General features: G+C 43.7%; 1 protein-coding gene and 1 pseudogene across 1 annotated transcript; both read left to right on the plus strand.

The window, feature by feature from the left end:
- The first annotated feature begins 27,745 nt into the window (after positions 1-27,745).
- Positions 27,746-438,648, plus strand: LOC124606026 (homeobox protein B-H1-like). Its single transcript, XM_047137990.1, has 4 exons — positions 27,746-27,843; positions 28,210-28,259; positions 331,551-331,779; positions 438,285-438,648. The coding sequence occupies exons 1-4, from the start codon at positions 27,746-27,748 to the stop codon at positions 438,646-438,648; spliced, it is 741 nt and encodes a 246-aa protein (XP_046993946.1).
- Positions 438,649-561,110: 122,462 nt separating this feature from the next.
- On the plus strand, positions 561,111-561,228 carry LOC124607871 (annotated as a pseudogene).
- The last annotated feature ends 15,488 nt before the right edge of the window (positions 561,229-576,716 follow it).

A 576,716-nucleotide genomic window follows, 5' to 3' on the forward strand; every position in this document is an offset into this window, starting at 1 on the left:
AACGCATATGCTCAAGAGCACGCAATATGGCCACCAGCTCTGCAGTAAAAATACTGCAGCCAGCCGGCAAGGAGCGCTGTTCAACATGGGCAGCGTGAGTAAAAGCGTAGGCAGTGCGACCATCAACCAGGGAACCATCAGTGTAGACAGGCTCACAGCCCGGAAATGAGGCGAGGAGCGCAAGAAAACGGCGACGGAGGGCCACAGGCGGAACCGAGTCCTTGGGTCCCTGTGCCAAATCCAGACGGACGGACGGACGGGGCAAACACCAGGGAGGCGTAGGTGCACGGACCCGGAAGGGAGGCAGAAGAGGGAATGAGCCCAGTTCCGACAACAGGGACTGGACGCGGACAGCTATGGAAAGCCCAGACCTAGGTCGCTGTTCGGGCAGATGGAGGACCACGGCAGGGAAAAGCAGGCGATGATTGGGATGGCCAGGCGAGCAATGCACGTGGACAGCATAGTCGGCGAGCAGTCGATGGCGGCGAATCCGCAGTGGGGGAACCCCGGCCTCCACCAGTAGACTATCCACGGGGCTCGTACAGAAAGCGCCAGTTGCAAGCCGAACCCCACAGTGGTGTATGGGGTCTAACAACTTCAACACTGAGGGTGCTGCAGACCCATAGGCCAGGCTCCCATAATCAAGCCGGGACTGCACAAGGGCTCTGTACAATCGCAGCAGCGTGCAGCGATCTGCACCGCAAGACGTGTGGCTAAGGCAGCGGAGGGCGTTGAGGTGCCGCCAGCATTTGTGCTTCAGCTGAGTAATATGCTGTGTATGCTTGATCTTTAGGTTTCAGATAAGTTATTCCATGTGTAAGTGTATCAGGGAATGTGTATGGGTCTGCAATGTAACTGTTAAATAATTTAGTTAGATGTGAATGTGTTGAGGTGAACTTCTTTAGCCAGAAATTTGCTATTTTATCTTTTCCAGGGGCTTTCCAATTGTGAGTAGAATTAATTGCTCGGGTGGCTTCATGTTGCAAAATTATCACTTCAGGCATTTGTGGTATCATCTTGTATGTGTGTTTCTGCTTATTATTATTATTATTATTACTATTATTATAAGGCTTTTTCTTGTCACACTTTCCTGCAGTTTTCCCGCTGTGGTCGGTATTCCTGTTTCGTCTTCATTATAGACACGATGGGAAGGGAAATTATACTTAAACTGCAAAGTTTCCAAGTTGCAGGGAAAAAGTTCCATTTGTGCTTTTTTGAGCCCCATTATACTCCGAATACTGATTTTCTCCGGTTACCTCAAACTTAAATTATGACGAACGATGAATGAGCGACCCCAGTTTTCCCTGTCACTTGAGTTTCTTCATTCAACGGGTAGTTTACGCCATTACTTTCGCCAAATGGATACGCTAAATGCCGGAAGTGTTTAAACGTAAGGCTATAGAACACACATCCAGACCGTTACAGTACTCCGTCAATTCAGTTTCCTCTGTCTCAGAACATACTCCTTTGAAACTCAGCAATGATGCCATTTCAAAGCCTGCTATAGTCTACTTCAAGTCTTTTGTGTAGTGTGAATTCATTATATCCAAGCCTTTTAGCTGTATTTCTAATGGAAAGTCCACTTTCTATTAGCGTCTTAGCCCCCTCTGACGTTTTGGAAGACAGCGGCGTGGAGGACGCTTTTCTTACGTATTTTCTGTAACATGAAGTTGAACTAGCATTATTAAATACTGAATCAGTCGATGCGAAATAGTGAACTATAAATTAAGATCCATTAACTCTGTTGAACAAACCTACGCGTTCAGCTCTGAAACGGAAGAAAGAAAAGACAAACGTTTTGGGACAAAGGCACGGCTGTGGACATTTGCCCCAGCTATGTCGTAGGATCTTTGCCCCGTGCCACTGATTTCTGAACTTCTGGTATCAGCTGTCATATATGGCAACTTGTTTAACTAACAGCTAAGCTTAAAGCGTGAGTTAGGTTGTATACTTACATACAACATATCGGTAATTCCTTGGGATTTTGTAATAGCAGACATACAGTCATCAACTACTTGATAAACACTTAGTTCGAAAGTACCAAAGAAGTAATCCACATTATATCTCGAAAGCTTCAAAGTGCAAACCACCAACACTACACACCTGAATCTTCCACCATAAAAGCTCTCAACTGAAGATGCAGGGCTGCCACTCTACACTAACAAGCAGGAGAAATGCTAGATTCGGATCTTCGTCCCGTGCGAGTCTATGTCGCCCATCCCCCCACCTCCCTACCCCTACTGTCCACATTCCCACTGCTACGCTCCGAAGAGTCGACGGGAGCTTCAGAATTCAGAATTAGAATAAATCAGATGAAATTTTCCAGTTATCGTTATTACAAGTACCTGCCTTCGTAGCCGAGGTCGTTAATGTACGCCGTTGCGGTGGAACTCGACTCGGAAGTAAACCGCTTCTAATCCCGCCAGTAGTTGGCGAGATAAGCCGTTGAGAATGCGAAATGCTGCTGCATTAATAACCAGTGTAAGCACCAGAATGTTGAATGCAAGCACGCAAACGAATATGCATTCTGTTGTACAGGTGCCGGATGTCAGTTTGTGGGTTGGAGTTCCAAGCCTGTTGCACTTCGTTAATGCTGTGTGTCATCCGATAATGTGCCATATGTGCTCGACTGGAAAAAGATCTGGTGACTGAGCAGTCCATAGTAACATGTCGACACTCCGTAAAAGCGGTATGTAGTCTAGCGTTATCCTGTTGGCAAACACCCCCTGGAATGCTGTTAATGAATGGCAGCACAAAAGGTTGAATCACCAGACTGACGTACAAATTGGCAGTCAGGGTGTGTGGGATACTCACGAGAGTGTTCCTGATATCATACGACTTCGCACACCAGATCATAACTCCAGGTTGTAAGTAGGCTGTTTATGTTTTTATACTGGTAACGTCACGTAGCGTTCTGTATTAAAATCACTGGCTGTGCTGTGTGCAGTCTGTGGCTGGGTGGCATTGTTGTAATATTCGCTATTGTAGTGTTGGGCTGTTGGCTGTTAACAGCGCGTAGCGTTGCGCAGTTGGAGGTGAGCCGCCCGCAGTGGTGGAAGTGGGGAGAGAGATGGCGGAGTTTTGAGAGCTGATGATCTGGACGTGTGTCCATCAGAGACAGTAAATTTCTAAGTCTGGATGTCATGAACCGATATATATATATTATGACTTTTGAACACTATTAAGGTAAATACATTGTTTGTTCTCTATCAAAATCTTTCAATTGCTAACTACGCCTATCAGTAGTTAGTGCCTTCAGTAGTTAGAATCTTTTATTTAACTGGTAGTATTGGCGCTCGCTGTATTGCAGTAGTTCGAGTAACGACGATTTTTGTGAGGTAAGTGATTCATGAAAGGTATAGGTTATTGTTAGTCAGGGCCATTCTTTCGTAGGGATTTTTGAAAGTCAGATTGCGTTGCGCTAAAAATATTGTGTGTCAGTTTAGTGATGATCAGAATAAGTAAAGAGAGAAATGTCAGTGTACATTCAGTTTTGTTCAGCGGTTTGAAAATCCAATAACGTAAGGCTTTTATCAGCACAGTAATTCATTAATTTTTCTAAGGGGACGTTTCAAGGTGTAGATCCAGTGTGTCCAGCACGCAGACAAGTTGGTTGCAAGCCCCCAACTTTCCTACTCCTAACCAAAGCACGAACATCACTGGCACCGAGGCAGAATCACCTATCATCAGACCCTCACCCTGCCCATCAATGAAAATGGTTCAAATGGCTCTAAGCACTGAGGTCATCAGTCCCCTAGACTTAGAACTACTTAAACCTAACTAACCTAAGGACATCACACTCTTCCATGTCCGAGGCAGGATTCGAACATGCGACTGTAGCAGCAGCGCGGTTACGGTCTGAAGCGCCTAGAACCGCTCGGCCACAGTGGCCGTCTCCCACCAATTAGATCTTGCTTGACACCACTGAAGTAGCAAATGGTGGTGGTTTGCAGTCAGTGAAATGCACGCTACAGGGTATCTGATTCGGAGATGTCTTTGAAGTAACCGATTTGAAACAGGTCGTTGTGTCACTGTGGTGCCAACTGCTGCTCAGATTGCCGCTGCAGATTCAATACGATCTGCCAGAGCCATACGCTGAAAACGATGGTCTTCCCTCAAGGTAGTGCCAAGTTGACAACCGGAGTCCGGTCTTCTTGCGACCGTACATTCTCGTGATCATCGCTGCCAGCATTCTTGTACAGTGGCTACATTTCTGTCAAGTTTTTCTGCATTATCGCAGAAGGAACAGCCAGCTTCCCGTAGCACAATTACACGAACTCATTCAAACTCAGTGAGGTATTCATAGTGGCGTCTTTATCACCTTAAAGGCGTTCTTACCTAACATCGACTCACCATAGCCAGTCTCAAAGGTAATGAACGCCCACGACCGTTACAGCGCCCGTTCAAGCAAACCTGATCTGCGTCTTCATGGTGGCTCTACTAACACCACACTGATGCGACTGGTGCGAAATCTGAATGGGCATCATCTTTCAGATGCAGGAGCATGCCTACCAACTTTCCTTTATGTCACACAAGTCCTTGTTGATGTAGAGATTTTTTTTCCGTCAGTGCGTTAATGAAACACAACACTACACTATACACGCATCCATTACACTCACTTTCACTCCACAAATACACATAAGTCACAATTCTCACATATTCTCAAAGCAAGGGAGGAGAACACCTTTCCACTGGGTGGCTGAACCCGTCCGGTGAGATTTTTCCAGCCAATAGTGTCAAACGACATATGCATTTAACGTTATTACAGACTTGTGATTCTAAATTCCAGTTGTTTAGAAACACAAAAAAGAAATTAAAACCACAACCAAAAATACTTTTTGTGTTTTCAACCCATCAAATCAACTAGTTTCATAACCACACGGCGTAGCAGGCGTTTGTTATGGTGTCACGGTAGAGATGAAAGAAATGCAAAGCGGTAAAAAATCAGGGACAGACTAATGACTAAAATAATGTAAAAAATGACGATGATGACTTCCTGACTGGTTCCACGAAGATCCAGGGCACGCTACGACCATACCGAAGATAGGAGCATTGGGCTAGGCAGATCGCCTGCTGCTATTGAGGACGGATTTGGCTATCTAGTGGCAGCAATTTTCTGCCTCTCCAGTCATTCAGTCTGAGTAGTAATTTTAAATAAAACCAACCGTACGTGGCAAAAGTCAACCGCGGCACGCACTTTGACGAGGAAGGAAGCCAAACCCTCCTCCTTCATAATTTCATAGTTTGATAAGAAAAGGCACCAGTAAGAAAAGGGAATCGTGTTAAATAATTCTGGAAACGTCGGCAATTAATCGCATGAAGCCCTGTGGTGCAATTAGTGAAAAGCATAGCGTTCGACGCAGGGACGGCAAGTTGCAGGAAGCGACGCCAAGAAAGCGTCACAATACAACACGAATGTGTCCTCGTCGTCGTCGAGAGAGGTAGACGCAGGTGTGAACGACGGCTAGAAGTATGGGAGTGCTCTAGAAATATTGAGACAGTTAACAAGTATATACAGTGTGATAGGATGATGGAGGAACGTAAATGTACCAGTTTGAAGTAGGGGGGTCTATACCGGAAACGAACGAGTAGAAAGTTATAACCGAAAACCGTTCTAATACCTCTGACAGTGGAATACATGTACCGGTGCTGTTGTTGCCAAGATTGTAGGGTGGGCTACTTCCAGAGGTGTTGTGTGGACCAAAACAAGGAAAAAATGTTCAGTAAACGTGGGCTCTAAAATGTGTACATGAGAGACTATGAGCATTTGTTCATCTTAGCCAGCGTGAAACCCGTTGCCTTTACTGAACATGTGCTATAGCCCGTGTTTACTAAAGCTTTTTTCTTACTTTGGTCCGCACTATCACTTACGAAAGTTGCTTACCCTTCATTCCTAGCAACAACAGAACCGGTACATGTATTCCACTGTCAGAGGTATCAGAATGATTTTCCTTTGTTGCATGGGGGTTTAATTAAAAAGAAATGACTAATATTAATGAATAAATGCAATAATTTTTCTAGCTGTGTGACCGGTTACGAAGTCGCGTAACCGGTTGGCCCTGACTAGTATTAGCACGCAATATGACTGCATAAAATAAAAATAAAGAATTACAAGGAATTTCCATTAATACAACTGATTAATTAAGTCCCCTGCAACTATAAAAGCTACGAAACAACAACGCACAAGTGTAACTGTTCTGTGTGTGGTAGTGTGACTCAACGTACATGTATCTGGATCGATTCTTTCTCAATACGACAAAATATTTTAAACACCATTTACAATGAACTAATTGAAAAACCAGAAATACTATAGTTGCACATAGAAACCAGAATTACAAGTCTAATAAATGAACACGAGCCAGATGCTTTGCCGGTCGGTGTGGCCGAGCGATTCTAGGCGCTTCAGTCTGGAACTGCGCGTCTGCTACGGTCGCAGGTTCGAATCCTGCCTCGGGCATGGATGTGTGTGATGTCCTTAGGTTAGTTAGGTTTAAGTACTTCTAAGTTCTAGGGGACGGATGACCTCAGAAGTTAAGTACCACAGTGCTCAGAGCCATTTGAACCATTTTTGAACCAGATGCTTTGTTGGCTGTACCTGTGAGCAAGAGGGATTGTTATTAAAGAAAACTGTAATACCTTTTTACCTCATTATGTACTCCATTACACGAGCATCAGAAATAAAAAGCTCATCTCCTTTCTCAAATATATTCTGACAATTGCATCTTCTTCCATCTATACATTACACCAACTGAACAGTAAAACTTTTCAGTCAACACTCAGATCGTCTACTCTCTCGCCCAACAGAACAATGACTGCTCTCGACATCCTCTGAACTACTACTGCGCCCAGTGGAGGCGCGGAATAGTAATCTTTAGCGCAATCTCTGGCGCTGTGACTCAGTGTAGCCACCTTTCATTGTAACTCTCGATTCGTTCATTCCCGAACCGGGGACCCTTACCTCAAATTTGTATATTTATCCTTCTCTATCATCCTTGAAAATTTTTAACATCAACACGGAATCAACCGGTAGAAACATACATTTACAGGCGCCGGCAGCTGTAACTCTGACGCTCAGTAGCGTCGTTTGATAACGTTTCCGGACATGGGCTCGTAAGTAAAACTTGATCTAGTAAATCACCTCTACAGCCTCTAGAAGTGTGTAACATGAATTGTGAAACACCCTACATAGCAACCCTTCTACATCCCCTACCCTCCTTAAGGGGAGTTGGAACGGAAGATTTTTTTTTACATTTTCGGATTTTTATCTCATTATAAAATTTGGAATTTTTGGAATAAAATGGTATATATATCACTTATAAACTTACATGGAAAGTATTTTTTTTTCTTTTTTAAATATAATCTACACTGGTTTAAAATGTTAAAATTTCTAAGTGTCTAACTTCAGAATCTAATAAAATCGGTAATTTTTTATGCAGAAAGTTGTGGATTTTTGTGTTATAAAGGTCATGTCCAGAAGAGGATGGGCACCAGGTTGAGGAAGCTGAAACAAAGTTTGAGGGACAAGAAACTTTCTGATGGTAAAACCATAAGAGGCAGGCTGACAGACAAAATGGTTGATGAATTACAACAGTATTACGGGATGGTCATTAGAAATAATACTGAGGAGTTGTAGAAAATGAAGCAGGCAGTATGGGCTACCTTCTTCCACAGACTGTCAACTGATGAAAAACCAGTACACCACCTTTGCTCTCCTGGACCTGATTCATAGTGCAATTACCGCAATGCCCAGTACTCAAACAGTTCATACAGCCATAAACATTCCATCCCAGCAGCAGTCATGGATATCATAAAATCTCTTTATAGAGACATGGCAAATCCTAAATTACTGAAGAAGTGTCTGCATGGTCAAAATCCCAATGAGTCATTCAATAGTTTTATATGGACTCGATTACCAAACAGTGTTTTTGTTGGAATGAAGACACTAAAGTGGGGGGTCAGTAATGGTGTTATTGCTTTTAATGATGGCAACATTGGTAGGGTGAAAGTGCTACAGCATATGCGAATTAATCCTGGCGCAAACTGCATCAGAGAACTAGAACGGATAGACAAGTTTCGCAGTGATAAAGCAGAGTATGTAGCATAGTTGGCCACTAAGGAGCCCAGAAAGAAGAAAATAAGAAAAAACTTGGAAAAAGATCACGAGGATGATATACAGTATGGTGCAGGGTGCTTCTAAGTGACTAAAAATAAAAAATTAAGCATATATTGAGTTACAGTCTTCTGAAACTTTAGAAGCCGTTCCTGAAAATTTACATTTTCTGTTGCTTTTTTTCCTAAATCTCGGAAACTACTTCGAGTAGAGTATTCAAATTTTCATGGAGTAATAACATACATGTACCGAGTCTACTGAACTAAAAGAAAAACATAATGTTATATATAATTAAAATTATTTACGATAACTTACAAAAAGTACACAAAACTTTAACCGTGTAATTAAAAAATTGTATTTCCGAAAGCAGTTATTGTAGTTCAGTAGACTCAGAACATACAGTTTCATGTTCTGCAAAAGTTTCATGTAAATGGCTACAGTGGTTCCTGAAATATAGGGAAGCCAAGTCACTAAATTTAACTTTGTTACCAAATTTAACATTTCAACTCACCCTAAATCGCATGCCCTACAACGTTTTGATATCTATTGCATTATCGCCTTCTATGTTTGTTGTTGACACATGTAGCTGTCACATGCTGGGGTTCCCAAAACCGCGACTCGTGAACTACGCAACTGTTTTTCTCGGTACAGTACAAAATGTATTTGCAGGAACGTGTCAGTTTTAAGGATCCTAAGTTTGACGAAACTGTTAGTCAGTGGATGGAGGAAGATGTGAGTAATCTAGATCAAGAAATAAACGAAAAAGGTTACAACTTTACAACAGCCAGTGATCATAGTTCTGCTAGCGGGGTAGAATTCAAAGGAAGAACTTCAAGAGGTTTGTAAAGGGTACATAATTTTTCTCTAATAACATATTTAAACTGTTAGTTCAAATAAAATGTGTTCTGAGCGGCGATAAAGATAACTGTAGATCCGAGCATTGAATGTCAATTTTGTAGATTTTCTTCTTGTATCCACCGAAGGCAATTTTTATGCGAAATTAGTTTTATGTGAATACTTACTACCTACAAAGATTTCTGTAACTTTTCAGAATGTTGAATTTCATTCTCTAACAGTTCGTTTATATGTACTGTTTAAAAGACCGTGCGAAGGAATGTGATTTTGGTGATGAAAAGTAAAACACTCTACGCTTAATTCAGCGCAATAAAATCAACAAGAGTGTTTAAATAACAACATTTAAATAATAGTTTAAATAAAAGTTAATTACCTTAAATTAAAAATTCAAATTATTTGCGCCTTTATTCTCAGTTTAAACATGAGGCTCCCAGAGACCACATCTCGTAGTTTACCTTACAGAAAAGTCATCTCGAAAGTTAAAGGTTAACAAGGTGATAAACGTAGTGAAATAGCAGGATGCAATAGACGTCCAAGATGCTACTACAGGCGGGTGTAAAAATGAATGTGCGAAACTGGAAATACTGAACGCGAAAATGAAGATTTTGCCTCGTCTGAGTACCCCCTGAAACAGATCTTAGGATCTCTTAATGGTGATATTATTTCCTCCTTCTTGCTCTTTAACATATAAATCATAACATAAACATAAATTAATGATTAAGGGAACTATTTTTGTTTCTGCTTGTACAATTATTGTAGATTAAAACCCCTTTATATATTACAAACGTTTATATATCAATGTGCAATGGCATAAAGAGATACAAATGAATTTCCTAACTAATCTTACTGATCAGTTGTCCAAATCTGCCCCTTTTTATGGCTACGCGATCTAATATAAATAGCGCGACATGACTAACATCATCTACGTACCAAACAGTAGAAGACACTACTTTCAAAGATGGCCTACAGTGGTGCGCAACCTCAGTGGAAATAAAACTTACGTGATCACAGCCGTTTAGCTTTATAGACTAATAAGCCGAGGCAATTAGCAATATCACCGTATGTACTGCGTCCGGTGCGTCGGAGTGATGGTTCTCGTACACGTCTGCGACGATGGAAGAACTCCAGCCACAAAATAAAAACTCATACACTAGGACAGAAGAAGTGCTCTCAATCAGTGAACGCTGCGTACTCAACGCTTTTCGAAATGTGTACATCTACCTCGTTCTGGGGTATTAAACGTAGCTGGAACAAGTCGCTTTTCTCGAGAATTCTTGAGAGTTGCATCGATCTGGCATGAAAGGGGTATATTTGAGTTTTGAGCTTCACGTCTCATAAATACAAAAAATTACAAAACTGCGATTGTCTTCTGCCCCCCTTGTCAAAGAAAAACAGGCAATGTAATGTGCTCACATGTGGAGAACTAATTTGATTCTATTCCTGGTAAGCTTGATTCATAGCTTAATAAACTTCCTTGGCTTGTCTTATGAACAGGTATATGCTGCCTTGAATCTGTATCAGTACATCGAAACGTGCCACCATCTTAATACCGTACTCTTGTAAAAACCTGGTCATCTCGAAAAAATTCCGCGCAGCTAGGGAGCCTTGTCATGGTCCACGCGGCTCCCTCTGGTAGAGGTTCGAGTCCTCTCTCTGGCATGGGTGTGTGTATTGTCCTTAGCGTAAGGTAGTTTAAATTAGACTAAGTAGTGTGTAAATATAGGGATCGATGACCTCAGCAGTGTAGTCCAATAAGATCTTACCACAAATTTCCAATTTCTCGAGAAAACCACGATCAAATTTAGCTGCGGTCAGCTCCCTCGTTTAAGTTTGATCGAGATCGATACACCAGAATTTTGCGTTGAACATAATTAAATTCTGACTTTGTATTGTATTATATGGAACTGGCGACCTAGAAACGACGGAAAGGCTTCGTCCCATCCGTAGTCCGCAGTGGTACACAACCCCACAACAGGCTACAGCAGTCCGCTCACCCCACCGCTGCCTCACACCAGACCCAGTGTTATGGTGCGGTACGGCCCCCAGTGGAAACCCCCGGGAAAGTCTCACACTAATCCGCCGAGCGGATTCGTGCCGGGGACAGGCACGCCTTCCCGCCCGGAGAGCAGTGCGTTAGAGCGCACGGCTAACCGGGCGGGCAAATTACGACTTTACAACGGTCAGCTTTTAATCAAGGTCGTGCAGTCGGCCATGAGTCCACTGCAGTCTGTCTACTACAGACAGTGGTACAGTGAACATGGCAGCGCGTCCCGAATTTACGAAGTATGAACGTGGTATGATTATGGGTGGTGGATACCCGTAAACCGCAGTACGGGACGACGCAAGTGATTCACTGATGGGCATCTCGTCGCTTCAGCAGAGCCATACTGGGTTATCGACTGTCTACTGGGATTCGGACTGTCACCTGTTTGAATGTGGGGCGTCAGGAACCTCTCCTACCAGGTTATTACGGAGACGAATGTACCGCATAGGCTTCAAGGGGCGACAATGGACACGAAGGCTTTTTTGGTGACACCTCGACACAGAGCTCATCAACTGACATGGCCCGTCAACATCATCACTGGAGCATGGAATGGTGGAAACGAGTAACATGGTCCATTGATTTCCGGCTCCAGTTGTAACGAGTTTATGGGCGCATCGGAGTGCTGGCGATTCACTTATTCAATGGTGTTCAAGCGATTGGGTTTAATAAACAACTGTCCTAACTTCCCGTTCACGAAAACTTCACATTAAAATTCTGTCCCGGGTGAACTGTCCATCACAAAGGGCTCTGCCGTACAAAATTCCCAATACCGTACGTCGGATGAAAGTCTTTTTGTGGCTGTAGATGTTTATGTGACTGCCTGCGCACTTGTGGTTGCTACCAACGTGGGTATTCAAAAGTCAAGGAGTAAACTGTATTTTCCAAGAGTAAATAATTCTCTTCATTACAAGATCTTCATCAAATGACTGAAACGTTGCACTGCGCTTTGGATTAGTAAATTGATCATCATTTATCAGTCTAATACCCTCGTCAAATAAAAGCCCTATCTGGTAGCAAACCTAGTGACATGTGTTCTGGAACAATAGATATGCACAATGCGCCTCGTAATGCCTAACTGACTTTCAGAAGATTTACTCAGTATTATAACAAATTCAGTCAATGATTCTGACCTTGCGCAACCGTTATAGCATTACGTCAGTCTCAGAAGAATACAATGCTATAAACGACGTATTACGACATATTTTTCATAGACGCTCTCTTCTTTGCTTTTCGGCTTCATTTTCCGCAGTCGGAGTTATACGAGTAATATACGTCGACATCGTCTTTTGCGACTGTAATAAAAGTCTTATTAACGCCATACGCTTTTCATTTTATTGCAAACCAGCTTCATTGGTCAGCATTTTTTGTTTCTTACGCATTCTTAATGTTCTTCTTCACCTATCTGTTATGCTTTTCTACACAGCACTTACTCTGACACAGAATGTATTTACATTTTTATTTTGTGTAGGTCCACTGTCATCTCGCCATATCGTGTACGATAAAGAAAGTGCTGTGTACAAAACTCTAACACATATGAGTAGAAAAATATTAAGAATGAACTAAGAATCTAAAAAACCTGACCACTGAAGACGCATTAAAATAAAGCGAAACACTTATAGGCTTAATAACAGTTTTATTTCAGTATTAAACTGTATAGCTTATATATTTTCTTTGTTCATTAGTCGTCCATGGCTTCAAAACACTCTGATGGTCGCCCGACTGTGGGATTTCCGTCACCACTCACGCTGCTTAAGACCAGCCACTCCGTTCCTGGCTGATTGAATTACTACGTTGCGGTCCCTAACTTACTGAAAACATTTTTACAGACACATTAAAGGAAAGATTGTCTCCCACTTGCAGCTTAACTCCATCATTCAGCAAGTATTTTTTCCAGCTTGGCCTCTTTCCAAGGAGAAAAAAATGGCGCATATACGGCCGATATATTCGAGGATCCTAAGTCTCAACATTATGTCCAGGCAATTGGTTTCTGAGTTATGATCTGGGCTGTGTTCTGAAGGTCGAAATTAAACCCAATGTCCGGTTGCAGGTACCAGTGAAAGGCGTACGTTATTGGACAGCTGTTTCATTTTCTCGATTTGGGTTATCATGATGGAAACGCCATTATTTTCATTTTATTTACATTCAACGAAGGCTGGACTGATGTGAAATATGGCCGAGCGGTTCTAGGAGCTTCAGTCCGGAACCGACTGCTGCAGGTTCGAATCCTGCCTCGGGCATGGATGTGTGTCATGTCCCTAGGTTAGTTAGGTTTAAGTAGTTCTACGTCTAGGGGACTGATGACCTCAGATGTTAGGTCCCATAGTGCTTAGAGCCATTTGAACCATTTTGATGTCAAATATCGGGAAAAATAAAATTATTCCAACTACGCCTATTACTTCATGCCACGTGGGAGAAGAAACAATGGAAGTAGTTTCTACTTTCAGCTATCTTTGCTCCCAGATTTCTGCCGACAGTGGCCAGTGACTGCAGCCACGAAATCAAGAGACGCTTGTTATTTTGTAGAGATGCCGTCTCTAGCACTAACAATGTTTTAATGAGTACAGGCATAATTTCCTTATTGTAAGGGCTATCGTCTTTCCTGTAGTGATGTGGGGATGTGAGACGACCATACCAAACGCTGAACGCCGTAGAATACACTGCTTTGAACTGTGGTGCTGGAAGAAACTCCTTAGAGTTCCACTGACTGCAAAAAGCACGAATAGCTCAGAATCACGATAAATGAAACCAGACTCCACCTGTCAATGTCTCATACTGAAACAAAAACTGACCTGCTCTGGGCACATCTCGAGAGGACATAATTCCGTGCAAAAAACCTTAAATGTTGGGCAAGGTCGAAGGTTTTGTGTCGTCTCGTAGTCACTGTAGGCTTGTACCATGGGAAGCAATGAGGGGATGTTGTTTGGTGGCTGATATGCTCTTCCTGCAATACAACTGCAGGCATGTATTAACAGGGTTCTTTATTAACGTAAACAGGAAGGTAATAAACTTAAGGTAATCAAGGTGTTGTGGCACAAGCTCTTCCGTAATATTCCACGAAGTACAAGTCCACTATGTATACTACTCTGGTCGCTGTGTGCTGCCTGAGACTGAGACTCTGATTATGACTTGGCTCTCACAGGGCTGCGACTGATCACTCGACCCGTTGACTCACTGGATGACTGACTAGGTCCTCCGGTCCGCGGCAGCGATCTAAATATTTTCGAACGAGGGGCGTTGGTGGCACATTCCTTGCGAGTCTGTCCTTGGTCTCTCTCTTGATAGGCTCGCTTGCTTCGGCGTCTGTTATCGATCTTCTCGCAGCCTCTTTGCCGATTGGATTGCTGTCGACATCTTACACCAACACAGAAGGCACAAGGGGAAGAGGGCGGCAAGCATAACATGGATCGATAGCATCACATAAGTAACGGAGAGGGAGAGAGGGGCGGGGAGTGGGGGGAAGAAGAGAAAGGGAGATGAAATGTCCTGTTTCAATAGAACAGTGTGATATATCACCACTCTTTGGTTACACACATGTGGCTTGATGAACAACACAATATACGACCATATCTTCCCCACTCCAGCCCCATCCCTCCCCCAGTCCCAGATCATTTCATTTTACTCCAAACGTGCATTTATGATATGCTGTTGATACCCTAGTGCTCTCGATTATTCCAATGCCAACCAGGTGAGGAGCCAAGAGGGAGGCCAGGAGGTCAGGGGGCATGTTGACCACGCCATAGAATGCTTTACATAAAGAATTATTATTTTGGAATGTAGGCCTATCATTGCCAAATTATTCAGCCTAGTTTCGAAGCATGAAGTAGCGTCAAAACTAAGAGTCTAAAAAGTGGCAAGGAATTACAGATTATAACACAGGAAACTTTCTAGTTGCTTGACTAAGGCCAACCCTTATGGTTGGGCTTTCGGCGTGAACCTCGTTCGATCAGTACTTGAATATTTCTTATCAGTCTGAGATCCATGCCAGACAGGATTGTCTGAGGAAACAGGTTTATTCAAATAAGAGCAGCACGTTTCGTGTTAGGTTCATTTAGTAAGCACGAAAGCATCACGGAGATGTTTAGCCAACTCCAATGAGAGAATCTGCAAGAGAGGCATTCTGCATCACACAGTGGTCTACTGTTCAATGTCTGAGAGCGTAGGCTCCCGATATCATCACCAAGTATCTGAAACAAAAGTTGTAAGTAGGCATTTTAGGTTTTTATATTGGTAACGCCACGTAGCGCTCTGTATGAAAATCACTGGCTGTGCTGTGTGCAGTCTGTGGCTAGTTTGCATTGTTGTCTGCCATTGTAGTGTTGGGCAGTCGGATGTGAACAGCGCGTAGCGTTGCGCAGTTGGAGGTGAGCCGCCAGCAGTGGTGGATGTGGGGAGAGAAATGGCGGAGTTTTGAAATTTGTAAGACTGGATGTCATGAACTGCTATATATATTATGACTATTAAGGTGAATACATTGTTTGTTCTCTATCAATATCTTTCATTTGCTAACTATGCCTATCAGTAGTTAGTGCCTTCAGTAGTTTGAATCTTTTATTTAGCTGGCAGTAGTGGCGCTCGCTGTATTGCAGTAGTTCGAGTAACCAAGATTTTTGTGAGGTAAGTAATTTGTGAAACGTATAGGTTAATGTTAGTCAGGGCCATTCTTTTGTAGAGATTTTTGAAAGTCAGATTGCGTTGCGCCAAAAATATTGTAGTCAGTTTAAGGACAGTCATGTATAAATTTTCCTAAGGGGACGTTTCATATGTTGACCCTTAGCCAAGGATACCTCACTGGAATCTTCTGATTTTTTCTTGTAGTTTGTATAATTAGTGTAGATTTTGTTTATTGCTAGCGCGTAATTGTAGAGAGAATCTTCTTTGTAGTTGCAGTCTTTCATTGTTGTACAGTAAAACAGTTGTGGCATGCATGTAGATTTGCACCAAGTATTTCGCAGCTGCGCTTGCGATTAACTAGATATTATCTTCAATGCTATGTTAATGTGTTTTCTTATTTTGCTCTTCAAATTGTGCTTTTCTGTGTTGTTGTGTGAAATATTGTGACAATAATGGCGTGTGAAAAACGTAATAATAGGCTCCAAAGTAAACTGAGAAATGGCAGTGAAGACGTAAGCAGTAAGTTAGCGCCACCGTGTAATGAATTAACTAATGTTCAACGTAGTAATTTGGTAATTGTGCATAGGGAAATGGAGCGGGCTGCAAATAATGGCGTAGACAGTGAAACAATTAGTGAACAGGGAAGCATTATCGATCGATCGGTCGGCAACAGCTCGCCTCAGGAATCCGAAATGACAGGACACAATCTCGCAAATACTGTAGATTCAGGTTTTGGGTCCTCACCGTTTTCTCAAATAAGTCAAGACACATTTTCTGCTTGTCAAAATGTGAATGTTGCCGGTGCAAATTCACTGCTGAAAAGCACTGAGGAACATGTTTCAGACACCAGTGCATTGTTATTACAATTAATACAACAAGTGGGACAAACACAGCAAAAGCTTCAAATGTTAGACACAATGAAACAAAATCTTCAAAAGTTAGACACAATGGAACAAAATCTTCAAAAGTTAGACACAATGGAACAACACCAGAGACAAACACAGCAACAGTTAGACGCAATGGAACAAAATTTTCACACCACACATGAACAAACACGTGAAGATTTAACTACTGAGTTACATAAAATAAAATCGAAATGTCAAAAAGTCTGTAATGACGTAAAAACGCGAATTCGTGAGCATTTCCAACCTATTTTTTCGCGTCATGAAAATGCATTACAGAATCACGAAGCAGCCATAAAAGAACTGCAATCTATTGTTCATGAAAATTACGACACCTTGCAAGCTAAAATTGACTCAGTTGCATCTACCGATTCGGTTACGCAACTTGCAAAAACTCAGGAAAACTTAAAGGACAAAGTAGATACTCTGAAACTTGGTTCAGAAAAACACGTAGAGGAAATAATTTCACTATCGGATAAAGTAGCCGAACTTTCAGATCAGTTCACTAACTTATCTACAAAGGTAGATGATGATCTGAATGACACAAGACCTGTAGCCTTCACGGACACTGAAGAGTATGAACAAATTAGAAAATTCAAACAAAATCAAAATCAAATCAATACACAGTACAAAAGAGAAATCCGGGAAGTACAAGATCAGTTGGCACAAGTAATACAAGAATTACATATTTCAGAGGACACTCGCGCTCCAGTACGGGAATAGGGACATAGAAATACGGAACAACCACAAAATAATAACACAGGACATTTCGGAAATTATGTAAGAAATTGGCAAGGTGCACCGAATTTTGAGATGGAACCGCCGACACGACGTAACAATGACCGACATGAGACTCGCCGACATGATGATTTTGACTATAAGCTGTTCATTACTACACGTAAATTCAAAACGTTTAAGAATTCTGGCAACGACATTCATCCACAAGCGTGGCTCCATCAATTCTCTCATTGTTTTCCTCCCAACTGGTCATTAGAGCACAGATTAGAATTTATGTGTGGCTATATAGAGAATGAACCAGCTGTAAGAATGCGATCGGTCATTCACGATTGTCACAGTGAAGGAGAATTTTATCATGCCTTCCTCTCAGCATATTGGTCTCAAGCTACACAAGACCGAGTAAAACATAGCATCATAATGATGAAACATTTCGAACAATCTGAATTTTCCAGTCTTGTGAAATATTTTGAAGACATGTTGCACAAGAATCAGTACCTGTCAAACACATACAGCCCCTCAGAACTCATCCGCATTTGCTTAATCAAATTGCCTGAACATTTACGACATATTATTTTGGCAGGACGTTGCAAAGACGACATTGAAGCTTTTCAGGGACTCTTACAAGAATTAGAAATTGACACTGATAATCGCGGAACACGAAAACAGGAACACAAAAATTACAGGTCACATCTGTCGCAATTCCGCGATGAAGGAAATAATAACTGGACACAACAAGGCTATTCTCACAACACAAATCGTGGCCAAAACAGACACCACCCATTTGACAACCGTTGGCAGAGTAGTAATAATTACAGAGAAAGATCACATTTCCGTAGTAATGAATATGACAGAGACAATCATAGAAACAGGCAATATAGCAACCAGAACTATTATTATCACGGGAGGCAGAATAACTTCAGACGCAACGGTCCACCGTGCAGTGATAATTCAGGGAGAAATTCTCCACCACTTAACCGACCAGAAAGAAACTACAGGAACTACCGACATGACGACAGACGATATAATCATATCGACAGACCTGACTTTCATCGGAACTGGCGAGATTCAAACAGAGCAGGGCACTCTCGACAAGGTGAATTTGTAGAAGTTAGGTCTCCTAATCCCAATAACGACGCGCGCGAACAAAGAGACAGACAATGACTCGCACCGCAGCCACAGCATTCTTTACCAATGTACCATATACCATATGACAATTCCGTTGAAGCTGGAGCTCTGCATACTAGGAAGAGTAAAGGCTTACACCACATCTCACATGTGAAACCGTTTCTTGAATGATAATCTGCTTTTTAACTTAGTCTTTGCTATAAAATTTTTCGCTTCGCATTACTGGTACTCTTTGTCACACTTACAAACTGTTAACATGCAACTATGTTTTAAAGTTAACTATCCAGTCAAGAACCTAGGGAACTTAGACAAGTAATTACGAATGCATTGTTATAGTGAACAGACGACACAGTGTTGTTATTTGTATATTCTTGCTTGTTAGTTGTACGATCACGTAACGACTATAAGGCTCACATACTTAGAACATATACCGGCACTGCTAATGAGATTTTCATGCAACATTTTGGTTTACTTGAAAAGACATTCTTTATTTGAAGTACTTTCTGTGGGATTAAAGATGACTTAGCACTTGGTTTCTTTGACAGCTATACAATTATATCATGACGCTACTAATGTGTGACACAATTTACATTGTTGCTTTTGCGCTGTATCTGCTTTATATCTGCACAGTTTTTCTGAATTCTTCTGGAAAGTAAAACATGTTTAATAGTAACTTTGTGGTATAGCTACAATAAGACAGCCTTTTTTTTTGTTTTGTAGCACAACAATACGTTACAGTGTAGTACTTTCTTGATCACGGTACTGTACGTAATAACTACGATATCTATACGCAAAGCATTTCACTTTTGTTTATCATGAGGTAAGTACATTGGCTTCTGCAGAACTTAGCTTTCGGAGGACAATAACTACGACACTTCCACAGAGATTATCTTACAGCAAGATGCACGTTTAGCGCTACAGGACACGTATTTGAGTGATTAATTTTGTACTTAAATCATTTATTTTTAAAGATATTTGAAGTACAATGATACAAAGGTTTTCCGGGATACATTTCATTCCATTTTTGTAATCTGTAACACCTGAGGTTATAATTACATTAATCCTCAGGGGGGTACACGCTTACTTTGTGTACCATGTGTGTGGCAAGCACAAGGAGCCCTAGCTAATATGGTATTTGCTTATACAACTTTACACATCGGTACCATATTTCTCTAACACATAAATTACACAGCTATCTGATCATTTAACTGAGAGACAAACATTTTTTTTTACTACATCAGTGACAAATCTTTACGTAATTACACAGTTGGATAACTTCACACTTATGAAACTGTATTTTGTCTGTACTTTGTGAACTGTTCATATATTTTCGGACCCATTGTGATATTATGAGAGCTTTGAATGATACATTTGGTATGGGATCACGATTTTTAAAGTACGTTTGAGGCAGATGACACTTTTGACATGAGCAGAGAATTTTTTTTAGGTTTTGAAATTATTGGAGGAAGCTACGACGATTTTGAGAGTTGACTGAGGTGTTATGATGTTATTATTACGATGACTATGTATATTATGCTGTTGTGGTATGTTTATGATCAATAAGCTGATGCTATATGAGTTATTTGATTATGCTACATATCTGTTATGATGAAATATTGTAGAAGTGTTGATGCATAAGGTAAGGAATAATGAGTGGTGGTTAGGGACCCTGGATTGTGAAAAAGGCTGTTGGAAACCAAGAATCGTACTTTAAGAGTTATGAAATGTATGTAAATGCGTGAATGTATTACAATGCCGCCGAAATTTTTTTGGACACTGTTATATCAATAGGATTTTGTTTCTACAGATTTGCAACGCAAATTCTTGACCTGTGAAATATTTTTATATGAGACTGTCACTGTAGCGGAAACTGCTGTCGTAAATATTTCGGTAAGAAAGTTAAGTGACCACCTTCACGTAATGCGTCATGGGCACCCAGCTGCGCGACAGACGCCTGGAAAAAAGCCATTAGTGTGTGCCTTTCAGAGGTACTGGTGGATAAGAAAAAAAAAGAGGCCATTATCCTCGCTATTGACATTCCTTTGTAGAAAGCATCGTAAATACGACACCCTCAAACTTGAAAACATGATTACACTGTAGAGTTCTTAATTTATGATATTTACTGAAATGAAATGATGAGAAACATTTCATGTCTATTGTCTTGCTAGTTGAAAGATTGTTTACTGCATTATGAAATGCCATATGGCTAGTGAATGACGTTTCACGCCTTGCTTTGCCTATTTTGTTTAATATCTAGTTTCTAGCTGCACTGCAGCATTGGTTAAAATAAAATTTTATAGATGTACTAATATAAAAATTTTATGCCTACATATCCAGTAAAAAATAACTTTATGATGGATGTACTCCAAAAAAACGAGGGAACACAAAAAGACATTTCCCTTCACAGGAATTGCATACATACTTTTTGTCAGTGACTGGGTAACTTATTTAGTAGTGTAATTTAAGGTGATGCATCACCCTAGTGTTAAGATGTAACATAGGTATTAAACATGGCCATTTATACTGTAATATTTTTTCTGCTTGAGCTTTGTCATGTTTAGATATAAGTTATTGCATTTGCTGCTGCTGTTTGCCAGGCATAGTGCTACTAAATTTCACTTTACATTACTCTGTTAAGCCAGTTTTACTACTGATTTGTTTTTCTTGTTTGCTGCTCATTGCCTTATATTAGTTGTAATACTGCTGCTTGCTTTGCCAATTTGCATTTTTTTGTCCTTGCGGTTTGTGTTAATTTGTTATGTGCTGCTGCATTGCCTCATCCATTGGTATATATATCTGAGCTCAGTAGATTTAAGTTAGCTTAAGATGGGGTAGACTATATAAGAAACTAACTATGATGGATTGGAAGAAATGCATTGAGAAGCTATAAGAAAATGGTTTGGCCAAAAAAAGTAGTGTACAGTGGAGAAAAACTATTTTTGAAAAAGAATGTGAACAGAATACAGAAAGAATGCTTGGATAGGATTTTTTTTTTTTTTTTTTTTTTTTTTTTTTTTGGCTGGAGCAAATGTCGAAATAAGAGGAACGATCTATGGAATGAAGTTTTGGGTTGGACTGCAGTACCAAATGTTACACTGAAAACAAACCCTGTCCTTTCCTTTTGTGTTATCCCACTATGTGTTTGTGTACCCTTGTGTATTTGTTTCCTTCCTGTCTCTGTGTAGTTTCATAGAATTTTTTCTTCTTCTAATACCAAGCTACATTCACTATGATGGGGAATACTGTTATCCTCAAATATAATTGGCATTAATAATATGTTATTTGCCTTGTAAATATGCTTAGACTTTATTTATTCTGTTTTGTTTTAATGCTCATGTGTAAAGTTGATGTTTCAAAAGTTATTCTGATCTTTTATGTATGTACTCATGTCATAATTCCTATAACACTGATGTATATGTTATTTCGATTCTTTTGTAAAGCTTGTACTACAAATGTTATTTGTACTGTTATGTTCTTTAATGATGTATTTTGTACCTTTGTAATTGTATTCTTATGTCATAAAATTGTAATTGACACCAGTTCATCTTATTATTAACTTGTAAGTTCCATTTCACTGCACACGTGTCTGTTGGTCATAGTATATGGACAATATGTGAGAAGTAGGAACTGTTAGTTTTTGCACGTGTGTTAATAATTCAGCAAGGGACTGGATAACAGCATTGCTGGTTCTAAGGACAATTCCAAAAACTTTGTGAGTGCACAAGTGGTGGTTATGGACTTACTACATTATCCGCAAGACTCTTCAATGGTGATTGTGCACCTGCACAGTCACAACAGATGGCTGCTGGCCATCTCTACAAGGACTACAGTGGGTCTGCATATTTGATGACCCACCAATACCATTATTTCTACAAGGACTACAGGGGGTCTACACTTTTGCTGACTCACCAGTACCATTATTTCTACAAGGACTACAGTCGGTCTACTCTGTAATGACCTACCTACCAATATTCTTCAAAACTTCGAAGACTCTGCTGTGGGTTTGCTCTGTTGTGGCCCATTACCTGTCTGCATGTCGAGAGTCAGTACTGTCTTTCCGTTGGAAGGACAACACTACTTCTTCAAGACTGCATGGAAATCCACTACTACCGTGTGCATTTTCTTTTACTGCTCAGACTTTGAGAAAAACACTGCAATTTTACTGTGATGAATGATCAGGACTGTCTTTATCGACTGTGAGAAAATTTTAGCTTTTGACCAACATTGTATCAATAAGTGTGTGCATTTGATATCTTTGTTATTGTAATTATGAAAAATTTTATCAAATCATTATTGGCCACTGCCCAAAACAATTTGTAAAATTTTTTGTGGGGAGCATGGGGGCTATGTAAGTAGGCTGTTTAGGTTTTTATATTGGTAACGCCACGTTGCGCTCTGTATGAAAATCACCGGCTGTGCTGTGTGCAGTCTGTGGCTAGTTTGCATTGTTGTCTGCCATTGCAGCCGGCCGGTGTGGCCGTGCGGTTCTAAGCGCGTCAGTTTGGAACCGCGTGACCGCTACGGTCGCAGGTTCGAATCCTGCCTCGAGCATGGATGTGTGTGATGTCCTTAGGTTAGTTAGGTTTAAGTAGTTCTAAGTTCTAGGGGACTGATGACCTCAGTAGTTAAGTCCCATAGTGCTCAGAGCCATTGGAACCATTTTCTGCCATTGTAGTGTTGGGCAGCTGGATGTGAACAGCGCATAGCGTTGCGCAGTTGGAGGTGAGCCGCCAGCAGAGGTGGATGTGCCTATCAGTAGTTAGTGCCTTCAGTAGTTTGAATCTTTTATTTAGCTGGCAGTAGTGGCGCTCGCTGTATTGCAGTAGTTCGAGTAACCAAGATTTTTGTGAGGTAAGTGATTTGTGAAACGTATAGGTTAATGTTAGTCAGGGCCATTCTTTTGTAGAGATTTTTGAAAGTCAGATTGCGTTGCGCTTAAAATATTGTGTGTCAGTTTAAGGACAGTCATGTATAAGTTTTCCTAAGGGGACGTTTCACAGTCGGATCATTCGACCAATCGCTCAGCTCCTCTACGATGGAAATCCGGTCATTGGTCAAGCAGCTATACGAAAAACGCTCTGTGAACGTCCTCATCATCAGGACTGCTGTAACTCATTTCCTCGATTGCTGCAGTGTCGTCCGTGATGGTCTTTTATCCTGATCAGCATCGACCACATGTGTGCAATCTTAGTTAAATTGTTGGCACGATTTCAATAGGGCAGCACAGGACATTGCATTTAGTTCATATATCTCCAGAATTTCATGGTAAATCTGTGTGCTATTTAGACATTTTGTCGGCAATAGCCATACTTCCCTACATACACAGAAGCGCCATAGAAACTGGTATAGGCATGCGTGTTCAAATACGAAGATATGTAAATAGGCAGAATACGGCGCTGTGGTCGGCAACGCCAATATAAGACAACAAGTGTCTGGCGTAGTTATTAGACGGTTACTGCTGCTACAATGGCACGTTATCAAGATTTAAGTGAGTTTGAATGTGCAGTTATAATCGGCGCACGAGCGATGGGACACAGTATCTCAGAGGTAGCGATAAATGGGGATTTTCGCGTACGACCATTTCACGAATGTGCTGTGAATATCAGGAAGCCGGTAAAACATCAAATCTCCGACATCCCTGAGGCCGGAAAGAGATCCTGCAAGAATGGGACCAACGACGAGTGAACGTTGAACGTGACAGAATTGCTACACTTCCGCAAATTTCTGCAGGTTTCAGTGTGGTGCCATCAAGAAGTGTCAGCATGCGAACCATTCAATGAAACATCATCGATATGGGCCCATTAGCGTACCCTTGATGACTGGACGATACAGAGCTCTACGCCTCGCCTGAGCTCGTCAACACCGACATTGGACTGTTGATGACTGGAAACACGCTGCCTGGTCGGACGATTCTCGTTTCAAATTGTATCAAGCGGATGAACGAGTGCGGGTATGGAGACAAACCCATGAATCCATGGATCCTGCATGTCAGGAGGAGACTGTTCAAGCTGGTATGGGGCGAGTGCAGTTGGAGTGATATGCCTAGATATGTCTAGATACGACTCTGACCGGTGACACATATATAGCCATCCTGTATGATCACCTGCATCCATTCATGCATTTCGATGGACGTGGGCAATTCCAGCAGGACAATGCGATACCCCACACTGCCAGAATTGCTACAGAGTGGCTCCAGGGACATTCTTCTGAGTTTAAACACTTTCTCTGGCTACTAAACTCCCCAGACGTGAACATTATTGAGTATATTTGGGAAGTCTCGCAACGTGCTGTTCGGAAGAGACCTCCATCCCCTCGTACTTTTACGGATTTATGGACAGCCCTGCCGGATTCATGGTGTCAGTTCCCTCCAGCACTGCTTCAGACATTAGTCGAGTCCATGCCACGTCGTGTTGCGGCACTTCTTTGTGTTCGCGGGGGCCCTACGCGATGTTAGGCAGGTGTACCAGTTTCTTTGACTCCTCAATGTATTTCAACTCTAGACTCCGTTTCCAGTTGACCCACCAGTTTATCCCCACTCTGCGTATCGCTGCAGAACAATGTCTTCAGGAAACACGTAACATGTACTCTCTTCTTGTTGGACAGTGGTCTTAGAGTCGGATGACGTGTGACTTGCTTCTTTGAACCACCTCGTATATCTCTCGAAAATACCATCGAGCTCAGACAGAGGCTTACCAGCAATCGTTCTGCCCGCGATCTATTTGCAACTGGAATTGTGGGATGTGACGGAGGCACACAAAGTACCCTTCCCCACCCACCTTAAGTTGTCTTGTAAGAGTATAGATGTAGATTTAGATGTAGAATCCGCAGTCCGCCCCCTTAGCTGAGTGGTCAGTGCGTCTGGCACCCATGCAGCTGGCCCGGTTCGATTGCCGACCAACTCGGAGATTTTCTCCGCTAGGGGACTTGGTGTCATGTTGGGAGAGACCGATAGCCAGTTGCGCCAAAACCTGTTGAATAATTTCCTGTTGGGTTGGCTGAGAATGATGGACGCAACATGTGACCTTCAAGCACTGAACGAAAGGCGTCACGACAGTTGAACATGCCATGATCCGATGTTCGAAAAGAGTTGCAAACAATTGTGAAATGGTACACGCACAGAGTATGAGGTTGTCGTGGACGCAGAAGGTCGTCACACTTGGAAACATTATTAGCCTGGAACGCAAACATGGGACTCAATCAACAAATGTTACCCTCTCATGGGGAAATTACAATGTGTTCCATTGAATGAGCCGGCCGGGGTGGACGATCGGTTCTAGGCGCTACAGTCTGGAACCGCGCGACCGTTACGGTCGCAGGTTCGAATCCTGCCTCAGGCATGGATGTGTGTGATGTCCTTAGGGTAGTTAGGTTTAAGTAGTTCTACGTTCTAGGGGACCGATGATCTTAGAAATTAAGTCCCATAGGGCTCAGAGCCCATTTCAACCTTTGCATGAGTTATTCGTTATTTCTCTTCCACATGTCTTTACAAACGGTCCCACGATGTTTCATTGTCCTAAGATCACTCTTTTTTCATAAGGGCCCCCTCAAGCAGCGAAAGCTTAATCACAATCAATATTCATTTTAAAATCACCCTAAATCATGAACAAACTGTGATCTCCCCTATAATTGCAGAACTGAACCTGGAAACCGCGTCTGACACCAAACACACAAGAAAAATTTTGGGTAGCTTTGCAAGAGGAGTGGACCAATGTCAATGTCTCTCCAGAAAGATTCCAACACTTCGTACTATCCATGTCTTGACGAGTTATTACAGTTGATGATTCGCGGAGAAGTGACTCACAGTAAACATAACATGCATCACAACTTCATGTCTTTTGGGCAGTCAAGGTAGAATCTATAAAATATTTGCAGCATCGGTGGGCTGTGTAACAAGCAACACTCGTTATGTTAACCAGTGGCTGTAAACTGTAGCCGCAGCAAACCTCGAGATGAGAGCAGAATTTTTTTTTTCCAGGAGCTGACTCTTTTACGCGCTGACGTGCGTAATTCGTCAGTAAAGACGACGGTTTTATCTCGTTACTCGCGACAGCGCTTTAGCCTCGGCGGGAAGAAAGCAGGCAGCATCATTTCGTAACGTCGGCTAATGGAAACTGCTAATTAAATCCTCGTTTTACAGCGCGTCTTTAACTAGCGGCCCAGCTTCCGCCGTTGTGGCGGTTTCTGGCGAGCGGCTTACAAGCCTCTTCTCCCGCTTTGCCAAAAGAGATTCTAAGAGCCGCGGGTACATGGCTCCGCCGTTGTTAAAACAAGCGAGAGCCGCTATCATGCCTTCCTTTTTCTTTTGTCTGCCTGCTTCCCGGAGTGGGAGAATGGGAGCGGAGAAAATAAAAAGTAGAGCGAGGAATAAAACAAAGAAAAGCCGCAGAGTAGGAACAAAGGAGAGGAGGAGGAGGTGGGGGCAGCCGGGGCGTAAAAGGGAAAGGGGGGCATAATTAATTCCCAACGTAATCCGACAGAGCGGCGCTGGCGTCGTCTTTTCCCCAGTACGGACTTCTCCTCCAAGTTAAATGTGTTTCAATTTGTGTATCTTTGACGGTGCAGGTTTTTCCCGGAGCCAATGGGCGCCGCGCAGGGGCGTGGGCGCGGGTCGCAGTGGCGCACCGTGATTGGCGGAGAAAGCGCCTACGTGGTGGGGGGCGGCGCCGGCCCGCCCAGCGCGGACCGGCGCTCCACCCCACCACCGCCGCTGCCGCCCCCTCCACCGCGCGTACACACAGCTGAGCGGCGCGGCGCGTGCATTGGCGCACTGTCCGTCCGTCTGTCGGCTGAGGCGGGGCGCAGCGTCGGCAGGAGAGCGTCCAGAGCTACGACCACGCGGCGGGGCAAACAGCAGCTGACGCTCTGCTGTCCACGCTTTCGTAAGGACATACTGATGGAAGCGAGGCATCAGACAGCTGTTAATTCATCTTTAACGCATGTCAAGGAGCAGAATATAGCTTGAAGGTTGTAATACCCGTTGGCAGACTCCACTAGCTCAAAGAGTGGTTGAATCTACGCAGTGAATGGAGTGCTGTTTTGGTAGTGTTTTACTGAGGGACAAACGATCATCATAAGTGTGTCTGTTCACTAGTGGTAAAAAGAAAGTTCTGTACCACGGTACTTGTTATCACAGTCTCGTTTCATCAAAGGACAGCGTTGAATTTGGACGGGTAAAGTGACAATCGTCTGGAATGTCACGTGCGCACATCATGGCAGAATATCCGCACGAAAACGTTTATGAAGAGTGATTTTGTAGTTGGTTAATTGTGACGGGGAGGTACGTTCTCGTGTGTGTTGTGACGTTTGTAGTAGTGAGGATGTGCCACTGAGTTTCCTCTGCGTAAGAAGCGAGCAGACACTATGAGCACGTCGGACGTGGAGGAGGATCGCGAGATCAACGTAGACACGGACAGCCGGTGCAGCGGCGACGACGACAGCTACCGCAGCAGCGACGGCTCGTCACCGCCCCCGCCGCCCGCGCACGCGGTGCCGCTGCCGCCCCCGCCGCCCCCGGCGTCCTCGTCGCCGCCGCCGCAGCAGTCGGCGCCGTCGCTGCCGTTCAGCATCTCGCGCCTGCTGGGCACGGAGCCGGCGCTGCCGCTGGCGCTGCCGCCCCCGCAGTCGCCGCTGCCGCCTCCGCAGTCGCAGCCGCCCCCGCAGCCGCAGTCGCTGTTCCCGCCGCTGATGCGCGTGCCGGCGGCGCTGGTGTACGCGGGCGCGGCTGGCGTCATCCGCGTGCCGGCGCACAGGCCACCACCCCCGCCGCCCCCGCACGCGCACGCGCCGCCCTTTCCCTGGCTGGACGCCGCCGCCCTGCAGCGCAGCGCCGCCGCCGCCGCCTTCGCCTCCCACGTCGTCAAGGAGCGCCTCACAGGTAACGCCTTCTTCCCCGTGTTCCTAATACATATACCGCAGTGGAACAACGGCTCTAACAACGAGACATTATTTCAGTGTCGGAAGTATGCACATTGATATTTTTCTAAAACTTGTCAAACAGTCTTGACACAGGGTGTTTCAAAAAGAACGACGCGATTTCAAAACTCCATATTTATTGATCAAAATATACTAAAAACATGGGATAAATAGCAAGATACTCAAAAAAAATTAAAGTTTTAGCTATGCTATAACAAACGCTCTCTGTGTCCACCAGCTGCAACACGAACAGGGAAGATGAGCGCACTTTCCTTCACATATCCCCACATGAAAAAATCGCATGGGGTCATGTCTGGCAATCATGGTGGCCGAGAATGAAGTGCAGAGTCTCGGGGTCCCGTGTGCCCTTATTCAGGCAGAGTATCACTGAGAAACTGCCGTACATTGTTATGCCAGTGCGATGGTGCTCCATCATGTTGGGAATCAAATCATAGGAGTCCTCCTGAAGTTGTGGAAAAAGGCTGTTCTGCAGCGTTTGAAGACAGCTCAACACTGGACAGTGGGCATGGGAACCCGAGACACTGCCCTGCACTCTTTGCCTCCAACGTCGCCAGATGTGACCCCATGCGACTTTTTCTTGCGAGGATGTGTGAAGAAAAGTGTGTTCATCTCCCCATAACCTTGTGACATAGAGAAAGTGAAGAACAGAATAACAGCTGTCGTAAGTTCTGTAAATGTGGATACGTTGTGTAATTTATGACAAATTTAGCTATCGTCAAGACGCTGTTCGTTGCTGCTGCTGGTGGACACGTAAGGCATTTGTAATATCATAGCTAAAAATTAAAGATTTTATTAGTATTTTGCAATTTATTGCATGTCTGCAATATGTTTTTATCGAATATTGAAATCAGGACATTCGTTTTGAAACAGCCTGTAGAATTGGCTTTATTTTTCAAAATTATGAAGTACCAGTTAATTCCCACCACCGATTCTTTAAAGAACCCAAATCCGTTGTATAAAACGTCATGTCTTCTGAAATACACGTCGTATAGTGACAGAACTCCCTAGCACAAAAGTCTGATCTCACGAACTATCGATGTTATTTCACAAGTACATTCAGTGGCAGGAGCGGACTATGCCAGATTTCTTGTGAATGGAATTAATACTTAAGAAATAACAAATTTTAAACATCGAGTCTGGTAAAGCAGTTTTACTGCATGAACAGTGACAATGTAGCAAGCAAAAAACTTGTCTCCTTTTGTTATTTTCTGCGGGGTGCCGGCGAGAAAAAATTTCACAAAGGTTCGAAATTATGTGTAAAGTTTGTTGGAAGACGCTAAGGGTTGTCATGCTGAAATACTGGATGAATATATTCTGGATAATTTGCGTGCCTTGAATTACGTTGCCTCAAGATATTTACAAGTTTATAACAGTAATAATTGACTTACTGTACTAAATCTGTATTGTAGGCATATAGTATCAGTATTATATTAAGTTGCTGAATTCAGTCAAGAACAGCGTCAGTGTAGGAAGCTACAGAATTTTTTCCTTCCATCATTTTGTGAGGGAAGTCAGCGAGAAAAAATTTCACAAAGGCTAGAAATTATGGATAAAGTTTGTTGGAAGACGCTAAGTGCTCTCATTCTCAAATACTGGATGAGTATATTCTGGATAATTTGTGCGCTTTGAGTAAAATTGCCTCAAGATATAAACTCTGTCCGAAAAGACCTCGGAAGACCCAAGGGTACCGACCGACCGCCGTGTCATCCTCAACCGATAGGCATTATTTAATGCGGATATGGAGGGGCATGTGGTCAGCATACCGCTCTCCCAGCCGTTGCCACTTTTCGTGACAGTAGCCGCTATGGTAGCTCCTCAATTGGCCTCACAAGGGCTGAGTGCACCCCGCTTGCTAACAGCGCTTGGCAGACCGGATGGTCACCCATTCAAGTGCTAACCAAGCCCGACAGCACTTAATTTCGGTGATCCGACCACTGCGGCAAGACTATTGGCTGCCTCAAGACGTATACCCAGTGTGTAGCTTTAATACTCGACTTATTGTTTAAAACCTGTAACATAAGATTTTAGCTCTTAATGAGTGGCTCGTAATATCATTTTAAAGTTTGAATTCGTCAGGAACTGTATGAAATATTGAAGATCAATTTTTTCTCATCATGGAAATCGGTAGACAGGCAAGCTGTAACGGGGACTTTGCCCAAAGTTAGCAGTATAGTTTTACAGGTAGGCCTATGATGATTAGTCATGAACACGCAAATTTCACTTGAAACGACAAGCTACCGTAACCAGTCACAAATTATTTAAACTCCGCTATAAACCAACCACAGTTGTTTTTTTTTTTAATTTCCGTTACACGTTTCCGTAGGTTAAACTCCATTATCAGGTCTTTTTCATTTGCTTTCTTTTTTTTCCAAAATATTGCTACCCAACTGGTTACCCAAAAATAGTACACAAATAGTGTTTTGTTTTGTTTTTGCATTCTGCTACCACACAGTGCCACAGGCTACCTATAAGTCACATGTCTCAGTCCATCTGATAGTGGAGGTTTCACCCTCCGAAACGCATAGTGGTATTTAAATAATTTTTTTACAAAGCAGTTGAGGCTTTCGTGGTCACTTATTGATGTTTTGCCTGTTGGCTTCTGCGTCAGTATCTTCGCCCGAAGTTGGTTTAACAACTTTTCTGACGCATCGCCAAGACGAGCAGCTGGCATTGTCAAAGGTTCGCACTCAATTCATGTTCGTGGATGGATAATGAATCTTTGATGATGTCAGCCACTCCTGCTTGCGAAACGTCAGAAAAATTATTAAACAAACTTCGGCCAAAAATCCCGAACAGGCAATACTAGCTACACTTACTTGTAGACCCAAATGATATTCATAACAGGCGTAGTAAAGGCGAACCTAAAGTGTTCGCATTTAAAGCTACATAAATTTATCGAAACAAATTTTTACACACAATGTTCAAAATAAAGAATTGATAAGTTGTACAAAGTAACATATCGAATTACATAAATTTATCAAAGTACAAATTCTCACGTAAATACACAGTGGATAAGTTGAAGGATGTAACGTAGGAGTCTTTATAACTAAGGAATAACTCGGTAAGTAGTTACCCCGTTTACCACACAGACAATAATTATCTCGCTCCAGTTTACATGTACTTAAACTATACATTACGCTTTAGTATAATACACGATTGCACTGGTTGACTGTTCCGTCGGTCGTTGATAGAATATTTTATACATTTTGAATGACACACACACAACTGCAATGTTCTACAACATTGGTTTTTCATTCAAAATGTAATACACAATTCTATTAGTTTTGCGACTATAGCCACGTGAACTTTTAAATGATATTTTCGTATTAACAGTACTGTTTATTATAATTTCCACAGTTACAATTGCGGCTTTTCGGTCATTTTCAAGTGGGTAAGCTGTAGTCATTTATGTTTTTCCATCAGTGGTCTGATTGGTTTCATACGGTCCGGCACAAATTCCTCTCCTGTGCCAACCTCTTCATCTCAGAATTGCACTTGCAACCAATGTAGTCAATTATTTGTTGGATATATTCGAATCTCTGTCTTCCCATAAAGATTTTATCTTCTATACCTTCCTCCAATAATATGGAAGTTATTCTCTGATGAAATAACACAAGTCTTATCATCTTGTTCCTTCTTGTCGTCATTGTCCTCCATATTTACTTTCCTTGCCAATTATGTGAAGAACTTCCTCCTTTCTTATCTTATCATTTCACCCAACTTTCAGTATCTGTTAGTACCAACATATTTCAAACGGTTCGATTCTCTTATTTTTCAGTAGTGAACACTAAAGTTAGAAATTTCGCAGGCAAAAAGATTACACGTTTAACATTGCTTCCATGAAATAATCTGTATTGATAATTAGTGTATGTAACGAATGCTGACATGAACCATAAACCTCAAATCCTTTTCGCTTATTTTACTAATCTTGATAACCGCAGGTGTTTTCAGCACGTGAGTATATTTTCCCGATTATTAATCCAGATTATTTTATGAAAATGCTGTAAAACTTTTATGTTTTTTGCCTGTAGAATGTCTGAATTAAATGTTTTTTATTGACTGCAGCTTAATTTAAATTAAAAATGACGTAAAAATCGAATATCTAACTGTGAAAAATCTGACACATACCAGTACAAAACTTTTATACAATGTTCGTTTTATACAATGCTTCGTTAAATTTACTATCACATGCTTATCTCAGTGTGATGACACTGGTAGCGATTTAGAGTGGATTTCCATCGATAATTATGTTTCGGCAGTTGTTTTTGTGAAACCCTTCTCGTTCTCAATGCGGCTTTTTTGAATAGACAGCGATGTAACTTTAGGAAAGGCCCTAATTTACATACTCGACGATAACATGTACACAATCTCTTGTCTGAGTCGGCAGTAGTAGCATAGCAAAGGCCAAGAAACATTTAGGTTCAAAAGCCAGTTCGACTTTTCTTTACGTAATGATATTTTTTTAAATTCACATTAGAAGAAGTAACTTATCAATTAATCGATTTGGAACTCCCATTAGGACAATTGTCCTCGCATTTATGACCAGATCATTGTTAATTTTCATTTTTATCTGAAGGTGAGCGGGTGAAGTTCTTAAGAAGCTTCATCAGTAATAGCCCTCGATCTGAACAGCGAGCCGTATTTTGAGCAAATACGCAGGAAAACACTATGCTGAAATTACCAACAGAGCGGAAATGAATATCGTTCGACCGCACACCTAATTTATAAATCGATGAGAACTGATAATAATAATAGCTTATCTAAACTGACGGTGACGTAATCAGTTTTAGGACTCATTTTATTTACACATGTCCCGTCAATAACCTACACACTAACTTGTTTGTTGTTACCTTAGAAACTACAGAGAACACACCGTGCAGAAATCCAGCTTCTATAATAAGGAGCTCTTGTTTTAACCAAAATCTCAATAGATGAGCTACTTTTTCTTTCTTTCTCTTCGTCTTATACTGTTAACTACTACTTTATTTTTCTCGGAATTTAATATTCTGAAGTATTTTTCTGAAATCGTGTCTAGTATTCCATTGGCTTGTTTGACGTTTGTGCAAGATTTGCCTAATTTCCTGTATTCATTTACACCTCTTTATTTTTTTAATAATTAATACGTTCAGTCACATTCCTCAGTGACCTTATCTCAGCCTGGTACACGTAACACACCTTCGTTTATTTCCCCATAACTGTTTCTTATCTTGTATTCATAATTAGTAATTTTGATATTTTTTATAGATAATAGCTCTGCGACTCCCCATCCAGCTCTCTCATGATAACAGCAAATTGTTAAACCCTACTGATTTTATATAAGAATACTTTGTACCAGTGTATAATTTGAATATTTTGATTTCATGTGTTATACTATACCACACAGAACAAAAGTCTGGTTGAAACCTGTAAAACTGATGAATAACGATAAGACGAAGATAATTATGTACCTTCAAAAGCATACCTTCAAACGATGTATATCCTTCAAAAGCATTAACGAATGAAAGAACTCCGTGCACAAATGAATTCAATTCATAATGAAGAAGTTTAACAATACTCTCTGTGGGATACTGTTGACATTTTTATTTGTACTTCTTCCAAGGACCTATATGCAAATGGATTTTGTAAACTTATTATAAGGATATACATCTGGAGGAGGTTACACAGTCGAAGGTGTGGATTCAGTTGACGCCTTTTATATTTGACCATAGGTTACGCATAGCTTTTCCACATGCAAAATCGTTATATGATTTTGTGCTCTACTTCGGCACTATTATAGTGTGATATTTGTATAAACTGACACATGAAGTCTCTGCTAGAGCTGCTAATATATTACGCCTGTTATTGCTACAGTACCAAAACAAGATAACTCTACCGATATTCCAATTACTCAAATTATTAAGCGGGTCCTCTTTATTATAATAGTTCAATAAGCTACACATTTTACGCGAGCGTGGTATCTTGTTTTCATAACACACGTGGTCAGCCAGTATTTCTGAGAAAACTTCCGAAAAAGTAGGAGAAACTACAAAATTCATAATCCTGTAAAATCAGAGAAATACAGGTATTAGGTGTCATGTACAGTTTCTTGGTCCTTTTACCCATTACAGTTCTGAGAAAATTACCGTGCAGTCGGCGGGTTTTGTGATTTGTCATATAACGTCTATGTGAAGCACACAACTGTACCAACTTTTTTAAACTAATACTAACTGCAGTACCACGAAAGTGATATGAACTGGTCAGCTGAATGGACTAAAAATGCCTCTACTTATAAAATAATTAAGTTTGCATGTCTTATTTTCAGCTATTGGCTGATTATAAATTTCGGAGACAAATGAAGTTGCGGGACCACGGTCTGCTATTCGCTAACTCCTTCTCTCTCCTCTCAAATGTCCCAGAGATTAGTATCTTCAGCGCTCATTCGTTGAAGAAATTATAATGTACTGGGCGACGGTGTTTCGCTTTTGTTTAGCTGCTCTAATATTCCAGGAAGCGGTTCGTGTTCTGTGCTGTTCGTAAACTTTATTCATCTTATTTGTTTCGTCTCGATGTAACGTCACGGAAATTAATGCTCTTTCTAATGCGTTCTTGTAACAAATTGTGAACATAAGCGCATCCTCACACTGATACATCCATTACCTTTACAAGGATTACTCCTTCATGGGCAATGTACATCTCCTACTACCTTCCCACCAGCGTCTGTTGTGAGAAGCTCACCTTTTTAGTTGGAGAATAACTTATTTGCTTCGCTGATTTTAGATAAAAGCATACTTCATCCTCTATTAATGTATATTTCGTGTTCACGTGCCTTTTCGGTCAGCTGCGCATTCTTTTAGCTGCAGCTGTTTTAAGACTCTCATTCGTCACATTGCTTAGCTGTTGTGTCCGATAGAAGCTTTCCTTCAAAAACGTTTCCCTTTACATCTTTACGAGTGGTGAAGAGACGTTATACCAATTATTTTCATGGAAAGTTTAATTCTTTGTAACCTTAGTTTTAGATTGTTGCCTACATGCAGTGCAACATTAGTTTTCTTTCGCCTACTAGTGCCAAGTATTGGAAAATAATATTTAAGAGTGAAACTGTTCTTGTATCTGTACTGTAGATAGGATGTTTCTGTAAAACTTTGTTATCGGAAGATTACCTCCTCTTAACAGATGAAATAGAAGCGCTGAGATTTGTATCATACGATTTCATCCGTTTGGCTTCTGCAATCGTGTGCACAGTTTTGGCATTGCTAAATTTTTACTACACACAAACAAATATAGCGGATGTTGGTAGCTATATAAACAACTCACTACTACTTAGTTGCTGATTTAGAACAATATACTTCACAAACCAATATTGCAGTGCTTGTGTTATTCAGAAATACGATGCAATGTTCCTTCGGGTATGCGCGTACTTCCGAAGGAACCGGCAACGCGGCGGCTACAGAAGTTATTTATTAAGTGTATTCGCAGTTGCGAATATGGAAAACCATTAGCTGTATAAATGGAAATACGGCAATGAAAATTTGTCCCGATAAGGAACTCAATCCTGGATTTCCGTCTTATCGCGAACCATACCATACCATTAGGCTATCCGAGCACGACTTCACGGCCATACCCAATCTTCTATAAGTCGTCGACCATGTGTCTACAACTGCACTCGTACATTAATATGTGTAGTCCTGTACAGGGAAGACATTTTTAATTGAAAGTCGCTTGCCCGGTGTGGCGGGTAAATACGGTATTGCAGTGCCTGTGTTACTCAGAAATACGATGCAAAGTTCCTTCGGACATGCATACACGCATGCATAATGGATGTACGAGCACAGATTGTAGACACGTGGTTGACAATATATGGAAGTTTAGGTCTGGCCGTAAGTCGTGTTAAGGTACGGCTCGCGATAAGGGGCAAATCCGGGTTCGAGACCCGATCCGGGACAAATTTTCATTGGCCTCATTACATTGTGCAGCTGATGGTTGTTCATATTCGCAACTGCGAATACATTTAATGTACTTGCCAATTCCCAACCCCAACCTTATGCACAAGCAGGGGCAGTGGCAAGGGAGGGGGGGGGGGGGGGCTATGCGGGCTATAGCCCTTCCTAATGGTCTACACAGTATAAAATGACTGCAGAAATCAGCGAATATATTACTCCAACAGATTCAATCTTTTTTTTGTAATTTTGTAGCTATATAGGTTGCAATGTATTTTAAACACATTTCAATAAAAGAATAACAGCTGCAAATAGCTTACTGTCTAAACCAATAAATATTATTTAACTTAAAATGGGCGTCTTATTATATTTAATACACATTTTTTACCCTGAACTCGAAAACAGTTACGAAAAACCACTTTAAGCAAATCCAAATTTTACCAGTTTGTCGGTGGAGGACCCCAACTATCCTTTTGTTAAGCGATATTCCACTCCCTCAAAATACACTCCCCCCATTAGCCCCCCCCCCCCCCCCCTTGACCGACTTCTAGAATCGCCCCTGGGCACAAGCCATTTGGGTAAATTCCCGGGTGCGATGATCAGAAATTTGACCATCCAATACCATTGGGAACACGTAAAAAAGCAAAATATAAGAGGAGATGACACATGTTGGTGCTTATGTACCCGCGTGGGACTCGCACTAGGTTGCATAGGCCTATACTCTCCTCTTACAAGATAACTGTGATGCAAACGTAATTTAATGAAATGTATGTGTTACGGTTCCTGTTACCAAAAGGCAGGTCGTTCTGATCAAGTGGTTTAATTGCTGACAACCATATACCATTACACCGGAGTGACTCCTAGGCATCCGTCGATGCAGGGCAGTGAATTCGCAAGACAAGACAATTGTACCGGTGCTCACACGTTCAGCAGTCGCGTCGCTACAGACCCTGATACCTCAAATATGCTTAACAGCGTGAGTGAACATGCCTTAGCTGGAGACAGTTTCGTTTTGTCCGCATATTAACAGCATTTTTTTAAACTTTTGTTTGCGTTTATTTTACGTACCTCGCAACTTGTAAAGTGTGTCGGCGTCCGGAATATATTTCAAATATGTTCTTACGTAGTGCTGTAGATATTGTTTGCAAATACGATTCTGTACAATGTGAGAATGTAAACCCCTGTTTTGTGATTGCCAGCACCCGTATATACACCACTGGCTACGACGATTAAAAAACTATTGTGAAATACGATCTCGTTTGTTTTATTTCAGGAATATTGTCTTGAAATATTACTCAGTTATATGCTGCGTTTTTCATGTCCGCAGTATAATGCTTTGAAACTGGATGTAACAATCTCACAGAGATTGATATTTATGTTCACATTAAACGTAAATGATTACTGAGCAAGCGTAACTTCTTTTTAAAATTATTCATGTTGTTCACAAAATCTTCTGTTCACTATCAAAATAGCCGAACATTTTGTTGTGTGCTTAAGATTACGCCGAAAAAATTGTGGTTTAATCTAAGCGTTAAATGTGTGAATGCGACAGTTGTTTTCAGACCAAATTTGGTTGCTGACGGAAACTTCGTAATGGCAAAATTGTTCTGTGATCATATTCGTAGCAAGCCTATTTTTTAGACTGCTGTATGTAGCGTGTTTCACAGCGTATTCTTAGACATAATTTTTTTTCCTTCAGAGCAGCGAGGTTTATACGGATTGTGGTGTATGTCATCTTTCTCTAAACTTTCAGTATTTCTTAACAGATGTCACACTTCGTGCTGTTCGCTGACATCGTTAATATTGGATTTAACATGCCTATTTTTCTTCTCCTTGCCAGGAACTGATACCTCCGCATGCATGCATTTTTACAACAACTGCCTATCCGTTCCTTAGTTTTTTGTTCAACATAAATTTATTTTTAGTATCGAAGACCCGTGCGAGCTGTTGGAATTTTTGTCAAATACTTTCAGGACATCTGTACTTGCATGTATTAACCCACGTGCTACTTGTTTCTCGAATAATATCAGAATATCAATACTAGTTAAAGAACAAGTTACAACTTATCGCTATAAATGCCAGCTTTTGCGAATTTTTGAGTAGTAAAACCATGATGAGCTAATATGACACATGACACATCTCCATGCAGCAGTTCTTGTGATGGATATGAGGAAAAGAAGAAATGTGGCTCTCAGATGATGCAGAAAGACGAGCTCTACGTTCACTAACACCGTAATTGCAGAACACAATTAATCTAATACCGACGCTTCACATATGGTCCAGAAGCGTTTGTGAAATAGAATAGCGAGAGCTTCTTATTAGCTGTAGCGACACTGCGCATCACGTGATGGAAAAGGATTCTTCAATCGATGCGCTTCCGTCTCGCATTCGAACATCAGTGCTGGCGAAATGGTAGGCAAAATAAAAGCAATCGTACAACAATCAATGTGTAACGCGTTCCATAAAATTCTGTCATTACCTCTGTCGCACTGCTTTTGACATGCTGAATTAGGAGCAGTTATTCACAGATTATTACGTTACTCGACAGACATCACCAGCAACTAACGCGGGGGAATACTCGTTGTATGCACTAACGAACTAGCGTATAAATTGCACAATATGGTGATGGACTATAATTATATTTGGTGTGTAAAGAGCATTCTGGAGCGTGTCATAAAGTCATTATTCATTTTTGTTGTCGCACTAAATTTCGAGTTAGAGCAACAACATTCCGTCTGAGTAGGTATCGTTTGCAGTATCCCCTACCTCGAACGGTCATTACCTCTGTCTTTGGTAAAAGCGTCTATTTTTCTTGTGAAATACGCTTTAATTGCGAAATAGTTCTGATATTAGACTTGTTGCGTGACTAAGAAACTATTTGTCGTAGCGCGTTTGTAAGCTACTACGTCACTTCTTTCAACTGTCTCCTTCAGCAATAACAAGTTTCAGCTTTCTCTAGTAAACTGAGTAGAGGTGGACGATCACATTACAATAGACGGAAGATAAAAGCTCACGAATCACGGCGCGCAGAAATGTTTTGAGCAGCGGCAGGAACGAATGCTGATATATGTAGGCTTAAGTAGGTGATCTCTACTAAATGAACACATTTACAAGCACTCCGAATTGAATATCAACTTAGTTTGCAGCTTTACAGACATATTATTAGCTTTATCAGTTTACCAAACTTTTTTCTCTATATCTTATAAGATTCTGGATCTTCGACGTACTCGTATTGACCAAATATCCAACTGATCCTAATTCGTGGGGAAGAGTGCTCCACCTTCTCTCGAAGCCTGTATCACTTGACAGTCATTCCTCGGGCAATGCAATATATATTTATAACTTTACTACTCTAAGCAATGTTTTTCTTAGAGCAACTACACACGTTCTTCCAGTGCTCTGTACATCAGAGGTGATCCTAAACAGCTTTTTTTACATTGTTCTTATTGCTTTTGTCTGTCAGTCAGAATGTTATCTCCTTTACCTCGACGATACAAAAAGAACGGAGATTATGGCATAACGTCCCATCGACTGGGAGGTTATTAGAAGAACAGCACAGACGCGGATTAGTGAAGAACGGGGAAGTAAAAGGATCGTGCCCTTTCAAAGGAACTATCCCAGCACTGACCTTAAGCGATTTAAGAAAACTATAGGAAATATGGATGGCCAACCCGGGATTTGAACCGCCTTCCTCCCGAATACGACTCCAGTGTTCCCATATGCCACCTCAGGGAGTCTGTATTACGTATTGTCACTGATGATAACTATTATGGAATGGTCGAATGCTACTTCTGAAAGCTCAACAGAACGGCGAGAAATGGTGCACCGGGGACTTTGTTTTATCTGCAAGACAACAACCTTACGCACACAATGCATCACACAGGAACTGTTTTGCTCCACAGGGTCGATGGTTTGGACGCATCTACCGAGCAGCCCAGCGACTGCCTCTTGTTTATGCAGCTGGAGGAATAAGCAGTGGACGTGCGACAGCACTGTGCCACCGTTGCAGCTTCGCAAATTGCAATGGAGCAACGAACAGAACTTTCTAAATCAAGTGTTAAGGACATTCCCCGAAATGTTCTGAAGAAGAGAAAACAGAGTGCAAAGTTTGTCCCGTACACTTTGACTTCCGAATAAAAAGCAACGACGCATGGACACCTGCCGCGGCTTAATTGAAATGAAAAACGCAGGCCGTTCTTTTCTGAAAAGAAAAAAACACCACTCGTAACGAGGTCCGGTATTATCAGAATGCATCTACCACAAAACGACAAAGTGCCGAGTGGGGCTCTGTTCGCCATGACCGAAGAAGTTGCGAATGTGGCGCGCGTGATGAGAAGAACTTTCCTGGCAGTTCCACAAGGTTGTATGACTGTTCTGTGCGTAGTACTCAAGTGGAGAGTGAATTTGTAGAACACCCGAAGCATTAGAAACCACCATCTCAACTTTTCTCAATTTTTTATTAATGCGGTCTCGAAACAGTTTGGACTGAAGGTTCGCCACATAAGCATATACCATACTCACTGTGGTAAAGGCGGTGCCAAATACACAGTCTTCGACTGAAAAAGTTACGTGAATTCACGAATGCTCCACTGAGAGATATTCTAAAACTGCACTATCCCTTTAGACTTCTACAGTGGCGTCATTCAAAATGTTCAAATGTGTGTGAAATCTTATGGGACTTAACTGCTAAGATCATCAGTCCCTAAGCTTACACACTACTTAACCTAAATTATCCTAAGGACAAACACACACTCCCATGCCCGAGGGGGACTCGAACCTCCGCCGGGATCAGCAGTACAGTCAAAGACTGCAGCGCCACAGACCGCTCGGCTAATCCCGGGCGGCGTGGCGTCATTATGACAGGGAACTACTAGTTTTACGGTCTCTCATATTCGGAGGGCGATAAAGAAAGTAACGGGATTTTTTTAATTTCGCGGGCTTTGTACATCAGATTTTCAAAATTCTTTTTATCTTGTTGGTAAACATGATACTGATGTATGTTTACATTTTCAGCTGTTTTAAATATTTGATTCATCGTTGACAGTTGGAAAGATTGTATGTGTTTTCGAGCTCTCGGCGAATTTTTACTTTCGAAAAAGATGGATCAAATAATCTGCATTAAATGGTTCAAATGGCTCTGAGCACTATGGGACTTAACATCTATGGTCATCAGTCCCCTAGAACTCAGAACTACTTAAACCCAACTAACCTAAGGACAGCACACAACACCCAGCCATCACGAGGCAGAGAAAATCCCTGACCCCGCCGGGAATCGAACCCGGGAACCCGGGCGTGGGAAGCGAGAACGCTACCGGACGACCACGAGATGCGGGCAATCTGCATTAAATTTTGCTTGAAAAATTAAGTGCAGCAACGCATTCGAAATGTTGACTGTGGCTTTTGGTGAATCTATTACGAGTAAGACAAGAGTTCAAGAGTGGTACAAACGTATCAAAGAGGGTCGAGAACACTCTGAAGATCATGACCTTCCTGGACGCCCTAGCACGTCGATTACTGACGACGATGTGGAATAAGTCAAGAAATTGGTTCTGGGAAATCGCCGAATCACCATTAGAGAGATTGCTGATGATGTCGGCATATCCTTTGGCTCATGCCAAGCACTTTCTCAGTTGTTTTGGGCATGAAACGTATGGCAGCAATGTTTGTTCCGAAATGGTTGAATTTCGACCAAACTGTTTCGGACAGGACCTGGAGGTATGGAGTACTTTTAATATTTTGGAAGACGGATGGCTACTTGTAATTAGACATAAAAAAGTTTCAGTTCCGATCCTGTTAAAAACATACGTAATACCGACTTTAAATCATGTTCTTGAAAGGAAAAATATCTGATACGCTATTTTTTTCTTTCCCTGAGAGCTACGGGGTTGGGATCGCGCTCTTTCCCCCGAGTATGGACGCCCTTGATTAGTTCTAATCTGAAACGAACCACCGAAGACCTCTGATTCCTTATATTAAAATACTCAGAAAATATCCCTGAGTGGCGTTAAAAATTTTGTCGGTGCATTTCGAGTTCTTCCCGAATATGTGTTACCTAATAATAACGACGAAAACACTAGGGAAATTACGATACTTCTGAAACTTCCGTAACAATACGCAAGCGATATTGATATCTGTAGACACATGATACGTGCAAAAGTTGCCCTCTGCCAGCCACCGTACGCTGGCGTGCTAGCTGCAGACGCAGGTGAAGACGTAATTATCGCTGTCACCGTTCCGTTCGCAGAACACAATCAGCCGGAATGGCCGAGAGGAGAGCGCCCTGTTGGTGTGCGTCGGAGCTGCAGCTGCTGCGGCCGCGACCACACAGATTGCAGTGCGTTGCATTGGCGGTTTTCCATAATTACGTGTGCAGCTGTGAGCTGGTGCCCCGTGCCCTCCTGGAACAGCCATTTCATAAACGTAATTAACGTGATAAAACGCCGTTAGCGCGATTCATAAAGGGATGGCGGAATCGCCGCGTTTCAGCAAATCGAGATTAAGCGCTGCGCAGGACGCGATAGCGGCAGGCCGAACTGCCAGTCCGTGGTACGAGTAGTACGGGTCGTTACGTACGCCTTACAGCGGCACTCTGCTGGCTGCACTTAGATCGCCGTAATGGAACTCGCTCCCGTTCTTTCTTTTCCCTTCTGAAAAGCTGCAGTGTGCAAAAGAATGAAAAGTAACTGTAAGGACGATACGAGCAAGTACCCGTCACATGACTGCTCTACGACAGTATTTACCAAGCTGGGAGTAGTTGCCCCATGAACGGAACGGTGAAATGTAATATTCTGACGGGTAAAAAGAAAAGGATTCAACTGTGCTGCGATCACAAAACTAAATTATCTTTAAAATATCACAATCACGAAAGATCCGTACCTAAAGAATAGAAAGTTGTCCGAGGCACACCAATACCCAAGAAAGGAAATAGAAATAAGCCGCTGTATTACAGCTCCACATGCCTCACGTCGATTTGCAGTAGGATTCTGGAACATAAAATGTATTCGAACATTATGAATTAGTTCGACGAAAACTATTTATTGACAAACAGCCAACACGGATTCAGAAAATATGGTTCTTGTGAAACACAACTAGCTTCTATTCTCACGAAGTTGTGCTATCAACGGAGGATGTCAAATTAATTCCATATTTTTAGATTTCATGAAGACATTTGACACCGTCCGTCACAAGCGGCTTATAATGCGTGCCTATGGTGTATCGCCTCAGTTGTGCGACTGAATTCGTCAGTTCCTGTCAGAAAGGTCACACTTCGTAGTAACTGATGGAAAGTTATCGATAAAAACGGAAGTAATGTCTGACGTTCCCCAAGAAAGTGTTATAGCCTCCCTCTTGTTCCTGATCAACATAAATGATCTGGTAGACAATCTCGGCAGCTCTCTTAAATTGTTTGCAGGTGATGCTGTCATTTACCGTCATATAAAGTCATATAAATTCCAAAACGATTTAGACAAGATGTCTGTATAGTGCGAAAAGTGGCAGTTGACTCTAAATAATGAAAATTGTGAATTCACCCACAAGAGTGTTGAAAGGTATCTGCCAAATTTCGGTTGCACCACAAAACACATAAACCTAAACGCTGTAAATTCACCTAATTACTTAGGAATTATATTTACGAATAACTTAAACTGGAGCTATCACATAGATAATGTTGTGAAGAAAGCAAACCAAAGGCTCCGATGTATGTGCAGAACACTTAGAAAATGCAGAAGGTATATTAAGGAGACAGCATTCAACTAGCACTTCCGCCCTCTTCTGGGGTAATGCCGTACGGTGTGGGATCTACATCAGGTGGGACTGACGGAGGACATCAATAACGTTCAAACAACGGCAGCTGGTTTTGTATTATCGCGAAATAGGGAAGAAAGTACCACGAACTTGATACGCGAAGTGAGGCGACAGTCATTAAAACAAAAAAGTTTTTCTTTGCGGCAGGATATTCTTCTGAAATTTCAATCACCAACTTTCTCCTCCGATTGCGAATATATCCCGAAGGTGACCATTACGTAAGGAGAAACGATGATCATGATAATATAGGAGAAATCAGACCTCGCACATAAGTGCACGTTTTTCCCGTGCACCGTTCGAGTGTGGAACTACCTTGAAGGTAGTTCTACGATACCTCTTCCCGGCACTTATTTGTGAATTGCAGAGTAATCATTTAGATGTAGATTATATTATCACTATTTCGTAAGAGTGCAATACTGGTTACATTAGTTACCAATAATCACACTTCTTTGCAAATATTAGCATTAACGCGACGCAATGTGGAGGATATTACATCTTGTGAAACTAATTTATCAATATCTTCCACAAATAGTCATCCCACAACAATTTTCTTTTTAGTTTGTATCATGTATCTATGACAGTAAAATTGAAACATGGATATCACATATGCTTAAATAGCACAACAGTGATTATGTCATGGCTGCCACGCTGATGCACGACCTACACTGCAGAGGTATTATTATGATTACTATTATTATTATTATTATTATTATTAGTGGCGGTGGTCAGACACAGTGCGATGACAGCCTGAAATCTCCTAAATTCGGCCGATTCAGAAGTAAAGAGTCCAACAGTCAAGTGATTTACGAACTACAGGCCCAAGTGTAGTTCACACATTTTAGTTTGGTTGATTTCAAATAGGGTTGCAGGATGTGAGCGAAGCTAGTGTAATGGTACAAAGGAAACGTCTTTAGTAACAAGTGTCTGCCCTCTATGTGAATAATTGTCTTTCTTTTCTGAGGAAGAGTTGCTAGTACCACACGTAATACACCGAGAATTGCTTCATCATTAAATAAAGACATTATTAGCAATAAGTTGCACCAGTTGTCTCACTGACTCATTAGTTCATGGTTTAGTAAAAAATTACAAAAATTAAATGTCGTTTATCTTTCGTTATCTTAAAAACAAAGGGTTCATAGAAAATTATTTTCATTATAAAATTAAGTTGGGCGCTAACGACTGGGGTGTGAAGCTACTATCCAATACCTGATTGCGTTCAGGGATAATTGTCTCAGAAAAGGAAGGCACTTAGTGCCCAAACACAAGGATATTTCCAAGGGCATGTACAGGAAAACTTAGGAAACGTGCAACAACAATAAATAAATGGACGACTGAAGTGCAAAAAAAAAAAAAACGATAACGGGTGAGGCTATCCGGGCGGGTAAGTTATAGGAAAGGTTTTCAGCAAAATATGTGTATATGTTATAGAAGAGACCCACTGTGTGTCAGTTCAATTCTTCTATCATCCGTAACATTTGTTTATGAAGATATAGTAGTGGGCTGGTGATGACATAAATGTAGGCCACTGCAGAGACCGTTCTGCAGAATTAGCAGACTAAATCGACCAGTTTTAAGCACAAAAGTTCACGAAATAATGAATGTTGTAAAAAAAAAAACACAGAGAACTGTTTCTGTGCTACACTGATGCTTTCTGTAAAGAAAACGAAAGTCTGTCGACTAAACAAATGTTGTAGTTATATCTAAAAACCAGGACAGAAGCAGTGTATCCATCCATCTGCGTAGAGCGTAAATTCTCTCTGCAAGTGTGAGAAAATGTTCTAAATGTCTGCGTAACGTTTACCTAAGGCGGAACATAAAAAAAAAAAATTGGTTAAAATGGCTCTGAGCACTATGGGACTTAACATCTGAGGTCATCAGTCCCCTTGAACATAGAACTACTTAAAACTAAGTAACCTATGGACGAGACACACATCCATGCCCGAGGTAGGATTCGAACTTGCGACCGTAGCGGTCGTGCGGTTCCAGACTGAAGCGCCTAGAACCGCTCGTCCACTCCGGCAGGCTGGAACATAAAAAGTTCCATATTATTACAGTTCATTGTCTCTGACACTGTACTTTTGCAGCAGGTGCTGGCAGTCACCTATCCCCAAAACGGTAGTAACTCCACTTTACTAATAAGCAGGATTTAGATAATGTTTTCGCTTCAGTAGGAGACCAGCTGTACTTCTATACAACCACAGCCACTTAACGCCAGATTTCTGCACGGTAGAAAGCCAACACAAGGATGTAATAACTCATATATGAACTAAAAATCTTTGAAAATCTATGACAACATCTGTACTTTAGTAATATTCCTCCTAAAGAGATGCGATTGTGTCTAAAGGAAACTTGTGTTGCCGGCCAGTGTGGCCGAGCGGTTCTAGGCGCGTCAGTCTGGAACCGCGCGACCGCTACGGTCGCAGGTTCGAATCCTGCCTCGGGCATGGATGTGTGTGATGTCCTTAGGTTAGTTAGGTTTAAGTAGTTCTAAGTTCTAGGGGACTGATGACCTTCGCTGTTAAGTCCCATAGTGCTCAGAGCCATTTGAACCATTTTTGAAACTTCTGTTATTTTTTCCTTTGTGTCGTATTTTGACAATCTTTTCTACTCTTGTAGTACTTACTTCTGGGAAACACCATCGTAGTTTACTCTTAAACTTCCGTTACTGATGTTAGTTACCATGAAACTAATAATCTGTGAGCAAAGCATTCTTATATTCCTTGCCTGAGTGTCTTTCCTGCCTGCTCTGGCCTCGGCAGTTGCGGTTCCACTGGTTGAACTATACACGTTCTCGCCGCTCTGCAGATCGGCCATCAGCAAGCCGTGTTCGGAAGCGTGCATCACGCCACGCCATCGGGTGATGTGCCTCGTGAATATGGCACGGGAAATGCAGTAATTACTCTTGCGCTGGAAGCTCGCCTCCTCAACAAGTGGACATTCGCATTTCTATCTGTGGATCTTTTGTTGTCGGTCAGTTTTCCTTTGCTCATATTATTCACTTTACTCGCACGCATTTTATTTCTTTACAGAAAAAATTTGACCTTCACGTTCTGTTCCAGCGGCTAGTTACCAAGAAAGAAAATTCTTACGTTTTATCACCATTCTGCGCTGTTAGATAACAGCAATGCTTTCTCTGCGAAGAACGGGGAGCTAGTGATTAAGGTGCAGGCCAGCGTGTGTTGTTGGCAGAGAACAGGGTAACGCAGCGGAAAATTAGCACGTACAATCAGAGCTGTTGGTAATGGTGCTTTTCTCCATGCTACAGTGAACATCCGTTGCAAGTGCTTCAAGGGGAAACAAATACAGCGCTTAGTAAACTTTCAAAAAAATGCGAATCAGTGTCAAGCTTACTGTTATCTATGACCGCGTTTAAAAACGTTGCAGAACTGACTTCCACAAGATCTTTGCTGCCTACTGTTATTTTTGTACTGTCTATACCTCAATGATTCGCAATGGAAATTAAAGAAGAGCGTCGGCATATCGTCGCTTTTTAGGATTCCGTAGCTCAGTCGGTAATAACGGAATCCTTATAGGATCACATTGTCAATAAATTCGTTTTCCCTAGACTAGAAGTAAAATATAAATGAAGTAGTTTCGACAAGTTCTTAATACACAAAGCGAAATCAGTAACCCCTATATCCTACTCAAAGAAGTTCAATATTGGTATTGTGTTGGTGAAGATGTGGTTGTGGCGCTTATTTCTCTCACTTATGTAAGCTCTCGAAAATACTTCTGTAAATTAGCTAAAAAAATTCAGAGAGACATCTTTTATTTCTTTCGTGTAATACGCCGCCACTAAAGTAAACATCCGAGCTATTAAATCAAACAATGGAAACTCCATGTTGAAATATCAGCGATATTAGGAAAAGGATAGATTGCTACTCACTGTAAAGTTGACGCATTGAGTTGCAAACAGGCCCAACGAAAACACTGCTACATGTTATAGCTTTCGGCCAAAGCCTTCTTCAGCAAAGAAAATACGCACACATAAATCACACAATCAGTCACATCTCAGACACACACCACCGGAGCTGCTGGTGGTAGCGATCATGTGTGTGTGTGTGTGTGTGTGTGAGGTGTGACTGTGTGAATGTGTGTGTTGTCGTTGCTGAAGAAGGATTTGACTGAAAGCTACATAATTAACTATTTTTTCGTTCGACGGACCTGTCTGCAACTCAACAGGACAACTTTACGGCGGGTAGCCATCTACCCTTTATATCCTATCGGCTCAGGAATTTTTTAGTGAATAGTTAGATGCACCGACAGAAGAGGGTTAGTTCAAATTTTTATGGAACGGTAAAAGTGGCGGTGCCACATAGGGGTAACTCTCATTTTAGTCTCACCTTTTTAAAGATTGAACTTAGATAAGTACAAATAAGTAGATAGTGAAGGGAAAAAGAATAAAAGTCTCGTACACATTATGATAAAAAATAAAAAAGTTGTGAAGGGCGTGCTTCGAAACCCTGAGGCAGCCGTATCGAATCTCGGTTGGTCAGGAATTTTTTCAGTTTTTGTTTCAACCTGGTCTTCACCTCTCGACATCGTGAGGAGTCGCCGAAAACACGTGGTTCTGATTCCACGTTAAACTGTGTAGTCCCCTTTCCACAAATGGGTAACTGGGGTAGCTTAGTAACACGCAAGTCGCTCAAGTGGCGTCCAGATGAAAGACCAGCACCAGGCCACAGAGTTACACGAAATTGTTATTATTGTTACTATTGGTAATCAAGCTACTATAACGAAAAATTTTATGATAACTTGCTGTTGCAGTTAGTTCAACACTCAGACACGAATATTTTCGAAGTCTTACAAACGAACTACTCGGCAGATTAGGTTGACACTTCAATTACTTTATTGTGTAACGCATACTATCACAACAAAAGCCGCGTTTGGTACATTCAGCGCCGCTTCTGCTCAGTAAATTCGGAACACGGGACATAGCGCAGTCCTAATGTGACACTGGGTCTGCGTTTGTTGTATTTTTACATCACTCGCCTTTTCTAAAACCTCTTTTCTTTTCTGCTCTTCCTAAAATTTGTAGTCGAGCTAAGCTACACTCCGCGTTGCCTTTACCATGCATGAGGCTAGCTGTATTTGTCACATCGTAGAGGAGGCTACGCCGACAAAATTCCGATTGCGTGGGGAGAACAGCACGAGGAACGCGTCACCGGCAGCTAGCTGTGTTTAGCGTGAGTCCGCCCGCAGCGCCGCCAGGCACTCGGCGACAGAAGCCGCTAATTTGTGCGCGATAACCATGCACCTCATTTTCGACACGCCGCTATTACTTGCGGCCTGAACTACATACGTATTTTAAGATTAGATTGCGCCTGGCTAGGTTTTAAAGCAGAAAATTTACTGTTCTAGACTGGCCATTAGCAATGGCGACACAAGTACAAAATACGTAGGTGTATGTTGTAATCTGAACACGCTTTAAAAGCAACTCACGAGTTGTTGTAGCATTGTTTTAGAATGTTGTCGGCAACATATTCATAGGAACTAATAAACAAATTGAAATTAAGTACTTCATATTTATCATTAATTACATGTTTTAGTTTTCGCTGCGAGACTGCTAAATTTTTTGATAAACTTAATGTTATTTTTCAGTTTTCGCCTTGTGTGCAATCAAATTTCAAGCCTTTACATTTAAGATGATCATTTCTCCCCTCTGTTTATCTTCAGATATTAAGGTAAGCAAAGCCTGCAACTTCCATTCCACTCCGCGATCAGACCCTGGAGACTGGTATGGAAGGACATGTGGTTAGCACTTAGATCCCGCAGTCGCCAGTTTTCGGAACCTAGGAGCCGTTACTGGTTATTCAGATTTCTGCTCAAGTGGACCCAAAAGGCTTAGGTCACCCTGTTACAGTCCTCCCACCAACGAAAAATCCTTGGCGCAACTGAGAACTCAACATAGGTCTCCCACGTGGTAGTCCGACACGCCGACATCTCACATTCGCTTTTTCCTTTCCTCACGGAATATTTCCCTTGTGTTCCAAGAAAACCGCTTCTGGCCACAGCATTTCTTAGTTACATTTGTTTGACATAATCTTAAATGTTAGATTGAAACTTATTATTAAGAGAAGGAAATAAAAACAAGAAACTGTTTACTAGCGTAGTTACGGAAGCAAACTAGCGTAAGCGCTGCTTTGTTACATTTATAAGTCAACTGTTGACATCGCTGTGCCGGCAGGGGTGGGCGAGCGGTTCTAGGCGCTACAAAAAATGTTTCAAATGGCTCTGAGCACTATGTGACTTAACTTCTGAGGTCATCAGTCCCTAGAACTTAGAACTACTTAAACCTAACTAAGCTAAGGACATCACACACATCCATGCCCGAGGCAGGATTCGAACTTGTGACAGTAGAAGTCGCGCGGTTCCGGACTGAAGCGCCTAGAACCGCTCGGCCACCACGGCCGGCCTCTAGGCGCTACAGTCTGGAACCGCGCGACCGCTACGGTCGCAGGTTCGAATCCTGCCTCGGGCATGGATGTGTGTGATGTCCTTAGGTTAGTTAGCTTTAAGTAGTTCTGAGTTCTATGGGACTGATGTCATCAGAAGTTAAGTCCCATAGTGCTCAGAGCCAACATCACTGTAAAACCTTCAGTGCTGATTTACTACATAGCAGAATCCACTAAAGAAGTGGATATAAGGCACTTGTTCGTCCGATTCTTGAGTATTGTTCATGAATCTATGATCCCTATCAGGTAGGTCTGATAGAGGAGATAGAGAAGATCCAATGAAGAGAGGCGCGTTTCGTCACGGGATCGTTTAGCTGGCGATAGAGCGTTACGGAGATACTAAACAAATTCCACTGGCAGACGTTAGCAGAGAAGCGTTGTGCATCACGGAGGGATTTACTATTAAAATTTCCGGACAGCTCATTTCAGGATGAGTCGGACAACATATTACTTCCCCCCACATACATCTTGTGTATCGACCAAGAGGAGAAAATTCGAGAAATTTGAGCCAATACTGAGGCTTACCGACCATCGTTGTTCCCATGCACTATTCGGGCTTGGAACAGGGTTGGAGAGATCAGATAGTGGTACTGAAAGCACCCTCCGCCACACACCATTCGGAGGCTTGCGGAGTATGATGTAGATGAAGACGTTTGACTGGCAACGAAACAGCACCAATCTAAAATAGTAGCATTCACGGTGCTTCAGAAGATACTCTAACTTGAATAGACTTGACACTTCAAACAAAGTGTTCAAGACACCGAATCAGTTTCATATTAGCCAGCGAAAGAAATGTTTTTTTTCCGCGGTTCATTTTTCTAACTTTTGGATCTACTGAAAAATATTTTCTTAAAATGGTTCGAAATTCTTTTTTCTCGGCAATAGAGAGCTCTTTAAGGGTGGCTGTTAAACTTCGAAGCGATTTCTTTAAAATAAATACTGGACAAAAACGAAAAAGACAGTGGATGAGAAGCAGCAAAATACTCTCCTCTTAGCGTGCTATCCGCCATCGAAAGCTTTCTTTCTGTATCTTCCTCCAGTGACAATGTATCAGGGATCTTCATGTAACGTTAGAGCCACTATGCAAACCAAAACGTGGTAACTACAGAAGTAAAGGTTCTCGTATACAGCAAAACACTATCGAAACAGTTTGTATTATCTGTTGGTACCAGTCACATTACACAACACCAATTTGTGTAATTCGTCTTTTGATTTGTTTAGTCTCCAATCGTTTAGAGCCAAGTCATATTTCTGGTAACCGGTCAGTAGGCTTCAAGTGGCCAACGTATTATCGCTGCCTTTGTCTAAGCTGATAAATTTCATTCGTTGCTGATGTTTTTTAAGTGTTTCCTGAAGGTGATCTTAGGTTGGAAAAGCCAGTGACGTGGCAGATCTGCTGTGCAATACTGTGCTGAGAAAACTTATTAGTTGATTCTTCTTCCATAAATGCGCATGTCTTACCGACCTACTCTCATCGCTGTAAATTTGGGTGGACCCAAACACGTCAACATGCGAGAGAATGGCCTGCAGATGGAAAATTTGTGATAAATTAGTATTTTGCCACATCGTTACTAGAGCCGAGATCCTTATCTTTCGCGGAGTTCGATCTAGTAGTTGCGATGCTCAAGCACGCTTCACGGACCGACCCAGAACTTGAACTTGAAACTTTTTTCTCACCATACATAACAAGCTCCACAGAGCTTCTCCTTCTAGCGACGCGAGGAGCAGCGATGTGAGAAAGCATATTGAGGAAGGGGGCGACTTAACCACAGCTTCCAAGCTGTTCTTCATTTTTCTACACGTTCGCGGTCTGCTGTTCTTGTTACTGGGAGTCGTTGACATTATTAAGAGTGTGTGAGATAATACTACGTCATTGACAACGTCTACGGCTGTCAGAATTGTGTGACACAGCTAGCGAAATGATTTACGACATATTAAGCACACATAAGAATTTTTTGAAAGTATGAGATCTTTGGAACTCAGATCTTGGTATGTGCCTTTTCAGAGAGAATTATTTTTTTGACAAGCACTAGCTTGCTAGCGGCATAAAAGCATATCCTTGTACATTTTTCGATTATGGTGTGGCATGCAAGGGAAAACCGAAAGGGGCGTAGGGCATTAAAATGTAGAGCACGAGATCGAACTGGGGAAAAATAGGAAAGGAAATAAGCTTTGTCGTTTCAAAGAAACCATCCCTGCGTTAACCTTAAGAAATTATGGGAAACCACGGAAACCTTAAATCTGGGTGCTCGGAAAAGGTTTGAAACGCTGTACTGGCGAATACGACAGCACTGTCTTAGCACTGTGTCACTTCGATCTGTGCGACGTACAGGTGAGAAGTAGAAAAGTGGGCTATTTCTTTCAATTTTAAATGCAGTGTTTGAAAATTACGTTAAAAAGTGGTACGGACAGGCGGTTGATGACAATATCTACCGTACTGAATGAAGGAGGAAGCAGCGTTTGGACAAAATCCGACGCCTCCTTAGGTTAATTAGAAACTGGAGGAAGCAATGTACGAGAAGACTTATAGAAAGTAAAGCTTGGAATTAATATTACTGAGAACGTTTGGACTTGAGTATATGGAAGTGAACAAGAAGTAGAATTAGAGGACGCAAGAAGTTGATAGTCTTGAGATTAATCAACAAGTTTGACAAAACAGTTTAGCACTTATCTGTAGGAGTGCTGAAAATCACTTCACACTCGTATCACGGCTGCCATCACATCGGTTCTGTCTGCTTTCCACTCCGCAGTGCTCATATGAGACAAACTGGGCTGTAACAAGGAAACTAGGAGTCGGGCGCAACATTTGTGTGTCACGAACTGCGCGGGACGCAAACTCATCAAAGGGCGGTGGGGTGCGGTGCCCCGGGCAGCATCAAGTATTAACGCCCGCATCAGAGGACTGCGCTCCTGTTGATGACTCGGTCAGCAGCAGGGGGAGCTGCGCGCCGCTCACACTGCCCCTGCAGTCTGCAGTCGGCCGAAAGTGCACTGCGTCCTGCAACGCACTCGCGAAACTCATTATCAAATATAGTCTTCTCTGAGAATGCTTACATGACCTTGTATTTGGTTTTATTTTACAACAGGTTTTCATCAGAGATCTGAGCATGTTTCTTACGGAATTCAGTACGGTGATATGTGACGTCTGTGGCACAGCCTAAGAAGCATTTAGAGGACAGATTCACAAAACGTACGTTCTTGTGCAACACAGCTAGCTCTTTATTCCCATGAAGTAACGAGTGCTGTCGACTAGGGATCTCAGATCGATTCCATATTCTTAGATTTCCAGAAGGCTTTTGATGCCGTTCCTCACAAGCGACTATCAATCAAATTGCGTGCATATGAAGTATCGTCCCAGTTGTGACTGGATTCGTGATTTCCTCTCAGAGAGGTCACTACGTAGTGGTAAACGGCTAATCATCGAGGAGAACAGAAGTAATATCTGGCGTTCCGGAAGGTTGTGTCATAGGTCCTCTGCTGTTCCTGATTTATATAAATGATCTAGGTGATAATCTGAGCAGCCCCCTTAGCTTTTTGCTGATGACGCTGTAATTTACCGTCTAGTAAAATCATCAGATGATCAGTTCCAATTACAAAATGATCTAGAGAGAATTTCTGTGTGGTGCGAAAAGTGGAAATTGGTACTAAACAAAGAAAAGTGCGTGGTTATCCACATGGGTACTAAACGAAATCCGATAAATTTAGGGTATACGATAAATCGCTCAAATCTAAGGGTTGTCAATTCGACTAAATACCTTGGAATTACAATTACGAGCAACTTGAATTGGAAAGATCACATAGATAATATTATGGGGAAGGCGAAACAAAGACTGCGCTTTGTTGGCAGAACAGTAAGAAGATGCGACAAACCCACTAAAGATACAGCCTACATTACACTTGTCCGTCCTCTGCTGGAATATTGCTGCGCGGTGTGGCATCCTTACCAGGTAGGATTGACGGAGGATATCGAAAAAGTGCAAAGAAGGGCAACTCGTTTCTTGATATCTCGCAATAGGGGTGAGAGTGTCACTGATATGATACACGAGTTGGGATGGTAGTCACTGAAACAAAGGCGATTTTCTTTGCGGCAAGATCTATTTACGAAATTTCAATCACCAACTTTCTCTTCCGAATGCGAAAATATTTTGTTGACACCCACCTACGTAGGGAGAAATGTTAATCATAATAAAACAAGTAGAGAAGTAGTATGAAAATGGTTCGATGAACCCTCTGCCAGGCACTTAAGTGTAAATTGTGGAGCAACCATGTAGATGTAGATGTAGGTGTATCGTTATTAAGTTTTAATTTTCACCTCAAACAATAAAATCACGAATTTATTTATTTATTTTTTGATTCCGTGCACGTACACGTCTGCTTTCCTGGTATACTTTAAAATTCCTTCGCCACTCTATTGAAGTTCGGCGCTGGAAGAGCCAGAACACAATGGAGCTAGCCAGCTCCACTTTACGGGAGAGCTGCGAGTGCGTGCGTGTGCTTGCGTGTGCGTGCGTGCTACGGTATTGTGCTGCAGGAATTTTAAAGTGTACCAGGAAAGCAGAAGTGTACCTGCAAGCAAGCACACAATTAATTATGTAATTTCGACTATCCCTTTCGTAGTCGACTTTTTTGTCTTCAGGTAGAAGGCGGCTAGTGGAGAATTGAGAAGATTTATTCAGACATCATTGTAGCTGATGAAAATTGAAAAAGAAAGGTTAACTTGGGCCCCTGAGAACGTCAAATGCTTTAATTTTTTTGAATAATTCGCTGAACTATACTGACGTCCCTTTACTGCCGGATAATAGAACATGTTTTATTGTCAAGTTACAAATCGAGAAGTTCAGAGTTGACTCTTGATTCGTCCTAGAATTTTCGCACTCGGTTATTGCTCCTTTCACCTCTCACTGCGATTTTTCTGTGTGAAAAATATTGAATTACACCATTTGGATTCCATGTTAAACTGTAAGTCTCCTTGTAACTGACTAAGTAAATCGGTTTGCAGGTTGCAGGAAGACAAGAGTATATCACTCCCTAGAGGAAAGTACTGTGGTGTTGAAATCAACCTAAGGATCGAGGACAGCTTTACTTTCACGCTGTTTTGTACTCGAATGATTTCACCATTTTGTAGAGCAAACAAGGCCTGAAACTCAGCTCTGTTCGTTTGCATAACGCAGAAGGCTGTATATAGCAGAGTCCAGGTTAATGGAAGGTTTCATGACCCTCGGAAAATTTTTTAATACTCTCCCACATGGCCGTGTAATAGACAGAGTTTGAGTGCAAATGGAAAGAGTTGGTGTATTTGCTGACAGACAGCGAACAAATTATTGATTAACACAGTTGGAAATTTCCGATCAGTCGGGGAAACCAGTCACAACCGTAAAACATATAGGAGCATCTATCCGAAGCTACTCAAGGTGCAATGGTTGGATGGATCTACTAGTGAGGAATGCAACTGCCAGAGTAATATTTGCGGGATGAATATGAAACAGATCCTTATAAAACCTTCTTCCGAGCGTTTATTAAGTATTCATCGCTTTCAAATACCTTCCAAGTTGGCTTTGTGGTAGGGATGGAAGCTATTGTAAGAAGCGATGCACAGTTTGTGACAGCCAACAGAAGAGCATCACAGAATAGCTTAACAGATTCCAGTGAGATATCCTGCAGGAAAAGTGTTCATCACTTGAAATATTATTCTTACAAGTCTGTGGCCTCATAATACGAGGAGAGTGAAGTATCTTATTACTTCCTCCAAGATGCGTCTTGTGGAGTGAGTAGCGTGATATCTTTTCTTTAAAATCTGGTTTTTACGAAGTCTTATGTACAGTCTCTGTTGCTTTACACTATTCATGGAGTATGAAGAGCACGGAATGATGTTTGTACAGAATGTGCCTTCCGGTGTGAGCACTCCGGTGGATTGCGGAGTATAAAAGCATTCATATAAATGTAGCCATTTGTCTACATGGATAGCAAATTCTGGTTGCGCTGCCTACAGTTGCTTTCAAAATCTCGACGTAACTTGATTTCTTCGGATCACATTCCCGATGATTTCGTTACTGATAAAAATATTAGTAAGTTTTATTTGTGATATAGTCCGCCTCCATAGCTGAGCGGTCAGCGTGACGGATTCCCGTCCTACGGGCCTGGGTTCGACTCCCGGCTGGGTCGGGGATTTTCTCCACTCAGGGACTGGGTGTTGTCTTCATCATCATTTCATCCCCATCCGGCGCGCAGGTCGCCCAATGTGGCGTCGAATGTAATAAGACCTGCACCAAGGCGGCCGGACCTGCCCCGTAAGGGGCCTCCCGGCCAATGACGCCAAACGCTCATTTCCATTTCATTTGTGATATAAATCAAATTATTACAAGAAAAGAAGACTGCTGCAGTTCCACAAACTGGTCAAAAACATCGTGTTAGGAGCAGGTTGACAGTATAGGCGTACAAAATAAAAGGGACGATCAAAAAATTTCAGTTCTACGGTTGTACAGTCCAGAATCGGTATGCCAATCAGGCAAAATCGCCGTCAGCATTGCGGCAGTCATCCCACCGATGCACCACGTTGAAGATACCCGTTTGGTAAAACACCGTGTCCTCCTACGTGAAGTCCGTAACTGCCTGCCGCACGTTCTCGTCCGACAGGAATCGCTGACCCTTCAAGGTCTTTTTCAAGGAACCGGAGGCGTGACTATCGCATGGGGAGAGATTAGGACAGAGGGTGCTCGAGTGTATCCCACTTGAGTTGGCGTAACTTTTCCGTTACGACTTTTGCAATATGGAGACGTGCTTATCATGGATCAGCAGCTCCCCTTGGCTGCCATTCCACGTCAGTGGTTTTCGACATACATGGTTTCGCAGACAAATTCTTCTCACGTGGGAAACATACGAATGCCACACGAATCTCTTTACTATATGTTGTTGCTTATATACACGCCTCGGATCTTTTTGATCGCCCCTTATAAGTATGCGACGAAGTAATCGATGTATTATTGAGTAACTTCCTCCGTAATTAAGTCTGTTTTTGCTTCATCTCCTGCCAGAAAAAGTGTTCTCCATGAACTACTTGACGCATTACTCCATAATTATAGAAGAAAAGACTGTTGTGAAAAAGCACCTGATAGGTATTTGAAATGAAGTACATGAGGAGGAAAAATTAATGACTGGCTTCAGTGAAGGTAAGAGTAATATGAGCGATGTTTTTTTGCGAACAGTAGAGCGTTGTAGCACATACCTTCTTTGCGCCAGAGCTATCCTGTTGGCAATAAGAACGTTTCCGATTAAAGTTCACAAAAATAACGTACTTATGATAAGAATTTATTCAAACAAAATATCTTTGGAATTGTAAATGTCGTGTGACTAGGGCGTCCGGCCGGGTAGACCATTCGCCGGGTGCAAGTCTTTCGATCTGACGCCACTTCGGCGACTTGCGTGTCGATGGGGATGAAATGATGATGATTTGGACAACACAACACCCACTTCCTGAGCGGAGAAAAATCTCCGACCCAGCCGGGAATCAAACCCGGGCCCTTAGGGTTGACATTCTGTCACGCTGACCACTCAGCTACCGGGGACGGATATCTTTGGAATTATGGCGAGCAGTTCGTTGATTACTGTCCTCTTTGCATTCTGCTCAACGCAGAACCGTTAATTACTCTTTGTAATCATTTTTTCCGAAAACTATTAATCCTACTTCCTCACTGCTTCACATTGTTTGCCCACTGTTTAATATACAAACTTGTATGAGGGACAACCGTAACCGTAAGCAGACATCTTGAATAATAATCACTTGGCTGCTCTTGTAATTTATTTACAAGAGCATCCAGGCCGTTATTATTTAAGACGAACCCTTAAAATGTTGTAAGAATTATGTAAATAGCTTTATCTAATGCATAAAGAGTGTATTCTTCCTCCGTTTTTGCAATATTCGATTGATTGTTGTAGTGATCTGATCGTTTTGTAGAGAAATGCAGTTCAGTCTGCACACCTGTGAACACATGTTCTTTCTCGGAGAAACTGAAGATCTCCAGATTTTCTAGTTTGCAGTCTAGTTAATGTTGTCATTTATACGAGGTTTCGTCACTTCCATAGTAATATACTTCAGATGTGTTGAGTGCGGATCAGGCAGCGACGAATAGGGTGAAGCTTTGTGGACATACGTGAAGACAGTTGCGATAATTGTTGAAATATAGTGTAAAATAACTTCATTAACTTCGCTGCGAATCTGAAAATGTGGAGATAATCTGCAGTTTTTACATTTTCAAAATTTTTGTTTATGTTAAAATAACTAATGTAGATGCGGCGAATTTCGAGAGATTTATCCAAACGTAAGTATAACAGATAAAGGAGAAAACTCGTTTTTCCCAATTTGTGGTACCTTCTTTTTTCTGTTGTGTGATTGGGATGCCACAGTTCAATAGTTCAGTTAAGCACCTGTTGTGTAAGAAAGGTGAACTCAAAATCGCCGTACCATTTCCAAGTCACATCTAGGTGCCAGTGCACGTTTCGTGGTTCAATTTCTATCCGCGAACGGGAATACAGCTGCTGTATTTAAACACCAAATCGTTTCTCAGCTTGATGAAAAGTTATAGACGAAACGTTACTACAAACTGCCGCATAATTCAAGAGTGCAGAAGTACTGACGTCTCTGAAGTAATTTTCTAGAGAGTAAAAAATAGGTCTTCAAACTTCAACGAATTTCATGGCCGGAATGCAGAAGTGTCATGAAATGTGTTTCTTGAAGCGGGTTCAGGATTGTGTCTATGCTATGCATGGCATGGTGGAACTGCTGTAGCAAGGACGCCTCATCGATGACGAAGTCATTATAGACTGGCACAGAATCGAGACTGCAGTTTTGGCGGGTCCATCGCACAGCTTAGTTTTGCAAGTCTTTCACTTGTCTCTAAATTTGAAAAAAATACCTGAGAGTAAACACTTTGGCAAAAGATGATAAGATTCGAGAGATAAGAGCAAGGTATAAATAGCCGATACAAAACTTTTATGATATTCGTACAAAATCCAGCATGTATAAAAAATTAATACGGAAGGTAACACTTCGGAAATATTTACATTCCTTTCTATCTTTATTTTCTAGTTCTTAAATCTGTTATCTTCGTCATATTTGCTATAAAGGTCTGAACGTGCGCAAGAAGTAGTCTATTTCTTTGTCCTGCCTTTTACAGCATTCTGAAATGTGTAATCGACCTGAAAAAAGTATGTAGTGCGACAACTTTTTCTTCACATTATGTAATATCAGTAATGTTTTGCCCATCACCCAACGCTGTCTGTAAGTCGTTCTACGTCACATGACAAAAAAATTGATAATAATAAATGGGCTAAACTGTTGAGATAAGTAGCACCAGAAAGTAATATCTGTTAGGTAATTAGCGCTTAATCATTTTAGCCAAATAACAAAACCCCGTACATTTTATTTTCGCGTAAAATTAGCTTATTACCGAAGTAACTGTGAACAACATGTTCAAACGGTGACTACGGATCACAGGCACAATTTTAAGTCCATAATTATCTCTTGCTTTTTCTACAAGTGTTTTGTGCTCACATCTTATCTATTGGAAATTTTCTTTGTCTGCTGTAAAAAATGACAGTGTTTCCATCTGTTTACGGCTTCAAGTGTAAGTTACTTTTTGCTATCACTGTTCATATATCCTTTACGCGTCCCTGTTAGACACTGGAAACGGAAAGTAAATTGGATACCCCGGGCGATGGTTACAAAGACAAAATATATTATTCATCTTCAAGTTTTTATTTATTGGTTTTTGTTGTGTTAATACCCACTGACCAGACTGATTTATTAACATGCAGTGTTATAGAATGATGCATTGTAACTCATTAGCTACTGCTTGAATTCTGTTTAGGCCTTATAGCCGTACTCGGGCTTTGTCATTATCTTTATAAATTTTTTGTCATACATTCCGCCCTGCTGCTGATCCCGTTCACCCGTCCCCCTACCCCCTCCCAATCCACTCTCTACTGCGGCAGAAGTGTCATTACTAGGAGCTGATTCCAAAGTAATACTCTCCATTCTTGTTGAGGACAATGCTAGATAGATCCAGCAGTTTGTAATATATCGTGTAATGTGTTTCACACATCATGAAGCTTCGTGATATCTGAAATACGCTACACGGTGCGTCCTCAGATTTATAATCCCCTTCGAAATTATTGTTGTTGTCGTTGTTTATGTGGTCTTTCGTCCATAACTACCGCAACCTACATCTATTTGAACCTGTGTTTCTGCATTGAATCCTTCAAGGTTTTTACTGTTTATTGCCCTCCCCCCCCCCCCCCCCCCCCTCGGTCCCGCCGCACCCCACCCCGCCGCTCCACCTACGCACACACACACTTCTTCCGATGCCAGATTGACATTTACTTGAAGCCTCAGAATGAGTCGTATCAACTGACCCCATTTTTCAGTCAAGTTGTGTTACAAATTTCTTATCTCCCCAATTCGATTTAGTAGCTCAACACTTACTACGCGATCCACTCACCTAATCTTCAACAATCTTCTGTAGCACCACATTTAAAAAAGCTTCTATTCTCTTCTTGCCTGGTTTATCGTCCACGTATAATTTCCGTACAATGCTACACTGTAGGCAAATGCCTTCACAAAAGACTTCTTAACCTTTAATCTCACATTCAATGTCAGTAAATTCTTCTTTTTCATAAATATTTTCAATACGTTAACCATTCTGCATTTGCGGTCATCATCCGTTGCTTTGCTGCCCAAATGTCAATACTTATCTACAACTTTAAGTGTTTCTTTTCCTAATTTAATTCTCTCAACATCGCTTGATGTAACTGGACTATGTTCCATTACCCCTGTTTTGCTTTTGTCTATAACCTCCTTTCAAGAAACTCGCCATTCCGTTTAACTACTCTTCTATGTCCGTGACAGAATTACAATGTCATCGGCAAATTTCAAAGATTTTATTTTTTCTCCGTGAACTTTAACTCCTTCGCCAAATTTTTCTCTGGTTTTCTTCACTGGTTTCTCAGTGTACAGACTTGATAATACCAGGCACTGGCTACAACCCTGTCTCAATCCCTTCTCATCTACTGTTTCTCTTTCACGTTCTTCGACTTTTATAACTACTACCTTTAGCTTATTTGCTTATGTTCGTTTCTGACCGATATCTAACCTGATTTTTCTATAACGATCTCGTTGGTGTTGGGATGTTATACACTAATATTCGTTGAGTCGAGTCTCATTAATTCATCGTTTCAATTTATTATCCTTTCTTCTTTGATCTTACGACAGAAATCAACTTTAGGCTATTCACTTTCCTCTGTGCTGTGCTTCTCCCTTAATCTGCTGGTAATTTCGTCCTTTTAGAACATCATCCAGCGTTCCAAGTACTCCTCTTTCTCTCGCTGTCTTCCCTGCACTGGAGTCTTTCCTTCAATGACTCTTCCGTACAGGCAATTTCTTCGCAGTATTTGTATTCATTCTTAAATTTTCCACTTGTTTTCTTTTCTCTCCTATTCTTAGAAATACTTCTCCTTTTTTCGACGAACTTACAAGCCGATAATATTAGTCACAGGTCAGAGGTTCAGTTATTTGAATAAAGCAATTATAATTACGTAGTTACTACTCTTTTTGCGTTTTTGTGTTCCTTGCGAACTCCAGGCTTACTCTGAAAAGTCTGGTGAGCCTATAACATAACGGGACTTTTTCACGGCCACCGTGTCTCTTATAAATAGCGATCAAGATGGCGCAGTGGTTATTTACAAACCGTCGCCTGGCCACCCAGATGTACGTTTTCCATGCTTTCCCCAAGTAGTATAAGGCAAATTCTGAGATGATTCTTTTTAAAATGACACTGTCAATTTCTCTCAATATCTTAGCATCCTTCCCCAACCCGTGCTTGTGCTCCATATTTCATAGCCTCGTCGTGTATGGGATCTTTAATCCTAATCTAACTTGCTCGCATTTTCGAGACGTCTTTAGGGCGATAAGTTTCACACTTGCTCTGATTACCTTAGCATCCTACAATAATTGCAGCACATGTACACAGCAGAGAAAATGGTCCAGCTGATATATAGTCAGCTGTACGTCCTACAAAGCAGAGGAAGCAAGTATCTTTCCTCTGGGTAACAAGGCACGTGGGATTTTGAGGAAATGAACTAACGGATTCAAACCGCGTAGGACGCCTGCAGGGAACATGGTGTGACACAATGTGCCAGTCCCTTGCAGGTGTCATTTCCATGGTGAGTCCGAGAACCACGCATTTGTGGGAGAAGAAGAGGCTGGGAGTGAGGGATAAGTAGGTGCAGTTGGTGCAACCAGCTATCCGACGAAGCAGCCCTGAACCGCCTCCGAATTGGGCACTGCCCGCTAACAGGTACCTTCCTACGCGTTGCTTCCTACCCCACTGTCTGTGATGCCTGTGGCGCGCAAACCACTGCATATCACATTTTAATTAGTGCATTTTTGATTATGATAAGTGGACACAAGTAAATTTAGCTGATGATCTGCCTTCTACTTTAGCTGATGACGAGACGAGTGTGGTAAAACTTTTAAAATTTTGTGAATTGTCAGAAATTTGGCCAAAGTTTTTAAGCTATCTGCTACATTGTTTTAGTTCTTTCGAATGCTTTTCCCTTTTTATTGTAAGTTTCAAACCTGGCAAAGTAATTTTCGTTGTGTGTGCCCGCGCGGGCGTGTGTGTGTGTGTGTGTGTGTGTGTGTGTGTGTGTGTGTGTGTGTGTGTGTGTGTGAGCATGTTTTTAGGACATTATTTATGTTTCTCTCTGCACTCGTTTCATAAAATTTTAGTATGGACGCTAAAGCCCTTATTGTCATGCGCCCATGATCAATACTGTTTCATCATGTAATCATCATCGCAGCTCCTCATAAGCCACATTTTTCTGTAGTCCGTGCGAAGCGACGTTGCAGGTGGTGTAAAGAGAGATGTCACTGAATGCGAGTGAAATGGAGTGATGAAACTCGCTATACCGTTTGGCAATCCGATGGTAAGTTTTGGGTCTGGGGAGAGCGTTACCTGCCATCGAGTGTAGTGCCAACAGCAAAGTGCTGAGGATGGGAATGTTTCTCGTAGTTAGGGTAAGATGCCTTTATTGTGCTTAAGATTAAAATAACTGTTGGGGAATGAGAAAATATTTTACTGCGTACATGATTGTATCGGGGTCATAATGGATCCTGTCATAAAATAGCATCTATGAGGCAATACTTTGTGGATGATAACGTCCGTGAAATGTTCTAGTCCACACAAATTTCCGACCGGAACCCAGTGGAACACCATTAGTATGAGTTACAAAGGCTTCGCTCCAGACCCCGGCGTCTCACATCATACCTTCTCTGGTTTTAGTTCTTGAGGAAGAGTGGGTTGCCGTTCCTATAAAGATATTCGGTACCTCACTGAACGTGTTCCCTGCTAAATTCAAGTCCTCATAAAAGTGAAGGCTGGACACACCGGATATAAACATCCGCTCACATGCGTCCAAACACTTTTCGTGAAATAGTGTATACCGTATTAGACTAACGTTTAAAACGCTGAAGTCTTACTTCGGGATCTTGAAGACGTTGGCCAATGATTGCTTTGACATCGAGGCCACCGCAGCCGCAGCTGGGTTTGAGTTTTCAGGGAGTAATCATTCCATATTTCACTGATTAGTCGCCTTGAAAAGATACAGCATGGTTCTACACATATGAGCACGATACAGGATGTATCGAGTCTTCATTCTTGTTGTTGTTGTTACTACTACTGTAGATCCATAGTTCTGAAGTCCATACATTTTATTACCATACTCTATGTGCAATTCATCGGCTCCGCAGTGCGCCTGTACCCCAGTACCATACATGAGAAAATAAGTACCTCTCGTCTCATCGTAATCATAACACTAGTTCTCACTTCTCTATTGTCCTAGCTGTGCTCCTCGATTAAACAAAACCATACGTAAGCTCTTTCGCTGTTGCTGCTGTTCGTCTGTGAATGAATGAAATGTCGTGTGGTTAGGGCCTCCCGTCGGGTAGATCGGTCGCCTGGTGCAAGGCTTTTGAGTTGACGCCACTTCGGCGACTTGCGCGTCGATGGGGATGAGAAGATGATGATGACAATACAACATCCAGACGCTGAGCGGAAAGAATCTCCACCTCAGCTGGGAATCGAGACCGCTACGGTCGCAGGTTCGAATCCTGCCTCGGGCATGGATGTGTGTGATGTCCTTAGGTTAGTTAGGTTTCAGTAGTTTAAGTTCTAGGGGACTGATGACCTCAGAAGTTAAGTGCCATAGTGCTCAGAGCCATTTGAACGATTTTTTTGGGAATCGAACCCGGGCCCCTTTTCACGGCTTTCCGTCGCGCTGACCACGTTTTTTTTTTTTTTTTACCGGGGCGGACGTCCCATGAACCCCGTTCAACTTGATCGTTGATCAGCACTCAGTTTTTTCACAACAGAAGGTAGCGAGACGCATGACCAGACACGCTGAGCTACCTTGCCGGCACCACTCAGCTATCGAGGCGGACTTCGTCTGTGGATCAACCTACCTTGCTTTCCCGGCGATCTGCTGACTTTCTCGTGTTTCGGATGTACTGCCGTATGTTGATGTCTTCCTTGCACGATATCTTGGTGATGTGACTCGTCCCTTTTACCAGGTGCTACCTGAGACTGTGTCAGGTAGCACATGACGCAAGGAAGACGACGATAATGTCAGTAAAGCAGACGCTTCAATTTCCTTCCAGTCGCGCTACTGTTTCTTTTCAGTTCTCTGTCAGTTACGCCACTTGCTTTTCCCCTGTTGTCGTTATAGCTATATCACGTTCGTCTTTCTACCCCTCTTATCTCTCTGATCCCCTCCACATATCCACTGCTGCTAGCCTTCAAGTTAAACCGCACCTGCATGTAATTTGTCTTCATTTTTGTAATTGTCTTGAACGAATATAAACTGTTTTTTCTCCACTATTTATGTCATAAAAATTTCTTAATGTTGGGTTCTGTACAGAATGTCGCTTAACGTGCTTTTTATAATTAACATAGTGTAAAATATGTAGACTGCCTAGTCAGATGTAACAGAGGGCCTGATAGCCTTTACTTTGCGAGCTCAAGCAAATAAATAAACCGCGCAATACTTGGCAAACGAGCAGTTTTGGGAGTCATGTTGACATCCGATACGTGCTGTGGTTGGACGAAAATATGGAAACACTGCGAGAGACACGTGCTTCAACATAAATGCACATGATAGCCAAGCCTGCAGATGGCCCTGTTGAGTGATCGTGAACGGCACCTGTGCAAGCGCTGTTGAATTTGGTCGCAAACGGCACCTGTGAAATGCCCTCAACAAGTTTAAAGTGTCAGTCATGGTCAGAATAATGTTCTGTGTGGTTGCGAGTGCATTATGTCGGACCGTGGGAAAACTGTTGGTGCTCGTATTGTGGGTGCATCCGTTACCAAGAGAGCCAAAGTGTTTAGTGTTTCAAGAGGCACTATATCGAAGATTTATTCTGCATACAGGGAAAGAGGGAAAACAATATCCACTAATCGTAATGCAGACGAATGGGTGTGTTGTGTGATCCTGACGGGCGGTCAGTGACGAGGATTGTGACGAAAAATAAGACAGCAGGAAAAGTAACTGCAGAACTGAACATCACACTAGCTAAACATGTCACCGGCAAAACAACGGGAAGGGAGCACCATAAGCAGAGAACTGCAGGGCGAGCATTCCAAAAACACACATGAGCGATGCAGATGCCCACAACAGGAAAATGCGGTGCTGATGCCATAAAACCATTATGGAGCAATGGAAGAAAGTCATCTCGTCGGATGAGTCTTGTTTCACAGTTTCCAACTTCGAGATAACGTCCCAAGAATGAAACATGGCGGGGGTTCTGGCAGCCATATCGTAGTGCTCCATGGGGTCCATGGTTAATCTGCAAGGTCGTGTTAATGTCAAGTATTGTGGGACGATTTTGGCTGATCAGGTCCATGCCATGGTACAATATTTGTTCACCAATGGTGATATTGTGCTTCAAGACGACAGGGTCCTGTACACACAACTCGCATCGTTCACGACTGGGTTTTTGAGTGTGAGGATGAATTGGATGTATTTTCGCATGTCCTCTAGTCACCACAATAAGCATAATTCAATATTATTGCGCCTTTGTGGGCTACTTGGGAGAAAATGGTGCGTGATCGCTACCTACTTCGTATTTTGCCGGAAGAATGCTATAAAATTCCCTTGAAAATCATACATTACGACGTGACTTGAAGCTGTTTTGAATGCCAGCAGGTTTCCTACAGCCTATTAGGCACGGTAAACTATTGTATTTTTGAGGTTTCCATATTTTTGTCCATCCCTTTACGTCGTGAGTCACGGATGTGGATGTTAAGTATTTACAAATTAAGAAAATGTTATTCCGATAGTCGCTTACATTGTGCGGACGACAAGCGCCGTATTACCGAGACCAGACCGACTGCAAAAAACCGGTTGGATCGGCCTCTTTTTGCACTGCGGAAACGACAGCGCAGCCTTCGCTGCTATCTGCGGATACGCGCACTCGGCTCAAAACTGGACAAAGTTGCGAATGCCTTCGAAGAAAATGACTGAGCGTAGTCTTGCATCTGAGGTAGATCTCGCAGAGTTGCCTACACTTTGGCCCAGTTGATACTGGGAAATGTGTTAAGCATCACAATTTCATATGGTCACACAGCACGCGACAACTCTATATTCCAATATAGAGTCCCTTCACTGATGAAATCGACAGCTGGAAATATGATGAGCTACTTTTCTTTTTTTTTTTAAAAAAAAAAAAAAAAGAAACTTTTCAGATTTCAGAGTTCTTACTAACGTAAGTCCAAGTAGAAAACTCGATTTGATTGTGCAGTTCATCACAATGGCGTACCTGAGTGAATCCCTAAACGAATGTTTTCGTCAACCAGTACTCAATATTTAACATCGAGGTTACTTTGAATTGACAGTTTAGGCTTGTTTAATATCATCAAATAGTTCAAATGGCTCTGAGCACTATGGGACTTAACTTCTGAGGTCATCAGTCCCCTAGAACTTAGAACTACTTAAACCTAACTAACCTAAGGACATCACACACATCCATGCCCGAGGCAGGATTTGAACCTGCGATTCTAGCGGTCGCGCGGTTCCAGACTGAAGCCCCTAGAACCACTCGGCCACACCGGCCGGCTAGTATCATCATCAAACTTTTTCGATCGCTCCTCTGCAGCGTCACGATGCAACTTCATAACAATGTAGCGTACTTCCAAAAACTACGAGCAGTTGGAATTGTTTAATTCCATACGGGTGGCCTTGCTATAAAAATGTAATTATATGGATAATCACACACTCCAGTCGAGCCGAAAATAACGGTGTATAAATGGCGTTTGGAAGCCATTTCTACGTGTAATATCTCATTTTACGAGAATTCTCCGTCCTAGAGAGTCATAATAAATTACAAAGATTTTGTGCTACGAAAGACAGAATTTCCGATTGTCACAACTTCATTAGTAATCAAGTTATAGCTATCACTAGAAGTCAGAATTTAGTTATGCTACGCAAGTCATTGGTTATAGTCACAAATTTATTAACAAATCTGTTATTGAGGTACCATAATCATGTTCTTCACGCCTCATATATTTTTTAGTTCGATGTCATCTGTGGCTAAGGATCTTTCTTAACAGTCTAAAGTCTAAAGTGTGTAACACGAACAGATGTAAATAAGTAAATTAACTGGTAGGTCTGTCACACTGTCATCTGAAATGATTATTTTTTGTTTGTCATTTGTTATTATTTCACCAAAAATTGAGTCATATTGTCTGTTTATTTCATCTACTCTTTCGGTTGTCTTTATTAGGTTCAGCAATTTTGTCGTCTTCCAGTTTTTAACTTCTGTTGAAACGTTTTTCAGCCAGGCTTCACACGTCTGTGTCACAAATTTTGCAGAGCCATAACTTCATTATTAAGATTACGCTGACAAATGCCGTTACAGAGAGTGGCCAAGTCGGGGGTATGTTGCACGGTGACTAAACAGGAAAACTGATTTCGGACAGTTTGCTTAAATTGCTCAAACGGATAGCGGATGATTCTTCATTAAGGTCAGATCTCATTTCTTGTGCATTCCTTGTTTCAGCGCTTTAGTGCTGTGCACATAACGTTCTCCAAGTAAAGACGGCCACGACAAATCGTAAACAAATTAATGATTGAGTTTCCAAATTCAACCGACTAGACGTCAGTAAATGCCTCTGATGACGTTTTTAAGCTTCTGCTTATTTAAAAACAAAAACATAAAAAACTGGCTACTTCATAAAAGCTTCTTATTTATGATTATTCATTTCTCAGGATTACCAAATGTTGAGCCTGACTTGCTGACTCCGCAACTCTTAGTTGCTCGGTAGACACTGATATTATATTACGTTCATTATGTAATAAGATGATATACGCTTCCCCTCGGGTATCAGATAAAATCACTTCCTAAATATCATACTTACAGGATGCGATTATGTTCTACTTTTCGTTCTATTACTTTTTGTTATAAAATACTAACTCATTCCTTTCACCATTTAGAGCTGCTTGGACTTCATTCTACATACAGATGTTGCTTTTAATTAGGTATTAAGTTCTTGACGCAAAACGACTTACACCCATTCAGAAACATGACAGGGACCAACTAAGTTACTTAAAACATGTCGATGTGTGGTTATGTAAGTACTTGCCGCAACATGCGAAAGAAAATTCCATACACATTAAACAAGCAAACGTTTCAGTACTCTGAAGATACCTGTTAATTAAGCTTTCAGTTTTTTTCGCCTTGTGATGCGACTTCTAGCAGATAACATCATATTATATTATGATCGGATGAAGTTAGGAAGAAAGTATTAAAATATCATACGTTATTACGAAATGATGTAACACAATATGAATTATTCACATGTTCAGAATAAGGACATAAAATAAAGGAAATTTTGATTAGATACTCAATTTCATATTTTTAGAGAATGATTTTACTAAGTTTACTATTTTAACGCAAACATACTGGTACCACTAGCACTATTTCAGTCGACCAGTTGTTCAACAACTATTAATACTAGCTTAAGGGGGGCAGGACGTCAAACGGGCCGACTTGGAGCAGGAGAGGCACCACAGAACATTCTAATTTCCACTGTACAGGAAGGATTCACGATTCACACACAGCAGTGGAAGTTCGAAAACATAACAAAATAATTTTTTTTACGTGTGAAATTTCATCATTTTTTTCACTTATTGTTGGCTGCATTTGTTGCTATAGGTACACTTTTGTTCATAGGTAAGAGAGATTCTTCGATGAATTCTGCACAGCATACAAACCATACTTACAGGTGTATGGAACTGTAGAATTTATTTAATTTATGAAGAAATGAATGAGCTGTTACATTTTAAACTTCATGTTTAGAAAAAAACTGAAATTTTATACTTAGTCATCTCAATTTCTCCCACTTTTTTCAATAGATTTGGAAAATTCTCGAGTTTCATTCACCTGTAAGTATGGTTTTTTATGCTCTGCAAAATTCATCGAAGAATCTCTCTTACTTATGAAGAAAAGTGTACCTATAGCAACAAATGCAGCCAATAGTAAGTGAAAAAAATGATGAAATTTCACAGGTAAAAATAATTTATTTTGTTATGTTTCTGAAGTCCACTGCTATGAGTGTGAATACTGAATCCTTCCTGTCCATGCTGACAAAGTTTTATGAATTTATGTGTAAAAGTGTAGACAGTGGAAATTAAAATGCCCTGTGGTGCCTCTCCCGCTCCAAGTCGGCCGGTTTGACGTCCTACCCCCCTTAAGGATTTGTTATTATATTACTTAATTTTCAAGAAAGGGATATATATAGTCTCTCGATAAGTAGTAGGTTTAGAATAGACTAAAACGAAACTTTCGTTCGTCTCTGTTGATATGTTAAGTTTTTGCCTGTAACTAGCTCGTCATTTTCATTTCCTTGTATTGAGTGAGCTCTGGACAGAAGTGACATACTGTGGGCATTGTATAAACTATAGGGGCACTGGATGAATATGAATAGACTTTAAATGATAATTAATTGAGTTCTGTACCTTAAGACAGAGGAGTGGAAACTACCACCGCTAATCCATGTATTGTAGGCGTGATGTAGTTTTCAAGGTAGCCGGAAAATGTTCAAATTGTAAGTCTTTATGTAACAAAACGCTGTCACCTGTTGAGAAACAGATCGCATGTTCATGACGTTAGTGCAATCTAAATATGGAACATGTAAGCGCAGATAATTTCATAATGGCGTTGTGCCTGTAATTAACTATGTTTGTCGCCGATAACCACACGCATGTGCCTCGTCGATGAGCATTGTACACGTTCGACTCAGTCACAGACGAACAGAAGCAGTTACTAAATACGCAAACGGAACCGGTTCATTCAACTTTCGCAAATGTTTCTTTCGAGCCTAGTGCTCGTCCGATAATTTTGTCGACAAATATTACGGGCGATCCAGTTCGACGTAGTCTCCGGATCAGAAACCGTACATGAAGTGTACTACCTGCCAGCTGGTATCTCACCAACAGCGTGCTTATTACGGCAGCGATCAGTTTGGGCGTTTATGTTGGAGATCAGTGAGAACAGAAAGAAGACAGGCTTTCTACACTGTATTTGGTAATATGTCGACAGACTTTTCGTGATCTTGGCCGTAACGCTTAGTGAGAAAGTAAAACCGATCCTGATATTTGTATTACTCACATTTTAATTCTTTATATAAATATATAAAGATAAGATAATTTTCTGTTTCCTTGCCTATCAACCATAGTTTAATCACGGGCTCATGACAAAGTAACTAAAACAGCAACCCGTCCAGAATATTTAATGCTTTCCACTCCATACAAACCGCCTCTGCAAAAGCTGCCATTCATGTTAAAGTGCTGTCTCAACCGCACTGGTGAAGTATTTGAAATGCTGTATGTGCGAGAGATGGTAATCAATGACTGTGAAATTTGTAGTTGATCTGTTGTGTCCAAATGCGTTGTACTTTAAGGTTTCTTGTGTGAATGTATTACTTGGGTAAATGGAAGCGTAACATTAAAATGCTTGAAAAAGTTCATCACGTATGCCCGAGAAACATTTGATTATTCCAAAACGATATTTTCATTTTTCAGCGGTGTGCGCAGTGATATTAAACGTTTTGGTTGATTAAAACTGAGAGTTCCTATACTTCGAAGAGCTCTTTCCTAGGCTGAGCTGTCAAAAAAGACTGCTTCCCATCTGGTAGTTGTGGTGTTTTGAGCTAGCTTTGAACAGACTTTCCAACTGTTCTTCCGACTTTCATCTCGAACTCGGGACCTTTGCGTTTCACGGGTAAGTGCTCTACCAACCGAAATATCCAACCACCATTCACGAATCCTCCTCACAGCTGTACTTCCGTCAATACCTTATCCCCTACCTTCCAAACTTCTGATTATTATTTGGCATAATAACCACACATCTTTCTGCCCATCGGTTCTGGTGGTCCTTACGGTTCGTGCATATGCAGTACTGCCAACTAACCAGCAGTGATCGCCTTGATGAAAGTCGGAAGAACAGTTGGAAAGTCTGTTCAAAGCTAGCCGAAAACGCCGTAACTATCAGCTGGGAAGCAGTCTTTTTTGACAGCTCAGCCTAGGAAAGAGCTCTTCGAAGTATAGGAACGTCGTACAGCAGTGGTAATGTCATACAAAGAAAATTCAGCTAAAAAGAGAGGAGAAATAACATATTGTCCGTTAGCCCCCTCATATTTACTCTAAACCTCCGTGGTGGAATGTGTATGTATTATGTCGTTTTTAGAGAACGAAAATCTCCTCCATAAAAATCATCAGTGGTTCCATAAACAGCGGTCTTACGATGCTCAACTCGCTATGTTCGTTTTTGATATCTAGAACTCCCTAGACATCGGCTTTCAGGTTGATGCCGTGTTGCTTGACTTCAGGATGACATTCGATACAGTTTCGCACTGTCGTTTGGTGAAAAAAATATGAGATTACCGAGTATCGGACCAGATTCGTGATTGGATTCAGGACTTCCTTCCATGTAGAATTCAACACGCCGCTCTTAAAAGATCAACTTCAAGACACGTAAAGGTAATTTCAGGAGTACTCCAAAGAAGTGTGATAGGATCATTACTGAGTATAGTATACATAAATGATCTAGTAGATAAAGTCGGAGACGATGTTGGCAGATGATGCACTTGTCTATAAGAAAGTAGCAATTCCAGAAGACAGTATCGATTAGCAGAATGACCTACAGAGGGTTGATCAGTGGTATAGGCTCTGGCAGTTGACCCTGAGCGTCAATAAATGTAGTGTATCGTTCATAAATAGGCAAAGAAATCGACTACTTTACATTACATTATTGTTTTAAAATCACTGGATACACTAACTACCTAGAAATACCTAGAAGTAATGATCCGGAGCGACCTAAAGTGGAATTGGCAGATAAAACAAATAGGAAGCGCAAATGCCAGGTTGAGATTCATAGCAATCATCCTAAAGAAATGTAATTCATCCACGAAAGAAAACAAAATCAAAACACTTGTGCGTTCGGCTCTGTGGTATTGTTCATCAATATGGGACACTTACCAGATTGGATTAACGGAAGAAATAGAGAAAATCCAACGAAAAGGGGCGCGTTTCGTCATGGGATCGTCTACTACATGCTAAACAAATTTCAGTGGCAGACGGTACAAGATAGGTTTTCGATTGGAATTCCCAGGGAGTACGAACCGGGAACATACTACTTCCTTCCACATACACTCATCAGCCGTAGCAAACATAATAGCCGGTATGTCCACCTTTGGCCGGATTACAGTGGCGACGGGTCGTGGCATGGAAGCAGCGAACCCTCGGTAGGTTTCTGGAGGTAGTTGGAACCACATCTGCACAGACAAGTTACCTAATTCCCATAAATTTCTGGGGGGGGGGGGGGGGGGTGACGAGCTCTGATGCCACACTGAGTCACATACCAGATGCGTTCGATCGGGTTCAGATCGGACGAGTGGGGGGGCAGCACATCAAGTGGAACTCGCCACTTGTCCGGCCAAAGGGGCCGAGCGGTTCTAGGCGCTTCAGTCTGGAACCGCAGATTCGAATCCTGCCTCGGACATGGATGTGTGTGATGTCCTTATGTTAGTTATGTTTAAATAGTTCTCTGTTCTAGGGGACTGATGACCTCACATGTTAAGTCACATAGTGATCAGAACCATTTGAACCATTTGAACTCGCCACTTCATCACACTCCTGGCATTAGGACATAGCGAATTATCTTGTTGAAAAATGTCACTACCATCGGGAAACGTGATCTTCAAGAAGGGGTGTACGTGCTATGCAGCCAGTGTACTATACTCCTTGGCCGTCATGGTGCCTTGCACGAGCTCCTCTGGACCCATGGATGCCCAAGTGAATGTTCCCCAGAGCATAATGGAGCCGCAGCCAACTTGTTTCCATCCCGCAGTACAGGTGTTAAAAAGCTGTTCATCTGGAAGACGACGGATTAGCGCCTTCCCATCGGCATGATGAAGAAGGTACCGGGAGTCATCAGGCCATGCAATGCTCTGCCACTGCGCCAAAGTCCAGTGCCGATGGTTCCGCATCCATATCAGTCATAGCTGCCGATGTCACGATGTTAACATTGGCGCATGCATGGGTCGTCGGCTGCAGATGCCTATCGTTAGGGTTGTTCGCAGCACTGTGTGTTCAGACACACTTGCTCTCTGCCCAGCATTAACATCTGATGTTACCTCCGCCCCAGATCGCCGCCTGTCCTGTTTTACCAGTCTGCCCAGCCCACGACGTCCGACATCTTTAATGAGGGGTGGCTGCCCAACCCTACGTCTGGACACCTACGGACAGCAAGATCGCTAATACTACACGCACCGTGCGTCTCTCTGACTAGCAGTCATTCCTCGCCAGGTGACGCTGCTGTAACCTGGATGGGTTCATATCGATAATAGGTAGGTCAGAAGTACCCTTACTCTCACATCGTAAAGTGTGGTACAAATTGTATATTTAGAGCAGGATTTTTATTTATATATTTACTTTTTTAATTTTTTTGAATGGGCTAATCAAACACTTACAACGAACTGATAGTACGTGGGGCAGAAGAAAAGATATTAAATTACACACTGACTTTGTAAAGGATGATTTCCACCCAAGGAAGGTAATTAACGAGTCTGAGAACACGACTTCATGCTTTGCGAATCAGATATTCAACGCTATGTTTCGCAGTAGAAAAATGTACAGTCGTGCACTTCATGAAACGTGAAAGCGTATTATAATCCTTTGACTCCACAATTAAGATGTCTCAACTGATAGGCGGAAAGGTTAGAAAATAACTAACGGCAGATGTCAAGATCATTATAGACGTCAAACAAGTTCATTTTGGCTACGGCTAGAGAAAGAAAACGGTTGCGACTCTTTTGATGGAAAGCGTAAATGGGGAAGTTCGATAGTATTTTCACATACGGCCCAGCTTCTTTACCACTAGGCCGACGCGTTTGGTTACGACTTGAGGCAGCCATATCATGCTACTGCCTGGAAGTAGCAAAGCGTTATACACCGAATAGCCAAAGAAACTCGTACACCTGCCTACAATCGTATAAGGCCCCAGCTAACACGCAGAAGTACCGTAACAAGACGTGTCATGGACTCCACTAATGTCTGACGTAGTGTTGGAGGGAACTGACATCATAAATCCTGCAGGTCTGTCCATAAATCCGTAAGCGTACGATGCAGTGGAGACCTCTTCTGAACAACACGTTGCAAGGCATCCAAGATGTGCTCAATAATGTTCATTTCTGGGGAGTATGGTGGCCAGCGGAAGTGTTTAAACTCTGAAGAGTGTTCCTGGAGCCAGTCTGTAGCAATTCAGCACTGTGGGTTGTCGAATTGTCCTGCTGGAATTGCCCATGTCCGTCGGAATGCACAATGGACGTGAATGGATGCAGGTGATCAGGCAGGATGCTTACGTACGTGTCACCTGTCAGAGTCGTATCTACACGTATCACGGGTCCCATATCACTCCAACTGCACACCCACCACACCATTACAGAGGCTCCACCAGCTTGAACAGTCCCCTCCTTACATGCAGGATACATGGATTCCTGAGGTTGTCTCCATACCCGTGCTCGTCCATCCTCTCGCTGCAATCTGAAACAAGACTCGTCCGACCAGGCAACATGTTTTCCTTCGTCAACAGTCCAATGTCGGTGTTGACGGGCCCAGGCAAGGCGTAAAGCTTTGTGTCGTGCAGTCGTCAAGGGTACACGAATGGGCCTTCGGCTCCGAAAGCCCATATCGATGATGTTTTGTTGAATGGTTCGCACGCTGACACTTGTTGATGGCCCAGCATTGAAATTAGCAGCAATTAGCGAAATAATTGCGTTTCCGTCACATTGAACGATTCTCTTCAGTCGACGTTGGTCCTGTTCTTGCAGGATCTTCTTCCGGTCTTGCCGATGTCGGGGATTTGGTGTTTTACCGGATTCCTGATATTCACGGTACTTTCGTGAAATTGTCGTACGGTAAAATCCCCACTTCATCCCTACCTCTAGCGTTGCTGTGTCCCATCGCTCGTGCGCCGACTATAACGACACGTTCAATCTTGATAACCTGTCACTGTAGCAGCAGTAACCGATCTAACAACTGCATCAAACACTTGTTGTCTTATATAGTGTAGGCGTTGCCGACCGCAGCGCCGTATTCCGCGTGTTTGTGTAACTCTGTATTTGAATACGCATGCATATATCAGTTTCTTTGGTGCTTCACTCTGTAAGACGTGGAAGGGTTTCTTCGTTTCAGTCACATGTAAACCAGTCGGCAGTTTCTGATTTGTAGGTAGGATAATGAGAAATTATAGTTTGGTCTAGAAAGACTTTGTACATAAAACATACGCAGTCCAACACGGCAGTAATGTTCAGACCTGTGTCATTCGTATCACATAGGAAAAATGATTCAAATGGCTCTGAGCACTGTGGGACTTAACTGCTGAGGTCATCAGTCTCCTAGAACTTAGAACTACTTAAACCTAACTAACCTAAGGACATCACACACATCCATGCCCGAGGCAGGATTCGAACCTGCGACCGTAGCGGTCGCGCGGCTCCAAACTGTGGCACCTAGAACCGCCCGGCCACTCCGGCCGGCTATCACATAGGATCAGGAGGGGACAGTATACACAGAACGGTAGCGCGAATGTTCACATTATTTTGTGTGTCAAGGAGTATTGCGTCAGACAAATGAAGGGAAACCCATCTAACATGGGGTCATCGAAAAATATTCGAGATTTCACCAACAATACATAATGAAGTCTTGAAATTACGGGAATAATTCTTGTGATTACTTGATGGCAATGCCAGTGTGCGTCGAACAGGTCAGTGGCTGCTCTTTCACTGCATATTCAGTCTGAGTTAGTGTTCCCATAAATGTGGCTACAATTGGTAGTGCAGAGTTGAAAGTGTGTGCGGGTTTGAAACGAACCGTGGTAGTACGAAGTAAATGACTAATATGATATCAGGACAGAAAGCTTCACAAGATAAAATCTTAGATAAATGAATTAATCAATCCTAATCATATGGATGCGTAGCAAAAGGAATATGCCGACAGAGCACTTGCGAAGAATATTTAGTGCACTCCGCATGCCATCTTATCTTGCAAGTATTACAAAGTCGACTACTTATCGAAGTATTCCAAAAGCTACGTAACCACAAGATTCAGCATAGGCACGAGGTAAAGGCTGAGGAAAGACCACAGCGACTTGAATTCGCAGTTTGATTCTGGACAAAACACGTGATTATTATGACGTTAATGATGACTATAAAGACGAGGAGGAGGAGGAGAATAATGGCTATTGCAGCATATTCTTTTCACTGAGAAGCCGATGTTCATACCAGTGAAGGGACCAATCGGCCTAAGGCCGTATTTAAGGAGTACAGTAACCATAGTAAATGTACCAGGACCACCTTAGTTTCCGCAGAGTGAATGTCTGGTGTGGCCTACTTCATAATGACGTAATCTGGTTTCACTTCATCCCAGAGAACGGTGTGACCTGAGACTTTATTTCCTCTGAGTTTTCATTCTCATGAACTGAAGATGAAGATGCTGTAACTGGTAATAAGTTTATTTGGATGTGGTAATGAGCTCCTCCATATATCAGCCTAACTTTGGATGCAATCTTAATGAGAAGTCTACCAAGTCATGGACTGAACTGGGTGATCTGTGTCCCCCACAAAGCCGTCTTTACGATTTTGGATTTCTTCTTCTTGAGAAATTGCCTTAAATGTCGAATCATGGCTGCAAATCAAACTATAACTCCAGAGATACTTCAGTTGATATGATCTCAAACTGACTATCGTCTTTTATATTTAGCAGTTACTGATACGTACATCCAGACGTACTGAAAAAGATGTAGAACTATGTACCTCTCTGAATACTGTAGTAAAAAGCTCTTGGGTATATTGAGTGCTATTTTTCATAGTGCAGTTTTGTAATCCAAGCATCCTTTTTTTCGATACTATCGTGTTACAAAGCGCAGAAACAGAGTAAGAAACAAAATAAATACATTGTATTTACACATTAAATCCAGTATAATTGCAATTTCTTTCGAGCAACTGCGCTCCACATAATCGAGAGGTTGCTCTCAATTCTTTGTAACTCTGACACACGAATAATAAATCTTTCCTACCTATTCCTAGAACAGATCTTTTTATGGCGGTTTTTAGAAACGGTGACCGTTTCGCCTCCCTGGGGGCTGTGACAATAAAATTAGACTAACGACAGTTCACATACACATTCATCCCACAGGCCATCTGTGTACGAAACAAAGAATAAACTGCATTACTTGGCACAGGGAAGATATAACCTTAAGTCGATATTGGAGGATGGATGTAGATGTTATTAATCGTTGACAGAGAATATGTTTGCTAGAGTTTTCTTGAGAATGCACAACACGATTGGTGGTGTTATTTTTTTATATAGCAAGATCTTTTTGTTGCCCATAGATTCCTGCAAACGTCTAAGGCTCCCATTGACACTGAGCCCACTTCATAACTTTTGGAGTCAGGCTGATTCAACAGACGCCGACATCTGTGAGTGTTAAGACTGTCCATTTTTGTTTACTGTTGTTCTATTCAGAAATTACAATCAATAAGCCGATCTAACGATTAAAAATTAAGTGTTATCCATTGGGTGTTCATGGGAATGTAGAGTCATCCACTTTGCTGTCCAGTAGAAACAAACTACTACAGCTCCAGCTTTGTCTTTCTTCCGTCTGTCATCTAAGATAAATCATTCGGTCAGTATTGACTTGCATTTTCCTGTATTTCTCTGGAACCACACTGATTTTCCCTGAAGTCGGCTTCTACCTGTTCTATGTATCTTCTCACCATAATATTGTCATTATGTTGCAACGATGACATATTGAATTAATGGTTCGGTAATATTCACGTTTATATGAACCCCTGTTTTGAAACAGATGAATATGCTGCAAGCTCATTTCTTCTTGGAGGGACATTTGAATTAGTGTTGTCTGAATTTACGGCTTAGACGACTTTTGGGATTTTTGTGAGATGACTCATTGTGAGTCCACTAACCCCGACAGGTTTCATGTTGGAAGTTGCTATCGTTACGACCGTAAACGGGAGGACAAACAAACAATTTTCGCTGCGGGAAGAGCTGGAAAAATTATCGTAAATGAACCTTATCTACCTCAAAAATTGTCACTATCTAAGTTCTTACACAGCGCAGTGTTTACGTTTTACATAAATTCTTGTTGAGTTCTAAAGTAACGTTAGACATGGGGAATGCCGCAGCGTACAAAATTAAAAGACAATGGAAGATTGCATATCGTAGCTCGCTTAGGAGAACTGAAGTAATGCAAAGTATAAAATAAGGAATAACGCTAAGTGCTTCTTCTAAACTGACATGTGGTGCCGGCGGGGGTATCAGAATGATTCTACAGATGCAAAATGAGGTGAGTTGCAGAACCAGAGACTTTTGTTTGTCGACTTACGGCCTTAGGCACTCAGAGGCAATCTCTGCTATTGGATAAGAATGTGTCAACTACAGTCTGGTTTTCTGTTGCCCGAAGTTTCTATAAGCGGTGGCCATGATCTTTCGCGTTACACCTTTGCAGAACTACTCTATTGAAGGAAAACGTATAGTTGAAATTACAGCCATGGCTGACGTTTGAGTACATGGCGAGAAATGAAAGTGATTACTATTTCAAGGAAGTTTTTGATTCACCTCAAAAAACTTGATTTAGTCAAGTATCACACCTTCTTCTACGTCTCAGAAGACTGTTTCTTAAAAGGCTAAATCAGACATGGAATAAAGTCCTACTTTACTAAATACGGTAAACAAACTATTCAAAACATCAATGTAAGCTATGTTAGACATTTTTTATCGCCCAGTAATGCAGTATATGAAGAGCCCTAATGTTTCATTGATAGTTCCGGATTCACAAATAATGTTTGCAACAAGTGATAGATGCAAACAGTTGGTTTTGCAGTATAAATAATACTCTCAACTTTCTTGTCTGTCAAGCTATTGCAGCAACTAAGGTTAAATAAATGGAACGATATGTCTCCGTTAAAGCACTAGCGTGTTGGGCAGACAGCCTGAAAATGTACTAGATGTAACGTAGAACTCTGCTAGCACGTCTCTATTACAAGCCAACTTCGACTCCGCATAACATTCACAATCCCAGTAGTCTTACTTCTTGAGAACATCTGAATGCCGCTCAGAACATTATCATTATATCATGTCGAAATAGTATATTTGCTATAATTTCAGCATGTCACAGCTCCACCAACATCTGCCTTTCTTTTGTTTCTTTTTCGTTTTCGTTCAAGCTATAGACAAATGTATCATTGTGGCCTCAATCCTACATTTGTCTGATCCATCTTCTATCTAATCTCGCAACCTTTCTTCTCCCTTTTGTGCAATGTAGAGCATTATTTTAGATTATCTACATCAACTAGATATTAGCCGGCACTCTCCGGTTACATTTAACCCTACTCTGTTATTAGCTAGAGAAGGGAAGCATAAAAACAAGCTAAGTTTATTTATATGTGTAAAAATGTAAATACATTTTTAAAGTTAAAAAGTAAAATCCATTGTAAAATTACTTCAACAAAAAACTTGATTAACACTCTCTTAAACAAGCAACATAAAATGGGATAAATATGACGATCAAATCCATTCCACACTATTTGACAGAGCGCTCCTCTGATTTGATTGGACACTAATAATGTTCATCTTAGATTATTTTTATGTTGGCTCGTCCTGACCCATACCCCTACCTGAAGCAGGCTGGGTATGATATCCCGAAATTATTTTTTTCCTTGCGGTAAACTATACATTGCAACATTTAATGAAAACTCTTCCTGGGATCCCAGAATTATTATTATGTATCATAACTTCTCACCCACACTCCTACTCCGCAAGTTTGGTTCTGAGGGTGTTGTCCAATCGCAGCGGCTATTGTCTCGTAGAATTAAGTAATTTGTGTACCAAGTTTGGTTGTAATTGCTCCAAGAGTTCCAGATCTGTTATGGAGCACACACACAAACACACACACCTTAGAGAGAGAGCGCACGCGCGTATACACACGCGCAAACCATCTTTTTATACATGTTGATATCAAAGTATATGAAAACATTGAACGTTTAAACACGCTGCTAAAAATTTGCTCCTTGCGTGCTCGCGTTATCATAAATGTAATGTTGCTGTGATATTACGAACAGTTAATTAAGTATTTCAACTCACGCGGTAAATAGCAGTTGTTGAAAAAGTAGGTTTTGAAATGCGAAAATGAATAGTAAATTGTGTATATATTGTAGTCACACGTAAATTTCAGACTATAGGTGCCATGCAAATGCATTTCTAGTACAACTTCTGAACGACAGGATAGAAATTCCTCGTTTACAGTCTTGATGCACAACTATACTTTAAAGGTTGCACTATGACTCAATGTAAACAAGTTTCTTCATGTTTCTAAAAATTGTGCAATCTTATTCAAATGAATTGTTTCATACAAATCACCACATGCAATTTACTTGCATAAATTTTGTCTTTAATAACATCTTTTCCTATCGTGTGGGGCCCACGCGAGCACGCAGAAGTGCCGCAACACGACGTGGAATGAACTGCACTGATATCTGAAGTAGTGCAGCACTTATGATGCCGACCGGTATTAGGCGAGCAGTGGTAGTTTCATCTGGTGACTTCAGTTTTATATTTTATGGATAGAACGACCATGAGAGCAGTTTTTTATTATTTTTTATTGGTTGTGACAATGATTTTATCAGATGGTCTGCTCATGTGCCATGATGTCCATAGGGTTTTATAAATGTTAATCCACGTTTCAGATCCGATGATGGCACCTTCAGAGTGTTGAAACCGGTCATCTAGGAAAAGGTATTGAAGCGATCGTGGCTTTTCAATTATCTAAGTATACAGACTGAGAGTGGCGGTAGTGTAGTGCACACAAGGTATAAAAGGGCAATGCATTGGCGGAGCTGTCATTTGTACTCAGGTGATTCAAGTGAAAAGTTTTCCGACATGACTATGGAAGGTGGAATGGTAGTTGGAGCTAGACGCATGGGACATTCCATTTCGGAAATCGTTACAGAATCCAGTATTCCGAGATCTACAGTGTCAATTGTAGAATATCAAATTTCAGGCATTATCTCTCACGACGGATAACGCAGAGGCCGGAGACTTTCACTTAAAGACCGAGAGCAGTTGCGTTTGCTTGGTGTTGTCAGTGCTAACAGACAAGCAACACTACGTGAAATAAAGGCAGAAATCACTATGAGACGTACAACCAACGTATTCGTTAGGTCACTACGGCAAAATTTGGCTTCTGTGGTCTCTGGCAGCAGATGACCGACGCGAGTGCCTTCTGTAAAAGCACAACATCGGCTCCAGCGTCTCTCCTTGGCTCGTGACCACATCGATTGAATCCTAGACGACTGGAAAACCGTGACCTGGTTAGACGAGTCCCGATTTGAGTTGGTAATAGCTGATGGTAGGGTGCGACTGTGCTGCAGACCAGATGTAGCCATGGATACAGTTTTCAGCTAGGCACTACGCAAGCTGATATTAGCTCCAAAATGGTTCAAATGGCTCTGAGCACTATGGGACTTAACATCTATGGTCATCAGTCCCCTAGAACTTAGAACTACTTAAACCTAACTAACCTAAGGACAGCACACAACACCCAGCCATCACGAGGCAGAGAAAATCCCTGACCCCGCCGGGAATCGAACCCGGGAACCCGGGCGTGGGAAGCGAGAACGCTACCGCACGACCACGAGATGCGGGCTCCAAAATGGTGTGGGCTGTGTTCACGTGGTAGGGACTGGGTCCTCTGATCCAACTGACAAATCATTGACAGGGAGCGGTTATGTTCGGCTACTTGGAGACCATTTGCAGCAAACAACGATGGCATTTTTACGTACGACAGTGGGCCGTGCCACCGAGCGACAGATGTTCTCGATTGGTTTGAGGAACATTCTGGACAGTTCGAGCGAATGGTTTGTCCATCCAGATCGCCTGAAATGAATTCCATCGAACATTTATGAGGCGTAATCGAGGAGTCAATCGGTGCACAAAATTCTGGACCGGCAACACTTTCACAATTGTGCACGGCTGTAGAAGGGACCTGGTTAAATGTTTCTGTAGGGGACTTCCAGCTACTAGAGTCCATGACACGTTTATTGCTGCACTACTCCGGCAAAAGGAGGTCTGATACGATATTAGGAAGTATCCCTTGACTTTTGTCACCTCAGTGTACTACGTGAGGTAAGGCACAATAGAGGGCGAAATGTGGATCTTAGCAAAATCAGCGACTTTCTGCCTACAGCATTCGCGCATCTAATAAGGGGTAAATGGTTGTCTATGAACCTCCGCTGTGTACCATATCTCTCTCATGTTACGCTCATGGTCCATACAGCAGATAGAAGGCAGAACTGTTGCACAGTCCGTTTGGGATATCTGTTCTCTAAATTTGCCCAACGGAGTTTGGCAGAAAGTATGAAGCCTTTTTGCGATACATTCTTATGTTCTTCCCTGAACATCTCTGTTACATATCGTAAGGGTAGGGCCGACCTGTTACGACGATCTTAGCACCGCGACTCTGAACTCTTCGATGTCTGCTAAAATACTGGAACACTACTAAAGAATAGGGCGTTTTAGCGTCATGTGTGCTGTTTGAATAAATCTTTCCTCAGAGACTTTGAAACGCACTGGCTACTAAAGTGCTGTCAGGTTTCATAATTCGAGCCACCTTAACCTCCCCGAGAATCTACAAACCGAAGGAGATCCACGTACTGTAGCTAGAGAAAAGACTATCGCTCAGTAGATTTGATTGCATGTTACCCACTCCTTTTATAATATTAATCTGGTAATAATAATTGTGTTCTTCTGTAAGTTACTTGTACAGATTCTTGTTTAGTAAATAAAATCCGCCTTTTCCTGCTGCAACGTATTTTATCTCTTCCAATGGGTATCGCCTTTTACTTTAAGCCATCGCCAGTGGAATCTAGAATGATACAGTTCCGTTTTGATATGCGATATTTGTAGACTGTAAATTATAAAGCAGCTCATATCTTATTCTTTTTGTAAATAAGTCATTAATTACAGTTATTCGTGTTTTTGTCTGGCATCTGCCTTTCGTCTCATCTGTACTTTTGCAAAGAACTTTTGTAAAGAAAAAGTTCGTAACATGAAAACGTGATTATGTATCGTAAGTGAAGATATGGGCGACCACCAGCACGTGACCAGGTGAAACTAAAGGCAAATGCCAGCCAGAAACGCGAATAATTGTAAGTAATCAATTATTTGCGTAAGAAAAACATGTGAACTGTTTTATATAATTTTTAATCTACAAATATCGCATATCAAAAGGCGAAACGCGACTGGAAGAAATAAAATAGATTGCAGCAAGGAAAAAAGGTTTTTACTTACAAAACGAATATTTCTGTGCTTACTGCGGTTGATGGCCACGCAAACTAACTTCTTGTAGAAATTCTGCCAACTTTCAAACGGAACTGCATCGTTTATATTTGATTCTGTGGTTGCACACACAAGTGCTTGACCAGAGAAGTTTTCAAATCTGTAGAAGCCTGTTCTACCAAAACTTGTAATAACAAGTGAACAGTAAAATTAACGCGAGACATTAACCGATAGGGAAGTGGCGGAAGCAGATGCAGCTGATCTCTACAGGTATACCTTAATCCGACGTGAGGGGTAAACTGATGTTTTGCTTTGCCATTGAACCACTTGGCTGTAGGTCAACCTGTTCACGTTGTCATATCAGTAAACTTTTCCACATTTCTTTCATTTATTATTAAAAACTTTTTGGGAGTAGTTTGCTTCTTGTTTTCACACAGTTTCTGATTTCATTAACTGAATTTATACCACTTCCTTCGTACTTTGAGCCACGTAGCTAGAGGTAAGCCTACAGTTGTAATACCAGTAGATTATTCAAAACAACGTTTATTCACTGATTCTAAACAACTTCTATTCATTATTTAAAACATCACGAGAGTTCTCTGGTTATTGATTTCAGGTACATTAGGATTCAATTCAGAGACTCTACGCTACTTTTCTTTGTGTGTGGAACCATATGGTGCTGTTCCATTGGGCTATATTAGGGAACGAGTACAGGTTTCGTAAGGTTAATGTACGCAATAAATTATTGATTCGCATGTTTCCTTGCTATGTACCTGCAAATAGAGAGCCGTTTCATCAAACTATTCCATCTGATATATATATATATATATATATATATATATAATTAACTGATATATATATATATATATATATATATAATTAACTGATATATATATATATATATATATATATATATATATATCAGTTAATTAAATAAGAAACTATATGAAAAGAAGAAGCAAAGTACTCACAAAAGGTTTTGAATAATAAATGAAAGAAATGTGGAAACGTTTACTGATCTGACAACGTGAACAGGTTGACCTACAGCCAAGTGGTTCAATGGACAAGCAAAACATCACTTTACATAATTATATCGGAATCTACGTTATTGTGTGTGTGTGCAGACGTTGTGCTCCACTTACCATCCCCAGAATTTACGGGAATTACGTGACTTGTGTGCAGACGTGGTGCTCATTCTGGGGAGGGGGGCGATGAGCCCTGACGCCCCGTTCAATGATGTGTCCGATCGGGTTCAGATCTGACGAGTTGGGGGTCCAGCAACTGGAACTGGCCTCTATGTTCCTCGTCCCACTAGATCACACCCCTAGCCTTGTGACATGGCGCATTGTCGTATTGAACAATGTCGCTGCCGTCGGGAAACTTGAATGTCTTGAAGGGGTGTACGTGTTCTGCAACCAGTGTGCGATACTACATGGCCGTCATAGTGCCTTGCACGAGCTCCACTGGACTCCTGGATGCCCACGTGAATGTTCCCCAGAGCATAATGGAACCGCCGCTAGCTTGCCTCTGTCCCGCACTACAGGTGTCAAGAAGCTGTTCCCCTGGAAGAGACAGATTCGCGTCCTCCCATCGGTATGATGAAGAAGGTGACGGGATTTACCAGACCATGCCACGCTCTGCCACAGCGCCATTTCAGTCGTAGTTCCCGATGTCGTGGTGTTAACATTGGCGCATGCACGGGTAGTCGGCTGCGGAGGCCCATCGTTAGAAGTGTTCGTTGCACTGTGTGTCCAGACATACTTGTACTCTGCCCAGCGTTAAAGTCTCATGTTAGTTCCGCCCCATTTCTCTGCCTGTCCTATTTTACCAGTCTGCCCAGCCTACGATGTCCGAAATCTGTAATGAGTGGTGTCCGCCTAGCCCCACGACATCTGGACGTAGTTTCACCATGGTTCCACCACGTGTTGAAGACACACATCGCAACACTCAAGAAATGGCTCTGAGCACTATGGGACTTAACATCTATGGTCATCAGTCCCCTAGAACTTAGAACTACTTAAACCTAACTAACCTAAGGACATCACACAACACCCAGTCATCACGAGGCAGAGAAAATCCCTGACTCCGCCGGGAATCGAAGCCGGGAACCCGGGCGCGGGAAGCGAGAACGCTACCGCACGACCACGAGCTGCGGACATCGCAACACTCCTCGAACACCCAACGTGTCGTGCAGTTTCAGAAATTCCCGTGCCTAGGCTCCAGGCCATCACGATCTGCCCTCGGTCAAACTCAGATCGCGCTTCTTCCCCATTCTACACACTGACAATACCCACACTGATACTATTTGCACCATGAGTGTGTCTGACTAGCAGTCATTTCTCACCAGGTAACGTCGCTGTCGCCTGGACGAGTTTATATCGATAATAGGTCTGTGGGCATTATGTAGTGCCTAATATATGTATTCCCTAAGACAAAAAAGACGACGAACCAAGAAGAAGTTATCCGCAAGGGACAGAATAATGTGATGTATATGTACAAACAAACCAATGACAACAAATTCAGAATTTTTTTTTTATAATTTATTCACGAGAAACAGCTTCACAAATGGAGCAGGTTATTAACTCGTTGGTGCACCACTGCCCCTCATGCAAACAGATATTCGGCTTGGCACTGATTCATGTTGTTGGATGCCTTCTTGAGATAAATCGTGGCAAATTCTGTCGAATTGGCGCGTTAAATAGTCAGTATCCTGAACTTATTGGAGGGCCCTTCCCATAAAGTTCCAAACCTTGAACATTTGGGGAGAGATCTGACTTTGTTAGGTGAGGTAGGGTTTAGCAAGCAGAAAGAGAAGCAATGAAAATTCTCGCTGTGTGCAGGTGGGTATCATATTGCTGAAATGTGAGGCCAGGAGGCTTTCCATGAAGGGCAGCAAAACGGGACGTAGAATATCGTCGACGTACCGCTGTGCTGTAAGTGTACCGCAGCAGACAACCACAAAAAATTGTTCAAATGGCTCTGAGCACTATGGGACTCAACATCGGAGGTCATCAGTCCCCTAGAACTTAGAACTACTTAAACCTAACTAACCTAAGGACGTCACACACATCCACGCCCGAGGCAGGATTCGAACCTGCGACCGTAGCAACAGCGCGGTTCCGGACTGAAGCGCCTAGAACCGATCGGCCACTCCGGCCGGCCAGACAACCACAGGTGTCCTGCTATGAAATGAGATGGGAGCCCTCACCACCATTCCTCGTTGTCGAGCTATACGGCGTGCAGCAATCAGTTTGGTATCTCACCACTGTGGGGGGCGTCTCGAGACATGTCTTCTGCCTGTTATGTCATTGACTGGAATAGAATTGTGTTCAGTGATCAGACCCTCTTCCAACTTAGTCCCGATAACCAGCGGAGAGTATTATGGGCAGCGCTCTCCAACCATCTATGGATTCTGACGATCTGACACCCCAATTGGACAGAATTTAGCACGATATCCATCAGCAGGATATCCAACAGTTCTGTTATAAAACGCCAAGTCGGATAAATGCTTGCATAAGGGCCAAAGTTGGATCAACAAGTTGAAGCTGTTTCTCTTAAATAAATCATAGATTTTTTCTTGAATTGCAATCATTTGTTTGTCTGTACATGTGCATCACATCTACTATTTTCAGCCACTTTGGATAATTCCTTAGTGGTGCGCCGCTTTTTTGTTTTGTCTCAGTCTAGAGAGTAATTTCCTCCTGGCCACATCTGAACTGGGTGATCTGTTGTGGACAATGCGATGAGCGTTCTCCAGCTGTACATATTTTTACCACTAATAGTGTGTTTTCTTCTGTTTGAATGATTGTCTTGTCAGTGAATTTATGTTTCTCGTGTATAATTCAAGGTATGGGACATCAGTTAACGGTATAACAAATATGGTAAAATTTCATTATGCTTGTACTCGATAAGCAGCCCCTAAGTCAATCTGCTGATAGTAATTAAATGAAATGGGTTTGCTAAGTGCCTCGCTTGCCATTCCTGTTTCTCAGGACCACAATTTCTAAAACTTTCAAGTGGCATCTTGTAATCTTACAAAAATTTAGCTCCTAAGTCGGCCTGCCCAATGCTCGCTGATCCATCATCCATCTTTCCATCAGCGACAGCTTATAATGATCACAACCTAAGTGTTCTATACTAGCTATATTTTTGTTATTTTTCTCCTCACTTCCGTAACGAGCATCCTGTGATCAGCATTGTGGCGGCTGGTATTAATCTGGCCCGACGACAGAAGCGGCGCGAGCAGTCAGTCCCCCGCGGGGCGCCGCCCCCGGCTGTCCCTAGCGCGACCCGGGCGCGCGGTCGTAAAGCACCGGCCACACCTCCGCCGTGGCCGGAGGAGCTGGAGGGTGGCCGCCGACCATAAATTACCCACCTGATTCCTCTTTTCGCCACACGGGACCCGCGACCTGCGGCCCGTAGCTCACCAGCCCCGGACTGGGGCAGGCGGGCTATCGGCGTGGGAAAGCCGAGCGGCCGCCGATACGGAAGAGCAGAAGCGTGTCACCCGACCGGGGTCCAATTCCGAGGCGCCCCATAAAGATCTCACGAGCGAGTCGGATCCCGTTGCCCAGAACTGTTAAGTGTTCTGCTATAACAAACTTATTACGAGCTCCAAAGTCCGGCAATTGTATTCCTAGTAGTACTGACAAGGGAACCTCCCCATCCCAAACCCCTCAGATTTAGTTATAAGTTGGCACAGTGGATAGACCTTGAAAAACTAAACACAGATCAATCGAGAAAACGGGAAGAAGTTGTGTGTAACTATGAAAAAAATAATCAAAATATACAAACTGAGTAGTCCATTCGCAAGATAGGCAACATCAAAGATAGCGTGAGCTCAGGAGCGCCGTGGTCCCGTGGTGCCGGCACGGTAGCTCAGCGTGTTGCGTCAGAGGGTTTAACTGCCCTCTGTAATAAAAAAAAAAAGAAAAAAAACTGAGTTAATCGTTTAACAACGAACTTAAACGGATGTCTTACGAAGTCCGCCCCGAGCAGATAAAGCAAACAAAATAAGATTAAAAAAAAAAGCGGTTAGCGTGAGCAGCTGCGGAACGAGAGGTCCTTGGTTCAAGTCTTCCTTCGAGTGAAAAGTTTAATTTTTTATTTTCAGACAATTATTACCTGTCCGTCCGTCCGTCCGATGCGAGGTAATTGCGCCGTAGTATGGGGACGCTACACCTAAACAAACATCGAAATACACGACGTCAGTCGACTACAGCGCAAAAACATTAAAAACATATGTTTTGACAGAGCACAGGGAAAACTGTGCGACTGTGAAACTGTTGCATTCATTTGTTGCAGTTTATGTGACAAACTCTTACGTTTTCATCACTTTTTTGGGAGTGGTTATCACATCCACAAGAAAACCTAAATCGGGCAAGGTAGAAGAATCTTTTTACCCTTATGCCAAGTGTACAAGTTAGGTGGGTCGACAACATATTCCTGTCATGTGACGCATATGCCGTCACTAGTGTCATATAGAATATATCAGACGTGTTTTCATGTGGAGGAATTGGCTGACCTATGACCTTGCGATCAAATGTTTCCGGTTCCCATTGGAGAGGCACGTCCTTTCGTCTACTAATCGCGCGGTTATGCTGTGCGGTCGCAAAACACAGACACTAAACTTATTACAGTGAACAGAGACGTCAATGAACGAACGGACAGATCATAACTTTGCAAAAATAAAGAAAGTAAACATTTCACTCGAGGGAAAATTTTAACCGAGGACTTCTCGTTCCGCAGCTGCTCACGCTAACCACGGGACCACGGCGCTTCTGAGCTCCCCCTCTCCATGATGTTGCTTATCTTGCGCATGGACTACTCAGTTTGTACATTTTGCTTATTTTTTTCATAGTTCCACACAACTTCTTTCTGTTTTCTCGATTGATATGTGTTCAGTTTTTCAAGGCCTATCCACTGTGCCAACTTATAACTAAATCTGAGGGGGGCTGCGATGGGGAGCTTCCCTTGTGAGCAATGCGCGGCGATGGCTAAGACCACGCACTCGCAAAAGGACAGAAAGGGGTTAAAATACATACCCAGCCATAGTGATTTAGGTTTTTCGTAGTTCTCCGTGTGTTCCATAAATCACTTCAAGCAAACCCCGTGAAGATTTCAGAGGTAAACCAGAGCCGATTCACTGCTTAATCCTTATCCATCTGAGATACAGAACTAACCACCGACAGAATTTTGGACAGCACCTTTCTTTCCAAGACGTCCGTTACGGAATGTGGGAGAGTGAAGACTGTTGCGTACTGGACTTCAACGGAGCGTCACGATAGGGAACAACAGGTACTGGTGTGTTAATTCTAGATGCAATGTCAACATCGTGTCGCGTCGGTCTGCCCAGGACCGAACGGTGAAAGAGAAATTATGAGGGATGAACAGTTGCTGATATTTGCCACATAAGCCAGACCGTCATTAAATAGCGAAAAGTCTTCATGTTTTCTCAGTCAAGTTACATTTTGACTAATTGTAGCATGTTCTCAAAACCTCTAAAATTATTAGAGATGGAACGGATAGCTGTTTCACCGGGTACCGGATGTCTCATCATGCTATAAACCGTACAGGCGGACATTCGGCGGCCGGAATATTCGGCCGGACATTTCCACGGAGCATGTGGTAATCGTATTACGCTCTTCAATCAATACAACTTAGCTAGTGAACAACTATTTGTGATTCAAAAGGAGCTATACTTATGGGAGGATCACTTGATACAAGATACAAGCACGGGGTGGAATTATACCTTCTATACGGTATAGCGCCCGTTGGATCAAAAACGGACTATGTCACTGTACGTATCTGATGTCCAAACGGTTATTCATTTAACATCTGATCCATAGTCTTTAAGCTTTTGAAGTCCTTCGAAGAAGTAACAGAAATAATTTCTGGTCTCTCCTGCATACGGGAATAATACCACATGCTGCAACATTAATTAATTATTTAGATCATCAGAGAGCACAACGATCCCCTGACAAACGTATGTGAGGCTCCTCGAAAGCTGAATTAGAAAGTCGTTTCAGCTCCTGAAATAAAGATCCAAATTACTTCATTGCATCGTTTCTAGACCCAAGATTCAAGACAGACTAGTATGCTGTAGAAGTTTCGCTCAGAAGCCCTTACACAGCCTCCATACAGTCAAGATCTCTCCGCATGCGATTTCCATATTTTTGGAGCCTTGAAGAAAAATATTCATGGCGGCCCGCTTGCTTCGGACGATGAGGTGCATGTCAGAGTTTTTCCGTGAGGGCACTGACCGTCTTATCTCACAGTGGGATAAACGTATTAACAGTCATGGCGACTACTTTTGACATAATGAATAATTTTTCATGTGTCTCGTTTTTCCTTGACTTTCTCTTATATGAATAACTGTTTCAGGAATGAAACAGTCTCAGCCAACGAGGGCGAAAAATACCGTTTCTTGGTTTTATTTTGGAATCTGAAAGAGACCGTGACACAAAGAGTACAGTAAAAAGAGGCAGCATACTGTCTTCTAATTACTGTCGTTCCATGTGTCTGTGTGCATATTTTCCCCGTGAAGGCAATGCTTACACTCAACGCATATTACCAGAATTGACTTAAGGCAATGAAATGTGGAATGCAGAAACCATTCATAAACTTTGGACAGCCCAGTCATGAATGCAGGGACGCTTGTTGCACAGAGGAAAACGAACTAATGAGTCAGGGAACAGAGTGCAGTGGGAGAATATTTTCTTTTTACTGTACTGAAAATAAATTTTTGTGGGTGGTATATGTCATCATAGAGGGAAGGAGCAAGGAAATTGTTCCTCGATTCGAAGCGATAAGAAAAGACCGAAACGGCGACCTAGAGGAAGATTGGTAAATAACGTCCGCCTGCTTAGCTGCCTGGTAACGTGCTTGCCTCCCATGCAGCGGACCCGGGTCCGATTCCCGGCCGGGTTGGAGATTTTCTCCGTCCGTGGCCTGGGTGTTGTGTTGTTCTCATCATCTCCTCATTATCACCGACGTGCAAGTCGCCCAGTGTGGCGTCACCTGCAGTAAGACTCGCACCTGGCGGCCGAACTTCCCCGGACGGGGCCTCCCGGCCAACAGTGCCATACCATCATTTCTTTTTTTTTTTTTTTTTTTTTTATTTTATTTTATTTTTTTTTTTTTTTGCTAAATAACATCAGAAAACATATTAGAACCGATTGTATGCTTTCCACCGGAGACCTTAGATCATAGAAGAGATTAAAGCAGGTCTTTATCCAAGCAGTGGTACTCAATTGGCTGCTGGTGTTTTGGATGATGATGATGATGATGTCATGATGATGACCATGATGACAGTGATTCTCTAGAAAGTACGGGGTGTGTTAAGAAAAGTATCACATATTCCCCGGAAAGTAGTATTGGTCAAAAGTCAAAGAAATCCTCCCATAATTATTATCCGGAAACCACTGTCTATTGCAATGTGAGCTGCGTTACTTGTGACGATCCGCCGTTCGCAGATTATATTCCATTTACAGACGAGGTAGGATTCGCAAGAGATGGAATAGTAAATTTTCACGGCATATGCTTTAGCAAACAGATTAATAGGTGCTCTTTATTGCCGAATTCCGCGCAGTGAATTACCAGAACTATTGGATAACTTACCGCCGGCCGGGTAGGCCGAGCGGTTCTAGGTGCTACAGTCAGGAACCGCGCGACCGCTACGGTCGCAGGTTCGAATCCTGCCTCGGGCATGGATGTGTGTGATGTCCTTAGGTTAGTTAGGTTTAAGTGGTTTAAGTTCTAGGGGACTGATGACCTCAGAAGTTAAGTCCCATAGTGCTCAGAGCCATTTGAACCTTTTGATAACTTACTGGTGTAGAAAGACAACGACTGTCGTTTACGCACGACGGAGCACCGTCCTGTTTGCTAAGGATCGTGCGACAGCGTCTCATCACAACGTTTCAAGGGCGACGGTTTCCTCGAGGAAATCCGGTAGCCTCCCAGTTCACCCGACCTGAATTCATTGGATTTCTGGTTATAGAGACATTTAAATGCACTTTGTATACCCCACCCCTCGAAAAGGTGCAGACGTGACAGGAGCTCGTGACAAACGCCATGTGACGCTGTCCGAATGATGCCAAATTCATTTGAAAGAATGCGAGATTCACTGCGAGGAAGGACTGAAGGATGTGTCAGGATGTGTGCTACGGTAATCACACGCAGCACTGGCTAAAGAGACTACTTTTCCATAGGAGAAAATCGGCCCATATCTTAACAGCTATTCGATTTCGGACGAATCACTGTAAGGAACATTTCTTCTAATTTTGACCAGTTTCCTCGAGAAATATGTGACAGTGTTTTTAAACAAACTGTATATCCTTTCAGTTCTCTGTATTACGCAAAGAATTTAACATACCAGGTCAGTCAAGAATAATCCTTACGAAATTCGCTTCGTCTCTTAATACATTCACCTGCTGGCTTTGCCACTACACTGAGAAGTCAAAGAAACTGGCACACCTGTCTAGTATTGTGTAGGGCCCCCGCGAGCACGCAGAAGTGCCATAACACGACGTTGCATGGACTCGACTAATGTCTGAAGTAGTGCTGGAGAGAATTGACACCATGAATCCTGCAGCGCTGTTTATAAATCCGTAAGAGGACGAGGGGGTGGAGATCTCTTCTAAACAGCACGTTGCAAGGCATCCCACATATGCTCAATAATGTTCATGTTTGGCGAGTTTGGTGGCCAGCGGAAGTGTTTAAACTTACGAGTGTTCCTGGAGCCACTCTGTAGCAATTCTGGACGTGTGTGGGTGTCGCATTGTCCTGCTGGAATTGCCTAAGTCCGTTGGAATGCACAATGGCCATGAGTGGATGCAGGTGATCAGACAGGATGCTTACGCACGTGTCACCTGTCACAGCCGTATCTAGACGTATCAGGGGTCCCATATCACTCCAACTGCACACGCCTCGCACTATTACAGAGCCTCCACCTGCTTGAACAGCCCCTTGCTGACATGCAGGGTGCATGGATTGAGGAGGTCGTCTCCATACCCTTACACGTCCATCCGCTCGAAAAATTTTCGAAACGAGACTCGTGCAACCAGGCAACATGTTTCCAGTCATCAACAGTTCAATGTCGGTGTTGATGGGCCCAGGCGAGGCGTAAAACTTTGTGTCGTGCAGGCATCAAGGGTACACGGCTCCGAAAGCGTATATCGATGATGTTTCGTTAAATGGTTCGCACGCTGACACATTGAAAGCGGAAGGATTGCACTTATGTCACGTTGGTCCCATTCTTGCAGGATCTTTTCCCGGCCGCATCGATGTCGGAGAGCTTTTTTTTTCCTATGGGACTTAACTTCTGAGGCCATCAGTCCCCTAGAACTTAGAACTACTTAAACCTAACTAACCTAAGGACATCACACACGTCCATGCCCGAGGCAGGATTCGAACCTGCGCCGTAGCGGTCGCTCGGTGCCAGACTGTAGCGCCTAGAACAGCTCGGCCACCCCGGCCGGCGTCGGAGCGCTGATGTTCCACCGTATTTCTAATATTCACGGTACACTAGTGAAATGGTCGTACGGGAAAATCCCCATTCCACCTCCGCCTCGGAGATGCTGTGTCCCATCACTCGAGCGCCGAATGTAACACCATGTTCAGACTCACTTAAATCTTGGTAACCTGGCATTGTAGCAGCAGACACTTGTTGACTTATATAGGCGTTGCCGTGTGCTGCCTGTTTACATACCTCTGTATCTGACTAGGCACGCCCGTACCAGTTTCTTCGGTGCTTCTGTGTATATACTGACATTTTTTCTGTATACCGACATTTTATAAGGCGAGCGGTCGCTTGAAACCTCACTTTCGTTGTTCACTGTGACATTATGTAATGCTGATGATCCGTCAGTGCTGAGCTAAAAGATAAAATTTTACAAAGAATTCTGTGATTGGAGCAGAGCGATCGGTATAAAATGTTAAAAATCAAATAAAAACACTCTAGACCGCGTTTTCGGATTTTTGTATTTGTTGGCACCTGATTTCGGCCCTTTTCTCAACCCATGGCTTTTCACAGCCATTATGGCTGCTGCTGGCGGCAGACGGAGAGACATTCGTTAAGTACGGTTGTCACTGCTCAACTGCTCACTCTACGGACCTCGCTACATATGCCACCATCAGCAGCCATAATGGCTGTGAAGAACCTGAAGATGGTCTGAGGAAAGAGCCGAAACCGGTTGGTAACAAATAAAAACGCGGCAGAGACTGTTTTTATTTCATTTTCAGCTTGCAGATACTTCAGACATTACGTGGCGTATTGCTGCATTTGCGTCCAGTGCGAATCGACATCTAGCGTGTAGCAATTCCGTGTTATGCAAGGCTCGAGAAGGGAAGGAAATTAGCTTTCGGGGAGTAGTTCGCACCTGCGAGGCTGCTGCCGCTCGTGAGTGCCGCGTTGGCTGGGAGCAGTCCGCTGCTCGCTAGCCCGAAGCAGTCGATTGCACTCGGAGCGGCTGGCTGCGTACTCGCCGTGTGAGCGGCAGCGCTTGGCGGCCGGTAAGCGTGTTTAGCGGCTAATCTGGCGTGTTTAGCGGCTGTTAGCCGCCGGAATTTACGGCGCCGGGGTCGCGCCGGCCGCGCTACGCACGCGCTTCGCTGCCGCAGTCCGCACGCACGACACGCAACGCGCGCGTGTTGGCGGGGGAAAGACCCGCGTCCACGTTCCTTGCGCAACATCACATGGGACAGCTCCGTAATTACGCTGAAAGTCGCCCGTGTCTTCCGCAGTGTCACTGATTGAAAAGGATTCTGAGGAAAAAATCCTCTACCTCCACACAGGCCAACGGCTAGTATTTACAGATCAAAAAGGTTTCAAGATACAGTTCCACTAACTGCGTGCAAGAATGTTAAATCAAAGACCTAAATCTATTATAGATCTCTCAGTATTTGAACAGTGAGTCTTTATTTATTTACTTATTTATTTTTCCAAGGAAGAACACTGCCATCAAGCCTACTCGTACATCACATCGGGCATCTATCTATCTGCCTTACAGTATTATGAAAAGGACAGTTGCTACTCACCATGCAGCTGAAGCTGCCATAAGCCGGCCGCTGCGGACGAGCGGTTCTATGCGCTTCAGTCCGAAATCACGCGACTGCTACGGTCGCAGGTTCGAATCCTGTCTCGGGCATGGATGTGTGTGATCTCCTTAGGTTAGTTAGGTTTAAGTAGTTCTGAGTTCTAGGCGACTGATGTTGTCAGATGTTAAGTCCCATAATGCTCAGAGCCATTTGAACCATCTGAAGACTGTGGTCATCATGTGTGTGAGATGCGTTTGCGTGAGTGTGTGTGTCTCTGTCTTCTGTTTTTGACAAAGCCCTTGTTGGCCGAAACTTATTTCGTGACAGTCTTTTTGTTGTGCCTATCTGCGACTCAGCATCTCCGCTGTATGGTGATTAGCAACTATCCTTTTCATAATATTGTTGCATTCCATCCTGGATTTTCGATTGTTTGATTGTATCTCTCTGTCTTCTTCTTCTCCTTTTACACATACATAAGTTAAAGTCCTTCGCTATACTTTCTCTCTCTGCATGGTCAAGCTAATCTCAGGATCTACTGCAGGGATTTCAATAACGTCTTCACTAATACATAGACTGATTCTCGAGAAGTTTTGTGTATACAATTAATCAGGGAACCCTTTCGAAACTTCGTACTGTTATAGTTTTAAATAAGGACAGTATTTGGAATAAATGTAGTCATTGGCCTAAGAGCATTTGCTGGAATGAAGAGAAAACATCCTTTTAACTGAACCTAACACCGCGAAATAATAATCATGAAAGAATTTTTAACATGTTGCAGCCTTGTCAACAACTGTGATAAATTAATATGTCAAAAATCCACCTCAGTTACGAAATGTTACTCGTCTTTACCCAGGTTTCAGCTAGAGTAATGTAGCCTTCTTCAGAAGCATAAAATAAACAAATACATGCCAAAATAAGGCACGGTCAAACATAAAAAGCTGAAGTACCGTGGTACCATGTCAAGCTACGTTACTTAGCTGAGGAACAGCCTTTTATGTTTGACCGTGCCTTATTCTGGCTTGTATTAGTTTATTTTATGCTTCTGAAGACGGCTAGATTACTCTAGCTGAAACCTGGGTACAGACCAGTAACATTTCGCAACTGAGGCGGATTTTTGACGTATTAATAATCATGAACTTGTGATACATTCTTGTATATACTTGTATGTACATTCCCATGTGTCCAAAAATTTGTTTTGCATTCGGAATGTTTGTCCTGGCTTGTACAAAGGAGAGAGATGAGGAACTATCAGTGAGGGCACATAACCTGTTGTCAATATGAATGAAATTCTCCAACAGCCGTATAACTAATATGTTATTTTATTTCATTTTGACAACCAGTTTTGGCATTCCACTATGCCATTTTCAGATCCCGTATCCATCTTTCAGAATAAACGATAACGCCATACAGTGCCGTATATCCCCGGATTTCATGAATTCAAACCGTTTCACAACTGCCTTATCCGAAGACTTGATAGAAAAAATAACTGAGGCATATGCTGCCTGAAGATGGCATAGCGGAATGCCGAAACTGGTTGTCGTCAAAATAAAATAAAATAACATCTTAGTTACACGGCTGTTGAGAATTCCATTGATATTGACAATTACTCAACTAGCTGATCTCCCCTGTCCATGATGACTCAACGGAGACATTACCTGTTGGTTGGTTGATTTGGGGGAGGGGACCAAACGGCGAGGTCATCGGTCCCATCGGATGGGGGAAGGATCGGGAAGGAAATCGGCCGTGCCTTTTGAAAAGGACCATCCCAGCATTTGCCTGAAGCGATTTAAGGAAATCACGGAAAGCCTAAATCAGGATGGCCAGACGCGAGTTTGAACCGTCGTCCTCCCGAATGCGAGTCCAGTGTGCTAACCACAACGCTCAGTCACACAATCTGTAATTTCAACTCTGCAACAAAAGGAAGACAAATGAGGAATTTGGATCAGACTTTCATAGCAGGACCAAAAGAGCCTAACAATAAAATAAACGAGGACAGAAGTCAGTACGAACAATTTAAGAAAAGTTATGTTAGCAGTGCGGATAATTTTGACTTACCCTCGTATATTTAAGGTTTGTAGGTAAAAAGTGTTTTCCTCCACTAGTATGTTTTTATTATTTATTAGACCATAACCAAATAACAACTCTCTAGTATCCGCAACAGACACTAGCATGAAGGAAATTTACCCTTTGGTAATGTCTTTAGTCGTCATGGTATGGTTTCTTGCACATTAATGTCTCTTGTGAATCAGGTCACTTATTACTTGATAACCTAATAAGCTGAAAACCACTTAATAACAAATGCATATAAATGGAACAAAACACAGTTTGTTTACGTTACAACCCTAAAAAGCAGTGACGGAAGAACCTCATTAATATGGCGTCTAATGTGGTTTCGTGAACTGTAGGTATTGCTCCTGCTTCTACCTTTGCGTGTTTTCTCTAATTTCTTTTATGTCTCTCCTATGGGTGACGTGACATTTTTGAGTTTTATTTAGCGCTGTGTTGCTTAAATTTCGTTCAGTTTCGCCAATATTACCAATTTTAGAACATGTTTCATGGGCGACTTTGTAATCAAATTTTTTATATAGTCTACTTTGTGATAGTTGGCGCTCGCAGTGAAACTTTCAGCGTCTATCTCATGGTGTAATCTCGGATCACATTTTTTTTTTTTTTTTTTTTTTTTACATTGCTTCCACTAGCAACTAGTAGTGCCCTACATTTCGCAGACATATTACATTACATTGGTTGAAGCACCATTGCTTTGTAGAACATTAATGAGATTTTGATTTTCAAGTCATCGTTGATGAACAATGAAATCAGCTACATCACCACTGCTGGGTAATATTTCCTTTTCTGTGACATGTTTTAGATGTACCGGCCTTTTGTCGTGAGTAGTTTACTTCAAATGCGAAAGTTTCAGGTTACGCTCGGCTGTACTCACTATGAATATCAATTCAAAAAAAAAATGGCTCTGAGCACTATGGGACTTAACTTCTGAGGTCATCAGTCCCCTAGAACTTAGAAGTACTTAAACCTAACTAACCTAAGGACATCACACATCCATACCCGAGGCAGGATTCGAACCTGCGACCGTAGCGGTCGCGCGGTTCCAGACTGTAGCGCCTAGAACCGCTCGGCCCCCCCGGCCGGCTATCAATTGAAAATACAAGTTAGTATAATGTCACATTTATTGCTCTCCCCATCACGTGTTTCGGGGGACTATTCCTCAATCATCACAAGGACTTGTTTCAATTAATGAGGAATAGACGATTTGTGTGCACGAAATAGCTTTCAGCCTTATACTGAAATAGTTTTTATTTCTCGTGTGGTACCAGATAGCGTCACACAGGTCCCCAACAAAAAGCTGGACTTACAAACCATCAATGGCTTAGTAAATAAAACAAAGCATCCTCGCGCCTCGAAAAGCGTAGCCGGAAGAACAATGAATGTGACTGGTTCCAGTAACGTATATTTTCATAGGTATGTTACTTCGTCAATGCAAGACCAATTTTGTGCATTGATTTGAGGTAAGTATCGCAATATTGGTCTTTTTCTTGTGAAATTTACTTCTAGCCTTTCGCAGTTGATAATATCATTTTATAGTCTTCAGCAAGCTTCAGATGAAGGTCCTGTCAGGCACATTAGCGCTGGAATGTGTCGAACACGTACTGTCAGAAACCACCGGCATCAGTGAGGAGTAAAGATAGACATATTGTGGAATTTCCATCTTTTTTTCAATGAATTGTCAGTTTGCGAGGTCATTTCAGCACAGACTAGATGGGACGTTTAGAGCCGAGACCGTTCTGCAAGATATTAACTTTAACGGTTACAGGTTGTTGATACGCCTAGACTGCCACAAACAAAGAAGTCAGAATTTGTATGCAGTGGCTGTTGTGTACGCGTGACTTTCCACTTAGTTGCCGGCTCTTGTCACCGTACGTGACACAGATAAAACGAGCGCATAACAGGTTTTTCAACTCCACATCACTGTTCGCAATGCTCGCTATTGCTGGAAAAGAACTCAATGTCAGCGAGGAGCCTCTTCAGTCAGTTGCCATTTGTTTAAAACGTCAGTTCCGTTTGATTAAGGACTACATGCCGTTGCTTGTTTAACACCGGAGTGGAAACCCGTACTGCGCCTCCTCTTTCTCTCCTGCTGCCACTAATCTGGGGCAACGTGGTCGTTAGAATCTATTGCGCAGCACGTCGATATCTATACGTCGAAACAGCTTTATAAATCGTCACTCTTTATTGCCCGTAGCAATGGACAGACATCAGAAACAAGTTAGTACTTTGTGTTACACCGAGCACTATAAACGGAACAGTACGTTCTCTGAGACCAACGGAATACCAACACTGCAATAGACACTCTTGGGCCTTCAGATGCTGGGTGACGCCGAACATACGCGCTGTTTATGATCTGGACACGCCATTGATGCTTCCACACTACTCAAAATTGGAGAATGATTTTACAGTCACATCGCGATAGCTCCATTCATAGTAATTCGGCTTTCAGTGGCTGTCAATCTTTAATATCTAAGGGACTTCGGCTTGAGTTATTTGACATTGATGATGTTACCCTCGGTCGGCATGCAGTTTACTCCTCTGATGAACTTAAAATTCCAATCGGACGGTCCGATGGCCATCAACAGTATCACCTTCCCTTACTTCCCGATACCTCGCAGACAGATGCGAAATTTAATGAAGGATATTGGCGCACCGGCTGGTGGTCAAGAACTGTTCGCTGCCATTTCTCTGATCATTGCTGGCCGAGTATTTTTCTTCTTCATCAATCTTTTCCCCGGTTTGATGTGACGCGACGCGACTCCCTCTCGTATCCCATTCTGTCCATCCGACGCCCAACGTCCCATATCATTTGTTGCATATATTCGAATCTCTTTCTTCCTCTGCAATTTTTGGTGTCTACGGCCCCCATGAAAGTTATTTCCTTATGTGTTAACATCCTATCAACCTGTGTTTTCCACGTATTCTTTTCCTCGCTAATTCTATAGAGGACATCCTATTTTCGCGACAGTCCATTTAATTTTCAGCAACCTTTTGTAACACGGTACCGGTGTCTCACACGCTTTAATTCTAAACTACTGGCCATTAAAATTGTTACACCACGAAGATGACTTGCTACAGACGTGAAATTTAACCGACAGGAAGAAGATGGTGTGATATGCAAATGATTAGCTTTTCAGAGCATTCACACAATGTTGGCGCCGGTGGCGACACCTACAATGTGCTGACATGAGGAAAGTTTCCAACCGATTTCTCTTACACAAACAGCAGTTGACCGGCGTTGCCTGGTGAAACGTTGCTGTGATGCCTCGTGTAACGAGGAGAAATGCGTACCATCACGTTTCCGAATTGATAAAGGTCGGATTGTGGCCTATCGCGATTGCGCTTTATCGTATCGCGACATTGCTGCTCGCGTTGGTCGAGATCCAATGACTGTTGGCAGAATACGGAATCGGTGGGTTCATGAGGGTAGTACGGAACGCCGTGCTGGATCCCAACGGCGTCGTATCACTAGCAGTCGAAATGACAGGCATCTTACCCGCATGGTTGTAACGGATCGTGCAGCCACGTCTCGATCCCTGAGTCAAAGATGGGGACGTTTGCAAGACAACAACCATCTGCACGAACAGTTCGACGACGTTTGCAGCAGCATGAACTATCAGCTCGGAGACCATGGCTGCGGTTACCCTTGACGCTGCGTCGCGGACAGGAGCGCTTGCGATGGTGTACTCAACGACGAACCTGGGTGCACGAATGGCAAAACGTCATTTTTTCGGATGAATCCAGGTTCTGTTTACGGCATCATGATGGTCGCATCCGTGTTTGGCGACATCGCGGTGAATGCACATTGGAAGCGTGTATTCGTCACCCGGCTTGATGGTATGGGTGCCATTGGTTACACGTCTCGGTCACCTCTTGTTCACATTGACTACACTTTGAACAGTGGACCTTACATGTCAGATGTGCTACGACCCGTGGCTCTACCCTTCATTCGATCCCTGCGAAACCCTACATTTCAGCAGGATAATGCCCGATGGCATGTTTCAGGTCCTGTACAGGCCTTTCTGGATACAGAAATGTTCGACTGCTGCCCTGGCCAGCACATTCTCCAGATCTCTCACCAATTGATAACGTCTGGTCAATGGTGGCCGAGCAACTGGCTCGTCACAATACGCCAGTCACTAGTCTTGATGAACTGTGGTATCGTGTTGAAGCCGCATGGGCAGCTGTTCCTGTGCACGCCATCCAAGCTGTGTTTGATTCAATGCCCAGGCGTATCAAGGCCGTTATTACGGCCACAGGTGGTTGTTCTGGGTACTGATATCTCAGGATCTATGCACTCAAATTGCGTGAAAATTTAATCACATGTCAGTTGAAGTATAATATATTTGTCCAATGAATACCCGTTTATCATCTGAATTTGTTCTTGGTGTAGCAATTTTAATGGCCAGTAGTGTATCTTGTCCGTTCTCCCCACTGTCTGTGATCTGCTTCCACACAATGCTGTGCTCCAGGCATACATTCTCAGAAACTTTTTCTTCAGTTTAAGGCCAATGTTTGATACAAGTAGATTTCTTTTAACAAGGCATGCTACTCCGCTTCTTATATCCGCCTTGTTTTGCTCTGGTGCCGTACCATAGTAAAGCCAAACTAATCCAGTTTTCTTTTTCATTTTTCTGTATATTATTCCGAACTCAGATATATTAGCCTTGAAGCGCCCTGTGTGATAGTTCTCGCATTTATTTGCAGTTCTGATCTTCGGGATTGTGTGAATGATGTTCTTCCGACATTCCAGTGTCACAGATTCCACAGTCATAGATTCTGTTCACTAATTTGAGTAATTCTAATGTTGCCATTTTCCTCAATAACTTTACAAACTCTGAAGAACTATTATTTATCCATTCTGCCCTACTTCATCACAAGACATCCGTGGCTCTGTCAAACTCTGTCTTTAATCCTGTACCTCCGGCTATTCGCTCTCTCCTCTGAGCTTAACAGCGGAATTCCTTTTGCAGTCTTATTGCAGGCGTCCACGCTTTTAATTTCACAGAAAGTTATGTTGACTTTTTTATGTGCTTAACTGTCCTACCGACTGCCAGTTCACCCGGATAGGGATGACTAAAATTTTGTTCCTGCGGCAAGAGTCGTATTGAGAACTTCCGGATCTGTAATCACAGCACAAACTTGTGTTTATATTCGACTATTTTATTCCGTGTATTGTAGTACAAATCATACAGAAACTGAATCTGAAAACACATATGGCTTTCATAGACACATGTCATCAAAATTCTGTACAGGAACACCGTTCCTTCAACATCGGCTTGCAACGACGAGTTATTGAATAGTAACCGCGGCAGTGCATTAATATGTTGCCTCATACATATTTATTTTTCAGTTTGTATTTATATTACCTCCGTATCTAATTGCATTTCATAGAAACACTTACAGATTCTGTCTTGACCATTGCACTCTCGAATAGCATATGGGCAAAATGAAGACTTCTTTTCGTGCAAGTTCTGATTTCTCTTATTTTATTCATTGGCGACTCCATAGAGTGTTCTGTGCACCACGACCAGATAATGAATATAATTGGAAGGCGAAACAGCATTGGTCGTATTTTTTTTTTTTTTTTTTATTATCCGCAAAATCGATTTTCGGTCACTTAGTGACCATCCTCAGTGCTGTAATACACAATTTCAATTGGTAGGCACTGGTATCAACAAGCTTAGAGCGATCACATGCTGCTCAGTTTATGTGATCGCTCTAAGCTTGTTGATACCAGTGCCTACCAATTTTAATTGTGTATTACAGCACTGAGGATGGTCACTAAGTGACCGAAAATCGATTTTGCGAATAATAGAACAAAAAAATACGACCAATGCTGTTTCTCCTTCCAATTCTCTTATTTTATCGCAATTGTTGTTATCATTATATAGGTGAGAGGAAGATATTTTCTTATCTGAAGGAGAAAGTTAGTGATTGAAATTATGCGAAAATATCAGGCCGCAACAATTAATGCCTTTGTTTTAATCACAAGAGTGACACTCTCTCCCCTATTTCGTGGTAACACATAACAAGCTGTCCCTCATTGAAGTTTTTCGATGTCCTCCGTTGCAGAGCTCATGTGCGGTCTGGCATCATCATGCTGAAGGAGAGGGAGCTCCATATGTGGACGAAATCTTAGAATATATGCTTTCACTTTTCTTAGGGTTTCTCAGGCACTGACATAGCTACATTACACACCGCCATGTTATACGCTACAATTCGCAGCCCTCTAGTGGTAGAGGATTGAAAACTGTGTCAGCGAAGCAATAAAATGGACCGAGTAATATGCGTAACATGTTATGTCTCAGCCGATACACAAAACAGAATGAAAAATTCAGTGGCGTTACTTTTCAGCGCGTCCTTCAATTTTGTTGAATCTACAACCGTTACATTGGTATGATTTATCTTGTAACTAGACTAGATTAGATCAGATTTACTTTCATTCCAATTGATTCGTAGCGAGGAGGTCCTCCAGGATGTGGAACATGTCAGAAAAACAGTACATGACAAATATTTACAACTCAAACAAATAAGCTAATGTACCAATCCACAGGTCCCAAGTGGAATGATCGTCATTTTTTAATGAACACTATATGAAAGAATCATTTTACAGATACTAATGCACTGCATTTAAAATAAAAAAGTTTTTTTATTTATTTATAAGGTAATAAACGTGTAATACAACTACTACAATACTTACTTAGAATGAACACATTACTGCACTGAAATTGTGCAGAAGTTATATTGTACTTACATGTATACACACACACACACAAATCAGTTGGTTCTACTGAGAAATTCATCAATGGAGTAGAAGGAGTTGGCCACCAATAAATCCTTTAGGCTTCTCTTAAACTGAATTTCATTGGTTGTTAAGCTATTTATGGCTGCTGGCAAGTTATTGAAAATGTGTGTTCCCGAATAATGCACACCTTTCTGTACAAGACTAAGTGACTTTAAATCCTTGAGAAGATTATTCTTATTTCTAGTATTGATTCCATGAATTGAGCTGTTGGTTTGAAAAAGTGATATATTTTAAATGACAAATTTCATTAAAGAATAAATATATTGGGAAGCAGTAGTTAGCATCCCTAGTTCCCTAAACAGGCTTCTGCAGGATGTTCTTGAGTTCACTCCACATATAACTCTTACTGCACGTTTTTGTGCCCGGAAAACTTTAACTTGGCTGCATGAATTACTCCAAAAAATTTTTCCCATATGACATTATGGAATGAAAGTAAGCATAATATGCCAGCTTTTTCATTTTTATATCCCCCATGGCTGACCCAATTCGCATTGCAAATAGAGGTTTGTTAAGACGCTTCAGCAGTTCTGTGGTGTGCTTTTCCCAGTTGAATTTATTATCAAGCTGTAATCCCAAGAATTTAACACTGTCCACTTCTTCTATCTGCTTGTCATGATATGTTAGGCATATACTCGAGGGACACCCCTTACAAGTTCTGAACTGCATGTAGTGTGTTTTTTGAAAGTTTAGTGACAAGGAATTGGCTAGGAACCAGTGATTAATGTCCAAAAATATTTTATTAGCTGATCTTTCTAAGGCTACCCTTGATTTTCTACGTATTGTAACGAAAAATTTAACAGATTGTTTTTAGTACTGATGTGGAAGACCATACACTATTTTTTGTTGGGGTCAATTGCCACTTTTTGCACACTGCAGACATCTTCTCTTAATCATTTCGTAATTCGTTTCTATCTTCTGATGACTTTACTGCACGGTAAACAAAGGCATCATCTGCAAACAATCTAAACAGGGCTGCTGGGATTGTCTCCCCATCTTTTATATACACTGACGGCAAAAAAGTCAGCACACCTGGAAGACGATATCAGTTTTGATCTGATGACGACATATGCCACCTGTGGGACAGCAGGTGTACTGTACGAGGTGCATTCAAGTTCTAAGGCCTCCGATTTTTTTTTCTCTGGACTGGAAAGAGATAGAAACATGCGCATTGTTTTAAAATGAGGCCGCGTTCATTGTCAATACGTGCCAGAGATGGCAGCACCGTACTGCAGATGGAATTTTACCGCCAGCGCCGAGAATGAGAACTGTTTTAAATACTTAAAATGGCGACGTTTTCCTTACTTGAACAGCGTGCAATCATTCGTTTTCTGAATTTGCGTGTTGTGAAACCAATTGAAATTCATCGACAGTTGAAGGAGACATGTGGTGATGGAGTTATGGATGTGTCGAAAGTGCGTTCGTGGGCGCAACAGTTTAATGAAGGCAGAACATCGTGTTACAACAAACCGAAACAACCTCGGGCTCGCACAAGCCGGTCTGACGAGATGATCGAGAAAGTGGAGAGAATTGTTTTGGGGGATCTCCGAATGACTGTTGAACAGATCGCCTCCAGAGTTGGCATTTCTGTGGGTTCTGTGCACACAATCCTGCATGACGACCTGAAAATGCGAAAAGTGTCATCCAGGTGGGTGCCACGAATGCTGACGGGCGACCACATGGCTGCCCGTGTGGCATGATGCCAAGCAATGTTGACGCACAACAACAGCACGAATGGGACTTTCTTTTCGTCGGTTGTGACAATGGATGAGATATGGATGCCATTTTTCAATCCAGAGACAAAGCGCCAGTCAGCTCAATGGAAGCACACAGATTCACCGCCACCAAAAAAATTTCGGGTAACCGCCAGTGCTGAAAAAATGATGGTGTCCATGTTCTGGGACAGCGAGGGCGTAATCCTTACCCATTGCGTTCCAAATGGCACTATGGTAACAGGTGCATCCTACGAAAATATTTTGAAGAACAAATTCCTTCCTGCACTGCAACAAAAACGTCCGGGAAGGGCTGTGCATGTGCTGTTTCACCAAGACAACGCACCCGCATATCAAGCTAACGTTACACAACAGTTTCTTCGTGATAACAACTTTGAAGTGATTCCTCATGCTCCCTACTCACCTGACCTGGCTCCTAGTGACTTTTGTCTTTTTCCAACAATGAAAGACACTCTCCGTGGCCGCACATTCACCAGCCGTGCTGCTACTGCCTCAGCGATTTTGCAGTGGTCAAAACAGACTCCTAAAGAAGCCTTCGCCGCTGCCATGGAATCATGGCATCAGCGTTGTGAAAAATGTGTACGTCTGCAGGGCGATTACGTCGAGAAGTATCGCCAGTTTCATCGATTTCGGGTGAGTAGTTAATTAGAAAAAAAATCGGAGGCCTTAGAACTTGAATGCACCTCGTATAACGGTTTCAGTGTCGTCCGCCAACTGATGGCGTGGTGGCATAGTTGCCAGAACGCCATCTGTGTATGCCCTTTAATAGAGAAATCTCACAGCCAGAAGGCTCATTGTGGTGCAGACGTGTAAAGCAAGCAGGCAACCATGCCACGGCGACCCACTCGTGCTTCCAACAGCCACCTGAGCGAGTTTGAAAGGGGTCAAATAGTGGCCCTCCGAGTGGCGGGATGGTCCTTTCGGAGAATTTCCACACGAGTTAGATGTGCCGCGTCAGTTGAGCTACGATGCTGGTGGTATCAGTGGTAGCGTGAACGTTCTCACATCTGTAGACGAGGTTCTGGGCGTCCACATAGCACAGACGTCCGCCAGGAAAGTCGTATTGTAAGGCCAGCTGTGGCACATCGTACAGCTACCACAGCATAGATAATAGGGTTTGTGAGCCCAGGCGAAGGAACGCAAACTATTGCGAACCGGTTATTAGCAGTGGATCTGCAGGCACGCACACCTCTGACCTGTCTTCCATTCACGCCACAGCATCGACGTGCGAGGTCTGGTGCCGTCAGCGGAGCATGGAACGGTGTGCTGTGGTTTTCAACGATGAAAGCATATTCTGCCTACACACAAGCGATATTCGTTTGCGCATACCACGTGCCCCTTGGTGAGCCCTGCCTCGTAGAGTGTATTCGCCCATGCCGCACTGGCCCCACCCTATGGTCCTGGGAGCGATAAGCCACAACTCTCGTTCACCTTTGGTGTTTCTGGAGGGGCCGCTAGTCAGAGCACGATACGTGCAGAATGTTGTTAGACTCGTTCTTGCAACAGGAAGGTGATGCGTTGCTCCAACAAGATAATGCTGGCCCACACACTGTCCGTGAAGCTCAAAGTGCTCTGCAAGACATGCAACAACTTCCCTGGCCACAACGATCTCCAGACCTGTCTCCAGTCGAGTACGTGTGGTTCAAACGGCTCTGAGCCCTGTGGGACTTAACATCGGAGGTCATCAGTCCCCTAGAACCTAGAACTACTTAAATCTAAGTAACCTAAGGACATCAGACACATCCATGCCCGAGGCAGGATTCGAACCTGCGACCGAAGCAGTCGCGCGGTTTCGGACTGAAGCGCCTAGAACCGCTCGGCCACCGCGGCTGGCCGAGTACGTATGGGATATGATGGGACGAGAAGTGATTCGTGAGCCTCGTCAACCAACAACTCTTACAGAACTACATGAACAGTCGAGCAGGCGTAGCATAACGTAGTCCTATCCCCGCCGGACAGTATTCGCCATCTGTACGATCGACTGGATGCTATTCAACAACTACGTTGCCGTCCGTACAGGCTACACCACATACTAAAATGAATGTTTCCTAGTTCCTCAAAACAGCTTGTGGTTTCGTCTGTAAATGTAATCATCGAGCCGGCCGCGGTGGTCTAGCGGTTCTAGGCGCTCAGTCAGGAATCGCGCGACTGTTACGGTCGCAGGTTCGAATCCTGCCTCGGGCATGGATGTGTGTGATGTCTTTAGCTTAGTTAGGTTTAAGTAGTTCTAAGTTCTAGGGGACTGATGACCACAGATGTTAAGTCCCATAGTGCTCAGAGCCATTTGAACCATTTTTTGTAATCATCGAATGTACTCCAACAGCACTGTAGCAGCAATAAAGCTTGAATGAACTGTAAATCTATAAAAGGGTGTGCTATTTTTTTTTCCGGCAATGTATCTTAAGAACAGGAAATGGTCTATTATGCTTCCTTGGGCAATATCAGTTTCACTTGACAACTTCACGGCCGGCCGCTGTGACCAAGCGGTTCTAGGCGCTTCAGTCTGGAACCGCGCGACCGCTACGGTCACAGGTTCGAATCCTGCCTCGGGCATGGTTGTGTGTGATGCCCTTAGGTTAGTTAGGTTTAAGTAGTTATAAGTCTAGGAGACTGATGACCTCAGATGCTAAGACCCATAGAGCTCAGAGCCATTTGAACCATTTTGAACGTCACGTCAGTTACTACCAACTGTGACCTTTCTGACGAGAAATACGGTTTCGAGCACATCTCATGGCTGGATCAGGCTACAAGTATGCCACTCTCTGATAATGACTTATAGAAGTCTGTTCGCCTGCTATATGGAAATCCTAACCCAAAGTGGACAGTTCTTCGACGTATATTTTATACGACAAGAAAAATTTATTCTAAATCAAGTAACACACATTAAAGGCCTGAAACACAATGTTACACAAAAAGGCTCCATTGAAACGTACTTTTCCATTGCTCTCCCTTGCCTCATCGGAGCTAGTGTTCTATGTCGTTAATGATCTCTGCTTTTTCTTCAATAATCAAGTCTCAGGTAACATCATCGAAATAAATGAGAGCTTCACCCTGCTTCTGCAGTACGGGAATAATGTGTGCCAAACGCATACTGTTGTGTTGCCAGAAGAGCCAACACCGTGTTACTAGTGGAGGCCGAAATGCACGCGTTTTAGCTCATGCAGGCTGGCGTGAGGAGGGAAGGACTATACTGACGTGAGGTCTGGAACATGAAAAGGAATTAGGATTCAGAAAGCGGACGTAATTAGTTTGATACTTAACTTTAATCCATTAATGATGAACGTCGCTCTCGACGGTACATGATTCACAATATTATGCGTTCAGAATAGTAACTGATTATGGCGCCTTGCTAGGTCGTAGCAGATGACATAGCTGAAGGCTATGCTAAACTGTCGTCTCGGCAAATGAGAACGTATGTAGACAGTGAACCATCGCTAGCAAAGTCGGCTGTACAACTGGGGCGAGTGCTAGGAAGTCTCTCTAGACCTGCCGTGTGGCGGCGCTCGGTCTGCAATCACTGATAGTGGCGACACGCTGGTCCGACGTATACTAACGGACCGCGGCCGATTTAAAGGCTACCATCTAGCAAGTGTGGTGTCTGGCGGTGACACCACACATACAATACCTAGACAAACAGTAGCAGTGCATTCAAAAACTCTGTCGACATGCATTGTTGCAGCCGCACGAAATGGCATCGTTCTGGCGCCTCATCTGTCTCTCAGGATCAATGCTGCCTTGTCACAATTACGTCTGCATCAAACAATGTTTCTTCATGGAACTGTAAGAATTTTTTTATTACTGACACGAGTCGCTACTACCACACTGGCAGAGAGAACCGCTGCCCTCGTCTGGCAGCTGTACCTGTCACTCTACGATAACGCCCGCACGGAAGTGGTTGTTTCGCTTTGTCCCAGTGCCGGGTAGGCGAGCTGTTGGCACCTGCGCACGCGCCTCTGCGCAGTCCATTTCATGCCGACGTTTCGAAGAAGCTGTGTGCTGCGTGGGGGACGCAGCTGTGGAAAAGCACCGAACACAAACGACAGGTTCGATCTGGAGCTCAGTCTTTCGATGTTACGAGGGCAAGGTGAAAATTGTTCGACCTGGCATAGTTTTTCGACGTATGTTTCCTCCAGGCGAGTCATAAATCAGGGGTCGGCAAACATTTTAGCAACCGCTAGTCGTATTCTCAAAACCTGAACATACTGTGAGCCACACACGTTTCCAGCATAATAGTGTGAAGGAGCTGTCTCATTTTAGAAATAGTTCAACTTGGCTTCGTACCATTTTTCTAACTCCTTTAGTAATCACATTTTTTAAGTTGGTCCAGTACAGTTCTCCTTGTCAGTTTGGCACATTTTTAGGGTACCACACGTCAATCGGTAAAAATGCATCCCTTATAGCACTGGTTTGTTGTCCACCTCTCTGGTTGTCCAGTTGTTTAAAGCCCTTATCTCAGGAACCTGTTGACGTATCAAGTTGAAATTAATGTCACATATTAGAATGTAAGTTCCCTTGACTACGTAAAAAAATGGAGCTTCTAGGCAAATGGAATTAAAAGATACGGCCATATACGTTACATATTTTGATATATGCAAATTCACTCATCAGAACCTACAGGGGACATCTCGTGGACATAGAATCACAAAATTTAGAATGAAGCAAGGTTTCACACTACAATCCAAGAAACAAAAAATCCGAAAATTGTTACTCTGTAAATATATCACACGAAAAAAAATTTTTGTCGTTTGTTGTCATACTGTATGTCTGTCCGTCCGCCTATTAAGACCCCTTTTTCTCCGCAATTTGGCCCGTATAAAGTTGAAATTTATAACAATTACTAAGGTCTGTAGTTCTTTGGTGGTGTAAAAATATCAAGCTTTTAAGTCCACGCAGTCAAAAGATACGCCATTTATATCACATATATTGATACTCGCAAACACGTTCATTAAAAAATGAGTGCAACTACAAGAAATGGTAGACACATGTCTCCCATACCAGCTGGATATGCATATAAGGTCAACAGCACGACTTCTGTTGGTTTGATTACACTGGTGGCCATTAAAATTGCTGGCCGATGTGACCGAGCGGTTCCAGACGCTTCAGTCTGGAACCGCGCGACCGCTACGGTCGCGGGTTCGAATACTGCCTCGGGCATGGATGTGTGTGATGTCCTTGGGTTAGTTAGGTTTAAGTAGTTCTAAGTTCTAGGGGACTGATGCCCACAGATGTTAAGTCCCATAGTGCTCAGAGCCATTTGAACCATTTGCTAAATCCCATAGTGCTCAGAGCCAGTTGAATCATTTTTGAACCATTAAAATTACAACACCAATGATTCCATGAACGAGACACGAAGCAAACGTCAAACTGGTATGAAGTGTACGAAATGCTTGTATAAGCAATGATTAGTGTTTCAGTGTAACCGCGCGAAGTACAGGGGACGTTCAATGAGTAATTCAACACTTTTTTCTGAAAGCAGGTTGGTATTACACAGGATTCCAATGCATCAACTCTTCCCCATTCTCTTTGCCTACGAAATCGTGTTTCAACATAATTCCCTTCAATGTGACGGCCTTACGGCACCTTATTGGCACGACCTGTATGTCCGCAAGGTACTACTCTACTGATCGACGTCGGAACCAGTCTTACTGCGTCAGTAACCTCCCCATCACCCTAGTACTGCTTCCCGCAGAATGCATCCTTCAGTGCACCAAATAGATGGAAGTAGGAAAGTGCGAGATCCGGGTTGTAGGGTGGATGAGGAAGAACGATCTAATGAAGTTTTGTGAGTTCCTCTTGGGTTTGCAAGTTTGTGTGTGGCCTTGCGTCGAGATGGAGAAGGAGAAGTTGGTTTGCATTTTTGTGGTGGCGAGCACGCTGAATTGGTTTCATCAGTTTCCTGAGGGTGGCACAGTACACGTCAGAGATGATAGTTGCTCCATGACGGAGGACGCCGAACAGAATAACCCCTTCAGAGTCCCAACCTACCATCGCCATGAATTTACTGGCTGAGGGTGCTGCTTTCAAGGTTTTCTTCAGAGGAGAGGTGATATAGCGCCACTCCAAGGGTCGCCCGTAATGATATTCTACAAAAAATTGTCACGATCACCCTCGTAAAGCGCAATAAAGTCTGAGTTGATGGTCCTTCATTGCTCCTCATGGTCTTCTGTTAGGAGGCAGGAAACCCAGCGGGCACACACCAGTAGCCTGACTGGTGGACGAGCGTCCGCTACCAGGACTACGTGGAAAAATAAGGTGTGTAGATAAGACACCATACATTCGTATGCGTCATTCTTGTAATAGTTGAAGAAAAAATGCTGTGCATTACTTTCTGAGCAACCCTCGAGCTTGTGGACTCTCTCCCTCACCAGATGTAGGTCATTATAAGACCAGTGTTACAAGGAATGCCGGACATTTGCCACGCCGGACATTTGCCACACTTGCCCCTTCGCCAGGTAGCGATCCCTCAGGTAAGGGACGCCCTTCTTCGTACTTCTCCTGTCCGCTTTCAAACCGCCGTCTCCACATCTTACTCGATACAACCAGTACGTAAGGGACCTTCTTCTTCGACATCTTGGCGAAATACAGAGGTTCTTTTCCGAAATCGAAATATTTATATCTTTTGGGAAACGAAAGCAATTCCGACGATTATGTCAGTATGTAATTAGTTCTGCCAAGTATAAATATAGATCCCTCTGTCTGTACGGTAGCTTCCTTTCACGCTTACTGATTGCGATAGAAACAGTCCATCGCCATGGGAACAACAAGAAAGGAATGCTGTAAAGTGAATGCGAATGTACGATAATCATTTCTTTTTGATCGCTGAATTTGTGCCTACTTTAATTACTACAACTGCATGCCCAAAAGACAATAAGGAAAGAAGAAATGGGTATGTGAATGTTTGAAAAGAAGAACGAGATACTCCACATTAATTTACTCTCTGAAATCCGATATCCCTTCCGGTGAAACATTAGTTAATAAAGTGTAGTGGGACAATGTTAAAAAAAGTTGAAAGTACGTTCATAAACAGAGATAAGAACATCTATGATCGACATGTCATCTAAAGTCGACGTACAATTTTAAAATATTAGAAATAAGGAAATGAAGTAATACAGAATGCTATGCTTGTAACGTACGTTGTTGTTCTACCTTGTTTAGCTCTGGTATTAACAGGGTCACAGAGAAAGCATCCTAGGTTTTGGAGGGAAAAGCCGTAATTGTAATGATCTCCACTACAACAGAAACAAGAAGCACAACTTAAGGAAAAGTAATGTAATGTGTGTTCCCGCTCACAAGCGACATTGTAGTTCCTGTGAGTTAGTATGGACAGAGGTTATATTAAATTAAATTAATAACTTGCTCCTTTTACCGACTCCCGGTCTCAGATGAAACAGTTGCTGAACATTTCAAAGAAAACTCGAGTCTCATCGCAAATAGGTACCCCACTCATACAATTATAGTTGGCAGTGACTTCAGTCTACATTGCGTATGTTGACAAAAATACATATTCAGACCCTACTGTAGATAGAAAACAACTTCCATAATTGTTCTAAATACTTTTTATATAATTATTTTGAACAATTAGTTCACGAGGCCATTCAAATTGAAAATGGTTACGAAAACATACTTGACCTCTTAGCCACAAATAATCCTGAGCGTCACGACGGGTGCAGGGATTAGTGAACACACAGCCGTAGCGAGGCTCAATTCCGTAACAAAGAAATTCACCAAAACTAAACGTGAAATATATATATATATCTATTTATAAAAGCAGCTAAAAATTCGGTTGACGTCTTTCTAAGAGACAGTCTCCAATCCTTCCAAACTATGTAAGTCAAGACTATATGTGGCTTAAGTTCAAAGAAATAGTATCAACAGCACTTGAGAGATTCATACCAAATAAATTAATATCAGACGGAACTGATCCTCCATGGTACACAAAACACGACAGAAAGCTGCTGCAGGAGCACCGAAAAAGGCACGTATAATTTAGACGAGCGCAAAATCTCCAAGATTGGGGATGTTTTACTGTGGCTCGAAATTTGGTGCGGATTTCAATGCGAGATGCATTTAATAGTTTCCACACCGAAACTCTCTCTAGAAATGTCGTGAAAAATCCATAGAGATTCTGGTCCTATGTTAAGAAAACCAGCGGAAAGGCTCAGTAAGTACCTTTACTGCGGGTCGGGCGGCGAGTGAGGAGGAGGAGAAGGAGGAGGGGGAGACAAGGGGCCCAACCCTTCGGAGCAGGTAAAATCGTAGCAAATGTCCGACGTGGGAAATGTCCGCACACCGTTACAAGATTTTAGCGAGATTTTTCCCAGGGATGACTAACTTGTTTGTTCAGTTTACGTGTTGTTGGTGTCGCGTTTATATTTGCAGCGGATTTTGACTTCCAGCGCCCAGTACACCCCCTCATGCGCATGTTGTTTTTCCGTACCAGTTTCGTTATTTGTGAGAGGACATCCCTTCGACGCTTTCGGCTCATCATGTGACGTATCATTTAGTGAGGCTTTATTCTGAAGATATCGATAAGCTCCACCAGCTACCTTGACTGTAAGCAGATTATCTCCCTGGATAACGGTCTTCGGCAAAAGAGTGGGAACGACGCATATAATGTCGCGTGCCTGGGAAGCTAGAAGACTGGCTTACGTAACGCTGGGTGAAGGTGCTCTGGGAATGCCGGATACAGCAAACCTAACCTGTTCTTGGCACCGTTTGGTGCGAAGCCTACTCGACGCTTATGGGACCTCCTAGGCTATGGTGAAACATCTAAACGGAGGTGGGTCGACAGCTGCCAAGTGCTGTGGTTTCCAGACGATAGCTATGCTGAGAAAGTCACCTAGGACGAGCTGGCAAGGCGGCGGGGTAACAGGGAGTCGAGTGAGCAATGTGATCGCGTCTCTATAGATGTTTGTGAGACAACCGATCAAAACAAGGAACAGTATCGGGGAACGGGAGCTGGAAGCGAGAGTAATCAGTCGGTGCTAGGATGATGTTGGCCGCCAAAGGAAGGACGTGGGAGCGTGGAGTGCGACTAGGGACATTCATGCGCCAGAGGGTACGCTGAACAAAAGAAGCGACCCGGAGTTCTACGCAGAGTGGCTTGAAAGCGGGGAGATGCCATCTGCGTAACTCAAGGTACAATACTGAAGGGAACTCGCAGTTAGTTTACAGGTGGGAAAAAGGAATTCAAAGGACTTGAGGAACCGTTGTTTTCTGTTAATGCGACTAGTTTCCAGAAGAACATATGAGTTGCTAAGGATGTTACTGAGACTTAGCAAAGTTTTTTAACAACTACTTGAGTTAAGACAAAATGTCAGTAATTTCTGGACATTACTCTAAAAAAGTAACTTTGGATTTAAGTTTAATATCTGTTACTTTCTTTAAAATGGTTTCAGGTATTTTTGTTGTCTTTCCATTACAGTGTGTCCTGTTATATTTGTTTGTGGGAGACGTAAGTGAAGAGTTGGTCATTTAACTGTATTTATTGTTGTGCAGTTTCTGGCTTTTATATTCCTTTACACTGCAGTCCTTTGAACGAATGTTGCGTCTTTGGGAAATGAGTAGTTAGAAGAATCTGATTTGTCACAGGTAGTAAATTTCTCTTGAATCTCAGGGTCAACATTTTATTGTTGTTATGAGGGGCGTTCAGTAGATAAGGCAACACTTTTTTTTCTGAAAGCAAGTTGGGTTTTATTCAGGATTTCATCACACCATATTACGCCCCACTCTTGTGACTACAAAACCCTATTTCTCAACGAGATCTCGATCTGATGTGACGACCTTAGGTCACCTTACTAGCAGGACATGTATGTCTGCATGGTACCACTCTACTAGGAGATGTGAGAGCCAACGTGTCGCTGCATCAACAACTTCCTCATCATCCACTTACTGTTTCCCACTGAGTGCATCCTTCATTGGGCCAAACAGATGGAAGCCGGAACGTGGGAGATTTGGTCTCTATGGTGGATGAGCAATAACAACCTAACAAAGTTTCGTGAGCTCCTGTCGGTCGTGCAGATTTACGCTGTCGTGGAGAAGAAGCTCGTTTGAATTTTTGTGGTGACGAACACGCTGAAGTCGTTTCTTCAATTTCCTGGGGGTAGCACAATAAACTTCAGAGTTGATCGTTTCATCTCGAGGGAGGACATCAAACAGAATAACCCCTTCAGACTTCCAGAAGACGATGGCCGTGGCTTCACCTGCTGAGAATGCGGCTTCTAACTTTCTCTTCGTAGGAAAGGTGATGTGGCGCCATTTCATTGATTACCATTTTGCTTCCCGTTCGAAGTAATGAACCCATGTTTCGTTGCTTGTGGTGATGTTCGACAAAAATTGTCAGGATCAGCCTTGTAACGTCTAAAATCAATTCCGTACTAATGGTCTTCGTTACCTTTCATGGTCTCCTGTTAGGGTACGAGGGACCAGCGGACACACACCTTTGGGTGCTCCAACTGGGTGGACGAGTCTGTCACCACTACCAAAAGAGACATCAAGTAGCGCAGCGAGGTGTCTGTGTTCCGTCGATCACCTCGAATGAGGGTGTCCGCACGTTCCAACGTTGCTAGAGTAACGGCTGTGCGTCGCAGCCGGCCGGGGTGGCCGAGCGGTTCTAGGCGCTACAGTCTGGAACCGCGCGACCGCTACGGTAGCACGTTCGAATCCTGTCTCGGGCATGGATGTGTGTGACGTCCTTAGGTTAGTTAGTTTTAAGTAGTTCTAAGGTCTAGGGGACTGATGACCTCAGAAGTTAAGTTCCATAGTGCTCAGAGCCATTTGAACCATTTTTGTACGTGGCAAGCCGGATATCGGACAGGTCTTCGTGATCTTCTTGCGGTGATTAGAGACGTCTCATCCAACGACTCGCCGTGCTTTTGTTCACAGACAGGTCTCCGTAGACATTCTGAAAGTGCCTATGAATATGTGCGATGCTCTGGTTTTTCGCTAAAATGAAACCCAATGACAGCTCTCTGCTTTTAACGCACCTCCGTTAGAGACCCCATTATGAAGGCTACGTATAACTCCGCCACCTTTCAGAAATTGATGAAAGTATAGGCGCTGAAGAGGGAGTATCCCACGAAGGCCCACAATAAACTCCACATTTTTTCAACTGAAATTGGCCCATCATATTTACAGTTATAGGTGTTGGGAAGGTCAGTATTCAAGGCGACAAAAGCGGACTTTTACATAGCTCAGTATTCGGGATGGTGCGTCACAAGCCATTTTGCCAAATGTGACTACTGTACACTCGTAGAGGATTTGGTAATTTATTTCCTGTAATGCACAGTTTCTTGCGACTGCTGTTGCCGCGTTGCGAAGCTAGCAGTGGACGGGCGGTACGCATCAGAGAGTAGACCGGCCAGCGTTTTGTGCGTCGCGCCGCTGTAAAGAGCGTGTCGCGCATTAGCGCGCACATGCTCGCGATAAGTGGTGCTGCCGGCCGCATACATCGGCTACGTGCGGCGGCGCCGACAAGGGACTCCCCTGCCAGTGTAAGCGGCTAACTCGGCAACTTGCGGCGCAGTAGCGGCGACTTCAGGCGTTTTGTCTCTTTTCGATATTGTAGGCGTGACCAGTGCTTGGGGCGTGGAGAGGAGGCGGGGCATGGAGCGGTATGTGGAGGATGAGGGCAGCTAAAGAAGCCATTTGAATTGTCCCAACTCGGCTGCAAAAATGGTTCAAATGGGTCTGAGCACTATGGGACTTAACATCTGTGGTCATCAGTCCCCTAGAACTTAGAACTACTGAAACCTAACTAACCTAAGGACATCACACACATCCATGCCGGAGGCAGGATTCGAACCTGCGACCGCAGCAGTCGCGCGGTTCCGGACTGAGCGCCTAGAACCGCTAGACCAAACTCGGCTGCAATATTCCCGTTGATGCCGGAAACGGATCACCACATGAGACTCCACTTTATCAGTCGGCTGCGCCATGTTGTTTAGGCCCTTCTGACGACATATTACGGTACTGTGCTACTGTGCTACAGACACATAACCTGCAAACAAATTAAAAATTTGGCTGCGTAGTACAGCATTATACAGTCCTTTGCGAACTGGGAGATTGAAGAAGAGATACGTGTTAATGGAATTCGTTTGGATATCTAGATTTTGTAGACGACACTGAACGATTTTATGTAAATTGATGGTGAAGAGGGGGAGAATGGAAAGGAAAGGAGCCATTGATGTCACATGCATCGGAACGTTACGTAGAATCAGCGACATCCAGTGAAAATGTGTGCCGGCCCGGGATTCGAACCCGCGGTTTCATGCTTACAGTGTTATCGCAACTCGCGGACTATCTGGGCACGCCCACATGGCGCAATCTACCCGCAATCACCGTCCATGTCCTCCATGCTCGTTTCTTTGAGATTCCCATAGGAGGTCAAAGGTATTTGTGCATCCGCACTGAAGGTGGTGAAGTCATTCACCATCGAAGCGAGTAAACTATATAAATGCATGGCGTCTATTGTTTGGGAAATGTCCGAAAGGAAAGACACAACGCCTACATATAACTGTGCGATTTGCTTCTAGAATAGATAAACTTTAAGCAACGAGTGGAATAAATTAATTCATAAAAGTTGATAGGAAATTTTAAAATTAATTGTAGTAAAACCAAAATGTTATACAAACAGCATATCAAAAACTAAATTGCCCATATTAATATTTAAATCATCGAAACAACTGATGAGCTTTGTAATGAAAATCTTATTTACACCATAAGCCTTCCGTTGGTTTCAAAGCATCTTCAGTGGTACTGTAACTGGTCTACCCAACTTAACAGTGAGTCCTGCTGTCGGTCATTCCTTGTCTCTTCGAATCCAACGAATAATTTCCTTGCTCCACCTACCATCTGTCCGCTTATTTATATGTCTCAAATCATTTTCATTATAGGCATTATCAATCAAGTTTCCACTCCATCGGCTCCGTAAGGCATTTGTTTGTTTTCCTGTCTCTCCTAATAATAACCAATGTGCATCTCTCCAAACTAGCTGTGCAACCACAGCTTTTTTAATGGTTTTCCACATTAAAAGTCCGTGATTCACTACCACACATCAAAAATGGTAATACCTTCTCACTGCTGAGTTTTCCTTTCAGAGACGCGTTGGCTGTGCAATCCTTGGATTTCCGTATTAATAGTCCATGTCTTAACATTACATGTCAAAAACGGCAATACCCATTGATAGTTAAGTTTCCGTTTCAGACCGGATGGAAGATTAGTTCTCATAACTCTTACTTAGTTTACCTAAAGACACCAAAGCGTTTTGTCTGTTCAACCAGTTGTTTTAAATTTTACGAAATACAAAAACTCATCGGCTGATTCAACGCTTTATACAATTTAATTTTCGATGTGCTGATTATATATTACTTTAGTTTTATTATGTTTATTTTAAAATTTCCTTTCTAACTTTATCTATTTATTTCTTCCATTCGTTGCATACATTTTGTTTGTACTAGAACTAAATTGTACAGCGTCACCTACAAAATCAAGGTGATCCAATTGTGTTCCATTAACACGCATCTGAATACTACGTCTAGGTCTGCTGAAATTAGTTTTGATGATACGAAATCTCCCTGGTTGACTCCCCATTTAATTGAGAATTTGCTATAATCTTGATGACTGCAATGGAATGTTCACGTATTTATTCTTTGGTACTCTAATATAGATTAAATCGATTCCTTGCTTCTTAAAGGGGGTATGAATATCTTTGGTCGAAACTGAGTCGAAAGCTTTTTCTTTTTCTTTTCCTTTTTAAATCTGTTAATCTTAGACGAAGTGATAATGCAAACTCGTTGCACTGGTCCATACTTTCATTCACGGCTTGCAGATAGTCCTTGATAATGTACTCATTTTAAAATCTGCTTCACTAAAATTCAATGTCTTTTCTTTGTTTGCTGATAATTTTAGTGAATATCTTGTACGTATATGTACTTCCTGACATTCAATGACAAAGAAGAGAAATTTTCTCTAACCTGTCCAGATTTTGTTTTTAGGTCCAAGGAATGAATCTATTAATTTTAGAGTTCCTTTTTCTAATCTAAATCCCTAACTGTCACCCAGTTTCATTCGGCTACATTTCATTACCTTTGTTTTACTTTTTTTGACATTCACCCTATAACTTCTTTTCAAGGCACTGTACATTCCCTTCACTTGATCTTCACGTCAGTTAGAATTATAATGTCATCGGTAAACCGCAAAATTTTTGAGGTGTTGATATTTTGTGGAAATATTGCATCACGAAAAAAACGTGACGTTCTTTCTGCAGACTGGAGCACTCGGACGAAACCAAGTGGAATGCACACTCTTCTAAGTTACTACGCAAGCACAATCGCTACACAGTCTTGGCTCGGCGTTAATTAGCGCATGAGTGTTATCCCTGGTATTTCTATTACGGCGAGACCTGTGGCGTGGCTTTGTACTCCACGGCGATTTAGATACGCTTGCCCGGCGTTATCTCTCTTTGTTCCGGAAGAATTATGGCTTCACCGCTCACCATTTAAACATAAATTCCCTTTTACAGTGGTTTCTACTTTGCTGCGCACATTACAGGTATTTTAAAGTAAGAGAAATTTCCTTTGAGATTATTTGGGAAGAGATGGAAGATTACAATTGGAAGCTGCTGCACATTTCTACAGCATACAAACGACGTACGGTAACGGTTATTAAGCGTCACGGGCTTGTGACCGATTTCCTTTCGTAAATGACATTAAGCTAGCCGCGACTGTTAAATAACGGTTTAAGAATATTCCTAAGTTAACTGCTCGAAGTTAAATAGATTTTGTTTTTTGATATTCAATACGCTTTGGCTTGTTCAATCAGATGATCAAGACTTTCAATAAGAAGTCCATGGTACCTATAGAGATGCTAGAAATACAAATTTTATTGCTAAAGGAAAACAACGAACAAGGGTATAAATTAAGAAGAAGTACAAGTGTATGTTGATAGTGGTAAAGAAGGAATCTTCCCCGATTTCACATATAGTGGTTTACGAAAACTACGGTGAATGACAAGCGGTATGTTAGATTCTTTTTGAATAAAATGTCATTTTGAATAAAATGTCAGCACCAGTTGCATCGTAATTTTTAGTTTAAAAACAGAACCGCATTCGATCCCCAAGGCCATTATCCAGTAGTATCTATATTGTATCGAACAACAAAATTTAACAGAATTAGCCAGAGGGAGAAGATTACAGTAGCAGGCATCGTTAACAACATAAAAGCAGCAAATTAAAACGTAATGTAGTGTCAAGTCACCTTCTGTTAAAATAAATACATGCTACGCAAAGCCAATAATGTTGAAAAATAACTTGTCAATAAACATCGTAATAACATGGATATTGTTTGGTATGAAGTCATTTACAATTAACTGACATACGTCACCTGAACTTACATGTCAGGTGTCCTGAAGGGCCACAGGACTACTGCTGAGACGTGCCAGAGGGTGCTTTAAAACTTAAGTTAAATACCAAATAAATTGGAATTTATAACATGAGCGGATAACAGAAAGACATGGAAAAAGTATTATTGCCAAAAGAGACAAACTGCAGGCGACTGTCGAAGACCCTGTGACGAGCGAAAAGTCGATCTGGAAACCAACGATAGTACACAAATCTAACCAGCAAAGGAATATCTCTACATGCAACACGATTTTAATACGACATGCGGCCATGAGGAACTGAGCATGGCCTGCTGTTTACATTAAGAGAACGCTGAGGATCATCATTGACATCAGCGGCATTAGTGGCCAACTGGCATTATTTGATGAATTAAGGCAAGCTCTAACTTTAACATTAATTACTTTTTTTGATGTGTGTAATATAGGAGCCTGTCACCACTGTTATGCAGTTGTGTGCTTTAATAAGCTATAAGAGAATGGAAAATCGAGGAAGAAAAACAAAAATTAGCAACTAAAAAACTCTAGGTAGATCGAAAGATGCAATGAGTTGTTTGGACTTTGCATACGATCTCGTGTTAATAGATAGGATCATAGTGAATGCAAAGAAAATACTAGGGCTTCTGAAGGAGAAAGTTGAAAAGGAAGCTCTACAAATATTGTTTTGCAAAAACAGTATATACACACATAAAAATGAAAATGAAGCGTTTAAAGTAAGAACTGAACAACTTCCATGTTTACTCTTTCAAATTATCTATATTGTGAATTTGTAATGCTACTCATTCGGCTACAATAAATTTTTAAAGTGTTCCCGGACTTTTTAAACACGCTGTATTTTAGTAACATGATGAAAAATACCGCTTCATCTGTCTGATAAATATTTATTTGTAGTCCAACTAGTTTCGCGGAGTAAAAGCCACATCTTCAGGGATACATATTTATTTCATAATTTAGCTAAAGCGATAACCAGTAGATGACCCAACATTCTCCGTGCAATTATGATAAAAATGTTCAACCGTCAAGAGGTCGGCAGTCCAATTTAGAATACAGCATAAATATTTATCATACAGATGAAGCGATGTTTTTCATCATGATACAATTCTACGGCTGTGGATACCCAAAAACAGACGTTGCTGCAGTAATATTTAAGACTAAGTTTGAATAAATTCGTTTGTATACATCATGTTGTATCAAGTGGAGCGTGTTGTCGCGACATTCGTAGGTGTAGCTCTGGTGCGTCAAGACCCCTTCTATACGAGACCCGTCAATTGCATCTCTTTTTTTGTAGAAGCCACAAAGGAAATAAAGCAACTATGAAGAATAATTTTAGATTTTTATTGTCGATAGTCTGTTCTCTCCGATGTAATTTAGGAACGTAAATGGAGTCGCTTGTAATGGAATACAGCGAGTAAAGCCATTAGCATTGCGGCCACGCCTTCCCTTCTTATCTGAATAACAAGAGACGAAAATTGCCTTGCTCGTTCCCCTACTGTGCGGTCGTTCTACGTGGTCCTTCCTGCTGCGGTGCTTCCGCTGCGCCTATCAGAGGGAACGTGGGAGTCGTACTGATACCTCGTGGAGCGGACCGAGAACACGCCGGCCCGCGTTAACTGGCCCTCGCCATGCGAGCGCAAATCACCGTCTCAAATTGGCCGTCGGCTCTGTTAGGGAAATGGCCTCTTGTACCTCAGACGACTAATCCCGCCCATCAAACACTGTCGCAGACAACCGTACGGAAGGCAGGCATCGATTAGCTTTGAGCAAAGATGGGGCAACAGCACATAGTATTAACTACAGTGGCGGATAAAAGTTCGACACACCGTAACTGCCACAGCAGTGCATAAAATAATGATGTTTATTTCAGTTTCTCTGTGGAAAAACTAAATTTCCCTGGAGAACAACGGACTGAAAACGAAGGTGATGAACCATACCAAAGATTCTTCATGAGAACCTAGTTCTGACGTAGATACGAAACGATACGCTATTTACGGTTATTTAAGTACAGCCTGAAAAGGACCTTCTTCACTTGGTCGTTTTTTATTTGTTTTCTGAACTGAAAAAAATATAATCTCATTTATGTAACTTATTCAAAGCACATTCTTATAAAGCATATCCGGTGTTCTGGTTTCGGAGGCAAATACGTATTAATTTTGTACTTGTCTAACACGCCAACACCCTGCGTAAAATATCCGTTCGCCAAGATGGATTCTTTTTTTAAATTCACTCCACAACATTGGAATGTTCGCCCTTGAGCTTTACTGATAGTAATACGAGTATTATACACTAATTTAATCGATAGCTGTACTCTTTTAAAGCCGAATTGTAAATTTGTTGAAATGTGTGAAATTCGCGATATGAATACTTATTTGCCCTTTTCCTTACCGGTAATACTTCCGTTTCGATGATGTACAGGAAGTTTTTCATAACGAGGGCGTATCAGAAACATCGAGAGAATTTACGAATTCTGTTGTATTAATGGATTTAAATGTTTTTTCTCCCCCCAGTACCATATTCTGTATTTGCTGATTTTTTTCTCGATCTATGCCTTCTTTGCCGCTAAAATTGTTCTCTCGCACATACATTCTTTGTGTACGTAATTTCTCTCAATAGGTGGATATACTTTTTTGATTCTTGTTCATCTATCTTTATTACGTTGCGCAACACATCGAATCAGGTGCTTTTGTCGGAATACGGATCAATGCGATATGTGCTTTTTCCAAATTGTACTCTAGAACATTTGAGAATATTTAGAGCATTCGAAAACATTCGTTGACATTCGAGAATATTCGTAACAGATGGAGAATATTGTAACAGTCTAAAATTTTTCCACTTGAAAAATTTATTGGTGTGAAGGGGGCAGATATGGTGGCTACCACTTCAGACGATCATAACACAACTACCATCGTACAACCATTATAATGCGCAAAAGGGGGACCAAGGATAGCATCAGACACAAAAACCAGGACGGACGGTGGTTTCGGAGATATCATCAACTTCAACCATAAACTCACCCGTCAACACTGTTAGTTTTCTTCACAAATAATCTTTGGCCAAATGTTTTTTTTTTGGGGGGGGGGGGGAGGGGGGATATTTTTTCTGAGGTTAACATACCTCCTCCAAAGTGACACCGCACCCAGACCGCTGGGATAATGTGAATTGACATACCTCCGTACTTTATCTTCTGGTGAATAGCTGATAGCACCAGACATTTGCTATAGTGTTACTAGAGTATTTCTAAGAAAATGGTATTTCAGATGGCATTGAGTGATAAATCACCAGCAAATCGTACTGTTGCTTTGGTCTGCTTGTAGTCCTGCATTTAACACTACTGACAGAACTTTCGTCATATGTTGCCTTATCAACTATCAAAAATAAAGCTGACTGTGGTGATAAATTACATATCAAGTGCTTGATTGATCGAGATACACTATGCCGTATTTTATCCAGCAACGAATGAGAGCCACAGGGGCTCACTTTACTGCAAATTATGAACACCGCAAATTAATTACCGCTCAGAATTTTTTATTAGCAAACATTCTTGTAATAAAAGAGCACTTAGGTATACCTAGACTTTTTACCGGCGAAATAAGTGTAAGTTATTCACAATTAACAAGTAATTTATTGAAATGCTTGTTAAGTGAAACAGCTACCCTGCCGGATGTTGGTTTCGGCATCACATTGTTTTGCTATGCTCTGTTCTGTTTGAGGTGGTGTGTTATTAGTTTCATTTAATCCGGTAACAACCTAACTACGTTGAAATTATTTTTTATTCATTGCCCTCGGAATCTGCCACCCTTGTGGCAGGGTCCGCTGGCTTGGAAAATGGTTCACTTGTGGTTTGGCAGTTATTTTAATTTTAATTATGTGGCCAGATGTCCTTCCTGTCATCTCAAGCGTCTATTTCGCGAAGAGTGGAGAGTTATGTCGGCCATCTGTCAATGAATCGTTTCACTGTAAAACAAATTTCTACAAGCAGCATTTGTAAGGAGTTAAAATTATACGCCCGACCAGTAATCAAGAAAAGACATATGTTGGCGTACTGCTTTCGAAATCCTCACCCGCTGTTTTTCGTTTCGGCCTCCTTCCTTCCCGTCTACATACCTTGCACCCACCGTAAGTTATCATATACTAACATTTGTATCGTCGCTGGCACTGAAGAGTCTTGTACTATGAGAAGCAAGGGAGAGGATATTGTTTGGTGGCTGTTATCCTCTATCTACAACACAACAGCACACATATATTAACAGGGTTCTTCATGAAGTACAACAGAAAGCTACTTATCTTTAAGCTAGTCCACGTGTTGTGCTACAAGCTCTTCTGTAATAGTCCATGTTAGCTTCACTGCTGGTGAAGTACAAGTGCCGCTATCAACACTAGACTCTCGTAGCCAGTGACGTGAATTGACAGACGCGAACTATAGTAATTGAGCTAGTCACCGAGACTCCAGTCAACGGCGGTGATCTAAACATTTGCGGTCGAGAGGGCGTTGGCGGCGCGTTGCTTGCGAGTTTGTCTTTGGCCTCTCTCCTGATATGCGCGCATGCTCCAGTGCCTGCTGTCGATCTTCCCGCAATCTCTTTGCGACCAGTGTGCTGGCGGCAGCTTACGCCAGCACACTAACCATCTTTCCTGACAAAGAGAGGGACATATATTGCCAGTGGTTCATGGTTTGCACATTGATGATGATGTTTGGTTTGTGGGGTGTTCAACTGTGCGATCCTCAGCGCCCGTACAAAGTCCCAGTTTTTACATAGTCCAATTTTTTTACACAGTCCAATCCAGCCACTGTCACGAATGATAATGATGATGAAATGCTGAGGATAAAACAGATACCCAGTATCCAGGCAGAGAAAGTCCCCAACACAGCTGGGAATTGAACCCGGTACCCCATGATCCAGAGGCAGCAACTCTAGCCACTAGACCACTGAGAAACTTGAGAAACTACAATGTGCTTTACTCTACTATCCACATTCTAAAATCCTCTTTAAAGTGTAATTTCAGGTTATGATGTAACAATGATTGTCCAAGTTCATATTAATTTTCTGTGTGAGAACAGCTTTAAATATACCTTAATGAAGAAGGCCATCCAGGATTAGTCATCAGTCAAGATTCACATACTTCTATAATCTCAATAAATGTTTGTTCTCATTGAAGAAAACAGGATGGAGATATCGGTGAGGCTGCATTTTTCTTTGCTCAGTCGAAACATGAGAAGTCAAAACCATCTGCATGTATATACATACTCTGTAAACTACTGTGACGTGTTTGGCATAGGATAGTATGCTTGTATCGCGTATTATTATTCTAAAATTCTCTTTAAAGTGTAATTTCAGGTTATGATGTAACAATGATTGTCCAAGTTCATATTAATTTTCTGTGTGAGAACAGCTTTAAATATACCTTAATGAAGAAGGCCATCCAGGATTAGTCATCAGTCAAGATTCATATACTTCTATAATCTCAATAAATGTTTGTTCTCATTGAAGAAAACAGGATGGAGATATCGGTGAGGCTGCATTTTTCTTTGCAGAGTCGAAACATGAGAAGTCAAAAACATCTGCATGTATATACATACTCTGTAAACCACTGTGACGTGCTTGGCATAGGATGGTATGCTTGTATCGCGTATTATTATTATTATTATCATTCTATTCCATGTGTGGAACGCGGAAAGAATGACTCCCTTAATGTCTACATGCTCGCTGAAATTACTCTACCCTAGTTTTCTCGCGCCTTACGGGAGCGATACGCAAGGAGCTGCAGTATGTTACTAGACTCTCCACTTAATATTGGCTCTTGATACATTTATACTAGCATTTCGCGGAATAGTTGTCGGCTATCTTCAGACATCTGCAACTGACGTTTCTTGGAATATCCGTGACGGCCTCGATAGTGTCAAACGAACCTGTGTCTATTCGTGCTGTCCTTCTTAGAGTATGTTCAATATCCTCTGTTGGACCTACTTGATATGGGTTCTACAGACTTGAGCAATTTTTTAGGATTACGCACGGATGTTTCTTAAGTAGACTGGTTACATTTTCCCAGTTTCCTATCCATCTGCTGTATCTACGATTGAGTCAATGTCATCATTCCATTTCATAACATTCTGTGACGATACTGTCACAATGTGGCGTTACTGTCGCATATCTCTATACGATGTTATATGATTTTCTGCGGATATTTTGGAGTTATCTAGTGAATATTCTGCAGCAGTGTGTCTGAGAAGGCACCCCTGCACTCTCAATTGTGGGTGGTGTGCCGCCGGAAGTGTCTCTATAGCCTCCTGTATCAGCAGACAGACAGCCGCTAGATCTCATTAGATCGAGGAGTCTACGTTCGGGAGAGGGGGGGGGGGGGGGGATGGGAAGTTCACGGAACTCGGGCAGTGGCACGCTCAGCGCGGCTATTGAAAGCTGGGCTGCCGGCAGCACACGTGCGGTCAATGTACGCCATAGGCGCACCACAGCTCTAGAGGGTAATGAAGCGCAGTATTCTTTCTTTTCTGGGCGACTTCAGAGGTTCAGATGCCGCGACTACACCCCGCCAGCTTGGGAGAATCTGTTGCATTCGTTCAAAAAATTTTGTGCACCCAATGGTATTGCATTGTTCTGGACAGAGTTCTTGGCACATAAGATTGACCAATCAGGAAGACACTGCTTCAGCAGAGTGCCGACTTTGTGTTTAAAAATGTGCGTCATGTATGCAAAAGGAAGAAAGCTGCGTGATTTCCCCTGCTTTTTCATAAAATTAGGAAGAGTTATCGCCCATCGCATTGGCAACGACATCCCCTCCTCTTAAAGTTCTTTTAGAGAATGGAGAGCTGAGGGTTGTGAACTTGTCTTCTGGGTACTCCGTTCCGGGTCGTCGTGAGGAAACCGTTCTGCTCTGGGCGGATAGAGAGGGCATCATCTCTGGCCGCTGATTGGTGATGGTCGGCGCAATGTAGCTGTTAAAGGGAATGTAAGAGACATAATCGGTGCACCTCGCTATTTGCTTACTTTGTCACGCAACTTGTCATGCTTATTTTGGTTCACTCGCAGTTTCTTGCTGTAACGGTGACTCTGATTACGCGAGCTGCCCAGACAAGCATATCACGTCGCGCCAACTCCATACAGTCTTCCACAGTTTCTGGTAGCTCCCACAGTGTTAGCGCCATTATGTAATTTCATTTGAATTATACAGAACTTTGTTATCTGTTGACATGGCTGTGGTTTATGTCAAGCATCAGGTCAAATAAACAGCTGTCAATCTCCGTCTTTACTTATATTTTAAGACCCTTTAACTTCTGCTAGAAGTTGTCCTGATTAGGCAACCCATTAAATAAGAGATATAACCGGTTTTATTCCCGGTTGGCTGACTTCATGGTATCGGCATTGTACACAGTGGGCTGCCACAAGGATAACTTAGTATTTTGCCAAAGCGACGGGCTTTGACCCGCTTGTCCTATATCAGTACGACTTATTTTCTCCTGGCATTCAGTGCCAAAGCAACGTGAATTGCACTTGCTTGTCTTGCATCTGTACACCGCACTCTTACGTGTTATTGTGCGAAAACAACGAGCACTGCAGGCGCCGGTACAGAAGCTATAGTGGTTCAGTCCTGTTTCATATACCACAAATTTCTATACCAAAGTATTTTTATGATTCTATTTGTGACACGTTGTAGTCATGGGCTACTACGTTTCTACTTATTTGAAGTGCATAAATTTTCATTAATGAACATTTGAAGCAACTTGCTAGTTGTTGAATCCTGCCTAGTCGTCGAATATGGGGTGTCTGGGAAACACGCTTTCTCGGATCGCTAGACAACAATTCAAGCAAATAATATTAATGATTTATATTACGAAACGTAATTGACAATACTTAACCTCGTGTTTAACTGATGTGTCGCAAGCAAAGGGCGACAGACAAATTGAGAAATCTATTCAGTATAACAATTCCAAGTTTGAGCTACGTAGAATGTACAAGGAAAATAATGAACTTTGACGCTTCTAGCTAATTGCTAGTTTTCAAGCTGCTGCAGAAGTGGCCGCGAGCAGTCGGCGCGATGCTTGTGTCCGCTTCGCTTAAAGGCCACTGCCATGGAGTTGGCGTCCTGGAGAGGGGTCGGTTTCGTGCAATTGGCTAACGTCTTCTTCACGGCCCTCTCTGCTCCCTCATTTCCGACTGGCGTGCGGGCGCTTGACTTTACGCCGTAAAACTAGTATTTGTACGTATTTGCAACCTTTTCGTATCTGGCTGAATATTTATGTCGATCCTTTTTTTCTATACAGATAACTCCCATCATCTGCGAAAAGTCTGACGTGACTACTAATATTGTCTTCCGGGTCATTAACACACAACATGAAAAGCAAAGGTTCCAACATAGTTCCCTGGGTCACAACTGAAGTTACAAGGGCTTTTCAATAAGCGACGCAACACATTTTTTAATCTGGAATCAGATTGGTTTTATTCAGCACTCGAATACACCATATTATGCGCTACTCTTTGGTTGAAAAACTCTGTTTTTTAACATAGTCTCCGTTCCGAGTGAGGCCTCTCGCCACCTTACTGGACGGACCTGTATGCCCGCATAATACCACTCCACTGTTAGATGTCTGAGTCAACGTCTTGCTGCATCAGTAACCTCCCCGTCATTCTCGTACTGCTTCCCGCGGAGTTCATCCTTCACTGGGCCAAACAGATGGAAGTCGGAAGGGGCGAGATCCGAGCTATAGGGTGGACGAGGAAGACCAGGCCAATTAAATTTTTTGTTCAAAAATGGTTCAAATGGCTCTGAGCACTATGGGACTTAACTTCTAAAGTCATCAGTCCCATAGAACTTAGAACTACTTGAACCTAACTAACCTAAGGACATCACACACATCAATGCACGAGGCAGGATTCGAACCTGCGACCGCAGCGGTCGCGCTGTTCGAGACTGTAGCGCGTAGAACCGCTCGGTCACCCCGGCCGGCAAATTTTTTGTGAGCTCCTCTCAGGAAGGCAGATTTGTGTGAGGCCTTGTCTCATTACGGAGAAGCAGAAGTTCGTTTGCATTTTTGTGGCGTCGAACAAGCTCATGTTGTTTCTTCGATTTCCTGAGTGTAGCGAAGGTGTGTGAGAAAGGCCGGTACGCGGGAGATCGTGCGGATTTGTGCGACGTTGTTGCGGTAATGACAGACGCCTCGCCCAACTACCCACCGTGCCTTTGTTCACTGTCAGGTCTCCGCAAACATTCTGCAAACCCCTATAAACGTCTGGTTTTCCACCAAAAGAAACAAATCACCGATTTAAATTGGTTGTACGCGCGGCCCTGTCAGGGAAATGGCCTCTTGTGCTGCAGATGATTGATCCCTCTATAGCGTCCCCCGTAAAATAATACGAAAAGACTTTAAAAAACAGTATTTATAAAGAAGAGACATTTAAAAATTGAATAATATATATTTTTATCATGTACCCGTAAAATAATAATTTCCCTATGTAAGTTTCCAGTGCAAAGAAATATAACAAAATGATCTAAAGAGACGACAAGATACGCTCTTTTGTTAATTTTTTAGTTGTCTTCACTTCTTCTCTTGTCTTGGTTGCGTGTAGACGGACATCTTGCGAGTGCTGGAAAATGTAAGCATATTTGTACTAATTAAGCAGATAATATATTGATTTAATATCATTGTTCACTTTTAATTTGTAAGAGGTGATCCCGATTTCATGTCCGCCTTTCTTGAATTAACCTGCATTCGAGTAATTTACAGTTCAACAATCGCACCGGCCGATGCAGCCAACGACGCCATTACGTGGCGATATTAACTTATAAAAAATTTGCGGAAGCGAGAAACTCGCCCGCTATTGACATAATATACATTTTTCTCCACAGCCACTCGACGTTGCAGAAAATACGTAGTCATGTTGCACAAATGGAGAAGATGTCTCAATTATTGACGACGCCTTTGGCACAATTGTTTTATTAATCTCCATTACATGATGAAATTTCAGATTTTTTACTTCTATCCTGCAACTGTTTTTGGCTGTCATCCTATATCGTGAAAAATACGTAGCTTTAAGATTCTTATTTTCAGCACCATAGCCGAGAGCTATGTGAGTCTAACATTCATTAGCGTAACAAATAATTTAAGATTAATATTGTTAAAAAGGAGAACTTTACGAAAGCATTTAATTGTAAATCAAAATTGAATGAAATATTTTGAGTACGGCTCACCACGTAAGTCGGCAACAATTAAAATAATAAATATATATTAAATTACGACGGCCGACGGACGCGAGACCTCCCATCAAGAAATCTATAACAGCTCTGTGCTTGGTAACCACCTTCGCTACAGACGCCATTTTAAGACTTTGTAGAGCGCCGCCTCCAATAGGAACTTCATGAAACTCTAGGAACTGAAGCAGGAATATTCCTCGATGTCCCACAACAAATTCCGCAATTTTAAACCGAAGCTGACCGAGAAAAACATGTGTTGAATTACTTATTGAACGCCTCTCGTAAAATTGTCAATGACTCTCAGTCCATCGTGGCATCCTGTGTCGTTCTTACGAAGAAATTCTCAGTCGAGTCACAGATTTCGTTCGATACGCTCTGAGGAGTAGCAGCTCCAGGGTCTGGAAAGCCGAAAACAGCCGAGAGAGTGGTATGCTAACCCCGCGCCCATTCACTTTCAGGTGAGACCTCTAATGATAGTGACAGTAGGAGGAAAGTGTAAATTTTTGCAGTGCGCCGTAGCACATATAAATCCACATCGGCCTACCTCGATGTCAACACAGGAAAACAGGGAGGTTTTCTAGGAATGATTGCAGAGTTACTTTTTTTGCACCATACGATCTTACTTTACTTAATAAGAGCTGGTGTGATACCGAGTCAAATGCTTTTCAGAAGTCACTCTATCTGCTCGCTCCGACTCATGACTTTCAGGCTTGGAGTGAACGCGCTGTTCTCATCAAGGAAAAACCGGAGTGCTTTAGACCCTGGGAGTTTTTCCCAGGAGAACAACACGCTTGACCAACCCAGCAGGTCGATGTAGCCTCTGGTTCGTGACAGTCGGAGTCTAAGAAACGGTCCGCTAGCCGTAGTGGAAGATCTATCAAGAGCTGGCTACATAGTTGCTGTCGGAAGACGAGAAAGCACCGAGGTTTTCTATGTTCATCATCATGCTCACACACCGTGGACGGCAGCAGTTTTGTTAGGGGAAGGTACAATGACACTATTAACACCCGATGCTACTGATGCGAGACAAGCGTTCAGCAAAATCCACCCAGACAGCGGCCACGGACGGACGGAGAAAATAGCGTTCCCGCAAACAAATTGAGCCATTCACTGGATGGAGCTAATGAACCTTATGTCTGTCCACTTGCAGACGGATCACAGAGAGATACGGAATTAACCACTAATGCTTCTTCTCTGTCTTCTTTCTTTTTTTAGGCAACAACGAGCGTTTTCGGAGGTTCTGCCCTTACAATTACGACCGAACAGTGTTTGAAACAAAGGACCCGTATTCGGCAGGAACAAGTATCAGATTCAGTCCTGCCACGTGTCTCTAGGGTATTTTATGAACTCTACCCGCAATTTTGAAGTAAATTATAGAGTTATTGGTAGAACTGAAACACTTCTACTTTCAGGTGAGACAGTTACCTCTAATGATAGTGACAGCAGGAGGAAAGTGTAAATTTTTGCAGTGCGCCATAGCAGACACAAATCTGCATCGGCCTACCTCGATGTCAGCACACACTAATGATTAAATGACAATGCCACAATGCTGTGAAAACATACAAAGAGAGAAAGATCCCTTAGCGGACCAAAACGAGAGAAAGATTTCACAATTAAACGGTTTCACAGTGAGTTGTTTTAGGAGATTGTAAGGTCACTGCTGCAATTCGGAGGAATGAAGTCACACATTAACAGAGGATCTACATGAAGTGTAAAAGTGCACTTAGAATGTCCGCTACTGTTCGTTGCGTGTCAGTGTTGGTTATAACTCGCATGTTCAACAATGGGAACTAAATACGACGAATGGTAAGCAGGTCGTCGGTCGCCAGTCAGAAAGCTCGTTCATAATATTCAATGGTTCGTAAGTAAAGTCAGCTGTTATTTTGTTCTACTTAAGTTAGAATTCAACAACGTCGTCGAAATTTTCGCGAATATCGTGTATAAGACATACAAGTATGTTACTGCTATAACGAATATGTATATCGCGCTGCGCTACATATCAGTCTATTATGGCAAACGTATTTTAGTTCTGAGATTCGTTGGCTTCGTCGACTCAAAGCAAATTATAGCATTCAAACCCAGCCTAGGCGTCGGTCTACGCTGCAGGACAGTCTGCTTGCAAGTCTAGTTTTCTTCCACTCCCATTAGCTACCTTCCCAACTCGCAACCAAACTGTCACATTCCAACCCTACGTAGACCTCTGGCTACGTAGTAAATCTGTCTGTCAGACCTTTTTCTAGTCACCAAAAAAGTATGAAAGTCAATAATCAGTGATAAAATTCGTCATAACCAGATCAGTAAAAGTTATTCTGGCGCTCTCCAAATAAAAAAAAAACCGCAATCAATTCGTATCTTCTCCCGAAATAAAGCAGTAGATTCAGCGATATCACACAATGATTGGCTACGACCAGCGCCACCAAATTCTCACCTCAGCGTGAAACGCAAAAAAATGGTTCAAATGGCTCTGAGCACTTAACTTCTGAGGTCATTAGTCCCCTAGAACGTAGAACTACTTAAACCTAACTAACCTAAGGACATGACACACATCCATGCCCGAGGCAGGATTCTAACCTGCGACCGTAGCGGTCGCGCAGTTCCAGACTGTAGCGCCTAGAACCGCTCGGCCACCCCGTCCGGCTCTTTTTTTTTTTTTTTTTTTATGAATGGCATGAAACGCAATAGCCGCCGTCATCGTAGGCGTACCTTAGCAACACGAAGCTGTAGTTGAGTACACGCCTCAGATTTCAGATAACATGAGGAAACCTCTATCCGTAATACACTATGTGATCAAAAGTATCCGGACACTTGGCTGAAAAGACTTACAAGTTCCTAGTGCCCTCCATCGGTAATGCTGGAATTCAATGTGGTTTTGGCCCACCCTTAGCCTTGATGACAGCTTCCACTCTCGCAGATACACGTTCAATCAGGTACCGGAAGGTTTTTTGGGGAATGGCAGCCTATTCTTCACAGAGTGCTGCGCTGAGGAGAGTTATCGAAGTCGGTCGGTGAGGCCCGGCACGAAGTCGGCGTTCCAAAACATCACAAAGGTGTTCTGTTGGATTCAGGTCAGGACTCTGTGTAGGTCATTCCATTACAGCGATGCTATTGTCGTGTAACCACTCCGCCACAGGCCGTGCATTATGAACAGGCACTCGATCGTGTTGAAAGATGCAATAGCCATCCCCGAATTGATCTTCAACAGTGGGAAGCAAGAAAGTGCTTAAAACATCAATGTAGGCCTGTGCTGCGTTAGTTCCACACAACACAACCAGGGGTGCCAGCTCCCTCCATGAAAAACACGACCACACCATACCACCGCCGCCTCCGAGTTTTACTGTTGGCGCTACACACGCTGGCAGTTGACGCCCACCGGGCATTCGACATACCCATACCCTGCCATCGGATTGCCACATAATGTACTGTGATTCGTCCCTCCACACAATGTTTTTCTACTGTTCAATCGTCCAATGTTTACACTCCTTGTACCAAGCGAGGCGCCGTTTGGCATTTACCGGCGTGATGTGTGGCTTGTGAGCAGCCCCTCGACCATGAAATCCAAGTTTTCTCACCTCCCGCCTAACTTTCATAGTACTTGCAGTGGATCCTGATGCAGTTTGGAATTCCTGTGTGATGGTCTGGATAGATATCTGCCTATTACACATTACGACCCTCTTCAAACGTTGGCGCTCTTTGACAGTGAACAGACGAGGTCGGCCTGTACGTTTTTGTGCTGTACGTGTCCCTTCACGTTTCCACTCCACTATCACATCGGAAACAGTGGACCTAGGGATATTTAGGAGTGTGGAAATCTCGCATACAGACGTATGACACAAGTGACATCCAGTCACCTGACCAAGTTCGAAGTCCGTGAGTTCCACGGAGTGCCCCATTCTGCTCTCTCACGATGTCTAATGATTATTGAGGTCGCTGATATGGGGCACCTGGCATTAGGCGGCAGCTCACTGCACCTAATATGAAAAAGTATGATTCTGAGGGTATTCGGATACTTTTGATCTCATGGTGTATGAAGCAGGAATACAAGAATATAGGAGAAAAAATTGGTGTAATATCGAGAGACATCTGAGTCAGGACACTATTCATACACTTTGCACCCTGATAAATAATCTAGCTAAACTACGGAACACTTCGCCGGAATAACGACTAGAGAGAAAAGGGAGCCTTCGTCAAAAGTGTATTATGAAAGGAATACGCCTGGGAATCAAAACTGTAGACGGTAGATCATATATGGCTATATCGGTATAAATCAATTTTTCTAACTTACGAGGAGAAATACAAACTAGTTACGTCAGTAGTGAAGATATCTGTAAAAACCAAACACCCCGTCGATATGCGGATCATTACAGGCAGAGTCGAAATAGGAGAAGTAGTGGGTTGAAGTATATTCCTAGATTCCTCTCTGATACTGATTCTTGCAACTTTGTCGGAGGCTGTCTTCAGACGTCCGCCACTTAGTGTTTTCAGCATTTTCGTGATGCTCGTCCGTTGATCAGAGAAAACTGTGACCATTCGTAGTTCCCTTCTTTGTTTACGTTCAGTATCCTCAATACGTTCTGTTCCTTTTTGCAAACCGCATCGAATACCCATGTGGTCGGTAACTTGGCTGCCGCCAGGTAAAACAACTTACCTAGAGCTCCTGGAAGTTCTTAGTATTCACAGAAACGGTATTTATGCATATTTACTCGAGGTAGCCCAGGACTTGTGCTATCTGCCTAGTTTTCCCTGAGGCTTGGCAGCAGGGGGTGCCAGAGGCGTGCTCTGCATAGCTGGATAGGTCTAAACGAGCGATAAGGGTGTCCGATAGGACGCGTGAAAGCGGGCCCAATGCTGACAAATGTGTTTGACACTATGCCAACGAAAAAGCCTTTGTTCCTACTCCTGCATTATCTACCACGATGCCGCCCTTCCCCCGCCCTCTCCCCAAACTGTCAAACCCACACACTTTGTCAAGTGTTACCCGTTCCGACCCTGAGCGGCATAAACAATTTGTTTCGTATGATAAAAATTGCCTTGTTAATGGTACGATAAAGGGAACGTGCTCAGAAACATACAGCAACAGACTTCCATTATCTGTCGACAAAAATGGTGTCGCAGTGCCGTGGCAGGCAATATTTTGTACTTATAAAGATAATTTCAGCGATGAATTGCTTTCCTGGAAGCTACAAAATAAGCCTTTCCCCTCTTAAACGCCCTTATTTCTGTTCCGTGGAGACAAACAAGAGCGTCTTACTTTTAAATTGCTAGACGAAAAATGAACTTCGCATCTGTGAGGGGAACTTCTGAAACTCGTAAATTTTTATGACAGACACGGCTACTGTTACAGATATTTAGATCGAGTCATGCAGTTACATTACTGCTAAAAAGTGGAAATTTGTGATGCAGTTCGAGCTCCTGCTCTATTTCCTGTACCTTTGGAGATATTCACATTTTTTTTTCGGTAAACACATGTTGCATACTTACTCATCCTGGATTTGTCAATTATAGTCGAACTTGGTTTATGAATCGGGATCTCAGGCTCATCCGAACCGTTATTATTATTATTATTAATATTTTACTCTGTACGGTGACTGTACAGTATCTCAACTCCCGAAATAACAGTGGAACGCTCGACGGAGGCAGTGATACATTTAAATGGCACGGTGTCAGTCAACAAGTCAGCATTAAGTTGCACGGTACTGTATTGCCTCCGTTTGTTACAACTGTGAAATTTCGTCAACGGGAAGGAAGGTGGCTTCAAATGGTTCAAATGGCTCTGAGCACTATGGGACCTAACTTCTGTGGTCATCAGTCCCCTAGAACTTAGAACTACTTGAACCTAACTAACCTAAGAACATCACAAACACCCATGCCCGAGGCAGGATTCGAACCTGCGACCGTAGCGGTCGCGCGGTTCCAGGATGTAGCGCCTAGAACCGCTCCGCCAACCCGGCCGGCGGAAGGTGGCAGTTTCCTAAGACAGCAAGTTAGATGCACTATGGGCAGCCATTTCTGAGTCCCCTAGCGCATTTTGAACATTAAATAAAGAAACTGGCGACAATTTCGAACCGTCTGAGACCGATGAAGCTTTTGCAAACTTTCCACGATCCTCGGACATGTGAGTTAACCCTGTTCCGCACGATTTTCTCTGCAGTGAACGGCTTTGACTGGTCACCTCTCTGACGTTTTCGACGAGTCATGAGGCTGCAAATACACGCAGGTCGCAACAGCAATAGGGAGTGCCTACTCCAATAGACTCTGTTCATTTGCACCCTCGAGACTGATTGAGACTGACAAAAAAGCGACCGTTAACGGTTGTAGGCGCTTCAGTCTGGAACCGCGCGACCGCTACGGTCGCAGGTTCGAATCCTGCCTCGAGCATGGATGTGTGTGATGTCCATAGGTTAGTTAGGCTTAAGTAGTTCTAAGTTCTAGGGGACTGATGACCTCCGATGTTAAGTCCCACAGTCCTCAGAGCCATTTGAACCATTTGTTCATCTGTAGAAAGTGACGCTAGTAACGGTGGGTTGGCTGACGAAGTTTGAGCTCAGTCTGAAGACACTGAGACACGACGGAGGCAACAAAGTAATGATTTATTTGGAACGCCAGGCGGAAATTACCTCGGCCGGAATAACGCTGGGTAAACGCCTAATGATAGTGATGCTCATAAACGAAATCCTAATGTGGCTCCAAACAAAAGGAAACTTTCTGGCAGATTAAAATCGTGTTCCGGACCGAGACTGGAACTCGGGACCTTTGCCTTTCGTGGTTAAGTGCTCTACCATCTGAGCTAACCAAGCACGACCCACGACCCGTCCTCACAGCTTCAGTTCCGCCAGTACCTAACCTTACTCCGTCTTCAGGCCACAAGCAGCCCATCGGGACCAACCACCGATGTGTCATCCTCAGCTGAGGATGCGGATAGGATGGGCGTGTGTGGTCAGCACACCGCTCTCCCGGTCGTTACGATGGTTTTCTTTGACCGGAGCCGCTACTCTTCGGTCGAGTAGCTCCTCAATTGGCATTGAGAGGCTGAGTGCATCCCGAAAAATGGCAACAGCGCATGGCGGCCCGGATGGTCACCCATCCCAGTGCCGGCCACGCCCGACAGAGCTTAATTTAGGCGATCTCACGGGAACCGATGTATCCACTGCGGCAACTATGTTGCCCAGTACCTAATCGCCTACCTTCCAAACTTCACAGAAGCCGTCCTGCAGATCTTGCAGAACTAGCACTCCTGGAAGAAAGGATATTGAGGAGATATGGCTTAGCCACAGCCTAGAGGATGTTTCCGGAATAAAATTTTCACTCTGCGGCGGAGAGTATGGGTCGTGAGTCATGCTTGAGTAACTCAGATAGTAGAGCAGTTTCCGTGAATGGCAAAGGTCCCGAGTTCGAGTCTCGGTCTGGCACATAATTTCAATCTGCCAGGAAGTTTCGTATCAGCGCACGCTCCGCTGGAGAGTGAAAATTTCATTCTATAAATATCCCCCAGATTATGGCTAAGCCATCTCCCCGCAATATCTTTTCCTTCAGGAGTGCTAGTTCTGCAAGGTCTGCAGGAGAGCTTCTGTGAAGTTTGGAAGGTAGGAGACTAGATACTGGCGGAATTGAAGCTGTGAGGACGGGTCGTGAGTCGTGCTTGGGTAGCTCAGATGGTAGAGCACATGCCCGCGAAAGGCAAAAAGGTCCCGAGTTCGAATCTCAGTCCGGCACAATTTTATTCTGCCAGGCAGTTTCATATCAGCCCACCCAACGCTGCAGAGTGAAAATTTCATTCACAAAAGAAAGAAACTGGTTTTTTCAGCGTATACATTGTATACTCTGAATACCTCGTAAAACGATATACGGCCATAATACGTAAAAGTAATGTACAGTTTCTGTTTACGTAGCAATAACCATAACAAGTTTGATTACGGCATCGGTGTTACTATAGCCTATATACATATATATATATTTTTAAATTTCTGGTTTATCCGGATATCTGATAATCCAGATGATCTAGATCCCAATGTATTTTTTGCGGTCGTGTTGTATAGCGTTCCGCTTCTTGCGAATTTTTTAAATATAACAAACTAAACTTTTAAAATAGTACAGGGACTTCCTGCCAGCATTAAATTACCTTTTCTTTTTGTTGGGGCCAGCCAGTCAGTCAATGCAGCATGCGTGGCCACCTGTAAGTCTTAGTGCAGGGGTCGGCAAACGACCAGTGACCCCGAGACCTGAATATCTGCTGGGCCGCACACGTTTCCAAATTCATCTGTTTTAGAGGATTAGAATAAATAACAAGTTAAAATTCAACAATTTTCTTGTTAGGCTACAAAAGCTGTTAGCCTGGTTGGTTGGTTGACTTGGGAGGGAGGACCAAACGGCGAGGTCATCGGTCCCATCGGATTAGGAAAGGATGGGGAAGGAAATCAGCAGTACACTTTCAAAGGAACCATTCTGATATTGCCTGAAGCGATTTAGAAAAAATACGGAAAACATCAATCAGGATGACCAGACGCGTGTTTGAACAGTCGTCCTCGCGAATGCGAGGGCAGTGTGTAAACCACTGCTCCACCTCGCTCGGTAAACGTTGTTAGAAATTAACTAAAATGGTATATAGATAGCAATTTACTGTAAGAAACATACTGAATGTTTTTAAAGCACAACTTTATGCAAGAAAAAGACATTAAAGAACAGGCATTAGTTTTATTTTAACTATGCAAAGAAGATATACGTTAAGTGTACTGAAGTATTATTGCAATTAATAACAGACGAACACAGCATATAGGATTGGAGAGAAGGTGGTTGGTTCAAATGGCTCTGAGCACTATGGGACTTAACTTCCGAGGTCATCAGTCCCCTTGAACTTAGAAATACTTAAACCTAACTAACCTAAGGACATGACACACATCCATGCCCGAGGCAGCATTCGAACCTGCGACAGTAGGGGTCGCGCGGTTCCAGACTGTAGCGCCTAGAACCAATCGGCCACTTCGGCCCGCGGAGAGAAAGCTTTTTCATATTCTGCAGTAGATGACTTGGCAATTGTGCAGTTCTGAAAATGTTATTCCGATCTGGCATGAATACGGGAAGTATGTACCGCACAAGAGCATGGTACTAGAATATAGACAGTGTACTCAGATTATTTTTCTGCAGTAACGTATTTTACTATTGACGGCAGTTTCAGCGAAGCACGATGTTTTATGTTACCTGATGATGACAACTACGTAGTAAGTGATAGTGAATAAACTTTTCTTTAATTAGCAGTTCTTTGTGCTTGCTCGCATGACTTCCTGCACAAAATTGGTCTTGTAGGTTAGAGAAACCAGTTATAAATTAAACTCAGTGGCAAATAAAAACTGTGTGCCGGACAGAACCCGGAACCTTGTCTTCCGCGGGCAGTTCTCCTCCCAGCTGTACTGGTGTGTATCAAGGAGTTTGAAAATAAGTGTGCATTACACTGCAGAGTGAAAGATTTATTTTGTTGGATGTCTGACCAGGGGATAGGCAGTAAACCCATAGAAATGAAGTGTTACTTCTTTTTAAAACGTGGTTATTATTCCGGAAACACTGTCGGTAACTATGCCTACAGAATAGTTGTAGCTGACGTTCTTTCCTGAGTCTTTGTCCGTTATGTTTCAGCTATCCTTCGGTAATGGTTCGACTGTTGTTTTTATTGTAGATGTGACGTAAATGCATAGCTATACTCAAGAAGTTGGACGTCATGTCTTCTGTAAAGAACGAAGAATAATGTCGCAGCTGCAATCCATTTGCCGCGCTTTCTAGCTTCGACGAGCACTTACAGGAGACGTCTTTATCACTCGCCGTGCTGGTTTCTTCTCCGTCCTGTCACGCTGCCTGCGTTGCACAGAAACCACAGCTGAAGCCACCAATGCTTCTTACAACTGTCGCAGGTAATCTCGCAAGGCAACATAAAGTAATATACGGGCTACACCAGAAGTACTTTACGAAACTTTGGAGCAGATTTGTCGCACCAAACAAAAAAAATATCTATGTAATGTTATTTCCTAAAATCCCCCGTTCTCGAGTTATTATTGAAAGCACATGTCACGAGGTTCTCACAATCTTCTCCGCTTGCTGCTACACACAAAAACACTCGGCTCATGAACAGTCGAACAGTCGAACTTTTTCAAACTCCTAAGGCCGATTTCGAATCATTTCGGAGGCTTATCTGTCTCCCCATGAACCATGGACCTTGCCGTTGGTGGGGAGGCTTGCGTGCATCAGCGATACAGATAGCCGTACCGTAGGTGCAACCACAACGGAGGGGTATCTGTTGAGAGGCCAGACAAACGTGTGGTTCCTGAAGAGGGGCAGCAGCCTTTTCAGTAGTTGCAAGGGCACCAGTCTGGATGATTGACTGATCTGGCCTTGTAACACTAACCAAAACGGCCTTGCTGTGCTGGTACTGCGAACGGCTGAAAGCAAGGGGAAACTACGGCCGTAATTTTTCCTGAGGGCATGCAGCTTTACTGTATGGTTAAATGATGATGTCGTCCTCTTGGGTAAAATATTCCGGAGGTAAAATAGTCCCCCATTTGGATCTCCGGGCGGGGACTACTCAAGAGGATGTCGTTATCACGACAAAGAAAACTGGTGTTCTACGGATCGGAGCGTGGAATGTCAGATCCCTTAATCGGGCAGGTAGGTTAGAAAATTTAAAAAGGGAAATGGATAGGTTAAAGTTAGATATAGTGGGAATTAATGAAGTTCGGTGGAAGGAGGAACAAGACTTCTGGTCAGGTGACTACAGGGTTATAAACACAAAATCAAATAGGGGTAATGCAGGGGTAGGTTTAATAATGAATAGGAAAATAGGAATGCGGGTAAGCTGCTACAAACAGCATAGTGAACGCATTATTGTGGCCAAGATAGATACGGAGCCCACACCTACTACAGTAGTACAAGTTTATATGCCAACTAGCTCTGCAGACGACGAAGAAATTGAAGAAATGTACGATGAAATAAAAGAAATTATTCAGATTGTGAAGGGAGACGAAAATTTAATAGTCATGGATGACTGGAATTCGGCAGAAGGAAAAGGGAGAGAAGGAAACATAGTAGGTGAATATGAATTGGGGGTAAGAAATGAATGAGGGAGCCGACTGGTAGAATTTTGCACAGAGCATAACTTAATCATAGCTAACACTTGGTTCAAGAATCATGAAAGAAGGTTGTATACATGGAAGAAGCCTGGAGATACTGACAGGTTTCAGATAGATTATATAATGGTAAGACAGAGATTTAGAATTCAGGTTTTAAATTGTAAGACATTTCTAGGGGCAGATGTGGATTCTGACCACAATCTATTGGTTATGATCTGTAGATTAAAACTGAAGAAACTGCAAAAAGGTGGGAATTTAAGGAGATGAGACCTGGATAAACTGAAAGAACCAGAGGTTGTACAGAGATTCAGGGAGAGCAGAAGGGAACAATTGACAGGAATGGGGGAAAGAAATACAGTAGAAGAAGAATGGGAAGCTTTGAGGGATGAAGTAGTGAAGGCAGCAGAGGATCAAGTAGGTAAAAAGACGAGGGCTAGTAGAAATCCTTGGGTGACAGAAGAAATACTGAATTTAATTGGTGAAAGGAGAAAATATAAAAATGCAGTAAATGAAGCAGGGAAAAAGGAATACAAACGTCTCAAAAATGAGATCGACAGGAAGTACAAAATGGCTAAGCAGGGATGGCTAGAGGACAAATGTAAGGATGTAGAGGCTTACCTCTCTAGGGGTAAGATAGATACAGCCGACAGGAAAATTAAAGAGACCTTTCGAGAAAAGAGAACCACTTGTATGAATATCAAAAGCTCAGATGGAAACCCAGTTCTAAGCAAAGAAGGGAAAGCAGAAAGGTGGAAGGAGTATATAGAGGGTCTATACAAGGGCGATGTACTTAAGGACAATATTATGGAAATGGAAGAGGATGTAGATGAAGATGAATTGGGAGATACAATACTGCGTGAAGAGTTTGACAGAGCACTGAAAGACCTGAGTCGAAACAAGGCCCCGGGAGTAGACAACTTTCCATTAGAACTACTGACAGCCTTGGAAGAGCCAGTCCTGACAAAACTCTACCATCTGGTGAGCAAGATGTATGAAACAGGCGAAATACCCTCAGACTTCAATAAGAATATAATAATTCCAATCCCAAAGAAAGGAGGTGTTGACAAATGTGAAAATTACCGAACTATCAGTTTAATAAGCCACGGCTGCAAAATACAAACGCGGATTCTTTACAGACGAATGGAAAAACTAGTAGAAGCCGACCTCGGGGAAGATCAGTTTGGATTCCGTAGAAATACTGGAACACGTGAGGCAATACTGACTCTACGACTTATCTTAGAAGAAAGATTAAGGAAAGACAAACCTACGTTTCTAGCATTTGTAGACTTAGAGAAAGCTTTTGACAATGTTGACTGGAATACTCTCTTTCTAATTCTGAAGGTGGCAGGGGTAAAATACAGGGCGCGAAAGGCTATTTACAATTTGTACAGAAACCAGATGGCAGTTATAAGAGTCGAGGGACATGAAAGGCAAGTAGTGGTTGGGAAGGGAGTGAGACAGGGTTGTAGTCTCTCCCCGATGTTATTCAATCTGTATATTGAGCAAGCAGTGAAGGAAAAAAAAGAAAAATTCGGAGTAGGTATTAAAATCCATGGAGAAGAAATAAAAACTCTGAGGTTCGCCGATGACATTGTAATTCTGTCGGAGACAGCAAAGGACTTGGAAGAGCAGTTGAATGGAAGGGATAGTGTCTTGAAAGGAGGGTATAAGATGAACATCAACAAAAGCAAAACGAGGATAATGAAATGTAGTCGAATTAATTCGGGTGATGCTGAGGGAATTAGATTAGGAAATGAGACACTTAAAGTAGTAAAGGAATTTTGCTATTTGGGGAGCAAAATAACAGATGATGGTCGAAGTAGAGAGGATGTAAAATGTAGACTGGCAATGGCAAGGAAAGCGTTTCTGAAGAAGAGAAATTTGTTAACATCGAGTATAGATTTAAGTGTAAGGAAGTCATTTCTGAAAGTATTTGTATGGAGTGTAGCTATGTATGGAAGTGAAACATGGACGATAAATAGTTTGGACAAGAAGAGAATAGAAGCTTTTGAAATGTGGTGCTACAGAAGAATGCTGAAGATTAGGAAGTATTGAATAGGATTGAGGAGAAGAGAAGTTTGTGGCACAACTTGACTAGAGGAAGGGATCGGTTGGTAGCACATGTGTTGAGGTATCAAGGGATCACCAATTTAGTATTGGAGGGCAGTGTGGAGGGTAAAAATCGTAGAGGGAGACCAAGAGATGAATACACTAAGCAAATTGAGAAGGATCTAGGTTGCAGTAGGTACTGGGAGATGAAGAAGCTTGCACGGGATAGAGTGGCATGGAGAGCTGCATCAAACCAGTCTCAGGACTGAAGACCACAACAACAACATTTGAAATGTTGATAAAGCGTCTCTGCATTAGAAATGTCCTTGCATTAGAAAAGTTTGCTACATAAAGTCTCCGTTTTAAGTGATCCCCAAACATAAGAACCCATAAAACATAGTTGGTGGGAATGTGCAAGCCATTACACTGGTCCTTCCCTATCTACCCAAATCTCATGATAGAAGTCACTCAGTGCATCGCAAAGAACGTGACTGAAATGTGTTGGTACCCCATAACGTACAAACTATACGCCTCCTATCATTTTCATGGATACGTCGTGTAGCAAATCAGGAAGTTTGGTGTTCTCTGTGTTGGGAGTCACGGTAACAGCCAGAAGTTACTGCAAAATGCAGTAAGGCCTGCACAGGATTGTCGCTTTTTGCAGAGATTGGCAATTGACACTGGACGTAAATAAATGTGACATATTACACTCAAAATTATCAAATGATGGGCGATAAATCACTGGAAACAGTAAAAACCGTAAAATATCTTGGACTAACAGTCTGGAACGACGTCAAGTGAAACGATCCCACAAAAAAGAAACAAATGGCCCGTAAAAATGAACTCTAAAGAGGTATGAGCACTTGTTCATCTTCTGTAGTGTGCAACACATCTCCTCGACTGAACAAGTGGTCAAAGTTCTTAAGGTATGCAAGTTAGAGCCCATGTTTACTAGACATATTTCTTGTTTTGGTTCAAATTACCACTTTTGAAAGTTTTTCCGTGGAGTTCTGCTTCATCCTGTCCAGAAATTTACGTGACGTACTGTGTTGTCCCTAGCCTTATATTAACATGACGCTGAATTATCGCCTTATGGTAAAAGTAGATTCAGATTGCTCTAGATGTCACGATTATATGTATGTGTGTATTATTGTTTAACGACGTGACTGTTCTCCAGTTATGAACTACCGTCGCGAAATAGTCTAGTTCTACGCCGTGTCGATTCTATCAAGCAGAACTATCGTTTTAGTACAACAGCAGAGTTGGTGGATAACGGGAGCATTATTTCTCGGGTCTGCACCAGCATCCCATGTTGACAGAGGCGTAAGTTTCCAGGTCTATGTTTTTTGCCACCTAGGGGGGCCACTTAACGTGAACTGGTTGCACTAGACGCTATTAACGCCGCAACTGATTCCGTAACCTAAGTTTGTTAGGTCCACAGACTGGTGCATTCTGGACGTCGCGGTGGGTAATGGGTTCGTACATCCTGAAACAAAACTCTCCTTCCAGCTGTTGCATATTACAAATATCTCTGTATGTCCCTTATGACGTCAATCAATTATTATACACAGTGATATCTGTTACCAGTACACGACCTTCGTTGCTGAGTGCGCCACTGTATTCGACCAGAGACATGCAGTTCAATTCTTACTTGAAAAACAATTTTATTGCCGGAATAGTAACGTAAAGCGGAGCGGAGTTGACGATGACTATTCCTAATCAACACATCGAGAACGAATGTCATGGTTTAAATTCGAAACCTCTCTAATTTACCTGTTAGTACGAGAGTCGAAGCCACGCTTGTTGGTTGTCCATTCGTCCAATGACAGCCGACCTTAGACTATTCGAAAAGATCGATCTATGTGGTGCAACGTGTTTGCCATCTCTCGTCTCCCTATTATCAGCTCTGCGGAAAGGAAGATGAAAATTCAACGTTTCACTGACAGCGAAGTCTGAAGAGACTGAAAAGAATCTCAGATTCCCGAGGAAAGCCTTGAGGATAGTAAGGTAACAGCGACAAGGTTGTTTAAAGTAATTATTTCAGACTCTGTCAGAGAACTGTACATAACCTGAGTAGACAGGTTTAAGCATTCTCCCCTCCTCCTCTCTTTCCTTTCTTCACCATTACACAGCTTTGCTCGGTGACGTCACTACAGTCTACACGCCCTACTGTCACCTGGAATCAATAGAACCACACAAAAGAAAATATTCATACTTGGCTATGAAAGGTACCACGGAAGTCTTCTTCTTCCTTCTTAGAGGGCTAAAACAAAATACCAGCTCTTGTTTCATGTGATATTACGTTTACTAATCATTAATCGCTTCCACTGGTGTAGGTAATATTCCTTCTCGGCTGATTTGTATATCGGTATTTGCCTGCTCTAACTCAATTGCTCCAGTCTATCGATGTGGTCCTTCCGGTCCTCTCTGTACTTCAAGACCCTCACATTTATGGAAAGAACATCAGTTCCAGTTTATTGCCTTCGTTTCTGACATTATCCAATCTGGACACGCCTAAACTATTTCTTAGGAAATCTCGGGTGACTAAATCCTCGATTCCATTTTGCTGAGGGAGCCTCGTTCTTACTTTTGTAGAGCAGGGTAGAAACAGCCATTACTTAGTAAAGTTGAATTCTGTCTATGTGTTACATTTTTCCTATAACGATGGATAGCACCGCTAATGTGCTCGAATGTTTTAAAATTTTGACCTCTTCGCGTTGGTAGCTGAGATCACAAATCAATAAAGAGCCGAAAAAGAACCCTAACGACAGAAATAACCAATGAACACAGCTTAAGTGGAAATTTGAACCGCCAAGGTCTCATGTAATAAGACTCAGTTTTGTTTTTCCTTTACTCCTGTCAGTCAAGCTGACAGATCCAAGCAGTTACACTGTCGGTCAAAAAAGTGAAGTACCCAGCAGGAGAGAGGCAAGCAAAATGAAACTTCACAGATTGAGTCAGAACGTGCAGTTACTGAAATGATTACAAAACCTAATCCAACTTACGAAGAACTTGGTCGTAAGTGTCCACTTACCAGTCTGATGTTACACCCCCTCTCGTCTGGATGCACGCACTGATGGGGTTGCGAAGGGTGTCATTAACGCGTCTTATCCTATCCTGAGGCAAGCGGGTCCACAACTGTTGAAACTTGTTGATTTCCTCGACTTGTCACTGGGTCAGAGTTGACGCCCGTGGTGACACACACGTGTTTCAACCTAGACAGATACGGGGATCTTACTGTCCACAGGGGTACCTCAACATTACGCAGACACTTAATAGAGATATGTGCCATATCTGACAGGCATTATCCTGTTGTAAAATGGCATCACGATACTGTCACATGAGAGGTAACACATGGGGATGCAGGATGTCCGTGACGTAGCGCTGCGCCGTCAGAAATCCCTCAATTACTGACAGCCTTTACCTGAAGTTATACCCGATGGCTACCCACTTCTCGACATCTGTGGTACCACCGCTGTGCCTCTCCAAAACATCAGAAGTATGGGACATTTTCCAAGTTCATTCAGAGAAACGGAGAACTGCGATTTATCTCTGAACACAATGCGACTCAAGTTATCAGCAGTCCATGCTTCTCAAACACGGCGCCACTTAAATGAACCCGTTTGTATTGTGGCTTTATCGGCAGCCTATGCATGGAACGGTATTTCCCTAGTCTGGCTAATGGCACCCTCCGACCAAAGGTGCGGAATGGAGCAGGACGTTGCAGGGAGTCGGTTACTTATTCTGGGATAGCAGGTGCAGATGTGAATGGGTTACCACGTAACTGGTACACAGTACGGTGGTCCTTACTTGTGGTGGTCAGACATTGTCGACGGAAACCTTGACGAGAGGTATGCCAGTCCTCACGTTCCCATGAAATCCAGCATCGAGCCACTGTCAGAACCGAATGCTCAAAAAATCTCAATATTGCATGATTTCACATACCAACCAAATGGAGACTCATAATGATTCCCTTTGAAACTCTGTTATGTGCTGATAACGCTGTCTCAGTACGCAGCACCTTCGTGTCCACCACAGTGATCACTCGAGATCTAGCGCCGTTGACGCCCCTTGTATAGTTGTAATGTTGTTGCTTTAATTTGTTCTGAAAGCGGTGCTGATATTCAAGACCATAAAAGTGGATTAAAAGCTGTGAGCTGTCTGGGGAAGTTAACCTTGCATTACTGAGCAACTGTTTCACCAGGTATCCAGTCTAGCTTACCAAATTCCCAACCAGACTAACATTAATTATAATCTTTTAATAGTCATACGACAATCGGTGATATATATATATATATATATATATATATATATATATATATATATATATATATATATATATATATATATATAAAAGAGAATTTAAATAAAAAGAAATAAATCAGTTTATATTTGGAAATTTATTTTAACATTGATCATTGAAAGTTCAGCATATTAAACTTGAGTCATGACTAAGCCGGTGCCTTATTTAGGACTGTGAAAATGTGAGTTTGTAATCTTACGGAACGCATCAAATAGGGAGCCAAGATTGGGAGACTACATACAATACTGCATTCATAAAATAACACACGAAGAACGTTGTAACATATCCAAGAGGAAATTAACCACAACCAACCGATTCAATTTCCACCCAAAGAAGTTACATTCGTAGCGCAGTTCTGTCCGTCATGAAATTACCACACAGTAGTATACTAAATTCATACTAACTCTCTGTGAAATCTTCCTGAAAAGAATAGCTGAGGGCTACTTTGATGCTTACACCACATTCTTCACGTGGTCAACTTGGTTTACACAAAGAGTGTAACTCCACTATAATTTTGATAATTAAAATAAATTACATCGTAACGCAGTTTACAAAAGAAAAACTTTGAACTGGTTACTATCGTCTTACTCTTAACCTGATGGGTCAAACAATTGTATAAGCACGTGGTACTGGTCTCACAAAGGACACCCCACGTGGGTTGAACATAAAGAAAAGTTGCTATATTGAAAAATATTGTCAAGACGAGACGTTATAATCTCACGCACATTCGCATTTAAGATTGATGACCTTAGTTAGAGTTACTGATCAACACGTGGTTCCACTTTACTCACAAAGTAGTGACAAAGTAACTACTGGAAGATATTCTGAACTTCACACACGAAATACACTGCGTTGCAATTCAAGGTAACATTAGATATTTTAGATCCAAACCTGAAATAAAGGTGATCAAATTTTCAGTTAGGCTGAACTTAAGAATTCCATTGTCCTACGGACTTAGCACACACGCGCTTAACCGGAGATCTTGCCACTTCAGACGCTCGCCGCGGACAGACTGCCGTGGTCCCTTCCTGAGGGTGCCTCACAGATACAAACGGAAGTGACCAGAGAGGCAGCTTCCTATACCAACATGACAAGGGACAGACAGGACCATACTAAGAATAGAAACCTCTCTGCTTTTAGAAAGCGTAGCTACCTGTTCCGACGTTGGTCCTACTGTTCTTTAGCAGACAGGCTTGTCTGCTACCATCAAGCATGCAGTTAGAAATACATTTGCTCATTCATTCTTTCACACAGAAGGGAAGGGGGATGACAGTATCTTATCATATACAGTATATAAAAGAAAGCGGATGTAGGTTCCGTATGAGTCTGTGTGACATGAATTACATATAAACTGTGTTTTAAAGTGTAGTAGTGTGACAGATAGTTCTTGTTTATGTGTAAAAGTAACACGTTTCACTGCTCAGTCTCCTCCCAGACAGTCAGAAACACCACAGTAAAATTAGAAGAGGAATTTATGCCGTAAATGCCAAGAGATTTAAGAAATTAACATGAAAGGAATCCAACAGAGACCTTTCATAACCCCAACGCTCCGGGAAAAGACTGTGCATGGAATTTTCTGGCCATGCTAGGACATTCCCAAGCAGGCTTCTCACACCCAACTTAAACCAAAAATGTAAAGAAAAGGCAAAAGGTCACCAGCTACTTGCTAAAATACAATAATTTCAACACATCTTTAGAATCTACCAATTTCAAAGAGAAAAAAAAAAAACAATCTGTGACACCTATTTAAAACATAGTGTAGACCTAATTCGGTCAGCAAGTAAAAACAATAGTTCCTGTGTCATTAATATGAAAACAATTTCTGGTTGTTACCCTTATGGTGTTCACCAGTATTTGCTCATTGGAAGAGCCAACTGATCACAGGAAAATTTATGACTGTTTATTAAAATTTATGAAAATAGCAAAGGTGCCACAGCAAATAAAAAAAACATGAAAATAACATCAGTATTATAAAGCAGAACATTACAATGCACAATCCGCAAAAGCAAAAAAAAAAGATAAGAGAAAAAACATGTTTTACATAGTGGTTATCGCAAAAAAATTCTATATCTTATAAAACTAATAATTTGTGGAATTAAAATAACTTTGTGGCACTAATTTAATCACTCTACTATATTTCAGTTAGTCAGCAAACAATGATCACTGTGTCATTATACTGAAACTACAATTAATTGTATGATTGTTACCCTTAAGGGGTTCCTCACTATAAATATGCCCCATGGAAAGGCTAATCGATCACAGTCCAATGAGCATGAATAGCTATCTGACTGATAAACGAAGCAATGCCACAGGAATGAATTTACGAAACAAAATATCACAAATCTAATACATCACACAAAAACAAACATTGATAAATAAAACAGCTCTGAAAGTTCAATAGTCACATCTAATAAAAAAAACACCAATAAATAAAGCACATGTAAAATACAAGAGTCAAAGTCTAAAAAAAACAATAAATATAACACCTGCAAAATACACGAGTCAGTCTAATAAAAAAAACACCATTAAATCGAACCCCTGCAAAATACACAATCAAAGTTTCTCTGAAAGAACACACGTATATGCATTGGACTAAGAACCGTATAATCACTGTTCACTGGTACACTCAGTAGTTACACTGTTCCGAGGCACAATATAAGAGGGGGGGGGGGAGGAAGGGGGGTCGCCGCCGTAGCTGTCAGTAGGGATTTTTGTCCATCTGTTGCGTGCAATCCCGCCGTCTCTGCTCTCTCATGAAGTTTCTCGTGGTTACTCTGCAATTCACACTTAAGTGCCTGGCAGAGGGTTCATCGAACTATCATACTACTTCTCTACCATTCCACTCTCGATTGGAGCGTGGGAAAAAGGAACACCTAAATCTTTCCGTTCGAGCTCTGATTTCTATTACTTTATTATGATGATCACTTCTCCCTACGTAGGAGGGTGTCAACAAAATATTTTCGCATTCGGAAAAGAAAGTTGGCTATTGAAATTTCGTAAATAGATCTCGTCGCAAGGAAAACCGCCTTTGTTTCAGTGACTGCCGCCCCAACTCGCGTATCATATCAGTGACACTCTCAGCCCTATTGCGCGATAACACGAAACGAGCTGCCCTCCTTTGCACTTTTTCGAAGTCCTCGGTCAATCCTGCTTGGCAAGGATCCCATACCGCGCAGCAATATTCCAGCAGAGGACGGACAAGTGTAATGAAGGCTGTCTCTTTAGTGGGTTGTAGCATCTTCTAAGTGTTCTGCCAACAAATCGCAGTCTTTGTTTCGCCTTCCCCATAATATTATCTATGTGGCCTTTCCAATTTAAGTTGCTCGTAATTGTAATTCCTAGGTATTTAGTTGAATTGACAGTCCTTAGATTAGTCCGACTTATCGTATACCCAAAATTTATCAGATTTCTTTTAGTACCCCTGTGGATGGCCTTGCACTTTTCTTTGTTTAGTACCAACTGCCACTTTTCGCACCATACAGAAATTCTCTCTAGATCATTTTGTAATTGGAATTGATCGTCTGGTGACTTTACTAGACGGTAAATTACAGCGTCATCTGTAAACAATCTAAGGGGGCTGCTCAGATTATCAACTAGATCATTTATGTAAATCAGGAACAGCTTAGGGCCTATGACACTAACTTGCGGAACGCCAGATATCACTTCTGTTCTACTCGATGATTTACCGCCTATCACTACGAACTGTGACCTCTCTGAGAGGAAATCGCGAATCCAGTCACACAACTGAGACGATACTCCATATGCACGCAATATGATTAATAGTCGCTTGTGAGGAACGGTATCAAAAGCCTTCTGGAAATCTAGAAATATGGAATCGATCTGAGATCCCTTGTCGACAGCACTCATTACTTCATGGGAGTAAAGAGTTAGCTGTGTTGCACAAGAACGAGAATTCATGATTCCTAATGTTAGAGCACAGTTTTTGCTCCAAACTCCTACTGCAAATTGAGGTCCGTGATATGGGTCTGTATTCAGTGGGTGACTCGTATTTCCTTTCTTGAATATTGGTGTGACCTGTGCTACTTTCCAGTCTTTACGAACAGACCTTTCGTCAAGTGAGCGGTTGTATATGACTGCTAAGAAAGAAGTTATTGTGTCAGCATACTCTGAAATGAACCTGATTGGTATACCATCTGGACCGGAAGATTTGCCTTTCTTAAGTGATTTGAATTGTTTCGCAACACCTCTACCTTTATGTCACTCATGCTAACAGCTGTTCTGGTTTAGAATTCTGGAATATTTACTTTGTTTTCTTTCGTGAAGGAATTACGGAAAATTGTATTTAGTAACTCCGCTTTAGTGGCACCATCATCGGTAACATTTCCATCGCTATCGCGCAGTTACGACGTTGACCTTTTTTTTTTTTTTTTTTTTTTTTTTTTTTTTTTTTTTTTTTTTTTTTCACTGGTGTACTTTACATACGACCAGAATCTCTTTGGGTTTTCTACCATATTTTGAGACAATGTTTCATTGTGTAAACTATTAAAAGCATCTCGCATTGGCGTCCGCACTAAATTTCGAGCTTCCGTAAAACTTACCCAGTCTTGAGGATTTTGCGTTCTTCTGAATTTTTTTCATTGCTTCTGCAACAGTGTTCTGAGGTGTTTTGTGTACCATGGTGGATCAGTCCCGTCTCTTATTAACTTATGCGGTATGATTTATCTATTGCTTTCGATACTGTATTTTTGAATTTGAGTCATATCTGGTCTACACTTACATAATTAGCTTGGTAAGAATGGAGGCTTAGGAAGGTATCAAGCGAATTTTTATCTGCTGTTTTAAATAGATTTATTCTGCGTTCATTTTTAGTGGCGTTGGTGGATATGGGTTTGAACCTCGCTACAGTGACCTTGTGTTCACTAATCCCTGTATCGGTCATGACGCTCTCTATTAGATGAGGATTATTTGTGGTTAACAGGTCAAGTGTGTTTTCGCAACCATGTTCACGACGTTCATTGCTGTTACGGTGTCTTCGAGTACTATCATAGATCCGACAGAAGTCCGTCGCGTAATTCTGCCCTCACCGGCCTACATCTGTGGTGCGGTGCACGTTTCAAGCAGCCATTCGCCTGGATGGTGGCGTGTAAGGACTCAACCATCGAACTTGTGTAACAGGAAACGCAATTCATTCGACAGGCAACACGGCGAAAACTCAGTGATCTTGTGCTCACCGCAGTCGTAGCTGATTATGCCGATGGGTTAACACAGGAACACTTAGGAGACGTGTGATGTGGAGCTCCGTGTTGAATAATGACCTTTGTACGGTGCGCTCAGAACCACCTGTTCCTGCACCAGCACTGTACGAGTACTCTGTCGTCAGGTCTGCCGCAGATCGCTGCCTATCCCGCATTACACAAACGTTTTGTGAGGAGACGCGGGCGTCCAGTACTACGAGTTCTACGCGTCACTCCGCCATCCTTTAATCAGTTTCCATAGCTGCTAGCGACAGTGGAACGCTAACAGCCAACCAGCTCCGCCGTTTCAGAGATTCTCGTTTTCAGCCGCAGCGCCACAACGACGTGTACTTTGTCAAAACCACTTATATCAATGGATTTCCTCATTTTCGACCCGTATCTTCGCTATTATGGCTGCCCATTTGTCTCTCTTCCGCTTATATTCTTCCCTTACTGCGTCACGTGGCCGCGAAACCACACAGACTGCATTCAGTCTCGCTGTGCGCAGTGGTTGTAATGTTTTGGGCCATCAGCGTATGCAGCTTATAATATACTAGACACATATTTGCAATCTTCAGGCAGGACTCCTAGTGGAGGACCGCCGCTGTCGTGAACACTGCTGCCCTGCGGTGATTTTCTTTCAGTCACTGAAGCGAGTCGTAGACTCGTAAGATGACTTCAGAATGCGCACTCCCGTCTCGTGCATAAATTTCTCTCCTAACGAGGATCGACCAGTGTACATTGTTAGTGCCGTACTAGTAGATCATATTGTGGGGAAGGCGAAACAAAAACTGCGCTTTGTTGGCAGAACACTTAGAAGATGCGACAAATCCACTAAAAAGACAGCCTACATTATACTTTTCAGTCCTCTGCTGGAATATTGCTGCGTGGTATGGGATCGTTACCAAGTAGGATTGACGGAGGACATCGAATAAGTGCAAAGAAGGGCAGCTCTTTTCGTGTTATCGCGCAATAGGGGTGAGAGTGTCAATGATATGATACGCGAGTTGGGGCGGCAGTCACTGAAACAAAGGCGGTTTTCTTTGCGGAGAAATCTATTTACGAAATTTCAATCACCAGCTTTCTGTTCCGAATGCGAAAATATTTTGTTGACTCCCACCTACGTAGGGAGAAATGATCATCATGATAAAATAAAAGAAATCAGAGCTCGAACGGAAAGATTTAGATGTTCCTTTTTTCCCACGCGCCGTTCGAGAGTAGAATGGTAGAGAAGTAGTATGAAAATGGTTCGATGAACCCTTTGCCATGCACTTAAGTGTGAATTGCAGCGTAACCATGTAGATGTAGATGTAGTATGTAACACAATAAGGTGTCTTAAAAGTAAGAGACTTCACATGGTTTCATGACAACCGTACATGACCATTTCACACTAACTGTGTAGGTGTTTCCTTTCCGTGTACTACCACTGCTGTGTTCGCGATCTGTATTAGATTAAACTAACAGGCGATGCGAATGGAATAACAAGACATCCGATGCGAAGAAAAAGCATACCAGTGGCGTAAAAAAAAAAAAAAATTTTTTTTAAATTAACTAGTGTGCTTTTCTTCATATAGGATTTCTTGGAAAACAATTATTGAAAATTATGAACAAAAATGTAACTTACAAGATTGGTTTTTGCGATGGGCGGAGATGCGTGAGGGGAAATGCTTACGTACTTGCTGGCTCTACCAACAGAAACTGCAACGTTTAACTTCACTACGCAATTTCATTTTAACGCTACAGTTGCCAGGTCGCTGGCTTTCGCTGAAATGAAAAAACAGGGAAATCGATATGAAGTGAAGTGTTGTGGACAAATCCGATATGTTAGGAACTGAACGACGGTCTCGTACGACACCTTTTATTGCTCCACTTATATGCAGTTACCATTGTTAGCAAAGTGTTTATCACCAAGCGTGAAAGTGCATCGTTTTTCTTTAAATTTTTGCTCTAAGGGAGATAGGCAGGCTGCTACCTAGTTGATGTACAAGAGGTCTAATGATAAATCGGTACCTAAATATACAGCTCTAAAACCGACAATATATTTACAATGTGCAGCCCATATTTTTATAGACAAGTACATCGATATTTATTCCTTTGTGTTATCGACACACCTCTTCGATATATCGATGGGCAGAAGCGACAACGTCTTTAAATATCGATATATCGTATTCCTGATATTTTAAAAAATATCAACAGTCCCAGCCTGTACGTCAAGCTGAGCTTTTGTAGTTTTTAGTTGGTAGCTAGTCGAGCAATTGGACGCTCTCTGAACTTAAAATTGTGGTCGATTCTCGATGTAGGAGGGCAGGAAGCACACTAGCGAGTGAAGTGGTGAATGAAGACGGCGGTGAATGCCGCGTGCCCGGGGCGCCGCGTCGCTACCTGTACGGCGTCTGCGGCGGCAGGGAGGCTGGGCTGAGCTGAGGTGAGCGCGTAGGCCGGTAGCAGCGGCCCCGGGCGGCGCACGCGAGCCACCAGCGCCCCGCACGCACGCACGCCGGGCCCGCCCGGTTGCTACCTGCGGCCGGCGCCACCTCCTGACATTCAGGCACGGATCGCCGTCCGAGGCTTCAGCCATCTGCTTCGCCCAGCCGTACTGTCCAGCCCTTCATGACTATATCTTGCTCAATCTGGCTACTCTTCATTTCTCTACCTTGCGGTATCGAGATCTTTCTTTTTGGTGCGTCTTTTTATCTCGTAAGGGACTTTTACATCCTTGGGATGCGGTTCGTCTAATGCAACTAAATGAAAGACTTTTTGTATCGTGGCATATGCGTTTCACTTCTTTTTATTTTTGAAGCATCTTATGTGACATATAATACTTGCCGGCCGGAGTGGCCGGGCGGTTCTAGGCGCTACAGTCTGGAACCGCGCGACCGCTAGGTCGCAGGTTCGAATCCTGCCTGGGGCACGGATGTGTGTGGTGTCTTTAGATTACTTAGGTTTAGGCAGTTCTAAGTTCTAGGGGACTGATGACCTCAGAATTTAAGTCCCATAGTGCTCAGAGTCATTTGCACCATTTGTAATACTTGTTTGTTTTCGTGTATAATTGAGATGCAGAATAACTACATATATCTTGAAACTTCCTGGCAGATTAAAACTGTGTGACGGAGCGAGACTCGAACTCGGCACCTTTGCCTTTCGCGGGCAAGTGCTCTACCAACTGAGCTACCCAAGTCCGACTCAGGCCCCGTCCTCACAGCTTTACTTCTGCCAGTACCTCGTCTCCTACCTTCCAAACTTTACAGAAGCTCTCCTGTGAACCTTGCAGGACTAGCACTCCTGAAAGAAAGGATAGCTTGGGTCGCTCAGTTGGTAGAGCACATTCCCGCGAAAGGCAAAGATCCCGAGTTCGAGTCTCGGTCCGGCACACAGTTTTAATCTGCCAGGAAGTTTCCACTGCAGAGTGAAACTCTCATTCTGGATACAAATATCTTACTATACAGGGTGTATCAGAAAGAATCACCCGAGTTCGCACGTCTATATTTCTGAAACTAATAAACATATACAACAGATTTTGTTTTGTGATGCACGGGAACTCAAAATGTATTTTTTTTTCTTTTTCATGCCTTTTCATCGGTGTTCAACATGCTTCCCTTGAAATGCACGGCATATCTCAATGCGGTATTCAAATTGTTCCCACACTGCAGCGAGCATGTCTTGAGTTACAGCTTCCGCAGCTCTTGTTATGCGGTGTCTCAGTTTATTCATTTTTGTTGGTAATGCAGAGACCTAAACAGAGACTTTTATAAACCCTCACAAGAAATGATAAAATACGGTCAGGTCTTGTGACCTTGCATCCAGTAATATGATCCAGTGGGACCAATCCATCGTTCACTAACCCTTTGATGTAAAAATTCCCGCACTTCCAGATGCCAGTGTGACATCTGGAGGTAAAGTTGCTGATTCCATTTTTTCTAAACGGTATTTGACAACAGACCGAGTTTTTTTTTTTTTTTTTTTTTTTTTTTTTTGTCGGATGTAGTAAGTTATGTCATTATACGTTTTCACTGTCTGGACTCCTGCAGTATTGTTTGTGTCGTTCAACTTTCTGCAGCCAAGTTCGACACCCCGCGAACGCTGCTCCATTTGTTGCTCAATCTTTTTTCGAAGGCCGCGCTGATATTCTGTGAAAGGTATATTCTCTCAGCACTTTCCAGCTCTGATGGAATTAGTGGCTCGCCAGATCTTAATACATTGCGTGCCGAACCTCAAGTATTGTTAAAAAGAAACTTCCTCTCGGTTTCTTAGGTTACTGGGATCTGTATTTCGATTGAATACTTATTTACACTGTTCCCAGGAAGACAACGAGACCGGTATCAAGGTGCAAAAAAAAAAAAAAAAAAAAAAATTATTCAAATGTGTGTGAAATCTTATGGGACTTAACTGCTAAGGTCATCAGTCCCTAAGCTTACACACTACTTAACCTAAATTAGCCTAAGGACAAACACACACACCCATGCCCCAGGGAGGACTCGAACCCCCACCGGGACCAGCCGCACAGTCTATGACTGCCACGCCTGAGACCGCTCGGCTAATCCCGCGCGGCGTACGGTGCAAACAACAAGCAAGTGTCTGTCGCAGTGTAGTTACGGAGTTGATCGAAATAAATATGTCGAAAATGATATGCGGGTACAGATTTTTTAAATTTACTACAAAATTCTTGCGCATTTCTGCAGTGACTATCTGCCATTCTCACAGATCGCATTTGCCGACTGCGATAAGAAATATTGAATTTTTTAAACCTTATTTCTGCTCCTCCACTTTCAGGAGTATTAATTTGACATTTTCTTTTGTTTTTTTGTTGCTATCTAGCAGGAGTTTCTCAATTTTCTTTTGTGTTTCAGATTTTTAATTTTCAGTGTAAAACTAGCATTATCGTCATACGAATAAAATATTTTTTGTGAATAACTCGTTGCATTTTCATGATTAGAAGCAGGTAATTTAAGGTCATTGAATCAAAACTGTGGCGCTCATACACACTAATAATATAAACATATGTTCTTAAAGTACATTAATCAATTATGCTAACAATTTCGGTGTCGAAACAATGTACCTAAAACAACGAGTGGACAGCCATTAATCGATTGAGACACTATAAGTTTTCTGTCATTCCTGTCAAGTTTGATTTTCGGGCCACTCACGTTTTCAAACACCGAATCCCTTGTATTGAAAATGACGATCTGAGAGTCTTGTACCTCTTGGATAAATTTCTGGGGACGCTCATGACTTCATATTACCGACCATCAGATGCACTGTAGACGAAGCCAACCACTACCTGAGTGTCACTTACTTTCAATTATTCTCATTTCCGGAGGATAGCATTTTTGTGGCGCAATAATTTTCCCTTTCAGGAAAGAACGTACGGTCCGTCTCTTTCTCAGAAGCGTTCATTGCAAACCTATTTCGTAGGAGGAAAGACCCGAGCGGAGAACTGCTCTTTCGCGGAAGGCGTGCGACTTTGCGTGACTGCCGCGGGCGGGCCGGCCGAATTGCAACGGCTGGAGTCCAGCGTTCATCCGACTCCAGAGCCGTGCTGGAGGCCTTGCGCGTGACGACCGTCGTTCCGCGCTGACAATCAGAGCCCGTACGAGTGCGCTATAAACCCGGGTCGAGCAGTCCTGAACGCGCAATTAAGGTGATTACCGGACAATCTCCCCGACCGGTGGCCTAACTCCATTTGTTCGCTTTACAGCGGCACTTACACCCTACGCCGTCAGCTCCCTTTCTATGAAGGGTTGTCTTCTCAATAGCGGCGTTTAGAACAGGGCAACGCCGGGTTAACGCCATTCTTCGATAGTCTTTACTGGAGATCATAAACGGTGCTCTGCGTAACTCTACATGTTCAGTTAATACTCTACAAGCCCTATACATGAGACGAGTAAGATTCCTCTTGTCATGACGACTTTTATCACCTACTTCCATAATTTCGGTGTACCTCGTTTTTTATGAACGAAATTACACCAATCTTGCTTCTCATCTGTCTTGTTTCCTTCTCACAGCAAAGAAATACCGTCCTAAAGTCAAACAAGTAATATGTGCAGAGGATCCAAGCAGACTGTTGGTTCCCGTGTGGTAATTTTGTGTATCACTGTGTTGTGTCATGTGTAGAGGGTGGGTACGTGCAGCCCTAAAACAGTAAAGAACAGTGGCACAATTCTAAACGAATTTTTTATTAATGAAAAGAAACCCCCAATTTGTACAGCAGATGCGACCCTTCCGTGGGACGGTACAACAGTGAGAGAAAATCCACTATTAACACAAAACACAGTGTCCAATTCACTGGCAGTACAGTACAGTGATTAGGCAGAGACACTGCAAGCAGACTACACGGACAATACTTTGTCTATTTTGTGTCGTCTCACTGTCGATGTAAGCTTGTACCATGGGAAGCCAGGAGAGGATGTTGTTTGGTGTCCAGTATTCTCTTTCTAAAACACAACAGCATGCATGTAGTGACAGGGTTTTTTTATTCATAAGAATAATAGATTACTTATCTTTAAGCTAGTTGTTATGGTACAAGCTCTTCCGTAATATTCCACGTTAGCACCACTGCTGGTGAAATACAAGTCCGTTATGTACACTACTCTGGTCGCTAAGTGCTGCCAGATTCTGAGCTAGAGGCTGAGCTAACTGCGACTGGGTCTTCCAATGATGACTCGACTTGTCGACCCACTGGATGACTGACTGGAACTGACTGGATCGTCCGGTCCATGGCGGTCGAGAGGGCGTTGGTGGAGCGTTGCCTGCGAGTCTGTTTTTGGCCTCTCTCCTGATAGGCGCGTTGCTTGCGTCTACTATAGATCTTATCGCAACCTCTTTGCCGCTTGGTGTGCTGGCGACAGCTTTCGCCAGCACAGTCCCCTGACACTTGTTGACACTATAATGCTAGACTCGAGACTGAAGACAGACTGAGCTTAGAGTTTTAAGGCTAGATGTAAATAGCGGCTGGCTGCAGTTGCACTGCAAAGCTTCCTCGTAGATGTGGCCCTCGGCCACGTCGTCGTAGGCCACGCTGGCTGGCTGCTATGCTTCTAGTAGTCTCTGTGGTGGTGGCAATGCTGGTGACAACCTTGAGCCTCACAATGCGAGACATCGATGACACAACACACAATTGCACAACGAGAAGCCAAAAGTCGTGGGAATCTCTTGGACGTGAGTGCTCAAAACTGCAGTAAAACGACGAGACAAAGACTCTTACGTGGCGTCGGCATCGTTCTAGAGATATACTGATCCACGCGATTTGCGTTGTTACACCGCATCGCAATAGACCGTCAACAACGACTTACGACCGAGCGACATACCAACTTTATTATTTCCATCGGGATAGCATCACATGCTTGCTCAATTTGCTCTCTACGATCTTCCACTGTGTGTGTTCTCGCAGTGTAAACTGGGTTCTTGAGAGTACTCCACAGAAAGAAGTCTAGAAGAGTTAAATCCGAAGATCGAGCGGGATACTCCACACTCCCTCTTCGTCTAGCCATCTGGCAGGGAATGCACGATTGTGAAATGCCCTCACATCCGGGTGAAAGTGAGATGGCGTCCCATCCTGTTGAAAGTAATAATCTTCATTTCCAAACACAACGCCAATGCCAGGAGTTGTTTCCAAGTACGAGTCGCCCGTGACAGTGTTGTCAAAGATGTACGGCCCGATTAACCCTATAGAAGACAGACCACGCCAGACTGTTACTCCTGGTAGATTAACATGCCTTTGTTCGGTTACGCATGGATTCTCCCTGGCACAGTTCACGCCATTATGGCGGTTAATTGCTGCATCAAGTTTAAACGTCGGTTCATTTGACCAAAGAATTCGATCTTGGAAATGTTTCTCGTCTTCACACCTGTTAACGAGACACTCACAAAATCTGCTTCGCCTATCAGTATCATCCTCATTAAGAGCATCGAGAAGTCTTGAAATATAAGGCTTAAAGTTCTGAGACCGCAAAATTCTATGAACGCTGATTCTGCAGATCCCAGTCTAACGAGAGCATTGCTTCACAGATTTCTTCGGGGATCGTGTGTATGCCTGGACTACTGCATTGTCTGTTGAACTTCTCTTTCGTCCGCTATGTCCCTTCTTCATATCGCGCACCGTTCCTTCGACGTCAGACTTACCTTTGATTCTTGTAATTGTTACTCTTGTCAGTGGAGGTGTTCCAAATTCAACTCTCCAATGTCGGCGTACCGCACTCACATTCTCTGTTTTCCAGTACATTGTTCAAACGGACAATCCTGAAACAAAAGAATGGATTAGTACCCATAAAAATTGTATTTCTGTCTCCTTTAATTAAAGAGATATTCTGTTTCAAAGAGTGTCACTGCCCACTGTGGCAGGTTTTTGGAGGCGGAAAAATGTTAATTTTCCGCTTCATTGCTAAAGTGACCTGTATTCTTGAAAAATAAATCTGTAGAGGCCTCAGTACTGACGTAAATAAGCTGTTACGAATAAAACACCATCATATAGCTACATGGCTTTTGGAAACGGCTCATTATTTTGACTTTTTAATTGTTGTAATTTTTACGATAAGTTGAACGGTTGTTGAGTGTTGAGTAAGAATTATGTCAGAACTACATTTGACCTGGATTTGTTCACAGTACCATTTATAAAATCTAACAAAATACATCGAACGCCCCTGTGGTGGGCAGCGTGACGAAATTACTATAAACTATCAATTACAGTAAAATGTCGTTAAAATTCTTTTAAACAGTAAGAGTTGGCTCGTGTCAAAACTTTAAACATTGGATTCGCCGCGTTTTGAGCTCTATTCACTTATAAAACAAAATGGGATATGGGAATTATGTCAACTATAGGTGCCAAAATTGTCGACTTTAGGAGCAGGTCCATTTTAGAGTATCAATTTTAGGTGCACTTCAAAGGTTCAGTTTGTACTACTTTTACAAAAGTTTAAACTAACAGTTTTAAAAAAATGATATTTTAGATGAAAGGTGAGACTTTGAAGTTTCAGAAAATAATTTTGGAGCCTACATTTATTTAATAGTATTAGAAGTTAGAAAAAAATTCTCTTCATGTGTCAACTAAAGGTGCTCTTACCTTATTATAATCTCACTTGTATATACAAAAAGGCGCACATGTGCAGATGACTTAAAGTTTTTCCGTTTCAGGGCCTGTATCCAAAGCTGCCTTCGGTTGTCATCCTTAGGGAACCTATGAGCAGTAACGAGAAACAGTTATACTTACTTCTGTAACCGAACTATCACAGATTCTTTCCAAAATGTAATATGAGTCTGATTTTACAGGAATCACTTTCAACACTTTAATTTACGTGATACTCTATTTCAACTGTAAAAAACATATAAAAGTCACGTCAGCAGATTTCAATAAACGCATCTGCACTATCATAGAAACACTTACACGTGAAATGTAATGCCATTTCCCCCGACAAAACGCTGAGTACAACCATAAGCGCAACACGAAACAACCATGTTTTGCCAACATTCACGTGACTTTAGCCCAGAGATGTTGGAGCCACGAAAATGACGTCAGGGCCAGTCTATTATATTTATGGTGGAAGTCTTGCCATTGCTGGCTGATCGACGGGGAACACCTGCATAAGGGCTGCAACTCCCCTGTGTTAACACAACAGCTACGGTCGCGGTGGGCGCTCTGTCGCCCCCTCAAGGCCAGCAGGCCCGGCTGACAGGGGGCGGGGCTGTGGCCACGGCTGCTGCCACCCGCTTGCACGCACGCTACAGGGGAGCATCCGCCGCCGCCGCCGCCGCCGCCGCCGCCGCCGCTGTCGTCGATGCGGCCACCACGCACGTACCACATAAATCTGTTTACGAGCCGCGGTGCACAGTTTTTTATCGCTCGCGCGCGCCCCCGTCTTTAAGAAATTCATTGTGTGCCCAGGGGAGAGCGAAACGGTGTCGCAAACCAATCGTCGCGTCCTCGTGAGCCTACGTGCAGGCTGGTCCGCTACGGGACACACCATCTCGCGCTCTACCCTATCCACAGACACTCTGCACTTATTTGCCCTGTACACAAATGAATTGGACTAAATAATGTTCAGGTATCAGTATAACAACAGCTGTATTTATGACATACGCGGTGATTCAGCTGCCCCTACTCATGTCGTTTTATGCAATCCTCAGTTCTACACTGAAGAGCCAAAGAAACTGGTACACCTGCCTAATACCGTGTGGGGCCTCCGCGAGCACGCAGAAGTGCCGCATGGACTCGACAAATGTGCTCGAGAGAAGTGACACCATGAATCCTGCAACGCAGTCCATAAATCGGTTAGAGTACGAGGGGGTAGAGATCTCTTCTGAACAGCACGCTCCAAGGCATCACAGATATGCTCAGTAATGTTCACGTCTTGGGAGTATGGTGGCCAGCGGAAGTGTTTAAACTGGGAAGAGTGTTCCTGGAGTCACTCTGTAGCAATTCTGGACGTGTGGGGTGTCGCATTGTCCTGCTGGAATTGCCCAAGCCCGTCGGAATGAACGTTGGACATGAGTGGATACAGTTGATCAGACAAGATGCTTACGTATGTGTCACCTGCAGGGTATCTAGACGTATCGGAGGTCCCATATTACACCAACACCACACGCCCCACACCATTACAGGGCCTCCACCAGCACAGTCCCCTGCTGACATGCAGTGTCCATGGATGCAAGGTTGTCTCCATACCCGTACAAGTCTATCCTCTAGTTACAGTTTGAAACGGGGCAACATGTTTCCAGTCGTCAACAGTCCAATGTCGGTGCTGACGGGCTCATGCGAGGCGTAAAGCTTTGTGTCGTGCAGTCATGAAGGGTACACGAGTGGGCCTTCGACTCCGAAATCCAATATCGATCATGTTTCGTTGAATGGTTCGTACGCTGACACTTGATGATGGCCCAGCATTGAAATCTGCAACAGTTTACCGAAGGCTTGCACTTGTGTCACGTTGAACAATTGTGTTCAGTCGTCGTTGGCCCCGTTCTTGCAGGATCTTTTTTCGGCCGCAGCGATGTCGTGGATTTGATGTTTTACCGGATTCCTGATTTTCAGGGTACACTCTGAAATGGTCAAACGGGAAAATCCTCCCTTTCTCACTACCTCGGAGATGCTGTGTCCCATAGCTCGTGCGCCGACTGTAACACCACGTTCAAACTCACTTAAATCTTGATAACCTGCTATAGTAGCAGCGATAACCGATGTAACCACTGTGCCAGAGACTTGCTGTCTTACGTAGGCGTTGCCGACCGCAGCATCGTATTCTGTCCGTTTCACATGTCTCTGTATTTGAATAAGCATGCCTACACCAGTTTCTTTGGCGCTTCAGTGTATATCAGGCATTTAAAATTAAGCACGAGATTTTCATATTCTCTCGCTCACTAAATTCAAACTATTAATCCTGCAGAAGAAAGAAACGGACAAGACATTTTTGTACGAAATTTAATACAGTAAAATTTTGTACTAGGATACTAGAAGCGGAAGTTTTCCAGTTATTCAAGAGAAACGTACAGAAGTGACATTCAAACGCACCTCCGCTCCCACACTCAGCCATCATCTGCCGGATTTGTAGTACATTGATCATGGCACTCCACTGTACAAAAATTTTTGACTGCGCAAATTACAGTCACATTTTTTTCTTGGCCTTCATTGATTGGCCTTCTTATGCCAACGGCTTAGTCGAGCACTTACAAATTGTAACTTGGACGTTTGTGTAAATTTTACCTTACAATTGTCCCACTGGTTAATTTACAGATAGATCCTGCATTGTGTATTGTGCGTGTATTGAACTGGGAACCTAGAAACGACAGAGAGGCTTTGTCCCGCCGTAGCTCTCAGGGGCTCACAACCCCACAACAGGCCACAGCAGTCCACCCACCACACCGCCCTCATGCCAGACGAATGTAACCCCAAGTGTTCTGGTTGTATAATAATTATACTGTACGTGTACATATAGGCATTGTTTAGACAGCAATCGCCGACATAGTGTAACTGAGGCGGAATAAGAGGAATCAGCCCGCATTCGCCGAATCAGATGAAAACCGCCTTAAAAACCATCCATAGACTGGCCGGCACACCGGATCTCGACATTAATCCGCTGGGCGGATTCGTGTCGTGGACCGCCACGCCTTCCCGCTCGGGAAGCAGCACGTTAGACCGCCTGGCTATCCGGACGGGCTGATAGCTCCTGTAGGTTTTATTGTTAACTCTCTGTTCCGCTCCGTAATCTCTAAATTAGTTTGCGCCTGCAGATAGGCAACACAGCGAGCAGACTTGCTAAGCGGGCTGCTGTTGCATTTTCACGGACAACTCGTATCAGTTAATTGCACGCATTTATGAAGTTTTGGGGGACTGGAATTCCATAGTAGGAAAAGGAAGAGAAGGAAAAGTTGTAGATGAATATGGAATGGGGGTAAGGAATGAAAGACGAAGCCGCTTGGTAGAATTTTGCACAGAGCATAACTTAATCATAGCTAACATTTGGTTTAAAAATCATGAAAGAAGGTTGTATACGTAGAAGAGGCCTGGAGACACTGGAAGGTTTCAGGTAGATTATATAATGGTAATACAGAGATTGAGGAACCAGTTTTTAAATTGTAAGACATTTCCAGGGGCAGATGTCGACTGACCACAATCTATTGGTTATGAACTGTAGATTAAAACTGAAGAAACTGCGAAAAGGAGGGAATTTAAGGAGATGGCCCTGGATAAACTGAAAGAACCAGAGGTTGTAGGGAGTTTCAGAGAGAGAATTAGAGAACGATTGACAAGAACAGGGGAAAGAAATACAGTAGAAGAAGAATGGGTAGCTTAGAGAGGTGAAGTAGTAAAGGCAGCAGAGGTTCAAGTAAGTAAAAAGACGATGTCTAGTAGAAATCCTTCGGTAACAGAAGAGATGTTGAGCTTAATTGATGACAGGAGAAAATATAAAAATGCAGTAAATGAAGTAGGCAAAAAAGAATACAGACGTCTCAAAAATGAGATCGACAGGAAATACAAAATGGCTAAGCAGGGATGGCTAGAGGACAAATGTGAGGATGTGGAGGCATATATCACTAGGGGTAAGATAGATACTGCCTACAGGAAAATTAAAGAGACCCTTTGGAGAAAAGAGAACCACTTGAATGAGATCAAGAGCTCAGTTGGAAAACTAGTTCTAAGCAAAGAAGTAAACGCAGGAAGGTGGAAGGAGTATATAGATGGTCTGTACAAGGGAAATGTACTTGAAGACGATATTATGGAAACTGAAGAGGACGTAGATGAAGATGAAATGGGAGATATGATACTTGCTGAACAATTTGACAGAACACTGAAAGACCTAAGTCCAAACAACTCCCCGGGAGTAGACAACATTCCATTAGAACTATTGATAGCCTTGGGAGAGCCCGCCCTGACGAAACTCTACCATCTGGTGAGCAAGATGTATGAAACAGGCGAAATACCCTCAGACTTCAAGAAGAATATAATAATTCCAATCCCAAAGGAAGCAGGTGTTGACAGGTGTCAAAATTACCGAACTATCACTTTAATAAGTCACGGCTGCAGAATACTAACGCGAATTGTTTACAGGCGAGTGGAAAAAGTGGTTGAAGCCGACCTCGTGGAGGATTAGTTTGGACTCCGTAGAAATGTAGGAACACGTGAGGCAATACTGACCCTACGACTTATATTAGAAGATAGATTAAGGGAAGGCAAACTTACGTTTCTAGCATTTGTAGACTTAGAGATGGCTTTTCACAATGTTGACTGGAATACTCTCTTTCAAATTCTGAAGGTGGCAGGGGTCAGATACATGGAGCGGAAGGCTATTTACAATTTGTACAGAAACCAGATGGCAGTTATAAGAGTCGAGGGGTATGAAAGGGAAGTAGTGGTTGGGAAGGGAGTGAGACAGGTTTGTAGCCTCTCCTCGATGTAATTCAATATGTCTATTGAGCAAACAGTAAAGCAAAAATTTGGAGAGGGAATTAAAGTCCATCGAGAGAAAAATAAAAGCTTTGCGATTTGCTGATGACACTGTAATTCTGTCAGAGACAGCAAAGAACCTGGAAGATCAGTTGAACGGAATGGATGTCTTGAAAGGAGGATTGAGATGAACAGCAACAAGCCGGCCAGAGTGGCCGAGCGGTTCTAGGCGCTACAGTCTGGAACTGCGCGACCGCTACGGTCACAGGTTCGAATCTTGCCTCGGGCGTGATGTCCTTAAGTTACTTACGTTTAAGTAGTTCTAAGTTCTAGGGGACTGATGACTTCAGAAGTTCCCATAGTGCTCAGAGCCATTTGAACATCAACAAAAACAAAACGAGGATAATGGAATGTAGTCGAATAAATCAGGTGATGATGAGGGAATTGAATTAGGAAATGAGACACTTACAGTAGTAGATGAGTTTTGCCATTTGGGGAGGAAAATAACTGATGATGGTCGGAAGTAGAGAGGGTATAAAATGTAGACTGGCAATTGCAAGGAAAGTGTTTCTGAAGAAGAGAAATTTGTTAACATCGAGTATAGATTTAAGTATCAGAAAGTCATTTCTGAAAATATTTGTACGGAAGTGAAACATGGACGGTAACTAGTTTAGACAAGAAGAGAATAGAATCTTTAGAAATGTGGTGCTACAGAAGAATGTTGAAGATTAAATGGGTAGATCACGTAACTAATGAAGAAGTACTGAATACAATTTGGGACAAGAGGAATTTGTGGCACAACTTGACTAGAAGAAGGGATCAGTTGGTCGGACATATTCTGAGGCATCAAGTGATCACCAATTTAGTACTGGAGGGCAGCATGGAGGATAAAAAGGGAGATCAAGAGACGAATACGCTAAGCAGATTCAGAAGGATGTAGGTTGAAGTAGTTACTTGGAGATAAAGAAACTTGGGGAGGATAGAGCAGCTTGGGGGGCTGCATCAAACCAGTCTCTAGACTGAAGACCACAACAACAACATGACGTTTGCCGCGTCACAAACGATGCCCGTACTGAACACCATTAGTTTTGAGTTACAAGCTTGGAGAGGTGCTCTTTCCACAGATGTATGTCTATTTTCCGTATGTTCTGTAGTTTTTGCGCATTCATCTTCTGAAATCGCAGATGTTCGAAAAAATAACCCTGTATGTGCCTCCCCTCTCCGCTATGGGAGATTTCTTTTTTTCATACTGTTCGTTCTACTACGACATTACATAAAAGAATAGTACATTAATGTCTTTCAGTCTGAGAAAAAGGTAGTCAAAGGGTTAAGTTGCTGCTGTGTGCGACTTGCAGGGGGGGATGGGGGGATTTCCCCCCCCCCCCCCCCCCCTCTGCATCAGACCATCCCCTCCTCTGGGCCGGCCGCTGGTGGCCGAGCGGTTCTGGCGCTACAGTCTGGAACCGCGCGACCGCTACGGTTGCAGGTTCGAATCCTGCCTCGGGCATGGATGTGTGTGTTGTCCTTAGGTTAGTTAGGTTTAAGTAGTTCTAAGTTCTAGGGGACTTATGACCTCAGCAATTGAGTCCCACAGTGCTCAGAGCCATTTGAACCTCCTCTGGTTTTAGTTTATGCATCCCAACCTGGGATGTTTTTCCCACGCACTGGAGTAAAACTTTACATATAATTTAAATTTGTGGAGCCGAACACTGAAAGTTTTTAATAAGTCTTACTATTAATACTATTAATATGTTTCAGTTTTCTGTCATCAGAATAAGTACAACTTTTCACAAATGTGCCTCTACTTTTTGAATTCCCCTCGTATAACTGTACCCGTATGTAGATGATTTTGTAAATAAGCTTTACCTATAATGTACTTTTAAAGATATAACAAGGGATGGCTTATCTGACAGTGCATACGCGTGAATAGTGAGTTTCGGCCTTAACATCTATTTACACTCCTGGAAATGGAAAAAAGAACACATTGACACCGGTGTGTCAGACCCACCATACTTGCTCCGGACACTGCGAGAGGGCTGTACAAGCAATGATCACACGCACGGCACAGCGGACACACCAGGAACCGCGGTGTTGGCCGTCGAATGGCGCTAGCTGCGCAGCATTTGTGCACCGCCGCCGTCAGTGTAAGCCAGTTTGCCGTGGCATACGGAGCTCCATCGCAGTCTTTAACACTGGTAGCATGCCGCGACAGCGTGGACGTGAACCGTATGTGCAGTTGACGGACTTTGAGCGAGGGCGTATAGTGGGCATGCGGGAGGCCGGGTGGACGTACCGCCGAATTGCTCAACACGTGGGGCGTGAGGTCTCCACAGTACATCGATGTTGTCGCCAGTGGTCGGCGGAAGGTGCACGTGCCCGTCGACCTGGGACCGGACCGCAGCGACGCACGGATGCACGCCAAGACCGTAGGATCCTACGCAGTGCCGTAGGGGACCGCACCGCCACTTCCCAGCAAATTAGGGACACTGTTGCTCCTGGGGTATCGGCGAGGACCATTCGCAACCGTCTCCATGAAGCTGGGCTACGGTCCCGCACACCGTTAGGCCGTCTTCCGCTCACGCCCCAACATCGTGCAGCCCGCCTCCAGTGGTGTCGCGACAGGCGTGAATGGAGGGACGAATGGAGACGTGTCGTCTTCAGCGATGAGAGTCGCTTCTGCCTTGGTGCCAATGATGGTCGTATGCGTGTTTGGCGCCGTGCAGGTGAGCGCCACAATCAGGACTGCATACGACCGAGGCACACAGGGCCAACACCTGGCATCATGGTGTGGGGAGCGATCTCCTACACTGGCCGTACATCACTGGTGATCGTCGAGGGGACACTGAATAGTGCACGGTACATCCAAACCGTCATCGAACCCATCATTCTACCATTCCTAGACCGGCAAGGGAACTTGCTGTTCCAACAGGACAATGCACGTCCGCATGTATCCCGTACCACCCAACGTGCTCTAGAAGGTGTAAGTCAACTACCCTGGCCAGCAAGATCTCCGGATCTGTCCCCCATTGAGCATGTTTGGGACTGGATGAAGCGTCGTCTCACGCGGTCTGCACATCCAGCACGAACGCTGGTCCAACTGAGGCGCCAGGTGGAAATGGCATGGCAAGCCGTTCCACAGGACTACATCCAGCATCTCTACGATCGTCTCCATGGGAGAATAGCAGCCTGCATTGCTGCGAAAGGTGGATATACACTGTACTAGTGCCGACATTGTGCATGCTCTGTTGCCTGTGTCTATGTGCCTGTGGTTCTGTCAGTGTGATCATGTGATGTATCTGACCCCAGGAATGTGTCAATAAAGTTTCCCCTTACTGGGACAATGAATTCACGGTGTTCTTATTTCAATTTCCAGGAGTGTATAAATAGCTGTTTAACCATGCGTAACGCCACGGTCCAAGCTAGTAACATATGTAATTCTACTGACCCCCTAAGACATCCCCTCCCCCCCCCCCCCCCCCCCCACTGGTAAAAGCACAAATCGCACCCTGAGTTGCTGCCACCGCTCACGCTTCTTTCGTCCACGACCTCTGTCGCCTGGATAGTAGAATTACTGCGTGGTGGCTCTTTGTTCAAAGCGAAACAGATTGTTAAAGAATTAACATAATAAATTTCTCGTTCTTGCAGACCTAATTCTAACACCCATCAAATAGCTTTATTGCATCAGCCTAGTGTTACTACTTAAAGGGGAAAATAAAAAAGCGAATGAACGTTCGACATAGCCGGACCGTTATACCTTCAGGGCGATACGTCGCTTAACTTGCCTCGCGGCGGCAAGTGAGATATCGCGCGACGCGAAAGACCCTTTCACTACTTGCGCTCAGCGACCGGTAAGCAGGTACTCCTCGTCTTTGCCACGTGTTCTCTGACTAGAAGTTATGAAGCCGTCTTTCCGAGAGAGCAACTTGGCGAAATGTTAAAAAGATAGGAATCTCGGTAGGCCAAAAGGTAATCGTACCGGCAACATAAACACGTTCGCTGCGCGACCATTTCGCCCGTCAGCCAGAAAGCAGTTGCAAGCCCGGTTAGTACCCGCCCCACTGCGAGTGAGTCGTAATGCCAAAGAGTGAGCCGCTGCACTTTTACAGTTACGGCCGGCGCTGTTTAATTACGCGCCTTTTAAATGGCGGAGCCCATTCCGAGCCCGCTCTCCGCATTAGCCGGCGCTAACGACCGCTGTTCCGCGCAGGACCACCGCCGCCGGGCGCACGCACCGCGCCGCGCCGCGCCGCGCGTATCGCAGCAGTTGGCAAACCTGCGACCTCAGACCTTCCGAGGCGTCACGGGTTGTTTACAAGACGCCTCGTTTTCTGTTTGGCTTGCTTCGCCTTTTTGTCCCGCCGCTCAGCTCCCGCGGCTGTGTGGGAGCCGTTCATTTTACACTAATAAGTATAGCCCAGCGTCCCGCTCTTTCTTCGAATTGTTTCTTTCTTTTCCCTTTCTCTTCCCTCCCCGTCGAAAGTTTTTTGCCTCCCCAGTCTGAGTGTTTTAAACTGTCGCTCTCTCTCCAGTCCGTGTGTGTGTGTGTGTGTGTGTGTGTGTGTGTTTGTGGCCTGGCAGCTCTCGAAATGACCAAAGTTTTATGGGCGGTCTGTTTAAGGCGCTGATAAAGAGCTATTAAATCGTGTCCGCCGGGATGTGTTTTAGCCGTATCGGCGCAGAGTGAGATGGATGCCTCTCGGGGGCGCGTAGCCCCCCTCATCCTGAAGACTCAGTTTGTGGGACGAGATCTTTGCTCGGACGCGATAAAGGGCTGAGTACCGCCGTGTTCCCGTATTAATTGACGTCCGCACCGTTCACGCAGCTGGGCGCCTGACTTTTCGCCGTTTCCGTACTCGGCACTCCGCCCGAATTAGGAACGCGGCTAGGAGGATAAGGGCCAGACTTTAAAACAAGCGGAGAGCTGTAAAACACCGACGAGAGTGGACGGTCCGAGTTGTAATTAACGTTGTAGAGGAATCAGACAGCCGTCTTTCTACTCGGGTGCGTTCAATAGGTCGAGCCGTAACGCTAGACCGATGTCGCGATAAGCCGTCGAAACGTCTCTCGCTACCAAATTCGTCCGGCACGAGCCTATAAAATCGCTCGACGGTGCGGGCGCATAAGAGCCAAAAGATGTCTGTGTTAATTGATAGCTGCTGAAACGTTATTAACTACAGCTCGAGCACCACCCCGTATCACTGAGCGGGGCTCTTAAGAATTGTCCACCAGTTCGTCGCCTAGAAGAATGGGCAATTCCGCTGTTGGCTGTGTCATTCGCGCAGCTTTTATCGGGCTTGAAATCGGAACAAAGCCTTTCTTCTGAAACATATTGTGGAGCAAATTGATAGTTTTATAGTGAACAGGTTGTCAGGCTCGTAACGCCTTCATGTCACTGTGTTCCACTTTCAGGGCTGTTAAAGATAGGAACGTGCATCTCGCGCATACTGAACTCAAGCATATCTAAACCTTATTTTACTCTTGAATTGTATGATATGCGAAAGACAGGGCGTTCAAGTTACTGAGATTGTGACACGTGTGTGTGTTCTTGCCTTTTGTCCATGTCTCTGTCTGAGCACAGCTACTTACCTAGTCGTACTTAATTTCTTTCCCTTTTAGGAGTAACTAGCCTTCTGGCTGGTCTCATGCGGCGACGCCAGCCCGAATTCCTCTTCTACGCCAACCTCTTCATCTCAGAGCAGTACTTGCATCCAACGCTTTGATTTATTCCAATATATGTCCTCTCCGACAGATTTTGTTCTCCACAGCTCCCTTCAGTACCGTGAACCTCCTGACGTCTCAAACCACATGTCTTACCTCTCTGACTCTTCTTCTTGCCAACGTTTCCTACATGTTCCTTTCGCTGCCGAGTCTGTGGAGAACCTCCTCATTTCTTATCTTACTAGTCCACCTAATTTTCAGCATCCTTCTGTGACGCCATATCTCAAAACGCTTCGGTCGTCTTCGTGTTCCGTTTCACCCCGCTCCATGATTCTCTTGTATTCAATGCTGAGCTCCAGACGCACATTTACAGAAATTCCTTCCTCAAATTAAGTCCGTCGTATCATACTCATAGTCTGCTTTTGGCGAGAAATGAAATCTCTGTCTGTCCTAGTCTAGTTCGCATATTCTTGTTGCTTCGTCTGTTATGCGAAATTTTACTTCCAAGGTAGCAGAAGTCTTTCATTTCATCTACTTCGTGGCAACTCATTTCCCTTGGTCTTCTTTATTCTCTTCACTCTCAATTCATTTTCTGTGCTCATTAAACTGTTCACTCCAATAAACATAACCTGCAATTTTTCCTCACTTTTATTGAGGATAGAAATGTCATAAGCAATTCTTATCACTGATATCCTTTCACCCAGAATGTTAAGCCCACTTCTGAACTATTTTTATTTCCGTCATTGCTTTTTTGATGTACAGATTAAATTGTAGTGGACAAGGACTGCATCCCTGTCTTACACCCATTTGACTGTAACACATCATAGGCCTTCCATTCTTATTGCTCCGTCTTGGTTCTTTTCATCAGATGGACAAAATGATCAAGCTCGTAGAGCACAGAGCCCCCGGAGGGAAGCGAATGATGGGAAGCTCATCAGTAAATACTTAAAGACTGAAACTTTCTGGTAGATTAAAACTATGTGACTGACCGAGACTCGAACTCGGGACCTTTGCCTTTCGCGGGCAAGTGCTCTACCATCTGAGCTACCCAAGCGCGATTCACGACCGTCCTCACAATGGTGAGACGTGCTTGGGTAGCTGAGATGGTAGAGCACTTGCCCGCGAAAGGCAAAGGTCCCAAGTTGGAGTCTCGGTCCGTACACAGTTTTAATCTGACCGAAAATTTCATATCAGCGCACACTCCGCTGCAGAGTGAAAATTTCATTCTGGACTTACAGATTTTTATTGTACATAAATTTCAATTAATAGGGCGTAGTGTAACATGTCGTCACGTGGTCACAACAAAAAATGGGCCAAGAAAATTACGTGGAAATTATCCGCGTCGAACCATTAAAAAGAGGCTAGCAGAAATAACGATTGAACGAAAATAAGTTGTAATGTAAGGCAAATCTTTAGGCATTAAGTCCAGACAACGTGTTCCATCAGCATGACTACGAGATAAACTGCTTGACACACAAACGTTTAAGAGATGACATGCAACTTTCGAATACATTTATAGTTAATATAAGCAGAGGAGATTTTAAGCCCCAGACGCAGCGATGAAAATTAATTCTCTCTCTCTCTCTCTCTCTCTCTCTCTCTCTCTCTCTCTCTTTGTTACTCAGTGGACCAAATAGTTATTAAGTTTGCCAAAGTCAAATTACGGGTGACGGAAACCTAGGAAACGACGAGATTCGGCAGGAACAAATAACTGAAAATACAGTATGCATGTGCTTCCAACCGTAGCATACTCTATTGTAGTCGCCGCATGATGTTGACAGAAGTAGGAACTACTGAGACCAAATGCGTGTTCGCTGAGCACGCATCGGAAACAAGGACCAATGTTACCCTGGCCACAATGTAGTTCTGTTACTAACACTCGTTATGCCTAGGCGCAAAGTGTATTCAGTGTAAGGACATGAGTCACGACGACAGGAGATGGAATAGACAGAAAGACGTTGGTCGAGAATATACAAGTCGTGTTAACCTGTAGCAAGCATTTCTTCATCACCGACGAGCGAACGGACTACTGTTATGCGTTTGGTCATAATGTAGTCATACCATATAATGTCGTTTACTTCACTGGCACAAAACCTGAAAAATTACGAAACGTCAATAAGCGATTAATGCACCACAGGTATCAGATGAAAACTGTCACTTGGGCTGCTAGCTGAGCGCTCTTTGCGCTGTGGCATTTACTCCATGAAAACCTAATCTTTTATATAGCCTAGACATTGTTAGTAGTCACCTTTGTGTAATTTTGAGCATCATGTTCACTTTATGTAATTACTGTGAGCTAATTACGAAAGAAATTGCAGCGAACCGTAGGGCAAAAGTGTACTGCTTCTTCGAGAATACATTTTGTTATTATTCCAAAAGGTGTGTTGGAGTTCTAATTGTGTAGATCAAACCTTATGTGTCGTACGCAGTTCGGCAATACATAGACATTGAGGATCGGTGAAGAATTGGTGGATAGTCAGAACCCGCAACACCGTCATCGTTTTAAAGAGTATTATTATTTCTAGGATTGCTTAGCTTACGGCAATATGACGAGTACCATCAATTCTCCATAGGGAGTGCCGTATTAGCACTCGTGAGGACGTTCTATGAAGGTGAAAGCAACTGTTTTACGGATATTCTAGTAAAAGAGGATATAGCTTCAGAACGAGACTGCAGAAACGCCGGAGAATGAACTACGAGACTTCCTCAGAGAAGTTCAACAGTAAATCAAGCAAACTATAAGTAGAATTTCTCCTGAAATCGGAATTAATATCTTTTCAAGCAACAGTATTAAAAGCAATAAACAACAGTTGTAACTTTGTGAATCAAAGAAGCCTCGAGTGTGTGCAGTCGTGAAAAAGAATAGCCTCCAGCTTTAGTCGCTGCAATTTTCAATTCAATGACATTAAGTATTCAAAGCTTTCATAATATTCCTCTTTGAACTAGATGTATTATTGTAGTTTATTGATCTATGACCAGTAGGGAGAATTACATGTGTTAACGTAATATACTGCTGGATGGCCAGTGAGGAAATACTCGTATTTCACCAGTACCAGATTCATAAAGGATAAACGTTGGAATAGACGGTTTTTGGACAATGGAATTGTGTGTAAAAGTATAAAGGAGGACGGCACATTTATAACAAACATCTAGAGGATGGTCGAAGAGACGCGCAAACCTGTAGTCCTATATTGCTGACGTCAGCATGTTGCATGCATCTGGAACACAGTTTATCGCTGGCGTCAGTATGTTGTAGAAGGTTGGAATGAGGCTTATGGTCACGTATTATGACATCTCTGGATACCGGAAATCTCCTCTGTAGGAAACGACATGGTTTCCGCAAATGACGATCGTGTAAAACCCAGCTCGCTCTGCTCGTGCACGAAACCCAGATGCCGGTGCCCAGGTTGATGCCATGTTGCCTGGCTTTCGACGAGCGTTGGGTACAGTTCCGAATAGTCGGGCGTGCCGGCCCCTCACTAGCGCAACCCAGGGGGCGGCTAAATAGCAAAACCTGCTTCTCCCAGTTAGCGGAGGTGTTAAAGCTCAACAGGCGTCCAGCGATATGATTATCTCTTCAGCCTCTGGTTGCTTAAGGCGCAGAAAATGTTACTGATTGCAGGATGTCCTTGGTTACTTGATTAGTGTTAGGTTTAACAGAGATTGTAGGTTCACGATATTCAGCCGTTTGCTAATGGTAAGCATTATTAAAGAAGTTTAAAACTGCAATGGAGCTTCTCTGTGCCTCGACTTTTGTTGCATACTGCATCACTCGATACACTCCACAAATTTACTGTACGATACAGATAAGTTCAAAATTATAACCTTGCATTTTGCCAGTTTTAATGATATAAATAAAAAAGGTTTGTATATTTATATAGGGAACATGTGTTCAAACATCAATCTAACAAAAATAATATTAATTTTATTATCTTTCAACTGAATTAATTATTTTTCATACACTCGATTTATTTCAAAATTTGCTTATCTGGCTTTTAATTTAATTTGAAGTCACTGTCAATAAAATTGTTATTTATAAGTTTTCAAGATAATTTCACAAAATACAATCGATATCTAACTGATTTGTTGTGTAAAAGACTCTCATTGATAGATGTATTACATTAGCACTTCTTGGCTAGTTGTTGGCAGTCATTTGTCGGAGTGAAGTTGTGAGGTAGCGGTTGAGCTCTTTAGCATACCTGTAAGATGCTACAGATCCGGCTCCTGGTGACCCACAGGAATGTGAAGCTCCCATACAATCACACAAGTGTGAAAGAAACATGCAACTGATAACGCCTTATTAATTGAAAATTATTAACTGTGGTGCAGTTAAGCCTGAAAGTACTGGTATCACATGAACGTAATAATGAAGGGAAAGGTAAAAATTGGGCACTATAATAATATGATTTATTGCCAAAGGCTTTAAACACATGATTTACCCACTGAATCAGGCATATAAACATTTAATATTTGGACAAGCCATTGCAGCTACGATCTACAGCCTCGGCATAGATGGGTGGATACGTAAAAGCATAATCTGAAACTATGTCACAAACACAGCCGATTATTGTGTAAAAGGTTAGTGATTTAAAGAAATTTTTCCGAAAAAAAAAAGAACGAACACCAATAAACTTGGTTAGGGGCATGATAGGTGCAACTAGATGTCTCTTAAAATTCAATTTCAGAAATGAAATACTGATGCAAATTAACTACCTTTGCGCTCTCATCGTCTCGGTGGTTGCAACAACGACGCATGCTTGCCACTCTTAAACAGAGCGAGTGTAGGAGTTGGTTGTATAACGGCTCAAATCTCTAAGTTAAGCTCGGCCTCTGTTCTCTGATTTAAGTAGGAGACTTCTCTCTCTGCAAGTATCTTCTACGGCTGCCTAAAACGAAGCATGTTCTCAGTGATGACCCAAAGCGAAGTGTGTTTCAACTTTACACTACAGAACTTAGCTGGTTCTGCCAGCGTTAAAATCTTGCTGGCCAACTGCAGCAGAGTTCTGGCAGTGACAATTTTATAAACAAGTTTAACAATTTCCTATTCTTGGGGATACCGTTACTGTTAACCAGTAAGGCGTGACACAGGAGAGAGGGCAGAAAATCTCTCTCATTACATGTAAGACTTTCAGTCAGAGCCGAACAAAATTCCTGCACACATATACACTTGAGGACTTGCCCTTCCTACCAAAGTAATTACTATTAGAACCTCTTATTAACATGTGAACATACATTCCAGTATACCACGCCAGGGCTTAATGGCTACTTTCATGATATGAAGGCTTCTGTTTGCATCTGGCCTTCAGATTCTTATCTTAGCTAAAAAGGATTCCTTTACGCTTCTCACACGTGGCATTTTTAAGGCACACCAATAGGCCTTCTGGACACCCCCCTGCCGGCCTGTGTGGTCGGGCGGTTCTAGGCGCTTCAGTCTGGAACCGCGTGGCCGCTACGGTCGCAGGTTCGAATCCTGCCTCGGGCATGACTGTGTGTGATGTCCTTAGGTTAGTTAGGTTTAATTAGTTCTAAGTTCTAGGCGACTGATGACCTCAGAAGTTAAGTCGCATAGTGCTCAGAGTCATTTGAACCATTTGACACCCCTGCCAGTTGGACACAGCATGCTCTTTACCTGTGGGAGAGCAACTTCCAGCACCAAACAGTTTTATGACTCTTCTGTTCCCTTAAGTCAACTTTCCTTTTGTGAGCTAGCTAAAAGCTCCCAAGGCTGCCGAAATAACAACACTACGTCACCGTATCAAGAGGGAAAAAAGTGAAATAATTAGTAATGTATCATTGGAAGTAATGGATATTGATTGGAGTTTTCATGCAGCATTAGTGATTTTGATTTAACTTGGCTGACTATTGGGATTTATTTATCAATAATTTGGCTCGAGCTTTAGTCCATGCAAAGATTGTGGCATTCATTTCTTATATAATTTATTACCCTTCTCACGTGGGCAGTTACCGTTTATCCGTCCGAAGCGCCACACTGACTCTCAAGACAGCCATTGACAAAATTCTTCCACTGCCGCAGCCATGAATAAAATATTTCACATACCCTATGTGATCAAAAGTAACCGGACACCTGGCTGATAATGACTTACAAGTTTGTGGCGATCTCCATCGGTACGCTGGAATTCAATATGGTGTTGGCCCACCCTTAGCCTTGATTACAGCTTCCACTCTCGCAGTCATACGTTCAGTCAGGTGCTGGAAGGATTCTTGGGGAATGGCAGCCCATTTTTCACGGAGTGCTGCACGTCGGTCGGTGAGGCCTGGCACTAATTGTAAGTCGGCGTTCCAAAACATCCCAAAGGTGTTCTACAGGATTCATATCAGGACTCCGTGCAGGCCAGTCCATTACAGGGATGTTATTGTCCTGTAACCACTCCGCCACGGGCCGTGCATTATGAACAGGTGCTGAATCGTGTTGAAAGATGCAATCGCCAACCCCGAATGCTTTTCAGCAGTGGGAAGCAAGAAGGTGCTCAAAACATCAATGTAGGCCTGTGCTGTGATAATGCCACGCAAAACAACAAGGGGTGCAAGCCTCCTCCATGAAAAACACGACCACACCGTGTCACCACCGCCTCCGAATTTTACTGTTGGCACTAAACACCCTGGCAGATGACGTTCACCGGGCATTCACCACACACATACCCTGCCATCGGTTCGCCACATTGCGTATCGTGATGCGTCACTCCACACAACAATTTTTCACTGTTCAATCGTCCAATGTTTACGCTCCTTACACCAAGCGAGGCGTCGTTTGGCGTTTATCGGCGTGATGTGTGGCTTATGAGCACCCGCTCGACCATGAATTCCAAGTTTTCTCACCTCCCGCCTAACTGTCCTAGTACTTGCAGTGGATCCTGATGTAGTTTGGAATTCCTGTGTGATGGTCTGGATAGACGTCTGTCTATTACACATTACGACCCTCTTCAACTGTCGACGGTCTCTGTCAGTCAACAGACGAGGTCGGCATCTTGCGTACAGACGTATTGACACATATGACACACAGTCATCTGACCACGTTCGAAGTCCGTGAGTTCCGCGGTGCGCCCCATTCGGCTCTCTCACGATATCTAACGACTAATGAGGTCGCTGATATGGAGTGCCTGGCAGTAGGTGGCAGCACAACGCACCTAATATGAAAAACGGATGTTTTTGGGGGTGTCCGGATACTTTTAATCACATAGTGTAGATAGGTCTGCGTTTCGAAAGCGTTACCAACCACAAAATTGATGGTATATTGTTAAAACATTTGAAATACTCTAAATCGAAATGAAATTTGAAGGCAAACTCAAATTAAAAGGAACGTGTAGGCCTACTTAAAATGAAACTTGAATTTCCCGTGTAGCACAAAGTACGACGATGATGTAATTTTCATTGTATTGCACGCTTTTGGAGCTAAAATGCGTTGTGGTTCAGTATGTACACTTACGCAATGAACAGTCTGATATTATTAACACTTCATGTTTTAACATGCACTAAGATAAAGATGCATCACTGTAAAGATATACCTTTCTTGCATTAGGCTTCATATACAGACTTTTATGGACCAAAACAAGAAAGAAATGTCCAGTAACAAGTGCCCAAAGCTTTTAAGACATTTTGGAGCTCATATTTAGGGCGCAGCCTCGAATCCTCCCGAAACCAGGTAGTTAAGCAGGTAACAGGACCGAATCCTCCCAAACTGACAAAATGCGACAGAGCACTGTGTGCGCTAATGAGCACAGCCGCCTGCGGCCACTTCGCAGTTCACGGCAGGTCGTTGTAGAGTGAACACCTCCTCAGACGAGCTTACAGTTTCAGTAAGTAGGAAGGGAAGGAACATGTTGATTTTGAAAGGTAACACCTTCAGTTTTCAAAAACTGCTGAAACGTGGTCTAGCGCGATGTACGTGCAACATTAATGGCTGTAGAAGTTTTGTTAAAACTATTTCTAGTGAGGAGCTGGATGTCGTGGAGTGTCAAGAAGAGCACAATCATGAAGAAATGCCTCATAACAAAATTCGGAGGCAAGAAATCATTTCTGACCAAAAGAGAAAAGCCATAGAAGATATTTGTGAGAGACCGTCAAAAATTATTTACCAAAAGTTAAAAGGTGAAGATACGCAAGATATAACTACGAGAGATGTCAACAATTTTCGTAAATCTATTTACAAAGCTAGGCACAAAATTCTGCCAAAACTGCTCACGAATGCTGCAGGTGTTCATGATGTTATCAACACGCTGAATGTGGAAACCACAGACGGGACAAAGTGTTTATTAGAAAATAACACCGAGAAAAAAGTGATCGTATTTTGTGACTCTGCAAACCTTAAAACACTAACGCCGTTTGAATCTACACTCCTCGAAATGGAAAAAAGAACACATTGACACCGGTGTGTCAGACCCACCATACTTGCTCCGGACACTGCGAGAGGGCTGTACAAGCAATGATCACACGCACGGCACAGCGGACACACCAGGAACCGCGGTGTTGGCCGTCGAATGGCGCTAGCTGCGCGGCATTTGTGCACCGCCGCCGTCAGTGTCAGCCAGTTTGCTGTGGCATACGGAGCTCCATCGCAGTCTTTAACACTGGTAGCATGCCGCGACAGCGTGGACGTGAACCGTGTGTGCAGCTGACGGACTTTGAGCGAGGGCGTATAGTGGACATGCGGGAGGCCGGGTGGACGTACGCCGAATTGCTCAACACGTGGGGCGTGAGGTCTCCACAGTACGTCGATGTTGTCGCCAGTGGTCGGCGGAAGGTGCACGTGCCCGTCGACCTGGGACCGCACCGCAGCGACGCACGGATGCACGCCAAGACCGTAGGATCCTACGCAGTGCCGTAGGGGACCGCACCGCCACTTCCCAGCAAATTAGGGACACTGTTGCTCCTGGGGTATCGGCGAGGACCATTCGCAACCGCCTCCATGAAGCTGGGCTACGGTCCCGCACACCGTTAGGCCGTCTTCCGCTCACGGCCCAACATCGTGCAGCCCGCCTCCAGTGGTGTCGCGACAGGCGTGAATGGAGGGACGAATGGAGACGTGTCGTCTTCAGCGATGAGAGTCGCTTCTGCCTTGGTGCCAATGATGGTCGTATGCGTGTTTGGCGCCGTGCAGGTGAGCGCCACAATCAGGACTGCATACGACCGAGGCACACAGGGCCAACACCCGGCATCATGGTGTGGGGAGCGATCTCCTACACTGGCCGTACACCACTGGTGATCGTCGAGGGGACACTGAATAGTGCACGGTACATCCAAACCGTCATCGAACCCATCGATCTACCATTCCTAGACCGGCAAGGGAACTTGCTGTTCCAACAGGGCAATGCTCGTCCGCATGTATCCCGTGCCACCCAACGTGCTCTAGAAGGTGTAAGTCAACTACCCTGGCCAGCAAGATCTCCGGATCTGTCCCCCATTGAGCATGTTTGGGACTGGATGAAGCGTCGTCTCACGCGGTCTGCACGTCCAGCACGAACGCTGGTCCAACTGAGGCGCCAGGTGGAAATGGCATGGCAAGCCGTTCCACAGGACTACATCCAGCATCTCTACGATCGTCTCCATGGGAGAATAGCAGCCTGCATTGCTGCGAAAGGTGGATATACACTGTACTAGTGCCGACATTGTGCATGCTCTGTTGCCTGTGTCTATGTGCCTGTGGTTCTGTCAGTGTGATCATGTGATGTATCTGACCCCAGGAATGTGTCAATAAAGTTTCCCCTTCCTGGGACAATGAATTCACGGTGTTCTTATTTCAATTTCCAGGAGTGTATATACGTTGATGGTACGTTCAAGTGCTGTCCAGAGTTTTTTTGTCAGCTGTTTACAATACTTTGGTTACTTAATGGCTATTACATTTCATTGGTCTTATCTTTATTGAACGACAAGAAAACTTCGTCGTATCAGTATGTATTGCAAAGCGTTGTTGATAAATGTAGTAATATTGGTTTGAACTTTCCGCCATCAAAAATGTTTTCTGACTTTGATGAGAGCATATCTCAATAAGATAAAAGATAAAACTTTTATACATACAATACACGCGAAAATTTCTTACATCTTCTGCTGTAACTCCATATGTTTTCCTTTGCCTGTTTGGAGTATTCATAACTTTTAGAACTGCTACCTGCTTCAGACGGGGGGATTCGGATTCGGTCCCATCGTTTTTCAGAGCCTTGCAGGATTGGAAGGATTCGGTACCATTTTTCTGACCGCGGGAGGATTCGGGGCTGCGCCCCATATTTACTGGCCTTTTTCCTTGTTTTGATCCACACTTCTTCCTCCAAAAATATGGAAACCAAAGAGCTTGCAGTAGAAGAGATGTGTTTCGCAGCATCGAAGACGAAGAATTGCTCATACTGTAGCCAATGTTTACTTGGCTTTTTTTTTCTTGTTTTGGTCCATGCCACCACATCCGAAAGTTGCCTACCCTACATTCTTAGCAACAACAGTACCGGTAGTGCATTCCATTGTCAGAGGTATCAGAAAGATTTTCCGCTTATAACTTTGGAACCGGTCGTTTCTGGACCAAAATCATTTAGCCCAAATGGATAATGTATTTGCTCATCTCTAGCTACCGCGTTTGCCCACAGTAGCGCATGTTCGCCGGCAGTGGCGGTGGCCTTGCCGACGTAGCTGACGCAGAAGCGTATGTCGGCATATTTGTAACAACATGCAGGGTGAATCACCTAAACCTTGCACCGCAGATATTGCGGAAATGGAAAGTGCTATTGATGTGCTGTTTTCATAGAATGGATTGGTAGTTAGGGACCCTTACTGTTAGCCAATAAACAGATTATAGTAATACTAATAGGGTGTTTTTTGTGCAGACATACACTTTTTTAAATGGTACAATGCCTATTGACATTAACAAATTAAAAGTAGTGTAAATTAGAATATCAGTGGTGTTTGTTGCATGATTCTAGTGCGAGTCGTTTGTGAGATATCATATTATGCAAAGTTTCCACATCGACACTTCTTTGTGCCATTCAACCTGCGTAGTTGTTTGGTACGATATTGTTATGTTTGCTTACAGTGTACTTGTGTGTTCCTTTAGTGGACTGCGACTTATAAGTCAGTTAGTGCGTGACAGTCTAAGCAGCAGATTGTGAGTGGACAATGGGATTTGCCAGAAAAAGCCGACATCCTCATGGAGCCTGCAGAGTGTAGCAAGAATGCAGTTAGTTTTTGTATGGTGCATGCGGCAAGATATCGCAATAGACGTCAACCATCTCGCCGATTATTTATCAAACTCTTCAGCCATTTATGGGAAAGTGGTAGCATAACATCCGGTTAACGTAACAGAAGGAAACAAGTGACGATAGAAGAAGGGGACATTAACAATCGTGCTGCTGTTGCCGTTGATCCGCACGTTGGCTCCAGCACAATCGTACAAGAAAGTGGTATGAGTCAGGAAAGTGTTCCAGGCATTCTCCATCGACATCGGTTGCATCCCTATCACGTCTATCTCCAGCAAGAGGTGCATGGAAACCATTATGGGAATCCTTTTAACTTCTGTACGTGGACATTAATACAGTGTACGCCAGATGTATCATGTATCTCGTCTAGTGATGAACCCACGTTTACAAGTCATGGCCTGGTAAATCGCTGAAACATGCGCTATTGGTCTGTTGACAATGCCTGTTGGCTTCGACAGGTGGAACTTCTACGTCCATGGCGTGTAAACGAGTGGTGTAGGATAGTGAACCATCATCTCATACCCCGTTTTTCATAGACGGAACACTGTACGTTCACAAATATTGTAGCCTCCTAACTGACCATCTTCCACGGCTGCTAGAAGACATTCCTCTGCAGACTAGGAGGACCCTGTGGTACCAACACGACGCCTGTTCAGCCCATAGTGTACAAAGTACTACGGTATGTCTTCACGAATTGTTTCCAAATCGTCAGATTGGACGCAGAGGACTTGTGCCTTGGCCAGCTTGTCGGGATTTGACAAGTGTAGACCTTACGTCTGTAGGGAAAGCTGAAAGGCGTCCGCTTCAAGCACATACCAACTACACCCGATGATATGCAACAACGTATTACTGCAGCCTACTGGGACATCTCCGCTGAAATGCTAGCACCTGTGCAGCAGTCGTTCCATACCAGACTGGAGGCGTGTATTACCTCAGCCGGGTGTCATTTTGAACACGAGCTGTGATTGTCAGTTGTCTCGTTACTGGTTAGAATCCACACTCGTGTTGCTCTTCAGTGTGTGTTACCACAGATATTGTACAAGTGTCGGTGTGGGAACTTTTCAAAATGCGGTACCTCGTATACGACTCGCACTAGAATCATGCAACAAACACAAGTGATATTCTAATTTACCCCACTTTTAGTTTGTTAATGGCAATAGGCATTGTTCGATTTAAAAATGTGTACGTGTGCACAAAAACACACTTTCTAAGCATCATTACAATCTGTTGATTGAGTAACGAGCCCCTGACTACCAATCCATTCTGTGAAAACCACATATCAACAGCACTTTCAATTTCCGCAATAGTTGTGCTGCAAGTTTTAGACGATTCACCCTGTATATTGTAACACCATCGCTAAATTTTGGGCGCTACTAAATTGTATAAGCACCATAGCAGCCGTGTGTGAGGCAAACAGGAGGGAACAGAGGCACTAATATGTAATTTCACAAGCGTGTCTATTTGTACACCGAGCGAGATGACGCAGTGATTACCATTCGTATTCGGCAGAACGACGTTTCAAACCCGCCTCCGGCTATCCAGATGTAGTTTTTTCGTGATTTCCCGAAATCGCTTCAGGCAAATCCCGGGAAGGTTCTTTTGATAGGGCACGATCGGTTTCCCTCTCCATCCTTGACACAATCCGAGCTTATGGTCCGTCTGTAATGACCTCGATGTCAACGGAATATTAAACCCAATCTTCCTTCCCTTCCTTGCTTTTGTACACCGCGAGGCGGCCAGGTTAAGCCGCGCAATCATGGTGACATCGCAGATAGGCTTTGCAACACGGCCTGGACTGCGGCATATTTCAACACTGTTGTAACACCGAGATTTGATCTGTACGTGCCTGGAACCAGTGTAACGGCATAAGTATGCTACTAGTCGCCACAAATACTCTCTGATTCTAGCACAGCTATGCACAGACTGGGAGCACCCTCCAAATCATCAGGTCCTCGTTGGTTTACAGCATGCTATGAGCCAGCCAACAGCCAATGCCAGTCTGGGCAGCCAGCTCCACAAGACCAGCTCCACAAAACCAGCTCCACTGCCGCGGATTTATGCGACAAAGGGAAATCATCCTTTAGGGGCCACAACAGCACCGAGCTTGTGACTGGGAGCGCAATGGTTCGTAGCCAAGGCGGTTCTTCCGCCTTCCCTCCACACCAGGATTCAGCGGAGTTACGTGTTGCTGGCATTGCTCACTTGGGGCCGCATAGTGCTAACTCAGGCACGCACCGCTGGGTGAGGTAAGCAGTGTCAGCAAAGCTGGGCGCAGACGTCAACCAGTCATCACAACGCCTCGGCTTCCCGATGTCATGTGCATTGCCTGTGGATCACGTGCCTGCAGAGGGTGTATCAAGGGGCGAAACTGCAGTCCGATATTGTAATTTAGGACAAGTAAAATACCTCGTGGTTATAATTAAAGTGCAGCTACTCACGTAGGTCCATTGTAGGCTGCGATTATTGTATGGCAGCGATATTTGGTAGATATTCCATTGCGTTAGTGAAGAACCGATTTGCACCACAAAAAAATTAGTTCCAATTTTGGCCTCCAGGTGTAAATCTGGCGCAGTGAATGCATGAAAAACTTATAGAAATGTTTCCATATGTAATGGATGAGGAACGGAGCGCTGGCAGGAAAGGTCAAACAAGTGAGAAAGGCATAATGTTGATTTCATTACTAGCCACCACTCGCATAGTTTGTTCAATATGAGGACCGGTGACGTCGACGAGATGCCGTACAGTGCCAGATCCGCAACTGGTGTCCAAAACTGTAATTAATTTCTTTCCAGCGTAACTCATATCCACATTACGGCGTCAGCATATCTACGAAGTTTCACTGCCATACAATACTTTCATCCCACACCCAGACTGGGCCCGCTTGAGTACCTGCACTTTAATTGTAACAACCTGATATGTTGAACCTTGCAGCGGAGTTTCCCTAGCCATCTGCGACCAGCAGTTCCGCCTCTACAACCCGCCAACCCACCACCCTTGCATCGTAGCAGTCCCATTCATCCCCGGGTCACTATTAAAGTATGTAACGGGAGGAAGAGGAAGAAAGAATGTGGTACACTCAATCCGCAATTTGATTTATGAGGCACAAATATCATTGTCACTCTTTTTTAAAGGATATACGTTACACCTGCATATATCATCATCCTCCCCATCATTCCTGAAAGTTTGTAACGTCGTCACAGAATCATCAGATTTAATAAGGAGTTCAGTGTATCTGCGTATACTACGATTTCAGGAGTGCATCCAAGACCTGAGCTAGAAAGGACAACTCGTGTTATCTTCGCGACGAAACAGTTTTGAGAATCGACGGCAAATGGATCCGGGTACATTTGCTTCTATTCAGTGTTAATTACATGTCCTGGCTTTCTACAAACGTAAATTGAATTGTAATAGGGTCGACGATACGGTCACTGATTAATTGCCAGGATGGCCATCTCTGAACCCAGGGTGGCGTGTGGAAGGTCATGTGTTGCTGAACACCATCAACTATGCCGTCGTGGAATCAGAAGAACTCAGTCGGAAAGTACATTGTTGTGTTTGGCAGGAGAGCCAAGACCGTGTTACTAGAGGAGGCCGAAAGGCACGCGTTTTAGCTCACGCGGGCTGGCGTGTGGTTTGGAACAGGACAAGGAAATTAGAATTTAGAAGAACGGACGTAGCTGGTGGAATACTTAATTTTAATCCATCAATGATGAACGTCGCTCTTGACGGTACATGATTCACAATATCAATAGTAACTGAATATGGCGCCTTGCTAGGTCGTAGCAAATGACGTAGCTGAAGGCTATGCTAAACTATCGTCTCGGCAAATGAGAGCGTATTTTGTCAGTGAACCATCGCTAGCAAAGTCGGTTGTACAACTGGGGCGAGTGCTAGGAAGTCTCTCTAGACCTGCCGTGTGGCGGCGCTCGGCCTGCAATCACTGATAGTGGTGACACGCGGGTCCGACGTATACTAACGGACCGCGGCCGATTTAAAGGCTAGCACCTAGCAAGTGTGGTGTCTGGCGGTGACACCACGTACATGCTTTTCTCAGTAGGACGCTCACACGGTGGTTGATGCCAGTGACTCGACGGCGTTCATTGATCCCCAGGCAGAAGTGACTACCTCAGCATAGCACAAGGCGGGCTGTTTGGCCACAGCAATGCGTGGTCGCCGGGCAGTAGTGTTGGCTCGGCGAAGTGGCATTGCTGGTGCGGGTGAGTTTCCTTTACTCTGAGCTGCACTGTCCCCCACGTTTTCCCCAAAGTCTAAGATATTTATACTTGTTTACATGTGAGACATGATGCGAGTGGAGATGACTAATTAAATGTATTGAAAAATCTCTTTCAAATATGAGTGACCGCCTGTGAGCTGTTCTCACTACTACAAATATGATTTTCGCATGTTTAGATTTCCAAGTGATACCGAAGGAAGAAAAATATGAGCCATAAACACCGGAGAGACGACTGACAATCAGGACCAGGCGGTCATTTGTGTATTGTAGATATAGGATAGTAAAATTAGTTACAAACATGAAACCAAATACATACAATTGCGTCGTTCGATTCCTGAGATATTTTTTCAACTGGCAAAGTGAGGAAGAATATTTATGATGTAGTTACACGTCGTTATCATACACATACAAACACAAACTGTATAGATATGGTAGGACGAGTGATAATGAAGATATTTTTATAGCTGATTGGTCATTGTGAAGGAACCTGCACAAGTGACATAATCTAGAAAGACTAAAGTTTGATAGATGAAACTACCAATAAAAATTCGTTTCACTGTAACATGAAACTGTACTTTCTCCCCTCTGTACAATAAAAATGCTGCATTTCTTAGAGGTTCCTATTTATGCTTAAAGAATAAATATCACTTTTACAGGTGCCTATATATGGGCAAAAACCAATGCATAGGCAAAGATTGTTACGGCATAACAGCAATATTTAAGACACTGGTACCGAGTTCTTAACTCATTGTATTTCTATAGCTGTGCAATACGCTGGAGAGCCAAAGAAACTGGTACACCTGCCTAATAACCGACCTGCCTAATAACCGCGAACACACAGAAATGGCGGACCACGGCGTGACACGGACTCGACTAATGTCTGAAGTAGTGCTGGAGGGAACTGACACCGTGAAGCCTGCAGCGCCGTCCGTTAATCCGTAAGAGTACGCGAGGAGGGGGGGGGGGGGGGAGAGATATCCTCTGAACTGCACGTTGCAAGGCAGCCCAGATATGCTGAATAAGTGTTTAATCTCGGAAGTGTGTTCCTGGAGCCACTCTGTAGCAATTCTGAACTTGTGGGGCATCGCATTGTCCTACTGGAATTGCCCAAGTCCGTCAGAATGCAAAGTGGACATGAATGGATGCAAGTGATCAGACAGGATGCTTACGTACGTGTCACCCGTCACAGTCGTCACAGTCGTACACAGTCGTATCAGGGGTCCCATATCACTCCATCTGCACACGCACCGCACCATTACGGAGCCTCCACAAGCTTGAACAGTTCCGTGCTGATACGTAGGGTCCATTGATTCATGAGGTTATCTCCATATCCATCCACGTCTATCCGAGAATCATCCGACCATGCAACATGTTTCCAGTAATCAACAGCCCAATGTCGGTGTTGACGGCCCAGCCGAGACATAAACCTTTGTGTCGTGCAGACATCAAGGGTACACGTGTGAGCCTGCGGCTCCAAAATCCCATATCAATAATGTTTCATTGAATGGTTCGCTCGCTAACACTTGTTGATGAACCAGCGTTGAAACTGTCACGTTAAACGATTCTCTTCAGTCGTCATTGGTCCCGTTCTTGCAGGATCTTTCTCCGGCCGCAGCGATGTCGGAGATTCGATGTTTCACCTGATTCCTGATGTTCACGGTAAAATCGTGCAACGATCGTACGGGAAAGTCCTCACTTCATCGCTACCTCGGAGATACTGAGTCCCATCGCTCGAGCGCCGACTATAACACCTAACACGCCGACTAAATCTTAATAACTTGCCATTGTAGCGGCAGTAACCGACCTAACAACTGCGCCAGACACTTGTTGTCTTATATGGGCGTTGTTGACCGCAGCGCTGTATTCTGCCTGTTTACATATCTCTGTATTTGAATACCCATGCCTATACCCGTTTCTTTGGCGCTTCAGTGTATAACATTCAATTTTTTATGTTAGATGAAAAGAGCATTATAAATATCTCTGTACACAGTAATTACTCTTCGTATCAAATATTTTATGAGCAATTCTGTAAAAAAAGTTGCATGGTTAGGTTAACCACACACAAGGTAAACACTGCCGAATCTTCAGAATTGGGGAAGACATGGCAGACGACTCAGCTTGCTATATAGGAGTTGTAGATGCGGGGCTGACGCCGGGGATAGGTAGGCAGAAGGCGCGCTTGTATATGGTTAGCCAGCTTCTCTGACAGTCGATGAAGCACGTTGCGCTCTGGCGCACTGGCTGTGAAACAGATGCCCCTCGGAGACGTCGAGAGACCTGAAGAAAGCACCCTGAAAGTGCACCCTCTTGCTGGCTTAGGCTCAAGCACCAGTCTAGCAGTAGCTCGTGGACTGGCAGCTATCACACGAAGCGGTTAGATGTTAGCAAAAATGGCTGGCCCACATAGGATCTTCGGCCGGCGTGGAATATGTCTTAGAGCCGGTAGTAGCCGAAGACAAGATAATGTTAGGTCTGGGGGGCGAGTATTTACAGTGGCTTTGCGCAGCTTTGTTATGATCAGGCCCCACCTTCAGTCACGTACGGGACCAAGGCAGTGCCCAGTCATACCACCGCATGCAGGTAATTCTGCCCCACACTGCGACGAACTGTGGTCTTGCGCCATGCTGCTTCAGTAATATTCTGGCCCCGGAAACCGGATTTCATAGGCATTTAGCTTGCCAGACCCATCTACGTGGAGGAGCTTTGCCGCAACAGACTGATTCGACTGTTTGTTCGGCGATACAGAATGTGATTTCGGTTAGGAAGATCTTTTCCATGCATTTATCTGGAGACGCCATTCTACGAATGCTCGGAGTTTATTCTTTTTGAAAAATTTTATCTAAGTTTTAAGAAGACTGGCTGTCTTGCAAGAAATACCGGCCGATGTGGCCGAGCGGTTCTAGGCGCTTCAGTCTGGAACCGCGCGATCGCTACGGTCGCAGGTTCGAATCTTGCCTCGGGCATGGACGTGTGTGATGTCCTTAGGCTAGTTAGGTTTAAGTAGTTCTAAGTTCTAGGGGACTGATGACCTCAGATGTTAAGTCTCATAGTGCTCAGAGCCATTTGAACCATCTTGCAAGAAAGCCTTACTAGAAACGGCTACGGTCACAAGTTTGTGATGGCATCGGCAGGTTCTGTTGGTGACATGGTGGTGGTACACATGTTCTTTCTGTTGTGCCTCGGATGATCGCAACAGTAATTTGTAGACTAGGAAGCAGGAGATAGACCACAGATAGACTACAGATTATCAGTTCTGACTGGAGATTCTTCTATTTTTGTACAACTGGCAGGCTCGTTTCTCATTTAAAATTTATGTGAGTTTTTTTTAGATGTTCAGAAGACATAAAAGCTGTAGCTCCGAGAAGAATAGTCATCTAGGTACTTGAAATTTGATTTAAAACGAATTTGAATAACAACAGTAATTAAATACACTCCTGGAAATTGAAATAAGAACACCGTGAATTCATTGTCCCAGGAAGGGGAAACTTTATTGACACATTCCTGGGGTCAGATACATCACATGATCACACTGACAGAACCACGGGCACATAGACACAGGCAACAGAGCATGCACAATGTCGGCACTAGTACAGTGTATACCCACCTTTCGCAGCAATGCAGGCTGCTATTCTCCCATGGAGACGATCGTAGAGATGCTGGATGTAGTCCTGTGGAACGGCTTGCCATGCCATTTCCACCTGGCGCCTCAGTTGGACCAGCGTTCGTGCTGGACGTGCAGACCGCGTGAGACGACGCTTCATCCAGTCCCAAATATGCTCAATGGGGGACAGATCCGGAGATCTTGCTGGCCAGGGTAGTTGACTTACACCTTCTAGAGCACGTTGGGTGGCACGGGATACATGCGGACGTGCATTGTCCTGTTGGAACAGCAAGTTCCCTTGCCGGTCTAGGAATGGTAGAACGATGGATTCGATGACGGTTTGGATGTACCGTGCACTATTCAGTGTCCCCTCGACGATCACCAGTGGTGTACGGCCAGTGTAGGAGATCGCTCCCCACACCATGATGCCGGGTGTTGGCCCTGTGTGCCTCGGTCGTATGCAGTCCTGATTGTGGCGCTCACCTGCACGGCGCCAAACACGCATACGACCATCATTGGCACCAAGGCAGAAGCGACTCTCATCGCTGAAGACGACACGTCTCCATTCGTCCCTCCATTCACGCCTGTCGCGACACCACTGGAGGCGGGCTGCACGATGTTGGGGCGTGAGCGGAAGACGGCCTAACGGTGTGCGGGACCGTAGCCCAGCTTCATGGAGACGGTTGCGAATGGCCCTCGCCGATACCCCAGGAGCAACAGTGTCCCTAATTTGCTGGGAAGTGGCGGTGCGGTCCCCTACGGCACTGCGTAGGATCCTACGGTCTTGGCGTGCATCCGTGCGTCGCTGCAGTCCGGTCCCAGGTCGACGGGCACGTGCACCTTCCGCCGACCACTGGCGACAACATCGATGTACTGTGGAGACCTCACGCCCCACGTGTTGAGCAATTCGGCGGTACGTCCACCCGGCCTCCCGCATGCCCACTATACGCCCTCGCTCAAAGTCCGTCAACTGCACATACGGTTCACGTCCACGCTGTCGCGGCATGCTACCAGTGTTAAAGACTGCGATGGAGCTCCGTATGCCACGGCAAACTGGCTGACACTGACGGCGGCGGTGCACAAATGCTGCGCAGCTAGCGCCATTCGACGGCCAACACCGCGGTTCCTGGTGTGTCCGCTGTGCCGTGCGTGTGATCATTGCTTGTACAGCCCTCTCGCAGTGTCCGGAGCAAGTATGGTGGGTCTGACACACCGGTGTCAGTGTGTTCTCTTTTCCATTTCCAGGAGTGTATATCAACACAGTTGTGAAATAATGCATACATTTATACCTTTTGACGTATAAAAATTAATATCACAGTTTATATTTTTTCATACCAATGAAACGTCTTGGAATTCAATCTTTGGTATAAGGCTATCTTTGCTTTTTGGAAGCTGAGTCGAGTGGACATGTTTGTAATGAAATATGAGCAATAAACTGCATTAGCGTGCTTGTAACTCGGGACTAATTGATTTTCGGATGAGAACAGTTGTTGGATTATAAAGAAAAAAATTTGATTTCACTGTTTTTATGATGAAAGTGGAATTTACCGTCTATGTCAAAAATATACGAAGTGACTTTTCTTGGGTCGAATAAACAGCAAAAAAAGAATCTTATGTTTTATTCAAGCAACTGATGAAACTCTGGACCATTATTGACACCAAGTCAATAGAAGAAATCATCCTCGAGACAATGTTGCCAAAGTTAAGTATCTGCAATCATTTATTGGATGCACTCCTAATTAATCTGAAGTGCAAAACAGATGCTGTCTGCTTTAAAATGCCTTTAGTAACTAACTGTTCTCAGTAATATCATTCTGGGAGCGGGATGCGTTTGACCTTCTACTCCGAAAATTATCGGTTTAAAACTGTTTTTCTCTGAAGTCCGCAGTGGCACATAAAATATATAATGGCCTTATTTCAATAGTGATACACCTCCAATTTTATTCATGAGTGATGGCAATAGAAAGAAATGGTAATCCCCTGCAACAAGCAATGGACTGCAATATTTCAGGTATCATAGTCAGAGAATTGTCATCACGCAATTACGTTTAAGCCCCAGTATCTCGAAATGAACAAAATTAGAAGTGGCCCACTACTGAAATAAGGCCTCCATGTATTCTAACGACTGGTTCGTAGTTCGTCTCGTAAATGCAATGCAGTCCACTTATGAAAATGTTCGAAGCCAGTAATGGCAAGAAATATCTTTGAAAAATTTAGTGGTCACCGACAGTAACTTTTTAAAACGTATCTTACTATACAACCGCATTGTCCTCATAATATAATCTATTGTCAAACTAACTGAATAACTGATAAATCTTCAATATTGTCGTATAATCCAAGTGTTGCCGCTTGCAAACCATACGTGTAAACAGCACAGAGTATTTGCTTCATGCGGCCTTCATTACACATGAAGTGATCAGACTTGTTATGCTACATCGCCTTAATCTAGAAAATGATGCACCCCGACGATTGCGAAATCGCTACTCCACATGGTGTACAGGGGCGTCTTTCGAAACACACCCAATAAATTGCAGTACACTGAATGTAATACAAATAATTTATAATTGAGCTCGTTACCCTTCGATTCAGACTTTTACAGCACTCCGCCACATGTTCACACTCAAAGAATGATCGCCGGGGGAACGTTAAACTAATCAACGAGGCTTTTGGGCTCCTTTTTAGCCTTGTAGCTGTAAAATCTCTTTCGCTTTCAAAAATTGATGTCAATCAATCGCGTGCATTATTCGGCGACTGCCAGAAGCGGCCGATATGTTCTGTAGCGAACCCTTCACTGGCCCGTCCCCCTCCCCATCCCCCCTTCACCATCCCCTCCCCCTTTTCAGTGTTCGACAGGCGGGCGCTAGCTGTCGCGCTGATTTTGAGGGCGACGCTGGCGCCGCCGGCGGCTGCGGCGGTTCTCGCAACTGCCGGGGGCGGCGACAGTCGCTTGTCAGCGGCGCGGTGTCCCTCGTCCATAATGCAGACGGGACACGCGGCGCGCTGCTCTCTTGTTTAATCCAGCGCGGGCACGCCATGTTGGATGCGCGGCAGGACACGCTGTCGGGCCCGCTCGTGAAATATTCGCGCGCTGCGCCTGCGCACAACGCTTCTCGGCGCCGCACCGGGCATCGCTCGCTGGTTCTCCGCGTAATCAATCTGCTGCGCAAACGGCATTTACCGGCTCTCCGTCAGGGCCGAATTTCATTCGCCCGTGTTGTTCTGTTCGCGGGCAATCTGTGAGCAGCTGTTCGAGAGACCATAACAGCATGCCCACGCAAACGCAGTCTACGTACCGGAGAAGAACTTCCCTCGGGATTCTCATTTTAGCAACACACTTGACGGAAATAGGGGAGCGGTCTCGTGTTTTCCATTTGAGACATTAATAATATCCATATCAACGAAATGAAAGTCGTCATTGTCATACATTCCTATCATGTAACAGAGTCTAGGGATGTAATAACATGGAAAGTCGCTCTAGAAACGGTGAAAACTTAAAGAAATGGTAATATAGACAGTTCATAATACAGGGCATTCAAAATGAATATAACGTCTTCATACAGCTAGAAACTGCTTAATGTGTAGTGCAGTGGTCCCCATGGTCCAAAACCTGGTGATAATTACCCCCCGATAGGTAGGCTAATTTGTAATTTTCTGAGATGTGCAGACAAAAGAATTCAATTGAATTTCGGTTACGAAACTAAATTATTTTGAAATTACAGGTTTTTTTTTTTTTCGAATGCTAGCATTAACCACTGACACAAATGGTAAAGGTCACAGTTTTTGAAACGAATTTGTGAACAACGTCTTCCTCACATAGTCCACCCACTGCGCACATATCTTGTACTACGCATCTACGATAGAAAAACTGAGACAAATACATCACACATGCTTAAATATCTCATGAAAATGGTTTCTCCGAGCTGTAGGCAGTTCCCGCAATAAAACTGAAATTCCTTCACTATTCATTTCGCAACAGTAAACGGACTAATTGACAGCACAACACAACAATAACTATGTAATGGCTACTACACTGCTGTTGGACCCACACTGTATATTATTATAATTAATGGCAGTGGCCAGAAACAAAGCATTTGCCACCTGCAGTCTTTAAATTTCTGACAGGTCAGAAGTAGTTACTCCAGCATTTCATTTGATTCCAGCAATCAAGTGGTTTACTGGTTGTAGGACTAGTTTTTTTTTTTTAATTGCCTGATTTTTTAAATGGGGTTGCGCGGTTTGGGTGAATCAAGTATCTAGGGAGGGGAGTGATGCAGGGGAAGCATGTTTTCTGAAAGTCTCTACCCTCAATGTGGATAGTTGGCTTTCATTTCTGAGAAGTCGTCAGTAGCAATCGTGATGCACCGAGAATCGCTCATCGAAAAAAAGTACTAATTTTGCACTGAGTCATTAGTTCGTGGTTTAATAAAACATCTACAAAAACTAAATATCATTTATCTTTCGTCAGATTATAAATGAAAGTCCTGAAAGAATTTTCTTTTCATTTTAAAGTTTAGTTAGGCACTAATGTTAATGATGGTTGGAGGGGAGATGAGGGTGTACCAGCTAATATCTGATTTCACTAGAAAAATGGTTCAAATGGCCATGAGCACTATGGGACTTAACTTCTGATGTCATCAGTCCCCTAGAACTTAGAACTACTTAAACCTAACTAACCTAAGGATATCACACACATCCATGCCCGAGGCAGGATTCGAACCTGCGACCGTAGCGGTCGCGCGGTTCCAGACTGTAGCGTCTAGAACCGCTTGGTCACCTCGGCCGGCTGATTTCACTCGAGTAATGGTCTTTGAAAGGTTGGAAACTACTTGTTTAATGCATAGCGACACATCAATGAGAATAACAAAGAAAGTAAAATAAATTTCAAACGCAGTGCATCGAAAGTCGACGCATATGCGGTGACGCAGAAGTGAAAAATTCCGTCTGATAAGTAATGACAGCAATGCCGGAAGCGATAGGGTAAGAAACAATTGACACACGTCTCGTTTTTAACGATGACGCTACCTCCAGTATATGTGGTCAGGTTGACCTGCAAAACATTGGCATACCTGTGTAAATGAACACGAATTCCAGCGAGACTCACCGAAACTTAATGCAGCGCAGTGTCGGCATAAAAACTGTATAGCACATTTTTCGTCATACAGCAAACTGTTGCAACAAACGTTTACCTGGATATGCTTGATGAGTGGCTCATACCACAGCTTGATACAGATATCACGATATATCAGCAAAATGGAGCACCTCCCTGTTGATGTATGGAGGTTTGCACATTTTTAAATGAAGATCTTCCAAATCGTTGGAACGTTCGTACAGAACGTGACGCCACTGTGTTCTGCTTTTAGCCACCTAGACATTCGTCACTGAGACCCATGAGTTAGTTATGTGAAAGAACCTGTGTTTGCACCCTCTTTGCTGAAAACAAAACCAGAATTCTAATGTGCTAGAGTCGATCACTCAACACATGTTTCAACATGTATTATCGCTTAGCACCTTAGAAGTAATCCATGTGATCAAACGCAGTCATACAGAACATCTATAAAATGTGTAAAAAAGTTGTACTTTCTTTTAGTCTCTTATTTCTTATCGAAGTATAGCTATGCATAAAATGCAGCCCTTTGTAATCACTGTATTTATTATGAACTGCCCTGGTTTTTAAAGAATATGACTAAAGAAAAAGAAAGAAAAATGATGTCTCTCTCGGCACTTATTCTTGTTAGTGATTGCTAGTTGCATGTAAAAACTTAAGACAGGGTAGAAAACACAAAAATTATTTTTTAATGGCAAGAGGCTACTCGAGAGCATAAGACACAAAAAACGAAACTGCCCGGCAGAAGACAGAAGTAGAGCCAGTAAAATAATTAAATGTTGCAGCAACTGATTCGAACACGTAAAGAAGTTGGGCGACACACCGATTTCCCATATTGGCATTTACAAAGCGCCTATTAGAAGATAGCTTGGAAGATCTAAGAAAAAGCGGGAGAGACTTTTTTTTTCGTAGCGTTCCTGTCACCAACCCCCTCCCCGACGAAATTTGTGCAACCCGACTGTAAATGACTAGTCTTACCTTATGTGAATGCGTGCGAACGTTTCCTAAAGGTTTGCGTGTAGTATAGCGTAGGAGCGACGCGTACGGGGATGTGGGAAAATGCCTAAAGACAGCATCCAGTCATAATCCGCCAGGCGTATTCGATCCGGGGTCTACGCGTCTCCCCGAATCCCGTATGAGGCATGTTAACGTGTGCGGCAAAAGACGTTAATTCTTGAGCGAAAGCCATGACCTACAATTTTCAGGGTAACTCTGTTCGTATTTTGTGCGACTGATTCGTCTCTTCTATTAGCATCGACTAGTAAAACTTCTTTTTTGATCCATTTTCAGAGGCAGTAATCTGTGGAATATTCCGGGAACGTACGTGGTCAGTGAATGTAACAAATACCTCGCTGACAGAATGCTGGAGTTAGGTAATGTATAACATAAAGCCCCTTTAAACGAACCACTTTTTAGTCCCAGTAGACAGCTCGTGATTAGCAAGACTGTCGCAGCGTCCCTGCGTTATTATTCCATGCTGAGTTTCGGAGTGATCGTTTTTGTTTACATATCGCCGCCAAAATTGCGTGTGTTGTGAGTGCTGTCTGCTGTGCAGTTCGGCTTTCGAAAGGTGAGTTTATGAGGGATCACCCTCCTCATCAAAAGCCGAAATATAGTAACAGAATAAAGGAAATAGCAATGACAATAGAATCTGTTAACGACAGAAACAATATTTATAGTGGACTTTCTTGAGAAAAATCCTGTGGTAAATCCTCCACACTGCTAAGAACTGAAAGAATTGTGAGTCGTCGAACCATATTAAAATATCAACATTTATTTGCTCTAGAAATTACACTCTAAGAAAAAAAGAAAAAAGACACGCACCACGAAGGAGATATGCAAACTGGCCACAGAGTGTGAAACTTCTTTATTTAAATGTGTGTGTCTGTACTTAAATTGCTGAATGACTGAGAAAATGAAACTTCTACGTTATTTGAATCTTAAACAGCTGAGTAAAGCTGAACGTACTGAGCCTACTTTATCTTTACTTTTTCTTATCATGTCAACACTGACCCACAATATCCTAGCGCAACGAAATCTGATTCCTCAAAAAAAGTGTGCTGCTGATCCAGCTCATTCAACAACTACGAATCGCCAGTTCCTTCTGCACTATCTCTCGCTCCGTCATCAGCTGGTGAATTACTTCCCACGGCTGTCAGCAGTAACGATTCGTAAGACGAGCTAACCAGACAGCGAAGCGGTGAGACCGGCCGGTCGCTTGATCTGTCCTCGTGTATTTCGGACTTCCCCCCTGAGTGGTTGGGCTTTGCGCCCCTGCTGTGCACAGTGCGGTGCTCAGATGGTATCAGAAGCAATCCTCGCGCGATTAGGCCGCAGCCGCCGGCGGGCTCGGCGGGCAGAGTCAGAGACACAGAGCAGGCCGCGCCGTCCGGTGCCGTGGCTCTGGCTCCGGCTCTGGCTTTGGCCGGACCGGGCCGGTCGGGCGCGGCTGATTGAGCGGCTCGCTGATTGCAGCCGCGTCCTGCACAATTAGGCTGATGCCCATCTTCATTTAGCGGCGTTACCCGCATTAAGGGACCGGCCTCAATTTTCCGGTAATTCCATTCGCGGGCGGCCGCCGCAGCGCGGTGGAGCGAGAGCGCTTGCGTCGCGGGCAGTGCAGCCTATCGCATGTACTTGTACTGTACTGCGACAGCGACCCTCTGAACAGCAGCGTGTCCAACTTCGCCCGTACATCGCTGCGCTGCCTACGAGGGCCCTGCGATCTGTTGCGAATTTAAAACTCGAGCTTTCCATGTTCTCTTTGATATGCCCACCAGCGAAACCCTCTAGGCTTATAGCGATTGGTTATAATTAAAGTGCAGCTACTCGCGGAGCTTCGGTGCAGGCAGTAAATACCGTACGGTTTCGAAACTTGTAGATATTCAGATGCGTTAATATGGAACCGGTTTAGGCTAGAAAAAATTAGTTCCAATTTTGGTCACCAGGTGCAAATCTGGCGCAGTGATTGCAAGAAAGGCGTACAGAAATGTTTCCATATATATATATATATATATATATATATATATATATATATATATATATATATATATATTAGTAAGCTGAAGAAACTGTAGAGGATCGATAGAAGCAGTAAAGAAAGACGCCAACAAAATACAGAAGGAATAATACGTGACAGGAACCACTTCAGGCTACTGATAGAAAACGCAAACTATGAAGAAGATGAGCCAAAACCTCGACCCAAGAGAGTGTGGACAGATGAGCAGAGACAAGCAGTTGGCGAGAAAATGAAGAAGTACTGGAAATAACGGAAGAAAAAGAAACGCCATAAGTCTTGAGTTGTATGCGGTCCATAGCTGGCCAAATTCATATATATATTAGGTACAGGACGTGGTCAGAAAAGGTCAAACAAGTGAGAAAGGCACAATATTAATTTTGTTATCAACTGCCGCTTACACAGTTACTTCAATACGAGCACGGGGGCGTCCACAAGATGCTGGACAGTGCCACATTTGCACCTGGTGGCCAAAGTTGGGACTAATTTTTTTCCAGCGTAAATCGGTTCCGTATTAACGAATTATCATGTCTACCGAGTTTCGCTGTCATGCGATTATTAGAACTCAAACTGGATCTCTGTGAGTAGCTGCTCTTTAATTATAGCCACCCAGTTCTTGTAGACCGATTTTGGTGGGGTTGAAACACTTCTGCGTAACCTGGGGCTCTTAGCTTATCCCGATGTTCGGTTAGGTAGGAAGGCGTAGATGCAGTTGTTTATTGCTAATTGAACGTGGCGATATGGGTGGTGATTTACTGCAGCTGTTTGCCGTCCTATTCCTAATTAGCTAGACCACTTGGTCTCAGCATGTAATTTTTCTGTCGTCTTGACCATAGCTGTCAATGCACTTCGTTTCATCTAGCAGGGTTTTCTGATAGCTATAAATAACATTTATAGGAGGCAGCTGGAGAAACCTCCAGACCAGAATACAGACGAATTGGGTAAAAATAGAAATATTTTGTTTCAAAAACACATAAATGCGAGGCAGCCTGTTAAAATTTAGAAACGGTCATTCCACCCGTCATCAAATCAAACCCGGCATTGAAAATTTCTTGCTTCACGTCGAGACAAATAAAACAAATAACTGAAATACACACTAAGATCTGAATAACTCGCCCATCCCCTGTTCAATAGATACTGCATGAGAATTACACTAAAGTGATTGGTAGCCAAGATAATTGAGATGACTGAAGCCCTGGCACAGACATCACAAATTACGTATAGCGAAACCATGCTCAGTTTCATCACACCTACCGATCGGGATGCTAACAGTTGCATCACCATGGAATCACAGCTGAAATAATAAAAGCCATGTTACTTATCAAAGCTTCACTGGCAAGGCGGCGAGATTTTCCCACGATCATTCTTTTCAATTTGTGTTCACATTAGATCATTGTTTATGGTGCGCAATCGAATTATTAATCATTTCGTTGGCTGATACTGGCTAGCACGACATACTAACAATTTCTATAGTACTGCATATCTGGGAGTTAATTAGAGCTGAACACTGACAGAAAGGACGACATTGGCCATGGATTCCTCAGAAGCTGCTGTCGGCTAAAGATGGGCTGGGAAGAGAGTTGTCATCTTCTGCAGTGGAGGACATTTACTGTCTTGAGAGAGTAGAATGAGGAGCCGGGATTTATAACGCTGGAGGCTGCAGAACCCCAGAACCCTCGTAGTGCGTACAATGTGGACAGGAGGTTGCAGTTCGGTGGAACGTAAAAGTATACTTAAAGAAAGAGCGTTGGGGGGAGGAACAAGGCGCAAACACTTCTTTCTAGTGTAAAGGAACGCACAGGATCACAAACGATGGTCATGAGCTGGCGTCTGGGGAATCTTTTCAAGGGAAGCATGGGCGCACGCTTCCAACCGAAAAGCAAAGACGCGTATTTGATTGGCAGAGTGCTCAGGATGTAGGAGGAGAAATGGAAACTTTCAGAAAATCGTCTGAATAACCACCGCGATTCGTTGCCTGAAGCCAAACATGGGTTCCAAACGTGCAGGAGGGAGCTGTTTAGGTGTAGAGAGGCGCCGCCCTGCACGGTTAATCGAAGACACTTCCCTCGAGGGATCGAGCTAGAGGCTTCGCTGGCGAGAGTCACAATAGAGAATCCAGCAGTTAAATTCTGAGAAGTGTTGCTCGTGACACTTGGAGTGCCTGAAGTCGTTTCTCGTTGAACGAAGTTGTTATTCTGTTTACTAGAGTGACGATTCCGTAGCTCTCACTGGAGTCTGATACACATTGAAGTGCTTCTTTATGAGACAATACTTGAGCGTAATTACTGTTCTTGGATAGTGAGCGAACAGAAACCATGAGTCGTGTTCTGTCTTTCACTGAGATAACTTCAGCCTTAGGAGTTTGCGAACGGCATATTGCCTGCACTGCTGTGTAACCAGAGAAGTGGAGGCACACAACATACGTCATCTGCACGGCGGCCAATGCCGCAACGAGCAAGTCATCGGTGCCGTACACTGCTGTCCGTACTCCAGTAGGGGATCTGCGCACTCCGGTTCGGCAGATAGGGAAACACTCACAGAAAATGTGTTGAGTTCCATTTGCTTGACCACTAGGTCTTTTTCTGAAAGTGCGATCCAGGGTGTAGGTCTTACGTTACTCGCCGCTAACCAGAATCAACCAACTTTATGTCCATCTAATAATGTGGGTGATAAGGGCAGGGCGCGGTCTAAAGAAGGTCAAACACATGTTCTGCCAACCTCGAAATTACATGTAGGGTAGAATCTGACATTTTGTATTTCATATTTAACCAGTTTCTTGCAACCGACTTTTTAAAAATAAAATAAATAATTTACGGTACCAAGTTCTGATTCATTCTAGTAGCATTCCGATAGGAATGATTGGTTTGATGTGCTAAGCTACAGTGAAGTGAAACCACAGCACGATACTAAAACTAAACTTAACTCCGCCCGAACAGGCCTTGGAAGGCCCAACGGTACCGACCGACCGCAGTGTCATCCTCAGTTCACAGGCCTCACTGGATGCGGATATGGAGGAGCATGTGGTCAGCACACCGCTCTCCCGGCCGTATGTCAATTTACGAGACCGGAACCGCTACTTCTCAATCAAGTAGCTCCTCAGTGTGGGTCACAAGGGCTGAGTGCACCCCGCTTGCCAACAGCGTTCTGCAACCGGATGGTCCCCCATCCAAGTGCTAGCCCACCCCGACAGCGCTTAACTTCGGTGATGTGACGGGAACAGGAGTTACCACTGCGGCAAGGCCGTTGGCCACAGCACGATACTTCGTTTTATGGAAATGCCTAGGTATAGGCTGTCAATGGCAGCGTCATATTAATCATTCGTAAGCGTGAGAATTCCATTGCTAAGGTGACATTGGGCAAAGACACTTATGCACGCTGTATGTTACATACACTACAGAGCTATACACACTAACACGAGCTGCGAGGTCATGGCTGCTCCAAGAACAGGAAGCGTGCACACAGACATGTAAATGACGGCAGCACACGCGCTGGTGAGAATAACGACGTGCCCCAACCAAGAATTGAGATGACGAGGCCCTCTCTCGACACCACACCACAGTATGCCTCCGCCGGCAGAGAGACGACCCCGTGGCCAAGCTAACCAGAGTGTCAGTTACGATTCGTTCCGGACGGCGAGACAAGGCCTGACAGTTCAGATGCAGGGGGCACAGGAATGGCGGCAGCTCTGAAAAGGGCGGGTCGGTCTAGTGTCAAAAAATGGCTCTGAGCACTATGGGACTTAACTTCTGTGGTCATCAGTCCCCTAGAACTTAGAACTACTTAAACGTAACTAACCTAAGGACATCACACACATCCATGCCCGAGGCAGGATTCGAACCTGCGACCGTAGCAGTCGCACGGTTCCGGACTGAGCGCCTTAGCCGCGAGACCACCGCAGCCGGTTCGGTCTAGTGTCCCTTCACCGCGAAGTAGCCATGGCATGAATTTCAAAATAATGGTTCAACGACACTTTGTGGATTTTAGCTATCTTGCAAAACATCGAGGGTAATTAATCCAGAATTCAGAGAATCACATCACCCTCACGGGACAATAGTCCTCTGATTAGGCAAGTCTACGGTGGTCTCTAATTGCTGGGGAAAATTCGTTGGATACATGCTGTTTCACAATTAATTCCACCGGCTTCTGAATTAATAATCAGTTCAACCCGTGACACAGATCAATCGATTCGTAATTTTACTATCAATCCGAATATGCGATCGGACATGTAAATTATATTGTATTTAATAACTAAGTCAGCATTCTTCAGTTCTGTTACCCTGAAATGCATACCGTTTCATTGCCACTGCATGAGTTGTGTACAGAAAGTGACTTCGAAATCCCTGATGGTAAGTCTACTCTTATGATTTTTACACGCCTTATGATTTCACTACCTCAAAAAATGCAACTGGGACTACAAAATTTTCCAGTTGCGAAAACAGTATATTCGGATGATTATCGATAATAAATTAAAATGGGCTCCTCATATCCGACATATCAGATGTGGAAAAGCCTGGTGGGTTTCTGATCGGCGGACAGCAATGACTTTATTCCAGTCCCTGTTAAGCATACACATAGATTACGGACACCTGTGCTACAGAACACAGTCACATAGCAGGTTCCTAAAGAGTTGACACAATGCATTACAAAGCTTTGAGTATAGTTAATGGGGCGTTAATGTCAACCCCAAACAACGCATTACTCACTGGAACGAATGAATCACTGTAAAATTTTCGACGAATAACCTCTGCAAGAAACTCTTCCTACGGCTCTATTTCGACAAATATGAGCCCCTTGACGAAAAAATCTGGGAATAACTTCCTAGTGTATGTGCAGAAGATATTGGATAAGTGAGAAACTTCCACCCGTCGCGACTGAATATGTCGAGATGCTGGTATGAAGGCACCGGATGTGGAAAAGTTACAGGCTACAAGAAACGTCGACTCTGCAGATTGGTACCAGGGCCAGTTTAACGTTCAAAACCAGGACCCGACTAACGCAACTGCAATAGGATTCCTGTCACTATCGCCATGCGTGCGTGATGTATACAGACGGGTCCAAGTCTAGGGAAGGTGCTTGTAGGGCTTATTGGGTACCCCGAAGCAAACAACAGTGCCTATACATCCACACTCCACTATTGTGATAGCCGAGGTGATTGCCGTTTTGGAAGCCCTACTATTCGCATAGACGACCACAGCAGGCACAATAGTCATTATCTCTGATAGTACCCTACATCTGATTTCAAACCTATCATAATAGTTGTACCAGCCCCATAGTTACAGCAATCGTCGATGTTGTGTTTCGGTTGCGGAGGAACTATCGCAACATCGTGATGGTTTGGATGAAAGGCCGCCCTGGTATAACTAGAAATCATCAAGCAGATGCCCTATAAAACAGGCATATCTCCATGGAGCTATTAAAAATAATAAACTCCCTCTCACAGATATGATACCCATGCTCCGAAACTGGTTGTCCTCGGACTGGTAAGAGAATTGGTTGCGGATATTTAAATTCAAAGGCAGTCACAAAGCACTAATGCATCTCACGATTGCAAGGGTACCATGGTATAATAAGGCACAAGCATCAAGGAGCTTCAAGACCGTTATGGCACGGCTGAAACTTAATCATTGTAAGACCAACAAAACACCTCCGTTGGCTCAACCTAAGCGCCACCCCTCTGTGTGAATGCGGATAGGAAGAAGAAGCAAACGATGTATTTCTATATTTATTCTCGGAACGCGTATCACATAGACGTCCTTGTAGGTAACTTACGATTCTTGGTCATCAGTTCCCAAGGAGCCTTCAAACCCTTTTAGCATCCAACGATATAGCAACGTATAAACTATACAGTACGAGTTCATCAACAGTGCTAACATCAAGATATGTCTCCCTGGACTGCTAATGTAGTGCTCTCGGTAATTGGAATGCCCTCTAAACGTGTGTCGCTGTGTATTACCTGTATGTAGGTGTCTAAATACTAGTGTAGCTATACGTATGGCTGTAATACCCAAATTTGGTTCTTGTAAACTGTTCTCTTGTGCTGTCTAGATGGTACTTGAAGACCTACACAAATATTCATTTCCCTCTACGCAGGTTTTAAAATAATTCTTGCAGAACGTAGAAAATAATATTTTACTGTTAATTTAGATTTTTGGTCATTAATATGGATTGAACTGGGAATATCCCAACTATCTGTCAGATTTGTCTTTTCTTATTGCGTTACCGGCAGGATTTTTGTAGCACACTAACTTTCCTTTTCCTGTGCTACATTTTCATCTTGTTTAATCGTTTCAGTATAATGTGGTTGTAAAACTTGTTTTATGTCGGAATCTGTCCTGTGTTAAGCCTACGTAACTTCGTACCGGGCTACGACTTAAACTATTGCCTACTTCGAGTTGTCACATTTCCAGTGCTGAGATAGCTGTATGGGCACGTTCCGAAAGGCATGTAGTATACTATATACATAGAAGATAACAATACCAGAGAAGGAAAGTTGCTACTCACCATATAGCGGAGATGCTGAGTTCGCGATAGGCACAACAGAAAGATTCACACAATTAAAGCTTTCGGCCATTAATGCCTTTGTCAGCAGTAGACACACATATACACATGCACACACACACACTCACATAAATACAACATGCACACACGTCTGCAGTCTCAGAGAGCTGAGACCACACTACTGCTGACAAAGGTCTTAATGGCCGAAAGCTTTAATTGTGTGAATCTCTTTGTTGTGCCTATCGCGACTCAGTATCTTCGCTACATGGTGAGTAGCAACTTTCCTTCTCTGGTATCGTTACATTCTATTCTGGATTTTCCATGTTTGATATACATAGAAAAAGAATAAAAAGAAGTGGAGAATAACTGACTCCTGTGTGTTCGTTCAGTAGCTGCTCAGGATGGTTCTTGTGGTGCCCCTAGATCTCCAGTATTTCAAGCGGTGACAGTTCCTTCACACTGCGACCAGATTGCAGGATTTTTACACCTATTACATAACTGCGTTTGGTTTCCAGACAATGCTGCGCCATGTTGGAGTCTTTTCTACTGCTTCCAGCTCCTGCGCTGTTCTTTTAAGTCTGGTGCACACCGATCTAGGTGTCTTTCCTATGTAGTATAAGCCCCACTCTTTGCAATAACAAACACATTCCGATCCAGACCAATTCAGTGTGTTGCCCAAGTGCTAAGAATGAGCACCGAGCTGTGTACGGACTTCTCCTCCTACGTAGTGACGTAAGACTTTTGAAAATATACTTTCTTCCAGAAGATACCAACGAAGTCGAATTTCAAATTTGTTTGTCAAGTGTACTTCACGAACGTCCCCTTTTCGGAATGCCACGAAGTCCCTTGTGGTGCTGTCAAGATATGGTGTCATATCGGAATAATTTTACGCGGTACGCATTACAGTATTTTTCTTTCATTCTAAAACAAAAGTAAAATAAAGCACCGCAAGACTCTCTACTATTTAATAGCAGGCCGCGATTCGTGCGAGACTTTGCTACTGGTCGTTTAAAAGCATAATTTGTCGCTCATTACGCCTCAGCGACCACGATTAATATCCGAGCGAGGACGAGACTGCTCGCTCTCCTTTGAGCGCCGCCCCCTAGAGGGGACATCGGTGATGGCTCATTAACGACCCGTCATCTCCACTTATTACCCACAGCGCCCTAATCTCTGAACAGGCGCAAGTTTTCACATCCGCGCCGGGACGCGTTATCGAGACGAAGATTAATGGCCCCTGTAGTCTCATGAAAGCGTTTTATCAGCTTTAAGCGTGATTAAACGGGTTATGTATTCCGCCACCAGTTTCCCACCAGTGAGCAGATGGATGGACCTTCTGGATAAACATCGTAACGAAAAGGTTACTTTATAAACGACTATCTGGTCCACCCGCACTTATCCTTGACAATCGTGCCGTAAAACTCGTTCTAAAGATATATATGTTCCGATTAAAGATGGAGGGCTGTAGCAACGTGTGTCTGATAGGGTCCGAAGCAAGGTAAATAATGATATTCACTAGTGTTTTCACGCAACGAACTTCACACTCCGTCACTTTATCAAAGCTGCGGCATGATCCCAAACAAGTTTTACGTACCGGTCTGAGTGGGCGTTCCATTAACCTCGTTGCTTCTAAAAAGTTGTTTTTTTTTTCTTTCAGTGCGCTATGCCCTATCTAAGTGGGTAACTCATTCAGTCAAACTATAAATCGTAAGTTTCTCGTTCCGTGAATTTTTGTGTGATTTAAAATGACTTCAACCTGTGTGAAAACTCACAAGCTGCTTTGTGATCCCCTTACAGTCTGCTTGTACAAAATAAGATGTACATAGTGCGGTCTTTTTACGATCTCGTACCTCAATCGGTTAAAATCTTAACTCTTACAGGATCATATTGTTGTCCGTCAGTCTGTCGGTCTGACTGTTAAGACCCCTTTTCTTCAGGAACTGTTAGCGGTATCAAGTTAAATTAATGGTTCATATTGAGATCTACAGTTCACCCGCCAGGTTAGCCGACAGCGCTAACGCGCTGCTTCCTGGACTCGGGTAGGTGCGCCGGCCCCGGATCGAATCCGCCCGGCGGATTAACGACGACGGCCGGTGTGCCGGCCAGCCTGGATGTGGTTTTTAGGCGGTTTTCCACATCCCCATAGGTGAATACCGGACTGGTCCCCATGTCCCGCCTCAGTTACACGGCTCGCAGACATCTGAACACTTTCGCACTATTCCATGGATTACACTAGAAGCAGACATCTGGGGCACACTAATTCCTTACCGGGGGGTACGGGGTGGCGGCAGGAAGGGCATCCAGCCACCCCTTCAACTAACATTGCCACATCCGATTAACCACGCCGACCCTGCGTATCCGCGGGAAAAACGGCTCAAGCAAAAGAAAGAAAGATTGAGATCTACACTTACTTGGTGGTGTAGAAAATGGATGCCTCTAACTCAATGCAATCAAAAGATACGGCCATGTATGTCACATATTTCGACACTCGCAAATTCACTCACCAAAATCTATAGATCAACTATTTACATGCATGTCGGGTCTGGTAGTCTAGCGGTAACACCGAGCGGGCTATCGCAGTGGTTAGCAGACTGGACCCGCGTTTGGGAAGACGGCGATTCAAACCCGCGTCCGGGCATCCTCATTCAGGTTTTCCGTGATTTCCGTCAAGCACTCAGGGCAAACGCCGGGATGGTTCCTTCGAAAGGGCACAGCTGCTTTCCTTCTCCATCTTTACCTAATCCGAGCTTGTGCTCCGACTCTAATGGTCTCGTTGTCTACGGGACGTTAAACGCTAATCCCACCCCCCGACAAAGGTAACAAATTTAGTAGTCCTCTTGGATTATTTGCAGATGATGCTGTCATTTACTGTCTTGTAAAGTCATCAGACGACCAAAACGAATTGCAAAATGATTTAGATAAGATATCTGTATGGTGCGAAAAGTGGCAATTGACCCTGGTTAAAGAAAACTGTGAAGTCATTCACATGAGCACTGAAGAAATTCGCTAAATTTCGATTACTCGATAAGCCACACAAATCTGAAGGCTGTAAATTCAACTAAATACTTAGGGATTACAATAACAAATAACTTAAATCGCAACGATCACATAGATAATGTTGTGGGAAGAGCAAACCAAAGACTGCGATTCATTGGCAGAACACTTAGAAGGTGCAACAGATCTACTACAGAGACTGCTTACACCACGCACGTCCGCCCTATTCTGGAGTATTGCTGTACGGTGTGACATCCGCATCAGGTGGCACTGACGGATGACATCGAAAAAGTTCAAAGAAGGGCGGCTCGTTTTGTATTATCGCGAAATAGGGGAGATTGTGCCACAGACATGGTACGTGAATTGAAGTGGCAATCATTAAAACTAACGTGTTTTTCGTTGCGACGGGATCTTCTCATGAAATTTCAATCACCAGTTTTCTCCTGCGAAAACATTCTGTTGGCACCAACCTACATAGGAAGAAATAATCATCATGATAAAATAAGAGAAGTCAGGGCTCGCACAGAAATATTTAAGTGTTCGTTTTTCCCGTGAGCCTTGAGAGAGTGGAACGGGAGAGACAGCTTGAAGGTAGTTCATTGAACCCTCCGCCAGGCACTTAATTGTGGATAGCAGAGTAATCACGTAGATGTAGATCCCCTCTCTAGCGGTAACGTGCCTGCCTGGAACTGAGAGGTCCTGGGATCGAATTTCGGTAGAACCACGTATTTTTCAGCCTTTGTTTTAACCTAGCCTTCACCTCTCAGCGGTGGTAGGAATGGCCAGAAACAACATCTGGTTACGACTGCACGCTAAACTGCACATTGAGGTAGCGAAAATCATGGGATACCTCCTAATATTGTGTCAGGCCTCCTTTTGCCCGGCATAGTACAGCAGCTCGACGTTGTAAGGACTCAACACGTCATTGGAAGTCCCGGCTTACCAAATATTGAGCCATGCTGCCTCTATAGCCGTCCATAATTGTAAAAATGTTGACGGTGCAAGATTTTGTGCACGAACTGACCTCCCAATTATGTTCCATAAATGTTCGATGGAATTCATGTCGGCCAAACTGGATCGTCAAATCATTCGCTCGAAATGTCCAGAATATTTTGACATGTTACACTGTCATCCGTAAAAATTCCATCGGTTTTTGGGAATATGAAGTCCATGAATGGCTGCATATGGTCTCCAAGTAGCCGAACATAACCATTTACAGTCAATGATCGGTTCAGGTGGACTAGGCGACCCAGTCCATTCCATGCAAACACGGCCAACCGCATTATAGAACCACCACCAGCTTGCGCAGTGCCTTGTAAATGACTTGGGTCCATGGCTTCGACGGGTCTGTACCACATTTGAACCCTACCATCAGCTCTTACCAACTGAAATCGGGACTCATAGGAACGGACCACGGTTTTTCAGTCGTCTATGATCCAATCGATATAGTCAAGAGCCCAGTAAGGGTGCTGCAGGCGTTGTCGTGGTGTTAGCAAAGGCACTCGCGTCGGTCGTTTACTGCCATAGCCCCTAAACGCCAAATTTCGGCGCACTGTCCCCACTGATGCGTTCGTCGTACGTCCCCCATTGATTTCCGCGGCTATTTAACGCAGCGTTTCTTATCTGTTAGCAGTGACAACTATTCGCAGACGCCGCTGTTCTCGGACGTTGAGTGATGGCCGTCGACCACTTCGTTGCCATGGCGAGGGGCAAAGGCTGAAATTTATTATTCTCGGCGCAAGCTTGATACTGTGGATCTCGCAACACTGAATTCCCTAACGATGTCCGAAACGGAATCTCCCATGCGTATAGCTCCAAACACCATTCCATGTTCGGAGCCTGTGAATTCCCGTCATGAGATCGTAATCACGTTAAACCGTTTCACATCACCTGAGTACAAATGACACCTCGGCCAACTCGCTGTCCTTTTATATATTCTGTATACAATATTACCGTCATCTGTATACGTGCATATCGCTTTCATGCGACTTGACACCTCAGTGTATGTTCCCTTTCTCCGTTTGGATAACTAGAGTAAGTTAGGGACACGCAAGACCCAAGTCGCCGAAATGGTAGCCAAAAGAAAGACGTGCACCACGCCATTAAACGAAGCGAAAATATTATTATTGTCATCTTTTATATACCCTCAGAGCGCGAGTTCTGCTTGCAGTTGTCCGTATTTTCATTATTTATTTATTTATTTATTTATTTTCCTATCACTCTTATCAGTCCACTCCTTCCAACCATATACTTTGACCCCCTTCGAACAGACATCTTGAGTGGTATGAATCTACTCGTTATTACTGGGCGTAGCTTTTTATGTATCTGTGGGAGGTTGTGTGTGTGTGTGTGTGTGTGTGTGTGTGTGTGTGTGTGTGTGTGTGAGAGTGTGTACGCGTGTGTGTGTGTGTGTGTGTGTGTGTGTCAGATTCAGGAACAGAATTTACTATTCCTGCCACGTGCTAGCGAGTATTCAGCTTCCCTTCAACAATTACCACGTCAGTCCTGTTGTTATATTCAGTAGCTGTGCTCGCTCTATGTTTCCAGGGGTTGAGGAGATATGGATCGTGAGAATCGAACCTTGCTGTGATGTTTGACTAGGTCCTCAACAGACACTGTGACGTCGATCTCATCGCCAGAAACAGAATGAGACTCGTTGCTGAACACAAAGAATGCCAGTCAGTATCCCACTTAACTGTGGCTCTACTCACAATACAGCTATTGTAGTCCGTCTATCGGCCACAGCCCTTCGAGCAATCACGCGATCCTCACTTGGTGTAGACCGTTTGGGTGGACCCGTACCTTTTCATATGGCCACACTGTATTCGTAAGTCCATCATTTGAGCGTCATTCTACAGTTATTGCACAACATCAACCGTCTGTACAGTCTGTCGATATGATGCTCTCAAGGCTTCCCTGCGACAGATTTGACCACCTCAGAGTACGAACGAGGATGATAAGCTGCATGCGCGCGTCATCTGGGCATGCTGTATTCCTATTGTTTGACACAACCAATACTCATCAAGCACTCATAACGTTCTTCAGCTGCAGAAATTGAATTGAGATACTGGAGAATCGAGATATTCGTGGTTCAGTTCCGTCAGAGTACCAACATTTCCGAGAGTTTCAACATTCCGCCCAATACATAAGAAGTATGACATTCCGCGCCAAGTTGCCTGCAGTTGAATCTTTCAGCTTCCAATCTGTCATGCGAAGCCATTGTAAGTGCAGTGGTGTAAACGTTGTCGCTGATTTCCTTAGACAGTGTGCTACTGTATCTGCGACTTTCGAAATACACTGAAGAACCAAATAAACAGGTACACCTACCTAATATTATGAAGGGCCCCACCGAGCAGGCAGGAGTGCAGCAGTACGACGTGGCACAGACTCGACTAACGTCTGTAGTACTGCTGGAGAGAACTGACACCACGAATTCTGCAGGGCTGTCCATAAATTCGTAGGAGTATGAGGGGGTGGAGGTAGGTCCTGAATAGCACGTTGCAAGAAATCTAAAATATGCTCAATAATGTTAATGTCTGGAGAGTTTGACAGCCAGCGAAGTTCTAAAGCTCAGAAGAGTTTTCCTGAGCCACACTGTAGGAATTCTGGGTGTATGGGGTGACTCATTGTCCTGCTGAAATCAACCAAGTCCGTCTGAATGTACAATGGACATGAATGGATGCAGGTGATCAGACAGGATGCTTACGTACATGTCACCTATCAGAATCGATTCTAGACGTATCAGAGCTCCCATATCACTCCAACTGCACACGCCCCACACCATTACAGAGGCTCCACCAGTTTCAACAGTCCCCTACCGACATGCAGGGTCCATGGATTCATGAGGTTGTCTCCATACCCGTACACGCCCATGTCCTCGATACAACTTGAAACGAGACTCATGCGATCAGGCAACATGTTTCTAGTCATCAACAGTCCAATGTCAGCGTTGAGGGGCCCAGGCGAGGCGTAAATCATTGATTCGCGCTGTCATAATGGATACACGAGTGGCTCCGAAAGCCCATATCGATGATGATGATGGCCCAGCATTGAAATCTGCAGCAATTTGCGGATGGATTGCACATCTGTCACGTTGAACGATTCTTTTCAGTCGCATTGGTCCCGTTCTTCTAGGATCTTTTTCCGGCCGCAGCTATGTCGGAGATTTGATGTTTTATCGGATTCCTGATATTCACGGTACATTTGTGAAATAGTATCATGGGAAAATCCCCACTTCATCGCTGCGTCAGAGATGCTGTGTCCCATCGCTTGTGCCCCGACTATAACACCACGTCCAAATTCACTTAAATCTCGATAACCTGCCATTGTAGCAGCAGCAACCGATTTAACAACTGCGACAGACACTTGTTGTCTTATACAGGCGTTGCTGGCCGCAGCGCCGTATTCTATACCTGTTTACATATCTCTATATTCGAATACGCATGCCCATACCAGTTTCTTTGGCGGTTCAGTATCGCTGTCTTGAAGAAACAAAGAATCTGCATAAAATTTTGCTTCATGCTGCGCAAAAGTCTAAGGAAAGCTTTTGGTGAGCAAGCGTCGAGCCAAGCAAGAAAATTTGAATGGTTTAAGCTACTTAAAGATGGCTAGGAATCTGTCTAGAGTGTCACACTTGTGGCGACTTTCATCATGCATAACTACAGAAATGATCTCGAACGTGCTTGAAGTGATCCACAAGGACTGTCGCAGACAATCCATAATGTTTGTGAAATCGCTGGCGTTTCATATAGGACATGTCAACACATTCTAGCTGATGAACTGAACATGAAGTTTGGTCGTCGTTCTTTGATCGCCGACCAACGAGATCGTCGCGTTCGGTGTGCACTGAACTGCAGACAACAATTAGAGATAACCGAAACCTCCTGTCCAGGGTCATGACAGCCCACGAATAATTAATGTACGGTTATGACTGAAACACAGCAGCTGCGTTCGCAGTGAAAGACACCATCCTTTCGTTACAAGTTCGCAGAAACATGAAAATGCTGATTTTTTTCTTTTCTTTTTTTTTTCATTCATGGAACTGTCTATAAGCAATTTCTTCCGTAGGTCAGACACCCACAGAGATGTTCTAGTGCGATACTTTGACGGGATTGAGGGAGGATGTTAGAAGCAAACTGCCTGAGAGATGGTTACAGCATCGTGACGATGTGCCTGATCTTTATAAGGAACAGCAACTTAGTAGCTGTTCCACACCCACCCTGTTCCCCTGATGTAGCCCCTTGCGATTTCTTTCTTTTTTCCAAAATGAAACTGAAGTTGAAAGATTGATGTTTCGACTTTATAGAACAAATTCTAGGTGTTTCGCTACTAATTTTGAGCACGATGAAGCCAGAAGACTTTCAGCCTTGCCTCCAGCAATCGGAAAATAGCTGGAAACGCTGTATAGAAGCGCGAAGAAACTACTTCAAATGCGACGGAGAAAATTAGAATTTAAAGCAAGTTTTCTGGCTTTTACGGTGACATTTTCGGAAATTTTGGGTCACATCTTTTTGGGTAGCTATCGCTGTAAGGATTATCGCTGTGTAGGGCCGTAAGCAAAGCATCCAGCTGCACTTCGCCTTCGTTATTGCCATATCTACCGTGACCATCATTCGCACTTAGGAGATTCCCCGGTCGGGAGACCGTCATCCTGGCCTGCCCTCGTTCCTTGTCTGGAGCCAGCAGCGGCCGTGCAGTTGTGAGAGGCGCCGGCACGCCCTGGGGACAAGGAAAGGCTCTTCTGCCGCTGCAGCCCCCGGCCGGGCCTCTGATAACGAGTCTCCTGCGGCCGACATCCATTTCTCTTTCTGCCCGGAAGGCGTTGGCATTTCCAGGTAGAGCTTCCTCCTCACGCCAGGCGTGTGCTCGCTCGCCGTCCGAAAGAAGCGAGCCCTATGGTGCAGCGTTAGAATCACTACACACGTACGTAAACAAGGCGCACTGCCACAAGAAAACACAGTATTGGGGACCGGATGTCGTGTTATCCTCACATTCGTATCATCATAATTGACATTCCACTATTGAGGTGATTGCATGGGCACGTCCCGAAAGCCAATTAATTGAAAAAGAAAGTGGCCATCTTGTAAGAAAATTTCTTTTATTGTATTTCCCAGCCTCGCGTACTGTAACTGATTTCGACTTCTTACAGACACCATATTCTGATTTAAATTAGTTGCTGTCTGACATCTGAGGTTCGAAGTTGTGACGATGCGACAACTACCGTCTCCAGGCAGTTACCACCGCACTCCGTTTTCTGTGACGTTACGAAATCGCTTTAAATTCTTTATGTCCTACAAAAATCACGCGAAAATCTGAAAGTGACGTACAGTACACAGAGTGTTCGGAAATTCCCGTTGCAAACTGCTAGTACATGTAGAAGCTATTGAGTACCTACATAATATTTTCAATAGGAATCCGTGTCCAGACAGCCATTTGAAAACATGTTTGCTTGGTTGGTCTGCAGGAGGGTAGTCACGGTAGGGAGTGGTTACGTCAGATAGGCTGATGACATTTGACGTCTGTCTTACCTCTGTGACCTGGTTCGAGCCTCATTCACATATCTGTAAGTGTTAGAGCAACAAGGTTGAGAACACATTTGCAGGATATACCGACATGATCCTTCTGTATGGCGAAGCTCACGGTAACTAAAGAGTTGCTCGTCGCCTTTATCAAGATCGTTATCCACAACGTCTGACTCCATCGCATACTTCTTTCGTCACAACTACACCACTGCTTCGAGAAAGGATACCTTCACCGTCAGCAGGCGCGACTGTGGTGCTCCAAGGGGATGCCCCCAGCTGGAAGGGGCCGTACTGCTTCATGTTGAAGAGAACCCGTCAATGAGTACACGAGAAATTGCGTGTGCCATGGATGTTGCTCCCATCACCGTTTGGTATGTTCCTGATGACCAACAACTACATACATACCGCCTCCAAGACTCGATACCACTTCTGAGAGCCAGAGACACTTGATTGAGGCTCTAACCGGGTCAGAAAGATACGACAGACGTCAAATGACATCAGCAGATCCGACGTAACCATCCTTCCCCATCCCACCCCCCTGTCCCACCATGACTACCTTGTTTTAAGATTTGATATTCATCGCGCACACGTACGCAGTCTTTCAATAATTTATAGTTCACACGTCGCTATTTTTTAACAAACAGGGACAGTAAAAACTCGAACAGTACTCCAGCAGCGTCAGCACTGCCCTGCTACGGCCGAGCAAGCAGCGCTACTGACTCGCTGCTGCACTGCTGTTACTTCTTCCGTGTTTCACTGTCCCTGTTAATACTTATCGATGAAACGAATATCGGACGAAACTAATTTGAGAGTGCTCTATTGAATGAGCACGTAAAATTCCGACCCAAAAATCATTTTATATTTAATGAGAGAGAAGTCGACGCTTTCTATTAACACTGAGCGTCGCATGAAAGACGTGACGAGCAGTAATTGTTTGGATTGACTCCAGCTACACAATGAAAAAACGAAACAGCAAACATCTCCCGAAACACAAGACAAAATGTGCCTGACGACTTTTAGAAGAGAAAAGCGGACCTTTTGCACTTTCTGGCCCAGTCCTGATGATTACCTTGTCTCCAAAGTGCATTCACCATCAAGGACAACGTAGTGGATTCTATTACTTGACAAGTCTTCGACTCGAACCTTCGTTAACATTCTGTAGTGATGCTGACTGTGCCTGGTCGCTGTTGCATCCTACAGTACCTCGGGATTAATGTCCTGAGTTTTATACTATAAGAAACGTTGTATCTTTTCCTCCACACTTCTCCTTTTCACGAAACAGAGGTTCTCCCTCAGCCGATACCCCGCCCTACTCCCCTGCATACGCTCTTGAAAGTAGGAGCCGCATATCAAAGTCGGGTCAATCCTTAATGGAGCGTTATTTGGTAGGGAATGTTCGCGAACTCGAGTGCAGCAGGCGCCGTTGGAAAGCCTCTTCGATTGCTGGTAGCTTCTGGGACTGCGTGGAGGAAACCGTGAGCCTCGTTCGTGAAGAACGACGGGGAGGAAAGGGTGGACGCGCCGTTTTGTGTTTGGGCGCTTGCCGTGGTGGACACGCCGCCGTTGTCGCGCCTAATGGTACACGGCCGCGTACAGTCCGCTCCGGCTAACACGGTCTGGGGCGCTGCGCTTGAATCCACGCTCTCCGCTCGCCGCTTCCACATGACTGGAAATAACCTTACTCCCCACTAGCCCTCAGTGTCTCTCCGGGAGGATACCAGTAGTGGCCTAGCTCGTTCGTAACTACCTCATTCCGGCGTCGTACCCTGATACTCAGTTCAACCAACCGCCCTGTAAATGAATTCCTGCGAAATCTGAACCACCTTGTCTGGGTGCCGGATGGAGAATCCAGGTAGTAGCGCGAGTACTGCCACGAATTTCTCCTTGTAGAAATAACATGGGTGGGGCCAATCTGCTTCGCGAGGACAGCACAGGAACTATTTAAAATTTTAAAGGATGAGCACCGACTCCAGTCACAAAAGCCGACATCAACTACGGAGATAGCGGCGTGTTAAACACATACCACTCGAATTCAAGGATGAAGCATCGGTATGTTGATAGCGCGTGGCCTCACTGTTCCAAATCTCTGTGTTTGTGTATCTCTCTCTCTCTCTCTCTCTCTCTCTCTCTCTCTCTCTCTGTGTGTGTGTGTGTGTGTCAGCTACTTGTCTTTTTCTACCTAAAAAATTAATAAAAGCCGCTTCTTGAGAGACAAGTGCATTCATCACGAGTACTCTGCAACGAGATATAAACCTACGATGGGCGTTCAATAGGCAATGCAACAGATTTTTTTCTGAAATCAGGTTGGTTTTATTCAAGATTCCATTACCCCATATTATTCCCCACTCTTTCGGCTACAAAATCCTATTTTCCACAATAATGTCCGTTCAATGCGACAGCCTTAGGCCACCTTACTGGCAGGGCCTTTAGACCTGCATGGTACCGTTCTACTGGTCGATGTCGGATCCAAAGTCTTGCTGTATCAATAACATCCCCATCATCCATGTACTACTTTGCGTGGAGTGCATCCTTCATTGGGGCAAACAGATGGGAGACGCGAGATCAGGGTTTAAATTTTAAGTTGACAAACCAGAATAACTCGAAAAATAAGCTTCACACGAAAAAAAATTGTAGTATCCAAAGTTGATTAGCCGGCCGGAGTGGCCGAGCGGTTACAGGCGCTACAGTCTGGAACCGCATGACCGCTACGGTCGCAGGTTCGAATCCTGCCTCGGGCATGGATGTGTGTGATGTCCTTAGGTTAGTTAGATTTAAGTAGTTCTAAGTTCTAGGGGCTTATGACCACAGCAGTTGAGTCCCATAGTGCTCAGAGCCATTTGAACCATTTGAAAGTTGATTATTTTCGAGAGTGACGTCTGCAGGTGCTAAGATTAGCCCGCCACCCCAGCCCCCTAGGGGTGGGGTGGGAGGCAACTATAAAATTTCAAATGGGAACCCCCATTTTTTATTTCAGAATCAGATTCTACATAAAAAAACTACGTACATTTTGTTTTAAACATTTGTTTTTATTCTTGGTAGTTGGCGCTGTAATTCAAGAAAGTCCATAACACTTTCCGTTTCCGCAATATTTGCGGTGCAAGTTTTAGGTGATTCACCACGTGTATAATACTTGTGGCTTTGGGAAATGTGCTAGATACTTGTGAGGGACAGAACAATTAAATGTTTCAAGGTATCGCAGTATGTTCTGTTGCAGAACGTGAGCTTGCATAAGTACGTTGGTGGGTGAAAAAAGAAAGGAAAGTTAGGATAAACAGGAACATAGACACCAGATTTGCTAATTAGTGCTATATTACGGAACCATTCCTTTTACACAATAAGCAGATTACACTGAAGCTCATTAGTCAACTTCGAAATTAAGACCAAGGACAAAATACATTAATCACTTAACAAGACAGATAAAATAATGATGTTAAAGGATCAAATTTACTTGTTACTGAACGAGAGCGTGGATTTAGTATTCAACATGATCATGGATGGCCTAGGATGCATGGGTATTTTGGTTCGCATTGGCACACGACTCGAATCAGTCCAAAAAGAAGTTCCATTTTCAGCCAGAATGTCAAACAAAAGTTAATGATTTACTTCAACAGCTACATCGGAAAAATAGATCGTCGTACTTGAATGTAGTCGACCGTGATTGAAAGCACTGCTGAAGCCTGTAGCATGTAGCGGTCTCATCAGTATATTTGCAGCAACATGAAGTGAAACAGCAAGCGACGACCGCATCGCTGAATACGTCCGAGACAGGCACAAGAGTCTCAGAGCCACACCATGTCGATTTCAAAGCCAATCCTAGCGGAAAGCGCCTGACGGAAGGTCGCATAACAAAGGCCCTCCTGTGAGACAAGTCACTAGCCCGACTAGATCAAAAAGCTAAGCAATACAGTGCACCATCGATGTCAGAGTGTCTACGTGAAAGAAATTTACGTATCTTAGTAATTAAATGTCAAAATCTATTTAGTTTTTCAATAACAAGGTAAAACATATTTCTGTAATACAGTTTATTTTCATAAATAGTTTTTATCTTACACTCATTATACAAGGTGACTTTTCCACTGTGTACAAACTCTAAGTATTGATAGATGAGAGGATACGAAACAAAAAAGGTCTAGTGAACTTATATTCGGAAATGCATGATTTCCATAAGAGACAATTTATTCAGACATACTATGTTACAGAGACTGCGGTCTAATACGCGCTGTACCATGCTGCCACAGTTACAGTAAGCATGGGTTCCTCCTAGGACCTAGAGGGTGGCGCTGTTCCTCATATGTTACGCCCTAGCGCCTTCTCCTGTCACAGTAATTGGTAATGTTGTGTCCGATTCACATCTCTTGCTAGCTCACCTTGTAGTGCATGCGATGCAGCGTTGTACACATTGGTTCCATATTCGAATCGAGAGCTTGCCGACATGGTGTTTACTTACGGAAAGGCAAATGGCAACGGGCGGCTGGCACCGAGGTTGTATCGGGAGACATATCACCGCAGACAAAAAACAAAGCATGCAATGTCTGTAATAGTGTTTCGCCGTTTGTCTGAGACAGGGTCGTTTCAGTAAGCAGGAAATCATGAAGGACGTACCCGAAATGGTCGGACACCAGACTTGGAGGAAAATGTGATTAATACAGTGGAAGGTGACCGCCGTGTCAGTACCGGGCAGCTGGCCCTCAAGTATGGGGTACGACAGACAACGATGTGGAAAAATCTACATCACAATTATTACTACCCTTAACACTTAAAGCATGTGCAGGGCTTACTAGTAAGACTTTCCATATCGCGGAGCAGTTTTGTCACTGGTTTCTTCATCAGGCAACTACGATTCCGGGATTTGGATCAGCCTATTCACAGATGAGGCCACCTTTACGCAGAATGGTACCTTCAACTTTCATAACAGTGATCTGTGGGATACTATGGAGAACCCCCATGGCGTGGTGACAGCGAGTCATCAGCATTGGTGCATCCGAAATGTGTGAACCAGGATAATTGGCGACTGGGACAAGCCTTCATTCCACGTAGCCTAACAGGCCGGAATTATCCCCGTTTATTGCAGGTGACTTTGCCTCCCATGCTGGAAGAAAAGCCACTGACGATTCGAAGGGCTATGTGGCTGCTAGATGATGGTGCACAGGCCCACTTCGCCATTAACGTCCTGAAGCACCTCAGTCGTGTCGTCTCTAATAGATGGATCGGACGAGGGGGTCCATTTGTATGGTCTGCTCGTTCACCGGACCTCAACCCGTGCAATTCTGGTTATTAGGCCATCTCAAATGTATGCTCCCATTACAGATGTGTGTTTTCATGCTGCCTTTGATATTGTTCGGGCGCAGCTTGCCCGATGCGAACGTACGAGACAGAACATGCTACCGCGCTTGCACGCATGCGTTGAGGCATATGTAAACAATTTTCAACACATACTCTGATTGTGGCTGCATGATACAGCGCGTTATTAGACCGCAATATCTGTAACAAAGTATGATTTAATAAATGGACTCTATCATGGAAACCATGCATTTCCGGAGATAAGTTCATTAGACCTTCTTTGTTCCGTATCCTCTCATCGATCAATCCCTAGAATTTGTACACAGTAGAAGAAATCACACTGGATATTTTCCTTTAAGTACTGAAAATTTCAGAATTTTAATATTAGAGTGAGTGAAGGGACACGTATGATATATGTGACACGTGAATATTTTTATTGGTATTAACTGAGTATATTGTAGCGTGGGAATATGTCTCTGAATCAGTTGTGTGAATCGTATACATAGGGGATATCTGTGATATGGGATCCGCCAGTTTATGGTACTGGGGAAATGAGGAACACTCCAGTATTTCAGTTACGTAAAGAAGAAATTATTTTCTTACTATTAGCAGAAGTTGAAAATACCGTTTCAGTTGTAAATTACTTTATTTTCACAACAGAAGCGGTATTTTCAACCTCTGCTATAATGCTCGATGTTCCTCCAACAGGATTGTTTGTTGTTACTATTAGGTTTTCCGAAATTGCTCATTGAACACAACGTCCTAAAGTAAAATTGATAATGTGATTGCTGAAAGGTAAAAACGCGGGATAGTGAGGTTTAGATCTGCAGGCTGACTGGCCTAGGTCTAAGCCAATAAGAAGAGAGAGCAATAGCGCCCATTTTGTTAGGAACAGGATTGCTTTTTGGACACTGGAGGAATTCTGAGCTCAGACATCATGCCGATCTGTTAACACTGAGCTCTGGAAAGAGTTTTAATTTTGAGTGATAGCGATCGTAAAAAGATCGTGGAGTGTCATAAAGCATTAACGAGCGAACTGTAAAGACAAAAGTGCAAATTTCGTATTTTGTGTATGAACTTTACCTTTTGAATAACTTAAATCCGTGTAGGGTGTTGTACAGAACGCGACCTAGAAGTGATAGTTCAAAGTGATCGATCTGTAGAATACTGAGCGAACATTCTATCAGCTTACGATCCGTATGTAATTTTTCCGTCAACAGTTTAGGGTATATAACATAAGCTGCCTATTTTAAGTAATTGTCCTTACACGTGAATGCCATAATGTAACTTCAAACTTAGTCGGACCTGGTAGTCGACATTGCATTCATGAACTGACGACATACTGGAATTTTCATTCGATGAGTTTCTCTTACTTAACAGTTAGTAAAACCTTGAACTAGAAAAATCATTTTTGCACCCTGTAGTTATTTTCGCGCGGCTAATTTCAACTACAGTTTCTCTAACCGACCACCACTGGTAATTTTCTTCAGGGAAGGTGTATGATGCGGAAGAATATCAGTGAAAGGTGAGTGGAACATTCTTATGTACGTCCGAGATCGCATCATCGCTGCTGTTCATATGGAGCAGTGGAAACCCACAGCAAATCTTGGAACATGTTCGTGACAGCCCAAAACTTTACATATTTTGCACATTGCAGGCCTAGACCTGAGGGTATGGAGTATTTTAATATTTTGAGAGATGAATGGCAACTTGTAAATAGCTATAAAAATTACCAGTTCTGAACCTGTTAGAAACCCGTGTAATACCGAATTTTAAATCATTTTCTTGAAATGAAAACACGTGACTACACTATATATTTTCCTTTTTCTGAGAGCTAGAGGGGGTGGGAGGTCGCCTCCCCTCTTCCGCCGCGGGCTTTGGCGCCCTTGTCTCCGATATCCGGGATTTCCTTAGCTATCGCTTTCCAGGTAAATTGATTGGTCTATGTGCGCCCATTGCATGGTTTCAGCGTTCACAGGTCCTGTCACCATTTGATTTTTGCTTGTGGCGATACATTGAGGATACTTTGTAGCACCCTTACAGGAAAAGCTGAGAGCGAGAATGTGCACCGCAGCTGATCAAATTACGGCTATCGCAGCGCAGTGAGTTAGGCAAGAAGTCTACTTCATATGTGTGCGACATTACCAATACAATCCACATTCAACCAATTTAAATATAACCTGAAACATTTGACGTATTTTGCTAAAAAAAATAGTGTCGTCTGCAAATCATAGGAATAAATCTGCATAACAAGTGTGAAAGTCCGATTTACGAACCTGTATATTTTTTTTTAAGTTAAGTCCTTTTAGAAACACCCTGTATTAACATGTCAAGAAACTTTACTGCTACTAATAGCGAATTTATGATAGTAAATTGTATGCCATAGGATATACGAATTTTAATGGTTGTGATATTAAGATCTCAGGACAGTGACAGCTCTTTGGAGAATGCCATTGACTTAAGATGTACAATTTAACGAAAGAATGGAGCGGAACACATCACTCCTCTTGTAGCAAGAACTAATTACGCGCGCAATGGCAGCCGTACCGCAAGTGTTCATCATTGTCAACATGATGCTAGCTGAAAATATTACTTTCTGTTCGTATTTAGCTATTCCAATTACAAGTGAGCCGTATAAACGAATATCACGCCATTTATGGCAAATCCTCATGAATGTTGAAGCACTCATCAGACGTAAATGGTAGACAGCGGCACTAACGTCGAGTTGCATTAGGCTGGATAGACGTACGGCGGAGAATTTCTGTTAGTTGTATCATTGTCCTTACGCGGCGAGAAATGGTTAATTAACAGTTGAGAGGAGGAAATTAAGGAGGAATTTCAGCTTCGCTTGTAGCCAGGTGTTTCATTATTCACCGCACCCACAAATGTTAACATCTTTACTGTTCGACCAACTACTTTACTTGGTTGGTAGAGCACTTGCCCGCGAAAGTCAAAGGTCACGAGTTCGAGTCTCGGTCCAGCACACAGTTTTAATATGCCAGGAAGTTTCATATCAGCGCACACTCCGCTGCAGAGTGAAAATCTCATTCTGGAAACATCGTCCAGGCTATGGCTAAGCCTTGTCTCCGCAATATCCTTTCTTTCAGGAGTGCTAGTTCTGCAAGGTTCGCAGGAGAGCTTCTGTAAAGTTTAGAAGGTAGGAGACGAGGTACTGGCAGAAGTAAAGCTGTGAGGACGGGTCGTGAGTCGTGCTTGGGTAGCTCAGTTGGTAGAGCACTTGCCCGCGAAAGGCAAAGGTCTCGAGTTCGAGTCTCGGTCCAGCACACAGTTTTAATATGCCAGGAAGTTTCATATCAGCGCACACTCCGCTGCAGAGTGAAAATCTCATTCTGGAAACATCGTCCAGGCTATGGCTAAGCCATGTCTCCGCAATATCTTTTCTTTCAGGAGTGCTAGTTCTGCAAGGTTCGCAGGAGAGCTTCTGTAAAGTTTAGAAGGTAGGAGACGAGGTACTGGCAGAAGTAAAGCTGTGAGGACGGCTCGTGAGTCGTGCTTGGGTAGCTCAGTTGGTAGAGCACTTGCCCGCGAAAGGGAAAGGTCCTGAGTTCGAGTCTCGGTCCGGCATACAATTTTAATCTGCCAGGAAGTTTCAATTACTTTACTTGTCGGTACTGGAATGGAGTTTGGCTCGGTGACCAAGAGATTTAGGATCACAATCCAAGTACAAAAGTTTGTGGTACAGTTCTTTGTCGGTCTCTCAATCTTTTCGGTTACTTACCACTTCTTTCACCCTTCCAGAAACCCATGTTAGCAACACGCTGAGGTTACAGTCGTTATGGAATATCTCCTGATATCGTGCCGGACCACATTTTACCCGACCTAGTGCAGCAAATCGACGTGGCATGGACTCAACAAGTCGCTGGAAGTCCACTGCAGAAATACTGAGCCATGCTGCACCTATAGCCGTCCACAACTGCGAAAGTGTTGCCAGTGTAGGATTTTATGGACCGCTGGATCATGTCTCATAAATGTTCGGTGGGATTCACGTCGGGCAGTCGGGTTGGCAAGATCGTTCTCTCGAACTGTCCAGAATATTCTTCAAAGATAATGCCTGAAATGTGGTATTGTCGGCGCACTCTTGAAACGGTGGCTCTATCGCTATCCCACCAGTTTTGTACCTCAGTGTATCTCTAAAAGAATATTCATCACACGGCACTTTTGTCATATACACTACTGGACATTAAAATTGCTACACCACGAAGATGACGTGCTACAGACGCGAAGTTTAACCGACAGGAAGAAGATGCTGTGATATGCAAATGATTAGCTTTTCAGAGCATTCACACAAGGTTGGCGCCATTGGCGACACCTACAACGTGCCGACATGAGGAAAGTTTCCAACCGAATTCTCATACACAAAAACAGTTGACAGGCGTTGACAGGTGAAACGTTGTTGTGATGCCTCGTGTAAGGAGGAGAAATCCGTACCATCACGCTTCCGACTTTGATAAAGATCGGATTGTAGCCTTTCGAGATTGCGGTTTTTCGTATAGCGACAATGCTGCTCGCGTTGGTTGAGACCCAATGACTTAGCAGAATATGGAATCGGTGGGTTCAGGACGGCAATACGGAACACCGTGCTGGATCTGATCCCAATGGCCTCGAATCACTAGCAGCCGAGATGACTGCATCTTATCCTAATGGCTGTAACGGATCGTGCAGCCACGTCTCGATCCCTGAGTTAACAGGTGGGGACGTTTGCAAGACAACAACCATCTGAACGAAGAGTTCGTCGACGTTTGCAGCAGCATGGACTATCAGCTCGGAGACCATGGCTGCGGTTACCCTTGGCGCTGCATAACAGACAGGAGCGCCTGCGATGGTGTACTCAACGACGAACCTGGTTGCACGAATGGCAAAACCGTCATTTTTCGGATGAATCCAGGTTCTGTTTACAGCATCATGATGGTCGCATCCGTGTTTGGCACCATCGCGGTGAACGCACATTGGAAGCGTTTATTCGTCATTGCCATACTGGCGTATCACCCGGCGTGATGGTATGGGGCGCCATTGGTTACACGTCTCGGTCACGTCTTGTTCGCATTGACGGCACTTTGAAGAGTGGACGTTACAGTTTAGATATGTTACGACCCGTGGCTCTGGCTGGCCGAAGTGGCCGTGCGGTTAAAGGCGCTGCAGTCTGGAAGCGCAAGACCGCTACGGTCGCAGGTTCGAATCCTGCCTCGGGCATGGATATTTGTGATGTCCTTAGGTTAGTTAGGTTTAACTAGTTCTAAGTTCTAGGGGACTAATGACCCCAGCAGTTGAGTCCCATAGTGCTCAGAGCCATTTGACCCGTGGCTCTACCCTTCATTCGACCTCGCGAAACCCTACATTTCAGCAGGATAATGCATGACCGCATGTTGCAGGTTCTGTACGGCCCTATCTGGATACAGAAAATGTTCGACTGCTGCCCTGGCTAGCACATTCTCCAGATCTCTCACCAACTGAAAACATCTAGTCAATAGTGGCCGAGCAACTGGCTCGTCACAATACGCCAGTCATTATTCTTGATGAACTGTGGTATCGTGTTGAAGCTGCATGGGCAGCTGTACCTGTACACGCCATCCAAGCTCTGTTTGACTCAACGCCCAGGCGTATCAAGGCCGTTATTACGGCCAGAGGTGGTTGTTCTGGGTACTGTTTTCTCAGGGTCCATGCACCCAAATTGCGTGAAAATGTAATCACATGCCAGTTCTAGTATAATATATTTTTCCAATGAATACCCATTTATTATCTACATTTCTTCTTGATGTAGCAATTTTAATGGCCAGTAGTGTAAAAAAGTCATTCTTTCTAGCTCCTCTTTGTGCTGAGGGAAGGCTAGAAAAGCCCTGCGAAGAACTGATAACGCCGGCCGGACGGGAGACGAGCCACACGCCTGCTGCGCTACGCTGGTGCGACAAAAGCTAAAGACTGGTTCCTGATCGCATTCCTTATTTATCGCGGCTCCTCCGCTACACGGCTTGGTCTTCCCTTGTCGGCGCCGCTGACTCTGGGCCCAAACAGCCGCAAAATAAAAGTCGCTTCTCCTCTGCTCGGCGTCGCTGCTCCCCCGGCGGAGTTCTGTTGCCTTTCTCTACAAAACGAGACACTCGTCTCTTCGCACAAGACCTCTCACATCGTTCTATTTTATCCCACCCGAAAACTGAGAAACGCCCGTGAGAGACCTTCGCTAGCGATTTATTTCTGCTTCCTCTCCACTTCCCCGAATGTAACATCCAAATCCGTCTCTTCAAGATATTTTCTACGTTCTTCATAGTTTACTTCTTATAATTTTAGCTGTCTAACTAAATTCTAAGCTTTTCTCAAAAAGTTACGAACTAAGATAGGTCAGAAACCGGTGCAACGAGAGAACTATAGAGACGACAGAATATGGAATCACAAAAGTTACAAAATCTGAGCAGCGGTTTACAGCTTTCGGTATTACTTTACGGTGTTTACTCATTTTTTGGCATTTAGTTTTCGTCAAACATGCATCTTATTCTTAGTAGTAGACCACAAAGTAAATTTCTTTCTTATGTATCATTAATTTAAATTCTACGCATGCCGTGTTGGTGTCAAATACAGCCGCGCGGTGTTAGCCGAGCGGTCTGGGGCGCTGCAGTCATGGGCTGCGCAGCTGGTCCCGGCGGAGGTTCGAATCCTGCCTCGGGCATGGATGTGTGTGATGTCCTTAGGTTAGTTAGGTTTAAGTAGTTCTAAGTCTAGGGGACTGATGACCTCAGGTGTTAAGTCCCATAGTGCTCAGAGCCATTTTAACCATTTTTGAAGTTAAGTCCCATTCGATTTCACACACATTTGAACATTTGTTAAATACAGCAACAGTGTAGGAAGATGTCTGTATTGTTCTCGGGTGTCCAGTCGAATGCAGTCGTCTTCGTAACACGATATTTCGACAGCGTACCATGCTGTTATCTTCAGGTAATACCTGTGGAATGAGCGTCATCGCCACATCTCGCCTCTTTTATCCTGTAATCTCTCTGGGGTAGGGAGATCATGTTTCTAGATCAAAGCGAAGACCGTGTAGGTTTTGACGACTGAGTTTGGGAGTGTCAAAATATGTGACATATATGAACGTATCTTTCGAATGCATTGACTTAGAACATTCTTTATGTCGTCTAGGAACCGAAGACCTTAATACGTTACATAAATTTCACCTTGCTGTCAACTCTTTGAAGGAAACACTTGCGGCACGAATTCACAACAACCAGAAACATAAGGCCCAGTATTCCAACATCGATTATTTTTGAGAGGTGCATATTGGGCCTGAAGATGGCATAATGAATTGCCGAGACTGGTAGCGAAAATAAAATAAGTTCTCAGTTGCACTGCCGTTTGGCGAATTTCATTGTTAAATAAAAATGGATCCAAGTTGTCAACAAGGCACTGTGCAAGCTGGTGGTAGCTCCATAACAGTATGAGCTGCGTTCACATAGAATGGACTGAGTCCTATGGTCCGACTGAGGCCGTCTGCAGCCATCCATGGACTTCATGTTCGCGAACAACGACAGAAGTTTTATGGATGACAATGCGCCAAGTCATCGGGGCACTATTGTTCGCGACTGCTTTGAAGAAGATTCTGGACAGTTTGAGCGTATGATATGGCTACCCAGATCCCCCAACATGAATCGCATTGAACAGTTATGGGACATAATTGAGTGGTTTGTCCATGCACAAATTCCTTCACTGGAAACACGCAATTATGAACGGCTGTAGAGGCAGTATGGCCTAATATTTCTGCAACTGGCATTAAAAGACTTGTATTGTCCTTGAAACGTCGAGTTGCTGCAGTATACTGGGCAAACGAGGTCCGACACGATATTAGGAGGTATTCGATGATTTTTATCACCTCAGTGTGGATGTCACATTTCATTGGAATGTTTTTTTGCAAGGGCGTTAAATGAAAACCCCGTTTTCTTTTCCTTTGTAGAATCGTTGTCACTGTGATTTACAAGCTAAGCAAACCGATGTCTGGTGCACGTACCGCATTGTATCTTCGGACGTTTGACGAGCATCTGCCTTTATGTGTCTGGCTTCATAGCACCAGTGCTTACCAGGCTCAGAACATCTTGGACTCTCAAGCATAACTGTAATCATAACTACTTTTTAACGCAGTTTACGGTACGTGAAGCAGATCGCCATCTCGTCTCGGTAGCCGACTGGTCAGCGTAAATAACTGCCATGCCTAGGGCGTCGGTTCAAGGCTCGGTACAGCTAGGGAGTTTTTCTTGGTTAGAGGACGGGGAAAGGGTTGACTCAGAGAGGCAGCTGATTCAAGGTCTATAAAGCGGACAACGACGGGGACTACAGTGTACCGAACCCATGCCATTCCATAAGGCACCCAAATATTACCATTGTCTTTGGATGACAGGGTGATCGGTCGATGCCAATTGAGCTGTATGTGGCCTGAACAGCGGAGCTTTCCATTTTTGTAGCAAATAGTATTATGTAATTGCTTTATTACTTGTCAGTCACAGGGTTGTTCGAGTAATGACCCGTTGAAATGGCAGGGAATTTTCAGCCAAATGCGAGGGCTATCTACAAAGTACAATACGTTTTGGAATTAAAAATAAATAAAGTATAGGAAATTTTTTTATTATATACAGATGAAAACCACACTTAAATACTACATAGTTGCCATTTAAATTAAGGCACTTATCGTAGCGATGGACGAGCTTGGAAATTCCTTCGTCGTAAAATTCGGCCGCCTGCGCCTTCAACCACGTGGTTACCTCTTCTTGAAGCTGTGCGTCGTCATCAAAACGCTGCATAGCCAACCACTTCTTCATTGCTGGGAATAAGTGGAAGTCGCTCAGTGCCAGGTCGGGACTGTACGGCGAATGAGGAAACAACTCCCACTTAAAAGATTCGAGAACTTCACGAGTGGCATTTGCCGTGTGCGCCCGGGCGTTGTCGTGAATCAGCAAGATCTTTGAGCCCAACTTTCCCCTGCGCTTGTTTTGTATTGCTCTTCTGAGGTTGTGCAGAGTTTGGCAATACCTTTGAGAGTGTATTGTAGTGCCTCTTTCCAGGAAATCCACAAAAATCACAACTTTTCTGTCCCAAAAGAGGTAACCACGTGGTTGAAGGCGCAGACGGCCGAATTTTACGACGAAGGAATTTCCAGGCTCGTCCACCGCTACGATAAGTGCCTTAATTTAAATGGCAACTATGTAGAAAAATAGTATTTAAGTGTGGCTTTCATCTGTATATAATAAAAAAATTTCCAATACTTTATTTATTTTTAATTCCAAAACGTAACGTCCTTTGTGGATAGCCCTCGTACTAGGCGAGTTGGTACTGGCACAGAGGTAATACCAGCAGGGAAATTTCAGAAAGGATTGCTAGTTCTGGAATTTACCCTACTACGAAGAGTAGCCTTTCGAAAACTTTGGTCCGAACTGGTAGTTGAGAATATCTTTAATTTTATTCTGGGACGTTATGTCCAGACAACAAATAGGGAAGCCCACTGTTTGTGTATTTTTCGTTCATACAGAGTAAATTCTATGACTTGTTTTCATATATGTGGCATACCCAACGAACGATGTAGGTCCACGCCGAATATAGTAAACTTGCTAATGTTCTGACTACCACCTATATTTAGGTATATCAGTGTTTTAGAGTGACTGCGATTTATCGCGTACAAGTAGTGTCATTACAGTTTGTTTTTTTTCGTGTATCTCACTATCACGTGTTCTTCATATGCAGCAGCGCATAACACGGTTGATCTATGACAGTGCAGAGTACACTGGGAGCCTCATGCTTGGCGTTTACCACGTTCGCAGCACAATACTCGCCAGCCCTCGCAGCTTGCTTTTTGTGCAACTGTTAATTCCCGCTCTGTTCTGTCCTGATACTACCACCTATAAATTATTCAGACTGATGGAATTGATCGCTGATGCGTATTTGTCAGAAATCTGAGGCTCTGTTTGGTGCCTTCCCTGCACCGAGATAATTAAACGTATGTGCATTGTCATTCGACAAGGCAACGCCAATTAATCGGAGCACAGTGCAACCATGTTTAATAGATTAAATAGGGATGAAACGTTCTTTGGTCACCTCTGTGTTTCAGTTTATGTGTATTTCAATCCACCTACAACTGATGCAGGCCGCTCTCACTGCCTCTGTTCTCTCTTCTGTTCCCCTTTGTCTGCATCCTAGACAGAGTTTTAATTCAACATACGATATAATTTAGTCAGAAATCAACTAAGCATGGTTACTTGAATATCTCAATGTAGAAAACATGTTCAAGCAAACGACACTTAATTGATTTTAAAAAATGCCACAAGAAGTTTTCTCCAAGGAAACGCATGAAATTTAACTTTGGAACTACAATGCGCAACAGAGACCCCATAATTAACAACCACTGATACGCTTAAGCCTAAAATCAGGATCAAAAGTACCTAAAACCTTCTTGTGTAATGGTGTAAAAGTGTGGCGTCCTGCACTGTCACCCTCGATTCGACAATGGGTCAAACAGCAGGGTGTCGACACATGTGAAAAAAGACCTCAGCTCAGACATCGACAGTAACAAATCGTGAATAAAATGGCAAAGGGTCTCTCTAAGACTTCCCAGTTCGGCAAAACCATCGGTGGCACCCGCCCACCTTTATTCACAATTTCAAAAATGTACCTGTGCACATGGAACCCGTGACGACGTTACCAGACGCCTGCAGCCAGGCTGCGCAGCTGCGCTTTCGCTGCTACAGTACTGCTCTTGCGTCTGATAGTAGGCCAGCTGGAACTGGAGGATGTCGAAGGGGTTGCCAGTGATCCTTTAATTTTGTTGCACATTTTACACTACTGGCCGTTAAAATTGCTACACCACGAGGATGACGTGCTACAGACGCGAAATTTAACCGACAGGGAGAAGATGCTGTGATATACAAATGATTAGCTTTTCAGAGCATTCACACAAGGTTGACGCCGGTGGCGACACCTGCAACGTGCCGATATGAGGAAAGTTTCCAACCGATTTCTCATACACAAACAGCAGTTGACCGGCGTTGCCTGGTGAAACGTTGTTGTGATGCCTCGTGTAAGGAGTAGAAATGCGTACCAACACGTTTCCGACTTTTATAAAGGTCGGATTGTAGCCTATCGCGATTGCGGTTTATCGTATACGCAATGGCCTCGTATCACTAGCAGTCGAGATGACAGGCATCTTATCCTCATGGCTGTAACGGATCGTGCAGCCACGTCTCGATCCCTGAATCAACAGATGGGGACGTTTGCAAGACAACAACCATCTGCACGAACAGTTCGACGACGTTTGCAGCAGTATGGACAATCAGTTCGGAGACCATTGCTGCGGTTACCCTTGACACCTGCGATGGTGTACTCAGCGACGAACCTGGGTACCCGAATGGCAAAACGTCATTTTTTCGGATGAATCCAGGTTCTGTTTACAGCATCATGGGGGGTCGCACCCGTGTTTGGCGACATCGCGGTGAATGCACATTGGAAGTGTGTATTCGTCATCGCCATACTGGCTTATCACCTGACGTGATGGTATGGGGTGCCATTGGTTACACGTCTCGGTCACCTCTTCTTCGCATTGACTGCACTTTGAACAGTGGACGTTACATTTCAGATGTGTTACGACCCGTGGCTCTACCCTTCATTCGATCCCTACGAAACCCCACATTTCAGCAGGATAATGCAGGACCGCATGTTGCAGCTCCTGTACGGGCCTTTCTGGATACAGAAATTGTTCGACTGCTGCCCTAGCTAGCTCATTCTCCGGATCTCTCGCCAATTGAAAACGTCTGGTCAATGGTGGCCGAGCAACTGGCTCATCACCATACGCCAGTCACTACTCCTGAAGAACTATGGTATCGTGTCGAAGCTGCATGGGCAGCTGTACCTGTACACGCCATCCAAGCTCTGTTTGACTCAATGCCCAGGCGTATCAAGGCCGTTATTACAGTCAGAGGTGGTTGTTCTGGGTACTGATTTCTCAGGATCTATGCACCCGAATTGCGTGAAGATGTAATCACATGCCAGTTCTAGTATAATGTATTTGTTCAATGAACACCCGTTTATCAACTGCGTGTCTTCTTGGTGTAGCAATTTTAAGGGCCAGTAGTGTATATTCCACTTCTAGTTGGCTCTACAGATACTTGATATGTCTTAGTAGTTTTGCTGCCTATTGACAACATTTTAAAGATACCAACAATAACGTCTTCACAAATGATGTGAAGGAAATCTGGATCATATGTTCTCATCGTTGTGAGAATGAATGAATCTGCCAACCTGATTTCTGTTGAGAGAATTATTTTACAGTCATTTCGTAGGTGCGATTAGTCCATACATCATATACTCAATTTTTTTTGTCGTTGTGGCTGCGACAGTTGTTCAGCAGTTCTCAGGTGGAAGGTGTACCAGGTCCCATCAAACATGGTAACGGTACTCACTATATGGGCATCAAATGTCAATAGCACTCACCAGCCACCAAAAACGTACAGTTGAGGCACCTTTAGATGACATAACCATAAGTGTACTACATGCTTGGGCATGAAAACTACCTAGAAGCATTCAAGCACAATAGCGCACAGTGTGTAAGTGTAGTGTTATGCGGGGTGATTCAGCTGCTCCTACCAATTTTATATCTGTCCCGAATACATCAGTTTGGTACGGTCAGCCGGCCGCTATGGCCGAGTGGTTCTAGGCGCTTCAGTCCGGAACCACGCTGCTGCTAGGGTCGCAGGTTCGACTCCTGCCTCGGGCATGGATGTGTGTGATGTCCTTAGGTTAGTTAGGTTTAAGTAGTCCTAAGTTTTAGGGGACTGATGACCTCAGATGTTAAGTCCCATAGTGCTTGGAGCCATCTCAATTTTTGGTACGCTCAGCAAACACAAACTTGATATGCACAATCTTGATATTTACCATCTTATCAAAATAAGAGCCCATAATGTTATAACATTATTAAACAATGGAAATCATAAAACTCTGGAGAATATGACACTGAAACGCCGGAAAACACTAAGGTGATAGTGTGACTGCGTTAAATCTAATACGTGCTATTATCTGCACCATTTGTGCCGTACTGAACTGTAGCGTAGTTGGTAAGGGCAGACCGAGCGATGTGGAAAGACTTGCGTGTGAGGTGCAACCTTCCAATCCAGGAAAAGGATTCCATTTATTTTTTACGTTTATTTAGTTTTTAACGCACATAATGTACGTGAAATATCCTCTTTTTAGGAAAATTGCCTGTGAATGGAAGTGTTTGTGGCCCTAAGAAAGAATGATTTGTCAGCAGATCGGAAAAATGTGCGACAGATCAAGGGAACAAAACTGCACTGACTGCCTTTACTGTGTCGGAAAAGGCTCGAAGCGATACGGTTATGGTTTATGCACATTTGGGCCCGCCGCTGAATAGATCTTATTGCGCGCCGAAGCAGTCCCGGTGTTATTAGTCTGCAGTTTTCTGTGATGAGTTGCCCGAGGTGGTCAAGATACTTGTTTGAAATTTCCCCATAGGAAGAAGTCTAATGGGGCTAAATCCGGTGATGCCACGGGCCAAGCAAAATGACCTCCTCTTCCTAGCCATCTCCCTGGAAGTCCCTAGTTCAGAGGGTTACGAACTGGTGAGGCTGAATGTGGCGGAGCTGCATCCTGTTGAAAACACATCGTCAAACGAACTGCAATACCACAGCATACAGCAGCAGTAGGCGTTCCTCACAAAGAAAGTGCAGGTAGCTTGTGCCCGTCAAATAGGTCTCGAAGATATACGGTGCAATAAGGCGATCACCCAATACTCAACTCCGAACGTTCACTCCCCAACGCACTTGATTGGCTGCCTGTCCTGTCCTGTAAAGATTGTCGGTTCTCCAACACAGGATAATATATCGACTGACGGACTCATTATTCTGTAATCGCGATTCGTCTAAGAACAAGCTGTGCGATAGGAATGCTGCGTCATTTTCCAGATTTAGTAACAGCCACTGACAGAAATTCATTTAATCCTGTCCGTTGAGCTGTCGGTGTAGCCGTAGATGGTATGTGTAACATTTATGTGAAAGCAGTATCTGGCTTACGGACGACTGGGATGTTCATCGGTTGTGTAGTTGCTCTTGTACTTGTGTATGGATTAGTACGAGTTGCATTCACGACGGCCCCTTCGTTTTCTTCAGATGTTACAGTCCTCTCTCGGACAGGTTGTACCTTTTGAATCATGTCTGTTGTCTCCACACGTCTTTCAACACTACAGAATGTCTCTGCAGTTGGAACTCGTCTGTCTGGAAACCATTCCTGATAAATAAGTAGTGCCTCTGACGCATTTTGCTTGCTTCCCCATAAATAAGGAGCATGACAACGTATTCTTCAGTGGAAAAAATGACGACTGACAGCAGAGACTACATTCAAGATTTATATAAGGTAGTTTACGCACGGCGCAATGTCAATAACATTGTCATCCTCCTGCTTGAATGGGACAAACATTGGCCTGCGCTTACGTATTAACACTTCATACCGACGCAAAAATTTTTGAACGATGCACGATTCGAACCATGGATAACGCCTTTAGTTGACTGGCTAACGCCTAACCACAAGCGGCACGCTACACTGTTGGAAACATGCTCGTATTACGAATAGATTAGAGTGCATACTCCGTCAGTTCAGAATTAAATACAGTATTTACTTCACTGTTACCTCGTTTTAAGCATTAATTTCGCTCTTCGTTACGTCCGACCACCAAGCACGACATATAACACAGTTACATGGTTGACGGACGTAGATAAATGATTTAAAGGATTGGTGTTTTGGGAACGGACTATACCACTTGTCAGGTGTGTTCAGAAACGTTTGCAAGATGATCTCACCGGGAATTTGTACCATACAGTAAGCCTGCAGGGGATTATCGACCTTATGACAACTTCGCACGTTTGTAGGGTTGCATCAGACAATTTCGGTAGGGGCAACTGAATCACCCTTTATACATTCTGCATATAAGGAAAAACAATACGCAGTTGTTTCTTATTCAGGAATCACATTTGCATTTTTGTTGTTTGTGAGAAGATCGTGCTATACCTCGGGCAGGAAGGAGATACGTCCATCAGTAGCCTACGTGTCGAAACTCAACAGTGCAGCAATAGAATCGTGGCCCATCGAGTGTTTGGTTTACGCGCCACTCGATTAGCGCCCAAGAGGACACACATTGTTCACTCGAACGCGCAGGATCCCACAGGCACGTCACGTACCTTATGTCAAAAAATTGCTTGTTCACACGGACAGTGAGACATGTGTAGTACCACAGCCTGCCATCAAGGTGAACGCTGTTGTGGGTTCCATTGACACGGCAGCAGGGAGCAGTGAGGCGACAGTGGTGCTCCCACTGACATTTGATGCGGGAGTGACTCCATGCCGCCTTTTCAGACGATCCCCCGTTCTACATACAGAATCACGATGAACGTACCCCACAGCTGCTGTGATAGTTCAGGGTGTCAATGGATTATCGACAGTAACACCTTCGGTTGGCCTAGTAGGTAATTTGGGCAGCAGACGCAAATCAGTGGCCCATTATTTATGCCAATTACATGACCTGTGCATAGACATCTAATGCTACATACCTCCACAAACCTACCAAAGAACTGTCGGATCCCTGATACGCAGCATCAGTGACGTATCTTGTTCCAAGGAGGGACAAAAAAGCTATTAAGCGGGAGGTCATAATATTTTGGCTCGTCTGTCTAGGTGGGAGGGAGAGAGAAAGATGGAAAAAATTAAGTGTGAAGTGATAGAACACAAGTAGTGAAGGAGAAGAAAAATGTTTAGCCATACGTGACTGAGTGTAAAATGAAAATACAGGAAGGTAGCTTGGAAAGGAAATGAGACTTTGCAGTGACACAGTTTTATTTTCTTGTAACTTTCCAGATGCAAGCTTTGGTTAACCTGTGCTCCAGCTACAACACTAAACAAATCTACACGTACCTATAACATTTGCAAGTTTGTCTAGTTTATTACTGAATTGTGACTAATCCTTCGCTTCATGAGGTTGCGTCCCGAGATCCCGTTTTATGTGACTTTCTCTCTGTGACGTAAACATGCAAGCACACGGGTTTCAAATGGTTCAAATGGCTCTGAGCACTATGAGACTTAACATCTAAGGTCATCAGTCCCCTAGAACTTAGAACTACTTAAATCTAAGGACACCACACACATACATGCCCGAGGCAGAATCCGAACCTACGGCAGTAGCAGTGGAGCGGTTCCAGACTGAAATGCCTAGAACCGCTCGGCCACCGCGGCCGGCCACACGGGTTTCACAAGTAGAAAAGCGGCCTGTGATCCATGATTCGAATGTGATAGACGAGTGGCTTCCGAGACGTAAATTATAACGAAAACAAATGTGATATAGTTAGGGGTTACATCTCCAACTTTGTCGGGACATGTACTGGAAGTGTGCTTGGTTTATGATTGACAGCAGGGTCATCAGCACAAACTATTTGCAACGCCTTTCTCCCAGACATCTGTTTACCTTGGACGCGTCGAAAACTAAGATAGAAAAAAAATTTGAAAAAATTTGGATCTGTTGAACATAGATGGGAAATCCATTTACTTTTATGCTTAAAAAAAGATTTGTCTCAGAAATTTTTTAGAGAAGTGGGAGACTTCAGAAACGTCTCATGTCCGTTTGAATGAATCACTAAACTATGCGATTTTTAAGGGAGTATCCAGGGTGACGGTCGATTTTAAAGCCAATATATGATGTTTCCGATAAAATAACAAACAAATCGTGAAACTGACTTTATATCTTCATTGTACATTCTTAAGATTCTATTTTTTTGAGTAAGAAACTTGCACCCGAAGGACACAACACGACATCGACAAAAGGCATTGGAGGACTGCGGTTGCGATTGGTGGGAGCTCTGAACACCATTGTTTTCAACCTAAAACAAAATTTCAACAACTGCTTCAGTACTCATGATATTGTCTAAAGAAATACGTAGGGATTGTTTTAAATGCCTTTTAACAAAGTAGCGAAACTCTAAAATAAAAGTCAATATTTTACGACAAAATTATCGTTATAAAATCCTGCACCAAAAAAAAAAAAGGAATTAAAATATATAGCAAAACTCCTACGTACTACAATAGAAGAAACGTCAACTCACAAGTTACAAAATCGTATAATGTAATTTCATGTTATAGTACTCGTCAGCTGGAAAAGATGTTGTTTTGAAAAAGCATGCGTTTAAAGTTTCAACTTGTGTTTTTTAATACTGAAACTGAACAAACCTTTAATCGGCAATGCCAGTACTGTACAGATGGCCTTTGTTTCGCCGATGTCCAAACGCTCTCACTTTGACGAAATTATATTGATTAACTTGATTCTGGTAACCAGCCGAAGCGGTTTTTTTTTTGCGATTGAAGTTACTTTTCGAGCCTTTTCTGTCCTTATAAATACGTTTGTTTCAAGCACTCACGTTTTATTTCGTATAACGAAATGACTAGTTAAGCAGACGCGAGATAAGCACGTGCTTTCAGACTGTTTATGATATTAGGAAGAGAAATATTGTCGCGAATAGTATTTTACTTGATACGAATGTCCTCTCTGATACTATCCGAAACTAACGGGACCACTATTCCGCCCGTACCTGTTACAATATTACGCCGGTTGCATTCGAGCGTTCGAAACATCGCGGTTTTAACATATTTTAATATGTATGGCACACTTTATATGAATGATTCTTAAAAATTGACTCTCTCAGGAACATTTTAAGCCAATAAAAAAATTAGGCTCAGAAGATTTCTCTACGTAGCCGCAAGCACGTACTACTTCAACAAAGCGACATGACGTAAAAGATTCCCACCCAAGAAACAGTCCAGTGATGTCTTATATGGGAAATGCTGCTTCTTGTGCATGTGTGAGATGCAAGCGTTGAGCTCCCAAAATACGCAACTTGTACTTATTGACGAGCCCATCAACATGGAAATGTGCTCCGTTTTGATTGACGGCAGCATCACCAGCATCAATTATTCGCTGTGCGTTTCTCGCAGAGGCCTGTCTGTCTTGCACAGCTGATGCCGCAAGCGAGTGACGCGTTTTGCATTGAGAATGGGAACAACTCCACACACGTCATCAGAGGAGCGCGCGCGCCGCGACTCGCTCCGGTTGGGGGCTGGTCGCAGTCACTCTGATTGACTGCTGATGACTTCCGTCAATTATTCAGAGAACAATCTGCACACACGGTTCTTCACTGGCTGACGACCGTCAACTGGCTTTCCGAAATACAGCATGTGCGACACTTCCTACCCATACCCAATCGAGTTTGCGCGGATGAAGTCGTTGTCATCTTCTGGTCAGCAAAAATCGCTCTGAGCACTGTGGGACTTAACATCTGAGGTCGTAAGTCCCCTAGTACTTAGAACTACTTAAACCTAACTAACCTAAGGACATCACACACACCCATGCCCGAGGCAGGATTCGAACCTGAGGCCGTAGCGGTCGTGCGGTTCCAGACTGAAGCGCCTAGAACCGCTCGGCCACTGCTGTCGGCCTTCTGGTCAGCAATACGGGCCTCAGCAAATTTGTGTCTGTGTTGTTTCTGTGCCATCTTCGGTGTATCCCCATCGTTGGAGGTACAGAGCGATGAAAGAGTACAACGCGTTTTGTGTCAATTTCGTTCATATTGACACCAGCACAGTCGAGATTTTGATGGGCTTTCTTTATCCGTCAGATAGGTCCTACGCCTTTTTCTTCTACTTCATGATAAGCACTGTGCTATCTGTGCCAAACGGTGTCTAGTTTACTTCGTTACTACTTCTTATACGTCAGGATTATAACCTGGCCATAGATGGCACTTTGAAACGATATATCACCTCGCAAGGAGACTACACACCAGTCGGATTTTTGCAATTTTTTATATTTATGGACGTGAAGTTTAGAACTCAAATATCGGTCAGTCAAAGTAGTTTGACGCAACTCTAAAAAATTGTCGAGGAAACCACCTTTGAAATTTTACGACCTAATTTAATACGCTAAAGTAAGGAAGATTTTTCGACAAGCAGCGTGGATCTATGGTAGAATGGTCGCTTACCTTGAGAGGCCTAGGTTCGATTCCCAGCAGGTTCAAGTTTGTGTTTTACGAACACTTCCGTGAAGAGTAGAATACATACAGATAATAAAAAAAGATCGGTGCCACTTGAGACTGGCAGTCGGTGGATTGAGTCGGTCACTATTTTTTTCGTTTTTTTTTTCCTTTTAGTTGGAATACCTACGTGACTTAAATACGTTGGTACCGTTCTTGCAGGATCTTCTTCCGGCCGCAGTGATGTCGGCGATTTGATGTTTTACCGGATTTGTAACGGTCGCTCGCGAAAATCCTCACTTCATCGCTACCTCGGAAATGCTGTGTCCCATCGCTCGTGCGCCGACTATAAGACTACGTTTAAACTCATTTCAATATTGACAACCTGCCATTGTAGGAGCAGTAACCGATTTAATAACTGCGCCAGACACTTTATAAAGGCACATTTGCATGCCGAGCGTGAGTTTCCTCGGAAACGCGAAATATTAATTAAATAAATAATCAGTGACAAATAAATAAAGCCTATGGCACACAACTGCAGCGCTGTGTCGCTGATAAAACAAAAGCACAATTACGTTACTCTTATGTTTGATTAAGAAAGAGAGAGCTCTGGTTGAAGTGGTGCGAGAAGCACGTATTTTTTTTATTGTCTGGCACACCGCCATATTTCATGTTATAGAAGAATACTGCGAGTTGCAACCACACTAGGCACTCGATTCTGTAAAGAATTTATATTTATAAAAGTAAGTAGGATTATGAACTGTAGGCTTATTCATTGAATATATCTGATTTAACTAACTGTGTAATTTTTTTATGTTTAGTAGACAATCACCTCTGTACAACGTATTGGCATGGCTGGCAAATTATTGTAATATTGAGATTTAGATTATGAGTCCGCACCTACCGCAGCAGTCTTTGGAAACGATTTAATTACGAAGTCCGATTATTCAGTTTTATTTCACGGTCAACTACGAGTAACATTGCCTTTACGAAAAAGCCATTGTCAAGCGTCTGATAACGAATAATTAAACGTCCACGTTCCAGATAAGCAAATACAATTGCAATCACAATCACCATCATACAGATAGAATAATTAACATATTTAAAATAACAACATTTTTTTTATTTTTTTTATTTATTTTATAACTTGTTGTCTTATATAGGCGTTGCCAACCGCAGCACCGTATTCTGCCTGTTTACACATCTCTGTATTTGAATACGCATGCCTATATCAGTTTCTTTGGTGTTTGATTGTACTAAGAGGTTGAAACCGGTCGTGATAGCATTTATCTAGCCAGAGGCAGATGTTTACAAGGTGGTCCATTGATAATGACCATGCCAAATATCTCACGAAATAAGCATCAAACGAAAAAACTACAAAGAACGAAGCTAGTCTAGCCTGAAGGGGAAAACCAGATGGCACTAAGGTAGGCCCGTTAGATGGCGCTGCCATAGTCCAAACGGATATCAAGAGCGTTTTTTAAATAGGAATCCCCATTTTTTATTACGTATGCGTGTAGTACTTAAAGAAATATGAATGTTTTAGTTGGATCACTTTTTTCGCTTTGTGATAGATGCCGCTGTAATAGTCACAAACGAATAAGTACGTGTTATCACGTAACATTCAGCCAGTGCGGACGGTATTTGCTTCGTGATACATTACCCGTGTTAAAATGTACCGTTTACCAATTGCGGAAAAGGTCGATATCGTGTTGAAGTATGGCTGTTGTGATCAAAATGACCAACGGTCGTGTGCTATGTATGCTGCTCGGTATCCTGGGCGACATCATCAAGTGTCCGGACCGTTCGCCGGATAGTTACGTTATTTAAGGAAACAGGAAGTGTTCAGTCACATGTGAAACGTCAACCACGACCTGCAACAAATGATGATGACCAAGTAAGTGTTTTAGTTGCTGTCGCGGCTAATCCGCACGTCAGTAGCAGACAAACTGCGCGAGAATCGGGAATCTCAAAAACGTCGGTGTTGATAATGCTATATCAACATCGATTGCACCCGTACCATAATTCTATGCACCAGGAATTACAAGGCGACGACTTTGAACGTCCCGTACAGTTCTGCCACTGGGCACAAGAGAAATTACGGGACGATGACATTTTTCTGCACGCGTTCTATTTAGCGACGAAGCGTCATTCACCAACAGCGGTAACGTAAACCGGCATAATATGCACTATCGCGCAACGTAAAATCACGATGGCTGCGACAAGTGGAACATCAGCGACCTTGGCGGGTTAATGTATGGTGCGGCATTATGGGAGGAAGGACAATTGGCCCCCATTTTATCGATGGCAGTCTAAATGGTGCAATGTATGCTGATTTCCTACGTAATGTTCTACAGATGTTACTACAAGATGTTTCACTGCATGACAGAATGGCGATGTACTTCCAACATGATAGATGTCCGGCACATAGCTCACGTGCAGTTGAAGCGGTATTGAATAGCATATTTCATGACAAGTGGATTGGTCGTCGAAGCGCCATACCATGGCCCGCACGTTCACCGTATCAGACGTCCCCGTATTTCCTTCTGTGGGGAAAGTTGAAGGAAATTTGCTATCGTGATCTACCGAGCTTCGGGATTAGCAGAGCGGTCTATGGCGCTGCAGTCATGGACTGTGCGACTGGTCCCGGTGGAGGTTCGAGTCCTCCCTCGGGCATGGGTGTGTGTGTTAGTCCTTAGGATAATTTAGGTTAAGTAGTGTGTAAGCTTAGGGACTGATGACCATAGCAGTTCAGTCCACAACTGATTATGCACCGACAGCGCCCGACAACATGCGTCAGCGCATTGTCAATGAATGTGCGAACATTACGGAAGGCGAACTACTCGCTGTTGAGAGGAATGTCGTTAAACGTATTGCCAAATGCATTGAGGTTGACGGACATCATTTTGAACATTTATTGCATTAATGTGGTATTTACATGTAATCACGCTGTAACAGCATGCGTTCTCAGAAATGATAAGTTCACAAAGGTACATGTATCACATTGGAACAACCGAAATAAAATGCTCAAACGTACCTACGTTCTGTATTTTAATTTAAAAAAACTACCTGTTACCAACTGTCCGTCTATAATTGTGAGCTATATGTTTCTGACTATTACAACGCCATCTGTTACAAAGCGAAAAAAGTTGTCCAACTGAAACATTTATATTTCTTTACGTACTATACGAATATGTAATAAAAATGGGTGTTCCTATTTTAAAAAACCAGTCTATATCCGTTTGACCTATGGCAGCGCCATCTAGCGGTCCAACCATAGCGCCATGTAGTTTCCCCCTTCATGCTAGACAAATTTCGTTCTTTGTAGTTTTTTCGTTTGACGCTTATTACGTGAGATATTTGGCCCGGTCACGATCAATGGACCACCCAGTAGAATAAAAAGGTTTCGTAGCATGTAATGTGCCTTGCAACTGTTCCGCATTTCGGAAAACTTGATATTATTTTTCGAAAATACGCGAATCGGTTGTATAAGGTAAACGTCCGGCAGCAAAGAGCTCCACGAGCGCATCGGGAAGTAAGCAGCCTGCTACGTCTATATTAGCCGATACGAATGCGGGTTCCGGTGGCCCGGGGCCATTCCATCGTCAGTAAGTAACGAGGCAACGGCGGGCCGCGAGTTACTGGAGACGGCGGCGCGTGTCGTCATATTTACGAGATGCGCCCAGACGGACGCGGCCGGCGCGCACTAAATCAATATAGCGTTTAGCAGAGGCGGGCCCGCGCTGCGCCCCGAATAAATTTCTACCGCTGCCGCAGCGAGCGGAACACTTTGCGTAAGAGCCGGGCCGGCGCATTTTAAAATTCATTACTGCCTAAGCCGTAACGTTACGGCAAGCGGGCGCGCGCTCGCCGCCGACGACGTCGCAGTTAGTGCACTCGAAACGGTTTACGGCGCGGCGCGGCTCGGCAGCGCTAGCGCGGACGCGGTCGTAATTGTGACCCGCCAGCGCCAGTGCGTCCCCCTAGGGAAAGGTCAAGTAGCTCGCTCTAGCGGGGCAGTCTCGTATGGTTATTTCATCGTGGCAAGCGGCTGCTCTGTGCTGTGGGAATGCTTCAGAGGTATACCCAGCAAAAATAAAACAGTCTTAAGTTTGTAGCACTTCGGAAAAAAATTTGTCCGTAGCCGAGATCGCTAACGAACGCCTGTGTGGTGGAGCTCGACTGGGTGATAAGGCGGTTTCAATCCTGGTCGTGAACGAAAATTTCACTGCCAGCATTTGGCCGGTAAGGGGAGAGGTTCTGGCATAAATTTCCTGATCACCAGTCTACGCCACTGTACTGGATTAAATTCCAAATCTCTCCCTAGTGTTTCATGAAGCGAGGGTATAGGACTTCGCACCGGGTTCTACTAGAATAACTGACGTCCAGGTAGACTGTGAGTAACAAATTTATTGATAGAAACTTAGAAGCTTCTCTTCTATACAGAAGAGCCAAAGAAACTGGTACACTTGCCTAATATCGTGTAGGGCCCCACGAGCACGCAGAAGTGCAGCGGGATTACGTGGCATGGAGTCGACTAATGTGTGAAGTAGTGCTGGACGGAACTGACACCATGAATCCTGCAGGACTGTCCATAATTACGCAAGAGATCTCTCCTGAACGACACACTGGAAGGCATCCCAGATATGCTCAATAATGTTCATGTCAATGGAGTCTGGTGGCAAGAGTTTAAACTCTGAAGAGTGTTCCTGAAACCACTCTGTAGCTATTCAGGATGCGTGACGTGTCACATTGTTCTGCTGGAATTGCCCAAGTGCGTCGGAATGCATAATGGACGTGAATGGATGCAGGTGATCAGGCAGGATGCTTACGTACGTGTCACCTGTCAGAGTCGTGTCTAGACGTATCAGGACTCCCATATCACTACAATTGCACATTCCTCACACCATTACAGAGCCTCCATCAGCTTCAACAGTCCCCTTCCGAAATGTAGCGTCCATGGATTCAAATGGCTGTCTCCATACTCGTACGCGTCCATCCGCTCGATACAATTTGAAACGAGACTCTTCTGATCAGGCACTATGCTTCCAGTCATCAACAGTCCAATGTCGGTGTTGACGGGCACAGGCGAGGTGTAAAGCTTTGTGTCATGTAGTCATCAAGGGTGCATGAGTGGGCTACATGTTTCCAGTCATCAACAGTCCATGTTGGTGTTGACGGGCCAAGGCCCTCAATCACGCCTTTCCATTAAAATGGTTGACAGCCGGCAAGTCTGGTGGATCGTCAGCTACAGAGCCCGATTCACAATTACTAAAGTTACAGTTAATGTCACACGCGGTGCACTAATTGCCTCTGTTTGCAGAGACACGACAGCGCGAAATAATACCAAAGTTCTGGATGTCTACAGTGGTCTAGGCCACGTCATGGTGCAGCACGGCAAAGACTGCTGGCGGCTGCACGTAGTATTGGAGGAGAAGGTCCGAGGTTGGCAGGCTGGTCGGTATCGGAGATCAGGCCGCCGAATAGATGGCCTACAGCGGCGGCCGGAGTAAGACCCAGAGAACACATCCATGGAGACCTCGACGTGATTTGGCGTTCCATATTTGTGCGCTGATACAAATACTCTCACAGTGTATAGATATGGTGTGATCTACTTGCGGGCACTTGAAACACAGAGTTGAAACAGTGCCCACGATAGCAGCGTCATAGTCGCGGATGCGCGTACTGCTGTCAGTGAGCCAGGTGGCTGCTGAAGATTCTGTGGACGATAGAGCAGCCCTTCTAGTACCTCCCGCCGCGGAAGCCGAACACGCGCCAGAACAATGGACGTGGCCATCCCATAGAGGGCTCAGCGTCCACGGCGGCTACACCACGTGCAGACCGCGGCCAATAGCCGCTCCCTCCGGTTTCGTATATAGGGACCCGCTCTGCCCTAGTCCAGTCAGTCTGGTACTCGCTCTGGATTGCGTATCTATCTCGGCGGTACTGCGTTCTGGTCGTTGCTCGTTGTTGACATTTGCCTGGCTCTGGTTCCGAGTGGATTTACTGTTGGTTTTTGGTGTTGTGGTTTCTACAAGCCTCTGTTGTTTATCTCTTCCTTGTTGTGTCGGTCATAGTCGGTCATTGTCGGTTGTTGTCGGTTGTCGTTGGTCTGTCGTCCGACTCGTCCTTGTGTTTACCCGGTAGTGCGTGCTTCGCCGCCGGCGGCTTCCCCGCCTGGCGGCTCCGATCCCGTAGCCCAAGGCGTTCCCGCGGTTGGTTTTGGCTACCACAGCTCTTCTGGTTGCTGTCTGGAATACTCGAATTAGTAGCACGGAAGACAAGTGCTGGACGATTACGGGATCACCAGCGTGTGAGATTGCTGCAAAGTATTTCACCTAACGCTTGGCCATCCTTAGGACTTAGGTGTGTGACTGGTTTCCGTCTTTTAGGCGCTTAGCCACATAAGCAGCAACACTGTTGACGGTGATTAATCTGCCAGAGGGGCATGTTAAGCTCAATGGTCCCTTGGTGCTATCCGAGAGGACGTGGCTATGTGCAAGCATTGGGTTTCACCCTCTGTCTTCCCTTCATCAATAACAACATCAACTGTACAAACACTCATCGTATTCATCCATGGGACACAGATACACACTTGACACTTCATAACAGGTCGCATGAAGGCAATGGCAAACCACTCCAGTAGGATCATCGCTGGAATGGCTATGCAGGATACCTCACCTTCTCCCCGACACTAATTGCCTGAGTGTAGGAGTGCTTCGACATGAGACAACGCGCTAATACAATGAAACACCGCTTCCAGCCTCGATAATGGCTTCACTTCAGCGGGGAAGACAGTCCATAACTTTCTTCATATGTGACGTAACGAGGAGAAGTCACTCATCGGTGATTAGGCACCATATTGCGAGGACGTTAATACGAGAAGTATTCAACAAGTAGAGCAACACATCTTTTTCTCTCGACCAATTTCTGTTGATAAAGTAAAGAATTTGTCTTGAGACATTTTCGAATATTCCCACTTCATTCTCTATCGCCTCATGAAGTTCTGATAGGTGGCAGCTCTGTACATAGCCTTCAAAATGGCGATTGTAACGGAGGTGCGTTCCAAGCAGAAAGCTGTCATTGCGTTTCTTTTGGTGGAAATCCAGAGCATCACATATATACATAGGCGCTTGCAGAATGTCTACGAAGACGAGACAGTGAACAAAAGCACGGTGAGCCGTTGTGCGAGGAGTCTCTCATCATCGCACAAACCTGTCCCATTTCCCGCATGCCAGCCGCCACAGCTGTGACTCTTGCAATGTTGAAACATACGAAGACTCATTCGAGGTGATCGATGGATCACAATCAAACACCTCGCAGCTCAACTGGACTTCTAAGTTGGTAGTACTGAATCATTCATCAACCAGCTTACAAAATTTCGTTGGAGTGTTCTTTCTTATCCACCCTACAGCCCAGATCTAGCACATTCCACCTTCCATCTATTTGGCTCAATGAAGGATACATTCCACAAGAAGCAGTTTGTGGATGATAGGGATGTTATGGGTTCAGATAGACATTGGCTTCAACGTCAACCAGTAGAGTGGTTCCGTGACATACAGGCCTTCCCAGAAAGACGTGGATTGAAGGGAGATTATGTTAAAAAATACAGTTTCGTATCCAAAAGAGTGGGGAATAATACTGTGTGCTGGAATCCCGAATAAAACCAACCTGCTTCAGAACAAAATGTGTGGTATTGCTTATTAAAGGCCCCACATAGTTTCATTGCATTCGTCTTAAAGGTGTTAAAAGATACTTCTCTTTCTTTCCCTTCTTTCGACTGAAGGTATTTTGCGTATCACTGCTAATTCAGCTCATGAGCGGTACATGGGAAGAATAATCATTGGTAAGCAACTCTATTAGCTGTAATCTCTTTTTTGGCTACATTGTTGTGTCACCCCTTGGTTCTTTTGTGACCGACCCGGCAAAACGACATCATAAGGTGAGGTATCGCAAGATGCTTCAACAACTATTCATTCTGCCACAAGAACACAAATTCAGTAAGCAGACATTGCTGAAGATGCCATCCAGAGCCTTTGAAAAGGAGGAGTAGTTGTACATTACGGTACCATCAGGGCTATTGGAGCTGGTGACATGACGGGAAACTAGGACAACTGACGACATGATTGCCCAACGATTACACCTGGTGCCAGAGTCCAGGACTGTTGCCATTTCAGTAACGCTAACTGAACAGACTAGTACATATACTCTTTAATTCAGACAGACATTATGTAACTTCCTGGCAGATTACAACTGTGTGCCGGACCGAGACTCGAACTCGGGACCCTTGCCTTTCGCGGGCAAGTGCTCTACCAACTGAGCTACCCAAGCACGACTCACGCCCCGTCCTCACAGCTTTACTTCTGCCAGTACCTCGTCTCCTACCTTCCAAACTTTACAGAAGCTCTCCTGCGAACCTTGCAGACCTAGCACTCCTGAAAGAAGCGCACACTCCGCTGCAAAGTGAAAATCTCATTCTGTGACATTATGTAGTCATCACCAGTTGTTAACCGATGGCGGGTCCACATCCCTCGTCAAGCCAAAATGAAGTAAGCTGCCTCCCTCGGACTGTCTTCAGTAACTGCAGGCCATTGCCTGTGCTAAATCTAGATGCTACTGACTTCGCACCTTTCCACTGATGGGTCTGCCGCTATGTGACTGTATAGTGCTGCTGGTCACCTTCTGGTAGACCGGGATTCGAGCCTAGGTGAACTAGCTATCGAGCCATCACTGCCCAAACAGGCAAACAGTCGCTGTTCATGGCCCCATGCAGGAGAATGCTGTCGCTATTCGCTATTCACCTATGCGAGGACGCACCACCATCATCATCCACGCAGGGGGTCCAGTTCTATCCTGTCTGCCCCAGCACACTATGTGCAGAGCAACGGGATCTGGCCAGGTGCTTCAGACCACGCACCGTCCATCGGACATGCATCACCTGATTCCTCTCCTGAGTCAGTGCCGCTGCCTCCGTGCTGACAGGAGAACCTCGCCGGCTGTCTCCATTGCCTGAGGGAAGACGTAGCGCACCATCCTTCCGACAGTCCACTGCTGATGCCAGCAGGCTTCAACTGGCCGAGGTGACGTGCATCACAGAGGGCTCTACCCCAATATCGTCCACTGCTGCACTTGTTGTGAAATAAATGAGTCACTCAACCAGAACTGTTTTCTTGATGGGCCATTGCTGATGCCTGAACCGCATCTTACAGCTACACCCAGGGGGGTGAATCGCAAACATCCCATCACAGCCAGTCTCATCAACCGCCATAGTAGAGGTCACAACCCAGAGCTCTACAACAGTTTCGCAAGATATACGTAGCAGGAAGCAATTTCTAGAGGCGCACGCTATCGGAATTTTAGTATTAAACCACACCGTGGTGCACAATCCCTGTCTTGTAGCGTCTGCCGACGGCGCTGGCTGAGCATCTTCATGGTACTTTCGCTCTTACTAAACGGATCTATGAAGATACTTACTCTTATTCATTGAATCTTCTCTATTACCTCTATCAATCCTATCTGGTATGGGCCGCAGACCGACGAGCAAATTCAAGTAGGATTGAACGAGGGTTTTCTGAGTCGCGTGAAGTACACTTTCTGATGATATTTTCAGTGGATGTCATTCGGGCATCTGCCTTTACTGCGATTAGTTTAATAAGGTAGTTCCCCTCTAACTCAACAACACTAAAGGGGGGAAAAGTTACATTGCTACTCCACATTTTATCCAAAGGAAGTCATAATATATAGGTTATGCATTAGTTAATTACCACTATTAGATCTCCAATAGTATGTTACACACCAGATTAAGTACAAAATATTCTACTCAATCGAAAATTTTATAAGGGTTTGGTACTCAAGGGTTAAATCTCTCCGGACGCATACTCCCAAATACTTCATGGATATCACTGATTCCAGCGATTTTCCACAATCGTGTAGTCACACAGTAAGAGCCTTTTCCGCCTGTTTATGAGCGATACCTCAAGTTTGTTTATTCAGATGGTAGCTACGAATTTATGCATCAAGTGTCGACCCTCTGGAAACCATCCTTTCCTAGAATTGTCTAGAGTTGCGACTTCTCAGCGTGTAACAGGGCATCAGCCACGAAAAACATCATGGAACTTCCGACTTTATCCACTAGGTCATTTACATAAATTGTGGACAGTAATGGTCCTAAAACACTTTTTTAGGGCACAGTCAAAGTTATTTTTAAGTCAGAAGATCTCTCTCCGTTAACAGTTGCATGCTGTATTCACTTTGTTAGGAATTCCTCAATCCTATCACAAAGTTGGTTTGTTACTTTGTTCATTACATGCCTGTGCGAAAAAGTATCGTGCGGCTTCCTGAAGACAGTAACACAATATAAACCTACTGGCCCGTATCTACTGACTTCTGGATCCTAAGAATGAGCAAAGTGAGATGTGTTTCACACGTTCCATGATTGCAGAATCTATGTTAATTCATACAGAGATGATTTTTCAGACTCCAGAAATATCATAACACACGAACATAAACTGTGCTCTAAATTGTACAACAGACTGACGCCAGTGATTTAGCCGTATAGTTATGCGGAAAGCTTATCTTAAACAGGAGTGACCTGTGCATTTTTCCAATCGCTAGGAAGTCTTCGCTCTTCCAGCTGCTCAGTACAACCCTTTACTGGTGTGCTACATCGACCTTTCGTCGAAGTGCACCAAAGTGAAGTAGGGCTGTCTCCTGGTTACACCATAGTATTAACTCATGCGCTTACTAATGGTGGTCTGTGAGTTCGAAGCCTACCATCAACGACACTGCCTGCCAACGACGGTATTGTCGCGTGTTGTGCAACAGATAAGCATGTTTTTCTAGTTTGCGGGAAACAATTAGTCCTGTAAATGCTTTCAAAGAGGTAATAAGGTGGTTAGCGCACACACACTCGTCTGCACTATAATTATATTTTAATAGTTTTCCAACGGCAGTTTGTTGCTGAAACAATGTCGCAAAGCCAGCGGGAACACGTGCATAGCCTTCTACTACATATGCATATGCATATGCGTTCACCCATTTCAAGTGAGTGTAGGACGTTCCTAGTTATAATGCCGACAACTGTTCACTGCAAATGAGAAAGGCTCAAGTGCATTTAAATCGTTCTCCACTGTGATAGGATGGGCTGCGTTTCAATTTGCTGCTCCTCTCAGCGTCTAGAGACTTTGAGTATAAATAACATGAACACTTTCACTGCAATCGTTTTCACTTTCGTGTACTCGATGAATTGTAGACGAGCTATTTATGTACAAATAAGATAGCTCAAGATGGCTGGTTAGTTATTTAACAACATTCAAACAATACAGGTAAATAAATATCTGACCATTCACTCTTTTTAATGATAGGTTGTCCCTTTAGCATTCGTGCTCAAACTGTTTAAGAAACATCATGGCGTTAGTGTGTACCTTATATTAGAATTATATACCGTGTTTGCGAATAATCTTATAAATAATCCGGCAGGAGTGGCTGAGCGGTTCTAGGCGCTTCAGTCTGGAACCGCGCGACCGCTACGGTTGCAGGTTCGAATCCTGCCTCGGGCATGGATGTGTGTGATGTCCTTAGGTTAGTTAGGTTTAAGTAGTTTTAAGTTCTAGGGGACTGATGACCTCAGAAGTTAAGTCCCATAGTGCTCAGAGCCATCTGAACCATTTTTTGAGCTTAATTATAAATAATAAACTAGCTTTTTGGAATTGTAATTGACAAAAAGTTTAATTTTGCTCGCTCTTAAGAAAATAAGCAATGGGAAGAAAAGTAATAGCCAAAATACACAAGAAAAATAAATTATAGAATGTTTTGTTCTTTTTACTTTTTACGACATACAAAAGAGAAACGTAATACATGAAAAATTACTCAATTGTACCGGTACTTATTGGATGTGACAGGCCCAGTACGTTTACCATTAATCTTGCAATCAGATACTATACGGTTGTTTCGTTTTGTTATAAATATTATATTACAATTAACGATATTTTAAAGTGGTTGCCATTCAGTACACGAAGTGTGCGGAACAGAAACTGTGATGAGAAAACGTTCTTATAACTCGTTTAACCTCTTTCGGGTTGGAAAGAAAACTGTTGTAGATACACGAGTTTCGTGTCGACTACACAAAACAACAAGTACGTTGGACAGGTCCTTACACAAAATGAGTTAATCTCTCTGAAATTCATGTCGCCATTCACAAAGAGGCTCGTCTGATCCTGATGCGTACTGTGTAAAGTGATTCGCAAATAGATACTAATATGAAAGGAGAGTGTTAGAAATTTCATGGAAACTTAGGACCGAAAACAATCTTTTCTGCAAATCATCATCACTGTGTAACAGACGTGACGCTGACAGTTCGATCCTGTGTACGGTAAGCAGCCATCAAATTCGCAGATCGCAGCTGTCTGCATAAGACGTTTGACATTAACACTTCCACAAGATGCCCTCGCTAACACATTCACTACCGTTATAAGCATCACTAAAAATAATTTGTAGTCAATTGAGATGCCTTTGAGCAAATATACACGTATTTAGTTAGTCTCTTGTGCTTTATTTATTTTACGGAATCTCTCAGTGAACTTCTTAGACGCTCCTTGTATTATGATGGCCTCAAGTACCAAGTCAACGACAGTAACAACGATTGTTATTGTTCCACCAAATGGACAGAATTTCTTTTTTACATTGCATGCGACTTTTTTGTAACGTACAAACTGCCAGCAAGGCGAAGGATTTAAGTGCCTGCAACGTCCGAGGTACTCTGCCTTGAACAGAAAGTCTAGAAACGAATGTTTTCGTTTGTTTCGCAGATAAGCGGCTGTCATGTCGTCTTCAAGCACAGTATGAAATATTTATCGACGCATGTGACACGTATCAACTGCAGAACCAGTTTATTTCCTTTTTACTTTCTTATCTCTGCTCATTACCTAGAGAAGCCTCATTTAGCACTGTGTTTATCAAGGCGAGTTACCTTACTGCTTACAGAGTTGTTAAAAAAAATTTAAGCGGATTTTCATACTGTTGGCGCCCACTCGGACAATGTGTGCTATCCTGTTTAAACAAAGTGGACTCTTCATGAGTCTCTTGTGTACGAGGTTAAATATGTTCGTATGTGGTGCAGATGACTGTAGTGACTGCGTATTTATGTGGAAAATATTGTACGTTACTGTTTATAATATAATTTTTTGTAACCCAAATATTAATGTGAAGTATGTTATTCTTCTTGTGTTCGGCTATTCGCACGATACCAAAAATGGTCTAGAAGTTGAAGAAGTCATCGACGCAATCTTCATACGTACCATCGTCGTTAAAAAAAGTTCTCTGGCGATTACTGAGCATAAAATGGATAATGCCTAAGTGCACGGGCTTGTCAGATTATGCGGGCTGTGAAATCACTTCCCAGTCGATTCCAGGATAGCTGCTCTCATGTTAGCGGTACACGGACATGATATATTGTGTTCCCTCGAAATACTCAGACGGAAAAAAGTCGCAACACTAAGAAGGAGTTGTGAAAGTTGGTTAGCGTGTTTCTATACTCATGCTCATAAATTAAGGATAATTGCAGAATGTGGTGCCACACAACGTGGCAGTACACAAAACTGGCGCTAATAGCATAGGCACATAGGGAACACACACGACACAGATCTATAAGTCCACGGTATTGGTGATAAATTGAGAAAAACTTCCCGAAACACATGTGCTACAAACCGCCACTGTTTCCTGCTCATGTACCCCGATATCAATATGAGATATGATCACCATTCACAAGTACACAGGCCGCACAACGGGTTGGCATACTCTGGATCATGTGGTCGAGCAGCTGGTGGTATATAGCCTCCCATTCTTGCACCAGTGCCTGTGTGAGCTCCTGAAGTGTCCTAGGGGTTTGAAGACGTGCAGCGATACGTCGACCGAGAGCATCACAGACGTGTTGGATGGGGTTTAGGTCTGGAGAACAGAGAGGCCACTCCATTCTCCTGATATCTTCTGTTTCAAGGTACACCTCCACGATGGCAGCTCGGTGGGACCGTGCGTTATCATACATCAGAAGGGCCCCTGAAAAGGCGGACATACTGGTGCAAAATGACGTCCCGATATATATGACCTGTTGTAATTCCTCTGTCAAAGACATGCAGGGGTGTACGTGCACCAGTCATAATCCCACCCCACACCATCAAACCACGACCTCCATACAGGTCCCTTTCAAGGACATTAAGGGGTTGGTATCTGGTTCCTGGTTCACTCCAGATGAAAACCCGGCGAGAATAACTGTTCAGACTATACCTGGACTCGTCTGTGAACATAACCCGGGACCACTGTTCCAATGACCATGTACTGTGTTCTTGACACCAGGCTTTATGGGCTCTCCTGTGACCAGGGGTCAGTGGAATGCACCTTGCAGGTCTCCGGGCGAATAAACCATGTCTGTTCAGTCGTCTGTAGACTGTTGTCTGGAGACAACTGTTCCAGTGGCTGCGGTAAGGTTCCGAGTAAGGCTACCTGCGGTATTCCGTGGCCGTCTGCAGGCACTGTTAGTGATATATCGTTCTTCTTCTGTTGTGGTACACTGTGGACGTCCTGTACTGGAGCGCCTAGACACGTTTCCTATCTGCTGGAATCGTTGCTATGATCTTGAGGTCACACTTTGCGGCACACGGAGGGCCCGTGCTACGTCCTACAGTGTTTGACCAGCTTCCAGTCGTCCTAGTATTCCACCCCTCATAAAGTCATCAGTATGTGTTCTTTGAGCCATTTTCAACACACAGTCACCATTAGCACTTCTGAAAACGTCTGCACAATTCCTCGCTGCACCGTACTCTGACATGCACCAACACACCTCTCCGTATGTGGACTGCTGCCAGCGCCACCGTGCGACGACCGCAGGTCAAATGCACCGCATAGTCATACCCCGAGGTGATTTAAACGCTCAAAAACCGCCCACCACAGCGTTGTTTCACCATGTATCATCATTATCCTTAATTTATGAGCGTAAGTGTATATCTGAAAGATGCTATCCATTCAGATTTCGCGCCAGTCGCGGAAGAGTGGCGCTAGTAATGCCACTTTGAGGACACAAATCAGGTTTGCTTTAAACATACCCTGTAACGATCGTGAGCGTTAGTTACTTTTGACATTGAACGTGGCGAGTGGATGTTAGACGAGAATGCCTTTGAGATGACAGAGACGCCATTATCAACATCTCGCTGAGTTCGAACGAGGTCGTTTAATACGGCTACGAGAAGCTGGATGCTCCTTCTAAGATGTTGCAGGAAGAATTGTCAGGAGTGTTACAACTGTACGTGATTTCTGGCAGCGGTGGTCACGAGAATGTACAGTCGCAAGAAGGTCGGTCTCCGAACGGCCTCATGGCACTACCATGAGGCAAGACCATCGTATTAGGCGTATGGCTATGACGCATCATACGGCATCTATTGCAAAAATCTGAGGAGCAGTTGGCAGCACAGTGACACAACGAACTGTTACAAATCGGTTACTTCAAGGACAGGTCCGAGCCAGACGTTCTGAAGTGAGCAGTCCACTGACTTTGGTGATTTTAAGCGAGAGCGCATTGGAAGGCAGGGTGGAGGTCTGTTGTGTTTCATCTGTTTGGTGATTCGATTTGTCGTCCTGCCATTTGTTTTCCAGCAGGATATCGCTCGGCCTGATACCACAGTTGTAACCCAACATGCTCTATAGGGTTGTCGACATGGTGTGTGTCGGCCTGCTCGATCACTAAATCTGTCCCCAATCGAGCACATATGGGACATCATCGAACGACAAGTCCAGCGTCATCCACAAACAACATAAACGCCTCTGTATTGGCCGACCAAGTGCAACAGTCATTGCCGGCCGGTGTGGCCGTGCGGTTCTAGGCGCTTCAGTCTGGAACCGCGTGACCGCTACGGTTGCAGGTTCGAATCCTGCCTCGGGCATGGATGTGTGTGATGTCCTTAGGTTAGTTAGGTTTAAGTAGTTCTAAGTTCTAGGGGCCTGATGACCATAGATGTTAAGTCCCATAGTGCTCAGAGCCATTTTGCAACAGTCATTGAGCTCCATCCCACAAACTTGCATCCGGCACCTCCACGACACACAATGCATGCACGTTTGCATGCTTGTATTCAACATCTGGAGATTACACCGATTATTAATGTGCCAGAATTGCACATTTTCAATAGCTTATCTCGCACTTATATTAACCTGTGATCTTGCAATGTTAATCACTTGAATATGTTACCTAGACAAATGTATTTCCGACATTTCATTACTCTACATTAATAATTTTTTGTGTCGCGATTTTTTTTCCGTCAATGTATTATTGAATGTCCCCAGTGTCTTTCCTTCCACTGTGGCTGGAAAATATCTCAGTTGATGTACTTACTATATTATTCTTAGTACTTAATATTTTATTCCCGGCAAGCAGTTCGTATTGCATAACTATTTCGATACACCTCCAGAGACATAATATTACGTCCATTCTTCATCTTCATCTTCTTCTTCTTTTTAATTGTTCGGTGAAAGTCACTAACTTTGGTCACCAGTAATGATACTGCGAAGGAGGAGTTAACAGAGTGCGAAAAACTATAACGTGCTAATTTTTGTAGTTCGACTCGACGTATGTAGTAGTCATTGACAAAAAATTTTAATCATAGTTTTAAAATTCACTAGTCGCACAATGATTGATCAGTTAAAACTAAGTTAAGAAATTTAATTGAGCAGAATCATCGTGGATTAAAACGTTCAGAAGATCTTCAACGCTGATAAAAGACAATATAAGAAATAAATATAAACTATACTTTGCAAAAGTGACTTTGTTCATGTCTGCGACTACGTCAAAATAGAATTAATAAAACATATTGTCTCCGCCATAAACTATGAAAACCTTGCACTGTAGATACGACGTGCACTATTTCGATGTCCGCTGAAAAGTAACTGTAAACTCCCAAGAAAATAAGTTCATGCAAAAACATCTTCTTCAGATACATGTTAACTAACAATAAATCGTTATGCGACGAATCACACACACGTTTCTCATACGTTTAACGTCAACAAATTGTTGTAAAACTAAGTGGTAGCAGTTTTATTGTGAAACAGTACGAAATTTACCCTTCATATGCAGTAGCCACATACCGATAAGAATGAGTGCCTTCGCTTCGACAGACAGAAAGTTTAATTGGAAGAACTCTCACGAATTTGGAACAGTTTATAAAACCCTCGTATGATACGTAAGCACAAACCATAAGGTGTCTTGCAAAGGATTGAGCTGTCCACCACGTAGAGAGTCTATAAATATATATATAGAGAGAATGTGACCAATGATGGTATCGATGCGAGTGGGTGAAGCTTAGGACATGTTGATACGTGTCTCGTGCTCACTGTGGCTGGAGTAGCGTGCGCAGTGCTGTTGCAGGCCGATTTTAACGCTCCAAACACCTATTCCGTGGCATAATTATTTCATCTGAAATTGATTTCTTGGCGTAACTCGTTCAATTGCGAGGTATATTCTAGTTCTGAGCTCTGACAGAGAAATTGGTAAGGGTGGAACAAAGAATGTACCGTTAACGATTCCGCAAAATAAAAAGTCAAGTAGTGTCAGGCCCCGTGAACTTTGGTGCCATACAACTGGCGCAGCTCGGCGTATTCACTTCCGTTGAAAACGGACATTTACGAAATCCCGGACGTCCTAACAAACGGTCAAAATTTGATCTGTTTTACTTACAGATTACACCGAGACTAAGTCTGTTAGTCATCTGAATAAGTTTCTACGAATTTTCGAAGTTGTGAAGTCCTTTTTGGTACACACTATATTTGCAGATAACATTAAAATAGGTCTTGGTACACATCTGCGTATCAATTGTCGGTTCATTTTACATAATTTAACGTCGATAAAAGAATCATATTGTAAGTCAAATCTACTGCTATGATTGTCGCATCTGATTTCTCACCATCTGTTACAGCTTAAATTTTGATGCATGGAGGATTTAATTTACACTAGAAAACTAAAGGCGGAAAAATGTTACATTGCTAGTAAACCATCGTAAATTTTACGACTCTTTATTTTATTCAAAGGAAGTCAGAGTTTATAGTCTACTCATCAGTTAATTACAATTAAAAGGTCTCCAGTGATATATCACATACGAAGTAGGTACAAAGCGTCCTATTTTATACCTAACACCGACAAAACCAGATTGACGGAACCATGACTTTGTACCAACTGCATACTAAGTTTTACGAGGGTTTAGTAATCTAGGGTTAATGAAACTAATACGACTTACGTAATTTTTAAGAAGATTAAAGTTTAATTTTGAGTGGTTGCGCTATTGACTATAAAAATTGTACTGAAGTTGGCTTCTTGACAAGCTTCCGATAAATGAAGTAAGAGTCAAACAGTGGGCAGATAAAAGTTTACCCGGACAACGGGAATCGTAATGGAGGTTTGTGGGAATAAAGACGGTTTGAAGAAATCGACAAATTATTTCTTTGTATATTAAATGCGTGGTTTGTGCTGTGATATGCCACTGAGTTGCCTAACCAATTAAATTTCTTTGTATGTACTATATTTCGAAGAATTCTTTGTTGTATATAGTTACACAAGTTTGGTAATGGGAGCGCTAACTGGGTAATGAAGTGCTGATTGACTACTCAACATTTATTGAGTATTACGAAATTCTGAGAATCAAAATTACAGACCTTCCTGCCACAAAAGTACTCAAAACAACTAACTAAGTTAACTAGGGAGTTTACATTAAATGCCATGGTAGTCGCTTTCTCTTCTTGGATATGAACGTTGCTCCGCAGTTTATAGGTATATGATCCCGGCCAACAAGCCACCAAAACATTATACAGAACGGAATATCTGCTCGTCTGAAAAATAGGTCACATTAGAATCTGGGAAAGATATAAGCTTACAGTCCCAATCGCATATCTTGCTCTCGGGCTTGTAATATACGCGGTAAATAAGACACTCCCACATCGGAGATAAAATTTAATAAGCCATGCCAGTGAACAAACTTATAGTACTCTTCATAAATTAACTAACGTGAGTTGCACAACAAAAACTTTCAGACCCCGAGAGAATGACACATATCATTCAATAAACGCTTAAAATACGTACTTAAATTGTTAATGAGAGGTCTGTTAACGTTTCCTGGCCACCCTGCGATCCAAAATTTTGAGGTTTAGCTCTTACCCAGTATACACCGCCTTACAAGTGGGCACTGCAGCCTTCACTCACGACACCCACACTGACAACAAGTTCCTTCGCACAACTGACATCAGTGCGACGCTAGCAGCGTTTGTTATAAGCTCTGTGCGGGGCCGCTTACGAGCACCGATCTAAGCCCCTTGAACAAACAACACCAAGAGACTGGCAAAAAGTCCGGTCCACCCAGACAAATCCAAATTCATATCTGCAAAGAGGGGACAAACCAGAAAAACAGTCCACAACTAAGAATCCATATGAAGAAAACAGCCAGGAAGTACCAATAGCGTTCCATATGCGGTTTAGTGGAAGGCAGCTATTCACGGCATATTCCCACCAGAAAATTCGAGTAGACTCAACTACATGACCGAAGATTAACGTTGAATAGCTTGGTTTCAGACATCCACAGTGCAGCTTACTACGCCAAACTTCAAGGCAGATGAACACAAACGACGTTCAGCAGGTACCGTCACCGTCTCGCACTACGCCGCCCCTCTTCCTACATACAGAGTAATTTTTTCCACTGTGCACAAACCCTAGGGATTGATCGATGAGAGGACACGGAACAATAAAGGTCTAATGGACTTATGTCCGGAAATGCATGGTTTGCATGCTAGAGACCATTTATTCAATCAAACTTTGTTACAGAGACTGCGGTCTAATGCGCGCTGTACCATGCAGCCACAGTTCGGTACTTTCCGTACCATCAAGGAATATCGCACCAATTATTCCGTGAGTCGACATTGCACACCACGTAGTCAACCGTTGAAGGTGAAAAGACTTCTCCACCGCAAAATGCGGATTCTCAGTCGTCCAAATGCGCAAATTTTGCTTACTGATGAACCCATCCAAATGAAAGTGGGCTTTGTCGCTAAACTAATCCATACAACGCATACTAATTCTCATCATGTCCTACAGCCGACCGTGCAGTTTGAACGTCCTAACGCAAACCGTTCAGAAATTATGATTCAGAAGTTATGACGATTTTATTTCATATAGTTCAATAATTGTCACTCTGTCTAGCCGCATACCAAACAATATGTTAGACGTGCTGCTGTGATGCCATCTGTTAGACAGACGCCTTCTTACAGTCAATAGGTGACTTCTTTTCACAATATCTGGTTATACATGTTATACATCCTGTGCACAGTCTAAGGAAAAAAAAAAGACTGTTCCCTCAGAATTGGCCGGTCTCTGTCTACACAGTCTGACAAAAGGATGAGGCACGCAGTAGGGGAGCAAGAAACGAAATGGAACTTCATGGGTTGAGAGGGTATGTGATGTTATTTCAGCGATTACAAAATCGAGTCAAATTTATATAGAACTTAGCGAGATGAGTCCACTTATCAGTCCCATATGAACGCCCTCTGGCCATGATACATGCAGTCATTAGTATGGGTAGGATGTCATAATGGCATTCTACTCTCTTATAGTGGAAGCTGACCCACAACTGCTGCAACTGGTCATTGATATGACTGGGACGAAGATGATGTCGGAGCTGGTCCCACACATGCTGTTTCTGGGACAGTTTTGGGGAACTTGCTGGCCACGGGAGTAGCTCAACATCGCGCATGTAGTTCATAGACACACTTGTCACGTGTGGACGAGCTTTGTCCTGTTGAAAAATGATGCTACAGTACTGTCGCATGAGAGGTAACACCTGAAAACAAGATGTTCATGACGTACTTTTGCACCGTCAGAGTATCTTCGATCACTACCTGAAGTCATACCCGACAGCTCTACAAGCAATGAGGAAAAGAGTAACACGCTGTGCCTCTCCAAATTATTGGAAGTTAAGGGAACTTTCCTCAGGTCGCAGCCATATTCGCCGACAATGGTCGTCCGGGGTTGTACAGAATCGCAATTCATCGCTGAACGCAATGCGGTACCATACGCAAGTAGTTCATGCTTCCTGGCGACAGTATCACTCCAAACGCAGCCGCCTGTGTGTGGGACGGCAATTGCCTAGTCCGGCGGATGTTAAGTCTCCGACCCGTAGTGCGGGATGACGGTGAATGTTGCAGGGAATCCATTACTTGTTCTATGATGGCAGCCGCAGATGTGGAGTTACGATGTGTTTGGTGCTCAGTATGGTGAACGTCCCTTGTGGTGGTCAGACGTAGTCACCGGAACCTTCCGCCGCGCGGGGTAGCCGAGCGGTCTCGCGCGTCTTGTCACGGTCCGCGCACTTCCCCGTCGGAGGTTCGAGTCCTTCTTCGGGCATGGATGTGTGTGTTGTCCTTAGCGTAAGTTAATTTAAGTTAGATTAAGTAGTGTGTATGCTTAGGGACCTATGACCTCAGCAGTTTGGTCCCAAAAGACCTTACCACAATTTTACAATTTCACCAGAACCTTGACGACGAATATGCCCATCCTCAATTTCCCATGCAGTCCAACGTCAGGCGACCGTCCCGAATGCCCCACAAATCTGGATATTGCGCTATTCGAACAGCCAGCCAAATGGAGATCCACTGTGTCACTCCTCTCAGACTCCGTAGGTGCTGATAACCCTGTCTCACATGTATACGCTGCATCTCCATGTCCTTCGCAGTGATCACTCAACCCCTAAAGCTGTTCATGCCCTTAAGTACTCTCATAACAACGCTAGACAGCAACAACACTAATGTAATCTGGTGGCCGTGCGACCTGCCACAATGAATTGCAACTCTTTATCATTTACATACAATGGTGAGTATCCGTACGAAGTTACACTGGCATCCAGTTGTGTCTGCTGATGCTTCACTTTTCTTGTCAGGCTCTCTACCGCTGTGTGGCACGTAGCAGTCTTCGGGCCGGAGCGGCCGTAGTATGAAACATTGAGCAGACCGCGGCGGCGAGGCCGGCAAATTAATAACGCCGGCGACGCAAAGTAGTTGCAGCTTGCACACATCTGCATTATTGCTTATGAATATTTGAGCGCAATGTTTTTAGCCGCGCACTTGTGCGACCCTCGCCGGCGCCTCCCTCTCCTTTCCCCGAGCAGTTATTCTCTCTGCCCGCGCAGAGCGCGCAAGGGGCAGACGGCGCTGGATGCCGAAGCACCCTGTAACAGGCTGTTCCACGGGTAGCGAGTGGCGCGTCTGGAGGCACTCGCGTCCCAGAAACTGGTGTAAGGTACTACAGTAAACAGCTCAAAAGTTCGTGTACATACCACGAGGAATGAAATGCCTGGAAATGATACGGTTTTACGTTCACCTCAAACTATGTCACTTAGCCAATAAAGCAACAATATTCACACATCTATAGCTGAAATGGAGGACAGTGGGGCATCAGCTGGTACAAATTCATATTAAAAATTAAGAAATTCCTCCAGCTGTATTTAAGGTATCGATTTTATTTTGGTAACTAGTTTCAACGTTGTAACATCATCATCTTCAGGCCCATACACTTGTTGACGTCAACTGCGTGCGGCTGATACTAGAAGTTAGTGGTGAGAAACGAACGTGCTCCGTGTGGAAGGTGGTTAGTAACTAATTACATATGACCACATGCTTACAGCGATTCCGCAAGAAGCCTTTGACAGTTTCCAACAGCTTTACAACCGATGTTAGAATTGTGTTGTAGCTAACGGTGACCACTTGTAAGTAGGCTGTTTAGGTTTTTATGTTGGTAACGCCATGTAGCGCTCTATATGAAAATCACTGACTGCTGTGTGCAGTATGTCGCTGGTTTGCATTGTTGAAATTTCCTTTTGTAGTGTTGGGCAGTTAACTGTTAACAGCGCGTATCGTTGCGCAGTTGGAGGTGAGCCGCCAGCAGTGGTGGATGTGGGGAGAGAGATGGCAGAATTTTAAGAGCGGACGACCTGGACTGTGTCCGCCAGAAAGAGTAAATTTGTAAGACTGGATGTCATGAACTGATATATATATATATATATATATATATATATATATATATATATATATATATATGACTTTTGAACACTATTAAGGTAAATACATTGTTTGTTCTCTATCAAAATCTCTCATTTGCTAACTATGCCTATCAGTAGTTAGTGCCTTCGGTAGTTAGAATTCTTTATTCAGCTGACAGTATTGGCGCACGCTGTATTGCAGTAGTTTGAGTGACGAAGATTTTTGTGAGGTAAGTGATTCGTGAAAGGTATAGGTTATTGTTAGTCAGGGGCATTCTTTTGTAGGTATTATTGAAAGTCAGATTGCGTTGCGCTAAAAATATTGTTGGTCAGTTTATTGTTGATCAGAATAAGTTCAAATGGCTCTGAGCACTATGCGACTTAACTTCGGAGGTCATCAGTCGCCTAGAACTTAGAACTACTTAAACCTAACTAACCTAAGGACATCACACACATCCATGCCCGAGGCAGGATTCGAACCTGCGACCGTAGCGGTCACGCGGTTCCAGACTGAAGCGCCTTTAACCGCACGGCCACACCGGCCGGCCTCAGAATAAGTAAAGAGAGTAATGTCTGAGTACGTTCAGTTTTGCTCAGCTGTTTGAAAATCAAATAACGTAAGAGGTTTATCAGCACTGTAATTCATTAATTTTTCAAAGGGGACGTTTCACACTTTAAAGACCAGTAAAAGAATTGTGTGTAACACTCGTTTCTTTTAAATTCTGAGATCATTCACCAAATGCACCTCTAATGCATCTACATCTGTAGTCCACACCTTACAGAGTGTGGTGGAGTTACTTCCGGTATTAGCGTCAGTTCTCCACTTCCCTCTTCCGTTCTCTAAAGGCGCTAGGAAAGAATGATTGTCGGTAATGCTCCGCATTAGCTCTGCTTTTACTCGTTGCGTTCATTTCGTACTATTTGTGTGGAATGAAGAAATATGTTTTGGTACTCTTGCCGGAACGTACTCTCTCGGAATTTCAATAGTAAACTTCTCCATGATGCGCAGCGCCTCTCTTGTAACTCCTGCCACTGGTGGTTGTTGAGCGTCTCCGTAACGCTCTCGCGCTGACTAAACGATCCCGATCTCATCTGTTTTGCAGAACGAAAGAAAGCCAAATGGTTAAATATTTAAGGGGCTGGCCGTGTCTACCAGTTTTCAGAATTTGCGTGCCTTGCACAGTTTCTGAGATACCCTTAAACGAATAATGGTACCATAGCGTAACAGAGAAAAATGTTCAAATGTGTGTGAAATCTTGTCGGAGTTAGCTGCTTAGGTCATCAGTCCCTAAGCTTACACACTACTTAACCTAAATCATCCCACGGACAAACACACACACCCATGCCCGAGGGAGGACTCGAACCTCCGCCGGGACCAGCCGCACAGCCCAGGACTGCAGGGCCTAAGACCGCTCGGCTAATCCCGCGCGGCCGTAAGAGAGAAATCTTGAATTACAATGCGGCTGTGTGTCAGCTTATAAGGTCTCTTCTTTTACGGGAATGATTTGACTTCGCATTACTTTTTTCTACGTTCTGGTGTCCCGCCGCTTGATAACCGTGCACCTAGTGCCTCTCTCTGTACAGCACGGATTCTTCATTGTCCGTGCACAGGCACCAAGTCAAGTTGACCTTGTCTCGTGCTTGCACCGATACAGTGCAGGGACAGGAAGGCGAGGAGTGATTAATGCACACGGACAATAGTGAGCGACATCTTTAGGCAAATACGAGGGCTATTCGGAAAGTAAGGATCGATATGTCGCGAAATGGAATCCACAGTGAAAATCAAAACTGTTTTATTTGCAACAGTTAACTACAACTTCCAGCTACTTAACTCCATAGTCGCCGATCCGACTTAGGCATTTGTCGTAGCGTGGTACCAACTTTCCAATACCCTCGTTATAGATGGCAGCCGCCAGTGCTTTTCGCCAATTCTCTATGCTGGCCCACAGCTCGCTGTCTGTGCCAAAATGTTGTCTTCAGAGTCAGCGTTTCTCGTGATTAGAGATGAAACTCAGAGGGAGACAATTACAGGCTGTATTGTGGGTAATCAGACATTTCCAATTGAAAACGAAGCGGGAGTATCTTCATTGCCTCTGCAGAATGCGGCTGAGAATTGTCTTGAAGAAGAAAACGCACGACAGTTATGTAATGTTGGCTGCATATCTTCTGGCGAAATTTCTCACCAGGCCCTCGTACTTGGCGGGAGACACTATTGTTCTAGGTATCTTTATGTGCTTCCTGTGTGCTCAGAACTGAAAAGAACGACGTAACGCGGTAGACTGGCATACTAGAGACACTGCCCAACACACCTGTGCAAAACTACATCGGATTTTCACTGTGGTTCCCATTTCGCGACCGATCGTTCCTTATTTCCGAATAACCCTCGTACATCGTCATTTTTAAAGACCACTGGACACGAAGGATCCGGTAGGCCAAACGGTCTCACGCCGAGCTAATGCTCCTCATACATCGGGGAAGTCGGATGGACACAAGACTCTATTACCAAACGTTTTGTTACATTAAAAATAATACTATAGCTGCCAGTAGTATTAGTAGTTTATTCGTCGAGGGACAATTTATGAGCAGCGCATAAAAATGAATAACACACACACAAATATATATATATATATATATTACATGGTCAGCTTTGAATACTTACATAAAAGATATTTTTCATGGAGTACTTAGTTGAGATTTAAATAAAAACACATAACAGTTGTAACACTTCTGTTCAAAATACTAGTTCGGATCAAAGGAAACATTTAACTTAAAATACTATTGACATTGACTTTGTCACATAGTATCAACATAATACATGAATATAATTATTTGCTACTAGGTCGAGCGAAATACTCGTCTACACTGTAACACCAGTTGGTCATTAAAAACTTGAATATTGCTTTCTTAAATGTAAAAAATTTTTTTAAATTTTTTTTATATGTGCTGGATGTTTGTTACATAGTTCTGTACCTTTAACGTGTGTTTGTTCCTGTACAACAGCCTTGTTTACTGTTTTTACATGGATATCATCGCCCATTCTTGTATTACGTGAATGCAGATTTGAGTTGGAATTGAAATTTTCACTGCACTTTTTTTTATATTAATCACACTTTTTTGTATGTAGGGGTGTGGTAAATGTAGAATAATACTTAGTTGTTTCCAGAATGAGATTTTCACTCTGCAGCGGAATGTGCGCTGATATGAAACTTCCTGGGAGATTAAAACTGTGTGCCAGACCGAGACTCGAACTCGGGACCTTTGCCTTTCGCGGGAAAGTGCTCTACCATCTGAGCCATCCAAGCACGACTCACGCGCCGTCCTCACAGCTTTATTTCTGCCAGTACCTCGTCTCCTACCTTCCAAACTTCGCAGAAACTGTCCTGCGAACCTTGCAGAACTTAGTTGTTGAAATAGCTGCTTGGAGGTTAGCCTTCAACTGCTGGTAATTATTCTAAAGTTCGTTTTCGTAGTGTGAAGATGGTTTTTAGATTTCTCGTATTATAATCCCAGGAAGTGAGGCCATAGGTAATAGCAGTGTGGATACAAGCAAAATAGACAGTTCTGCTACACTGTTTATTAGACATATAATTAATTACACGTACTGCAAGGCAAGCAGAACTTAACTTGCTATCGATATAGCGGATGTGGACTTCCGAATCTAAATTTTCATCTGTATGGAGACCTAAAAATTTTGTGAAACGTACTCTGTTAACTTCTGTATTATTTATTCTGAGGTCCAGGTCATTTTGTGACTTGGTTTTCCTGTAATGAATGTTATTGGATTCTGGAATATTGAAAGTTAACTTGTTCATTACAAACCAGTCCGCTAGATTTTCTGCAGGTCCAAATCCGCGTTACGGAGTCACCTAAACCCGGCCTGCCGAACACGAGTCTAGGGTCTTAACTTTTCATAGCGATATTAAATTACATAGATATAGGTATCAATTTCGCTTTTTAAACTGGACTTAAAGTAATTTCCGTCACTAGTATCGCAGTTCTAAAACAGACGAATTCAAAGGCGTTTTAGTCTTCAAAATTCAATTTGCTGTTTCAGAGAAATATTTTGAATTTGGGATTTATCTGTTTGGAACATGAAAGTAATTGCTGTCTTACGCGGAGGTTGGTGTTGTTATGCGGAACTGTCCAGTCAGGCTGACGCAGCTAAGAGAGTCTGCTTACAAAAGTGGAACAGTTGAAAACAGTTTGATATAAAACCAATACATTTGTCTACATGTCGTGGGACCTACAGACAAGTTGGAAGGAAAAAGGCGTGGCATCTAATGGTGAATCACCAGCTAACTACGACAGTATTTCTGCTCTTGTTTCTGCCAGAACCTTGGAAAAAAGGTGAACGTCAAACATTGAAGGACCTGTACAACAGGGATCTGTGGTATGAATACTGTCAAATAATAACGACGACTTTGGGGATACTTTTGTGCATACAATTTAACTGCTATCTTCGCGTTACATCTGCAATCCCTGTAAAGGAGTAGCGTATTAGTTTCTCTTGGCTTGTGAGAGACATTTATTTTTTCGAAATAACAGGCAGTAGACACACGTGAACGACACAGACAGAATGAAAGCTACGGTCGCAGTCATACTTATTGGCAAGCAAACTTAGCTCGTCCTGCCGAAGGGTAAGCATCAGAGAGCTGTTCCTGAATTTTCAGTCACGGTTGAATGGCGTGGCTTATGTTGTAGAATAGGCGTGTGCTGTCGTGAGGAGGCTGGTCCTCGGGCTGTTGTCGAGAGTATGACTTCGGCAATAGGTCCGACCAACGCAGTTGGTAAACGAAAACTTCATTTCCTCTGCGCTCCTTATATACAGGTATCGTGCTGATGCAATACTCTGTTTCTCTTTATACGACATGACGTATTTCCTTATTTGGATATGACATCACTAACTTCCACACAATACAGGAATCGGCTTTGCGTTTAAAACAGATAAAGCCGAACTTTTAAATATTGTAATTTTTCGGAATCTAGAAACCAGATTTTGGAAAGGAAAACGTTCGCGAATGTGTCTCTTTTACAATTATGATACTAATAGCACCGATTACTATACTTCCATTTGGTAAAGCGAAATTGATACCGAAATCTCTGTTATTAGTACAGGTATGAAAAAATACTATACTTATATGAATGCGTGGTGTCTGTTCTTTCAGACATGTACGAAAGAACAGGCGCCACACCTTCATGTAATTGATTCGCCTAGATGGGAAATGGATCCACCGTCGTCAGTGCGGATGCACCACTACGTCCGACCTCTTACGGGGATCTCAGAGTAGAGAGCATGGCGGAAATGGACAGGGACTGTGAATAGGTGGCGCTCGGTGGGAATCTGGGTCCGGCAGAGGCGTATCGAAATTGTCCGGCCAGTTGCGATAACACTGTGTCCCCGATGGTACAGTGGTAAACGCACCTGTCAAGAAGAGATCCTAGGTTCGAATCCCGGTCCACTGCGCATTTTCAATCGTCGCCGCTGCTTTTGCGTCATGTTCCGATACAGCTGACTTCGGTAATCGCTCCCCTTTCTTTTCCTTTCTCCTTCCCATCCCCCTCCCCCTCCACCTTCAGATGTTCAGATGTGTGTGAAACCTTACGGGACTTAACTGTTAAGGTCATCAGTCCCTAAGCTTACACACTACTTAACCTAAATTATCGTAAGGACAAACACAGACACCCATGCCCGATGGAGGACTCGAATCTTCGCCGGGACCAGTTGCCTCCACCTTCAATTCACACATAAAATACTATACGTCGTTCCTCTCGGTGAAAATAGAATTACACTGCTCTGCAGAACTTAAGCACGAGATAGATAATGTAACATATCAACAACTCTGTTGAAATTAATGAAAGTGCGGGAGCATGTTGCCAGAGGTCGCACAGTCGTGCATAGAAAGTTGGACGTCACATGGTGTGAGGCTTGGCCGAGTAGATATACTGGCCTGGGTGCACACACGTGATATAGACAAAGTACGGAGTGGTCATGAGTACTGTCCACGAAAACTAAGTTGACATAGTGCCAAGTGTCAACTTAGTTTGCGCGTATAGTACTCACTGCCGGTACTTTATCTACGACTCGTTTGTGCGCCCACACCAATATTTCTAGTCGGCCTTGGCGTGAAGTCAGCGTGACTGTGACGTCAAATGGGTATAATGCCCTAGTACGAGGCAGTTGAAGGAACAGGAAAAGACAGTCTGCATGAATTAGAGAGCGGTTCTGGTGTGCATAGATGTTTCTCATTACAACATGCCGCGAAAACAGGGTTTTGATGGCTTTACATCGCGAAGAACCATCGCGAAACTGGAAGAAGGACGAAGTGTGACGAGTGTTCCCCGGGAGTGTGATATTGCTCACAGCATTGTTTTACGAGTATGGGGAGAATTCCGAACCACAGGCACTGTTGCCTAAAGGAGGTGGTCGACCACGGTCAACTACTGCGACAGATGACCGCTACATTGTGCAACATTCAGGTAGGGATCCACGTCAGACAGGATGTGCAGCTGTAACCACATTTAACTGGGCTGCTTCGCTCGCAATCTGACGGTCCACAGTGGTACGGTGGCTGTATGGGGGTGGTCTCTTTGCCTAGAGACCAGTACAATGTGTTCCAAATACAGCTGCACATCGGGGACACCGTTTATTATGGTGCCATGAGCGTAGGAAGTGGACCAGTAAGGAGTGGGGACGAGTGCTCAACTCAGATGAAAGCACATTCAGTCTGAGTAGCGCCTCTGGAGGTACCGTCATACGGCGGGAGGCTCGAACACGTAAGACACCCAAAAACATTGTCAGAAATGATCGTTTTGGTGGTCCAGCTGTTACGGTGTGGGAAGACATAATGTTGCTTGTACAGTCGTGGACAAAACGAGCGAGACCCCTCGCCTTTGATGTGAAAAAGTGAGCTATGACAATGCAATCTAAAGATACGGCAGTTTATGTAAAGAAAATTTTCGCGAAACGTCAAAAAATGGCTCTAAGAACTATGCCGCCAAACTGCTGAGGTCATCAGTCCCCTAGATTTAGAACTACTTCAACCTACCTAACCTAACACACGTCCCTGCGCGGGGATGGATTCGAACTGACGGCGCAAGGAGCCGCGCGGCCCGCGATATGACGCCGTTGAGCGCGCGGCTAACCCGCGCCGGCAAGCTGTTAATATCATCTGGTGTTACTAAAAAGTAATTCACTTCTGGTGAATGATTTTATGCGCAGTCCATTTAAGAAAGAATAACTAAAATATATTTGATGTTACGGAAGTGGAAGGACGCCTAATTCATTTCCCCTTGTCTTCATTCGTGATGTTAGATTCGCAATCTGAGCATACGTAATATCCATAACCACACTTTAGATCCAAGTCATAGTCACAGATATGCGAATGCAACACATTGGCTTATACTTGAGGCATTTCGTTTCCCACGAAATGCTGGCAGACGATGCTGTGGCGTCTTCGAAGTTCGAGTTTCAGCACATCAGCTGAGCGAACTTGCATAGTATGTTGGTAGCACTTCGTCGCCTTGCCTGTTATGCTGTGTAGCAGACTTTAAAGCTGTGCGGATCAGCATAACGAAAAGGGGAGGGGTCTCTCTCGTTTATTTCACGACTGTACCTACTGACCTCCAAATATTTTTAAACTTTACACTCACCGGTCAGTGTTATTGTGGCACTGTGCTCCTTCCCCGTGATCGTCATTTCAGGGGTTACTTTCCTTAATTTCTGCACAACGGTGTACGATGTTTTGAAGGTTCTGGAAATGTGTTAGGTGAACAGCGTAGTTGAGTCACCCTGCATACTATGGAAGCAGTGCTATGCGGTGATTATATGGAACTTAATGTGGACGCAGTATGGAGCTACGTCGAGAAATAAATACACTTTTTGCCCAATAAACGCTGTCCTGTATGGTAAAAATAAAACCTCATTGGAGTAAAATAAAAGAAGCAAAAGAAAACGTTTCGAACATTTGCTGTTTGGCTCGAAAACGATGGAACGAGCATTGTCCTTGTCGAATCCTAGTAGAGGAGAAGAAACAGCATCAACGACGCCTTAGCGCACTGACCGCCCTTCCTATGGTTTCCAATCGGCGCTGTTTGACAGTATGCGTGTGTGGTGCCCTCCACTTGGCGGCGGAGTTAATTCTGCGTAATGCAAAGTTCCATCACTCCCCTCCCACCCCCCCCCCCCCCTCTCACTGATTGCATAATAGGGGAGAGTGATAGATTAAAAAGTCTGGGCGTCAAAGTGGATTGGGTTAACGCATCCCTTAGCACTCTCTCCTCCTCCCGGTTCTTGTTAGCGTGTCACGCTTGCTCTTCTCCTCCACCCCCCCCCCCCACCTCCACCCCGTCTTTTCCCCCTTCGTTCACGCACCGCTCTTAGTATTCCTCCTCTCCCTTTCTTCGCGTACGGTTCTCGCTTATCGCACCGCGCCGCGCCAGCAAGAAGCCGACCAGGCCCGTACGGAAAAAAAAACTTGAGGCCATCAAATTGGATTTGTGCACGCAGCCGAGTTCCTCCCCCGGCTTTTTATACACGTATGTGCGCGCGCGTAACTCCGCCGCGTCCGTGTCTCGCGGCGCGGGGTGTTTTCGGCGAGGGAGGAGATGGCGAGGGTACTTGAGGCCGGTTTAGGCTGCCGGAGGGTGTGAGAAGGCAGAAGTTTAGGGAAATCCCAGGTGCCTTATGAATGATACGCTCTCAATCCAAAATGAAAAAGCCGGCGGCTGGAGGCGGCCGCCTTGCGGGCACGGGCCCGGCCAATGAAGTTGAGTATGGGGACCCGCCCACGCGCCTGCCCGCCCTACGCCACACTTTTCTCTCCTCCTTGAGCCGCGCGCGCCGCCCTTGGGGAAATAAAAACGTACGGCGAGCGCTTTACTTCAGCCGCGCCGCGCCGCGACACTTTAAATGATGGCGGCACAAGTTGAGCCGCGCCCGACAACTTTCCGCACAAGAAGCGGGCGAGGGCGCTGCGCTGTGCAGACTGCAGGCACGGCAGCAGCAGCCGCAGCCTACGCGTCGCGTCAGGAAGCACGAGCGGTGGTGGCACACTCGCTTCCTGGGCCATACAGGGTGTTACAAAAAGGTACGGCCAAACTTTCAGGAAGCATTCCTCACACACAAAGAAAGAAAATATGTTATGTCGACATGTGTCCGGAAACGCTAGCTTTCCATGTTAGAGCTCATTTTATTACTTCTATTCAAATCACATCAGTCATGGAATGTAAACACACAGCAACAGAACGTACCAGCGTGACTTCAAACACTTTGTTACAGGAAATGTTCAACATGTCCTCCGTTAGCGAGGATACATGCATCCACCCTCCGTCGCATGGAATCCCCGATGAGCTGATGCAGCTCTGAAGAATGGCGTATTGTATCACAGCCGTCCACAATATGAGCACGAAGAGTCTCTACATTTGGTACCGGGGTTGCGTAGACAAGACCTTTCAAATGCCCCCATAAATGAAAGTCAAGAGGGTTGAGGGCAGGAGATCGTGGAGGTCATGGAATTGGTCCGCCTCTACCAATCCATCGGTCACCGAATCTGTTGTGAAGAAGCGTACGAACACTTGGACTGAAATGTGCAGGAGCTCCATCGTGCATGAGCCACATGTTGTGTCGTACTTGTAAAGGCACATGTTCCAGCAGCACAGGTAGAGTATCCCGTATGAAATCATGATGACGTGCTCCATTGAGCGTAGGTTGAAGAACATGGGGCCCAATCAAGACATCACCAACAATGCCTGCCCTAACGTTCACAGAAAATCTGTGTTGATGACGTGATTGCACAATGGCGTGCGGATTCTCGTCAGCCCACACATGTTGATTGTGAAAATTTACAATTTGATCACGTTCGAATGAAGCCTCATCCGTAAAGAGAACATTTGCACTGAAATGAGGATTGACACATTGTTGGATGAACCATTCGCAGAAGTGTACCCGTGGAGGCCAATCAGCTGCTGATAGTGCCTGCACACGCTGTACATGGTACGGAAACAACTGGTACTCCCGTAGCACTCTCCATACAGTGACGTGGTCAACGTCACCTTGTACAGCAGCAACTTCTCTGACGCTGACATTAGGGTTATCGTCAACTGCACGAAGAATTGCCTCGTCCATTGCAGGTGTCCTCGTCATTCTAGGTCTTCCCCAGTCGCGAGTCATAGGCTGGAATGTTCCGTGCTCCCTAAGACGCCGATCAATTGCTTCGAACGTCTTCCTGTCGGGACACCTTCGTTCTGGAAATCTGTCTCGATAAAAACGTACCGCGCCACGGCTATTGCCCCGTGCTAATCCATACATCAAATGGGCATCTGCCAACTCCGCATTTGTAAACATTGCACTGACTGCAAAACCACGTTCGTGATGAACACTAACCTGTTGATGCTACGTACTGATGTGCTTGATGCTACTACTGTACAGCAATGAGTCGCATGTCAACACAAGCACCGAAGTCAACATTACCTTCCTTCAATTGGGCCAACTGACGGTGAATCGAGGAAGTACAGTACATACTGACGAAATTAAAATGAGCTCTAACATGGAAATTAAACGTTTCCAGACACATGTCCACATAACATCTTTTCTTTATTTGTATGTGAGGAATGTTTCCTGAAAGTTTGGCCGTACCTTTTTGTAACACCCTGTATAAACCCACAACGAGTGATACGCAGTTTATAATCTACCAGGAATTTTGGAAACATTAATCATCTTGCTAGAGTTAAAAGCTCCCGTAGGCATTTTTTTCTGTGTTTGCGAATTCAGACTGGGTTTTCAGAGCTCCATCTTCTGAAAAACGTATTTACATATCGTCATTAAAATGCCGTAGTATACTCCTAGGCTCTTCGATAAACGAAAAATATTCACGCGAATATAGAGAAAACAATTATTATTGAGCTATTGTGGAGCAAATCACTAGGGTTCCCTTTATGCAGAACAGAGAATATACGAAGGAGTTGCACGTCCCTTGGATACGAGAACTGAACGGAAGTCGTCACTTGCTGTGGTGAACGTGTTATTCCGTGCAGCCGCTGACAGAAGATGTTTCGGTGGCCCGCCACAGAGCCTGTATTAGCAATTAACGTTATGTAAAATGTAATGTGTTTTGGCTTACTTTGTTGGAGTGCATACCGACCAGAGAGAAGGAAGGACCTGGTGGTCATCGTAAAGTACATTTTTTCAATGGTTAATTTGACACTATATGGTTGAAATGACGGAGCTCGCTATGAATGCTTTACGCTGTTTGAGGAGAGAAATATTTCCAACTAATTCACGAAAGCTTCGGGGAAGAGAATACGAACACGGTGAAGGAGATTACTAGGTGGGACTGAACAGCAAGGTCAGTTCTATAAGACAGATTTATCCAGAAGATATCAGCAAGCAAATCGAATCTACAAAAGTCGTGTGCTGTTCTGGGAGGAAGTAACTGGTAGGTTCGATGTCTCCCTGCGAGTACTACACACAAGACACACTATTGATGCAAACGTGTTTCAACACATAGTTCTCATTGTGATGACCTCAACCCACAGGAAAAATAATTATCAAATTCTGAACTGTGAAGTCACCCAAAATTCCAGTTGGAAAACCACACTCTTTGTTATACTTCTCAATTGGTCGCGATCCCACTTTGTTTATGAACTGAAAACTCTAATATTCACGAGAAACTGCTCTGAAATTAACCTGAACCGACAAAATTGTGTATATATTCTCTTAAACTTCAAAGGAATTAGAAAAAGTGACAAAATTTCGTGAATCACACACAATACTGTTAACAATCGCATGAACACTGGGAGGGGTTTCACCATACATCTACCCACTTTTGAGTATAACCAGTGTCTCTTAATACTACGACTCGTAGCAATACAATATCACAAAACTTTTATTACTGGGTAAAGAGTCACTACGTGATTTGACAGCTGACGTTTATAATTCCCGCTCACGTCAGGAAAAGCACCAATACGGGAATAGCAGGTTTTACATTACTGGTCAGAACGCAAGCAATTATGACAGTCGCAGTAATTTTCGCGCGAAACCATATTTCGCGACAAAATACTCTTATTAGTTACTGTCATATATCTAGTCTCATAACAATACATAAAACTACATAAAAAAACTACAATAATTTTGACATGCAAGGAGAATTAGTCCCAATGAGAGGAAGAAGTTTATATTTACTGGTGTTTCAACAATGACTACCAGGCAACTTTTAATTCACTGATTGTAATTTTATTTTCGTTGGCAGAAAGCAAACAAACTAAACAAAGAATTTAATTAAACAGAGTCTGTAATTCTTATACTTATAATAGAGAAAGAAAGTTTCTAGGTCAGGGGATAGCGTTCAGCGAAATCCGCTAACTTTTTGTTGCACACGAAGCGTTGCGTTAGGCAGCACGATGTCGGCGGGTTACGAGGATGAGAGCAGGATACAGACAGTTCCGCTGGTTAATCTTCTCCGGCGAAACGCAAATAAAGTTCCGGCACAGCTGTATCATTAACCCCGTGGTGATTAACAAACCACAAGACCCCAGTATACGAACGTTTTTGACATGTCCTCTCTTTCAAAGTACATGACGTAGACATCGCTCGTTTTTACACTTTATGCACTGTCTGTGACGCTATCGTCCATAACTACACGGTTAGTCACATCCATATAGTCTTAGCCACAAATACACAGTTCATAGAATTGTTCATGTATGTGAAGCACACCGTAAACAGTGTCCACTCTGTTCTCGCATTTCAAACTTCGACAACGTCACTGAAAGCCATTTATATTGCACAGTTAATTAGTCTTCACTTTCATGGCTTGATAGAATGTGATATACAACAGTTCCACCACCCAAAACCAATTCCAGCAAAGTTCATTCGAATAAAGGCACAGTTCGTGTCGGCCACAACAAAGTAATGTTAGCGGCACTTTCACAATCCGGTTTATTTGCTCTTAAAGTTCGCTGGCGATGGCATTACATACCGCAGTGGTAAAGATAATTAACAATCTGATAGTTCGGTATCACTGTCCATACAATTACGTATGCTTTTCATGGAACACAGTACTATTTTACCCGTGCACGCTTCACAGACACGCCATTCACCATCCCCTCTACTACGCAACAACCTTTCAACTCTCGATATCACTATCGCTGTCCCCTGTCTATAGATGTTATATCGTTATCGTAAATTACATAAACCTTTATAAATGTTATTGACTGCATTTTTCACAATTAATAATATTCCAAAAGAGAACTTTAGAAACTTTACCACAGGTACAAAGCAAGAAACATATTTATCCATTGGCAAACGAAATAATTACAATTACATCTTTACATTTAAAAACCACAGTAAAATGTTACATAATTACAATTAGAAATGCCCATATGAACAAAAGAAAAAGAATAGAAATCTAAAGAAAATCACGAAAAAAAATTTTATATGCGTAATTAGCAATGCCTTCACATCATCTTCAGTGGGACTCTTTCTATGTCTGTGAAGTATTGGACAAATATTTGATTGCTTTTCTATTTTAAGCCTAAAAACTATAACATATGCAGCTTTATTTTGTATTGGTTGTTTACCTGAATCTCTCCCTCTTCTCTCTTGTCTCTCCCTTCTCTCTCTGTCCGTCTCTCTCTCTCTCTCTCTCTCTCTCTCTCTCTTCCTCCCTCATTTACATACAGACACATGCACACACACACACACACACACACACACACACACACACACACACACACACTAATATCTTTTCCTCTAGCCGATGTACCACAAAACTCACATCAAGCATTCAAAACTAGCGCCACACTGGACAAACGATGAAGAAGATACGCTATCTGATCAAAACTATTCGGAGAAGTATTAATCGGCATTAATATGGGGTTTGGCGTCCTTTCGCCTTTATGGCGGCTTGAACTGTGATGGGGTCACTTTAAATTCAGGCGTATGAATGTCGGAAGAATGGCACCCCATTCTTCCTCAAAAACCGAAACTAGAGAAAGTAGTAATGTAGGACGCTGGGTTCTGGAGCAAGGTCGATGTTCTAACTCATTCCGAAGACGTTCCACTGAATTAACATCGGGATTCTGAGCAGACCGGTATATTTCAGAATGTTACTGCCCACAAATCTTTGCCTCGCAGATGCTGCTTTATGAGAGGGTGCATTATCATGTTGATACAAACAGTCGCCATCTCCGAACTGCTCCTCTGCTGTACGCAATACACAATCTTGTAAAAAGTGTTCATAACCTTTCACATGTAGCATTTCCTTAAGCGCAATAAAGGGACAACATTCTAATCACGAAAAACACTCCCATATCGTAACACCATCTGATCCGTATTTCGCTTCTGTAAGTTACAAGTACATTATGTACACGGATGCTCTGCAAATCACGCTTAGAGCCTGGCAGAGGTTTCATCGAAGCACCCTCACAATAATTCTCTATCATTCCAATCTCGAACAGCGCACGAAAAAAATGAACGCCTATATCTTTCCCTGGTCTGATTTCCCTTACTGTATTATGATGATCGTGTCTCCCTATGTAGGTCGCCGTCGAGAAAACATTTTTACATTCGGAGGAGAAAGATGGTGATTGAAATTTCGTGAGAAGATTCCGCCACAACGAAATACGCCTTTGTTTTAATTATGTCCACCCTTAATCCTGTATCATGTCGGTGACACTCTCTCCGTTCTCGATAATAAAATACGTGCTGATCGTCTTTGAACTTTTTCGACGTACTCCGTTAATCCCATCTGGTAAGGATCCCACACCGCGCTGCGTTACTCCAAAAGAGGCCGGACAAGCGTAGTGTATGCAGTCTCTTTAGTAGATCTGTTCTGCTAATAAAATGTAGTCTTTGGTGCGGCTTCCCCACAGCGAGTGCTGTTGGCATTACACATGATGGGAAGTAATTTTCCGCAGACATTCGCCATCGGACCATGATGGCAGGTAACTTTCTCTAGACATTCACCAAAACAAAATCCTGCCATCAGATTGCCACAGGGTATAGCACGAGCTATCAGTCCAAATCACTCGTTTCCAATCATCCACTGTCCAGTGGCGTCCCTCTTTACACTACCTCAAACGTCACTTAGCTATGACTACTGGAAGCAACGACTAAGAGAAGCTGCTGGTCCGTTGTACTCCACCCTTTTCAAATCCCTGAGCACAGTCACTGTGCTCGTTGGACTGCTGGTAGCACTCTGGATTCCTTCCGCTCATTTTAAGCGATTTTTACAAACACTCTTCAGCAAGCCTCGACGATCCCTCATTAGGCCTGTCTGGTCTTGGTTTAGCTGCTGGTGTTCCTTTGAGTTTCCACCTCACAGTCACAGCACCAATAGCCGCCTTAGGCAGCCTTAGAAGGATTTAAAAGTCGTTGATGGACTTGTTACTATGTGAGGTGGTCGCTCAGACCATGGAGAAAGTGTAGAGCCCAAGTGAGGTAGCCTGCGTTCGGAAGGACGATTCAAATCACCGTCCAGACAATATGATTTAGGTTTTGCGTGAGGTTTCACATCACTTAATGGAAATGCAGGGATTGTTTGCTTGAAAGGGCGCGACCGAATCCCTTTCCAATCCTTTCTTAATACGAGCTTGTACACTATCTCTAATGACTTCGTCATCGACAGGACTCTGAAGTCCTTAACTTTCCTTCCTTATTTTCCTAGTTCAGGAAAATGTCGTGATGGTTCCACAGGCAAGTATCTGACTCATCCTTGCCAAACTCGACCTATAAGATAATATGCCTAGCTACGTCACTACACAGAACACGAGTAAGGCCGTTCCGTGGAGCCAGTTTCAGGCTGCCTGTCCAATGGTTTCCAGGAGCAACAAAAATAATTTTCAGTGTTTAATATAACTATTAACCGAGTTTAAAAATTTAACATGCTGTCATAACTTACTCATCAAGAGGTAAAACCTTACATTAAAGCCGGGCGGAGTGGCCGAGCGGTTCTAGGCGCTACAGTCTGGAACCGCGCAACCGCTACGGTCGCAGGTTCGAATCCTGCCTCGGGCATGGATGTGTGTGTTGTCCATAGGTTAGTTAGGTTTAAGTAGTTCTTAGTTCTAGGGGACTGATGACCTCAGAAGTTAAATCCCACAGTGCTCAGAGCGATATGAACCATTTTTTTGAACCTTACATTAAAATTTTAACAAAATAAATCACGTATTAAAGTTAAAAATTGTGTATACATCATGACGCCGACTACATTTATCCACTGCTTCAGAATGAGGTCACGTAACGATTCCCAATAAACATTACACATTATTTCAAACCATTTCGAAACTTTTCCTCGCTGACATGACGAAATCGGTGACGTAGATGGTGCAGGAGGGAGACGGAGATGGCCGATTCCCATGCCAGTTGATGATGAAGTTGTTGTAGTAGCTATAGCAGTCCGTGGAGCATATCCCTCAACTTCTGCAGCCAGTGCTTGAGTTGTGTCACTGGAGTTGTTTCTCCCCTGGTCAACGGTTCAAAAGACTTTGCGGCGCACTTTACACTGGCGGTGAACAGTGTGGCGTGTTGGTCACCGCGGGAACAACACTAGTCCACATGAATATGCCAAGTAGGAAAGCGAAAGGAAAGATGGGAATATTAATCAAACTCAGATAAGGGACTTACCAGCGCAAAAAACATCGGAACTGAGTTAATGAATGCTGACAATTGCTTTTCATGGGATGAACACTGGAGCTGCGAAATTGAAAAGTGATATTATGATTAGCCTTGCGAAAACCCGTCAGCAAAGAAGAAGCAAATATTTCAAAATTCGAATCAAGAACGGTTGGCAACATGAGTAACTTAGAAGTAGACATCCTTGGAGTAGTGAAGCAAATTAAATCACTTAATAAAAGCAAGTCCTCCGGTCCAGACCGTATACCAATTAGGTTCCTTTCAGAATATGCTGATGCAATAGCTCCATACTTAACAATCATGTACAACTGCTCGCTCGACGCAAGATGCGTACCCAAAGACTGAAAAGCTGCACGGATCAAGCCAGTATTCTAAAAAGACAATAGGAATGATCCACTGAATTACAGGGCCTTATCATTAACGTCCATATGCAGCAGGATTTTGGAAGATATATTGTGTTCGAACTTAATGAATTACCTTGAAGAGAACGGTCTATTGACAAACAGTCAACACGGATTTAGAAAACATCGTTCTTGTGAAACACAACTAGCTCTTTACTCGCACGAAGCGTTGAGTGCTATTGACAACGGATTTCAAATTGATTCCGTATTTCTAAATTTCCATAAGGATTTTGACACTGTACCACGCAAGCGGCTTGTGGTGAAACTGCGTACTTATGGAATATCGTCACGGTTATGCGAATGGATTCGTAATTTCCTGTCAGAGAGGTCACAGTTCGTAGTAATTGAAGGGAAATCATCGAGTAAAACAGAAGTGATTCCTGGTAATACCCAAGGTGGTGTTATACGCCTTCTGCTGTTCCTTATCTATATAAACGATTTACGAGACAATATGAGCAGTTGTCTTAGGTTGTATGCAAACGATGTTGTAGTTTATCGTCTAGTACAATTGATGAAAACCAATTGCAAAACAATTTAGATAAGATATCTGTTTGGTAAGAAAACTAGCTCTTGACGCTAAATAATGAAAAGTGTGAGGTCGTCTACATGAGTGCTAAAAAGAATCCGTTAAACTTCGGTTACATGATAGATCAATCAAATCTAAAGGCCGTAAATTCTACTAAATACCTAGGAATTACAATTACGAACAACTTAAATCGGAAAGAACACACAGAAAGTGTTGTGGAGAAGGCGAATCAAACATTGGCAGAACCCTTTGAAGACGCTACAAATCTACTAAATGGGCTGCCTACACTACACTTATCCGTCTTCTTCTGGAGTACTGCTGCTAGGTGTGGGATTCAGATTATCGGAGATCATCGAGAAGGGCAGCACGTTTTGTACTATCGAGAAATAGTGGAGAAAGTGTCACGGACATGATACTGGATTTGGGATGGACATAATTAAAACAAAGGCGTTTCTCGTTGTGGTGGTGGGATCGTCTCACGAAATTTCAATTACCAACTTTCTTCTCCGGATGCGAAATTCTTTTGTTGCCGCCGACCTACATAAGGAGGAACGATCATGAAAATAAAATAAGGGAAATCAGAGCTCACACAGAAAGATATAGGTGTTCGTTTTCTCCGCGAGGCGTTCAGTAGTGGAATAATAGAGAATTATTGCGAAGGTGGTTCGATGAAACCTCTCCCAGACACGTAAGTGAGATTTTCAGAGTATCCATGCAGATATAGATGTATATCTAAGCATCACTTTACTGATGTTAAGTCTGACGTTATCAATGATGAGTTGTCCGTCTGACATAGACGTTAAAGGTGGCAATCTCCTTGTTACTGCAAAAACGAGTTAAAAACGTGCCACCACCCTGTTTGCCCTCTCTCATCTTCATCATCACAACCGCCGTCAGAAGCTGCACGAATACACAACCACAGTAGCCACGCAATCGTCAAAGCCATTTATACAAGACTGCTCCAGTTAATACATTTGATATGAAAGACGTCCAACTGGCAGCATCTAAAACGACTTCCAGTAGCCCGTGAACCACAGATGTAAATCGAATAAATAAACTGAACAAACTGTGCATCATTACATTTCAGTAGCATCTAAAACGACTTCCAGTAGCCCGTGAACCACAGATATAAATTGAATAAATAAACTGAACAAACTGTGCATCATTACATTTCTGTCTGATACGATGTTGTTTGAAAGATCCTCATATTTTGTGGTAGTCAGATTATGATAATCACGACAGTATGTTGGGTACAAATGTGATAAGGGACTGCAGGGGAAAGTATAAAATTTTTAACGTAATGAATGTGAAACTTACGGCCACATGATAGGAGCAGAGGCTCTCAAGATTTCCAGATTATTTACGCATGGGCCAACGAAATAGGATTTAAATCCGGGAGCTGCAGATAAAGGCACTCAGTTTTACGTCGTGTTCAGGAAAACATTCGACACGTTCCGCGCTCGACAGTGCAGTACACGCTACCAATATGTTCCAAAGACCCACGCCAGAAAATACGACTTTTCAGGGGATCATATCTCTGCTTCTGTTGATCACAGAATTAAGGGGTCAAATTTCTGGTACAGCCCTTGGCCTAGCGACCATTTCTACACCTATCGGAAGAACGAGCGCACGGTAGCGATTCTATAGCACAGGGTCAAAATTTGAACAATATACACTTCCTACAACCCAGGCAAACTGAGCAAATGGATTCGTTCTTTTGCATTGGTGGACCTCAGGCGCATTATAAAAGGACCATTTGTTTGCGGACGGTTCCTGAAAAAACCTCGAAAAACCATGATTTTTGTGTACGGGAATTACAAGTTGGGGTGATTTGCCACTTCTGTAATTTTATATTTATGGCGGATCGTCGATATTATTACCGGGTGCTTTTAAGATGATATTCTGCCGAAAATTAGATACTCTTTTTGGTATAATTATCCTTCAACAATGTCACAGCACTTACGCACGTAAAATATGTACGTAACATCTGGTCTGAAGCATAAAATTAGATTTAACTGACGTACTGAGCATATGCAATGGTTCTAGGCTCTTCCAATCGTTCTGACGTCACCAAACTATGTTTTAGTCAGAATTTTTTTCACCAATAAAACTTTATAGCGCGCTTCACACGTAAATAAATACGCCCGAAGTGATATTTCAGTGACAAGAAACGAGCTAAAAAGGATCTTCATATGCCTGAAAAGAACTTATAATGACTGCCAGAAATCATGTAAAACTAGAAAGACTACAAGTTCAGTAAAATATTTCTGACAACATGTTTACTCTTTTAAAACACAAATAATAAGCCGAGCAATTTCGATGAACTGCGATCTATGAGAAAAGTATTCAGCAAAAATGAAAAGGAAACGAATTTCATTTGTTGTTTACATGTGTCAAAATATATAAAAGCGTCGATGTATATAAATAAACTGTAAAAACTTTAAGAACATGTAGAGTTCATTTTATACAAGTAACACACACAGGTGTAGCAAGGAAAAGAAAGGAACCAGCAGAAAAATGCTGCTGTCACAACATGAAAACCTCGAATATGTTCCTCTTTAAAAGACTTCGGCAGAAAAATGTGGAACCGGCTGCCTCAAACCTAAAGCCGCCTTCCTCACCAAAATGTTGGAATGCGAACATATTTGCACTTTTTTGTACTGAAAGAGCGTAGCTTGGAGACAGTGGCGGTGGAAGAGAGAAGAGACAGTACCACTGACGGAGAAAGGCAGAGGAGACAGCGATGGTAGGAAAAAATGGCAATGAAAGAGAGAGAAATGAATGACAACAATAGCAGTGGGAGCCAAAATGACAGGAGATATTGTGGTCAGTGAGAGACGGTGGCAGTAAAAGAGAAAGAGAGATGGATGTAGACAGAAGCAATAGTAGCAGAAGAGACATGAGTGGAGACCATACATAGACTTGGGGTGAAGGAGGTGGGGAGGAGGGGCAGATTTGGACTCTCCCAGACCAGTGAACTTTTAACATTTATGTACAGGGAAGGACGCAGTTTTGACCGAAATTTTAAATAAGTAGGTATAAAGGATAAAGTAAGTTGGACGCTCTCCCCCCACCGTCATATGGTGGAGACAGTGGCAGCTGGAAGAAAGGCAAAACAAGACGAAGCAAGTGAGAGAGTAAACAGTGGCAGTGGGATATACTGTGAATCAGTGGGAGAAAAAGGGCACAACGGGAAGGAGACATATCTAGCCACTGAGAGCGACATGCTCATTATGAAGACTTAACTACAAAGAGAGACTGAGTAATATGATTTGGAATGATCTGTGTTAAAAGAGAGCAAATGTCTTCGTATGCAAAAATTTTGGTGAGGAAGGCGACCTGAAGATGGAGGCAGCTGAGCCGGTTCTCCACTTTTCTGTCTGAGTTGTTTAGTGAGGAACACATTCGCCTTTTTTGTGCACCGACAGGTGTATTTTTCTGCTGGTATTATCCTTAACGCAGTGGTAACACCGGCTCTTGTCAGATCACCGAAATTAAACACTGTCGAACTGGGCTAGCCCTAGTTTGGGTGACCATCCGGTCTGTCGAGCGCTGTTGCAAGCGGAGTGCACTCAGCCCTTGTGTGGCAAACTGAGGAGCTACTTGATTGAGAAGTAGCGGCTCCCACCGTGCGGCCATAATCACGTCCGAATCCTTTTCACATGAATCATCTGAGTACAAATGACAGATTCGCCAATGCACTGTCCTTTTATGCCTTGTCTACACGATACTATCGTCCTCTGTAAAAGGGCGTATCGCTGTCCCAAGACTTTTGTGACGTAATTGTATTCATAGTAAATTTAGATACCAGCCTGCGATTCATTGGAGGAATTCCTAGGAATTATATTCCACCCACAAAGGAGGTAGCTTACAAAACCCTTGTTCGACCAATACTTGAACAATGCTCGTCAGTGTGGTTCTCGTACCAGGTCGGACTCATAAAGGAAACAGAGAAGATCCAAAGAAAAGTAGCGCGTTTGGTTACAGGTTCACTCAGTAAACGCGAGAGTATTGCGGGGATGCTTAATAAACTCCAGTAGCAGACGGTGCAAGAGAGGCGTTATGTAACAAGGAGCGTTGTACTGCTGAAATTTCGAGAATGTACGTTCCACAGATAGTCAGGCAGCAAATTGCAGCTTACACTGAAGTGTAGCATAAGCAAAGTCGGTCTTTCCACGCACCATTCGCTAATGGAACAGAAAAGGGCAAAATGGTAATGGTAAAAGAGGTACCCTCCGCCACACCCCGATGTTGGGTTGCGGAGTGGAGATGTAGACATACATCTACAGCTGCACCCTGCAAGCCATCATGCGGTGTTTGGAGGAGGACACTTCGTATACCACTGTTAATTCCCCAGTTTCTTGCTCCAATCGCGAATGGTTCGTGGGAAGAACGATTTCTGGTGAGTCTCCTCGCGGGCTCGAATCGCTGTAATTTTACGCTCATAGTCTTTTCGCGAGATATACGTAGAAGAAAGCAACATAATGGCTGACTTGTACAGGAACGTTCTCAGAACTTTAACAGTTAATCACACCGTGATGCAGAACGTCTCTCTTGCAGTGTCTGCAGTAGGTTGACATCTCCGTGACGCTTGTGCGTTATCTATATGAACCTTTAACGAAATGCGCTGCTGTTATTTAGACCTTCTTTATGTATTGGTCGAACTAGGGATTTGTAATCTACCTCCTCTGTTGACGCATCGCATTTCCTTAAGAATATTCTTGTGAATCTCATCTAGCATCTGCCTTCCATGAGAATAGTTTTACACGGTCGTTCCACTTTAAATCACTTGTACGCTTACTCCCAGGTATTATTTTGGAAGCAAATGCTTCCAATGAGTGTTCCACAGTTGTAAAATCATACAACAATGGTCCCATGTGTCTATGTATACGCTATGGGTTACATTTATGTTGAGGGTCAATTGCCATCCTCTGCACCAAGCGTCGATCTCCGCAGGCCTCCCTGCATTTCGCTATAATTTCCTAGAAGTTTCTAGACTTCTCTGTATACAACAGCATTATCCGCGAAAAGCCTGATGGAACTCGCGACGTTGTGTAAGTAATCGACCTGTAACACTCCCTTGGAGTGCGCCCTCAGTTGCTTTTACTGCTGAAGACTTCTCTAGGTTGAGAACGATGTGATGAGCTCCTTTCACGAGAAACTCTTCAATCCAATCACACAGTTTGGATGGTATTTCGCACGTTCGAGAAACTAAACCTTCGCAAGCAATCTTTATAGTGCACCATCGAAGTCTTTCGACACATAGCACTTGGGAAAACAGAAATCTTTTTCCGTTCCTCAGGTGTGATATTGGGTAAACCCTTCACTTGGACTAAAAATACAGTTCTTGCGATGTGGAAGGTAAATTTCGCACTTCGTTTGGAAATTTGTGGTGAGATCTTATAGGACCAAACTGCTGAGGTCATCGGTCCCTAAGCTTACACACTACTTAGACTAACTTACGCTAAGGACGACACACACGTCCATACCCGAGGCAGGACTCGAACTTCCGAAGGGGAGAGCCGCGCGGACCGTGACAAGACGCCCAAGACAGCGCGGCAACCCCGCGCGGCGCACTTCGTTTCTTATAAAAGCAGAGATTTAGCTTTTGGAAACGTAAAAATGACATAGCGTGTTATCACTCACATTCGATTACTGTGATGTCCTAGCGTAAGGTTTTATCATTCATCGTATTCCTAGAGTATTTACGTACGCGACACATCCCCTTGTGATCACATTTGTTGTGTACATAGTTCCGCATAGTCAGCGCGTACACAACTTTCCCACTGGAGCGCGCCCCGCTAAGCACAACAGCGCAGGCGCAGCGCTCGTCCGTCTCCGCACTACGAGATGGCTCTGTCTTAGAGACGGACCAAATTCTGCTTCCGACGATCCGCGTATTAATATGTAACGCAGCCAATGAGATTGCTGGTAACGTAGAACCTTTTCACCTCGCGGATCACACTCGCGCAGTGATACCTGAACGCTCGAGGTATTATAACGAGCGTACAGATCTCCGATGAGTCAGTCTGCATTAGTCTGTACCAGTCTACATTAGTCTGTACCAGTCTATAGTCAAGTTTCAGTCTGCGCCTAATAAGATTATCATATTCCTGTACATAGCCATGAAGATAAATGTACAGACACTTTGTCAAGTATCAGAGATATGTGAGAATAAGATTATAACGTACCAAGACCAAAGGAACTTCAGATTGTCAATTGTGAATAGCATCCAGAATCAAGTTAAGTAAGATTTATGATTATTATTATTTTAATAAATGTGTGTGAAAATTAATCAAGTTCTGTTTAAATTTTGTCACCGTCAATCTGTTACTCTAAGCGTGCAAGTGGCATTTCTATCGTCTGACCTAACGGCAGAAGATAAACACGCCACGATAAGACCACGAGACATATTGCTGACACTCGCCTACTTCGTTAGAGCGACAAGTCAAATAATCTGATGGTGTGTGTACCGAAGGTCTTACAGTACGCACACCACAACGCTACTACTTCTTGCAGAGCATTATTGTAATTACATACAGTCCGAAGGTGTCATTACCACATGCTACACTTGCTCTAAAGTATTTTGACTACTTACTTTAAAATATAACCCACAAAAACACATGTTCTCAAATATAGGATGCGGGTATTACATCTGCTTGCACAACAATACAATCGTACTGGAAGGAAACCCTTTGTTTTAAGACTTCCAGCAAACTTATTCACTGTTTGTGATCTGTTCTCCTCTATAGAAGCAACAGGTCTGATTTAGTCGTATCTTACTTGAAATTACTTATTTTTCTCCTTAGCTTTAACTGAGCGATGTAGTAACTTGAAAACCTGCATTTTTTCGCGCATTTGCGAATGAATCCATGTTTCTTCGACCTGCCTACAAGACAGATTTTTTATTATCATACCCCTGGACAACATGCTCTTCGTCAGGACGACATCTTCCTATATTTTTTAAAGCAGGAACTAATCGATTTCACAGTAGTCCAGTTCTTTTCTCTCCTTATCATTAATCCAGATTTATTTTAGTCAGATAACGTGCAGGTAGTTTAGTGTCGTATTTCGTTCAGAGCGCCACAATATTCTTGGAACTTAGCCTAATAGTACACTTATTCGCGTCACATACTGTATAAATGTAACTAAGTGGAATTACCCTTCTTTTTCTGGGAGGTATGATCTTTAATTGAAATGCACAAATTATGCAAATGCGTGTGAACAATCTTAAGGCGCCGTGTTAGTTCCACTGGTGAACAATAGTGAAAAAGCAAACTGCACTTCCTTCATCGTTAAGTTAACGCTCCGCTGGTAGAACACGACACATTTATGTTACCATTAGCGGTTCTTCTGCCTCGGCTAACAGGGTGCCGACCTCCCGCTGAAAGCTTTCCGCTGACGCCGGCCATGCGTCACCCGTCGGCTGCAGTCGTTCATCCAGAGCTGACGTGCGGCTCGCCGCACACCGCACCTCATCGCCTAAATGAACCGCAAGATGGCAGGCGCGGCGCCAGCGCGTCCAATATGGCGGCCGGAGCTGGCGTTTTTTCCCCACGAGTGGAGGGGAAGAAGCCGTGTTATATCGTCGAGGAAGGGCAACAACATCGCAGTTTATTGAATTAAATGTCTTTCAGCCTACGCTCCCGCCTTTCAACAACTTCAATGTACAGCGTCTCTTGCGTTATGGAACTCTATCAAACAAATTTGGATCTGACAGTGGAAAGGAGATACACTCACACGTTACAATCTTCTTTAGTTTTTTTCTGCAGATTTCAATCAGGCTGAGTGCTAAGATGCACGACGCAATATGTTATATATCTTTCCTGGTGTGGTGGGGTAACTGACTTGGATGGCAGCTAAAGGCATTTCATCATCTTTGCAGAACAGCAGCTTTGCGCTGCATCTGCACCATAGCCATTGAAGGCAATTCACGTTATTCACTGGAATTGTTCACTGAAATTCATAACACTTCACAGGAACTATTTCTTAGCGGAAGACATATTAAGCAGAACCGACAAAGACCGTTCTTTTGATATTTGAAATCGTGGAACACAGTAAATCTTATATTCTTTTCTTAGAAATTTAACCAACGAAGCTACTGAATGAATAGCATTGGCTGATTGTATATGGTCTGAGCAGTTCTCTGAAACAAATTTACCTTTGGTTTTCATAACTCTATTCATACTTCGCCTTTCAATGAATGAACGAAGTACCGCGCACATTTTTTATGGATAACAGTCAACTGACACAAAACTGATGACACAATTTCTCTCAGTGTCCCTACGGATGATTCACGAAGACGAGAGTATGACGTGAACATTTGGCTGGTAAAACACGTTGCTCAAACTAGAAAATTCTCCACAAATATGACAGTGCATTTTTTCACTCTTTCTTCCATCTTTAATTACTATATGAATAGTGTCTTTCTAAACATTATTTTCTCATTTGGTTGAACAGTCTCAATACTGGTATTATATTCAGCGTATTTCTACTCTGCCACATCACTGTCCATTGCCACTTCTTCTGTTCAAACTGAGTAACCATGGTTTATGTTTGCCAATATTTGTTGTGATTAGGCATTTATCTGAAGCTATAGGGCAACATGTTAAGCTCATTTTTTGCCTAATTTTGATTTCTCTTCACTTACAGTGCACCAATCATTTATTTCACTATTGGAAACTCCATAGTGTAATAATATTTACATGTATTTACATCAAATCTTTCTCTTATTGCTCCGTTCAGCTCAAATAATACTTAAACAATCATTCTTATATGTTAGTGTGTAAATTATTTTTTTAACATTTTTTACTTAGCATTCGTTACTTCCACGTCATACAGCCATCGCAATGACAGAGAGGAGGCCGAAGTCTTTCGAAACTGTTTTATCGCGGAATACTGTAATACGGTGCCTCCTTTCAATCACAAACGTCGAAATAGCAGATATAAGTGTTCACAAAATAGAAAAGCAACTATAGTCGCTTAGTAATGGAAAGGCATCTGAACCGGATGAGATATCTGTAAGATTCTACAGAGGTCATGCGAAAGAACTTGCTCCTCTTCTAGCAGCAGTTTATCGTAGGACACTGGATCAACGAAGGGTACCTGGCGTCGGCAATATACCGCAGATAATTTCCGTTTTCAAGATGGGCCGTAGGGCAGATGAACGTAATAATAGGCCTATTTAGCTCAAGTCACTCTGTTGTAGAATTATGGAACATGTTTGTGCCCACGTATTATGATGTTTTCAGAGAAGTAAAATTTCCCTTATAAAAACCGTCATGAATTGCGCAAACAAAGTTTTTGCGAAACTGTACTTGCTAAGTTCTTCCATGGAATCTAGGGCGCTGTAGACGCCAGCGCTCAGATTTATGAAGTGTTCCTTGCGAAGGAGTTTGATGCAGTTCCGCACTGTTGTTTAGTGAGAAAAGAAAAGCGGACCTACCGAGAATCGGACCAGATTCGTGACTGGATCGAACACTTCCTTCCAGACTGAACACGTCGCTCTTAGAGGAACAAAATCGTCAGACGTAAAAGTAATGTCAGAAGTGACCAGGGAAGTGTGGTAGGAGCGTTACTGTTTACAATTTATATAAATGATCTAGGGCATAACGTCGGCAGATCCATGAGGCTGTTTGCAGATGATGCAGTTCTCTGCAGGAAAGTAGCAATGCCAGGAGGCTGTAGCAAACTGCAGGAAGACCTGTAGAAAATTGATGACTGTTGCAAATACTGGCAGCTGACTCTGAACGTAAATAAATGTAACACATTGTGCATAGATAGTAAAATAAAATCACTACTGTGCAATTACACTCTCGGGAAAAAATTGCTGGAAGCAGTAGCTACCGTAAACTACCTAGAAATAACCATCCGGAGCGACCTTAATTGGAATGAATACATAAAATCAATGGTAGGAAAAGCAGATGCCAGAATGAGATTCGTAGGAAGAATCGTAAGGCAATTAATCGTTGAAAGAAGTGGCTTACAAAGCACTAATTCAACCGATTCTTAAGTATTGTTCATCAATGTGTGATCCTTACCAGGTAGGGCTGATAGAAGAGGTACACAAGACCCAACAAAAGCGGCGCGTTTCGTCACAGGATCGTTAGTCGGAGCAAGAGCGTTATGAAATTCTCAACAAACTCCAGCGACACACACTACCAGAGAGGTGTTGTGCATCACGGAGAGGTTTACAACTAAAATTACAAGACGGTACTTCCCTCCACATACGACCCGCAAAACAATCACTGCGTGAAAGTTCCAGAAATTATAACTAATACGGAGGTTTACCGACAGTCATTCTTCCGTAGCGCCAATCTTCGTGGACCAAAAATGGGGATATCAAGTTGAGCACAAGAAGGATCCACCGATACACACTGTACAGTTTCTTAAGTAGTATTTACACTGAAGAGCCAAAGGAACTGGTACACCTGCCTAATATCGCGTTGGGCCCCCTCGAACACGCCGAAGTGCCGCAAAACGACGTGGTATGGAGTCGACTAATGCCTGGAGTAGCGCTGGAGGGAATGGACGCCGTGAATTCTGTAGGATGGAGATCTCTTTGACTATCACGTTGCAAGGCATCCCAGATATGTTCAATAATGTTCATGTCTGGGGCATTTGGTCGCCAGTGGACGTGTTTAAACTCACAAGGGAACCTCCCCATCGCACCCCCCTCAGATTTAGTTATAAGTTGGCACAGTGGATAGGCCTTGAAAAACTGAACACAGATCAATCGAGGAAACAGGAAGAAGTTGTGTGGAACTATGAAAAAAATAAGCAAAATATACAAACTGAGTAGTCCATGTGGGAGATAGGCTACATCAAGGACAGCGTGAGCTCAGGAGCGCCGTGGACCCGTGGTTAGCGTGAGCAGCTGCGGACCGAGAGGTCCTTGGTTCAAGTCTTCCCTCGAGTGAAAAGTTTAATTTTCAGACAATTATTATCTGTCCGTCCGATGCGACGTAACTGCGCCGTAGTAATGAGACGCTACACCTAAACAAACATCGAAACACACGTCGTCAGTCGACTACAGCGCACGGAAGAGTATTCCTGCTAACGAGGCTCCTTGGCTGGCAGTTGACTGTTCGCTACTTTGGACGAGAGTGCATTAAATACGTGAGATGTATTCCGTGTGCAATATGAATCCTCCAAATATAGCTCGCGACATCAATAACAAGGTCAATAAATATTTTCCGAACTGCAAGTTTGCGGTGCGGTCGCAAAACACAAACACTAAACTTATGACAGTGGACAGAGACGTCAATGAACGGACGGATAGATAATAATTGTCTGAAAATAAAAAAATAAACTTTTCACTCGAGGGAAGACTTGAACCAAGGACCTCTCGTTCCGCAGCTGCTCACGCTTACCACGGCGCCACGACGTTCGTGAGCTCAAACTGTCCTTGATGTAGCCTATCTTGCACATGGAGTAATGTGAGTGTATATTTTACTTATTTTTTGCATAGTTGCACATAACTTCTTCCTGTTTTCTCGATTGATCTGTGTTCAGTTTTTCAAGGCCTATCCACTGTGCCAACTTATAACTGGATCTGAGGGGGGTGCGATGGGGAGGTTCCCTTGTCAGAAGAGCGTTCCTGGAGCCACTCTGTATCATTTGTGGATATATGGAATGTCGCATAGTCCTGCTGGAATTGCCGAAGTCCGTCGGAATGCACAATGGACGTGAATGGATGCAGGTGATCAGACGGAATGGTTACTTACGTGTTACTTCTCAGAGTCGTATCTAGACGTATCAGGGTACCAAATCACTCCAACTGCACACGCCCCACACCATTACAGAGCCTCCACCAGCTTGAACAGTCTCCTGCTGACATGCAGAGTCCATAGATTCAGGAGGTTGTCTCCATACAAATACACATCCATCTGCTCGAAACAATTTGAAACGAGAGTCGACCGATCAGGCAACATGTTTCCAGTCGTCAACAGTCCATTGGCGCTGTTGACGGGCCGAGGCGAGGCGTAAACCTTTGTGTCGTACAGTCATCAAGGGTCACGAGTTGGCCTTCGGCTCCGAAAGCCCGTACGTCGAACGGTTCGCACGCTGACCCTTGGTGATGGCCAGCATTGAAATCTGCACCAATATGCGGAAGGTCTGCACTTCTGTCACGTTAAACGATTCTCTTGCAAGCCGACCAAAGCGACGTTGGAGATTTGATATTGTGCCGGATTCCTGATATTCACGGTACACTCGTGAAACAGTTGTACGGGAAAATTTCCACTTCTTCGCTACCTCGGAGATACTGTGTCCCATCGCTCGTGCGCCGACCATAACACCACGTTCAAACTCACTTAAATCTTGATAACATGCCATTGTAGCAACATTAACGGATCTAACAACTGCTCTAGACACTTTTTTTATACAGGCGTCGCCGACCGCAGCGCCGTATTCTGCCTGTATACATATCTCTGTATTTGAATATGCTTGCCTATACCAGTTTCCTGGCGCTTCAGTGTATGTGGATGTAAACTAAGTTGTTCACATTCGTAACCCAGTAAATTAACACAGCATTCCCGACAAAAGCAACAAAACTATCTTTGTAAATTGTCGCTCTAAACCAGTTTCATTGTTTTTGTATCTCCTTCTTTTTCAGATTTTTCTGACATTGCTCATGAATTTAGGTACCACTATCTCCGAAAATGTCCTACAAGAGCAAATTAATGCATATTCAAGAGCTACTCGGGCAGTAACAACTCAAACTTTTGTCTACTTCTTTTATTCTATGTTTCAGTAACAGATTAACTCTGGTTGGTTCAAGTGTGGAATACAGATCGAGTCTTTTCTGAAATATTTGTTGCTACCAGAATCGAGCTACAGAGGCAAAAAGTGTAACATATTATAGAATGATCACCTATTTTACAGAGTATAAGACGCTATGTACTATAAGAAGCATCTTAATTCTTAAGCAATTTTTTTAAATAACGTTTTTACCTTTTTTATTATTAGATTGCAAAGCCAGTCTAAAATGAATTATTTGTTTATAAAACCGACCTGACATTTAAAATTCTTGAAAGTCGTCGTCTGAACTTTCTTCTTCCTCTTCCTCTTCGTCGTCATCGTTGTCCTCTTCATTTATAAGACGGTCTTCACTGCCATGGACAGCGTAATTTACGCCGCACTTCTTGAAATATTTAACAGTAATGTCTTATCTCACTCTAGATCATGACTGTTTCATCCACTGAAACACTTGTTTAGGACATTTTAAAGCTCCCTTCAGTGTGAATTCATGTTGGGTTTCATCCATCATCGATTTACACCTCAAATGGCTTGAGACATCAAGAGGTTGCAATTGTGAAGTAAGGTAGAGATAGGTATACCACGGCATCGAATATATATGGCCATTTTTATGACGGGGAGGGGAGGGGGGGCAATTTTAATTCAAACAACTGGATATTTTTACGTACGTTGGAAATTAAATAGTGGCAACACTGCTGTGGAGACACTATGCAGTGGAATCTACTATTGTCGCTGACAGCACACGTTGTTGGCATATCTACCTTACCTCCGAGCAAATGGACTCGCCCGTCCCACGTCGCCGGCGTGCGCACAATCGGGGGAAATCCAGTCACTTGTGAGCGAGCGGTCTAACGTAACGGTGTCACTATGTTTTCGAAACAGGAACAACGGAGATGGATCAATATTGAATGTGCCAGAGGTCGTACAGCACGACAGTGTCATCAAGGTCTTCAAGAGGCTTGCGGGGAATCGGCATTGCAATACAGAACAGTGCCACGTTGGGTAAAAGCCTTCAACGAAGGTCGGAAAACTGTGGCAGACATGCATCGGGCAGGTCGTCCTAGCGTCTCTGAAGAAGAAGTGCATGCTGTTGCTGTGTTAGTGGACAGTGATCGACGCCATACAATTCGTGAGCTCACCCACGAAACCGGATTAGTGCATACGACTGTGCTTCGCATCCTGAAGGAACGCCTGGGCATGCGAAAAATTGCATCACGGTGGGTTCCACATTACTTGACGGAAATGCAGAAATGAATGCGTTACTACGCTGCTCAGACGCACTTGGAGCGCTATGAGCGCGAAGGAGAAGCTTTCGTACGCCTTATCGTAACACTGGATGGGAAATGAGCCACATCGTACGAGCTAAAACTGAAACGCCAATCCAACGAATGACGCCATTATGGGTCGCCGCGAAAGTCGAAAGTGCGTCAGAGCCTCAGTATGGTGAAAGTTTGGTGATTCTCGTGTACGACTGTGATGGTGCTATCCTCCACGGCAGACCGTCAGTGCACAGTATTACTGTTCGTTTTTGGAGCATCACCTGCGACAAGCTTTGCAAAAGAAGCGGCGACACATTCTGCGCAACCCACCCATCATTTTGCACGACAATGCGCTGGAGCATACAGCGCAAGTTGTGACTGTTTTGTTCGGTCAATGGAACTGGGGAGTACTGTACCATCCACCATACTCCCCTCACTTAAGTCCTTGTGACTTTGATTTGATTCCGAAGACGAAGGACCACTTCGTGGCATTCGCTTCAGAACTGTTCCAGGGATTCGACAGGCAGTGACCGCTCCATTCGTTCCATCAACAGAGCAGGCTCTGCTAACAGTATACTATGCCTTCCACATCGCTGGCAACAGGTTTTACACAACGCTGGTGACTACTTTGAAGAACAGTAACAGGTGCAAACATGTAACTCTTTTGTATCGGTTGTGAATAAATAGTTGCCACTATTTAAGTCCCAACCCTCGTATATTAATTTCGAGTATAAGACGCACATGAATTTTGGAGGCAACCATTCGAAGAAAACAGGGCGTCATAGTGCGTAAAATACGGTACCTGCAATGCGCAAATCTGAAAGTCAGTTTCAACGCCGCATTGCATTTGTAGGGCTGGTCCTACCGGGAGTAGCATGTCCTTGTCTTCCTCCGATCTTTAAACTAACTTAACCAGTTAATTCTAGGGAAGACTGCAGTTTAACGTGGGCTACAAATCACAGTGGAGCATGACATTCTTGACCTTAAGTAATCACAGAGAGAAGAAAGAAGCAGTAAGGAACAACAAATGGTGGACACCCTACTCTGACACCCCTCAGAAACACCTAATGTACGTGTGTGCCGCTATATTATTGTTTAAGTCATGGCACCACACGTTTTTCGAAGAGCTACCACATGTATTTGAATCTAATAAGAAATTCCTTCAATTACAAAGCGATCACGTTTGTAAATGCGAGATGGTGCAGTAGTTGAGATACTGGAATCGCAAGTTTATGCGTATGTGGCACAGCAAAGTGAATTAGAGGAAGATATAAATGAGTTTAAAAGGAGAACTGCGTGGTCGACACGATTTCAATTACTTAGCATAAAAACATCACACAAACGTCCACCAATGGGATACTGACAGGGTAAACCGAATTCCACCAACAAAATTTCTAAGACTGTTCAGGGAGAACCATGGTCTCTCGTGACTCGATACAGAGTATCCGGGAGACCCATGGTGTCTGGTGGCTCGATACATGTTACTGACGTTTCGTTTGCTAACTATGGATCGATCGAGGTGGACGTGTTCAGTACCTGTAAGGGAACAGCTCGCACTGTTATGTATTGTATTGTACACTGAAGGAACGCACTGAACATATTGTGATAAAAGAGTGCGTGTGTAGTCAGAGCCCTGAGGTTGCTTCATACCTCTGTGTTTTGTGTGAATGTTTTGGTGATAGCATATCACGGGTTGTTTCACCGTTGTGGAACAGTCTTCGCCAAAGCAAATGTAACTGGAGTAACTGAGCCATTGTAGCAAAAAAACTAAAATAAGTGTTAGTGAACGATCTCCACAATTTTGTCAGCAAGGTTGACCTGTATAAAAGACGTCCTACGTTACTTAATGGTTTACTGCTAAAACTATCAAAGCATGCATTAGAAGACGAGACAAGAAATACACCCACGCACCATGTGCAAATGGAGTAGGAATGGGATTAAGGAACTGATATTGAAACGCTATGTGCTCTCTGTCACAGAGCGTATGGTGTCCTGTGATATACGGATGTACACAAACACTGAAGTGACGGAAGTCATGGGATAGCAGTATGCACATATACAGATGGCGGCAATTCCACGTACATACGGTGTAAAAGGGCAGCGCATTGACGGAGCTGTCCTTTGGACTCAGTTGATCCACGTGAAAAAGTTTCCGACGTGGTCATGGCCGCAAGACGGGAGTTAACAGACTTTGAACGCAGAATGGTAGTTGGAGCTAGACGCATGGGACATTCCATTTCGAAAAACGTTAGGGAATTCAATATACCGAGATCCACATTGTGGAGAGTTTGCCGAGAATACCATGGACAACGCAGTGGCATATGGTCTTTACCTAACGACTGAGAACAGCGACGTTTTCACAGAGTTGTCAGTGCTAACAGACAAGCAACACTGTGTGAAATAACCGAAGAAGTCAATTTGGAACGTACGACCAATGTAACGGTTAGTACAGTGGGGTGAAATTTGGCGTCAGTGGGCTATGACAGGAGTCGATCGGCAAAAGCGCTTTTGTTAACAGCACCGTATCGCCTGTAGCGCCTCTCCTGGGCTCGTGACTACATCTATTGGACCCTAGACGAATGGAAAACCGGGACCTCGTCGGATGGGTCTCCATGTTAGTGGGTAAGAGCCGATAGTAGGGTTAGAGTGTGGCGCAAACCCCATGAAGCCACGGACCCAAGTTGTCAACAAGGCACCGTGCAAGCTGGTGGTGCCTCCACAATGCTGTGGGCTGTGTTTACATGGAATGGACTGGGTCCTCTGGTTCAACTTAACCCTTCATTGACTGGAAATGGTTATGTCCGGCTTCTTGGAGACCACTTGATATTCATATACTTCATATTCCCAAACAACGATGGAGTTTTTATAGAAGATAATGTGCCTTGTTGCCGGGTCACAGTTGTTCGCAATTGGTTTGAAGAACATTCTGGACAGTTCGAGTGAATGATTTGGCCACCAAGATCGTCCATCATCAGTCCCATCGAACATGTATGGGACATAGTCGAGAGGTCAGTTCGTGCCTAAAAATCATGCACCGGCAACACTTTCGCAATTATGGCTGGCTATATAGGGAGCATGGCTCAGTATCCCTACAAGGGGCTTCCAACGACGTGTTGCGTCCATACCACGTCGAATTTTGCACAATGCCGGGAAAAAGCAGGTCCGACACGATATTAAGAGGGATCTGATGACTTTCTCCGCTTGAATTTAAGCTACACTTACTAGACTGTAAATCTATATTCAATGCTAACAAATTTCTCTTTTTCAGGAGCACATTCCTTGTTACTGATAGTGTGCATTCATATCCTCCCTATTTCCGCCATCGTCATTTATTTTGCTGCCCACGTAGCAAAACTGGTTCACTTCCCTTAGTGTCACATTTCCTAATCTAATTTCCTCTTCGTCAACTGATTCAATTCGGGTGCTTTCTGTTACCCTTTTTTCAAAATGGTTCAAATGGCTCTGAGCACTATAGGAATTAATATCTGAGGTCATCAGTCCCCTAGAACTTAGAACTACTTAAACCTAACTAATCTAAAGACATCACACACATCCATGCCCGAGGCAGGATTCGAACCTGCGACCGTAGCTGTCGCGCGGTTCCAGACTGAAGCGCGTAGAGCCGCTCGGCCACAGCGGCCGGCTACCCTTTTTTTACTTGGGTTGATATTCGTCTGATAACACCTTTTCAAGACACTACCCATTTGTTTCATCTTATCTTCCATGTTCGTTATTGTTACTTTCAGAAGTACAATGCAATCGGCAAAACTTCGAAGTTTTTCTTTCTACTCCTTGAACCTTAATTCCCTTCCCAGTTTTCAGTTTGCTTCCCTTACTGCTTGCTTCTGCGTACTAACTGAATAACATAGGGATGGACTCAAGCCTGTCTCCCTCGCGTCTCAACTACTGCTCCCGAAAAATGTTTAAAATTATGGATCCGTCACTGAAGCCCACCTCTCCCGAGTCCGATCGGAAGAGATGGTGCGATGACGTCAGAACAGAAGCGTTTCCATGTCCCGAAATCTCAATAATTCTCCGGCCCTGGGCACATCTCCTTTGCGTCGAAATTCCGTACGCTCCCTTTATTTATTTCATTTCAGAAATAAAAGGTCCAGCTGGTAAAATTGCCCGTCCCTTTCCCCGTTTGTCATCTAACAGTCGCCCTCTCGTGACAAATCGAGTAATTGCCTCTTCACGCTCCGGAAATAATACGCGTCACTGCCGGCCGGAGGAGCGAGGGGGCAAATTAAAAAAAGCGCCGTTTCTGGACTGGGCTGTGCGCGCCTTCACACACGATCCGGTTCGCCTCCGCCCCAGCCGTACACAAGTTGTGCAAGCGGCGCGCAAGAGCGGCCAAATGAAGTCACCCCGGCAGGCGAAGGACGGCGCGTTAATAATTCACCGGCTAATTTCCAGTCTTTTCTCCCCCCCCCCCCGTCCACTCCCACTCTTTACCCCTCACCCCCGCTCGCAACCCCCTCTAGACCGCCTCCTCACGCGGCAGCAGGCTACACGAGCGAGAGTCTCTCTCTTTTGATTCGAATTAAACCTTAATCTGAAAGGCTGCGATTAAAAAAAAAGTCAAAAGAGGTAGAAGAGGAGTTAGTCGTGATGGGTTTTGACAGTGCTCCGGGGGATAATTCTATCTTTAGGTAAACTGATTACTTTCCAATAAAGCAAAATGGATTTTCCAGAAGATATTCTTTTGTCTGGACGGCTGCACCGCCTCCCCGTTCCGCTCTCCCTCCTTAGCCCCCGTACCACCCTGCTTCGCTCCCCCTCCGGCCCACCCTCCCCATACCGATGCTAATGCTGCTCCGCGTTTTTCGCAGCTGATTAATTTACAGTCGGACGCAGGGAGGGAACGACCGCTCCACCTGGCGTGGCGAGGATTAGAAGGGCGTGTTGTTACTGCGTAAGACAGGCGGCAGAAGAGGCCCGCTGCCGAAGCCTGGCGTCACAGCGGATTTTTCCAAACTGGTTTTCCGCTCGTCGAGGAGGATACGGCCGTAACTCATGTGACACGCAAATAATTCGCGTCTCTTCGTGTTACGTCAAAACATCCGGAAATGAAACCGTATCAGACTGTTTTGCGCAGAGTGTGCAGAGAAGCACCAGGATTCGCTTCATGCAAATCTGCTCCCTGCAAGCCACAGTTTGTAGCGCTGGCTACAAAGTACATCAGTACAATTTTATCCCCTCCTTGTTTCCTTCCTGGATACTGCACCGAAAAAACTATGTTTGGAAAATCTTTGCGTAAGCCCCAGTACACGGGGTGATCAGCTTCTCCTACCGACGTTATTTTATGCAGCCCGCAATGACGCATCTAGCTTCCAAAAACCGCGCGCGAGATTTTTCACGTTCGTTCGCTACGTGCAAACTATTACTCCAATACAAAAAGTTAACTGGTCCTTTTCTAGGAAATTTAATATGGTAAAACTTTACGTTTTCGCTAGAGCCCGTAGTTTCCGAGTTATTCAAGAAAAAAATACAAAAATGACCTTCAAACGCAGCCCAACTCTCGCACTCAGCCCTCACCGGTCAGGATATCTAGTAGGCTATGTTGTTCATGGCACTTCCTCCTATCACCGTGCAGAAACTTGCGACTGCACGACTTATTTCCTACATTCGACCGTTTTTGTTCTTTATTGACTGGCATTATTACCACACCGGCTTATTCGAGAGCTCCACGTTGTAAAATATACGTTTGCATAAATTTTATCTAACAATTTTGTGAACTTCAATAGCATAAAATAAACAATTACATCGTTGTATTGGTCACGACTTCTGACTACTAAACTATTGCGCTTGTAAAACTTGAATTTTCAACGTAATTCGTTTTAGTGTAACGTTTACACAGGACGTTTTTCTTTCATTTTCCTCAAAGGCACGTTAAAACTAATAATGTTAACGAAACAGCAGACTGTTGATGACGTAACATCCCAGTCAATACAGACCAAATTCGTTCGGATATTGGGAATGGTTCATGTACTTCCATGAACAAAATACTGGAATTCCTTTTTGAAGGTCACTTTTGTTCGTTTTTCTTAAATAACTCGAAAACAGCGGCTTACAGATAGGACGAATTTATTTTTTCGGTAGTACTAGTAGTTCGCGCCTAGCGAGCGAGAGAATATGCGTATCTCGTACCTGGTTCTCACAGGTCAGATATAACTTTACAGGTTGCATAGAACGGTATCGATAGCGACAGCTGTATCATCATGTATATAAATTTATCGTTAATGTCATTACGTGATTTGTACTGTTGACACGAAGTGAATGTGAGATGGCCGTTGTGTTGGAGAGTAAGAGATCCTGTATCTGTCCACATTAGTGTGTCAAGCGACTGGAATGACGTCAGACACTGTATTGGCCACTGTCAAACCACTCAAGCATAACGAGCGATATTTGCGCATTTCCTCGATGTCAGATCTTAGAGGTCGTGCAGTCATTGGTCTTTTAATGTGTACCATGAGTAAGACGACTCGGTGAAGGCAATCGGTACTACAGGTAACTGCCGAGCAATTTGACGTATTAATAACAATATCGTGGTCATCAATTATTGCACTTTGAAATAGTGGGTAGAATGACCACAGTGCAGCAAATGACTCGTCATTTCAGTTAATAACCCGCCATTTCAATTATGGACGTGAACAACAACCGCTTAGCATCCATACTACTACCGAGGGAGGTGACGCAGTGGTTAGACAATGGACTCGCATTCGGGAGGACGATGGTTCAATCCCGCGTCCGGCCATCCTGATTTAGGTTTTCCGTGATTTTCCTAAATCGCTCGAGGCAAGTGCCGGGATGGTTCCTTTGAAAGGGCACGGCCGACTTCCTTCCCTAATCCGATGAGACCGATCACCTCGCTGTCTGGTCTCCTTCCCCAAACAACCCAACCCCCATCCATACTAACCAGAATCACCTCATCACCAAGGGATACAGTCGCCCGAACCATGAAAATCAGTCGCCTAGAATGATAAGTTCCCTCCTGTGTGTGTGTGTGTGTGTGTGTGTGTGTGTGTGTGTGTGTGTGTGTGTGTGTGTGTGTGAGGTGTTAAATAAAACATCAAATAATTGCGTTTTCTAAATATCTGCCGATGTGCCAAAAGAGTGTGACCACTCCCTAGCAGGAGATTAAATGCCACCTGATGGCGAAACTGCGAAAGTTGTCAACTGTTTGCGTGCTACTGCCGTAAGCATCTATGGAAAGTAGTTGAAGGCCTGTTAAACCACGAGTAACGGGTTGGACGTCCATGCCTCATCACAGAGCGTTGAGATCTGATGATTATCCGTTCTATAAAGCAGGATGGGCTGTGATGTGTGGACCTCCACGCCTCGTTACAGGACGTGGCCAGCGCAGGCTTGCCCGCTCTACAGTGTATAACAAAAATGTATGACTAAACGCTCAGGAAACGTAGACGAAGAAAATACAAAGGACGTTCAATAAATAATGCATCTATTTTTCTGGAAGCAGGTTGGTCTTGAAACTTCCTGGCAGATTAAAACTGTGTGCCGGACCGAGACTCGAGATCGGGACCTTTGCCTTTCACGGGCAAGTGCTCTAGCAACTGAGCTACCCAAGCACGACTCACGACCCGTCCTCACAGCTTTAATTCAGCCAGTACCTCGTCTCCTACCTTCCAAACTTCACAGAAACTCTCCTGCAGACCTTGCAGAACTAGCACTCCTGGAAGAAAGGATATTGGGAAGACATGGCTTAGCCACAGCCTGGGGGATGTTCCAGACTGAGAGATCCCTTTACAGAACCGTAAGGAAATAATGTCTTCAGTATTTTTCTCTCATTTTCTCGTTCAAGCCTTACCGACCTGCAGAGAGGAGCCGGTTTAACACTATGACGTACGGATTCTGTGGCCGATTCCCAACACATAAACAAGGCATCAGTATAAGTGCCGGTTACAGTCTCTAATTCTCATGAGGGAACCCTTATCCGTTAGTGCACAACAGAATCAGAACAGTAGTTCACCATTTGCCTGTGAAAAAATCAAGACCAGGAAGGCTTGCTGATTCTCCTCCAGTTTTACACGACATAGCTAGTGTGGCTGACTCGGAAGGATACAGCCATGCTGTACTGCAGACCTGTACGTAAGTACTTAATTCAAAAAACATCAATCAAACCAAAAAACTTTTTCTGCGCTAGAACAATGAGAAAAAATGTGTGCTCTAGGATAGGGGCCTTCTCAAAACCTATGGGTGTAAACAAAGCTCCGCTCACAGTCATATAGCTACAGCATTCTACTTCCCAGTTGGTATGCTGCACAGTAATGTCATGAACTGGAGACACGAGGATTACGGTGGTGCAGTCCTAGGCTGCTAAATTTTGGTTCCATAGGCCAGTTTGAGGATGATCTTAAGAGGTTTCCCACACTCGCCTAATCGTATACTGACCGTGGGCTACACTTTACCTAACCAGCACAAAAAAAACGTAACTTTAAAAATACATTTTGCTCAACGCGTGCTATACCAGCGGATATTAAAAAACATAAAACATGATACTAATGCAATAAATCCATTAACTAGACAGAAGCGAAGTATTAAAAGCAAACATGGCGTTGTACGCATCATCAAATTTGAATAAGCCTTTTTAAAATTTATCTCCTGTTTTCTCACTTTGAGGGGTATTAATGTGCCACTTTTTTAGATGTCCAAGAGGATTTTCTTATATAGTCTGATACACTCCTGGAAATGGAAAAAAGAACACATTGACACCGGTGTGTCAGACCCACCATACTTGCTCCGGACACTGCGAGAGGGCTGTACAAGCAATGATCACACGCACGGCACAGCGGACACACCAGGAACCGCGGTGTTGGCCGTCGAATGGCGCTAGCTGCGCAGCATTTGTGCACCGCCGCCGTCAGTGTCAGCCAGTTTGCCGTGGCATACGGAGCTCCATCGCAGTCTTTAACACTGGTAGCATGCCGCGACAGCGTGGACGTGAACCGTATGTGCAGTTGACGGACTTTGAGCGAGGGCGTATAGTGGGCATGCGGGAGGCCGGGTGGACGTACCGCCGAATTGCTCAACACGTGGGGCGTGAGGTCTCCACAGTACATCGATGTTGTCGCCAGTGGTCGGCGGAAGGTGCACGTGCCCGTCGACCTGGGACCGGACCGCAGCGACGCACGGATGCACGCCAAGACCGTAGGATCCTACGCAGTGCCGTAGGGGACCGCACCGCCACTTCCCAGCAAATTAGGGACACTGTTGCTCCTGGGGTATCGGCGAGGACCATTCGCAACCGTCTCCTTGAAGCTGGGCTACGGTCCCGCACACCGTTAGGCCGTCTTCCGCTCACGCCCCAACATCGTGCAGCCCGTCTCCAGTGGTGTCGCGACAGGCGTGAATGGAGGGACGAATGGAGACGTGTCGTCTTCAGCGATGAGAGTCGCTTCTGCCTTGGTGCCAATGATGGTCGTATGCGTGTTTGGCGCCGTGCAGGTGAGCGCCACAATCAGGACTGCATACGACCGAGGCACACAGGGCCAACACCCGGCATCATGGTGTGGGGAGCGATCTCCTACACTGGCCGTACACCACTGGTGATCGTCGAGGGGACACTGAATAGTGCACGGTACATCCAAACCGTCATCGAACCCATCGTTCTACCATTCCTAGACCGGCAAGGGAACTTGCTGTTCCAACAGGACAATGCACGTCCGCATGTATCCCGTGCCACCCAACGTGCTCTAGAAGGTGTAAGTCAACTACCCTGGCCAGCAAGATCTCCGGATCTGTCCCCCATTGAGCATGTTTGGGACTGGATGAAGCGTCGTCTCACGCGGTCTGCACGTCCAGCACGAACGCTGGTCCAACTGAGGCGCCAGGTGGAAATGGCATGGCAAGCCGTTCCACAGGACTACATCCAGCATCTCTACGATCGTCTCCATGGGAGAATAGCAGCCTGCATTGCTGCGAAAGGTGGATATACACTGTACTAGTGCCGACATTGTGCATGCTCTGTTGCCTGTGTCTATGTGCCTGTGGTTCTGTCAGTGTGATCATGTGATGTATCTGACCCCAGGAATGTGTCAATAAAGTTTCCCCTTCCTGGGACAATGAATTCACGGTGTTCTTATTTCAATTTCCAGGAGTGTATTTTTTCCTGCTTCAGATCTTTAGTCTTCAGTTTCGACCTATAATTATGAGAGTGTTAATAAATTATTTTTGCGAATATTTTGTATCTTTATGTCATAACTCTTTAGATACCCTGGAGTCAATCATATGAGAATGTAACTTTAGATCGTTTAACCAAAGAGGTGGCTTATATGTTCATATAACGTAATAAGATGTAGTTTGCATATACCAGTGAAATATTACTGTTTAAGCACTAAATTAATATACCTTTAAAATACTGACTAGGTAAATATCAATCTTTTGGGATACAATTAATTTTGTGCACTTCTTGTTAAATTTAGTTCTCAGAGCTTGACACTCTTTTAAACTCGCCGTATGAGCTTTATTCAAACTGGCTTCTTGAATCTTGGCCGCTCCTGGAAAAATTTCTGCGGATGTCCCTGTAGCTGTATGATAACCGTGTTGTACTTCTTTGAACAGACTGCTAGATTTCTTAACTATACGACCCTCAGCTGAATGCTCAAGCTTCAATACTCAGTCATTAAAAGTTTTTCGAGGATCACAGACGCCATTAAGCTACGCGGCTTTACCCAAATGTAGCGTCCATTATCAACATTAGCAACACTGAAGTTTTTACTTGCGACCACTTCTTCAGCACTCATGCGGCTAACGCAGGGACCTGGATTACACGGTAAACAGTCGCACAAATGACAAACCACATTTAGTGTCCCTGTTTGCTCATTTTGTTGCGGATCTTAACACGCAAAACGAGCCGTGTGGTGTTATCTGCGGCCAAGATCTAACGCCGTGTGCACACTTGACGACGTGTTTTGCTCGTGTGAAACATGACATTATGCATAAATCGACGGCACCGTGTGTTTGTTGTAGTAACAATGCCTACAATGATGGCCACGGCTCGCTAATGACCAGATGGTATCAGCTCTAGGCCACTGATGAGTTGCTAGTCATCACGGACGCCGCGTTTTTCCCAGTGCTCTAAATAGCATTGAGAGGTGTACAGCACAGATATGAGTGAAACGAATAATTTCCACGCAGCATGCAAGAAGACATTACGTCCTCGAAAAATATTCTTAGCACGATAACATCTGCTAAAAATGGGTGTGGAAGAACTTTCATCGTTTGGTAAGTGAACGACATTCGACCCGGCACCACACTGTTGACTGATAACAAAAATATGATCATACAGAGTTGCTTCGCAAACATGGGCTCAGATCGAAGTATATGTTACTACGAGAACCCAGTGCGTCGTTACAGAGGCAAGCGTTCAAGGAAAACGAATGTAACACAGGATATCTCATAAGAATCTCCAATGTTCTCTGTTGCAGCACGGTGGAACATGCTACGTGCAAACCCAGTATAACGTTTTTGGAGAACGAAAATCTGCTCTCTAAAATCGACATGGATTGCGCAAAACAGAGATCTTGCCAAGCATATCTCGCTCTGTCTGCCCACACTCGATGCACTTCTGCACTGTGGCTTGCTCAACGAAACAATCGCATACCGACTACTGGACCTTATTTGTGACTCAATTCAGGTGTTCCTAGCAGACAGAACCCAACACGTTATATGGAACGATATCGACACACGTACAAGTAATTTCGGCAGTACCCTGCGGCAGTGTTACTGTGCCGCTACTTTCTTTTATATATGAAGCGTGGAAACGCGTTTTCAGTACTGTTGTGTTCTCGATACAGTATTACATATCCCTAGACTTGTTCCAAGTGTCAAATCAGGGAGAAAGTGTAAAGTGTTTCAAACATTCAGTAGTAGAAGGTGCATGGTTGTTGCGTCGAGCAGTATTCTTCCCCCCCCCCCCCCCCCCCCCCTTCCTTTTCAATGTGGTCAACTGACTTCTTTGATTTTAAAGATGCTGCTCTGAAGCATTGTTGTCAATGTAGACGTGTAAGATCTGCAGATGTAGTATGATCAAGGTGTCTCATAATAACCCATCTCAAATAGCTATTAAAATTTATTACTTTGAAACAGAAAAATGGAAAAAATGTCAATGTAGTCCGTCGTGGACTCGCTTATAGCGTCCATCTCTTCAGTGGATGTAGGCCCCTACTGTAAAGAGGAAATCAGTGGCGGATGTATGCCACGCCGTACCGATACGTCATTTGAGAAATGAGCCAGGTTATCAATTGCAAAAACAGAAAGACCTGTTGGAGATGTTGTCGTTTCTTCCTCAACAGCACAAGGGTTTTACACTGAAATTCACAACATCTGATCCCAAGAATGGATTTGTGCAAGAAAGAGAAGTCAATAGGGAGAGATTTTTTCATGAGTTTAATTTTGTTCTTCTCTTATAAAAAATGTGAAGGAAATGACAAAAATATCATAGTTTTTGTTGCCTACAGTTCTGCTAGTTAAAATATTTGTGCTGTATTTCTGTACTTATAATGACAAATAAAATAAAACCACTTCTGTATTAATGGCACTTGGAACAAAAACATTTTTATTGGCAATTAGAAGTAGTCAAGTTTCCTGGTATATTACTTAGAACGTTTTCAATAAATTATTTATATTCTAATTTGTCTAATTATTCTTTGGAGTGATAAGGTGGGCAGCGTTATTCTGTTGTATCACCCCTTCACAATTTTTTGGATACAAATGAGTTATGCACAAAAAGAGATACCTAGTTTGATTCTGTGGAAAATGTGAGATCTTGCAGTCTGAACATTTTCCTCTGTCACTCTTCGTGTATAAATGATCTAGCGGATAAAGTCGGAAGCTTACTGAAGATTTTCAACGAGATTCTCTTGTCTATAGCAACGTTGAAACGCCAGAAGACAGCACTGGAATTCAGAAGATCTATGGAGGATCGATGGTTGGCGCAAGAACCGACAGTTAACCCTGAACGTAAATAAATGTAGTATATTAGGAGTAAATAGGCGAAGCAATCCATTAATTTTCGATTGTGCTATCGAGTAGAACTCACTGGTATCAGTAACAACTGTAAAACACCGAACAGTAACCGTCGTTAGTGTCCTAAAGAGGAATGACCACCTAAAACAAACTGTAGTGTCAGCAAGTGCCAAGCTAAGACACACTGGAAGAATCTTACGGAAATTCAGCACCTCTGCGAAGTACACGGCCTTCAAAACGCTCCTAAAGGCAACTCTTATGTACTGTTTATCAGCCTGAGAGCTTTATCAGGTCGGATGAATAAAACAGAGAAGATCCAACATACAGCAGCCCGTGTCGCCACAGGATCTGTATCAGACAGATGTGTAAACAGTAAGTAAACTGATTATCATTTCAAAAGTAGGTGCCATAACTGTTAAAACATTTATCCCACTGTGAGGCAAGATGGTCAGTGAGTTCACGGAAAAATGTTTGTTATTGTCTACGTAACCATGATTGTAGGCACGCGTTCACTTGTTAGTCCGAAGCAAACGAATGACTTCAGGGCTCCAAAAATATGGAAATCGCACCGGAGAGAGATCGGGACTGTATGGAGGATGTGTAAGGGCTTACCAGCGAAGTATGTTTTCTATCAAACGGTTTCCAGGGGCAACGAAAATCTGATTTTCAGTATGTCATATAATTATTGACCGAATTTAATAAAGTAAAGTGGTCTCATAACCTACTCTTCAAGAGCTATAATCTTACGTTAAAAGTTTAACACTATAAGACAAGTATCACAGTTAAGAACTCCGTGTTTCTCTCGAGAAAGCTTTATCGACGGCGCGCAAAAACCCGGATTTTATTCATCCACTGTTTGAGGAAGAGAGCACACGTAATTTCAGACCTTTGCGAAACTTTTCCTCTCTGATGCCCCCCCCCCCCCCCACCCAAAATGATAAGAGGATAAAGGTTTATTGCTTACTACATTTTTGTTGTTCTTCCAGTTCAGCTTCAGCATCAGACATGAGTTTTAATTTATTACTTCTTTATTACTAACGCTACTTGCAACGCAATTTACGTACAATATCTATGTATATCACTCATGTACATGCAAAATCATATCATTGTACGACACATAGCTCAGAAGACATGAAGTCATCAACATTGAGATCCGTGAAAAACTAGATTTTGCTTAAAATAGAACGCAAAGTACACATACCATATTCTGCCAGTGTTTCATAATGAGAAGAGTTAGCGACTTCCAAGAGGCTTTGAGAGTAATTCCAGATCTTCCTCAATATTTTTCTCACTTACACGCTTAGCGACAAGTATTTAATGCATTACCTCATTTGTTAAGTAATCAAAGTTTGAAACTGTATTATACAAAGGGTCTACTGGTCGCTTACTAAGCGCAAGAGCGTTATGGAGATGGCGTTATGGAGATACTGAACAAACTCTAGCGGCAGTCGTCACAAGTGGTTCTGAGCACTATGCGACTTAACTTCTGTGGCCATCAGTCGAGTCGCCACAAGTCCCGTTGTGGTTGGTTGGTTGGTTTGGAGAAGGAGACCAGACAGCGTGGTCATCGGTCTCATCGGATTCGGGAAGGATGGGGAAGGAAGTCGGCCGTGCCCTTTCAGAGGAACCATCCCGTCATTTGCCTGGAGTGATTTAGGGAAATCACGGAAAACCTAAATCTGGATGGCCGGACGCGGGATTGAACCGTCGTCCTCCCGAATGCGAGTCCAGTGTCGTCCCGTTGTGTATGCGTATTTCGGAGACGTGTATTAAATTGTGAGAACGTGCATTTCGTAGATTCTCAGGCAATACATTACTTCTCCCATATGCCTCGCGAAGTAATCACGACGAGAAAATCAAACAAGTGCTCATACTGAAGTTTATCGACCGTCGTTCTTCCCATGTACCATTCGGGAATTGAACACAGAAGTGTGCATCTGCTAGTGTACCAGAAGCACTCTCCACTACATGCCTTTTAGAGGCTTGCGGAGGGTGGATGTAGATGTAATATTCATAAATGATTTATCAGACAGGATCTGCGGCGATGCTGTTGTACACAGAAAGGTGCCGTAGCTGTGTAGGGGTAAGGAAATGGGGTAAAATATACACAATATTTGCATCTGGTATTGCGCTGGATGACAGCCTGATCCGCAGGGCTTTAGTTGAATACTGAAGGACTTTCATTGCGTTGTAAACGAGACTGAAGCGCGTGCCTGTGGAACACTATCGCGAATATTAAATGAAGACATCCACAAACGCCTCCTTACAAATGACACCGTAATGTGGTTTCTACTTCTTCTCATTTTTGTTGGAGATGTGCTGCTTTTGTACAGTGTTTCCATATACGAACTTGTTCTCTAATTCCCGAAACTATAATACATTTACACGATCTTACACACAACTGTGCATATTTTTGCGATCAGCCTGTAACTCAACATTCTTCACAGAGTCGCACCTGGTGCGTGGTTCTCCTCTTCTCGATTAATGCAAGTACCATGTCTTTAGTATTACTTGTCATTCTGGTACTCACTCCCCGTAATATTAATAAACAGAGTAGATTCAAAGAAGAGTTGCGCGTTACGTCCTGACGTAATTTTATCAGTACGAGGCCGTCTTGCGGATGCTTAACCAAGTTCGGTGTCAAACGCTAGAAGAGAACAGTTGTACGTCGTGGAGAGGCATGTTGTCTACGTTCGCAGTACGTATGTTGCCCGTAGAGACAAGTAACATGTTACTTCTTGCAATATACGCAGTTTTCAATCGTTATGCTTTAATCTGCAGTGAGTAGACTCTTTAAGAAAAGTGAAAAGGCAAACACATGCACATTATAGAATCTAAAAGCGGTTTTACAGGGAGCTATTACATTATAAGGAACTGTCTTGGAATGTGATATTCAACGATACATTGAGAACTGTTTGCATTAAAGCAACCGGTTCACACAGCATACACAGCAGTAATATGGGTTCTCCAGCTCCTAGGCAACAAGCTATTCGTTTTCCACATAATAAATGTGAAGTCGACGTTGCCGTTTACTATGCGTTTACTTTTCTACAGATCTCTCTCTCTTTCTTGTCTCCTTTTTATTTATTTATTTTTTTCTTGCAGTTCCCTTACTCGTCTCGTAAAATCTTGTTAAGTCCGGAATTATAAAGTTATAAGCAATTTTAGGGGGTAAAATCCTATTTAATGCACAAGGTGTGTGTGTGAACGTTTACCAAAGAGTAATCCAGGACGATTTATTTTTATTTATTTATTGAACTTGATTTTATTAGGACTATCAGGCCTCCTTTTACATTGTACGAGGGTTTCACAGATATAGTACCTTTTTTACATCATAGTAACCTAATAAATAACAATTTTAATATGAAAAATAGTACAGAAATTTTTTGAGTTTGTGTAGTGACAATATAAGTAAATAACGTTCTCTATGAAATAATAAAGTTAATAATGTCAGTGGTTGTGCTACTGCTGCTGCTGCTACTGCCGCTAATAGTGATAATAGTAATGATAATAATAATAATAATAGTGACAGATATAAAAAGAATTTATAGGTGTACAAAATAGGTAAGTGAAGTCTGTGTTATGGAAATTTAAGAAGACTACACTAGTTAAGAATACTGGGAAATGATCTGTTTCTGATTCCTCCTTGGTTTAGTCGTCCTGGTGTTGCATAAGTTACAACCCTAGTGCAGATACTGATTAGGAATGTAATACATTATTAATTTATTTGGAAAGTAATACATTAGTGGTTCTAGTTAAAAGTCAGACTTCTGTACTTATAGATATAATTGTTCGAAATCCATCCATTCTCTGTCTTGCATTATGAAAGTACCGAATTCCCCGTCTACAAAGCCCGATTATTCAAAACATCAGCATCACTGTCGTCGACTGCAAAACCAGAGAACATGAAGTCTCTGCAGTGGTTCACCGACAGTAGCGTTTAACGGGCACCATTCTCCTCTGTGGTAGGAACGGATAAAAATGACGGTAATAATTAAAGTACGCTTGGCTACATTTCATTAACCGTGTATGATAACTTGCGGTATTGAAGCGAAAAAGATGTAAAAAAGAGTTATATGATCACAAGGGACAAAAAAATACACCAATGCTGTAAAATATGCCGGAAAACGTGAGAGCAAAACATTGACTTTTGCTACTGTCGGAAAAGTACGCAAAAGTAATTACTCTTTGAAGAAAGAGACATATACTTACGATTTCTCGGCAGATAACGTTCTGTCAAGCCATAAAACGAATAAAAGCAGGCCAAATTATACGAAACGTCTTTAAAATTAATCGCAACAAAGTTAAAAATGCACATATTATAATTTCTTGGTCTAAAATGGAAAACCAACCTAATGTTTTGTATAATATTTTACAGAAATAAAACGAGAACTACTGAAGATGACACATTGGTATCGAAACATGTTTGGGTAAAGATGGAAAAAAGTGTTTTGTGTTGCTGAATCTGGAGGATACAAAAATCACACCGTTAAGATGGCATGATGTACGTACATGCATATGTAGATTTTTTAGCCGTCACACTGCATATCTATTAACAATGGTTTAAGCTCTTATACATTGCCATCTCAGTCTAGATCTGTATCTGTATTCTGCAAACTACTGTGAAGACAAAGCAGAGGGTACGTCCCATTGTACCAGTCATCATGGATTCTTCCAGTTCCGTTCGCGTTTGAAGCACGGGCTGCTTAACGTCTGGCCGTGCAGTAAATAGTCTGTTATTCCTAGACTCCTCACTTAAAGCTGGTTCTTGAAACTTTAAAACTAGGATTTCATGTGATGGTTAAGTGTCTGCCAGACCAATTTCCTCTGATCTTCTCGACGTTCTCCTATTCCTCAAACCAGCCAGTGATAATTCGCGTTGCCCTTCTTTGTGTACATTAACTATCACCTGTTCAATCCTAATTGATGCGGATCCCACGCACTTAACCAGTATTCTATGATGGGTTACACGATTTTTCTGTAAGCAATCGCTCCTGTAGACTGCCTCCAATCTCGTAGTAACCTAACAAGGATGCAAAGTCTAATTGAACTTGCGTGGTCGTTCGACTACAATATTCATAGACATTGTTAAACTATATATATTATATGGTCTGATTGTTTGTTCAAAATGCTCAAATGTGTGCGAAATCTTATAGGACTTAACTGCTAAGGTCATCAGTCCCTAAGCTTACACACTACTTAACCTAAATTATCCTAAGGACAAACACACACACCCATGCCCGAGGGAGGACTCGAACCTCCGCCGGGACCTGCCGCACAGTCCATGGCTGCAGCGCCTCAGAGCGCGCGGCTAATCGGGCGCCGCTGATTGCTTGTAACTGTGCCTCTTTGGTATTATAATCTTTCGTTTTATGTGGTGAAAACTTTTAATTCCTAAACATTTAAAGCAAGTTACCAATTTTTGCATGACTAAGAGATGTTATTAATATCTGACTGAAAATGTGGGCAGCGTTTTTTCAGAGAGTCCTTCATTATGGATGACTCTATCATACGCAACACGAGCAACTGAAGCTTCTTCTATATTTAAAACGTTTATACATTATGGATGTGGAACACTGCAACTGAGATGAATAAAGATTGCCAGATGTTACTGCAACCCGTCGTCTTTTCTTTTATTTTTCAATTTTTATTTTCCACTAGCTTATCTACCGCTGCTTCGCTCGTTTAGACTCTTATGGTCTGCACAGATTTATTTTTTTCCTTAACCGAATTTTTACGTTTTTCACAAACTGCAACGCCCTCTAAATTTTTCACGCTAATTAAAGCCATAGAAGCATGGTCTTTTGCGAATGCACTTCTGGTCAAAAGGCGATTCTGGTAGTTGGAGTCCATTGTTTCTGTTAATCATGATTTTTGTGATCTAGCGGTGGTATTTCCATTGAAAATTTCATCCCCTAACACATATTTCTTTATATCTAACCGAGAAGTGAAATAACTGTCTTCATAGACTTAGCTTCAAAAATTTTTTAATGTAACGGAATATTATCTTAAAAATTTTCGTCTCCTATTTCATCCTCTTTGGAACTGAATTTCCAAAACCAGTGAAACGAATATTTTTCTGTTTCTAACAGAGAAGCCAAATACAAATTTTCATAGATTTAACTTTGAAAATGCTTTCATAATGAAATAATTTCATAAAATGTTTCATACTCTGTTTCGCTGCTTAAGGAAGCTGAATTTCCAAAAACACTGAAACAAGTATTTTATTTATTTCTGGGTGAGAAGTCAAATATCAGTTTTCTTAGGCGTCGCTTAAAAATGCTTTAGTAGTTTTTTAATAACGATTTATTTTCAAAAAACTTTCACCGATTATTTTATCCAGTTAGAGGTTTAATTTCCGAAAATGTTGAAACAGCACTTCTTTTATTTCTCTCTGAGAAACCAAATACCAATTTTCGTAGCTTCAAATTTGTCTTAATAGCTACATAGTTTCAAAAAGCCTTTCATCGTCTGTTTCACGCCCTCAGGACTGGAATTTCGAACAATCCCTTCTTAAACGATGTCTAAAGTATAAGATCAACACCATGTCCAAATCTCAAGTTTCTATCCTTAGCAATTTGGGCTGGGTGATGATGAGTCACAGAATCTGTCTTGCCCTATTTCACCCCTTACAGGTTTAATTTCCAAAAACAAAGACACACTTTCTTTCATTTCTAACCGAAATGTCAAATACGAGTTTTCAAATATTTAATATTAAAAATGCTTTCACAATAAAACATTTCCATACAACATTTCACCACATGTTTCACCCCCTTACGGGTTGTATTTCCAGAAATAGTGAAATGTGTATTTTTCTATTTTTAACAGAGAAGCCAAATACGAATATTCGTAGACGTGGCTTCAAAAATGCTTCCATAACGAAATATTGCCATGAAAACTTTCATCCCCTATTTCTCTAGGTTAGGAGCTGAATTTCCAAAAACAATGAAATGTGTATTGTTTTATTTCTAAACGAGAAGCCAAATTTAAATGTTTATATGTTTACTTTAAAAATTCTTTCATAACGAAATTGTTTCACACAACATTTCATCGCCTGTTTCACCCACCTATCGGTTGAATTTCCAGAAACATGTATTTCTTTATTTGTAACCGAGAACTCAAATGCCAATTTTCATAGACTTAGCTTTTAAAAAGCTTCATTAGTTCTTCAATAATTTATTTCCACGATACCTTTTACCTACTATTTCATCCCCACTGGGGTTAAATTCCCAAAAATACTGAAACGCGTGTTTCTTTATGTCTGACGAAGGAAACAAATACCAGTTTTCGTAGGTCTAGTTTCAAACCTGCCGTAACAACGACCTATTTTCAAAAATCCTTCATTTTCTATTTCACCCCCTTAGGGGATGAATTTCCAAAACACCCTTCTTAACGACGCCTGCAGTATAAGATCAACACCCTCTGCAAATTTCAAGTTTCTGGCTTAGGGGCTAGTTAACGAGGCCTTTAGAGAAAAGAGAACCACTTGTACGAACATCAAGAACTCAGATGGGAAACCAGTCCTAAACAAAGAAGCGAAAGCTGTAAGGTGGAAGGAGTATATAGAGGATCAATACAAGGTAGATAAACTTGCAGGTAATATTTTAGGAATGGAAGAGGACGTAAATGAAGATGAGAAGGGAGACATGATACTGCGAGAAGAAACAGGGCTCCAGGAATAGACGACGTTCGGTCAGACCTACTGATAGCCTTGGGAAGGCCAGCCATGACAAAACTCTTCCATCTCGTGTGCTAGATGTATGAGACAGGTGAAATATTCTCAGACTTAAAAAAGAATATAATTATTCCAATCCCAAAGAAAGCTGGTGCTGACAGGTATGAATATTACCGAACCATCAGTTTAATAAGTCATGGTTGCAAAACAATGAAGCAAATTCTTTACAGAAGAATGGAAAAACCGGTAGGAGCCGACCTCGGGGAAGATCAGTTTGGATTCCGGGAAAACGTAGGACCACGCGAGGCAATACTGACCCTGCGACTTGTCTTAGAACAAAGGTTGCAGGAAGGCGAACCTACGTTTATAGCATTTTCAGACATAGAGAAAACTCTTGGCAATGTTCACTGGAACACTCCCTTTGAAATTCTGAGGGCAGAAAGAGTTAAATACAGATAGTGAAAAACTATTCACAACTTGTACAGAAACTAGGCGGCAGTTGCAATTATAGAGGTGCATGAATAGGAAGCAATGACTGAGAAGGGATTGAGACAGGGTTGCAGCCTACCCCCGATGTTATTTAATCTGTACATTGAGCAAACACTAAAGAAACCAAAGAAAAACTTGGAGTAGGAATTAAAGTCCAGGGAAAAGAAATAAAAACCTTGAACTTTGCCAATGACGTTATAATTCTGTCAGCGACAGCAAAAGATTTGGAAGAGCAGTTGAACGGAATGGATAGTGTCTTGAAAGGTGGATGTAAGACGAACGTCATTAAAAACAAAACATGTAGTCGAATTAAATCAGCTGATGCTCAGGGAATTATATTGGGAAACGGGACAGTTACATCAGTAGATGAGTTTTACTATTTGTGCAGTAAAATAACGGATGGTGGCCAAAGTAGAGATGATATAAAATGTAGACGGGCAACGGGAAGAAAAGCGTTTCTGAAACAGAGAAATTTGTTAATATCGAATATAGATTTAAGAGTTAGAATGTCTTTTCTGAAAGTATTTGTATGGAGTATAGCTAGGTATGAATGTGAAGCATGGACGATAAATAGTGTATATAAGAAGAGAAAAGCAATTTTTGAAATGTGGTGCTACAGAAGAATGCTGAAAGATGCGTAGATCACATAACTAATGAGGAGGTACTGAACAGAGTTAAAGAGAAAAAAAATTGTGTCACAACCTGACTAGAAGAAGGGATCGGTTGATAGCGCACATTCTGAGACATCGAGTAATCACCATCTTAGTATTGGAGGGAAGTGTGGAGGGAACTCGTAAAGAGAGACCAAGAGGTGAATACGTTAAGCATATTCAGACGGACTTGGGTTGCAGTAGCTATTCGGAGATGAAGACGCTTGCGCAGGATTGAGCACCATGGAGAGCTGCATCAAACCAGTCTTCGGACGGAAACCCACAACAACAACATCCTTAGTGGTTTTGGCTGGCTATAATGAGTCAGTCAGTGAGTCGGGACATTGCCGTTTATACATAGAGATTATCGGTTTCGGATCAGCTAGCGAGTCATCATCAGATGATCTATACATTTATTGCGTGGTTGCAGAATTGTCGGGGTCGTGTAGCTGTGGCAAAATATGTAAACGAAACATGTAAGCTCTGAATCTGGCGATAATTATTCACATTTGGCAGCGTTACTAAATAAAATTGAAGAATAAAAATAAAAAAGACGCCTGGTTGCAGTATAGGTTTTACTGCTACAACTGTTGACGACCCTCTATCCAAGATAACATATTGAGTCATCCCTACAAAGAAATATTTAGTCCAGTTGCGAATTTCGATTTCCGTGTAACATCGGTTGTTTATCGGCGTTTTAGTTGGTGCTATGAAGTGCTTGCGTCATACGACGACAAAGAACGAAAATTAATACATTGGATTTCAACAAGAATCAAAGGGTCTGCGCTGCTTCGGGGTTTTTCTTTTCCAATTAGTACCGAGTTGCGTTTAGGTTTTTACTGGGTGTAACCGAAGTAATGAATTACCGTCTGCGCAGATCCTGTCGTTCTTGATGAATACGCAGGGGGATTTGAAGAGGGTAGGGAGCGTTAAAATTCTTACTGCGCCGCCGTCTCTCTGATACCCTCATCACCGAGCGACCACACGCGAACGGCCGTCCGCTCTGAAGCACAATTGTCTCAGACAACGGCCGGGAAGATGAAAGTCAAGGTTGGGGAAAAAGATGCCTTCCATTTCCTCCTCTCCTCCCGAGCTCCGGAATTAATAACGCGATCTGCGAGATAGCAGGCTCTCTTCTAGACGTGGAAACGGCGTTATTGCGCTTCTGTAAAGACGGCGCGACCGAATATTAAAATGCGGGAGGAGGAAAGCGGGGACGGGCCTTCCCGAAAGCTCGGAGTTGCCGGCGTCACGAGCGCCGGTAATTAAAATGGCCTTGGCAATAACCATTACCAGCGCACCCCGCACGGCACATCATTTTCCCCGGGATGGGCGCCGGCTTCTAATGATGGGTTAATCTACTCCCGGCCTAAACCTTCTATTTTCGTGCCACCTGCCCCTCTTCCTCCCCTTTCCGGAACCCCCTCCCACCAGAGGCGCACTCGGAGTCCCCTCCGACCGCCACAACATCGTAATGTCAAGGTGCACTAGCCATGCCAGAAGGATGGGAGAGGCGCGGTAGGACGCGAACAACAGTAGGGAGGGGGAAATAAAATTATATTAATGAGGTCTTTCCCTCGCTTGCCCTCTCCCCTTGCCTTCTCTTCTGCTTCTATTGCCGTCGCTCGTTCCGTTGCTTTGAAAAAGAAAAAAAAATCCCTCCAGGCACTCTAGCCGATGGTGGTGCGTTTGCGTAAGCGAGCCTTCTCGATAGCAATCAGGGGAGAGAGAAGGAAGATGCGACGGAGACAGCGGTAGACAGAGAGTGAGAGGAAGAGAGAGAGACATGGCCGACAGAGTACAATGTAGCGAGTCCGTGTCTGGGGCAAATGATAGAGGCGCGGCTCGGCGCGACCAATAGGGCACCGGAATTAAATTGGGTTGCCTTTTTTGTGGCGCGGGTGGGAGGGCTTGTGTAATATGCGGCCGTCGTCGCTGCAGAAGGGGGCGCCTCTCGGACAATGCCGGTGCGCAGAGTCCTGCACAACAAAGCCGCGCCTGTCATTACCGACGGCTCTTTGCGGCCACGCGATAACCAATAACGCATTCCGCCGCCGCTTCTAGCCATTACGGATCGAGCGGCGGGCGAGGCTGTCGTATTACTGCCTCCAGACCATCTATAAGGCGGTGAGCGCGCCTTCGGTCTTCAGCTGAGAGCATTACTTTCGTAACCACTGGACAAGTGATGTGTCTCGTTGCCACAGCGGGAAGAAGAAATTGAACATCTCTATGGCGCCGTTTCTTTTTGTGTTTACTGTACTCACTCCTTGCTCCATTCTACATAACAGATGTGTTCCTTTCTCTAACAATGCCATGCACAATCACTAACGTGGCTATTCCCTCTGTGCTCTTCTCTACCTTTCAAGCGACTGACGTCGAGGCATGCAATTGCAAAATGCTTTCGGAATAGTCACATCAACCATGTTGTTTCTACCCACAAAAGAGTACGGCAATTGCTAGCATCTCACTTAGACAGTGAATTGACAACACTTAGCTCCAGTAAGATGGTCATGGAATTATGGGCAAAATTTAAATAGAATATAAATCGTAGCCTGGAAAATTATGTGACTAGGAAGTGGATTAAAAATGGTTCAAATGGTTCTGAGCACTATGGAACTTAACATCGGAGGACATCAGTACCCTAGAACTTAGAACTACTTAAGCCTAACTAACCTAAGGATATCCATCCATGCCCGAGGCTGGATTCGAACCTGCGACCGTAGCGGTCGCGTGGTTCCAGACGGAAGCGCCTAGAACCGCTCGGCCACACCAGCCGGCTGGAAGTGGATTAAGGACGGAAGAGATCCGCCATTGTCTAATAACGAAATTCGGAAGATACTGACGAAGCAGAACCTGTTGCACTTTCGATTCAAAAAAGACATCGCAAATGACGACAGTTATTAGAGGCTCGTGCGTCTGTGAAAAGATCTACGCGTGAAGCATACAACTACCACTGTCATTCTTTAACAAAAGACCTGGGAGCGCCTGCCGCTGTGGTCGAGCGGTTCTAGGCGCTTCAGTCTGGAAACGCGCTGCTGCTACGGTCGTAGGTTCGAATCCTTCCTCGGGCATGGATGTGTGTACTGTCCTTAGATTAGTTAGGCTTAAGTAGTTCTAAGTCTAATGGAATGATGACCTCAGATGTTAAGACCCATAGTGCCTAGAGCAATTTGAACCATTTTTGATCTGGGAGCGACGAGAGAAAATTTTGGTCCTTCGTAAAACCGCTGGGTCTAAGGCTTCCACCAGTCACTTGTTGACCAGTATGGTGTGGCAGCTGAAGACAGCAAAACGAAGGCCAAAGTTTTAAATTTTGCCTCCAAGAAATTGTTCACGCAGGAAAATCGTATAAACATACAGTCGGTTGACTGTCGAACTGACTCCCGTATGGACGACATAGTAATAAGCAACCCTAGCGCAGAGAAACAACTATGAGAGTTGAAAACGAATAAGTCACCAGGTCCGGATGGAACCCCAATTCGGCTTTACGAAGAGTACTTTACTAAGGCATTGGCCCCTTACCTAGCTTACATTTATCGCGAATGTCTCACTCAACACAAAGTTCCATGCGAATGGGGAAAATCACAGGGGACTCCTGTGTATGAGAAGGGCAAACGAAAGGACCCGCAAGATTACAGACCAATATCCTTCACATCGGTTTGCTGCAGAATCTTGAAACCGGGAAGCTTAGGTTCACGAATCAGCCTGGTTGTAAAAAGCATCGCTCATATGAAACTCAGCTTGCTCTTTTCTCACGTGATGCAATGCGAACCATGGATGAAGGTTAACAGACAGATTCCATATTTCTAGATTTCCGGAAAGCATTTGACACTGTGCCCCACTGCAGGTTGTTAACGAGAGTACGAGCATATGGAATAGGTTCACGGATATGCAGATGGCTCGGAGACTTCTTAAATTATAGAACCCAGTATGTTTCCTCGCCGGCGAGTATTCATCATATACAAGCCTATCGTCAGGAGTAGCCCACGGAAGTGTGATAGGGCAGATATTATTCTGTATGTACATAAATGATTTGGCGGACAGTGTGGCGAGCAAGCTGCAGTAGTTTGTTGATGCTGCTGTGATGTCGGGTAAAGTGCCGAATTTGAGTGACTACAAGGATACAAGATGACTTGGACAAAAAAATGTTCAAATGTGTGTGAAATCTTATGGGACTTAACTCCTAAGTTCATCAGTCCCTAAGCTTACACACTACTTAACCTAAATTATCCTAAGGACAAACACACACACCCATGCCCGAGGAAGGACTCGAACCTCCGCCGGGACTTAGACAAAACTTCTAGTTGGTGTGATGAATGTCAGCTAGCTCTAAATGTAGAAAAATGTAAGCTAATGCGGATGTGTGGGAAAAACAAAACCGTAATGTTCTGATACAGCATTAGTAGTGTCGTGACTGGCACAGTCACGTCGTTTAAGTATCTGGGAGAAGTGTTACAAAGCGACATGAAATGGAACGTCCATGTGAGGATTCTGCTAGGAAAAGCGAATCGACTTCGGTTTATTGGGAGAATTTTAGGAAAGTGTGTTTCATATGTAAAGGAGACCGCATACAGGACGCAAGTGCTACTCGATTGTTTGCTATCCGCACCAGATCAGATTAAAGGAAGACATCGCAGCAGTTCATAGGCGGGTAGGTTCGAACAATACGTAAGTCTGCCGGCCGCGGTGGCCGTGCGGTTCTAGGCTCTACAGTTTGGAACCGCGGGACCGCTACGGTCGCAGGTTCGAATCCTGCCTCGGGCATGGATGTGTGTGGTGTCCTTAGGTTAGTCAGGTTTAAATAGTTCTAAGTTCTAGGGGACTGATGACCAAAGAATTTAAGTCCTATAGTGCTCAGAGCCAATACGTAAGTCTTCCGCAGATGCTGAATCCCTCGAGGGAAGACGACGTTCTTTTCGAGAAACACTGTTGACAAAATTTAGACCAACGGCATTTGAAGCTGACTGTAGACCGATTGTACTGCTTCCAACATGCTTTGCGCGTAAGGACCACGAAGATAAGATACGAGAAATTAACACTCGTATGAAAGCGTATAGACATTCATTTATCCCTCGCTCTACTTGCGAGTGAAACAGGAAAGGAAATGACAAGTAGTGGTAGAGGGCACCCTCCGCCACGCACCGTACGGTGGCTTGCGGAGTATCTATGTAGATGTAGGTGCTCGGACTTCTCTCGAAGTGAACATTCGCGGATCACGGGGAGGGGGGGGGGGGGGGGGGAGGGGGGCTGGTCACGAGACCCCTCATTCTTTATATCGTTGGATCCATGTAGAACACGTATTAAGTCTCATTAGATTCGGCAGTGAACTTTAATTTGTTTGTAGCCCAGATCTGCTTCATTCTCTATGGGTGGCCTACCTACGCTCATCAGTCCGAGAGGTACCGCGTCTTCTTTTTGGCTGCTGGTCCTGTTGTAGCCCATTCATCATGCGCTCTACAGAAATTTTTCCAAGCGGGGGCAAAATTCTGAAATAACCATTTTCTCGCGTAGGTCATACGGTGATTTACGAAACATGTTGTGCCCCGTGGCAAAAGTTGCAATACTTATTATACCTCTGACGACTGATAGTTATCTAATTTTTTAAAGAAATATTACTTTGATATCTTAGCGGTAAGAACACTGAATTGTATGTGTCAACTGCATGTTTTACCATCAAAGAATTTTTGCTCTACAGCGAAGTGTGCACTAATATTAAACTTCGTCGCAGATTAAAACTGTTTATTGGACACAGGAAGTTACTTTTTACATTTTTATGTTATTAATATGAATATGGATTCCACCTTTAGGATTCAATGGTACAAAATTTCATCCTCATAGATTTAATCCAGCACATCCAGTGAGTTATGAAATATAGCTTGAGACTGTTAACAAAAAAATTACTGCTAGCCTTATAATATGTTATGAAATGAAAACTAAAAATCTGAAAGAGAAAAAAATCAGAACGATTGAGAAAGTTCTGTTGAATGTCTGTAAAATAACCAACATTAATGCTCCACAAAGCAGAGGAACAAGTTATAAACTTTGGAAAAAAAAAGCTCATTAGCTTTGACGTCATCTTCAATACTTTCTTCTCTAACAAAACTCATCTAATCCGCTAATGGCTTCATTTTATCATTTTCAAGCTTCTTTTTTATTCTGAGTGGCACACAAATAATTGATCAATTTCTGTTCTGAAAACTACAGTTTTTGGTTAGGTGATGTAAAGTGTAGATTAGGGCCTGTAACCGACTGGATCAACGAGAGAAATCTTCGAAAATCACCCTCAGTTTGGCCAGTAAAATCGACTTTTAACAACCTAACACTGAACGAAGGCAATCCTCATCTCTCCAAGTTGTCACACTACTATGCAGTCAGGCCAACTGGACAGCACAATTCGTAGCTCTGTGACTACATTTAGAGCTCTGTTACACCTCATAGAGTTGAGAAGGTTCCATGTCCTGGAGAGGATATTTTTTTGAACTGCAAAACTGACACTTTTTGATTCTCTTCTATAGGACAAAATGGGATCTCCTGCTTCAACTGAAGCGTTCTGACTCACGGATTACGCAAAGCCTTATGAGTCATTCAGAATCTACTGCAACAGATCTGCAATGTAAAACTGAATGCCTTTTTTGTAAGCCATGAAGGGTCCTCTTTTTGCCCAGATAAACGATAAACTGCTATTAAAATTCCATTGTGCAACAGGGGATTGGGGAGTTTTTGACGAAGTTGGCGGCAGATGACGGACATGCATACTGCTGCAGTGGTTTTTTTTCTGGACTCCACGCTCCAGGGCATTGGATCGGATCTTTTCTGCAGCTCAAGAAGAGTTTTACGCGGAAGAGACACGAAAAAGATCAGTGACAGTAATTCAACACAGCCCTGTAAACCTTCGTATCCATTTAGATTACAGAATAGCGCCGAAAACGCCGCCGTACAAGGAATTGCCTTAATTTCTAATGAACAGCGTGAAAACCTAAAAATTAAGTCACTGTATTTAACGTCGTGCCAAGTAATATTAATCTGCAGTTAATAGCGCCGCAGACAGTTATTGTTAGAAATTCGAGAGACTTCAGCGGTGAATAACAGCCTGTACCCAGGTTCCAGGAGGGGGAGATGTAGCCCTCTCTCCTCCCCCCACCCCTCTATTTTAGCAGGCTCCTATACCGTCCATAGTTATGTTATTGTGGTGGAAGAAACCCTTGTCACAGACGTCTTTGGGTTTGATTTGGAGGAGGTGGAGGTCTTCTTTGGCATGGCGTTGTGGTTTTGGGTATGGATCATAAAAGTGGAAGATCTTCTTTGTCAAGTAGTTCCAGTCATTGGAGATGACAACAGAATCGCACACGTCTTTTGCGGATTGTGTCTGTGATTTTATCTGTCCTCTCGAAGTGTAGTCTACTCACGAAGGACGTAGCTTACAAAACCCTCGTTCGATCAATACTTGAGTATTACTCGTTAGTCTGGGATCAGTACCAGAGACGATTGATAGAAATACAACAGATCCAAAGAAGAGCATCACCTTTCATCTCAGGTTCATTCAGTAAGCACGAAAGTGTTATGGAGATGCTCATACAGCTTCAGTGGCAGACGCCACAAGAGGCGTTATGTATAACGGGATAGTTTACGGTTGAAATTCCGGGAGCGTACGTTCCTGGTAGAGTCAACGAATGTGATGCTTCCTCCAAGGTGTATCTCTTGAAAAGACAACGAAGTTAAAATTGGATTCGAGACTTACCAAAAACCGTTCTTGCCACGGACCATTCGCGAGTGAAACAGGAAAAGGGGTCGTCCGTTCCTCCGAGGCCTCTGTACCAGAATGTGTTCCTAGCGGGACTCTCTATAACTTCTACTTTACCCGTCTTCTTTCTTTTGTTTTCTGAAAATCAAACAGTTGTTAATTCAGTACCTGTCTTACATTTCATTTACTATAGTTTCAGAATTTTCATAACATGCTACAAACAAAAATACAGTCTTAAGATACATCTACATCTACATCTACATCTACATCCATACTCCGCAAGCCACCTGACGGTTGTTAAACGAACAACGACTCAATATGAGCCTTACGAGATGTTACATGTAAAATTTACAATCTGTTCTACAACGCGCGTAACAGATCGTAAAACTTCAGCAATAAATAAATAAATATGCAACGAACTGCCTGAAACTATCTTCTTATACTTGAAAAAATTGTCATCGTTTAATGCATTTGGCGACTGTCAAAATGCGCGCAACGACACAAGCCTGATCGCACAAACCGTATATACACTAAAAAACAATCTGTCCGAGGATGTTGGCAGGAATTTCTGAGCCAGTGCCGAAGACAGGGTCATGATGGAAGCAGTCGACCTAGTGAGACATCAGAACATAAGGACCGAGTAATTGTCGGAGATGCACTCAGCGTCCCGGAATCATCATCATAATCGATCCGACGTACAACTGGTGCTTCAGTGACCACGAGCTCACGGCGCCCTATGCGCCGACTACCATTGACCTCTGTACACCAACAAACCAATTTGCGGTGGTATCGGGCACATTCAGCCTAGAATCTCGTTGACTTGAGTAGAACTGTCTTCATAGTCGTGTCCCGCTTTGAACTGGGCCCCAACGACAAGTGAAGATGTGTCTGGAGATGCCCCAGACAGCGGTGGGGTGCCAACCTGACTATCGCCCGACAAGTAGGACTCTTTGAAAAGATAATGTACGCCCTCAGTCGGAGAAAGTTTCTACTGCTTGTCTTCGTACTTCCAAAATCTACCTCTGCCATCAAGGTCGCCTGTTTTTTAGAATAATGGGCAGGGTCTTCCAATCACCTCGGGATTTTGACGATCTAATACGCCAATTGTGCACATTTTGGCATGCTATTCCTCAGGGGGACATTCTAAACACTCTAACAATCAGTGCCAAACCGAATAACAGAATTGCTTACGTATGTGCTCAATTCGTGAAGTTCTTTCTCTTGAATTCAAATCATCCAATTTTCTGAAACTGCAATCATTTGTTTGTCTGTACATGAACGTCTATATTTGTTTCCTTAAGGGGTATGTGACTGGGTTAAATAGGCTCGAGACCAGTGGACTATTAAAAATTAAGTTACTACGAAACATTTAAATTAATAGAAGGGACGTAAGCTAACAGAGGAGTTTCGCGAAACATATATTTAGCATTACATTGAAAGTAGAACTTTTAAAATTTTAAAAATATTGTTCTGGAAATGAAACAACTCAACATTCTAAGACAAGTATGAAAAGTATGCCCTCGACAGTTAATAATAATCAACTATTTATTTTCATTTTACACATGTTCTACATACGCCGCAGTTTAAAGAACAAATGTAAATACTGTAAAAATCTTAGCACATGAGCATACAACCACAGAATAGGAAATGTCATCGTGCATAATTTACAATGAAGCTGTCGTTGTGACTGAAGGCCGAATTCACACGTTCGGCTATATTGCGTATTGATTTCTTTAGGGCAGTTCGAAATTAATTTATTTATTTATGTGTTATCTTCTTTTAGTTTGTTTACTGGCTACAAATGTAGACCAAATGCAGCACATGAGTTAGAATGAATACAGCGAATAATATTTTAATGCGATTTCAAATGTGTTAGCACAACTTAGTTTCCAGTTAAGCTAGCGAATCTAATACACTCCTGGAAATGGAAAAAAGAACACATTGACACCGGTGTGTCAGACCCACCATACTTGCTCCGGACACTGCGAGAGGGCTGTACAAGCAATGATCACACGTACGGCACAGCGGACACACCAGGAACCGCGGTGTTGGCCGTCGAATGGCGCTAGCTGCGCAGCATTTGTGCACCGCCGCCGTCAGTGTCAGCCAGTTTGCCGTGGCATACGGAGCTCCATCGCAGTCTTTAACACTGGTAGCATGCCGCGACAGCGTGGACGTGAACCGTATGTGCAGTTGACGGACTTTGAGCGAGGGCGTATAGTGGGCATGCGGGAGACCGGGTGGACGTACCGCCGAATTGCTCAACACGTGGGGCGTGAGGTCTCCATAGTACATCGATGTTGTCGCCAGTGGTCGGCGGAAGGTGCACGTGCCCGTCGACCTGGGACCGGACCGCAGCGACGCACGGATGCACGCCAAGACCGTAGGATCCTACGCAGTGCCGTAGGGGACCGCACCGCCACTTCCCAGCAAATTAGGGACACTGTTGCTCCTGGGGTATCGGTGAGGACCATTCGCAACCGTCTCCATGAAGCTGGGCTACGGTCCCACACACCGTTAGGCCGTCTTCCGCTCACGCCCCAACATCGTGCAGCCCGCCTCCAGTGGTGTCGCGACAGGCGTGAATGGAGGGACGAATGGAGACGTGTCGTCTTCAGCGATGAGAGTCGCTTCTGCCTTGGTGCCAATGATGGTCGTATGCGTGTTTGGCGCCGTGCAGGTGAGCGCCACAATCAGGACTGCATACGACCGAGGCACACAGGGCCAACACCCGGCATCATGGTGTGGGGAGCGATCTCCTACACTGGCCGTTCCCCACTGGTGATCGTCGAGGGGACACTGAATAGTGCACGGTACATCCAAACCGTCATCGAACCCATCGTTCTACCATTCCTAGACCGGCAAGGGAACTTGCTGTTCCAACAGGACAATGCACGTCCGCATGTATCCCGTGCCACCCAACGTGCTCTAGAAGGTGTAAGTCAACTACCCTGGCCAGCAAGATCTCCGGATCTGTCCCCCATTGAGTATGTTTGGGACTGGATGAAGCGTCGTCTCACGCGGTCTGCACGTCCAGCACGAACGCTGGTCCAACTGAGGCGCCAGGTGGAAATGGCATGGCAAGCCGTTCCACAGGACTACATCCAGCATCTCTACGATCGTCTCCATGGGAGAATAGCAGCCTGCATTGCTGCGAAAGGTGGATATACACTGTACTAGTGCCGACATTGTGCATGCTCTGTTGCCTGTGTCTATGTGCCTGTGGTTCTGTCAGTGTGATCATGTGATGTATCTGACCCCAGGAATGTGTCAATAAAGTTTCCCCTTCCTGGGACAATGAATTCACGGTGTTCTTATTTCAATTTCCAGGAGTGTAAAATCGACCACGCTACAGTAAACAGCGCGATATGATCATGTCACGTTCCTCTGTCGTTATCCGAAATGATTTATGTGTTGCAAGTTCCTTGGAAAGGTTAGCTTAACCTTCTAAGGGCCCTAGAACCTGTGAGCTAAACCATAAGCAGAATTCCGAATATAATAGTCTGTAACTTGTTTGCAAGAACTTTCTGCCAGAGATATACGAGGAACATTTATGAAACTGGTTGAGATGGAGTTGCTTTCAGTGACAGCAGCAATACCTGTGGGATTTTAAACCGACTGTCCTCGACAAGACGTGATACACATCTTCGGTCCCTGTCGGTTAACATCCTTTCACCATCACTGTTCTTACGCTGTCTTATATTGCTCCAAGTGTTACACCGTTCTTTATATATATGTTCGACTTTGGTACACCAACAAATCGGCAACTTCATGTACGGTATGGTAATGGAGATGTCGAAACATGATAGCTTCTTTCTGTCGCGTCTCGACGTCGACCTATTTTACAACCCTGATTACATAGTTGTATAAACGAATGGTGCATACACCACCACTTCAGTGCAATGACTTACGTCAGCCCCTAACTTCTGCATCATCTTCAGCACTCCAGAATGTCAAGCGCGCTCTTTTAAGGGCTGACAGTGAAGTGAGTTATCTTTCTAGGTGTCACAGCAAATGCCACTGAACGAGTTTACTTTTTAATCTATTCTATTTGAGGTTTGAACTTCGGAAATTACGACTCTCCTATTGAAACAAAGAAAAAAATTCACTGTTGGCAAAGTAGGATAAACGTATGCGAGGGGATATCAAAACATTTCGGGACTATTCGCGCATCGTAGTTCCGGTCGCTTTCGCCGAATGTCCTCACTCAGACGCTTTAAAACTTGGCAGTAGTGGCTGCTGTTGACAGTCACATCCCTGTGGACGAATTCGTGATGCATTGTGCCACGAATGTCGAACAAGACGATGAACATGCACTTGGCCTCGCTGCAGACCTGCTTAGCCTTTTGCGGTCGTGGAGATGACTGACGTCGACAGAAACGTATGTCTTGTATTATGTAGCAATTATCGTCTTATGTAAAGCTTATGTTTAAATGCAGAAAGCAGCTTCATAGTAACACCTTTCTACACAGTTCTATCACCTTTGCATATAACATCAGTAATAGTTTTATCGCGTAGTGTCCTTGGACTAAGTGCTGTTGTTTGGAACTTTGTTTCTGGAGGCTTCTTTTCGACATGACATGAAGGACGGGACATCAACGGCACGCTGAACCGTGTTCTTGGTAGACATCGACGCTGTGCTCCTTCTGCTTCTCGGTCAGCAGCCTAGGTACGAACACGCCGCGTGTTGGAATCACGCGTGAGTGTTGACTGCACTGTTCCGTACGATAAACGGACAATGGCAGCATTGTTGTTGACTGTTGTCCTACGATCCTCCTGCACAATGTTTCGACGTTCCCGGGTATTTTGCTCGTGGAAGGTCGTCCTGATCTCTCGTTGCCATCCAATGATGATCGTCCCTTCTCGAAGCACGCGTGCCATTCAGAACACCTCGCAGGACTCACTGCAGCATCCCCCTTCGCGTTTTACTGAGCTAGTCTCGAAACGTGTTGATACCCCTCCGTACATGTGTGATGCAAGCCGCAGTAGAGTAGGAAACAAACGCTGATAGCTCGCACCCGTGTGTGTTGCAGCGACGTTCCCGATCACGAGGCGGATCGGCCACCCGTACCAGAACCGGACGCCGCCCAAGCGCAAGAAGCCGCGCACTTCGTTCACGCGGCTGCAAATCGCCGAGCTGGAGAAGCGCTTCCACAAGCAGAAGTACCTGGCGTCCGCCGAGCGCGCCGCGCTCGCCAAGACGCTCAAGATGACGGACGCGCAGGTCAAGACCTGGTTCCAGAACCGCAGGACCAAGTGGAGGTGAGTCTCACGTCTGGCTCGGCCAGCACCCTACACCACTCGGGATAGTTCTACATCTCAATGTAACTCTAGAGTTTCATGAGGTGCCCACTTATATCGGGTGAGAAGGCTCCCCACGCAGCCCACATTTAACGGCTCCCTCCCAACCCAGGAACGTCGTGCACCTCAACTCATTTCCAGTATCTGACTATCTTCACCCACACACCTCCCATAAACTTAATCCCAACTCCGAAAACTCTGTAGGCTGTCCTAGTCTGTCAACACATTCCACCTTCCCTTCTTCTCCGAACACTCCATGTCCTTCCTTGTCGTAAATTCAGTCACCTTCCCTACCAGACCATGAACTCATCCCTGAGATCTACCCTTTATTCCAAATGTAACCTCCCCTACCTATTCCAGTCCACCATAAATGACAGCTCAAATACACTCTTTCCTTCTCCAGCAGGTATCCCAGTCATCTCTAGCACCTCTTTCCTTCCCACATAGAAATTCTACATAATATCTTCCCCATTTCTTTACTGTGTGACTACATCACTAAAAATTAGTATTCACAATTATCTCAAATTACGAACTAATATCCACGCCCCTCATGTAGTCTATTGATCTCTGCGTCATTATCACCAGGGGAAGCCCTCAGAGAACATTTTGGAACCAGATGGTAACTGCCCGCTTTTCAGCGCTGCAGTCACAACTTGGAGAAGTTAGTTTCTTGCACTTGGCTAGACAATCGGCAGACCTGCCGGTGTTGGTTGTTATTAAGTTAAAACCCGACGAGATCTTGCGTGGCAATTTGATGCAGGTAGCTTGGTCGATATACGCAGCATCTTAAGCTGTTCTGTCGCAGCATTAATTTACCATATATTTCTCCAGCAGTCAGTAGTATTAAAGCCGTTAGCAACTAACATCTTTGCAGTTTCCAAGGGTGGGTGACGAGAGCAAGGTCTTCGTTTACTGACGGTTGGAATGTCTGCGTGAACAGTGAGGTAAGGATTTTTCTGTAGTTTTTTGTTCTCCCGTATAAGTGTATATTCCGGCCATAGACTTGGAGGTGGTATGTGACTGAAAATGGACAGTCACAAACTAGGGTTAGGTATGATTGTATGAGTTATAAGACGCATGCTACGGCTGAGCTGTGTGTCACACATCTTGTGTGAGATTTATTCACTCAATCTGGGCATCAATGTTCCGTAACAGGGTAGACCAATCCCAGATCTGAAGTACGGAGAGTCGATGCAGAGGATCCTCATGATGTGCCAGAGTTTCTGGACAATGTTATATCGGGATCTGATTTCTTAACTGATGTTGTTGTAACTGGGCTTTCTGTCAAGCGCTTTCCCTAGATATTTCGATTTTCTGTTGCGTATAAGTACTCTATCTTCAAAATAGAACGTGAGCTCTTTGTTGGCCAACATGTTGTTTAGGCTCTACAAACAGTTAACAGGAGACCACATCATATCACCCTCACAATATAGAGAATATTACTTTCTAAATCGTTTTTACGAAAATTGTATAATTTTATTATGATACGACTAAACAGTGGCAATTTGGCGCTTAGAAGACTGGTAAAAAAGTAGAGAGATATGCTCCCTTCATTGTGATGCATATGTGGCCATTGATGCTTCTATCAAATGAAATGTGCTATTTTTTCATACATAGAACGTTTACCATTTAGTCGTAAAGGAAAAATCAAATTATGACGTACTCGATTTCTCTCTACATCTAATGATTTCAGCTTCTGTACGTATTGGATTTTACGAAGTGCTCGTTATGGGTCATTGTAAAGTATTCCACACAGTCCTTCATTGCGTTCCTCGAAGTGCGTAAACTACAGCTTGTGTGTTTGACTAGTGTTCGGCTTCGCGCACAGCTTCAACAATTTTTTGAGACTTCCTCTTCTAGCATGTGCCTCCAGATGCCCGTATCTTGAATACTTTTGATAAACTCTTTTAATAAAGGACTAAATATTAATCCAGTTCCATAACTATATGAATAACATGTCGTGCTTAGGAGAGCCGTTCAGAGCGTGGTAGTGAAAGACTAGTCTACAACTGCCATACTTCATTTCGCAAGAAATGTTTTTTAGCGACAGTTGCAGTTATATATGGGAATGGGTTAATAATTAGTATTCAAGGTTCCTCCGTTTTGCCATTTCTAAAGGACTTTTGTGTGAAAAATGCCTTGCTCTCATGAAACATTTCTTTTGCATCCCAGTCCTAGAGAACACTAGACCTAACGTATCCAGAAGCGGAAATCCACTTCTCGATGTTTTGTGTACAGCTACAAGCTTTCACTCACTGTCCTGACTAGTGCTTCTTCACCGGTATGAAGTGGTGGACCTGTTTATCATCCACAGTAACAGGTTGACGTACAAAACGGCTTACGCATGTATGGCAAAGAACACATTTATCCGCATCCACCCTTTCTTCTGATATTTCCATTTAATTCTTAAAGTAAGTATTATTATACTCACTTTGACCCCCTGCACAAGGTTAAGGAGTCTCTTCGCACCTATTATTTGCATAAGCTCTGTTACTGTCCGACTGCATTCAGAAAACAACAAAAGCCTGGCGGTCAGACACCACTTGCCGTCTCCACTTAACCAGCGACTGGTTTCGGTCAAGATCCGTGATCTCTGTGAAGAAAAACGCTAGAAAATAATTGAAAACAAGAGAATTCACTGTAACTCGCATGTAAACTCGTTAGTATCAACGGGAACCACGCAGTTCATTGCCATTTTCATCAATCTCGGATAGTTCGTTTTTCAACCAAATCCTCCTCCAGCCAGTTGTTAACTTTTCCTCAGTCCCTGAAATTCTCACACAAAGCTCAGTCAGTTCTCGAGTCGAGATCAGCTTCGAAAGGCTACTGAACATATGACCTTTCAGAATGAATTTTCGCTCTGCAGCGGAGTACGCACCAGGTTTTAAACTTACGCATACTCCACTGCAAAGTGAATGTTCAGTGTGGAAACAATCCCTAGGCTGCGACTAAGCCATTTATGCGCAACACCTTTTCTTTCAGAAGTGTTAGTCCAGCAGGGTACGCAGCAGAACTTCTGTGAAGTTTTGGCAAGTAGGAGACAGGTAGTGGCGGAAGTAAGGCTGTGAGCGCGGGTCGTGAGTAATGCGTGTATTCCTCAATCTGTAGAGCATTTGCCAGCAAAAGGCAAAGACTGCGTGTTCGAGTACCGGTTCGGCACACTATTGTAATCTGCCAGGAAGTTCCATTTGTCGCCTCCATTCGGTACTACCACTTGGTGGAAGTGTTTGCCGCTATTATTTGCACCTTAACGGCCAATGGAATGTGCGGAAGTTTAAGGCCTGAGCACACTACGCTGCTGAGTGGAAATTCATTCCGAAAATTCATATATTCAGCAGACTTTGTAACTGTTCTCGCCTCTAGAATTTGGTGAGTTTCTTATAGGAACTCCAGGGACTGAGGCAAAGCATATCTGGCACCACGATTCCACGCCCATTAACGTCATGGGAACCCTCTTACCTTTATATGTCTTTTCAGTCCTATTACAGCGATATTTTATTTCTTCGCGTTACAAAAGCTCCTCTCTTAGATCTTGAAAAATGATCATTAAAATGTCTCGAGTGGTTACACGGACAGTTTTGCATGCGAATACTCTATAGTATATTTTCGTGCCATTGTGTGGTGGGTATTTCTGTTTCTGTCTAGCCTCACAGAACTTCCTGTGATGTGGTGGTCCCACCTGCGAGTTCATGAACCACGTCAGATATGGTTTTAGTAGCATGTAAGGTCAAACTGTTGATGGTTATTTTATCTGAGAGGTGTGTTACCTGCAGGCTGTTAGGCGGGAGGCCCAACCATGTAGGCTGTCTTTCAGTCAAGCACTGTAAATTATGCTGGGTTAAATACCGCTTGTAATTTTCTATAACTCCCTGCCATTTTCGAGATCTGTTTTCATGTTACCATCTTCTCCGAAAGTTAGCTGAAAAATCTGAAAGTGATGCGCGTAAAAATACACTAAATAACCAAAGAAACTGGTACAACTGCCAAATATCGTGTAGGACCCCTGCGAGCACACATAATGCCGCAACACGACGTGGCATGGACTCGACTAATGTCTGAAGTAGTGCTGTAGGGAAGTGACACCGTGAATCCTGCAGAGCTGTCCATAAAACCGTAGGAGTACGAGGGGTTGGAGATCTCTTCTGACCAGCACGTTGCTAGGCATCCCAGATATGCTCAATAATGTTCATGTCTGGAGAGTTTGATGGCCAGTGTTTAAGCTCAGAAGAGTGTTCCTGAAGCCACTCTGTAGCAATTCTGGACGTGTGGGGTATCGCATTGTCCTGCTGGAATTTCCCAAGTCCGTCGCTATGCACAAGAATGGATGCAGGTGATCAGACAGGATTCTTAAGTACGTGGCACCTGTCAGAGTCGTATTTTGACGTATCATACGCCCCATATCACTCAAATTGCAGGCGCCCCACATCGTTACAGAGCCTCCGCCAGCTCGAACAGTCCCCTCTTGACATGCAGGGTCCATGGATTCATGAGTTTGTCTCCATACCCGTACACGTCTATAAGCTCGACACAATTTGAACGAGACTCGTCCGACAAGGTAACGTGTTTCCAGTCATCAACAGTCCAGAGTCAGTGTCCACAGGCCCAGGCAAGGCGGAAAACCATGTGTCGTGCAGTCATCAAGCATACACGAGTGGGCCCTTGGCTCCGAAAGCCCATACCGCTTATGTTACATTAAATGGTTCACACGCTGACACTTGTTGATGATCTGGCATTGAAATCTGCAACAATTTGCAGAAGGGTTGAGCTTCTGTCATGCTGAACGATTGTCTTCAGTCATCGTTGGTCCTGTCCTTGCAGGATATTTTTCCCGTTGCAGTGACGTCGGAGATTTGATGTCTTAGCGGATGCCTGATATTCAAAGTACACTCGTGAAACGATCGTACGGGAAAATCTAAACTTCATCGCTACGTCGGAGATGCTGTGTCCCATCGCTCGTGCGTGGACTATAACACCACGTTCAAACTCACTTAAATCTCGATAACCTGCCATTGTAGCAGTAATAACTGACCTAACAACTGCGCCAGACACTTGTCTTATATAGGTATTGACGGCAGCAGCGCCGTATTCTGCCTGTTTAAATATCCCTGTATTTGAACGCGCATGCCTATACCAGTTTCTTTGGCACTTCACAGTAAAGTAAATGTAAATGTCGTGTGCTAGTCTTTCGATATAACGCCACTACCACTTCGGCGACTTGCGCGTCGATGGGGATGACATGATGATTGGGACAACACAACACCCAGTCCCTGAGCGGAGAAAATCTCCGACAAAGCCGGGAATCGAACCCGGGCCCTTAGGATTGACATTCTGTCCCGCTCACCACTTTTTTTTTTTTCCTCGTTGTTGATAGTTGTGTTTGCGGACGTCACATTACATCCGTTCAAGTTCATTTATTGGTACTTCCACTCAGTTTTATTTATTGCAAAGGTCAACCAGCTCCCTGACCGAACACGCTGAGCTACAGTGCTGGCGTTCGCTCAGCTACCAGGGACGGACGGCACTTCAGTGTATAAACCGTTTTAGTGAAATGTTCTTTGGAGGGAGTGGTCATGATCCACATTATTACCACCTCCTCCTACTTGGTCCACGCCCTAAGACACCCCCCCCCCTACCCCTACCCGCCCCGTCCCCTGTTGCCCCTTGCCACCTCTCGGTTGGTAAGCGGTTGACAGTGCTGTTATCCGAGTCACGGATGCACGAAGACTCCTAAACAGCATCCGTTATGTTTTTGAACTGCGGGAGAGACCTTAGTATGCTGCCACGAAAGACTGTAACGATGGCCAGAAGTCAAAGCTCGCTCGGCGCCTGGGAAGGCGTGGTGGGAACAGGGCAGAACAGAGCGGCGCGCCTTGTCTTTTAATTAGCGCCGGCGAGATGGCGGTTCCGTGTCGGCGGGTGGGCGCGGGGCCTGGAATGCGGCGCCGCTCGCCTCCGGCAGAACGCTGCCTCCTGGAGTCCAGGCGTCTGTCTCCAGGCGCTGACGCGTGTCACGCGGCTGCTGCGGCGAAACACCGGCGTAAATACCGCTCTCCGGCAGGAAACTATCCCACACTGGCTGTTCTAGACGCAGCCCGCTATTCGCTGAGCGATCAAAGTCGTGGGACTCAGCTATGCCTCCGACCAGTTCTCGACAATTTTCTTCAATCCTGGAAAAGCCCAGGCAACAATGATAGGAAAAGCCACACATTCCCTCCCAGAGACCTGTACCTGAGAATCCACAACCGTCTAATCCACCTGTCTACAAAACCACATCATTTTCTATTAACACTCGATCAAAACCTAGGCTGAAACACTCACCTAATAACCATTCATAAGAAAGCCTACAATAAACTAAAACATTAGAACTATTGACTGGCCTAAGATGGCGATAACATTCCACGGCCATTATCCATACATACAGGGTGATTCATGTGGCCCAACCTATGGGTTTTACGCAGCCTGCAATGCCTCCAAATACCACGGGCAAGATTCTTATATTCTGTCCCTCAATAAGTGCAAAATATTAGCCCTACAGAGAACATGAAAAGGACTTTTTCATAGGAAATTTAGTGTTGTTAAATTCTACAATGAGATATATTTTCTCTAGAGACTGCAGTTTTCGAATTATTAAAAAAACGCAAAATAATGACCTTGAAACGCGTTTTTCCTCAATAACTCGAAAACTGTGACCTCCATCGAAAACGTATCTCACTACAACAATTAACAGCATTGCATTTCCTACAAAAAGATCCTGTTCATTTTTTCTGTAGGTCTAATAATTTTCACATAGCGAGCGAGAGAATACAAAAATCTCGCACGCAGTTTTTGAAGGTGTTGTGGGTTGCATAAAACCCATAGGTTGGAGCAGCTGGATCACCCTGTATAAAACCCTCATCTGTCTTAAGCTCACCTATGCAAATTTAGCATGGACACCCCCTCCTCCCAAGTTTCATCGCTCTCTAACAACGGCATGCAATACTCCTCTTTTTCAGTATCCAACTACCTCCACCCACTTGTGTTCTAGCCGGCCGCGGTGGTCTAGCGGTTCTAGGCGCGCAGTCCGGAACCGCGCGACTGCTACGGTCGCAGGTTCGAATCCTGCCTAGGGCATGAATGTGTGTGATGTCCTTCGGTGAGTTAGTTTTAAGTAGTTCTAAGTTCTAGGGGACTGATAACCACAGTAGTTAAGTCCCACAGTGCTCAGAGCCATTTGAACCATTTGAACTTGTGTTCTAAACCAGGTCATAATGCTGCCATACCTCCTCAAATACCTAGAACATCTTCAGTTTACCTATAAATCTCATAAACTTGAGTCAGAACAGCCTGTGATCTCCTTCACCCGTGAGAGCCCGACCTATTGCCACTCCTCTATCAATACGTCCCAATTTCCCTCATCTGCGAACATTCACTGTCCTTTCAGAGTGTAATTTTCATCACCTTCCCCTCCCTAACCGTGAACTCATCCCAGAAATCTTCTCCTGCTTCCACCCATAACCTATCCTGCCCATCCTAAATGAACTGTTCCTTCGGACAGCGGCGCTGATCGCATCGCCTGTGATCAGGTGCCACTCACGTACACTGCACATGCCGAGCACGTCATCTTCTTTGTATATAGAAACAAATACACTTACACGTACATAAGCATCTAATTTCTTTGTGTGCACGTCCGTGTCTTGGCCAAATTGCCCAAGAATTAATACAAGTTAGGTCCCATAGGCCGGTTCTTACCGATGTTTTCGAGAGGTATTCCTTGGTTGTAAGGCAAATACCAGAAATGGATTTCCTCTCACAAAATATTCTCTCATCTGCGACGCCCATATGCCCCAGTACCTGGTGCCGCGCGGGGTAGCCGCGCGGTCTGGGGCGCCTTGTCACGGTCCGCGCGGCTCCCTCCGTAGGAGGTTCGAGTCCTCCTTCGGGCATGTGTGTGTTGGCCTTAGCGTAAGTTAGTTGAAGTTAGACTGAATAGTGTGTAAGCTCAGGAACTGATGACCTCAGCAGTTTGGTCCCGTAAGATCTTACCACAAACTTCCAGATTTTTCCCAGTACCATCTCGCCTAGTGTTTGTTTGAAAAGACCTTGACTTACAACGAATCAGTACTGGGGACAACCCGTTTTGCCTTTAGGAGTAGAGAACGAAATGTATTAATGGAAAACAAACTGTCACTTTCCTCTGTGTGGTCCAACAGGTACGCTGGCGACCTTCTACAGCGCACCGCGAGCTCTACCTCCGGCAATACTGAGCGAGTTGGAGCACTGTAGAACACTTAACTCGTATGTCATTCCGGACACCTATATTTGTTTGTGTTTTCAATGGAATCGCTTAAGGCGGATATAAAGATGTTTCTCTTGGAAGAGGACAGCCAGTTTCGTTTCCCATCCTTTCCCGAATTGGATCATCATCATTTTTAATGGAGGAACTGTACTAGAAATCAAAGGAGTGAAGCTCATATTTCTTGGAAGGAGTCAGAATAATTACTGTTACACAATGTATGTCGTTACTAGCCTGAAGCTATTCATGGAGGCTCCACTAGCATTTGGTATCATTAGAAATTTGCTATGAAATTAAGCCAGAGCTATAGATGACAAACGCTTTTTGCAGAAACTATCATGAGAACCTCAAAGTTAACAAACGCGATGTAGTGCATATAAAGAGACAAAAGGTCTCGATATTTATTGTTAGATACCAGTCCCCGGAAAGAAGGAACGTGCCGTCGACTCCAATTGTCAGATATGCAGCGAAAGCTCCAATTCGGGCAAAGACGAGAGAAGGAAATCAAATGTGGATGAGATCTTCACGGCTTTCTCGCCGTATAAGATCGCAGCGTGAGCGCCATGTTCCGCAAAGGTACTCTACCCTTCCACTTTGTAGCGAAATACTCGTGCTTTTTTTCATATTTTTGTTCTCGTTGTTGGAAGTCGCATCACTTCCGTGTGCTATACTTCCTAGGTGGCACGGTAAGTGATTTAATTCTCTTTTATTAGTTTCTTAAGGTGGGCTTTGGAGGCCACGGAGTCCGCAAGTCGTTGCTTATTGAATCGTGTATATTTTCTGCATTTGTAGTAAGTCATGTTGTTATACCAGCAGCAAGATATTTTGTATCTTTGCCAAAGTCGATCGCTCCGACGTCGTGAAAATGTTTTATTGAAACTTCCTGGCAGATTAAAACTGTGTGCAGGACCGAGACTCGAACTCGGGACTTTTGCCTTTCGCTGGCAGAAGTAAAGCTGTGAGGACACGGCGTGAGTCGTGCTCGGGTAGCTCAGTTGGTAGAGCACTTTCCCGCGAAAGGCAAAGGTCCCGAGTTCGAGTCTCGGTCCGGCACACAGTTTTGATCTGCCAGGAAGTTTCATATCAGCGCACACACCGCTGTAGAGTGAAAATCTCATTCATGTTTGATTGAGTTTCTAAGTTGATATAATCTTTTGTCTATTGTGATGGTTATCTTCTAAATATCCGCTCTATAGTTTCTACGTTGGTTTCTGTATATAAACCTATTATTCTAGTGTATCTGGATTCTCCCAGGAGCCAGCTGAGACACTTGTTCTGTACGGCTTGCATGTTTCTTCTTTACGTGTCTCTGGCCAGATCCCAAGAGGTGCTACCATTTTTGATTGGGGAGTAGCACGGTATAATCGTCCTTTAACCCTGGAAAGAAGCTCAGTTGTTTTGCCGTCCCTGAAGCCTGTTGCTGGAGGTCTTGTACGTGGTTATGAAGTAAGAGCTGTCTATCCACAGTTAATCGCAAATATTTGACTTTCGGGTTCCATGGTATCTTTGTCCTCAGATATTTGTTTGGTCTAATTTAGGGCGTTTTCTCTTAGAATGTAGAGCTTTTTTCTTTTGAGGGTTACCAGTATGTCAAAATCCGCTTCCTTATGTAAATATCGGCGGCGGGCATTAAAATCTCGCAATGGCTGCTGCACTACAGTTTAGCAGCAGCCCTGCCGATTGTTTCCGCTGCTGGTGGTATCTCGAGTCGATTGTACGCCGCTTCTACACGCCAAACGTTTTGTATCCCGCCTGGATAGGCGGCACGTGGATCTGCTCCTGTGAACTGCTTCTGCAAAATAGGCCGAGAGTGAAGGTCGTGAGTAGGAGCAAAAAAAGGTGAAGTACTTCGGTACTGCAAGGTAAAAGCACCTTTACTGGTGTATAAACAGATACAAACACATTACTTAACGTTTGGTACAGATGAGCACGTAGGTGCGAAGCCGTTCATGTATCGAAGCTAACAGTTACTAGAAGTTACAAAGGCAAAGTCTATAATGGCTAGCCCCCTACCAGTAGAAGCTAAGTTGCTAGGTCGTCTGCTCTTGATCAAATGAGCTGAATCTCTCCACAGCGTCGGCTAGAGGGCGCTGTGGTCGGCGTTGTTCGTCCGCTCTCGTAGTGCCAACCTACGAGAGCGCACCTACGTTGTGGTATCGAAACTATCGATACCACAAAACGAACTGCTGCCTCTCCCGGCTTATGGCTAGAAATGCTGGTTGTTCAACTGGGTTAAGGGCGAAACCCTTACCTCGGCTGGCGAGATTCGTCGGCGGTACTATCTCGATTGCCTCCTTAATAACGCTGTCAGAGAAACCATGAGCTGAGCAGATGACAGTCGTCTTTTGAAAATCGAATATACGCTTTTCCGTTAATTTACCCTTCGCCAGTGCAGACTTATTTTACTGCCACGGTCCTTCGTTGTGTATTATTTGGTGCAACATAGGGGATTTGTCCGGTGAAAGATTTTCTACATTCGCACGCAATGTGCCAGACTCCAGGAGTACGATGTCCAAGGTTATCTCTCATGCTGCCCAGAGTATTCATTATTTTTGCAGGCGGTCAAAACATGGGTTCGATACCTTTTTTAGACAGATGTCGGTAGGTTCTTGGGGAAGCTGCACCATCTTACGTCAGGAACGCAACCTTCTGATCTCTTTCACTGTTTTCTCCTTCTTTGCTCCTTCCTCTGCGCATATGTGCCCCCAGCACCTTCTTCATTTCTTCACTTAGTCAGCCGTTGGAAGCAAAAATCTCTTTTACGCGGTCCAACCCTGTCAGTAAGTTGCCATTATCACATATGGTCCTCACTCTGTTCACCAGTGTCTTCAGACAGGAGTACCGTTGCCTTGAATGGTGGCAGCTAGTCGCTGAGAGATATGGGTCCGTGTGAGTTGATTTCCTGTATACGAGATGCGTGAGAAAAGAAATCAGACTGATTTTTTATATACAACAGCTTTTTCTTTCAAATAACAATATTGTCCCCTTAAAATAGTTGCATTCGGCAGTTACGCACAGGGGGAGTCACTGTTCCCAGTCATGGTAGCAGCGCTGAACGGCTTCAGCTGGTAGGTCCCTTAAAATATCAATTACATTCTTTTGAATGTTCTCAAGAGTCCCAAAATGACGATCTTTTAACATATTTTTCGATTTCGAGAAAAGAGAAAAGTCTCAGATGAGATGAACAAGAGGCTGGCTGTGGAACAACAGAAATGCCGTTTGAGGTCAAAACACCTGCGATGGAATTGGTCGAGTGACATGGGGCATTTGTCATTATGCAGCTTCCACTTGTCTGCAATGTCCAGCCTCACTCGATTCACCCCTTTCCTGAGCCTTTCAAGGACATCTTTGTACAAGACTTGACAATTTCTCCTGGTAAAACAAATTCTTTATTTACAATACCCATACTCTCAAAGAAGCAAAATGGATTTGTTTTGATGAATCATTTGCTCATTTGGGCTTCTATCAGTCGATGAAATGTCTGAGTATGCCGTTCCTCACTTTTCTGCGCTAAGGATCGTATTAAAAAATTCCGGATTCATCACTTGCGATCAAAAGACTGAAGCATTCGTAGTCGTTGACAGTCCTCTCAAGAAGATCAACACACACGGTTCTTCGATTGTCCTTCTCTTCAATTGTGAGGTATTTCGGCACCATTTTGTCACAAACGTTTGACAGGTGCAAAACTTCGGTCAACATTTGATGTACGGCGAAACTGTTAAAGTTGAAAGGTCATCCATCATCCTTATTGTTAAACGTCGTTCTGATCTCTCAAGAGCGCGCACAGTTTCGACGTTTTTGTCTGTTTATCAAGTTGGAAGTCTCCCTGAGAGAGGTTCATCTTTAACGTGTTCTCAGCCTTCCAGAAGCGATTTGTACCGGCTAAAAACTTGTGATTTTGATAAGCAATGTTCCCCATAGGCCCGTTTCAACTTTTCAGAGGTCACATTCGTGGACTCCTCAAGTTTAATATAAAACTCGAATGCAAAAAGTTATTCCAAATTCCGATGATCCATTTTCGTAAAACACAAATTCACTGAAGGCGCTCTCAAAAATCACGTGATGGCTGTACGGAGATAAAACTCGGACTGGGCATCTACAAGCGATGAACACTCCGGTCAATACAAGCAGACCAACACTGTGGTGGGAGATCGCTAACAATGTTGTCAGTCACTTTCGTCACACACCTCTTACTTCATGCCCCAGAATGCCACCAATGCCAACAATGCTGTCATTTGTACTCAGGTGATTCATGTGGAAAGCTTTCCGACGTCATTATGGCCGCAAGACTGGAATTAAAAGACTCTGAACTCGGAATGGTAGTTTGAGCTAGACGCATGGGACATCACATTTCGCAAATCGTTAGAGAATTGTATATTCCCAGATTCACAGTACCAAGAGTGTTCTGAAAATTGCCAAATTTCACGGTTTACCTCTCACCACGGACAAGGAGGTGGCCGACGGCCTTTATTTAACCACCGAGAGCAGCGGCATTTGCGTAGAGTTGTCGGTACTAACAGACAAAGAGCACTAGGTGAAATACTCGAGGAAATCAATATGGGACGTACGACGAACGTAGCTGTTAAGACAGTGCGGCGAAATTTGGCGTTACCGGGCTATGGCAGCGGACGACCGACTCAATTGCCTTTGCCAACAGTACAATATGGCCTGCAGCGCCTCTCCTGGGCTCGTGACCATACTGGTTGGACCCTAGACGAGTGGAAAGCTGTGACCTAGTCAGACGAGTGCCGATTTTATGTGGTAAGAGCTGGTAGTAGGGCTCGAGTCTGGTGCAGATCCCATGAAGGATTGGTCAACAAGGCACTGTGCAAGCTGGTGGTGCCTGCATAACTGTGTTGCTGTGTTCACATGGTATGGGCAGAGTCCTCTTGTCCAACTGAACCAGTCATTGATTGTAAATTGTTATGTTATGTTGTATTGTATGTGAACCGGGGAGCTAGAAACAACGGAGAGCCTCCGTCCCCGCCAGAGCCGCAGTGGTCCACAACCCCACGACGACTACCGCAGTCCACTGCACCCCTCCGCCGCCCCACACCAAACCCAGGGTTATTATGCGATTCGGCCCCCGATGGACACCCCCGGGAACGTCTCACACCAGACGAGTGTATCCCTATGTTTGCGTGGTAGAGTAATGGTGGTGTACGCGTACGTGGAGAACTTGTTCACGCAGCAATCGCCGACATAGTGTAGCTGAGGCGGAATAAGGGGAACCAGTCCGTATTCGCCGAGGCAGATGGAAAACTGCCTAAAAACCATCCACAGACTGGCCGGCTCACGGGATCTCGACACAAGTCCGCCGGGCGGATTCATGCCGAGGACCAGGCGCTCCTTCCCACTCTGGAAAGCCGTGCGTTAGACCGTTCGGCTAACCGGGCGTAGGTTATGGTATGTTATCTGGAGACCATTTGCAGCCATTCATGGACTTTACGTTCCCAAACGACGATGGAATTTTTATGGATAACAATGAGCCATGTCACTATGCCACAATCGTTCGAAATTGGTTTGGAGAACATTGTGGACAATTCGTGCAAGTGATTTGGTAACCATGATCGCTCGAGATGAATGCCATCGAACATTTATGGAACATATTCGAGAGGTCAGTTCGTGCAAAAAATCCTGCACCGGCTGTTACGGACGGCTATAACGGCAGCATGGCTCAGTATTTCTGCAGGGGAGTTCCAACGACTTGTTGAGTCCATGCCACGTAGAGTTGCTGCACTGCGGCGGGAAAAAGGAGGTCGAACAAGATATTATAAGGTATCCCATGACTTTTATCACCTCAGTATGTATTTTAAAATACACTACTGGCCTTTAAAATTGCTACACAACGAAGATGACGTGCTACAGACGCGAATTCTAACCAACTGGAAGAAGATACTGTGATATGCAAATGATTAGCTTTTCAGAGCATTCGCACAACGTCGGCGCCGGTGGCGACACATACAACGTGCTGACATGAGGAAAGTTTCCAACTGATTTCTCATACACAAACAGCAGCTGACCGGCGTTGCCTGGTGAAACGCTGTATGATGCCTTGTGTAAGGAGGAGAAATGCGTACCATCACGTTTCCGACTTTGATAAAGGTCGGATTGTAGCCTATCGCGATTGCGGTTTATCGTATCGCGACATTGCTGCTCGCGTTGGTCGAGATCCAATGACTGTTAGCAGAATATGGAATCGGTGGGTTCAGAAGGGTAATACGGAACACCATGCTGGATCCCAACGGCCTCGTACACTAGAAGTCGACATGACAGGCATATTATCCGCATGGCTGTAACGGATCGTGCGGCCACGTCTCGATCCCTAAGTCAACAGATGGGGACGTTTGCAAGACAACAACCATCTGCACGAACAGTTCGACGACGTTTGCAGCAGCATGGACTATCAGCTCGGAGGCCATGGCTGCGGTTACTCTTGACGTGGCATCACAGACAGCAGCGCCTGCGAAGGTGTACTCAACGACGAACCTGGGTGCACGAATGGCAAAACGTCATTTTTTCGGATGAATCCAGGATCTGTTTACATCATCATGATGGTCGCATCCGTGTTTGTCGACATCGCGGTGAACGCACATTGGAAGCGTGTATTCGTCATCGCCATACTGGCGTATCACCCGGCGTGATGGTACGGGGTGCTATTGGTTACACGCATCGGTCACCTCTTGTTCGCATTGACGGCACTTTGAACAATGGACGTTAGATTTCAGATGCATTACGACCCGTGGCTCTACCCTTCATTCGATCCCTGCGAAACCCTACATTTCAGCAGGATAATGCACGACCGCATGTTGCAGGTCATGTACGGGCCTTTCTGGATACAGAAAATGTTCGACTGCTGACTTAGCCAGCACATTCTCCAGATCTCTCACCAGTTGCAAACGTCTGGTCAATGGTGGCCGAGCAACTGGCTCGTCACAATACGCCAGTCACTACTCTTGATGAACTATGGATCTATGCACCCAAATTGCGTGAAAATGTAATCACATGTCAGTTCTAGTATATTATATTTGTCCAATGAACACCCGTTTATCATCTGCATTTCTTCTTGGTGTATCAATTTTAATGGCCGGTAGTGTACTTCTTTTTAATGATGCGGTACAATATGCAGAACAATTTTAGTTATCTTGCAACTTCTGATGGTTGCGCATCACTCTTTTAGGTAGGAATTTATGTCGTTTTGTCTATGCGTTGAATATTTAGCGGACGCTACGACATCAGGCTACTTAAAGTTGGTGTGGGAAGAAGCAGAGGTTATTTTGAAAGACGTTACTTAGACGCTGAAGTAAGGTGGGTCCGACGTATGGCGTAATCAGTCTTTTAACCAGCTGCATTCTTCAGAATGAGGACTAAACCTCGCTGTCACAGGACACACGCTCTCTCTAAGAGGGTGGAACAGGGGTGAGCGAGTGCGGGCTGGATGGAGTGTACGGTGGCTTTAGAAAGCCTCCTCTCTCGCGTGCGGGCGGTGGTCGTCGGCTAATCTGACAAAGTAGCGGGCCCGTTAATGAAGACGACGGCGCTGCGGGACCGGAGAGCGCGGTCGCATTAGCGGAATGGCCGGCAGGGCGCAGCAGCCGGCCGGCAAGGAGAAGACAATTCAGTTAACTAAGTGCTCCCTGCCGCGGTCGCGCCGCTTTATAGCGCACCGACAATAACGACGCTCTTTTATTAGCGGATTAGGGAGGGTACGGCGTGGACCTTGCGGGTACGAGGCAGTGTCCAGCTCTAAGGGACACTCCAGCTGGACCGCAGTTGAGGGCTGACCACCGAGACAGGTGCAGCACGCTGCGGGGTCTGTCTGATCTCTGGAAGTGACTAGCTAGGAGTGTCTAAAACGTTCCGTGATGGAGCGATAGCTAAGCGACAAACTGTGCAAAGAATATGCATGTGTGCATAATGAGACATGTCTAGACTTGCAAACTGTCATCGAACAGAATACGCTGAAACGGATTTGCTGCTGCGTTCAGTTGAACGCAGAAAGTGTGCGTCTTCGTGCCTTGCTGCAAGGTGCAGCACATTTCAAAAAGATTCATCCGATTTAAAAAGGGTACGTCTTCTAATTGAATGAATGAAGATAAAAAATCAGTTTCAGTTTTAACTTAGCCATTAAAATTACACTGAAGATTCAAAGAAACTGGTACACCTGCGAGCACGCAGAAGTGCCGCAATACGACGTGGCATGGACTCGACTAATGACTGAAGTAGTGCTGGAGGGAACTGACACCATGAACTCTGCAGGGCTGTCCATAAATCCGTAATAGTACGACGGGGTGGAGATATCTTCTGAACAGCACGTTGCAAGGCATCCCAGATATGCCCAATAGTGTCTGGGGAGTTTGGTGGCCAGAGAGCCACTCTGTAGCAATTCTGGACGTGTGGGGTGTCGCATTGTCCTGTTGAAATTGTCCAAGTCCGTCGGAAAGTACAATGGATCTGAATGGACGCAGGTGATCCAACGGGATACTTACGTACGTGTCGCCTGTCAGAGTCGTATCTAGACTATCAGGGATCCCATATCACTGCAAATGCACACACCCCAAACCATTACAGAGCCTCCACCAGCTTGAAAAGTTCCTGCTGACATGCAGTGACCATGGATTCATGAGGTTGTCTCCATATCCGTACAAGTCCATCCGCTCGATACAATTTGAAACGTGACTTGTCTGACCAGGCAATATGTTTCTAGTCATCAAGAGTCCAATGTCGGCGTGGGCGGGTCCAGGCGAGGCGTAAGGCTTTGTGCCGTGCAGTGATCAAGAGTACATGATCATGATGTTTCGCTGATTGGTTCCCACGCTGACACTTGGTCCAGCATTGAAATCTGCAGCAATTTGCGGAAGGGTTGCGCTTCTGTCACGTTGAACGATTCTCTTCTCTTCAGCTGTCGTTCTCCGCGTTCTTGCAGGATCTTTTTTCAGACGCGGCTGTCCGGGATTTGATGTTTTACCAGAGTCTTGATATTCACGGTACAATCGTGAAAGGGTCATACGGGAAAATCCCACTTCATCGCTACCTCGGAGATGCTGTGCCCCACAGCTCGTTCGCCGACTGTAACATCACGTTCAAACTCACTTAAATGTTGACAACCAGCCATGGTAGCAGCGGTAACCAATCTAACAACTGCGCCAGACACTTGTCATCCTATATAGGCGTTGCCGAACGCAGCGCTGAATTGTGTCTGTTTAAATATCTCTGTATTTGAATTCGCATGCCTATACCAACTTCCTTGGCGCTTCAGTTTCAAAGTTTACCTTGGCGCCATTTATAAGTTACCGTTCCTGTGGTTTTCTACAGTACTCCACGGCACCTCCTACATCTCAAAGCATTCAATGATGGCACCAGCGGTGTAAAGACACTGCTTATTGATATAGGTTAATTTAAATGTAGTTGTTCACACTTCGTGGGTTAATGCACGGATCAAAATAACAATAAAACGTTACATCAATCTCAAACTGCTTTATATTCGAGTTATGATGCATAATGCGGTTCGTGGTCGGCATTACACAATGGGTCAGTACAGGCCTTTGACGTGTCTTGTTTGCATGCGTATCGACTGATGATTTTTCGACTGTGTCACTGCACGTTTCAGTTTGGAGGCAAGAGATTGTCTCAAAGCTACTTATCTCGATAAGTGGACAGGTCGCCAGATCTCCGGATCTCAACTCCTGGACTTCTACCTTCGGGGCGTCTCTAGCAGCTCGTGTATGACGCTCCAATTAAGAGTGTAGCATAACCACAGCAGCGAACTGTAAATAGCTGCGCAACTGTGCAGAATGAGATGAACGGAGCCTGGACCATTCCGAGACCACGTCACTATCTTCATCTACACGGACATCATTTTGACACGTCCTGGGATAAACGTACGGTGCGTGGCTGAGTTGAACTTCGTGTCCCTTCGTGTCGTTGCTTTCTGAGAAGAATTAATTTTGTGTTGTTTCTGTTGCTCAGTTGGTTCCAATGGCTCTAAGCACTATGGGGCTTAACATCTGAGGCCATCAGTCCCCTAGACTTAGAACTACTTAAACCTAACTAACCTAAGGACATCACACACATCCATGCCCGAGGCAAGATTCGAACCTGCGACCGTAGCAGCAGCGCGGTTCCGGACTGAAGCGCCTAGAATCGCTCGGCCTCAGCGACCGGATGTTTCTGTTGCACTTGTGACCCTAATCTACTGCATAAATATGAAATAAGGCTATTTAATACAGAACTTTATTTAACGTTTTACTCTTATGAGGTGCATTCAAGTTCTAAGGCCTCCGATTTTTTTTCTTATTAACTACTCACCCGAAATCGATGAAACTGGCGTTACTTCTCGACGTAATCGCCCTGCAGACGTACACATTTTTCACAACACTGACGCCATGATTCCATGGCAGCGGCGAAGGCTTCTTTAGGAGTCTGTTTTGACCACTGGAAAATCGCTGAGGCAATAGCAGCACGGCTGGTGAATGTGCGGCCACAGAGAGTGTCTTTCATTGTTGGAAAAAGCCAAAAGTCACTAGGAGCCAGGTCAGGTGAGTAGGGAGCATGAGGAATCACTTCAAAGTTGTTATCACGAAGAAACTGTTGCGTAACGTTAGCTCGATGTGCGGGTGCGTTGTCTTGGTGAAACAGCACACGCACAGCGTTTCCCGGACGTTTTTGTTGCAGTGCGGGAAGGAATTTGTTCTTCAAAACATTTTCGTAGGATGCACTTGTTACCGTAGTGCCCTTTGGAACGCAATGGGTAAGGATTACGCCCTCGCTGTCCCAGAACATGGACACCATCATTTTTTCAGCACTGGCGGTTACCCGAAATTTTTTTGGTGACGGTGAATCTGTGTGCTTCCATTGAGCTGACTGGTGCTTTGTTTCTGGATTGAAAAATGGCAGCCACGTCTCATCCATTGTCACAACCGACGAAAAGAAAGTCCCATTCATGCTGTCGTTGTGCGTCAACATTGCGTGGCAACATGCCACACGGGCAGCCGTGTGGTCGTCCGTCAGCATTCGTGGCATCCACCTGGATGACACTTTTCCAATTTTCAGGTCGCCATGCAGGATTGTGTGCACAGAACCCACAGAAATGCCAACTCTGGATGCGATCTGTTCAACAGCCATTCGGCAATCCCCCAAAACAATCCTCTCCACTTTCTCTATCATGTCGTCTGACCGGCTTGTGCGAGCCCGAGGTTGTTTCTGTTTGTTGTCACACAATGTTCTGCCTTCATTAAACTGTCGCACCCACGAACGCACTTTCGACACATCCATAATTCCATCACCACATGTCTCCTTCAACTGTCGATAAATTTCAATTGGTTTCACAGCACGCAAATTCAGAAAACGAATGATTGCACGCTGTTCAAGTAAGGAAAACGTCGCCATTTTAAGTATTTAAAACAGTTCTCATTCTCGCCGCTGGCGGTAACATTCTATCTGCCGTACGGTGCTGCCACCTCTGGGACGTATTGACAATGAACGCGGCCTCAATTTAAAACAATGCGCACGTTTCTATCTCTTTCCAGTCCGGAGAAAAAAAATCGGAGGCCTTAGAGCTTGAATGCACCTCGTACTTCGTTTGATACATACATTTGATTTGAATCATCCATCCAGTTTTCCACGTACACTGTCTGATGCAAAGTACACTACCGGTCATTAAAATTGCTACACCACGAAGATGACGTGCTACAGACGCGAATTCTAACCGACTGGAAGAAGATGCTGTGATATGCAAATGATTATCTTTTCAGAGCATTCACACAAGGTTGGCGCCTTGGCGACACCTACAACGTACCGACATGAGGAAAGTTTCCAACCGATTTCTCATACACAAAAACAGTTGACAGGCGTTGCCAGGTGAAACGTTGTTGTGATGCCTCGTGTAAGGAGGAGAAATCCGTACCATCACTTTGATAAAGATCGGATTGTAGCCTTTCGAGATTGCGGTTTTTCGTATAACGACAATGCTGCTCGCGTTGGTTGAGACCCAATGACTTAGCAGAATATGGAATCGGTGGGTTCAGGACGGCAATACAGAACGCCGTGCTGGATCCCAACGGCCTCGTATCACTAGCAGTCGAGATGACAGGCATTTTATCCGCATGGCTGTAACTGATCGTGCAGCCACGTCTCGATCCCTGAGTCAACAGATGGGGACATTTGCAAGACAACAACCATCTGCACGAACAATTCGACGACGTTTGCAGCAGCATGGACTATCAGCTCGGAGAGCATGGCTGCGGTTACCCTTGACGCTGCATAACAGACAGGAGTGCCTGCGATGGTGTACTCAACGACGAACCTGGGTGCACGAATGGCAAAACGTCATTTTTTCGGATGAATCCAGGTTGTGTCTACACCACCATGATGGTCGCATCCGTGTTTGTCGACATCGCGGTGAACGCACATTGGAAGCGTGTATTCGTCATCGCCATACTGGCGTATCACCCGGCGTGATGGTATGGGGTGTCATTGGTTACACGTCTCGGTCACCTCTCGTTCGCTTTGACGGCACTTTGAACAGTGGACGTTAGATTTCAGATGTGTTACGACCCGTGGCTCTACCCTTCATTCGATCCCTGCGAAACCCTACATTTCAGCAGGATAATGCACGGCCGCATGTTGCAGATCCTGTATGGGACTTTCTGGATACAGAAAATGTTCGACTGCTGACCTGGCCAGCACATTCTCCAGATCTCTCACCAATTGCAAACGCCTGGTCAATGGTGGCCGAGCAACTGGCTCGTCACAATACGCCAGTTACTACTCTTGATGAACTGTGGTATTTTGTTGAAGCTGCCTGGGCAAATGTACCTGTACACGCCATCCAAGCTCTGTTCGACTCAATGCCCAGGCGTATCAAGGCCGTTATTACGGCCAGAGGTGGTTGTTCTGGGTACCGATTTCTCAGGATCTATGCACCCAAATTGCGTGAAAATGTAATCACATGTCAATTCTAGTATAATATATTTGTCCAATGAATACCCGTTTATCATCTGCATTTGTTCTTGGTGTAGCAATTTTAGTGGCCATTAGTGTAGCTGGAAGTCCTTTTGTAGTGCTACAATTGACCACTGATGTCAGGAGGGGCGAACCCATCAGTATAAAAGGAAGCGAGGAGTACTGTGTTGTCAGTAGAGGGGCAGTGGCAACAGAATGGGTCGGTCACGAAAGCACAGGAACTTCGAACGTGGACTATTCATTGGATGTGACTCGACTAACAGATCAGAGAAATTTCAAACCGTCCAAAGCTGCCGATATCGACTGTCGATGACGTGTAAACGCGAAGGAACAACCGAAGCTAAACTAAGGTGAGACAGACCTCATGTACTGACGAGCAGATACCGTCGATCATTTCGGAGGGTGGCTGTAAAAAATTCTATGAAATCAGCGGAAGGAATCGCTCGTCAATTCCAAACTGCTACCAGTGGTCCAGCTACCACAATGACTATACGTAGGAAGTTAACGTTTTCGTGATTGATGGGGTACACAGGTCCCACTAAAGTAACACGGAGCATTGGGCGTTGGGACGTCTATATCTCATATCTGTCTAATGCTAGCAACTAGCGAGGTGTTTTCGTAACTTCAAGGAAAAAAAAACAAGCTACGGACCACGGGATGGATATAAAGAAGCCTGTAAGCGATTAAATGGAGCAGCCTGTGTTTATAGATGCAACAGAGTGTCTGTTTCACGCAAATTAGAGTAAATCAACATCTTCTCCTTCCCAAGAATGACTGACCTAACTACTTTTGTTGTCTTATACAACACAGACATTGTTTTGAAACATCAGTACCCACTTCAATAATTCTGCTAGTTTGTACATAGTTTATATGGATTTTGACGAATATGCTGCACAAAACTTCACAAAATGTAGAAAACATTGGTACACTATGTGATTAAAAGTATCCGGACACCCGCAAAAACAACCGTTTTTCATGTTAGGTGCATTGTGCTGCCACCTACTGCCAGGTGCTCCAATTCAGCGACCTCAGCAGTCATTCCACATCGTGAGAGAGAAGAATGGGGCGCTCCACTGGAACTCACGGACTTCGAACGTGGTCAGGTGACTGGGTGTCACTTGTATCATACGTCTGTACGTGAGATTTCCACACTCCTAAACATCCCTAGGTCCACTGTTTACGATGTGATAATGAAGTGGAAACGTGAAGGGACACGTACAGCACAAGAGCGTACAGGCCGATCTCGTCTCTTGGCTGGCAGGGACCGCAGACAGTTGAAAATGGTCGTACTGTGTAACAGGCAGACATCTATCCAGACCATCACACAGGAATTCCAAACTGCATCAGGATCCACTCCAAGTACTATGACAGTTAGGCGGGAGGTGAGCACTTGCATTTCATGGTCGAGCGGTTGCTCATAAGCCACACATCACGCCGGTAAATTCCAAACGACGACTCGCTTGGCGTAAGGAGCGTAAATATTGGACGATTGAACAGCAGAAAAACGTTGTGTGGAGTGACGAATCACGGCACACAATGTGGGGATCCGATGGCAGGGTGTGGGTATGGCGAATGCCCGGTGAACGTCATCTGCCAGCGTGTGTAGTGCCAACAGTAAAATTCGGAGGCAGTCGTGTTATGGTGTGGTCGCAATTTCATGGAGGGGGCTTGCAACTCTTGTTTTACGTGGCACTATCACAGCACAGGCCTACATCGATGTTTTAAGCACCTTCTTGCTTCTCATTGTTGAAAAGCAATTCGGGGATGGCGATTGCATCTTTCAACAAGATCGAGCACCTGTTGATAATGCACGGCCTGTGGCGGAGTGGTTACACGACAATAATATCCCTGTAATGAACTGGCCTGCATAGAGTCCTGACCTGAATTCTATAGAACGCCTTTTGGATCTTTTGGAACGCCGACTTCGTGCCAGGATTCACCGACCGACATCGATACCTCTCCTCAGTGCAACACTCCGTGAAGAATGGGCTGCCATTCCCTTAGAAACCTTCCAGCACCTGACTGAACGTATGCCTGCGAGAGTGGAAGCTGTCATCAAGACTAGGGGTAGGCCAACACCATATTACCGATGGAGGGCGCCACGATCTTCCAGTTATTTTCAGCCAGGTGTCCGGATACTTTTGATCACATAGTGTATGTGGTACGTCAAAGCCATCTTCAAATGTTCTGTAGAAAACTTGTGTATGATACTTCCTATTTTTCATTGTCAGCAAAATAAACGTGTTTCGGCACTAATTCGTCATACTTCTTTCCATAATCGACATCCTGCTGAAATCATTCTAAAATTAAAAATTAACTGTGAAAATCCTAGGTTCACATGAAAACATGGATCTAGCTACATTCGCGGGACACTAGCAATTTTCAAAATCGGTTAGCTTAAAAACTGTTTGGTAGTGAAAGTGTATTATTTACCACAAATGAAGACAGTTTTTGACCCTTCGTTTTCCAGATATATGCAAAATAAATTTTGTCTGTGAAAGAGTTGAAAAGAATAAGGTACAATGGTCAAACAGCTAATCATAAGCCACACATTTCTGCAGTCAGCGCTAAGCGACGCTTGGATCGTGTAAAGAGTGCGTCAGATGATGTTAAATTGGTTACCTGTCTTAAGGAGCATGAAATATTTTCCAGACCATTTCATTTTGCCGACCTTGTAATACGGTATATACACTTGGGCTTCATAATGAAAGCTAGACATGTAGGTCCTCCCTAAGACCACAGAGCTACAAGAATGGCGCATTGGCAGAACAGAAAACATGTTCCGGGTTTCCTGCATATGTAGTTCTGCTGCAGTACAGGTAACAGTTGCATCGCAGTGTGGCAGCGAAATGGTACGGCAGCTGGAAACGTACTTCAGAGTTTGAGTACGTGATACAGTAAGATTCTTATAGGTAAAACTTGGAAATTGCACACAGACTCTTCGCAAAATTCTGGCGTTGTGTGCACAAATGCAATGGAGCGAACAGCTTTAGTAAAATGGCGCCCCAAACATTTGACAAGGCCGCACAGATGTGGGCGATGCTTTTCGAGTAGTGAGACCATCGACATCTACTACAGACGGCAATGTCCAGACAATTAAGAGACTGGGGGAAAGAGATTTTCCAACAGTAAGGACATTCACACAGCGATTCCCGAATCGCTCCTTGACCAAAGAGCAGATTTCTATCGTTGAAGGACAGAACGAATGGTAGAACGTTCCGATCATTGTTTACAGAGATTTGGTGACTATTTTGAAAAGTAGAGTCATTTATCAGTGTCACTTTGAGGTGTGGTGTAGCATTCAATAAATGTTAAATGGCCGATCATAATAGTGAGTATTCTACTTTCTGATGTCCTCTCGTATACGAGTACATTTATTGTGGTGTATTAACGAGTAAATGACAGGCTGTATGGACATACAGGGCTAATCAAAAAGAAGGAAAAGATTTAAAACATTTATTGCTTCCAAATTACAAAAAAAGTAACACAATTGCAACATTCCTCGAAAAAGAAAAGTTCAAATTTTTTATGCATTCAATGTGAGCACCATATGTTACAAGCCAAATTTCAAAACGGTGGCTCATTTTCTGCCACAAACGAAGCAGCTGGTCTCTCGTTATCGAATCCACAGCTCAATCCATGCGATGTCACAGACTTTCAAGAGTGTCAGGCATAGGGAGTACAAAAACGCGGTCTTTTAGGTAACCCGACAGATACGTCACAAGAGACTGTCAACGCTACACTTCTTCGTTGCCGCGCACGATTAGCCGAGCGGCCTAGGACGCTGCAGTTATGGACTGTGCGGCTGATCCCGGCGGAGGTTCGAGTCCTCCCTCGGGCATGGGTGTGTGTGTGTGTTTTTCCTTAGGATAATTTAAGTTAAGTAGTGTGTAAGCTTAGGGACTGATGACTTTATCAGTTAAGTCCCATAAGATTTCACACACATTTGAACATTTTTGAACTTGTTCGTTCTCTTTTGGAGTACTGCTGCGCGGTCTGGGATGCTTACTAGATAGCATTAACGGAGTATATCGAAAAGTTCAACGAAGAGCAGCACGTTTTGTATTATCGCGAAATGGGGGAGAGAGTATCACGGACATAATACAGGATTTGGGATGGACACCATTAAAACAATGGCGTTTTTCGTTACGGCGAAATCTTCTCACGAAATTTCAATCATCAATTTTCTCCTGCAAATGCGTAAATATTTTGATGAAGCTGACCTACATAGGGAGAAACGACAGCATAATAAAATAAGGGAAATCACAACTCACACGGAAAGATACAGATGTTCGTTTTTTCCGCGTGCTGTTTGAGAGTGGAATAACAGAGAATTATTGTGAAAGTGGTTTAATGAACCCTCTGCCAGGGACTTAAGTATGATTTGCAGTGCATCCATGTAGATGTAGACATAGATGTAGGTGTGAGGTCGGGAGACCAAGGAGGCCGCCGGCCGATGTGGCCGAGCGGTTCTAGGCGCTTCATTCTGGAACCGCGTGACCGCTACGGTCGCAGGTTCGAATCCTGCCTCGGGCATGGGTGTGTGTGATGTCCTTAGGTTAGTTAGGTTTAAATAGTTCTAAGTTCTAGGGGACTGATGACCTCAGCAGTTAAGTCCCATAGTGCTCAGAGCCATTTGAACCAAGGAGGCCACCGGCGATGAAGTTCATCTTTTGCTCCTCCTCTTCCAATCCACCCTCCTGAAATCGTCTCATTCAGGTCACGCCAGACGCTCTTAGAGAAATGAGGCGTTGCACCATCTTGCATGAAGATGAAGTCAGCTGAGTCATCTTCAGGTTGAGGAAATAACCAATTTTAAAGCACGTCGAGGTAGGTTAGCCATGTCACAGTTTTCTCCATGAAGAAGAATGCAACAGCACCAATAACGCCGTGACTGGAACGTATACCGGGACTGTTCAAATTTTAAACTATTCTCTGTCCAGGAATGTTGCAATTATGGTGCTACCTTTTACAATTTGGTGGATATAAATATTTGAAATCTGTTCCTTCTTTTTGAATAGCCCTGTATTTGGTTTCCAGCAGGATTTATCCGAGTTGGAAATGGGACAATCACCAACTTTCGGACAAAAGTTTCGCTTTACTACGTAGATCATCAGTGACTGTCTTTTGTACTCAGAGTGTCAGCGGAAGTCGAAATCAGTACGTAATAATCACAGTCAATTGACATTATACTCGGCATGCACCTCGATACACTGGCGAAGGGTTCACAAAAACGACTGCGGTGAGTGATAGTTATCTATCAGATCCTGTAAGTGTTGATTTCAGTTTAAACTAAATAAAGAACTGGCGTCGCAATTCATCCCAACTGCTCTTCCACTGAGTGCTATATTCGTAAACTGTACGTCGGCTAATACTCACAAAGATGACAAATCAGTTTCGCTCAATTAACTCCCTCTTCATCGCATTTAGTGATTTGTTACGGCATCTTTTAACAAGGTATTGTAAATATGAATTCAGTTTGCTGAATCATATACGTACCGGCAGGTCAGTCAAGCTGAGTTTGAATGGCAGAGAAGTACGAATTTCCCTTCGTCACGTCGAATTACCTGCTGGAGCTAAACACCCAATATATCTCAATAGCGACGACCGTAAATATTTTACGCCAGTGTTTATAACGGAAGACGTTAACCACAAAACCACCTCATTAGTGCTGCAGACATCCTCTCTCCTCTTTTTCTCTTTACACACTGGTTCTGAAGGCGAATAACGCAATTAAACATGAGCCCCCGCAATATTTTTACGAGCGCCAAGTGTTGGGAGCGAAAAGAAAACGAAGTCATTAGTAAAACAAATGGCCGACGAGCGAATTTACGATAATGAGGCCCGCGAAATCCACCTTATGTGTTTTTAATTGCTGCTGCGAGATTTAATGACTGGTTTGTGGTAATCTGCTGGAATATTTGTCAGGCGACTGGAGGACGACCTTTTGTCTGGCCAAGTCGGAGCGGTTTTGATCATTAGCCGCCGACACCCACGCAGAAACCAGGAAACGATCCGTAATGAGGTCATTATTTTTATCTTTTCTAGGTGAGCACGCGGGAGGAATCGCTTCTCATTGACCTGGGTACATTCGCTCTGAAGGGGTGTGTATGACACAGATGAATCACCTTAAAAAATTTGAAAAACCGCAAGGCCAAGTCCTTCTTATAAGTGTCACCTGACAAAAAATTAGTCACCCTTAGGAGACATCACGCTATTACCGTGCAACGGCGCATCTAGAGACAATAATTTATTTTTATTTATTGAACTTGATCTCGTTAGGGTCACCAGGCCCTCTCATACATAGGACCAGTGTTTCACATATACAGTATCTATTACATCATAGTTACTTAAGAAATAACGATTCTAATATGACAAGTAGTATTAAAATGATTTGAATGCCTGAAGTGGCAGTGTGAGTAAATTATACTGACTATGACCTAATAAAGTTAATAATGGCAGTACATGTACTACAGCAGCTTCAGCCACTAATAGTGATAATGATAATAATAATAATAATAATAATAATAATGTAATAATGATAATGGCAGGTGTAATAAGAATTTGTTGGTGTACAGATTAGATGTTTTCTAACATAGGGAGTTCTGGGAAAAGGAAATTCAAGGAGACAACATCGGCCAAGAATACTGGGAAATGAAGAAGATCACGTTGGAAAGAGGTAACTAGTGCGTACGGGGACAATGTGATCTTATTTTTGTTTTAGCAGGTATGTCGCTATCTGTCTTCTAAACCTGGAGATGTGGGATCACGTAAACACAGCCCACACCATTACGGAGGCACCACCAGCTTGCACAGTGCCTTGTTGACAGCTTGGATCCATGGCTTCGTACGGCTGCATCACACTTGAACCGTAACATCAAATCTTACCAACTGAAATCGGGATTAATATGACCGGGCCACGTCTAGGGTCCAACCGATAGGGTCATGAGGCCAAGGGAGGAAGTGCAGCCGACGATATGCTTTTGGCAAAGGCGCTCTTCTCGGTCGCCTACTGCCGTAGCCCGTTAACGCCTAATTTTTCCGCACTGTGCTAGCAGATACTTCCCGCATTGATTTCTGCGCTATTTCTCGTCTGTTACCACTGTCAACTTTATACAAGCGATGCTGCTCTCGGTCGTCAAGTGAAGGCCGTCGGCCACTGTATTGTCCGTGGTGAGAGGGAATGCTTGAAATGTCGTACTCTCAGCACACTCTTAACACTGTGGATCTCGGAATAATGAATTCCCCAACATTCCCGAAATGGAACGTCCTATGTGTCTAGCTCCAGCTACCATTACCCTTTCAAAGTCTGTTAATTACCGTCGTGCGGCCATAATCACAAGGGAAACCTTTACGCATGCCTCACCTCAGTACAAACGATAGCTCCGCCAATGCACTGGCTTTTTTTGTACCTTGTGTACGCGATACTACGGCCAGCTGTACAGGATGAAAAGTATTTAAACCGACAAACTGTGGGAGGTTGTAGGGGACATCAAAACAAATATTTTCCCTAATGTCATTTTTTCCTATGAGGAGTATTTAAACCGGTAAAGGAAGATTTCTCTGGCGGCAAATTAATTAAACAAACAAACAATTTTCCATTTTTTATGACCAAGGGACAACACATTAACACAATCCAATTTCAATTACAGTAGATTTTCAAAATTGCCTCCAGTGACATGTAAACAAAGATTACACCTTCGGATCATGTTTTGTCTGACACGGGCAAAAACCCTAGGAGTATCGTGAATTGTTCCTGCTGCTGCTACTATCCGGGTAACCAGATCCTCTTCTGATGCAAGATTAATTGCGTAAACAAGGTTGCGCATCTCTCCCCACACAAAAAAGTCCAGAGGGGACATATCTGGGGATCGAGCAAGCTATGGTACAGGACCACCTCTGCAAATCCACGTTTCTGGGAACCGTCGGTCCAGGAATCGACGCACACGACGACTCAAATGTGCCGGCGCCCCGTCATGTTGGAACCACATGCGCTGTCTTGTAGAGAGCGGGACATCTTTCAGCAATTCTGGCAATGCTCTGGCGGGAAAATTGATATTGCCTGCCATTTAATGGCCTAGACAGCAGATATGGCCCAATTAAACAGTCCCCAACACCGACCTACACATTAACGAAGAACCGCACTTGATGAGCGCTAGTAACTGTGGTATGTGGGTTATCCTCAGTCCAAACATGCGAATTGTGCATGTTGAAGACTCCATCACGCCCGAACGTTGCTTCATCAGTAATCTACACAGAGGATGGAAATGTAGGATGCATTTCACACTGTTCCAGGTACCACTGCGAAAACTGTTCTCTGGGTGGATAAGAAACTGGTTCCAGGTTGAGGACAAGCTGTACGTGAAATGGACGTAAGAATTTCTCTCGAAGGACTGTCCTTACATTCGTCTGATTCTTCCCCACGTTACGTGCAATTGCACGAGTGCTGATTGAAGGATCCCGCTCCACATGCTGCAAGAGAGCTTTCTCAAATTGCAGCGTTCTTACCTTGCGACGACGTCCCTGTCCAGGTAATCTGCTAAATGACCCGGTCTCACGCGGACGCTGGTACACAGCAGCAAAGGTCGTATGATGCGGGATACGGCGACTAGGATATTGTTGTTGATAAACCCACTGTGCAGCTCGTCCGTTGTGGCGCGTTACGTAATATGCACCAATCATGTCAGTGTACTCACTCCGCGTGTATCGCTCCATTAGTAAACACAGACAATGCACTACAAAACAGGTGGACAGCAGTTGCCTACAACTGAAGATCGTAATACGGCCTCTAACAACTGAAGAGCGTAATATGGCCTCCACCGGTTTAAATAATCCTCATAGGAAAAAATGACATTAAGGAAAAATATTTGCCTTGATGTCCCCTACAACTTAAATACTTTTCACCCAGTATATGAGCGTATCGCTATCCCACGAGTTTTGCCACCTCAGTGTGTACAGGGTGTTACAAAAAGGTACGGCCAAACTTTCAAGAAACATTCCTCATACACAAAGAAAGAAAATATGTTATGTGGACATGTGTCCGGAAACGCTTGCTTTCCATGTTAGAGCTCATTTTATTACTTCTCTTCAAATCACATTAATCATGGAATGCAAACACTCAGCAACAGAACGTACCAGCGTGACTTCAAACACTTTGTTACAGGAAATGTTCAAAATGTCCTCCGTTAGCGAGGATACATGCATCCACCCTCCGTCGCATGGAATCGCTGATGCGCTGATGCAGCCCTGGAGAATGGTGTATTGTGTCACAGCCGTCCACAATAGGAGCACGAAGAGTCTCTACATTTGGTACCGGGGTTGCGTAGACAAGGGCTTTCAAATGCCCCCATCAATGAAAGTCAGGAGGGTTGAGGTCAGGAGAGCGTGGAGGCCATGGAATTGATCCGCCTTTACCAATCCATCGGTCACCGAATCTGTTGTTGAGAAGCGTACGAACACTTCGACTGAAATGTGCAGGAGCTCCATCGTGCATGAACCACATGTCGTGTCGTACTTGTAAAGCCACATTTTCTAGCAGCACAGGTAGAGTATCCCGTATGAAATCATGATAACGTGCTCCATTGAGCGTAGGTGGAAGAACATGGGGCCCAATCAAGACATCACTAACAATGCCTGCCCAAACGTTCACAGAAAATCTGTGTTGATTGCACAATTGCGTGCGCATTCTCGTCAGCCCACACATGTTGATTGTGAAAATTTACAATTTGATCACGTTCGAATGAAGCCTCATCCGTAAAGAGAACATTTGCACTGAAATGAGGATTGACACATTGTTGGATGAACCATTCGCAGAAGTGTACCCGTGGAGGCCAATCAGCTGCTGATAGTACCTGCACACGCTGTACATGGTACGGAAACAACTGGTTCTCCCGTAGCACTCTCCATGCAGTGACGTGGTCAGCGTTACCTTGTACAGCAGCAACTTCTCTGACGCTGACATTAGGGTTATCGTCAACTGCACGAAGAATTGCCTCGTCCATTGCAGGTGTCCTCGTCGTTCTAGGTCTTCCCCAGTCGCGAGTCATAGACTGGAATGTTCCGTGCTGCCTAAGACGCCGATCAATTGCTTCGAAAGTCTTCCTGTCGGGACACCGTCGTTCTGGAAATCTGTCTCGATACAAACGTACCGCGCCACGGCTATTGCCCCGTGCTAATCCATACATCAAATGGGCATCTGCCAACTCCGCATTTGTAAACATTGCTCTGACTGCAAAACCACGTTCGTGATGAACACTAACCTGTTGATGCTACGTACTGATGTGCTTGATGCTAGTACTGTACAGCAATGAGTCGCATGTCAACACAAGCACCGAAGTCAACATTACCTTACTTCAATTGGGCCAACTGGCGGTGAATCGAGGAAGTACAGTACATACTGACGAAACGAAAATGAGCTCTAACATGGAAAGTAAGCGTTTCCGGACACATGTCCACATAACATCTTTTCTTTATTTGTGTGTGAGGAATGTTTCCTGAAAGTTTGGCCGTACCTTTTTGTAACATCCTGTATATGCAGTCACTAAAATGTTATTTACTCAATGTCCTTCCTTGTGTTGCAGCTGCGTATTGTTCCGTATTTCACAGTAACCGACGCTCGAATAACTTGCTATTTCCGCAACCGCAAGTACGTAGTCAAGTGGCTGGATAGGCTAGATTCCCGTCACCAAGAGAGCCTGGCGACCAAACGAGCGATCGGTAATTACTCGATGGGCACCCCGTGGCTTGTGAGCGGGGACTACACGTACCGGCGTCTCCTCTTGCAATAACGGAGAGTGAGACGGCGCACGCAGCACGTGTGACGTGGTGTCTCGCCTGCCGCAGCGCGACGGATTTATGGCGTCTTCCTGCGCCTGCCTGCTACCAACGGCCCTGCTGTTCTTCACAGACCTTCTCGCCCCATCTCAGCCTCTGGTATTAATACAACAGCGCACATGGTGCCTATGATTCATCCGCTAACAGGCCACGATAAACGACCCGACGTCATCTCCTTTACCACAGCGTGTGAGTCACTGCAGGTCAGTACCCTTGCGGCAAAAAGGTAAGACGGAAGCGAGTGGTTCGGGTTCCATAAAGGTGTTATGTCTTGATGACGGGAGATACAGTCACTATCTTGTGTATACGGTGTATTTTCCAGCGAATTTATGTGGTCCAGTCACATTTATGTGACAGCAGCCCATGTTTGACGTTAACGTGCAATAACTACTCACAGACGACAGGTGGCAGCACTTGCAATGGGCAGCACATACGCAGTACATACGCAGAAAAGAGTGCAGTCGTTGTCGTAAGCGGAAACGAAACGTTTTATCTGACTTCCAAAAGGGCATGACCATTGGCTTTCGGATCACGGTTGAAAGCATTTCCGAAACAAGTTTGTAACCTGTGCGCGTGCCACTGTCGTTAAAGTATACCGCGCACGGCAAAGTGCTGCTATCCAAAACTGAGGCCGAGGCAACTGCGATGCAGCACAGGCCATAGATGACACAGGTAAACGACGGCTAGAGTTGTGTACGGGCAATTAGACGTGCAACTGTCGAGATTAGATTAGATTAGATTTTCGTTCCATAGATCCGTGCTGAGGAGATCCTCGTGGATGTGGAACATGTCATTTTTTTAAGCTGAAATAACAATACTAATAGTATGAATATATACAATACCTCATTTGTTTCTATTAAAAAATTCGTCGATGGAGTAGAAGGAGTTGGCCACTAGTAAGTCTTTCAGGCTCCTTTTAAACTGATCTTTATTTGTAACTAAATTTTTTATGTTTGCTGGCAAATGATTGAAGATGAGTGTTCCTGAGTAGTGGACCCCTTTTTGAACTAAAGTAAGTGCTTTTAAGTCCTTGTGCAGATCATTTTTGTTCCTGGTATTGTATGTGTGAACTGAGTTGTTTGTTGGAAAAAGAGATATATTATTTAGGACAAATTTCATTAAGGAGTAAATATACTGAGAGGCAGTAGTTAGTGTACCCAGTTCTTTGAAGAGGTTTCTACAGGACGTCCGTGTGTTTGACTTGAAGAGTTGCCCCAAAATATTATACCATATGACATTATGGAATGAAAGTAGGCAAAGTATGCAAGCTTTTCCATTTTTATGTCGCCTATGTCTGCTAACACTCGAATTGCAAATACAGATTTGTTAAGACGTTTCTGCAGTTCTGTGGTGTGCTCCTCCCAACTGAATTTATTATCAGGTTGTAATCACAGGAATTTAAGACTGTCAACCTTTTCTATTTGCTCTTCTTCATACTTTATGCATATGCTGGGTGGAAACCTCTTACAGGTTCTGAATTGCATATAGTGAGTCTTTTCGAAGTTTAATGTCAGTGAGTTGGCTTTAAACCTTTTATTAATATCCATGAAAACATCATTATCAGATGTTTCTAGAACTACACTCGACATACTATTTATTGCAATACTTGTGTCATCTGCAAACAAAACGAACTCTGCTTATGGCAGTGTAACTGATGAGAGATCATTAATGTACACAAGAAAAAGCAATGGCCCTAAGATGGATTCTTGTGGGACACCACATGTAATTTCTTCCCATTCTGATGATGACTGATAACTTAATTCACTAGTCCCTTGCACTGACACCCTTTGTTTCCTGTTAGCAAGGTATAACTTGAACCATTTTGCAGCACTGCCCGTGACACCATAGAATTCTAATTTATTTAAAAGGATCGCCCAGATGAACTAAGGGGCTAACAGCAGCGTCCCATCAACGACCGTTCAGAGAACACTGCTGTGTATGGTCCTCCGTAGGAGGCCCTGGTAGATGAAATCATGCTGCCTGCTGCACAGCGGCGACGACGCCTGGAATTTGCACGCCAATGGTGCAAGTAGACTTCCACTGAGCGGCGACATTTTGTCTTTCAAGATGACAGATAGCCGTCGGCGTGAACAGTGTGGAACGTCTGAAAGCAAAGACTCTGCAACAATCGCCAGAAGCGTCCAGCCCGGAGGAGAGAACGCTATGGCCTGGGGAATGTTTTCGAGGCATGCCTTGGGTCATCTCGTTATCCTTGAAGACAGAATGGATCAACACAAGTCTGCAACTGTCCTTCGGGACCATGTCAAAGCTAGATGATGGCGTTTGCTATTTGAATAAATTATTTGTGCATTCACCACCTTATTCTGTGCGGATACACAAACAGTGCCCAAACTCCTCTCACGAGAATCGGCAAAAACCCGCTAGTAATAAGTATAATGGGCAGGGGCACTATGAATATAGTGCGGGACAACAAGTTGGGAATGTGGGTCTCACGAGAGGCGTGCCTGAGATAAGTCCCTGCAGTCGCACTATCTTCTGTGTCCTCGGTGGCTCAGATGGATAGAGCGTCTGCCATGTAAGCAGAAGATCGCGGTTTCGAGGCCCGGTAGGGGCACACATTTTCATCTGTCCCCATTGACTTATATCAACGCCTGTATGCAACTAGGGGTATTCATTTCATCGTAAGATGTTATTCTTTCGTACCTTTCGCGAATAGCATACGTAAGATGGTAAATGGTGGCCGTACCAGAAGTACCCTCGGCATACACCGTAAGTAGCTTGCGGAGTATAGACGTAGATGTGGGTGGGACTGAACTGTCGCGATTCTGAAGTGGGTGCTGCGGACGTCAAGTGCACAGTGCCTTATGTGAAAACGATGAAGTCGGTATTTTAGAAGAGTTCATGAAAGAATGCAGACGATTTACTTCTTCTGAATGGGCACCGCTGTTCCGATAGATTTACAGAACATCGTTTAAATGAGTACTGCTTTAGATACTACTAGCCAATTTAGAGGCCTTGTTCATACTCAAGAGCACAGTATGTACTGACATGAGTAGCTCTGCATGGCTCATGATTTATTTTACATAATATCAATGCATTACGCGCTTGAGAATGAGAACGCCCTTTCAACTGCAACGGCTAGTAATAAATTAGTCACTTAAATTAACAGCTTAGTGGAAACTATGTTGGTCTTTGAAGGCAGGCTAATGTAGGATCTTTCTGCGCCAAAGACGAAACACAGTCTCCCAAAGTATATGAGCAATCACTTGTTTTCGAGTGTTTCGTTTTGTAGTTCGTTCTCATTGTAAACTTTAGACGCCATTACGAGTCGTTTACTGAATTATTGATACTGTTTTGTCTACAAGCTTTCCACGTTAGCCTAACCTGAGTAAGGCTCTTTTTCATCGAATAACTACTGCAACCGACATCCGCCGGAACCTATTTACTTTATACATACCTAGGTTTCCTTCTACAGTTTTACCTCCAAACTATCCTCCATCAACAGACTGATAACAAAATCAAAACAATTTGGAATATTATTACAAGGGAGACAGGACAACCAAGAGTACAGGATGACGGCATCACCATCAAAGCGAATGGAAACTTGATAAACAACAAGCCGAAAGTCGAAAACATTTTGAATAATCATTTTTTAAATGTTGTAGAGAAAATAGGATCTAAATGTTCATCAGCAGAAGCAAGACAGTTAATGGAAGAGGCCTTACCCACACCATTTGATACAATTGAAATTCCACCCACCTCTCCATCTGAAATTAGGAAGATAATAAACTCTCTCAAGAATAAAAGCTCATATGGGATTGATGGCATTTCCAGCAGGATAATAAAAGCTTGTTCCCAAGAAATAAGTGGGATTGTTAGCCACATATGTAATAGCTCTCTGAAGCAGGGTATTTTCCTAGATAGACTGAAGTATGCCATTGTTATACCACTACATAAAAAAGGGGATACGTCTGATGTCAACAACTACCGCCCAATCTCTCTTCTGATTGCCTTATCCAAAATTCTTGAAAAAGTAATGTATTGTAGAGTAGCTTCACACCTTTGTAAAAATAAAGTTTTAACAAAATGTCAGTTTGGTTTCCAGAAGGGTTTTTCAACGGAAAATGCTATATATACTTTCACTAACAAAATATTAAATGCTCTGAGTAACCGGAAGTCACCCGTTGGGATTTTTTGCGATCTATCAAAGGCTTTTGATTGTGTAAATCATGAAATACTTCTAGATAAGCTCAAGTACTGTGGTATGAATGGGGCAGTGCTCAAATGGTTTAAATCATACCTAACTGGAAGAGTGCAGAAAGGTGAAATAAACAGTTCACATAATATGCAAAAAACTGGTGATTTCTCAAACTGGGGAACAATCAAGAATGGGGTGCCGCAAGGTTCGGTCTTTGGTCCTCTGCTGTTCTTAATATATATTAATGACTTGCCATTCTATATTCACGAAGTTGCAAAGCTGGTACTTTTTGCCGATGATACGAGTAGAGCTATCACACCCGACAGACAAGAATTAACTGGTGAAATTGTAAACGATGTTTTTCAGAAATTCATTAAGTGGTTCCCTGCAAATGGGCTCTCATTAAACTTTGACAAAACACAGTATATACAGTTCCACACAGTAAACGGAATGATCCCATTAACAAATATAGACTTCGATCAAAAATCGGTAGCTAAGGTAGCACATTCAAAATTTCTAGTTGTATACATTGATGACGGGTTGAACTGGAAAAAACACACTGAGGATCTGCTGAAACGTTTGAGTTCGGCTACTTATGCTATTAGGGTCACTGCAAATTTTGGCGATATACATCAATTAGCTTAGCACGCTATTTTCATTTTCTGCTTTCGCATGGCATCATATTCTGGGATAATTCATCATTGAGTAAAAGAGTGTTCATTGCACAAAAGCGTGTAATCAGAATAATTGATGGAGCTCATCCAAGACCTTCCTGCAGACACTTATTGAAAGAGCTAGAAATCTTCACTGTAGCCTGACAATATATATATATTCACTTATGAAATTTGTAATTAACAATCCGAACGAATTCAAAAGTAATAGCAGTGTAAATGGCTACAACACTAAGAGAAAGGATGATCTTCACTACTCAAGGTTAAATCTAACTTTGGCTCAGAAGGGGGTAAATATTATGGTGCCACAAAAGTCTTTGGTAACTTACCTAATAGCATCAAAAGTCTGACAGATAGCCATTGTTGTTGTTGTGGTCTTCAGTCCTGAGACTGGTTTTGATGCAGCTCTCCATGCTACTCTATCCTGTGCAAGCTTCTTCATCTCCCAGTACCTACTGCAACCTACATCCTTCTGAATCTGCTTAGTGTATTCATCTCTTGGTCTCCCCCTATGATTTTTAATCATACAGTAAAGCTGCATGCCCTCGGGAAAAATTACGGCCGTAGTTTCCCCTTGCTTTCAGCCGTTCGCAGTACCAGCACAGCAAGGCCGTTTTGGTTATTGTTACAAGGCCAGATCAGTCAATCATCCAGACTGTTGCCCTTGCAACTACTGAAAAGGCTGCTGCCCCTCTTCAGGAACCACACGTTTGTCTGGCCTCTCAACATATACCCCTCCGTTGTGGTTGTACCTACGGTACGGCTATCTGTATCGCTGAGGCACGCAAGCCTCCCCACCAACGGCAAGGTCCATGGTTCATATAGCCATATAGCATTTAAAAGGAAATTAAAAGCATTTTAGTAAGTTGGTAATTTCCCAACCTCCACAAAGAAAATTATTGAGTGTCATGTAATGTTTTGTCTAATGTAATATCTTGTATAGACACCTTTTATTAACCTGACACGTTCCACATCATTACGAAGTGTCGTATTCATAATCTATGGAACAAGTACTAATCTAATCTAATCTAATCCCTTCAGTGTTCTCAAAGTGTGATGGGTATGTGATGAGCCTGTGACCGCTGGATGCATTTTTACATTTACATGTGTATTTTCGTACATCCTTTCACCCAAAGGCTTCGCAAAAATTTGAGCTACGTAGTGAAATAGTGTTTTGTTTTTCTCTTCTTCTACTAGAGAGTGCCACGGGCTACACCAAAGTCTTAACACAACCTACATATGTCGTGTAAATCCACATGAGTACATCTGATGATGGAATTTAAACCGATGAAACGCGTCTTGGAAATAATTAAACAGTAGCTAGCAACGGTAAACTCGTTGTTTCATTCAGTAAGCATACGCCATAGAGGGTTGTCTAGGAAGTAGCTTTGGTGTACACTGAATCTACAACGTACCAGCTGCTTATGAATCGCGAAGTGATTTAAACTTTAATAGAAATAACTGGTAGTAATTAGTTGTGTACGAAGATAATGGCTACTCTCCGTGTTACAAAGACTGTTATCTGGACATGAGAATTTCTTTTGTAGATTTCTCTCGATTTAGTCACATTAAATATTTTTAATGTAATACAGAATTACAGCAGAACGTTGAAGAGGGGGACGTTATTGGCCAAGATTAGGCTCTAATCTCGTTTCGCGCATCTTTAAATATTCTGTGTTGTGCTGTGGCCTGCTCGTTGCTTTAGCCTGTGTTTTGAATTAAACTCGCTCCTGCTGCAAATCCGGGCCTTAGCGCCCGCCCCAGGCGCCGTGTAAACCAGCGGGACGCAGAAACAGGCGGCGAACGATTTGCTTTGTACTGAACTGCGCCAGGTCGCGGAGTGAAGCGTACACCGTTTCCCAGATATTCGTTTACCGATCCCCGAGATTAAACATTTAATTCCACAGCTCATTCAAACTACAGTCACTGTGCTTAAATAATGATGTTCACCCAGAGAATTTCTTCCTTTCATAGCAGAACTGCTTAAGCAGGTAATTCTGCTGCTCCCTTTCCCCGTCTTCTTTTTCTCCTTGTGTACACGTCACCAAGATTTTATGGTTTTTGACAGTCTCATATTTACGAGACAAATGAAATGTGGACCTACTTCCAGTGAAATTTTCTGCTAAATTTCGCGATACTGGAAAGAGCAGATTTGTAAGTCATTTCACGTTCGACTGTTGACCTTAAAAGATTTGTGGTAAGATCCTATGGGCCAAACTGCCGAGGTTATCGGTAACTTACTCTAAAGCCGACACGCACACCCACGCCCGATGGAGGACTCGAACCTCCGACGGGGGCAACCGCGCGAACCGTGACAAGGCGCCAAGACCACGCGGCTCTGTTGACCTAATTGTAAGTTTTGAGCTCCTTCGGTACATAACTAATGTGTAGTCATGGAGGCCACATACAAGGTCGTAAGAGTGTACGAGGGATATTGTATTCTGCGATAGCCTTTCGAATTTTTAAAAATTTTTAGTACAGAGCCGAACAGTGCGTGCTAAACTCCACGCATGCAGCGTGTACTCGCTGTAGAGGGCCAAGGCCCGGCATGTTAATGGGCTTTGCTCAGTCCTTCTCAGGAGTATACGGAACAGTGCGACATTTCACTTAGGTCGGCCCAACTCTCCAAGTTGGCAGAATCGCTCTGTCAGCGTTGCTTAAGCTTCGCTATTTGTTCGTGGTATGAAGGACGTTCACAGGTCCAGTGGCTGTTTCCACAAAAGAAGCAGTCTATCGATCTATTGCCGTAATCCTTTAAAATGAATGGGAATGACAGACGAGAGGGATGAGAATTCTCAGTTCACATAAGCGGCAGGTACTTCATACTTGCTATGAAATGACATTACAATATCATGCAGAAAGAGTTTAGAGATTTAGTTGACAATAAAACAGCAAAAAATTAAAACGATCGACGGACGGTATTCGTATATTTATTATGGTACGGAAGCAAATAGCTTATGAATGCCATCTTGAGGAAATTCTTGCCTTACCTGAAAGATACACTGTGTCAGTTCATGAAGATTGTTACCTGGGGACTGGTATGAAACTAAACGTCATCCCATCGTATCACAGACATTCTGTAAAGTTGACAAATCAGGGGAGAAGGCAGGCCCGTCAAGGCTCAGTACATAACTGAGGGGTTTGTTGTACTAACTGCATGTGGGGTCTTGCAATACCCTGGTGGAATAGGCCAGTATTTACTCTAGCCATGAATGGTATAATATCATGGTTTACCATATTTCCATATACTGGTGCGCATTTAGCCTCGCTTCCATAGTTACCAATTCAGCACCGTTTTAATATCCAATACCTCCCCACACCATAATTCCAGGATTTGGGGAAGTATGCGTTTCGAGAACCACTGCTTCCCCTGACTTTTAATCATGTCGTCTACGGAACTGTTAGCGTCGATTTGACCGCCACAAGCAGAAGCAAGACTCATTGTTGAACACCTCAGAAGGCCACCCAGTTTTCCAGTTGCCGCTGGCCCTACACCATGCAAGCCTCTATTGTCTGTGGTTGATGTAAACGACGCATAACAAATCGAGATCTCAACCCAGTGTCCAGCAATTTGTTCTCGACGGTTCATGATGAGAGTCTGTCCGTAGCCGCCGCCCAGATTACAGCTATCGTCATCCATCTGTTCATCAGAGCCATTCGAGAAGTCCTACGATATTCTCGTAGTGTATTCCTTCTTGAAGGGCACCTGCCTATCATCCTGTTATCCTGAAACTTTCTCGTTACCACTCGTTTTGGAGTGACTTGCACTACAGCCAACTGTCTGTATGATCCATCGGTATGACTTCCCCAAATCCCTCATGCCAAAGATTCGACCTTCTTCAGAGTCCGAAAGACAGCAATAAGCTGCACCTCCTCTAAACAAACTGTGTTCCGATCTGCACCTTAGGAGTTCTAGTAATGTTAAACACTCGGAATAGCCGTGTTATACTCATACCATTCTTCATCCGTAGTGATGGCATTTTTCAGTACTCAAAACAAGCACGCATCAGGATGATATTTCAATCAACATAATCCACAGGAGTGGCGATACTGGAGTATCTGTCATGGAGTTCATGGTGTAACACTCTCCAATTACGTCAGTCTATGTGCTGCTGGGAATTTAAGGAGTTGGGATCTGGACAAACTGATTAAACCAGAGGTTGTACAGAGTTTCAGGGAGAGCATAAGGCAACAACTGACACAAATGGGGGAAAGAAATACAGTAGAAGAAGGTAGCTCTGAGGGATGAAGTAGTGAAGGCAGCAGAGGATCAAGTAGGTAAAAAGACGAGGGCTAGTAGAAATCCTTGGGTAACAGAAGAAATATTGAATTTAATTGATGAAAGGAGAAAATATAAAAATGCAGTAAATGAAGCAGGCAAAAAGGAATACAAACGTCTCAAAAATGAGATCGACAGGAAGTGCAAAATGGCTAGGCAGGGATCGCTAGAGGACAAATGTAAGGATGTAGAGGCTTATCTCACTAGGGGTAAGAAAGATACTGCATACAGGAAAATTAAAGAGACCTTTGGAGAAAAGAGAACCACTTGTATGAATATCAAGAGCTCAGATGGAAACCCAGTTCTAAGCAAAGAAGGGAAAGCAGAAAGGTGGAAGGAGTATATAGAGGGTCTATACAAGGGCGACGTACTTGAGGACAATGTTCTGGAAATGGGAGATACAATACTGCGTGAAGAGTTTGACAGAGCACTGAAAGACCTGAGTCGAAACAAGGCCCCGGGAGTAGACAATATTCCATTAGAACTACTGACGGCCTCGGGAGAGCCAGTCCTGACAAAACTCTACCATCTGGTGAGCAAAATGTATGAGACAGGCGAAATACCCTCAGACTTCAACAAGAATATAATAATTCCAATCCCAAAGAAAGCAGGTGCTGACAGATGTGAAAATTACCGAACAATCAGTTTAATAAGCCACAGCTGCAAAGTACTAACGCGAATTCTTTACAGACAAATGGAAAAACTAGTAGAAGCCAACCATGGGGAAGATCAGTTTGGATTCCGTAGAAATATTGGAACACGTGAGGCAGTACTGATCCTACGACGTATCTTAGAAAATAGATTAAGGAAAGGCAAACCTACGTTTCTAGAATTTGTAGACTTAGAGAAAGCTTTTGACAATGTTGAATGGAATACTCTCTTTCAAATTCTAAAGGTGGCAGGGGTAAAAAAAAGGGAGCGTAAGGCTATTTACAATTTGTACAGAAACCAGATGGCAGTTATAAGAGTCGAGGGACATGAAATGTAAGCAGCGGTTGGGAAGGGAGTGAGACAGGGTTGTAGCCTCTCCCGGATGTTATTCAATCTGTATATTGAGCAAGCAGTAAAGGAAACAAAAGAAAAATTCGGAGTAGGTATTAAAATCCATGGAGAAGAAATAAAAACTTTGAGATTCGCCGATGACATTGTAATTCTGTCAGAGGCAGCAAAGGACTTGGAAGAGCAGTTGAATGGAATGGACAGTGTCTTGAAAGGAGGATATAAGATGAACATCAACAAAAGCAAAACGAGGATAATGGAATGTAGTCGAATTAAGTCGGGTGATGCTGAGGGAATTACATTAGGAAATGAGACACTTAAAGTACTAAAGGAGTTTTGCTATTTGGGAAGCAAAATAACTGATGATGGTCGAAGTAGAGAGGATATAAAATGTAGACTGGCAATGGCAAGGAAAGCGTTTCTGAAGAAGAGAAATTTGATAACATCGAGTATAGATTTAAGTGTCAGGAAGTCGTTTCTGAAAGTATTTGTATGGAGTGTAGCCATGTATGGAAGTGAAACACGGACGGTAAATAGTTTGGACAAGAAGAGAATAGAAGCTTTCGAAATGTGGTGCTACAGAAGAATGCTGAAGATTAGATGGGTAGATCACATAACTAATGAGGAGGTATTGAATAGAATTGGGCAGAAGAGGAGTTTGTGGCACAACTTGAGAAGAAGAAGGGACCGGTTGGTAGGACATGTTCTGAGGCATCAAGGGATCACAAATTTAGTATTGGAGGGCAGTGTGGAGGGTAAAAATCATAGAGGGAGACCAAGAGATGAATACACTAACCAGATTCAGAAGGACGTAGGTTGCAGTAAGTACTGGGAGATGAAGAAGCTTGCACAGGATAGAGTAGCAAGGAGAGCTGCATCAAACCAGTCTCAGGACTGAAGACCACAACAACAACAACATGTGCTGTTAATTAGATGTATTCTCGAGGGTTGCTGCTACATTTTGTCTAGACCAACAGCGCGTTTTCGGTCACACTTGCGCGCGACAAGTTCCCGCCCGAACCCCAGCAAGGAGCAAGCCCTGCCAGGGGACCACCCACCATTAGGCTAACGCGCCGGCCGCCATGTGGGCTGCGTTGTGTCCCTGCGCGGTTAACAGGCGCTATTACCGTAATTGGGCCGAGTGGATGACGCCCCGCGTCCTTGAGGCAGGGAGAGCGGCCGAAGATCACGGCCCGCCACAAGAGCTGCCGCCTCCGAGCCGCGCGTCCGCCGAGCCACAGCACTGGGGACCAACAACCCAGCTCCGTCGCAACCACAAAGTGTGCGCAGTAGTCTGCTGCAGCCACTCTTATCTGTCCTCTTGTTTAGTACAGGATTACCTGATTGTAGAGTGCACCATGAAGTGATTCGTCCCTCTCAGTTGATGGACAGTTCGTTATTTCAGCCTGATTTACCGGCATCAACAATGGCGCAGTCGTTGAGGCACTAGACTCATATTTGGACGAAATGACGATAACTGTTCAACGACTCCATTTGCATACATGTTCCGTAAGCCCTTCTGTTGCTGTCGAGCGAGGTGGCGCAGTGGTTTGCACACTCTACATCTACATCTACATACATACTCCACAATCCACCATACGGTGCGTGGTGGAGGGTACCTCGTACCACAACTAGCATCTTCTCTGCCTGTTCCACTCCCAAACAGAACGAGGGAAAAATGACTGCCTATATGCCTCTGTACGAGCCCTAATCTCTTATCTTTGTGGTCTTTCCGCGAAATATAAGTTGGCGGCAGTAAAATTGTATTGCAGTCAGCCTCAAATGCTAGTTCTTTAAATTTCCTCAGTAGCGATTCACGAAAAGAACGCCTCCTTTCCTCTAGAGACTCCCACCCGAGTTCCTGAAGCATTTCCGTAACACTCGCGTGATGATCAAACCTACCAGTAACAAATCTAGCAGCCCGCCTCTGAATTGCTTCTATGTCCTCCCTCAATCGGACCTGATAGGGATCCCAAACGATCGAGCAGTACTCAAGAATAGATCGTATTAGTGTTTTATAAGCGGTCTCCTTTACAGATTAACCACATCTTCCCAAAATTCTACCAATGAACCGAAGACGACTATCCGCCTTCCCCACAACTGCCATTACATGCTTGTCCCACCTCATATCGCTCTGCAGTGTTACTCCCAAATATTTAATCGACGTGACTGTGTCAAGCGCTACACTACTAATGGAGTATTCAAACATTACGGGATTCTTTTTCCTATTCATCTGCATTAATTTACATTTATCTATATTTAGAGTTAGCTGCCATTCTTTACACCAATCACAAATCCTGTCCAAGTCATCCTGTATCCTCCTACAGTCACTCAACGACGACACCTTCCCGTACAGCACAGCATCATCAGCAAACAGCCGCACATTGCTATCCACCCATCCAAAAGATCATTTATGTAGATAGAAAACAACAGCGGACCTACCACACTTCCCTGGGGCACTCCAGATGATACCCTCACCTCCAGTGAACACTCAACATCGATGACAACGTACTGGTTTCTATTACTTAAGAAGTCTTCGAGCCACTCACATACTTGGGAACGAATCCCATATGCTCGTACCTTAGTTAGGAGTCTTCAGTGGGGCACCGAGTCAAACGCTTTCCGGAAGTCAAGGAATATGGCATCCGTCTGATACCCTTCATCCTTGTTTCTCAAGATATCATGTGAAAAAAGGGCGAGTTGCGTTTCGCAGGACGATGCTTTCTAAAGGCGTGCTGATGCATGGACAGGAACTTCTCTGTCTCAAGGAAATTCATTATATTCGAACTGAGAATATGTTCGAGAATTCTGCAACAAAGCGATGTTAAGGATATTGGTCTGTAATTTTGAAGATCCGTCCTTCTACCATTCTTATATACAGGCGTCAACTGCGCTTTTTTCCAGTCCATCGGGACTTTACGTTGGGAAAGAGATTCGTGATAAATGCAAGCTAAGTAAGGAGCCAATGCAGTAGAGTACTCTCTGTAAAACCGAATTGGAATCCCATCAGGACCTGGCGATCTATTTATTTTCAACCCATTCAGCTGCTTCACATCCCTAAGTCATCTTGTATCCTCCTACAGTCACTCAACGACGACACCTTCCCGTACACCACAGCATCATCAGCAAACAGCCGCACATTGCTATCCACCCTATCCAAAAGGTCATTCAGTGTCACTCAGTGGTTTTCCTTCACTATGGCTTCAACTGCTGCAATGTTCTGTGGAGTCACAACTCATTGTACCTGACCGGGACGAGGGGCATCTTCCACTGAAGTCACACCATTTGCGAACTTCCTACTCCATTCGTAGACTTGCTGCTGTGACAAACATGTATCACCGTACTGAACCTTCATTCGTCGACGGTTAAAACCCGCGTCCTGCCACCCAGATTTAAGTTTTCCGTGATTTTCCTATGTCTCAGAAGGCAAATGCCGGGCTGGTTCCTTTGAAAGTTCACGGCCGATTTCCTTCCGCATTCTTTCCTAATTCGAGCTTGTGCTCCGTCTCTAATGACCTCTTTGCCGACGGGACGTTAAACACAAATCTCCTCCTCCTCCTGCTCCTCCCTCTGTTGGTAACACTTTTTCTGGAAAGATAGATAGTAAATTTTGCATAAGATACTAGCATTGTGTACTACGAGGGTGAGTCAAATGAAAACCTAAAATATTTTTTAAAATATTATTTATTGTCCAGAAGTGATACAAAGCTGTATCATTTTTCAACGTAATCTCCCCCAAGCTCAATGCAACTCCTCCAGCCCCTACAAAGCGCATAAATTCCTTTAGAAAAAAATTCTTTCGGTAGTCCGCACAACCACTCATGCCCGCGTGTCGTACCTCTTCATCAGAACGGAACTTCTTTCCTCCCATTGCGTCTTGAGTGGTCCAAACATATGGAAATCACTTGGGGTAAGATGTGGTGAGTATGGTGGATGTGGAAGACACTCAAAATGCAGGTCTGTGGTCGCTGCGACTGTTGTACGGGCAGTGAGGGGCCTTGCATTGTCATGTTGCAAAAGAACACCTGCTGACAACAATCCACGTCGCTTTGGTTTGATTGCAGGCTGTAGATGATATTCTAGGAGATCTGTGTATGATACACTGGTGACAGTGGTCCCTCTAGGCATGCAATGCTCCAAAATGACGACTTTTTCGTCCCAAAAGAGAGTCAGCATAACTTCCCTGCTGATGGTTCTGTTCGAAACTTCTTTGGTTTTGGTGATGAGGAATGGTGCCATTCCTTACTCGCTCTCTTCGTTTCCGGTTGCTGGAAGTGAATCCAGGTTTCGTCCCCAGTAACGATTCTTGCAAGGAAGCCATCACCTTCTCATTCAAAGCGCTGAATTTCTTCACAAGCATCAACACGTCGTTCTCTCATTTCAGGAGTCAGCTACCGTGGCACCCGTCTTGCAGACACTTAGTGAAACTGGAGCACATCATGCGCAATGTGGTGTGCTGACCCATGACTAATCTGTAAACATGCTGCAATGTCATTCAGTGTCACTCAGTGGTTTTCCTTCACTATGGCTTCAACTGCTGCAATGTTCTGTGGAGTCACAACTCGTTGTGCCTGACCGGGACAAGGGGCATCTTCCACTGAAGTCACACCATTTGAGAATTTACTGCTCCATTCGTAGACTTGCTGCTGTGACAAACGTGTATCACCGTACTGAACCTTCATTCGTCGATGAATCTCAATAGGTTTCACACCTTCACTACGCAAAAACCGAATAACAGAACGCTGTTCTCCCCTGGTGCAAGTCGCAAGTGGGGCGGCCATCTTTATACTGATACTGCGACGGTATGTGTGCGTCTGCTCTATGTTGCCACCTACAGGCCATTCTGCACGCTGTTTGTAGCACGCTTATCAACTTACAGGATAACGGTGCAAAATTTTGATTTGTTATTACAAATTTAAGGCTTTCATTTGACTCACCCTCGTAGATATCTCAGAGTTTACATCCAAGCAAGAAGAGACAGACTCGTAGGACACATTTTAAGATACAATAACATCACTGGAACAACGGCAGAAGGAACTATTAGGGGAAGCAATTGCTGGGGATGACCAACGATGTGATATATATGGAACAGATTATGAATAACATAGGGTTGTGTGACATATGTGGTAATAAAAAAATGGTTCAAATGGCTCTGAGCACTATGGGACTTAACTGCAGTGGTCATCAGTCCCCTACAACTTAGAACTACTTAAACCTAACTAACCTAAAGACATCACACACATCCATGCCCGAGGCAGGATTCGAACCTGCGACCGTAGCGGTCGCGCGGTTCCAGACTGTAGTGCCTAGATCCGCTCGGCCACCACGGCCGGCTATGTGGTAATAAAGAGCAAGGGACACAGAACAGTGGAAAGACGTACTACTGCTGTTAACCAGCTTCAGGGTTGAATACTGAAGAAGAACAAGTAGAAGAAGAAGACACGCAGTAATTCGATTGTAGTTATGAAACCGGTGACATTTAGAAGCTGTAAGCTGGCAACTGTGCAATATCTTCGACTAAGTTATTGTTGTTAATGAGATTTTTTTCTCTGGAGTATTTAATGAAATTCTATATAAAATGACAAGAAACAATATGAGAATGTGACTTTAAGTCTTTTGAAACAATTACAGTCAAAATTAGATAAATGACACCTTACGATGAGTGAGCGTAGACGCCGCTTCTATTTGTCCGCTGACAAAGGCACTGCGTCTTATGAGTTGCTCTCCGGCATCCACACTAACATGTGCGGATGCACCGTGCATCTGCATTTACATTTACTTACGTGTATATACTTCGCAAGCTGCTGTGCACTGAGTGGGTGAGGGCACTCCTTGCCAACATTAGCAAATGTCTGCTCTATTCCACTGATCGCCATGAGCGAGGGAAAAAAATGGCTGACTGTATGCGTCTCTACTAGCCCTAGTCTCTTGTATCTTATTATCCCTGAGGGATGCTGGTAACAGATGATCGCACTGTCTTCCTAGAATACAAGTTATTTCCATTTTCGTACTTTCAACATTTCAGCCCAGTCAGCAATCGTGATAATCTAATATATAAGAAACTATCAGCCTCGTTTGCGGTAATGAAACCAACCTTTACCTAGGTTTCAGCCCAAGTAATTGAGCCTTCTTCAGAAGATAAACCTGATTCTATAACACGAGGGGGACCCAAAAGAAACCGGATTGTTGTCATAAAAAATTTATTGATGAATCTTATTACAAAATTACTTCAGTCACCTTCAAAATACTCTCCATTACATGGGATGCACTTGTTTCCCACTGTTGGTAGCATGTTTGGAACTCTTCAAGTTTGATATTGTCCAGTGCCCTCTGCGAAGCTGTTTTAACCGCCTCCACATCGTCATAACGCTTCCCTTTTAGCGTTTTTTTCATTCGTGGAAATAGGAAAACTCGAACGGGGCTAAGTCCGGCGAAAACGGAGCGTTGGGAACGACAACCACCTCTGAGATGCCAAATAGTGGGTCACTCGCAAGGCCGCGTGTGCTGGAGCGTTGTCGTGATGCAGAAACCAGTCACCTGATAGCCAAAGTTCCGGGCGCTTCCTCCTCACATCCTCTCGCAGACGCCTTAAAACATCCAAGTAAAATTGCTGGTTAACAGTCTGGCCAGGGGGTACGAATTCCCAATGCACAATTCCACGAACATCAAAAAAGACAATGATGATCGTCTTCACATTTGACCTCACTTGCCTTGCTTTTTTTGGTCTGAGAGAGTTGGGAGTCCTCCACTGGCTTGACGCTTGCTTGGTTTCTGGGTCATACCCGTAACACCAACTCTCATCCCCTGTAATGACTTTGTTCAAGAAGTTTGGATCACGTGCAATCTCTGTTTTCAAGTCCTGACACACATTCATGCGGATGGTTTTTTGCTCCTGTGTGAGAAGGCGCGGAACAAATTTAGCAGCAACACGTCTCATGTGCAAATCGTCACTCAAAATCCGCTGGCACGAGCTCCAACTAATTCCTGTCCCTGCTGAAATTTGGTCGATCTTTTGGCGGACCTTTTCAATGTTCTCCTCATTTCGCGATGTTGAAGGGCGTCCAGAACGAGTTTGGTCTTCAACTCAAATCTCACCACGTTTAAAGAGCCCAAACCACTCGAAAACCTGTGTGCGGCTCATAGCTTCCTCCTGGAAAGCTTCCTGGTGTGCCTCCGTTGCAGTTTTTTTAAGCAGGAAACAAAATTTCACACACACTCTTTGTTCTTTTAAAGTTGCCATAACGACTTCGCAGAGGTAACCCGCCAACAGTCAGAGAAACACAATACCACACTTGCACGTTCAGCTCTACACTGGTGTCGCCGTCCGCACAACTGTTTCATGAAGGTCTCTACTAACACCATCTAGCGTGAGAACCCTGCACTACATCTACGATGTGGCAGCGCCCTCGGAGTCCGGTTTCTTTTGGGTCTCCCCTCGTATGTCTACGAGGGCATGGTCTAGAAATAAAACTAAAACAGCCTGAATAGGCGTAGTCACATTTTAAAAATGCGGTACATAGGTGCGAAGTCACCACCAAGACTTGACTTAAGCTCCGGCGAGCGCCTCGTCTCCATGGACGCCGTGCGGTGTGCCTCAGGAGCTCACGTGAAACTAAGTAGACCTAGATGACGCGCTGCATATCAGCGTGTATTTGCAGCAAACCTGGTTTTCATCCTCATAGTGGAGCTACTAGCGCGACTGGCGCGAAATTTGAACAGAGATCGTTTTTCAGTTGTAGTAACACGCCTACCAACTTTCGTTTATGTCGCACAATTCCTTCTTGGTGTTGCGATTTTTTTTCCGTGAGTTTATTTTATTCACATCTGTTTCCCCTTCATCTGTTTTTGTACATACCGACATTCAGACATCTTCGACAATCAATACGAGAGTGCTGTGGTTGTGCAGATGATATTGCGACCTTCATTGACAGAGAAACCATATTAGGGTGTTACGCCGGCTCCTGCTGTGCACGTGATCCCTGTGCATGCAAAAGAAACTCCTGGGCCGTCTATTATTTTATACACTCGATGTACACCCGTGGGCGGCGCCTTGTCGATAGCAGCTGGGTGATTACCGCGGCGCTAACCCCTCCCTAACCCCCTTCCCGGTCCTATACCACCGCTTTCTCCCGCCACGCCTACACAGCCACTTCCTCCGCGACTGTTATTACGAATAATTGAGCTAACTTTACATAATGAACTGTAATAATCCATTACCATGAAAGGTCCGTAATGGCGCAGGGGCATATCTGAGAGATTTGTATTTGGAACTGGACGGCAAATTGCTCTCCGGCCTTCAGGTAAATTACTTTGTCCTGGCTACAGCAAGGCCCCTTTCATATTTAGTGCGACTGCTGAAGATCGAATGTTGAAATGGTATGAATAAAACAGGAGCTATTTTAAAATAGATCTCGTAGAATAAGTATCGACGTGAGCTAAAGGTGAAACAATATTTATCACCGGGCAGCAAGCTTCTTAAATAATTGTTGTAGTTTAAAGGTCAATGCGCTATGTGTAAAGATAATGTCTTGCTTGTATTAAACAAAAACCTGTGAACAAGAGAAACATAGTACAATGGATCTAAGGGGTAGAAAGTGATCTAGGAAACAATGATTAACAACAGGGTGAATTTCAAATAAAATATCCAGGCTGTCATACGTTTCAGGGAGAGATTTAGTCCCAGGATAAATCATCATTGCAGTGTAGTGTCTGAGGCATTGCGTTGACGATCAGCAGCCGCATCCAGTTTAGAATGACACCGCAAACTGCGATTATGATTCCAAATCAGCTGTACTATATTTCAGAACAAGTGTAAATTTGTGGCGGAGCTGGACTCGAACCCCAATTTCTCGCTTGCCGCGAGTGGTCACCTTAATAACACTGGCTGTCCGAGCATGCTTCCGGGAGTGGCCCAAACCTCTATTTCTCCAGGTGCCTACACTCCCAAGTGCTCGCACTATATTACTGTGTTTTCTCTCGTCACTGCATTGGTATGGCATGAAATACTACAGTGCAGTGCCTGAGACACTGTGTTGACGATCCACGGTTGCATTCAACTAGACACCAGGGCAAATGGAGATATAGTCCGCTGCTGGAAGCAGGCCCAGTTAAACACAAATTTTCATTTGTTCTGAAATATTCTACAGCTGATGCGGAACCACAATCGTAATTTGCGAGTTCATTTTAAAACCACCATGAACAGAAAAGCGAAGAAAATGGCGAAGTATGAGAATGGAAAAATATTGAACAAAGATAAAGAGCAGAAGAGATGAAGTGAATCTGAATTAACGTGGCTCTCAGATGGCCAAAAAGTGAAGAAGAAAAAAAAAACATATATTTTAGGAACAGAACGCCCTGATGTCATGACAGTCACATTTACCTGTTTATGATCATTTTATTTAGAGTTATATCCTTATACAAATTTGTTCACAGCCGTCTTGAAAAGAATCCCTGAAAAAATAATTTCGGAAAGCACTATGTTATATTGGTAATGTGCTCAAAAGGAACTTTGTTTTCGGAGAGTTGATTTTGCTTCTTATTGAACTAAAAAGCCAGGTGTATAAAACGCATAATATTCTTACTCCACAATTTGCCTACAACAACAGAACTTTCAGTGCCTTCACAAACCTTGAAGGAATGTGCTACTTTGCTACTCTTTTAGAGGTTTCCAATTCACTGACGATTTATTCTTGCAACAGTTCATATGGAGTACATGAAATGTTTACACTAATAGACCAACAGCACAAACGGTTCTGAGTTACCAGGTATCGGCCTATGCTGAAACACCCATATTAGTACGTGGTGATCTCTACACGGGCGGCACTGCAGGTGTTGACCCTGTCATGCAGTCGATCGTACAGATAGCGAATACTGTCCTAGTATACGTCATGTCACGCCTGCTCGACGTGTTCCCGTACTTCAGTAAGAGTTGTAGGTTGACAAGTCGCACGAGTCACCTCTCGTCCCATCATATCCCACATGTGCTCGATTGGAGACAAGTCCGGAGATCGTGCTGGCCAGGGAAGTTGATGCACGTCTTGCAGGTAAGAAAAATTGGTTGATCACGTAACTTCTGTCCTTTTATGTAACCAAGACAATTACTTTTGATGTAAGTGCAGTTTACATGCACAGAAACAAAAAGTCTGTATAGTTATTGTTATTTTGTAATCAGTGAAACGGTCTGCATCATGATCAATGGCAACACCTTCCTGTTCTTCTTGATAAATGCTAGGTTTTTTTATAAATAACAAAAATATATTTTATATAAGGTGAGCGAAATATTGAAGCGATGTTTAATTTTGATTTTTTTTTATTTTTTTTTATTTTTTTTTTTTTTTTGGAAATTGCATTTTCTAGCACTGCGTGATAAATTTGTATTGTCTCTTTTTTAATTTTTGCGGCAACGTCTCTCTGTTTCAAGTTACAAACCAACAGTTTACGAATAAAGCCTGAATTAAACATTGAAAATTTCGATTTTTCTGTAAATACTAATTATTTTTAAGTAACAGGCAGGAGGAAAACTATGTAGAGCAAAAATGTTCCGCAGGATGTGCGGCTCTTTATATATCCTCACTCAGTTTCTAGACGGTTCACCGCTTCTGGTTTCTAGGGCAATCTAGTAAGACACTGATCGCATACGCAGACAAAGCTGAATAAATGAGGTAACGCCAGATAGGTATGCGTCCAGGTAACGTGGGTAGGATCTTAGCTGACCAAATGTACTGGGAAAATTACCGTAGTCTACGCTTATTTATGAAAGTCTAAGGTAGCGTACGGTAGCTTTACGATTCTACTTGTGGCTGTCCTCCCTGTTCGTACCGTTGGGGTTTATTTATCTCAGCAACCTCTCTTATTTTCAGATGATGCGCTTACGGCTATCGAGTAAGCACATTAAGTCCTTGAAACCCGACAGAGCGGCCACAATATAATGCTGTTCAGCTATATCAGGTTTATTGTGTTTCCTCATTAGTACATAGCTTTCATGCTAAATGGTCTCAGGTTTCACCAATGCTGATGTCTTCGCAGTCACATCCAATTACGTAAACGCCTGCAGAGTAATGAGCATATGCGGAATCCTTGCTGGGCCTCAACAGATCTCGGATGTTGCGGTGGCTCTCAAATCCTGACTTAGTTTTACGTGACGCAGTACATTGTCCGACGCCTCTCTCGTACGGTAAGCGGCAGAGAGCTATTATTCTGTTCCTGTACATCTGTCTTCGCTGTACTTCATATCTTGTCGTTATTGCTGCACCCATTCACACGGAATGTTGTTCGAAGCTCGAATAGCTGATGATGTAAATCTGCCAGGAAGTTTCATATCAGCGCACACTCTGCTGCAGAGTGAAAATGTCATTCTGGAAACACCCCCCAGGCTGTAGCTAAACCATGTCTCCGTAATATCCTTTCTTCCAGGAGTGCTAGTTCTGCATGGTTCGCAGGAGAGCTACTGTTAAGTTTGGAAAGTAGGAGACGAGGTACTGCCAGAAGTAAAGCTGTGAGGAGGGGGCGTGAGTCGTGCTTGGGTAGCTCAGTTGGTAGAGCACTTGCCCGCGAAAGGCAAAGGACCCGAGTTCGAGTCTGGGTCCGGCACACAGTTTTAATCTGCCAGGAAGTCTCATATCAGCGCACACTCCGCTGCAGAGTGAAAATGTCATTCTGGAAGCTGATGATGTAATTTATTACGTCGCTCATCCGATAAGATCGGGCTGTCAGAGTACGCAACACTGCCCTCTTTTGCTCTGGATGATGGCGCGACTCTACATGTAGATACGTGTTCGTTTGATTTCTTTTTTATGTACGATATATCATAGCTCTCTGCAGGGAGATTTGTACATTTTTGCATTCAGGAAGGAAATTGTACGGGTCTTTTCTACTTCCAGCGTCAATTGCATGTTTTTATGTGGGTTGTTGAAGTGTTCATGAAACTTGCATGGTTCTGCTTCTCCATGCGGCCATATAATCTGAAAGTGTTGTTCCATCAACACAAGAGGATCTCATGAAGCGACTGTATCTCTACTAATCACTTTACATGTCGTTTCATTGTTAGATTTGCTGTCATATAGAATTTGGAAATTTGTGGTAAGTTTATATGCTACCAGACTGCTGCGGCCATCGATCCCTAGGCTTACACACTACCTACTCTACCTTAAAATAACTTACGCTAAGGACAACACAAACACCCCTGTCCGAGGGAGGACTCGAACCTCCGACGGAGGGAGCGGGGAGCCGCGCGAACCGTTTCAAGGCGCCGGAGACCACGCGGCTACCCTGCGCGGCCCATTTATAATATAATATAATGACTGTCCTGTACATGGCTCCACAGTTCGGATATGCTAACATCGCCACAGTTTGCTCTACTCAACACATGCACTTAATAATAACAATGTTCTTTCATTTGATTTCTGAACAGTGGAGATGAGAAGTAAACGTACTCTGTGTCGCCGACAGGATAAAAGCCTGCCAAGCAACTACTGCTTCATCCCCCATTTACAGTGTCCTTAAGGCGGCTGTACAGTAGTGGTGCATAGTTTGCTCTCAGCTCCCGCGGCCGTTACTGTTGCCACTCGAAACCATAGGCATTCCTTCTCCTTCGAGTACCTGCTCAGGTACCGTCACGAGGCAAAGTAGACACCGTTCCAGTCCTATCGTCACGATCGATTCCATCACCTCAAACAAATCACTGCAGATGAGGATCGACCGATCAAGCAACCCAATGTTACTCACACACGTTACACAAGCATTTCGAGTCCCTGGAGTTTTCGCTATTTGTGTCCTGCCGAATTATTCACCAGGGATAATGAAATGACTAGTTTTTGTCTTATTTTTGGTGGAAATACTTGCCCAAATATTTTGAATTTTATACAGGCAATAATTCAGAGATTCGCTCGAGATAATACCCCGATATTTTGCCATTTTAATAGGATAACTGGGTAGTAACGAGGAGTATGGGACGAACTTTTTAACAAATGTACGTCTTATAAAATTTTGTGACTTCTTAGGAATTATTTTAAGACTGAGGATTTGTCCCCACCCCATGCTGGAGTAAGGACATCACTCATACCTGATATTGTAGAAGCAATGTTTTTAGGACTAGTGCTTGGATACAGCCATATGAAGTTAGCATAAAGTGATAGAAAAATGCAACACAGATGAAATATTTACATACATACAGATAGAAAATCAAAGGAACTAAGAATTAACTCGGGAGGAAATCTCAGAGCAGATATTTTCATGGTGACTCCTCCGATCCACAATCGACTCGCTGATATATATTTTAATGTAGCCTTCGAACTACACTACTCGAGTTTTTGAGAAATTAAACTTATTCAGTTTCATACGTAATATATCAAATCTACAGCGTCAAAAGACTTGCTGACATGAAGCAGTATTAAAATGGTATCTTCACGTCCGCCATGGCATGTTTGAAGTCGTGAATAGTCAGAAATAAACGCCAGAAAGTCATTTAAAGAAAACACTAAAAATATATAGTGTTATTCAAAAAGATGCAACCAGTTTCTTAAAAAAAAGATTTTTTCATGAAATATGAATTGAATATGAATAATTTGCACATCGTCGGAGACAAGAGTATCTAAATTTGCTGTTACCAGTCCTAGATTGTTGGCACTTGTGTAAACGACGGTACAGTGTTCGCTCCAACAGACAGCCATCTCATACCAGTTGTGAGTAACATGCATACCATAAAGCATAATTCTTTGTTTGTTCTTTAGTTTGAAAGAACTGAGCAAGAAATTTCAGTACAGGGGGATTTCGTCTCTGGTTTAACAGTGATCCACCAGATACGAAAAGCATAAACCGTAATTTAAGCAGTTTCAATAAACTGAGTGTCTGCCAAGGACGAATCATGGGTTGATTATGAGTGTCAGATGGAGGACAAGAAACTCATGACAGTTTTGTGAATGATGGGGCTTAGTAAAAGAGGTTGTCAACATTTCAGTTCTACCGCGAACTCCGACCGACCAACGGAGCCCTACAACAACTGCGGTGAACTATGTATCACAGGCGGTCATTCTTCAAGTGCGGGAGGAGTTAAGTTAGCACTAAGACTTTTGCAGTGCAGCAGGAAGGCGACACGTTGAAGATTTATAGCCTGTCTTTATATATTTTAGAATTTTCCTCTTTCCATCTGTGTATAGATTATTCGTATTCAATGTATACTTCAATAAATAAAAATTAATTAAGTTGAATCCATCTTTTTTAATTACCCTGTACGTAAGGATGGCTGGTGGGGTGTTTAATAACACTTATCTCGACTGCAAAGCAAGCACTTTTCAACCCTACTCGATACAACGTAACACTTCAAAGAAGCGTTCGTCATATCATGACAGAAGCAGACAGTCAGTAGTGTTGGCTCGGCTGAGCTGCGACAAGGTCGATGATTCGTCCGTCTGATGAAGGAGTGACACGAATCCGTCGGTCGGGGGTTTGAGACCACCCGGAGTGAGACTCGGTGCCGGCGCCGCCGTCGCGACACCGACTGAGGAAAACCGCGGGACGGTGAGTCAGGGCGCAGCGCCAGCCATGGCCCGCAGCGACGCCGCCGCCTCCTTGAATAGTGCACGCCGCTAAACAGCCGAATGCTGTCCCGTGCATTATTCAGCGCGCCTGAATTATGCAGCCCGTCAGGCGGCAGGAGCCGTCGCGACGCCGGCGCCGAAAGGCGGCGCCCTCTCTCTGAGGCAGAGCCGTCCCCTGCTACGCGACGCCGATGTTCCCCCCTCCCTACTATTCCTCTCCCACTCATTCTCCCCCTCTACGCTGCTCCCTGTTGCAGCCACCGCCGCCGCCGCGATCTCGCACCCGACACGTTGACAGGTTGCGCCTACCGTATAGGCTTTCCCGCCCGGCACTACAGTAATGGGGGAAGGTGAGCTGTAGGCGTATATGTTTTCAAGGACAAATCTGCGCAGGTAACCACTACTTCCTCAGCTACAGGAAAAGGGTGATGTTAACTGCCCGTCGATGTCTGGAATATTACGGGCGGTCCATCACTGAAACCCTTGTCCCCTTATTTTACTCTTTCATGAAGTTGATCATTTACGAATATACGTCTACATCTCCATAGGAAATTCTAAATAACAATGTCAAATGAATTAACGACGTAATTTTTGTAGACACTAATTCCATGCTGCACATCAGGGGGTTCAAAATAATGTTTAATTTGGTACTCGTCCAAGTGAATTCTTACGGAAAGCACCAGCACCAGCCACTTCTTCAGACGTCTGGGAGTGCGTTTTTCATAGGAACAGTCTTATACAGTCAGCTGTCGAGAAATCAGTACGTGAGGAAGACTGAATAAACAACGTAGAACATTCAAAACTTTTAATGCACAAACTGATAATAAATTAAAGTAGGAAATACTCATAGAGCTTTCTACAGAACTCAGTTGAGACGCATTTGCAACGTAAGTCATTGCAACACTCGGTGAGAAAAAAAATAGTAAGATAACACGCAATGCTTGCTTCAGTTCAATTACGTCCCATAGAATTACCTACTGCAGTTATTGACTAAGTATTAGTAAACGCAATTTTTTCAAAAAAAGTGTATTTAGAATAAAATACACTCCTGGAAATGGAAAAAAGAACACATTGACACCGGTGTGTCAGACCCACCATACTTGCTCCGGACACTGCGAGAGGGCTGTACAAACAATGATCACACGCACGGCACAGCGGACACACCAGGAACCGCGGTGTTGGCCGTCGAATGGCGCTAGCTGCGCAGCATTTGTGCACCGCCGCCGTCAGTGTCAGCCAGTTTGCCGTGGCATACGGAGCTCCATCGCAGTCTTTAACACTGGTAGCATGCCGCGACAGCGTGGACGTGAACCGTATGTGCAGTTGACGGACTTTGAGCGAGGGCGTATTGTGGGCATGCGGGAGGCCGGGTGGACGTACCACCGAATTGCTCAACACGTGGGGCGTGAGGTCTCCACAGTACATCGATGTTGTCGCCAGTGGTCGGCGGAAGGTGCACGTGCCCGTCGACCTGGGACCGGACCGCAGCGACGCACGGATGCACGCCAAGACCGTAGGATCCTACGCAGTGCCGTAGGGGACCGCACCGCCACTTCCCAGCAAATTAGGGACACTGTTGCTCCTGGGGTATCGGCGAGGACCATTCGCAACCGTCTCCATGAAGCTGGGCTACGGTCCCGCACACCGTTAGGCCGTCTTCCGCTCACGCCCCAACATCGTGCAGCCCGCCTCCAGTGGTGTCGCGACAGGCGTGAATGGAGGGACGAATGGAGACGTGTCGTCTTCAGCGATGAGAGTCGCTTCTGCCTTGGTGCCGATGATGGTCGTATGCGTGTTTGGCGCCGTGCAGGTGAGCGCCACAATCAGGACTGCATACGACCGAGGCACACAGGGCCAACACCCGGCATCATGGTGTGGGGAGCGATCTCCTACACTGGCCGTACACCACTGGTGATCGTCGAGGGGACACTGAATAGTGCACGGTACATCCAAACCGTCATCGAACCCATCGTTCTACCATTCCTAGACCGGCAAGGGAACTTGGTGTTCCAACAGGACAATGCACGTCCGCATGTATCCCGTGCCACCCAACGTGCTCTAGAAGGTGTAAGTCAACTACCCTGGCCAGCAAGATCTCCGGATCTGTCCCCCATTGAGCATGTTTGGGACTGGATGAAGCGTCGTCTCACGCGGTCTGCACATCCAGCACGAACGCTGGTCCAACTGAGGCGCCAGGTGGAAATGGCATGGCAAGCCGTTCCACAGGACTACATCCAGCATCTCTACGATCGTCTCCATGGGAGAATAGCAGCCTGCATTGCTGCGAAAGGTGGATATACACTGTACTAGTGCCGACATTGTGCATGCTCTGTTGCCTGTGTCTATGTGCCTGTGGTTCTGTCAGTGTGATCATGTGATGTATCTGACCCTAGGAATGTGTCAATAAAGTTTCCCCTTCCAGGAGTGTATATTCACACAAATTATCTCGCAGACAACTGTTCGTGTTAGTCAAATGGTTCAAATGGCTCTGAGCACTATGCGACTTAACTTCTGAGGTCATCAGTCGCCTAGAACTTAGAACTAATTAAACCTAACTAACCTAAGGACATCACACACATCCATGCCCGAGGCAGGATTCGAACCTGCGACCGTAGCGGTCGTTCGATTCCAGACTGTAGCGCCTAGAACCGCACGGCCACTCCGGCCGGCTTCGTGTTAGTCATTATAAACTGCTGCATCATAGCAGTATAGACATTCTTGTAAATAATCGATCACAGCTGCGAAAGAAGAACGGTGTCTACAAATACAATACTGTATGAACTAATAATATTTATTGCTCTCGACGAAAACTGATCTTAGTGTAGGAAGTGATAGGTATGTTCCTACCAAAACCACTGATCACTTTTAATTAGATTGGAATCCATATGATCCCGTTGTGTGCAACCAACATTCAATAAAGACAATGCGATCGATTGGTATTTTTGCTCCATTGTCTTTGATCACTTGCCTAATGATTTGGTGTATGAGTATGCATTGGCTTTCTTTCTGGTATCATAGATGTTGAGAACTTCTTTACTCGACTTTCAATAAAATCAGGACAACAACCCCATGAGAAACAAAGTCTTGACTCCATCTATGTTTCTATACTGTAGGACACACCACAGGTAATTCTGCTGAAGCTTGCATTAGACTTCATCACGAAATCTCAAAATTCAAAACGGCACAAGGAATCTTATAAGAAGATTGTATATCGTAAATATTAATCCCAACAGAAAATTTCCAAAAGATAAATATCTTTTAGTGAAACGTATTTAAAGTACCTCCTTTCCACTCACGGAGCAGTGCAAAAACTAAAACTGACCAAGTCAGATATTGTTGCACAACGTCAGTACTGTAACTGCATACTGCAGTCTGTTTCTGATGTACAGCTTCGTCCTGAAATGCTATCTTTTTCTCATGAATTATTTGGAGTTCTGGACTCTTCTGTCATCAAAAACGTCTCCTGAAACTGTCATAGAAGCAATGGCAGTGTAATCTCTTGCACTGTCCGGCAGGAAATATCAGAATGTCTTTTGGTAGTTGTGAGTCCTCTGAAAAAAGCTCGGAATATATTACTCCTCATATACCCGTCAGAAGTTCTATCTAGTGTTAAAACCACTCCAATATTTCGTGTTGCACCAAATGCACACCACTCTCCAGTTCTCACATCATTCGAATACTCTTAATATAACTGATAAGGGTTTTCAGAACTCCAGCGTCGGTATGTTGGCGAAGTCAAGTGCCCCAAAAGAAAAAACCACAGTTCATCAGAAAACAAACATTTCAGGATCAAACCCTCGATCAACCACGGAGTCTAATGGGCAGTTGCAGTACTGGCGTCTAGCAACAGTATTCTAATTGGTTCGTGAATGCACCTACCATTACTTTGCAATGTTTCAGTTTGGATTTGTGAGCAGCTCCATGAGCAGATGGTACTCACAGATCAGTCTGAAGCGCTAAATGGTGCACCGATTTTCTGCCGCTCCTAACTCATCCAGTTCGACTAAATGCGATACGACACCTGTCAAGAGTCCGAGGAACGTGCTCTTTATGTGCAGTCAGCCCACTAGATTGGTCACGCGCTGTACGCCACAGACTTAGAATTCTAGAACACTGACGCTCATGATGATGTGATTGCGTACTACGGCTAGAGTTGTAAAACCACCGTAGGCTACCTTAGACTATCACAAATAAGCGTAGACTAGGTAGTTTTCCCAGTAGACTTGGTCAGTTAAGATTCTACTGGCGTTACCTGTACGTTAGCTTTATTGCATAACTACCGTGCGTTACCTCATTTGTATCGCTTTGTTTGTGAGATGATCAGTGTCTTACTATATTCCCCTAGAAACCGGAAGCGGTGAACTGTTTAGAAACTGACTGACGATATATAAAAGGCCGCGTATCCTATGGAACATTTTTGTTCCACATAGTTATCTCCCTGTCTGTTATTTAAAAAGAAACAGTATTTGTGACAAACTTGAAATTGTCGATGTTTTATTCAAAAAATTGTTGATTTATAACGTGAAACAGAGAGACGCGGCAGCAAAAATTAAAAACCCATACTTCCCTTTAAAAAAAGATAAACAAAAACACGCCAAACATGGCTTCAATAATTTGTCGAGCTTGTATAAAACCTTTTTTGTTGTTCATAAACAACTTTTGCAGTTCCCAATAATTTTTTAACATACGAAACGCTTGCCTTTGATCATTATGGAGAAAATTCTATTGAGTGCAAAATGATAACAATAATTATGCAGATTTTCCTATGTTTGTGCGCGTAAACTCTACTTGCATCGAACGTAATTGTATTGGTTACATAAAATCGCTGAAATTACGCGATCAGCTAATTTTTATTACTTATAAAGTGCAACTATAATTTCTAAGGATATAAAATACTCAGTGGGCTAACACTGAAAGATATGCGGTTCTGTTTATGTGCAAAACAAAGAAATAAACAAAAAACAAAGAGAAGTCGTCGTCTCCCAGTTTGTCTCTCACAAATTCGTTTATGCTTCGTTCACTAATAATGTTACCAATACTACTGGTAATCCTACCATTTCCTACGTCATTTATGTGTTACATCACAGCTACCGAACCGTAGATCTGTTAGAGCGAAACTCTAGCTATGGCATTATGCCATCCCAAATTTAATACATTTTTCTAAATAATGACACGAGCTCAAGCTTTGTGAGTCGTAACCATAAATTTATACGCAACTGTAACGTTGTAATATCTTTATCGGATCATTCTCCGTTATTACGTGAAGAGCAGAAACTTTGTTTGGCCGGCGGATGTCTTTTATTAGCATAAGTTATCATCATGGGAAGGTGAGCAGGGCAGTCCAGTACTTTACAAGATCCCCGAACCCCCCGTTACGCAACGCTGTTGCACACAGCATGATGATTTTCGCGGTTCTCTCTACCGGTGCAAGGACCTTACGGCCTTGACCCTGGTGAGAGAGCTACAGCCCCGCTGCCAAACTGCGGTCGAGGCCTCTGAGGTAATGCCCGCGCAAGCTGCGGTCTGGCGCTGTTACTGCGGTCTAAATTACTTACGCTCCCAAGCTCGCAGCTTGCCAGGAGAGCTGTCTCGTCTTTACTTGACGTTTCTAGCAAACGTAATTTTGCTGGGTACTCATTAAAAAAACGGAACTGGAGAGGGGGGACCTTGCCGGAAGAGAACAAATTGATTTCCCCAACGATTTTCAATGGTGTTCCATAAAGGAAATTAACATCAAAGCGGGAGTGATTTAGGTTTTATTCCGATTCACACCAAACTTTTACTGGGAAATGTGCTGAAAAAGCGTTAATCTTACATTTCAAGCGAAACTTTCATTAGCTAGTTATCTAGATACTTCTGCCTGCACTTGAAGACGAATGACCCTTTACTTCTTATTCTTCCTTCTTCTTCACTCCCAAATTAGAGAGCGTGCTGAAGTAGTGCTTCCGATTTTTTAATCTGACAAACCTTAAAACGTGTTAAGTGAAACAGACGTAATTTACATTCTATACCCTTATTCTTAATGTCTACACATTTGCACCCCTCTGCTACAAATTGTAGCGTGTGACACAGCGGTGTGTAACGTTACTATGTCGGTGCGCGGGAACAGCGTGCTGTATTGGAGTTTCGAATTCGGAGTGTTCGTCCACAGACGGAGCACCCTCTACTTCAGCTTGACAACAGCGACATTTTCAGCAATGTGGCCTGGTGTTCACTGACATCCCTCAGCCTCCATACAGTCCCGCTTTGGCCCCATCCGATTTTCAGCTGTTACCAAATCTTAAAGAACACATCCAACGACTTAACTTTGCTAGTGATAAAGCGATGCAAGGAGGGGTGAGGTTGTGGCTCCGTCAATGAAGTCAGACATTTTACAATGACGACATCAAGAAACTGATCTCTCGTTTGGAGAAGTGTGTCCGTTGCGAGGATGACTATGTTGAGGAATAACAGTAGTTCGTGTGGTTATCCAGACTTGCAGGCAGAAACTGAGTCGCGGGATTTAAATTTATACACACTGACGGAAAAAAATCGTAGCACTAACTAGAAGCTGTGTGACATAAACGAAAGTTGGTAGGCGTGTTTCTACACCTGAAACGCGATGTCTATGCAAATTTCGCTCCAGTCGCGTGAGATTGGCGCTAGTAGCGTAACTATGATAATGCAAATCAGGTTTACTTTAAATCGTGTTATAACGGTCGTAAGCGTTAATTAAGTTTATCATCGGACGTCGTGAGTTGATGTTAGTCAAGAATGCCCTTAAGGTGATAAAGACGTCATTATCAACACCTCACTGAGTTAGAACGAGGCCTTATAATATGGCTACGAGAGGCTCATGTTCCTTCTGCGATATTACAGAAAGACTTGGCAGGAAAGTAGCCACTCTACATAACTGCTGGCAGCGGTGGTCATGAGAATGTACGGTCGCAGGAAGAATGGGCTCTGGCCGACCAGTGGCACTACTGAGAGGGAAGACCATTGTATGATGATGCTGTAGTATACAGAGAAGTTGCAGCATTAGAAAATTGTAGCGAAATGCAGGAAGATCTGCAGCGGATAGGCACTTGGTGCAGGGAGTGGCAACTGACCCTTAACATAGACAAATGTAATGTATTGCGAATACATAGAAAGAAGGATCCTTTATTGTATGATTATATGATGGCGGAACAAACACTGGTAGCAGTTACTTCTGTAAAATATCTGGGAGTATGCGTGCGGAACGATTTGAAGTGGAATGATCATATAAAATTAATTATTGGTAAGGCGGGTACCAGGTTGAGATTCATTGGGAGAGTGCTTAGAAAATGTAGTCCATCAACAAAGGAGGTGGCTTACAAAACACTCGTTCGACCTATACTTGAGTATTGCTCATCAGTGTGGGGTCCGTACCAGATCGGTTTGACGGAGGAGATAGAGAAGATCCAAAGAAGAGCGGCGCGTTTCGTCACAGGGTTATTTGGTAACCGTGATAGCGTTACGGAGATGTTTAATAAACTCAAGTGGCAGACTCTGCAAGAGAGGCGCTCTGCATCGCGGTGTAGCTTGCTCGCCAGGTTTCGAGAGGGTGCGTTTCTGGATGAGGTATCGAATATATTGCTTCCCCCTACTTATACCTCCCGAGGAGATCACGAATGTAAAATTAGAGAGATTAGAGCGCGCACGGAGGCTTTCAGACAGTCGTTCTTCCCGCGAACCATACGCGACTGGAACAGGAAAGGGAGGTAATGACAGTGGCACGTAAAGTGCCCTCCGCCACACACCGTTGGGTGGCTTGCGGAGTATAAATGTAGATGTATATGTAGATCTGCAGTAGCAGTCTGAGCAGCAGTTGGGACCACAGTGATACGGCGAACCGTTACAAATCGGTTACTTCAACGACAACTCCGAGATAGACGCCCTGTAGCGTGCATTCCACTGACCCGAAACCAGCACTTCTTGCGACTTCACTGGTTTCAAGCGAGCGCTCATTGGGTGTTGAATTTTCTGACGAGAGCTCGTTCTCCCTCGGTGCCAGCGATGGCCGTGTGGCGGTTACCAGGCCAGTTGGGAGACTGCGACCGACCTGTCTGCATGTTAGGCAAACTAGAGCTACACCTGGAATTATGGTCTGGGGTGCGATTTCGTATGACAGTAGCGTGGTTACCCAGCGGACCCTGCCTGCAAATTTGTACGTCGGTCTGGTGATTCGACTTGTTGTGCTGCCATTCTGGAATAGCGTTCTTTAGTATCTCGCCAGGAAGGCGGCGCGTGGGTCTGCTCCTGAAAACTGAAAGGTTGGCCGGATGAGGAAAGCGAGTAGGAGCAGGAAAAAGTGAAAATCTCTCGGTATTGCAGTGTGAATTATAGATGTTATCTACAAAAACAAGTTAACAAATGGTTACATAACTTTGCAGCAAGGTGCGAAGCCTTAGACCCGTCGTAAGTGGTGCATAGTCTCAATAGCACGCCAACACCCTCTGAGGTTGAAGCGATCTTTCCAGGCCGTCTGCTCTTGATGAAATGGACCGAATCTGCAGCGGCACTCGTAGAGCTGCACAGCACCTGCTAGAGGGCGCTGTCGTCGGTGTCTTAGTCGTAGTGCCAACTTCAGAACTTGCACCTAGGCCGTGGCATCGTAGCTATCGATACCACACATTCCAGGGGATATGTTCCAAGAGGATAACGCTCGCCCACATACCGCTGTTGTAAGTCAACATATTGTACAGAGAGTCGACATGTAGTGTTGGCCTGCTCGATCACCAGATCTGTCTCCAGTCGAAGACGTGGCACATCGTCAGACGACAACTCCAGCGTCTTCGTCATCCAGCACTAACCGTCCCTGTCTTGACCGACCAATTGCAACAGGCATGAAACTTCATCCCACAAACTGACATTAGCCACCGGTACCACACAATGCAATCTAGTGTCCTTGCTTGCTTTCAGGTCTGGTGGTTATATCTGTTATTAATGTACTACCATTTTCCAATTGCAATAGCTTATCTCGCGTTTATATTAGCCTGTGATCTTGCGATGCTAATCACTTACGTGTGTTACTTAGACAAATTTATTCCAGAAAATTCATTGCTCTACGTTAATCCCTTATTTTCCGGTCAGTGTTCGTATAGGTTAAAGAAATTTTAAATGTAGTACTTTACAATAGAATAACCTTACATATTTTACACAGCTAGTTGATCGGGGAACAGATGGCACTGCAATATTGTCAGCTATCCCATACGCACAGTTCGTAAAAGCAACGAAAGTGTTATTTACGTGTGAAGCCCTAGTATTACACTGCGACCCTGTGAATGCAAGTACACTACTGGCCATTAAAATTGCTACACAAAGAAGAAATTCAGATGATAAACGGGTATTCATTGGACAAATATATTATACTAGAACTGACATGTGATTACATTTTCACGCAATTTGGGTGCATAGATCATGAGACATCAGTACCCAGAACAATCACCTCTGGCCGTAATAACGGCCTTGATACGCCTGGGCATTCAGTCAAACAGAGCTTGGATAGTGTGTACAGGTACAGCTGCCCATGCAGCTTCAACACGATACCACAGTTCATCAAGAATAGTGACTGGCGTATCGTGACGAGCCAGTTGCTTGGCCACCTTTGGCCAGACGTTTTCAATTGGTGAGATATCTGGAGAATGTGCTGGCCACGGCAGCAGTCGAACGTTTTCTGTATCCAGAAAGGCCCGTACAGGACCTGCAACATGCGGTCGTGTATTATCCTGATGAAATGTAGGGTTTCGCATGGATCGAATGAAGAGTATAGAGCCACGGGCCGTAGCACATCTGAAATGTAACGTCCACTATTCAAAGTGCCGTCAACGCGAACAAGAGGTGACCGAGACGTGTAACCAATGGCACCCCATACTATCACGCCGGGTGATACGCCAGTATGGCGATGACGAATACACGCTTCCAATGTGCATTCACCGCGATGTCGCCAAACACGGATGCGACCATCATGATGCTGTAAACAGAACCTGGATTCATCCGAAAAAACGACGTTTTGCCATTCGTGCACCCAGGTTCGTCGTTAAGTACACCATCGCAGGCGCTCCTGTCTGTGATGTAGCGTCAAGGGTAACCACAGCCATGGTCTCCGAGCTAATAGTCCATGCTGCTTCAAACGTCGTCGAACTGTTCGTGCAGATGGTTGTTGTCTTTCAAACGTCCCCATCTGTTGACTCAGGGATCGAGACGTGGCTGGAAGATCCGTTACAGCCATGCGGATAAGATGCCTGTCATCTCGACTGCTATTGATACGAGGCCGTTGGGATCCAGCACGGCGTTCCGTATAACCCTCCTGATCCCACCGATTCCATATTCTGCTAACAGTCATTGGATCTCTACCAACGCGAGCAGCAATGTCGCGATACGATAAACCGCACTCGCGATAGGGTACAATCCGACCTTTATCAAAGTCGGAAACGTGATGGTACGCATTTCTCCTCCTTACACGAGGCATCACAACAACGTTTCACCAGGCAACGCCGAACAACTGCTGTTTGTGTATCAGAAATCGGTTGCAAACTTTCCTCATGTCAGCACGTTGCAGGTGTCACCACCGGCGCCAACCTTGTGTGAATGCTCTGAAAAGCTAATCATTTGCATATCACAGCATCTTCTTGCTGTCAGTTAAATTTCGCGTGTGTAGCACGTCATCTTCGTCGTGTAGCAATTTTAATGGGCAGTAGTGTAACTTTCCTCATTAAGTACGCCTAATTACAAGTGTCCGTCCGGCTTACGTTACGCGGTTGATAATGTCAATGACCGCGACTCTCGTTGTGTGTGGCTTCTGCCGCGAACGTACGCTTAGCCGAGTCGCTGTGGAGTCCTGGCGGGGGTGGTGGGTAATGCACAGGACAAACGGGCTGTCGCGCAACCCTCAGACAGCGCCCGCCCCCTGGCGAGGGTGGTTGCGCTCGTCGGCAGGTTGTGGACGCGGGGGCTGGAGTGCCACCGTGAGTCCTACGCCGGGGGCAGAGGTAGGGGGGCTCCATTATTGAGGCGGCGCTGTCGCCGGCGCTGGCCTAAGAGGACAACGCCTGGCAGCCGGCGCGAAAAATTCAAACGCTCCCTGCCCTGTACGGCTAATGGCCACGCCTCACCTCACTGCGCCCAGACAACTCAGCGTAAATTGCTCCCGGGCAACGGCACACCCCAGCCAGTGCGAGCTGCCTGCGTAAACTCACAACGGGTAATCTCTTACTGAAACTAAGATATCGTTCGTACTCCGTTATTAACTACGCTGTTGAGCACTGCGACACCAAGAGGACAGAAAAGAAGGAAATTTTTCTTTTTGTGTGTATAGAATACAGTATGAAGAATACACGATTTTTACCTCCCAACTCTTCCAATTTAGGCGGGAAACTCCCCATTTTCCAATTTTTCTCCAGCGTCCCAATCCTTCCGTTGCTTCTCTCGACTTGTAGCTAATTATCGTCAAAGTTAATACATCTGTTTTGAAAACCCGCGATTTCAGTCCTTCTGCCAATGGTCGGAGATCTTACACACATTAGCCGTTTTTCATCGATATACACTTCGAAGTTCACAGAAATCAGGCAGCCGCGCGTGAACTGTAAATCAATTCTTATTTTTGCTCATTCTCGCGCTTTTTGTAGAATATATACTTGTACGGCTCAGCGTCGTGCTTTGTTTGGACTTTTTCTGTGTCATTGTGCTTAAGTGAAGCCGTTATCCTACTTTTTAAATCGGTATAAATCTTTAGTGTACGGTTAAAAGTGTTAATTTGTTACCTGAATCCCTGTAAGGCTTCTTTTTTTTCTCATTATGGCAAAAAATATAAGGTTGTTTTCTTGAAGAATTATTCAGAACAGTTTCCGTACATTACCGAGTCTAGGAAACGTACGTTGTTTACATTTTGTAGTCTTTGCCAATGTGACATTTGTGTATGACATGGTGGAAAAAACGACGTTTCAAAACATGTATAAATACAAAAAATGGTTCAAATGGCTCTGAGCACTATGGGACTTAACTTCTGAGGTCATCAGTCCCCTAGAACTTAGAACTGCTTAAACCTAACTGACCTAAGGACATCACACACATCCATTCCCGAGGCAGGATTCGAACAAGCGACCGTAGCGTCGCGCAGTTCCAGACTGACGCGCCTAGGACCGCTCAGCCACCCCGGCCGGCCAGTGCGAAAGTGTTCAGATGTCTACGAGCCGTGTAACTGAGGCGGGACGTGGGGACCAGCCCGGTATTCACCTAGCGGGATGTGGAAAACCGCCTAAAAACCACATCCAGGCTGACCGGCACACCGGCCCTCGTCGTTAATCCACCAGGCGAATTCGATCCGGGGCCGGCGTGCCTACCCGAGTCCAGGAAGCAGTGCGTTAGTGTGCTCGACTAACCTGACGGGTCGACAACATTATAGGCTGTCACCATAAAAAGACAGATTAGCGTTATCGTCAACCTCTTCTCGTCCATTGGTGGCCAACTAAATCTCCATCTCGTGTGGCATTTTACAATATGTTTTCCTCAGACGCTTTCTTACTGACAGAAGCTCGTCACACCATTTCCTTAACCAATCTGCCAATAGTTCGTCTGGCTATATGATCCGCATCAGCGCAACCACCTAAGAGCCGCAGCTCCCATCGTCTATTTTAGCCTGTCACTCAACTTCCTATCTCTCTCCATGATTAACAAAAGGCAGCTATCCATTTCTCTTAAGGTAACTCTCTATTTGTGACCAATTTTGTCGGCGTGGTGGCTAACGCACTGCTCTAGCATTCGGAAGTGGTGGGATTCAAATCTACTTGCGGCCATCTAGATGTAAGTTTCATGTGTTGCTCATAAATCAGTTGAGGCGAATTCCTGCTAAGTTCATTTGAAAATGACTCAGTCGATTTCCGGCTCCATCTTAATCCAGCATTTTGGCTAGTAACTTCGTCTCCGACGGCGTTCTAGATCCTAACCTTCCTTCAAAATTTTGTGCTTCCTAGTGGTGTGCAGATTTAAGGTCCATATCTAATCGCCACGACATAATGTCTTCAGCCATGTTGATAATTTCCGTTATAGTGCGGCAACTGAAGCAAAGGCATTTTTATTGCACAGTTTATTCCTTTCGGCGATCACGCTCTCGTCGTTTTCAGATTTTTCAAGTACGAGTATTGCCATCGGATTCAGTTACATCAGTGTTAACTGCAATGGCTTCTTTTTGGAGCGAGAGCAGATAATCACAATTATTAACAATAAACTCCTAGATGGTGGTAGCGAATAACAAAAATTGACAGTAAAACACTGAACACAAAAATTACCACTCATCTCGAGTGAGAAAAATAAATAAACAAAATAAGGCGCGTGAGATAGTGAAGCATAGGTGAGATTAGACAACCAGAAGTATTATACATAATATATGAAGATGGTATCTGTTCCTCCGGACATCGGTGACCATGCAGCGCTCTAGAATGAAATGATAATTGAATCAAGACCCTACGCTGCCGACAGGCGTTGATATACATTAACGGGGACAGCTGAAAATGTGTGTCCCGGCCGGGACTCGAACCCGCGATCTCCTGCGTACTACGACGACGACGACAAAATAAATCGTTGACAGATCGATTTATTACTCAAATCCTACTCTGCAAGAAGTCAGAAGCTGTGTTATCATAAAAAAATTCATACATATTTTAAAACTGGATGTATGTATGAGTATGTGTGTATGATCCACATCTCCTCCTAAATAACTGGACCGATTTCAGCCAAACTTGGGACACATATCCCTTAATGTCAGTCAACAATCTTTGTGATAGTAAGAGCCCCCTGCCTATCACGGATACGAGATATGACGTCGTAAACTATGATATGTTTGATAAATTTATTACCTCTGTACTGCTACCTCTGTTCGCAATACATTTCACAGACAGTATCCACTTATGCCGCTATGAGCAACTACGAAATTATATCATGATATCACTCATAGTTCAAGAGATATGATCTCATAAACAATGAGATGCGTGAAAAACTGGCCCATTGTGCATGACGTTGAAGTTTATAACTTCTGTGCTGCTAATTCTATTCGAAACACATTTTGCTGACAGTATCCAAATATGCCGTTGAATGTACCTACGTTTCTAGCATTTGTAGACTTAGAGAAAGCTTTTGACAATGTTGACTGGAATACTCTCTTTCAAATTCTAAAGGTGGCAGGGGTAAAATACAGGGAGCGAAAGGCTATTTACAATTTGTACAGAAACCAGATGGCAGTTATAAGAGTCGAGGGACATGAAAGGGAAGCAGTGGTTGGGAAGGGAGTAAGACAGGGTTGTAGCCTCTCCCCGATGTTGTTCAATCTGTATATTGAGCAAGCAGTAAAGGAAACAAAAGAAAAATTCGGAGTAGGTATTAAAATTCATGGAGAAGAAATAAAAACTTTGAGGTTCGCCGATGACATTGTAATTCTGTCAGAGACAGCAAAGGACTTGGAAGAGCAGTTGAATGGAATGGACAGTGTCTTGAAAGGAGGATATAAGATGAACATCAACAAAAGCAAAACAAGGATAATGGAATGTAGTCTAATTAAGTCGGGTGATGCTGAGGAATTAGATTAGGAAATGAGGCACTTAAAGTAGTAAAGGAGTTTTGCTATTTGGGGAGCAAAATAACTGATGATGGTCGAAGTAGAGAGGATATAAAATGTAGACTGGCAATGGCAAGGAAAGCGTTTCTCAAGAAGAGAAATTTGTTAACATCGAGTATAGATTTAAGTGTCAGGAAGTCATTTCTGAAAGTATTCGTATGGAGTGTAGCCATGTATGGAAGTGAAACATGGACGATAAATAGTTTGGACAAGAAGAGAATAGAAGCTTTCGAAATGTGGTGCTACAGAAGAATGCTGAAGATTAGATGGGTAGATCACATAACTAATGAGGAAGTATTGAATAGGATTGGGGAGAAGAGAAGTTTGTGGCACAACTTGACCAGAAGAAGGGATCGGTTGGTAGGACATGTTCTGAAGCATCAAGGGATCACCAATTTAGTATTGGAGGGCAGCGTGGAGGGTAAAAATCGTAGAGGGAGACCATGAGATGAATACACTAAGCAGATTGAGAAGGATGTGGGTTGCAGTAGGTACTGGGAGATGAAAAAGCTTGCACAGGATAGAGTAGCATGGAGAGCTGCATCAAACCAGTCTCAGGACTGAAGACCACAACAACAACAACATGTACCTACACAAGTATAACATTGTACGACACATCATTCAAGAGATATGACGTCATAAACGCTAAGATGCGTGAAAAAACGCCGCATCATGCACGAAGTTTTAATACATTTATTCTTTACTGCTAAGATACTCCTAGAGTCCAGTCAACTTACGGAAATCCCTGACTCCCGGCAACGCTTTTGAAGGCTTTCAGCTGCGAAGCGCAAACGGCTGTACGCGAAAGCAATAGCCAGTCGTCTGTAGAGCTATGAAGAAGCGTTGCCATAGAGAAGTTTACAAAATCACGTTGTAGACACTCGTAGCATCTGAGCCCTTTTTTTAAATGTATTACGCTACAAACGCATTTCATTTTTTGTTTTCATTTCTAATAGAAACTTGGCAAAATAAATACTTGAGCAATGCCAGGTTTGTCAGCTAGTAAGTAATTAAAATTCATTTGCAATTCTGTAAAATGCAAAACTAACGACGTTCTCGCCGTCATACCGAACTGTCATAAGCTTTCTTGTAAGACCTTTGCTGCGTACGTCAGTTGCCGAAAGAACTGCAATAATAACTCATATCGCTGGCCCTTATGTTCATTCTTCCCTGTCTCACATACGCTTGGTCACGTTCACATTTTTCTGTTTTGTATTTTGAACATTCAATAGTGTGTTCAAAACCACTACTCGTGGAGGCGATCTTTAACAGCTCAAGAAATATGCCCATTTCCATAAGTAATAAGGCGAAACAAATGACACTATTGAGGGAAACACAGCGCGACCTTTTCCTGGCGGTGTCCTGTCAGGAAAGCTACTTAGTATAGTTCTCTCCCAAGTGTATTCCTGCTTCTGCGACCTTTAGAAAATGGCCTCATGACATTAAACTCGCCATCTTGATCCTTTGTTTCCCCGGTCTGCCTAGCCACCTTGAATAATGAAAACAGGTCGCTAAATGCTTGACAGTTTCCTTTTGGCTCGCTAAAATGGTTTGCTCAATGGGGATTCAGTGAACGAAGTATATTAAAAGCTTCATTAAAAAAATAATAGTTACATACAGAGTAATAGCACACGCCGTCGATCCAAAACATTCCACGGCTGATTTTATTCCTGGCGTGTAAGTGACGCCAGCACAGCAACTAAGGCGGTAGCTTGAACTAACAACTGTAAACAATAAACGTGCATTCTGTCAGTCAGTTGTGAGGAGGCAGCGTAAAGTAGTGGACGTGCGGTTGTAGTGTGTCATTGTTGTTGTGTCAAAAATCGCAATTGTGCAAGTATCTAAATCAACTGTTCCAAGATATTCTCCAGAATATTTTGAAGAAGAGTAAAGTTTGTGCAACGTTGTCCCATGCAGCTTAAGTTCCGAACAAAAACAATGACACGTGGGCACCACAAAACAATGAAGTACAGGAAGTCACATGGTCTACGCTTTAACAACATAACCAACATTCAAGCTAATGTGACGCGGGAATTGAACAACATCACGAGGTACGACCTTCCTGACAATTTCCATGATTGTACCAACATTCTGTACATTGTAGTCAAGTGGGTGGATATAATATAGAATACCTGAAGCATGAAAACTAACATCTTAACTATTATATATCTTTTATTAATCCAGTATCGAAACTCATTCAGGCTCACAGGGTCATGTCCGTTTGACACAATCACTACATCTTGTAATGGTACTTGAATTACGTAACCATTACGGCACCTCACCTCAACCTCTCGATACCAGCAATATTCTACTGTGTTTCTGTAAAATAGTTAACATATTTCTGTGACAACATTCAGATTTGATTTCATTAATGTAGAGGTACTTCGATACATCGATATGTATATATTGCAATGATATTATTTTTGTGTGTATTCTTTCTTTTGTTACTATGATCTTTGACGTACTCGTAACTCTGATTTTTGGGCGCGTAAGCGGTTATTAGAGAGTCAAGCTTTGGTCGTCATGTTAAAAAGACGCAAATTGTAGTCAGTTCATGAAATGTGAACTTTAACAGTGAGGAAGATATTTTCAAGTATGTTTTATATTGTGAAGTGATGTTTTAGAACGAGTTACGTGATATTGCAACAAAAGTAATAAAAAAGAAGTGTAACTTAAATTCGGAGTGCTGATTACTTTTTTACATCACCATTGTCCTAACTTGCAAAAGTTTAATCTTCAAGAATGGTTTATGAAACACATCTATTAAAACTTTTGAATATCGCAGAATAACACCTAGGCCTCGTTGCATCCGAGCTTGGAATCATCACTACCTAGATTTTCGACGGTTGAGCCATGAGTTCACGAGACCAGCGTGGGAAATTATTTCAAGAAATGACTTTATTAACTGTGCTCTAATGACACCTGCCACATAATATAACTTTGTCGTTGCCCGAAAATGCAATATTTAGCAGCGTGAGCAACACTACAATCAGAATTAATTTTTACCTTTGTTATGGTGGGGTTGTTAGAATCTGAAGCTAGTTTCGAATCTTGGCGGTAAAACGTTGTCTTGATGAGATGAGCCTGAATGTTTTTGTACCAAGATCACCTTCATTGTCACATGTAATAAACGGAAGTGAGCAAAAACCATGATAAGTACAAAGTCTTATAGGCAGAATCACGTTGTTTATTACAGTTTAAAGTACGACTTTTTATGTCACTTTTTCTGGCATTTTAAGGCACTGGTCTCGGGTCAAAACGTAAACAACGCGTACAAATAAGATCGCACGCTCATTAAATCACAGTCTAAGATTAATTGTGTTAGCGCTTTAAATGTGAATAATGCGGCAGAATTGGCCAAATTAGATTTCACCGGAGAATGAAATTAAACTCCGCTCCGGAACTGAACTATCCGTTATAAATTCAACAGTCGGGCGGTCCCGCGTACCTTACTTAACGCACGCGGATCAGCGAGGGGCGTTTCGGCGCTGCACGCTGGGGGCTTTTGGCTGGCGGCCACCTCGGCCGCTAAAATTTACATTCGCCCGTGCGGCGTAATTAATTTCGGGCCATAACAGCGAAACGTGCCATTTTATTCCGGCTCGCAAGCCGCAGGTCGGCCACGCACACACCAAACGCTTACCGATATCGGCCGACAATGCGCGCGCACCTCGCATGAAGCGCGACCCGCGCATGCGCAGTGCCGTTGCCGTGTCTCCCTCAGCTATTAGCCCCACCACCACTACCGGCGCCTGCACAGCGTACACACTGACACGTAAACTCGCTCCACAGCGAAGCATCGCAAACAAGCTCGCCCTGTCTCTCTCCCTCTCTCTCACTCACACACGCGCACGCACACACCTTTCCGCGCTCACACGCACCTTGTCACAGCTCATAGCCATTTTAATTAATTAGAACCGCAATTTTCGTCCATATTGATGGAGCCTGCCAACATGGCCGCGCCGCATGTTAATAATGGAGTGTCGGGTGCGATTAGCGGGCGGCGGCGTTGCGCCGCCACGGAAAACAGCTGCCTGGCGAAGCCGGTGCACCGTCCGTCCGCCAGCCGGCGCTGCTGTTGCCTGTTTTCCGTGTCGCATAGGCGCCTGCCTACGTACGCGCACAAACGCAGAACCCGGCCTCCCCCGGAGTTTAATTAAGGTTTTAATTAATTATGAAAGCTTTATAGCTCACCGCGCTGTACGCACAGTCGAGCGAGGACGGGCGTGGGAGAGAAGACAGCATCGGCACGCGTTCTCATTAGCAGTCACGCCTGTTAATAATTGTTCTTGTTACATTGCACCGGCGCGAAGTTAACTGATGGCCCATTTCGCCGGTAATTATTTATTAATAATAATGCAACTAACAGTCCCATTAACAAGCGCTACTTGTGTATCTGCAACTATTGTTCCTTGAAGTGTTGTCATAAACTGACTGGGACTGTGTTATTACTAACAGTGTATGAAAACAGCTAAAGGTGAAAGGTGCAGTAGTTGTATTCTTACATATTCAGTTTTAATTATTTTCTTGTGGTTTCCTTGCTATCATAACAATGAAACACTTAAACTTCTGTTTATAATGGCATTACCGCGTCATGAGGTACTGTATTCTGCTTCGAATACGAGCAAACTTTGCGCTGCAGCCAATCGTGGCTAAGGAATTAAAAGGAGTCATAGTTGTGCTGAGCCTGTATGTTAATTGAATGAGACACTTCATCTAGCAGTACTGACGAGTATCAACCAGGCATTCAAGTAATAATAAAAAAAATGGTTCAAATGGCTCTGGGACTCAACTTCTGAGGTCATCAGTCCCCTAGAACTTAGAACTACTTAAACCTAACTAACCTAGGGACATCACACACATCCATGCCCGGGGCAGGATTCGAACCTGCGACCGTACCGGTCTCGTGGCTCCAGACTGTAGCGCCTAGAACCGCTTGGCCACCCCGGCCGGCTTCAAGTAATCATCTGCGTCACATATATGTTATTAGTAGATCTTACACAAAAAAGAAAATGAAGAGTAAAATCCCGAGGCATGTTCCAGTTACATCGTCGGTCGAGTTCCATTATCGTTCACACAGCAAAAAATTAAATCAGGTAACTGTGGTTGTACTGGGTGATTATAATTTAAAGCACAGCTACACACAGAGGTATAGCCAGGGCTGTAATTATCGTATGGTAGCGAAATTTGTTAGATATTCTGTTGCGTTAATTTGGAACCTATTTGCCTTGAAAAAACAAAATAGTTTCAGTTTTGGCTGTCAGGTGCGAATCTGGCGTGTGAATGCAAGAAAGACGTATAGACATATATCCATATGTAATAGATTAGGTACGGGATATGGACATAAAAGGTCAATAAAGTGAGAAAGGTATGATGTTGACTTTATTATTAACTGCTTCTTTCGCAGTTTGTTCAATATGAGCACCGGAGACGTCGAGCGAGATGCTATACGACGCCAGATTAGCACCTGATAGCCAAAATTGGAACCTTTTTCAGTGTAAATCGGTTCATAATTAAAGCATTAGCATATCTACAAAGTTTCGTTGCTATACGATAGTTGCAGCCCACACTTGACCTATGTGAGTGGCAGTGTACTGCCAAATGAAATCTCAACATAAATACACTAACGAGTCAAAAAATTATGAGCACTTGCTCAGTAGCGTGCTGGTGCATCTTCGAAGAACAATATAACAGCGTTTCTGCGTGGTATGGATTCAACAAGTTCTTGGAAGATCTCTGGAGGCATGTGGCACCAGACGTGTACCCAGAGTTACGCAGTTCTCATAAATTATGCGCCGCGGTGAGTTCACTGTCATGTTCCTCAAACCACTGTCACGATTGTAACCATATGTCACAGACAGTTATCGTGCTGAAAGATATCAACATGAAGATAAGCAACTGGTTGGTTGGTTGGTTGTTTGGGGGAAGAGACCAAACAGCGAGGTTATCGGTCTCATAGGATTAGGGAAGGATGGGGAAGGAAGTCGGCCGTGCTCTTTCAACGGAACCACCCTGGCATTTGCCTGGAGCGATTTAGAGAAATCACGGAAAACCTAAATCAGCATGGCCGGACGCGGGATTGAACCGCCGTCTTTCCGAATGCGAGTCCAGTGTGCTAACCACTGCGCCATCTCGCTCGGTAAAGCAACTGGTCTTTAGTAATGTTCCCACCGCCCACAGCTGTCATGGTGTCTACGATTACTACCACAGGTCCGATGTAAGTCAAGATGCATGTCCCCGATGGCACAATACTGTCGCCATTGGCCTGCATCCCTGCCACGGTAGTCCCATAGTGCTCAGAGCCATTTGAACCATTTTGAACCTGCCACGGTGTATGTTTCGAAGAGCTGTTCGCGTGGATGTCGACTTATGGGGATACAACAGTGAACCTGGTGTAAGAAGATACGTTATTCATACGACTAGGTGGCACGTTTCCAGTTGACTCACGATGCAATTTCGATGATCCCGTGCCCATTGTATTCGTAGCTGACGACATCTTTGGGTTAACATGGAAACATACAAGGGGTCCTCGTGCTACGGAGGCCCATGTTCAACAATGTGCTCTGAACCTTGTACCCCGAAACACTTGTACCTGCACGAGCATTGTACACTGTCGTCAGCTCTTAGACAGATACTCGCGTGTTTTGATTTACGGAGCGGGCAAGTCTCCGACCTCCACGATCTGTGATGAGGTGTGAACGTCTATCACCTTTTAAGGAAGAATAGGAACAAAGCAATCAGTCGCGATTCCATTGGTTCTTTTTTATCCTTGTATGACCATATTTTATCTACACTACTGGCCATTAAAACTGCTACACCAAGAAGAAATTCAGATGATAAACGGGTATTCATTGGACAAATATATTATACTAGAACTGACATGTGATTACATTTTCACGCAATTTGGGTGCATAGATCCTGAGTAATCAGTACCCAGAACAACCACTTCTGGCCGTAACAACGGCCTTGATAAACCTGGGCATTGAGTCAAACAGAGTTTGATGGCGTGTACAGGTACAGCTGCCCTTCCAATGATCGTTCACCGCCATGTCACCAAACACGGATGCGACCATCATGCTGCTGTAAACAGAACCTGGATTCATCCGTAAAAATGACGTTTTGCCACTCGTGCACCCAGGTTCGTGATTGAGTACACCATCGCAGGCGCTCCTGTCTGTGATGCAGCGTCAAGGGTAACCGCAGCCGTGGTCTCCGAGCTGATAGTCCATGCTGCTGCAAACGTCGTCGAACTGTTCGTGCAGATGGTTGTTTTCTTGCAAACGTCCCCATCTGTTGACTCAGGGATCGAGACGTAGCTGCACTATCCGTTACAACCATGCGGATAAGTTAGTGATACGAGGCCGTTGGGATCCAACACGGCGTTCCGTATTACCCTCCTGAACCCGCCGATTCCATATTCTGCTAGCAGTCATTGGATCTCGACCAACGCGAGCAGCAATGTCGCAATACGATAAACCGCAATAGCGATAGGATACAATCCGACCTTTATCAAAGTCGGAAACGTGATGGTACGCATTTCTCCTCCTTAGACGAGGCATCACAACAACGTTTCACCAGGCAACGCCGATCAACTGCTGTTTGTGTATGAGAAATCGATTGAAAACTTTCCTCATGTCCGCACGTTGTAGGTGTCGCCACCGACGCCAACCTTGTGTGAATGCTCTGAAAAGCTAATCATTTGCATATCACAGCATCTTCTTCCTGTCGGTTAAATTTCGCGTCTGTAGCACGTCATCTTCGGGGTGTAGCAATTTTAATGGCCAGTAGTGTACATTTGAGTGAGTTACCATCGAACAAACACGCAGCAGTACGTGACGCCGCATGAGTTCACTAGTGTACAGACAGAAGGAAATAGTTCCTTATGGAATCAAAGTTTGTGCAACACGTTGTCGCCTGCTTGAAGTTTCGCAGTGCTCGAACCATGCTCGAGACTGTGTCACGTGAACAGTTGATCAGCTTCACCATCTGCGAGTTGCGCCCTCCCAGGCACTGGACCATAACAATCAGCCCTTTGTTAAATTCACGCATACCAGTGGATTTCCCCATTACAGCCAGTATCATCGCTAGAATAACTTCCCACTCGTCTCTGCTCTATAAATGTGCTTCCCTTCGGTTACCAAGTGCCTGCAGCGCCTTCAGGCGAAGTAGATTCTAGCGTTGGAGAGTGGTTATAATGTTTCGCTAATCGCTGTACGGTATCCTCCGCTTGTACATGTCTAGACTGGTCAGCGAAATCATGTTTGATAGCTGCGGATCGTAAAACGATAAAATCATGGCTACATTTTTGAACACTTGAGCTGCGAATGTGAGTCCAGTGGGCTAATCACTGCGTCTACAGCAGCTTGGTACTTAGTATGAAAACAATCAACTCGCACTCAGTCCGAAGAAAATCCAGGTGTGTTCACTCCATCTGAAACATAAAGAAGCTGATAAGAATGGCTCTGAGCACTATGGGATTCAACATCTGAGGTCATCAGTCCCCTAGAACTTAGAATTACTTAAACCTAACTTACCTAAGGACACCACACACATCCATGCCCGAGGCAGGATGAGAACCTGCGACCGTAGCGGTCGCGCGGTTCCAGACTGAAGCGCCTAGAACCGCTCGGCCACTCCAGCCGGCCCTACTCTAGGAATCAACATGGATTCCGGAAACAGCAATCGTGTGAGACCTAACTCGCTTTATTTGTTCATGAGACCCAGAAAATATTAGATACAGGCTCCCAGGTAGATGCCATTTTCCTTGACTTCCGGAGGGCGTTCATGCGGTTCCGCACTGTCGCCTGATAAACAAAGTAAGAGCCTACGGAATATCAGACCAGCTGTGTGGCTGGATTGAAGAGTTTTTAGCAAACAGAACACCGCATGTCGTTCTCAATGGAGAGACGTCTACAGATTTTAAAGTAACCTCTGGCGTGCCACAGGGGAGTGTTATGGGACCATTGCTTTTCACAATATATATAAATGACTTAGTAGATAGTGTCGGAAGTTCCATGCGGCTTTTCGCTGATGATGCTGTAGTATACAGAGAAGTTGCAGCATTAGAAAATTGTAGCGAAATGCAGGAAGATCTGCAGCGGATAGGCACTTGGTGCAGGGAGTGGCAACTGACCCTTAACATAGACAAATGTAATGTATTGCGAATACATAGAAAGAAGGATCCTTTATTGTATGATTATATGATAGCGGAACAAACACTGGTAGCAATTAATTCTGTAAAATATCTGGGAGTGTGCGTGCGGAACGATCTGAAGTGGAATGATCATATAAAATTAATTGTTGGTAAGGCGGGTGCCAGGTTGAGATTCATTGGGAGAGTCCTTAGAAAATGTAGTCCATCAACAAAGGAGGTGGCTTACAAAACACTTGTTCGACCTATACTTGAGTATTTCTCATCAGTGTGGGATCCGTACCAGGTCGAGTTGACAGAGGAGATAGAGAAGATTCAAAGAAGAGCGGCGCGTTTCGTCACAGGATTATTTGGTAAGCGTGATAGCGTTACGGAGATGTTTAGCAAACTCAAGTGGCAGACTCTGCAAGAGAGGCGCTCTGCATCACGGTGTAGCTTGCTGTCCCGGTTTCGAGAGGGTGCGTTTCTGGATGAGGTATCGAATATATTGCTTCCCCCTACTTATACCTCCCGAGGACATCACGAATGTAAAATTAGAGAGATTCGAGCGCGCACGGAGGCTTTCCGGCAGTCGTTCTTCCCTCGAACAATACGCGACTGGAACAGGAAAGGGAGGTAATGACAGTGGCATGTAAAGTGCCCTCCGCCACACACCGTTGGGTGGCTTGCAGAGTATAAATGTAGATGTAGATATAGATGTAGACACGCCAAGTCACTTCACAAATGCTGTAAATGTGTAACGCGAAGCGATGCTGGGAAGTAGCCGCCGCAAAGTATGTCGCAAACTCAAGACGTAAAAAGATCAGTTTCAGAGCTAAAAGCAAACTAATTTCTTGCTATCATTGGCTACCTGAAACTATACCCGCAGCGGCTATACGAGCTGCTGCGTTACAACCTATGAGCAGTCATCGTTGGCACTTGGTTGAAGATTATAGGCGACACAGGCAGATTCCAGACGAAGAAAACATGATTGATAGAAACCAAGTGAGGTGGTTAGTACACTGGACTCGCATTAGGGAGGACGACGGTTCAAACCTGCGTTCGGCTATTCAGATTTACGTTTTCCTGATTTTCCTATGTCGCTCCAGGCGAATGATGGGATGGTTCCTTTGAAAGTGCACCGCCGATTTCTTTCCATATCCTTGACATAACCACGGAGTTCCGGGTTCGATTCCCGGCGGGGGTTTGCTCTAATCAGAGCGCGCAACGTCACGCCTGAACCGTTTGCGTTGCCAAACTGCCACAACAGTTGCCCAATTCAATTCCCGTTCCTTGTCCGGTATTCTTTGTTGATGTATATGGATCCCGAATCATGGATCTGGCACTTTTATTTCGTATTTCATCCTAAATGATAACCACGCCACAAACAGCACACAGACACACATAGCGAAACTAATGAACTAAGCCCTTTTCATGCTCAGCACTTACTAAACACTACTGGATACTTCCACACAAGACGCGATTCAGTGCACATAGCCGGCCGGAGTGGCCGAGCTGTTCTAGGCGCTACAGTCTGGAACCGCGGGACCGCTACGGTCGCAGGTTCGAATCGTGCCTCGGGCATGGATGTGTGTGATGTCCTTAGGTTAGTTAGGTTTAAGTAGTTCTAAGTTCTAGGGGACTGATGACCTCAGAAGTTAAGTCCCATAGTGCTCAGAGCCATTTGAAGGAGGAGGAGGAGGAGGAGATTAGTGTTTAACGTCCCGTCGACAACGAGGTCATTAGAGACGGAGCGCAAGCTCGGGTGAGGGAAGGATGGGGAAGGAAATCGGCCGTGCCCTTTCAAAGGAACCATCCCGGCATTTGCCTGAAGCGATTTAGGGAAATCACGGAAAACCTAAATCAGGTTGGCCGGAGACGGGATTGAACCGTCGTCCTCCCGAATGCGAGTCCAGTGTGCTAACCACTGCGCCACCTCGCTCGGATTCCCGGCGGGGTCAGGGATTTTCACCTGCCTCGAGATGACTGGGTGTTTGTGCTGTCCTCATCATTTCATCATCATTCATGAAAGTGTCGAAATTGGACTGAGCAGTGGTTGGGAATTTGTACGGGCGCTGATAAACGCACAGTTGAGCGCCCCACAATTCAAACATCATCATCATCATCATCATCATCATCCTTGACTCAACCCCAGCTCGTGCTCCGTCTCTAATGACCTTGATGTCGACGGAATGTTGAACCAAATCTTCCTTCCTACTTAATGATAAGTAGAGAATAAAAGCAAATAATAAAGTCAATACGATGATGAAAATGACATGGCAAAGAATTAGAATTAAGAAAATATATATTTAAACCAAGTAACTGAATAAAAATGATATTCAAACTCTTTTGAGTAGTTCAGAAGCAAAAAATTTCGAGGCAGTTGAGGAGATTTCAGCCTACGACCTCCAGAATGGCAGATTTAAACGCTATCCATTGCGTCAGAGTACAACCCTAACTGACGTATGTTTTACTGTGATCACCCAGTGGCAATGACGAATTGCAGTCTTCAAATAGCCAGTCTCACGAAATGTCGTACGAAGCTTATCTAATGTAAGCTGATCTCTGTGATTGTGATAATCGCATATGTGCACTGATTCAAATGGTTCAAATGGCTCGGACCGAGCGAGGTGGCGCAGTGGTTAGCACACTGGATTCGCATTCGGGAGGACGACGGTTCAATCCCGTCTCCGGCCATCCTGATTTAGGTTTTCCGTGATTTCCCTAAATCGCTTCAGGCAAATGCCGGGATGGTTCCTTTGAAAGGGCACGGCCGATTTCCTTCCCCATCCTTCCCTCACCCGAGCTTGCGCTCCGTCTCTAATGACCTCGTTGTCGACGGGACGTTAAACACTAATCTCCTCCTCCTCCTCCTCCTTCAAATGGCTCTGAGCACTATGGGACTTAACTTCTGAGGTCATCAGTCCCCTAGAACTTAGAACTACTTAAACCTAACTAACCTATAGACATCACACACATCCATGCCCGAGGCACGATTCGAACCTGTGACCGTAGCGGTCCCGCGGTTCCAGACTGTAGCGCCTAGAACAGCTCGGCCACTCCGGCCAGCTATGTGCACTGAATCGCGTCTTGTGTGGAAGTATCCAGTAGTGTTTAGTAAGTGCTGAGCATGAAAAGGGCTTAGTTCATTAGTTTCGCTATGTGTGTCTGTGTGCTATTTGTGGCGTGGTTATCATTTAGGATGAAATACGAAATAAAATTGCCAGATCCATGATTCAGGATCCATATACATCAACAAAGAATACCGGACAAGGAACTGGAATTGAATTGGGCAACTGTTGTGGCAGTTTGGCAACGCAAACGGTTCGGGCGTGACGTTGCGCGCTCTGATTAGAGCAAACCAGCTCCAACGCTTAAAGTGTCAGCTATCAAGTAATTTTAATCATACTTCAGATGAGAAACAGCGTAAAAACTATGTCGCTTCGATTTTCGACATGAAGTGCATGGTTCATCAAAAATTTGTCTCACAAGGCAGCACAGCTAACCAGTTTTACTACTACTAGTGTTAAAATGATTCTATAATATGGAACAAACGGCCTGCTTTGTGATATCTAATGACTTACCACAAGGACACTCTGGTGCAAATAAAGTTGAAGGTCACGCACTTTTTACCAAAAACAAAATGACAACATTTTCACATCCACCCTACTCGCGGAATCTGTCGCTTTTTTCTGTTCCGCGGACTGGAACAGAAGATGATGACGAAACTGAAAAAATGTGGAGTAGGATAAAAGAATTTATTCAGAACTTTATGAATATTTAAATATGATAAGGGACTGGAATTGGATAGTGAGAAAATGAAGAGAAGGAAAAGTAGTAGGGAAAATGGAATGGGGGAAAGGAGCGAAAGAGGTAGAATTTTGCACAGAGCACGGTTTAATCGTAGGTAACACTTGATTTGATAATCAGTAAAGACGACTGTTGTATACGTGAAGGAGACTGTAGGCACAGGAACATTTGAGATAAATTTAACAGTGGGAAGACATATTTTAAATTGTAAGACCCTTCCAGGATCAGATGACTGTGACCCTAATTTATTAGGTAAAAATGCAATTTAAAGCTGAAATCTAAGAAAGATATTACATTAAGGAGATGTGACCCAGATAGGTTAAAACAAACAAAGATTGTCTAGAGTTTCAAAGAGAGCATTTGGCAACGACTCACTGAAGTAGACGAAATACAGCAGAAGGCGAACGTGTAGTTTTTTGAGAGAGGCAATCCTGTCAATACTGCACAGGTTGACATCCTTGTCTCAGCAGTGTCTGAAACTAAATCCATCACGGCACGCAGCAAGCAGCGTTAACTTGCAGCTCGTTGAGTATCAATATTGTCTCTTTTTGTTCTGTCACGACTTCAAAAGATAATGACAGAAGGGAACGGTCTCGGTCTCGCAATGCTAGGAAATTAGTCTTGTTCAGTGCTAACGGACGCGCGAGAGCAAGTTTCCTTACTGAGCAGCCAGTAATAAGTTCTGATGGTCGTTGGCATTGCACTGCCTGCAAATTGTAGGCTAGTATGCCTCAGAAGTACTGCCTCACTTACAGAGAAACGGGCATCGGAACTATAACCGCGGTACATACATTCATAAACTGCTCCTCTGAGAAAGGTCATTAATCGCAAAAGATGGACTTTGAAATAAAAATATGTGTTCACGTTACGGTCCGAGGCAATGGCTGGCTTCCGCTTCCTCTTACCTTTCACTAACAGTTTTTCTTAGGAATATTATTGATAGCGAGCGATAACAATAACTTTCTTAACGGAAATATGTTTGGTATGGCTATAAATTATACTGAGGCAACAGAAAGTGTTACTCCACACATACACTAAGTGATCAGAAGTTTCCGGACACCCCCAAAACATACGTTTTTCATATTAGGTGCATTGTGCTGCCACCTACTGCCAGGTACTCCATAGGCTATCAGTGACCTCAGTAGTCATTAGACATCGTGAGAGAGCAGAATGGGGCGCTCCGCGGAACTCACGGACTTCCAACGTGGTCAGGTGATTGGGTGTCACTTGTGTCATACGTACGTATGCGAGATTTCCACACTCCTAAACATCCATAGGACACTGTTTCCGATGTGATAGTGAAGTGGAAACGTGAAGGGACACGTACAGCGCAAACGCGTACAGGCCGATCTCGTCCGTTGACTGGCAGGAACCGCAGACAGTTGAAAAAGGTCGCAATGCGTAATAGGCAGACATATATACAGACCATCACACAGGAATTCCAAACTACATCAAGATCCACTGCGAAAACTACGACAGTTAGGCAGGAGGTGAGAAAACTTGGATTTCATGGTCGAGCGGCTCCTCATAAGCCACACATCACGCCGGTAAATGCCAAAAGACGAATCGCTTGGTGTAAGGAGCGTAAAGATTGGTCGATTGAACAGTGGAAAAACGTTGTGTGGAGTGACGAATCACGGTACACAATGTAGGGACCCGATGGCAGGGTGTGGGCATGGTGAATGCCTGGTGAACGTCATATTCCAGCGTGTGTAGTGCCACCAGTAAAATTCGGAGGCAGTATATGGTGTGGTCGTGTTTTTCATGGAGGAGGCTTGCACTCCTCGTTGTTTTGCGTGGCACTATCACAGCACAGGCCTACATTGATGTTTTAAGCACCTTCTTGCTTCCCACTGTTGAAGAACAATTCGGGGATGGTGATTGTTCTTTCAACATTATCGAGCACTTGTTCATATTTCACGGCCTGTGGCTGCTGAGTGGTTACACGACGATAACGTCGCTCTAATGGCCTGGCCTGCACGGAGCCCTGACCTGAGTCCTATAGAACACCTTTGGGATGTTTTGTAATGCCGACTTCGTACCAGGTTTCACCGACCAACATCGATACCTCTCCTCAGTGCAGCACTCCGTGAAGAATGAGGTACCATTCCCCAAGAAACCTTCCAGCACTTGTTTAAACGTATGCCTGAGAGAGTGTAAGCTGTTATCAAGTCTGAGGATGGGTCAACCCCATATTTAATTCCAGCATTACCGATGTAGGGCGCCACGAACTTGTAAGTCATTTTCAGCCAGGTGTCCGGATACTTTTGATCACATAGTGCGCCTCACTCGAAGCTATCAGACCGATATTCCAGCAATTCCGTGTTTTGGAGATATCTTTAAAAACAGATTGAAGCCGATCTCAGGGAAGATTAGTTTAGTTCTGGAGAAGTGTATGATCACCCACGGCAACACTGAGTCTATAGGTTGAAAGAATACAAATACAATGCCCTTCATAAGAAACTATACAGTTCCAGAGACCTTTTCAAGTCACAAAGATGTATGATGTATATATACAACTGATGTCCCGAATGCAAATTTTTACCAAGGCCAGGATTCGAACCTGAGTCTCCAGCTCTCTAGGCAGATGTATTAACCACTATGCCAACCTGGCATAGGGGCTTTGTGCAACTGCGCGGACTGCCCTAGCACACATTCCTCCTCAGTCCAAACGAGGAGGAGGCGTGCCAGAATAGTCTGTGTAGTTCTGCAAAGCCACTGAGCCAGGATGGCGTACTGGTTAGTGCGTCTGCGTAGCGAGCAGGGGACCTAGATTCGAACCCTGGTCGTGGTACAAATTTTCATTTGTTGCTTCAGTCTGCATATATACATCATAAAACTATTTTTATCGCATTTGTAGGTTTAGAGAAAGTTTTTGACTCTGTCGACTGGAACGTAATCACTGAAATTCTAAGGAAAAAAAATTTGGACATTTGTGGTAAATTCGTATGGGACCAAACTGCTGAGGTCATCGGACACATCACACACCCATGCACGAGGGAAGACTCGAATCTCCGACGGGGGTTGGGGGGAGGGGGGAGGGAGCCGCACGAACCGTGGCAAGGCGCCCAGACCGTTGAGGTACCCCACGGCGAAATTCTGAAGACAGCAGGGATAAAATAACAGGTTATCTGTTACTTGAGCAGAAACCAGACTGCAGTTATAAGAGTCGTGGAACATGAAATGGAAGCAATACTTGAGAATGGATTGACCTAAGATTGTAGAATATGCTATACGTCATTGAACTTGTATGTTAAAAAAGCAGTAAAGGAAACAGAAAATTTTTGGAAAGGGAATTTAAATTCAAGAAGAACAAATTAATGTTTTTATGTTTGTTGATGATGTTATTCTGTCAGAAACGGCAAAGGACTTGGAAGAGTAGTTGAACAGAATGGAAGCTGTTTTGAAAAAAAAACGTTAGAAGATGAACATGAACGAAAGTAAAAAGAAAGATAATGGAATGTAGTTAAATTAAATCAGGCGATACTGAGGGAATTCAATTAGATAATGAGTCACTAAAAGTAGTAGATGAGTTTTGGCATTTGGTCAGAAAATCAACATGAGGGCTTAAGTTCAGAGGGAATGAAATGTAGACTGGCAATGAGAAGAATGGCATTACCAGCAAAGAGAAATTTGTTACTATTGAACACAAATTTAAGAATTAGGAAGTCTTTTCTCAAGGTATTTGTCTGCACAGGGAACATGGATGATAAATAGTTCAGAAAAGAGAGAGTACAACTATTGATACGTTGTGTTATAGAAGAATGCTGAAATTAAATGGGTAGATTGAGTAACAAATGAGGCGGTACTGAATAAAATAGGTGGGGAAAAAAGATTATGGAAAACCTGGTTAAAAGAAGCGTACGTTGACAGGACACACGCTTATGCATCAAGGAATCGTCAGTTTGGTAAGTATGGCTTATAACTATTGTGTAGGAAGACGACAGCTTGAATACAGTGAGAAGTTTCAAATGGATTTGGGGGGGGGGGGGGCACAAGATGTGAGCGTATTTTCTGTATAGGAAGAACCCATTCAGACAGACGCAAAATGGTGGTGTTATGTACAATAAGGCTATTGGGTGTGTCTGGTGTTAATGGAACTCTTCAGGTGGAGACTGAAAGGATCTGATCGATCCTGAGCCTGCGAGATTCATACGTATTTTGTAGTTTGCAGCTTGTCCTTTTTCTGCGAGAATCACTGCGGGAGACAAAGGAGCGTGAGGAGAAAAAGACAAGTGTAGACTATAATTAGCGGTAGCGGTGGCTGCCGGTGGGTTTAACGAGAGGCCGCTAGGAGCGCTGCGCGCGCCGTAAAAGATCGTCGTCGGTGGCGGCGGTCGTGTTAATGCGTCGCGCAGGAATTAGCCGACCTCCCTGTCTTGCGTTAAATAAACAAACAGCAGATGGCCCGAAAATTTACAACAGTCATTAGCGGCTTCTTCTCTCGCGTAATGCGAGAGCAATTACCGGGTGGCCCGACGCTTCTGCCGGCTAGGCGCAGGCTGTCTCGCTCAAATTGCAATAAGAGGGACTCCTGCTCTGGTGATGAGCACACATCGTATTCGGCCTACAACCTTTTATTGACGGAAACCAATCTATACTTTGACCATTTTTCAGACCGACTGATTTTCTCTGATCTCAATGACCACAAAGTACCAGAACGTCCCGCAAACGCTTTCCTTGTGGAAAACAACGAGGCTCCACTTGACCTCGGTTGACAATACATTGCAACGTGTCTTTTCTGGCCACGCCTTTGTGCTCGACTTGTTCGAGATTCTGGACGAAAGAGCCGGTTTCCGGTGTCCAGCGTGGATAAATAGGCCGTTTGAATGGGTTGGACTCGATGAGGCTGGCTTATGGGCTTGAGACTTTCCCATGCCGGCAGATGTTTTCTAGAGCGCATCGGAAAGAAACGTCTCAAAGTCTTGGCAAGAAGCAGCGTTTTTGGAGAGTAGCGCGAATAATGGGGGAAGGGAAAACTCAAATGCCGATCAGATCTCAATGTGAAATAATTCCGAGGAGCAAAAGATCTGCATGTTAAGATAATTTCGTGGAGTGCTTTAGAGCTCACGAAAAATTAGGAATCAGATGACAGCCCTCGCGAAATGGTGGGAATCTTGGACTCTGTGAGGCTGAGCTGAGGTTTGAAAAATGTTGCGATTTACCATGAATAGAAATTGCAGAAGTGGCCATCCCCACAGTTTGTATTTTTGGCACCAAAAAATAATAGTTTTTCGAGATTTTCACAAGAACCAACCATGAATAATTGTGCTTTATAAGCAGTCTAAGTCCCACTGTAGACCATACCTCATGTAAAAGAACCAATCGATTTGTCGTTTAAATTTTCACCCTGTACTGCAGGATAGCTGCCGGCCGCTGTGGCCGAGCGGTTCTCGGCGCTTCAGTCTGGAACCGCGCTGCTGCTACGGTCGCAGGTTCGGATCCTGCCTCGGGAATGGATGTGTGTGATGTCCATAGGTTAGTTAGGTTTTAAGTAGTTCTAAGTCTCAAATGTTAAGCCCCATAGTGCTCAGAGCCATTTGAACCACTTGCAGGATAGCTACAGTATGCCCCCTTCCGATAGGCATAAAACTGGTCAATAGACGAAGGACTGTTGAAAACACTTGCCGCTTTATCTCTTTGATCACTAGAACCCGAGATATGAACGCCTGAAAAAATTGCATTTTAGCTCGCGGCTTTTGGAACATGTTGTTACCATGCAGTCAGTCACTCTCGTGCACAAAACCTTTTTCTTTCGTACTTTTATTTTTTATTTTTATTTATTTTTTGTGATAGACATAAAAACGTGTAAAACACTCTAAATTTGGAATAACGCGATTCCTTTTTCGTTGCTGATCGATACAAAGAGCCGTAACCAACAAAACAACAGGCGCAAATAGTAGCCGAAAACAAGTAACAAATGTCTCCGTACGAAGCAAGGTATCGCTTACGGAACTGTTGCCCAACACAGTCCAGTCTGGATCTTCTCATGATTTTTTTTTTTTTCATACATCTTCGTATCCCTTCCGCCTCCCCTCCCCCCAAAAATACAGTTTTAATAACTTCCACGGCTTTATTCTTTTTCTCCTTCTTTTATTATTCTTCTCCCCTCCCGTACTTCGTCCTGCCTCGACTCCTGTTTCGCACTTCCTCATTTTTTTGCCTACCTCAAATATGCGAACCACGTGGCAGCGCCTAGGGTACGCGCCCTAGTTACACCCTAGTTACACCACTGAGCACAGTAATGAATCTGAATTGTCAACGTGTACCAAACACAATCTAACATGAATCCAATATTGTAGAACTAGTATACCATAGAAGGGGAGAATTAACCGCATATCAGTACGAATGGATTGCAATTGTCTGAAACCGTAGGTAAAAATATGGGAAAGTGCACTATCAGACCTTCCTCGGAGGTCTGTGTCAACAGCGAAGTTCACTGCCACACTCTAAACTATTATATGTGCTGACACCGTACACAGATAAACCAAAATGTAATATCCACTACCCACGGGAACACTGTTTGCCATCAATTACGGTCACGGTGTTCACAAGATCTTCCAGATTCGGCCATGGATAGATCAAAACGTGTCGCCTGTTCGGGTGGATCACGTCTCCTGTTACATCAGATCGACGAATATGCAGACATCCAGGCGAATCGTTGCTCTAAATACGCACCGCGTCACGAACGCAGGTCGGTGGGGGAGTATTATTCTATGGCGGACATTCCCCTGGGCTTCTACAGGACCTGTGGTAGTGATCGAAGCCATCAGACAGCTGTGGACTAAGTGATCTGATTAGGGTCAACAGTCCCCGTCTTACATTGCATCAGGGTTTTGCACATAGAGTAACTTTTTTACATCATAAATTTCTAAGAAATATCACTTTTAATATGACAAATCGTATTACAATGATTTGAGTGACTACAGAGACAATGTAAGCAAAGTAAATAACAAAAAATGGTTCAAATGGCGTTATCAGATACGGCGGTTTTCTCTGCATAGTTGCTAATTTTTTTCTGATTGACAGCCATATATTATTTGCATTTCCACAGACTAATTGATGTTCATCTGAGTCAATCAGGTTGCAAGTGGTACACAAAGCCAGATTAATGGAATGTAGTCTGGAGTTCGTTGGAAATTTCCTATTCACAAAATAGTACCACAACGACCGCACTTTTGTTGGTAAATGCGGGTGGTGTATATTCCTCCAGATATCATGCCAAGAGTGACCGACGTATTTTTGTTCTGTGATGTTCTTGGTCTGAAAGTTCATTAAGTTTTGGTATATTTTCTTGACTTTGAGGACATCTTTCTCGGGTGTTCCCAGTCTACTGCAGCTATATTCTACGAAGAAATGTTTTAGGTAGCAAAGTTCATTTGGGATGTGGTGAACGGCTATTGGGGCGTCCTGACTGGCCGGCGCTATTTCATTTAACAGAAATGCGGTAACACTTTTATCTGACCGCTTCCACAGTTTATATGTTTTACAGACGTACAATGCTTGTGCTTTATTGTACACGTCCGTGAGATTCAATCCACCGTTGTCAGTCGGTAGAGTCAACGTTTGGTACTTGACTTTGAAGATGTGGCCGCGACTGACGAAGTGGCCAAAAGCAGCCAAAATCCTGTTCGCCACTTCCCTCGGCATTGGCAGGGCTTGCGCCACGTAATTTAATACAGAGGATAAATAGATGTTGACAAGAGCCACTCTTTGTGTCTCATCAAGAGTACGGAGATTGTGCTGACGTATACAAGCACGGATGGTGTTGAGGATTCTTCAGTAATTAACTGCGATGGTCTGCCGAATATTCCTTGTGTACTCCACCCCAAGACATGTCATGGTGACAATTTCCGTTATTGGTTCATTCAGCTACTGGGGGCGGACAGGTCGTAAGTGTCATACAGTAAGCTTAGGCATTTGAGAATATAACGCCATCAAAATATTAGTCAATTTTTTATTGCATCTTAAAGTTATTCTCGGCTAAATATGTCAACTCACGAGCCCAATTCTCGTCACCTGCGGGAGGTTTTAATTTTCTGCTTTGATATGAAGAAATCTGCGGCTGAGGTTCATAAAAAACTGGGTAAGACCTATAACGAGATGCCTGTTAGAACTTTGCAGAAAATGGTTTGCATGCTTCAAGAACGGTGATTCTGACGTCGAAGACCGGCATGGTTGTGAAAGAGAGAAAGCTCTCGATGCTACTGCAACCGACGGGAACAATCACAGGAGATCGTTATCGAAAGCAATTTATGTGTTTCAGCCGATCACTGACAGACAAACGGCCACAATACAGCGATAGACATGAAAAGGTCATTTTGTAGCATGACAGTGCTCGACCCCATGTCGCAAAACATACCTGGAAACGTTGAAAGGTGGAGTCCTACCCCACCCGCCGTATTCCTCAGACAGTGTTCCCTTTGACTACCAACTTTTTAGTTCAATGCCACACGACCTGGCTTCCCAGCGCTTCCTGTCATATGAACAATTGCAAAATGGGATCGATGGATGGATATCCTCGAAAGACGCCCAGTTCTTCCACCACGGGATTCGTATACTGCCCGAAAGATGGGAGAAAGTAGTGGCCAGCGATGGCCAGTACTTTGAAAAGTAAATTTTTTGGAAGATGCTTACAATAAAGCCTCGAACTTTGAGAAAAAACGGCGGAAGCAAAGTTGTAGCCCCAGTAGTAAAGTTAATACTGTCGGTACTTCTACCACTGCTTCCAGTAATGATAATAATAATAATAGTAATAATAATATTAATAATAAAACAACACGTTCCCACATACAAGCATGCTCCACAAAATGTACTGGAGAATGATGAACACAAATTATACTGGAACAGAACCATTGTAACAGATAAAACAACACCACATAACAAACCTGACATCATACTCACCAATAAAAAGAAGACATTAACACAACTAATCGAAATATCCATACCCAATACAACAAATACACAGAGGAAAACAGGAGAAAAAATTGAAAAATACATCCAACTGGCTGAGGAAGTCAAGGACATGCGGCATCACGATAAAGTTGACATTATACCAATTACACTATCAACTACAGGAGGCATACCACACAATATCCACCAGTACATCAACGCAATACAGCTACATCCAAACGTATATATACAACTACAGAAATCTGTAATTACTGATACATGTTCAATTGCCGAAAGTTCCCAAATGCAATGTAACATATACCGTACAGTTAAAAGGAAGTCACGCTTGATCAAGGTCCGCGTCACTTTCCATTTTTAACCAGACATAACGTCTGAGAAAGGAAAGAAGTAATAATAATAATGGTAGTGGCAGGTATAAAAAGAATTTATAGGGGTATGAAATAGATATTTAGTGATATAGCGATTTATGGGTAAAGAAAATTTAAAGAGCTAAGAACACTGGGAAATGAGGAAGCTCTGGTTGGAAAAGATATACAGGTGTAACGAGTGCGCACAGGAACATTGTAGTCGTTATTGTCGCTTCAGCTGATATATCAGTAAATGTCTTGCGAAGCTAGAGATGTTATTCAGTTCTCTAATACAATGCGGAAGGTTATTACAGAGTCGGCTTCTCGCTACTGAGAACGACCTCGAGAAAGTTGCTGAACGATGGAGTGGGATAGAAAGGATTTTACTCTGGTGGGAATGGATGCTTGTGCCATGTTGTTCAGACAAGAGCGTTAAGGTCGAGGAGAGATATGAGACATACTGTACGTTGATACGACTTAGGATATGGAAATCTCTGCGCTTGTCTGTTCGCAGCCAGGACAGCTGTGCGTGTGGTGATAAACATCATAGCTATAACGAAGAGAGGCATTCATAACCACTTCCAGGCGCCGTGAGTTTTCCTGAGAAAGGCCTTGCAGGATAACATCGCTGTAATCAGTAATTGGAAATTGAAGTGTTTTTAGAAGTTTCTTTCCCAGGTCAAGAGGGAAGGGTTTTATATATTTTTGTAGGGTATGGAGAGGTGCTGATGCCGTCTTGTACGTTGCAGATCTGTGGCAGGTCCAATTTACATTTTCATCTATTATTACTCCTAAACTCTTTACTAGGGGAGAGAACTTGATATTTGTCCCACTTACCATTAAAGATGGTAGTGAATCCCGATATATGGGGCTAATGAGCCTAGAATTACCAACCAATACCGCTTGGGTTTTTGGATGAATTGACGTTTATGTACGGACTACCAAATCTGATCTGATCTGAATCCGATGTGACACACCTGGGATACTATCGGACGCTAGACCACCAGTAGATAATTTGCGGGAATTTCGTGACCTGCGTGTAGACATCTGGTGCTACATGCCTCTGGACAGCTACTAAGAACTTGTCGAATCTATGCTACACAGAAGTGCTGCTGTATTGCTGCAGTGCTGAATTCCAAAACTGGACCAACACACAATTAAGTAGCCATAATGTTCTGGCTAGTCACTTTGTTACTGAATTTGAGAATAACGCCGCATCTTCGAGTTAATCTGAAGTTGTGGGGTCTGTATGCTGTGACTAAAAGCCATCGCACGGTGAATGACTCAAATGTACCGGGTGATCAAAAAGTCATTTAAATTTGAAAACTTAATAAACCACGGAATAATGTAGAAAGAGAGGTAAAATTGACACACATGCTTGGAATGACATGAGGATTTATTAAAAAAAAAAAGAAAAAACAAAGTTCACAAAATGTCCGACAGATGGCGCTGGACAGCAAAACTGCTACCGTGATGGGTGCGAGAGGTACGCCGATATGTTACAGAATCGCATCATCCCCAGCCTGGCTGATAAACACCTGCTGGAACGTACGATGTTTATGCAGGATGGCGCTCCACCCCATATTACTAGACGCGTGGAAGATCTCTTGCACGCGTCGTTTGGTGACGATCGTGTGCTCAGCCGCCACTTTCGTCATGCTTGGCCTCCCAGGTCCCCAGACCTCAGTCCGTGCGATTATTGGCTATGGGGTTACCTGAAGTCGCAAGTGTATCGTGATCGACCGACATCTTTAGGGATACTGAGAGGCAACATCCGACGCCAATGCCTCATCATAACTCCGGACATACTTTACAGTGCTGTTCACAACATTATTCCTCGACTACAGCTATTGTTGAGGAATGATGGTGGACATATTGGGCATTTCCTGTAAAGAACATCATCTTTTCTTTGTCTTACTTTGTTATGCTAATTATTGCTATTCTGATCAGATGAAGCGCCATCCGTCGGACATTTTTGAACTTTTGTATTTTTTTGGTTCTAATAAAACCCCATGTCATTCCAAGCATGTGTGTCAATTTGTCCTCTCTATCTACATTATTCCGTGATTTATTCAGTTTTCAAATTTATACTGACTGTTTGATCTCCCGGTACTTCGCAGGCATCTCCTTTAACATCGGAATTCATACCCAAACTAGATTTAATTATGAATGCAGACAACAGAGAATAACACACAGCCTTCTCAACCTCGCAGCCTAGTTGTATTAAGCAATAGTTGCCTTCTGCGGCCATTCTCACATTCAGTAAAATTTTTCTGGGTTTGTGACCGCATTGTCAATACATAAAATTACCGACGTTTCGGTCCCTGTTGTAAGTGACCTTCATCAGAGTGCTTTTGTTTACCCTCAAGAAGGGCACTTGCAACAGGGACAATGCGGTCACAAACCCAGGAAATTTTTTTTATTGAACATTGTAGTTGGCTTTTCGCTCCCTAGAGAGACGAGTGAAATTTTACTATAAAAATACAGCGACCAGCCACTTTTTTTAATGCGTTTTATTTATGCCACTATGCATTTCGGGTTTGCACCCATCTTCAGCTGGCAAATCACATGTATCTTCAGTTTCTACAGTGGTAAAATATCGACAGCAGTTTGGATGCTGCAGCTGGCCTGTGCAAAAGCAACGATTCCAATCATTTACTTCAATTTCGCGAGTTTAAAGTTACGCACTATCAGCTGTTCATTTAGATGTTCTTCGTTTAAAAACTTAAATAAATCCACATTTGCCCAACATGTAGCAGAAGAAGAACATCAAGTAACAGACATATCCCATAACCTACAAGTTCTCCACCTAGCCAACAAAGGAAAAAGAATGAACCTCCTAGAAGAAATCGAAATTTATTCACATAAACATGCATCCCCTTCTGACATACTTAACGACCAAACAGAGCTACCAAACCGATTATTTCTGAAAAACTTCCACACTCTACTTATCAAACCACTTACTAAGGACAATCAAGAGCCCGCATCTCGTGGTCGTGCGGTAGCGTTCTCGCTTCCCACGTCCGGGTTCCCGGGTTCGATTCCCGGTGGGGTCAGGGATTTTCTCTGCCTCGTGATGGCTGGGTGTTGTGTGATGTCCTTAGGTTAGTTAGGTTTTAGTAGTTCTAAGTTCTAGGGGACTGATGACCTAAGATGTTAAATCCCATAGTGCTCAGAGCCATTTGAACCAAGCCACAATCAAGAAATAACATAATCTAATATAAACCCAACAAATGCATGTAATAATATACAACATAAAAAAATCTTAATTCTATCTTTGTTATATTGTGAATGTATGAATTACTGCTTTGTATAAATGTGTTATGTTAATTTATTACCTTCAATACTGACTAAGTAACAAAAAAAAATTGTAAATGTATGAATTACTGCTTTATATAGATGTGTTATGTTAGTTTATTATCTTCAATACTGCCTAAGTAATAAAAAAAACTTAGTATACATCGTATTTAGGATACTTCTATCACCTAAGTCAATGTTTAGTAAACAGTAGCTTAGCTAGAACCTCAAAACGTTCGTAAAATATAACTATGTCCATTGATAAACTGCTTGTATGTAAACAAAACTGTCAGTCGACAACATGGCGGATAGCGCAGTGCGCCTGTATAAAATACGTGACAAAAAGTGTTTGTGATGTTAGAAAAAAAGAAGAAAAGCCAAGAAAAAACAAGGAGAATGTAAGTAAAATGAACAACTGATAGTGCGTAACTTTAAACTCGCGAAATTGAAGTAAATGATTGGAATCGTTGCTTTTGCCCAGGCCAGCTGCAGCATCCAAACTGCTGTCGATATTTTACCACTGTAGAAACTGAAGATACATGTGATTTGCCAGCTGAAGATGGGTGCAAACCCGAAATGCATAGTGGCACAAATAACACGCATTAAAAAAAGTGTCTGGTCGCTGTATTTTTATAGTAAAATATCATTATCCACGGCCACGGTGCTCAACAGTCCAAATAAAATGGACAAATTGTTATAGACGAGTGAAACCTTTTCTTCTTGAGGAATGAGTTCAGCATCTTCGTATGAATTAAACGTATGATCATACTTCATAAAGATGGCACACTACATTGAATACACCAAGGCAGGCGCTCCAGTAGTGCAGTAACTGCTCAATGCTCGCAGCGGCGGTAGGCGTGTCACCTCGGCCACCCAGGGCGCCAGCGAAACAATTGCCCGGTGGGCATGCGGCCGGCCGGATAATCCAGCGAGCACGTACCAGCGCGGCGCGGCCTGCAGTTTTCATTACCGCACGTGTCACCTCCGGCCTGCACTTTTATTTATTACACCCGCAGCTGGAGCCGGAACGTAAAAAACTGAGCGGCACGAAACGAAAAAAAAAACGACGAAAAAAAAAATACGCAACAGAGGCGGACGCGAAATTGTCCCCGCTCTTCTGGACCGGGTGGGGCGCCAGGGTGTGCTAGTCGGTACACCGTGTCTAGTTACTTATTCACAGCCAGGGAAAATTACCTGTTAAATTTGGATCATTAGCAGCAAATTCTATGTTGTTCTCCGTGGCTGTTTTTTTACCCTTCCTTTACTTCGCAATTTTTTAACAGTTGGGGCGATTTTACGGCTCAGTCTATCCCCTCTCTCCTGCCCCCTCCCCTCCCACACTTCTCGCCATTTATTCAATTTTTTTAAAATAATATATTGATGAGGGGTCTTGCTGCAGTAAGGGTGTGTTTGCCGAATTTTCGAGGATTTTTTTGCGAAATAATAACGTGTAAATACGTTACTGGCCTTAATTAAAAAGTAATTATGTTACACGGAAAAATGTGATAATCGCTGGTTGGAGTGTTACTGCCTGCCACAGCGCCAGAGTAAGCGAGACTGCAGCGGTTCGGCTGAAACACTGAACGCCGATATCGTCCTCGTCTGAGACGCATTTCACAACACGAGGAAGACCAGCTCCGCCGATGCCACTGATGTCTTAGGTTTGTCTCTGGGGATTCGTACTGGACGGCTTGTGTTCGTACATCGTGTAATCGTGACACTGAGTAAAATGGTTAAGTACACTCCAGAAAACACAAAAATCTCTTTTCTGTGGAACACTCCGCTTTTCATAAATATGCCACTGCTCTACTGAAGTACATTAAAAATTAAAAATTTTTGGTTCGCGAAGCAAGACTTCTAGATCAAAAGCTATAAGAAGCTCCGCGCTTAGTATTATCCTTTGTGGAAGTCCGCCTGTAATAACCTCATTGTCGACGGGACGTCAAGCCCTAACTCTCTCTTTCCGTGTGAAAGTGTGAGAACGTTTTTTTAAATAGTTGAGAATCGTGTAACTGAGGCGGAGTGCGGATCTAGGCGCTTCAGTCCGGAACCACGCGGTTGCTACAGTCGCAGGTTCGAATCCTGTCTCTGGCATGGATGTGTGTGATGTCCTTAGGTTAGTTAGGTTTAAGTAGTTCTAAGTCTAGGGTGCTGATGACCTCAAATGTTAAGTCCCATAGTGCTTGGAGCCATTTGAACTTTTGAGGCGGAGTGTGGGTACAAGAGCGATATTCGCCAAGCAGTATGCGCGAAACCGCCTAAAAACCACATCCAGGCTGGCCGGCACCTAAGAGCGTATCGAAATCGTTTATAATGGTGGAAGGAGAGTCAAACCTCTTTCCATTCACGAGAAATTACATGAAATATGCTAGAGATAGTCCGCGACAAAGTTGACAGCTGCGGGACACACGCGCCGCTATTGCCGCCTGCTGTGCGGAGTACGGAGACATCTCGTGTTTCTCTTCTTTGTATGCAGACTACACAAACCGAAGCTGGAAATGAATGAAGAACTTAATGGAATGAAAGGACACCGGGAGTTATCAGTTCATGACACCGGTTTTTTTTTGGTTTTTTTTTTTAGTCAATGTTGCCTGGTTTCAGAAAACAATGTTATCAATATTACTGTATTCACGTTATGCATAATACTGAATTTATCCGCGCATTTATTTATAACCTATTAACTTTACAGTTGCCGTTTCAGCCGACCGCGCTGAGAACTGCTGACATGTTCTGATATTTCTTGATGCAATGATGTTTGCCAATATAAGGCACTTATGGTCAATACATTTTTTCCCCTCCCATGGAAGTTGTCCACTGCCATAACTTACACATGTGTCCAACATCATTTTCTAACCGTTTTGGGTTACTGTACTGTTCACCTATCGTTGCACTCTTGAGTTGCCGCTTAACCAATTTTATACTTGATGCAACATTGCATTTCCTGACACTCTGCTAATGGGTATAAGTCCGTTATTGTTTGACTTTAACTAGTCAAATATTTTGACCAGTTTGTAGGTACCGTGACATTTTGACCCATGCAGATAGTTTCCGACTTATTAAGGTCATTAGACAGAATATGATAACACCGGATGATGTACTTAAGATGCGCATAGTCACCTCATACGCTACTACACCCGGCCTTAATGCAACCTGAGAATGATTCGTAATGGTTATACGCGATACCCTTAGTCTTAGGGGTGGTATACATTTCATTTTGAGATTCATGTTCAGGCATATAGACGGCCTCCTATATTTCTCTTTTTCTTCTTTTCCTTTTATTCAATCGATTCCACTTGGATTAATTCTGCATAATTGTATAGGACTTATAATTAGGGAGATAGACATTTTTTGATATACAGAAAGTGAGAATCTTCTTTGTAACCATGACTATATTAGGCAGCTACTGGCGTTGCATTAATCCACTCAGCACACTGTGGGGTTGCCCTACATAAGGGTCCTAATGAAGTGTCTACGGTGACCAGGTGTTTGATGATTTTATAGTACGATTGCATTGGTTTACTTCGTGAATGCAATTGGGTTTTAAGACAAACTCTTTTATGCTTTTTATCGTTAATATTGCGGCAGCTGTTTGTCGTACCACACACAATACGACCTAGACCACACATAAGTAACTATGTATTCTGACATGGTTGTCACATTTTCTTGTATTTTAATTTATTTTATTGTTATTTATATTAGTTGATTATTATTAAAAAAAATCTTCCACTGTTCCACTGGACATACGAATGTATGCAGTACATCTGATGTGTTGCATGGCCTATTACAACTGTGTGTTACGGTTTTATGAATAATAACGTATACATATGTTAATATATCATGCTTTCTCGAATAAAACAGTGAAAACAATTAACAACAGCATGACATAGGCAGAAGCATATGTGCCCTAATGTTACATATAGTTTCAATGATATACAATATATCTGTTTGAGCCACTTATATAGTTAACATGATACCTACAATTGTTCACATATGTTCTATATTTTTTATAATTTTTTATAATAGTACATTTCTTCACCTCATTGTACAGGGGCCTGAAGATGGCATCAATGTAATGCCGAAAACTGGTAGCATATACAAATTCATAAAATAAAATAAATTTCTACAAGACATACGGCTGTTGGTAAATCATTGCTTCAAGAAGTTCATGCCAGCCGTCGTCACACTATCCATAATGGATCAACGAAGATTGTTCTGATGTTGGTTGCTTTGAGTGATGCCAGACGCCTTCTTTCTCTCTCTCTCTCTCTCTCTTCCTCTTTCTGTGTATGTGAGTGTGTGTGTGTGTGTGTGTGTGTGTGTGTGTTTCGTCAGCCATGTTACTGACATGGAAGATGTTTCTGAGGTAAGTCTGACGTCAAGTAAAGCAACAAGTGCCACGACTTCATGCTGTGCGTTACAAAGCAACAAGGCTGCGATTCTGCCGGAGAAAGCCGTGTGGTAACGCTGCCCTGTAAAAGGAGCAGCAAGGCGGACATGGCTGTGCCGTCCGACATATCACGACATGAGGCAGCGGGACTGGTTTTTGTAAAAGCAGTGAGAGCGCATGTCGGTAATGATCCGCGGTGTGTAATGTCCCGGCAAAACCTGTGACCCCCGCGCCTTTTTCTGTCCGCAGAGGACTTAGGTCGCTTCCCGAGTTCCGGCGGCGTAATCACCTCCCTGTGGATTGCTCCTTTGTTCAACTGTCCTGCCTGCTACTAGCAACTCATGGTACTCCTGATGCAGAGCAGCTCTTTTCCTCGATTACTACATCACTCCTCGACACAGAGATGGAAGGAGATTTCGTAGTGTCTCTTTTCAGCCGAAATGAGTTTAAAGAAGCGCCCAGGTGCCAGTAAGACTCGTGCTCTGAGGGTTCCGTAGAAAATTAATTATTTATGTAGACAGTTCATCCGTGCGGAAATCGAGAATCTCTACGATTTTTGTCTGTTATCGACACGGTTTTTTTTTTTGTCTGATGTGATTAAAAATTAAGAATTTTCTGATTTTCTCTAATTGCTCTGTGAAACCTCTCTTCCTTACCAAGCGATGTGGCACAGTGGTTAGCGCACTGGACTCACAGTCTGGAGGACGACGGTTCAAACCTAATTTAGGCTTTCAAATGGTTCAAATGGCTCTGAGTACTATGGGACTTAACATCTGAGGTCATCAGTCCCCTAGACTTAGAACTACTTAAACCTAACTAACCGAAGTGCATCACACACATCCATGCCCGAAGCAGGATTCGAACCTGCGACCGTAGCAGCAGCGCGGTTCCGGACTGAGGCGCCTAGAACCGCTCGGCCACTGCGGCTGGCAATTTGGGCTTTCCGTGATTTCCCTAATGCCGGGGTGGTTCCTTTAAAAGGGCACCGCCATTCTTTCCGCATCCTTCTCTAACCCGATGGGACCGATGACGACGCTGTCTGGTTCCCCCCCCCCCCCCCCCTCCCCCAAATCAACCAACCAACCTTGCCTCCTGTCAAATTTCATGATTCTAGGTCAACAGGAATTGGCTTAAATGTTATTTTGTCCAAAACTGACATGGTGAGACCGTGGCTGTGTTCAATTAACGTAGGTTAATTCTTACAAAGAAGAAGACAGCAACCAGCCACTATTACTACTGCTATTTATTTAGGTAAATACCATCGTTACCGGTTTCGAACTGGCAAGTTCATCATCAGACGGTTGTTCACATGATTTTCGATATACAAAAATCAAAAAAGGACGATAATGTAAAGTGTATCTAGAAAATCATGTGAACAGCCGTCTGATGATGAACCTGCCAGTTCGAAACCGGTAACGGCACTATTTACCTAAATAAATAGCAGTATTAATAGTGGCTGGTTGCTGTCTTCTTCTTTGTAAGAATTAACCTACATTACCTTAAATGTTTTAATGGGTTGATTTGCGAGTATCAAAATATGTGACATAGATGGTCGTACCTTTTGATTGCCTTAGCTTAGAAGCTTACATTTATTACGCCACAAAGGGACTGATACGCCTACCTGAAAAAAAGGGTTTTAAGAGTCAGACAGAGAGGTAGACAGACGGACGGAGAATAAAGCGGTCCTACAATGATTCCGTTTCTATCCCTCGACGACACTAAGAATAAAGATAGTTTTAAGGCATTTAAAAAAGGACAAAATATTAATTTCGTTCTTGAAAAATACCAATTTCAGTAACGTTGTTGGTATTCAAAATTGCATAAGCCCACAGTTAACCTTTAAGCATTATTCAAGCGAACCGATGAGGGCGATATACGTACTATCTCCTGTCTGGTTCTTGTGTTTTTCCTCCTTGCAGGTTTTCTTTCAGTGTTCATAGCACTGGAACATCTGGTCACGGTAATGGAGGGATTACAGTGGATGTAGTTAGATATTTATATCTGCTGCTTTACCTGGACCTCGGAGTTTCAAAGAGAGAGATGCAAAAGAAAGAAAGAAGATAGCTATATCTGAGACTGCTAATAACGACTTTGGTAAATCATGTTATTCTAGTGATAAGCCTTTAACTTTGTCTACACGGAATCGGGAAAGGAGCGGGTCCTGTAGAAGGTGTTTTCTTTTTGATGAAAGGACCTCACCAACAAATTATGAGAAATAATCGGTTACACAAAGACGATCATTTTTTGTTACGAAACATATAGTCTTTAACGCATCCTTAAGTTATAATAATGAATAACTTCAACTGCACAAAAATTACGGTTCATTTTTATTAGGTTTTCTGACAGTTCTTTACATGTGAATGATTCAAAAAAATCCGCCCTGTGCCCCAGAATACGACGTCCGACATCTGTAATGAGAGGTGGACGTGGTTTCACCTTGGCTTCGGCACGTATTGACGACACTCCTCGAACACCCGACAAGTCGTGCAGTATCCGAAATGCTCGAGCCGAGCCTCACGGCTATCACTATCTGTTCTCGATCAAACTCAGATGCATCGCGCGCCTTCCCCATTCTACATACGGACAGCACGCTCACTGACATTAAATCCACTGTGCGTGTGTCTGACAAGCTATCATTCCTCGCCAGGTGACGCTGCTATGGCCTGGACGGGTTTATATTGATAGTAGGTCGGTGATCATAATGTTCTGACTAATCCTTGTATGTTCCGTAACAAAAAATGATCGGTTTTGTATGTTCTGCCATCCCTCAAAGTACGTTGTTGGCTTCCTGAAATACCCTGTACGAAACACTGTGGTGCACTGAATTGGAAACACATCATTTGGAAAGCTGCTGATGGAACGAAGAAGAAACAAGGTATGCGTTGTGCAAACACAATGAGAACAGTGAAATATAGCCTCTCCAGCGTGATAAAATTATAGTGAATGGACAAAATTCTCGAGGCAAAGACACACGAGTCGATTGTCTACTGCAGAAGCCTATATAGCGCATTTCTATCCGTACAGAATTGGTAGAAATTGGAGTCTGTCACCCCACGCCCAAATCAGCGGCGATTTGACTCAAGCACACAGTAGATCGCCACTATGATCCCGCGGATGCAAAGTGATGTCCATTATTTAAATTGTGGTCGTTTTAATTTTCGGTATAGGCGTCTGGAAACATTGTCTCTGCAATCCTGAACATCCACCGTAGAGACTGTTGATTTTTTGAAAGCTGAATTCTTATGTAACCTCCGATATGCTAAAACTCTTACATCTGGTACCGACGTTTTTTGGCTAATGGCCATTAAAAACTACTTTAGATAACTGTTACGATTTTCAAGAAGGCTTGTTTGCAGCTAAAAATCTTTGCATTCTCTGGCAGCCTGTGATGTTTGCTCTATCTATCCCTCTTTCAGTTCCTGTATATCAGTGAATCCATTAAAGCCGTCGTTCCTGGTATGGTCTGAGCTGTCTCCTCAATTTAATTCAGACCGTTCCAGATCCTTTCTAACCTCACTGAACCATGTGAAATGTTTTGTGAAACAAGTTGTCTGAAAGTAAGAAATAAAAAAGATTAGAGAAATATCTGACGCCCCTTTGAATGAAGCTCGAAGTCATTTACAGCAAATGAAGAGCCAATTGAGAATTTAAAGTTCAATGACTAACTTATGAGGATAGGTCAATCAATTTTTATGGTTAAAATGGCTCTGAGCACTATGGGACTTAACATCTGAGGTCATCAGTCCCCTAGACATAGAACAACTTACACCTAACTAACCTAAGGACAGCACACACGTCCATGCCCGAGGTAGGATTCGAACCTGCGACAGTAGCAGCAGGGCGGTTCCAGACTGAAACGCCTAGAACCGCTCGGCCACAAAATCGATTTTTAAAATGTGTTACAAGAAGAGTACACAATTTTATTGATATCACTTTTCGACATAGACGCCCGCTTTCAATATACCGGGTGATCAAAAAGTCAGTATAAATTTGAAAACTTAATAAACCACGGAATAATGTAGATAAAGAGGTAAAAATTGACACACATGCTTGGAATGACATGGGGTTTTATTAGAGCCAAAAAAACACCCCATATTGCTGGCCGCGTGAAAGATCTCTTGCGCGCGTCGTTTGGTGATGATCGTGTACTCAGCCGCCACTTTCGTCATGCTTGGCCTCCCAGGTCCCCAGACCTCAGTCAGTGCGATTATTGGCTTTGGGGTTACCTGAAGTTGCAAGTGTATCGTGATAAACCGACATCTCTATGGATGCTGAAAGACAACATCCGACGCCAATGCCTCACCATAACTCCGGACATGCTTTACAGTGCTGCTCACAACATTATTCCTCGACTGCAGCTATTGTTGAGGAATGATGGTGGACATATTGAGCATTTCCTGTAAAGAACATCATCTTTTCTTTGTCTTACTTTGTTATGCTGATTATTGCTATTCTGATCAGGTGAAGCGTCGTCTGTCGGACATTTTTTGAACGTTTGTATTTTTCTGGTTCTAATAAAACCCCATGTCATTCCAAGCATGTGTTTCAATTGGTATCTCTCTATCTACATTATTCCGTGATTTATCCGGTTTTCAAATTTATACTGGCTTTTTGATCACCCGGTACTTCCCACGCCCTCTGAAAAAGAGCTTTTTGGTTTCGCAGCAAGCCGCTATGCACCACTAACTTGAGTTGTTGATCGGAGTCGAATCGACGGACTCCTCAAGCATCTTTAAGTGGGACAGACATGGCAATCCAGTGTTCATTCAAGCAAATTAGTTTCTGAATCAACAGAGATTAATGTTGCAAAATGATTATTGTAAAGGGAAAAGTGTTTCAAATTTAAAATATGTGCGTTAAGAAAGTAGACAAGATATTTCTTAAATTCTTGGTGTTGTTTTTTGAATTCCTCGAATGATCTTTTCCGTAATGTGAGTCAAAACGAATTTAACCAATTGCTAGACTTGTTTGAATCTGTCACTGCATTGCTCTCGCAAAAGACAAGTATTCAGTCGAGATAAGGAAAAATACAGTGCATTTTAGCGGAAATAGGTTATGGGAGTGCTATTTTACAGCTCCAAGGCATCTGAGAGTCGCCTAGAATTTCTTGGATTGAGGTGAAATTTTCACAGACCACTTTTCGTCAAATGGAACAACACTGGGATGGGACAAGCAAAATTCGAACTTTAAAAACTTTGTGCATAACGAAGTGCCACCCTGTTTGTTCTCCCATCAAGTGATCGGGCCTTTCTGCTGTGTTGCAGGCGGCAGACGGCGGAGGAGCGCGAGGCGGAGCGGCAGGCGGCCAACCGGCTGATGATGTCGCTGCAGGCCGAGGCGCTCAGCAAGGGCATGTACCCGCCCCCACACCCGCCGCCACCCCCGCCGCCGCACCCGGGGGCGGACGCGCCCGGCGCGCTGGCGGCCGCCGCCGCGGCTGCCGCAGCCGCCTCCGTGTCCGCGGCGGGACAGCCGCCGCAGCCGCCCCCGCACCTGGCTGTCTCCACGGCGGGCGGCGCCGCCTCCACGACGGCGCTGAGCGCGCTGCAGAACCTGCAGCCCTGGGCCGGCGCAGACTACGGCGTGCACCCGCCTCCGCCGCCCCCGCTCGCCTCACCCATCTGCTAGGCCGACGACCCCGTCGAACGACTCCTACTCATCCAGTGAATCTCGGCAGATCGACAGTCCCCAGAAATCTCTGTCGCGCGGCCGGTGAGCGTGGCGACTGCTCTGGATACGACATCCTCACTCAGCAACATACCCCGATGCTCCAAACGGCAATCGACGGAGAAAAATTAAAGAAAACAGCCTTCGCCTATACCTGTCTCTACTGTATGTTTGTGATTGAAGTTGGACTGACTCTTACGTTTTACTAGCGGGAAAGAACTTCACAATTCTATGAGCTAAAAGACACGATCACTAACGAGACAGACTCGTAACCTCCTCAGATTCTGTTTTTCCCGTAGTATTACGAGCTTATATCGCCATACAAAGCTTTAGCGCACTTCTACTATACTGTGATTCAAGGGGGCACCAGTCTTCTAGCTTCATAACGTCAGAGTGCTCACATCATACTGCAATAGTATTTCGCAGTACTGTGAAGCTTTAACGTAAGAACCTTAAATTCCAAACATCAGAGGCGTGAAAGACGATCCGCTTCTCGTAGAAATGTAATGTATCTACACGTCACCGTGACATACAAAATCAAGAATGGACCGAAGAACTTAACGAGGAGTTTTAAAAAAATGAAATAGCGTACGCTGAAACCGTACGCTATATAATTCCATGGGTGTAAACGCTTGGTCACTGTTACGCCGCATAGCCCATAATCAAGGGTCGGGAATAACTGTGATCCTCCAGGACCAACATGTGTCACAGTCGTTAGCGAGGAGCGACGCAAAAACCAACTCATCTGGAGGACTCTTGTGCTCCCACGATGCACCTGAGACAGCATGTGTGTGTGTACGTGTGTGTGTGTGTGTGTGTGTGTGTGTGTGTGTGTGTGTGTGTGTGCGCGGATGCGAGAACGGGAACGAAGAGAACCCCCCAAGAGTGATGAAAACATTCACAAGAAAAGGATTTCGAACGATTGCAAGGAAATGTAGTAGTTATTTTTTGCTTACGCAATTCCACTGGAGGAGCTGCAATCAGAGAGGTGCAGGAACCGTTAGCTCTGATGCCCTACTGGCATATAACTGGCAACGGTGAGAAGAAAAGACTTGGAAAGGAACCACACATGTGCTCTAATTTACTCCAGATCCACTACGAACTTAGTACCTCGTTGGTGTGCCCCGTTGGGAACGCTACAGTGAAGTGAGGAGTGTGGCGAACGATAATGAGACAGCTCAGGACGTAACCGTGTTCTTACAGACCTCTGCTAAGACAGTTTCGTCGCTATGTACAGTACACATGTCCTGTGTTATCAAATGTTTCCGTTTATTTTGTGTGTGACGTTCCTACACATTTTTGCTGTAAATTACGAAGCACGACCTCTACGAAATGTTTCCGTAAGTTTTTTTTTAAAGGAGTTTCCTTTAGGTTTCAAAAGCTTCGTAGCAGAAGCTGGTGGCATAGAACGAATTATTCGACTGAAGCTAAAGTTCCGCTGTTCTCATTTTTGTTTGTGCTTACAGTGTTTCTGTAGAGTTTAACTTCCATGAGAGTCATTTAACCTACGGAGAGTAACATCGATTATACATATACTTGTAATATTTATGTACATTTTCAGACATAAATATCGAGACCACAGTTAGAAGTGACTGCCGAAATAAAGTAGCACGTAACACTGCATATTTTGTATAAATTTGGTTTCTTTTACCCAGTCTTTCTTCCTTCAGTTTCCTTCCTTATCCTCAGTCACTAGTGAGTATTATAGGCCTACGTACTGACTGCCATTAAGGTGAGGTATTCATTTCTAAACAGTTGGTCCTCTGCGATTTGGGTTATTGGTGAAATAATATTAACACATTGACTCCCGTGTGAGTTAAAAATAATTCACGGAAAATTTCTTCTTTGGACCAGGTGAAATAAATACAACTTACACATATATTTTCATTTAGAGCTCCGACATGCCGTGGCAATTCAAAATAGCATGCCCTGACACTGCGTTAAGTGGAATTATTGCTCCAGTAACACACCATATTCATAGTCTACGGTTTTCAAGAACTCAAGGAAAGTCAAAAGGCACCTGTAATCGTCAGTTATATACAACTCATGTGGATCAGTTTTCTTGGAGTTCTCTTCTTCTGATGATTTATTTATTATTTACTTTTATATATTACTTACACTGTACAATATTGGGGTTCTCAAAATGACATTGTAAAAAACTTAAACTGAAAAAACCATTTATAATGGCTATTTGTACCTGTAACACCGGCAAGTGCTGTGCTTTTTAACAAAACATCCTATACAGAAATACGAGTGATAATTATAACATTTCCATGCAGTTATTTTTATGCGTTTGTTGATGGCTCGTTCTCATTGCCGTTCACAGTTCACTTTTTCGTGGCACACTGTGTACCTACGTCTGACTGTACTACGTCTGACTGCTCCCATCTTACTTTCAGATTGACTTCCAGACTCGACTGCTAAAAATTCATCTTAGTTAACACTAAGTAATCAGCACTCATGTCCATTGGTTCACTCAAAAGTTTCTGCAAATTCCTTTGCTCATCTTCAGAGCTACTGAGAGACATTTTCTTGCTTCTTAGTATCAACAGATTATAGCACAAGCTACATCATATGAAGAGTGTGACAACAATGGGATCCGGCTCTGGAGTTGTTAAAGGTCAACGGGGCCAGCTGCAACACTACACAAACAGAAGAACCAGAGACATGGAGATGGAAAACGAGCCCCTGACGGACTGCCAGGCGCACCAGACCGAAGATGGAACACCCAGAAGTGGGACTGGTGGGCGCGGACCGCAGAGGGAACATCCAGAGCCGCAGCGGACGAAAAACGGAGCGGCTCGCGTGGATCGCGTGGATCTGCACGGAGATAACTTGGCCTCCGATGTGTGATGGAGATTCGCAGCAGTTATTGCTTTGCCTCCCATGCATGCCGATGTAATGCGTCTTCACATGTAGATTGTCTTCTTGGGTGTCTCCTCAGCACAGTTCTGCAGTGCTAGCTACGCAGCGAGCAGGTGTGGCCAGCGGGTGGTGACGCTGCGCGGCAGTTTGCGGCCCAGCGTCCGGATTTGGGCGTTGTGTGGCCGGCCTGCACGTTCGTAAAAGGTGCGGGCGGTCGCCTGGAAGAGGTCATGGAGCAGAGGTACTTCCGCGATGTCGTGAAGATAAGCGGTGGGGAAATCGTAAGGCAGGTGTAAGGCCAGCCGAAGGATGCGATTCTGCAGTGTCTCCAGCTTCTTCAGGTTCGTGTCGGCGGCGTTCCCCCAGAAGACGGCGGCGTATTGGAGTACAGGGCGGAGCAGCGCCTTGTAGAGTGATGCCCAGCCGCGGTGGTAGTTGGGAGCCGGGGTTCAGCACCGGGTACAGGATGCGGAGCCTGTTCCGCACTTTGGTCTTCACTTCGCGGATGTGCGGAACCCACGTGAGTCGGCGGTCGATGGTGACGCGGAGGTAATGCTCCGTTGGACGCCACGGGACAGGGCTGCCACCGATGGTGAGCGGTTGCAGACCTGCAAGAACGAGTCGCCTGGTGACGATCAGGAACTGCGTCTTGGCCCCATTGAATTGTAGGCGCCACTTGACTGCCCAGGCTGCCAGGGTGTCAACGGCGAGCTGCAGACGGCGGCGCATGACGGCGGCATTGAGGCTCCTCGTATATAGAGCCGTGTCATCCGCGTACAGGGCGAGCCGCACACGATCTTCGGCGCATCAGAAGTGTACATCGAGTACGGGAGTGGCCCCAAGACCGAGCCCTGTGGCTCACCGGCATTGATGCGGCGGACGGAGGACAAGCCATGCGCGGCCCGCACATGGAAGGTCCTATCGGCAAGATAGGAACGGATGAGACGGACGTGCGACGTCGGGACGCCAAGTTCAAAAAGTTTGAATAAGAGGCCGCGGTGCCACACACTGTCGAAAGCACGCGACACGTCCAGGAACACCGCGCCGGAGACTTGCGCAGCTCGAGGGCGACGAACGCATCTTCCACTAGCCGAAGGAGTTGGTGAACTGCCGAGTGGCCCCTGCGAAAGCCGAACTGCTCTTCAGGCAGGAGGCCTTCCTCGTCAACGTGGCGCTGCAGCCGCCTGATGTACACCCTTTCAAAGACCTTGGAGACGGCCGGCAGTAAACTAATAGGTCTGTAGTTCGCAGGCTGACGCAGATCCTTCCCCATCTTCGGAATCGCCACGATCTCTGCATGCTTCCAGGACTGAGGAAAACTGCAGGACCGGAGGATTACATTATAGACGTCGGTGAGATGAGTGACAGCCACCGGCGGCAACTTCTGGAGTAGGGCGTTGGAAACTTCGTCTGGGCCCACAGCTTTCCTGGGGTTCAGGGCACGCAGGATGGACGACACCTCCTCCGCCGTCGTCTCTTCAATGACGTCATCGTCGTCGCGTGCCTCCATGTAGCGTGGGAGCCGGTCAGCAACCAGGTCGTCGTGGACAGCGTCGGTCGGGTCTTCGATCGGCGTAAACGCAGCCTCAAAGACGTCGGCGAGGGCATCAGCCTTCGCAGCGGGTTCGCAGACAGCCTGACCATGGACCAGCAGCAGAGGGATACGTTGCGTGCGGCGGAGGAAACGCTTCGTCGTCTGCCAGGCCGTGCCGTCGTCAAGACAGAGGGTGGCGACCTTGTTATTCCAGTCGCGAATGCGATGGTTGTCAATGGCAGCCCGGATGCTCCGACGCATCCTGTTGAGGAGGCGCTTGGTTCGGAGCGGCAACGCTCCAACAGGTCGTGCTGAGCGGGCGCGGACCGCAGGGGGAACGCTTGGTACCCCAGACCGTAGATGAAACCTCCAGGTGCGGGTTTGGTGGGCGCGGACCGCAGAGGGAACACCTAGAACCGCAGCGGACGGAAAACGGAGCAGCAACGCTCCAGCAGGTCGCAGGGAATGGGCGCGGACCACAGAGGAAGCGCCTGCAGCCGTTGGTGGAGTGGGAAGGCCATAGGCATAAATACTGGTCCAGGTCCACTCGAGGAGCAGTCTCAGGTCGCACCTGATGAAGGTTACGAGCTACGTGACCGAAATATCGTGCAAGTACGACGCTGATATCCGGCAGAACACCCGACAACCCAAGATGTCAACAATGAAGAGAGCCAATAAGGTGACTGTACACAAATAATATTATGGAATGAAAGACTGACACAAGAAACAATCCAAAATTATTAGCTATGTAGTAAATACATAATACTTACTCTGGTAATGTGTAACTCACACAAAAAAACTCTAATGTAAGATACTAAACTGAAATATTTTCAACTTATATACGCATAAATAAATTGTTTAGTGATAAATAAATCAGTCGATGAAAAAAGTGCGAAATGGTCACAGATGTGCCATGATGACAAGTCAATGTGTTAGATACCGTAGGGCCAAAAAGATTAACGATTAAAAAAATACGTAGATAGTCGGATTTCAATGAAAGTGAATGAGACGTACAGTACGACGCAAACTCCCGTCTCGAATGTGGTTTGAAATATACGGTGGTGGTAATGTAATTCCACCATACATTCCCCTACAGGTCTTTGTACTGAAACTAACGACAAAAAGAATAGATAAGAAAAATAAGAAACACAGTTGTCACAAACCATTGCAATGAACGCTTAAGGTCGTCACTGAGACTAGTGGTTCTTAAATGATCTTCCACACTTTGAAAATAATATATACGAGTTAGTCACAAAGTTTAAATTACCGTCTCAGAAAAATCAAACTGTGACCATGACACTTGGGGCGGTGTCAGCCCTTCTCTAAATATTCATCCCTCAATGCGCCACATTTTTCCCAACAGTGGATGGTTTGGCGGAGAACTCGGTTGCAGAAATATTCCACCTCGAAAATCACCTCCTCGCCATTGTGAAAGTAAATGCTACGGAATAATATCTTCATCTGAGAAAAGAGGAAGAAGTCACTGGGAGCCATGTTAGGAGACTACCGGGGGTAAGACAAAATTTAATAGCATAAAGAAGAGACATGTGTGGCTGCGTCCTACGCTGACTGAGCTGGGGCGCTGTCGTGGAACAAAAATGCCTCCTTGGACAGCTTGCCGTGGCGTTTCGCCTTGGCAGCCACCCTGTAGCCTCGTCAGAAATGTCGGTTAGTCTGCTCCTGTGACAAAGTACCCTCTATGAGCTTAATCTGCTTGCACCATACCTTAGTAGACCAAAAAACAACTAGCGTCACCCTACCCGATGAATCATCTTTTTTTGCGAATTTTAGGGAAGTGTGGTTCACCTGTAAATGCGACTGCATATAGGACGCTAGTGCGACGTCTTCTTAAGTACTGCCCGAGTGTTTGGGATCCGTACCAGGTCGGATTGAAGGAGGACATCGAAGCAATTCACAGACTTGTTACTATATTTGATACCGGTAGGTTCGAACAACACATAAGTGTTACTGAGATACTTGGAGAGATCAAATGCGAAATCCTGGAGGGAAGACGAAGTTTTTTCGAAAAATTTAAAGAACCTGCATTTGAAGCTGACTTCCGAATGATTCTACTGGTGCCAAGATATGTTTCGACGAATGACCATGAAGACAAGATACGAGAAATTAGGGTTCATACAGAGGCATACAGACTGTCATTTTTCCCTCACTTTGTTTGCGATAGGCACAGGAAAGGAAATGGCTCGTACTGGTACAGGGTACCCTTGCGCCACGCTCCGGACGGTGGCTTGCGGAGTATCTATGCAGATGTAGGTAACGGACATGTGCTCATTGCTTGCTTTACTCCTTTGACTCAAGTTTATAATGATACATCCAACACTCACCTATGTTGATTAGGTGGCTAAGGAAGTCATCTGGATTGTCCTGACACAGTTGCATTTCCGCTGCTGCCTCGATCTGGTGGGCTTTTTGAATGGTTGAGAGCAGTCGCGGAGCCCAGCGAGCGAAGAAATTCTTTGTGACGTTCAAAATGAGCAATATGTTGAAAGCTGACTCATGACTAATTTTAATTTTTTCCACTATCGCTGTGATTGTGATACGACAGCCTCCATTTCTTTTGTGATTCTCAGTTATTCACAGGGAGATGGTCTGTCACTTCGCTCATCACGTTTGAACTTATTTGAGCACGATGGAAGCGTCTGCCGCATCTAACCACTGTGTCAAATGATGGCGCATTGTTTCTGTACGCTTTCAACCACTCGCCGTGAATTGCTGCATTGTTCCCTTTCAAATGCAAAAAATGAATAACTGTATGATAACCCACATTACCAACGCCACTTCCGGTATTTCCGTATGTACCAAGACTGAAGACATACACTTGCAAACACACGAAAACTTATTTACGTAATTTAATATTTTGGAGATGATAATTAATATTTTATGACAACCCTCCTTTCACAGTAATTTTACTGGAACATAGGTAAAGCACGCAACTGATAACAAGTTCACTTCCTCTCATAATTGGCCACATCATAGAACACACGCAGGAGAAGTCTATCTGAGTACTACCCTATGGACGAGAAAGAAAGTGCTTATAAACTGGCAGCGACATGTATCTCTGAAGACGTGTGCTGAAAACCATCTGAATACTATTCTTGTCATCATGAAGCGTGTAAATTACACAGGCTGAAACGGAACACATCAATTGTACGATAATGGTCGAAGCAGAAGAAATGAATTAAAATTTATGCTGCAGCTGGGACTCGAACCCGGGTCTTCTTGCTTGCTAGGTAAAAATGCTGACCATCACACCACCACAGCACTATAATCAACATTGCTGCACAAACCACTCAAGTGCCCTCCGCAACACAAACTTCAATTCATATCATCTGCTTATTTTCCCTTACAATGTCACTACTGCCAGGGCTCTCCGACATTGAAATAGCACCCCAGCATTGGACGTAATAGGAAACTCCTGTCCCATAGGTGATCTTATAGATCTTATAATTAAATGTTTCCCTCAGACATTTAAGTCTCTTCATTATCTACGATAATGATTGAAGCAGAAGAAATGAATTAACATTTGTACTGCAGTCAGGACTCGAATCGGGGCCTCTTAGGTTGCTAGAAAGAAATGCTAACAAATACACCACCGTAGCACAATGCTCAACATTGCTCTCCACGAACTACCCAAGTTGAGTGCGCCCCCCCCCCCCCCCCCCAACACAAACTTCAGTTCATACCCTCTGCTTATTTTCCCTTACAATGAAGTTTGTGTTGGGGAGGGCAACCAGCTTGGGTAGTTCGTGCAGCAACGTTCACCATCGTGCTGTGGGGGTGCAATGGTTAGCATTTCTGCCAAGCAAGAAGACCCGGGTTCGAGTCCCAGCCGAAGCACAAAATTTAATTCATTTCTTCTGCTACGATCATTATCGTAGATAATTTAATTATAAGATCTATAACATCAAATGAAATTTATCAAAGCAACTCAAAAAGGGGACAACAAAGCTCTAATCGTTACCACATTCCAACCGAAAGTCTTCTTACTATTTAACAAAACCTAAGAGAAGGTCATGTCCCAACGCCAAATCTGACGACTTCAGACGCAACATCCAAGTGAACAACAGAGACAGCAGAACAACTTTCCTACTTGACTAACACAAAGGTATTTTCTTCAGTAAATAAAATCGACGATGTCTCCTCACGGCGTTTGTCACTAGTACAATTTTTAAACAATACTTGCTCATTTTTATTCACCAGACAGAACGCTGATGTCTCTTAAAATGCCAATATATGCAGGGTGAACAAAATTTTAGAGGTGGTAGTGTGGATCACAACAAGAAAAAAATGTTTGATAAACATGGGCTCTAAAACGCGTACCTTAAGAGGTACGAGCACTAGCTCCATAGAACAGATGCAGTCCACCCTAGCAAAGATAGACAAGTGCTTATAGCTCTTAAGACAGAGTCCATGGTCACTGGACATTTTTTCTTGTTTTGGTCCCCACTACCACCACTGAAAGTTTGTCGGTAGCGTTCTGATTCCCCTTGTATATATAAAACTTCCACGCGAAGCTCAGCATCAATGGAAAATAAATGTGTTCAGCACTTATTTCAGACAAAATACCTAATTTATAACTGAGCTAGGTGGCATAGTGGATAGCACACTGGACTCGCATTTGGGAGGACGACGGTTCAAACCCGCGTCCGGCCATCTGATTTAGGATTTCCGTGGCTTCCGTAAATCACTTCAGGCAAATGCCAGGATGTTTCCTTTGAAAGGGCACGGCCGACTTCCTTCCCTTATGCAATGGGACCGGTGACCTCGCTGTTTGGTCCCCTCCCACAAATCAACGAAACCAAATTCTAATTTTGGGTGTCAAACTGAAGAGTAATTTTAGATTAGGTGGGCGCGTTTTTCACTTGTAGAATATTTATTGACACTGACAATAAACACAAAGTGCGATGCTGTGACTCACCATACTCCTCCTTTACAGGGTCAAACACAAATTAACCTGTGTTTCTTTGGATAACTCTCCATCTAGTATAATCTGTTGGGTTTAATCGTTAAGTACTCTCACCAGTCCCAAACAGAGACAGATATTCGATTCGAGTGTGTTTGCTCTACCAAGTGCTAGTCTGGTGTTTTATTAACACTTATTCGAAATCCATTAAACAACTGATTACTTTTTTCATAGTTTTAAGAGTATGCATGTGGAATATGGCAGTTGAATCTCACATCATCACTGGATTACATATACATCTGACTACCACGGAGAAGTGATTTTGTACCAGGTAAGTGGAAATGAACTGAGAAAATTTTCGCAATTTCAAGAGTGTGATAAGAAGGGCAGTGTTGAGTATTCACTCTGCTACACTTTTTGAGTGATATGCATTGCATTACTGTTCAAATACTTTCCCCTTACCATAGCATGGCTGAACAATGTTTGTGCTAGGGAAATGATATTGCCTCTGAGATTGTCCATTATTTCTGCGAATGAGTCTGCCGGCTTGCAGAAGAATTCAACTACAAATTGTATGTTAGAGTACGGAATTTTTGGTCAGGAGTCCCCTATCGGGAAGTTGGGCCGCCTGGTGCAAGGCGTTTTATCTGACGTCACATCGGCGACTTGTACGTCAACGATGATTATGTACTGATAAGGCCGACACATACACGACCATGAGCGAAGAAAATCCTCGACCTGGCCGGGAATAAATCCCGGGGCCCTGTGATCAAGAGTGAGGAATGCTAACCACAAGATCACGAGCTTGTAGCAAACCGATGATAGTTAATCTTGCCCAGAAGAATACGTACACTTACTCAATTAATTTTCTCGACTCTTGAAACGACTTCATCATCTTCTATTCTATTGGTTCATAAGTTGGCCATAAAGACTTCAAGGCTGTGATATATGATAATCATTTAGACATCTTCCCATACTGGTACCTATGTTAATCACGCTATTGTCCTGGTGAGTATCATACTTTAGTATTTTTGTGAATGCTTACAGGCGTTGACACTAGCGCTTAAATATAACTGATTTCAGGGGCTTATGTGATCTCTGAGACGAGTATGTTGAAGTGCTTTGCTGGTCTGTACATTCCAGATGGCCGATCAGTCAGCAAATCGTAAAGAAAATGGTCAATCAGTCAGCAAATCGTAAAGAAAATGGTCGATCAGTCAGCAAATCGTAAAGAAAACTTAACACACGTATTGTGTGCATCCAAGATACATTGCTTTGTTGAATTTGTTATAGGTACTGAAATATTCCACTCTAGTTTTAGATCTATTGATTCCTTGGTTTGCCTCCGTAGTCTGTTGATTAGAGTCGCTAGTTATTGGTGAGGAAGTGCTGGTGACGGCCTCTGATTTTTCTCGGTTGAGAATGTCTGAGGTCCACTACGCTTGTGAAGTGACTAAAACGAAGCAGCGAAATTGAGGTGCAAACCATTGAAATGGCGTCAGATCGGAATGCAAACGTAAGGGTGGGAGCCATAGGACATTTGTTCACGGGGTCTCATGAGTAGAAAAACAGTAAAACAGAGGGAACGATACTTCACAGAATAAACTTCTTCATTGTGGTCATAGAATAAGATAACATCTTCATTTATCGGACGGGAAAATGTGAGAGTCGTAATTCACAGGCAGTAAGGATTTTTAACAATAATTTCTCAGATGTTTCAAGGTGGACGAGAAGAAGAACAGAATTCAGCTTTCCGACGACAACGATGTCATTAGACTGATCTCAAGATGAGATTGGGTATGGATGCAGCAGGAAATGGCTCATGTCCATTTTAATGAAAGCTATCTGAGGTTTGCCTCAAGCTGTTTAGGAAAATTGTGCACACCCTAAACATGGTTAGCCAACTGGTATTTCGAACCCTGATTTTTCTGAATGTGGGTGTGGTGTCGTCACAAATATGACATTTTTCTCCGTTTCTTAAAGATATTATAGATAGTAAGGTTAGAGAACAGCAGGAATTTAAGGTAGTATGCAGAAAAACTACGGTCTCACCCATCCCTTCTTCCGAAATTACGAAAATTATAAGATGCCTCAAGAACAGATGTTGAAATGAAATTTTCGTTATGTTCAATATAATTATGCAGAGCTGGTATGAGGAAATAAGAACGTTCCTTATCGAAGTCTGTTATACGACACTAACTCAGAGCGCTTATCCACAGAGATTAAAAGTCGGAGCAGTTAAACCCTTTGTAACGAAAGTTTCTGGAAAATGTCTGTAGATAGTTATATCTTTCACTGATGGAATCATTGTCTAAATATTTTGAGGAAACAACGTTCCAAACATTTGCAATAACAATATGAGTAAGAAATCACAACTGAATTTCAGAAGAGCTATCCAGTCGATAAATCTATTTACACATGCACTCGTTAATTAACAAACATTAAATACGTATCACCAACAGATGTTTTTGTGGACGACCCAACAGTTATGAACATCACAACACTATGTTAAAAATAAGTGATGCATTACATAAGTAATGCTGTAGCTAGAAAAGGGCTTACGTTACTGGAAGGAATGTACCAAGCTGTGTTGCATAATGAAACAAACGTACACATGGGAGATTTTTCTTACTGAAAAATCATTAAGGGTACTCTATAAAATTCAATCTTATTTAGGTCAACTGTTGTCTGTCTCTTGTATTATTAAGGTACTTCCATTTAATATACTCGCAACAGAATAATTTTTGCGTAGACGAAACTGTAAACAATATGTTCAAAGGAATCACTGACTTAATATCGGCAAATAGTTTATATTTTTGATGCACCGCACATTTATTTCTGCACATTAAAGGGTACTGTACCAATTCTAATATATATATTAATGGGAATTTAAATAGGAAAACACATATTTTGTTATTATTTAAACAACATTGTTCAGTCAGATTTTAATTTTCTATCATGACAGGTGTTGAGAACAAAGTCATCTTTGAGTTAATGTACTATGCTGATTTTTAACAAATAATGTCCTGTGGAAGTGAATTCTTGGTTAACTCATCCTCAAAAAAGATAATTTTCATCGTCCTAAAGTATGGTATAGAAATACGAGGTGCACTCAAGTTCTAAGGCCTCCGATTGTTTTTCTAATTAACTACTCACCTGAAATCGATGAAACTGGCGTTACTTCTCGACGTAATCGCCCTGAAGACGTACACATTTTTCACAACGCTGACGCCATGATTCCATGGCAGCGGTAAAGGCTTCTTTAGGAGTCTGTTTTGACCACTGGAAAATCGCTGAGGCAATAGCAGCACGGCTGGTGAATGTGCGGCCACGGGGAGTGTCTTTCATTGTTGGAAAAAGCCAAAAGTCACTAGGAGCCAGGTCAGATGAGTAGGGAGCATGAGGAATCACTTCAAAGTTGTTATCACGAAGAAAGTGTTGCGTAACGTTAGCTCGATGTGCGGGTGCGTTGTCTTGGTGAAACAGCACACGCGCAGCCCTTCCCGGACGTTTTTGTTGCAGTGTAGGAAGGAATTTGTTCTTCAAAACATTTTCGTAGGATGCACCTGTCACCGTAGTGCCCTTTGGAACGCAATGGGTAAGGATTACGCCCTCGCTGTCCCAGAACATGGACACCATCATTTTTTCAGCACTGGCGGTTACCTGAAATTTTTTTGGTGGCGGTGAATCTGTGTGCTTCCATTGAGCTGACTGGCGCTTCGTTTCTGGATTGAAAAATGGCATTCACATCTCATCCATTGTCACAACCGACGAAAAGAAAGTCCCATTCATGCTGTCGTTGGGCGTCAACATTGCTTGGCAACATGCCACACGGGCAGCCATGTGGTCGTCTGTCAGCATTCGTGGCACCCACCTGGATGACACTTTTCGCATTTTCAGGTCGTCATGCAGGATTGTGTGCACAGAACCCACAGAAATGCCAACTCTGGAGACGATCTGTTCAACAGTCATTAGGCGATCCCCCAAAACAATTCTCTCCACTTTCTCGATCATGTCGTCAGACCGGCTTGTGCGAGCCTGAGGTTGTTTCGGTTTGTTGTCACACGATGTTCTGCCTTCATTAAACTGTCGCACCCATGAACGCACTTTCGACACATCCATAACTCCATCACCACATGTCTCCTTTAACTGTCGATGAATTTCAATTGGTTTCACACCACGCAAATTCAGAAATCGAATGATTACACGCTGTTCAAGTAAGGAAAACGTCGCCATTTTAAGTATTTAAAACAGTTCTCATTCTCGCCGCTGGCGGTAAAATTCTATCTGCCGTACGGTGCTGCCATCTCTGCGACGTCCGCCCCAGTAGCTGAGTGGTCAGCGTGACGGATTGCCGTCCTCTGGGCCCGGGTTCGATTCCCGGCTGGGACGGAGATTTTCTCCGCTCAGGGACTGGGTGTTGTGTTGTGTTCATCATCATTTCATCCCCATCCGGCGTGCAGGTCGCCCAATGTGGCGCCGACTGTAATAAGACCTGCGATATGGCGGCCGGACCTGCCCCGCGAGGGGCCTCCCGGCCACTGACGCCAAACGCTCATCATCATCATCATCTCTGCGACGTATTCATAATGAACGCGGACTCATTTTAAAACAATGCGCATGTTTCTATCTCTTTCCAGTCCAGAGAAAAAAAATTGGAGGCCTTAGAACTTGAATGCACCTCGTATATCTAGTGTTCACTCATAATTATAGCGTAGACAACTGTCTAAGAAGTTAATTAATTAAGTACAGACTGACAGAGCATTACGTCTTTCGTGAAGGAAAAATGATGTCACAATAATACAAAAAAAATCTTATTTAACCTTCACTGAAACTGCTTTTAGGTCATCAAGAGGAAACAATACTGCTACCGAAAACTTTAATCAATCAGCCAGTGCTACTGAAACTGAAAGTAAACTGTAAAAATTCATTGTAAGCAACTCCTTCTATTCTGTAGAAGAGCTTTGATTCAAAAATTTCTAACTTACGTGATTCAAAGGTCTGCGTACTTACTCTAATGATTGAACTAAATATACACTGAGAGAAAAAAATCGCAAGAGTAATGAAATTTCGGGAATACAATTCTCTAGGTGACGTATTTAAGTGGTTAATATTGCAAGATCACAGGTTAATGTAGGCATGAGATAAGCCACTGCAGATGTGAAATGCTGGAACGTTAATAACCGGTGTTACCGTCAGACTGTTGAATGCAAGCACGCAAACGTACACGCATTGTGTTGTACAGGTAGGAGCAGGATGTCACTTTTTGGGATGGAGTTCCGTGCCTCTTGCAGTTGGTCAGTGACAGTTAATACTGTTTGTGGATGACGCTGGAACTGTCGTCCGTTAATGTCTCATATGTGCTCGATTGGAGACAGAGCTGGTAATCAAGCAGTCCAAGGCAACGAGTCCAGACTCTGTAGAGCATGTTGAGCTACAACAGCGGTATGTGGTTGAGCGTTATCCTGTTGGAAAACACTCTGTGGAACGCTGTTCATGAATGGCAGCACGACAGATAAAATCATCAGAATGATGGTGCGTGGGTTAACCATGAGAGTGCTCCTGTTGTCATACGAGATCGTAGCCAAGACCCTTGCTCCATGCATAGGTCCAGTGCATTTAACATGTAGATGGGTTCGTTGCAGTCCCTCAACTGGCCTCCTCGTAACCATCAAACGACTATCACTGGCACAGAAGCAGAACCAGTTTTCCTCAGAAAACATAAAAGACCTCCACCCTACCATCTAGTGAACTCTCGCTTGACTCCATTGAAACGTAAATGGTGGTGGTTCGGGGATGGTGCAATGTACGCTATAGTGAGCCTGACTCTGAGACGTCCTTGAAGTAACTGATTTGTTTCACAAGCAGCGACATTGTCGCGAAAAAACAGTGACCTGTATAAGTAATAAGTTTCCTTTAATTTACGTCTATGGTCACAAAACCTTTTGTTAACAGATTACCGGTTTCAGTCTTTAATGACCATCATCAGATCTGCAGCAGAAATGAGAAAAACATAAATACACCCCCAAACTGTCTACAGCTTAAGAACAGTACATAGACCATAATGAAAAGTAGTACTGACAAAATTTACATTTGTGCGCTTTAAATATGAAGAGGCATACCTGTTTCATAAAAACAAAGTCCTAATGTACTGCAGCCATCCTGGCATAGCGACATCTGGGGAACTTACAACACAAACATCTTGTGGCTACTGTATGGCAGTTTGTTTTAAACGGTAGTGCTACTGACAACATGACTCGTGCATATGATGTTATTTATATGTATTTGACGATGCTGGTGCTGATTCCGCATTTAACATTTGACGATGCCACTATGGTTGCAGTACATTAGGGCTTTGTTTTTATGAAACAGGTATCCTCTTCATACTTAAAGTGCACAAATGTAAATTTTGTCAGTACTACTTTTTTTTTCTTTATTGTGATTTTAATACCCGTATAAAAACAAGTAGGCTGGCAGCAGGACAAGATAGTACAATGGTAAAACAGAGAGACACATGAGTTGGAACAAAATGGTGGGGAAAAAACAGTAGACACATGAACATAAAAAACATGAAGCCGTTCACACTCGATGACAATCCACACTACAAACACTGAAGATGTCGATAGCACAGGTGAACGATGGAGTGTGATTGTGAACACTGAACACTAAACACGACGGCACACACGAGACACTAATGGCGATGATCTCCGGCGCGCGAATGTCCACGTAGCGTGTGCGAGTCCGGGGACCTGCCGAGAGGGGAAGAAGGGTGAGGGGGGGGGGGAGAGGGGAGAACAAAGATGCCAATGACTGAGGAGATGGGAGGAGGAGTAGAGGGACGGGGGAGGGGAAGTGCAGGTGAGGAGTGGGGAGAAATGGAGGAGGGTGGGAAGGGGGAGAGAAGGGAGGGAGGGTGCCCAAAGGAGAAACACAGGAAGAGGAAGGGAGGATCAAAGTTGGTAGGAGGGGTAGATAGAGGGGAGGAGGGCATCATCAGGGAGGAGGAGCTGGCGGAAGCCACCTTGGGAGAGGGTAAGGAGGGTGGAGAGATGGAGAGCAGGTGGGACATGGGAATATAGGCGCGGCAGCGGGTGGGGGTGGGAGAGGATGGGGGAGACAAGCGGGTGAGGAGGATCGAGTTTACGGGAGGAGTAGAGGATCCGTATGCTTTCAAGGAAAAGGAGGTGGGGGAACGGAATGAGGTCGTACAGGATCCGCGTGGGGGAGGGGAGACGGATGCGATAGGCGAGACGGAGAGCATGGCGTTCAAGGATCTGAAGTGATTTGTAAAAGGTAGGGGGGGGGGGCGGAGATCCAGGCAGGATGGGCGTAACAGAGGATAGAGTGAATGAGGGATTTATAGGTGTAGAGGATGGTGGTTGGGTCCAGACCCCACGTACGGCCGGAAAGGAGGGCTTGGATTGTCCGGAGGTGGGGGGTCCAGGAGAGGCAACGGTCGAAGGTGACGCCAAGGTACTTAAGGGTGGGGATGAGGGCGATCAGTACTCCTTTTCATTATGCTCTATATATTGTCGTTAAGCTGTAGACAGTTTGCGAGTGTATTTATGTTTTTCCCATTTTTGCTGCAGATCTGATGATGGTCATGAAAGACCGAAACCGGTAATCTGTTAACAAAAAGTTTTGTGACCATAAACGTAAATTAAAGGAAATTTATAACCAATTTGTAACAATTCGTTGTGTCCCTGTTTCCTGCTGCAGATGCAGTACGAGTCGCCAGGGCCATACGCGATCACAATGCTCTTCCCTCTCAAGTGCCACATGACCGTCCAGAGCCTGCTTTTCTTGCGACTGTAGATTTTCATGACCATTACTTCCAGCAATCACGTACAGTGGCTACACTCCTGCCAAGTGTTTCTGCAATATCGCAGAAGGAACATCCAGTTTCTCGTAGGCCTGTTACATAACCTCGTTCAAATTCAGTGAGTTGCTAACAATGGCGTCCTTGCCTCCTTAAAGGCATTTCTTCTAACATCAAATCGTCATGTCAACTCTCAAAGATAAGAAATGCACACGACCGTTACAGCAAACCTGATTTGCATTCTCATACTGGCTCTACTAGTGCCATGCTTATGTAATTGGTGAGAAATTTGAATAGAGACTCGCCTACCAACTTTTGATTATTCGCACAAATCCTTCTTGGCCGTTGCGGTTTTTTTTCCGTCAGTGTATATTTTTTCTGTTACGTAAAAATATCATATGGTAAGCATGAAGCCATAGTTTAATGGAAATCAGTTTAATTGACTGTAAGTTGAATTCTTCCATATCATTACGATATTTTAACTCAGAGCCCAAGCTACACGTAATTATTTATCTAACTAAAAAGCCGGAATGCAACAGTATGACAAGAACATGCAATTGGTATCAACTGAAAACAATTAATTAATAAGCCGAACTTAACAACTGCGCAAAACTGAAATTATTTAAAAATTTCAATGCGTTTTTGTACACTCTTGTGTACGAGTAGACCTCCCGTAGCGTATAAATTACAAAAAGGCCCTCATTTCAATGACGTGGTTGATATTAATTCTCATGTGAGCAATGACTGTTTGTGGCTCCCTAATTGTATTTATATTTTTATATAAGTCGGTCGTGATGCTGTCTAATAGACTGACACTTGTTTCTTGGTGTATTTTGTGAAAACCATATCTCCTTCATGTCACAAAGTAATTCCAGCCATTCACCGTTTCTTATATAGCGAATAAATAATATTACGAGAAACATGACTTTTTTTGCAGTCGCCTGCCAAAATTCAGGGCTTCATTTGGTACACAACATCCCAAAAGCTATAGGGTTCCTACCGCTGAGATATCCCATTACTTTAAAGAATGTGTGTAAAACGATGAAAGAGAAGTGTCTGTACTCAGAATTCTTTTTTTATATATTTTCTTCAGTTCCTCACAGACAAAGAAGGACCCACAGGGGGTAATCATGAGCGTAGGAAAGCACTCTTTCGTAGGACCATGCCTCTGCTCACACATTGACTGCTGAGATAGCAAAAGTGGGCGAGCTGGTTTTGAAAGAATTATCCATTGACTCTGTTACTACGATTTGGAGCTCATGTGGCATGTTTCTGATTCCCAAACCAAAAAGGTCGATTACAGGGACGAAATTCTCGTCTAATGGAGATCCCATCTTTCATTAGAATAGGATTTGTACAAAATTTGAAACCAAAAATCCTAAGAAGTTTTGGTCTTACCTTCAGTCCGTAAACGGAACAAAATCTTCCATTCAGTCGTTCAATGACCGCAATGGCACGAAACGGGAGATGACATAGTAGATTTCAACTATGAGAAATTATTTCACCACGGAAGATCGGAATATGCTTCCTCGTTTCAACCAGCCTCAGAAATCCACAATGGCAGCTATTGAGATAAATGACTGCGAAACAGAAAACCAACTAAAATCATTCTATAGTGAAAGACATACGTATCGTACGAGACAGGTATGAGATTGTACAGACATTGCGGGAAAGAATCTATTTTTCTTATAACAATATTCCATTGTAGGCCGCTGAAACAACGAAGGGTACCAGGCGATTGAAAATCAGCACAGTCACCCTCGTTTTCAAGAAGAGGTCGTTGAACTAATGCACGTGAATATAAGCCTATATCGCTGATGTCGGTCTCTGAAAGATATATGGAACATATTCTGCGCTAACGCATTATGACGATTTTGGAGAAGGAAAACACGACCATGGGTTCAGGAAACAGAGATCTTGCGCAACACAGATCACTCTGTTCGTCCGTGGAATCCAGAGAGCCGTGCCGCATTCCTTGATTTACGGAAGATATGCGATGCAATTCGATATTGTTGTTTAGTTAACAAAATACAAGCTTATTGAGTATCTGATCAGATTCCTGAATGGATTCAGAACTTTGTAAAACGTGGAGCTCAATACAGTATCAGTAGATGCAAATGTAATTTCTGAAATATCCTAAGAGCGTGTTATAGTGTCATTACTCTTTACAACATATATATGTATGTACATATACAGAGTGTTCCATCTGAAGTTTCGGACGAGATTATCTCAAAAACTATACATCGGGTGAAAATAGTTCGTAAGCTCAAAAGGGAACATCAAATGATACTACACGTGACCCCCAGCCCCTGACCCCTTGGGTGGGGCGGGGGGCAACTTTTAAATCTTAAATGGAAACCCCCATTCGTCTATTGCAGATTCGGATTCTCCATAAACAAGTAATCAAGTTTTGTCGGAAACATTTTTTAAACCATTGACAGATGGCGCTGAAATCGAGAAAAATCAAAATTGGGGAAGAACTCCGATTTATTTAGAACGATCCGAGAAGGACCCATGAAATCGATACGGAATGTGTACTCCGCCTCCCTCCATCAAAAACTGTGACGGGAAGGATACATTTTGCAGAAAAATAGCTTCATTTGGCGTAATGAAAGAATTGGTGCACATTTTGCATCGATTTGATGCGTCCTTCTCGGATCATTCTAAATAAATCGGAGTTCTTCCCCAATTTTACTTTTTTCTCGATTTCAGCGCCATCTGTCAAATGTTTTACAAAATGTTTCAGACAAAACTTGATTGCTTTTTTTATGGAGAATCCGAATCTGCAATAAAAAATTGGTGCTTCCATTTAAGATTTGAAAGTTGCCTCCCCCCCCCCCCCCGCCCCCCACCCAAGGGGGCGGGGGCTGGGCGTCATGTGTAGTATCATTTGATGTCCACCTTTGAGCTTACGAACTTGTCTTACCCACTATTATTACTCGATGTATAGTTTTCGAGATAATCTCACCCAAAACTTCAGATCCTGTATATCTACACTGTGAGATAAAGAAAACGACGCACCACGAAGCAATTATCCGAATGGGACGGGAATCGGTAGATGTGATATGCGTGTACAGACAAACAAATGATTACAGTTTCAGAAAAATTACATGATTTATTCAAGAGAAAAAGCTTCACAAATTGAGCAACTCAATAATGCGTTGTTCCACCTCTAGCCCTTATGCAAGCAGTTATTCGGCTGGGCATTGATTGGCAGAGTTGTTAGATGTCCAGCCGGCCGCGGTGGCCGAGCGGTTCTAGGCCCTTCAGTCCGGAACCGCGCGACTGCTACGGTCGCAGGTTCGAATCCTGCCTCCGGCATGGATGTGTGTGATGTCCTTAGGTTAGTTAGGTTTAAGTAGTTTTAGGTTCTAGGGGACTGATGACCTCTGATGTTAAGTCCCATAGTGCTCAGAGTCATTTGATTTTTGTTAGATGTCCTCCTGAGAAATATCGTGCCAAATTACATCCAATTGGTGTGATAGATCGTCAAAATCCCGAGCTGGTTGGAAGGCGCTACCCATAACGCTCCAAACGTTCTTAATTGAGAAAATATCCTGCGATATTTTTGGCCAATGTAGGGCTTGGAAAGCTCTAAGAAACGCAGTAGTAACTCTCGTTGTGTTCAGGCGGACATTATCTTGCCGAAATGTAAGCCCAGGATGGCTTGCTACGAAGGGCAGCAAAACGAGGTGATATCATCGTCGACGTGCTGGTCTGCTGTAAGGGTCCCGCGGATGAGAACCAAAGGAATCCTGCTGTGAAAAAAAAAAAAAAAAAAAAAAGGCAGCCCAGGCCATCACTTCTGGCTATAGATGTGACTGGGAAGGGGGAGGGGGGCGGCAGTCTGGTTGGTATCCCACCGCTGTTCGAGGCGTCGCCAGACTCCTCTTCAGCCTTGAATCTCTTTGAGTGGAAAAGCACTGCGTTTAGTCATGAGTCCCGCTTCGTACTGAGCCCCGATGACCAGAGAAGGCGTGTCTAACACTTCAGGAAGATAATGCCCACCCGCGCACAGTGAGAGCTTGTGCTGCTTGTCTTAATGCTTGCCAAACACTACCTTTGCCAGCGAGGCCGCCAGATCTGGTGATGATGATGATGTTTGGTTTGTGGGGCGCTCAACTGCGCGGTTATCAGCGCCCGTACAAATTCCCAACCATTGCTCAGTCCACTTTCATGAATGATGATAAATGATGAGGACAACACAAACACCCAGTCATCTCGAGGAAGGTGAAAATCCCTGACCCCGCCGGGAATCGAACCAGGGATCCCGTGCTCGGGAAGCGAGAACGGGACCGCGAGACCACGAGCTGCGGACTGCCGCCAGCTCTCTCCCCAATTGACAACGTTTGGAGCATTTTGTGCACGGCCCTCCAACCAGCTCTGGATTTTGACCATCTAACGCGGTAATAGGCAGAATTTAGCACGATACCCCCCAGGACGACATCCAACAACTGTATCAATCAATACCAAGCAGAATAACTACTTGCGTAAGGGCCAGAGGTGGACCAACGCATTATCAATTGCTCAATTTGTGAAGCTCTTTCTCTTGAATTGATCATCCACTTTTTCTGAAATTGTAATCATTTGTTTATCTGCACATTTATATCACATCTACTGATTTCCTTACCATTCGGTTAATTCCTTAGTGGTGCGTCTGTTTCTTTTCATTTATTTCTGTGTCATATAAGTACATGTAAGTGATCTAGTAGGTAACGTCGTAAACTTCAAGATGGTTTTTACAGACGATACTACTGTCCACAGGAAAATAGCAACGTCAGAAGACTGTAGCGAAGACCAGCGCAGGATCAATGACTGGTGCAAGGACTGGCGGTTGCCTCTTAACCTAAATAAATGTGGCTCATTGTGCGTAAATAGAAGAAGGGATTACTACTTTTTAATCATGCTATTCGCGATAAATCACTGGAAACAAAACAAGCGTAAAATACCCAGGACTGACCTTCCACAGCGACCTACAGTGGAATGACTACAAAACAGAAATTTTAGGAAAAGCGGATGGCTGGTTGAGATTCACTGAACGAATCTCACGGGACTGTAATTAATCTACGAAAGAAGTGCGTTATAAAACACCTGTTCAACATTTCTTGAGTATCGTCCACAAGTCTGTGACCCTTATCAAAAAGGTTTTACAGAATAAATCCAACGAAGATCGGCAGATGTGTTTTTTAAGTAAGTACCGTTTTGAAATTAAAAAAAGACGTGCTAAGATATCTCAATAGGCTGTTTCTTCAGAAACAGTATTGCTGCAGGTGTCGTAGAGTTTAGGGTGATTTTATCTCTCTTTGCCCACTGTTGGGTGACGTCAAGTTGCCGCTGCATCCTGCAGACAAATTGTTTGATGTTCTTTTCAGAGGATAGGAAGGTCGTGTCATCGGCATACAGATTGGAGGTAACGTGTGAAATGGAGGGAATGTTGTTAATATACAAATTAAACAGGCACGGCGATATCACCGCTCTCTGTTGGATACCAGCCGAGACAGTTTTCAGTGATGACTTCTTCCCATCTATCTGTAGAAATAGGCGCCGGTTCTGCAGAAAGCCATCAATCAGCTTGATGTAACAGTCGAGGAGACGGGTGATAACGCAATGCTCCCTGCATCCTTTTATACTGGGGGCTCCACTTCCCCTAATATCTAGTAGTCGCTCTATAAAGTTTTAATTTCGTTGATGGATTTAGATTCCTACTCGTAAAAAACGGCGCGAGTGCCCGGATCATCTTCATAGTATTCAAATTTCTGTCTTGTACGCGTGGGGTAAAAGTAATCCCTTTATCCTGTATCACTTCCAGACGAAATAAATACACGAGCTGACTGGAAAAAAATACGTCGCTAGAAAATAGACCAGGCAACTCATCTTTTTCACGAATTGTGTATAAGAGGTGCAAATCGGTCAACTCTTCATCAATAAAGTGCAGATGCTGAGTGGCAGGTAGGCACAACAAAAAACTGTTACAAATCGGAGAAATGTCCACCAACTTGCGTAAGTAAGCCAGGCGCTGCCACGACAATGGCACAAATACAAGGTGCCTCGAGCCATTATTGTACTCCCACAGGACCATCAAAGGTGATCCAATGTTCTGTTATTCGGTATCATAAATGTAAATAGTTACTGTCAATCGCACGTACGACTACCTAACCAACACCCTCAAAGGACTGAGGGACCCACAAAGAGCCCAAGTCCTTTTGCACACGAATACACAATAAAGTGAAACTATTTCCAATAGCTTAGCATCCCAGAAGACAAAAAACGTCAAAGACAATCCCTCTTTGGACACAACATGTCAAAAAGAGGAAAAAATTGCGTTATCAGTAGAGAAGCAGGAAAAGCAGAATGGGACGGACAGGAGAGTTCAGTGACTTCGAACATTTTAACCATTGAAAAGCCGCCCAAATGTACTGCTAGTGGCACAACTGTGACTCAGAAACGCGTGGGAGCAACCACAGCGAAACCAAGACCCGGCGGATCCCATGTACTGAAGAACACGGACAGTCGAACATTCCAGCGGTTGGTTAATGTGCCTAGTGAGTTAAAAAGAATGGGGTACAATGTTCAAGCAGCTTATCATAAGCCATATAATTCTGTAAGTGTTAAGCGACACGTGCGATGGCGTAAAGAGCGACGCCTCTGCACAGTGGATAACTGAAAACGAGCGATTAGGAGTGATGAAAAAAGCTCTATGCTGTGGAAATTATATGGAAGGGTCTAGGTTTGGCAAACGTCTGAAGAGCGTTCGTTATCTGCCATCATGTGTAATGCCAACAGCGAAGCACTTAGGAGTTGACGTTACAGCATCAGTGTGTTTTTCGCGGTTAGGATGGCGTCCTGTCACCGGGAGGAAGAAAACGCTAAATGCGAAAGGATAGGAATACATTTTTCAGCATTGTGTACTGTTTACAGTACAGTAACAGTCCCGATACGATGACTGATTACATCAGCATGACAATGCACCCTGTCATAAAGCAGCATCTGCGTGGCCATTGTTTGGGCCAACAACACTCCTGAAATGGACTGGCCTACCCAGAGTCCTGGCCTGGACCCAGTGGACACCTTTGCGACGAGTTGGAGGTCGGCTTCGCTCCAGACCCCAGCATCAATCTTTACTAGCTTTTCTGTTTTCGGCTCTTGAGGAAGAACAGGGTGCTATTCCTCCACAGACATTCAGACACTTCATTGAAAGTGTCCTCAGCAGAGTTCAGGCCGCCATAAAGGCAAAGGCGGGGTAGAGGACGTTCACCCTACATTAATGTCTACTTGTATGTATCCGGATCTATTGATCACATAATGTATGCTTTCACTGAAAACAATGGAAGGGCTGCACAGTGCAATGACGAGTTGCGATGAAAACCATCACAGCACTTTTGCAACTGCCTGTGGGGTGTTGCATTAGTATGTCTTTTAAGTTGTACGTTTTGTTGATCACATATTACAAATTTTTTCACTGCTATGAAAGTGATCCGGGTAACAAATAACAATCACAGTATTACACTCCTGGAAATGGAAAAAAGAACACATTGACACCGGTGTGTCAGACCCACCATACTTGCTCCGGACACTGCGCGAGGGCTGTACAAGCAATGATCACACGCACGGCACAGCGGACACACCAGGAACCGCGGTGTTGGCCGTCGAATGGCGCTAGCTGCGCAGCATTTGTGCACCGCCGCCGTCAGTGTCAGCCAGTTTGCCGTGGCATACGGAGCTCCATCGCAGTCTTTAACACTGGTAGCATGCCGCGACAGCGTGGACGTGAACCGTATGTGCAGTTGACGGACTTTGAGCGAGGGCGTATAGTGGGCATGCGGGAGGCTGGGTGGACGTACCGCCGAATTGCTCAACACGTGGGGCGTGAGGTCTCCACAGTACATCGATGTTGTCGCCAGTGGTCGGCGGAAGGTGCACGTGCCCGTCGACCTGGGACCGGACCGCAGCGACGCACGGATGCACGCCAAGACCGTAGGATCCTACGCAGTGCCGTAGGGGACCGCACCGCCACTTCCCAGCAAATTAGGGACACTGTTGCTCCTGGGGTATCGGCGAGGACCATTCGCAACCGTCTCCATGAAGCTGGGCTACGGTCCCGCACACCGTTAGGCCGTCTTCCGCTCACGCCCCAACATCGTGCAGCCCGCCTCCAGTGTTGTCGCGACAGGCGTGAATGGAGGGACGAATGGAGACGTGTCGTCTTCAGCGATGAGAGTCGCTTCTGCCTTGGTGCCAATGATGGTCGTATGCGTGTTTGGCGCCGTGCAGGTGAGCGCCACAATCAGGACTGCATACGACCGAGGCACACAGGGCCAACACCCGGCATCATGGTGTGGGGAGCGATCTCCTACACTGGCCGTACACCACTGGTGATCGTCGAGGGGACACTGAATAGTGCACGGTACATCCAAACCGTCATCGAACCCATCGTTCTACCATTCCTAGATCGGCAAGGGAACTTGCTGTTCCAACAGGACAATGCACGTCCGCATGTATCCCGTGCCACCCAACGTGCTCTAGAAGGTGTAAGTCAACTACCCTGGCCAGCAAGATCTCCGGATCTGTCCCCCATTGAGCATGTTTGGGACTGGATGAAGCGTCGTCTCACGCGGTCTGCACGTCCAGCACGAACGCTGGTCCAACTGAGGCGCCAGGTGGAAATGGCATGGCAAGCCGTTCCACAGGACTGCATCCAGCATCTCTACGATCGTCTCCATGGGAGAATAGCAGCCTGCATTGCTGCGGAAGGTGGATATACACTGTACTAGTGCCGACATTGTGCATGCTCTGTTGCCTGTGTCAATGTGCCTGTGGTTCTGTCAGTGTGATCATGTGATGTATCTGACCCCAGGAATGTGCCAATAAAGTTTCCCCTTCCTGGGACAATGAATTCACGGTGTTCTTATTTCAATTTCCAGGAGTGTATTTTGTTACGAGCCACCGATGGTCAAGGGTACCTCGTACAAAACTACTCAGAAAATATCCCTGTCCAACCTCCGAAATTTTGTAGGTGGAATTCATGTTCACCATATCTCTCGTTCATAAGGTGGAAGCTGACAGATGAATGTTTGTTTTACGCGTTTCTTGAAAATCTTTTGAATTTTGTAAGCTGACTATGTGGGAAAAATTGTATGATCTCAGCAGGTGTAGCCATTTAAACATGATTTTGTGTAGTTTTTATCTCCGTCCAGAGATTTTGCTCTTGGATTTGTTTCTTTATCGTCACAATTGCTTACTATATTCAAATAGGTTTATACGACACCGAGTGTGTGATTTGCTGAGCAGCAGACAATGTACTGATCAGTCACTCATATTCATGCAGCTTTTTTCGTGTTACTTGCCAGTCCATCTGTCGAGGTACGTCGCGAGTAGACAGGTAAATAGAGTAGGCCATATAGGGTCACCTCTACACAAAGGTCCTCTAATTTTGAAGGAATATCAAGTGCCTCAAGTTCGAAAAAATCTGCGCTGTTTGTCTCGCTACACCACTCAGGAGGCACGAATGTGCGCAGCATATTGGCAGCGCAGCCATTTTCCTGCTATGTCGGTCACAGAGTCTTCCCACAGCCGTATACAAGCACAACCCAATCAGCTTCCATTAGGGATGCGAGCGCCCTCGGCTCCACCATAATGCCCCTAATCCCCTCCACTGCAAACGGCCAATTGCGGACATGCAATTGACCCGGCTAATGCACCTCCTCATCGCGCTGAAGTGTCCACTAATGCGAGCGTCTAGTGAACCCCTCTGCAGGCGAGGTCGCTAGCGGAAGCCAGTGCCGTGGCGTTGACCCGGAGGTAGCCAGTTCGAGTCCCGGTTATGGATGAAACTTAGCTGCCAGAAGGGGGGGGGGGGGGGGAGGGCTGTGACTTTCCGTTTACGATCACCAGACTGTGTGACAGTGCTCTGGGTACAACTCCAGACGTCGCAGTAGTTTTTCGCGGAATGCCGAAATGTGACGCTGTTGACGGTGATCCGTCCGTCAGATGGAGATGTTAGACCCCCACATACAGAGCAGAATCTTCGCGACAAACCAGACACACTGCATACCGTTCCAGCCTATTACAGCCTATTACAGGCCTATATCACTAACGTCGATTTGCAGTAGGGGTTTAGAACATATACTGTATTCGAACATTATGAAGTACCTCGAAGAAAACGATTTATTGACATATAGTCAGCACGGATTCAGAAAATATAGTTCTTGTGAAACACAACTAGCTCTTTATACTCATGAAGTAATAAGTGCTATCGACAGAGGGTGTCAAATTGATTCCATATTTTTAGATTTCCAGAAGGCTTTCAACACCGTTCCTCACAAGCGTCTTCTAATCAAACTGCGTGCCTACGGAGTATCGCCACAGTTGTGCGATTGGATTCGTGATTTCCTGTCATAAAGGTCACACTTCGTAGTAATCGACAGAAAGTTCAAATGGTTCAAATGGCTCTGAGCACTATGGGACTTAACATCTTAGGTCATCAGTCCCCTAGAACTTAGAACTACTTAAACCTAACCAACCTAAAGACATCACACACATCCATGCCCGAGGCAGGATTCGAACCTGCGACCGTAGCAGTCCCGCGGTTCCGGACTGCAGCGCCTTGAGCCGCAAGACCACTGCGGCCGGCGACAGAAAGTCATCGAGTAAAACTGAAGTAATATCCGGTGTTCCCCAAGGAAGTGTTATAGGCTTTCTATTGTTCCTGATCTATATTAACGACGTAGGAGATAATCTGAGTAGTCGTCTCAGATTGTTTGCAGAAGATGCTGTCATTTACCGTCTTGTAAAGTCATCAGATGATCAAAACGACTTGCAAAACGATTTAGGTAAGATATCTGTATGGAGCGAAAAGTGGCAATTGACCCTCAATAAAGAAAAGTGCGAAGTTATTCACATGAGTACTAAAAGAAATCAGCTAAATTTCGATTACGCGATAAGTCACACAAATCTGAGGGCTGTAAATTCAACTAAATACTTAGGGATTACAATTACAAATAACCTAAATTGGAACGATCAGATAGATAATATTGTGAGTAGAGCAAACCAAAGACAGCGATTCATTGGCAGAACACTTAGAAGGTGCAACAGGTCTACCAAAGAGACTGCTAACACTACGCTTGTCCGCCCTATTCTGGAGTACTGTTGCGCGATGTGGGATTTGTATCAGGTGGGACTGAAGGTGTTGTGGACTGACAAGACAGCCAGTCCACAGTGACGGGTAACCGAAAGGCACGCGCTTAAACTCACGCAGGCTGGCGTGAGGTCTGAAACAGGATACGTAATGAATGCTATAAAGAAAAGTACGTAGCTGCTGGAATACTTAACTTTAATCCACAATTGGTGAAAATTGGTCTTGTTACTGTACATGCTTCATTAGATACATAGCAAAGGATAAATGGCGCCTTGCTAGGTCGTAGCAATTGACTTAGCTGAAGGCTATGCTAACTATCGTCTCGGCAAATGAGAGCGTAATTGTCAGTGAACTGTAGCTATGAACGTCGGCTGTACAACTGGGGCGAGTGCCAGTACGTCTCTCTAGACCTGCCGTGTGGCGGCGCTCGGTCTGCAATCACTGATAGTGGCGACACGCGGGTCCGACGTATACTAGCGGACCGCGGCCGATTTAAAAGGCTACCACCTAGCAAGTGTGGTGTCTGGCGGTGACACCACAGAAGGATGACATCGAAAAAGTACAAAGAAGGGCAGCTCGTTTTGTATTATCGCGAAATAGGGGAGATAGTGTCACAGACATGACACGTGAATTGGAGTGGCAATCATTAAAACAAAGGCGTTTTTCGTTGCGACGGGATCTTCTCATGAAAATTCAATCACCAGTTTTCTCCTCCGATTGCGAAAACATTCTGCTAGCACCCACCTACATAGGGAGAAATGATCATCACGATAAAATAAAAGAAATCAGGGCTCGCACGGAAAAATGTAAGTGCACATTTTTCCCGCGTGCCGTTCGAGAGTGGAACGGTAGAGAGACAGCATGAAGGTGATTGACTAAACCCTCTGCCAGGCACTTTATTGTGAACAGCAGAGTAATCACGTAGATGTAGATGTAGCTGCTCTTTTTCCACGTACAAGCGCAAGAAAATATATTGAAGCTATGCTGCACACAGTCGAGTTTTGGCGCCGACAGAGGAAGGTAGTGTGACGTTTTCATCACAAACGACACATTCCTTTCAAGCATTTTTATTAAAAGTTATTGTGCTGAGTCAAGTCGCCTTAACCACAAGTAAGTGAGCTGTTCCAGGCGCAATGCACAGAGAGGTGGTGTGGTGCGGGCGTCTGGCTGAGACATGGACCTGTTTCAAAGCCACCTCCAGGTTAACAACTGAAGCAATGCACACAGAGGTGGCGTGGCAGCGACGTGTCACTTCGCGATCCGCGCCGCGTTCGTTTGTAGCCACGAGTGGCGCAAACGGTGACGCGTGGGGGAGACGATAAAGTGGCGTGCTGCTGTTTACATTAATTCGAAGGATCAAAGAACGAGATGATTTAGAGTTTAACGTAAAGTTTTGTGCAATAAATGGAGAATTATCCTCGACTAAACGATCATAATCTCTGGATGACTGCAATTGAAATGTGCAAGAACATCTCTGGAACTTTACGGAGCAGGTATAACTGCGTAGCCTTCAGCGGCCAAAATCTGTTAACATAAAAGCCTTCTGCATATGGTACACCTACCGCTGGCTTGACTCAAGCCGTGGGCCACACGGCACTCTTATTACTTACTTGAACTAAGTAACTGAGGAAGGTTTCTACTCTCTGTCACACACACTTCTAACAGTGTTACAAAGAGAGGCAGCCCAGAATTTTCGCCCAAATCCTGTCCGCAACTAACAGGGACGAACCATAAAAGCAGGCCACAGTCCCGTATCCACGCTGCTCGGGCATGTGATTACATTTTTTTGAATGTTCCTTTGCTGTGTGTATAGATCAGAGAGACAGGAAATAACGACGAAAACGATCACGTATGAGTGACAAATATAATACGACAGAAGTAAACACGATGGTAACAAGAGATGGTTTTATAGCCACGTTGCCAAATATCAATGTCACCCTCCCCTCACCACCCACAACCACGCATAAAAAAAGAAAAAAAACACACACAAATGACGGTTCATTATGCGACAATTTTGTTCAGCTTAATTCAAATGAAAATCTGTTTCTGAAGTCCATTTTATGTGCTATCATTACATCTGAGAAAGAAAGATGGATGTCCACATCTGTTGTTTTTTCCGCGTTAGAGTAATAAGACCAGCAAAAATAATCAGTAACTGCAGTAACTGATTAGAGAGTACGGAAAATAGTGGGAAACGTTAACGAGTCGGATCTTCATGTAGAAACAAGAATAAAACTGCGTATGAACATGGGATCAAAACAACTCTCCTGCAATCACGTGTCACAATCTTCGCACCGACTGTTGCTTGGAACACAGTGAGTGCTACGATGCAGTACATTCGTAAAAGTAACTCAGTGACCCGCTAGATGCCTCTGTCTTGCATTGACATCAATGGTTTGATGCGAAAGGCACTGGTACTTCAAACCAAATCTAATAAAATGGTCGTTTGAGGCAGAAACCACTGGTACCGCAGAAGTTAAACCCTTGTCGCTCCGCGCCACGACAGTGCCCTAGTCATGCAGCAGCCGAAAGAAAAACTACACGGCTGGAAGTTAGCGTATGCGGAACGCTTACAAGGGAAATGCTGGGATGGTTCCTTCGGTTAGAGCAATGCCGATTTCCTTCACTAACTTCGCCCTGTTCAAGCTGTGTTGCTTCCCCAACCATGTCACCGTCAACGAGACGGTAAAACTAATCTTCCTTTTTGTTTGTGTGAGATTATGGAAGCATTTGAGACGTAGTACACACTATGGTACATGTGCCAGAGCGTGTAGTGATGAGTTAAAGCCTGTCAACCATACACGAAATGCACATAATAACAAACTGTAATGCCACTATGGTCGCAGGCTCGAATCCTGCCTCGGGCATGGATGTGTGTGATGTCCTTAGGTTAGTTAGGTTTAAGTAGTTCTAAGTTCTAGGGGACTGATGACCTCAGCAGTTAAGTCCCATAGTGCTCAGAGCCATTTGAACCATTTGAACAAACTGTGATGTACTATTGCATGTACTGGCATAATATTCGTAACAGCTCATAATTCAAGGACAAAACATTTTTCAACCCAATACGATATGAAATTTCCTTATTTGTACTTTCTCGACGTACTTTGTTAACCCTATCTTCTAAGGATCCCAAACGCGCAGCAGTACCCCGAAAGTGGACGGACAAGCGTAGTGTAGGCAGTCTCTTTGATAAAAGATATGTTGTATCTTCAAAACGTTCTGCCTATAAAACGCATTCTTTTGTTCGCCTTCCCCACAACATTATCTATGCGTTCCTTACAATTTAAGTTGTTCGTAACTGTAATTCCTAGGTATTTAGTTGAATTTACATCCTTCTGATTTGATTGATTTATCGTGTAACCGAAGTTTAACGGATTATTTTAAGATACAGCAGAGAGCCTACAACACTACCTTGGGGAACGCCAGAAACCGCTTCTGTCTTACTCGAAGACTTTCCGTCAATTACTACGAACTGTGACTTCTGTGACAGGAAATCACGAATCCAGTTACATAACTGAGACGATATTCCATAAGCATGCAGTTTGATTACGAACCGTTTGAGAAGTACTGTGTCAAAAACCTCCTGAAAATCAAGAAACAAAGAATCAATTTGAAATTCGTTGTCGATGGCTCTCAACACATCTTGTGAGTAAGGAGCCATTTGCGTTTCATAAGAACAATGTTTTCTAAATCCCTGTTGACCACTCGTCAATAGACCGTTCTCTTCGAGGCAATTCATAATGTTCGAACGCAATATATGTTCCAAAATCCCGCTGCATATCGACGTTAACGATACGGGCTTGTAATTTAGTGGATTGCTCCTATTGCCTTTCTTGAATATTGGTGTGACCTTTGCGACTTTCCAGTCTTTGGGTATGGATCTTTCGTCGAGCGAGCGGTTGTACGAGTATATGATTGTTAAGTGTGGAGGTATTGTATCAGTATATTCTGAAAAGAGCCTAACTGGTATACTGTCTGAATCGGAATACTTGCTTTTATTACGTGATTTAAATTACTTCCCTACTCCAAGAATATCTACTTCAAAGTTTCTTATGTTGGCAGCTTTTCTTGACTCGAATTCTGGAATATTTACTTCGTCTTCTTTGGTGAAGGAATTTCGGCAGGCTGTGTTTAGTAACTCTGCTTTCGTGGCACTGACACAGATAGTACTTCGATTGCTGTCGCTCAGAAAAGGCACTGATTGTGCCTTGTTGCTAGCATACTTTACATACGACCAGAACTTCTTTGGATTTTCTGCCAGGTTTCGAGGCAAAGTATCATTGCGGAAACTATAATAAGCATCTCGCATTGAAGTCCATGCTGCAATCCTTGTTCCACTTTGATGCTCGTTGTTAGCTCAGGATTATTTGTTGCTAAGAGGTCAAGTGTGTTTTCACAACCGTTTACTATTCGAGTCGGCACATGAATTAATTGCTCAAAATAATTTTCAGAGAATGGGTTTAACACAATTTCGGAGAACGTCGTTTTATGCGTACCTTCAGATTTAAACATAATTTTCGCCAACATATCGAGTGTAAATTGAAGTCACAATCAACTATAATTTTATGTGTCGGGGACGCGTTTAAAATTAAAGTTTTCTTTGAACCTTTCAGGAATTCTGTCATCTGAGTTGGAGATTGTTAAAAGGAACCACTTACTGTATATACCCATACTAACTCACAGGAAGTATCTACATCAATTTCTCTATAAGATAACTTCTAACAGCAACAAACACGCCTCCGCCAACTGTATGTAGCCTATATTTTCTGAACACCGTTAGATCCTTCACAAAAATTTCGGCTGAACTTATCTCCGACTTAGCCAGCTTTGAGTGCCTATAACGATTCAAGCATGAGTGTTTTCTATTAGCGTTTGGAGCTGTGGTATTTTCCAAAATAGCTACGACATTTGTCGTTGTGAAATAAAACTTTTTTATCGTCAGTAGTTGTATTTGATTAAGTTAGCTATTGCTTAACAGTTACTGACAACTTCAACATCAGCTTAAAAAGGCAGACCAAGGATTTCAGCGGAATTCGAATAATTAAAATTAGCAAATAGCCTATTGCAAAAGGCATGTCGTAAAAGCGTTACAAAAGAGGTATACATTTCCTCAAGAAGGCAGTACAACATTACTTCGTTATTGATAATAAATTGTGGCTAGCGGCGCCATAAATCTTACTTCATTAACAGAAGCAACAATTACTAATTAATACGATTTTAACTGGTTGCGTTGATAAAAATCGCTAGAGATTCTAGTAATTTAGCTTTGTTTAATTCTATCAGTGAACTGATTTCTTTGATTCCAAAATCTTCACGGATATTTATCTTTGAGTGATACAACAATAATTTCGCAGAATATAATACGTTACTTACCAACATCTGCTTTTCGAAATGAAATATAGACCCCTTCATAAGTAGGATTTCTGCGGTTCGAACTGTTAAGAGCAATAACCAGCTGCGACATTCGTATGCTTCATAGTAGGCCTATGTCGCACCATGTTTCTCCCACAAACCATCTACCTCACGTTTCCGTGGAAACTGCATGTGATGCACAATTATAGTCACATCCACCAGAGAAGTTACGTTTACTCCAAAGATACGATAGCTAACGGTTAAAGACGTCAGTATCGTCAGCTGTCCATTGATGCAGCGGAGTTTCTGCTTGTAGCGTAGTCACATGGTGCCAATGGAGGTAAGTAATGCAACCTTCAGCTGGTTCAAATATTTTGTGCTGACTTCGGTATTTAGTACCGAACATAATGATACTAGCTAGTTAAAAATTTAACACTGTAGAGGTGACTGGGGAAACATTTATGTCCAAAATGTTCCCGTAGCGTGGGTCTCTGGTGCCGTTTACTCATTTTGACTTATTCGAACAAGGTTTTGTACGCCCTGTCCCGCTGTATGTAGGTGCGATATTACGTTTCTTCTTCCGATATTTTCAATTCATTGTTTCGAGCTTCTTGTGTTTGTTCGTATATTACAGGAACAAAATCACTATACAGGAGTCTAATTCCTTGCTATTTGCCTTGTATAATGTTTCTTAAGCATTCTTGTCTGTTATTTTTTTGCTTGTGATTTTCATGTCTACTTTGACCCAGATAAAGTTAACGTGAATATTCACACTTCTTTTTGTACCAAGCAAACTCAGTAACTCATATAGATAATGTGGTCACATTTCAGTCATGTTCAATAATTGCTAAGGTTTCAGCGGTTTCGGCAATCTAACGGAGGTCCTCTACCGTGGAAATGAAAACCAAAAATCTCTCTCTCTCTCTCTCTCTCTCTCTCTCTCTCTCTCTCTCTCTCTCTCTCTCTCTCTTTCTACTTTTAAGATCTCTGTTAGTGGGGGGTGAGGGTGGGAAGGTGGTGAAATACAAGCATAACTATGGAATGCCTGGGGGAATATCTGCCAAACTTACTGTTTAGGAATTAAGATCCTGAGAATAAGACGATCTTCCTCCGTTAAGCTAAGCCTGAGAGCGAGAAGAAGTTCACGAATAAAAGTAGTCGGAAAAGATGTAGTCGGAAAAGATCTATATTGATGTCGAATATGTAGTTTTCGGTATTACTAAGCTGATTGGCGACAATCCCAATCGCATTCTACACTTAGGAGGATGAGCAGGAGTGGAAAAAGAATGGCACGTCAAAACAATAGAAAAGAATTGAGATTAGTATGAAATTAGTAATTTTCAGGGTTGATAGGGTGACTAGTGACAGTTCAAATGAGATTTCAGCCGTAGCGGTAATGAGGCCGGAGAGGAGTGGCGTAAAACATTCGGAAAATTATGGGTATTTAGATCGCAATATTTCTCACACTGGCAATTTTATATTACATGTTCAAGAGTTGGTTAACCCAAAAATTTTTTTATTCTTGCATGTGGTGGAAAAACTGTTATAGGCCTACATATAATTAAGATTTGAATTACAGTAGTATTATAATAAATTTTTGATAGATATTTTTATAAATTACATTCTGCAAAGTTTGTTTTTAGAGAACAGACAGATTTCATTCCTTTTACAACCGACAGGTATAGAAGTAACTTCAGGAGTGACCTAGGAAAGTGTTCGAGACTCTTGTTGTTTATGTGGCACTATTATGTTAGTGGCTTGTCAGACAATATAAATAGTCATCCCAGACTATTTACAGATAATGCAAATTATCTGAAAAAAGCTGCATAAATACCCAGTCAGATCTTCATAAGATTGGCAACTTTATTTAAATTTCATAAATGTAAAATGCCATTTGACGTATCCTACGACTACAATATTCATGAGTCCCAATTCTAATCAGTTGTTTCATGCAATTATCTTGATGTAACACCTCGTGTCGATACGAAACAGAATGATCACATAGCATCAGCCATTGATAAAGAGGGCAGTAGACTTTGCTTTCTTGGTAGCGTATTGAGAAAATGCAATCAGGAAATTCCTTACATAACATTCGTACGACCCTTTTTGTTTAGTGTATGGGATATTTACTAAATAGGACCACAAGGTGAAGTTGGAAGTATACAAATAAGAGTTGCACGAATGAGTACAGGTCTGTTTAACCTACAGGAGGGCGTCCCGGAGATGCTAAAAAGTATGAACTGGAAAGCGCTTTATGCGCGGTTCTCTTTGTTAATTGTTTCTTAGAAGCTCGTAGGTTGCTACGCGTACTGTGTTAAATCTGTTGACTTCCTTTTTTTACGGGCATATCGTAATCGAAAGAATTGTCATAGGCACATAAAATGTTTTGTTTCTTACTGTCGTCATTGTAAAATTAGCAGATTACCGGAAAAGTCTCCCGGGTACCTACTTGTCAATATCGTCATCTGCACTTCAGAAACTACTGCGCAGTGTATCGCAGGAGACGCTACCCTTTGAACCACAAAACTTGGCGGTCCCTACCGAACTTAGAAAATACAAGTATTCCCGCACGTGCCCCCCACCCCAGCCCCTCCCCCTTCCCAGGACGATAATTTGCAGGGCGTGGGGGTGCTAGACCTGGGGGTATGGGGCATTTTTAATATTTTCTAAGACGAATAGCGACTTTTAAACTGCCCCTAAAAAAATTACAGTTCCGGCCTTGTTAAAAACCTGCGTAAAACCGACTTTTAAATCATTTTCACGAAAGAAAAACACCTAACCACACTACATTTTTAACTTTTCCTGAGAGCTAGAGGGGAGGGGAGCGAACCGATGGCTGAACTGTCTGCCCCTGCCCCCAAGTATGGGTGCCCTTCTATTCCCGGATTTTTCACGTATACCGTGTCTTCAGATTTTTTAGCTAGGTGTCCCCGATAAACGCGTTCTTGTAGATATCCCCAGAGCCAAAAGTCATAGAGACTGAGATCAGGTGATCTAGCACAGCATGCATCTGGAAAGCCATAGTGGTAAAATACTCGTGGAGGATTGTATTAAGCAGATCTTTCACTGGGCGAACGACATGAGGTGTTGCCCCATCTTGCATGAAAAAACTGATTTCCACACAGTTGCCTTCTTCCAAAGCAGGAATCAAATGCTGTACTAGGAGGTGTCGACAGCGTGCAGAAGTCGCGGCCCACCTGACAGGCCCTCTGTGTGTATTCTTTTCACAGGAGAATGGACCGAGAATAAAGGTGGTTGTGAATACACGCTATACAGTCACATACGGCGAGCGGAATAGCTCTTCATGCACAGTGCGTAGTTAAATAGCACCCCACATTCGGCAGTTCTGTGTATTCACTGCACCTCGAAGTGCAAAATGTGCCTCGTTTCTCCATAGAACAGCGGCCGGCCAGAAGCCAAAGAGCATACTCAGAAAGTTCCTGCCGATCCTGAGATTACAAATAGTTCACCACACAAAACTTTCTGTACTGTTGACCGTATGATGCACAATTCTCGTGACACTGCACGAGCCCTGGCACTACCTCAGACACGTGCTGCATGGTCAGTTACAACAATAGCAACCTCGTCAATGGTTTCCGCCGAGAGTGTACGCCTTACGCTTCCAGGTGCCACACCAAGCTCAGCCGTGTTTTCAAATTTCATTGTCGTCTTCTTTAAACCATTTAATGACATCTGGCCTTTCCTCAGACCTTTCAGTCGGCGGTACTCTGTCAATGCAGCTCAGTAATTGCTGCCGTTCACATGAAACAGTTTCGCTAACAGCCGGCGTTCTCTCTTCTCGGTAAGTCTACTGTTCATAGTGTTATAGCTTGTAAGACGACAGTGTGGATGTCATACTATCATGCAAACAATTTCAGCGCCATATTTGCACTTGATGGCCACAATTGGAACGAGTTTTTTTCTATCATGAATTGGTTCCACATTAACGCATTAGCAAATCTACCAAGTTTCGCTATCGTTAGATAATTAGAGCCGACAGAGGACCTTCGTGAGCAGCTGCCGTACGGTTGGAATTCACGTACGACGTCTACTAATAGCATCTCTAAGTATTCCCGACGCTCATTTGGCTCCATTTATTCTTCGAAAACTGTTAGTAGTTGATGGGTAGTGGCGTATCCCTTTCTGAAACCGGATTGTCCCTTAGGGAACAGGCGCTCTACTTCCACACGACGAATGCATCACCTGTGATACAGTCTTTCGAAATTTTCGACAGTGCAGCTGTGGTGGCGTTATCTGTATCACTAAACGGCTAGCCGGCCGCTGTGGCCGAGCGGTTCTAGGTGCTTCAGCCCGGAACCGCGCTGCAGTTACGGTCGCAGGTTCGAATCCCGCCTCGGGCATGGTTGTGTGTGATGTCCTTAGGTTAGTTAGTTAGGTTAGTTAGTTCTAAGTCTCGGGGACTGATGACCTCAGATGTTAAGTCCCAAAGTGCTTAGAGCCATTTGAACCATTTGAACGGCTAACATGAGGCATAAATCCAGTTGCAGGTTCCCTATCTAACGACTACCAGGGGCAACAAAAATTTCGTTTTCAATATTTGACACAATTATTGAGAGAACTTCAAAATTTTAAATGTTGTCATGTCGCTTCATTAAAAACTATAATCTTATGTTAATAGCCAATTGCCGATAGCCAACATTACAATTATAAGGGCCGTTCAAAAAGACACGACCTGGAGGCATAATTAAAGAAACCAGTACTTGTATGTTAGAAGTTGACCCTGACTGTTAAGACACTTGTCCCACTGTGACACAAGGCGGTGAATGGCTGTCTCATAAAATTCCTGGAGCTGCGATGTTAACCAGTTTCGCACGTACAGCTGGACGTCGTCGTCCGAGGTGAATCGTTTGCCCCTCATAGCCCTTTTAAGGGAACCAAAACTGGCGTAATAACAGAGAGAGGTCCGGACTGAACGGAGGGTGGCCGAGAACCTCCCATTTGAATTTCTGTAGGAATGCCGCGACTGTGTTGGCCGTATGAGGCTTTGCATTGTCGTGGAGCAGAATGACCCCACGGGTGAGATCGCCTGCTCGTTTTGATTTGATCGCTTGGCTAAGATGGTCAAGATTTGCAAGTAACGCTGGGAATTCACTATTGTCCCTTTCTGCAGGATATGAATCAGAAGGAGGCCATCTTAGTCAAAGAAGAACGTCAGCATAACCTTTACTGCGGTCGTGTGGATGTCTTTGGCTTCTTTTGCTGATGGTGACCCTGGATGCTTCCACTGGATACTTTGTTGTTTTGCTTCTGATTCGAAGTGATGACACCATGACTCATCTCCAGTCACCACTCGTGCCAGGAACGCATTCCCTTCTCGAGCATAGCGCTGCAAATGAGCAAGACGGTGGACCATTCGACATGCTACCTGGCGTGGTTGAAGACTGTGGGGCACCCATTGGGCACACACTTTGCGCATGTGCAGTCGTTCCTTCATGATGGTGTGAACACTTCCGACGTTCAATCCGACCACGGCGGCTATGGCTTTCACTGTCACAAGCCGGTCCTGTGTAATGAGTGCATCCCCCAGATGGACTCCATGTCACTATTTGCAATGCGACTGGCAGCGTTGGAATTTTGATGCATGCTGCTGCTAGCTCTGTATAGTCACGTGACGTGCACGCGTGCCCTCTAGCGACGGGCTGTGAACTTCCACGCTCTGGTCGGAACCACATCTCGATACACACGCCACGATATTACCCTACTGTCACCGGTTTGCGCATTTCCAGACTCCGGCTCGTTTCATATTGAACAACCCTTATAGGAACTGTGTATATATCTGGAGGGAGCGTAGCTTACTAAATGCATATTACCCTGACTATATTCATCCAGTATTTGAGAATGCGTGTGATTAGTAGCTTTAAACATGATTTCAATCCTTACAAAATGATGAAAAGAAAAAAGTTTATTGCTTACTGCATTTTTATTACTTACTGCATTTTTCCCGTTCGGGAAATGAAAGTTCAATATCAGACATTCAGCTTTAATTTATTACTTATGTATCGCTAACAACATTTGCAACATATTTTGTAGACAGTACCCATATGTAACACTAAATGCATTTGCAAAATTATACCACTGTACGACATATTGTTTGGGAGACATAGCGTTTGATGCATGGGAATTCGATTCGTTAAAGAGTTAGGGTTGGGTGTTACGGGCATACTGACTAATGGCCTGTGACTGCTCGATTTTGTGACTGTGGTCCTGTCGACGTCTGAGTGCTAGATACGCGTAAAAAGTTACGATACAGAATTATCAGCCGTTGCTGAGCATATCCTCACGGATAAACATACCATCATATTTGATTAAATAAAAATCTTGGCCCATGCATCTAACCACTGAGGCTATGTCATCATAGAGTTCGCAGGAGTCAGAAAGTGCCAAAAAATACCCAGGACAGCGGCTACTATCTCAGTGCTGCATGGAAAGCTCTAGGTGTTGAGGTGTTGAGAGAATACAGAGAAACTCGCCGAGTTAAGTTCCAGCGGTATCGGTGTTCCCACTAATGTCGTAGACATGTCCCGAATCTCTGGCAGCATGAGGTCACGATGAGGTAAGTCATTGTGCGATTATTGGCTAAAAAAGGACGATAAAGGAGAATTTACGACAGTCAGTTGCTCCTGACAAAGATGATGGACTACAGTCCGGAACCGCGCTGCCGCTACGGTCGCAGGTTCGAATCCTGCCTCGGGCGTGGATGCGTGTGATGTCCTTAGGTTAGCTAGGTTTAAGTAGTTCTAAGTTCTAGGGGACTGATGACCTCAGCAGTTAAGTCCCATGGTGCTCAGAGCCAATTGAAGATGATGGACGTTATCAACGAAAGCATTCAGTGCGCCGGTTCACAGAACAGAGCTGTTAGTAAAATTGCACTCTTAAAGAAATAAAGTGCTTTAGAAATGTAATGGCCAAAACTCTGGTTATTAGACGGACGTTCAGATTTGCATGTTAGCTCCAGTTCAGTTAAACTTTATTAATTTGACAACACTGGATTACAAAATCACGTAAAAATTTGTACATTACCCTTAGTTGTCATCTTCCAGTCATTAGCAGTTATCAGCACTACCTGAGCATGTTGTATTTCTCACAGTGTGATATCATAACGTGATGGGGTACATGTTCTGCACTAGGAGAACCATAGCGTTGCGGCCAGATAAAGATTCTTGAAAAATTTTATGGAGGACTGGCAATCTACTATTCAGAGAAGCGTACAAGTATGTCTCGCAAATGAAACTTCCTGGCAGATTAAAACTGTGTGCCCGACCGAGACTCGAACTCGGGACCTTTGCCTTTCGCGGGCAAGTGCTCTACCATCTGAGCTACCGAAGCGCGACTCACGCCCGGTCCTCACAGCTTTATTTCTGCCAGTATCTCGTCTCCTACCTTCCAAACTTTACAGAAGCTCTCCTGCGAACCTAGCAGAACTAGCACTCCTGAAAGAAAGGATAATGCGGAGACATAGCTTAGCCACAGCCTGGGGGATGTTTCCAGAATGAGATTTTCACTCTGCAGCGGAGTGTGCGCTGATGTGAAACTTCCTGGCAGATTAAAACTGTGTGCCCGACCGAGACTCGAACTTGGGACCTTTGCCTTTCGCGGGCAAGTGCTCTACCATCTGAGCTACCGAAGCACGACTCACGCCCGGTCCTCACAGGTTTACTTCTGCCAGTACCTCGTCTCCTACCTTCCCAACTTTACAGAAGCTCTCCTGCGAACCTAGCAGAACTAGCACTCCTGAAAGAAAGGATATAGCGGAGACATGGCTTAGCCACAGCCTGGGGGATGTTTCCAGAATGAATTCTGAATGAATTCTAAGAAGGGGACTATATTGGCTAAGAATACTGGGAAATGAGGAAGATCAGATTGGAAAGAGGAATGCACAATAGTAACGAGCGCGTACAGGGACAATGATAATCTTTTTGGTGCTTCAGTAGATATGTCATTAACGCTCTTCAGAAGCTGGAAATGTTATTTAGTTCTCTGATATAACGCGAGAGGTTGTTCCAGAATCGTGTTCCTGCTACTGAGAAAGACTTCGGGATTGTGGCTGAACGGCAGTTTGTGACAGAAAGGATTTTGCTCTGCTGGGGATGGGTGTTTCTGGCGTGTTGTTCATGCAAGAGTGTTAACGTCGAGGAGAGATACGAGGGACAGTGTTCATTGATAAGACATTAGAGAAGACCGCTTGTTTGCACGCAGCCAGGATAGCTGTGCATATGTGGTCAAAGAGTCGACTATCACAGTTGTACAGAACAGAGACATTCATAACCAGTTCCTGGTGCCGCGACCTTTCCTGACACAGGCCTCCCAGGATAACGCAGCTGTAATCAATAATTGGAAGAATTAATGTTTGTACAAGTTTCTTTTTCAGGTCAAAAGGGAAGAGCTTTTTATATTTTTGTGTGCCATAGAGCGATGTTGATGTTTTCTAGCATATTACAGCTAAGTGCTCAGATCAATTTAGATTTTCATTTATGATTACTCCTAGACTCTTTGCTGAAAGAGAGAAGTTGATATTTGCCCCATTTATGATTAAATATGGTAGAGATTACCGATATTTGGGGCTCATGAGCCAAGAATGACCAATCAGTACAGCTTGAGTTTTGGATGGGCCCTGCGCCCATTTTGATATCGCACAGAAGACGATATTGAGATTATCAAAAGTTGTCTTCAGGTTTATAGGTTTTACACAACTAGATATCAACAGCGTACATATGGTATTTGCAATCGGCCAACATTGGTGACACTTCATTTACGTACAATGAACAGATTATAGGACCTAATACCGAACCCTGGGGGAAGCCATATACTAACCACCTCCACTGTGAGCTTGTACAGGGTGTTACAAAAAGGTACGGCCAAAATTTCAGGAAACATTCCTCATACACAAATAAAGAAAAGATGTTATGTGGACATGTGTCCGGAAACGCTTAATTTCCATGTTAGAGCTCATTTTAGTTTCGTCAGTATGTACTGTACTTCCTCGAGTCACCGCCATGATTTCATACGGGATACTCTACCTGTGCTGCTAGAACATGTGCCTTTACAGGTACGACACAACATGTGGTTCATACACGATGGAGCTCCTGCACATTTCAGTCGAAGTGATCGTACGCTTCTCAACAACAGATTCGGTGACCGATGGATTGGTAGAGGCGGACCAATTCCATGGCCTCCACGCTCTCCTGACCTCAACCCTCTTGACTTTCATTTATGGGGGCATTTGAAAGCCCTTGTCTACGCAACCCCGGTACCAAATGTAGAGACTCTTCGTGCTCGTATTGTGGACGGCTGTGATACAATACGCCATTCTCCAGGGCTGCATCAGCGCATCAGGGATTCCATGCGACGAAGGGTGGATGCATGTATCCTCGCTAACGGAGGACATTTTGAACATTTCCTGTAACAAAGTGTTTGAAGTCACGCTGGTACGTTCTGTTGCTGTGTGTTTCCATTCCATGATTAATGTGATTTGAAGAGAAGTAATAAAATGAGCTCTAACATGGAAAGTAAGCGTTTCCGGACACATGTCCACATAACATATTTTCTTTCTTTGTGTCTGAGGAATGTTTTCTGAAAGTTTAGCCGTACCTTTTTGTAACACCCTGTAATGCCGGACATGAGGCATTGCTGTCTAAAAGTAAAATATGAGCAAAACCATTGAACAGCGTTTGGGGAGAAATTTAGGCGGCTAAATTTAGCAAGTAAAATATCATAATCGACAGGGTCAAAGACAGTAGCAGTTCTTTAAAACTGAAGGTGACCTTACGTACTGTATTTTAAATATCGTCAATAATTATATGAAAAATTGAAAAAGAAATTTTTCTTGCTCCTTGAAGGCGCTGGATAGGCAAGGAACGGGGGATGAGCGGGGGAGGGGATTAGGGGAGAGGGGGGACGTGCACCAGTTTAGTCGTCTAGTAATGCACAGATCAGTCTTTAGTGGACTGCGTCCGTCCTGTCGGCAGCTTACCTGCCATCTGTAGAGCGTCCAGCAGCAGAAACGTGGCGACGAGCGCTCGTGTGCGGCCTCTAGCGGCGGAGCCTCGGCGCCTCGTCAGCGGTACCTCCCACGTCTGGCGAGGCAGTTAGGGCCCCGTAATGAGATGGGACTGCTTAAACGCTCGGCTCGCTCGTAAAACCGGCGATTCCGTCTCTCTCAAACAAAGAGCGCTTGTCAGAGGCGCGGGTCAACCGAGCCCAAAAGCCTCGCCGCGTTCGCGGAAGGCCGTACGCACACACGCACACACACACACAAACACACACACACACACACACACACACGATATCTGGAAGGTGGGCAGCAAAAAGCGGCTGCGGCGCGGAGCGGGTTTTACGATCGGCAACGAGGGGACGCATTGCCCCAAATTAGGCGTTGCTGCGGCCGGAAACGGCAGATTGTCCACTAATAGCCGCCCCCACGCGCCACCGCCGCCGCCGTCTCATGCCGACCTCTGCGTGTCGCCTGGTCCAGCTTCGCAAGCAAGTCTCTGAGCCCTTCGATCGACACCCCACCAGCCGCAATCTCTCCCGCACACCTTCACTGCTTTGATTACCTTCCTTTACTGACACAAAAGAACGTTGTATACATGGAAGAAGCCTGGAGATACTGACAGGTTTCAGATAGATTATATTATGGCAAGACAGAGATTTAGGAACCAGGTTTCAAAATGTAAGACATTTCCAGGGGCAGATGTGGACTCTGACCACAATCAATTGGTTATGAACTGTAGATTAAAACTGAAGAAACTGCGAAAAGATGGGAATTTAAGGAGATGGGACCTGGATAAACTGACTAAACCAAAGGTTGTACAGAGTTACAGGGAGGGCATAAGGGAACAATTGACAGGTATGGGGGAAAGAAGTACAGTAGAAGAAGAATGGGTAGCTCTGAGGGATGAAGTAGTGAAGGCAGCAGAGGGTCAAGTAGGTAAAAAGACGAGGGCTAGTAGAAATCCTTAGGTAACAGAAGAAATATTGAATTTAATTGATGAAAGGAGAAAATATAAAAATGCAGTAAGTGAAGCAGGCAAAAAGGAATACATACGTCTCAAAAATGAGATCGACAGGAAGTGCAAAATGACTAAGCAGGGATGTCTAGAGGACACTAGCGGTAAGATAGATACAGCCTACAGGAAAATTAAAGAGACCTTTGGAGAAAAGAGAACTTCTTGTATGAATATCAAGAGCTGAGATGCAAACCCAGTTCAAAGCAAAGAAGGGAAAGCAGAAAGGTGGAAGGAGTATATAGAGGGTCTATACAAGGGCGATGTACTTGAGGACAATATTATGGAAATGGAAGAGGATGTAGATGAAGATGAAATGGGAGATATGATACTGCGTGAAGAGTTTGGCAGAGCACTAAAAGACCTGAGTCGAAACAAGGCCCCATGGGTAGATAACATTCCATTAGAACTACTGACGGCCTTGGGAGAGCCAGTCCTGACAAAAAACTACCATCTGGTGAGCAAGATGTTCGAGGCAGGCGAAATACCCTCAGACTTCAAGAAGAATATAATAATTCCAATCCCAAAAAAAGCAGGTGTTGACAGATGTGAAAATTTATTTTGACACTGGACGCCTTCCCCATGTGCACTTTCCCAAGGATGCGTCCGTCCCTGATGTTATTTTTACGGATAACAGTTGGGGGTGCCAACTGAGGAGTTTAGCATACTCCTAGGATGCTATTAACTGCGATCTCTGGTGACCTACAGAAATGGGAAGCTTCCCATAAGATCTTGCAAATTTTAAGGAAATGGTAATGTTGCATAAATGGAAACGTCTTATTGAATGATAATTAATAGCGGTGCTCCAATCAGGCACTAAAATTTAGATACCGCACCACCCATGGATATATTGATGAGAATAGGGATCATCTACCTATAACAGAAAGAAATGGTCACTATAACCAATGTGATTAATACCATAAAGCATCAGTACACGAATTACCCATCAAGATCAACAAATGAATATTTAATAAAGGAACCAGCGATTATAACTGTGAAATATAACCTTGGCACAGGTGGACTAGCATGATAAAAGCATTAGTATGAGAATAATTCTTGGATATAGGCAATGACTACAAGAGTGTTTAGTGGATTAGAGAAAAAATATGGAAAAATAAGTATGAACACCAATAAGATCGCCAAAATGCATGGTGGCAGCAACTACACAGCTAGCGTTAAAACTGTGCAATTATCTCCTGGTGGGAGTTAACTGCCACCACGATCTTACCAAATTGGCAATTTCAGTGCTAGACTATTCTTACCACAAAACAACAGCGTGAAGGTGGAAGTCAGAGGTATTAGCGACTGGAGATTCTGAGCCCAGTCCAGCCTCCGTACAAAGTGCTAAAATGGAGACATCCTTTTGTATGGCTACAAGACTCATCTCATCGATCTCCCACCACCAAGTCTTTACTCTTCGGTCCCCCAGCGGCAACTGTACTTCTTGGTCACCTAGAAGCAAGTGCTTTCTTCGATCGCCTGTTCACAAGTGATGTATGTCTTAACGCCTCAAAACTTGGCTATTTCTCCCAGAGCAAGAATCTTGCCAGCCAGTAGTGACAGACGTTGCGAGTTCTGTCCAGTAACAATTATGTAAAAAGGTTAAACAAACCCCTATTCCTGCAGATTTTCCTATATTTAACCGGTAGTTTTGTGGTGTGAGGAGGTAGCCAGAAAAGCTGTCTCACTCTTTGGTACAATTCTGAAGCTGACAGGTAGGAAGGCTCACATGTAGACACACACCAGGAAGCACGCGTCCTACAGAAGTGAACGCTGTGAACCAAGGATTTGAAGTGATAGTTCTTCCGTGGCGTGTCTGCCAAGGCAAATGGCGGTTCTCACATCACAGCATCTCTGAAAGGCTACACCTGATTTCGGTTTTCAGATTTTCTATAAAAATGATTCTTCCCAGGATGTCAAACAATATTGTTTATTTGGCAGAAAGCTGGCCGTCTGTACAGCCCGAAGTGTGGGGCTGGGCGAAACGAATTCTTCTTTCTATTGCTGTGCTGCAGTCAGCTCCAGCTCTGAAGATGTTTATGGCTGCTCCTGGCCCTTTTAAGCAAACTTCTATGTCGGCCCAACTGTCTGGGAAGCTTGCAACTGTGCCGCAACTTAACAAGGCCCTCACCATAATAAAAGAAAGCAAAAGAAGAAGCAATTAATTGGGCAGCACTGGGAGTACTGAATATTGTCTGCAGTTATGATGCAGCTTAAGCGATCGACTACACATACCAAGGGGATGAGCATATAATATCATCAAATACGTTGGTTCACAGTTTTGGGGAAAAGCTGCCACGTAACATAATGCGCGGCCACATCAAAAAGTGGAGGGGGAGGAGGTATTGGAACGAGAGGATATTTGGAGAATGGACTGGTCTGCTCGTTCCCCCTGCTAAAATTCCATTGAGCACGTATCAGATGCATTGGGGAGATGAGAGAAAAACGACTGTCCATATGCCCCCGCATCATCTCTAATTTCTTGTATCTCATCTTCACAGTCTTTACGTGAAATGTAAGATGGCGGCAGTAGAATCATTCTGCAATTTGCTTCAAATTTCGGTTCTTGAAATTTTCTCAATAATGTTCCTCGGAAGTGACGTAGCCTTCCCTCCAGGGACTCGAATTTGAATTCACGAAGGATCTCTTGGTAGAAGGTTCGAACCTACTGGTAACAAATCCGAGCAGCATCTTAAGAATAGATGAACCACACTTTCCCAAAATTGTCCCAATAAACCAAAGTTGACCATTCACCCTCTCTACCACAGTCCTCACACGTTCGTTCCATTTCATACCGCTTTGCTACGTTGCCCCAGATATTTACACGACGTGACTGCGTCAAGGGGAAAACTACCAATTATGTATCCGAAAATTACGTGTTCCTTTTTCCTATCCATCGGGATAAACTTACATTTATCTACATTTAGATCCTCCTGCCATTCATCACACCAACCAGAAATTTCTTCTAAGCTATCTAGCATCACCCTACAGTCACTCAAGTTCGACACCTTCCCGTGCACAACAGCATTGCTGCCTACCCATCCGCCAAATCAGTTTTGTATGTAGAGAATAACTGCGGTCCTATCACACTTCCATGGGGCACTCGTTACAATATCTTGTCTCTGACCAACACTTGCCGACGAAGACAACATACTGGGTTCTCTTACTCAATAAGTCTTCGAACCACTCACATATCTGTGAACCTAATCCGTATACTCGTACATTTGCTAGCAGTCTGCATTGGGGTATCATGTCAAATGCTTTTCATAAAACTAGAAATATGAAATCTTCCTGTTGCCCTTCATCCACACATCGCAGAATATCATGGAAGAGAAAGACTCTTCCTGCTTGCTTTCCATGATTAAAATACGACGAAGATTCGTAGAAACTGAGTTCTAACATGGAAATAAAGCATTTACCAACCCATGTTATTGTAAGACATGTTCTTCTCCGGTGTAGGTAGGATGTAATTCAGTCAGTGCACTGAGCAATCGGTGAAGGAAACCAAAGAGAAATTTGGAAAGAGAACTTAAGTTCAGGGACAAGGAATTACAACTTTCAGGTCTGCTGATGACGTCGTAATTCGATGAGAAACGATAAAGGACTTCGAAGACCAGTTAAAGGGAATGAATAATATCTTGAAGAAAGATTATCAGATGCACATCAACAAAAGGGAAACAAGAGTAATGGAATTAAATCAGGTGATGCTGAGGGAATTATTTTGCGAAATGAGGCACTAGGAGTAGTACACAAGTTCTGCTATTTGTACAGTACAGAAACTGACGTTGGCCGAAGTAGAGAGGATAGGCAATGCGGACCAGCAATAGCAAGAATAGTATTTCCGAAAAGGTTATTTTGAGGTTGAGTAACAAGTATACATATGTGTTCTATCAAACGATACCTTCTTTTAGTCAAGTTGTGCCATAAACATATTTTCTTCACAGTTCGGTTCAGTACCTACTCATTAGTTCCCAGATACATCGATCTAGTATTCAGCATTCTTCTACAGCACCGTTTTTCAAAAGCTCCTGTGCTCTTTTTCGACTGAACTGTTCATCGGCCACGTTTCACTTCCGTAGAGTGCTACAGTGCTACACTCCAGACAAACAGCTTCACAAAAGACTACCCATCATGTAAGTTTATACTCGATATTAACAAGTTAAATCTTTTTTCTTTATTTATGTATTCTTCTGTTACTTCTTGGTAGAAAAATTCCATATTGAAGGTTGAATAACAGGTACAGTGCTTTTGCTGTACTGATTTTTGTTTTTAGCAAACCATTTTGCGACTTACTAGGCAATTTTCAGTAAACAACTGACTACTGTCTGATAGTTCTTAGGTAACGAAATATTTCAAGCTAAGATACAAGCACTTGCATAGAGTGTTGTTCACAAAACTTGTTTCTTAACATAGAAATTACACTTTAAACAACGAACAATGTTGACCATGATAAATAATTAAACTATACAATTTTACAGCTAAAATGATAATAATAGTAAATTTTGTAATGTCTTGACATTGGATGAGGAACTGTGAAACAAAGCACTCTTCATTTATGTTGCCCAACAAACAAGTTTTTTAAGATTCTAAACTAAACTTTAGGTAATGGGCAGTACTATACAGGCAGTACTATACACAATAATTAAAATACATAATCTTACATTATTACACGTTATACGGTTATGATGCCACAATTTGCGACGTCGTGACATTGGTCGAGAACTATCTAAAGGACACTAGTAACTTGCGTTGTGCAACCAACATCTTTCACATCGCAAATAACATTTTCATGTAATGCACAACATTAAACAAAGTGCTTGGCTAAAATACAAAATATTAAAGTACTAAACATTACATTGTTGAAGTTGGTGGGGTAAGTAAGGTAAGGAATAGGAAATACTACTGTGATTTTAAATGATAACACGACAGAATTTCCTAGTCCTTACCTTACTCACGTCACAACAATATAACTTGTACGTAACTTTAATTAAAAATTTCTGCAGGGGACTTCCAACGACTTGTTGAGTCCACGCTACGTCGAGTTACTGCACTAAGCAGGGAAGAAGGAGGTTCGACGCGATATTAGAAGGCATCTCATGACTTTGGTCACGTCAGGTCACGTCAGCGTATATGCGAGGAACATCTCCTGAAAGTCTGGCCTAGTATTTTTCTTAGACCCGATATATTTGGACTATTTTCAAATCTGCGGCTGCAGCACACACTTAACAGAACCATAAAAGGTACTTCATCGGAATTTTTTGTTTTTATTGGTACAGTGTAAATAATAATCAATATACCATTTTTCAAGGTTATGTTCAGCGCATGACATAGATGCAAAATTTGGGCTTAAAAAAAGAGTGCAAAGTAGCACCAGGTCCAAATATTCTTGCTAAGTGAATGGTTATTGATTTGTTACAATTATTTTCGTATATTTTCGTGGTGCATACTTAATTACTTAATGCAGGTACGTATGTATCTATGTGATGTGGATGGCTTTGATGTGTATGCATTTGTTATAGATCTTATGGATGTTCGTTACGGACGAGCGTTGTGTGATAGAAAGTGGGACCATAAAAGCAAGCCAATACGTAGTGAGTACTTTCGTGCAAGGACGCCGAGTTTTGCATTCTTATCCCACGGAAATATCACTATCTCCAATGTCACCAGCTGCCACTCCGTTTGAAAGTTATTCGCGTACATGCTATAAACTCTAGTGTGTTACTTAATAGTAGGTGGCATTATCAAGACATTTATGACAACTGTAAAAAGCGAAACACAAATTCTTCTTCTTCTTCTTAATTGTCGCTCTGGCCTGGGAGACCACATTCCTCCATCAACTATTTACGTGCCTGGCTTTCGTGGCCCATTCTCCGTTTCTTGACACGTAACACAAATTATGCATTATTAAATCATGGCGATGCCCATAATTTTGTATGGTAGGATAGTTTGGATAACAAAAGCCAAAGAAAGCGGCAAAATCTGGATTGAAATGAAATTTCTCAGAAGAACTCACGGATCTATACGCCATAATAAGCTCCGAAATACGACCTTTCGCAGTGTGTTTATACATGTAGCCGTTTGCTGGCCCTGCGCCAGCCGACTCATTATCTTGGACTGTGGCTTAAGACTTTTGTAAATTTATATTTCTTGATATAAAATTGCAGCAAATGAAGCAGGCGAAAGGGAACAGACACGTCTAAAAACGAGATTGACAGCAAGTCCAAAACGGCTAAGCAGGAATTGTATGTATGCATTGAATTGTATGTTAAACCGGGGGCCTAGAAACGACGGAGAGGCTCCGTCCCCGCCGCAGCCGCAGTGGTCCACAACCCCACGACGACTACCGCAGTCCAGTTCACCCCTCCGCCGCCCCACACCGAACCCAGGGTTATTGTACGGTTTGGGCCCCGGTGGACCCCCCCCCCCCCACCAGGGAACGTCTCACACCAGACGAGTGTAACCCATATGTTTGCGTGGTAGAGTAATGGTGGTGTACGCGTACGTGAAGAACTTGTCTCTTCAGGAATCGCCGACATAGTGTACCTGAGGCGGAATAAGGGGAACCATCCCGCATTCGCCGTGGCAGATGGAAAACCGCCTAAAAACCAACCACAGACTGGCCGGCTCACCGGGCCTCGACACAAGTCCGCCGGGCGGATTCGTGCCGGGGACGAGGCGCTCCTTCCCGCCCGGAAAGCCGTGCGTTAGACGGCACGGCTAACCGTGCGGGTAAGCAAGAATTGATAGAGGACAAATGTACGGATTTAGAAGCATACCTGTATTTCACAAGGGAAAGATAAATACCGGCTACAGAAAAATTAAAGAGGCCTTTGGAGAAAAGAGAAGCAGCTGTACGGATACGAAGAGCTCAGATGGAAAAGAGGTACTAAGCAAAGAACGGAAAGCTGAAAGGTGGAAGGTGTATGCAGAGGTCCTGTACAAGGAAGATGAAGGCAATGTAATAGATATGGGATAGGACGCAGACCAAGATGAGATGAGAGATATGATACTGCGGGAAGACTTTGAAAGAGGACTGAAAGACCTAAGTCGAAACGAGGCCCCTGGAGCAGATGATTTTCCGTCAGAACTACTGGTATCTTTGCGAGAATCAGCCATGAAAAAATATTAGCATTTGATGTGCGAGATGTATGAGACAGATGGAATACCCCTCGACTTCAAGAAGAATTATCAGTTTAGTAAATCATAGTTGTGAAATAATAAAAAAAATGTTCAAATGTGTGTGAAATCTTATGGGACCTACATCTACATCTACATTTATACTCCGCAAGCCACCTAGCGTTGTGTGGCGGAGGGCACTTTACGTGCCACTGTCATTACCTCCCTTTCCTGTTCCAGTCGCGTATGGTTCGCGGGAAGAACGACTGTCTGAAAGCCTCCGTGCGCGCTCTAATCTCTCTAATTTTACATTCGTGATCTCCTCGGGAGGTATAAGTAGGGGGAAGCAATATATTCGATACCTCATCCAGAAACGCACCCTCTCGAAACCTGGCGAGCAAGCTACACCGCGATGCAGAGCGCCTCTCTTGCAGTCTCTGCCACTTGAGTTTGCTAAACATCATCGTAACGCTATCACGGTTACCACATAACCCTGTGACGAAACGCGCCGCTCTTCTTTGGATCTTCTCTATCTCCTCCGTCAACCCAATCTGGTACGGATCCCACACTGATGAGCAATACTCAAGTATAGGTCAAACGAGTGTTTTGTAAGCCACCTCCTTTGTTGATGGACTACATTTTCTAAGGACTCTCCCAATGAATCTCAACCTGGTACCCGCCTTACCAACATTTAATTTTATATGATCATTCCACTTCAAATCGTTCTGCACGCATACTCCCAGATATTTTACAGAAGTAACTGCTACCAGTGTTTGTCCCGCTATCACATAATCATACAATAAAGGATCCTTCTTTCTATGTATTCGCAATACATTACATTTGTCTATGTTAAGAGTCAGATGCCACTCCCTGCACCAAGTGCCTATCCGCTGCAGATCTTCCTGCATTTCGCTACAATTTTCTAATGCTGCAACTTCTCTGTATACTACAGCATCATCCGCGAAAAGCCGCAAGGAACTTCCGACACTATCTACTAGGTCATTATATATATTGTGAAAAGCAATGGTCTCATAACATTCCCCTGTGCCACGCCAGAGGTTACTTTAACGTCTGTAGACGTCTCTCCATTGATAACAACATGCTGTGTTCTGTTTGCTAAAAACTCTTCAATCCAGCCACACAGCTGGTCTGATATTCCGTAGGCTCTTACTTTGTTTATCAGGCGACAGTGCGGAACTGTATCGAACGCCTTCCGGAAGTCAAGAAAAATAGCATCTACCTGGGAGCCTGTATCTAATATTTTCTTGGTCTCATGAACAAATAAAGCGAGGTGGGTCTCACACGATCGCTGTTTCCGGAATCCATGTTGATTCCTACATAGTAGATTCTGGGTTTCCAAAAAGACATGATACTCGAGCAAAAAACATGTTCTAAAATTCTACAACAGATCGACGTCAGAGATATAGGTCTATAGTTTTGCGCATCTGCTCGACGACCCTTCTTGAATACTGGGACTACCTGTGCTCTTTTCCAATCATTTGGAACCTTCCGTTCCTCTAGAGACTTGCGGTACACGGCTGTTAGAAGGGGGGCAAGTTCTTTCGCGTACTCTGTGTAGAATCGAATTGGTATCCCGTCAGGTCCAGTGGACTTTCCTCTGTTGAGTGATTCCAGTTGCTTTTCTATTCCTTGGACACTTATTTCGATGTCAGTCATTTTTTCGTTTGTGTGAGGATTTAGAGAAGAAACTGCAGTGCGGTCTTCCTCTGTGAAACAGCTTTGGAAAAAGGTGTTTAGTATTTCAGCTTTACGCGTGTCATCCTCTGTTTCAATGCCATCATCATCCCGGAGTGTCTGGATATGCTGTTTCGAGTCATTCCTGTCGACGATGCTGCAGATGGTGAGCTCTGCTTTCATCCTGCTAGCGAGACTGGCAGTCTTCACCAAATCAGATAGCCGCTGGAAGCCAGAGAGGATTTCCTCCGATCCATAGCGACACACATCATTGGTGCCGACATGAGCGACCACCTGCAGATGGGTGCACCCTGTACCCTTCATGGCATCCGGAAGGACCCTTTCCACATCTGGAATGACTCCCCCCGGTATGCACACGGAGTGCACATTGGTTTTCTTCCCCTCTCTTGCTACCATATCCCTAAGGAGCCCCATTACGCGCCTGACGTTGGAGCTCCCAACTACCAGTAAGTAACTGCTAAGGTCATCAGTCCCTAAGCTTACACACTACTTAACCTAAATTATCCTAAGGACAAACACACACACCCATGCCCGAGGGAGGACTCGAACCTCCGCCGGGACCAGCCTTACAGTCCATGACTGCAGCGCCTTAGACCGCTCGGCTAATCCCAAGCGGCGTGAAATAATAACATTCATTCTTTGCAGAAGACTGGAAAAATTGGTAGAAGCCGATCTTGCCGAAGATCAGTTTGAATTCCGGAGAACTGTAGGAACACGTGATGCAATACTGACCGTACGACTTCTGTTGGAAGACAGGTTAAGGACAGGCAAAACGACGAAGCTTTTGACACTGATGACTGGAATACTCTCTGTGAAATGAGGAAGATAGCGGGGGTAAAATACAGGGAGCGACCGCTATTTGGAAACTGTACACAACCAGATGGCAGTTATAAAAGAGTCGAGGGGCACCAAAGGGAATCAGTGGTTGAGAACGGAATGACACAGGATTGTAGCCTAGCACCGACGGTTCTCAATCTGTACATTGAGATACCAGTAAAGGAAACCACAGAAAAACTGGGAGATGTAATTAAGATTCTAAGCGAAGAAATAAAAATTGTGAGGTTTGTCTATGACAATGTAATTCTGTCAGAGACAGCAAAGGACTTGGGAGAGCGGTTTAGCGGAATGGGCAGTGTCTTGAAAGGAGGATATAAGATGAACATCAACAAAAGCGAATCAAGGATAACGGAATGTAATAGAATTAAAGTAGCTGAACCTGAAGGAATTAGATTATGAAATGAAACACTAAAAATAGTAGATGAGTTTTGCTATTTGGTTTTCAAAATAAATGACCGAAGTAGAGAGGATATAAAATGTAGACTGGTAATGGCAAGAAAAGTGTTTCTGCGGAAGATAAATTAGTATCAAATTTAGATTTATTTGTTAGGAAGTATTTTTTGAAGATATTTCTCTGGAGTGCAGCTACACTATGTGATCAAAAGTATCCGGACACCCCCAAAACATACGTTTTTCATATTAGGTACATTGTGATGCCACCTACCGCCAGGTGCTCCATATCAGCGACCTCAGTAGTCATTAGACATCGTGAGAGAGCAGAATGGGGCACTCCGCGGAACTCACGGACTTCGAACGTGGTCACGTCCACACTCCGAAATATCCCTAGGTCCACAGTTTCCGATGTGATAGTGAAGTGGAAACGTGAAGGGATACGTACAGCATAAAAGCGTATATGCCCACCTCGTCTGTTGTCTGACAGAGACCGCCGACATTTGAAGAGGCTTGTAATGTATAATAGGCAGATATCTATCTAGATCATCACTCAGGAATTCAGAATTGCTTCAGCATCCACTGCAAGTACTAAGTTAGGCAGGAGGTGAGAAAATTTGGATTTCATGGTCGAGCAGCTGCTCATAAATCACACATCAAGCCGGTAAATGCCAAACGACGCTTCGCTTGGTGTGAGGAGCGTAAACATTGGACGATTTAACAATGGAAAAACGTTGTGAGGAGTGACGAATCACGGTACACAATGTGGCGATCCGATGTCAGGGTGTGGGTGTGGCGAATGCTCGGTGAACGTCATCTGCCAGCGTGTGTAGTGCCAACAGTAAAATTCGGAGACGGTGGTGTTATGGTGCGGTCGTGTTTTTCATGGAGAGGGCCTGCACCCTTGTTTTCTTGCGTGGAACTATCACAGCACAGGCCTACATTTATGTTTTATGGTTCAAATGGCTCTGAGCACTATGGGACTTAACTTCTGAGGTCATCAGTCGCCTAGAACTTAGAACTAATTAAACCTAACTAACCTAAGGACATCACACACATCCATGCCCGAGGCAGTATTCGACCCTGCGACCGTAGCGGACGCCCGGTTCCAGATTGTAGCGCCTAGAACCGCACGGCCACTCCGACCGGCTTGGTGTTTTAAGCTCCCTCTTACTTCCCACTGTTGAAGAGCAATTCGGGGATGGCGATTTCATCTTTCAACACGATCGAGCACCTGTTCATAATGCACGGCCTATGGCGGAGTGGTTACATGACAATAACATCCCTGTAATGGACTGGCCTGCACAGAGTCCTGACCTGAATCCTATAGAACACCTTTGGGATGTTTTAGAACACCGACTTTGTGCCAGGCCTCACCGACTGACATGGACACCGCTCTTCAGTGCAGCACTCCGTGAAGAATGGGCTCCCATTCCCCAAGAAACATTCCAGAACCTGATCGAACGTATGCCTGCGAGAGTGGAAGCTGTCATCAACGCTAAGGGTGGACCAACACCATATTGAATTCCAGCATTACCGATGGAGGGCGCCACGAACTTTTGAGTCATTTTCAGCCAGTCGTTCCGATACTTTTGATCACATAGTGTATGTATGGCAGTGAAATAAGAAGAGAACTGAGGCTTTCGAAATGTGGTACTGCAGAAGCATGCTGAAAATAAAATGGGTAGATTGCAAAGCTAATGAGTGGGTACTGAATAAAACTGGGGAGCCAAGAAATTTGGGGCATAGCTTGACTAGGAGAAGGGATCGGCTGATAAGACACATTCTGAGACATCAAAGGATCAATAGTTTAGTTCTGGAGAGAATGAAAGAGGGTAAAAACTGTAGAAGGAGATCAGTATAGTACAGTACAGTACAGAGAGATGAGTATAGTAAGTAGGTTCAAATGGATGTAGGTTGCTTATAGTTATTCGGCTTGCACAGGATGGAGGAGCTTCGAGAGCTGCATTAAAAATTCGTCGGATTGAAGACCATTAACGACAACAACGGTATCACTGAAGTGTGCTGCTGATGATAAGGCTGCTATCATACTCCGAGGCACAATCACAATGGTGTGTGTGTTGTTCCCACTGTGACCGAAAAAAGTACTGCCGAAGCGTGTGGCGATTAAAATAAAGGCGAGACACCATCACGGAAAATTCTGTGGCACACATTCCAAGTTAAAAATAAAGCTCTTAATAGAATGTTGGGGGTTATTTCAGCGTGGCGTCGTCTACTACGTTGGTAGGAAGGATGCAGTTTGTTGCCCCAACTGGTTCCAATTAGCTGTCTTTTCGCATACTTAAGTGGGTGAAGTGTGAAGCCTAGTATTGTTCCTTTATTGCATTGTGATGTACACAAATTCATTCCCTTTTACGCCGTAGTACACTCTGGCCCACACCATCGCAGCCTACTAAGCACTAAGAGATAATTCTGCCTCGTATCCTATTCTATGATACACGAAGTAGTTATGTGTTATTGACTGCATGGTTCATCATTGAACGGGAGTTTGACAGGATAATGATTATGCCCTCTTCTGTGTTGTCAGGATATTTAGGTACGACAGTAACTGTTAAGACAGGCACCACCGAACGAAATCGGATTGTATTCCCATGATTTGTAAAAAAGAGTAGGCTCTCTGCCAAATCATACAACAAGCTTCCACCTCCATAACTGAAGTCGCTTAGAAAGTGATGCTGCTCTCTCCACTAGTCCAATCTGTGCAAACCTCTCCATCTCTGCATAACTACTGCAGCTTCTCCATTTTACAGTGGTCAAGCCTTGGTACTCCTCCACAACTTTACCCATCCTCCCTCCCTCCCTCCCCCACGAAAACACACACTTTTTTCTATTGGGATGAAAGGCAGCGAGCCTTTCGGCTTGTCTCTTTTCATTTATCGCGGTAATCAGTTCCAGGTAGAGGATAATGAGGAGACACGATCTATCGGTAACAGCTTTGAAGAGTAAATATCACTGCAGTAACTGTACATGCTGACTTCTCAGTAAATTCTTCTCTTAGTTAGCTTTTTCACATTTAACGTAGTGTGGGACTGTTCTTTGTTTTTCTGAGGGAGTTTGGGAATCACTTGCACAATGGACTCAGGGCGGGTGATTTGGTGTCTGGCAGGAAAACGGGATTTGGTATGCAGCAGGGACACATGAGTTCAAAGAAGGAAGGCAGAAATGTGTTGGCCAACGGAAAGTCGCGTTGTCAGGTGGCCACCTAGTGGTCAGCAGCTTTTGTTCAGCTTTATAACACGTTACCACTGTGGCCAGGTGAGAAGAACTCTGGGATGACGGAAACAAATTGTATCAGCAGGAGGCCACCGCTCTGCCATGTTCTGAATAGGGCCTCCAGGAGATAAGAATGTCCAGCTTTCCAAAAAATATGAAGAAGCCACAGAATTAGTGGCTGGCCTTAGATACAGTTTTAAAACTTTTCCAAGTCCTGGGAAGTGAGGCTAACTGCTCGACCAAAAATCGCCAATTGGTAAAAACACATGCGACGTAATGAGGCCAGATCACGCAGAAGGAAGCTTTTTTAAAGAGCAGGAGAAGTTATAGAAGTCACTGGAGCTTTTGCGTGATGAACTTTTTCAGTTGGATTTCTACTGAAGAAGCAATTACACCACTGGCAGACGGAATCATGGGTTGATCACTTCGCACCGAAAACAAAATGGCAATCTATGAAGTGGCGCCACACCTCCGATGAAACTGTTCAAAGCCGCATCCTGATCCGTTAAAATCATGGCGAAGATATTCTGGGACTCTGAAGTGGTTATTCTGTTTCATGTCCTGCCTCATGATTCAACCATCATCTCTGAAGTGTACTGTGCTACCCTCAGGAAATGGAAGAAATGACTTCAGCGGGTCCGTCACCACAAAAATGAAAAAGAACTTTTCCTTTTCCATGACAAATCTCAGGCCTCACACAAGTCTGCTCACCCAAGAGGAGCTCGTAAGACCTCATTGAACTGTTCTTCTTCATTCACCTCCCTTCTTCCATCTGTCTGGCTAAACAAAGGTCGGACTCCGCCGGAAGCAGTACATAGGTGATTGTGACGTTATTGATGCAGCAAGACGACGGCTCCGACTTCGACCAGTAAATGGTACTATGCGGGCATACGGCCTCCCATCCCCCCGGTAAGGTGGTGTAAGGCAATCTCACTGAATGGATACTATGCTGAAAAATAGGGTTTTGTGGCCAAAATAGTGGTGAATAATATGGTGTATTGTAATTCTGAATAAAACCAGTCTCTTTTCAGAAAAAAAGTGTTCCATTGCTTACTGGATGCCCCTCGAACCTATTAGTACAAAGAGTTTGTTAGGAGCAGATAATAGACCGGTATACAGGCAGAATGAATTCAGGTTTTTTCTCCAGTGCCCAAATAAACGGATTGGCTAAAAATCGCGAGAAAGGTTGTCCCACTTGATTTTACGACGCCCGAACGTTGTGGATGGATGCCGCGATGGCCCGAGAGTAAACACGGCGTCTGATCAGACTGCTACAGATAAGTGAGTAGTCAACATGGCAGCACGTCACGAGTAAACTGACTTTGAACTAGGGATTATAATCAGTGCAAGGTGTATGGACCGTACATTATCGGAGGGTATATAAGAACTCGGATATCCGAGGTCAGTAATGCCTAGGGTATATCTTCATTATCGCAAAGGCACACACGTAATTCGACGCACAAGAATACCACAAGTGTTTGACGAAGGGACGTCACGTCATCTCTGCAGAGACATATGAAGGAGCGATGGTCTACTGTCAGAAAGATAGGTGCCGAGTTAAATATGGGGGGCGGGTGGTACGTGGAAAGTGACGTCAAAACAACATGTCACTCGATGTGACAGACGCCATACTGGTTTAGTCGTATTTCGTCGTTTTTTATTGCAACTAGCTGTATGCTACTTCAAGGCAATGGCATGTTGAAGATTTATCACAAACGCTTCACCCCCTGTACGATTTCTTATAATTAAATGCCACTTAATGACACATCGGTGGTAAAAGCCGTCGAGAGATACTAAGACGTGCAATACCAAAGTTGAAGAACGTATGTATTTTTCGTAGCGTAGTAGTTAAGGTCGTGGGTTATGGAGTGAGAGGAAGTAGACTGGCATTTGACTCTGTGTTAATGCTTTTTTCATCTTAACGTTTTAACACATTCTGAGACTTTCTTATGAATGCAATACAAGCAGGGGAGAGCCAAGAAAAGTGGGGATGGTCGTCAAAGTGGCCATTGCGGCATGGGGGCTATAAGATGCTGGCATAGCGCGGGGAACGGTCAAACTTATTCTCCCTGGAGAGCGCAGACGCCCCAAGAACTCTAGCCAGTTTTCTGTACCGCTCTCCAGTGTTGTAATAATTTTTGTGGATTTTGCTTATCCTGATGAGAGGTAAGTGGTCAGTATGTGTATTTATTGTAGAGAGGGAACGTGGCTTATGTCTTTTTAATGAAATTGTGTTCAAAGTGCTCATATCCTGACTTGATAATCCTACTGAAGTTACTGCAATCTCGGTCATGCTATTAAAGTCCTTACAGCTTGTGTGTAATGGCGTCAGTGCGGGCTGAGTGACCATCCGCCGTTGGCTTCTGGGAGGGCAAACGTAAAAGCAGCGGCCGAAAGAAGGGCTTCGTGGCGTTACACACAGCAAGTCATTATGACAGTAACCTAGAAGCGGCAAATAAAGAAAGAGAAGAAAAAGAAATAAAAAGAAATAAAAACGGAAAGCAGCCAAGGAGAATAAAGTCAGTAAAAAATAAAACTGCGAAGAGGAGGAAAGTCAACCCTAGAAGAACTCTTTTTTGACGACAACGATGAAGACAAGAAATCCATGTACTGCGAAGAAAAATTTTGAAATTCACGACCAGAAGTGTAGTGGATTAAGTACCAATTGTGCTCCCTCTGGGATCACGAACTCTGTGCAGGAGTTGAAGAACAGTTTGGTTTTTATTCACGAAAAGCGTAATTCGAAACCTGCTTCGCAGCAAAATATGTTTAGTTCTCTGTTAAAGCAATTTTTATCCAGTGTTTTTTAATTTAAAACTAAGTTGTCACTTTGTCTGCTCATGACCAGTAAAGTGGCCGTTTATCCACCTTGTGAAACTTCTGATTTTCTAATTGTTTAAAGTACTTGATTTGATTCTAAGGTGATTAAACCATTCTTTATTAAACTTCAGTACTTGTAGAATATAATCAGTGATTTCTAGGCATTTCTGCCAGTTGTTAATCAGCTTAAAAATAGGAATACCTTAGCCTGACCACTTTGCCCGACTCTTCCCTATGTCCTCCAATATTCGATGTTATTTACATATAAGAGCGCTTTCTTCTTCCGCTTCTGGTTCAAATGGCTCTGAGCACTATGGGACTTAATATCTGAGGTCATCAGTCCCCTAGAACTTAGAACTACATAAACCTAACTAACCTAAGGACATCACACACATCCATGCCCGAGGCAGGATTCTAACCTGCGACCGTAGCGGTCACGCGGTTCCAGACTGAAGCGCCTAGAACCGCACGGCCACACCGGCCGGCTCCGCTTCTGGATGATTCACTGTTTTGTCAGGCAGTTTAAATAAAAACTTTCTGAGTCTAACTTTAAATCTGTCAAGCAATGTGGCCTAGTAATATATCGAAAACAATCGTATATAATTTAATTGCACTGCGGTGACAGAAGTCATGAAATAGCTCCTAATAGCCGCGAAAGTGTTGCCAGTGCAGGAGTTTGTGCACGAACTGACCTTTCGATCGCGTCCCATAAATGTTCAATGGGATTCACGTCGGGAGATCTGAGTGGCCAAATCATCCGTTCGAACTGTCGAGAATGTTCTTTAAACCACTCGCGAACAATTGTGGTCCACGGACGTGGCGCATGCCATCATAAAAATTTCATCGTTGAATGGCTGCAAATGGTCTCCAACTAGCCGAACATAACCGTTTTCAGTCAGTGATCGGTTCATTTGGACCAGATGATCCGGTACATTCCATGTAAACACAGCCCGCAACATTATGGAGCCACCACCAGCTTACACAATGCCTTGTTGACGACTTGGATCAATGGCTCTGCGCCACGCTCTTAGCAACTAACATCGTGACTCGTCTGACCAGTCGCCTATTATCCACCCGATACGGTCACGAGCCCAGAAGAGGCGCTGCAGGCGACGTCGTGCAGTTAGCAAAGACACTCACGCCGTTCGTCTTCTTCCATAGCCCATTAACGGCAGATTTCGCTGGACTGTCCTATCGGATACATCGCACATTGATTTCTGCGGTTATTTCACGCAATTTCCTTGTCTGTTAGCTCTGATTACTCTGCCCAATCACCGCTGCTCTCGACCGTTTAGTGAATGCCGTCATTGTCCATGGTGAGAGGTAATGCCTAAAATTTGGTATTCTCGGCATTGTCTTGACACTGTGGGTCTCACAATACTGAATTCCCTAACAATTTTCGAAATGGAATGTCCCATGCGTCTAGCTCCAACTACCATTCCGTGTTCAAAATCTGTTAAGGGGGGTAGGACGTCAAACGGGCCGTCTTGGAGCAAGAGAGGCACCACAGGACATTTTAATTTCCACTGTCTACACTTTTACGAATAAATTCATAAGACTTGGTCAGAATGACCAGGAAGAATTGACGATTCACAATCATAGCAGTGGACGTTCAAAAACATAACAAAATAATTTTTTTTTACATGTGAAAGTTCATCATTTTTTCACGTCTATTGGCTGCATTTGTTGCTATAGGTACACGTTTCTTCATAAGTAAGAGAGATTCTTCGATGAATTTTGCACAGCATACAAACCATACTTACAGGTGTATGAAACTCTAGAAATTATTTAATTTATGAGAAAATGAATGTGCTGTTATATTTTAAATTTCATGTTTAGAAAAAACGCAAATTTTATATTTAATTATCTCAATTTTTACCACAGTTTTTAATAGATTTGGAAAATTCTAGAGTTTCATACACCTGTAAGTATGGTTTGTATGCTGTGCAAAATTCATCGAAGAATCTCCCTTACTTATGAAGAGAAGTGTACGTATGGCAACAAATGCAGCCAATGGTAAGGGGAAAAAAGGTGTAAAAAATAAATTATGTTTTTATATTTTTGAACTTCCACCACTACAAGTGTAAATCTTGAATCCCTTCTGGTCATTCTGACAAAGTTTTATGAATTTAGTTTTTAAAGTATAGACCTGGGATTCTCAAAGTGGTCGATATCGACCCCTTGGGGTCGATATCGGTTTCCTACGGGTCGACATAGACGAAAACTGATTTTGGGGGCCGACGAGGTCTAAAAATCGACCACTATTAATTTAACACAAGTTCTTATTTAAAACTTTCATGATAGGTAGGTACTGTATTGTTTATCTTGTGTTACGTGTACTAAGAATAATTAATATTTTTGTAGGAAATAGCATTGTTGTAGTGATGTAAATTCTCTAGTTCGTACAAGATGAAAAACTCGGCAAGTCTGTGTGGACAAGTTTGTGCAAGATAATGAGTTCGAGCGTACGTCTTTCAGGCGCGTTTTGACTTGCTCTCTATTTGACGCTTACGCGATTTAACACGAACGAATTCATGATCAAGTCCAAACATCAATATCCAACATCAATGAACGTGAAGATTTAAGGCTGCAACTCACCAACCGGATGTAGCTAGATTGGTAGATAGTCACCAAGTTCACCCATCACACTGAATGTTTTATTTTCTCTTTGCGAATTAATACTTTTTTAAATATAATTTCCTACCTACTTAAGATTCTTTAAGTACTTAATTTGTAATAATCATTATAAATTAAACTTGATATTTACGGAATTGTATGTCTTTTTATTTTGTTAAATTTTGATGAGAAAATTAAGTCGACTTTACTCACTTAACCAAGTGCAAAGTTTTCCGATTGGTACCTTAGTACCTACGTATTTTGTATCAATGTTGTTGTTGTTGTGGTCTTCAGTCCTGAGACTGGTTTGATGCAGCTCTCCATGCTACTCTATCCTGTGCAAGCTTTTTCATCTCCCAGTACCTACTGCAACCTACATCCTTCTGAATCTGCTTAGTGTATTCATCTCTTGGTCTCCCTCTACGATTTTTACCCTCCACGCTGCCCTCCAATACTAAATTGGTGATCCCTTGATGCCTCAGAACATGTCCTACCAACCGATCCCTTCTTCTGGTCAAGTTGTGCCACAAACTTCTCTTCTCCCCAATCCTATTCAATACTTCCTCATTAGTTATGTGATCTACCCATCTAATCTTCAGCATTCTTCTGTAGCACCACATTTCGAAAGCTTCTATTCTCTTCTTGTCCAAACTATTTATCGTCCATGTTTCACTTCCATACATGGCTACACTCCATACGAATACTTTCAGAAATGACTTCCTGACACTTAAATCAATACTGGATGTTAAGAAATTTCTCTTCTTCAGAAACGCTTTCCTTGCCATTGCCAGCCTACATTTTATATCCTCTCTACTTCGACCATCATCAGTTATTTTGCTCCCCAAATAGCAAAACTCCTTTACTACTTTAAGTGCCTCATTTCCTAATCTAACTCCCTCAGCATCACCCGACTTAATTAGACTACATTCCATTATCCTTGTTTTGCTTTTGTTGATGTTCATCTTATATCCTCCTTTCAAGACACTGTCCATTCCATTCAACTGCTCTTCCAAGTCCTTTGCTGTCTCTGACAGAATTACAATGTCATCGGCGAACCTCAAAGTTTTTATTTCTTCTCCATGAATTTTAATACCTACTCCGAATTTTTCTTTTGTTTCCCTTTGTATCAATAGGCCCCCTTATTCATAATAGTCTGCTAACTTAAAGCATTCCTTATTCTCACTCTGTCTTCTTCTATTGACCCAAGTCAGAATGAAAAATAACACTCTGTAGCAGCTGTTTTAAGTTAGCGGACCATTATGAATAAGAGGGTTGATCTTAAAAGACGGTAATTTGGCCATGGGCGTCTGAGGTAACAGTTCATTTTGGAAAAGGGGTCACTTGTCCAAAATAGTTTGGGGATCCCTGGTATAGACAGTGGAAATTAAAATGTCCTGTGCTGTCTCTCCTGCTCCAAATCGTCCCGTTTGACGTCCTACCCCCCTTAATTCCCTTCGTGCGGCTATGGTGACGTAGTAAACCTTTTCACATGAATCACCTGAGTACAAATGACAACCAATGCTCTGTTCTTTTATATCGTGTGCACGCAATACTACCGTCACCTGTGTATGTGTATATCGCTATCCCATGACTTGTCATCTCAGTGTGTTCATTTGACGTACTGTTGATACTAACATTAAACCAAACGAGAGCCTCAGCTCAGATGAAAGCTGTCTGTGCACTTAATGAGCAGGAAGAGGCGAGCGGCAGGAGTTACTCATCTCGGAGCAAACGACGCCGCGTAGCGCCTTCTCATCTTCCGGTAAGGCACGCCGCGCGGGGAAAAACCGAGGCAAACGTGTGAACGCCGGCGGGGCGGGGCGGCAGGCAGGTGGTTAGGAGTATTTTTGCGGTCGCGCGGGAGGCCTTTAGACGTCATTACAGCGGGACAGGTGTCCCCGTGGGTGGGTGGCGGGGACGGGCCGGAAGTGCGAGATTGTAGGCGGGCCGCGGCGAGCCGAGCGCTATGGTCGCTGCCTGATTGAGACCGTGCGGCCGGAAGCACCGGCGCGGGTTGTCGCCGGCTTTTTTTGGACCCGTGCACAGCGGTCGCGGCCGTGTAATGATGATATTTTATGTGGCGGCTCATCCCGTCGTGAGCAGGTCCTTTGTACTTCGCCGAAATGCCAGGCACAGCCACCGACAATGACACAGAACAGTCCTCGACAAGCCTTGCGTCGAACCACCAGCATTCCTATTGCGTTAGACAATTGTGACAAGATAAAATAACTGTGTTCATAGTGTAACGGAACCTATTAAAGGCTTTACTTTACTGAAGTATGCGATACCCTCCAAATTCAACCAGATTAACGAGTATTTATAATTACAGAAAAGTTATTATGTATGTTTACAATGATTGCATAACACGTCTCCATAAACTATCAACCCATTAAGTTATACTGAATAACTGACCCACACAAAAGTTGATATCACTTGGTCACTGATACAGCAAATGTCATCATGTAAAAACAATAAGGTCGTCTTAAATAATTAATATGAAGTACGAAAAATAGTGGCCAACTTACGTATTTTGGATCTCCTCAAATAAAAATCACCCAGTGAAACCTATTTGTTCGCGAAAACCGTTTTCACTCAGTATTCACGTAAACACTCCTATTTTAGACGAAAACCAATGTAATTCTTAATAATTCATGTTATTTACTTATTTATGCAAATTAGAGAAGTCAATTGACAAACTTCTAAATAACGGCGTTTTTGTAATAAAGAATTATTCTGTCAAGTCAACAAATCTGTCATTTTAATAACCTGTTAAATTATGTCACTCGATATAAATTAATAACTTTTCTGTACAAATTACCATAACAGATGTACATGTGACTTATAAACTATATCTCTTTTTAGTTGTTCTTTGACAAGGTTATAAATACAAGCAGCAAAACGGGTTGAGGGCGCAGTCGGAATGTCACTTTGGTAAAGTGTGTTTGTCTGTTATTGTTTGAGGTGGATAAACAATGCAAAGAACATGTAAAAGAAGTGCTACTATGTGTTGTGTCATTGTCTTTGGTGGACAGTGGAATTAAGATGGCCACCAGAGTAATAAATATTTGAAGTTTACATATTTGTTGGTTTCGCTCATTATTTATCATCAAAAGCATATCAAAAACACGGGACCTCATCTTTTTACCACTAGACAACCAGATTTAGAGCCAGCATTAGCATCAAGACACAGCAGCGATCCAGCAAGCAGCAGCGATTATCACAATGCATTTTAATGGCGCCAATCTAACACCAAGTGTTAACAAGCTCCATAAATGGGAGTGAAATAGTGCGATTATAGCAATATCTACGACTAGGCGACCATTATAATAGGCAACGACTTTAATCCGGCCACCTGCTCTCAAAGGCACTTTCCTTCAGTTTAGTCTACCGAATACGTTATATGATTCTTCTTCTTTCTTTTAGTGTTCAACTCTGAGGTTGGCTTGCAGCAGAGCGCCATTCCTCTCTTCTGTCTGCCTTCCTCTTCATTTCCACGTATCTCTTACATCCAGCGCCATTCATGATCTGTTGTATGTACGATATCCTTGGTCGCCCCCGCCGATTCCCTCCTTGTTCCAATGATGCTGTTGTGTCGTAGGATGTGCCCTAAAAGTTTGTCTCCTCTTGTTTGGATGTGCCTCCACAGAGATCTCGTTTCCTGTACTCTTCTAAGCACCTTTTCATTTATTACTTTGTCTCTCCAGCTGATTTTCATCGTCCTTCTATAGCACCACATCTCCAGGGCCTCTAGCCGTCTTCTCTCTTCTCTTCCAATTGTCCAAGCTTCACAATTTTGGCCTTTTGTATTCTGGTCGCAATTTCTTTCCGGCTTCTACCATCTCTTGTGATTTTGCTTCCCAGGTAAGTAAATTCCTCCATCACTTCCAGCTCCTCTCTTCCAATTCTCATTCTCAGAGGTTCATATTCTGCTCCTGTACTACATACAGGATGTTTCAAAAATGACCGGTATATTTGAAACGGCAATAAAAACTAAACGAGCAGCGATAGAAATACACCGTTTGTTGCAATATGCTTGGGACAACAGTACATTTTCAGGCGGACAAACTTTCGAAATTACAGTAGTTACAATTTTCAACAACAGATGGCGCTGCAAGTGATGTGAAAGATATAGAAGACAACGCAGTCTGTGGGTGCGCCATTCTGTACGTCGTCTTTCTGCTGTAAGCGTGTGCTGTTCACAACGTGCAAGTGTGCTGTAGACAACATGGTTTATTCCTTAGAACAGAGGATTTTTCTGGTGTTGGAATTCCACCGCCTACAACACAGTGTTGTTGCAACAAGACGAAGTTTTCAACGGAGGTTTAATGTAACCAAAGGACCGAAAAGCGATACAATAAAGGATCTGTTTGAAAAATTTCAACGGACTGGGAACGTGACGGATGAACGTGCTGGAAAGGTAGGGCGACTGCGTACGGCAACCACAGAGGGCAACGCGCAGCTAGTGCAGCAGGTGATCCAACAGCAGCCTCGGGTTTCCGTTCGCCGTGTTGCAGCTGCGGTCCAAATGACGCCAACGTCCACGTATCGTCTCATGCGCCAGAGTTTACACCTCTATCCATACAAAATTCAAACGCGGCAACCCCTCAGCGCCGCTACCATTGCTGCACGAGAGACATTCGCTAACGATATAGTGCACAGGATTGATGACGGCGATATGCATGTGGGCAGCATTTGGTTTACTGACGAAGCTTATTTTTACCTGGACGGCTTCGTCAATAAACAGAACTGGCGCATATGGGGAACCGAAAAGCCCCATGTTGCAGTCCCATCGTCCCTGCATCCTCAAAAAGTACTGGTCTGGGCCGCCATTTCTTCCAAAGGAATCATTGGCCCATTTTTCAGATCAGAAACGATTACTGCATCACGCTATCTGGACATTCTTCGTGAATTTGTGGCGGTACAAACTGCCTTAGACGACACTGCGAACACCTCGTGGTTTATGCAAGATGGTGCCCGGCCACATCGCACGGCCGACGTCTTTAATTTCCTGAATGAATATTTCGATGATCGTGTGATTGCTTTGGGCTATCCGAAACATACAGGAGGCGGCGTGGATTGGCCTCCCTATTCGCCAGACATGAACCCCTGTGACTTCTTTCTGTGGGGACACTTGAAAGACCAGGTGTACCGCCAGAATCCAGAAACAATTGAACAGCTGAAGCAGTACATCTCATCTGCATGTGAAGCCATTCCGCCAGACACGTTGTCAAAGGTTTCGGGTAATTTCATTCAGAGACTACGCCATATTATTGCTACGCATGGTGGATATGTGGAAAATATCGTACTACAGAGTTTCCCAGACCGCAGCGCCATCTGTTGTTGAAAATTGTAACTACTGTAATTTCGAAAGTTTGTCTGCCTGAAAATGTACTGTTGTCCCAAGCATATTGCAACAAACGGTGTGTTTCTATCGCTGCTCGTTTAGTTTTTATTGCCGTTTCAAATATACCGGTCATTTTTGAAACACCCTATACCATCACTTAAGTCTTTTTCTTGTTTATTCTCATTCCATACTGATTGCATAGAATTTTTTCCATTGTTCCGAGGACTCCCTCTAGAACTTCTTTTATCTCCGTGACTACAGCAATATCATCTGCATAACGTAGCATGTCTCTCTTCTGCCCATTAATTTTGATCCCCACTTCAGTAGTTTCTCGAACTTGGTCTATAGCTGCCTGGGTGTAAGCACTGAATATAAGAGGAGAGAGAGCACATCCTTGCCTTAGCCCTTTTCTAATATTTGCTTCTTGTTCATGGTGACAGTTCTTAATCACTGCCACCTCATACTTATAGAAACTGAGTATCACACGGATGTCTTTGTACTTTATTACACTTTTCCTCAGCACTCTGAACATCTCTTGACAGATAACGTTATCAAATGCCTTTTCCATGTCTACAAAGGCAGTATAAGTTGGTTTATTTTTCTGTAATTGCTTTTCGATAACGAGTATCAGTGCCAGAATCGCCTCTCTTGTTCCCAATCCCCTTCTGAAACCAAACTGATCTTCACTCAGCATATCCTCTACCTTCTCTTCAATTATTATCTGATTGAAAGCCCTATATACTGCGGAATACAACGCTAGATGTTATTAGACATGTACCCACCAGTATAAAATAACTTTGGGATTATTGTGTTGCCAGCAGAGAAGCAGTGAGAGCAGAATTGGTCAGTCAGGAGAGGTCAGTGAAGTGGACTGTGGATTAGTCATTGGAAAGTCAAATGGTTCAAATGGCTCTGAGCACTATGGGACTTAACATCTGAGGTCATCAGTCCCCTAGAACTTAGGACTACTTAAACCTAACTAACCTAAGAACATCACACATACCATGCCTGAGACACGATTCGAACCTGCGACCGTAGCGGTCGCACGGTTCCAGACTGAAGCGCCTAGAACCGCTCGGCCACACCAGCCGGCCATTGGAAAGTCACCTGAGGAACAAAAATCCACCAGGGACACTTCAACCCATCTAAAATTGCCGATGTCGACTGTTGGTGATGTGACTGTGAAGTGCAAAACCGAAGGTAGAACCGGTACTAAACCAAGACAAGGCAGACATCATGTACTGACGGACAGGCGCTGTCACTATTGCGGAGTATGGTTGTAAAAAATCGCACGAAATCAACAGAAGAAATCACTCATCAGTTCCAGTGTGCTACCAGCAGTCCAGCTACAGTGCATACGGAGAGAGAAGAGCTCTGACAGTTGACGCAGCACGTACTTCGCGCATCCACGATGGCCCATCAGATCGTGAGCTTTTGTTTGCGTTACCGTGGAAACGCCCCAGTGTTGCCGTAGTGCTGGGCGACCGCTGCTGGCTCGTTGGCTGTCGGTGTCGAATACTGACAACAGTGCTGCCAGCTGTCAAAGCTCTTCTCTCGACGTACGGAATACAGTACAATGACTCTGAGTAGGGAATTGAAGGGAATGGTGAACACTGGTCGACTAGCTCCTCATAAGCCCTAGTTTTTTTTGTAGTTATTTATATGCGACCTTGTGGAGCTGTAACGAGCAACGCCACTGGACAACAACTGATTTGGTGTGATGAATCATTCTACACCCTGTGGCAAATCGGTGGAAGGGTTTGGGTTTCTCGAATGACTGGAGACCATTACTTGCCACCATGTGTTGTGCCAACAGTGAAGCACAGAGGTATTGTGGCGTTTTTCGTGGTTAAGGTGTTGTCTCGTTATGCGCTAAAAGAAACGCTAAATGTATAAGGATATGAACACATTTTTACAGCATTGTGTAGTGTGTAGGACTAGTTTCGAGACAATAATTGTTGGTATCAGCATGACAATATAGCCTGTCATAAAGCAGCGTCTGTGAGGCAATGATTTGTGAATGATAACGTTCCTGAGTGAAATGGCATGTCCAGAGTCACGACCTGAATTCTATAGAACACCTTCGGGATGAATCAGAACGTTGACTTCACTCCAGATCCCAGAGTCCAAGCTCGCTACCTTCTCGGGTTCCCGCCTTTGAGAAAAAGTGGGCTGCTATTTCTCCACAGACATTAAGACACCCAGTATCCCCAGCAGAGCTCAAGCCATCATAAAGACACTCTTTGACATTTGTCGGTTTATAAATACTCTTTACGCCGTGTTCGCGCAATACACGGCCTAATCTGACCGTCACCCTAGGAATATATGGCAGAAAGGCCGTAATTCGATATTTCTTTTTCCGATGTGTCACGTAGAAAAATTCGTCGACAAGGAAGTTCTTGCTGCAGAGAAGAGCTACAAGTATAACACCCGTTTGTTCGGGGAAGATACACAAATATGACAACAACTTCAACAAGAAAGAAGAAAGCCTCAAGGTGAACGAATTCTGGATTCCTGCGCCGCAGAGAACGACGGTTGCAGGTCGCTGGGGGAGAACCGCAGGTGGTAATGATCACGGAAAAGCCCTTGGACGTTGGCGTAATCTACAGTCGCGAGCTCGATTCCAGTCCATCACCAGCAATGGTGGATGAAGCGTTGACAATGTCGGCCGCTCTTGCTAGGGAAACATTAGAAAAATCGTCAAAGAAACGTCGGCCGATGAACCAGAAACATAAACTAAAAGGTAATTTGTCAGCAAATGGCCACGACAGACTTGACAATTTTTTGCAACTCAGAGGCACCGCGCTGGGCTCGTTGCAGGTCCGTGTAGCACATACAAAAGTGCAACACAATTGTCCATGGAATCTGTATGGATACTCTCGTAAAAACCCTGTTGAATAAAATTGATGTAGATTGTGCAATATTTTTCTTCTTCCACGATACATTTGACGTAAGGATTATAAGGAGTAAGTGAGAAGGATTACGTCGTGTGAGAAAGTGAAATATACAGAAAGTTCACATTAGTATGAAGTACCATCACCCCAACTTCTGCATATTGTATTACTTTCAATTTATAGCCCGCATCTTACGAATACCTCTTACTTTTTCCATTACGAAACTTATTACTAACAAAAATGTTGTACTTTTACGGTAACACAAATCACTTTCGATTCAAGTTCACTGGCACTGTAGACTGCAATGACTCATCATAGGCTAGAAAGTATCCTAGGTTTGTGATGGCAGGGAGGAAGGGAGATAGTGTCAGCAAACTTGTGAATCCCCGCAACTCCTGTTCGTCGCATCGGTGCACTGCTGCTGCCAGTTGAATTCAATGTTGCCAGATAGAGATAGGTTTCTCACGGCATCGAATATATGGCCGTTTTTAAAGCTGGCGGAAACTTTAAATCAAACACTTGACATTTTTATATTAATTTAGAGTATAAGAAGCACCTGAATTTTGGAGGCAATTTATCAAAGAAAAAGTGCTTCTTATAGCCCGTAAAATATGATAGTAGCGTGCAACTGAGATTTTCAAAGAATGAGATCTGTTTTCTGTACATCTGGGAGAAGTTGTCCAGAATAATTTATTATGGAGATAAAAAACTGATGTATAATAATTTTTTTCTTATTTTGACGAAAATTTTGCAGGAATTTTAATGAATTGTTTGTAATTTTTGTAATGAGAGAATTTTGTAACTGCTAGAGTCTCCTTACGTTGTGCTGTCTTTTGTCAGTAATCACAGTTTGATTTCTCAAAAACATTACGAGTTACCATATTCTACAAACATAACAAAAATAAATATCTCAGTTTCTTCTCAAGTTATTACGTTTTGTATGACTGTAAGTTTAATCCGAGCACGCTGTATTTTTAACTCGTGTCACAGAGCTGGTTAGAGACGTAAGTCTGAAAATTGTTCCAAGGTGCAGCACTCTCCTATACCACAACGAAGAGTATTACAGGACCATTTCTTTTCAAAATACATGTACGATCTAGTGGATAACATCGGAATTTCCATGACTGTTTTCACGGATGATACTGTTTTGTAAAGGAACACGTTATTATAGTATTACATGATTACCGAACAATCACAGGAGGAACTCACATCCATTCAATATGTGGGACTGTGTGTATAGAGTGATTTAAAATGGAACAACCACATAAAACTAGTCGTAGGAAAGGCTGATGCTATATTGAGATTCGTTGGAATAATTCTAAGGATAGCCGGCCGGAGTGGCCGAGCGGCTCTACCGCTACGGTCGCAGGTTCGAATCCTGCCTCGGGCATGGATGTGTGTGTGATGTCCTTAGGTTAGTTAGGTTTAAGTAGTTCTAAGCTCTAGGGGACTGATGACCTCATCTGGTAAGTCCCATAGTGCTCAGAGCCATTTGAACCATTTTGAATCCTCAGGATATGTAGTTCTCCGACGAAGAAAGTAGCTTAGAAAACTCTTGTAAGACCAATACTTGAGTATTGGTCGTCAGTATGCAACCCTTACCTGATAGCACTGATAGGGGAAATGGAGAAGATCCCAAGAATAGCGGCGCGTTTCGTCAAAGATTCATTTAGTAATCGCGAAAGCGTACCGGAAATGTTCATCTAACTGCAGTGTCAGACGCTGTTTGGGAACCGTTGAACTTTATGGTTTCGTCTGTTATTAAAATGTTGAGAGTGTACGGTTCTATAAGAGACAACAAATATATTGTTTCCTCCTAGAGGTATCCCGCTCAAAGATCACGGATGTAAAATTAGAGACGTTCGAGCTCATACGGAGACATATCAACAGTCGTTCTTCACGCGGACCGTTCGCTACTGGAACAGATATAAGATAGAGCACGAAGCAGTGCTCTGTGCAGCACCCCATAAATTACACTCATGCTAATAAATTAAGGATAATGCTGATACATGGTGAAACAACGCTCTGCTGCGGTGTTTGCGGGTTTAAATCACCTCGAGGTATGACCATGTGGTGCATTTGACCTGCGGTAGTCGCACAGTGGCGCTGGCAGCAGCCCACATACGCAGAGGTGTGTTGGTGCGTGTCACACTACGGTGTAGCGAGTAAGTGTGCAGACGTTTTCAGACGTGCTAATGGTGACTGTGTGTTGAAAATGGCTCAAAGAACACATATTGATGACGTTATGAGGGGCAGAATACTAGGGCGACTGGAGGCTGGTCAAACACAGCAAGTCCTAGCATGGGCCCTCCGTGTGCCACAAAGTGTGATCTCCATCGAGCCTCCCATCGTGGAGGAGTACATTGAAACACAAGATATCAGGCGAATGTAGTGGCCTGCCTGTTCTCCAGACCTAAACTCGATCGAGAACGTCTGGGATGCTCTCGGTCGACGTATCGCTGCACGTCTTCAAACCCCTACGATACTTCAAGAGCTCCAACAGGCACTGGTGCAGGAATGGGAGACTATACCCCAGCAGCTGTCGACCACCTGATCTAGAGTATGCCAACCCGTTTTGCGACCTGTGTACGTGTGAATGGTGATCATATCTCATATTGATGTTTGGGTACATGCGCAGTAAACAGTGGCGTTTTGTAGCACCTATGTTTACGGGCGGTTTTCCCAACTTATCACCAACACCGTGGACTTACAGATCTTTGTCGTGTGTGTTCCCTATGTGCCTATGCTATTAGCGCCAGTTTTGTGTAGTGCCACATTGTGTGGCACCACGTTCTGCAATTATCGTTAATTTATGAGATGGAGTGTACCTTGTGGCGTATAGATAAAAATACCATGTGGCTCAAAGGCCTGGTGGAAGTCTTTCAATCGGATGCTGCTTCGGCGACGTGTTTGTCCCTAACCTACCCCACTAGTTCTTCCTGAGAAGGGGGCCTGTAGTTTAACGATGACTCCGACCCACTTTTAGTTGCTGGAGAATGTTAATGTAACTGAGAGGTGATGACTAAGCTAAACAAAACTGAAGTATTCTGTGGTCTGAGTGGGATTCGATCTTGCGACTTCATCTCCTTCAAACTCTCAGCCTATACGATGTTCAACATGGAACGAGCGCCAGTGTGTTCTAGAAGATATTTTCTGAGTTTTCATTTTAGTTGTATCTGTGGTAACAAAGTTTTAATATGGTACATAGACAATTCACAGAAATGCACTTACTGATTACGTGATCAAATCTGAGACATGCGGGAAACGTTTTGTTATTGAATATAGGTGAACATATTACGCAAGCGAAATCATAAGAATTCATTTCTTCCACACCGGAACTTCGTCGGCTATCTCTAATACGAGATAATTTCAGTTAAATGTGCCACGTATGCTACGCTCGCCCGTCAAAACCTCAGCAGTCACCCGCTAGGTTTACGGTTAACACGTTTACGTTACCTGACCACACTTTCCACTTATTTGTAACACAACAAAAAACTGTGGGTTTTAATCGATGTGAGGATCTTATCGGTTTGGAAAAAAAGAAGTGATTACAAAATGCACTACCTCAGTGTTGCAACAGTTATAATGCAAAAAGTGAGAGGGATTCCTTTTGTGCAATTAAGACTATTCTTCACATTAACTTCATTCAGGCTCATTTCCTGGTAGCAGCCATCTAATTAATAATCAAAAATTGCGGAACAATAATTGAACACTTGAAATTAAAAAAAGGTTTAGAGTACCATAATAAGAAATTTTGAAGTTTTGTGTAAAATGGGTTTACAGGCCAACCAACAGTAATGTATGAAAGGCTCAAACTGTCACGAATACAAATTTAGTACCCAGTGTACTCAACAGATGGCTTGTGGTATCACAGCTGCTTCTGTTGACATATGGAAGGCGTTATGTTCCGTGAGCTTACTCATCAGTCTTACAGAAAATGGTGGAGGCAGCAGATTTTTTGTAACAGTTTGAATGGAAAGAAACGACGCATTAAAGAAGAAGGTACTGTGGCTTCAATCAGGAAAAAAGTTAAAAATGTAAGGAATCAATACAACAGTTCAATCAATAAACGTATTCTTGCAAAAGCTTGTCCAGCACAGAACGTTGATTCCATTACTGATCGCTAGCCTACATTATACCTAAACAGCCTGTTTACTCTTGCTCTTTTTGCATGAAAGCAACAATAAAGTCAAATACAGTTACGCTGCATAGGGTTCTCACTGCTTTCAGAGACGGTGTGCATAAATGCAAGCACCTCACTTGTACACACAAAGTCGTATTGTTTGAAGATTTTTACGATTGGAAGATACTGTATATCAAGGGAGTTACTTGATGGGGTTGATGCAAGTATCGCATGTTACTACCGACGATGGCCCTCGCAGATCAGGACGCAAGCAATTATTCGTTTCACTGCTCCAGATAGGCAAGGTGACTTCATGCAGATCTACAAGGTAACATTTGCCGAAAAATTTTCACTAACTCAGAGGAACACCCAGCAACTAACTAAAAAGAAGAAGGCCGGCCGGTGTGACCGAGCAGTTCTAGGCGCTTCAGTCTGGAACCGCGTGACCACTACGGTCGCAGGTTCGAATCCTGCCTCGGGCAGGGATGTGTGTGATGTCCTTAGATTAGTTAAGTTTAAGTAGTTCTAAGTCTAGGGGACTGATGACCTCAAATGTTGAGTCCCATAGTGCTTGGAGCCATTTGAATTTCTTGAAAAGAAGAAGAAAGGCTTTATCACGAACAAGAAGACAAAAATACGAAAACACACCACAGGAAATTCAGTGAAGAAATAGAAAATCAATTGATACAACATATGCAAACATTTCCACAAAAGTGATCTCACTGTACCAATCGCGATAAGAAATAGCTCAGTCCCGATGTCAAAGAACAACGAATATTCAAAGCCTGCAAGAACATCAACACTGACTCACAAGTGAGCTGGAGTTTTTTATTGTGATACTTTTAAGCATTTCCTCTATCTCTCTTTTCACCATCTTCCTTGTTCAGATACAAGTGGCACGTGTGATTGGTTTCATGCGTAGGTTCTTATTAACCCGCATGATAAAAAGGAACGCCTGCCCATCTGTGGTTACATCAACACAAGGCCGAGAAAGGTATAACTATGACAAAAAAGGAGCAGAGTGTTATCTGTACAGCATCCATTGATTTGCTACAAGTCCTTTACAACAACAACGCGTAAATGACTGCAGGACGAAGGAGTGACAGGATGCTGTGTTAACGATACTGCTTCATGTTTCTTTAAAATCTTTGCAAATTGCGCACCTTTAAAGAAAAAAACTGATAACCTGGAGTGACAACTGTTGTGGCCAAAACAAAAACAGAGTCATTCTCTTTCTCTGGTTTTCCCTACATATAATTGGTGTTTTTGAATAAATGAACCACAACTTTCTTATATCAGGTCACTCCTTAAATTGCGTCAGTGATTTCGCCCTTGTTGAGAAAAGAAAAGAAACTAAGGAGTGTTTTATTCCTGAAGCTGTAAAGGAGAGAAACACAAATCAAGACAAAGACAAATAAACCCTTTTATTGTTAGTAACATGTAAACATCTGACTTCTTAGATTTCACGAAAGCAGCAGATTGTAATATAAACACAGCAAAACTAAACTTTTCTTAAGTACAGCTCGTGTAGTTAAGACCAGAAAAAGCGTAAATGGAATTGAAGCCTGGGAAGATATTACAATTTTGAAGGGAAATAAAACCGTGTACTAGTACAGGATATCAGGAAAACCCAACTACCTGCCTCGGATATGACAAACCACATCTATGAAGGAAAGGAGAAGAAAGACTTGACTGAAATAATGCAGTACCTGACAAACGAAGACCACGAACAGCTTTACACAAGCGTTACAGAATCAACCTTTAGTGGATAAAAAAAACATATTTGTTGCATTCTTTTGTTCGTTTTTTCGTCCTCACTCGCTGAGCGGTCAACGCGGCTGACTGCTATGCGGAGGACAGCGCTTCGATTCCCGGTACTGCAAAGGATTTTTCCTTGGTGGGAGAACTTATCAGCCTCGTGAGGCCAAATGAGCAGCTTCTCGACCGATTACTAGCGGTTCCAAGGTGAAGAAACCAGAGAATGAGTGGGAAAGTGGTTTCTTGACCGAATGCCGCTCCACACCGCATCCAATGACGCCATTGGCAGCGGGTGACACGGCGGTCGGTCAGGACCAATTGACCCGACTAGCGACAGAACGCGGAACTTTCCTTTCCTTTTTGCCTTTCACTGAATTTCGTCTTTCAGTAAGTTTTTTGTACTATTACATCATGATGTTTCAAAGATTCACGAACTTTCAAATGAAACACATTAATACTAAAACTACAATCATTAATTACCTAGTACATTTAAAACTCATTTCCATCAAATTCGAGATCATTCCGCTTAGAGCTTTTTTTTTTTTTTTTATTTCAAGTATTCAATTTTGCTATACAGATACGTGAACCACACGCACCAAACATCTCGATGAATCTGCCTGAGCAGATTTTTTTGTGATGAAATGGTAAAACTCTAGTGACATTACTCTCGTCGCCGTCACAGGTGTAATTTTTTAAATCTCTTTATTCTTCCATACTTCTTCCATGACAAGCAGCTTATAACTGACGGCTTCATTCGAGTCTTCAGTGGTGACTTCCCTAACAGATTAGTTGCTGACTGTCTCGACTGCAGACAGCGTAGTTTTGTTATTCTTGCTCAGAAAGCAGCCTTTGGTGTGGGTCCACATTAGTTCTACTGGCTTGAAACGGCAATAATGAGGTAGCAGCCTAATGACTATGCTCAAATGTTTCTTCCAGCCCGTCGATTTTGTAAATGGCAAACGGTGGTTTATGACGATTTATTACATCCATAAACTCATGTTTTTAGAATTTATCACTTACTTCGACGTTTCAGCTGTGAACCTGTCATTTCCTTTTCTTCGCTTAACCGTGGTAGGCGTCAACAAGAGAACGGTTGGGAGCATTATGAAGATCGTATAGCATGAAACACGCAAAACTGTTTCTCCCGACGGACTTCGTACGGCGATCTCCTGGAGAAGAGAGCGACATCGAAATATTCCTGAATAACATGTGATGAAATTACTACTGACATTATTCATTATCTTCCAGTACATATCAAACAATAGTAGTGACAGACAGAATATTAACCCCACAACTTTAAGACATGAAAACAAACAAATCTCAGCGCACAATGAACGGTCTCACAGGTCAGGAAGCCTCACAAACTGCAGTATAGAAAAAGCAGGAATTGTTGGGCTGTTGAATGAAACTGTGAGTCGCTGAAGGTCAGATGAATGCGAGTGATTGTTGCGGCTAGAAGCCTCGTGGAATTGGCTAAATGCTTGCCGTGTCTACTTCCTTAGCCTCATCTTGCTATTTCCTCATACATGTCAGTTATAAAGCGTTACGCTGGTGGATAAGTTTGTGGCTTTTTTGTTTTGCATGTTGGTCTTCCGGTTTCTATGGGTTTAATGATCGATTGTTATTTTTTATTTTTAGTTCACTGTTGTATTTGAATCCACATACAGTATTGTCATTTTGTCGTTTGGAGATAGCGAGTGGAGCTGTGGACGCTAGAAAATGCAGTGCCAAGTGGAGAAATTGGAGATATTCTTTTGAGTTCAATAGAGGAGTGGCAGCAGCGGACGAAACCAGAAACATTTGCGCCGTGTATGAAGAAAATGCCGCCGGCCGTTGTGGCCGAGCGGTTCTAGGTGCTTCAGTCCGGAACCGCGCGACCTCTACGGTCGCAGGTGCGAATCCCGCCTCGGGCATGGATGTGTGTGATGTTCTTAGGTTAGTTAGGTTTAAGTAGTTCTAAGTTCTATGGGACTGATGACTTCAGCAGTTAAGTCCCGTAGTGCTCAGAGCCATTTGAACCATTTTTTTTAAAGAAAATGCCACTGGAAAGGGCACGGCAAAAAATGATTTTCTCGTTTTAAGGAGGATCGTTTTGACATTGGTAATACTCCACATTTAGGAAGACCTTCGCTGTGTGATGAAGATCGTTTAAACGCATTAATCTTCAGTTGGCAAATGTGAAGAACTGTAATCATTCCACCATCATGAGACATTGCATGCAACGGAGAAGGATGAAAAATCGAATGTATGTGTACCGCATGCTTTAAATCAAAATCGAAAATAACATCTCTGCTTGCTCGTCATCAATTGGCTCATAAACTTCAGTGTCCGTTCCTATCCTGTACAGTTACTGGTGACAAGAAATGGTGTCTTTGTGCTGACATAAGGAAAAGAAAGGGGTGGTTGAGCCCAAACAAAGCAACAACTCCACGTAGAAAGACCTGAGCGCATACACAAATGATAATGTTACACATATGGTGGAATGGCGAGTGTGGTATGCTACGAATTGCTTACCCGAGGTGTAACCATTACTACTCACATTTATTGTCAATTACTAAGACATCTTGCAGACGCAGTCCAAGAACAATGACCAGTAAGACTGCGTGAAGTGAAACTAATCCACGATAACGCCCGCCCGCTTTCTGCAAGGCTGACAACGAACGATATACAGGAGTTGGGTTGGTCAATTCCTCATTCACCTGATCCTGCGCCCTCAGATTTTCAACTCTTCCGCTCTCTATCGAACAGCCTTCAAGGAACTTCCTTTCCGAATGAAAATGCGATCCGCACATACCTCGAAGAGTCCTTCGCCTCAAAACCACATGCTTTTTACAGGCGCTTTATCGAAAAATTATCTCAGTGTTGGCATACTGTTGTAAACAGTGAAGGAAAATGTACTGTTGATGACTAAAGTCTCTGTTATGTGTATCTGCTGTGATTATTAAAACTTACGAAGAAACGCTACGAACTTACGCACCAACGTAATAACTCCGGAAAGGCAACAGACCGCCAACCCCGACGGAGTGAAGATGTAGAGAATACGATGAACTGACAAACTGCGTATCATCCACTGTGCAGTGCCACGAGGCGTCTCCAGACGGGCAGGCAGGCACGGAGTGTGTTCAGCACGTCGCTAAGCGCTAAGCGGCGGCCACAGGCCTACCGCCTCCCGCAGATTCCAGAATCAAATGAGTGCTCGCCCGCCTGCCGGGTGGGGGGTGGGGAGTGAGCACATGCGCCACCCTCCTTGGAACAGCGCCGCCGCAGCGCCCTCAATCATTGTCACCGGTCCAAACGAGAACTTAATTCAATTGCCGCCCCCACTGCAGTGCCGCCCCCGCCGGACTCGGCGCGTGCGGTGGAGACGCGAGAGCCGACGCGGGCGGGCCTAAGTGTATTAACGCGCTGGCTAATTTGATGTGGTGCTACGGCGGGCACCGCATGAAAAATGGCCGCCCGGAGAATTAATTAGCTTATCCGTGACAATGGCAGTTTATATGGCAGCCCTGGGGCCCGATTGCCGGCTCGGGTGCGGAGCCTCTCTCTGCCGCACTCACTGGCGAGCGCACACACACACATGCACTCGTACGCACAGCCTCCACATTCCCGCAGCGGCCGAGAGCCGCCGTTTGTCTGATTCGCCTGAGGGCCGCCCTTGTCGCGCTGTCAGTCTTCTATCGAGTGCCAGTCGAAGCGACAGGAATCACGGGCGGACAAAGAGTAGCGTAACAAATGCGAAAGAGAGGAAACGAGAGCGTGACACAGAGAGAAAGAAAAAGGGTAGGTGGGGGGGGGGGGGGGGGGGGAATAGCGAGAGGACTGGCTGCCGCAAGGAAGGCCGAAAATGTTACATCTATGAAAAGAAATCCAAATATGCCCCAATTTAAGAAAAGCGCCCTCTTATATACCATGTGGTTATACACTGAAGAGCTGGCCGCTGTGACCGAGCGGTTCTAGGCGCTTTAGTCCAGAACCGCACTGCTGCTACGGTCGCAGTTTCGAATCCTGCCTCGGGCATGGATGTGTGTGATGTCCTTAGGTTAGTTAGGTTTAAGTAGTTCTAAGTTCTAGGGGACTGATGACCTCAGCTGTTAAGTCCCATAGTGCTTACAGCCATTTGAACCATACACTGAAGAGCCAGACAAACTGGTACAGTTGCTTAATATCGTGTAGGGCCACCGTGAGCACACAGAAGTGCCGCAACTCTAGATTTAGCACAACTTACAAGCGTTATTAACGAAAAATGTCAGCTGTCACTATTATTGTTCTACAGATTGCTTTTCAAAAAGTTTTGGTCTTTTTATCCCAATATTCCTCTTTCTCATTCATCATTGGCGTAATGCACAAAAGACTACCAATCACCGGCCGCGGTGGTCTAGCGGTTCCAGGCGCTCAGTCCGGAACCGCGCTACTGCTACGGTCGCAGTTTCGAATCCTGCCTCGGGCATGGATGTGTGTGATGTCCTTAGGTTAATTAGGTTTAAGTAGTTCTAAGTTCTAGGGGACTGATGACCACAGATGTTAAGTCCCATTGTGCTCAGAGCCATTTGAACCATTTTTGAACTACCAATCATTCGGTCGAACCCGCTGTAATGCATACGTGCATTCCCTTCATATGTTTATGCTAATTATTATGCACATTTATGAAGCACTGCGAGAGCTAAACGCTCAGGAATGCTCTGTAGCAGCCAGGATACATATCCAACTGATAATTATGCGTCAGAAAGGAGCAATAACGATAGCAATTTAAGAGGCAACGTTGTGCAACCTTTGTAGGGAGAAGATCCAGCTATTCGAGAGAAAGTGTTCCGAGACAAACTTCCGTCACACTGTGACGTCAGATCCGCCTGGCAACAGCGATCTGAACGCCCACTGGCTGACGTATGAGTTTTGATATCTATATGCGTAGGAAAAATGGCTCTGAGCACTATGGGACTCAACTGCTGTGGTCGTAAGTCCCCTAGAACTTAGAACTACTTAAACCTAACTAACCTAAGGACATCACACACATCCACGCCCGAGGCAGGATTCGAACGTGCGACCGCAGTGGTCGTGCGGTTCCAGACTGTAGCGCCTTTAACCGCTCGGCCACTCCGGCCGGCTATATGCGTAGGAAACGAGAGAAGTATCCTTATTGGCTGAGGGAGAAAGGTGGGGTCTCTCTTATGCGTCGGGAAGAGGGTGCGAAGTTAGTAGCAAGGTGCTGCTCAAAACGCACGGTCGAGTAACCGGAGGCGGCTCCAAAAGGACAATCACGAGTAGGCAGTGGCAGTAGCAGAATGCACCGCTGACCACAAATATAGACGTGATAAACAAGATATAAAGTTAAAGGGAACGGTACTAATTATCAGTGGACGCCAGTATCTATAATGAGAATTGAAAGTGATAACGGTGCTGTAAAGTGTTGAGTGTAACGGCGCAGCCAAGAGCCGCCATATTGGAAAGTCTGTGACGCGTGTTTTAAAGTCTTCTTCATTAAAATGATTATTTTACAAACCGTTGTTAACCTTTAACAACTGGCATCCCGATACACCCCATTTCAGCAGGAGCACAAACCTACATTGAACCTGGCGCTTGAGCGCTACTACTGCGATGAGGGACAATCGAAGCAGCAAGACACTAGGTTAGTAATAAGGAAACCAGGGAAAGAAGGCAGAGTCGCTTCCTTCTCGCTACAATACCACCCATAACAGAAGGAGAGCACTGTACCGCGCATCATCAGCGCAGGCAAGCTGTTTCCTTTCGTGCACTCAGTATGACAGAGCACGTGGCCGCGCCCCCTGTACACGGTTCCGCATAGATGGGAGAAGCGGCAAGAGCTATTCATGCTGTACTTTTCCGGTAATAGTATTTACTTGACGAATTTGTCTAGGTAGAACATCCCACCATTTTGTGGCAGCCAATTCTGTGTTTCTCATTCTGACCGAAAATTAGATCTTAATAGTTTTCATTTCTTTTCTCCTTATGGTACGATTTGTTTAGGAACCATCCACTATATCGTAATTGGGCTGTTTTATTCTACGACATACCAGCTTTTCGCGGTGTTTAGTTCTGATGGACAATGAATGTTGGGTAAAAAGATTCCGAGGTTTTCCGCTCCAATGTTTTAGTCATGTGAGTACCAACATTTTGATATTCTCATGTAAAAGTTTTTACGTTTTCTTTAAAAAAATTAAATCTTGAAATTTATCATACCAGTGTATACCTCAGGGCTATTATTCCTTCTGGATTTATAATTGTACAGATGTTAACCTGAAGACGTGGCCTTTAGTGCCACGAAACCGGTAGTGATCCAATAATAAAGGACTAAATACAACTGAAGCGGTTATTAATGTCCAAGATACCTTAAACGTAATTAAGTTGTGTGAAGTCGATACTACATACAGAAGTGCATTTTCGCAGTAAGCCTGCATTAAGTAGTACGCGAAAATGATTCAGTTGCAAAAATAACAAAGTAAATATTGAAAATTGCGATGTAAAAAGGAACTTTCACAGTTACGAACAGCCCGTACGCCCACGGACTTGACAGCGAAGATTTTGGCTAGTTTATTACGGTTATACTCAACGCTGGCAACGGAAACAAGCAGAGGATGTCAGCTGCCAGCAGCACCACCTTGGGAAAAAAAGTATTTCGCAATCCGACCTCGTATCCTACCCTGTCAAACAGACGGAGTGTGGGTTCAATCTCGGTTTGAAGAACGCCAGAAGTCATGACAAATACTGCCTACTAGCAGGTGCACACAGAGCTATTTGACCTGAAATTTCAGAACATTTCGTCGTTCACCGTGGAACTAATATGAGTGGTGTCAGTAGTAATGCAGAATACCGTGCAACCGTGGGCAGCTATTCTCAGATACAACTGAAGGCGTCCTTCCACTAGCCATGTAACTTCTGCAAGTAAAGCCTATAAACATGTTCTGAGGTGTTTAGACTTGAACCAAAACTTGCGCAGGTTTACTTCTGTAAGTCACTTGGGGAAGTTAATTTCAGGATATTGCTGCAGGTACTCGCAGAAGTGTTGCCACTACAACCGCGTCGTGAGATACGCAAGTGGAATTGTACAGTTTGACAGGTGTCAGCTGAGGGCTGCGCTGACACATTTCTTGTAACATTTTCTGCACCGATATATGGAAATCTGTGTGATGAGTCATCCTATTTATAGAAATCTGTTAGAATCATCGGTAATGCTAATGATCGTGAGAACTGAGCCGATGACAGCCATCTAATTTCATCTCCTTATCATACTGTGGAATTGCACGTGTTTTTTATTAAATGAACAGCACGTATATGCGGAAGAAGTAGATGAGCCACAAAACAGGAAGTCTGGAAACCTGTCTGTGAGCGGCAGGCACGGTCTCAGGGATGAAGCGAATTCTGAAGGAAGGACCACCAAAAGTAACAGAGAGGGCGGCGACCCACGCGGTCACCAGCAGGCAGCCTCTGTCGGTCACGACGTATTGTAGCTGTCGACCAGACGGTCGTGTGTAGCTACAGGTCCTTAGAACTACGGATGTCAACCTGCACGCCAGGGGTGACGCTCTAAACAGCTCAATTTGGAAACAGTACTGTGAGTCCGGACATGTAGCGATATCGCCGTTTTCACTTGGAAACTTATGGGGAAGCTACTTTTAAAGTTTTTTTCTCCCTTTAAGTGGAGGAGAATGGCGCCATCTAGACGCAAAATCGTGAACAACAATTTTTTTCTCTAGCACCTTGTGAAATCACGTCATTGGGTGGCGTAAAACATCTCTACTGGGTGGGATTTGGAGCCCAGTTTTCAAACCTTTCGTTCGACAGTTTTTGGGCGAATCTCCCTACCGGTACAGCAGAGTTGGCACTGAAAGGGTCTACAGGTTGCACGCAGCCGTACAGTGTGTAACACGCGCTCACCAGCCGACTGTCTGGAATGCTGACAATTCGTCTAATTTAGCGCCAATGAGTCACTCAAATGTAAAATAAAAATCCATCACTGCCTTTCGTATTGTAGCCAAACTGGAGTCGACCAGCCTGAATTCCAGCATTGGATGTCCCTGCGTAGTCGGAAGATGTTCATGCTGCTGCTGCTCGAAGTTCACGTTGTGCTGCACCTCTTAAGGACTGTAGATTTTCCATAAGTATCCCACTTCTGACACCAGTTCTATAAGGGGGGGGGGGTGTTTGTGGTGTTGCCCCGGATGATAATTAGACGAAATATTTGTCGGGATTTGTAAGCAGTGGACCCTTGAGGTATGGCAACATGCGAACACGAGAAGTAAGTTTAAACAGTTTTATTAACAAAGGCTGATTATAAAACACGCACACTATGGACACCCATCATCACTGTGTCTGACATCCTAATTACAGTCGTATCGAAAGGCTCCATGGTGAGCTAAGAAAAGAGACATATTCGCGCCCGAGGTCACGCTAGTTAATACTGCGCGCTGCGGATGGCGGCCAGTGGCTTACTACCTGCGTCACACTGTGGCCGGGCACATGTGTACTGACCAAGCAAATTATCAGCATTCCGGACAGGTCGGCTGGCAAGCGCGTGTTACGTATAGTATGATGAGTGCAACCCGTAAACCCTTACAGCACGGACTATTGCGAGAGAGAGAAAAATAATATTTTTGAGAAACACACTTGTTCAGGGGCCGCTGAGGAATACACTTGATTAGAAAACACATAGCAGTGGTGCGGACTTGCATTCGAGAATCAGCCCGTCACTCCATGAACTGATGAGTTGTTGTTGTCGTAAGGCTGCAGGAGATACATGTCTTGTCACTCTGAACCGGTACTGGTGAGAACGTCTTTTAGCCTGAGCTAAAGGTGGCAGGGGTAAAATACAGGGAGCGAAAGGCTATTTACAATTTGTACAGAAACCAGATGGCAGTTATAAGAGTCGAGGGACATGAAAGGGAAGCAGTTGTTGGGAAGGGAGTAAGACAGGGTTGTAGCCTCTCCCCGATGTTATTCAATCTGTATATTGAGCAAGCAGTGAAGGAAACTGTGGTGTCACCGCCAGACACCACACTTGCTAGGTGGTAGCCTTTTAAATCGGCCGCGGTCCGCTAGTATACGACGGACCCGCGTGTCGCCACTATCAGTGATTGCAGACCGAGCGCCGCCACACGGCAGGTCTAGAGAGACGTACTAGCACTCGCCCCAGTTGTACGGACGACTTGCTAGCGACTACCCTGACGAAGCCTTTCTCATTTGCAGAGAATATAGTTAGCATAGCCTTCAGCTAAGTCAATTGCTACGACTTAGCAAGGCGCCAATTACCCTTTGCTATGTATCTAATGAAGCATGTACAGTAACAAGACCAATGTTCACCAATTGTGGATTAAAGTTAAGTATTCCAGCAGCTACGAACTTTTCTTTATAGCATTCATTACGTATCCTGTTTCAGACCTCACGCCAGCCTGCGTGAGTTTAAGCGCGTGCCTTTGGGTTACCCGTCACTGTGGACTGGCTGTCTTGTCAGTCCACAACAGAAACAAAAGAAAAATTCGGAGTAGGTATTAAAATTCATGGAGAAGAAATAAAAACTTTGAGGTTCGCCGATGACATTGTAATTCTGTCAGAGACAGCAAAGGACTTGGAAGAGCAATTGAATGGAATGGACAGTGTCTTGAAAGTAGGATATAAGATGAACATCAACAAAAGCAAAACAAAGATAATGGAATGTAGTCTAATTAAGTCGGGTGATGCTGAGGGAATTAGATTAGGAAATGAGACACTTAAAGTAGTAAAGGAGTTTTGCTATTTGGGGAGCAAAATAACTGATGATGGTCGAAGTAGAGAGGATATAAAATGTAGACTGGCAATGGCAAGGAAAGCGTTTCTGAAGAAGAGAAATTTGTTAACATCGAGTATAGATTTAAGTGTCAGGAAGTTATTTCTGAAAGTATTTGTATGGAGTGTAGCCATGTATGGAAGTGAAACATGGACGATAAATAGTTTGGACAAGAAGAGAATAGAAGCTTTCGAAATGTGGTGCTACAGAAGAATGCTGAAGATTAGATGGGTAGATCACATAACTAATGAGGAAGTATTGAATAGGATTGGGGAGAAGAGAAGTTTGTGGCACAACTTGACCAGAAGAAGGGATCGGTTGGTAGGACATGTTCTGAGGCATCAAGGGATCACCAATTTAGTATTGGAGGGCAGCGTGGAGGGTAAAAATCGTAGAGGGAGACCAAGAGATGAATACACTAAGCAGATTCAGAAGGATGTAGGTTGCGGTAGGTACTGAGAGATGAAAAATCTTGCACAGGATAGAGTAGCATAGAGAGCTGCAACAAACCAGTCTCAGGACTGAAGACCACAACAACAACATATCATGAGAGGACAGTGGTTAGATGTTTCCGATGCCTCTCTTTTAAGTTTGATTAGGCATCACGACTCTGAGATTCCTGCTTGTAGTGAAGAGCTCACCCACAGCGCGATTAGATATGATGTGTTCATTAGTTCAGCTGGAGCATGGGGACTAATGAACATATCTTCAGGACTATACATATGAGCTAACAGCATTGTTAATCGTCACACCGAACAATAATTTAACCACGCGAAATTTATGTTACAAAATTTAAGTCTAATCTGAAAAACAAGAGAACATGTAAATAGTAATATATTGTGACTACTACATAACACATTTATTATATGTATAAAAAGAAATAGTTATTACAGGCCACTGAAGATGCTTCACAAATAAAAGAAGGAAATGCATAGGACAATAAAAAAACTGCCTTTAATTTAGTTCCATAGACGGAACATAACATTTGTTATAAAGAAACTTTATTGAATGAACTGAAATCAGAGGACTTCACTCACATTAAAAAATTTCTGAGAATGTCTTATGCAAAATGGTTCATATGGCTCTAACCACTATGGGACTTAACATCTGAGGTCATCAGTCCCTTAGACTTAGAATTACTTAACTCTAACTAACCTAAGGACATCACACACATCCATGCCCGAGGCAGGATTCGAACCTGCGACCGTAGCGCTCACGCGGTTCCGGACTCAAGCGCCTAGAGCCTCTTCGGCCACAGCGGCCGGCGTCGCATGCAAGTGTCGAACACTTAATGACTATTGTACAAATAGATATTCGAAAACAGGATACAAGAATGCAGTAAGATACATCACCTTTCAATTACTCTTCTGTTTTTGTAAACAGTATTTATTACATTTATTACAAATGTAATCCATTGGCGAGTACGCAAACATTAAAAACCAGCTAAAATAGAAAGACATATGCGCTGGCATTCTACTTCCCGTTCTGGTGAAACAAAGTAATCGGTAAATTCATTTCGCACTTCCTTGGCTGACAGCGGTTAATTGTATACGTCTAGTGGCTCCAATGGCACATTTATTTTGGTCCATCTGTCGTTGCCCCATTGTCTTTTCGACTCTGACAGTTTTGTACTGGTATTGAACACATACAAGTTCTGCAACTCTGAGAAAAAGTTCCAGCAGTTGCCCAGTTCTACGAGAACTTGCAGTAAGATGTAAGAAAATGCTCCCAAAAACTGCGAAGCACAAGCATACCTAAGAACTTGGTGAGCCAGTGCGTCACCGATGTAGTTGCTGCAAACTTACAGAGGTAGAAATTCAATTCGTGCGTTGTGGAATGATATGAGCGATGATGAAAAGAGGAAATTTATCATATCTGTTGCACATCTTCAAACGCTTGAGCAGGATAACAATCCTGGCGTTTGATGATAGCACGTGGTCGACTTACAATTGGATGTTTTCTTCTTCCTGGAATCTTTTCTATAAATGTGAAACAACGCTTTGGATGACATTCAGCTCATGGCGCACGTCATACTGATTGTGGCTGGTCTTTGGTCTGCCATTTGACGTGGCCACAGTCATCAAAATATATTTGTTGTTGCCATCCTACTTCCGAACGATTCTAATATTGTATACCCAATACACACAGCGCACGCTATACCCACGACCTCTGTACACAGTAATTGCCAAGGGAATCATATTTCCCCATGTACCAGTCACAGAGAGACGATACACTTACGTGTAAATCTACGTAGATACTCCCCAAGCTACCGTACGGTGCGTGGCAGAGGGTACCCTTCACCACTAATAGTCTTTTCCTTTCCTGCTCCACATGCAAATAGAGCGAGGGAAAAACGACTATCTATGTGCCTCCATCTGAGCCATGATTTGTTGTATCTTATCTTCGTGGTGCTAAAGCGTAATGTATGTTGGCGCCAGTAGAATCGTGGGGCAGTCAGCTTCAAATATTGCTTCTCTAAATTTTCTCAATAGTGTTTCTCGAAAATAACGTCGCCTTCCCTCCAGGGATTGCCATTTGAGTTTCCGAATCACTTACGTGTTGTTCGAACGTACCGGTAACAAATCTAGCAGCTTGACTCTGAATGGCTTCGCTATCTTCGTTCAATAAGAGCTGGTACGGATTCCAAACACTCAAGCAGTACTCAAGAATAGGTCGCACCAGATCCCATATGCGGCCTCCTTGCATTTGAACCACTCTTTCCCAAAATTCTCCCAATAAACCGAAGTTGACCATTCGCCTTCCCTACCACAGTTCTCGCATGCTCGTTCCACTTCGTATAACTTTGCAACGTTACGCCCAGATATTTAAACGACTTGACTGTGTCAAGCAGGACACTAGTAATACTGTATCCGAACATTACAGGTTTGTTCTTCCTATTTATCCGCATTAAGTTACATTTTTCCACATTGAGAGCTAGCTGCTATTCATCGCACCAACTAGAAAGCTTGTCTAAGTCGTCTTGTATCTTCCAACGGTCACTCAGCTTTTAGTGTCTCAAAATTCTCTCAGTGAATGGACATCAGTGTAGAATTTCTGACAAAATAGACAGCCCATCATAAATTTTGATTACACTAACGGCAACGATTATCCAGATTGATGCAGTGTCTCATCCGCCGAATATCTACATCCGCGAGCGGACAGTCCCATTAAACACTGCTTCTGCTCGGGACGCACCGTGCCAAAACGATGATGCGCACACTGCGCAAACCAGCAGCCAAATGGTCTTGAAAATCGTGGTCCTCCATCATCTTCTTCTCTTGAGCTTTTCGCCACACAACATCTTCTCTGGGAAATCATGATCATTTGCATATAAATACATATTCCGCAATGTACCTTGTACCACTGTTATGTATTCCTGTTCCTGTTCCTATCGCAAATGGAGCGAGTGAAAAACGACTGTCTGTATGCCTCCGTGCGAACCGTGAGTTTTCTTACCTTGTCTTCGTGATCCTTACGCGATATGTGCGTTGACGGCAGCAGAAACGTTCTGCAGTCTGTCGCCAGTGCAGGTTCTCTCAAGTTTATCAGTAGTGTTCCGCGAAGAGAATATCTTCTTCCCCGTAGAGATTCTTATTCAAGTTCACGGAGCATTTACGTAATACTCCCGTGGTAATCGAAACCGTTGGTGACTAATCTGGCAGCATGCCTCTAAATTGCTTCGATGTTTCCCATTAATCTGACATGACGGAGAACCCAAACACTCGAGTAGCAGTCCGGAATGGGTCACATAAGCGTTCTGTACGCGGTCTCCCATATAGATGAACTAAACTGTCCTAGAATTCTTCGCCAGCCTTTGTGGCCGAGCGGTTCTAGGCGCTTCAGTCTGGAACCGCGCGACCGCTACGGTCAAAGGTTCGATTCCTGCCTCGGGCATGGATGTGTGTGATATCCTTAGGTTAGTTAGGTTTAAGTAGTTCTAAGTTCTAGGGGACTGATGACCTCAGATGTTTAAGTCCCATAGTGCTCAGAGCCATTTGAACCATTTTTGTTGCACCTCACTGCTCATTACATTAGTTGTTGAATATCTTGAATTAAAAGCAGGAGCGGTAACGGTGACCTCAGTTATTAACAGATCGCAAGTGGCAGCCAGTCTAAGTGTTTATATTTGGATATTCAACATCTGCTATTGTGCAGTCTTTCATGTGCATAAGACGTGTCTTCAGTGTAACCTCCCACAGCTGTAGAATGGTATATACTGGAGAGCTAAAGAAACTGGTATACCTGCCTAATTTCGCGTAGGGCCCCCGCGAGCAGGCAGAAGTGCCGCAGTGGCGTGGACTCGACGAATGTCTGAATTAGTACTAGAGGGGACTGACACCATGAAACCTGCAGGACTGTCCATAAATAAGTAAGAGTACGAGAGGGTGCAGATCTCTTCTAAACAGCACGCACAAGGCGTCCCAGTTATGCTCAACAGTGTTCATGTCTGGGGAGTTTCGTGACCAGTGGAGGTGTTTAATCTCAGAAGAGTGCTCCTGAAGCCAATCTGTAGCAATTCTGGAAGTGTGGGTTATAGCATTGTCCTGCTGGAATTGCCCAAGTTCGTCGGAATGCGCAATGGACATGAATGGATGCAGGTGATCAGACAGGATGCTTACTAACGTGTCATCTGTCAGCATCACATCTAGACGGGGTTCCATATCACTCCAACTGCACACGACCCACACCATTACAGACCGTGCACCAGCTTGAACAGTCCCCTGCTGACACGCAGGGTCCATGGATTCATGATGTTGTCTCCATACCCGTACATGTCCATCCCCTCGATACAATTTGAAACGAGACTCGTCCGATCAGGCAACATGTTTCCAGTCATCAACAGTCCAATGTTGGTGTTGACGGGCCCAGGCGAGGTGTAAAGCTTTGTTCAAATGGCTCTGAGCACTATGGGACTTAACATCTATGGTCATCAGTCCCCTAGAACTTAGAACCACTTAAACCTAACTAACCTAAGGACATCACACAACACCCAATCATCACGAGGCAGAGAAAATCCCTGACCCCGCCGGGAATCGAACCCGGGAACCCGGGCGCGGGAAGCGAGAACGCTACCGCACGACCACGAGCTGCAGACTGTAAAGCTTTGTGTCGTGGTGCAGTCATCAAGGTTACACGATTCCTTCGACTCCGAAAGGCCTTATTGATTATATTTCGTTGAATTGTTCGCATGCAGACAGTTGTTGATGGCGCGTTCAACGATTCTCTTCAGTCGTCGTTGGTCGCGTTCTTGCAGGATCTTTTTGCGGCCACAGCGATGTCAGAAATTTGATGTTTTACTGGATTCCTGATATTTACGGTACACTCGTGAAATGGTCGTACGGGAAGATCCCACTTCATCGCTACCTCCGAGATGCCGACTATAACACCATACTCAAACTCATGCAAATCTTGATAACCTGCCATTGTAGCTGCAGTAACTAATCTAACAACTTCGCCAGACCCTGTTGTCTTGTTTAGTCGTTGCCGACCGCAGCGCCGTATTCTGCCTTTTTAAATATCTCTGTATTTGAATATGCATGCCTATACCAGTTTCTTTAACGCTTCAGTGTATTAGTATGTAAAGAATGGTGTATAAAGTATAATGTATGTGGCGACACTACAAAATAATTGGATAATTCTACAGTATCCATATTTAGACCGTTGTGTGCTCTTTACTGGCAAAGTTAGCAGTTGAGGATTCCCTTCACAATAAACCACTGTACACCTATACTTCCGTATCCAGATCTGATGATCCCACTATCAGTGTTCCCACTGCAGCGAAAGGGGTATCATCCGGAAGAAGCAGGTTAGTGGATTTCAGATCAATTACTACGGGATGTGATAGACTTGGATATTTCCAACGATTACCTCGTTGTGTACAATTGCTCCAGTACAAATAGAGGCTGCAATGGAATGGGAGTGTTGCAGAGATTCTTTGGATAGATGTGACATACCAGGAGAAACGTGTGGGCTGTCTTCATCGCCGAACTGAGACCATTATCAAGGATATGCATGCTGTTATGCAGTATGGGATGATGTCTCCTGGTGGCGGTTAGCGTTAATTATTAATAATACTGGGTTCGTATCATTTTTCCATATGTTCAATAAAGACAACAGATAGACATAATAGAGATTTTGGCCATCAGCAAAATATTCTGCCTCACTATTTAGAACAACTTTGGGGTAACTTTTCGAATCTGCGACGGAAGAAATCACTTGGTTTTGAGGCGACGAACTCGTCGAGGCATGTTTAGAGAACATTTTTATTTGGAAAGGAAGTTCCTTGAACGCTGTTCGATAAAAAGTGGAAAAAGTGAAAATGTGAGGCTGCAAGATCTAATGAATAAGATGGGTGCGGAATGACTTCACAATACAACCCCGAATAGTGTCTTCTGTCGGTCTATCGGAATGCGGGAAGTTTATGTCGTGGAGTAGCATCACTTCACACAGTCTTGCTTGTCGTTGTTCTTGGACTGCATCAGCAAGACATCTCAGTTGGTGACAATAAGTGTCGGCAGTGATGGTTACACCTCAGGGAAGCAATTCGTAGCACACCACACCGTTACTGTTCCACCAGACGCATAATATTACCTTTGTGGATGTGCACAGGTCTTGGTTCAGTGAGATGCTGCTTTTTTTTAGCTCAAAAATTCCTTTCTTTTCCTTATATTAGCATAAAGACTCCTTTCTGGTCACCAGTAACGATATACAATAGGGATCATCGGTGTTTATCACGATCCAGTTGATGACGAGCAAGAAGAAATGTCATGTGGCCACTTGCTGAATTTTGTGATTTTGGCTGGGAGCATATGGCACCCATACAACCGATTTTTGAACGTTCTTTTCCGACTGCATACAAATATTGCACGATGGTGGAATAACCACAGTTCAACTCATTTGCTGGTTCTAGAGTACACTGACGTGGATCACTGTGGATTAATTCGTTTAAAAGGTCTTTATCAAACCCCGAAGGTCTTTCTGAACATGGAGAGTCACTAGCGTCAAAAGAATCCAACTTAATCATACAATGAAGGCTTTCACGACCGGAAGAATTATCAACAACAATCCACCTTAAAACGAGAAACCCATTTCTCGTTATGCTCTATTCAATGGCGTTATCCACATAGACAGCGCAAATGTTTCTGGCTGCCTCCGCTGCTCTCACCTCTCTACTGAACTCAAACGGTAGGATATGACGGAAATGGTCCGATTTCTCCACTTGAGTCTCTATCTTATAACGTCCACAGCTCCACTCACTACCTCCCATGAGAAAATGACAGTATGTAAACTCAAATAGCAACAGTTATCTATAAATAAAAAATGACGATTAATAAATAAACACACAGCAACCGGAATACCAACATGGAAAACAAAAATGTTACAAACTTATGCACCAACCTTATACCTACATGATTTTGTTAAATTATTTTCAGCAAGGGCTCGATTAACAAGAAAGAACAGACGGAAATTTTACTCGTATTCACATGGTGTACGAGACACACACTTCCAGCCGAGATGTGCATTTTTCTGTTTGCATCACCACCAGCAGCCAGCAGTGCGAAGTGCCTCTCAACCCACCCCGCCACCCCCTGACGTTGTTCCCGCCAATATAGGAGCTACCCTATATTGAATTACCAAGTCTGTTTTAGGTTTTCAAATTTTTCGGTTATTTAGTTAACCGTCAGGTGAAATATTAAATAAAGTTTAAATTAACTGCGACACCGCATCGGCAATGAAAAACGAAGGTAAAAAGAGGAACTGTACGCGGAAAAGGCTAGCGGCCGCGGTAATACGCGGGTTAATTTCCGGCGTGCCGCGGCCGCAGTGGATTTCTGGCGCCTAATTTGGCCGACAGCTGCCGCTTCGCCGCTGCGTCAGACGGCACGGCCTGACGAGGCACTAACACGTGGCGGCTGAAACGTTTTAAAAGTGCCGGACCCAGCGCCACGGATACGTTAGTGACTACCGCAATAAATCGTTTGCTCAGTAATTACAAAAATACATGATGCTTCAGTACTTTTTTTTTTTAATTTTTGCAGCTGGACACAAATTTATTCCGATGTCTCAGGGGACTAGTTTTGGTATATTTGTTTATCAAAATACACTAATGGCCACAAAAACTGCAGCACCAGGAGGGGGATTAAATAACGAAATTTTACTTGTTGTCCGTATACAGTTTATTCGGTAGAATACATGATTAAATTTGTAGATCATTGTGGCGTTACAGAGTACAAAATTTAGTATTCAGACCTGCCAGTTCTGGCAGTAGCAATGGTTCTTAGCTTACTGGAATCCGTTCGAACTGATCTTCGATGACACGTACACTATATGATGAAAGGTATCAGGGCACCTACTAATGGATGTAAATATGGTGCGTATCCACCTTTTGTCTTTATAACGGCTTGAACTTTGTTGGGGATACTTTCAGTGAGGTGTCTGAATGTCTGAGGCAGAATAGCAGCGCATTGCCACTGAAGAGCTGAAACCAGAGAATGTAGTGATTTATTTATTTATTTGATACGCTACCAGAAAAACAATTAGTACAACTGGGAAGACGACGTCGATTTTTATTCGTTGTCAGGATATACCGCCTGGGGATAGTAGCACCCTCTGTGTCTACTTTTTAATAGGGAATTTTCGCAGCCAGAAGTCTCAGAGTGGTGCAATCCTGTGAAGCAAACAGGCAATCATGCCTTGGGTATGCACTCCTGTTTCCTACAGCCAACTGAGCCAGTCTGAAAGGAATGAAATTGTGTCCTTCCGAGTGGCGGGATGGTCCTTTTGGAGAACTGACACACAAGTTGGACGTGCAGTGTCATTTGTGCAACGATGCTGGTATCAGTGGCCACGCGAACATTTCACACCCGTAGACGAGGTTCTGGACGTCCACACAGCACAGGCGTTCACCACGATCATCGTATTGTAAGGGCAGCAGTGGCAGATCGTACAGCAACCAGAGCACAGATAAGAGGGCTTCTGAACCAAGACGTGTCAACGTGAACTGTTGCACGGTGTCATTGGTGCCATCAGAGGATCACTTGGACGATGGAATGGGACACCTTTGTCTTCATTGATGAAAGCTGGTCCTACCTGCACGCAGTTGATGGTCGTTTGCATGTATGACATAGACCTGGTGAGCACTGTCTTGTAGAGTGCATTCGTCCGAGACACACTTCCCACCTCAGGCCTTATAGTCTGGTATGCGTAAAGGTACGACTCTCGCTCACCTTTGGTGCTTCTGAAGGGGATAATAACAAGCACTCAGTATGTGCAGACTTAAAGAAGAAAATACTTTCTAATTCAGAAAAAGCTAAAAGTGCAGGGTGTGAGCCGGCCGGAATGGTAGAGCGGTTCTAGGCGCTACAGTCTGTAACCGCGCGACCGCTACGGTCGCAGGTTCGAATCCTGCCTCGGAAATGGATGTGTGTGGTGTCCTTATGTTAGTTAGGTTTAAGTAGTTGTAAGTTCTAGGGGACTGATGACCTCCGATGTGAAGTCCCTTAGTGCTCAGAGCCATTTGAACCATTTTTTGCAGGGTGTGACAGAATGCAATACGTTATAGTAGCAACAGCTAATAAAGGAAGATCATAAAAATACACAGAGCATAGAACCTACAGATGGCAACAGGTATTACGAAGGGGATATAAACAGTGATGGGCATAACATGAGAAGTGAAAGAAGTTGATGGTCAGGCTCATGGCCAGTTTACAATACGTGTGAAAACGTAATGAAACTAGATAAACTGCTTGTTAACCATAGCAATAAAGACACCTGTTTAGACACTTTCATACAAAAGGCTTACCATACATTTTTCTGTCACAGAGGAAATTGATCATATCCGCCACAGTGTCAACTACTTGTCTCTAAACACAGACGAACTACAGACCCTATTTGACGTTGTCTTTATGTGGAGGCAGAAGACACTTCATATTGAGCATCTGTATAAGCAGTTAGTGCTGACACATCGCGAAATTGTATATGAACACAGTTTAGAATGGCACTATAGCTATCTGCTCGCTAGGTACCCGTAGCATTCACATACAATAAGCTCGCACTTCAGCAGCAATGGGACATACACAGATCGGTCAGATAATGCGATGTGTGGTGCCGTGGTGATACAATAAGTAAACAAAGTGTTATAGGAGATGATGATTTTGGTTTGTGGGGCGCTCAGCGTCGTGGTTATTAGCACTCGCACAAATTCCAAATCTTTTCACTTCCAGGCTCGCCATTTCCCGAATGATGATGAAATTATGAGGACAATTGTCGGTAATCGAACCTGGGACGCTGTGGTCCAGGGCCAGCAACGCTAACCACATTTTTTAATCTTATTTTGTTCGGTATTGTTCGTTGCGTTTGTTCGGGGCGGATATCCCATTACAACCGCTGAAGTTCATCGATGATCCATTCATTCAGTTTTTTTTCTTTTTTTTTATTACAGAGGGCAGCTAACCCTTTGACCGAACACACTGAGCTAACGTGCCGCCGAAAACCATTAAACCACGAACTGCGGACGATAAAAGAGATGGGGCATTACCCTAAACAACGATATAACCGTGACAAAGACACATCAACTATGTGATGAACATGCGGTGACAACAGAAGTAGTGACTACCTTACGAAGACTTTACATAATTAATCAATATTTTCAATACAGTTTGTAGATACAGTCACACATAGAAAAGGTAAAAACAGCAGCAATAGTGGACCGACAGTTCAGACACATTTTCGTAATGGATGTAAATGCAAAACAAAAGTTGTGGTATAGTAGAGTAGCCCTAATTGATGAAAGAGTACTCTGCCTTGGGCTACGTGTCATGAATAGGTCTCTCATGCCGCCTACTTTGCAAAATCGCCCAGATACAAATATAGTTATCACTTTGGAAAAATCGAATGTCAGTGACCACATCGCAAACTGGAAGGTCTCTGATGGTGTTACAACAACTGACCGTAATCTTATTTACTTCACGACTACAGACACAGATAACGATATAGACGCTAGCATCCAACCTCGGCGAGTATACAATCTACTCAAAGCGAACTGCAGAATTCAAGGTACAGCTACTGCAAGGAAGAGGATATGATGTTGACTTCTAAGCCAACGAATTGGTGTGAGCATTGAAGATTGCTCAAGACAAGGCAGCCCCAATATTTGTCAGGAAGTCAAACGCGTTTAAAATTCCTTGGAATCTCGCCCTCGTCCCTAACACGCACAGAAAGGCAGGTGAGAAGATACTACCAGAGAATCTTAGGAGAAACAGACCGACAAAGAAGGCTGACTTCCTATCGATCGCTTAAACAATAATATAAAGAATTATTAAAACGACAAGAGCATAAAAATGGGAGGTATACGTCAAGGACCAATGTACAAATCTGCAACAAACAAGGTTCGATGTTCCACTGTATTAACGACTCTGAGACCATCCCGTGCCACAATGACGACACACTAGGAGACATCAGCGCAGTACCTACTCAGAACTCTGTTGCTGGACAACACGACGATAGAAGACACAGAGTACCATCAGCATCTTCACCCGGAATTACTAGAACAGCATGTGAACAATAGTGCTATGATTCCATTTGCCCAGGAGGAAGTGAGGCTGGTTATAATGAAGTTAAAGAAGCTGAAAGCGCCAGGGCCTGATAGAATTATGGTAGAAGAGTTTCATCAGCTAGAGAACCAAACTGTACCGTATATAACAATGCTATTAATGACTTTTGCAGGAACTGGTATCCAGAAGCAAATCATGAATCTCATTATACTAAAAAAAGGGGAGAAGACAGAGACCCAAGATAACTGATTTATTTGGTAAATGCTCTAGCCAAAGCACAGGAGAAACTTCTGTGGCATCGCCTTTGGAACCACCGACAGTTAATAAGCATCAGCCCTCTGCAATACGCTTTCAGGAAAGGGAAATCCACCCGGTATGCGCTAAATCACTCAGTGAATATTGTGAACACCTCAGAGCACCAATATCTGTAAGTATAATGAGTGTTGTAGCTGAGATGTTTCATAATTTGCTGTAGCCTGTCGAACAGATTGAAACAGATGGACTGTCCCACGTATCTCTAACACAGACTACGAGATTATTGCACAGAGAGGCAGGTGCAATTAGAATGTTCAGGAAATAAAATTGTGAAAAACATCACCAAAAGCTGTCTGTAGGGCTCTGTTTGTGGTCCAGTGTTCTGGGTTGTTGGCATAAGCCCCTTACTGAACCAGCTGCAGAGTATAACAAACACGAGGGGCTGCATCACATACGCAAATGATTTGCTGATTACAGTAACGGCCGACACAAGGACTAAATTAGAGAAAAATAGTAGGGCAGTTCTTGAAAGACTAGGTAACTGGTGCGTAGAAAACAAACTAACGATAGCAGCACACAAAGCAGTTTATATGTTACTAAAAGGGACATTATAAAGATCTAGAAAACTCTCAATCAAAATAAATCACTAACTTGTGAAAAGAAAAGAAATATATTGGTAACCCGGTATAAACATCAAAGAAAAGCAAAATTTTCAAGCACGTGTAGAAATCTTCTGCCAGAGAGGCACTAAAATCCTGAACAAAATAGTAACAATTGGCCACAGAAGTTTACAGTTGCCATTAAACGCAATAAGAACGTATCAAAACGCAGTCTTAATCGCCTTTGGGCACATAGAGCCGGAAAGGTAAGGACAGCGCAGGCTATACAGTGAGCACAGAGAAATGTAATCCAGCGCCTGACAGGCACATACAGTACAACACCGACTGAAGTGCTGCTGTTGATATTATGCTTGCTACCTCTAGACCTAACACTAAAAAAGAGAGGTGTACAATATTGTCTCAAGAAGCACAAATATGATAATGTAAATGAGACACTGGTCACAAGAGCCACATCGAATAAGAAAATAAAGCAATGCATTGATAGAAAATGTCGACAAATCTGCGACAGGGCAGAAACAAGGAGGAGAACTTATCAGTTCCTTCCCGACATAAAAGAAAGATCCATAATGTCATCTTTGCGGCCCAGGGAGCTATACATTGTCTGTCGGGACACGGTCCATATTCCAGCTAGCTACTGAAAGAATGGCAAAGTGCCATAGACACTTATGAATGTGGAGCCATCAGCACTCCGGACCACATCGTCTGGGAGGGAGCCACTAGACAAGATGTTACAGACAAGGACAGGAACGTCTTTAGCGATATGTTATATCGTAATAAGGAATGAGAAACTATTGCGTAAGTTGAACTAGGTGATAGCTAAAATATCAGTTTATGAAGCGTTCATGGCTGACAGATAAACAAAACATCACACAAACGAGAAGCTTCACCTCGAGAAACAGTGAGGAGGTGAGCCTCAGGAAGGACCAGAAAATGTTTTCTGAGACCCTAACAGCCGTTTCCCAATCTCAGCACTTTGGATAGCCTTACACCACAGTCACTGTGAATCCTGAGAAGTGCCTCAGCACACCAGGGTCCAACTATCTAGACAAATGACAAATCTAACTTGGTTCTGATTCCAAGTGCAGTAGTTTAATGTAGTATGATCCTGTGTAGTCTCGTGTTGTGTAGCACAACACAAGAACTACAGTTAGAAAATTTGTGATCTAGAAATGCAGCATAGCACAGTGGAACCGTAGCATGTGGCTTCTGGATTCCTGATGAACATACATCCGCGTGTAAGATTGTCAAAGAGTAGTATGTAGAATTTCTTCTTTCTTTTAAATGGTTCAAATGGCTCTAAGCACTACGGGACTTAACATCTGAGGCCATCAGTCCCAGAGACTTAGAACTACTTAAACCTAACTAACCTAAGGACATCACACACATCTATGCCCGAGGCAGGATTCGAACCTGCGACCGTAGCAGCAGCGCGGTTCCGGACTGAAGCGTCTAGAACCACTCGGCCTCAGCGGTCGGCTTTCTTTCTTTTAAAAATTAATATTTTAAGTAGATATTTTATGTAGACTTTTTTGTCCCTGAACACCACAATGCTTAGTTTTACTGACAAATTTGAAATTTTGTTGATATATATTAAGTGCTGAATTCGTACCAATTCATGTGAAACATTTAGTCTGTTATTCTACCTAGTTAGCAGACTAAAAGAAATTGCACTTCCAGGAAAAAGTTAGTACATCCTTCTAGAGGTTTCGAATTCGCTCAAGATTTATTCTAGCAACAGCGCATACGGAGCACATGAAATGATAACGTTTACAGATCAAAAGCACAAGCTGCTCTGAGGTTTCAGGTATCGATCCATGCTGAAACACCCGTATTAGTACGTGGTGTAGCCTCCATAGGCGGCAATGCAGGCGCTGACTCTGACATCGAGTTGATCCTACAGATGGCGAATACTGTCCTGGGATATATTATGCCACTCCTTGATCTGTTCACGTAGATCTGTAAGCGTTGTTGGTTGACGAGTCGCACGAGTCATGTATTCTTCCATGAATCTCACACATGCCTGATTGGAGACAAGTCCGGAGACGTGATGGCCAGGGAAGCTGTTGCATATCTTACAGAGCATGTTGAGTTTCACAGGCATTCTGTGGGCTAGCATTATCTTGCTGGAACAACATATCACTTTTCTGTTGCAAGAATGGCAGTTTTTTCCGAATTAGAGAGTACTTTCTTCTTTAAGTCTGCTTCGCTTAGAGGTAGACGTGCTGTCCGTTCCTTGTTTTCCTGTCTTCTTAACCACTTACTGAAACTCCACTCCTTCTCTCTATCATTCTTATTGCAGGTTTTTTATTGTCCACCCTGTGTACCGCCGTTGTCTGTATGATCAGTCAGGTTTTCGGTTTGTGTCGCTGTGCCTCTTCTCGTTCTACTCTTGACAATGAACCACAATCTTTTGGCTCATTCTGCATCTTGTTTTTTTTCTATGGAGGGTTCCGTTTCTTACAAAGATGTGATTTTATAATCTGTTTGATCAATAGACTGGGAATTAAAAAGTTTCTTCGTGGAAACTGTTTCATCTTCTTCTACTGGAGCTTATATTTGTTGCGTTTGTATTTACTCTGTGGTTTCCTATGATGTTCGTTAGCAGATTGTTCAATAGTTCAGAATCCATATTCCGTTCTTTTAATTTCCTGTTCTAATCTTTACTTCATTGGTTGCAAGACTTTTTTCCTATTCGTACATGGAATGGACAATAGAGCTCGCTTGCTGTTTTTACAGTCTTTTGTGAGATGTTGGATTACTCCACAATGGAACATATTAGGTTATTTTTCTTGTAGTACTTTGGAATGTGCCCTTAGTAGTGGCAGCTTTAAAATTTGGTGACTGCAACGTAGTCCTTCACAGGTGTTAATCGAAATACAATGTGCGTTCTTTTTTGTGTAACCAATTGTGCTTTGTATTTACCTCTAGCACGTAATTTACTGTCAGCATCACGCATGGACATGCTTTAAACCCGACTGTTTTCTTCTTAGAACTGCTTCCTGTCTGTGCTTCCCTCCAAATTCTGCTCGTATATTGATTTTCTGGCATGCTAACTAGGACATCATGCACTATGACTTTCGGCCTCCAGCGGCGACTCACATATCATTTCTCTAATTAGCTCTGAATTTTATTTCAGCTTGCAAATTTCCTCTTCTGTTCCTCTTTCAGTTATGATTACATAATTTGCTGTCTTCATTTTCTTGATTCTGATCTTTTATTTCTTGAGATCAAATTGCTCTGTGAGGTGTGTCCGTATTTCTTTTGCGTCTTACTTGTCCTTTAATTTGATGGGATTTGCTGAGCTAGTGTGGCCTCGGTCTTCGATTTTGTGGCGTCCGTCTGAGCTATTGGAGCCACACTAGCGAACAAACGGACCGCTTTTTTATTCCTCCCTAAGTATGGCATTTTCCTTTTCTATTTGTTTTGTGCGTCCAATCTTGCATTTGGTATTGCCCAGTGAATGGATTTGTGTTTCAGTTCTAGTATTTTTGCGGAAGTAACCTTCATGATTACATGGAATTCCTCATCAGTGTATTGTATTATAGTCTCATTTTCGTCTGACTCTACATTACGTACTTCTGAATGTTCGGAAGATTTTGTTTTTGTGGACGGCGCAGTACATCAAATCTTCTTGATACTGATATTGTGAAAATCCCTCGCCGCGCGGAGTGGCTGCGAGGTTTGAGGCGCATGTCGCGCACTGCGCGGCTCCTCCCGTCGTAGGTTCGAGTCCTCCCTCGGGCATGGATGTGTGTGTTGTTCTTAGCATAAGTTAGTTTAAGTAGTGTGTAAGTCTAGGGACCGATGACCTGAGCAGTTTGGTCCCTTAGAAATTCACGCACAGCAGTATCCCGCGTTTATCGTGTGATCAAGCGAGGTGCACCAGTTTGCAGTTCCGAACATGTACGTTTGGGGCGCTACTGCAAAGGTGTGCAACTTAGGTGTATCATGTAACATGGGCTTAATGGATGGCGAGGCAGCTGGTTGCGCCTCTTGCGCCTCACCCCAGATCACGCGATCCGTATCACACGTGGCACCACCAGCTCATCTCAGCTCAGCTGATGAAGCGTGACAGGCTGACGTATCAGGAGCACAGAGCTTAACACTGTGGCCGAGAGGCGATCCGTCTACGCTGACGGCGACCCGTCACACATTACAAATGTAATACAAATTTAGCTACTGACGCTGTCTTATTCGCACTCTGTACTGCTTTCGTTCTTACGCTACCGACGGCTACGGACAGTCCTACGATGTCTGGAGCACTCTGGACTATGAGCACGACGATGTTGTAGTGGCTTGCTTTGACGCAGCAGCAGGGATAGGCGCGCCGACAGTGGAGCGTCCAATCGCAACACGGATGAGTGCATCATCACGATGGATGACTTTGTGTGTGTGGGTACTGAAGGGAACGAACGTTGCTAGACTGCACACATCTAATAGGCCCAGTTCCCGCAGGCCATCGGTTCACAACACCATCACCTCTGGTTCTCATAGTCGACAATTTGAAGAACAGGTATTACATTTCGGACATTTTATACACTATCTTGAGGTTTTGCGTGACGTTGTCCTTCAACAAGACAATGCAAGCCTGCATGTGGTTCGTATTATCCTGATCTGACTTGATAACTAGGTTGTTCAAAAATTGCCCTGGCTAGCACTTTCTCCGGGTCTCCCACACTTATATATTTGGTGAAGGTTTGTCGAGGAAATGGCACGTCCTCACTAACTATAGTTCGACTGAAATTGTTTCATAGTTAACGTATGTCAGTTGCCGTTACAGTGTTGCCGGCTACCGCTTGGTTGTAGGTGACGCACAAACGCGGCGAATTACTTCACAAATGCTGTTAATGTGTAAAGAGGCAATGTTGATAGTGGCCGCCGCGAGATATGCCATAAATGCGAGATGCTCTGTCGATAGATGATTCTGAGTGACCAATGATCTAATGCGGCAGACTATGCATTTTGTAGCCCTGAATTCAAAGTCATGTCCTAATCGCCGGCCGGAGTGGCCGAGCTGTTCTAGTCACTTCAGTCTGGAACCGCGCGACCACTACGGTCGCAGGTTCGAATCCTGTCTCGGGCGTGAATGTGTGTGATTTCCTTAGGTTAGTTAGAACTACTTAAACCTAAGTTCTAGGGGTGCTCAGAGCCATTTGAACCATGTCCTAAGCCAACCACAACCTCGTGATGTGCAATATATCTGAGAAAAAGGCGATCAACAACCTGCGGCAAAACGAAAATGACGATCGCTTTGTTCACTGCAATTAAAGTTAACCTTTACGAGCAAACTCAGTGGTAAGAGCAAACTGTAATTTCTGACTATCATCGGTTACTTGAAACTATTCAAACACTCGCTACACGAGCTGCCGCGTTACCATCTTCGTTGGACATGGTTGCAGATTATAGGAGGCACTGGCAGATTCCTAACGAAAAAAGAATGATAGGAAAAAAAATAAGAGCAAATGAGAAGGTCAATACGACGATGGAAAATGGCGCAACAAAGAATTAGAAAATTACGTTGAAACCATGGAACTGAATAAGAATGATAATCAAAGTACTTGGACTAGAGTTATAATTTAATTTTTTTTTCTACCAGTGTCAGTATTGAAACCTATCACCTTCTACACATCTAGTTAATACTCTAACCATTAACCATTACGTCATGCCAGTTCGTCATATACCCCTCTTGTATTTATGTCTAAGATGATCCACTGAAACGATGAACTGCAACCTTAAAAATCCTGCTCCTGGCAATGTTGTGTGAATACTGTCTAACGAAACCTTATCTCTGTGATCATGATAACTCTATACATGATGCTGAATCTTGTCTTGTGTGGAAGTATCCAGCAGTGTTTGGTTAGTGTTGTGTATGAAGCGTGTGTATTTCATTAGCATCTTTGTGTATGTGTGTTGCTTTAGTTGTGGCTATCACGTGTGATGAAATACGAAATAAAAGTGGAAGACCCGTGATTCGGGATACAAACACATCAAGAAAGAATGCCGGACAAGGAATTGGAAGTGAACTGAGGAGTTATCGTGACAGTTGACAATGGCGAAAGTTTCGGGCGTGACGTTGAGTGCTCTGACTGGAGAAAACCAGCTCGGATACGTGAGGTGTCAAGTATCAAGTAATTTTAATCGGACAAAGCCAGCATTGTCGATCGACTCTGGCATAGAGATGAAGCAGCGTGGAATAACGTACCCCTCAGGTATGCGGAGTTGACCACTAGTTGTCACGAGAGGCCACATGCCAGAGTAAAAGGAGGAGGGGAGTATTGTGTTATCAGCAGAGATGTAATAACAGCAGAATGGGTCAACCAGGAGAGCTCAGGGACTTCGAATTGGACTAGTCACTGGATGTTGCATGAGTAGAAAATCCGTCAGGGTCACTTCAACCCTTCTAGAGCTGCCCCAGTCGATTGTTGGTCATGTGAATGTGAAGTGGAAAAACAAAGAAATAACAATAGTTAAACCCTGTGCGAGGTGTCAATTCAGCAATTTAGCGTGCCCTAAGATTCTATGGATCCTATACCCAGTGACCTACAGGGGAGGGAAGCTCTCTATAACATTACAAAGCTTTAAGAGAAGTAATGTTGCACAATGGCTAGCGTCTGTTAAAAGATGATTACTAGGGGTGGCCCAATTAAGCATGAAAGTACAACGATACATTAATGAAAGGATTCACCAAAGTATAAAAGGAAACTAGGAGTCAGTATAATAGTTTCGTTTATTACCATAAGACATGAAACAAAGTCATAAATGGACAAGAGACTGCAAATACGAATTGGCACCAGTGAATGGATACAGGAAAGCATATTATGAAACTATATTGTGGATATGGCCAATGACTGCAAAAATGGTTAGTGTTTCAAAGAAATTTTCCCTGGAAAAACAAGAAAGAACACTAATACTCTCGCCAAAAGCTCGGTCTCTGCACTTTTCTCTCTCAGAGACGTCTCTCTCTGCAAATATTTTCTACGGCTGAAGTCCGCTCTCGATGGCATCCCTGAAGCAAGTGTACTCTTCGAAGTCTTTTCCGCAAGCCTATTCTTCGACATCTCTGAAGTGTGTTCTGACTTTGCTCTATGAAGCTTAGCTGGTTCTGTCGGCATCGGAATCTCGCCAGCCATTTGCTTCAGACCTTGCAAGTTCTGACCAGTAATAATTTTATAAGCAAGTTTAACGATTTCCTCCTTTCATGGATTTTGTCATGATTAACCAAAAATGATGTGATGTAAGAAATAATGCAGAAAATCGGTCTCACTGCGTAACAGATTTCCAGCCGCAGCCAATCAAAAGCCTTGCACGTAGTCACTTACGGGATATCGCCACTTCTACCAAAAAAAGTTTTGTAAGCCAACTTCAGAACCCGTTACTTGGATTTCCAAGAACATTCCTGCGCGACACGGCGTGTCCAGTGGCTGATCCCACGGTCTGAAGTTCCGCGTTTCCCTCCAGCCTTCAGATCTTATCTGGCCAAAGAAGGATTCCTTTTAGCGTGTCACACAATACCGTTTTTAAGGAACACAGTCCACCCTCTCGTATGCTCCCGCTGTGAAGACACTGGAGACTGCCACTCCCCTATTCCATATCTGCGTGGAGATGGCTTTCAGCGCCAATTAGTTTTCGACACTCCAGTCCTAAACTAACTTCCCTGCTGCACGCCGGCTAAGGAAAGCCCCCAAGGCTGCAGAAATAATACATCTCCATCACTGCACTCAAAATAAAGGAGAAGAAGGATTAATTAGCGCTGTAATAATTGGCAGTAGTGAATACGGTCTGCAGTTTTCGTGCAGCGTTAAAGAATTAACTATACTGACCATTGGGATCTGCATCTTACATCATAAAAATTTATAGCGTGACTGTTTGGGCATAAATTGTTACGTAACATCACCTTCTCACCATTTTCAAAACAGTTGCTAATGAAGTTGTTCTGAGATCAATCTGTACCTCAAGTTCATCATGTTGGGCTACGGATACTTTTTATTTTTCTTTTACCCTATCATCGACTGATGAGTTCCAATGTTAACATGGTACCAAGGTGACAACGTGGAAATACAGTCACATACTTACAAGTCTCCTCATACTCATTCGTTACATTGGCGCAAGGGGTAAATTTATTTGGAACACATATTATAAAAATGGAAACATCAGCTGAAACGATACTACCCATGCATACTAATTCGTTTTACCATGTTTATGAATAAAGAGAATGCCTTGACAATCTCACACGCATGTGGATGGCTTGTGTTCAAAATAAACATATACTCTAAATCAATTTAACAGTTCATTATGAGATCCAAACTTACTGTATTACAATGCCAAATCATTCATTCCCATAGAAACATGTCCTACCAATGGTACATCACACTGAAGAAGAAGACCCATAAAGATACACTGACATATATGAACGCACATGTACATGGTAACAAAAATATAATGAAAGGAAACTGGCCAAACATGTCTTGCTCTATGATAAGGTAGAGGTACACATTTGTAAACAATCAAAAAATGTAATCATAGCTACATACGAAGTGATGAAATACAAAGAAAACATCCTGAAAGTTAGAAACATTAGACAACTCTCATGTAAGAATACTTGTGTCACTGTATAAACAGGATGTGATACGTAGCGGTAAATAAGTGTCGAAATTGTGACATTACACATTGACAGACTCACACAAAATAATAAAACTATTATAGCATAACTTTATAATAAAATATCATAAGATTTCAGACACATACAAATTGCAACACCGTTGATGGTCGACATCAAGATTACACAAGTATTGTCTTTGATGAACAGAATAACATAAAGTTATAAATGCAAACAAACTGCAACGACACTGATGGTGCATGTCAAGATGGTTACGTTAATGAGTTTTTATTGATTGTGCCTACAGGCCTGTCTTTTACACAAATTAAAATATCAACATCGTGCCTAAAAATGTAGAAATAAAAGCACAAAAGAAACATTAATACGCTTCACTGTTCTCGGGCAAACCTACCGTTCAACACACGAGTTATTCTGATGAAAACCTCGACATAGGAGATGACACGATAACGAAAGAGTTAATGTTTACAGTTCTTGCAGAAATTCTCGCAGGAGCGTGGGACGACTCATAAGTTCACGTTAGAAGCTCGTTCAAGTAACTGGTGGCACACCTCGACCGTAATTAATCGGCTAGCCAGCATGAAAGTCCATGTCCATAGCCTGCTCGTGACAACAACTGTTCCCCCCTCATATCACATACAGTGTCTATCACTATTGAAGTTCACTAGTTCCTGCTCTACTATTGACCTGTACACAAATAATTTTGGCGAGCAGCAGTAAAAGTTTATTTCCTTGATCGCAAATAAGTCGATGCTGTGGAGAGTGCCATAATAATGTTTATTCTCACACAGAAATAACGAAGACATATGTCGTCTTCTGCAGCTTCAATTTGAATAGATCTGTGTCATAGTCCTTCATCTACATCTACATTTATACTCCGCAAGCCACCCAACGGTGTGCGGCGGTGGGCACTTTACGTGCCACTGTCATTACTTCCCTTTCCTGTTCCAGTCGCGTATGGTTCGCGGGAAGAGCGACTGTCTGAAAGCCTCCGTGCGCGCTCTAATCTCTATAATTTTACATTCGTGATCTCCTCGGGAGGTATAACTAGGGGGAAGCAATATATTCGATACTTCATCCAGAAACGCACCCTTTCGAAACCTGGCGACCTGGCGAGCAAGCTACACCGCGATGCAGAGCGCCTCTCTTGCAGAGTCTGCCACTTGAGTTTGTTAAACATCTCCGTAACGCTATCACGGTTACCAAATAACCCTGTGACGAAACGCTCCGCTCTTCTTTGGATCTTCTCTATCTCCTCCGTCAACGCGATTTGGTACGGATCCCACACTGATGAGCAATACTCAAGTATAGGTCGAACGAGTGTTTTGTAAGCCACCTCCGCCGGCCGAAGTGGCCGTGCGGTTAAAGGCGCTGCAGTCTGGAACCGCAAGACCGCTACGGTCGCAGGTTCGAATCCTGCCTCGGGCATGGATGTTTGTGATGTCCTTAGGTTAGTTAGGTTTAACTAGTTCTAAGTTCTAGGGGACTAATGACCTCAGCAGTTGAGTCCCATAGTGCTCAGAGCCATTTGAACCATTTGTAAGCCACCTCCTTTGTTGATGGACTACATTTTCTAAGGACTCTCCCAATTAATGTCATCCTGGTACCCGCCTTACCAACAATTAATTTTATATGATCATTCCACTTCAAATCGTTCCGCACGCACTCTCCCAGATATTTTACAGAAGTAACTGCTTCCAGTGTTTGTTCCGCTATCATATAATCATACAATAGAGGGTCCTTCTTTCTATGTATTCGCAATACATTACATTTGTCTATGTTAAGGGTCAGTTGCCACTCCCTGCACCAAGTGCCTATCCGCTGCAGATCTTCCTGCATTTCGCTACAATTTTCTAATGCTGCAACTTCTCTGTATACTACAGCATCATCCGCGAAAAGCCGCATGGAACTTCCGACACTATCTACTAGGTCATTTATATATATTGTGAAAAGCAACGGTCCCATAACACTCCCCTGTGGCGCGCCAGAGGTTACTTTAACATCTGTAGACGTCTCTCCATTGATAACAACATGCTGTGTTCTGTTTGCTAAAAACTCTTCAATCCAGCCACACAGCTGGTCTGATATTCCGTAGGCTCTTACTTTGTTTATCAGGCGACAGTGCGGAACTGTATCGAACGCCTTCCGGAAGTCAAGAAAATTACCTGGGAGCCTGTATCTAATATTTTCTGGGTCTCATGAACAAATAAAGCGAGTTGGGTCTCACACGATCGCTGTTTCCGGAATCCATGTTGATTCCTACATAGTAGAGTCTGGGTTTCCAAAAACGTCATGATACTCGAGCAAAAAACATGTTCTAAAATTCTACAACAGATCGACGTCAGAGATATAGGTCTATAGTTTTGCGCATCTGCTCGACGACCCTTCTTGAAGACTGGGACTACCTGTGCTCTTTTCCAATCATTTGGAACCTTCCGTTCCTCTAGAGACTAGCGGTACACGGCTGTTAGAAGGGGGGGCAAGTTCTTTCGCGTACTCTGTGTAGAATCGAATTGGTATCCCGTCAGGTCCAGTGGACTTTCCTCTGTTGAGTGATTCCAGTTGCTTTCCTATTCCTTGGACACTTATTTCGATGTCAGCCATTTTTTCGTTTGTGCGAGGATTTAGAGAAGGAACTTGACCATAAAGGCAGCCGTCTAGAGAGTGCGAGGTGCCTTACAGGTAATACTAAGTAACAGTTCAAAGCATGTGTCAAATGATAATTGTTCATATGTATAGCACGACCTTCTGAGCACCACAATAGCAAGTTCATAAGCAGTTCTTTGTGCAGTCTCCGCATATAGGTTCGCTAAGGACTCAGGTCGACATACACCCTCCCTGATAATTAGTGTTGTGGACGCGGATTTGATCTCCTCTGTAGCATCGCTTACTAATCAGACTGTCAAGTGTCACCAAAGTTGTCTTCAGTAGGATAATCAGACTGTGATCTCTTGCGACGGTGCTCTCAGTGAATGGCTCGGGTCACCCGGAGTTAGATAGCAGCCGTGCAGGTGTGGCTCGTTGCGCTAGCCTGGGGTGGTGAGAGCCGCGTGCCGATAGGTAGGCGCACTCGAACTCAGGCCCACCTGGGGTGAGGGAGGCACGAGCTGCACAGTGTAGTGTGCACCCACATCCAGCACTACTGTGTTAACGTCACCTCACTCTCTCTCTAGACGGCTGCCTTTATAGTCAAGTACCCCATCTTGCCTTCTCGTAGTGTGTTGCGTTGGTCGATCATGTTGCTCTCGAACAGTGTTACATGGAAACATTAAACACAGAGAAATAAAATTCACATAATAACCATGACACTCAATGTCCTTGCCTAATAAAACTCTCAATTGGCAACAAACAAATAGTATATCAAGGTATTAAAGCTCCCTGGCCTTTCAGAACGAATGAATATTAAAGTATCGTTGCTCTTTGACCTTGAAAACCTACTACTTACAAAGCGACGTAAGGTCAAGATATCTTTACGTTAGCATCTTATCACCAAGGCCTCTTAAAAGCGAAGAAATAAATTCAAGCCCCTAGGTCTTCTAACAAATGACCAATCAAATTAATTTAATATATAAACATGAATGTACAAATGAAGATAGTGGTACCAATTAAACTTTAAACAATTTGTCTTTAGTTGGTCACTGGAAGACAATAACAAATTATCATTTAGTATCTCGTTAGTAGTTAGTATACGTCTCAGTCAAGTGTTACTATTTCCTGAGGTAACCGCAGATGCTTTGTGGAATCCTCTCTCCTTGGTTGAGAATGCACATTACTCAAATAATTCGCTTGCCCTCTAGCTAAATACTGCGCTTACATTGCACAGACATACTCCCTTATTTTGATGATGGGTTTTACTCTCCCTCACGAATACTTTTTATCTCTTAATTTCGGGAATTTTGAAAAGAGTTCGTGATTTTATCTCTCGGTTATTGTTCTGAAACACGCATAAGGCACACAAGCATAAGACTTGACAGACAAAATGGTTCAAATGGCTCTGAGCACTATGGGACTTAACTTCTGAGGTCATCAGTCCCCTAGAACTTAGAACCACTTAAACCTAACTAACTTAAGGACATCACACACATCCATGCCCGAGGCAGGATTCGAACCTGCGACCGTAGCGGTCGCGCGGTTCCAGACTGAAACGCCTAGAACCGCTCGGCCACTTCGGGCGGCCACTTGACAGACACAAAACACTTTATTATGGCACTCGTTACAACTTCAATACATTCACATAGCCTAGTTTCCGTACCGGTGGCTTGCCATAAAGGACAACAAAACGAGGCGTAGAATATCGTCGACGTGCCGTTGTGCTGTAAGGGTGCCGCGGCTGACATCCAAACAGCTATTGCTACGAAAAGAAATGGCACCTCAAACCAACAGTCCTGGTTGTCGGGCAGTATGGTGGGCGAGTCAGGCTGGTATCCCATCACCGTCTGGGGCGTCTCCAGACACGTCTTCGCTGGACATCGGAGTCAGTTCGAAGCGGGACTCATCACTGACGATAGTTCCACTCCAGTTATTGACGTTCCAGGTCGAAGGCGTGTCTGGTGACGTCCTGGACAGCGGTGGGATATCAACAAGAATGTCGCCCGCAATTGCGTTTCAACAATCAGGAGTGATTGTCTGTGTTGCTATTTCATTTCATAGAGGGATCCCTTTGGTTGACATCCGCGACAACCTTACAGCACAGCGATACATCAACAATATTTTGCGCCCCGTCTTGTAGCCCTTCATGGCAAGTATCCTGCATTGACATTTCAGCAAGATAATTCCTGTCCACACACGGCGAGAGTTTCTATTGCTTGTCTCCGTGTTTTCTAACCCTACCATGACCAAGGAGGTTACGAGATCCCTCCCTAACTGATAATGTTTCAAGCATTATGGAAAAAGACATCACGTTGAGCGGAATACAAGCTGCAAGTTTTTCTCCAAAATTCGGCGTCGAAAAATTACACTGAAGCGCCAAAGAAACTAGCGTAGGCATACGTATTCAAACACAGAGATATGTAGACAGGCAGAATACGGCGCTGCGGGCGGCAACGCCTATATAAGACAACAAGTGTCTGGCGCAGTTGTCAGATCGATTACAGCTGCTACAGTGGTAGGTTATCAAGATTTAAGTGAGTTTTAACGTGGTGTTATAGTCGGCGCACGAACCATGGGACACAGCACCTCCGGGATAGCGATGAAGTGGACATTTTCCCGTACAACGAGTCTACCGTGAATATCAGGAATCCGGTAAAACATCAAATCTCCGACATCGCTGCGGCCGGAGAAACTGTAAGTAGGTTGTTTAGGTTGTTATGTTGGTAACGCCATGTAGCGCTCTGTGTGAAAATCACTGACTGTGCTGTGTGCAGTCTGTGGTTGTTTTGCATAGTTGGAATTTGCTATTGTAGTGTTGGGCAGTTGGCTGTTAACAGCGCGTAGCGTTGCGCAGTTGGAGGTGAGACGCCAACAGTGGTGGACGTGGGGAGAGAGATGGAGTTTTGAGAGCGGATGATCTGGACGTGTGTCCATCAGAGACAGTAAATTTGTAAGACTGGATCCCATGATATATATATATATGACTTTTGAACACTATTAAGGTAAATACATTGTTTGTTCTCTATCAAAATCTTTCATTTGCTAACTATGCCTATCAGTAGTTAGTGCCTTCAGTAGTTAGAATCTTTTATTTAGCTGGCAGTATTGGCGCTCGCTGTATTGCAGTAGTTTGAGTAACGAAGATTTTTGTGAGGTAAGTGGTTCATGAAAGGTATAGGTTAATGTTAGTCAGGGCCATTGTTTTGTAGGGATTATTGAAAACAGATTGCGTTGCGCTAAAAATATTCTGTCTCAGTTTAGTGTTGATCAGAATAGGTCAAGAGAGAAATGTCTGAGTACGTTCAGTTCTGCTCAGCTGTTTTAAAATCAAATAACGTAAGAGGTTTATCAGCACAGTAATTCACTAATTTTTCTAAGGGGACGTTTCAAAACAACCTTCAAGAACGGGACCAACGATGACTGAAGAGAATCGTTCAGAGTGATAGAAGTACAACGCTTCCGCAGATTGCTGTAGATTTCAGTGCTGGGCCATCAACAAGTGTCATCGTGAGAACCTTTCAACGAAACATCACCGATATGAGCTTTCGGAGCCGAAGACCCACTCGTCTACCCTTGATGACTACACGACACAAAGCTTTACGTCTTGCCTCTCCCCGTCAACACCGACATTGGACTGTTGATGACTGGAAAGATGGTGTCTGGTCGGATGAGTCTCGTTTCGAATTGTATCGAGTGGACGGACGTGTACGGGTATGGACACAGCCTTCTGAATCCATGGACCATGTATGTGAGTAGGGGACAGTTCAAGCTGGTGGAGGCTCTGAAATGGTGTGGGGCGTGTGCAGTTGGAGTGATACGGGACCCCTAATACGTCTAGTTACGACTCTGATGAGTGACACGAACGTAAGCATCCTGTCTGATCACCTGCGTCCATTCATATCCATCGCGCATTCCGACAGGCTTTGGCAACTTCAGCAGGACATTGCGACACTCCACACGTCCAGAATTGCTACAGAGTGGCTCCAGGAACACTCAGTTCTGAGTTTAAACACTTCCGCTGGCCACCATTCTCTCCAGACATGAACATTATGGAGAATATCTGGGATGCGTTGCAACGTGCTGTTCAGAAGAGAGATCCACCCCTTCGTACTCTTACGGATTTATGGACGGCCCTGCAGGATTTTTGGTGACAATTCCCTCCAGCACTATTTCAGATGTTAGTCGAGCTCATGCCATGTCAGGTTGTGGCACTTCTGCGCGCTCGCGGGGGCCCTTCACGATATTAGGCAGGTGCACCAGTTTCTTTGGCTCTTCAGTGTAGTTTGCTGCTCATCTGCACTTGCCTACAATTACCAGGTATATTTTCACGTCATAGAAACGTCGACTGTAGCACTCGTTCCATAGGCCGAAATGGAGCAATAATATCGCTTGTGTCTGGAAAACGATCGTCATGTATGAGATAGGACTGTAACGGTGTTCAAATTCTGACATTTCATTTAGATACTGACTACTCGTATAACTGCGCAAAAAGTTCCATTATTTTACACGAGAGGACAGGCAAAGTTTTTATCAAACTGAAGAGTAAATTTTATCCTCGCCAATGAGTTTTGTTGTCGAAAGAAGATCGTAGATAAATTATGGAGTCCGACGAAGTTATCATACAGATTTTAAACTTGCAATTATTCGTTGTGTGAAAAGTACATCTAATATAGAAGCCTTCAAACGGTATTGTTTACGAAGTACTGCGTGTCTGATGCTGCGGACAGTAGCGACGACAACGCACTTTGGTAGGAGAGTAATGGAAATCCTAATAGTGATAAAATAAATTCCGGTAGTTAAGTCTGCAGGTGGCATCATTAAATACTGCGGTAAGAAGGATGGGATTTCTCTGGATTTATCTTCATTATAACTTACAAAATTTAATTAAGAGTGACCATATTGTGAACAGTTTTTTTTACGTGGGTGTGTGACATAATTTTATCCCCACTGAAGTTCTTTCCTCTTCCCTAAATATTAATGATGCTGCTCATATTTGGACCAAGACGGTATGTTATGAGGCGTTTTCTGAAATTATGTCCCTGGAGTCACCCCTTTTACAGAAGTGAACGACACAGAGTATAGAGAAGGAGATAACCGACATCTTCGGAAAGAGATGTAACAAAAGAAAGTTAAACGAACCGGCTGAGTATGCTGGCTATTAGTGTTCAAAATGTACTTTGGACGAGAGTCTACTATATTGTGTACTCCGAAATGGTTCATGTCATGAAGACGTGACACAAGTAAATGACACACCCAATACGAAATATATGTCCATCGTGTTTCTCCTGTGCTTCCTTTGTGTCTTGCAAGCCAATTTAAATTGGTTCTCATAGCAAAAAAAAAATGGCTCTGAGCACTATGGGACTTAACATCTGAGGTCATCAGTCCCCTAGAACTTAGAACTACTTAAACCTAACTAACCTAAGGGCATCACACACAACCATGCCCGAGGCAGAATTCGAACCTGCGACCGTAGCGGTCGCGCGGTTCCAGACTGAAACGCCTAGAACCGCTCGGCCACACCGGCCGGCCTTCTCATAGCAGCAAACTGTCAAACAGAACTTTCAGACGTTTCTACAACAGAAAATTTTACTACAAACGAATAACAAAGAAAATCGCAATACTCGCCAAATGATATCGGTCCCGTACAAACCTTGACGACAGAGATAGCCCACAAACTTGTTCACAGTGAACAACGCGCGAGAATGTGACACCCGCACGTTGTCGTAGACTGGTTACAGGAGCCGCTGAAACGGGGCCGGTAACTTTATCTGTTAACTTTGCCGCTGGGGTGTGCAGAAGCCGACAGCAGGTCCTATTCCAGTTGATGTATGGCCCACAGCTAAGCAAGACGAGGCGAGAAAACGTAGTATCCCGCGGTATGTAACACTGTTTAACAGAATTACACAGTCATCGGGCCGTTCTACGAATCATCAACGTACGTAAAGGTCAATCACTTTTCACCGCCTGATTTTCACAGTTCCCACTGGCATCAGGAACTTACTGATATACGCATTGTATACTGCTTACAGTACAGGACTAATTCGGAGACGATGATTTTTGTATCAGCGTGACAATGCACCCTGTCATAAAGCAACATCCGTGAGGCAATGATTTGTGGACAGTACCATTCCTGAAATGGACTGGCCTGCCCAGAGTCCCAACCACTTTGCTTCAGACCCGAACATCCAAATTGATTAACTTCTCCGGTTTCATCTCTTGAGGACGAATGGGCTACCATTTCTCCACAGACATTCAGAAGCCTCACTCAAAGTGTCCGCAGAGTATGACTTCCTCTTGTAGCCCCCTTGCCCAATCTGTAAAAACTGAATCAACACGACGTCCCAAAGGACAAGATGTTGAGTTTAAGAAAACGGAAAGATGTTAGAACTACCAATCACAGATTTCAGGCACAAGATTTTACAGAAGTATTCTTACGGTATGACAGTTTACTGTATAATGACCGTTATTTATTATTAAAAGAGTTAATTTTTTACAGTTCCATACTGTCTCTTATCTACATAATTGTTGACTTTGTAGTATGAATTATTTGAGTGGCACGCTTGACTCAATTTTTTGTATAATTTGACTTCTGTTTTGTCTTTAATCTCCTTAAGCAATTTACTTTCTCCTTATAGAATATGCTGTTTTGTATTTTTGTTCATTTTCTCTTGGTAGATGCGACATTAGTCAGGCTGTTGCTTCATGATCACGAATGCTGCTGTCCCAGGTGTTTACACTGATCTTCAGATGGAGCTCGATTTCTATTTCAGTTAGTATTATAATAGTCTATAATCTGTGTATGGTAACCCAAAAAATGTTTCCATTACCAAGAGCTAAGCGCGTATAAAAATAGTACACTGTCTGATAAAAAGTATCCATGCATCTATAGTGGACGTTAATATGGAGTGTGTCCACCCATTTCCTTTATGACGGCTTGAATTCTACTGAGGACGCTTTCAGCAAGGCGTCTGAATATCTGTGGAGGAATGGCAGCCCATTCTTCCTCAAGACCCTAAACCAGAAAAGGTTATCAGCTGGATGCTCGGATCTCAAGCGAAGTCGACATTCTGATTCATCCCAAAGGTCTGCAGTTGGGTTGTGATTGGGATTTTGGGCAGGTCAGACCATTTCAGGAATGTTATTGTCTACGAATCATTGCCTCACGGGTGCTGCTTTAGGACAGGATGCATTGTCAAGCTGATGCAAACAGTCATCTTCTCCGAACTGTTCCTCTACTGTACGCAGTATACAATGCTATAAAACGTGTTCCTATCCTTCCCCATTCAGTGTTTTCTTAAGCGCAATAACGGCAACACAACTTAGCCGCGAAAAACACTCCCATACCGTAATTGTACCTAGTCTGTACTTCATTCTTGGCATTACACATAATGACAGGTAACGCTCTCCAGGTATTCACCAGACACAATGCCTTTCATTGGTTTTCACAGGTGGATCAGTTGGAATACTACTGCTGATTGTTCTAGCATTAGTAGTAGATTCTATAGATTGAAACAGTTGGTCCCACGGCAGATACAGTGAGGCGGACCCATGCTATAGATTGCAATAGGTTCCCGAATAACTATAGGAGTAGGTTTATAACCATGGATTCTCAGCCAGCTATACTACAGCGACCCGCACACTCTCGTGAGGGATGACACTGTTATTGTCGCAGGTTCGAATCCTGCCTCTGACATGGATGTGTGTGATGTCCTTAGGTTAGTTAGGTTTAAGTAGTTCTAAGTTCTAGGGGACTGATGACCGCAGATGTTAAGTCCCATAGTGCTTAGAGCCATTTGAACAATTATTTTGACACTGTTATTCTTTAACTAACACCGAGTTTCACTGTAGGTATGCCTTGATGTGATGGAAACTTAATTTCAGTGTAGACGAAAGTTAAACTCCGACCATGCTTCTAGTAAACATAATGTGACCTAATGTCAGAGCTAGCACTGTAGTTTTAAGTGATCCCTCATATGAAATATAAGTGTTTTACTTTCTACATAAGACGTCTAACATTTCCAGCAGATTTATATCCACCACTCACCTGTAGCGTCCAGGCTTGCTAGCCATCAGGAATACATTAGAACAGCATGCAGAACTGTTTCCAGACAGGCTCCATGATAGATACAGTTGTTCCCAGACTTTTGAGATTCCACTGTCTCCATCGTCTAGACCAGTGGCAGCACATAGTGCGCGAAAGAAGATGGTATTACTAGCTGCAAAGTTAAATGTGTTGTTAGAGAATTTTCATCAGATCGTGAGTTTAATGTAATGTTAATTTATAAAAATTCACAATTTACTGAAATGACAGCAGCGATGCCAGGTTGTGATTAATATCGGTTATAATGGAATTCATCACAAACGACTGCAGTGTTCAACTCTAAGACACTGATAGTGTTACTGGATTACAGTGTGTAAGAACTACCCAAGAACAGTGAAAATATGCATCAACAACGAGAATACCATACAGCGCACTCACTTTCAGAAACGTAATGCATGTCAGCAAAACTATCCATCTTGTGACATCCTTACATGTACAGATCTTATGGAATTGTCTGGTGAAGCTTTATAAAGCTCACTCATCAGAGCACATCAGAAAATGTCTCTGCCACGAAGTTATAGGGTGTTATTCAAGTGTGACATTCCAGCAGAATAAACCACTGAGTAGGGTAACCGTTTTTGTATGATACAACTCTACAGGTACTAAACTGCATGGTTCTAAGTTTAGAATCCAAGATGGCCATTGATCATGTCGTTAGTGACATCAAATTCCAAAATGGCTGACCTGGGGATATGGTTGCAGTCCAAAATAGTTGTTTCAGTTTCTATGTCACTGTGGTCGTCTGCCGTCACCACACATCCTCCACATCCAGGCGTAATAGCCGTCAAATGTCGTCAAAGATGTACCACCTCCAGACAGAAAAAATACTTGTACAATCAATTGTAAGTATTAAACTAGTCTTTTCTCTCAGTCTTTATTATCAGTTAAGTGTGTGTGTGTGTGTGTGTGTGTGTGTGTGTGTGTGTGTGTGTGTGTGTATTTCATGGTTTTCTACTGTTTCTCCCTCAGCACAACAGCTCCCTGAATTCATTGTTTTAGTTATGCGGTATGAGCTAGATACTGATTTAATTCTGGAGTCTTTGTTGCTGGAATTATGTTAACTTTAACTATACTCGAGGTATTTAAAAACAGTGATTTGTTCTACATCGTTTGTCTTGAGATACGAGCCCAAAAGTAAAGACTCTTTTTTTTTATAAGTACATAGACCTGTTTATTTCTGCAATGATTTGCACCAGTTTACAGCTTGAACATTTAGCTATTTTTCGACATAATCACCATTTCCGTCGATGCATTTTTGTAGACGCTGTGGCAGTTTTTGTATGCACGTGTCATATCAGCTCGCCGCCATGCTGTTCAGAAAGCTATGAACCTCATCTTTCACCTCGTCGTCGGAGCTGAATCGCTTTCCGGCCAAATGTTCTTTTAACCTAGGGAACAGGTGATAGTCACTGTGCGCCAAGTCAGGACTATAGGGTGGGTGGGTGATTATGTTCCACTGAAACTGTTGCCGGGCGAAGTGTGGGCGAGCGTTGTCATGGAGAATGTGTACGCCCTTGCTCAACGTTCCTCTTTTCCAGTTCTGAATTGCCTGTTTGAGTTTTTTCATAGTCTCACAGTACCGTCAGCTTTAATTGTGGTCACAGTGGGCATCAAGTCGACGAACAATACCCCTTTCCGATCCCAAAAAACGGTTGTCATGACTTTACCGGCAGACTGTGTTTGTTTGAATTTCCGCGGCTTTGGCGAAGAAGGATTCAAATGTGTGTGAAATCTTATGGGACTTAACTGCTAAGGTCATCAGTGCCTAATATTACACACTACTTAACCTAAATTATCCTAAGGACAAACACACACACCCATGCCTGAGGGAGGACTCGAACCTCCGCCGGCACCAGCCGCACAGTCTATGACTGCAGCGCCCGAGACCGCTCGGCTAATCCCGCGCGGCTGGCGAAGAAGGATGCCGCCACTGGCGTGATTGTTGCTTGGTCTCAGGTGTAAAGTGGTATGCCCAGGTTTCGTCACCCGTGACAATTGAGTCCAGAAAGTTGTCCTGTTCGATTGCAAGGCGGTGAAGAAATGCGCGGGAAGCATCAACTCGTTGCCACATGTGGTCCTCAGTCAGCATGCGTGGCACCCATTTTGCGCACACCTTCCGGTAGTTCAATGTTTTCGTTAAAATTCTGTGAGCGGTGCTTCGGGAAACCTGAGGAACCAACGTGCAGAGATCATCCAGGGTGATCAGCTGATCTTCACGCATGCTTTGCTCAACCTTCAACACTGTCTCCTCAGAAATTGACGGTCTCCCGCTCCTTTGTTCGTCGTGAATTTCGGTCCGACCAGCTGCAAACTCCCTGCACCACTTACGAACATTTTTGACTTCTGTGCACGACTTACCATACACTTCCGTCAGTTGGCGACGGATTTCAATCGGCGCAGTGCACTTTGCGTTCAAAAACCGAATAACTGCGCGCCATTCGCACTTGGCGGTAACATCCAAGGGGAGCTCAATTCTCAACGGCTGCCCAGCCAAGACTGAGCGCCTCAGCGCGGCGTGTGCAGGTTTACACACAGCGCGTGAAGCACTCTTCATAACACTGAGACCAACTGCCACACAGAGTTCTGTAGGAGACCTTACTTTTGGGATTACCCTCGTATTTACTCTCGTAAACCGCTTCCTGGTGAATACTTGTACCTTATAAGGGGCGTTCAGTAAGTAATGCAACACATTTTTTTCTGAAAGCAGGTTGCTTCTATTATTCCCCACTCTTTCAGCTGCAGAACCCTATTTTTCAACATAATCTACGTTATCTTATCTTACTGGGGAGGCTTGCATGCCGGCTGGTACCACTCTGATGATCGAAGACGGACCCAACGCCTTCCTGCTTCAATAACCTCCCTATCATCAACTTACTGCTTCCGTACAAGTAGTTCTTCGTTGCTCTTTAAGGTCTTCTGTTAGGCGGTGAGGAACCCAGCGGCCACACACCTTTGTGAACTCCAATTGTTGGACTATGGCGTCAGCACTACAACAGAGACGTCCAGCTGTGCAGTGAGGCGTTTGATTGTGACACGTCAATCACCTCGAATGAAGGTGTTTACGTTCCCAAATTGCACAAGTCACAGCTGAGTACGGCTGGCTGGCACGCGGGAGATCGGACAGGTTTGCGCGAACTAGCTGCAATGATGACAGACGCCTCGCCCAAGGACTCACCGTGCTTTTGTTCATTGCCAGGTCTCCGTAGCCACCTTGCAAGCTCTTATTTTCGGCCATAAGAAACTCGATGGCAGCTCTCAGCTTGTAACGCACCTCCGATACAGACGCCATTTTGAAAGCTGCATATAGCGCCACCACCTATCGGAACTTCATGAAATCATAGGGACCGTAGCGAGAATAATCCATGATGTCCCAACAAATTCTCGCAGAGAAAAAAATGTGTTGCATTACTTATTGAGGGCAACGGCCTTGCCGCAGTGGATACACCGGTTCCCGTCAGATCACCGAAGTTAAGCGCTGTTGGGCGTGGCCGGCACTTGGATGGGTAACCGTCCAGGCCGCCATGCGCTGTTGCCATTTTTCGGGGTGCACTCAGCCTGGTGATGCTAACTGAGGAGCTACTCGACCGAATAGTAGCGGCTCCGGTCTAAGAAAACCATCATAACGACCGGGAGAGCGGTGTGCTGACCACGCGCCCCTCCTACCCGCATCCTCATCTGAGGATGACACGGCGGTCGGATGGTCCCGATGGGCCACTTGTGGCCTGAAGACGGAGAGCCCATTACTTATTGTACGACCCTCATGGTTTCACATACAGGTATTTCAAAATTATACGTTTCTTGTATTTTATGCACTTCGTGGCCTGACATTTGAGATTGATCTTCTGGTTCCGTTGTAATTACGTGCTCATGGTTACAAGAACCACCTACATCTTCGGTAGCTCGTTATTTTCAATTCTGAATCATGTCGTATTTGTAAAAGTTAAATACTGCAGGAGGTATAAACACATTCGTGTCTGACACCTTGGTCTACAGTAAGCTATCCATTTACCTATACTCAAAGACTACTAGTTCAACAAACTTAATTCAACGGAAGCATGATCTTCATGTTGGCAGTAAACTGCATTGCAAAATTATAGAGAATATTTCAGTTTCTTCCGCTGGATCAGTGCGTAAGTGCCAGACTACAAATCCAAAGTTCTCATCTTCGATCCCCAGTCAAGCCTAGGATTTTTATCTGTCACTTATCACTTCTTTCACGTCTGGCAGTGTTTGTTCACGCGAAAAATAACGAGTTACAGCGTGTGGTTCAGAATCCACGTTAAATTGTAGGCTCTCCTATGAATGTCTGGGTAAGTGAGTTAGAAGGTCAGAGGAAGGCAACAGCGTACCGCTTCCCACAGAAGTATGCTTAGGATTGCATCGCAGACTTAAACAAAACATACAGATTTATGACTCTTTTAGATGTCAACATTATCTTAAAAAATCAATTTCCAGAGGTGAAAGACGAGATAGATGTTAGATAAAAATCCTAGGATTGAGACCAAGACGTTTGGATCTGTAGTACGGCATTTTAATACGCCCCACACCATTACTGAGCCTCCAACAGCTCGAACAGACCCCTGCTCACATGCAGGGTCCATGAATTCATTTTAATATTTTCTTTTTACTACAAAATCTTTTATTACACTGAAATACAATGAACTACAAGGTTGTGGAAATGTTGATGAAAAACTTGGCCATTATCATCACATCGTTCAAATTACACTGAAGAGCCAAAGAAACTGGTACGCTTACCTAATATCGTGTAGGGCCCCCGCGAGCACGCAGAAGTGCCGCAGCACGACGTGGCATGGACTCAACTAATGTCTGAAGTAGTGCTGGAGGGAACTGACACCATGAACCTGCGGGGCTGTCCATAAATCCTTAAGACTACGAGGTAGTGGAGATCTCTTCTGGACAACACGTTGCAAGGCATCCCACATATGCTCAATTATGTTCATGTCTGGAGAGTTTGGTGGCCAGCGGAAATGTTTAAACTCAAAAGAGTGTTCCTGTAGCAATTCTGGACGTCTGGGGTGTCGCATTGTCTCGCTGGAACTGCCCAAGTCCGTCGGAACGCACAATGGACATGAATGGATGCAGGGTATCAGATAGGATGCTAACGTACGCGTTATCTGTCAGACTCCTATCTAGACGTATCATAGGTCCCGTATCACTCCAGCTACACGCCCCACACCATTACTGAGCCTCCAACAGCTCGAACAGACCCCTGCTCACATGTAGGGTCCATGAATTCATGAGGTTGCTCCATACCCGTACACGTCCATCCGCTAGATACAATTTGAAACGAGACTCGTCCGATCAGGCAACATATTTCCAGTCATCAACAGTCCAATAGCGGTATTGACGGGCCCAGGCGAGGCGTAAAGCTTCGTGTCGTGCAGTCATCAAGGGTAAACGAGTGGGCCTTCGGTCCCGAAAGCCCGCATTGATGATATATCGTTGAATAGTTCGCACGCTGACACTTGTTGATGATCCAGTAATGAAATATGCAACAATTTGCGGAAGGGTTGCACTTCTGTCACAATGAACGATTCTCTTCAGTCGTCGTTGGTCCCGTTGTTGCAGGATCTTTTTCCGGCCGCAGCGATGTCGGAGATTTGATGTTTTTACCGGATTCCTGATATTCACGGTACACTCGTGAAACGGTGGTACGGGAATATCCCCACTTCATCGCTACCTCAGAGATGCTCTGCTCCATCGGTCGTGCGTCGACTATAACACTACGTTCAAACTTACTTTAAATCTCGCTAATTTGCCATTGTAGCAGCAGTAAGCGATCTAACAACTGCAGCAGACAATTTGTCATATATGCGTTGCCGACTGCAGCACCGTATTCTCCCTGTTTAGTTATCTATGTATTTGAATACGCATGCCTATACAAGATTCTTTGGCGCTTCAGTGTATTTACATTAAGCAAGGAATTAAAATAAAATGCTGACAGAATCAGTGTAGATTCGTATCGACAAGAATGTAATGTTTGTGAACATGGCAAATTAACTTTAACTTCGCCTTGCAGGTTATTGTCTCTATGCCGTGTTAATATATTCCATTGAGCCACCGAGAGGCAACAAATTCTATAGTAATCCTAGCGTACATTTAGTCACCAAATGAGATTATCGTAGCCGTCTTCAAACGGCACCATCAGAACCTTAGTGCGTGCGCTGTCGCCCTGCCCTTTCCCACCGCTGTCGGCGCCGGTAAACAAACCACCTCACCCACTGCAGTGTAGCGTTTCACTCAGCGCCTGCATCTACGAGATAATCTCTGGCGATAACCGAGCTGCTCCCGCGGGAAACAAACTACACTATTTGCGACCTGTTTTTCCAGCACGCGCCGCTGGACAGGGCGCGTGGCCGCGTAACTGGAGTAGGCCCTGCTGGAGGGTGACGACGGCGGAACGGTTAGAGGCAGGCGAGCGACGACACGGTCCCGCTTCCCTCCACTCACCTCCTGACGTCACAGCGGAGGCACAACTGCAGAGCTCAACTTTTATGTACCGCACTGTGAGAACTTTCGCTGTTCGCGCAATTGAGGATGTGAACACGTTAACTGACTGATTTGCATCAGGAAACTTTTGTGCTTGTTTAAAACAGGCAAGCGTTGCGCCTCTGTCAAATAAAGTTAATAGAGAATACATTGAGAGCTACTGATCAGCTTCCCTGCTGTCGTCTTTCTCAAAAATAAATAGAATCAGTTATGAAAGATAGATTAATGGTGAGGTGTGGTCGGCTGAGATTGATCTCCTTGTATCAAAGTAATCGATCTCGCCGTACCAAAGACCTTCGGGAACCGTGTCTCACGAGCTTTGCTTCTGACCGCAAAAGAGCAGTGCGCCCGTGTCTACGGGAGAAGTGCGTGTGTCTCCCACTAGGAGGAGGCTCTGACAGCCAGTACTAGAGACCCTGTATACAGTAGGTGAAGTTGTCCTTGATTGGTTGATTAGCTTTGGCAGAAAAATGGCGCCAAACGTCTCTCGCGCTTCCTATGTTTGCCGTGCTTTTGAGTTGAATTGATGTTCAGAGGACTTTTGGAAACGATTAAAAGGTATTTGAATAATTGAGCGACTTGTTATGCGTTGTGCATGCATGTTCGATTTAGTTGCATATCGTTTTTAGTACGTAATTAGCGTTTGCGATTATAAATACGAGTTAAAATAGTGAAGCGTTTTGTGATGAAGTCGATAGGCCCACATGTTTGAAGTAAACACGTTAGTACTTGTACAGTATTTTTTTTGACATCTGTAATTCGTTCCGCAGACGTTCGTAAACGATGCCAGGTTGTGCTGCATTTGGTTGTTCCAATAGAGGCGAAGGTGGATTTCGCATGTTAGCATCTCCACGCAATGAAGAAAAACGAAAGCAGTGGGCAGTTGCAGTCAACAGGGCTGACATAAATCAAACAGGAGACTTGTGGAAAACAACCAAGTAGTCTTAGCTATGCGAAGTAAGTCGTTTTTGCTTTTTACTACATATAAAACAACTTGCAATATACATAGTTAAATTTGAAAACAGAGTTGTAAATTGGCTGTGTGAAAAGAATACGTCTCACAAGTAAACAACTGCTTACGACTTCCATTCATCTGACGTAATACAGGTACGTTAAATCTTTAGCGTTATGCACTTCCGATACAAAACAAATGCTATACACTATATTTTTTTATTTACGTTACTTACATTGCAATATGTCTAGTAAACGAACTTTAAAGGAGATAAATGCAAGTAACGAATAATGTTTACAGCCACTGTATCACATTTCCCTGTGCTGTACGTAGTAGGCTACTATGAGTATATTGTAGCTGTAAAGAAAGGCATTTAAGAGTGATTTCGCCATATTGTCTTGTGCTTTTGATTCGGTGAGTGTATACTCCACTACTCCACTACTGGCCATTCAAAAGTCCCACCCGCAGTTTGGCAGAAAAATGGCCGCCGTTTCTTCCGGTTGGCCACTCTCTCCCTATACAGGCTCTCTACCAGTGCGGCTAGAGGCAGCAACGCATGCGCAGCGAGTGACTGTTGGTAGTGGGGCACTACACGAATGTGAAGTACTGACAAGAGATTTTGTTTTCTGCTATGCATTCCCCAGGTCGTTTGGAGTTGATTCGTTGCTGACATAAGAACCATGTTGAACGTCAGGACTACGACTGCATCAGAGCGACTGCAGCCTGGCAGTTGTTACTGCTGAGGATTTGCGTTGAAAACATTGAACACTGTATCCCATTGTATCTATTTGGCTACTGGTCGTGCTCCGACTATAACAACTCGCCAGTTGTGGTTACAGTTAAATGATCTGTTGTCCGTTGCCGGCCCCTTTGGCCGAGCGGTTCTAGGCGCTTCAGTCTGGAACCGCGCGACCGCTACGGTCAGTGATCCAGTTGAAGTTATTACTACTTGTTGTCAAGCGCTATGTCGCAGATAACTTTACTGTATATTTATTATCGTAATTGACCTGTTCTAGTGTCAAGAACGGTTCTTACTTTGTTTGTAAATGTCATTCTGTTATTTTCTGTAGTGTGTTTCGCTGGTTCATGTGGTGGCGGAAGAATCTATTCGTTTCCGTTCTGTCGAAAGTGATTTGTCTACAGTTATTTTCACTTTAAAAGATAAATCATTCGCAGAATTTCCATGTTGTAAAATACGTATCTTATATTTGTCAGATGTTAGTTTATTAGCTGCAATCCTTGTAAAAAAAGGAAGGAAACAACTTTTTTATCTTCAGGCAACATGAATCTTTCGATTCAATAAAATTAATTTTTGCTTTTTAATTCTGCCAGTATGAATTTTGATTCAATTAAGATTCAAATTTAGTTACAAGAATTTGAGGCATTTGTGCTTTAAGGTTTATTGTGGTATCAGATCAGATTTGGTGTAAATAAAAATAAACTTGTTATCATCCTTTTTTTTTTAATTTTGCAAACGGCATATAGTTTCATCTGTTGCGCTCAATGGTTGTTGTCACATGTCAGATTTCCATGCAACACGTCTCTAGGGTAAGGTAAATATCTCATGATAATTTTAAATTTGTTTTCTCTGCTGCAAGATCTTACCACTCCCGAGCTCTTGCTTACCTTACCCAACAATTAACTGGGTGCAAATGGCTTATTTGAATAAATGCAACATCATAAGCGAATCACAGTTTGGGTTCCAATATGGTAGTAATACAGAACCATCGCTAGCATAACGAGAAATAATAATGCTCTTCTCGTAGCACAAAACAAGGTAAATATATCCTGGGCAGACTAGAGATGTAAAGGAAAGGGCTTTTCGACTTATCTGGCACCTCCAACGACATTTAAATCAAAACAGCTGGACATATTTGCGCTTTTTACTTGTTAGTATTAGTAGCCGTGTCATGTAACATAAAATGAATCGTGTCAAGTAGAGTAAAATGATACGCAATGTCATGTCGTATAACATGACACACGTCATTTTAAAGTCTGACACGGCAATTGTAATGTCGTGCAATATGACACAATGTGTCATTAAAGTTTAGGATGCATACATAGCGACTCTGGGATACTTCTTATTATACATGCAACCCACTCTCCAGAAGTACATAAATTTGTGTCTATTTGTGTCTACACCCATCACCAAACATGTAACAGGGGCGGGTCTAAGAGAACTAAGTACGCTGGGGATGCTGGAGAAACTCATAAAAAATCACGAATATGTCAATATATTTTGATTCAAATCCCTTTAAAGTAGCCGGATAAGTTGAAAAGCTTGTTCTCTTCTTTTATACCCCTAACTCTGCCCAGCACATATTCGCCTTTTCTTGTCCAACGATAGGAACATTTTTCATTCTGGTTCACATTTTTTACTCTTCCATAATTTTCAAGTTATACCACAATAACTTGGCAATTATTGTGGACTTTTGTTGAATCGGGCGACGACTTATTCAGTACAGGCTTTTTTTTAATGTCTGTCGAACCATGTCGCTTTCATCGTGGCAACGGATAAAGCTTTCACCGAACAACAGCACGACCATTTCATCTGTTCGTCTACCTTCTTACAAACCTGAAACGATTCGCACAAGTTTAAAACTTTTGATAAATTTTGCTCGTAAAATCCGAATGAAGCTAAATTTTTGAAAGCAAGTTTTCAATTTCATCGTAAGAATGCACTTTTGTATTTATTTAATTCATTTCAAACCGTTTCTGTGCATTCAGTTCACGTAAGAACGAATTTTAAGTGCTACACGTAGCTCGACTTTAGACCATCCTATCTCGACAACGGGTGAAAATCATTGGATAAAAAAATCGTTATGACTTAATCCTATTACCTACCTTCTTGCGAAGTTTCAACCGATTCGTACAAGTTTAAAGTATAGAAATTGTGTGCTTCAAAAACTTCCCAGCAAAACGTATTTTTGAACGTGAAATCCAAACGAAACAAGATTCTTTCAAGCGGTTAAAGTTTATTTTACACTTAAGGTACGATGCAATGGTTGACCAAATTTGTACCATCAGTCTCACTCCAGTATGGAGTTATTTATAGGTGACCGTTTTCCCACATTAAATCCAAACGAGGGTGACTGTTTATGCTCGTAAAATCCGAATGGTGCACATAAAAATGGTGCCATTAACTGAGCATTAAATCAGCCTAATTAAAATCTTTTGCAAAAGGAATTAATCGGTTCGTACTATTTGTCTGGGCACCAGCTCCAGTTCTTCGTTCTAACCTTGCTTACTATTCTGTAACATTGCTACAGTGAAACAGACGTTTGGCTGGCTATACAAATGAGTGTGTCACAGGCAAATTTTTACATGTTCTTAAGGCTTTTGATACTGCTGACCAGAAGACTCTACTAAACAATACACAATAATCACGAACAAGAGGCGAAACTAATAGCATCCTAGGAGGTGAGATAAGACGAATAGAGATAACACAAACCTCAAATAAGGCTAAATTCTTAGTGAAATACTTGTCCAAACCAGAATACATTAATATCACAGATCCTCAGGGTAGCATATTAGGACCAATATTGTTCCTGACATACATACGCGATTTTCCCATTAGTGTTAGTCATGAGAGAAAAGTTTTCCTTGCTGATGACAGCATTAACATAGTCACTGAGAGAATGAAACAACTCCTTGCAGGGAAAGCAAATAAAGCCTTCAAGGAAGTACACCCCTGACCAATATACAAAAAAGGTACACTGATCTTAAAGAAAACAACGGCTAAGTCTTTCAGTTTGAAGAAAGAAATATGACAATAGGCCTATTACACTACTGGCCATTAAAACTGCTACACCAAGAAGAAATGCAGATGATAAACGGGTATTCATTGGACAAATATATTATACTAGAACTGACATGTGATTACATTTTCACGCAATTTGGGGGCATAGATTCTGAGAAATCAGTACCCAGAACAACCACCTCTGGCCGTAATAACGGCCTTTATACACCTGGGCATTAACAGAGCTTGGATGGCGTGTACAGGTACAGCTGCCCATGTAGCTTCAACACGATACCACAGTTCATCAAGAGAAGTGACTGGCGTATTGTGACGAGCCAGTTGCTCCGCCACCATTGACCAGACGTTTTCAGTTGGTGAGAGATCTGGAGAATGTGCTGGCCACGGCAGCAGTCGAACATTTTCTGTATCCAGAAAGGCCCGTACAGGACCTGCAACATGCGGTCGTGCATTATCCTGCTGAAATGTGGGGTTCCGCAGGGATCGAATGAAGCGTAGAGCCACGGGTCGTAACACATCTGAAATGTAACGTCCACTGTTCAAAGTGCCGTCAATGCGAACGAGAGGTGACCGAGACGTGTAACCAATGGCACCCTATACCATCACGCCGGGTGATACGCCAGTATGGCGATGACGAATACACGCTTCCAATGTGCGTTCACCGCGATGTCACCAAACACGGATGCGACCATCATGATGTTGTAAAAAGAACCTTGATTCATCCGAAAAAATGACGTTTTGCCATTCATGCACCCAGGTTCGTCGTTGAGTACACCATCGCAGCCGCTCCTGTCTGTGATGCAGCGTCGCAGCGTCAAGGGTAACCGCAGCCATGGTCTCCGAGCATGCTGCTGCAAACGTCGTCGAACTGTTCGTGCAGATGGTTGCTGTCTTGCAAAACGCCCCCATCTGTTGACTCATGGATCGAGACGTGGCTGCACGATCCGTTGCAGCCATGCGGATAAGATGCCTGTCATCTCGACTGCTAGTGATACGAGGCCGTTGGAATCCAGAACGGTGTTCCGTATTACCCTCCTGAACCCGTCGATTCCATATTCTGCTAACAGTCATTGGATCTCGACCAACGCGATCAGGAATGTCGCGAAACGATAAACCGCAATCGCGATAGGCTACAATCCGACCTTTATCAAAGTCGGAAACGTGATGGTACCCATTTCTCCTCCTTACACGAGGCATCACAACAACGTCTCACCAGGCAACGCCGGTCAACTGCTGTTTGTGTATGAGAAATCGGTTGGAAACTTTCCTCGTGTCAGCACGTTGTAGATATCGCCACCGGCGCCAACCTTGTGTGAATGCTCTGAAAAGCTAATCATTTGCATATCGCAGCATCTTCTTCCTGTCGGTTAAATTTCGCGTCTGTAGCACGTCATCTTCGTGGTGCAACAGTTTTAATGGCCAGTAGTGTAAATTAAATGCAGACGATAACTCTATGGAGTGAGTAGCAAACACAAAATTTCTGGGAATGAAAATCAATTCCCAACTGAAGTCGCGTGAACACACGAATATACTTTCAAACAAAATTTCATCACCATATTATGCCTCTAGAGTCTACAGTGTGTAAAAGCCAGTGTCTTTCAGTTACATACAATTAATATCTACAACCATTTCTTCGATATGGGATTATTTTCTGGGAACCAAATGCAAACTACGGAAGAGAGCCAAAGAGTGAAACCAAAAATAGTAATCGGATTCATTGTAAAGGTCTACCCTAAAAGCACTATGTACATTAACTGGAGCATGTAAGTATCCCCCCCATGAACCATGGACCTTGCCGTTGGTGGGGAGGCTTGCGTGCCTTAGCGATACAGATAGCCGCACCGTAGGTACAACCACAACGGAGGGGTATCTGTTGAGAGGCCAGACAAACGTGTGGTTCCTGAAGAGGGGCAGCAGCCTTTTCAGTAGTTGCAAGGGCAACAGTCTGGATGATTGACTGATCTGGCCTTGTAACAATAACCAAAACGGCTTTGCTGTGCTGGTACTGCGAACGGCTGAAAGCAAGGGGAAACTACGGCCGTAATTTTTCCCGAGGGCATGCAGCTTTACTGTATGATTAAATGATGATGGCGTCCTCTTGAGTAAAATATTCCGGAGGTAAAATAGTCCCCCATTCGGATCTCCGGGCGGGGACTACTCAAGAGGATGTCGTTATCAGGAGAAAGAAAACTGGCGTTCTACGGATCGGAGCGTGGAATGTCAGATCCCTTAATCGGGCAGGTAGGTTAGAAAATTTAAAAAGGGAAATTGATAGGTTAAAGTTAGATATAGTGGGAATTAGTAAAGTTCAGTGGCAGGAGGAACAAGACTTCTGGTCAGGTGATTACAGGGTTATAAACACAAAGTCCAATAGGGGTAATGCAGGAGTAGGTTTAATAATGAATAGGAAAATAGGAATGCGGGTAAGCTACTACAAACAGCATAGTGAACGCATTATTGTGGCCAAGATAGATACGAAGCCCACACCTACTACAGTAGTACAAGTTTATATCCCAACTAGCTCTGCAGATGACGAAGAAATTGAAGAAATGTATGATGAAATAAAAGAAATTATTCAGATAGTGAAGGGAGACGAAAATTTAATAGTCATGGGTGACTGGAATTCGAGTGTAGGAAAAGGGAGAGAAGGAAACGTAGTAGGTGAATATGGATTGGGGCTAAGAAATGAAAGAGGAAGCCGCCTGATAGAATTTTGCACAGAGCACAACTTAATCATAGCTAACACTTGCTTTAAGAATCATGATAGAAGGTTGTATACATGGAAGAACCCTGGAGATACTAAAAGGTATCAGATAGATTATATAATGGTAAGACAGAGATTTAGGAACCAGGTTTTAAATTGTAAGACGTTTCCAGGGGCAGATGTGGACTCTGACCACAATCTATTGGTTATGACCTGTAGATTAAAACTGAAGAAACTGCAATAAGGTGGGAATTTAAGAAGATGGGACCTGGATAAACTGAAAGAATCAGAGGTTGTACAGAGTTTCAGGGAGAGCATAAGGGAACAATTGATAGGAATGGGGGAAAGAAATACAGTAGAAGAAGAATGGGTAGCTCTGAGGGATGAAGTAGTGAAGGCAGCAGACGATCAAGTAGGTAAAAAGAAGAGGGTTAGTAGAACTCCTTGGGTAACAGAAGAAATATTGAATTTAATTGATGAAAGGAGAAAATATAAAAATGCAGTAAATGAAGCAGGCAAAAAGGAATACAAACGTCTCAAAAATGAGATCGACAGGAAGTGGAAAATGGCTAAGCAGGGATGGCTAGAGGACAAATGTAAGGATGTAGAGGCTTATCTCACTAGGGGTAAGATAGATACTGCCTACAGGAAAATTAAAGAGACCTTTGGAGATAAGAGAACCACATGTATGAACATCAAGAGCTCAGATGGAAACCCAGTTCTAAGCAAAGAAGGGAAAGCAGAAAGGTGGAAGGAGTATATAGAGGGTCTATACAAGGGCGATGCACTTGAGGACAATATTATGGAAATGGAAGAGGATGTAGATGAAGATGAAATGGGAGATACGATACTGCGTGAAGAGTTTGACAGAGCACTGAAGGACCTGAGTCGAAACAAGGCCCCCGGAGTAGACAACATTCCATTGGAACTACTGACGGCCTTGGGAGAGCCAGTCCTGACAAAACTCTACCATCTGGTGAGCAAGATGTATGAAACAGGCGAAATACCCTCAGACTTCAAGAAGAATATAATAATTCCAATCCCAAAGAAAGCAGGTGTTGACAGATGTGAAAATTACCGAACAATCAGTTTAATAAGCCACAGCTGCAAAGTACTAGCACGAATTCTTTACAGACGAATGGAAAAACTAGTAGAAGCCGACCTCGGGGAAGATCAGTTTGGATTCCGTAGAAATACTGGAACACGTGAGGCAATACTGACCGTACGACTTATCTTAGAAGAAAGATTAAGGAAAGGCAAACCTACGTTTCTAGCATTTGTAGACTTAGAGAAAGCTTTTGACAATGTTGACTGGAATACTCTCTTTCAAATTCTAAAGGTGGCCGGGGTAAAATACAGGGAGCGAAAGGCTATTTACAACTTGTACAGAAACCAGATGGCAGTTATAAGAGTTGAGGGACATGAAAGGGAAGCAGTGGTTGGGAAGGGAGTAAGACAGGGTTGTAGCCTCTCCCCGATGTTATTCAATCTGTATATTGAGCAAGCAGTAAAGGAAACAAAAGAAAAATTCGGATTAGGTATTAAAATCCATGGAGAAGAAATAAAAACTTTGAGGTTCGCCGATGACATTGTAATTCTGGCAGAGACAGCAAAGGACTTGGAAGAGCAGTTGAACGGAATGGATGGTGTCTTGAAGGGAGGATATAAGATGAACATCAACAAAAGCAAAACGAGGATAATGGAATGTAGTCGAGTTAAGTCGGGTGATGCTGAGGGTATTAGATTAGGAAATGAGACACTTAAAGTAGTAAAGGAGTTTTGCTATTTGGGGAGCAAAATAACTGATGATGGACGAAGTAGAGAGGATATAAAATGTAGACTGGCAAAGGCAAGGAAAGCGTTTCTGAAGAAGAGAAATTTGTTAACATCGAGTATAGATTTAAGTATCAGGAAGTTATTTCTGAAAGTATTTGTATGGAGTGTAGCCATGTATGGAAGTGAAACATGGACGGTAAATAGTTTGGACAAGAAGAGAATAGAAGCTTTTGAAATGTGGTGCTACAGAAGAATGCTGAAGATTAGATGGGTAGATCATATAACTAATGATGAAGTATTGAATAGGATTGGGGAGAAGAGAAGTTTGTGGCACAACTTGACCAGAAGAAGGGATCGGTTGGTAGGACATGTTCTGAGGCATCAAGGGATCACCAATTTAGTATTGGAGGGCAGCGTGGAGGGTAAAAATCATAGGGGGAGACCAAGAGATGAATACACTAAGCAGATTCAGAAGGATGTAGGTTGCAGTAGGTACTGGGAGATGAAGAATCTTGCACAGGATAGAGTAGCATGGAGAGCTGCATCAAACCAGTCTCAGGACTGAAGACCACAACAACAACAACATGTAAGTATATTTACAAGATAGTTATGCATATCAAAAATAGCGTTGATAATTATTGCACAAACAAAATTTATGACCAGGGAAAGAGCCTACACTTACATTTAAGAAGACGGAATAAAAATAAAACACAAAACACTACTTTCTAAGAAGGAATAAAATTGTTCAATAAATTGTCCAAGCAAATTAAATTGATTATGAAAACCAAGTTATTTAAAAATTCAGTTACAATTATATATTAAGGAATACATTCTATGTACCGAAGTATTGCTTAGATAAGATCGATATGGAATTTGGTAAAAAAATGAAACACAAGTAAATAATAATAACCGTAATAATAATAACAATGATGATAATAGTAACAATAAGAAGAAGAATAGAACATCTATCATTTCAAATGTCATATTGAGAATGCTTAGTTTTGTTCTTTTTTCTTTTCTGAAAAGCTTTACTCCCAAAACTATGCAGTACATAATACTAACACTTTATTGTTTCTCTGAGCTGTATACCTCACACAGTCTAGAGCAATGCTGACTTATTTTTTCAGGTTAGTAAGCGGGAAGTTGTAATATTCAAGATGGGCAACTAACACCTTCGGTATGAGCCTGAGATCAGGTGGTAGTGGGTGTGTGTGTGTGTGTGTGTGTGTGTGTGTGTGTGTGTGTGTAGTGTTACATGCATGTGTACTAAGAATAGTGTGTGCGGTGTCTGATGGTGTCTAACGAATGAACAGTGTAGCACTAGTCCCTTACATTATTAAATAGTGCACTAGGGGTAAAGAAAATCAGGTTGAGCTGCTTTGAATAGTCTGATTCGGAAGGATGAGGCACCACTCTCCATTTGGTAATCCCATTTTAAGATTTCAGAGGTTTCCCTAAATCACTTCAGACAAATGCTGGGATGGTGCGTGTTATAAGACCAAGGCCGAGTTCCTGTCCCATTGTAGTCGGACTATACCTTAACGTGTGTAAATGCCTGTAACCGGACACCCTTACATACTGCGGAACTGGCCCGCCAATTTAAAAGGAGGTGGAGAGAGACACCCCCATGTAATGCGGAACTGGCCACTAGATGCCACGACAGGCGGAATGACCACTGTAAGAGGAGGTGGCGAGTATTGTGTTGTCAGTATAGAAGCGGTAACAGCAGAATGAATCGATCAAGACAGCTGAGTAACTTCAAACGTGGACTAGCTATTGAATGTCACGTTAGTAACGAATCCATCAGAGACATTTCAGCCCCTTTAAAACTGCCCAAGCCGACGCTAATGTGACTTTGAACTGGAAACGCGAAAGAAACAGCTCAACCAAGACCAGACACATCTCACGCACTAATAGACGGCGACACGGTGGAGGTGTGTGGAGGGCAGTTGTAAAAGGAAAACCGCATGAAATCACTGAAAGGAGTCACTCTCAAGAACTACCAGCAGTCCATCTGAGGCAATGAGTGTGCGTGGCGAATCAAAAATATTAACGTACCTTTACATTTACATCTACATCTACATGATTACCCTGTAATTCATAATTAAGTGTGTGGCAGAGGGTTCATCGAACCACATTTAAGCTGCTTCTTTGCCGTTCCACTCTCGAACAGTGCACGGGAAATACGAACACTAAAGTCTTTCCGTGCGAGCTCTGATTTGTTTTATTATGATGATCATTTCTCCCTGTGTGGGAGGGAGCCAACCAAATATTTTCACACTCTGAGGAGAAACTTGGTAATTGAAATTTCATGAAAAAGTCCTGCCGCAGCGAAAAACTCCTCTGTTGTAATGACTGCCACACCAGTTTATTTATCACATCAATGGCACTCTTTTCCTTCTTTCACGAGCTGCCCTTCTTTGAACTTTTTCGATGTCTTCTCTAATGCAGATCGCACAGCAGTACTCCAGAGGACAAGCGTAGTGTAAACAATCTCTTTAGTAGACCTGTTACATTTTCTAAGTGTTCTACCAATAAATCACGGTTTCCGTTTGCTTTCCCCCACGACATTATCTATGCGATCGTCACAATTTAAGTTATTCGTAATTATAATACCCAAGTATTAATTGAGTTTACAGCCTTTACATTTTTGTGGTGTATGACTTCAAACTTTTCATGATTTAAAACTAATTTCACTTTTTGCACCACACAGACATCTTGTCTACAGCATTTTACAATTCGTTTTGATCATCTGATGTCCTTATATAACAGTAAATGACAGCATCATATGCAAACAATCTAAGAAGGCTGCTCAGATTATCTCCTAAATCGTTTATGTAGTGTAAGATGGCAAGAACTATTCCTAGGGAAGTATTCAGAATTGACCATGGCCGGCTGGGGAGCGGCGAAGGGAAGCGAAAATAGGCAGCTTAGGGCGGCTCAAGCTCTTAGAAAGCGGTAACGGGGCGTGGCCTCCAGCTGCCTTAAAATGAGTGACAGTGAGTGGGTGTTTGACCCCACGCTGGTGTACCAGGAAGCAGACGGAGAACTTGTACGCCTGTTGATAAATGTCCGTCGTCCCGTTTTCAGAGAAACATGTGAGAAAGCCGCGCAAAGCTACGGGGAGCGGTCAACAGAGGCCAAAGTATGCGTGTTCCTGACTATAGAAACTCACGCTGAATTCACGGTCCATAGAGACTGAAGTAAATCAGGTGAAGAGCGACTGAATGAAATACGCCAGCCTCCAATGGGAACGTAGGACCAAGGAATTTGAATACTCTCCTGAGAGTCAGAATTCCGGAAAAATTGGTGTTTTGTGCAGAC

This window comes from Schistocerca americana, chromosome 3, assembly GCF_021461395.2.
Source record: "Schistocerca americana isolate TAMUIC-IGC-003095 chromosome 3, iqSchAmer2.1, whole genome shotgun sequence".
NCBI lineage: Eukaryota > Metazoa > Arthropoda > Insecta > Orthoptera > Acrididae > Schistocerca > Schistocerca americana.

Coding starts and splice junctions, on each gene's coding strand:
- LOC124606026 (XM_047137990.1), top strand. CDS start 27,746: ATGAGCACGTCGGACGTGGAGGAGGATCGCGAGATCAACGTAGACACG. Junction 27,844..28,209: donor TACCGCAGCAGCGACGGCTC/GTCACCGCCCCC, acceptor CCTGCAGCGCAG/CGCCGCCGCCGCCGCCTTCG. Junction 331,780..438,284: donor AACCGCAGGACCAAGTGGAG/GTGAGTCTCACG, acceptor GCTGTGTTGCAG/GCGGCAGACGGCGGAGGAGC.